The 568,232-nt window shown below is 39.7% G+C and overlaps 6 protein-coding genes, 3 long non-coding RNA genes and 1 pseudogene across 25 annotated transcripts; 5 read left to right on the top strand and 5 right to left on the bottom strand.

The window, feature by feature from the left end:
• Positions 1-30,432: 30,432 nt before the first annotated feature.
• CWH43 (cell wall biogenesis 43 C-terminal homolog) lies at positions 30,433-80,394 on the bottom strand. Its single transcript, XM_055587460.1, has 15 exons — positions 80,210-80,394; positions 76,458-76,578; positions 75,943-76,097; positions 72,865-73,066; positions 71,060-71,148; positions 63,453-63,710; positions 60,392-60,517; positions 58,404-58,483; positions 53,436-53,541; positions 51,981-52,116; positions 50,004-50,153; positions 43,753-43,897; positions 38,457-38,518; positions 34,499-34,654; positions 30,433-30,949 (listed from the first exon to the last, which is right to left on the bottom strand). The coding sequence occupies exons 1-15, from the start codon at positions 80,361-80,363 to the stop codon at positions 30,871-30,873; spliced, it is 2,019 nt and encodes a 672-aa protein (XP_055443435.1). The 5' UTR covers positions 80,364-80,394; the 3' UTR covers positions 30,433-30,870.
• LOC129657235 (uncharacterized) lies at positions 68,373-76,784 on the top strand. Its single transcript, XR_008716629.1, has 3 exons — positions 68,373-68,554; positions 75,557-75,887; positions 76,438-76,784. It is a non-coding gene; the product is annotated as an uncharacterized LOC129657235 (long non-coding RNA).
• Positions 80,395-88,392: 7,998 nt separating the features above from the next.
• On the top strand, positions 88,393-97,328 carry LOC129657233 (uncharacterized). The gene is made up of 3 exons (XR_008716628.1): positions 88,393-88,422; positions 89,443-89,502; positions 97,205-97,328. It is a non-coding gene; the product is annotated as an uncharacterized LOC129657233 (long non-coding RNA).
• A 20,930-nt stretch (positions 97,329-118,258) lies between these two features.
• On the top strand, positions 118,259-118,914 carry LOC129657074 (40S ribosomal protein S23-like; annotated as a pseudogene).
• Positions 118,915-174,769: 55,855 nt separating this feature from the next.
• OCIAD2 (OCIA domain containing 2) lies at positions 174,770-185,570 on the top strand. Of its 3 annotated transcripts, none has more exons than XM_055588529.1 (7): positions 174,770-174,850; positions 177,311-177,438; positions 180,478-180,574; positions 182,156-182,209; positions 182,526-182,573; positions 183,749-183,866; positions 185,235-185,570. In XM_055588529.1, exons 2-7 carry the CDS (start codon positions 177,373-177,375, stop codon positions 185,314-185,316), a joined length of 465 nt encoding a protein of 154 aa, XP_055444504.1. In that variant the 5' UTR covers positions 174,770-174,850; positions 177,311-177,372; the 3' UTR covers positions 185,317-185,570. The 3 variants fall into 3 exon arrangements, with proteins under 3 accessions (XP_055444504.1, XP_055444505.1, XP_055444506.1); XM_055588530.1 differs by having other exon boundaries at positions 174,830-174,850; positions 177,315-177,438; XM_055588531.1 differs by lacking the exon at positions 174,770-174,850 and adding an exon at positions 176,431-176,700 and having other exon boundaries at positions 177,315-177,438.
• Positions 183,808-185,251, bottom strand: LOC129657848 (uncharacterized). Its single transcript, XR_008717130.1, has 4 exons — positions 185,161-185,251; positions 184,531-184,616; positions 184,272-184,374; positions 183,808-183,875 (listed from the first exon to the last, which is right to left on the bottom strand). It is a non-coding gene; the product is annotated as an uncharacterized LOC129657848 (long non-coding RNA).
• Positions 185,571-194,400: 8,830 nt separating the features above from the next.
• OCIAD1 (OCIA domain containing 1) lies at positions 194,401-217,393 on the bottom strand. Of its 7 annotated transcripts, none has more exons than XM_055588524.1 (10): positions 217,256-217,352; positions 215,634-215,695; positions 215,126-215,206; positions 214,692-214,746; positions 210,501-210,554; positions 203,580-203,627; positions 202,649-202,784; positions 201,605-201,780; positions 197,506-197,658; positions 194,401-194,917 (listed from the first exon to the last, which is right to left on the bottom strand). In XM_055588524.1, the coding sequence occupies exons 3-10, from the start codon at positions 215,147-215,149 to the stop codon at positions 194,880-194,882; spliced, it is 684 nt and encodes a 227-aa protein (XP_055444499.1). In that variant the 5' UTR covers positions 215,150-215,206; positions 215,634-215,695; positions 217,256-217,352; the 3' UTR covers positions 194,401-194,879. The 7 variants fall into 7 exon arrangements, with proteins under 7 accessions (XP_055444499.1, XP_055444500.1, XP_055444501.1 ...); XM_055588525.1 differs by lacking the exon at positions 217,256-217,352 and adding an exon at positions 217,039-217,132; XM_055588526.1 differs by lacking the exon at positions 217,256-217,352 and adding an exon at positions 216,875-216,957.
• Positions 217,394-265,252: 47,859 nt separating this feature from the next.
• Positions 265,253-529,731, top strand: FRYL (FRY like transcription coactivator). Of its 9 annotated transcripts, XM_055588517.1 has the most exons (66): positions 265,253-265,481; positions 303,400-303,465; positions 310,722-310,897; positions 339,494-339,624; positions 391,376-391,575; positions 401,518-401,571; positions 404,628-404,767; positions 406,041-406,137; positions 418,235-418,314; positions 418,700-418,780; positions 422,449-422,617; positions 422,912-423,004; positions 426,458-426,556; positions 428,005-428,106; positions 431,376-431,420; positions 433,939-434,042; positions 434,239-434,347; positions 437,351-437,437; positions 439,482-439,653; positions 440,116-440,248; positions 445,585-445,692; positions 448,731-448,968; positions 449,822-450,007; positions 450,276-450,362; positions 452,277-452,545; positions 454,808-455,003; positions 455,778-455,902; positions 457,837-457,894; positions 460,172-460,263; positions 462,356-462,528; positions 463,903-464,063; positions 464,610-464,720; positions 465,809-465,963; positions 466,258-466,357; positions 467,003-467,171; positions 470,853-471,112; positions 471,366-471,506; positions 475,073-475,241; positions 477,180-477,264; positions 477,756-477,868; positions 478,845-478,995; positions 479,663-479,766; positions 481,299-481,484; positions 482,760-482,964; positions 484,460-484,581; positions 485,616-485,806; positions 487,174-487,268; positions 488,399-489,006; positions 489,326-489,423; positions 493,366-493,536; positions 495,932-496,072; positions 497,444-497,641; positions 500,115-500,276; positions 500,390-500,464; positions 500,785-500,961; positions 504,388-504,591; positions 507,206-507,373; positions 513,307-513,557; positions 516,245-516,452; positions 517,964-518,113; positions 518,845-518,943; positions 522,352-522,420; positions 525,093-525,110; positions 525,932-526,042; positions 527,063-527,253; positions 527,570-529,731. In XM_055588517.1, the coding sequence occupies exons 5-66, from the start codon at positions 391,456-391,458 to the stop codon at positions 527,826-527,828; spliced, it is 9,093 nt and encodes a 3,030-aa protein (XP_055444492.1). In that variant the 5' UTR covers positions 265,253-265,481; positions 303,400-303,465; positions 310,722-310,897; positions 339,494-339,624; positions 391,376-391,455; the 3' UTR covers positions 527,829-529,731. The 9 variants fall into 9 exon arrangements, with proteins under 9 accessions (XP_055444492.1, XP_055444486.1, XP_055444487.1 ...); XM_055588511.1 differs by lacking the exon at positions 339,494-339,624; XM_055588512.1 differs by lacking the exons at positions 303,400-303,465; positions 339,494-339,624 and having other exon boundaries at positions 482,763-482,964.
• Positions 529,732-532,945: 3,214 nt separating this feature from the next.
• Positions 532,946-537,006, bottom strand: ZAR1 (zygote arrest 1). Its single transcript, XM_055588520.1, has 4 exons — positions 536,148-537,006; positions 534,534-534,626; positions 534,376-534,450; positions 532,946-533,276 (listed from the first exon to the last, which is right to left on the bottom strand). Exons 1-4 carry the CDS (start codon positions 536,988-536,990, stop codon positions 533,133-533,135), a joined length of 1,155 nt encoding a protein of 384 aa, XP_055444495.1. The 5' UTR covers positions 536,991-537,006; the 3' UTR covers positions 532,946-533,132.
• Positions 537,007-537,369: 363 nt separating this feature from the next.
• SLC10A4 (solute carrier family 10 member 4) lies at positions 537,370-543,808 on the bottom strand. Its single transcript, XM_055587459.1, has 3 exons — positions 543,070-543,808; positions 542,103-542,313; positions 537,370-538,921 (listed from the first exon to the last, which is right to left on the bottom strand). Exons 1-3 carry the CDS (start codon positions 543,696-543,698, stop codon positions 538,409-538,411), a joined length of 1,353 nt encoding a protein of 450 aa, XP_055443434.1. The 5' UTR covers positions 543,699-543,808; the 3' UTR covers positions 537,370-538,408.
• Positions 543,809-568,232: the final 24,424 nt, after the last annotated feature.

Raw genomic sequence — 568,232 nt, 5'->3', positions numbered from 1 at the left:
GGACTCCTCTGTCTGTGGGATTCTCCAGGCAAGAATACTGGAGTAGGTAGCCATTCCCTTCTCCAGGGGATCCTCCCAGCCCAGGGATCGAACCCAGGTCTCGATCGTTGCAAGCGGACTCTTTGCTATCTGAGCCACCAGGGAAGCTCAAGTGACTGCATACTATTCTGTATATATTACCCTGTCATTTTAACAATCCCCAGGATTATAAACCTTTAAGGGTAGAAAGCTTGTGTTTTTTTTGTTTGTTTGTTTGTTTTATTTTTTTTTATTTTATTTTTAAACTTTACATAATTGTATTAGTTTTGCCAAATATCAAAATGAATCCACCACAGGTATACATGTGTTCCCCATCCCGAACCCTCCTCCATCCTCCCTCCCCATTCCATCCCTCTGGGTCATCCCAGTGCACCAGCCCCAAGCATCCAGTATCGTGCATCGAACCTGGACTGGCAACTCGTTTCATACATGATATTTTACATGTTTCAATGCCATTCTCCCAAATCTTCCCACCCTCTCCCTCTTGTTTTTAATCTCTATGTCCCCAGCACCAACTACAGTGCATTCAGAGTAGGCACTAATTAACTCTTCCTCAGAGTGAACTGCATGTTGACGGTAAGGTGTAATTTTAGATGCGGAAGGAACCCTGCAGATGATCAAATCCAACCTCCTCATTTAAGAATATGAGGCTTGAGGTCCAAAAGAATTAAACGTAAAGTCATTCAGCTAGTTAATAGCATTAAACTCAAGTATCCCAACTCCTAAACCAGGTCTTTTACTAAATCACACTGTCTAATATCAAATCTTCAAATTCCAAAGATGGAAAGTTAGGTCTACTTCAAATTCTATACTTCAGAATTAGAATATTGCCTTCTTTTTCATGAAGTTCCGTAAGGAATTTTTTAAATATGTAATACATTTCCACTTTTTCTCATTGGTAGCGTTCCCAAATCACTCAATTCCTGTGGGGATGTTTACCGAGATAATAATATTATTCTGTGCTTTTATATTCATGTCCTTGGAGAACCACAGTCTTGGGACTATGGTGGGTAGAGCTATTTGGGAATGTAGTCTCTGCCATTTTGCTTCACCCAATTACTGCTTTAAGGTAATATTAAAGCAAGTTACTTTTTTTCAAATGATAATTTAATTGGAATTTTTCTATTTGTTGTACAACATTAATTTTAATCAGCTTCTTTACCATCTGAGCCACCAAGGAAGCCTCCTTAATTTAAATCATTTTTTTTAATACCTTAAGCCTAGGTTGAAATTTAGTATGGAAAAGTCGAGTGAGAAAGAACAACAATGCTCTTTAATAAAATTTCAAAACTTCTCCCCAAATTCCACTATAGCATGCTTTTCTTGCATTTAGGGTTGGGGTTACAGAATGAAAAATAGCGTAGTCCTCAAGACTGAAATACAGTTGGGCCTGCTCAGACAAATAAGAGCCATAGTAACTTGCCACTGATAAGTAATGGTGCCCCTGAGAAGTCAAACTCCCTATGTTGTCGTGTTCCTGTGCTGGGGGCAGGTACATGCCCTCCTACTTGAGAGATTTATTTACAAGAATATAATAATATGGATATGAATGTGATTTTCAAAAATAGTATATGAAACCTGGCCTCTTTCTAGAGTATCTAGCCACTCCAGCTGCCTTTGTAGATATATATAATGAAATATTAGTCAGAAAGATTATTTCCAGGTTACTACAGCTTTCTTATCTATTTGATCCTTTTGATCTTATTTCAAAAGCATCTGTCTACTTCATGCTATGTCATTAATGAGGTTATTTATCCAGAGTAGCTAATGAGGTTCTGCTGAATGTAATAAATACTCTGACTGAGCACACATTCACGCTATATCAGTAAGAGAGGAAAGCCTCTTCAGCTTACTGGAATTAACCTTCTAACCACTGAGGCCTGTGTTATTGGGAACCAGTTTCAGCTCTTAATTTAATTACGTATGTCAGAGTAAGATCCATTGCTTTTCACTTATATACATAGAACAGTTTTGCAAATAGCAATTTTCCAGATGCTACTAGGATAATAAAAATGTTGGTTTCATTTTTCAAACCTGCATCATAGTCAGGTCCCAGTGATCAGGTTGTTAAAGAAAAAGCATAGAAGTAGACATTTTCCTCATTGGCACCAAAAAGGACAGCCTCTCCTCAAAACTAGGAGTAATTGACAAGCCAAAAATACAGCATCATTTGCCTTCTGTCTTACTTTACTACACTTTTCCCTTCATCAGCTTCCTTTTCCCCTGCCTCTCTTACACTGGAGGTCAGAACACTGGAGGATATTAAACACAAGCAAGCAACAGTGACTACAGATTACTTCATAAAATTGATATGCTCTGGTCATGTGGGCTTATAGTGTACATTCAAGAGCCTTCCATTTTTTCATCAGCCTCCACTAGGGCTATATCATGTCTCCCAAAAACACTTAGCAGATGGAACTTTCTGGAACCACCTCTCCATTGGACATAATTTAGCCTCCAGAGCACTTATGCCATCTTTTTTTGAAGCAGAATTTAGGCTTTCTGCAGCCAGATTGCCTGGACTAAAATTCTGTTGGTTGCTTACCTGCAAAATAGTGAAAATAGTAGAACCTACCTCATAGCAATGTTGTAAGGATTACATGAATGAGTAAATACAAGTAAGCACTTAAATGTACCTGACATAGAGTAATGTTCAGTAAACATTAGCTGCTGTGATCAGTGTGACACTCTCCAGGACTCAACACATTCTAGAATAAACTTTTCCCCCTTCATGTCCAGCTTTTCATCCCAAGCTTGTTTTTCGTCTAATCTAGTCTCTAACTCCACAGTCACTATTTTCTATTAGCTGGGCTTCCTTCTTCCCTTCTAGAGTTCACGGCGAAACATATAGTTAGTATTCAAGAACATCCTTCGCTAGGACCTAGGACATGCCACCAGCGTGAAATTAGTTTAGTTTGAACTGACATGTGAGACTTCATACAGTAGAGATAAAAAGTGAGTACGCAACATCAATGTCCACTGTTCAAATTTTTTAAAAACTTGTGTAACGAAAATTGATTGATACTGGAAGTTCAAATGGATATAGGAAATTCCTGTGGCTACAGAAAGATGGTATACCCCAAAGGAGTAAACAGATCGTCATCAGTTACAGGGGATTCTGCCTGAATAGAGACACATGTTATGTTCCATAATGAATAATTTCTCTTACTCGTACTTTGATGTACTACTGCCTTTTCCTGAGAGCCACAGGAACTGGTATAAAACAGTTTAAATCTTATGTACTAGAAGGCAGGGCTTCCCTGGTGGCTCAGACGCAAATCTGCCTGCAATGCAGGAGACCCAGGTTCGATCCCTAGGTCAGGAAGATCCCCTGGAGAAGGGAATGGCAACCCACTTCAGTATTCTTGCCTGGAGAATTACATGTGCAGAGGAGCCTGGCGGACTACTGTCCATGGGGTCGCAAAGAGTCAGACACGACTGAGCGGCATGCTAGAGGCAAAGGCAAAATGTCTTTAAGTATTGCCGTTGGGCCAGCCTGAATTAAGACTTAAACCCTACCTACCACTTAAACTCTTGAACAGTTCCTTCAACTATAAAAATGAGACTAATACCTTCAAGGGAGAAGCAAGGACTAATATATAAAAGCATTTTATAAAAGTCAGAGGAAAACACGAATGAATGAGCACCAATTATGTGATGGGATCACATATTTCCGTATGAACCTGATGCAGTCTTATGAGATGCAGTTGGCTAATTGTTATGCTTGGGACTATTTCAAGTAAAAATGAGTCTGTATTTTTGAATTCTAGAAGAGCCTGGCTTCTTTATGAAGCAGCCATCTTAGGCTTCTCTCAGAAAAGCTAAGAATTTTTCAATTACACTGAGATTTGACATCGGTGTTTCAGTTTTTAGTTTCATTTAGCACTAAATTTTTTGCCTGTCCTCAATGTAGAGACAATTTCATTTATTTTTAAAAACTATTTCTAACCTGCAAGATTTCTTGACATGTGACAATTAGGGTAGCATTAATAAGCCTTTTTTTTAAACTAATCTTTTCTCCAGCCCAACTGTAAGATGCTTAAAACTACTCCTTTCTATTTTATCCAGAGCCTTTTATTTTATGGAAATCATACCTGTCTGGGGATTTAACAGAATATTTGAATAAAAATGTATTCATTCATTACCACAAGTTCTTCTCTGAATTGGGTGTTTTCACCTTAATCGCATTGAGCTAATCAAGCCCTAATGAGGTCACATTAAATTCAATCTCAGAAGGTATAATTTTCCAATAGAATCTAAACAATGGATGACCTTTAGAGTGACTTTCAGAAATATACCATTGCTTTAGTTACTCCAGTACGCAGGGGATAAGACAGAAGGAAAAACCATTTTACTTGGACAACGGCTGCTGTGTGTTGTGAAATTAGGCTCTTCATTTCTCCTTGCCTTTTCTAGCCCGCTTCCATGAATACAATGTCTTTTTAACATCCCTCTCAGGGCAGTACAGGAGGCCCCATCCATCTCGAGACGTCGTGGCTGCACAGCAGCCGAGCATCTCATTATGGCAAAGTGAAGCATGCCGGGAGAGTGGATGGAGCTGCAGACAGCAGTAGGAAATGGGGGAGGGAAGAGGAGGAGGGATGCTGTGGAAAAGGCATGCCCACTTCCTTGGTTCCACGTTACAGAAGTATGAACTTGCTGTTTTAGAAAGAAAAGACTATGTAGGATGTCAAAAACCTATGACTAAGCAGATTCCAGCCCCTACAACCTGGGAACACCTGTCTCAAGATACCCCACACCTCCCGACAGTCACACCTGAACCCCAGTCGGAGCTACCACAGGAGCCATGTCGGTAGGAAGAAAGCATGAATCCAAGCATTTAAGAAAAAAAAAAAAACAACTCCTATGGTTCCAAAAAAGAAACAGGAAAGAATTTTGACACACAGACAAACCACTAACGGAATTGAAAACTATGTTCTTCCAACTAATCTGAATGCTTCCATTTTAGTTTGTTCCACTGCCTTAACCAAAATAGGTTAAAGCAAATGCCCTTAACGTTTTGGGAATCACAGACTCCCTTTAAGAATCGCTGAGAATGATGACTCTTTGTCAAAGGCCTGAAACCTACCTACGTCCACCCCATCACCCCCTAAATTAAGGATTCCTAGATGAGAAATTCATTTTAGTTTACAGGTTTTTCCTTTTTAAAATCCAGGCACCTTAGGGACAGTCCGTGGGTAGCAGTAATTTAGTTATTGAGAGAGGAGTTCCTCTCTGTTAGCTTTCCTTCAGGCAGGCTGACTTCTGAGCCTGCATTCAGATAAGGGGAGTGGAGGGTGAGGGGAACAATTTCAGGCGGGGAGGGGCAGCATTTTCAGGGTGCTGTGCATGTAGCAAACACGGAGTAACAGGAGCAGGGCTCTCTGGAGAGGTGCCAAAAATAAATTTCATCTCTACAAATTTTGCTCACCTCCAGTTCCAAACTGGGTTGCAGTCAAAACTGCTCTTTCTGCATCACCCACATTCAGCCTCTGGGCCCTACCCTGCCCAGCGTCGCCTCGTGCCTTCTCTGTCCTTTAAGTTTCTTCCCTGCATCCCCAACCCCAGGTCCTCATCAGCTCCAGCTGGGCTCTAGGCCTCCCAGCAGCCCCGCACCTCCTCCACCCCCCACCCCACGATCTGATGGGTTTATCCTGCAAGTCCTGCCTTGCACCTCTATAACCGCTTCCATTTTATTCTCCATTCTTCCATCCTAACGATCACTTTTTCTGGCTGCCAAGCTCTATCACCACAACTTCAGCCTGTTCTAAGCCTCTATTCAAATCCCATAACTTCAACTTTGGGAAACATTTCAAGTTTCAGGAGGTAGACTGAAAGATATAAATATTGGCAAACACTTAAGTTTTGCAATATCATTCACTTGGCACCAGGTACTATTCCAGTGCTTGTGTGGATTCGTTTAACCTTCCCAACAATCCCACTTGCTCATTCATGTCTGACTCTTTGCGACCCCATGGACTGCAGTTAACCAGGCTCCTCTGTCCATGGGAATTTCCAGGCATGAATACTGGAGTGGGTTGCCATGCCCTTCTCCAGGGGATCTTCCCAACACAGGGATTGAACACATGGTTCCTGCAGCTCTTACGTTGACAGCCAGATTCTTTATCACTAGCACCACCTGGAAAGCCCAACAATCTCACTAGGCAGAAACTTCTGTTCAACTCATTTTACAGGTGAGGAGACTGAGGCATAAGTAGGTAAAGTAACTTGCCCAGAGTAATACAGTTAGTGAGTGACAGAACCAAAAGAATTACACTGACAGACTGGCTTCAGATCTATACTTTTAGTCACTACTCTATATTGCATCTCTGTAAAGCATTTTACAGGGGGTCGGTTACCCACCCAATTCCCCCTCTGCCAACACACACTTCAGGACCTCTAATGTGGAAGCTATAAGCAGTCACACTTTGCATATTTCTAGGGGTCCAGGCAATGTCCTGTGTTCTCACCGTTCATCATTAGGGGTAACATGGGACACTGTTTCCCCAGTTCTAGGGTATGAAATTTTTTTCTCTTGTTAAACAGAGCCCTGAGTGCAGCGATAGGACTGTGTGTTGGGCTGTGTGAGAGGGCCCAGAGTAGCAGTGCTGTTATAGGATCGCCACCAAACCCAGCTCCAGACTGTGCCACTCATTCCCCTCTTGCCACATCCCCTTGGAAGCCTTCTCTCCCTCTTCCAGCCTCCCTCCCAGGTGCCAGGAGCTTGTATCGTGGTGACTGGTAGATGGCCCTCCTGGACAGACTAAATCCACTTTCAGAACAAGACCCATCCTTAGGGAGTGAAGGCATACCTCACTCTTCCCCAACAGGAACAAGATTGACAAAGACTGAGCTCAGCTTAAACAACATCCTTAAGGAGTTGCTTGAAAAATCGGAAGGGAAACAAACAGACACCAACAGGTTATTGTACTTAATGGACGTGGGAAGGGTTTAGGGCCAGTTGTGTATATAAGAGCCTCAAGCATTTTAGCGTCGTGAAAGGGAGACATTTCTTTGCTCCCTGCCTCCCTGAGCCACTCTCTCATCCCTGGAGCAAAGCTATCCCCGACCCCCAACCAGCACACATACAAAGTACAGCTGTCCCTTGAACTATTGCGGGGGGTGGGGGTGGGGGTGAGGTGGGTTGGGAGCCCCAAAAGTTTGCATACAACTTTTGACTCCCCCAAAACTTAATTACTAATAGCCTACTGTTGACCGAAAGCCTTACTGATAAACCGTTGACTAACATATCTGTACATTATATGTAATATATACTGTATTCTTACAATAAAGTAAACTTGAGAAAAGAAATGTTATTAAGGAAATCATAAGGATGAGAAAATATATTTACTATACTGTATCAGTACTGTAACCTTATGCTTTATGAGTCATCTGTTAGTATTGACATCAATATTGTCTAATATGATACAAAGCTCTATAAATGTTATATATTACTAACACTAGACATCAAAAAAGGAAGAGATAATGTGAAAAATAAGTTCATATTATTGGTAATGAAGAAGCAACAGTATGATTGCTTTAATGTAGCTTGTTGCTGTTGTTGTTCAGTCGCTAAGTCGTGTCCGACTTTGCGACCCCATGGACTGCAACACGCTGGGCATCCATGTCGCTCACTGCCTCCTGGAGTTTGCCCAAGTCCATGTCCATGTAGCTTGTGTAATCCATGTGATTGCTTCCCAGTACCTAACATATACACTGTGAATGAATCATTACAAAATTTTGATGGCACATAGTGTCATATTCATAATACAGTGTTGGAAACATTGCAGCGTATTTTTAAAAAACCACTTACCTGTGATGATAGGATGATATTCAGTGTCTCCAATTATGAGAGAGAGAAGCATACTTTACAGTAATGTAATTCTTTGAAAGCAAAGTTATAAAACAGTAAGACAACTATTAATTTTATATTAACTATCACTCACCTTATGCCTAGCTACATAAAGAAAGGCTGTCCACTTCAATCCAAGTCTTGTACATGGTGTTCTACAAGTATATTTTTGTATATTTATTGAAAACCACATAAAAATGGACCTGTGTAGTTCAAACCATGCTGTTCGAGGGTCAGCTGTATACATCGACCCCACGATGATCAGCCTAATTCATACATGCAAGAGATGCTTGTACTCAGGATCTATTTTGATTATCAAAACTTACCTGTCCAGTGTCTCATTCCCTCAGATCCTTGTGGATGAGTGGCTTGCTGTTCTTGGATAAGCTAATTCAGGAGAAAATACAGGTGAGTTAACATGGTATCCCTTACAAAGATATTTACTCTTTAAAAAAAAAGGAAGACTTCTGGCAAACAAATGGCTCAATACCAATCCCTAACATCCTGCCCCAGCCAGCCCCTCGCCTGAGATGCCATCCCTGCTTCCCCTGCCTGTCCCCCTAATGTAAAGCTCACCTCCATTAAGCCTTGCTTGACTGAGGCTGCCCACAGTCATGTCTTTTTCCACTTAACACCTGTAGCACTGGGACAGAATTTGGCAGAAGGAAACAGAACCAGAACAAAAGGGAATAGAACATTGGGCTGGATGATCTCAGAGATGAGCTCAGCTCATTCCCTCATTTCACAGGTGAGGAAACAAAGACACAAGTGACCGGCCCAGGGCAAGTCCACAGCGGTGTGGGGGCCATCAGAGTTATTTCTGTCCAGCCTTCCCCTCTTTCGCTAGCAAGGGCCTCCTGTTCTTTTGGGGAACTGCTCACTCCACCATTCACCAAACAGCTTGGAGAGAAATTGCCTGTCAGGGTGCTCCCATCACATGTCACAGTGGACATGTGATCTCAATTGGGCCAGCTAGCATCCTTCCCTGGAATTCTAAAAATCAGAAGAAGCAGCAGCCTTCTTTGTCTGTGGACTTATAAGCTGCCAGCAGGCATAGCCCCCTACTCATTAAAAAAAAGCCAGTCCCAGAGAAATAAAGAAACACACACTCATTTGTTTGCTCATCCATTTATTCATGAAACAAACATTATTTATTAAGGACTTTCCATGTGCCAGACACTGCTGGGCCCTTGGAATCACATGTTGGGCAAAAGCAGACCCAATTGCTGTCCTTGTTGAGCTTACAAGTTTGCAAGGGAGACATTCCTTAAATAATCATGCAAGCAAAGTAAAACTGTTATTTTGACAAGTAGGTAAGGAGAAAAGGAACAGTCTTCTGAGAACACACAGTAGAATACAGGGTTTTGGTTTGGGTTTTGTATTTTGTGTATGTGAGCACCACATCACTTTACTTCTTTGGTTTTCCAACTCCCTCTCAGACAGTGCCAATTTAGTCTCTCCCTTGACTGGCCAATGGCGTCATCCCTCACTGAGGATGGCCGCGGTCTCTGAGGAGAGGCTCAACAGAAAGACTGGGGTCTCCAGGTGCCAGCCAAACTAGATGAGGACTGCGGGGTCCACAGCAGATGGGCTAGCTTGTACACGGCATGAAGTTGTACTGCCAAGGAGGGAAGGGGGCTGAAACCCCACCTGGAGTCTCCTAACCAAGCCATGGGGCCTGGTGTGAAGCTGTATGTGCCAAGAGGCAGGAGACCCTATTCTTCACACACTGGCATTGTCCCCTCAAAAGGGTCACCTTTTTCCAATTGACCCCCAAAGACTTGAATAAATCCAGCCAGCTTTCTGGGTGTGATTCAGTCAGGCTGCTGAGCAGGGGGAGTGGAGGCTTTCCTGAGGAAGTGACTGGACACATGAATAATGAAGGTGAAGGTGAAAATGCAAAGTCATTCAGTCATGTCAACTCTTTGGAACCCCATGGGCTGTAGCCTGCCAGCCATGTCCGTGGAATTCTCCAGGCAAGAATACTAGAGTGGGTTGCCATTCGCTTCTCTAGTGGATCTTCCTGACCAGGGATAGAACCTGGGTCTCCAGTGAGCAGTAGATAAACTAAGTTGGGGGGAAGAATTTTTTCAGACACAAGCCTGTGCACTGACCTTGTCTTGACGGCTATCTAGTCCCTGACTCCAATTGCTTCTGAAGCCTGAGAGATCCCCTACCCTTCCAAGGGATTGCTGTCCTGACCATACATTCCCTCTTTGCAATTCAAGTTAGGTTTCTGTCACTTGCAATCAGGAGAGTTCTGACTCAGAGCCAAGCTGGACCATCTCTCCTTCCTCCCAAGTCCAGCAGGCCTCCTCACTCTGCCATGCCCCATCCTCCCATCTGGGAAACCTCTACTCTGTGTGGCCGCCTCACCTTCAGAATAGGAGCTCTGTCTTTGATGTTCTAGCGCTGTCTCCAGCACATTATTTAGAAACTCAATAAATATTTCATCCATCAAGGGTTGTTTAATCTGCTGGTGATCTTTGTTTCCACTAGGACTGGAAGATGTGGTAAAGAATTAGAGGACACAGTGGCTTTTCTGTACCTTTGTCATCACCCACCAAGTTCATCCATGGTTTCTACTGCCTCTGAGCATACAGCCTCCAGTTTATACTTATATTGATAGAGAGCTCTGATGTGTCTATTAGAGTTTGGCTGTGGGGAGCCAGTGGGATTCATTTCATAAGGAAGAATCAGCGATTTTTACTCTGTCTCTGCATGCTTCATGTCAGTGGGCCCCCTTTAAGATGAAGCACATTCCAGATATGAGAGTCTATACATGTGTGCATGCTAAGTTGCTTCAGTCATGTCCAAATCTTTGCAGCCCTGTGGACTGAAGCCCACCAGGCTCCTCTGTCCGTGGGATTTCCCAGACAAGAATACTGGAGTGGGTCACCATGCCCTCCTCCAGAGGATCTTCCCAGCCCAGGGATCGAACCCACATGTCTTACATCTCCTGCATTGGCAGGTGGATTCTTTACCACTGAGTCACCAGGGAGGCCCCTGAAAGTCTATAGTTGAATGTTAAAGATAGTTTTTACTCTGTGCTTAATATCTGCTAGCCCTGGAGAAGAAAATGGCAACCCACTCCCGTACTCTTGCCTGGAAAATCCCATGGATGGAGGAGCCTGGGAGGCTGCAGTCCATGGGGTCGCAAAGAGTTGGACATGACTGAGCAACTTCACTTTCCTTTCACTTTCCTTAATATCTGCTAGAGCCCTGTCTGGAAGTGTCAGGAAACTTGAGTTCCTCTGTGGTTTTATGAGCCAGGAACAGTCTGCTTTCCCGTTGGTCTTCGTTTTATTCTCAAATTAAGGGCAGTCATTCTTCCTTCCCTCCCAGCTCCAGGGCCTGAACCATTTCAGCTTCATGGTATAGCTCATGCTACCACTGCTGCTATTAGTTTTGTTGTTTTGGTTTTTTTTTTTTAATCTGGTATTTGAGGCTTTTTGAGATTCATGTCTCCTTTTAATAAGCCAAACTCTAATGCTTGAATGCACTCTGTTCTACGGAGACTGCTGAATGAGCCAACATGGGGAATAGGAATTGGAGAATTAGATTGCTTTTCTTCACTGTCTCAAGACTCAGGGGTTGAGGAACAGCGAGCTTAGCATGGCTGAGGAGACTTCCTACATGTCATGTTAGTTGGTCTCCGTCCCGCTGTTGTTTCATACCTCAGAACCAGTTTTTGGTACACAGGAATCAGTGTACATCATCCTATTCTTGAATCTGGACCTTTGGTCTAGAAAAGCAATTTTCAGTCTTTTTTTTTTTTTTTTTTGCCATGATACACCTGAAAAATATGTTCCCACCAGCGATTTGTTCCCACAAACTTATTAACATCAGGAGTAAGGCAATATTATACCATAGATTTGTATATATGCAGGTGGCCCTGTTTTCCACTCATGAAAGCACATCAGAACACAAGGGAGTGAAATTTATGTTAGTATAAACTTTTAATTAATAAATTTTTAAAAAATATATGGCCTACAGATTGGGGAGATATTTTTGATTCACATATCTAACAAGAATTGGTATACAGAATGTATTTTTTAAAATGCTTAAAATTCAAAAACACAGTCACCCAAATATTAAAATGGGCAAAGAATTTAAATAGACATTTTTCCAAATAAGATACACAAATGACCAAGAAGCAGATGAAAAGATGCTCCACACCATTAGTCATTCAGTTCAGTTCAGTCACTCGGTCGTGTCCAACTCTTTGTGACCCCATGAATCGCAGCACGCCAGGCCTCCCTGTCCATCACCAACTCCCAGAGTTCACTCAAACTCATGTCCATCGAGTCGGTGATGCCATCCAGCCATCTCATCCTCTGTTGTCCCCTTCTCCTCCTGCCCCTAATCCCTCCCAGCATCAGAGTCTTTTCCAATGAGTCAACTCTTCACATGAGGTGGCCAAAGTATTGGAGTTTCAGCTTTAGCATCAGTCCTTCCAATGAACACCCAGGACTGATCTCCTTTAGAAATTAGGGAAATGCAAATCAAAGCCACAATGAGATACCACTTTGTATCCACTAGGATAGCTATAATTAAAAAAAAAAAAAAAAAGTAAAAAGTGTGGAAGAGAATGTGGAGAAACTGGAGCTCTCATCTTTTTCTGGTGGGGATATAAAATGGTTCAGCCATTGCAGGAAATAGTCTGGAAGTTCCTCAAAAATCTAAACAGAATTATCATAAAAAAATAATAAAGTTAGTTGTTCAGTTGTGTCTGACTCCTTGTGACTCCATGGACTGTAGCCCGCCAGGCTCTTCTGTCCATGGGGATTCTCCAGGCAAGAACACTAGAGTAGGTAGGCATTCCCTTCTCCAGGTGATCTTCCCAACCCAGTGATCAAACCCCGGTCTCCTGCATTGCAGGCAGATACTTGACCAGGGAAGCCCCAAGAATTGTCATATGACCCAGCAATTCTACTCCTAGGTATACTGCTTAATGGATACAGGACTTTACTGTTCAGTGATAAAACTGTTTTAGAACTAGATAGAGGTGATAGTTGTACAACATTGTGAATGAACTAAATGCCACTGAATTGTTCACTCTAAAATGTTTAATTTGATCTTATGATAATTTCACCTCAATAGAAAACATAATGAAGCATTCAAATTTAGGCATTTTATTATTACTAATAAGAACCTAGTGACACAGCTAACGCTATGAAGACACTGTAATCTGAAGTGCTCTACCATGACAATATCACTTCTATTTCTCTTTCCTTTAATTCTCAGCTGAGTGCTCATCACTGTGTACATAAAGATACATGGATTTTTTAGCAGGTGTGTTGTATGTGTAGGCATACAAGTCACTGTGCTTCCTTTTCTATCAGCCAGCTTATTTTGAAGGGAACATAACTCTTGATTTCTTTAGTTCAATTGTGTGTGTATATGTGCATGCTCAATCATACTGAATATGACCCAGGGATCGAACCCAGGTATCCTGCTTGGCAGGCAGATTTTTTTTACCACTGAGCCATCTGGGAAGCCCTTAGTTTAATTATCAATCCTGTTTAACCAAGTCTTAAAGATACCTGTAAGGTTGTGTTTCCTTCCCCTTGTTAACATCTTAAGCCCACTTTATCACCAGCCCACCAGTGAAAACTGTGGACCACTAGCATCAGAATCACCTGGCCCCAAATCCAGACCTACTTAATCACAATATCTAGGGGGTGACCTCAGGAATGTGCATTTTTATTTTAAGTACCACTGCCATATGCTTTTGTGTGTAGATACGGGGGCCATTGAGCTTCTCAGGTGGCTCAGTGGGTAAAGAAGTTGGCTGCCAATACAGGAACCACAGGAGATGAGGGTTTGATACCTGGATTGCAAATATCCCCTAGAGGAGGAAATGGCAGCCCACTCCAGTATTCTTGCTGGGATAATCCCCATGGACAGAGGGACCTGGCCAGGGAGGGGGCTACAGTCCACAGAGTCAAAAAGAGCTGAACACAGCTGAGTGACTAAGGATGCGTGTACTTGGACTATTAGTTTAGTCTTGATTTACTTTTAATAATTAATTTACTAATTCATTCAACCGAACATATTGAGTGCCCATTAGGGCACTATGTGTGGAAGGCGATGGCACCCCACTCCAGGACTCTTGCCTGGAAAATCCCATGGATGGAGGAGCCTGGTGGGCTGCAGTCCATGGGGTCGCTAAGAGTCGGACATGACTGAGCGACTTCACTTTCACTTCTCACTTTCATGCATTGGAGAAGGAAATGGCAACCCACTCCAGTGTTCTTGCCTGGAGAATCCCAGGGACTGGGGAGCCTGGTGGGCTGCCGTCTATGGGGTCGCACAGAGTCAGACACGACTGAAGTGACTTAGTAGTAGCAGGGCACTATGTGAGATACTGTAATGAGAAATGGAAACCATAATCTGCAAAAAAAAACAAAACAAAACCCCACAAACAAACAAAAACCCTGTATTGTGATTCACAGAATAGATTAACTGCCAGACTGTAACGTGCAACATAAAGTATCTAAACTCAAATTATTTTAACACCTGCTCATTCAGAACCATGTATCCCAAGATTGACCTATGATGGGATTAGTGTTCTTATAGCCATATGAGGATACAGTGAAAAGTCAGCCGTCTGCAAGCCCAGCAGAGGGCCCTCACCAAGAACCAAATCTACTAGCATCCTGATCTTGGATATCCCAGCCTCCAGAAGGGTGAGAAATAAGTGTCTGCTGCTTAAGCTAGACAGTTTGCTACGGCAGCCTGAACAGACTAAAGACAGGAAGTGGAGACCTCCCTGCATTCCTTCCTGAATCCACCTCAACACTTCATTGCAGCCACAGTCATTTTTACCTACACCTGGACTCTCCCTCATGGTCTAAGGTCACTCTCAAGGCTAGTGCCTGGATTTCTTAGCACTGCAGATCTCCAGCTCCTTCTCCTCACTTTTTTCCTCTGCCACCCTCCACACATACTTTCCCCATTATAGTCCAAAGTGGTCCTTTAGAGCTCACCTCCCATTCCTGGCCACAGAAAGGAGAAGAGGCATGCTCTCCTTTTAAGGACACTGCCTGGAAGTCTCATGCACTCTCTCCTCTTAGATCCTTTTGTCAAGAACTCAGACTCATGGTCGTTCCTCACTGCAAGAGAAGTTGGGAAATACAGCCATTCTTTCCTCACTGTCCATGTGCCCAGCTAAAATCTGGAGGTTTTTACAGAGAATGGAGGAGAAGAACTATCAAAAGACAACTAGCAGGCTCTGCCACGGCGGTGTGTCTCAATTGTGATTTGTATCACTAGGAAATCTGTTACTAATGAAGTACTCAAGATTACGAATGAATTATTAGTATTGCTAAAACAGGAGCAGATGCAGGGTCACCTCTTTGTTAACACTTACTCTCTCTCCCCCTCGTATTTTGATAAGTTTTCTTGAGAGGTAGTGTTAAATTCCACGGTAGGGAACTGAGTAAGACACAATCTTATCGATGCCTCGGTCTGCTGTGAATCACTGCTGCTAATAGTTATGGCATGTTTTAGTTGTTCCAAACCTTTGTGGTTTTGTCAGATGTGAATATATTAATGAGAAAGTGTCATGCATTTATCTTAATGACAATCGTCTTGGCTCTCATGAAGGGGAAAAGGTTAAGAAATCTTACACCAAATGAGCTCTGAAGTGCTAATCAGTTCTAAAACATCTGCGATTCAGGGCATATAAATTCTCTTGTGCATGGACCACTTGAAATAGAATCACGTAGGAAGCTTGTTAACAATACACATTCTTAGGCTCACCACATACTGATAGAATAAAAGTCAAGGGGAGTGAGGCCCAGAAATGTGCCAACTGCACGAGTTCTCCAGGTGATTCATAGGAGCACAAAAGTTTCAGCGCATTTCCTGGGTCTCTCTGAGATAAACTTTGGCTAATACTTTTTATCATCTCTCATGAATTAACTTGGCTGCATCTAGCTGTCAGGCTGAAACACGCACAACTTGAGTCAGAGGCTACTTGCTTCTAGAGCAGGAGTCCCTAACCTCCAGGATCTAATGCTTGATGATCTGAGGTAGAGCTGATGTGACAATAATAAAGGGCACAATAAATGAAATGCACTTAGATCATTCCAAAACCATCCCCAGCATGGTCTGTGGAAAAACTTGTCTTCCACAAAACTGGTCCCTAGTGCCAAAAAGGTTGGGGATATCTGCTCCAGAGGATGATCAGTAATGGATTTTACTAGCTGTTCCTCACAACAGCATGATGTTGAACTGCTACGGTCTACAGCATCACTGACATTGCTGTTCTTTGCAGCTTGGAGTTTCAGGGGAAAATTACATTCACCTCTTGAAATCACTGCAGATGGCGACTGCAGCATGAAATTAAAAGATGCTTACTCCTTGGAAGGAAAGTTATGACCAACCTAGATAGCGTATTCAAAAGCAGAGACATTACTTTGCCAACAAAGGTCCGTCTGGTCAAGGCTATGGTTTTTCCAGTGGTCATGTATGGATGTGAGAGTTGGACGGTGAAGAAGGCTGAGCGCTGAAGAATTGATGCTTTTGAACTGTGGTGTTGGAGAAGACTCTTGAGAGTCCCTCGGACTGCAAGGAGATCCAACCAGTCCATCCTAAAGGAGATCAGTCCTGGGTGTTCATTGGAAGGACTGATGCTAAAGCTGAAACTCCAGGACTTTGGGCACCTCATGTGAAGCGTTGACTCATTGGAAAAAACCCTGATGCTGGGAGGGATTGGGGGCAGGAGGAGAGGGGGATGACAGAGGATGAGATGGCTGGATGGTATCCCTGACTTGATGGACATGAATTTGAGTGAACTCTGGGAGTTGGTGATGGACAGGGAGGCCTGGAATGCTGCAATTCACAGGGTCGCAAAGAGTCAGACATGACTGAGCGATTGAACTGAACTGGACTGAACTTGAAAAGGGTAAACATGTTCAGTACAGTCACTTGCTACCCTCCCCACCTGTCTGTATTGGCATGGGATCACAAAATGTACTATACAAGGTTATAGTCTGTAGACTGTAGGAGATTTTTTTCTTTTTTTAGCTTTTGTACATATACTGATGTATTTGGGGGCTAATAGATCTATCTTAGCAAACAGAAGGCCTTACACTACTGATGCTGTGGCATCCGCAGCTATATAGGAAAAGAGGAACTGAGGGTCTGTTTTGTGCTCAAGGTTCGTTACATGCTTCTGATACACACAAGCTTATTTAACTCTCCTTAACAGTCCTGTGAGATAAAGCATCTCACTTTATTTTCATTTTCCAGAGTGACTAAGTAACTTGTTTAAGTTCATCCAGAAAGTGAAAGAGGCTACATTTTTACTACCTTTCCCAACCCATGTTTAATTAGCAATATAGGGAGAAAAAAGGGTGGGGAGGAGGGTATATGGCTTTTGAGTCAGCAGGTTTCCATCACAGCGTCGCCTTCCAACATTTTTGTTTGAGCATCCCATCAGTAAATATGTCTGAGTGCCTCTCCCATCTCTGTGTATTTTTTAAATAAATATCCACATTAGAAACCAGTTTGCTTTTCGAACTCTCATGGGTATCAGAATCACCTAGAGAACTTGTTCAAGCACAGCTCATGGGATCCCACCTCCAGAGGGGCAGAGATTCAGTAGGTTTGAGATGAGACCCAAGGATCTGAATTTCTAGCAGGTTCCCAGGGGCCTGGAAAACACCCTGATGCTGGGAAAGATTGAGGGCAGGAGGAGAAGCGGGCAACACAGGATGAGATGGTTGGATGGCATCACCAACTCAATGGACATGAGTTTGAGCAAACTCCGGAAGATAGTAAAGGATAGGGAAGCCATGGTGTCCATGGGGTCGCAAAGAGTCAGACACAACTGAGCAACTGAACAGCAACAACCCAGGGGACAGCAATGCTGCTTGTGATGAACCTCATTTTCAATAGCATTGCTATAAACATAACCCCCAAATCGAGATTCTAAAACACTAAAACACAGTGGAATAAAATAGTAATTCTAGGGACTTCCCTGGTGTTCCAGTGATTTAGAATCTGTTGAAATGCAAGGGACTCGGTTTTGATCCCTGGTCAGAGAACTAAGATCCCACATGCAACTAAGAGCAACTAAGGCTGAGCACTGCAAGGACAGCCCGCATGCCACAACTGGAGTCCGTGCACCTCAGCGAGAGATGCTGCATGATGCAAGTAAGATCCTGCATGCTTCAGCTAAGACCCCACACACTCAAACACATAAATTTTTTTTTTAAATAGTAATTCTAATATTTTCCCTGCACCCCAGGAGTGAAAGAACTCATTTTGGAAACCACTACACTAAACTTAGCCACAGTAGCTTTCCCTGGCAGAGAAGGAAGCTTGGTGGCACTTTCATAAATCACAGAAATTTCCCAAGCCTCAGACACTGTGGATAAAGGAGATGATAAAGGGACACATCAGATGGGCACAGCTCAGGGTCTCACTAATACTCCCGGGTAGCACTCAAGCGCTCTGCCTTTCATTTCCAGCTAACTACTCCTATCATCTTTCCTCTGCTTTAATTTGTTTCCCTTTGTGATAACAGCCACCATTGCTTTTAGGTGATGCAATCTAGCACTCCTGTTGTTCCTTTTATGGAAATTCTAGCCACTGCAAGTACATGTGGCACTTGATATCCACAGAGCAAAAATGTTCCAAGTGAAGGATGCTTTGCTTGAACTTTAATTTTGCTGTTACTTTGAAGTCCTGAGCTACTGGTATGCAATATGCTGTTCAGCATGGTTACATTCAGAAGCACTTAGAAGGGAATTTTCCCCTGCTTACATCTGATGTACATTTCCAAAGTGCTTTTGTAGATTTCATTAGTGATGTTGCTGCTTTGTAAAAAATAGGACAGGTTTGTATTCAGTAAAGAAAACAATTTTCAGTACTTTGGAAGAGGAGTGATGAGGTATTTGCAAAGACTTGGTGCATAAATTTAAATCTAAAGGCGACTACAGCAATAAGCTATAGACGTCACAGAAGCCATAGCAATAGGCTATTATAGCAATATAACTATACTATAAATTAGATAATATGTTACATAATTAATAATATAAAGTAATACTGGATAATATAGCAATAGGCTCTGCTGCAGTAAGAAAAAAGAGGGTTGGTATAGCCATTGCTTCACTGGAAAAGGCAAAGAAGCATCTTTTGACATTTTGAAATAAAGAAAAGTGAAAGCATAGCTTATTAGTAAAGACAAAGTGCCTTCGACCAGAGAAAACCCCAGATTTTCCCATGACCAAATCTGAGCAATAGAGCCAATGGCACGTACTGGGCGGTGCTTTTCAAAAACATCATTTGTACTGTACAGGAGAAGTACCGTGACGTGTGCTTGGACTTTTGTTAACTAGTGTCTCAATTTAAAGCCAGGTTCCAAAGGACTGATTTTTATTGGCCAGTGAAATGACTCCTCCTCATTCCCTCACCCAACAACTGTTTATTTCCTGACTAGTTTCTCACCCCCATTCATCTCAACTAAATGGCACTTCTTTCATGGGTGGAGCCCCTTGCTTGCTCAGAACGCAACATAATGGGACTGGCAGCCTAGGCTCATAGCAGCATCTGACACCACAACAATTATCCTGACCCGCAGTTCTTACAGAAAGTACTCCCCCTTTTCCCTCAGCCCTCATCTCATTCCTGCCGTAGGAAGAAAATAGGTCCCATGGGAAAAGAGAGCACATGTACCATCAGAAATGCAGGCACTTAAGGTAACATGCCTGGGTCCTCAAAAGTCCTGAATTCCCCCAATATACTTCAAAGGCTCAGAAGCCAAAAAGAGGAAGAAGAAGGGTTGCATATTATATTCATCAGAAAATATGTATTTGAACCCAGCAAGGTCTCCAGCAGTACAGGTATACTGGCCTTGGAATCAGCAGTTGTGAGCAGTGTTGCACCTTCCCCATCTCCTAGACATGCCCTTCTGGTCAAATCAACTCAATTAGCTTGAGGATTAGTTTCCTCATCTAGAAAATGCAAAGAAAACTCCTGAAATCTAGCTGTGGCAGATTAAAGATGCTCACACAACTTTTCCATACCTTTCCTATTGAAAATGGGGTCCTGGTCCCCTATCCTTGAATTTAGCAACTACTTTGGTGAATAGGATATGGCAGAAGTGACTGTTCTATCCAAGCCTGCATCTTAGTCTTCTGGAAGGTTCCATTTTCTATCCCCTGGAATATTCGCTTAGGAGCTCTGAGCCACCATATATAAAGTCCACCTACTCAACATAGAGAGGACAGCTAAGAGACTCAGATGAGTCCTCCTCTCCAGCCTTCCTCATCAAGATACAGTCACATGGGTAAAGCCGGCCAGGAACCTCTGGTCCAGCCCAGCCACCATCCATATGCCAGCAAGTGACTCAGACGGTGCCACAGGGGACAGAAGGATTGTCCAGCTAAGTTCTGGCTAAGTTTCTAACCCACCATAAAAATGTAATAAACCTCAATTAAAGTGGGGCTGCCCTGCTGGCTCAGATCATAAAGAATCTGCCTGCAATGCAGGAGATGTGAGTTCGATCCCTGGGATGGGAAGATCCCCTAGACAAGGGAATGGCAAGCCACTCCAGTATTCTTGCCTGGGAGATCCCATGGACAGAGAAGCTTTGCAGGCTACAGTCCATGAGTCCATGGGGTGGCAAACAGTCAGACAGAACTGAGCAACTAAGGCACTCACACAATTAAAGTGAGGAGACCAGAAGTGGGTGCTCTCATGCCCTGTGATAATAGCAGAGACCCACAGGAAGAAGAAAGACTCCTCTTCTTTCCCGGCAAGACTCAGCCTTGGAGTGTTTACTATAGCACTCCCAACTTCCTTTCTCCTCTATACAAGTGGTCTCCTTCCCTTGCCATGTGGGGACTTCCATGTGGCTTGTCGTGGTCACAGACCCCAAATTGCAATTGTCTGCTGATCCAGAATAAACCTATCTTTGCCAGAGAAATATCTGGCAGTCTATTTGTCTTAGGTCAATACCACAAAATCATGAGACATAGTTTATTATACAATAATATATTATTAGGACATCAGCTAAAAAAGGTGACTGCTATAACCAAAAAGAAATTGCAGATGCAAAAGGATTTGCAGACTACAAAGCAACATGTTTTGTCAATATTATATAAAAGAACACAGTCTCTGAACACAGGTGTTTACAATAATTAATTTTGTGACATTTGCCATTCCTGTTGAGGGATGCAAAGTCAATTGCCGTCAGGTATCTGTGGTAGAAATGAAGAGAAAGACATTCAGCTTCTAGCTCTTTATTTTGATGGGAGCTAGGGCTTTGTGCGGAGAAGGCAATGGCACCCCATTCCAGTACTCTTGCCTGGAAAATCCTATGGATGGAGGAGCCTGTTGGGCTGCAGTCCATGGGGTCGCTAAGAGTCAGACACGACTGAGCGACTTCACTTTCACTTTTCACTTTCATGCGTTGGAGAAGGAAATGGTAACCCACTCCATTGTTCTTGCCTGGAAAATCCCAGGGACGGGGGAGCTTGGTGGGCTGCCGTCTATGGGGTTGCACAGAGCAACTTAGAAGCAGGAGCAGGGCTTTGTGAGTAAGGGATATTAATGTTATTTCCAGCTGGGAAAAGAATATGCCATCAGGCTTTTATTTATTTCATTAAGGAATTTGGGGGAGTTATTTCTTTTCCAATGACTATATTCACCTTAGAGTATTTTGAAGCAATGATCTCAATTAACCAGAGTATTCAAAGATGGTATTCTAATTATCTGAAAATTTCATCAATGCTTCTCATTGATCTTTCTTAAATGCTATAATAACTTTGTCTTAGTATGTTGTTTGGAAAGTCTAAACTCTTAAAAAAAAATCATGAAAAGTTAATTTATTAAAAAGCTTATAAGTTGAGTGTTTCAATAGAGTACATTTTCCCATTGAAATAAAGCTATAAATGATAAGATTCCAAGACATAGAGGCAACAGAGTTCCAAATGTGCTGTAATACTGCATAATTGTACATCTTAAAGTTTTTTAAAATTTCTACAACCAATTCTATGCTGTGAACTTTTTTTTAAGCCTCATAACATACACTCCGCCTGATCAAACCCTTTTCAGTAAGATCTAGGGAGCCTCCAGGATGTCAGACCCCAAGTAGGATGGCAGTTTCACGAGGGCAGAGGCTGTGTCCTGGCTCCCTGTGCTCAGCACAGAGCAGAGACCTCAAAAGCTTGCTGTCATCCCCGAAGCAGCACAGCTCAGTGCCTAAGGTGTGCCTCAAGTCAGAGAGACCTGGCTTTAATTCTGCCCTGCCTCTTGCTAGTGTCAACGTTGGGCAGAGCTCAGCACCTCTAAGCCTCAGTTCTTCAACATTAACCTGGGAATTGAGTGTGCCTACCACATGGAGCTCCTGCAAAATTTCAGTGGGGGACTTCAATGGCAGTCCAGTGGCTTAGACTCTGCCCTTCCACTGCAGGGGGCTTGGGTTTGATCCCTGGTCAGGGAACTAAAGATCCCACATGCTGAATGGTGTGGAAAAAAAAAAAAAATTCAGTGGGACATTTTATGTAAAGACTTGTCATGTCTGGTACATAGTCAGGGCTCAAAATGTGGCAGTAATCATTATTACTATTACTGAACACAGACTCATCCCAGGTGTGGATCCCAGAGCATCCACTGCCCATTTCAGTAGTTCTGGGGAGTGGTGGGAGGAAGGAGAATCTGCAAAGAGTATTTGTGACAATTTATATTTTTTCCCCCAAATATTGGAGATCAATTAAGTTTTATTTATATTTAACATATGGGTTAATAGTAGTACATGTATGGAAGTTATAAGTAAATATATTGAGAGTGTATGCTCTTTTTTTTTATTTATAGGGCTGCATACATCAAAATATTTGTAAAGTGTTGGCCTAATTCTTCAAAAAAGTCACTGTATCTGAAGCTGGGCAGAGGTGGACACTTGCCTCAAAGAAGGAGCCCAGCTGTGAGCAGAGGGAGCTAAATGTTCTTGGCCACAAGAGAGATCTTGAGTCTCTATCCACCAGCCTCCAACAAAGACAAGGTCCTGCCTTCTTAAGGGAATGACCTTGGAGGAGTAGATTAGTAAAGGATAGTAAGAGAGGAAAGGAAGAATTCTAACAGACAACCAGCCAGCCAGGCAAAGCTGGTGATGAAGTTAGCCAGCAAATGGGTTCGGACTACCTTTGCTCAGAGTGTCTCAACAAGATGGTGGGGTAGGGTGTGTGGGGGGCGGTGTGTCAAGCAGAGTTTCTATGGTGTTGCTGAGAGCAGGATGAATAGAATGAAAGGAAGAAATGAGGTCCAAAAAGTGGTTGGGAAAGGAATCTCCTCCACCAGTGATATAGGCCCTATTCTGGTGCCTGGGGGGAAAGGAAGGAGAAACAGAGATGCAGGTGGAAGGTCAGGAATGTCCCTGTAGGGTGGTGAGTCCAGGATTGTGTCACCATCTGTGATTAGAGATGTGTGGCAGACAGACAGACATAACTCAATTTGGTGCATCAGTTTTTATGGTGTAGAAGCATGGACTGTCCATCAGATACTCATGATATACCCTGGAAATATTTCCCCTCTCAATCCCAAATTTTATAGGAGGCGATATTGTATGGAACACACAGTGCTGAACCAGGGAGTCAAGAAAACTGTGTTCTTGTTTCAGCTTTTCTGTTACTTAGCTATGTCCTTGTGTAGGCACCTAGCTTCTGAATTCATTTTGTCATCTGAAAAGAGAACTAATTTACATGATCTCTAGGTTCCCTTCCAGCCCTGTGATTATCAATTTCAGGATTCTGAAAGGGGCATATGTTCTTAGGAATTGCCTCTTATGCCTACGCATTGAGTGCAGAGAAAAGTTATAGTCTATTAAGGTTGTCTGATTATTTGTGTTATCAGTCAATGTTTGACTAGGTGGTTCCCCTTCTAGAGTCTTCTTTAATGTCTTTACTCTGAAATAACTTGACTGTGTTACTGCTCCTATTAGCTACTCACATAATGAGGTAGCTCAAGGCATTAATTCAGAGTTCCTTGGTACTGATTAAAGTGTTCTAACTAAGACAGCGAGAAAGGGAGAGAGAGACTAAATTATTAGCTCATAAGAAGCTATGGCTAAAATAATCGGATGCTTCCCAAATACACTGAAATTGAAATAACTACTGACCCAGCTGTATAAAATAAATTTTATCTTATTTTATCTTTAATCTTTACCACTCTACAATACAGTGGTATTTATCTTTACCACTCCACAATACAGCAAGTCAGCACTTTTCTTATTTCTATTCTCTTCCATTATCCTCAGAATCCACTTGATCATTTAAAAAGTATAGTAGAATTCAAAAACAAATGAGAAATGAGAAAATCGATTGGAGAGAAAGCAGGGAAAAAAAGGAGAGCCTGGTCTCCAGAGTGGAGGAGACACTGGCTGTTAAGAGTATATGTCCACTGTAAAGTAGGGGGAGAGATTTGGGTGTTTCCGTTCCCCACATGGGACTCTATCCTCTTCAATCTATAGACTGTACAGTCACTGTATTATCAGACCTGTTCTCTTGGTCAGTTAATGATGCTATAACAAATTACAATGGACTGAGTGACTTAAAAAACAAGTGTTTCTCACATAGTGGGAAGTACCAAATCAAGGTGTCAGCAGATCCAGTGTATGGTGACAGCCTCTTCCTGGTTTTGCAGGTGGCTTTCTTCTCCTTGTATCCTCACATGGTGGAGGCAAGAGAGAGAGAACACTCCTTTGGCTCTTAGGAGGGCACTAATTCCTTTCATGCAGGCTCCACCTTCATGACCTTATGACCTCTTAAGACTTCACCTTCTAATACCATGACATTGGAGGTTACGATTTCAACATATGAATTTGGGGAAGACAAAAACACTCAATCCATTGTACCTGTTCCCTTAAGGGCTTATTCAAGAAACAAGTATATTCTCATCTTAAATTTAAAAGGAATCTGGGGTGGGGGGGGGAACGCATTTGTTGTCTTGCTTGCAAGCTCAGTCTTTAAAAGGAAAGAAAAAATGTAGGTGAAAAATTGCCAGAAATGTTAGAAAATGTTTACAGAGTTACCCTTAGAGATTTTCTGTTATTTCAAAAAAACAAATTAGGAAAAAAAAACCCAGAAAACTTTATATTGTGTTTTACTCTGCTAGGAAACAGTGCAAACATAAAGAATCTGTATATCTTCTCTACCCAGTAAGCTGGATGTGAAGAGGAGCCAGGTCTATAGATTTCCCCAGAAACCCTTAAAGTAAGGAGAACTAAAAACATATTATATTTTGCTGGATTGACATATTATACCCATTTACCAATCATTTCAAGTGCATTTACATTATCAAAGTCGCCAAAGCAGTCTCCTGAGTCTCAGGATGGCAACCTTCCCTCTCCATCCCTACCCCAGTTTACAACCAGCATCAGCCTCCTACTCCAAGATGAGTCTTCTCAGAAGGGCTCAGTCATCAGAGAAACTGTGGTTAGCCACATCCTCACCCCACTCAAAACATTGGGGCCTTTACTTTACCCCAGGATTCAGCAACAGCAAGCATCTGTAAGGCTGAGCTAGTTAGAGGTTCTCTGAATTTCTGGACTTGCATTGGAATGATCATTATCAGGTTAAGGGGGATTACATACTATCAGGGTTCCATGAACTTTTTGTTACAACTAGTTAAAGATGTATACTTGCACAAAGCACACTATGGTGTGAAGGTATAAAGAGATTATTAAATATGTGTCTGTTTAAATGGAGAACAAAGATAGTGTCTTTGCAAATGTTAAGCAATTGCGCTGGAATTTTCCCCTTATCCTTATTCCATGGGAGCCTTCCGTTGGTGAACCTGAATGCCTTCAGACCTATCTCCCAGCTCTTCAGATATTTGTATGGTTCTGATGCTAAAGCAGTTCACTGAATTCTTCATTTCAGTGTATTTTTGTAGAGTATTTTTATAGTATTTTTGAGTCCTAGAACTTTTCTTTTTCAAATGGGCTGTGTCACTCTGCATAGTTTTACAAAAGTATAATTTTCCTGCTGGAATGTTCAAGCTTAGCGTTTAAGCCCTTGAACACGGGAAGCATCGTTGCTTTATGGTCTATATCTGATAAATCCCATACCTCAGTTCAGTTCAGTCACTCAGTCATGTCTGACTCTTTGCAACCTCAAGGACTGCAGCATGCCAGGCTTTCCTGTCCATTACCAACTCCTGGAGCTTGCACAAGCTCATTTCCATTGAGTCAGAGATGCCATCTAACCTTCTCATCCTCTGTTGTCCCCTTCTCCTCCTGTCGTCAATCTTTCCCAGCATCAGGGTCTTTTCCAATGTGTCAGCTCTTCACATCAGGTGGCCAAAGTATTCAAGCTTCAGCTTCAGCATCAGTCCTTCCAGTGAATATTCGGGACTGATTTCCTTTAGGATTGACTGTTTGATCTCCTTGCAGTCCAAGGGACTCTCAAGAGTCTTCTCCAACATCACAGTTCAAAAGCATCAGTTCTTCGATGCTCAGCTTTCTTTATGGTACAACTCTCACATCCATACATGACTATTGGAAAAACCATAGCTTTGACTATATGAGCCTTTGTCGGCAAAGTAATATCTCTGCTTTTTAATATGCTGTCTGGGTTGGTCATAGCTTTTCTTCCAAGGAGCAAGTGTCTTTAATTTCATGGCTGCAGTCACCATCTGCAGTGATTTTGGAGCCCAAGAAAATAAAGTTTCTTACTGTTTCCATTGTTTCCCCATCTATTTGCCATGAGGGACCGGATGCCATGATCTTAGTTTTTTGAATGTTGAGCTTTAAGCCAGCTTTTTCACTCTTCTCTTTCACTTTCATCAAGAGGCTCTTTAGTTCCTCTTCGCTTCCCGCCATAAGGGTGTCATGTGCATATCTGAGGTTATTGATATTTCTCCTGGCAATCTTGATTGCAGCTTGTGCTTCATCCACAAGCTGGAATCCACATCAGTAAGTCTGTTTCCTTTCGTCTGTTATTTCTGCCGATCATGGATTATGGTGTCTTATCTTCTATGTGCTCTGTCATCTTTGACTGTGTACTAGACATTGTATATGAAAAAATTATTTATTGAAATCTTTTGAGATCTGTTATCTTCCTCAAAAGAGGATTATTCATCGTATTTTACTTTATTTACTTGTTTTGCCAGGTGTCAAGGGGCATGAGCCATCAAGAATCACCTTCATCTCAGTTCAGAGTTTGAGATTTTGCGGGGCCACCAAAATCAGGGACTTTCGATCTTTAATGTGAACACATATCACCTATGGATCTTGTTAAAGTAAAAAGTCTTACTTAGTAGAATTGGGACAAGCCTCAGGAAGCCACAATTGAAAAAAAAAACAACCCAAGTCATGTCAGTGGGATAGTTAATTTTACATGTCAACTGGCCACAGGGTACCCAAAGTAAATATAATTTCTGGGTATGTCTTTGAGCATTTTCTGAATTAGATTAGCATTTGAATCCATGGGCACACTAAATTGCCCTCTCCAGTGTTAGGTGAGCATCATCCTATCAATTGAGGGCCTAAAATAGAACAAAAGGTGGAGGCAGGAGGAATTCACCCTTTTTTCTTCCTTCCTGATTACTTGAGCTGGAACACTGACCTTTTCAAGCCCTCAGCACTCCTGGTTTTCAGGCATTCAGACTCAGTCTGGAATCTAACCACTGTTAGGTGATTTTGCACAACTCTAGGCTAACTGTAGGCTAAAACTCTGAGTACCTTTAAGATAGACTGAGCTATGATGTTTGGTAGGTTAGATTATTAAATGCAGTTTTGATTTACATGGGTTTTTGGGGGACATAACCCTATCATAAGTTGAAGAAGACCTAAGCACAGATGGCTTTAAAACAACAGTTATTATCTGTCAGAGATTTAGGAGCAGCTAAGCCAGGTGGTTAGACTTGGGTTTCTCGTGAGTTACAGTCAAGATGTGAACAGGGGTTGAAATACAATTTGAAGGTTTAGCTGGTGCTGGAGGTGGAAGGTGACTCATTGCCACGGCTGTTGGCAAACCTTGATTCATCCCCACCTTTCTACAGGGCTGCTCATAACGTGGCACCTGGCTTCACCAGAAGTGAGTCACAGCCTGTTATACAGAGTGAAGTAAGTCAGAGATAAAACAAGTATCGTATATTAACACATATATATGTAATCTAGAAAAATGGTACTGATAAACCTATTTGCAGGGCAGGAATAGAGTCTTAGACATAGAGAATAGACTTATGGACATAGCAGTGGTAGGAGAGGGTGGGATGAATTGAGAGAGCACCCGTGAAATACATTACCATGCGTAAAAAAGATAGCTAATGGAAAGTTGCTGTATAGTCCAGGGAGCTCAGCCTGGTGCTCTGTGACAACCTAGAGGGGTGGGAGTGGGTGGGGGTGGGAGGCAGGTTAAAGAGGGAGTGGACATGTCTGTACCTATGGCTGATTCTGCTGATGTATGGCAGAAACCAATACAACATTGTAAAGTAGTTATCCTCCAATTTAAAAAAAATTTTTTAAAGAAAAGAAGTGAGTCACTAAGTTTACCCCACCCTCAAAAAGAGGCCAATTAGGTCCCACCTTTCGAAGAAAGTACCAAATCACTTGTGGACATATTTTTAAAACCATCATAGCGACATCATGTTTCACATATGGCCATGTGCTCAATACTGTTCAGTTAAATAGATCCAAGGAACCTCCTTAGGTTGTGACATCGAACTTCTGGAAATTCTCTTATAATCTTTATCTCTGCTCCCAAATATCAAACACGCAGGGTCCTCTCCAGTTCTAAGATGTATGTGTACCTTCCTAGGCAACACTCAAATCACTGTACCCTGTGGAGATGATGCTGTTGGGCTGAATTCTCCCCATCACCCACCTGCTTGGCAGTGGAAAGAAAATTCTCTGTGGGACCCCTCTGTATGCAGAGATGTGTTCCCTGACAGCTGGTGGCCTGACTGGAGACATTAATGGAGTGTGCCCTGAGTAGAGACATCAAGGGAGTATGTCCTGTACAGCCAGGAAGGGATGTAAATACAGAGTAGAGACACGATTCTATCATAGCTCAGGGCAGGATGGCGATAGGCATGCTGCAGCTGCTGACTCAGCAGCTGTATGTACACAGTATTCTTCTAACAATTAGACTTAATCTTTAAAGATTTTCCCCCTGCTTTGTCCCAAGAGGGATTTAAGGCTGCTTGATTTTTGTAAGTAATCCTTCCAGCTCATTAAAAAAAAAAAAATCCATTTCCTATTTTTAAGGATTAAAAACTTAAGACATTTTTGTTATTTTCTCTCTCACAGTAAAACTTCCTTAGATTACCCCACATTCTATTTTTTTATTTAAAAAATTAAGAAAAACAATTTGGAAAAATGCTTGTATTTAGCAACATATGTTATATCGATAGGCTTCCAGGTGGTGCTAGTGGTAAAGAACCCGCCTGCCATTGCAGGAGACATAAGAGATTCAGGTTCAATAGGCAGAACACTCTCTGACATACATCACAGCAGGATCCTCTATGACCCACCTCCCAGAATATTGGAAATAAAAGCAAAAATAAACAAATGGGACCTAATTAACCTTAAAAGCTTCTGCACATCAAAGGAAACTATTAGCAAGGTGAAAAGACAGCCTTCAGAATGGGAGAAAATAATAGCAAATGAAGCAACTGACAAACAACTAATCTCAAAAATATACAAGCAACTCCTACAGCTCAACTCCAGAAAAACAAATGACCCAATCAAAAAATGGGCCAAAGAACTAAATAGACATTTCTCCAAAGAAGACATACAGATGGCTAACAAACACATGAAAAGATGCTCAACATCACTCATTATCAGAGAAATGCAAATCAAAACCACTATGAGGTACCATTTCACGCCAGTCAGGATGGCTGCGATCCAAAAGTCTACAAGTAATAAATGCTGGAGAGGGTGTGGAGAAAAGGAAACCCTCTTGCACTGTTGGTGGGAATGCAAACTAGTACAGCCACTATGGAGAACAGTGTGGAGAGTCCTTAAAAAACTGGAAATAGAACTGCCTTATGATCCAGCAATCCCACTGCTGGGCATACACACCGAGGAAACCAGAAGGGAAAGAGACACGTGTACCCCAATGTTCATCGCAGCACTGTTTTTAATAGCCAGGACATGGAAGCAACCTAGATGTCCATCAGCAGATGAATGGATAAGAAAGCTATGGTACATATACACAATGGAGTATTATTCAGCCATTAAAAAGAATACATTTGAATCAGTTCTAATGAGGTGGATGAAACTGGAGCCTATTATACAGAGTGAAGTAAGCCAGAAAGAAAAACACCAATACAGTATACTAATGCATATATATGGAATTTAGAAAGATGGTAACAATAACCCTGTGTACGAGACAGCAAAAGAGACACTGATGTATAGAACAGTCTTATGGACTCTGTGGGAGAGGGAGAGGGAGGGAAGATTGGGGAGAATGGCATTGAAACATGTAAAATATCATGTATGAAATGAGTTGCCAGTCCAGGTTCAATGCACGATACTGGATGCTTGGGGCTGGTGCACTGGGACGACCCAGAGGGATGGTATGGGGAGGGAGGAGGGAGGAGGGTTCAGGGTGGGGAACACATGTATACCTGTGGCGGATTCATTTTGATATTTGGCAAAACTAATACAATTATGTAAAGTTTAAAAAAAAATAAAATAAAAAAAAAAAAAGAGATTCAGGTTCAGTCCCTGGGTTGGGAAGATCCTCTGGAGGAGGGCATGGCAAACCACTCCAGTATTCTTGCCTGGCCAGAGAAGCCTGGCGCGCTATGGTCCATGGGGTTGCAAAGAGTCGGTCACAACTGAAGCGACTTAGCACATACATTATACTGATAGAATTTCCCACTGGGTAGATATTGTATTTTTCCAAAATTGAGGGGGTTTTTTGTGTGTATCTTCCCACTTTAGTTCATCTCTTCTTCTTATAATAGTTTTCTCTTCCTTGGGCTTGTTCAGTCAGTGAATTCTTGTTTTAAATAGTTTATAGAAAGTATTTGGGAGTACTCATATGAAAATGATGGTTGTTCTCAAAGTTGTGCCCCTCTTTGTAGGATCCAAATCTGAAAAAAAAAGTAATTGATAAGTAAACACTATCCAAAAGTTAGGTTCTTATGTAAAATTTCAACCATAATCTATTGTGGCTTACTTATCTATCATAAAACCTGCAGAGATGTGATTAATTTATAAAACAGCAAATGAATAGGGGGAAAAAAGGATTCATGCCTCTGGAAAAGGCATATTAAGTTTAACCTTCAAGGTCCTCATTCCATGATTACAGATCAGTCCACAAACACAACTGTTTAAGAATTATTGGCTGATAATATTTGTGAAAAATAAGTCTGGATATTATCCCAGTTGGAATAATATCCATTTTACAGTTGAAAGGAAGTTATTCATGTTACATGTATGGATCTATAAAATCTATTTTGGTACATTTGCAACTTTGAAGTCTTCTACAGTGCTCAGGTTCTACAAATTAATGATTTACTTTACCAATGAATACTTAGGTAATTATATAGCTCTGGTGGGTATGATGAAATACAAAAGGCACTGGAAAGGAAGCCATGACTCCCTTTTCTTCATCAGTGATTGCAATATCCAAATAACCTCAATAATGTAGGAGATAGGAGATCTGTATACTTTGACATCACAAAACAAAAATAAGAGATATTAAAATTTTGCATAACCTTTTTACTATTCCACAACTGGACCAAGTAGTAAGGAAGTAATCAAGGATGTACCCAAAGATGTAAAGAGTCCCTTGGAGACTTTCTGTAATAATGAAAGACTAAAGGTACAAAAACCCAATTGGTTAACTAAGTTTGGTATAGCCATATAGTGGAATATTATGCAATCATTAAAAATATTTTCAGAAGAGTACTTTTTTATAGAAGGAAGTTCATCATATACTATTTGGATGAAAAAAATTAGATTAACAAATAGAATGAACATATACACATATGTATGCTTCATAAATTTACAAAGTTTGGTGATATATAGATATACAAAAAGTCAAAGTGTTAGTCAGTCATTTCCGACTCTGTGACCCCATGGACTATAGCCCTCCAGGCTCCTCTGTCCATGGAACTCTCCAGGCAAGAATACTGGAGTGGGTAGCCATTCCCTTCTCCAGGGGATCTTCCTTATTCCGGAGATCAAACCCACTTCTCCTTCATTGCAGGCAGATTCTTTACAGTCTGAGCCACCAGGAAGCCCATATAGATACATATACATATATATTTGTGTGTATATATATATAGATACATATGCATATAAAAAAGTGAAGATGTGTCCAAAAATATTACCAGTGATAATCTTTGAATTGCTGATTTCCCCCTAGAACATAAGCTCCACAGGACAAATATGTGGTCTTATTCACCACTCTGTCCCCAGTTTTCAGCACATCTTGATGCTAACATGGTACCGGCATCATGATGCTCAATGACTATTTGCTGAATTAAGGAATGGGATTTTTTTAAACTTGGTATTCTTTGGCTATTTCTATTTTATAAATTTTCATATGTACACATTTTTATAATAAGAAATCTTAAAGCAGGCCTTCTACTTATGCTTCTGTTATTTTCATAATTAAACTGAGTGAGAAAGCAGATCAAACCCTTTCACAGTTGGCTTGGACCAATCTGCAGTTGTGATTAGCCAAAAACACTTTATTTGGACTTCTCAACACTCCTAATATGAGAATAAGGAAACAGGAAAATTTTTTTTTCTTCCCAGATCTTTGAGCTTCCATTTAAGAAGTCATCTCAGTCAACAAAGGGCTTCCCTGATAGCTCAGTTGGTAAAGAATCCGTCTGCAATGCAGTAGACCCACGTTTGATTCCTGGGTCAGGAAGATCTGCTGGAGAAGGGATAGGCTACCCACTCCAGTATTCTTGGACTTCCCTGGTGGCTCAGCTGGTAAAGAATCCACCTGCAATGCAGGAAACCTGGGTTCAATCCCTGGGTTGGGAAGATCCCCTGGAGAAGAGAAAGGCTACCCACTTCAGTATTCTGGCCTGGAGAATTCCATGGACTGTATAGTCCATGGGGTCACAAAGATACGGACAGGACTGAGCAGCTTTCACCTAGTCAACAAAAGGAGGGAAGATTTCTATTTCACTCCTACTGTTACTGCTACAAATATTGTTGCTGCCATTGCAGCTACTGGCTCTGAAGCATTTACCAGGCACTATTTTAGGAACTTTGTGTGTCATTCAAAGCTCAAAAAACCTCAAGAGTCAGGCACTACTGTTTTTCGCATTTTGCAAATGAGATTTGAAGTTCTGAGAAGTTAAGCAACTTGTCCACAGTTGCCCAGCTGTTCACTGAAATGACTGAGGCTCACAACTGGGCAGCTTCACCCCGGGCCCATGCTCTTCACAAGCACATTGCAGTTACAAAGGGCAAGGTCAAATACAGCGACGGAAGCAAATCCAGACTGGGCTAGAGCTCTCCTTAAATTCCCTGCCTACACTATCGTACAGTTGTGTCTTGTAAGGAGAGACCAGGGAAAAAAAGAGAATACCTAAATGTCATTTTTCCCCATACAAAATGAGGTCTGAGATGTTTCTATAGCTATTAACTGGTAAAAGTAGTAGAAATGTCAAGTAATACTAACAATGTATTGAATATATGATTCATTCTGAGCCTGCTTTGAGACAGATATTGCCTCTCATTACCCAGTCATGGGAGAAGCACAAAGTACTTACTCCAAACCACATGTTTTTCTGCAAACAAGTTTCTCAGATAACCTCTATTTAAAACTAAATGGCACCCAATATGTTTCACAGGGTGGAATATCTGTAATGGAAATGAATGATCCATTCTCCATAGTCGCAATCTTAATTGCACATTAGAATAACCTGCAAAGGCTTTTTTTTTTAACCCAAAGCCCAGGTATCATCAAGAAGTTCTAATGAATTGGTCTGGGGTGGGACCAGGCAGAGGGAGTTATTAAAAGCCCTCCAGGTGAATGTTAGTGCAGCCAACACTGAGAATCACAGCACCCAGTGATGCCAACAGGCCTCCTTCCCGTTTGTTGGCTCTGTCACTGACTAGCCACGTAACCCTGCTGCTGCTGCTGCTAAGTTGCTTTAGTTGTGTCCGACTCTGTGCGACCCCATAGACGGCGGCCCACCAGGCTCCCCCGTCCCTGGGATTCTCCAGGCAAGAACACTGGAGTGGGTTGCCATTTCCTTCTCCAAACGTAACCCTGGTGCAGTTCTATTATGTTCCTCAGCTTGAGCTTCCTTACTTCCAAAATGGGCATAACAAGAAGACCGATCCAATGAGGATTATGGAGATAACACACAACACACCTAGAAGAGGGTCTGGGACGCAGCAACACTTTAATATTAGCTGTTACAATGGTGATAGTATGGTACCATGTGGTCATTTGTGCCTGAGGCTGGGACTTCAGCACGTTTCTCTGTCTCAGAGAGCAGGGACCATAACTTCAGCCCAAGTGAGATGTTATAAAGTTTACCAGGAGCTCCTTATGTGAATAAACCTCTAGAATCTAATTGGTAGCTCACTGCGAGGTACTATTTAGGTCCCTAGAGGGGATGCATGAGCTCATAGCTCTAGTTCACATAAAGGAACTCACTCACCTGGGATTGAAGTGAATTTTCTCTGGAACTTCCCTATGGTCTGTGACCACTTTCTGGTTGTCTCTATAATTAATTGGGTCATCAGGAATCCTAAATTTAGCTACCTGAATTTCAGAGTCACTCAGTTCAGCGTGGGAGATTCTTGCGTAACCCAATCTGTGGCAGAAACAGAAATGGTTTGTAAAGATTTTATCATCATACTGAAATCTGATGAGATCTGGCAGATAATACCTTCACTAATAAGTCAGTTTCCCGTTTCTAACTCTGTATATCACTAGAATGAACTTGATTTATTACTCTAAATGTTTACCAAAATATTTCTTTTATGATGTAAATGAATAAAGAACATGCGCATAGATTTAATTAACATAATTGGCAACCTTACTCTACTTTTTTATAGTAACTAACGAATATTCTATATATACAAATTGCCTCTCACATAATTGTTTTGTGTCAGTAGCAGGAATTCTCCAGAATTCCTGGAGAATTTAGGAGCAAAATCCTCCAGAATTTAGGAGCATAGTCCTAAATTCTTTTTTACCTTAAAAAAAAACTACAAAGATCACATGCACATTTTCATTCACAATTAAACATCTAAAGAAAAGATTTTTAATGGCTGAAAGCATCAATTCTTCAGCGCTCAGCCTTCTTTATGGTGGTCCAAAGAACTGGACTGCCAAAGAATTGATGCTTTCGAACTGTGGTGCTGGAGAAGACTCTTTGAGAGTCCCTTAAACAGTAAGGAGATCAAACCAGTCAATCCTAAAGGAAATCAACTCTGAATATTCATCAAAAGGACTGATGCTAAAGCTGAAGCTACAATACTTGGGCCACCTGATGCAAAGAGCCAACTCATTGGAAAAGACCCCAATGCTGGGAAAATTTGAGGGTATGAGTAGAAGGGGGCTACAGAAGATGAGATGGTTGGATGGCATCACTTACTCAGTGCATATGAGTGTGAGCAAGCTCTGGGAGATGGTGAAGGACAGCGAAGCCTGGAGTGCTTGCAGGCCTTGGGGTCACAAACAGTCAGACATGACTTAGCAATTGAACAGCAACGTCTGAAAAACTGCACATTTTTAATGTCTGGGAAAAAAATGTACATCCTGCTTTTGCTTCAAGCTTTCAGTTCTCCAGGAATTTCAAAGCACTTTGTAGATGTTATCCAAAGAGTTATCAGAAGCTCAGATGGAAAAATGGGGGAACCATGAACAGCCAAGAATTAATTTTATTTATAGTTTGCCTCTTTAAAAGTCAGCTTCAGTCTGACTTTTATTCAAAGAACAAATATATTCATTTGTTCATTATTCAAAGAACAAATATATATCAAGCCCCTACTACATGGAGGCATTGTTCTAGGTATTGGAAACAAACAGTGACTAAAACAAATTTCTTGCCCTCATAGAGTTTCCATTCTAATTGAGGAAGACAAATACATGTATATATGTATGGTGATAAGTACCCAAGTACTGTGGGAGAACAAGCAGAGGACAGAGTACAGAAAACGCTAGGTGGCAAATGTTGTTATTCTATAATGAATGGTCAGAGCATACCTCTCTGACAAAGTGACATTTGAGCAAAAAGCTGAATGAAGTGAGGGAGCAAGCCACACAGGTATTGGAGGAAGGGCGTTCTTGGGAATGGGAACAGCAAATGCAAAGGTGCTCAGGTCAAATGTACTTGGCTTTTCTGAGAACCAGCTCCACAGTGACTGGAATGGAGTGCATAAGGGGAACCTGAGTTTGCATGGGGTAGCAGATGATGCAAAGCCTTCCTAACAGACTTCAGAGTTTCTCTGAGAGGGAGATGGGGCATTGTGCAGAGATGCAGTGGCTATGGTGTAGAGAGCAGACATCAGGGTAACAGTCAAAGAAGAGAGACCAGTTAGAAGGGCACAGAGGTAATTTAGATGAAAGACCAGCAGGGGTTTGGGCCACAGTGGCAGAGGGAGGAACACTTAAAACCTGTAGCTCCATCCAGAACAGAGACAGAAACCCAGAGCTGGAACAAGTGGAGAAGCAAGCCTGCCCACCACAGCAGATGAGAGAAGCATAGTCTCGGCATCAGATGTGGCTCTGAGCTGTCTGACAGGTTAATGCATTTGTCTAAAAGCTCAGGTCCCAATTCTGTGTAGTTCCCTGTAATTCAACGTCACTCTCTCTAGTAAATCTAGGTCATTTATTTCCCAAATCTCTAAGATCAAAGTTTAACCCATTTCATAGACTCTGCCTTCAAAAAGCCATTGAAGATAAGGAACCTGACAATCTAAATCTTCTACCAAAGCAGAGAGTCTTTCATTGTTGTCCAGTAAGTATTTATTAAGTGCCTACTGAGAGCAGGGCATTGAATTAGATGATCCAGGTAAAGTTTATAGAATTGGTTTCCTGGACAGAAACTGAATAACAGTAGTCCCTAACTGCATTAATTTTGACATTTTCAAAATTACCTTCCCATCTGTTACAGACTAAATGTTTGTGTCTCCTCCCCCCAAATTCATGTGTTGAAACCCTAAACCCACCCTCTGCCCTGTGCAGCCACATTTGGACCTCTTAGGAAGTAATTAAGTTAAATTAGGTGGGGTAGGTCCCTGATCCAGTAGGATTAGTGTCCTTATTAGGAAGAGTATCAGCTTCCCTGGTAGCTTGGTGGTAAAGAATGCACCTGCCAATGCAAGAGATGTGGGTTCAATCCCTGGGTCAGGAAGCTCCCCTGGAGAAGGAAATGGCAACCCACTCCAGTATTCCTGCCTGGGAAATCTCATGGACAGAGGAGCCCGGCGGGCTACAGTCTATGGGGTCCTAAAGAGTTGGACACAACTTGGTGACGAAACAACAGCAAAAGGAAGAGATATCACAGAACATGCATGCTCTTTCCCTCTGTCCCCAAAACCATACGAAAACTGATTTCTGTTGCTAAAGACACCCAGTCCATTGTATTTTTGTTATGGCAACCTGAGCAGATCAAGATACCGTCTCTCACAGTCATAGTCACTATAAGCATGTGTGTGTGTGCACGCGCATTGCGCTCAGTCGCTTAGTCATGTCCGACTCTTTGCCACCCCACGGACTGTAGTTCACTAGGCTCCTGTTACTTGGCAACTAACAATTTTTACATTTTGAACTTATACCTATTTCAATCTATCTCATAAACTGCTTTCTAGAGACTCTACTGCTGCTGCTGCTAAGTCGCTCAGTCATGTCCGACTCTGTGCGACCCCATAGATGGAAGCCCACCAGGCTCCGCCATCCCTGGGATTCTCCAGGCAAGAATACTGGATTGGGTTGCCATTTCCTTCTATCCCCATTAAAGCAACTACTTTAATATGAATTTAAACAGAAGTAGTATTTTCAATCTGAGATATCAGTCTTTTTCTTTTGGTATTAAACTGCCCTTTGCTTTGTTTAAAGAAACAATGCCTTCAAAACAGATTTACAGTTACATGCTTGAATTTTGAGATTTTTCAGCTGTACTGTTTTGGAATTTTATATATATGGATAATGCTCACTTTTTTATACGGGGTAATCTTTTTTAAAAAATATAATCTACCTAGAGAGCTCACCACAATATAGCAGTGACTCCACCTTACCCAAGATTACATGATTAGAAGTCAGCAAAGCTGGAATCCAAGCCCAGGCTTCATGCTGTTTCTACCATGTCATGCAGTCACAAATGGTGCCATTCCTAACATGTTCTGACAGTTAACAATTATCATGCTTAACAGCTTACACAGTATCCTTTTTGTATAATTGAAGTTGATTTGCTTAGCCATTTACTCTTTCTTAAATCATTAGGCCATGCCCTGAAAAAAATGTTAAATTGGGTAACTAACCAAATCAATGTTTATGAAAAGTAACAAAATTAATTAATTGCTTCCCTAAAGTTTTTCTTTCCAGGATAGACCCAAAAGATCACAGTAATAACAGATGCAGAAAAACAACTCTCAAACACCTATGCTTACCTGATCAGCCCTCGATACATAATGTATTCACACCATCTGTCTTGATCTGTGCTGTCAATATCCTAATGATGGAGAGAGAAGAGAATGTTTAAAGCATTAAAAACAGTGCTCTATTTTGAATTGCCAGGGAAATGTGTGAGATGCAGTAATAAATATGCCTTTCTTTGTATATGCTATTTACTCCACCTGATTCCTACTGATGTTTTAAGGTCCAAATTGTTTATTCATTCTACAGATACTTCCAAAACACCTACCTTTTCCCCTTCTAGCCCCTAGTAAAACAGGAAGGTGGTCTAGAGAGGGAGGTAAGCAAGTAAATCGGGAATTACTGCACAGCACCCGGCTTCCCACAGCTTCCCGAGTCTCGCATCCCAAGCAGAACTGATCACATGCTCCTCCGTCATCCTGTGTAGTCCTGTAGGTCCACCAGCTACACCATTCTGCTCAACTGTTTATAGTCTCCACTCTCCCCTGCCTGAGCTGAGAGCCTCTTAATCACCTTGGGTCCCTGGTGCTTAGCATGAAGCCTGGCATCTGGCAAGAGTTCAGTCTGTATTCGTTAAATGGACTCATTGGAAAAACACACATTTTGGGAGTAATCATGAGTCTCTTTGATGTAGAAAGCTTGAGACCAGCATTATTTTTCAATAGAAAGTCAGAACATAAGCATTTGTTGCTATTATATGTTTGGAAAACTCTAAACATGGAGCTTTTATACTAAAGAAACCTTCATTTTCATCTTTTAAAAAATATACCTGACTTTTTACTATTTTGACAAATTTTACTATTAAAATATAATTAAAATATATTTTTAAATGACTAAAAGAATACACATAATTTATTATGTATTTGTAAATTTTTTTCTTCAGCTTGGTAATGGACACATAAATGCTAGTTTTTTCTTCTTTGGCCCCTCTGTGTGGCTTGTGAGATCTCAGTTCCTGACTAGGGGTTGAATCCCTGGGCCACAGCAGTGAAAGCCTGGAATCCTAACCACTAGACCACCAGGGAACTGTGGGTTCTTGTTAATTAATCTTTACTATTATTCACATATCACACACATACAATATGACTTTTGTATACACAGAAAATTTGTAATATATTTTAAAAATTAAATTTAAATTGGATTTCCCTGGTGGTCCAATGGTTAAGACTCTGCATTTCCACTGCAGGGGGCACAGGTTCAGTCTCTGGTTGGGGAAGTTCCACATGGCATACAGCAGGGCAAAAAAAAAAAATTTTCTTTTAATATTTTAATGATGAAAAAAGCAAATATATTTTAAAAGTACTGCTCTGGCTTGCCTTGGGAAGAGAGAAAAATTTAGCTATTTACCTGTATGTAGTGGGAATAATCAATTAGGAATATGTTTTACTATCTTTTTATTTTACTAGTTTTTTTTAAAAGATGCTCTCAAATTTTAAGACTGCAGAATTTAAATACTCATTTCTTAAAGAGGACTATCTATTCACTCAAGCATTTATGATTAAAATTCCCCTCTGCATTAATAAAGTTCCTAATAGAAAAAGTTATATAAGAATCTGCTGCCAATCTTGACACAGCTTCTGACCATGACAGTGTAATCCAATAGAGTATTAAATTAAAATAAAATAAAACTCCTCTTCCCTGCACACACACACACACATTCCCTCTCTTACTAGGATACAATCAATTTTTCCTTAAACTTGCCAAATATCATCTTCTCTAATATTCTCCTGTACTTTATAGACCATATACTTACACGTTTATCTAATACGATTTTATACATACAGCCAGACGTACATAATACAAATGTATAGCTACCCCTTACTGAGTGCATCCTATATACAAAGCTGAGGGCTTTTAGACATTATCTTATCTTACATCCTCATGACAACCCCATGATAGGTATTATTATCCCTACTTCATAGATGGTTAACCAGAAAGGTTAAGTAACTTGCCCCAAGGTCACAAAGTGACCTTGGTAAATGTGACACCAGGTAGGCTAGTGTATGAAGAGCTTACATGGAGAGAGAGGCCCAGCCAGCAGCCAGCACCCGGAACCAAGGGCCAGACAAGTGAGTGGGGGACATGTCAGAACCCCCAGCCACAGACACCAGCTGACGAGTGAACCCAGGCAAGAACAGAACGCCACCCCTCAGACCCACAGAGTCCCAAGGTTATTAGGCCACTGTTCTTTTTAAGCCACTAAGGCTTGTAGCTTTCACACCGATACACAGTGATAAATAGCTAATGCAGCCCCTGTGACTCCACACTCTTCAGATTTTCCTCTTACTCTTCTGATCTCTACTTAATCTCTTTTCTGAGATAATCTCTCCCTTATCTTCCCTCACCCATTACCCTCATGAGAGCCACACTAAAGGTGACTCTATCAGGGATTTTCTTTGGTCTTCCTTTTGCAAGTCTAGTCAAGGCTATGGTTTTTCCTGTGGTCATGTATGGATGTGAGAGTTGGACTGTGAAGAAGGCTGAGCACCGAAAAATTGATGCTTTTGAACTGTGGTGTTGGAGAAGACTCTTGAGAGTCCCTTGGACTGCAAGGAGATCCAACCAGTCCATTCTGAAGGAGATCAGCCCTGGGATTTCTTTGGAAGGAATGATGCTAAAGCTGAAACTCCAGTACTTTGGCCACCTCATGCGAAGAGTTGACTCGTTGGAAAAGACTCTGATGCTGGGAGGGATTGGGGGCAGGAGGAGAAGGGGACGACAGAGGATGAGATGGCTGGATGGCATCACTGACTCGATGGACGTGAGTCTCAGTGACCTCTGGGAGTTGGTGATGGACAGGGAGGCCTGGCGTGCTGCGATTCATGGGGTCGCAAAGAGTTAGACACGACTGAGCGACTGATCTGATCTGATCTGATCAAACTCTGTAAGCAACAATGTCCCCTCCCACAGTTGGAATAATCGACTAGATAATGACAACTCCTTAATCTACATTTCTGATCCTGACTTCCCTTCTTAGTTCCAGATCCATATATTCAGCTGCCTAGTAGACATCTCCCCTAATATCCCACAGATGGTTCAACTCAGCCCATAGCTGAACTCATCTTCTTTGCAAACCTCTCCTTCCTTATGGGTTCTCTATAATAATGTGTCACCATCATAAACCCTCCCTCTGACCAAAGCCAAAATTAGGAGTCCACCTTGACTCCACTTCTGCCTTATCCACTAGGGCAGAGATTAACTCATCTCCCTAATATCTGCCTTGCCCCGTTTCAAAGTTGTATGATGTTTAGCTAGGTCTACAAGTATCAGGATTCAATATTGCATCACATCTCAGTGCTCTATGATGACCTAGATGGGTGGGATGGGGGTAGGTTAGGAGGGAGGTCCAAGAGAGAGGGGATATATGTATGCAGATGATGGATTCACTTCACTGTACAGCAGAAACCAACACAACATTGTAAAGCAAGTATATTCCAACGAAGAAAATTTAAACAAGAGAAGCAATCTCGCACAACATTGTAAATAAACTATATTTCAATTACAAAAAAAGAAAAACAATTAAATATTGCATCTCTCAGGCTTCCCAGGTGGCACCAGTGTCGAAGAACCCACCTGCCAAGGCAGGAGACATAAGAGACGAGGGTTTGACCTGAGTCAGAAAGATCCCCTGGAGGAGGACATGGAAACCCACTGCAATATTCTTGTCTGGAGAATCCCCATGGACAGAGGAGCCTAGGGGACTACAGTCCATAGGGTCACACAGACTGGGACACAACTGAAGCAACTTAGCACACACGCACGCACACTGCATCTCTCAATTTCCTGAACAGTGAGATATGGCCAATGACTAAATTCTAATCAACAAAATGTAAGTATGAGTGTTGGAGTTTGCCTTAGAGATAACTTGTATATGCTCCTGGCCCCTTCTTATCCCTTCCTCTATCTTGCTAACTAGAACAAGGATATGGCCATCTTGGAACATGAAGCAAACTTGGGAGTGGAGCCCTTGTAATGTGGAGCCACAAAATAGAAGAAGCACATTCTCAATACCCCCCAGTACCATACTTGCAGTAAATCACCTTCCCAGACATTCACATAGAGAAACATACCTCTTATTTAAGCCACTGTCATTCTGTTTTCTCACATACAGAAAACTCTCATCATGCCACACTCTCTCACCTGTCTCTCTACGCACTTGATAAGATGGATAAGCCTTTTTGTTTGCAGATATTCTCTCAAGACAATGAACTAAAAAGAGACATGTAAAGGACCAAGAAATGTACATAGGGCTTAACTAAATATAACAATTACATTTCTCATTATGAATTAATGCACTTGGGACTTTCCTGGTGATCCAGTGGCTAAGACGCCTTGCTCCCAATGCAGGAGGTCCCAGTTCGATTCCTGGTCAGAGAACTAGATTCCACATGTCACAGCAAAGATCAAAGATCCCAAGTGCTACAACTAAGACCCAGTGCAGCCACAAAAATAATTTTTTTTAAAAAAGATCCATTGCTATTTAAAAAAAAATAAAATAAAATAATGCATTTAACATTCTAGTGTATATATATCTCAAGGATTTAACCGTCAGTTTCCCAGAGCATGATTATATCTGGATACACCAACAAATTCAACCATTTGGGACCTGAACAGATAAGGACAAACTCAGTGTCATTTAGTGAGGCCCTGATCAGCCAGCCTCTCTATATGACATATTATCTTCTACCCTCATCATGATTAACTTGCACAATGTGGCAGATTGTATTTTCTAAACATGGCTACAGTAATCCACCTTCCGTGTAATATTCTTATGTGAATTTGACACTCGCCTCACCAAGAGATGGGGTTTATGTTTTGTTCACTTGAATGTGAGCAGGCTTGTGATGATGAGAGATATGATCCTATATGACTTACAAGGTCATACAAGACAATACAGCTTCTTCCTGGGTCTCTTGAGACTCACTTTTAGAACTCAGCAATCATACAAGAAAGAAGCCCAAGAAGCCTATAGAAAAGAACCAGGACTCTGAGCCCAAAGCCCGAGCTGAGCTCCTCGTCAAAAGCCCCACCAACTTGCCCCTTATAAGTCATCTGCAAAGTGGCTCCTCCAGTCCCCAGCTGAGCCATCTCTCTGTGTGCTGCAGACATGAGCTACCCAATGGGTCTTGTCCAATTTGCAGATTCATGAGCAGAGAGATGAATGCTATTTAAAGCCGGTATGTTTTGGTAGTTTTCCATGCAGCAGTTAGATAATCAAGATACATATTAAAATGTTGGGTTGGGTTTTTTTCAACCTGAAGAAACATCACTTTATTTAAGAAATCAGAACACCTAATAAGGTTGTGTTACCTTCACATTGCCGTGCTTAATGAGCTGTAGATAATCTCTGGAACCAGGTGCTGATGTGATATATCCCAGAAATATCACTTGCTCAGAGCTATTTTTCAGTAGTTTTGAAACAGCAATAGCTTGAAGTTTCCTGTCGAGGTCATCTCTGAAAAAATGCCAAAATATACCTCTTTATTGCATGTGAAAAACAATTAAAAAAAATACTAGGTACCTAAGTTCCCAAATAATATCTTCAAACAGTGTGCAAACCCAGAATAATTCGTATTAGGACACATTAACTTCAGTTCAGTTGTCGCCCAGTCATGTCTGACTCTTTGCAACCTCATGGACTGCAGCACACCAGGCTTCCCTGTCCATCACCAACTCCTGGAGCTTGCTCAAACTCATGTTCATTGAGTTGGTGATGCCATCCAACCATGTCATCCTCTGTCATCCCATTATCCTTTTGCCTTCAATCTTTCCCAGCATCAGGGTCTTTTCCAAGGAGTCAGTTCTACGCATCAGGTGGCCAAAGTACTGGAGTTTCAGCTTCAGCATCAGTCCTTCCAATGAATATTCAGGACTGAGTTCCTTTAGAATGGACTGGTTGGATTCCTTGCAGTCCAAGGGACTCTCAAGAGTCTTCTCCAACACCACAGTTCAAAAGCATCAATTCTTCGGTGCTCAGCTTTCTTTACGGTCCAACTCTCACATCCACACATGACTACTGGAAAAACCACAGCTTTGACTGTTAAGCAAATGAACAAGACAGCTATTGTGCTTCAACTGAGCAGCCGGTAAATTTTGACTAAGAATGATATAACCTTTCCCCACAGATCATTTGGAATCGAGTGGATCTAAATAACTAAAAGCAGCATTTGTTCAACTTTTCATCAGAGGAAATTATATTCATAATCTTAAGACTTGGTCATTGGTATTAGAGCTCAAGATTAGTAGTTTAAAAAAATCAAGGAGTAAGAGGGAGAATCCTAATATTCACAGAACACACCAGGTTTGTTAACCTACTCAACTCTTTCAACTGAACACTTTCTAAAAGCCTCCACAGCTCTCCTGGTCAAACACTAGGTAAGTAGCTGCTTTTATTATGTTGAGCACTCTAAGCGTGTAACTGACGATCAGGCAAGTACCTCAAGCCTTTGGGGGGTATCGTCAGTCTGGGGAAAAATAGGGATATCACAGTTGGTATGATCCAGAGAGGAAAAGTGAAACCACTCTAGGCATTTCAAACAAAGTGAATTTAATATAGGGGATTGGCTACTAGGTGACAGGAAGCCAAATAGGACTCAGTGAGGCAACTGGAGTTGAGTGAGAAACGACTACCACCTCGAGGGCCAGAGGGACAACAGGAAGAGGTGATATTCCCAGAATCCACAAGCTGGTTTCTAGCTGATGCGAAATGGTACTATGGAGAAGGCTACTTAGAAGGATCTGCTACCATTGAAGGAGGAGTTGGAGCCACAGTGGAGACTCAGCTGCTGCCAGAGACAACAAAGAAAGCAGAGAGAGGGAATGAGAAGTACTCTATCTCCTCCCTTCCTCCAACCCTCCAGCCTTGCATTAGTGCATTACATTGGCTCAACCTATTCAGAAGCCAGAAGGCAACAGACTATGGGAAATGTGGTTTCCAGCAATCTGTAGCTGGAAGGGAGATGAGCCAGGAATGGATCCAAGTGCAAACAGGCAGCAGACCAACACAGGCATTTAGAGAGTAAGACAGCTAATGTGCGTGCTCAGTTGCTCAGTCATGTCCGACTCTTTGCGACTCCGTGGACTGTACAGCCTGCCAGGCTGCTCTGTCCATGGGATTAGCCCAGCAAGAATCCAGGGGATCTTCCCAACCCAGGGACTGACCCCACGTCTCCTGTGGCTCCTACATTGGCAGGAAGATTCTTTACCACTGAGCCACCTGGAAAGCAGGAGACAGCTAATACATGACTGTTAAGAAACAGCAGTGGGAAAGGAAGATAGAGATCACCAAGGGCTGAGAAGATTGGAGAAAACTCACTGAAGTAGAAGACAGGACTAAACTTATCCATTCTTATGCACAGACAGCTAAGCACTATCAAAAGATGTCTCAAAAAGTAGAAGAGTGAAAAGAATGACCATTTGTTGAACATCTTTGCCCAGATCCATTGCCAGCTCTTCTCTATGCCCTGGAGGCTGATCCCAGCAGATTTCATCTCATGGGCTCCCTTGTCTGCTAATTACCAGTGAGGTCTGGCCAAGTGAAGGCACCAGCAGGAGATGAAAAGGTAGGAAGAGAGAGAAGTTGGGATATTTCTTCTCCAGGAGCTGCATTCTCCATGCCTGGTGGCCCTTTTCTGATTCAAGATCAAAGAGGGCTCTGGGAACACAGTATCTCTCTGTCCCTTCAGCCCTAAGTATCGTAATGATTCTCCACTGTTAACTAGTGTTTGAGTACCTTAGCATCTCTTACCTGTTCCCCTGACCCTTCCAACATCTTTGTAAGTAGTCCCTTCATTAGGTCTGCAGTGAATTCTGTTCCTTTCACACCCACAGCCGGGATTCAAATCAAGTCTAGAGCCTACCAAAGTTACTGCTCCACAGATAGAGTTTTCATTCAAATATGTTTTAGCAATATATACCAGAAAATAATCTATGAATTTGGTTTTACATTTTCTCAGGAGATAAATTTCATCCACTGATAATAATGAAAATGTGTATGTATATATAGGTATAAAGGAAGAAGGAGGAGGGACTAGGAGAGAGGGAGAAACAGAGGGCGACTGAATGCATGTTTTATGTTTCCTTATCTGTTGATGTATAATCAGCCCAATAGCCCTATAATGTGGGCTGAAAAAAACTGATTTTATCTGATTTTCAGAGACAAGGGAACTATAACTCACTGAGTTTACCTTACAACAGAACAAAAACTATAACTACAGACTACAGGTTCTGTATGGGTTTGTACATTTGTTCTTCTTTGTACATTTCTGCCTGTTATAGGGGGAAAAAAACCACAGTAATTAAGTGGTGACTCAGTTAATTACCTAAAATAATACCAATTTTAGTTATGGTGTATACCTAAATAATTAAGGAATGCCACTGTTTTGTGTTAATTGGTTGTAAAGACATTTGTATAGTCGGTAATTTTAGAAATCCCATTGAATCAGCTGATAACATGCATACGTATTTTGTAATTCATTCTTAATATTAATCTGATTTCATGTTTATAAGCCATAATCACTAGAAAGTGAAATCTTTAAATATTTATTCAGAATAAAAAATTTTATGTAGTGTTATAGAAAACAATGGCCAACAGAAATATGTAATGATGGCTTTACAAACTATTTGAAGTGTGAACTTTCTCGTGTCACTTGGGCATGGACAAGAGCCAAGGCTCTAAGGGAAAAGACTGCACCAAGCACTGTGCTTGGGACATGACAGATGCTTGATTTGTGTTTGATAAATAATCTTTTAAGCTGCCCAAGGTACCACACATTTAGAGGTGTCCAATTTAGTTTCATAATAATGGCCAGTATTAACTGAGCAGTGACTCTAGTCATATACTTTTCATGATAAAACTATTCATAAATATATCTTATTTCATTCCCACAAGAATCCTCTGAAATAGGTAGGATTATTGCTCCTAATTTAGAAAGAAAACTGAGACTTACGGTAGTTAACAAATCTGGTGACGGATACACCTTGAATTAGGATTCAGACCAGATTGTCTGTTTCAGGTTCTGGAGTTTCGTGTTCTTTGCCATTTAAGCAGACCACTTCCCCCCCTGAAGCGGCAGCTCCTCAATAGATGTTTGTTCTTATCGTTGCTGCTGCTGTTGTCATTATTAAACCACGAGAGCAAGCTAGCAAGCAAAGGTCTATTGTCAGTTACAGAGATTTAAACAGACGGTTAATAGAGTTAGAAAAGGTAGTTCTTCCCTGCTCTTTTCCAAACAATTTGAGGGCTGTCTTTTCATTTTCTCTTCCGTCTCAAGTCTATTCTTCACATTTCAGAGGAGGTCAGAAGGAGTTAAAGGAGACAGCGGGGGGAAAGCAAAGGGAAAAGGGGAAGGAGTGTGTTCAACTATTTCTTAGGTTGAGACCTTGCCAGCTTTAAACACAAAAATGCCTATTTTTCAAAAGATAAACCCAATTCAACTGCAATTTAAGCTCAGTGGAGTGATTGCTGAAGGCCTATACTCGTGACATGAAAATTGCTAGGAGAAACAGAAGGCATTTCTTTAAACAGTTTTTTACAGAGATATGGACTGTCTATACCATCCGTGCTCCAAACACCTTCTCATTTCTAAGAAGACCAGCAAGAGTCCAATTAGCAAACAGTCCCCATTAATCACATTTGAATGGCTGGCTTATATTATTTATGCTCTGACTTTATTTCAGAAAATAGTCAAGCGCACTTTCACAGATGCACATAACACTGTGAGAAAAAGAGAGGTGATAGGAAGTGAGGATAGCAGACGTGCTCACCTGCTTTAGGTGAAACTTACAATACAACAATATTCGGGTTTTTTGTACTGTTGTTGTTTTAGTCTCTAAGTCGTGTCTGATTCTTTTGGGACCCATGGACTGTAGCCTGCCAGGCTCCTTTGTTCATGCGATTTCCCAGGCAAGAACACTGGAATGATTTGCCATTTCCTTCTCCAGGAGATACTCCTGACCCAGGGACCAAACCCACATCGCCTGCATTGGCACTGAGCCGCCAGGGTAGCCCTCTGCTGTACTGTAAGTTTCATCCAAACCAAACAAATCTGGCTGCTACCTTTGTTTGTTGTTTTTCAATGTTCTCTGTGTCACTGTAAAGCTCTGTGGCCTTTTGTGTCATGCAGACAGACAACGCCCATTTGCCATATTTTATAGCACTAAGCACTTCACACGTATGTTTTCAGTGACTATTAAAGAATGTTCAGTATTGTTGTTAGTCACTCTGTCATGTCTGCCTCTTTGCAACCCCATGGACTGTAGCCTGCTAGGCTCCTCTGTCCATGGGATTCTCCAGGCAATAATACTGGAGTGGGTTGCCATTTCCTTCTCCAGATGTTCAGTATGGTAGAATATAAATTATATACTTTTATCTTGGCTTTAATAACATAATGTTGGCATTATTTGTGATTTATTCAGTGCTAAGCCACTGGTTGTGAATGTTATTCTTTGTAGATAAAACTCATTCCCCATTCCTCATGTCTCCTTGGAGGGGAACCAACCTAGAAAACCATCTTGGCCTCTCTCTCTCTCTCTCTCTCATCCTTTACTTCTTGGGAGGATTTTTCTAATAAATCAAGTTTGGAAGAATGAACTAAGAACGCTTGTCTCAAACCCTTCCTATCTCTTCTCGGAACCTGCCGGTTTGCCAACAGGGAGTTTTCTTGTGTTAGTCTCTTCACTGAGGGAGAGTGTGACAGGGCGGACTCCGTCCCTGCCTCATGGGTCTGCTGCTTTGGGAAAGCTGGCATCATGTATTACTGGAGGGATGGATGTATTAGCAGGTCCATGTGGGCACACTTAAGCCATGTTGTCCAAATAGGTTTATCAGAATCAAAAGAGACGTTGATCTCCCTGCCAAATTCCTCTGCCTACCTCTCATCTGACTGGAGACATGACAGGTAAAGGAATGTCCTTTAGTACCTCAAATCCCTCTGGTACTTCCAACTGGAGTAATCCTTAGAAAAACGGAATTCCATCTTTCTGTAGTCTGGTTTACCGTGGGTTTCAAGCACTTGAAGGCTCTGAGTTAAGTCTACCTGATTCCTGCGTGTGTGACCCTGGTTGGATAAGTCATCTAACCTCTCAGTTTAGTTTCTCTGTTAAATGGGACTATGTACTGTTATACAATACGTAGATTAAATACAACAGTGCGCTTAGCACAGTGCCTGCTCAGTCATTGCTGGCTAACGTGGCCATCACCGCTGTCTTGTACATCATTAAGGACTAAAGGCATCTCAAACGTTTCTGTGCCTGATTTTTTTTTTTTTTTCCTTTTTTTTTGGCCACACCGTGCAAACTTGTGAGATCTCAGCTCCCAGACCACGGACTGAACTCAGGCCCCAGAAGTGAAAGCCCGGAATCCTAACCATTAGGCCATCAGGGAACTTCTTCTATGCCTGATTTTTAAAACCAAAAAAACCCCCAAAAAACAAACCCAGAAAACCACTCTGAGAATAATAATTAAAAAAAAAATAAGAAAGGTCAATGCATGGAAATCAATGTAATGTGTTAATAATATTTTTTGGCATTTGTGCACTACGAGAAAAACCAAAGAAACCCACTCGTAATTGCCAAAATGGGTCACAACAAAATCCACCAGTTTGTTGGAAACGTTGACAGTCAACGTGATGGCTGGTGCAATCTCGCCCTCTGGCGACGGAAGAAGGTGATGCTCCGATTTCACAATTGGGTATCTTGACAAAACCATAATCCTGTATTTGAATGGAAAGAAACATGTGCATCACTATTGGTCCCACCATCTCATGCCAACAGAACTAAGCATATGTGTTCTTAGGGATGCTCACACTTCAAGCATTTCACGAAGGGCATTGAGAACAACAGTATGGCAAAGACGGATGGGACCTTCTGTAGAACAATTTACTGCAAGAGGACTATTCAGCATGTCTCACTGTGTCACCAGGCACAACACTGTCAACTCTGTCTCATAAGTGCCATGGAGACACGAAAAGGCGGGATTAGGGCCACACAAATGGACACACTCCATCTTACTTGCATTATTCCTCTGGCAACTGATCTGCATAAACAATTCTAACGTTAATCAACACATATAGGAATGCACAATCCTGCCAGCCAGGACTCAGAGCAACAATTTACAAAATTAGAAATTACAAATGGTCTGATAAAGATAGGAAAACATGTCCCACCTCACTCTAAGTCAGAGAACTACACATGGAAAGGGCGACCAGAGCTCAGACCTCAGCCGGCTTCTCTTCCCCGCCTTCACATATGGTCTGTGTGGCCCCTCGTGAAGTTTCTCTCACAGAACCATCTCTACAGTGATGATCCTGAATGCACATGCCCAGCCTCTGCTGTCCAACTCGGCCCTCCAAGCTGCCCACAACTGCCTACTGGACATCACTTGACTGTCCCAGGGCATCTCGAACTTAGCACAATCCTGCTGTTCACCTGGTCATTCCTGTCCCACTAAATGGCATCATCTCCTATCAGGGACTCAGGTGAAAAACCCAGGTGCTGCCCTTGTCCCTTCCTGACATCTAAACCACCAGGAAGCCCTGGGAATTCCCTGATGGTCCAGCGTTAGGACATGGTTCTCTCACTGCTATAGGTCTGGGTTTGATCTCTAGTCAGGGAACTAACATCTCACAAGCTTGACCAAAAAAAAAATCAAACACAAAACCCCCCCAAACCCCCCAAATCAGGAATTCCTGTCAGCTCTGCTCCGAAAGAGCTCCTGAGTGTGCCCTCTTCTCCATCTCCACAGCTTCCACCGTCATTTCTCACCTGTGTTAGCACCTCTACTTCATCACCTGTCTCCCTGCTCCCACTCTTGCCCCCAACAATCTGTTCTTCTAGGAACAGCTGGAACGATCTTCCACACACGTATACCAGATCAGACCGCTCCCATGTTTAAAATCCTCCAGTGGTTTTCCATCAAAACTGAGTTAAGTCAGTGCTAAGCATGGCTTATGGACCCTACAAGACCAAGGGCCTACTCCTGACCTCCTTTCTTACTAGTTCCCCCTAACCCCCGTGCTCAGGCACACCACACATGATCTGCCTCGAGTCCACACTGGCTCCTCCCACAGCTGGTGCTAGTCCTCCCCATTGTGGGATGGGCAGAGAGACCCCTCCTGACCACGCTGCCTTCAGCATCATCGCCCACTGCCCTGCCTACCCTGCCACTCTCCTTTTCTACACAGCACTCACCACTATCTCAAATTATCTTATCTATTTCTGTGTGTACATGATTATTTTCTGTCTCGTCACATGGGAATGTAAGCTCCATGAGGACGGCATGTGGGGCAGACACGTTTAGTGCTGTAACCTCAGCTCCTACATGGAATGGTTTATAATAGTGAAGAACTGAAAATATCCAGCAACAGAGAGGCTACTGAAACAATGATGGAATATGCCTATCTTCAGCACCTCCTCATCCCCCAAGAAGCATCACTGGGACATACTCCTAGGGATAAGGCATAACAATATCAACTGCCCACTCCAAGCTTATGCTGCCTAGTCTTTTATACGTGCAGGATTCATTCTCAAGGTACACTCACCCCCAAGTGTGATCCCGTGCACTCGGACCAAAGTCGGTGTAGAAACCCAACTTCTCCCCTAACCACATGGTCAAGTCATTGTTTCCAATATAGGGCTTAGAAGCATCACTCTCCAAAATTGTTATGAAATCTGCACCTGTTCAGTGGGGAAAAAATGGACGTGGTGATTAACCACAGCAATGTAAAAACAGTTATCAAAACTTGATTCTTATAATCCCAAACCTTTAGTCATAGACCAAAAAACCAAGTAATTCCTAATGACTTACTAAAGTGAACTGGCTCAAATCTGAGCTAAAAACATATTTACCATATTTAGAATGTATGGGACACCTTGTGGAAATGGGGGAAAAGATCAAAACATAATTTTGTTAAATTTTCAAATATTCACATCTTTTCCAAAATTTCAAATATGCTTAATGCCTTTCTCAAATATCTAATTTATGTTCGGAAACAATATAGTATACAATAGTGTTTTATTCCTGGGCAAACACTTCCATGGTACTGACACAGAGGTGAATTTATTCAGATACCCTGGTTGGATGTGCTGCAGAAGCCTGTAATCAGTACTAAATGATTAAGGGCCCAATAAATTTCTTAACGGCATTAGAATCATACAAACCCTCAGCTTTTTCTCAGAAGACAAGCTTATCTTTAGGAATAACTCCACACAAGAGACCTCTAGTTGATCTAAGAGCCAAACACCCATATATTTTAAAGGAGGCTTCATCCAAAGATCGGAGAAGGCAATGGCAACCCACTCCAGTACGCTTGCCTGGAAAATTCCATGGGCGGAGGAGCCTGGTAGGCTGCAGCCTATGGGGTCGCCAAGAGTCGGACACGACTGAGCGACTTCACTTTCATTTTTCACTTTCATGCATTGGAGAAGGAAATGACAACCCACTCCAGTGTTCTTGCCTGGAGAATCCCATGGACCATGGAGCCTGGTGGGCTGCCGTCTATGGGGTCGCACAGAGTCTAAAGCGACTAAAGACAGGACTAAAGCGACTTAGCAGCAGCATCCAAAGATGAGCGCCCCAGGGAATGGAAACAAGTAAAACTGGCCCTCAGTCTCTTGAAAGCAATTTGCTTTGCAAATAAGCATCACTGCACCCCATTCTGCCTTTTAATCTGACGGTTTTCTGGTCCTCAACAGCAGGTTCCCAAGTGACAGGAGCCCCCAGCAGGGGCATTTCCAAGAGCAAAGGCATGACAAGACTCTCCTGCAGACACCCGGAATGAGACCTTGTCCTAGAATCACTATTTAATTGCTTTCAAGCAAACACAGATGTGGTTACAGAAGCTTCATCCTCCTGTAGCCACCCACCAAAGTAAAGCCTTTTTAAGAGATTAGTCTAAGACCCAGCAAATCCTCCTCCAATTACTTATGATCTTGCACAAAATGAAAGTAACAATAATAGTTTCTCAAAGCCTGAAATTAATTTCAGTACAACTTACCTGTTTGATTGAGCAGTTGAGCTGATCTTTCTAGACTAGACCATCCATCATTGTCAAAGCCAAACCTGAAAGGCCAGATGGCAGCAGAGACCTCTGTGGCTGGTGCCTGAGGAATTGTTTTAATGATAACTTAGGAAGACTGAACAATGGCAGTTTCAGTGAACTACTTTTCCACCTCTCTCTACCAAAATTCATTTTTCAGCAAAGGAATTTTCCAGCATTTTCCCACAGCTAATGCATAATCAGGGCTTCCCTGGTGGCTCAGATGGTAAAGAATCCACCTGCAATGTAGGAGACCTGTGTTCGATCCCTAAGTTGGGAAGATCCTCTGGAGAAGGGAATGGCTACCCACTCCAGTATTCTTGCCTGGAGAATTCCATGAACAGAGGAGCTGGAGGGCTATAGTCTGTGAGGTTGCAAAGAGTCGGACATGACTGAGCGACTAACACGCAATGCATAATCATAAGGAGATATTTGCTAGTTGGTATTTCAAATCCTGAAAGATGATGCTGCGAAAGTGCTGCACTCAATATGCCAGCAAATTTGGAAAACTCAACAGTGGCCACAGGACTGGAAAAAGTCAGTTTTCATTCCAATCCCAAAGAAAGGCAATGCCAAAGAATGCTCAAACTACTGCACAATTGCACTCATCTCACACGATAGTAAAGTAATGCTCAAAATTCTCCAAACCAGGCTTCAGCAATATGTGAACCATGAACTTCCAGGTATTCAAGCTAGTTTTAGGAAAGGCAGAGGAACCAGAGATCAAATTGCCAGCATCCGCTGGATCATCGAAAAAGCAAGAGAGTTCCAGAAAAACATCTATTTCTGCTTTATTGACTATGCCAAAGCCTTTGATTGTGTGGATCACAATAAACTGTGGAAAATTCTGAAAGAGATGGGAATACCAGACCACCTGACCTGCCTCTTGAGAAACCTATATGCAGGTCAAGAAGCAACAGTTAGAACTGGACATGGAAAAAAAGACTGGTTCCAAATAGGAAAAGGAGTACATCAAGGCTGTATATTGTCACCCTGCTTATTTAACTTCTATGTAGAGTACATCATGAGAAACACTGGGCTGGAAGAAGCATAAGCTGGAATCAAGATTGCCAGGAGAAATATCAATAACCTCAGATATGCAGATGACACCACCCTTATGGGAAAAAGTAAAGAGGAGCTAAAAAGCCTCTTGATGAAAGTGAAAGAGGAGAGTGCAAAAGCTGGCTTAAAGCTCAACATTCAGAAAACTAAGATGGCATCTGGTCCCATCACTTCATGGAAAGTAGATGGGGAAACAGTGGAAACAGTGTCAGACTTTATTTTGGGGGGCTCCAAAATCACTGCAGATGGTGACTGCAGCCATGAAATTTAAAAAACGCTTACTCCTTGGAAGAAAAGTTATGACCAACCTAGATAGCATATTAAAAAGCAGAGACATTCCTTTGCCAACAAAGGTCTGTCTAGTCAAGGCTATGGTTTTTCCAGTGGTCAGGTATGGACATGAGAGTTGGACTGTTGAAGAAAGCTGAGCACCAAAGAATTGATGCTTTTGAACTGTGGTGTTGGAGAAGACTCTTGAGAGTCCCCTGGACTGCAAGGAGATCCAACCAGTCCATCCTAAAGGAGATCAGTCTTGGGTGTTCATTGGAAGGATGGATGTTGAAGCTGAAACTCCAGTACTTTGGCTACCTCATGCAAAGAGTTGACTCATTGGGAAAGACTCTGATGCTGGGAGGGATTGGGGGCAGGAGGAGAAGGGGATGACCGAGGATGAGGTAGCTGGATGGCATCACCGACTTGATGGACATGAGTTTGGATTGACTCCGGGAGTTGGTGATGGACAGGGAGGCATGGCGTGCTGCGATTCATGGGGTCACAAAGAACTGGACACAACTGAGTGACTGAACTGAACTGAACTGATTATCATAATAAATTTATGAGTTTCTAGGTTAGGCTTGGAAGTTAGGAGGAATGTTGGGAAAGAGATATTTATAGCAGCAAAAAATTAGAAACAATCTGGCTGTTGTTTCAGTAGGAAAAATAAGAAAATGAATGAAAAAAAAAAGATCATACATATGCTGTAGTACTATTCAGCCCTAATGAATGATTTAGGGTTGGGGTTACCCTTGCATTAGAGAAGAAAGGGGTCACAGAAGGATATACAGAGTCCTTTACCATTTTTGCAGAGTTGCCTGACAATTCCACACTGGCAAGGCTGAGGTTCAGGAGCACAGCACCCTCTGAAAATTCCTCTTTTGAGTCCATGGGCCCAGTCAGAGCATGCGGTACCCAACCCTAACTATTTCAGACTAACTCCAGCTGACCGACAGCATGGATCCCATGAAAGAGTATGGCCAGATTAGACCAACTATACTACCACAACTGAGAGAACAAAGTGGAACATAAAAACTCAGGTTGAGAGAAGAGTGAATGCTGCCTCTTGGCAGAGGAGGGCTACCACTTCTAAGCAGCTCAGTGTGCCACAGCAGGCCTCTCGTGTCTATACAGGAAAGGTGACTCCATTTAGCCATGTCCTATAAAGAGAATGGAACCATCAGCAGAGACTTCCAGAGGCAGGATTACATTCATAAAAAGTTACACTTTTTCACATGACTACATACCTATGATTTACTCTGGCTTTCATCACTCCAAAACCTGTTATTCCTTCATTATTCCCATGCCAGTAAATGTTGCCACACTCCATCCAGTTGCTCAAGCCAAAAGCATAGAAGTCATCCTCTATTCTTCCCTTCCCTTTATCCATCTACATCGAATCCATCAGCAAACCCTATCAGCTCTACTTTCAAAATATATTCTAAGTCTATCCACTCCTCTCCAATTCCAGTACCATGGCACCCATCCAAAATTCCAGGGCCTTTCTCCTGGACACCAGAAAAAGCCTCATAACCTATCTCCCTGCTTCCACTCTACAATCCGTCAATCCATTCTTTACAAAGCAGCCAAATTGATAAATATAGGCTTCCAAGGTGGTGCCAGTGGTAAAGAAACCTGCCTACCAATGCAGGAGATTTAAGAGATGCTGGGTCAGGAAGATTCCCTGGAGGTGGGCACAGCAATACTCCAGCATTCTTGCCAGGAGAATCCCATGGACACGGGAGCCTGGTGGACTATAGTCTATAGGGTCACAAAGAGTCTGACACAACTGAATTGACTTAGCACACATGCACACACACAACACATATACATATATATCATATCATATCATATCTCTCTGTGCGAATGCTTGAAATATTCAGGTGGCTTCCACTGCAAAAAAACTAACATCAGAATTCCTTCCTGTGCTCCATAGGCCCTATGATGTGATCTCACTTGTGTCCCCATCCTCATCTCCTGCCACGCTTCCCTTTGCTCGCCAAGATTCAGCCACACTGCCCACTCTGATGCCCTTCAAACACTTCAAGTCTGTTTCCTTTCCATTCTTTACTTGTGTTCCTTCTACCTGAATCCATTACTCCTAGCTCTCTTATCTCAACTCAAACATCACGTCCTCAGAGCAGCCTTCTCTAACCACCCAGACCAGTTACTCTCTACTCCATCATCTTACATGCTTCAGAGCCACCTGATCTAAAGTGATAGTCTTTATTTACTCCTTCTTCTGAAGACTGTCTCTCTCCCCAATTAGAATGTAAACTCCATGAGTTTACATTACCATGAGGGCAGGAATCTTGTCCAACTAGTTTACCTCATATCCCCGATAGCAGGCACACAAGAGACATTCAATAAGCATTTATCAAATAACATTCATGTATCACATGAATTAATCAATGAATGAACTAATTTAAAAAAAGGTATTAAATCTAAATGAAATGATTCCTTTTTAAAAGAACCCTTTGCTGACATTGGGGATCTTCTTCTAATTGACGTTTTGTTACAATAATAAAATTAACAATTGAAGGGCAAAAGAAAGAGACCATGTAATGAACTATTTACTTTTTAAGGAATAGTTACTGAGTTCTGAGTATGTACCAAGTACTCTGTGAGGTGCTGGACTTACAAAGCTAAATAAAAGAGCATGTGCTTCATCCTCACTATAGCTTTTTAATTAAGGGGAAAATTTGCCTGATAACTCAGATTGCTAAAATTCAAAGTTAACCCTCAAATGCTGTTTTTGCCAAACTATAATTCTAACTGCATTATGAAACATATCAAACTTTTAATCAGAGCAGATGGAAAGCATCACATTGCAATGACTTACTCTTGCTTCTGCGCATCTGCCTATAAGAGTAAAGGACAATAAAACATCAAACTATAGACAAGAGAGGAAAGGAAGAGATGGAAAACTTTCATGACCCATCAATACCAAGCATAATCCACAAAATCTAGAATTATCTTTAAGATTTTTCTCAAAGAATCATATATGTTGCCTTCAGAAATATGTACCAAACAGTACAAAGAAGCCCACTATAAAATAGTTTTTTATCTCATAGTTTGGATATGTTAAGTCATTGAATGACAACAATAACTTTATATAACAAATCATGATGAGTTTAACTCTAATATATGGGTCTATCCTGTCCCAGGAACCTATCTTCATAAATTAGTTCCACTATGTTATCAGCCTGTGATCTAATGGTTTGCTGTTGCTGTTTTTGTTGTTGATTAGTCGCTCAGTTGTGTCCAACTCTTTGTGACTCCATGGATTATAACCACCAGGCTCCTCTGTCCATGGGATTATCCAGGCAAGAATACTGGAGTGCATTGTCATTTCCTTCTCCAGAGGATCTTCCCAACCCAGGGATCGAATACTTGTCTCCTGCATTGCAGGAGGATTCTTTACCACTGAGCCAATGGAGAAGCCCAACCTAAAGGTTAAGAATGTGGAATCCAGAGTCCTGACGTCCTCAGACCCAGGCCTAGGGTTCAATCATAATAGTGAAGTGTACAAATGCATGCATATACATAGGCATCATTTAAAATCCTGTATCAAAACTTTTAATTACTTACCCCTTTGCCCAATTTCTTCTCATAGGTTTTATGCCGTAGTCCTAATCCCAACAATCCCACACCAACAAGCAGCCACAAAACTGAACAGAAAACAGAAAATAATTGTTTTGAAGAAATTGAGACATTACTTTGCCAACAAAGGTCCATCTAGTCAAGGCTATGGTTTTTCCAGTGGTCACGTATGGATGTGAGAGTTGGACTGTGAAGAAAGCTGAGCACCGAAGAATTGATGCTTTTGAACTGTGGTGTTGGAGAAGACTCTTGAGAGTCCCTTGGACTGCAAGAAGATCCAACCAGTCCATTCTGAAGGAGATCAGCCCTGGGTGTTCTTTGGACGGAATGATGCTGAAGCTGAAACTCCAGTACTTTGGCCACCTCATGCGAAGAGTTGACTCGTTGGAAAAGACTCTGATGCTGGGAGGGATTGGGGGCAGGAGGAGAAGGGGATGACAGAGGATGGGATGGCTGGATGGCATCACCGACTCGATGGACGTGAGTTTGAGTGAACTGCGGGAGTTGGTGATGGACAGGGAGGCCTGGCGTGCTGCAATTCATGGGGTCGCAAAGAGTCGGACATGACTAAGCGACTAACTGAACTGAACTGAAGTGTATTTTTAATAGTTTTAATGAAATTATTGAATTTATTAGCCATGGATTTTATGTAAAGGGGAAATGTCTATTTCTTGGGTTAATTTTCATGTTTGACATGCATATATAACCCATACTTTAACCTCAGACATCAAAGAAGCTTCGCTAAAAACATTCCAAGAACCATGAAAATAAAATAAATAAATAAAATAAAATCATAAATATATACAAGAAAACAATTCTCCATGAGCAGGAACCATTGCAAAAATACCCTGCAGAATCAAGCCCCAGATATTTCTTATATTAAAATTTTTAGAATCCAAGACTGTATGCCAAAGAATTGATGCTTTCAAACTAATGGTGCTAGAGAAGACTTTTAAAAGTCCCTTGGACTGCAAGGAGATCAAACCAGTCAATTCTAAAAGAAATCAACCCTGAATATTCATTGGAAGGACAGATGCTGAAACTGAAGCTCCAATGAAGCTGATACAAAAAGCAGATTCATTGGAAAAAAAAAACCCTGATGCTGGGAAAAGTTGAGAGGAGGAGGAGAAGGGGGTGACACAGATAAGATGGTTGGATAGTATCACCGACTCAATGGACACGCGTTTGAGCCAACTCTGGGAGACAGTGAAGGACAGGGAAGCCTGGAGCACTGCAGTCCATGGGATCACAAAGTCAAACATGACTTAGCGACTAAACGGCAACAACAATGCAGTATATTGGGGCTTCTCTGGTGGCAATAAAGAATCCACCTGCAACGCAGAAGACACAGGAAACGCAGGGGCTCCGGTTCAATCCCTGGGTCGGGAAGATACCTGAAGGAGGGTATGGCCACCCACTCCAGTATTCTTGCCTGGGAAATCCTGTGGACAGAGGAACCTAGCAGGTTACAGTCCATGGGGTCGCAGAGACATGACTGAGTATGGATGGGTGTGTGCTAAGACACTATCTGCAAATGTTATACATTCAATAAACATTTTTATTTAATCTAGTATATTCTGAGATGAGTCAGACTGAATAGTAAACTAATTTGATATTTGTTTCTGCTCATCAGTATTCCAAACACTAGCATATTTAATTTCCATAAAAAAGAGAACAAGAAACAAAATAAATAGTCTCAATGATTTCAACAAATATTCTGGAAATCCTAGTTAAATCTACGTTAGAAGTGAAACAAAACTAACACAGAGTATTTATGGTTGAAATGATTCAATAATCAGAGATCTCTTTTAAAGTATTTCATAAAAAAAAGGTATGAACAACATGGGCAAATGTTAACAATTGTTGGAACTGGGTTAAAGGGTGCCTGCGGGTTCATTATACTTTTTAAGCTCACATGTTTGAAAATTTATATTTATAATAAAATGCTTTTAAAAATAAAACAAAACTATACTCACAAAGTTTCACGTATTTTTCACTCTCTCTGGAAAGCACTTTAGGGCTGTTTTTTGTTTGAAAATGAAAATCCACGCTTTTCTTCGGACCCAATAACATATTCAGCCCAATAATTACCATCACAGTCCCTGTCAAAAAAGAAAGATGAATATATTACATTTTGATCCAAAACTACTTCCAGTAGCAAATTCCAGGAGCCTAAATTCCATTTAAATGGATATATCCTGAAAATTCAGTTACTGAGTTATCTCAGTACCTAAGCAATTACTCCAATATTACTTTTAATTATTAGGATAATCATAAGAAATCAGGAAGGGTGCTAGAAATTAAGCTATACATTAAAAGACCCCAATCTTTCTTGATAAGGGGCTTCTTACAATTTCCTGAGTATTTCCTAGGAAATACCAGGTTGGTATTTCCTGGTTAGGAAATGGTTGGTCGTAGTGTTGGTCACTGACTATTGATTGTCCAGGGAAGGGTGGGACAAAAAGAAAGTCATCTTCTGGACCGCCTTAGGGACTTGGTCTTCTCCACCAAAGGGACCATATGCACCGAGTTGACGAGCACAAGAAGAGGATACTTAATATGAAGAGTATTAGTAACAAGAAGAGGTTCTTAATATGGCAGCATTCATGGCCTGGATTGTGTGTCCAAGCAGAGGATGCACACTGGAGCTCACACTGGGCCAAGAAAGACGAGCTCAACTGGGATGCATTTCTATGTAGCTTACACATGAAGTCTGCATACGTCTAACATTGTATATAATGAGAATTAGAAACAGAGGTGTAATTGAACAATATATAAATTAGGGAATGTCAGGTAAAAGAGGCTTAGGTGGAAGGCTAAAAGAAAAATTATGTGCAATTAGTAGGAAACAGCAGGAGAAACCTAGACAATACATTTATAACTAGTTTCTGATCTAATACAGATTCTTTACAATGGTTATTCAAAGCTACTCTGAACTTTACCCATGTTCCTCAGTTTCTGCAGCCTTATCAACATAATGTCACTATTACTAAAAAGAATTCTTAGTTATTTGAAGCTGTAATAAAGCACGATTTCTGCAATTCCATAAATAGTGAGAAGGAACTCAAAACATCTGTCGCTCATAACATTCTAAAAAAAGAAACGTACGCTTAGAACAGCTCTTACTTTTGTTCCATTGCTCCACATGGCAGACCCCCAAGCAAGATGGAGTAAGAAAAAAAGCAGGGCATTGGACAGGAAGATAGAGCAGGACAGAGTACACACTCCTGAAAGAAATCAGAAGAAACACAAGTTCACAAAGCCAAGACTATCGCGGAGGAAATGCAGCAGTGTATGTCTCTGACTGGGTCGCAGCTTTGATATCTACCAGAAATAGCAAATCCTCAAAAGTTGCTTTAAAATATACCTCTTCTAAACCGGCCTGTCCTGGCAGATGTCTAGCTCACAGAGAAGAAAGTTTATGTGCAAATGCACAAAGTGGTTGGATATATTTCATGGGCACAAGGGGGACTGACAGATGAGCACAAATAGAAGCCCAGACTTCTGTGTAGCATCCGCCCCACCATAACTCCCTAAGTATTTGTCTAATGTGAGGTGTGGTGTTTCCCCCACAACACAGAAGCTCCAAGTGGGCAGGATTCTGTCTCTTAAGTCTCCGGTACCTGGCACTAGGCCTGGACCACAGTAGGTGCGTGATAATTTTTTAATGAATAAATGAACAAGTAGAAAAATGTGTGAACAAAGAACTGAGTGTTGGTTGCTCAGTCATGTCCAACTCTTTGTTGGACAGCCCATGGACTGTAGCCCACCAGGCTCCTCTGTCCATGGAATTCTCCAGGCAAGAATACTGGAGTTGGTTGCCATTTCCTTTTCCAGGGTTTATCTTCCTGACCCAGGGATCGAACCCAGGTCTATGGCATTGAAGGAAGATTCTTTACCATCTAAGCCACCAGTGAATCCCTTATTAAAATATGTTTTATCTCCTCAATTTTTCAAAGATTTTATTTTGGAGGCATTGGACATGTTTTACTTAAAACTAAAATGACAGGCAACATTTGATCTGTGTCTGCTTGGTACATATCAGTAATTTCATTACAGCCAGAAGACAGTTTCTGAAATGTTAAACTGAGCTAAGCCTATGAAATTTTAATTTTGGTATGTAAGGTCATAATCATTGAAATGGAAGATATATACTCTATGATTTTATCATTGACATTTCACTTATCATTTATCATTTACACTAAGATTCACATATGCAAAATCTATTTTATTGGTAAAAAGAGGGTAAATAAAAACCATATAAAATTCAGGAGAACCAAAAAAACATACTTCCTATATACATATCTACAAGCCTACCATCAAAAGAGCAATGTGAGCACCATGCACATATTTTTTCCTTACATATCATATAATACAGTGTTTCATGGACCTCTTTTACACCTTATTATGGTTTAAACTTGGTTTTTTCACAGCTATTTATTTCCAATGGCTTCCCACGTGGCTCAGTGGTAAAGAAGTCATCTGCCAAGCAAGAGACTTGGGCTCAATCGCTGGGCCAGGAAGATCCCCTGGAGAAGGAAATGGCAATTCATGTCAGTATTCTTGCCTAGAGAATACCATGGGCGGAGGACTACAGTCCATGGGGTTGCAAAAGAGTGAGACATGACTCAGCGACCACACAACAACAAATTTACTTCCAGGGCCTTTGCAGTAATAAATATTACTGAAAGTTATCGATGAACTATGAAATTTTTTCTTTTTTTAACTTACATTTTTTAAAAGCCACAGCATGTGGGATCTTAGTTCCCCAACCAGGGATTGAATCTGCACCCCCTGAATTGGAAGTAGGGAGTCTTAACCACTGAACTGCTTGGATGGTCCCAAGAAATTTCTTTTTAAATAGTAATTTAGATATTCCTCTAGTTTTGTTTTTTTTTAACCAAAAGAGTCTGTTTCAATAAGAAAGGCAAAATCATCCTATTTATTCTAATCAGTCATGTAAAGTGCATATCCCAGTCAGTCCTGAAAGGAATGTGTGAGTAGTGACTTGAATCCAGACCTTTCAAATGTACTCACCTAAAAGCACATCAGATCTTTCTCGAGCATATACACCTCCTGGGACAAATTTAAAAGCCGTGCACCAGGCACAGAAAAATACTTCTAGAATATAAAATATCATGGCAGTGGTCATGGCTTTTCCAGGGCTCGAGCCTGAGCTAATAAGGTGTCCAAGCACTTGAGGCCACATGGATGCCGTGAAGAAGGCAAGCACACAGCCAGACACAGCGGCTGCCCACGTGGGCAGGTAAAGGAGTCCTGCTGCCGAGGTCGCTCCTGTTTGTGAGACAAAGAAACCCAATCAGACAGGAAAGCAGTAATAGCCTCTTCCATTTTCTTAAAAAAAAAAAGAAAAGAATAATAAGCTTATAGGATGACCACTTTATAGCTATTTAGAGCCAGAAGGGACCTCAGGGGGCATGCTGGTTCAATTTCTAGACTGATGAGAAACTAAGGTCTTAGCAAGATTAATATGCTTTGCTTAAGGTCACGCAGCTAGTTACTTGCACAGCTGGAGGTGGAATGTAGGTCCAGAAAATCTCAGTCCAGTGCTAGGTCTTTGAGAAGAGCAGTGGAAGAGAAGAAGGCATTTTTAGGTTGTGTTAAGGTTCGTATAGCAAAAACTGAAAAAACATGAAATCATCTGAAATACCAAGAATATGTTAATTTAATTTAACCAGCCAGATCTAGGACATTAGAAAACAGGTAAAGTCAGGGTAGTTTCTGAAACATTTTTGTTAAGAAATTTTCTAAAGCAGGTTCCATCCATTTAAATGCTGCCTGTCAACCCACAATACATAAACTGACCTTCTCGATCTCACAGTCCTAAAAGAAGCTGTGACCGAGACTGCATTCCTGGACTCACTGCTTTATAGTTCTGCAGGCAGTTCATTCATGCATACATCAGCCTCTGAGGTGCCGGGGGGCTGTGGAATCTGCCTGGTCCGTTGGAGGCACTTAGTAAATGTTTGCTAATTCATTGAGCCAGATCTGAAAGAATATGACCTTTCTCCATATTCCTATGAAATGGGCTTTGAGATGGCAGCACAGCACTCCATTTTGGAGCCATCAAAATAACGCCTTTGCACAGAATATGGCATTTTCTAGACACCGGACATTTCTGTCAACATTATATATAATAGAGACCCACCCTTTAAGGACGTCTACAGCAGCCTCTGACTGCTTGGGGCAAAAATTCCAGGAAGAGGATCCAGCCCGCTTCTTAGCACCCCATGGCTCTCGTCCAGCAGTAAGCCCCACCCACACCATCACAGGACGGTGACACGTGATTGTCCTTCCCCACTTCAAAAAGAATAGCACTCAGATGAATGTGAGAACCAGGCTGCAGGGCCCGCTACAACTCACAGGTTTTAATTCCATAGTCAGGCCTTCAAATTTTTAACATGGTCATCTTAATAACAACTTTTTTAATTTGAAATAAACAGATATAAAGCCTATTCACTGCAGAAATTTAAAAATGCAGAACTGTAAAGAAGCAATTAAGGATCACCTAGGACTGACATAAGATGATCCCAGCTAATACGCCTATATATTTCCCCTATGTCATTTTCTGTATATATACAGAAGTATTTTTACATAAAAAAATGAAATCAAGCCACATATTAAGGATTATATTCTGCTTTTTGTGGGACATTATATCAGGAACTTTTTTTCATATCATTAATATTTTTCTTCTAAAACATGTTTATATATATATATATAATCTTCCACTGGATAAATATACAACAAAAAATAAACAATCATTTTCCTACTGATGGCCATTTAGAAAGCTTTCAACACTGTGAAGAACATCTTTCTTTGTCAATTAATCTCTCACTACATCTCTGATTATTTCCTTAAAATAATTCTTAAAAAGATTCTTAGAAGTACAACTACAGCATCAGCAGGCAAAAGGATTTTAAAGAGTCAATACTTGTCGTGCTTTCCTGAGAGGTTATAGCAGTTCCCACTTCCTCCAGAAACGCTGCCAAAAGCATTTCTTTCTAAAAAGTTTTACCAAATTAATGATGAAATTTATAGCATATTTTGATTTTCATTTATTTGATTATTAGTGAAGTGAAGTCACTCAGTCGCGTCCGACTCTTTGCGACCCTGTGGACTGTAGCCCACCAGGCTCCTCCATCCATGGGATTCTCCAGGCAAGAATACTAGAGTGGGTTGCCATTTCCTTCTCCAGGGGTTTTCCAGACCCAGGGATCGAACCCAGGTCTCCCGCATTGCAGGCAGATGCTTTTAACCTCTGAGCCACCAGGGAAGCCCTATTTGATTATTAGGGAGGGGGAGTTTTTCTGTTTAACAATTTAAGTGAAAGTGAAAGTCACTCAGTAGTGTCCAACTCTTTGCAATTCCATGGACCATTTAGTCCATGGAATTCTCCAGGCCAGAATACTGGAATGGGTAGCCTTTCCCTTCTCCAGGGCATCTTCCCAACCCAGGGATCTAACCCAGATCTCCCACATTGCAGGCAGATTCTTTACCAGCTGAGCGACCCAGGAAGCTCCAAGTTTACCAGCTTACAATGACTGTTATTCCAAAAAATGAGTCCTAATTAGATATTTTAATCTATGACATTGTTGCATCTGTCTTACTACAAAGAAGGGAAAGAAAACCTTTCTTCAAATTACCCTTGACAGTGATCACTTTCGTTTTTAATTTCATTTCTATTTTAAAACAGGCTACATATTTTTCAATCCACTAAAATTGCATTTTTAAGGTTATAAATTCCAAACCCAAAAATCTGAAAGGTGAAAAAGAGTCCCTCTGGTCGCCTATGAGTTCCCCTTAGTGAAGGCGACCAATGTTAGCATTTTCTTTGCCATCCTCCTGGAGACAGTCTGTGCACAGGAAGAAAAAGGCATATGTGTGCATTTTCCTCCCTTTTTGTACACCACTGGGAGCATATGATACACTGTCACTTTGCCTGTTTCTCTTAACCATGTAGCTTAACTGTGTTTTGTTTGAGGCTGAGTCCTCCCAAATAAGAAGAAAGTGGAGAAAACCACTAGACCATTCAGGAATGACCTAAATCAAATCCCTTATGACTATACAGTGGAAGTGAGAAATAGATTTAAGGGACTAGATCTGATAGACAGAGTGCCTGATGAACTATAGATAGAGATTCGTGACATTGTACAGGAGACAGGAATCAAGACCATCCCCAAGAAAAAGAAATGCAAAAAAGCAAAATGGCTGTCTGAGGAGGCCTTACAAATAGCTGTGAAAAGACAGGAAGTGAAAAGCAAAGGAGAAAAGGAAAGATATACCCATTTGAATGCAGAGTTTCAAAGAATAGCAAGGAGAGATAAAGAAGCCTTCCTCAGCAATCAATGCAAAGAAATAGAGGAAAACAATAGAATGGGAAAGACTAGAGATCTCTGCAAGAAAATTAGAGATACCAAGGGAACATTTCATGCGAAGATGGGCTCAATAAAGGACAGAAATGGTATGGACCTAACAGAAGCAGAAGATATTAAGAACAGGTGGCAAGAATACACAGAAGAACTGTACAAAAAAGATCTTCATGACCCAGATAATCACGACGGTGTGATCACTCACCTAGAGCCAGACATCCTGGAGTGTGAAGTCAAATGGGCCTTAGGAAGCATCACTACGATCAAAGCTAGTGGAGGTGATGGAATTCCAGTTGAGCTATTTCAAATCCTGAAAGATGACGCTGTGAAAGTGCTGCACTCAATATGCCAGCAAATTTGGAAACCTCGGCAGTGGCCACAGGACTGGAAAAGGTCAGTTTTCATTCCAATCCCAAAGAAAGGCAATGCCAAAGAATGCTCAAACTACCGCACAATTGCACTCATCTCACATGCTAGTAAAGTAATGCTCAAAATTCTCCAAGCCAGGCTTCAGCAATACATGAACCGTGAACTTCCAGATGTTCAAGCTGGTTTTAGAAAAGGCAGAGGAACCAGAGATCAAATTGCCAACATCTGCTGGATTATCGAAAAAGCAAGAGAGTTCCAGAAAAACATTTATTTCTGCTTTATTGACTATGCCAAAGCCTTTGACTGTGTGGATCACAATAAACTGTGGAAAATTCTTCAAGAGATGGGAATACCAGACCACCTGACCTGCCTCTTGAGAAACCTATATGCAGGTCATGAAACAACAGTTAGAACTGGACATGGAACAACAGACTGGTTCCAAATAGGAAAAGAAGTACGTCAAGGCTATATATTGTAACCCTGCTTATTTAACTTATATGCAGAGTACATCATGAGAAACGCTGGGCTGGAAGAAGCACAAGCTGGAATTAAGATTGCTAAGAGAAATATCAATAACCTCAGATATGCAGATGACACAACCCTTATGGCAGAAAGTGAAGAGGAACTAAAGAGCCTCTTGATGAAAGTGAAAGAGGAGAGTGAAAAAGTTGGCTTAAAGCTCAACATTCAGAAAACGAAGATCATGGCATCTGGTCCCATCACTTCATGGCAGATAGATGGGGAAACAGTGGAAACAGTGGCTTACTTTATTTTTTGGGCTCAAAAATCACTGCAGATGGTGATTGCAGCCATGGAATTAAAAGACGCTTACTCCTTGGAAGGAAAGTTATGACCAACCTAGATAGCATATTAAAAAGCAGAGACATTCCTTTGCCAACAAAGGTCCGTCTAGTCAAGACTATGGTTTTTCAGTGGTCATGTATGGATGTGAGAGTTGGACTATAAAGAAAGCTATGTGCCGAAGAATTGATGCTTTTGAACTGTGTGGTATTGGAGAAGACTCTTGAGAGTCCCTTGGACTGCAAGGAGATCCAATCAGTCCATTCTAAAGGAGATCAGTTCTGGGTGTTCATTGGAAGGACTGATGTTGAAGCTGAAACTCCAATACTTTGGCCACCTGATGCAAAGAGCTGACTTATTGGAAAAGACCCTGATGCTGGGAAAGATTGAGGGCAGGAGGAGAAGGGGACGACAGAGGATGAGATGGCTGGATGGCATCATCAACTCGATGGACATGGGTTTGGGTGGACTCCGGGAGTTGGTGATGGACATGGAGGCCTGGCGTTCTGCGGGTCATGGCATTGCAAAGAGTCAGACACGACTGAGTGACTGAACTGAAGACAACAAGCAGAATTCATAGTAATTGAATATTTCAATGATATTTATAATAATCAACATGTTCATTTTCAATTGACCAAGTTCCTCATACAATAAAATTATAAGCATTCTGTATAGTACCCTGGGGTCCTATCAATGCATTTAGGACTTTGATGTCTTTTTAAATAGAACTTTGATTTTACTAATATAATTGGCATCAAGATCTAAAGTTCCTGTCTCTTTGCATTTGGGAAATTCTATTGGTCACTGTCATAATGAATTTCATACTCGGATCCAGTTGGAACTTAAACTGTACAATGAAAATATATGGTTTCTTTTTCTTCACTCTACTTTGAGATGTTTTCCAGAGATGAATCATGGTGAAAAGTGGGCACTATCTCCAGATAATTAAGTGTGAGCTCCAACTTAATTCAGGTGAGCAGGCAGAGGGCGATAGAGTTCATGAATTACAGCCCTGCTTTCCTCTCTACTGCAAATAGCCATTAGAAGCCTTAAATCGTCTTGCCCTTAAGGCCTTTTATTTAACACTTCAGAGAGATAGTCAGACTAGATTAGGTTTAATGCTCCAGGCTATGCTTACTTATCTGGGGAAATAAATATAAGCATAAAACTATAAGTTCAAGGCTTTCTGTTCTTTATGTTTCTGTGGACCTCAGCTTTCCCAGGTTTAAAATGAAGCTGCTACTTACATGCCCAATTAACATTTTGCTCCTATGCCATGAGAAAAGGCATGATAGAAATGCTGAACAACTTTCAGTGCATTTCATGTTCTTTTTCCTAATTGCATACAGATTAAGAAGCTATATATGCTCACTGCACTCAGCACTGACAAGGTTCTCTGGCCATTTTTGTGCACAATCACAGGAGGCATTTCTTTGATGAGAAGAAAGGTTACTCCTAACATTATATTCATACCAAGCGTTTCCTTAAGGAATGTCTACCTGAAAATACACAAACAAGTAAAAACAGCTCAACATGACTGCAACTGTGTGCTCATACAGCTCCAGGAGGATGAGGGCCTGGTTAACCTCAGGAATTGAGCAGCCTACTGGCTGACACACGCCTCCACGCAAGGGTGATGGCACTGAGGGTGTACAGAATCGTATCAGGAGATGGTGAAGGACAGGGAAGCCTGGACTGCTGCAGTCCATGGGGTCGCAAAGAGCTGGACGTGACTTAACAGCTGAACCACCGCCGGCACCACCACCTATGAGGTTATTAAACTGTATCTTCCATTATCGTTACATGTTATCTCACAAACCCATACCCAGCATCTAGTACAAAACTCTGAATCACCTGCTTAATTAAAATGTATAAGGACCTCTCTGTTCACATAAACCAAATAGCATGTGCACTGTCACAGAGTGGGTTTTTTTTTAACTTAACACTAAAATTGACTGTAACCATTCCCGCCTTTTAAGGGGAAGGGGAAAGAGTGACATAATTCAGTCACAGTAACAAAACAGTCACAGTCATTAAAATAAGTAGATCGGGGACTTCCCTAAGACTTCACCTTCCCCTGCACGGGGTGAGGGTTCAATCCCTGGGTGGGGAGCTAAGACCCCACGTGCCTTGGGGCCAAAAAAGCAAAACATAAAACAGAAGCAACATTGTAACAAATTCAATAAAGATTTTAAAAATGGTCCACACCAAAAAACCTTTAAAAAAAAAAATAAGTAGATCATTCCGGAAATATGATAGTCTTCACCAACAGTCTATAATCCTAAAGGATGTAACTGGGCAGAAAGGGTACAGGCTTTTGAATAAACAAACGTGGACCCTCCCAAGGCTGAATAGAGGAGTGAGGGGTGAAACTGGTTACCCGCACAAGAGAAAGGGAAATTGAACTTTCGTGTGAAGTCCCAAAGGGGGGCATTCCTGAAAACCAGAGAAGCAAGACAGGGGAAGTGGTTCGGCCACATGGCATGTCCAACCCTCCATCTCCTCAGACCATCAATAAAACTGCTACAGACATCTGTACCCAGATAAGTTATCTAGGAGACGGGGGAGAGGATGTCAGCATCATCAGGTGGATAAGACAGCTAAGGAGGAGAGGGGAAACGAGGAGAAGGAAGCAAGAACCTGGAGCCAGTAACTCCCAGTAACCGTGGTGACATCTGAGTTCTAGGGGCTGCAGCTGGTGAGACTGTCCCGCCCTCAATGGCACAGGCTTGTATGGTCATCTCCTTCCACCCCAGGGGCACATGCTGCTGCTGCTGCGAAGTCGCTTCAGTCGTGTCCGACTCTGTGTGACCCCATAGACGGCAGCCCACCAGGCTCCTCTGTCCATGGGATTCTCCAGGCAAGAACACTGGAGTAGGTTGCCATTTCCTCCTCCAATGGATGAAAGTGAAAAGTTAAAGTGAAGTCGCTCAGTCGTGTCCAACTCTTAGCGACCCCATAGATGGCAGCCCACCAGGCTCCTCCATCCATGGGATTTTCCAGGCAAGAGCACTGGAGTGGGGTGCCATTGCATACTTGTGAGTAAATTGGATAACCAAGCATTTCTACAGAGAAACCACACACCTGTAATCCACCAGATTAAACTGGAACCCGGAAACCATGAACAAGGTGAGAGCATCAATCCACTCGCCAAGCCCAGCAGAACTACACCTCTGTTAAAAAAAAAAAATGACATGTTATAGGATATCTGACGCTGTTACTATTCCATTGCCCCAGATATAAAATGGAAATGTATCTTCTACCTCTAGGCACATCCAAGAGACAATGTGAGTGTGAAACAACTAATGAGACCACGAAAGTCCACTGGGAAACAATTTCATATACGTTCAGAACACTGACATAAGAGCACCTCTAACTTGTCATAAATGACATCTGCAGTCTTTCATGGTCAATGTAAACAAAGTAACTGAGCTTTCTCAGACTATTATAGTTCATATTGGCTATGGGACATTTTAAATGACTCTGCCAAAGTCAAAAAGAAAAAGTCACTGAGAATTGCTATTTAGTGTACCTCTTTTCATTTTTTTCTCAACCTCAATCCTGCTTTTATCAATAGTCTCTGCCTTCCTAGGATTGAGGTGAGTTTGATAAATAATTATAAATTGTGTATCTTTGAAAATAACCACAAACTATTTCATTCTTTAACTACTTTGGCAAAAACTTGTAGGAGATGGGGAGGAAAAAAAGAACTAAACAGGACTTCCCTGGTGATCCAGTGGCTAAGACTCCACATTCCCAATGTAGGGAGCCCAGTTTCAATCCCTGGTCAGGGAACTAGGTTTCACATGCTGGAACTAAGAGTTTGCATGTCACAACTAAGAGTCTGCATGCTGCAACTAAAGATCCTGGATGCTGCAACAAAGACCCAGTGCAACCAAATAAATTTTAATAATAAATAAATAAAAATAATATTTTTAAAAAAGAATTTAACTAAACTTTAGTGGGAAATTACAACATGGCACTCAATGAAGTAGCTATAATATAAATAAACTAAAAACCACAGAGTGCTTACTAGATAGCAGGAACTGTTTGAAGATTTTTACATATACTAGCTCAGCTAATTTTCACAGGTCTGTAAAGTAAATGCTATGAAAAAGTGAAAGTGTTAGTTTCTCAGTTGTGTCCGACTCTTGCGACCCCATGGACTCTAGAACACCAGGCTCTTCTACCCACGGAATTCTCCAGGCAAGAATACTGGAGTGGGTTGCCATTCCCTTCTCCAGGGGATCATCCTAACCCAGGGATCGAAACCAGGTCTTGCCTCATTGCAGGTAGATTCTTTACTGTCTGAGCCACCAGGGAAGCCCAAAGTAAATGCTATAATTATCCCCATTTCACAGAGGATGACACTGGGGAAAAGAGCATTTGAGTAACCTGCTGGATATTAGAAACAGCCGCCCATGTAGGACAAAGAATCTGAAACAGGCCCTCCGGCTCTGGAGTGAGGCTCTCGGCCGCTCTCCTGCCTGCTCCCACCTCCTAAGGTGAAGGATGGCCCTGGGTGTTCAGAAGACAGCAAAGGCCTGAGAGGACCCGGTTGATCACTGTCTATCTCCAAGTCAATGACAAACGTTGATGAGGACCTACTGTGTGCCAGGCTCTGTCCCAGGGGCTTGGAATGCGTCTGCAAACAAAGAGCCCTTCCCCTCCCGTGCTCACAGTCCAGAGGGGCCACTCACCTGGCCACACACAGTCCTCAATCGTCCCTGTCACCTCCCAGCATCCCTCAGCACGGGGGCAAACAGCCCTCAAGCGCTTTCATCTCCAGAGAACACAGTAATGTCATGCTTGTCTAGCTGCTCACACAGAGGAGCAAGGTCTTCAACCATACCAGTCAATTTCTGGATTGCTTCCAAACTCAAACTCACCCAAATGGGTTCGGATCTGGCCCTGGATGGGGGTGTCCACTCACTGCCCATCTGGAGACAAGAGACACCTCTCCAAAAATCCAGTGGGTGAGGAACATGAGGCTGCCAAAGGCAGCACCTGCCAACAACCAGTTCAGACCAGAAGCCACTGCCTTGGCTGCCTCACCATTCTTCTTCCACTGAGGTTTATAGCAGGCACCGTCTAGAATAAAAAACAGAAAAGGGTCAGTTACACAGAAATTTACCCTCTATATTAGCCGACTTTAAACAAATAGGAAATGGTACCTGGCTTCAGGGAGCTTACTTTAGAGGGGAAGGTGAGACCCCATAACAAGTAGAACATGCCAGGAGGCAGGCAGGGGGAGGCTAAATCAGGATTTCAGGAGAATAAATCATTTTGGAATCTGACAACTGAAAATGCAGAAAGGTATGTACTTCATGTGAAACAAACAGTTATGAGCTAAACTATATGTATGAAAAGTGAAAGGTGAGTTCAGGGAATAAACGCAGTCCCCCTGGAATGGAACATTCCCAGCATACCAGGCTGCTTCTCCCAAGAAAGAACAAGGTCCTCATCTAACCCTCTGAGCCCCCAGAGTGTTAACTGAGTTAACACTCAGTTAACGCGTCAACTGAGCAGTTACTGTGGTCAGGCCCTCACATGAAAGCATTTAATCTTCACAGCAACTTTATGAGGTTACTAACTCTATTACTAACCCCATTTCACGGGTTGAAAAACTGAGAGGCCCAGAGAAAACAGATCCAAGATCACACGGCTGGTAGAGAGAGCCTAGCCAGTACCTGTGTGCTTTACCCTACTATACTTCCTAGGACTGTTTTAACAGTGAGGTCTCAGTTGGTTGCATTAGTGACTTCACATACAGAAATGTACCAACTGCAGAAAATGCTGGCAAGAGAAAGCCTTTATAGGAACAGAGAGCCTGCTGGGCAGATGCTTCGCGACACTGGGAAGCCTGCTTCGGGACAGAAAGAAACCTGAGAGTCTGCCTGTGGGAATGAAAGCATGATTTCATAGGCAGGAAGAAAGCCATTCTGCCCAGAAAGGAGTGAGAGGGAGGACGAGCAGAGCTGAAAGCTATGGGGGTGAGGGAGAGGGTGGTGAAGACAGATGGTGACCAAGGGCCTGAAGGCCAACGAGACAGTCTTTGGAAAAGAGAGCAGCTTAAGCTGAATTTCCCAAGTAACAACACTGCTACACACTATGGTGTGTGACTCTCTCCCCAAGGCGCAGCAAATCTTCAATAAAACTACCCCAAAAAACGTTGCTAGGGATGATGAGATATCCTGGGAAAGCTGGAAAGGAGTTGAACTTTGTAAATGGAGCACAGGGCAAAAACAGGAAGGGACTAACAAATAGGTCACAAAAATTTAAAACAGAAGCGAGAAAGAAGCAAACTCCAGAAATGTAAGTCCAGAAATTACTTATATTTCTGGAGTTACAGAAATGTAAAGTCCAGAAATGTAAGGGATACCCTGAATCCAGATCCTTATCAGGCTGTCCCTGTGAAGTTTGCTGCCTGAGTTTCTACTTCACATGTGAGCGTTTTATAAAATACAAAACATATATTAGGTGCTAGAACCGAGTTCTAAATGTTCTAATCAATATCAATGTCTCTTGATCAATTTACATGCATGATGTTTCCCTGTTCTCATCACCCCCATTTCATACCAAAATTGGAGGAGTTAAACAAACTCTTTGTTCATGGTGAGCCAAACTCTCTAAACTTTCATTAACCTGTGAGATTTCTCCTTGTATTTACAGAAGTATAGTGACTCATTGAGAGTTACACACAAAGCCAGGAGCAAGCTAAGTAGAATCTAGCAACATTTCTTCCTTTTCTTCAGAAGTCTGGAGTTCGCGAGTAATGCAAATGTCCAAGTTCGCTTGTAAGCTCCAGACAGGTGATTTGAAAGGTGGTATGAATATCCATGGAGCTAGTGGTAAAGAACCTGCCTGCCAATGCAGGCAACAGAAGAGACAGGGGTTCGATCCCTGGGTCAGTTAGATCCCCTGGAGGACGGCACAGCAACCCACTCCAGTATTCTGGAGAATCCCACAGACAGAGGAGCCTGGTGGGCTACAGTCCATAAGGTTGCACAGAGTCGGACTTGATTGAAGCAACTTAGCCCACAAGCACATGAAAGTTCAGGATTTCCTTTCTTTTTACATTTCAGATTTGGAGTTTAAATACCTTCAGACTTAAGGGTAGGGTGGGGTGGGTGGGGGGAGGGGAGCAAAAGCAAAACACTAACCAAGAGAAAAAAAAGAACAAATTCATGCAGTTCTCACAGTGTTGGAGGAGACTTGAGTCCCTTGGACTGCAAGGAGATCAAACCAGTCAATCCTAAAGGAAATCAGTCCTGAAAATTCACAGGAAGGGCTGATGCTGAAGCTCCAATACTTTGGCCACCTGATGCGAAAACTCATTGGAAAAGACCCTGATACTGGGAAAGATTAAAGGCAAGAGGAGAAGGGGACAACAGAGGATGAGATGGCTGGATGGCATCACTGATTCATTAGACATGAGTTTGAGCAAGCTCCGGGAGGTTGTAATGGACAGGGAAGCCTGGAGTGCTGCAGTCCATGGGGTTGCAAAGAGTTGGACACAACTGAGTGACTGAACTGAACTGATGCAGTTCTCAAAGCCCTTGCTAACAAATAACTTTTCAGAGTGTTACAGATGGGCTGGGGTCAGTGTGGAGGCAGAGGGCTGACGGATCTCGTCCTGGAAAGCCCTGTTCAGAGGGAAAGAGGAGAAGACAGCTGAAAGCCAGCAGGGAACATGAGGCCTGGGTCTACTATCCCACTCCACAGTGAGACAAGCCAGAGACGAACGGTTACTGTCACCCTCTGTGCTGCCAAGGAAAAGGTGCCTTCTGCTCAGATAATAGTCCACTTTCGAGGCCAGCTACTCTTGCAGAGGGAGAAAAAGCAGACATGGAGACAGAGTGCAGAAAGACTCGTTTATCTTTCCAAGATGTGTGACATTCAGATAAGAAAGGTAAATAAACTGTGCAAGAGAGAAAAATCCCTAAATAAACTGGGCCTATGCTTACCTGTGTAAATGCGATCAAGTGTGGCAATAGTACTTAATGTCAGTATCACTCTGTTGGACATCTGATAAGTCCAGACTGGGTTTAGTGACGTGTACCAAATGCGAAGAACAAGAAGAAGAATCTGTCCTAAAATGAACCCCCAGATTCTGAAGTACCTGTAAGCACAGAAATATTTTTAACAACTTTTTTGTGAGTGGTTTCAATGTACTCCTTCCACTGTGAATTTCACAGTGTCACAGAAGGAGTATATGAGGTGGTCTTGTTGGTAATCTACACAACTTAGCCTTTATATAGCCCATTACCTAGGCAACTCATTATAATTTCTCCATTCTCACAACATTATTGAGAGTAATGGCAAATGCTCACATCCTGGTTTTGTGAAAAGGAAAAAAAAAATGAGACTTCGATAAGGCCTTCCTGAAAGCTAAATACTGTATCTTGGAATGCCCGGTCCCAACTTCCCTTTGGTAACTGACCACACTTGTTTGCCTATAGGCACAAGATGCAAACTATACCTTTGCCAGCCACTTCCTGTCCACCACGTCACAGCATGCACCACCAGTGAGGAAGACAGACCAAGTGCGAGGACCGTGAGCCGAAGTTTGGCATTTGGAGCCTGGAAGGAGGCGATGCTACCTACAAACAAATTTTAAGGAGAGCTAAACATTTCTGGCAAGCATGCCCTACTAGTTAATGATCTGCCTTTGATAACTGTTGTGTCTAATACCATGTTTACCCTCAGGAAGACAGAGTTAATGTATAATTATGTGTATGTATAAATCTTTTTGAACATTTTTATTGCAGTATTATTCATACCATAAAATTCAGTGTGTTAAGACGTATGACTCAGTGGTTCTTAATATGTTTACAAAGTTGCACAACTATACCTGAAACGAACACTGTATTGTAAACCAACTAAACTTTAATAAAAAACTTTTTTAAAAAAAGTTCATCTATGTCATAGCACATGTCAGTGCTTCAATCCTTTTTATGGCTAAATAATATTCTATTGCATGGATATACTGCTTTTTGTTTATTCATTCATCCCATTGATGCGCATTTGGATTGTTTCCACTTTTGGGGTATTATGAATAATATTGCTATGAACATTTATGTACCAGGTCTTATGTGAATGTTTCCATTTTTCTTGGGTCTAACTCCAAGTGGTGGAGTTGTTGGATCATATGACAACTATGTTTAACATCCTGAGGAACTGCCAAACTGTTTTTCAAGCCAACTGCACCATCTTACATTCCCATCAGTAATGTGTAAGGATTTCAGTTTCTTCATATTCTTGTCAACACTTAATATTGTCTATCTTTTTAATCAGGGCTATTTTAGTGAGTCGAAATAATTAAGATCAAAACTAATCTAAATTAATTGTATTGGGCTGGTCAAAAAGTTCATTTGGATTTTTCATTAAAGAAAACCCAAATGAACTTTTTGACCAACCCAATAGTATGAACTAGTTTAATGGTTTAATAGTTAACTAGGTACTGATTAACCTAAAATATCTGAAGGAACAGCAGTGAGACAGCATGTAACACTCAGATCAGCTTTGTAGTTGTGTAAGAATCCCTTCGGACCTCTGTGAAAAACAACGTTGTTTCATCTTAAGAAGTATCTGAAGTCTGAAATAAAAAAAAAGTACCTGAAAAGGGAGTTTTAAGGCAAAGCATGACTTACTTCAGCCTCTCTTTAGCATCATCAAACTCAATGGACATGTGGAAGAGCATCTGACACAAACTGGTTTCTTCATCCTGAAGTCACTTTCCTAACCCACATCTGAGTCACTTTCCTACCCACTCCGCTTTCTCAAATACAATTCTATCCTTTACTCAAGTAATGGGTTTTCAGGGAGAAAGGAGATGAAAAGGGAACAACAAGAAGTATCTCGAACACCATACTCTCCAGTTATTTCCTATTACATTACAGTCTCCAGAAGTTGCTGGGCCAGAACTAGACTAAAAACAAAAAACTGTCCCAGAAACTGTATGCTGAGTGGCTCTGTAGGTAAAGCTGCCACAGGCAGCACTGAGCAAAGGCAACAAAAGAGTGCTCTGACGAGATCCACCCCATAAAGCCAACCAGGGAGTGTAATGAGGCCATAGTCATAAAGAACTCTGTAAGCCAAGGATAGTTGAACTCAGTTATTATATATACTCTGGAAGTAGGAAGTTTCATCTTTATTATTTCTGGAGCTGAAAATTTCATGATCATTTGATATTTCTTTTCATTCCTAAGGACATCATCTTTTAAAAGGATGCATTTTCCAGTGGTCTTTCCCACTGCTGTTTAGGGCTTCAGATCTTTGTGGGTAACCACAGAGCTGGCTACACTCACTAACCATGTTCTGCCTTCTTCAGGGACTGATGCACAGAAAAACGGAAGGTGAATTTCCTAGTGATTTCAGTCACTGTTCCTAGACAGAAGACATACACACAGCGTGGTTGGTTCATGAACAAATGCAAACTCAGAGAAACCAATTGTGCTATAGCAAAAGGGCAAGACAGGCAGTACTTCTCAGCTACAGATTCAACCAGACTGGAGTCTGGTATTTTTGTTTTTTAAACTTTTTCTCCATGACCTCACATTCTTACTTTTTTTTACCACTAGTACTTTTCCAAGGTCTCTCAATATTTATTAATATAATAACCTCAAGTCTTTGTGATAGTAAGTGTATATTTTTTAATTACTGGGTTTTGCCAATGTAACATATTGAAATCCAGAATTCAAACACTATGAAAGGTATACAGTGCAAAGTTTCATCTTCATGTCTGTCTCAATATCAAATTTTTCACCTTAGAAGCAACAAAAATATCAGTGTGTTTTAAAATACTTTTGGACCTATTTAATGAGTGTTCAATTAATTACTAAATATATTTCATCTAGCCTATTTTACACAAATGTTAGCATTCTGAACATACTGTTTACTGCTTCTTTTTTTCTCACTACTGAAGAACATTCCATTTCCTTACATAAATGTTCTCATTCTTTAGTATAGCTGCATAGTATTCTATAGTACTCCCAGTTTCATAACCAAAATTTATTTAACCTAACCTATCCCATATGGATGACATTTAGATTATTTCTGACACTGTTATTATAAATATTGCTACAGTGATTAAATAACCTTTTATTTTTATCATTTGACACATATGTAAGCTTATCTATAGGATATATACCCAGAAGTGGAATTGCTGAGTGAAAAATACAGAGTTGTAATTTTGATAAACGCTGTTAAATTATCCTTTGCAGAAGCTGTTCAAATTTACATTCCCACCAGCAATGCATGAGTGCCTGTTTTCCCATGCTTACAATAGTGTTATCTAAGTTTGTTCTTTATCAATCTGATATTAGAAACTATCTATAAATATATATATATATATATGATTTGTATTCTACACCTTTTAGTATCTTTTAAAGAACGAATTGTATTTCCTTTCCAGTAAACTGATCATATCCTTTGCTTTCTCTTCTATTGAGTTATTGGTTTTTTATTGAAAGTGAAAGTTGCTCAGTCGTGTCCAGCTCTTTGCAACCCCATAGATTATACAGTCCATGGAATTCTCCAGGCCAGAATACTGGAGTGGGTAGCCTTTCCCTTCCCCAGGGGAATCTTCCTAACCCAGGGATCAAACCCAGAGTTCCCCCATTCCAGGTGGATTCTTTACCAGCTGAGCCATAAGGGAAGCCCACGAATACTGGAGTGGGTAGCCTATCCCTTCTCCAGTGGATCTTCCCGAGATCATATCCTTTGCCTTCTCTTCTATTGAGTTATTGGTCCTTTTATTACTGATTTGCAAAAACTCCATATATTAGTGAAATTAGCCCTTTGACTAGAAGAGTTGCAATATTTTTCCTAATTTATTGATTACTTTTGCTTACTACAATGTTCATCATGCATAATTTCCATATTTTTATGCATTATCATTCAAAAACTTTTTAATGACTTCTGAGTTTTGTATCATAGTTAGAAAAAAGAACAAAAACATATTTAATAATTTCACATCTCCAAGGTATCTTTCCCCTCTTCAGTTCAGGGGTCCTTAAAATTTTCCAATGTGACAGAAAAGTTAAAAATGTAAATATGCTGACTCTTGGTCTAGACTTACAATTCTACTATAACTCTTCAAGGCAGTAGTAAGACAAAGAGACATCTTTTATTTTTTACTTAATCATTTAGCATTCAAAGAACAGTCTATATATTTTCCCTGGATTTTTAACTAAAAAAAAAAAAACTTAAGGAATCACTTTTATATCTTACCAACAGTAATTATCCGCAGCAAGGCTAGCATCCATTTCTTATTAACCAGATTCCAGACAGGAGTAATTGTGAGGAATAATGGAGAAAGAAATGCTATGGCAAAACCTTCCAACCCAGTGAGTCCCAGTGTTTGCAGGGGAAAGTAATAGATCATTGGGCTCAGGTCATGGCAGAGAGACCAAGAAACATATCCTAGGAGGGAAAAAGGGAAAAAAACAGTTTTTAAGAGAGAGAGAGTGTAACTTTGTCACTGTTTCAGACGACAGCCCTTCCCTCCGCTACAACTGGACTACTTTCCTGGTGACTCAACCTGCCAATGCAGGGAACACATGCAGGGTTCAGTCCCTGGGTTGGGAAGATCACCTGCAGAACAGAATGGCTACCCACTCCAGTATTCTTACCTGGAGAATCCCATGGAGAGAGGAGCCTGGCGGGTTACAGTCCATGGGGTTGCAAAGAGCCAAACACGACTTAATAGCTAAACAACAACAACTACTACCACAACTGCTCTGGCTGGCTGCCCTCCTTCATGACTCTGGCCTTAACTGGGTTCCATTAAGAGAATTCCATCCCCTTCTCAGGCCCAGGATGAGAATGGCTTCCAGCTGTTTTTAGTCCCTCAATATCCCCTGTTTGTCCCTTTAACCTCATTCATCATTTTAGTTCAGTTCAGTCATTCAGTCGTGTCCAACTCTTTGAGACCCCAAGAACCACAGCACGCCAGGCCTCCCTGTCCATCACCAGCTCCCGGAGTTCACCCAAACTCATGTCCATTGAGTCCGTGATGCCATCCAACCATCTCATCCTCTGTTGTCCCCTTCTCCTCCTGCCCTCAATCTTTCCCAGCATCAGGGTCTTTTCCACTGAGTCAACTCTTTGCATCAGGTGGCCAAAGGGTTGGAGTTTCAGCTTCAACATCAGTCCTTGCAATGAACACCTGGGACTGATCTCCTCTAGGATGGACTGGTTGGATCTCCTTGCAGTCCAAGAGACTCTCAAGAGTCTTCTCTAACACCACAATTCAAAAGCATCAATTCTTCAACACTCAGCTTTCCTTATAGTCCAACTCTCACATCCATACATGACTACTGGAAAAACCATAGCCTTGACTAGATGGACCTTTGTTGACAAAGTAATGTCTCTGCTGTTTAATATGCTGTCTAGGTTCATACAGGTAGGTAAAGTGAAAGTAGCTCAGTGGTGTCTGACTCTTTGCAACTCAGTGGGCTGTAGTCCACCAGGTTCCTCTGTCTGTGGAATTCTCCAGGCAAGAATACTGCAGTGGGTTGCCATTTTCTTCTCCAGGGGATCTTCCCAAATCAGGGATCAAGCCCAGGTCTCCTTCATTGTAGGCAGATTCTCAACCATCTGAGCCACCAGGGAAGCCCTGTAATGTGGCAGTCCCTTTATTAAAGGCTCTTCATCTCAGCCATCTAGGTTCAATCTGGTCTCCTGTCAGGATCCTGAAAAAATTTCCTCAACTAAGTTGACCTTTCTTTAATGAGCAATATGGTGAAAATCAAAAACAGCAAAAAATAATAGAACTCCTTCCTCCCACTGCAGACTACAGCCAAAGGCAGGTTAGTAAGGAAATATTTTAAACCTAAGCCTTAGGAGGCAGTGTGGGGTAGTGGAAAATCCAGATTTGAAGTTACTTTCACATCTGCCGACCTTGTAATCTTCTACAGTGATGATAAATAACCAATGGACATTTAACACATGTGAGGCTCTAAGTATTCACAGGGATCTTCTTTCTGATTCCTCAGACAACCTGTGTCCTATGAAACTAACACTATTTCTACTCCTCCTTTACAAATGCAAAATCAAACAACAAAAACTCCAGAGATCCTGAAAGTTAAGTAACTGCCTAAGGTCACAAAAGTAGCAAATAGCAGTGAACTGAAAACCGAGGAATCCAGTTCCAAACTATTCTTAATCACTGAAAACAGTACTTTTTTTTTTTTTTTTGCATTCTTTTTTTTTTAATTTTATTTTATTTTTAAACTTTACATAACTGTATTAGTTTTGCCAAATATCAAAATGAATCTGCCACAGGTATACATGTGTTCCCCATCCTGAACCCTCCTCCCTCCTCCCTCCCCATTCCACAGTACTTTTAACCACCTCACAGAGTTATGAGGATTAAAAAAGATCGAGTACACAGAGTACCTAGCACCCTAGGTACCTACTGAGTGCATAATTCTTTTTATATCTTGTACTTGTGAGATACAGACTGGGCCAAATAATAAGCCTCCCTGCCACCCCCCACCCCCCAGCATTACCAGCTTCCAGAAAACCCAGTTCTTAGGAAGGCACCCCTTCCTTTCATTGTGAACTACCAATCTCCCAAACGTTTGTCTGGGAGTTCTGATTTCAACCACACAACTCAGACAATATTAACAACAATAGTTGCTCCTGGTACTTTTTGCAAAGCTGCTAAGGGAGCACACGACGGGACTCGTGTCCCATGTCGGATGTTTGTGGCCAAATGCTCACAATGTGCGACCACCACCCAAGCCCACTCGTGCCGGGCCAACCCAAGCAGCAGACACGGCCCTGAGTGTTACAGCCAGGGTGCCGAGGGAGGGGGAACGGCGCCCCTTTCTGAAAGGTGCCATTTCCTCCTCCAAGAGATCTTCCTGACCCAGGAATGGAGTCCCCTGCATTAGCAGGCAGATTCTTTACCATTGAGCCGCTTGGGAAGCCAAAGCTCGGTACTGAAATTTATTCAGTTAAAGGTCATCGGTGATGGGACTCGGGGTTGGTACCAGCCTCGCGGTTCGAGGCCGACAGGTGAAGAAGTCGTGCCCGTTGGGCGCAACACCAGGATGGCGTAGGAGCTCGGGAAGACTCGGGGGAGCGCCGGATCCTCGGAACCTCAATCTAGGGCTTTTCTCTCTTTTTTAAAAGTCCTTCAGCAGCAGAAGGTGACAGGGGACGATAAGCATCTCTATTCCGGGCACCGAGCTTGCTTTCCCTCCTCCCGGGGCTCAGCCAAGCCCGCCGAGCATCGTGGTTCCCGGTAGGGCAAGGGGGACCGACCGGCGAATGCGCGGCGGGCGGCCTTGGCTTACCCAGGAGGCTCTCCAGGAGCACCTCTCTCCATGGCGAGGTCATGGCCGCGGCCCCTACGTCCCGGGCCAGCTGCCGCGTCCTCCCGAGCCTGCGTCCACGCCCCGGCACCAGCCAGCCCGCACGCCCGGCCCTGGCGAGGGTGGGGCCCGCCCCTCCGCCCCGCCACACCCGGCGCCGCCCGCCCGGCCCTGGGGCTTCTTTGAGCGCCAGGTGCCCAGCGCCACCGCCGACGCCAAAGCGAAGGAGCCGGGGACCTCCGACCTGCCACCGGGGAAAAAACCAGGTCTCTCGGCCAGCCAGCGAAACAGCCCCGGGGGTGGCGCGCTGCGAGCGCGCAGGAGGGCGGTATCGTGGCAACTCTGGACCCGCGGTGCTCTTTAAAGGAGGCCCGAGGGCGCGTGGCGAGGGAGGAAAGCTTAGACCGAGAAGGGGAACTGAGCAGCCAGGGGCTCTCGCGCCTTCGGCGAGCAGGTGCCAACAGGAGCTTGGCGTTCCTAAGGCCCGGCGACGCTCTCAGACGAGGGGGCACCTGCGACGGCCACCTGTGTGCGCTTCTCCTTCTTAGCTTTGGTAGTAAAGAAATCACATTTTGGAAAGATGGTTGAAAAATTTTACAGATTACAGAATTTTCTTTGGCTTTCAAAGACATCTCAACGCTTGCTCATGGGAAAGAAAGCAACTGATGGCAGTGGAAACTCTGCCCTCCTCCTCTCTATGGATAATGATCTTTGAGAGTGCCCATCCCTGAGGAGACAGGGAGAGACATTCTAACAAACAATGGAGCCAGTGAACCAGGCCAGTTATTTCTTGCTCAAATACTACCACACCCCAGAATGTTTTGGATTTTTTTTAGAACCTTCTCAAAGCAAATGTATTTTAATTCGTTTTAATTTGGCGGGGCGGAGGTGGGGGCGGGGGACAGTTTGTCATTTAGCACTTCTGGAAGGTTTTGCCATGGAATTAAGCAATGATGGATTGTCTAAAAGCATAAGAATCAGTGAAGAGAAGTTATTGCTGTAAGTCCATAGCAGTTTTAAGCAAAGAGTTCTCATTGTAAGTAGATAAAGATCAACTGAATAGAATTGAGAGTTCTGGAAATAAACCTGCTTGTTTAAGGTCAAATGAATTTCAACAAACTTGCCAAAACAATTACATGAGGGAAAGATTGGTCTTTTCAACAAAGCAGTCTAGGATAATTGAATATCCACATGAAAAAGAGCAAATAGGACGCCCCCCCCCCACATTTTCACACAATAGATAAAAATTAATTCAAAATGGATAATAACTTAAATGTAAGAGATGAAACTGTAAAAATCACAAGACAAAGGAGTAAATTTTCATTATCTTTAGTTAGGCAATGAATTCTTAGATACAACAGCAAAGCACAAAGGAAAAAAGAAATAATAGTTAAAATGGACTTCATGGAAATTAAAAGCGTTTGTGCTTCAAAAGACAGTTGAAAAAAGTGAAAAGACAATGTGCAGAATGGGAGAAAATATTGTAAAATCATACATTTGGCCCATGCTAAGAGTCCCTTGGACTGCAAGGAGATCATATCTGTCAATCCTAAAGGAAATCAGTCCTCAATATTCATTGGAAGGACTGATGCTGAGGCTGAAACTCCAATACTTTGGCCACCTGATATAAGCTGACTCACTAGAAGAGACCCTGACGCTGGGAAAGAGTAGAGGCGGGAGAAGAAGGGAACTACAGAAGATGAGATGGTTGGATGGCATCACCAACTCGATGGACATGAGTTTGAGTAAGCTCTGGGAGTTGGTGATGGACAGGGAATCCTGGCGTGCTGCAGACCATGGGGTCACAGAGTTGGACATGACTGAGTGACTGAACTGAACTGAATCGAAGTCGCTTAAGTCGTCTCCTACCCTGTGGGACCCTATGGACTGCAGCCCACCAGATTACTCTATCCATGGGATTTTTCAGGCAAGAATACTGTAGTGGGTTGCTGTGCCCTCCTCCAGGGGATATTCTGACTCAGGGGTTGAACCCGAGTTTCTTAGATCTCCTGCGTTGGCAGGTGGGTTCTTTACCGCTAGCACCACCTGGTAAGCCCTTGTGCATCTGATAAGGAACTGGTATCTGGAATATATATTTAAAAAAATTAAACTCAGTAATAGCCACTTTAAAGATGAACAAAGGACTTGATAGGCTTTTTTGCAAAGAACATCTACAAGTAGCCAATAATCAAAATATATTCAGGAAAGTATATTCAACATTATTTCATTAGGGAAATACCAATCAAAGCCACAATGAGATACCACTTCACACTCCCTAAAATGACAATAATCCAAAAAGTCAGATAATAACAGATAATAACAAGTATTGAGAACAAGTATTGAGAACCTATGGCTGATTCATGTTGGCATATGGCAGAAACCATCATGATATTTTAATTATCCTCCAATTAAAATAAAATTTAAAAAAATTATCAAGTGTTGATAAGGTTGTGGAAAAAGTGAAAACTCCTACATTGCTTAGAGGAATGTAAAATGGTGCAGCCACTTTGGAAAACAATCTGATAATTCTTCAAATGATTAAACATAGAATTACCTAATGACATATCAATTCTACCTCTAGGTGCTTATGTATGTGTTAGCCACTCAGTTGTGTCTGACTCTTTTTGACCTCATGAACTGTAGCCCACCAGGTTACTCTGTCCATGGAATTCTCCAGGCAAGAATACTGGTCCTAAGTCGCTTCAGTCTTGTCCAACTCTTTGGAACCCCATGGACTGCAGCCTGCCGGGCTCCTCTGTCCATGGGATTCTCCAAGCAAGAATACTAGAGTGGGTTGCCATGCCCTTCTCCAGGGGATTGTCCTGACCCAGGGATTGAACCCAGGTCTCCTGCATTGCAGGCAGATTCTTTTACCACTGAGCCACCAGGGAAGCCCCCTAGGTATTTATACCCAAGAGAAATGAAACATACATAATTTGTGGACAAATAGTAGTATTACTCATAATAGCCAAAAATGGAAACAATCCAAATATTCAGCAACCGATAAATGGATAAATAAAAATGTGGTATAAGCACACAATAGAATGTCATCCAGCAATAAAAAGGAATGGAGTACCAACACATACTATGACATAGATGAACCTCAAAAACAGTGGTAAGCGACTAAACAACAAGGTGAAAGGAGCCAGCCAATAAATAAAGCACATACTATATGATTCCATTTGTATGTTATGAATAGGCAAATTTGTAGTGGTTTAGAGTAGAGGAGCGGAGAAGGCATTGGCGACCCACTGCAGCACTCTTGCCTGGAAAATCCCATGGACGGAGGAGCCTGGTAGGCTGCAGTCCATGGGGTCGCTAAGAGTCGGACACGACTGAGCGACTTCACTTTCACTTTTCACTTTCATGCATTGGAGAAAGAAATGGCAACCCACTCCAGTGTTCTTGCCTGGAGAATCCCAGGGACGGGGGAGCCTGGTGGGCTGCCGTCTATGGGGTCGCACAGAGTTGGACACGACTGACGAGACTTAGCAGCAGCAGCAGCTACTGCCTGGAGGCAGCCAGGCGAACCTCAGGCAGCAGAGTAGAGGAGTGATTTTTTTACGGTTGTGGGAATGGATAGTGAAGGAAAAGGAATTAATTAGTATATAGTTTCTTTCAAGGTGGATGAAAGTCTTCTAAAATTAGATGGGCGACGGTTGTACAACTTTGTGAATATGCTAAAAACATGGCACTGCACATGTTGAATGAGGGAGTGAATTATGTGGAGTGTGAGTTATATCTCAATAAGACGGCTTTTAACATGTAATTCATTCTAGTTACATCACGTAAAAATGTTTTGACTGAATTCCATTTAGTATCAGCCATCTTTAACGTGTCTTTAACGTGTGATAGACTTCAGTGACTGAAAACATCAGACATTGCATTTTCCTTTCTCTTTACCTAAATATGTTTCTTTTCCAGGCACCTATATGAAAAGCATTTAATTCTGTGCTGTGTATACTTAGTGGGTGCTCTTCAAAATTTGTCCCTTTTCAAAGCTAAATGCTAGGAAAAACTTTGCTTCTACTAAGGATGCAAAATATTTTCTCTTCCACTCAAAGCTCAATTTTTGTCTTAGTGTTTTTTGGGTGTTTTTTTTTTTTTTTCAATCTTTAATAATTTTGATCTCAGGTGACCTCAGCCAGCAATGCCCTGAAGCAAGACTTGGGTTCCCAGTCAGGAATTGAGGCTGGGTCATGGTGGAAAGAGCACCAAATTTTAGCCACTAAACCAGTGGTCAGTGACAAGGGCCCTGGCCCTCCAGCTTTGCAGAAATGATTCCCCTAAAGACAGAAAGTAGTGAAACAAGTTTTGTTTATTAGGAGGAAAAAGAGTACAGTATATATGGATAGACACTCAGGCAGACTCAGAGGAAGACTCTGTGAGCTATACTCACGTGGCAGTTTAAATCACTTATATGGGGCGTTTCTTCCAGGTTCCCTTGAGCCAATTATTATTTATCTGGTTCACGGTCCATATTCAGTATATTTCAGGATCCTCCCATGTGTACATGCATCTCTTAGCCAAGATGGATTCTATCTCAAAGGCCTATGGGTGGCCTGGCCTTAGTTAGCATCACACCCATTTGACCTCCAAGCAGCCTTTCTGCACATGTATGGTTGGGGAGGTCTCCTCACTTCAAGAATGAGAAATATATGGTCTGGGCAGGGCCCAGTCTCCTCTCTTATTTGTCCTGCTATTCTTATTTTGGAGTTTTGGTCCTTAGAGAGTGAATCTCCAATCACTTTACCCTGGGGGTACCCATCTACTTCCTGTCTCAAATCCCCGCTGAGAGATGTAAACCAAAAAAAAAACTTTATTGGGAAAATGAAGAGTGAAGGTCTGTCTTCTGTAACTTCTTCAGGCTAGATAGAGGCTTGTAGATCTCACCTGGTTGGGGTCATGGAGCTCTCACTCTGTCTTATTAAATGGGCCCCAGTGTGACTTCTGTTGTGGTTTCAGCAGGATCTGCTGTGGGGAGTCCCTGCATAGCACCATTGTCCAGTGATGCTCTAGAGAAAACAAACTAAATGATTAGATTAGAGAAGCAAGGGCCAAAGATCAGTAAGACTGTTATAATCAGAGGCTCAAGCAAGGGTAGGAATCTGGTTGTACAAGGTCAGCATATCTTTCTCTATTTCCAAAATGGAAGCTCTGAACCTGTTGGTCCCAAGTCTCCTTCTGGGAGGGCTGGGTTAGGCAAGAGACATTAGAATTTTCTTCAGTAGGAAAATGAACAATTCTGACCCTGTACATTACTGTTTTGAGACTTGGGTCTCTAGTAGAAGACCATTTCCATCAGGAATTTGGCTAAAATTCTTTATGAGATGGATAAAGGGATCACCACGGCCCATGATGAACTTTGCTCTGGGTAAACAAATCCAGCATTCTATCAACGCAGTAGAGGAAGCAAGAGTTTGTGCAATGTGAACCAGAGAGTTTTCTGTCCAGCCTATAGATAAAGGAGATACACATAGAAAAGCTAAGGCAATTAGTAGCTTCCTAGTAGCACCAGTTAGGGTCATATTTAAATCACCCAGCATGGGCAGAAAAGTTCAGTGAATTCTGAGAGCAAGAGTGAGAGCAGAGAAAACAATACTTATCTGAATTTACCAGAGCCTATCAGTTACTCTGTATGTGGACTGGAGAGGAAGTGGAAGGTGGATTGGAGTACCAGCAGGCAAAATGAAGATAGTAACTATGGGTACTTAGCCTGTACTTAGCCTAGAGTCTGTTTTAGTTTTTTTAGTACAAAGTGATAGTCACTCAGTCATGTGACCCCATGGACTATACAGTCTATGGAATTCTTCAGGCCAGAATACTGGAGCAGGTAGCCTTTTCCCTCTCCAGGGGATCTTCCCAACCCAAGAATCGAACTCAGGTATCCTGCATTGCAGGCAGATTCTTTACCAGCTGAGCCACAAGAGAAGCCTAGAGTTTAAGAAGCGTTTATTTTCTTTTTGAGTAGTAGCCTCAGGTCTTCTAGTGGCTCAACCATCCACCTAGAATTTTCAGGCTGTTCTGGTCTTCTGGATCCTGGGGAGACTTAGAGGAAGAGGTGGATTCACAGGGGTGGCTGGAATGTGGTTCTTCGGATTCCAGTAACCTATCACTAAGGACAGGTTCAATCCTGGACAGATGAACCCAGCTGATGACCCTCTGGAGTTTGACTGCTGTAGGAGTGCTCAGCAAGACTTGGTAAGGACCCTTCCATTTGGGGAGTAGCTGGTTGCCAGGGTACTCATACGTCCAAGTCTCTGAAAGTACCCAGTCTCCACATTTTACAACAGGGTAGCTGGGACTGTCATCTGGAGCAGGCTGCACTCTGTTGCCAATATTCTTGTATAGTCTTCTGGACCTGGCCCAGATTCATAATGTACTCAAGATGAGCCTGGGTTTCTGGGTCAGTTAGCATGTCCGGAGTAAGGAATGGCCTTCTGTATGTCATTTCAAAAGGGCTTAGCTTAGTAGTTGTTTTAGGAGCTGCCCTGACCCTTAAGATGACTATTGGCAGCAGGCGATACCCTGACTCTGACATTTCCTGACAGAGTTTTTACCCAAATTTTCTTTAGAGTATGATTATCCTGTTCCACTTTTCCTGAGGACTGAGGTCTCCAGAATGGACGGAGGTGGTATTTAATTCCTAAAACCTGCAAAAGCTGTTGCATGACCTTTGCTACCAGCGAAGGTCCATTGGTCACTCTGAAGGTGACGGGGCAATCTGAATCTAGGAATAATTTCCTTTAACGGTGAATTAGTCACTTCAGCTGCCTTCTCTGTTCTAGTGGGTACGGCCTCTATCTATCTAGTAAAGGTATCTATGTTGTGCTTAGTCACTCAGTCGTGTCCGACTCTTGCAACCCCATAGCCTGTAGCCTGCAAGGCTCTTCTGTCCATGGGATTCTCCAGGCAAGAATACCGGAGTGGGTTGCCACTTCCTTCTCCAGGTGATCTTCCCAACCCAGGAATCGAACCCAGGTCTGCTGCATTGCAGGCAGACTTTTTACAGACTGAGCTATGAGGAAGCCCCGCAAGGTATCTATAAAGACTAATAAGTAGTTGAAGCCCTGGAAAGAGAGCATCTGAGTGAAATCTATTTGCCAGTCTTCTCCTGGGTACACCCCATATCACGAGACAAGACTAGCAAGAGGAAGAACCTGATTGCCTCCTGGATTATGGGTGGCTCAAAGGGCACAGGCTTGAGTAACTCTTTTGTCTCCAGGAGCCCTTTCCCTGTAAAAAGTTGGAAAATAATCATAGACATTGTATCTCTCCCCAGATACAGTAATGTGGCTCTTTTATAATTTTCTACTTGTCAAAGAGAGATGAGCAATTTCTGATCTGTGTACCACCCATCTCTTTCCATAGTTTTCCCTCTGTCTTGTGCCCAGTTCTCTTTAGAATCTGAGTCAGTTCAGTTCAGTTCAGTCTCTCAGTCGTGTCCGACTCTTTGCCACTCCATGAATTGCAGCACGCCAGGCCTGTCCATCACCAACTCCCAGAGTTTACCCAAACTCATGTCCATCAAGTCAGTGATGCCATCCAGCCATCTCATCCTCTGTCATCCCCTTCTCCTCCTGCCCCCAATCCCTCCCAGCATCAGAGTCTTTTCCAGTGAGTCAACTCTTTGCATGAGGTGGCCAAAGTACTGGAGTTTCAGCTTTAGCATCATTCCTTCCAAAGAACACCCAGGACTGATCTCCTTTAGAATGGACTGGTTGGATCTCCTTGCAGTCCAAGGGACTCTCAAGAGTCTTCTCCAACACCATAGTTCAAAAGCATCAATTCTTCAGCACTCAGCTTTCTTCACAGTCCAACTCTCACATCCATACATGACCACTGGAAAAACCATAACCTTGACTAGATGGACTTTGTTGGCAAAGTAATGTCTCTGCTTTTGAATATGCTATCTAGGTTGGTCATAACTTTTATTCCAAGGAGTAAGTGTCTTTTAATTTCATGGCTGCAGTCACCATCTGCAGTGATTTTGGAGCCCAGAAAAATAAAGTCTGACACTGTTTCCCCATCTATTTCCCATGAAGTGATGGGACCAGATGCCATGATCTTTGTTTTCTGAATGTTGAGCATTAAGCCAACTTTTTCACTCTCCACTTTCACTTTCATCACGAGGCTTTTCAGTTCCTCTTCACTTTCTGCCATAAAGGTGGTGTCATCTGCATATCTGAGGTTATTGAGATTTCTCCCAGCAATCTTAATTCCAGCTTGTGCTTCTTCCAGCCCAGCGTTTCTCATGATGTACTCTGCATATAAGTTAAATAAGCAGGGTGACAATATACAGCCTTGACGTACTCCTTTTCCTATTTGGAATCCCAGTACCTGGTTATAACTAAGTTAGAAGGCGTAAGGGATGGAATTAGAGCCGTTTTGCTGATGGGCATCAGGGTAATTCTCTTTGCTTCCGAATCTGCCCTGCTGTTTCCTTAGGAAATTTGAGAATTTCTTTTTTTTTTTTTTTAATTTCCTTTTATTTTTTAAACTTTACATAATTGTATTAGTTTTGCCAAATATCAAAATGAATCCGCCACAGGTGGAAGTGAGTGACTGCCACCTATTTTTGTTTTTGAATGCTTAAGATGTCCTTTTAATTATAGGGGACTGGAATGCAAAAGTAGGAAGTCAAGAAACACCGGGAGTAACAGGCAAATTTGGCCTTGGAATATGGAATGAAGCAGGGCAAAGACTAATAGAGTTTTGCCAAGAAAATGCACTGGTCATAGCAAACACCCTCTTCCAACAACACAAGAGAAGACTCTATACATGGACATCACCAGATGGTCAACACCGAAATCAGATTGATTATATTCTTTGCAGCCAAAGATGGAGAAGCTCTATACAGTCAGCAAAAACAAGACCAGGAGCTGACTGTGGCTCAGACCATGAACTCCTTATTGCCCAATTCAGACTTAAATTGAAGAAAGTAGGGAAAACCACTAGACCATTCAGGTATGACCTAAATCAAATCCCTTATGATTATACAGTGGAAGTGAGAAATAGATTTAAGGGCCTAGATCTGATAGATAGAGTGCCTGATGAACTATGGAATGAGGTTCGTGACATTGTACAGGAGACAGGGATCAAGACCATTCCCATGGAAAAGAAATGCAAAAAAGCAAAATAGCTGTCGTGGGAGGCCTTACAAATAGCTGTGAAAAGAAGAGAAGTGAAAAGCAAAGGAGAAAAGGAAAGATATAAGCATCTGAATGCAGAGTTCCAAAGAATAGCAAGAAGAGATAAGAAAGCCTTCTTCAGAGATCAATGCAAAGAAATAGAGGAAAACAACAGAATGGGAAAGACTAGGGATCTCTTCAAGAAAATCAGAGATACCAAAGGAACATTTCATGCAAAGATGAGCTCTATAAAGGACAGAAATGGTATGGACCTAACAGAAGCAGAAGATATTAAGAAGAGATGGCAAGAATACACAGAAGAACTGTACAAAAAAGATCTTCACGACCCAGATAATCACAATGGTGTGATCACTGACCTAGAGCCAGACATCCTGGAATGTGAAGTCAAGTGGGCCTTAGAAAGCATCACTACAAACAAAGCTAGTGGAGGTGATGGAATTCCAGTTGAGCTATTCCAAATCCTGAAAGATGATGCTGTGAAAGTGCTGCACTCAATATGCCAGCAAATTTGGAAAACTCAGCAGTGGCCACAGGACTGGAAAAGGTCAGTTTTCATTCCAATCCAAAAGAAAGGCAATGCCAAAGAATGCTCAAACTACCGCACAATTGCACTCATCTCACACGCTAGTAAAGTAATGCTCAAAATTCTCCAAGCCAGGCTTCAGCAATATGTGAACCATGAACTTCCTGATGTTCAAGCTGGTTTTAGAAAAGGCAGAGGAACCAGAGATCAAACTGCCAACATCTGCTGGATCATGGAAAAAGCAAGAGAGTTCCAGAAAAACATCTATTTCTGCTTTATTGACTATGCCAAAGCCTTTGACTGTGTGGATCACAATAAACTGTGGAAAATTCTTCAAGAGATGGGAATACCAGACCACCTGATCTGCCTCTTGAGAAATTTGTATGCAGGTCAGGAAGCAACAGTTAGAACTGGACATGGAACAACAGACTGGTTCCAAATAGGAAAAGGAGTTCATCAAGGCTGTATATTGTCACCCTGTTTACTTAACTTATATGCAGAGTACATCATGAGAAACGCTGGACTGGAAGAAACACAAACTGGAATCAAGATTGCCGGGAGAAATATCAATAACCTCAGATATGCAGATGACACCACCCTTATGGCAGAAAGTGAAGAGGAACTCAAAAGCCTCGTGATGAAAGTGAAAGTGGAGAGTGAAAAAGGTGGCTTAATGCTCAACATTCAGAAAACGAAGATCATGGCATCTGGTCCCACCACTTCGTGGGAAATAGATAGGGAAACAGTGGAAAGAGTGTCAGACTTTATTTTTCTGGGCTCCAAAATCACTGCAGATGGTAACTGCAGCTATGAAATTAAAAGACGCTTACTCCTTGGAAGGAAAGTTATGACCAACCTAGATAGCATATTCAAAAGCAGAGACATTACTTTGCCAACAAAGGTCCATCTAGTCAAGGCTATGGTTTTTCCTGTGGTCAGGTATGGATGTGAGAGTTGGACTGTGAAGAAGGCTGAGCACCGAAGAATTGATGCTTTTGAACTGTGGTGTTGGAGAAGACTCTTGAGAGTCCCTTGGACTGCAAGGAGATCCAACCAGTCCATTCTGAAGGAGATCAGCCCTGGGATTTCTTTGGAAGGAATGATGCTAAAGCTGAAACTCCAGTACTTTGGCCACCTCATGCAAAGAGTTGACTCACTGGAAAAGACTCTGATGCTGGGAGGGATTGGGGGCAGGAGGAGAAGGGGACGACAGAGGAAGAGATGGCTGGATGGCATCACTGACTCGATGGACGTGAGTCTGAGTGAACTCCGGGAGTTGGTGATGGACAGGGAGGCCTGGCATGCTGCGATTCATGGGGTCGCAAAGAGTCGGACACGACTGAGCGACTGATCTGATCTGATCTGATGAGATGTAAAATCTCAGCCCATATTTTGTAGAGGAGTTTCCTGCATTTAGAAGTCCTCTCTCTTCCCAGATAGCTGCGAGGGCATGTAAAACAAGGAAGGCATATTCTGCGCCTGTGTGTGTATTTACAATCTTTCCTTCCCCTAAGATTCAGGCTCAAGTTAGAGCTCGTTCAGCCTTTGGGCCGAGGTGTGAGGTAGCACAGGTTTTGCTGCTATGACGCTATGAGCACTCACAATAGCAATCCCCTGCCCTCTTGACTCTATCTCTAACAAAACTACTGCCATCCGTAAACCGTTTTTCCTCAGGGTTTTCTATGGCCTGGTCTGTGAGGTCAGAACTACAGGCATAGATCTGGCCAAGGGTTTCAAGGCAAGAATGTGTTAACTCTGGGCTTTCGTCAGGCATTAAGGTAGCAGACTTAAAAGTGTGGCAAGTTTTGAGGATTAACTCTGGGGAGTCAAGGAGCAAAGCCTGGTACTTGATAAGAGTGGCCTCCAGTGACCAGCGGTGGCCTTTTATCTTAGAATTTCTTGTGCTCAATGAGGGGTCTGGACTTCCAGCAGCTGTCCAAAGGTAAGCTTATTAGCTTCTTCTACCAATAAAGCAGTAGTAGCTACTGCCTGGAGGCAGCCAGGCCAACCTCAGGCTGTGGAGTTTGCTTGGAAAAGTATCCTATAGGCTGAGGAACTCCAGACTGAGTCAGACCTAGTCTACTCGAAGGCAAGCATATAGTGTGTTGAGGAATGAACTCAGATGCAAAAGAAGGCAAAAGAGATTTAGTACAATAACCCATTTAGTGTCCTCAGTTCAGTTCAGTCACTCGGTCATGTCTGACTCTGCAGTCCCATGGACTGCTGCACGCCAGGCTTCCCTTGTCCATCACCAACTCCCAGAGCCTGCTCAAATTCACGTCCATCAAGTCAGTGATGCCATCCAAACATCTTATCTTCTGTCATCCCCTTCTCCTCCTGCCTTCAATCTTTCCCAGCATCAGGGTCTTTTCCAATAAGTCAGTTCTTCACATCGGGCAGCCAGAGTTACTGGAGCTTCAGCATCAGTCCTTTCAGTGAATATTCAGGACTGATTTCCTTTAGGGTTGACTGGTTGGATCTCCCTGCAGTCCAAGGGACTCTCATGAGTCTCCTCCAACACCACAATTCAAAAGCATCAATTCTTCAGTGCTCAGCTTTCTTTATGGTCCCACTCTCACATCCATACATGACTAGTGGAAAAACCGTAGCTTTGACTAGATGGACCTTTGTTGGCAAAGTAATGTTTCTACTTTTTAATATGCTGTCTAGGTTGGTCATAGCTTTTCTTCCAAGGAGCAAGCGTCTTTTAATTCCATGGCTGCAATCACCATCTGCAGTGATTTTGGAGCCCAAGAAAATAAAGTGGTCCCTTTACGTCCCCTCCTGGCCAATCATAACGTATTAACCCAAATTCCTGAGGACACTACTAGACTCCTTACGCTTACTCTAGTCGTGTCCTCAGGGATTTGGGTTAGTATGTTGTGATTGGACAGGAGGAGATGTATAGGGACCACTGCTCTCAGGTCTTGGACCACCCTATATTCCCCCTTTGGCTTAACAATTGGAAGAATAGGAGTGTTGCACAGAGACTGGCAGGGCACCAAGAGGCCATGCTTTAGAATTTTATCCACAAGAGGTTGTAAACCCTTCTTCACTTCCAACTTTATAGGATATTGTCCCTTGTTAGTATAGGCAGTTTCTGGCCTAAAGGTTCATCCTTAGAGGTTGGGCATTTATGGCCCTTCCAGGGAGTCCCATACTGAAAAGTCTACTGCCTGTAGGATATAGCTGGGAATAGAATTGCCCTTATGGCTGGTCTGTCTTAGAGTCAAAATAAGGGGCTTCTCAATGGCCTCCTAACAGACCCCAAGGGAGCTCAGAAGGTCCCTCCCAAGGATAGGGGTAGGACACAGGTATAGCTAGAAAGGCGTGTGAAATCAACCATTGCTCCAATTGGCCAATGAGAGGCCCAGTGAAATAATGGGTGCAAAGCTTTCCACTGACAACAGTCACAGTGCAGCTTTTGGCGGAGAGAGGTCCAACATGAGAAATTAAGAAAGTCAGTGGTTCCCACATCAATTAAGAAATCGATTTTCTGTCACGTCAAGGACTACCCAAGGCTCCTTGATGGAGATTGACTTCTCACTGGCGGGTGGGTAGTACCCACCAGAATCCCCAGGCCACCTCAGTCGTCCAGCATGGCCATCTCAGGAGCAGGAGCCCCTTCTCTTACAGGACTGAGGGCAGTCCCTCTTCCAATGAACTCTTTGTTTGCAAGTTGGGCATGGTCTGGGGGCTCTTTCTGGCAATGCAGGCCCAGTGGCCAGTTGACTTGCGTTTGTAATGTTGCTCCTTGTTGGTCTTACCTCCAGATGGATAGTTGGACTTTCTTGGACCCCTTGGGTTGGCCTGAGGACACAGGCATGACTGACAGCAACAGCTGTCAGTTATACATGAGCCCTGGCCTGTCTTTTCCCACAATGGGTCCTCTCTTCTCCTGAGCTTGGTCTTTATTATTAAATACCCAAAGGCCACATCTAGGAGTGGGGCATGGGCGTTTGTGAGCCAAATTGCAACTTCAGGAGTTTCCGTCTAATATCAGGGGCAGACTGGCATTGCTGTCCCAGCGGGGACTGACCTTCAGAGTTGAAGGGATCTTTACTGGTATGTTTCCTAAATGTCTCCATAAGCCGCCCGTGAAGAAGGACTGGATTTCCCTTTTCTTCCTGGGTTACTCCTTAACCTTTTTCCTAATTAACTGACTTTTTGATATACTTTCTCATCCCTTCTAATTGGATCATGTGCTTCTGGGAATTATAATTCCAAGAGGGTTCCTGATTTGAGACTGCATCTCCACTCATAGCATCGTGCTCAGGTTGATTTCCGACAAGCTGGTCAGCACGCCCCTGAGCTACTATCCAGACTTTCTGTTTTCCTCAGGAGTATAGCAGGTAGATAGAACTCTTTGCACATCCTTCCAAGTTAATCATAGACCAGAATGAGGGCATGAAACCCTTCAACAAATTTACTAGGGTCTTCAGAAAATATACCCAGTTCCTGTTTGCACTGGGCTAACTCGGTTAAAGAGAAGGGCACAAGTATTCTGACTGTCCCTTCACCATTTGCCACTTCCCTAAGATAGTACAATTTCTCTGGTCCTGGGTGATAGGAAGCTCCACTGCATGTTACCCCAGAAGGACTAGTCTTTGTTTCTTGAGGTAACAGAGGGTAAGGAAAGACAGGGGAGATGGAGTTTGAGGGACATGGGGAGGTGGAGTTTGGAATTGGTCAGAGGGGCCAGGAGAAGTAGGTGGCTCTGGAGAAGTAGGTGGCTATGGAGAGGTAGGAATACTGTCAGGGGCAGGGAGAGCTCAGTTGCCCTGCTGAGAGACAGGAGAGCTTAGAAGGGGATCATCCAAAATGTCGGGAGAGTCTTCTGGTTGTCCAGGTTTTAAATGGCAAGAGCCGTATAGGGTAGGATTTTGGTAAAGGAGCACGAAGGCCTGAACATAGGGAATCTCACTCCACTTTCCCATCCTGCAGCATTAAAGATCCAGTTGCAGAACGGCATTATACTTTAGAAACTCATATTCAGATCATTTTTCTTTGCTCCCCAAATTATACAAAGGTTAGGCACTGCTGTAGTAGAACTGAAGTTTCTCGCTTCTTAATCCTTTGATTTCAAAGAATTTCCAGTTCTTAAGGATACACTCCAGAGGTGTTTCTTCTGGCTTAGAAGGGGATTTTCCCATGTAGTATTCTGCAACCCATAACAAGAGAGCACTCCTAAAATGGAATCCTAGGAACATTGACCAGGAAACCTGAAGAGTTTAGGGTGTCCCCCAAATTCCCTTCAAACCCGATTGGGTTGCAAGCAAGCATCCTCTATGTGCCAGCTGATTTCTGATCAGACATCTTACACCCTCCTGTGACCTTGCACCGTGCTAGGTGCCTGCCCCAGCACAGCCAGAGAAGTGTTTTTGAACCAGTCCAGATCTGTTTCCAGGACTTTCCTGAAGAGGAATCCCTTGTCTGTAGAGCTTATGCCCTCCAGTTTATGCTGGAGTGTATTTCTTGAGACAGCATCCACAAAGTTTATAATTTGGGCTTCTGCTTAGCTGCCAGCCCCGTAGGCTGTCTATAGCAATGTGGAGGCTGCCAAGGCTTGGAGTGAAGGGGATCCGATAGATGCAAAGAGGAACCCTTGGAAAACTTGGAGCTAGGCATATGAGAAACATGCTTGCTAGCCCAAAACCAAAGGATGGACTTGGACACACAAAACATAGTGAAAGCAAGACTTTTAATGACTGTCTTGTCAGATCGGGTGTCTGGTGAGCAGGCACACCCAGGCCAGTAACAGGAAGCGATTTATTCTCTAGCATGCAAGTCCCGCCCCCTCCCCGCCCCAGTTCTTCATTGGCTGAGTACTAGGGGGTGAACAGTCTTCCCAGAGGTTGCCTAAGCTTATTCCCTTCCTCCTTATGGGCTGGCCCCTCACTGACATCTTGTCTTCCTCTTTCCCATGCAGTTATTCCTGTTCTTATGCTTTGAATTCACCGATCGAATGAGCCTGCCCAAAACCCTAGTTATCCCACCTTCCCTTTGTTTGCCCAGACTTTCCAGTTTTGTAACTCCTATGGTTGCTACAACAGCAATGTCATTATTCAAGCTAGTTATTAATAGTTCCTCATTCTTAGGTTAGCGCTTATTCTTGAAAATGGACCATTAAACATGAATGTTTCTTACGGGCACTAGGGAAGATGACATGGGGTTCAAGGCTTGAGGCCCAGGTCAGGAGGCAGAGAAATTCTCATAGTAGATTTCTGGGCATAGAGTGAGGTGAGAGACTAGACAGCAGAAGAACCCAAAATGCCCCCTACATAGTAAGGTGGATTCTTAACCACTGGATCACCAGGGAAGCCCAAGGCCAATCCTTTTGATTTGCCCAATTCATAGGCCGTAACTGGCATGTCTCAGGATCCTCCCATGTGTGTGCACACATCTCTTAGCAAGATGGATTCTACCACAAAGGTCTATGGGTAGCCTTGTATTAGCATCATTCCCCTTTGACCGCTAAGGAGCCTTCTACACACGTGTGGTCAGGGAGGTCTCCTGACTTCAAGAATGAGAAATACGGTGTCTGGGCAGGGCCCAGCCTCCTCCTTTAACTGTCTTGTTATCCTTATGGCAGAAAGTGAAGAGGAACTCAAAAGCCTCTTGATGAAAGTGAAAGATAAGAGTGAAAAAGTTGGCTTAAAGCTCAATATTCAGAAAACAAAGATCATGGCATCTGGTCCCATTACTTCATGGGAAATAGATGGGGAAACAGTGGAAACAGTGTCAGACTTTGTTTTTGGGGGCTCCAAAATCACTGCAGATGGTGACTGCAGCCATAAAATCAAAAGACACTTACTCCTTGGAAGTAAAGTTATGACCAATCTAGATAACATATTAAAAAAGCAGAGACATTACTTTGCCAACAAAGGTCCATCTAGTCAAGGCTATGGTTTTTCCAGTGGTCACGTATGGATGTGAGAGTTGGACTGTGAAGAAAGCTGAGCGCTGAAGAATTGATGCTTTTGAACTGTGGTGTTGGAGAAGACTCTTGAGAGTCCCTTGGACTGCAAGGAGATCCAACCAGTCCATCCTAAAGGAGATCAGTCCTGGGTGTTCATTGGAAGGAATGATGCTGAAGCTGAAACTCCAATACTTTGGCCACCTCATGTGAAGAGTTGACTCATTGGAAAAGACCCTGATGCTGTTAGGGATTGGGGGCAGGAGGATAAGGGGATGACAGAGGATGAGATGGCTGGATGGCATCACCAACTTGATGGACATGAGTTTGGGTAAACTCTGGGAGTTGGTAATGGACAGGGAGGCCTGGTGTGCTGCGATTCATGGGGTTGCAAAGAGTCAGACACGACTGAGCAACTGAACTGATTCTTGTCTTGGAGTTTTGGGTGAATTTCCAACAGATTTAACCTGCTCCCCACCATGGCGGGGTGGGGGTAGGGTTGATCACTGCTAACTATAAAGGAGTCTGGAAAATGCTGTCTAGCTATGAGCCCAGAAAGGAAAGAAACCAAGTTTTGGTGAGCAGCCATCCATTTCTGCTGTAAAAATCTACCTTATACATCCTGTGGGCCTTGTGCTAAGCTTGTTTGGCAATTATATCAATTACCTCTCCATCCTGAGATCATTGCCTTTGCTAGGTTTTCTCTGGAGGTTCCCTCATATCTCAGTTGGTAAAGAATCTGCCTGCAATGCAGTAGATCCCAGTTCAATCCCTGAGTCAGGAAGATCCCCTGGAGAAGGGAAAGGCTGTCCACTCCAGTATTCTGGCCTGGAGAATTCCATGTACCGTATAGTCCATGGGGTCGCAAAGAGTCAGACACGACTGAGTAACTTTCACTTCACTTATTCAGATTTTCTCTCATTCTGACTTTTTTTCCAACCGCAGAAATAAGAAACGTACTCAGGATGCAAAGGGCAATGTCATCAGAGGTTTTTTCCCCCTCCCTTTTTACAAAGGGGTAATGTTTTAGTTTATAATAATTATTATGATTTATCATTTTGTCCCTTGGTGACGCATGGCAAGAAATTTTATGATTCCAGATCCTTTCCTTTGTATCTTGTAAGTTTGAATTATATTGTCCCTATAGTCAGTTAACTATGAAGTTGCTTTTAATTTATTTCCCAAATATCATAAGTCAAATAGAATGTTCATATGAATTTTTAATTACCTTGTTCTTCATTGAATGTCATTGCTATTTAAATAGTTACTGCATATTTTTTTACTTATCACATATAGGATATGAGTTACTTGTATAACTGATAACAGCATCATCCAGTTTGCCCTGCTCTGTGAATGCATCCATTATATGTACATTGATTGCTGCTACCTCAGTTTTTGTGTTTACAATCTGCTTGGTTTAAATTTCATTTCAAAGGCCACGGCCTTTTCATTTTTGTCGGAGTCTGTTCTAGGACCTCAAATGGCCATTTGCATTCTTACTCTAAATGGAAATGAATGAAGCCCATTATGACACTGCCCACAGCTTCCTTCTGCCTCCCTTATTTCTTGCAGCATGAGCACATCAAGTTCAGTCAGAACATGTTGAGACTATTTTTCTTTTTATCAGAAGACAAGAATTTCTACTAAGAGATAGTACTTTTGTGGTATAATAAAGATGCTCTGATCTAGCAAAAAACAGAAGTGTTTTTCTTTGAAGAGGTGAAATAAAGAGAAACCATCCATGTTACTTCAGGCTCTCAATTATGCTCATTAATTTTTTCAAAAAGAGATTATTCTCTGACTTGAGGATAAGCTCAGTTCCTGTTTTACATTGACAAGTGTTTATTTCTCACTCGGATCATGTGTCCACCGTGGGTTGACTGCACCTATGCTCCATCATCGTGCATCTGGGACTCAAGCTTAGGAGCAGCGCCTACCTGCAGGTCTCCTGGAAGGACCACATGACTTCCACCTACACTGGCCAAGCCAGTCTCAATGGGGCAGAGTCTGCTCGAGGAGGTGGAAAGTGTTTTTGGATAATAATGCAGTCTATTACAATTCTCTTCAAAAAAAAAAAAAAAGATACATATAGTTCAGTTAGTTGTTTAATTTTAGTTAGTCTTTGATTAGGAGTTATTTAATTATCTTTGTTTCCCTGCTTTTTTTAAACCTAATACATGAGGAATATTTTCTCATGTCGATAAAGTGTCTTGTGCACAGTAACTATTAACAGCTGGTTAATACTCCACAGCATGGTTATATCTAATTCACTTAACGTTCCTCTTTTGATATTTAAGTGGCTTTGTTTAGGGTAACATTCAGGTGGACAGACTCAATACCTAGAAATCATGAACAACTTTTTTTTTCATACAGTCTATTCAAAAGAGGGAGAGGTTATTAGGAGGTTGGGATTAATACACACATACTACTATATATAAAATAGATATAAAATTGACCTACCATATAGGTCCTTGTTGGATACTCAGTGTTTTAGAATAACCTATAAGGGAAAAGAATCTGACAAAGAATATATATATATATATTGATAACATGCATGGTGAAAATGAAAAGTTGCTCAGTCATGTCTGACTCTTTGAAATCCCATGGACTGTAGACTGCCAGGCTCCTCTGTCCATGGAATTCTCCAGGCAAGAATACTGGAGTGGCTAGCTGGTCCTTTATCCAGGGGATCTTCCCAACCCAGGGATCCAACCCAGGTCTCCCTCATTGCAGGCAGATTCTTTACTGTCTGAGCTACCAGAGAAGCCCAAGAATACTGGAATGGGTAGCCTATCCCTTTTCCAGGGCATCTTCCCGACTCAGGGATCAAACTGGTGTCCCCTGCATCACAGGCAGATTCTTTATCAGCTGAACTACCAGGGATATATGCATATATATCACTGACTCACTGTGCTGTGTGTGTATATATATATATAAAACTTGTGCAACTTTGTAAATCAACTATACTTAGCAGCAGCAGCGGCAGCATACTTCAATTAAAAAAATAAAATTAGAAAAAATAGTTATCAAAAGAGAGAGAGAGGTTACTTGTCTTTGATAAATGGAAAAAGTAATGAACTTCTCTAAGAAGGTGGTGGGTTTCAGCTGTTTTAGCCAAGTCTCAAGGCACCGGGCTTTGCTTGCGATTATGGACATGAGTTTGGGTGAACTCTGGGAGTCGGTGATGGACAGGGAGGCCTGGCGTGCTATGATTCATGGGGTCGCAAAGAGTCGGACACGACTGAGCGACTGAACTGAACTGAGCTGATCAGACTTTAGACTTTCTATAAGGAAATGGAGGAGTACCCTTTGCCTGCCTTTCTCCACAGATAAGTGTCCTTTGTTGAATGGAAGCTCCCTATGGCAGAGAAGGTTAACTATCTACCAAACGTCCCTGCTGGTCCTCCCTGTCACGCAGTAGAGTTGCTACTGGAAAGGAGCTGCCAGCCAGGGGCTATGTTTCTCAGCTCCCCTGCCATCTTCATGAAATCTTGAGTGACTAGTCGTCACCAGTAGAAGGTGACCACGTGATATGTGTCACTGCCAGACAAGGAGGTTAGAAAGTGTTATTTCTCCTGTCTCTCCCTTTCTGCTTGTGATAAGGAGGCCTGAGGGAAAGGCTGAGCCGCCACAAGAAGGGACCCTACGTCCTTGAATCACTGCAAAGAGGAAAGCCAGCCCTTTGACTGGGACACGGGTCTCAGGCTGCTCTGTGTGACTGACCCACAATTGTGTTGGGGCTTATTCATTACTGAACTAGCACTGCCCTGACCAAGACATCCCATCCAGTGCTTTCCCCAGAGGCTAAGGGGTATACAAATTAAAGGGAATACCTTACAGATGTAAAGAACAGACTTCTGGACTCTGTAGGAGAAGGCGAGGGTGGGATGATTTGAGAGAATAGCACTGAAACATGTATATTATCATACGTGAAATAGATCGCCAGTCCAGGTTCGATGCATGAGACAGGGTGCTCAGGGCTGGTGCACTGGGATGACCCTGAGGGATGGGATGGGAGGGACGTGGGAGGGGGGTTCAGGATGGGGAACACATGTTCACCCATGGCTGATTCATGTGAATGTATGGCAAAAACCACCACGATATTGTAAAGGAATTAGCCTCCAATTAAAATAAATTTTAAAAAATAATAAAGGGAATACCTTTCAGCAGTCATCCTGTTGTAGCCATGCGTTCCGGGAAACAAACTCACTCAGGAGGACAATGCAGATAGTACAGAGCAGTTTATTACACCGGAGGGCCCAAGGCAGAGTCTCCTCTTAGCCAAGGACCCCGACCAGTTTTTGTGAAAACCTTATATACCCTAAGTGTACTTGCTCAAACCCACCTCCCCAAATTCCTTGAAACTAGTCTGGACAAGGTAAAAGAGAGATACGATCAAAGTTAATCCATGATTCATGTGTCACAAGACTAGATAAGCAGTGGATATTTATCAATAGGCCTGTGGTCATATCCCGATAAACATAATGGAATTTACCACTGTGTTCTGTTACAGAGATAATTAGCATATTCTTTTAGGCAACGGAGAGTCCAAGTACAAGTCCTGAGGCTCTTTTATCTGGGGGTCTGGTTTTCCATTGGTATGCCATTTCTATAGACACAAGGCACAAAGTTCAGAGTCCATTGGGAGGGTGACCACGCGTGTAGCCTAATGTTCGCAGCCTGGCCTACGATGGAGTCCAGCTCTGTCTGTTTCCTCCTTCAATCCTATGCCCCTCTGGGCACAGGAAAGAGAGAAAGAGGAATATTCAAGTTACAAAATACGAATGTTGTGCTCAAAATAATTTCTCCTCTAGAAATTGTTATGCTGCCTTGATTGAATATTTGTTTAGTAAACACCACCTAGGGGGGTCAGTACAGGCAAGGAGCCTATCTGCTCAACTCCCAGAGTCCTTTTTCAGATTTTAAACTCAGCTTACAGGTTAAATACCATGTTCTTTTGAACTGGCAAAGTGAGGAGCATAATACAACTATTAGGAGGGGACCTCACACCAGTCAGAATGGTCATCATCGAAAAGTCTACAATAATAGAGGCTGGAGAAGGTGGGGAGAAAGGGAACCTTCCTAAACTATTGGTGGGAATGTAAATTGGTGCAGCCTCTGTGAGAACAGTATGGAAGTTGCTTAAAAAACTGAAAATAGAGTTACGGTATGATAGTGTCAGACTTTATTTTTCTGGGCTCCAAAATCACTACAGATGGTGACTGCAGCCATGAAATTAAAAGACGCTTACTCCTTGGAAGGAAAGTTATGACCAACCTAGATAGCATATTCAAAAGCAGAGACATTACTTTGCCAACAAAGGTTCGTCTAGTCAAGGCTATGGTTTTTCCAGTGGTCATGTATGGTTGTGAGAGTTGGACTGTGAAAAAGGCTGAGCGCCGAAGAATTGATGCTTTTGAACTGTGGTGTTGGAGAAGACTCTTGAGAGTCCTTTGGACTGCAAGGATATCCAACCAGTCCATTCTGAAGGAGATCAGCCCTGGGATTTCTTTGGAAGGAATGATGCTAAAGCTGAAACTCCAGTACTTTGGCCACCTCATGCGAAGAGTTGACTCATTGGAAAAGACTCTGATGCTGGGAGGGATTGGGGGCAGGAGGAGAAGGGGACGACAGAGGATGAGATGGCTGGATGGCATCACTGACTCGATGGACGTGAGTCTGAGTGAACTCCGGGAGTTGGTGATGGACGGGGAGGCCTGGTGTGCTGCGATTCATGGGGTCGCAAAGAGTCGGACACGACTGAGTGACTGATCTGATCTGATGATCCTGCAATGCCACTCTTGGGCATACATCTTGAGAAAACTCTAATTTGAAAAGTTACATGCACCCCAATGTGCAGAGCAGCACCAGTTATAATAGCCAAGACATGTAGCAACCTAAATGTCCACTGACAGATGAATGGATAAAGAAAATGAGGTATGTATTGATATATACAATGGAATACTACTCAGCCATAAAAACAAAAGAAATAATGCCATCTGCAGAAACATGGATGGACTTGGAATATAAGTGAAATAAATCAGATAGATAAAGACAAATATATATATGATATTACTTATGAAATACAACACAAATGAACCTATCTATGAAACAGACTCACAGACATAAAGAACAGACTTGTGTTGCCAAGCAGGGAGGGGAAAGGGGAAGGGATGGATTGGGAGTTTGGGATTAGCAGATATAAACTATTACACACAGAATAAACAACAAGGTCCATCTGTATGGCACAGGGAACTATATTCAACATTTTGTAATAACCCATCATGGAAAAGAATCTATAACTGAGAAGAATCTGCGTGTGCTCTAATCTGAACAGGCTGCTTCCCAGGCTGGCTGCACGCCTGTTGTCCTGGAGCTTCCCTCCAGTCCCACTTGAGAAATACTTTCACCTGTCTCCTGTGTTGGATTCTCCATTGCCAGGACCATGTCTTCCTCTTAACTGGTTTACTCCCGTGACTTCCTAAAAAAGAGTACATTGCTGTTGTTGTTTAGTCTCTAAATCATGTCCGACTCTCTGCAACCCCATGAACTGTAGCCCGCCAGGCTCCTCTGTCCATAGGATTTCCCAGGCAAGAATACTGGAGTGGGTTGCCATTTCCTCTTCCAGGGGATCTTCCCAACTGAGGAATGAACCGGGGTCTCTTGCATGGCAGGCAGATTCTTTATCGCTGAGCCACCAGAAAGTTGGTTATTTTTTCCTTTTTTGAGGATTTACCTGCAAATGTCATTGTCTACCTTGTCAGTACAATCCATTGAGATTGAGAAATTATTAGAATAGGAAACTTTTTTTTCAATCTTTTATCCCAAGCTTTGATCAAGTATGACACAAATTCTAAAATAACAGTGGCTTGAACCAGATTCAGGTTTTGTCTTTCTCTTAATAATGTTGGCATGTGTAACCCTGGGCTGGGTTTCCCTGGTGGCTCAGTGGTAAAGAATCTGCCTGCCAGTGCAGGAGACATGGGTTCGATCCCTGGGCCAGGAAGATCCCACATGCTGCAGAGCAACTAAGCCCAACTGACACAACTATTGTTCCTGTGCTCCAGAGCCTGGGAATCACAACTCCTAGGCCCATGAGCCATAGAGCCTGCACTCCACAAGAGAAGCTGCCGTAATGAGAAGTTCACGCAACACATCTAGACAGTAGCTCAAGCTTCCTGGATCTAGAGAAAAACCTTCGCAGCAACGAAGACTCCGCACAGCCATAAATAAATAACTAAATACATTTTTAATAAAGTAATCCTAGGCTGTTATGATGGCCCCACAGTCTTCGGGAACCCAGGCCATTTCAATCTGGTTGCTCACTACCCTCTACAGACAGATTCCACTTCACCATTCAAGATAACTCCTTCAGTGCCAGGCTTTGCATCCTCATTCAAACCATCAAGAATAAGAAAGGGGAAAGAGGGTGAGGGGATGGAGGCTACAGAGGGAGGGAATATACATCTTATTATGGTTGATTCACATTGTAGTATGACAGAAACCAACACAACATTGCACAGCAATTTTCCTTTAATTACAAAATAAATTAAAAAAAAAAAAAAGAGTAAGAAAGGGGAAGGAAAAAGGTCACCCTTGAAGGACACTTCCTAAAAGTTGCACACACTGCTTCCACTTACATCCCATTGACGAGGACTTTGTCATGTGATTATGTTAACATTCTATCCTTATTTTATGCTTATTTTCATGGTAACTACTACAGATTTTTGTGGTACCCCTATATCTGCATCGTGACTATTATTGGATTTTAAGCACACGGTATGAAGTAAATATGCTTCTTAATTTGTATCACTTTCTATCTTTAATTTATAACCAGATGTCAGCTGTTATCAACCACCTTTTCTGTCATATAGATGAATTGTCATTCTACCCCCAGAAGAAAACTCACCTCACACATCAATAATTTTTGAAGTTTGACCTGGTTTTCTTCCAGGGGAATTTGTCTACGTTGTTGGCTTTAGGCTTCCAGGTTATTTCTAAGTTTCTTGGTGGTAGAGAGCATGTGATGTGAGGAAACAGAGATGCTCCTCTTTCCTGCCATGTGGAGGAAAATGGTTTCACTGAGAAAAAAGATGAAAAGAAGGGCAAAGGAGAAAGAAGAGTATTCAAACCCCTCTTTGGTTTCTAAGACCCAGCTGCCTGTGTGCCCTTCCCACGGTTCCCTTCAAACTTCATGGATCCTACTGGTCAATAAATGCTCCCTTAAAGACTGAGATTAACATATACACACTGCTATATATAAAACAGATGATCAGCAGGGACCTCCTGTATAGCACAGGAAACGCTCCTCAGTACTCTATGATAACCTATATGGGAAAAGAATCTGAAATAGATTAGATATATGTATATTGCAAATTATAAATTGGCACTTGCCATCTACATATCTACCTCAACAAGGATTAAGCCATGTGCTGCTGAAGCTGCTGACCTTCAATACCCGCTGAAAGGAATTCAGGGTGGAGAGCAGAAGTGAGGTACTCTGTGCTCAGGGAAAAACTGGCAGGACAGGTCTTCAGATACTTAAGATCTTTTCAGGAGCTGATTATATGAGCTCAGTTCTTGTATCTTCTCATATCTAGAAAAGCCCTAAAATCCTTCATGGTGATGACTACTCCTCGTGACCAGCAGAACTTCACAAGACCAGCAGAAACCTTAAGGAAATATATGTGCTTGACTGCATGTATTCCTCCTTCACCAAAAATCATATATATTGACCTTTTCCCCTCACCTCTTTGAAGCAGTCTCTCAGAGCTATCTGAGGTGCCATCATCTGGGCTGCAGTCCTCATTTTGCCCCAAACTTGCAACTCTCATAATTGAAGACAACTAGGTCAAACTTCAAAAATTATTGATTTGTGAGGTGAGTTTTCTACATTTAAGTCAAAAATATGTATGACTAAATCGCTTTTCTGTACACTTGAAACTAACACAATATTGTAGATCAACTATAGTCCAATGTAAATTTTTAATTAAAAAAATAAATGCTCCCTTTTGCCCAAGCTAGTTTGATTCATATTTCTGTCACTTGAAAACAATGATCTTGACTGATTCATATTCAAGCAAAATAGATGCTTGTATTGCCACAGAGCTTTCTCATCGTACACATGACTAGTTCCTTACCCCAGCCCTGGGAGAGGCTAGAGAGTGATGGCCAAAGAGTAGAAGTTCTTTATGTGGTGATGGAAGTGTTCCAAAATGGAGGGTGCTGATGGTTACACAGCTCTGAACATACCAAAAGCCATTGACTGGTGTAAATAGGTGAATTTCATAGCATGTGAATTATATCTCAATAAAGCTGCTTTTAAAAACTATCTTAAGTTGTAGAATTACCATCTGTACCTATAACATAGTTAAGAAGGGATTCTCCTTGTATCTACCTGAAGGTGATTTAACTTGGGGTCCTGTGAGAATAGTGACCAAGATGATGTATGTCATAGGGCTTCTCTGGAATCTGTTGGTAAAGAATTCACCGGCAGTGAAAGAGACCCAGGTTCGATTTCTGGGTTGGGAAGATTCCCTGGAGAAGGAAATGACAACCCACTACAATATTCTTGCCTGGAGAATCCCGTGGACAGAGGAGTCTGGTGGGCTACAGTCCATGGGGTTGCAGGAGTAGAACACGACTTAGTGACTAAACCACCACCAGAGAAGACAGGCAAGTTGTGTTCCTGCAGTAGCGGAATAGGAAGTGCCTGTTCTGAGACAGAAACAATCACTGTGTCCTGGGCCACAGGGGGTTCCCGAAGAGGTGAAAGGGAATCAATCCAAAGTAAAGAAGATCCGCTTGAGTGAACATTTTCAATACAGTGAAAACAGTAAGAAAAATCTTGAGAAACACTGAGTTCACGTTCTCATATAAGCATTGAATTCTTTTTCATTTAGATTTATAATCTTGGCACAAGTTAAACACAAAGGGCTTATAGAAGACAGGCCTGGACGTTTGCAGAGACGTGGATAGACCTAGAGACTGTCATACAGAATGAAGTTAGAGAAAAATAAATATCGTATAATATCACTAATATGTGGAATCTAGAAAAATGGTACAGATGAACTTATTTGCAAAGCAGAAATACAGACACGGATGTAGAGAACAAACTTACAGATACTAAAGTGGAAAGGGGAAGGTGGGATGACTTGGGAGATTGGAATTGATGTATATACACTACTATAAAATAGATAAGTAATGAGAACCTACTGTATAGCACAGGGAATTCTACTCAGTGTTCTGTGGTGACCTAAATGGGAAGGAAATCCAAAAAGGAAGGGTTATCTGTGTATGTATAAGTTATTCACTTTGCTATACAGTAGAAAGTAACACATTTGTAAAGCAACTATTAGTAAAAAAAAATTTTTTTTTATGATAGGCTTGTAAAATTGAGAATCATTCATCAGTTTCTTGGATTTATACATTTTTACCTATTCATTTTCACACTTCTTGGGAACCCTCTGTGTGGCAGGCTGAATGCACAGAGAGAGGTGAACAAGACATAGTCCCAGCAAGGAGGAGCTCTTACCCAGGGGTGAAGTCTGAAGTGCTCCAATAATCTCAACCCAGCATGAAAAGTATATGTGAAGTCCTGAATTGGCACTGGAGTCCTACAGGAGGGAGTTGGCCCAGAGGCCTGAGTCTCCTGGGGGCCTGGGGGCCCTGATATTATGGTCTGTTGACTCACAGCTACAGCTACTGTGGGGCTTGTTAACCTGCCTAGTGCGTGCATGCTCCCTTGAATTGGACTCTTTGAGACTCCATAGACTGTAGCCCCCAGGCTCCTCTGTCCATGGAATTTCCCAGGCAAGATTAATGGAGTGGATTGCCATTTCCTCCTCCAGGGGTGTTTCCTACCCAGGGATGGAAATCATGTCTCCTGCATTGGCAGGTGAATTCTTTGCCACTGAGCCACCTAGGAAGCCCATTTACCTGCCTAAGCCTCCACTTTCCCACCTGTAAAATTAAGCTAATTATAGTAAGAAGTGATCACATCTGTGCACTAGCTGGCCAGACTTGAAAGAAATACAGACCAAACTCTTGTTGGTGAGTTCACTCCCTTGGAACACTGTTTATATATTTGCCAATATATAAACTTCTGCAAGAAGTTGCCCAAATGGATTTTAATATCAAATTTTCCATTTTATTCATTCCATAAACATTTAACTTTTATTCACCATGTTTTTTCTTTTTTTAATTATGTATATTTTAATGTTTCTCTTTTATTGTGCTAGTCTACATTGTGTGTGTGTAGGTTTTTTGTTTTTGTTTTTGTTTTTTTTGCCACTCTGTGGGGCACATGGCATCTTAGTTCCCTGACCAGGGATCCAAACCCATGCTCCCTGCATTGGCATAACAGAGTCAACCACTAGACCACCGGGGAAGTCCCTGTCATGCTTTTTTTTTTTTTTAGTTCTGTGCATTGTGATTTCTCATTTTATTATTTTATTTTAATTGGAGGCTAATTACTTTACAATATTGTGGTGGTTTTTGTGATACATTCACATGAATCAGCCATGGGTGTACATGTGTTCCCCATCCTGAACCCCCCTCCCACCTCCATCCCCATACCATCCCTCAGGATCATCCCAGTGCATCAGCCCTGAGCACCCTGTCTCATGCATCGAACCTGGACTAGCGATCTATTTCACATATGATAAAATACATGTTTCAGTGCTATTCTCTCAAATCATCCCACCCTTGCCTTCTCCCACAGAGTCCAAAAGTCTGTTCTATACATCTGTGTCTCTTTTGCTGTCTCACATATAGGGTCATCATTACCATCTTTCTAAATTCCATATATATGCATTAGTATACTGTATTGGTGTTTTTCTTTCTGACTTACTTCACTCTGTATAATAGGCTCCAGTTTCATCCATCTCATTAGAACTGATTCAAATGTGTTCTTTTTAATGGCTGAGTTATACTCCATTGTGTATATGTACCACAGCTTTCTTATCCATTCATCTGCTGATGGGCATCTAGGTTGCTTCCATGTCCTGGCTATTATAAACAGTGCTGCAATGAACATTGGGTTACACGTGTCTCTTTCAATTCTGGTTTCCTCAGTGTGTATGCCCAGCAGTGGGATTGCTGGGTTGTATGGCAGTTCTATTTCCAGGTTTTGAAGGAATCTCCACACTATTCTCTATAGTGGCTGTACTAGTTCACATTCCCACCAACAGTGTAAGAGGGTTCCTTTTTCTCCCCACCCTCTCCAGCATTTATTGTTTGTAGACTTTTTGACAGCAGCCATTCTGATCAGCATGAGATAGTACCTCATTGTGGTTTTGATTTGCATTTTTCTGATAGTGAGTGATGTTGAACATCTTTTAATGTGTTTCTTAGCCATCTATATGTATTTTTTGGAGAAAGTCTGTTTAGTTCTTTGGCCCTTTTTTTATTGGGTTGTATATTTTTCTGTAATTGAGCTGCAGGAGTTGCTTGTATATTTTTGAGATTAATTCTTTGTCACTTGCTTCATTTGCTATTATTTTCTCCCATTCTGAAGGCTGTCTTTTCACCTTGTTTATAGTTTCCTTCATTCCACAAAAGGTTTTAAGTTTAATTAGGTCTCATTGTTTATTTTTGCTTTTATTTCCATTACTCTGGGAGATGGATCATAGACGACCCTGCTATGGTTAATGTCAGAGAGTGTTTTGCTTATGTTTCCTCTAGAAGTTTTATAGTTTCTGGTCTTACATTTAGATCTTTGATCCATTTTGAGTTTATTTTTGTGTGTGGTGTTAGAAAATGTTCTAGTTTCATTCTTTTACAAGTGGTTGACCAGTTTTCCCAGCATCACGTGTTAAAGAGACTGTCTTCTCTCCATTGTATATTCTTGCCTGCTTTATCAAAGATAAGGTGTCCGTAGGTGCGTGGATTTATCTCTGGGCTTTCTATTTTGTTTCATTGATCTATATTTCTGTCTTTGTGCTAATACCATACTGTCTTGATGACTGTAGCTTTGTGGTATAGCCTGAAGTCAGGTAGGTTGATTCCTCCAGTCCCATTTTTCTTTCTCAAGATTGCTTTGGCTATTCGAGGTTTTTTGTATTTCCATACAAATTGTGAAATTATTTGTTCTAGTTCTCTGAAAATTACCGTTGGTAGCTTGATAGGGATTGCATTGGGTAGTACACTCATTTTCACTATATTGATTCTTCCAATCCATGAACATGGTGTATGTCTCCATCCTGCCATGCTTTCTTAACTGGAATATGCAACAAGGGTGAGCAGCAGTTTATCAGAGGATATGTGCCCAGTGCTCAGTCACTCAGTCATGTCTGATTCTTTGCAACCTCATGGACTGTAGCCCACCAGGCTCCTCTGTCCATGGAATTTTCCAGTCAAGAACTCTGGAGTGGGTTGCCATTCACTTCTCCAGGGGATCTTCCTGACCCAGGAATCAAACCCGAGTCTCCTGTGTCCCCTGCATTGACAAGCAGATTCTTTACCACTGAGCCACCTGGGAAGCCCATCAAAGGATATAAAGACTTAGAAATTTAATATTGCACATCTTTTCAAAGCATTAAGTTTACCTCCGTGTGCCCTAAATCTCATCAGTTGTGTCTGACTCTTTGCGACACCATGGACTGTAGCCCACCAGGCTCCTCTGTCCATGGGATTCTACAGCCAAGAATACTGGAGTGGGTTGCTGTTTCCTGCTGCAGGGGATCTTACCAAGCTGGGGATCAAACCCAAGTCTCTAATGTCTCCTGCATTGGCAAGTGAGTTCTTTACCACTAACACCACCTGGGAAGCCCGTAAGTTTACTTAGTGTAACCAACTCATAACATTTTCATGTTAAAAGAAATAGGGGTAAGCTATAGACAGTGCTATAAAATGCATACAAAGTTTTAGGATAAAGCTTTGTGGGCTCATGGTGGACTTCTTTATGTCTTACAGGATCCAGGAGGAATTAGTTCCTTCTCTTCTGCCATTAATTGAACATCAGTTGTTAAATAAATATTGTTGCTGGCCAAACTCTTGGCCTTCTCTGCCCACCAAAACTAAATCAAAAAAATATGAAGACAGAGTTTGGAGAAAATAGAAAGATGGCTTTAATTCTCAGCCGGCAGAGAGGAGAACACAAGGCTGATAGGTCAAGAACTGTGCTCCCTGCTTCATGAAGATTCTAGGGGCTTATATAAGCCAAGGGCTCACAATCAGGAGTCAGTGATGAGGAACAAGGTGATAGGATCTTAATTTCTTCCTCTTGCACTGTTTCAAAGACAGTCATAAACTGGCGTCAGTAAGCCGGTAACTGAGTCTGGCAGTTTGGTGGTGGCTCTTTGGCCTTTTTTTCTGATATGTAGCTACAAGGGAGGGTATTGCAAAGGTAAACACAAGATAGGGGATGTATTTAGCATAGAGTCAAAGGAAAAATTGTCAATTGCAGCACCTGCAGAGTTAGGAGGCAGAAAAGCAAGCCTAGCTACAGACATGCAGAGTTAAGAGCAGTTAAAGTAAAAAAAAAAACCAACAACAACAAAAAAAACAAACTAGGAATGTTCAGACCTGCACTGTTCTCTTTATCTTCTCTTTATCTTTCGTTCTCAGGAAAGGGAAAGAGAAAAACTCAGTCCTCTTTTTTTCTTTTCACTGCAACAGTATCTTAGAAGATACAAAATATATACCCTTCCAAAAGTATATAATCTAAACTGAAACAAGAAACATGAACAAATGAATCAAGTAGATATCTAGAGGTGTGTCTCTTTTGAGAAGTATGAGAGATTGCTTCTATATCTGTGAGGTCACTACACATTAGACTCCTGCCATGACAGAAATGCTGCTGCTAAGTCCCTTCAGTTGTGTCTGACTCTGTGCGACCCCATAGACGGCAGCCCCTCAGGCTCCACCGTCCCTGGGATTCTCCAGGCAAGAACACTGGAGTGGCTTGCCATTTCCTTCTCCAATGCATGAAAGTGAAAAGTGAAAGTGAAGTCGCTCAGTCGTGTCCGACTCCTAGCGACCCCATGGACTGTAGCCTACCAGACTCCTCCGTCCATGGGATTTTCCAGGCAAGAGTACTGGAGTGGGGTGTCATTGCCTTCTCCAGAAGCCAAGGACAAAGAATGTGAAATGTACCTCCCACTTAGGACATGCTCAAGTGAAGCTTTCTGACTTTACACAAACAGGATGAGGCAGGTGTGATGATACATTCCACAGCACCCTGGCAAGTGAAAACGAGTTCAGCTCCAGAGTCAGCTTGCAATGTTTCCAGTTTGGCTCCTCTTCCTCTTCCCTCACCTCCCTGTCCTCTCCCATTCTAACAGGCATTAAAAAAAAACCTTTTGCAACACCACCCACACCATTGTATGCAGTTAAGCCAGGAGTAGTCCTATGAGATGATTCATCCAGAGGTGGAATAACCTATGCTGGTAGATTAAGTGGGAAAGGGTTGGGATCACCCAGTTTGGGGTGTGGGTTGACCCGCAAGTTTCTAATGTGTACATCTTCATAGTTACTAGATCCTCCTGGGAAGGAACTGATTTGTTTCCTCTTGATTAGTCCCCTGTGTAAGATTTGAGGGAGTCAGCCACAGGCAGGCCTAGAAAACCACAGGCCTCACCCCACTGGGCGGAGTTTTTACTGGATAGCTAATGCAGAATAGGACAGGTACTTTCTGCAGCCACCCCAGAAAGAAAAGGAAGAGGATGGTGTGAGGGTTGTATACCAGCAATTCCTTCCCAAAAGACCAGCATCTTATGGCAGCAGATTGGAGCAAGGTGGCAAAAGAGGACAGATGTGTTATCCTAAAACGTGTCCCTAGAGGCCAAGACATATGGCATCACTAACCATGTGTGCGCTGGAGGTTTTCTATACGATGCTGCTGCTGCTAAGTCACTTCAGTCGTGTCCGACTCTGTGCAACCCCACAGACGGCAGCCCACCAGGCTCCCCCATCCCTGGGATTCTCCAGGCAAGAACAATGGAGTGGCTTGCCATTTCCTTCTCCAATGCATGAAAGTGAAAGTGAAAGTGAAGTCGCTCAGTTGTGTCCGACTCTTCGAGACCCCATGGACTGCAGCCTACCAGGCTCCTCTGTCCATGGGATTTTCCAGGCAAGAGTACTGGAGTGGGGTGCCATTGCCTTCTCCTTCTATCTGATGGGGACCTTGCTAAGGCCAAATTGAAACAAGAGGTCTGTTGAGCAAAAGTGCTCAGTTATTCCAGCAGATCTCCTGTCCAGTGATAAAAGCCATAAGTGCACCTTTTTGTCCTGGAAAGAAGCAGTTGATCAGCCCCTTTTATTAGGTTGGTACACAAGTAATCGTGGTTTTACATTGTTGAACTTTGGCATTTGATATTGAAATATATTCTAAATAAATGGGTTATGTTATACATCATTTTAATGCATATTTCTCACTTTATGTTTTTTGCTACTGACATTACTTGTGGTTTATTTTATATTTATTTTAGACTATAGACATGACGTTAGACAAAAAGCAAACTTGAGTGTTTTTTTTTTTAATTCGAGTTCAAAATGGGTCATAAGGAAGTGGAGAGAACTTGCAACATCAACAATACATTTGGCTCAGGAGCTGCTAACAAAGGTACATTGCAGCAGCGGTTCAAGAAGTTTTGTCAAGAAGATGAGAGACTCGAAGATGAAGAGAGTAGTGGCCATCCATCGAAAGTTAACAAAGACCAACTGAGAGCCGCCATCATCAAAGCTGATCATCTTACAACTACACAAGAAGTTGCCAAAAAAAAAAACCCTCAACGTCAACCTTTCTCCAGTCATTCAGCATTTGAAGCAAATTGGAAAGGTGAAAAATCTCAGTAAGTGGGTGCCTCATGAGCTGACCACAAACCAAAAAAATCATCATTTTGAAGTGCCATCTTCTATTCGAGGCAACAACAATGAATCATTTTCGATCAAATTGTGATGTGTGATGAAAAGTGCATTTTATACAACCAGTGATGACCAGCTCAGCTGTTGAACCAAGAAGAAGCTCCAGAGCACTTCCCAAAGCCAAACTTGCACCAAAAAAAAGGTCAGGGTCACTGTTTGGTGGTCTGCTGTGGTCTGATCCACTACAGTTTTCTGAATCCTGGCAAATCCATTACATCTGAAAAGTGTGCTCAGCAAATCGATGCCCCAAAAACTGCACCACCTGTAGCCAGCATTGGTCAACAGAAAGGGCCCAATTCATCTCCACGGCAATACCCAACCACACATCACACAACCAATGCATCAAAAGTTGAACGGATTAGGCTATGAAGGTTTGCCTCACCCGCCATATTCACCTGACTTCTCGCCAACTGACTACCACTTCTTCAAGCATCTCCACAACATTTGCAAGGAAAATCCTTCCATAACCACAGAAGGCAGAATGCTTTCCAAGTGTCCGTCGAATCCTGAAACGTGGATTTTTACACGTTTCCAGGAATAAACAAACACTTCTCATTGGCAAAAATGTGTTGATTATAATGGTTCCTATTTTAATTAATAAAGATGTGTTTGAGCCTAGTCATAATGATTTAAAATTCAAAGTCTGAAACTGCAATTACTTCTGTACCAAATTAATACTTATGAGATAGATGCATTGTCCAGGAGGCATTAAGAGGGGGACAGAGGGTGTATCAGAAGGAATCCTGGCACTGTTCCTCCTAGAAGGTCTCTACTATGCAAAGCTGGTTGCTGGAGAGGAATGGAAGGAATTTGCATAAGGACCCCAGAGCCTTCTGAGAAAGAATGAGTTGGAATCCCAACATTTTGGGCCTCAATACTTGTTTTTAGAAATCTGAAGTCTTGCAAACTGGCTGCCCAGATAAATATACTATCAATGTTTAAAAAAAAAAAAAACAAAAAACCCAAAAGTTGAGAATACAAAGCAGATTATAGCAATAAGACTTTCATTTTCTATTTAAATTATTTTAAAAACAATACTTTTTCCTTAAAGTATTCCTTCATTTAGTATCCACCTTCCTAAAATATCCTTCCTTCCTAGAAGGTGTACATTTTCAACAATAAAAAGGAAGTCTAATGACCCAGTGATGCTCTGCCTAAGAATATATACATACAAAATTAATCTGACAATATTAAATCAGTGGTAATCACCATAGAACTGGGCTAAGTAAATTGTATACTACAACAGAAAAATGTGAGTTCTAAGTCAATTAACACTATATATGATATAATATTTGCAATATAATAATATAGTGAGAGCAAACATTTAGTCCATTTATGAAAAACAGAATTTTCAAGCCTAATAACACACAAGAAATAGTCACACTAATTACAACTAATTATTGCAAGTGTGCAAGTTCTTTTATTTTTTTTAAAGGTCTGGGCTTGCAGTGGCTTGTGGCTCCTTCCTGTGCTTCTTCTCTCTCTTGCTCAAGCCTGTGGATGACGGGCAAATATCCTGGTGTTCATATTGCCAGGAAGCTCAGTAGCCACCGACAAGACTGGAAATGACTTGATAAACAAGACGTGCATGCTAAGTTGCTTCAGTCATGTTCGACTCTTTGTGACCCTATAAATTGTAGCCTGCCAGGCTCGTCCATGGGATTCTCCAGGGATGGGTTGCCATGCCCTCCTCCAGGGAATTTTCCCCACTCAAGAATCCAACCCTGCATTGCTCCTGCATTGACAGGAGAGTTCTTTACCACTAGCACCAGCTGGGAAGCCCCAGTTAACAGTACAAGGACGCCCATTTGTACATAACTCTGACAGCCAACCCCTTTGGAGGTGCTTCTCATGCCAAGGAAATTGTGCTTGAAAAAGTAGAAGTTGAAGCCAAAGAGCCAAATTCTGCCATTAGGAAGTGTGTCAGGGTTCAGTGATCAGAAATGGAAAAAAAAAAAAAAAAAAAATCACAACCTTTGTACCAATGATGGCTATTTGAATTTTATTGAGGAAAATGATGAAGTTCTGGTTGCTGGATTTGGTTGCAAAGGTCATACTGTTGGTGACATTCCTGGAGTCCAGTTTCAGGTTGTCAAAGTGGCCAGTGTCTCTCTTTGGCCTTATACAAAGGCTAGAAGGAAAAGCCAAAAACATAAGTTGATGGTGAGCATGATAGTAATACATTTTCATATGCTTCCCCAAAATTTTAATAGTAAAAATAGTGTGATTTGCTTTCTTCATGCAATCATCCTAGTGTCTAATATGTACATCAAGTTTATGGAGTTTTAGAATTAAAAGGGATCTTAGAAACAATCTAAGTTTCTTAGATTCTCTTATTCTACAAGTAAGTGACATACTCCAACGTCAAGTTATTGAAGGGACAAACTAACCCAGTCTCTTGATTTCTATCTCGTACCTTAAAATATACATTTTCAAGTATGCAGTATTCTACAAATATCAGGACAAGCTTATTCAAAATGTTCACGTTTACTATATCCTTACTGACTGCTTGCTCTATCAATTACTGAGAGAGTGAAATCATCAAATATAATTGTAGATCTGCCTATTTTTTTAAAGATACATTAAAAAATATTTCTTAATTCTGAATTTACTCTCTTTTAGACTGACTTTCCATCCCCGGCCTTCCATGGTGGCTTAGATGGTAAAAATCGGCCTGCAATGCAGAAGACCTGGGTTTGATCCCTGGGTTGGGAAGATCCCCTGGAGAAGGGAACGACCACCCGCTCCAGTATTCTTGTCTGGAGAATCCCTATGGACAGAGGAGCCTGGCAGGCTACAGTCCACAGGATCGCAAGGAGTCAGACACGACTGTGACTTTCACTTTTCATCCACCTGATTTAAATTAAAACAGTTTTCTGCAAGGACAGGCACAGCAGAATGGAATCAATAAGCCATACAGAGTTGTCCCCAAACCCTGGCAGTGCCTAGAAACAGGAGGGATCACAGAGAGACGTGAAAGTTTCCCTGTGGAGTTAATGACCCTGTGAGGGCCTCCAGCTCTGTGCTCACGTGGTCATCCATTTACACAAAATTTTCAAAAGTAAGCTATTTTAAACACAGTTGGTTCAGCCAGCTAGCTGTCCCTTTCCACTTCAACGTCCTGCCTGTCACATTTGCCTCACATCGCAGGCATTAGAGTGGCGGCAGGCAGTTTTGGGTCCTGCTGAGGAGAAATTGAGGGAGTGAAGTGTTAGCTGCAATTTTGAATGTTGTTTTGGAAGTTTTCAGTAAAAACAAGTGAGAAGCAATAGACATTTTACTTATTTTATTAAAGAACTGAAAAAAAAATTTTTCCAACATTGTTGAGACATACTTTACAAAGTTGTGTAAAGTATGTACAAAGTTGTGTACAAAATTTAAGGTGCACAACATGATATATATATATATATATATATTATATATAGAAATGATTAACACAAAAAGTTAGTTAACACACCCACCTCACAGAGTTACCATTTTGAAAGAAAATTCAGGTAGTAAATTTAGTGGAATATGAAAGAAAAGTAGTTACTATGAAGAATGAAATCAGGAGAAATTAGCTTGATATTGAAAAACAAATTGCAACCAAAAAACTCCAGATCATACCCAAAGCAGTAATTCATCAAGAAGAAGAGACAGGGACCTCCTTGGTGGTTCAGTGGCTGGGAGTCTGCACTCCCAACGCAGGAGGCCCAGGTTCAATCCCTGGTCAGGAAACTAGATCCCACATGCTGCACCTTAAACCCAGTACAGCCAAATAAATAAATACAGATAATTTTTAAAAAAGAAGAGACAAATGTCAAACAGAAGTAATCAGTTTTTGGATTGTTTGATGATTTCATTAAGGAAGAGAAGTGAAAATACACTTAATTAGAAAAGTATTTAGTTATCTTGCTAATTTAACATGAAATGCTGCCATCTAAAAAACAGAAATTGTATCCACTGCAAGGGGGACATAGAGATAAACTGGTTAATAAGTGCTACCTATTTCAAGTAGTATTCAAGGTTACATATTGTAGTAGAAAACTAGAAAATGTCCTGAAACTGCATGCATGAATCATAGAAATGATTTTCTATGATTAAGAAACTGACCACCAAATTTGACCATCAACTTGAAATGCACAGAACATTGCAAATGGATTGTGAAGTTGAGGGAAATTCTTCTCAACCATCAACAGTTTAAAAAAAAAAAAATGAACCACGATTGAGGAAAATTTGAATTGTCTTTCTATTCCCACCACAAAAAAACATTGCAAAACCTTTTTTAAAAAAAAGAGGCAAAGAATTTTTTAATGTAAGATAAAAGAGAGTTTGGGGGGTGTGTAAGACAGCTAGTTAATACAGAATATTTTGTTTTCTGGATTGTGCAATGCTTGTGGCAGCTGTCAGCATTTTGACATCTGTAATCTGTTGTCATTTCTTTTCTTATTTTAAAGTAGATATTTTCTTCCACCTTTGACATTGTATTTGTGACTTTGTATTCTTTAATCTTTTAGAGGGTCCCCCGAATAGAATAAACTACAAGTTCCATAAAACCAATACCTGACCAGGATGTAAGTTAAAATGGCAATCTATTTTCCTTTTTTATTTATTTTTTTAAAGATTTTTTGATGTGGACCATTTTTCAAGTCTTTATTGAATGTGTTACAAGGTTGCCTCTGTTTTATGCTTTTTGGTTTTCTGGCCAGCAGGCATGTGGGATCCTAGCTCCTTGACCAGGGATTGTACTCTCACCCCCTGCATTGGAAGGCAAAATCCTAACCACTGGACCACCAGGCAAGTCCCAGCAATTTATTTTCTTAATAGGAAGAAATTGGGCTATCTTTTTGCAGCCTGTGGCGAGCACACTATCTGAAGTTCACCGGAGTGGTCACAGGGCTTTGGTTTGTACTGAGTCTCGACCAGCAGGGGGCAGTGAGGTAGAGCAATTCCAAGCTCGCACTGCCATGAAAAACAGCAAAAGATTATTTTGCATACTGCCTGGTGCCAGATGTTTTACTTTAGTGCTTTGAAATATTTTAGAGGAAGAATGTTTTAAGAAGTGTATGAAGCGTAAATATAGCTTCCTTAATCAGTTAAAATAAGAGTCAGATATTCAAACAGCATGTAGACCCCCTCCTCTCCAGTATTATAATTATTTATTCAGTTATACTGTTATGAGCTCTGTACTTCAGAGTTTTATGACACCAAAATCAGTTTTTCCTAAATAGTGTCCTCTTCCTTATTACCTTGCAGGAGAAGGCTTTATTTTTCCTCTTAAGAACAGCCTCTTGTAATCTTAAAAAGCAAATATTAATTTGCAGGGTGTTTCATGCAAAATTAAAAGAATTTCATGTTGGTAAAGAATAGCTAAAGCAATCCTAGCAGTAATATGGGCCAGTGGCAGGTGGAAAAGTCAGGGTCAGTTAAACCCCTGGGTCATTTCCAACACCGATGCCCAAGATCCTTGGCATAACCATTAAGGATAATAGCCAGTACCTCCATGAGGCTGGTTGTGTGCCAGGCATTGTTCTAAGTTCTTCGTATTGTCTTAGGTAATGCTCACAACAACCCATCACTATTGCAGCACTATTATTACTCTTGTTTTCAGACGAGGAAACTGGGTCTCCGAGAAGTTAAATAATTGATAAGTTCACATAGCAAGTGACAGAGCTGGGCTTTGAGTCTAGGCAACCTGGCTCAAGAATCAGAGCACTTGGCTACCTCCTATAACCTTTTGCTACAAGTCCAGTTCTATCTTTACCCCTCCAAAAGAGAACATCATTATAAAGTGATCAGTAGACTATACCGTGAGAAGAGCAATGTTGCAATACTCTGGTCTTTTAACAGTGGTAGCGATGATGCTGCTACTAAGTCAGATTCTCCCCTTCCCTGTTAAGAAAGCTGCTTTGCACAAGAGTAGATGAGAAAAAACTCTGCTTCACCCACTTTCCTCCTCTGGTGGCCGACCAAGGCAGCTGGCAGCTGGCAGCTCACAAACTTCCCACAGGAGCACGCTAAGGTTTCTCTCCTCAGTACTCCCTTCAAGTTACCCGGTTTCTCCTCTCATTGCTGGGAAACTCTGAAAGAATCCACCTTACTGATTCTCCCTATTCATTCACTCACTCTTCACTCCTCCCCTGGCTTCCGCCCTATCCATTCTTCTGGGAACCTTCAGTCAGCCAACTCCAGCTCCCCTAGACTCTGCCCGTGGCCTCCACAGCCTTCTCCCTCTGGGTGTCCTGTTGCCTCTCTGCCCTTCCTTTGTGACCTCCCCTCCTGTGCCCTGCTCCTCCCCTCTCTTCTCCTTCTAAACCTCTCCCTGGCCCTCCCATCCTTCTGGTCCTGTCTCTTGGAGACTGATGACTTCCAACACTTTCTTGTTCCAGCCACTCTCCTTTGTGCTCATCTTGTATTCCCTGCTGTCCATTATACATCTCTTTTTGGGTGACTGTAGTCAGAAATGTCTAAAATGTTATCTTCTGCCAACCAACTGCATTTCTTTTCTTATTGTCTCTGTTTCAGCTCATAGCATCACCCTTTACTAAAGCTAGACATCCCAGCTCCATCTTGCATCCCTTGCTGCCCCTCTAGTCCATCTGGCCTGTGAGTGGTGGTTACACTCCCTCAGACATGTTTCCAGGCCTCTTTCCCCCTGGGTCTCCATTTCCACAGCCCCTGCTCAGTCTCAAATCTATTCTTCCTCATCAGCTCTGTACAATACCATTTCTTAACTTATCTATTAGTCTACTTTCATAGCCATTGCTCCCATCCCCACCCTCTAACTTCCACCCTATCCCACTTACAGCAGGGAGATCCAACCAGTCCATCCTAAAGGAAATCAGTACTGAATATTCATTGGAAAGACTGATGCTGAAGCTGAAACTCCAATACTTTGGCCAACTGATGCAAAGAACTGACTGATTGGAAAAGACCCTAATGCTGGGAAAGGTTGAAGGTGGGAGGAAAAGGGGCCAACAGAGGATGAAATGGTTGGATGACATCACCAACTCAATGGACATGCATTTGAGTAAACTCCAGGAGTTGGTGATGGACAGGAAGGCCTGGCGTGCTGTGGTTCATGAGGTCGCAAAGAGTTGGACATGACTGAGTGACTGAACTGACTGACTGACCTTGTTTCTAAAATAAAGACTGATGATATTACTCTTCCACTTTAAGATCTTCGGTGGCTTTTCTCTAAGAACAGCGTGTGTTAACTAGAACGTCATTTAGGGACAGCTGCAGCCCAGGCCCAGTCTGTGTGTCTGAGTTCCCCTCTGGCTACAAGGCCCACTCTGCCCCCTCACTGCACACCCTAGACTTGAGCCACCCATCTGGACAGGGCAAAGAACAGAATCTTGTTAGGCAGACTGCCTGGGGGTCAATATCTAACTCTCCCACATTTAGCTAAGTGACTTTAGAACTATGATTTAATCTCTCTCAGCCTCAGTTTCTTTGTCTTCAAAATGGCTCTAATGATCCTTTTTCAACAAGAATACTTATTCACTGAACATTTACAAAGGACCTACTATGTACATAAGGTTGAGTTTGGAACTCAATAAATATGAGTTTCTTTTCTCTACACCTGCTTCTGCCTCATCTTTGTTAATGCAGTCCTTTCTACTATGCAGAACTCTCGCATCCCCATCCCGAATCCTTCAAGGTCAGGTTCTGTGACATTAATGAATGTTCAAGGCAAGGCGGAGCACACCTCACAGGGGATTTGGACCAGTTTTTTACTGTGTATTTTGTTAGCTTTCTAATGGATTCTTTACTCCTCTAGTCTGGGAGCTCTTTGAAAGTAGGAATGGTGTCTTATGTATTTTTGCATCTAACTATGTACATAAATACATTCACAAGGAAAAACTTACAGTGTTATCTATTGTTACCAAGACCTTATGACTCCTAGCACAGTTTTCTGGAAATTAATTACAGATATACTGTGTTAAAATGTCCCAGACATTTTAAAATTGTCTTCCATATTGTGCTGAATAACTTTTTCACTTTGGTACAATAAAACCCTGTGAATTTGGCACACACATTGTTTGAGAAAACATGCGTAAATAAACTATGTTTGGATTTTCCAGTATTTATATTAGCAAATGGTGATTAGTTAGCTAGAAAACAGTCTTTGTTAATGTTTCTGTATTATTTTGAATAAAGTTTTGAAATAATAATGTTTAGCTATGCTTGGTCTCTGCTATACACCTTTCTGTTACTTGTTTTCTTCTTCTCTGTCTCCCCACTCCCCACTAGAATGGAAATGTCCAAAAAGGCAGAAATCTTGTCTATCTTGTTCACTGCTATGTCCCCGGAGTCTAAAACAGTGTTTAATAACATCTGTTGCTAGTTGGTAAGAAAAGAAATGTATGCTATATTTTAATTTTAATAGAACGTGACTTATTAAAAAGTAAAATATGTGTACCAATATATTTAAGATATTGGTTGAATTATAACCTAGATGATTTGGTATTTGTCGATATCTCCATATGTATGACCCACAAACACCTCAAGGTCTCAAGTCTTGTGTCTAGTTGAGTTTCCAGCCCACATACTACAGCCAAACATTTTTCACACTCCTTTGAATCCAAATTCCACTCCCATTCCTTTCCTGTTTTGAAGACACTCTTGCTTCTTTCCTTACTTGGAAGTTTGGGGCATCTGATGTGAAATTCTCAACTTTGTTTTTGTCTGTTTCAAAGTTAACTCATTAACTTGACTCACGCTCCCTTTCCACACCTCACACAGCTTCATCTCTATACATTTCCTCTTTTCCTAGAAGTTTCTTTCCAATGCTCCAGGCCTAAATCCATTCCTCCTTCACTGCTCACCACAGAAACTATTTTCTCCATGAAGCCTTCTTAGGTTTCTCCAGCCAGAATTAACCCCTGCCTCACCTGACCTTTCTCAGCACCTTATGCATATCTCTTTTAAAACATCCTAACAAAAATAAGGCCTGCTTTGTGCCAAGCATTGCAGTTTTGGAGAAGGTTAACAGAACATGATTCTAGCCCTTGAAGGAGTATAATTTCATGATTATAATTATAATTTTGTGATTATCAGGCAGTATTATCAAGAATGTTTCAAATCCTTTCTTAGAATACAAACTACCTAAAGTGGGTCTTTGGTCCTCCCATCTTCATATCCCACAGAGGATCCCCTATGGTGCCATGCACTGAGACAATGTATATTTCTAGGTTGTTTAAGAGAATTCTGTAAAAAAAAGTGCTTGCCTGCCCTTATACAACATTGTCCAGAAAGGAAGCCCTCCCCTCTCATTCCCAGAATAAGGTAAGTTTCCTTATGATCAGTCAGCAGATACAAATGAGAAAGCTGTGGCTAAAAAAAAAAAAAAAGAGATTGTCCCTTCTTATTTTTTAATAATGGGAGAAATGGTGACTGGAGCAAAAAATGGAAAAGAGGTGAAGGACGTCACAGCTAAGATGTGCTAAGATCAGGAAAAGCCAGAGCAGGCAGTTATTTTCTATAAAAAGGAGGAAAGAGGGAGAGAAAAAGAGAGAATATGAATGAGAGAGAGGCGTAAGGAAAGAAAAGGAGAGGAGAAGAGACACCTTTCTGTCAGAAGCTAGCAAGAAGTTTTGTTTTGTTTTAAATAAGGAAGATAAGTGGAATTTTTCAGTTCAGTTCAGTCACTCGGGTGAGTCTGACTCTGCAACCCCATGGACTAGCACTCCAGGCCTCCCTGTCCATCACCAACTCCCAGAGCTTGCTCAAATTTATGTCCATTGAGCCGGTGATATCATCCAACCATCTTATCCTCTGACAGCCCCTTCTCCTCTTGCACTCAATCTTTCCCAGCATCAGGGTCTTTTCAAATGAGTCAGTCCTTTGCATCAGTTGGCCAAAGTATTGGAGTTTCAGCTTCAGCATCAGTCCTTCCAGTGAATATTCAGGACTGATTTCCTTTAGGATTGACTGGTTGGATCTCCTTGCAGTCCAAGGAACTCTCAAGAGCCTTCTCCAAAACCACAATTCAGAAGCATCAATTCTTCAGCACTCAGCTTTGTTTATAGTCCAACTCTCACATCCATACATGAGTACTGGAAAAACCATAGTTTTGACTAGATGGACCTTTGTTGGCAAAGTAGTGTCTCAGCTTTTTAATATGCTGTCTAGGTTGGTCATACCTTTTCTTCCAAGGAGCAAGTATCTTTTATTTTCATGGCTGCAGTCACCATTTGCAGTAATTTTGGAGCCCGCCTAAAATAAAGGCTCTCACTGTTTCCATTGTTTCCCCATCTATTTGCCATGAAGTGATGGGACTGGATGCCATGATCTTAGTTTTCTGAACGTTGAGTTAAGACAACTTTTTCATTCTTCTCTTTCACTTTCATCAAGAGGCTCTTTAGTTCTTTGCTTTCTGCCATAAAGGTGTCATCTGCATATCTGAGATTATTGCTGTTTCTCCCAGCAATCTTGATTCTAGTTTGTGATTCATCCAGCCTGGCATTTCGCGAGATGTACTCTGCATATAAGTTAAATAAGCAGGGTGACAATATACAGCCTTGATGTACTCCTTTCCCGATTTGGAACCAGTCTGTTGTTCCATGTCCAGTTCTAACTGTTGCTTCTTGACCTACATACAGATTTCTCAGGAGGCAGGTCAGGTGGTCTGGTATTCCCATCTCTTGAAGAATTTTCCACAGTTTCTTAGGATCTGCAGTCAAAGGCTTTGGTATAGTCAATAAAGCAGAAGTAGATGTTTTTTTTGGAACTCTTGCTTTTTCAATGATCCAGTGGATGTTGGCAATTTGATCTCTGGTTCCTCTGCTTTTTCTAAATTCTACTTGAACATCTGGAAGTTCATGGTTCACATACTGTTGAAGTCTGGCTTGGAGAATTTTGAGCTTTGCTTTGCTAGTGTGTGAGATGAGTGCAATTGCACAGTACTTTGAACAGTTTCTGGCATTGCCTTTCTTTGGTATTGGAATGAAAGCTGATCTTTTCCAGTCCTGTGGCCACTGCTGAGTTTTCCAAATTTTCTGGCATATTAAGTGCAGCACTTTAACAGCATCATCTTTTAGGATTTGGAATTTGGAATTCCATCACCTCTACTAGCTTTGTTCATTGTGATGCTTCCTGAGACCCACTTGACTTCACATTCCAGGATGTCTGGCTCTAGGTGAGTGATTACACCACATGGTTTTCTGGATCATGAAGATCTTTTTTGTATATTTCTTCTGTGTATTCTTGCCAACTCTTCTTAATGTCTTCTGCTTCTGTTGGGTCCATATGATTTCTGTCCTTTATTGGGCCCATCTTTGCATGAAATGTTCCCTTGGTATCTCCAATTTTCTTGATGAGCTCTCTAGTCCTTCCCATTCTATTGATTTCCACCTGTAAACAATAGACTGTATATTTTATATACAGTGAATTTTTATATACTAAATAAAGTATATATACCGTGGATATTTTATATACAGTGGACTTTTAGTGCTTTCTTAATATATGCTAAGTGTGGGCAAACTTTGAAAACATTATAGTAAGTGAAAGGAGCTGGTCACAAAAGGCCACGTATTATGTGATTCTATTTATATGAAGTGTCCAGAACAGGTAAATCTGTAGAGACAGAAAGTAGATTTGTGATTGCTAGGGGAGGAGGAAATAGAAGTGACTGCAAATGGGTTATGGGGCTTCTTTCTGGGATGATATAAATATTGTGGAATGAATGTTAATGGTTGGACTAGTTTGTGAACATACTAAAAAAAGTATAATTGTACATTTTAAGAAGGAGAGACTCTTTCTTTTTTCATTGAAATATAGTTGATTTTAAATATTGTATTAGTTTAAGGTATACAGAGAATGACTCAGTTATGCATATATATGTATACATCTATATTCTTTTTTGGATTCTTTTCCATTATAGATTATTACAAGATGATGAATATAGGTCCTTGTGCGGTACAGTGAGTCCTTGTCTATTTTATATACAGTAGTGTACATCTGTTAACCCCATACTCTATTTATCCCTCCCCCCTTCTCTTTTGGTAGCCATAAGTTTCTTTTCTATATCTGTCTGTTATATAAATAAGTTCATTTGTATCATTTATTAAGATTCCACATATAGGTTATATCATATAATATTTGTCTTTCTTTATCTGACTTACTACACTTAGTATGATAATCTCTAGGTCCATTCATGTTGCTGCAAATGGCAAGATTTCATTTCTTTTTATAGCTGAGTAAAATTCCATTGTATAAATGAAATATATATACATCTTTATCCATTCATCTGTCCATAGAAATTTAGATTGCTTCCTTGTCTTGGCTATCATAAATATTGCTGCTATGAACATTGGGGTGCATTTATCTTTCCAAATTCAAATTTTTGTCTTTTCCAGATATGTTCCTAGGAGCGGGATTGCTTGATCATATGCTAACTCTATTTTCAGGGAATTTTTTTGGCCATGTCTCGCAGCTTGTGGGATCTTATTTCCCCAATCAGAGATTGAACTCACACCCTAGGCAGTGAAAACCCAGTGTCCTAACACTGAACATCAGGGAATTTCTATTTTCAGTTTTTTTTAAACTTCCATACTGTTCTCGATAGTGGCTGTACCTATTTACATTCCCACCAATAGTGTAGGAGGGCTCCCTTTTCTCCACATCCTCTCCAGTATTTATTATTTGTAAACTTTTTGGTGATGGCCATAAAAAGATTATTTCCAAAGCTTTGTTATCTGTCCAAACAACTGAATACAATCTAAAAGTCAAACATTAAAGGTGATTAAATCATGGTACATCCCTCCAAATGGAAAAAATATTTTTGAGGGAATCTAGAGGAATATGGGAAAACACTCATGAAACTACCATAGATGGCCAAAGAAGATACAAACTGTATACAAAGTATGATCCCAACTTCATTAAATATAAGCATGGATAAGCAGAGAAAAGATTAGAAGGAAATGTTCAAAATATTTACAGAAGTAGAATTATAGGCTTAGCAAACTTTTGGATATACTTTATGGAAAATCCCTTTAACTGGACTGGAACTTTTCATACATAGTGAAGTTAAGTAAAAAGGTAAAAGGCTAAACCTGTAAATGATGGGTGGGCTCAGTACTAGCCACTTTTTATCAGTTCAGTTCAGTTCAGCTCAGTTGCTCTGTCGTGTCCGACTCTTTGTGACCCCATGAATCGCAGCATGCCAGGCCTCCCTGTCCATCACAAACTCCCGGAGTTCACTTAGACTCACATCCATCGAGTCAGTGATGCCATCCAGCCATCTCATCCTCTGTCGTCCCCTTCTCCTCCTGCCCCCAATCCCTCCCAGCATCAGGGTCTTTTCCAATGAGTCAGCTCTTCGCATGAGGTGGCCAAAGTACTGGAGTTTCAGCTTTAGCATCATTCCCTCCAAAGAAATCCTAGGGCTGATCTCCTTCAGAATGGACTGGTTGGATCTCCTTGCAGTCCAAGGGACTCTCAAGAGTCTTCTCCAACACTACAGTTCAAAAGCATCAATTCTTCGGCACTCAGCCTTCTTTACAGTCCAACTCTAACATACGTACATGACCACAGGAAAAACCATAGCCTTGACTAGATGGACCTTTGTTGGCAAAGTAATGTCTCTGCTTTACTGATCATGATCTAGCTGACTGCACAGATAGTCAGTCCAATGGCTCTTGACCAGTCCTCTGCCTTTAATCCCTCATGCCTCTGGTCCAGTGTTTCCCAAACTTCAGTCATTCACATGCCATCTTCAGGACTTGCTTATCCACCTATTATTTCATTTTCTCTTTAAATTAACCTACTTTTTCTTCCTAAATAAATGTATTTTAAAATTTTTGTATCATGCTGCAATTTTGAAATTCATAGTTGAATATAACCATTAACACTTTAAAATGTACCCATGTACCCAGGGGTTATATTTGAAACATTTAACCATCCAGAATAGCAGAGGGGCAATGAATGAGCAGTAATGCTCTGTTGGTTCTTACTACCTGAGTGGCAGTCCTGCACTGCCCACCTAGAATCATCCTGTGTACTGCCAGTGGTACATGTAGCATATTTGGATTTTCAACTGCAATCCATGCTACCTTCTTTTGCTAATTTAATCTTCCTAAAATGAAAACCTGATGTTACTTTTCTGATCAAAATATTTTAATGCCCCCTGCCCCATATTGCTTAGAGCAGAAAACCCAGATTCTTCAATTTGTTCTTCAAAGCCTATGTCATATGATAACAATCTACCACTAATTTATTCATTTAATGGGTATTTATTTATTGAACACCCAACATGTATCTTTCCAGCTTGATCTTTCTCTACTGCCTTTAACGTATTTTAAACTCTAACCACATCTGAACCCCAGAACATGTCTTACTCCTTCCCATGTCCATTCCTTTGCTCATACTATTCCATTCCTCACAGCTCAGGGCCCTTCCACAGCCAGCTACCACCATCTGTCAAAATCCCACAGAGCTCAAATGCTTTCTCCTCCATGAGGCCATCCCTCCTTCTTCTGGACCAGAAAGAGCCTCTCCCTGCTCTTCCCTCCCATAGCCTCTGACCTCTACAAGGAATTAAAGTGTATCATCATTCTATTCATGTCTGGTTTCACTCCCTTACAACCTGAAGATGTTTCCAAAAACAATCTTACCTGACTAACTTGCCCCACTCTATCCCATGTCTAGTCTGACATCCAGCCCAATCTCTTGCATCATTTAATAACATCTCTTGAACTCAATATGCAGACTGTTTAAAAAATGCAAATTGGGACTTCCCTGGTGGTCCAGTGGTTAAGAATCCCCCTGCCAATGCAGGGGACACAGGTTTGATCCCTGCTCCAGGAAGATTCCACATGCCAGGGTGGGGGTGGGGGGTGGGGGGGTGGAGGGGCCAATTAATCCCAAGCCACAACTACCGAGCTTGCTTTCTACAGCCTGTGGGCCACAACTACTGAGCCCATGCGATGCATTTTCTGAAGCCCTCGTGCTCTAGAGCCCATGCTCTGCAACAGGAGAAGCCACTGCAATGAGAAGTCCAGGCATCACAATGAAGATTAGCCCCCACTCACCACAACAAAGGAGAGCCCAGGTACAGCCATGAAGACCCAGTGCAGCCAAAAATAAACTTTAAATAAATAATTAAAATAATAAATGCAAATTGGCCCTAGGACATACGTTTATTGACTTGCCCATTTATCCAGAGATACCTTTATTGCAATGTCTTCCAAAACTTTGCACCTGCTTGGCAGGCCACCCTGTTGTATTGTTCCACTGGAGAGCACTGTGGAGCCTGGATAGAATGTCTCAAGACAAGGAAAAGAAAGTGTGGAGAATTGAAGGATCCACCAATCTTATCTGTGCCAAGAAGTTGCAACTAGCACGCTGTGTGAAAGATGCCAAGAGGGAGAGTCCCTTGTGAGTCAACCATGGTGCCCATGAAAACAAAGGGAAAACACTTCCAGATGCTTGGCCACCAGGAAACATCGCTGTCATTCTCTCTGAATTTCTGATATAGCAGGAAAGGCCATAAAGAGCTTTGCAAATTTATTTCTTGGGATTTCAGCCATGTTAAAATTTTACCATTCCTAGTCAAAAACTATAAAATCCGGCTCTAATTAGGCTTCCATAAGGGGCATGACATGAATTCAGAACTTCTTAAATGTGCACCTGTCTCAGAGTGGAAAAAAATCCAAAAACTCATGGGAAAAACAACTTAAGCAAATCCACCATCCCTTTTAGGGTCTCAAACACTTGGAAAAGAGGCTCCAGGTGGGAGCAGCTGTGTTTCCAGTCCCCCTAGGATTCTTCGGCTTCGATTCCTACTGCCACCATCAACCCCAGTAGCTGTTGAGATCTGCCCGCTCCTCCTTCAAGGACCTGGTTTATTCATACCCCCAAATGTTTCTTTCTCCTAGGCACAGTTAGGATGGAATGTTCAAGAAGACTTCACAGGATGCCAAAGGGCACACAAGGGAAGTAAATACAAAAGCATAAGAGAGAGGCCAGTTCAGTGGTTTGCAAACGAGCTTCCCTAGGAGACATTCAGCAATGTCTGCAAAGATTTGTTATTGTCACAAAGAGCTCCCAGCTACTGTACCTACAGTACCATGCTGCTAGTCATCCTACAGTGCTCAGGACAGCCACTACAGCAAAGAATTATCCGGGCCCAAGTGTCAACAGTGAGGAAATTAAGAATCCCTGGTGACAGGCTAAGAACCAAAAGAAGGAGAGATCCCAGCCTTCGGGAGGCAGAGTGTAGCTACCTTGGAAAGCAATTAGAATAAGATAGGGTTGAGACTCAGAAAGTGACTATCTGTGAAAGGGTGTCATGTAAAGACCTTCTTCTCACAATCTCTCCCCAGTCATCTTGACATCTCTCCTGTCAAGTCCAAGAGAAAGAGTCTCATTCTCTTACCCACCTACACTTCTCACACCCAGTTTTGTAATAGAAGCTCTTATCTAATTGATGACACAATGACTTTTCTCAACCTTCAGGTCTGACCTTCCTCCGTATACAGATGACTATGGCTCTACCCTGAGAGGCAACAGCATAAACACACATTACACAAAACAATCGCCATAGCATTCCTATAACACCAAGGCACCATGCATGACCCAAGCATGTCACTCAGGGACCAGTGGTGTCCAATGCTCAGAGTTCTAGCAGTTGAGGAGAAGTGGTCCAAATATTGTCATGGATAGGAAGTCATCCATCCAGCAAGTCCTGGTGCCAGGCACCTGAGAGAGACAGAACACTGAGCAAGATAGAGATGGACAATAAAAACAAATCAATAAATTGGCAATTATAGTGAGCCATGTTCCAGACACAATGCTGTCTGTTTTATGTACACAATTTCAAACGATTATTAACAATCATCCATAAGTTGGGGACTTCAAAGTTGAGAAAATAGGATCAGAGAAGTCAGGGAACCTTTCAATAGCTGTGCTTTTCTTCAATTGTGGAGGCAAGATTCAAATCTAAACCTGTTTGAAGCCATACCCCGAGTTCCTAATTGCCCCCTGCCTGGTTAGCACACCTTTTATGTCCCTTCAGTGGCAACAGCAGAAAGGAAAGTGGGAGTGGGAGAGGGAGGCTGACTCCTCCTTCTCCTGTCTCCTCCTATGCATGCATTGGTTCATTATCATTGAGTAACTGTTTATTTTTTGCACTTGCGGTTGTATCCAGAGGGAGAGATGGAAGGCCTTCTCCTTCATGGACCCACACCTGCCATCTTGCAGCAGAATAATGCTCTGCTGGGAGAATCAGAAGATAAGCAATGAAAATGTCTTTACATGGTGAACAGACTCAGACAAGACAAGCACTAATATATCAGGCCGGAGGAGAAAATGAAAGAATATATACCTTAACTGTTTCCGCCACAAGAAAGAAATGGTTACTGTGTGCCATGATAGAGATGTTAGCCAATGCTACCAGTGGTAATCACACAGCAACATAGAAATGTATGGATTCAACACTTCAGTGCAGTTCAGTTCAGTCGCTCAGTCGTGTCCAACTCTTTGCGACCCCATGAACTGCAGCACGCCAGGCCTCCCTGTCCATCACCATCTCCCGGAGTTCACTTAAACTCACGTCCATTGAGTCAGTGATGCCCTCCAGCCATCTCATCCTCTGTTGTCCCCTTCTCCTCCTGACCCCAGTCCCTCCCAGCATCAGAGTCTTTTCCAATGAGTCAACTCTTCGCATGAGGTGGCCAAAGTACTGGAGTTTCAGCTTCAGCAGCATCCCTTTCAAAGAACACCCAGGGCTGATCTCCTCTAGAATGGACTGGTTGGATCTCCTTGATTTCTGCTTTATTGACTATGCCAAAGCCTTTGGCTGTGTGGATCACAATCAACCCTTGGTATACCATTAACTTATACAATATTACATGTAAATCATATCTCATTTTTAAAAAGTAATATACATAGAATAGAAATAGCCAGAAAAGGGGCCTTCAAACCTCCATCTTCAAAAATGATCCAACATGATCATTTGTGAGGCATGAAGGCCACAGGTCTGTACCCTGATCAAAATCCCAACCATGACTTAATCAGGAATGGTTAATCTTGTCATATGGACCCACCCAAGGTGGTACAGTTGTTTTCTTGTAGTTGGGAAAATACATTTTTAGCCCTGGAAAAAATAAGAATTGAATACAGATGAAGAAGCAAATCGAACCCATACAACTAATAGCTTTATGTTAATTTTGGAATCAGTTTTGCAATCACCAAGTGTATTTAAAGGGTTAGAGAACATGCCAGAGTAGAAAATCTGGTGGTTTAGCCTGTGACCTCAGTTTTAAAGGTGTAATTAGTTTTTTACTTCTAATTTTAATTTGAAAGCAAAAGAAACCTTGAAGAAATATTTAACCAGTACTGAAATGTTTAAGAGAACAAAAAGGTAACTCTATTTATAAATCTAATTTGTGAGTTATCTAACTACTTAGAAAGGTTTGTTAGGTCATAAATTTGTCTTGTTGGGCATTTGAGGCACTTAAGAAAATTAAATATATTAAATGTACAAATGCAATTTAAAATATTTAAGGGAATTTAATTAAGTTTATAACTGTGACCAATATGTGGGGGATTTAATCTGTTGAAACTGAGTTAATCTACCATTAACCTGAGAACAATTAAAGATGACTGTTCTTGTTTTATTAGGTTTATAAAAAGTCTAACAAGATTTCTAAATTTAACATTAAGGCTTAAGAAAATTGTTTTAATTTTTATAATTTAAACATTTGCAACTTCAAATAGAAAAGAAGTCTTTTCTAGACCAAAAAAAAAAAAAAAACAAAAAAGAATCCTTCCTTGAGTTTTAAAAACTCAAGTGACAAATTGTAAAGACTTGGAGTGTTTTCCAAACTTTTTCAAGGACTCTGGAAGGATAGGTGGCAGTTGATCTTGTCTACTGCAAACATATATTTGCTTTGACATCTTATATATTAGTGCCAAAAGTAAAATTTGCACCATTCTGAAACACAGCAGGATCCCATCTATGGTCCTTGACCCCATGTCCTCCACCTGCCTTTTGTCTGTGGAAAAACTTTAGCCAAAGAATAAGCTTAATCAAAAAGCGAGAAAATGCAAAAACAAAGGAAAACAGTCTAACAAGACTAAATACTGATATATCTGTATTGTCGTGCTTAGTCGTATCTGACTCTCTGCCACCCTATGGGTTGTAGCCCACTGGGTCTTCTGTCCATGGGATTCTCCAGGCAAGAATACTGGAGTGGGTTGCCATTTCCTTCTTCAGGGGATCTTCCTGACCCAGGGATCAAACCCAGGTCTTCTATATTGCAGGCGGATTCTTTACCACTGAGCCACCAGGAAAGCCCTTAAATAATAATAGATCAGTTATTAAGCATAATTAAGGGCCTTTAGCTCCTTCTCAAGGGCTATAGATAATATTTTGAGCCATATCCTGTGAGCTGTCTTACAGATAACTGACAGCCCCACCAGGTGGAAGAAGATAGCCACATGGAGACTGGACTGTAGCCATGACATAAGATGCCACACTTACAAGAATCAGCCTCAAAGAAATTGGAACAAACCGACTCTGGAACTAAAGACTAATTGTACTTAAAACAATCAAGATGACGCTGGTCAGACCATCGATGATCAATTTCAAGCGAACTATCAGAGCTGACTGCTGTTTCTGCAGGCAGCCCCCCTCCTTCAACCTATAAAAGTTATTGCACCCTGATTGTCAGGGTGAGAGGAGGCAGCTTTTGGACAGATGTCTGCCCTCCCCACCTCACTGCCACATCCAAAATAAAGCAAACTTTCCTTTCCACTAACTTTGCCTCTTTATTGGCTTTTGAGCAGTGAGCAGCTTGGTCCCACTTCTGGTTGCAATTCCACAGTACACTTTTTAATGCAAAAATATTTTCCCTGAAAACCTTCCAGAAAAGTTAACATTCCAAGAAGATGCACCATGCTCACCCAACAGTTTCATACACTTCCTGACACTTCCAGGGGACAAGTACCCTGTTGGAGGATCAGGAGATTACTCCACCGGTCCAGCTCTCATGGAGAATATCATTCATACGAACATCCCTGACAGGTACTCTCTAGCTTGCTGCCCCACCCATCTCATCCCTCTCTCCATCCCAGGGTTTCTATTGTGAGAAAGCTGTCCCTTTCAGGCATCATGCATTTGGGATCTTTTATTAGGGCAAAGGAGAAGTTGACAACAAGCCAGCTCTCTCCCACCACTCCCATCCACAATCACTGTCTTGAGTCCTTCAAGTGAGATCAGACTTCCCTGGCCCCATTGGAAACCACCTGTGCTGGTGATTAAGGTATTGTTTCTCAGTTCCATACCCACCGTTTCATAACCTGCTTTGTGATGCTGTGGCTGGACTCTTCACACAAGCTTTTCCTTTTGCCTGCTTGCTCCCCTACTGGGTTCCGTCCACAGAGGGTCCTAGAGAGACTGTGAGCCCAGCAGCGGGCATTTGCCCCAGCAGCAGTAGCTGTCCCAGACTCCAGCTTTTTCAACATGCCCAGAACCAGTCTCACTTTACCCTTTCAGAGGTGCCAGCACCCGCTAGGCTTCTTTCTCAGAGATCTGCCTGCCACTCCAAGAGGCTTCTCCTCTAAATTTCTAGGTTTTGCTAATCCTAACTTCTTCCTTTCCTCCCCACAGTTCCAAGTGGTGGTCAGTACTTCCTGTAGTTATTATCTTTCCTTTTGCCCCATCAGGCCTCCAATACCTATTCTATATATTATACTCCCTCTGTTATAATAGCCAACGTGGCTTCTGTTTTCCTGGCTATATCCTAATTAATGCCACTCTCAGTTGCCCACCCCTGTTCCCCTACGAACAGTCTTGACCCAGCCCTGCAATGTGCGAGGAAGAAGAGTGCACCCCAAATCTCTCCTCACCTGGGTTCCACCATCCGTTAGCACTTGGCAGACAAGCCAGCAGGTAGCTTGGCGCTCTATCATTTGTTTCAAAGTCAGAGGAAGTACCTTCTATATATCTTTAGGGTACACAAGAAAATTTTTATTCAAAAATCTGTATATTTGATTAGGAAGAATCCCTATAAAGAATCTTATAAAAGCCCTAGAGCTCATATTGTAATTATGGTTCAGTTCTTCTCTGTTATGTTTACACTTGATTTGGACTCCCCCACCCCAAGCAATCCCCTGAGGAAGGCAGGTTGGGCATACCATTTCCATTTAACTAGGAAGAATCTAAGGGGGCATTCCCTTTCTTGCCATTCCCTTTCTCTCTTAGACTGACTACTAGCAGATCAAGTCTATTTCTTCTCTGTAATGTCTCCAGGATATGCCTAATAAAATTGTTTGTGAATTCATTTCTGCTACTGCATAACAAATACCACAAATTCAGTGCCGTAAAACAATACCCCTTAGTTATCTCCCCTTAATTATCTCACTGTTCTGTAGGTGAAATGTCTCATGTGACGTGGCTAGACTCCCTGATTTCAAAAAGTTCAAGTAATTAGATCAGGCCCACCTGGATAATCTCCCTCCCTTAAGATACACTGTGCCACATGATACAGTCTAATCACAAGATGGTGTGCGTGCTAAGTGGCTTCAATTGTGTCCAACTCTTTGTGACCCCATAGACTGTAACCTGTCAGCTCCTCTGTCCATGGGATTCTCCAGGCAAGAATACTGGAGTGGGTTGCCATGCCCTCCTCCCAGGGATATGGGAAGCCTAATCATAAGAGCAAAATGCACCAATTCACAATCCTAAAATTATGCAGGGTGTTTATACCAGGGACAGGATATCTTGGCAGCTTCTTAGAATTGTACCTAATGCAAGATATCTTTTCCCCACAGTGTTAAGAGTGAACTCTTACATCAGAATAACTTAAAATACTCATTAAAACTGAAGAATCTCTGGTCACCCCACAAACCTCTGACTGGGGGGATTGGGTCCAGAAATCAGTACTTCTCAGATGATTCTGATGCTCACTTGAATTTGAGAATTCAAAAATTAGATATTAGCATTTCATCATCAGCCTGAGTTAGAACACAGCATCTTACCTATGTCTTACGGAGCCAGAGCCACATATTCTCTAGTGGATGGTGTGATGCGCCACCAGATTCCCCAGTTGGGACCTAGGTGCCTGACTGCCGAAAGCTGGTTCCTGACAACTCCCAGCTGGGTCCCTCTCCAGGAAGTTCAGAAGTGGGCTGCCTGGCCCAGGTGCACTCTTCTTGAGCAGCCCATTTCCAATGACTGGTCCTTGAGAAGAACAAATACCCACCCCGTCCTCACTTCAATTTGGAATGTATCGGAAGGGCCAGCCCAGCTTCAGCCCTCCCTCTGAGATCCGCTGAGCAGGCCTCTGTTGTAGGCACAGTTCAACTTCTCTGACTGGTCCCTCCTGCTTCCCTCACTCCATCACAGGCATTCTGAGAACACTCCTCAAGGTACTCCTGCTCCCAAATCTCCATCTCGGTCTTCTTCCAGGAAGTCAGACCAAGGTCGCCTTCCATACGGTTTGCTGGAGATCTGTAGCTCTATTTCAGATCTTATCCCCAATCTGTCCTTTGTTTCCATCTCCACTGCTACTGCTGTCGACCAAGCCACCACTGCGGTCACTGCCACGCCTCGCCCCCACGCTCCTCTAACACATTCCACTCTACACGGCAACCCCAGAGAATTATAGCCATCTCTGTTACTTTGCTCTCTATTTCTTCCATTAGAATGTAAGTTTGAAGAAGGCAGGGCCTGTTTTTTGTGGTTATAACTGTTGACTGCTACGTGTATCCATGTGAAGTCGCTTCATTCGTGTCTGACTCTTTGCAACCCTACGGACCATAGCCCACCAGGTTCCTCTGTCCATGGGATTCTCCGGACAAGAATACTAGAGTGGGTAGCCATTTTTTTCTCTAGAGGATCTTCCTGACCCAGTGATCAAACTCACGTATCCTGCATTGCAGGCAGATTTTTAACCCTCTGAACCACCAGGGTTCACCACTATATACTTGACATAAAGTAAATGCTTGTAAAATCAATTAATGGACTAAACCACCGAACTCCCACTGATTCCAGAAGTCAGCAAAGATACTCAAGTACAATAAATTAAGATTAGAAAATGGACTTTGTGCTTTTCTTTCCAGGATTAATGATATGAAGTCTACACTGTTGCTTTCATACAGGGATTTTTCTTCTGGAAAAGAATTTTTAAGCCTATGAGATTTTAGGTTACTTTTGGAAAATGCCAGAAAAAAGGAAGAAAATTTGGCCCCTGATTCACTTTGGATCCTAGAATCCAATTGTAATATCTTTTCTTTTTTTTTTTTTTTTGCCCGTTTTTGTTTTTACTGGAGGCTCAGGTGGCACACGACAGTTCATAAAATGGCTTCAGAGGTAGGGGGAGCAGGGAAACAAAAAAATAAACTGGGATGGGAAAGAAAAACAACCAGGAAGAGGGAAGAGCTGGCTGGTTCCTTCTCAGCCTGATTTAGGGGAGGGAGTTGATGCCTCTGAACAATAAGGATGGATCCCTTCCTTCAACCCTTGGTAAGGGAGAAAGGAAAAAAAAAAAAAAGCAAAAGGCTGTTGCTTTGGCCCTCCTGAGTCTCAAGGAATGGGGGGAAAAGCCGGTGTTTTGATTATCTTTTCTTTTATATAATAGTAGTATTCCAGCAAAATAAGTTATAGTAATATCAGAAGAGTAAATCTTATTCTCTCAATGACTGACAAAATTAGTGGTGTATTTCCTGAGTGAGTTGGGGGTCATTTCTTGATAGATCCAAGAGAAAGCTCTTTAGGAAACACATGAGCCTCTTTTGGTATAATTCTATAAATTTTAATGTCAGAAGAGTAGCAGGTTTATTTAAAATGGAGGATATCTGTATAATGTAACTTGCTAAGTGAACTAGAGAAATGAAATACACTCAGATCATTTTTACTGGTAGCTTCCTTTTTTAAAACATACTGATCTGAATGGCAGGAATTAGAGAGAAAGTGGGGAATACACTCACCAAGCCAGTTGTTCCTGAGGATTCAGGATAGGACTGTTTTCTGCTACAAGTGCAATTTTGGAATATCTACTATTAAGGAAAAAAATATTCCCTGGGTAATCAGAATGATTCATATGATTTATAAGTTATCAATTGCCAGCCTTGGCTTTTTCCTCAAGAGGGAAAACCTTACACCAAAAGCTACATGACATCACTGTCAACTTAAATGTAAAACTTTGAGATCATGAAAAAAAAAATACCAATTCCTTGATCAGGGCAGACTTATGTGACATACAGAGAATGAAATCCTGGTTGGCAGTGGGAAGTAAAGGACTGCAAACCCATCAATAGCATTACTGAGAACCCACTGTGCACAAATCAGGTGTTACACCAAGTTACAAAGTCATCAATAACAGAAAAACCCATCGTGGTGTCACATGGACCTAGTTATCCTGCCTAGGTGCCAACAGACTGAGAGCCCTTAAATTTATTAGAACCCATAGCCAAGGAAGAAATTGAAAACATTTTCAGACAATTGACTTTATAAGTGTGCTTTAACATCAAGCAGTCATACTGCCCATGTTTTAACACTGCCAACAAACGATGAATTCCAATGCAATTGCTCCAGAAAATAAGAAAAGAACTACTCAATTTATTTCATGAAGCTAACACAATGGATAATAAACCTTGTCATAACCAGCTCACAAAAAAGGAAAAACATGAAAGCAACATTTCTTCCTGAAAGCCTTTTGGTATAACTGCCAAATTAAGTATGTTTGTGCCCTCTGACTCCGAAAGTAACTGCTCAGCATACTGGGGACATTCCCACCCAGGACCATGAGGGGAATGTACATGGACATGGTGGAGTATGGAGATGGAGCTGGAGTCCTGGGCCTGCCTCACTGGGAGAGTGAACTGGTGAGACATGCAGATGTACTACAGAGTATTACACAGCAGGCAGAAGCAATGATATAGACTTGGACATCCTTAGAGCAGCGTGGGTTGATCATAAAAACGTGCTCAGTGAAAACTGCAGGACACAGAACAATACAATATCATGTAAATGAAAACTACATTCCACAAAGCAACAATACATGTTTTCAAAAACATTCACATAGACAGAAATATGCACATTAAAAGCATTGCTTGCTGGGGACACTAGGATTGGGATATAAGACAAAGAGAAGGCAGAAATGTGGGGCTACATTCTGATTTCTGGAGGCCCTTAGCCCTTTTGCATTCCTGAATCATTTTATCAATCTAAACTGTATTAAAAAATCATATTTCACAACTGTTGGAATAAAGGTGGATGTACTAATATTACTTACGGAAACATCGTCTTTGACCTGAAAGCACATTTTTATATCTGATTTAAAAGAAATTAAAACATTTTCATGGGCCCCTAAAAGTATGGTGAGCCCTAAAGCACCATGCTTACTGATGATAATGAGCTCTGGATAAACGAAGGTGTGAACAAGAGCAGGGTCTGTCATGACCCAGGAGCAATCCTGGGCTTCAGACTGAGGAGCGAGATTCACTTGATCCTCTGCATCTGAGGTCCAAAAATTCTTCCCAAAAAAGCAGCCCCGGGTGTGCTGGAGAACTCTGGGATACAAATAAGGCTTAAGGGTCCCCCAGAAGTGCTCCATTTGGGAATCATTGGGTTAAATGAAATTAAGCAGATTTTCTTCTCACATGATCCTTCCGAATCTTTACTATATACTATAATGTAAAGTGTGAGTCTCCAAGGGGGTGGGCAGGGCAGTTGGTCTGTAGAATTTTCCAAAGCAATTCCACAATAGAATCCTTCTGCTTTGTTGGTAGAGCCACTGAGAACTGAGAACTCCCCCGGCAGCTGGGCCCAGGTCAGTCCCTGTCCCTGGGTCAGGCAGGTGGGTTCACTCACAGGAGTCTGACCCCAGACCCCAATCTGCCCTGGCCCATCTGTGCTGGCCTCCTGGTCAGAGCTGGGCTGCTGCTGGTTGGCAGGGGGAGGGTGTGGCTCCTTCAGCCTCCAGGTTGTAAGGACAGTCCTTGGGGAGTGCTGTGGTCATGTTGGGCACAAGGACCTCAGAAGATCTGGACATATGGGTATGCAGGCTTGTGTTTGCCCTGGGGCCCTCAAATACTAGGGGCAGTCCTGGCCTGATGGCTCTTCTAAGAAGCATGATCCTAGTGTGCCATGTCAAAGCTGGCCTACCATACTCCAAATCACAGTCATTCAGACTCCCAGAACCGGTTTCATTTTTATTTCTAGGCATGGGGGACAAATGACACAAACCCTGAAACATTTAGAACTTTCCAACAGGAACTGAGCTGTCACAGCCTGGTAAAACAAGATCTGGGCTTAGTAGGGGTTTAGTCTTTTTAGAGAACTGGAGTGCTGATCTGGCTTTTCTCTGCAGGTATTGTACCCCCCCCCTTTTTTTAATTTATTTATTTATTTTTGGCTATCCTAGGTCTTTATTGCTGCATGAGGGCTTTCTCTAGTTGCAGCAAGTGGGAGACACTCTCTAGTTGCAGTGCTTGGGCTTCTCTTCATTGCGGTGGCATGAGCTCTACAGTTTGGGCTTCGCAAGTTGTGGTGCCCTGGGCTTAGCTGCCCTGCAGCACGTGGAATCTTCCCTGACCAGAGATTTAATCCATGTACCCTGCATTGGCAGGTGGATCCTCAACCACTTGACCATCAGGGAAGTCCTCTTCTTTTAATAATTATTTTTAAAATTTATCTATTTGGCTGTATGTCTTAGTTGTGACATACAGACTCTTAGTTGAGGCCTGTGGGATCTAGTTCCCCAACCAAGATCTAACCTGGGCCCCCTGCATTGGGAGCATGGAGTCTTAGCCACTGGACCATAGGGGAAGTCCCTGTTACTCCCTTTCATTAGTATCAAATCTTCAGGAAACTATCCATAAAACGGAGGTATAGGGAATGAAGAGACAAAAGTGTAGGCAGTTCCCCTTCACTCATGCACAATGGTGGAAATAGAATCAATTAGCAGTGGAAGATGCCTTGGCCAACAGGGAAGAATCCCATGGAAGTCAGCCACAGACAAGGCCACAGCTGGAAGAACAAATGGGAAAACACGAAATACATCTTGGGAATGGTTCAGAAATCACTAAGGCACAGCCTGAGAAGGACTAATTTCTAGTCATAATAATTTGAGTTACAGGTACATGCGTGTTAAGTCATTTCAGTGGTATCTGACTCATTGCAACCTCACAGACTGTAGCCCACCAGGCTCCTCTGTCCATGGGATTCTCCAGGTAAGAATACTGGAGTGGGTTGCCATTCCCTTCTCCAGGGATCTTCCCAATCCAGGGATCAAACCTGAGTCTCCTGCATTGCAGGTGGCTTCTTTACTGTCTGAGCCACCAGAGAAGCCTTTGAGTTACAGTTGCTGCTAAGTCACTATAGTCGTGTCCGACTCTGTGCGACCCCATAGACGGCAGCCCACCAGGGTCCCCCATCCCTGGGATTCTCCAGGCAAGAACACTGGAGTGGGTTGCCATTTCCTTCTCCAATGCATGAAAGTGAGAAGTGAAAGTGAAGTTGCTCAGTAAGTGTCCGACTCTTCGCGACTCCATGGACTGCAGCCCACCAGGCTTCTCCACCCATGGAATTCTCCAGGCAAGATCACTAGAGTGGGGTACAGTTAGGACAGATCAATTCAGAAAACTGAGAAAGAGAGAGAGATACTAAATATACCTAATCTTGAGTTATTCACTCAATTTTAGGACTAGAACTTGAAAATCATCACCATAAATCACATCTGATGATCTTTCATTCAATGTCATATCATGCAATTCTAAAATAGGTGGGTGGGCACTTAAAAATTCTGCCCTTAAATTTGAAACATGGGACAATGTTATACTCTCCAAAGCCAACTTGACTTGAAGCTATAAAAAAGCAACAATCCTTTCCAAATTTATCTCTAAATCTCTCACTCTCCTGAGACAGTAAAATAATCAAATAGGATTATATGGTATTTGATTGATGATATTTGGTCATAATGTTCCTTTCAAAGTGCATTCAGGCCTGCTGCTAATAACAGTCATGAATCACATCACCACGCAGAAGACTGGGCAAGAGGTAATTATATCAGGTAATAAAAGTGAGAAATAGCCAGCCATTAGAATTGGGAAGCTATTTTTGTACAAAGTACAAAGCTCAGAATCTGTATGACGCATTCAGGATGGAGCTGTCTATGTATTAGCAGCAAAAGTAGGTAAATCTGATCCCAAAGTCAGTGTCTCCACCACATGAAGCCAAAGAGGACTTAATGCTCGAAGTCAGCCCTGGTGTGGGGTGGGGCCCAGGGACAAACACACCACGCCTAGCAATTGACTGGGTGTCCCCATGGGGCAAATCATTTAGCGTCTCTGGGATTCAGTTCCAATTGTAATAGAAGGAGATGGAATAAATACTAAGTTCCTTTCTAGTTCCAAATTTCTGTTTAAAATGAATACGAAATTCATTCACTTCTTGGGAGCCAAAGAAACAAACCCAGAAGTTGTTGTAGGCTCCGACTTAAAGTTTATGGTACTTGGTGTCCATCAGAGCTTGTTAGATATGGGGCTGGAAATTCAGATCCTGTGATTCCAAAGTGGGCACCAGGGGGTGGAATATTTCATGAGTTTCTGGGATGATCCCAATATACTGTGAGATTTGAGAACTACTTGTTCTGCTAAATCATCAGGCTTGATGATTAGTTATTGGAAGGAGCTGAAAAGAGAAGCCACATTTATTGAAAACTTGCTCTATGCCAATACCGAACATATGTCATCTCATTTAATCATTATACGTCCTTGGTTCAGAAGGAAAAAGGGGAATGTGTTCTTAGGAGGAGAAATCAATCCCAGTTGCAAGTAACGCAATGAAGAGTTCTAGATTATTCCTATAAGTGAATATGCCCTCTTGACTCTTTCCCAGTTAATTAAGCTCGTTGTATACATTTCTTTGTATATTTGCTTTCTGCTTTTGAAGGAGAATGATAAAAGGAGAAATAAATTTCATATATTCGACATAATTACACAACTATAGTACGTCAAACTGATTAGGAAGTAAAAACAGTGAAAAAGCAAAAGCCCGAAAGTCAAGATCCTCCTTGGAGAAATAAACTTGTCAAGCCATAATTTAATTGTACATTTCATTTCACGTAAACCAGTCAACACTCCAAAAATTTACTCAGCTGCAAGAGAAAGCTCTTATACCTCACACTTTACATATAAACTCTCTTTTTAATGATGTGTGTGTTTTTCCTCTTTCATGTGCCAACTACAGAGGAAGACTCATAAAACGTTTAAAATTCCAGGTTGCTGGGACACATAATCTTTTTATTCTGAAGTACAAATCTCTGTTCTTGCTCATGCTGGGAGAAATAATCATTACTAAGAAAGCTTTAGTTCTCAAAGTGCTTTTCCCTGACTCTTTACTCAAACAGCACTGCTCTAGAAAAGCTCCATTTTCTTTATTCTTAGTAACTTGGGATGGTGTTCCGACAGACAGTCCTACATGTAAGCATTTGGTAAGACATGGACAGCTCATTGGTAGTTCAACCACCAGAGAAGATAAATTTATAAATATTTTGAAACCTCAGAGTAAAAACAGAGTCTGACCCTTACAGACAGACCCATGTTTGTTAGTGGAGAAGGAAATTCAGGGTCAGGTTCCTGGATCACATGACTATGCTTCCTCTAGTCCTGACCCTTTGTGACTGTATCAGCTGGTACCTGACTGCTGGAAGGAGCTGACTTGTGTGGGTTTTCATCCCTGGCTGTGCAGGTTACCTTGGAGACACTACCCTGGCCCAAACACCTCTACTCCTTGGAAGTGCAACCTCACTCCTGATGACAGGGGTGAACCCATGACACAGACTTGGCCAACCATAGTATTTATTTCCCTGGACACAACGAGTGATCCAGGAGTGGGCAGTGACCCTAGTAGGGCCAATCAGAGACCTTTTCTGAGTCTAACATATAGATATCAGGAACATTGTAATTTAGTTGCTAAGTCATCTGAATCTTTGCCACTCCATGGATTTAGCCTGCCAGGTCTCTGTCCATGGGATTTCCCAGGCAGGAATACTCAAGTGGGTTGCTATTTCCTTCTCCAGGGGAACTTCCCAACCCGGGGATCGAACTTATATCTCCTGTAGTGCAAGCAGATTCTTGACCACTTCCAGAGAAATAACAAGATAGGAAAGAAAAGTTTTTAAGTTGGAAGGATGTAACATTTAGGCTACCAGGACCCTGGGGAGAAAACCTCCCTGCAAAATGTCAGCTATGTCTCCTTGTCCTGGTTTAGTTCGCAACATCTTCCCTTGAACTCCATATACTTGAACCACATTTTCACGCTTATATATCCATCTCCTGTATCATACAGAAATGAATCACCCTGTAGAAACAATGGCCCTGTATTCTGGCTAAAGCATTTAGGGATACTGATTAAATATCCACAGGCTGGCAATGCCATACACATACCACCCACACTGATGATTTATTGTCTCTTTGCAGAAGTGGCTAAATCCCAGCTTTGGGATGACAAATGAGGGGTCTATGTGGTGCCAGCTGCTTCTATTTCAGTTTGGAATCTGTCCTCATGGAATTTCAGCATTATCATCTGGCTTCACTCTTGGCACAGCACACTTTGTATACGCTTTTCTATATGGAATGTGTGCTACTGACTTTCCATATGTATTTACACCAGGTTTCTCCAAGCAGCTCTATTGACTTTTTGGATTGGATGATTCTTAGGGGGGCTGTTGGGAACTGTTTGGGAGTTTAAGAGCTGTCCTATGCACCACAGGGCGGTTAGCTGGCCTCCACCCCACTAGGTGTTAGCAGCACCTACCTCCATTTGTGGCAATCAAAACTGTTCAGGCATTGCCAAGCATTCCTGGGGGACAAAAAAGGACAAAATTGCTTCCAGTTGAGAACCACTGGTTTAGACAGCTCACCAGCTTTGGCCATTTGGTCTTCGCAAGATACTATGGGGGCTTCCCTGGTAGGTCAGTGGTAAAGAATCCACCTGCCAAAGCAGGAGACTCAGGTTTGATCCCTGATCCAGAAAGACCCCACAGGCTGCAAAGCAACTAAGCCTGTGTGCCACAACTACTGAGCCTGTACTCCAGAGCCTGGGAGCCACAGCTACTGAGTCTATGTGCTGCAACCCCTGAAGGCTGCACGTCCTGGAGCCCACGCTCTGTAAGTGAAGCCACCACGATGGGAAGCCTGTGCACCACAGCTGAAGAGTAGCCCCTGCTCACTACAACTAGAGAAAAGCCCATGCAGCAATGAAGACTCAGCACAGTCAGAAATAAATAAGTTAAATTATTTTTGAAAAGATTCTGTTCTCTTCCATCATTGTCCTCAAAAACCACAAGCAAGCTTATCATCTATATATCTTTAGACTCCCAAGTAATTGAGAATATTTGACTAGCAACTGCTGAATTGAAGCCATTATTTCAGGTAAGTTTCTGTAATTCATTTACACACATGCCCACACACATATGCACTGGCATCTTCCTGAGCTTTCACTCTCCTGGGTCCTCTGATTGGACTATCCATATTTCATCATTGCCTCAGTCATAGTAAGGGTTGCCTATAACAAAGACTTCAATTAAGGCCTGACTCCCACGCCCATTTTTTTCCAAAGCTGATCCTGCCTGCCCTCATATTTGTTTCTGCACAACCCAGCATTGAAGCCAGCTCTCCATGTGAGTTCATTCTCTATTAAGATTGCTGAATTGAGCAAATAGAAATACAAGACACCTAGATGAATCCAAATATCAGATAAACAATGAATAATCTTTCAGTATAAATAGGTCCCAAATACTGCTAAACATCCTACAATGCACAATACAGTCCTGACCACAAAGAATTATACAGCCTAAGACATATGCATAGGACATACCTGTATTTTACCTGGCAACCTTATATCTCTACCACTCTGCCTTGAATCCTGTGGACTTGTGTCATTTTCACTAGTTCTTCCTTACCTACTGCTCAGGACCACAAGGACCTTCCCTTAACCAGAGTTGCCTGAGTGGGGAGGTTGTCAGATTCTGGGTTACTCAGTGTTTCAATCAGGGTCCAACCAGGAAACCAGAAATAAAGTGGAATTCTATTGTAGGGAATTGGTTACACAGATGATGTAAGAGGCTAGAAGAAACCAGTCAGGAAACTATGATGAAACTCACAGATCAGGAAATGTATGTTTATTCCCATCCCCAGGCTGTAGGGACAAAAGGAGGAGATAGCTACCAGAATTCATGACTTGGAGTCATTTGGCAGAAGCTGGAACTTGAAAACAAGCTTTACCAGCAGAAGCAGTAGACAAGAAGAGATACAGTCCCTGCATCCACTCAAGGTGAAAGGCAGAGGGAAAAACACCCTGGCTCCTCCCACCAGCCAATTCCCTACCAGTGTTTTCCACTGGCTAAACCCGGTTGAAAACCAGCTACCAAGCGACCTGGAATCTCCAGCTGGTCTAAGGCAGTTTGAGTCTACGGATACTGATGCTCACTCAGGGTCCCGTCTCCTCTCCTCAAGGCAGGGCCATCTCTTCTAGCGACATGGAATCCAGGAGAAGTCGAATCTGCCCATTGCTGGGATTCTGGATGAAGTATTTGTAGCCACTGCCTCACTCACCAGAACAAAAAGCAAAAGTCGCTCAGTCATGTTTGACTCTTTGTGACCCCATGGACTATACAGTCCATGGAATTCTCCAGGCCAGAATACTGGAGTGGATAACCTATCCCTTCTCCAGAGGATCTTCCCAACCCAGGGATCGAACTGGGGTCTCCTGCATTGCAGGTGGATTCTTTACCAACTGAGCCACCAGGGAAGCCCTACTATCACTCACCAGTGTCTACTCCGATTCTATGATGAGAAATTTTGAAAAACTCCTGATTGTGTGCATCAGTTTTCCTGGGATAAGTCATATTTTCACTTTTCTGAGTCCTATTCTCTTTAGTTCTGCTCTTCCTGTTTGTCAGTCCCTAGAGCTGTTCACATGGAGAAGGCAATGGCACCCCACTCCAGTACTCTTGCCTGGAAAATCCCATGGATGGAGGAGCCTGGTAGGCTGCAGTCCGTGGGGTCGCTAACAGTCAAACACAACTGAGCGATTTCACTTCCACTTTTCACTTCCATGCATTGGAGAAGGAAATGGCAACCCACTCCAGTGTTCTTGCCTGGAGAATCCCAGGGACAGGGGAGCCTGGTGGGCTGCCGTCTATGGGGTTGCACAGAGTTGGACACAACTGAAGCAACTTAGCAGCAGCAGCAGCAGAGCTGTTCACAAACCCAGTGGCTCCCACTTGCAGGCAAATGATGGCATTGTTTGCCCCACCTCCTTTGACAGCAAGTGTGACCATGTGACTTGTACTGTCCAATGAAATATAAGTAGAAGCAGTGTGTGCTGCTTCTGGTTGAAGCTTTAGGAATAGGCACATCATTCACCACTTTTCCATTTTCTGCCTTAGGGACCATAAACGCATTAGTCAGAATTGAACATAGGTCCCTGTATTCATTCTTCTTGCTTCTATAACAAATTATCACAAATTAAGTGTCTTAAAACAATACAAACTTATTGTCTTATAATTTTGGAGTTCAGAGTCCAAAATCAATTTCACTGGGCTCATCAGAGGTCATTCCTTCTAGAGGCTTCAGGGGAGAATCCATTTCCTTGCTTTTTTTTTAAAGTGTCTGGAGGCTGCCCGCACTCTGCTTGTGACCCTCCCTCACATCACTCCAACCTCCTCCTTCCACAGTCACATCTCCCACTACTACTGCCTTTGACCTGCTCTCCTCCCTCTTAAAAGGACCATTTTAATAATCATAATCCAAGAACATCTTCCCATCTCAATTCCTTACCTTAAACACATCAGCAAAGCACCCTTTGCTATGTAAGGTATATATTCACAGACTCTAGGTTTTAGGACATTGACATCTTTCAGTTCATTTCAGTTCAGTTCAGTCGCTCAGTCCTGTCTGACTCTTTGCAACCCCATGAATCGCAGCACACCAGGCCTCCCTGTCCATCACCAACTCCCGGAGTTCACCCAAACTCATGTCCATCGAGTCAGTGATGCCATCCAGCCATCTCATCCTCTGTCGTCCCCTTCTCCTCCTGCCCCCAATCCCTCCCAGCATCAGAGTCTTTTCCAATGAGTCAACTCTTCGCATGAGGTGGCCAAAGTACTGGAGTTTCAGCTTCAGCATCATTCCCTCCAAAGAAATCCCAGGGCTGATCTTCTTCAGAATGGACTGGTTGGATCTCCTTAGGAGCCTTTATTCTGACTACTACAGTTCCTGAGAGGTTCCAGTGAGCAGAGCCCCACCTACCAAACGGCATTAGACATGTAATATGAGTGAAAACTAAACTTTCATGGCATTGAGTCACTAAGATTTAGGGGGCTGTTACTGATGCACAATTAAGTCCACATTTATACCCTGTATCTTTTCTGTCTCAGGCTATATTTTGAAAAATAACTTAGAGTTTTTTATTTTATTTTTAATTGGAGGGTAATTGCTTTATGTGGTTTTGGGGGCTTCCTAATGGCTCAGATGGTAAAGAATCTGTCTCCAATGCAGAAGACCCAGGTTCAATTCCTGGGTCAGGAAGATTCCCCTGGAGAAGGAAATGGCAACCCACTCCAGTATTCTTGCCTGGAGAATCCCATGAACAGAGGAGCCTGGCAAGGGGGCTCATGAGACCATGGGGTCAAAAAGAGTCAGACATGACTGAGTGACTAACTTTTACTTCTTTCATCTTGAATTCTGCCATACATCAACATGAAGCAGCCAAAAAATCACCTCCCACACCATCCTACCCCTCTAGGTTGTCACAAAGCACCAGGTTTGAGCTCCCTGTGTCTTACAGCAAATTCCCACTGGCTATCTATTTTACATACGATAAAGTATATGTTTCAATACTACTCCCAATTCATCCCACCCTTTCCTTCCCCAACTGTGTCCACAAATCTGTTCTCTGAATCTCCATTGATGCCCTGCAAATAGGCTGACCAGTAGCATCCTTCTAGATTCCATATATATGAGTTAATATGCAATATTTGTTTTTCTCTTTACGACTTACTTCTCTCTGTATAATAGGCTCTATGTTCACCCACGTTGTTAGAACTGAATGCATTCCTCAAATGCATTCCTTTTTATCAGTGAGTAATATTCCATTATATATATGTACCACAACTTCTTTATCCATTTATCTGTCAATGGACATCTAGGTTGCTTCCATGTTCTAGCTATTGTCAACAGTGCTGCAATGAACATTGGGGTACATGTGACTTTTTCGATTATGGTTTCCTCAGGGTATATGCCCAGTAGAGGGATTGCTGGGTCATGCTGCTGCTGCTCCTAAGTCGCTTCAGTCGTGTCCGACTCTGTGCGACCCCATAGACGGCAGCCCACCAGGCTCCCCCGTCCCTGGGACTCTCCAGGCAAGAACACTGGAGTGGGTTGCCATTTCCTTCTCCAATGCATGAAAGTGAAAAGTGAAAGTGAAGTCGCTCAGTCGTGTCCGACTCCTAGCAACCCCATGGACTGCAGCCCACCAGGCCCCTCCGTCCATGGGATTTTCCAGGCAAGAGTACTAGAGTGGGTTGCCATTGCATAGGATAGTTTTATTCCTGGTTTTTTAAGGAACCTCCATACTGTTCTTCGCAGCGGCTGCGTCAATTTACATTCCCACCAACAGGGCAAAGGATTCCCTTTTCTCCACACCCTCTCTAAGATTTATTGTTTATAGAATTTTTGATGACGGTCATTCTGACCAGTGTGGGATAATACCTCATCATAGTGGTTGGTTTTTTTTTTTTTTTTTTTGGTTGTGCTAGGTCTTCAATGCTGCTTTGGGTTTTTCTCCAGTTGTAGCGAGCAGGGACTGCTCTCTAGCTGCAGTGTGAGGGCTTTCCACTGCTGTGGCTTCTTTTATTGTGGAACACAGATTCTAGGGCACAGGCTCAGTAGTTGTGGCACATGGGTTAGCTTCTCTGCAGCATGTGGGGTCTTTTCTGGATCAGGAATCAAACCTGTGTCTCCTGCATTGGTAGATGGATTCTTTACCACTGAACCACCTCATTGTAGTTTTGATTTGCATTTCTTTAATAATGAGAAATGTTGAGCATCTTTTCATGTGTTTATTAGCCATCTGTATGCCTTCTTTGGAGAAATGTCTGTTTAGATCTGCCTGTTTTATGATTGGGTTGTTTGTTTTTCTGGTATTGAGCTGCATAAGCTGCTTGCATGTTTTGGAGATCAATCCTTTGTCAGTTGTTAAAAATAACTAAAGTATTAAATATTATATTTTCTGCATAAAGTATACTTTAAAATACTGTATCATTTGTTTTTGTTCTTGAACAAAAGTAACTTTAGGTCTGTAAAGTAGACCTAAAAATGTATATTATACACCTTCAACTCCCTAACAAAATTCTTTGCTGAATCTGAAAAGTGTTCAGATTCCCTTTGTTTCCCAAAACTAACAGGGTAACAATGTTGATTTACTTAGATGTTGAACCAGATGAACGTAAAAGAGAAAATAAACAGCTCATTGAAACATTACTAAACATAGTCCTGTTTTTCCTAGAAGTTTGAGGTAGGGAGTAGGGTCCTGACAATTGAAATGAAAACATTTATGTGAATTTCTAAAGTATAATCCTTACCTTAATTCTTCTGACTATGTCAAAAGTCATAAAAAGTAGAGTGGCAAGTGTCTTGCCATCTTAAAGTGCAGAATCCTGGCTGTCTGCCACACACACACACCCCTCTTCTTAGTAAGTCAGATAGACTGATGGGCATGTCAGTTTCAGCCCAAACCAGTCATCTGCAGCTTTTGGGTCATGTCTCTCTAATCAGTAATATGTTTTCATACATGCTTCCAATATGTATGTATACCTACCCAGCTATTACAAGCATTATAACAAGTGCTGCAAAAAAGAAAATGAAAAGATGATATCAAGATAAAATAAATACTATTTTTAAATGCCTTGATAATCACATGGCATTATACTACATTAGTTAATATTTCAAGACACAATATGCCCTTAAGTAGAAGTTCCTCATTCGGAGAAGGCAATGGCACCCCACTCCAGTACTCTTGCCTGGAAAATCCCATGGACGGGGGACCCTGGTAGGCTGCAGTCCATGGGGTCGCTAAGAGTCGGACACGACTGAGCGACTTCACTTTCACTTTTCACTTTCATGCATTGGAGAAGGAAATGGCAACCCACTCCAGTGTTCTTGCCTGAAGAATCCCATGGGCAGCGGAGCCTAGTGGGCTGCCGTCTGTGGGGTCACACAGAGTCAGACATGACTGAAGGGATTTAGCAGTAGCAGCAGAAGTTCCTCATTAATTATAGTAAATATAAATCAATAGATTGTAAATTCAAATTGTAAAGCAGCTTCTTGATAGTTTTGATTATTTTTGTCAGAGTTTTTTTCAGATCTGATTTTTTTTCAATTTTTACTATTTTATTTTTTAATTGGAATATAATTGCTTTACAATGTTGCATTAGTTTCTGCTGTACAATATCATGAATCAGCTATATGTCCATGTATATATAGCCTGCTTCCCACCACCTCCCCCATCCCACCCCTCTGGGTTATCACAGAGCACAAGGCTGAGCTCTCTGGGCTATACAGCAGGTTCCTACTAGCTATCTATTTCACACAAGGTAGTGTATATGAGTCAATCCTACTCTCCCAATTCATCCCACACTCTCCTTTCTCCGCTGTGTCCGAAGTCTGTTCTCTACAACTGCGTCTCTATTCTGCCGTGTAAATCATCAGTACCATGTCTCTAGAATCCTTGTATATGCATTAATATTTGATATTTTTTCTCTTTCTGACTAGTTTCACTCTGTATGACAGACTCCAGGTTCATCCACATCAGATCTGATTTGATCCTCATTATTTTTACCTTTTTATGTGAATAGCAAGGGTTTTGTTCTAGGAGTAAAAGTGCCCACTTTACCATTTATGTTGTTTATTTGCTTGCACTCGTGTTCTTGTTTACACTTCATGATTTCTTTGCAGGAAATCTTTTTAAGTCATGTGTCTATCTTATGAGAGTTAATGTCATTAGAACAGGTAAATATTATCTAAAAACAGTAGTGATCATGCATCTGGGCATACATAAATATGTCATACTGTGCTGAAAGCAAATAAAAGAGTGAGGAAAGCTCCGTCAATCCCTCTGAGTTCTGGAAAGCCCACTCTTTCCTCAGGATGGCTTCCTGTGTGTGATCCCACCGTGACACAACACTGTCCGACCTTGGGATCAGTGAGGGTGCTGTGTCAATCCATGTAGTTATTATTATATCACTTCTGAGAGGCATGCACTGGACTTGGTAGAACTCTAATGTAAAAAGCTAAAAGGCAAGTTTCTAAAAAGACTTTTACAAGAGCAGTGAATTTAGGTATGTAGCAGAAGATCCATAATCCATTCAATTAACTTGTCTATTATAAAACATCTCACAAAAACACTGAACCCCATAGGGTCTGGATGACTTCCCCCAATCCCCAGTTAGAGGGTTCTTGGCAACCAGGACTAGAAACCGGATCCTCTGAGCCTCAGGCCAACACACTTCTCATTACACTAGGAGATTATGAATGAGTAAATTTAGCAATTTCGTGACTGAATTAAGTCCTGCTAGCCTCTCTTCAGCATCATGCTGTGTGATGAGATAGAAAGACTCAAGCCAAGTACAAGGAGAAGAAACTGGGAGGTAACAGCTCTGGAGATGGGAGATTTTCAGTTCTCTGCAAGATATGAGAGTGAAGAATTTATCTTTCTGCTGTTTCTCTGGCCCCCAGTTTCTGTTTGTCTCATTTACAAAGATCTCTATACAGATTAAGGTTCTCCTGAAAAGAGTTCTTCTGTGCCTCCCGTATCAGACATTCAAAGACATTATATTCAATGTCTCATTGATTATACTGATATATATTCATTATATTCAAGGACAGACAGCCAGAAAGTTGTGATAAAATGATAAAATGCCTCTAGAAATGTGATAAGAAAAGGTTAATTATCTTTCCCTCCTATAATAGCAAAGTCCAGTCAGAGAAGCAATACCACTATGAGTATTATGGGAGAGATTGCTTATTATGGAATTAGATGTTGCACAAATCTGGGGGAAGTTGAGGAAGAAGAGGTCCAGAAGTACCAGAGAAAAGTACCTGGTGCAGGTGGACAAGTTGAAATCATGCTAGGTGAAATCAATGGTGGGGAAGGCTAATGGAGAGGTGTCAGGAAGGAGGTCTTTGTTGGCTCTTTTGGCTTCCACCACAGTGAGCTCACAGCAAAACATTTCCTGATGGGTCTGGGGTAACTGCTGGTCAATAGGGCCAGCATTTGGGAAGAAGAGCTGGACTAAAACTCATCAGCACCTTGACAAGTGCCCCTAACTCCTTCCACCAAACTTCAAATGGCTGCTGCTTCATTTCTACCTCTTAAAGATCACATTTGTCTCGTGGGCTGCCTGGTGCTGCCTCTGAGGATGTGGGGCTATCTCCCTGCATAGAGAGGGCTGCTGCTTTATGTGGGGGATACTCTGGTTTGGAGCAGACCTGGATCACTGAGGACGTGGAGGTGAGGCAGCAAGGTGCCCCCTGCAGCTCTTCTTCTCAGCCTTTTCCTGGAGCCTCCAGAAAGGCATGCAGCTCTGCTGCCCCCTTGACTTTAGCTGACTGCTATGATCTGTGTGTTTGTGTCCCCCTAAACTTCCTATGTTGAGGTCTTAACCTGCAATGCAATGGTGGCTCCTTGGAGAGTTGATGAGTTTATCAAAGTGGAGCCCACATGAATGGGATAAGTGCCCTTATAAAAGAAAACCCTGCAGAACTCCCTAGCCCCTTCTACCAGTGACAATACAAGAAGTCTGCAACCCAGAGGAGAGTCCTCACCCCATCATGCTGGTATTCTGATCTCAGACTTCCAGCCTCCACACTGTGACAAATAAATTTCTGTTGTTCATAAGCTACACAGTCTGTGGTTTTTGTAATAGGAGCACAAAGGGACTGAGAAACTCTCCTGGTGGCCCACTGCCAATGACTCGCTGATTTGAGGGTATAAAAGGCCAGCCCGCTGGTCTCAAGGGGGATCACTCTGTACTGCAATCATGCTCCAGAGCTCCCCAAGGGCCAGTCCACACCAGCTGAGGCCTCGTGCTTGCTTAGCTCCTTCATCTGCTCTCTTCTGCTTTTCTCTCTACCTTTTTCCTGAGAGCACAGCCTTAATAAATCATAGGTACCAAGGAGATCCAACCAGTCCATTCTAAAGGAGATCAGTCCTGGGTGTTCTTTGGAATGAATGATGCTAAAGCTGAAACTCCAATACTTTGGCCACCTCATGCGAAGAGTTGACTCATTGGAAAAGACTGATGCTGGGAGGGATTGGGGGCAGGAGGAGAAGGGGATGACAGAGGATTAGATGGCTGGATGGCATCATTGACTCGATGGGCATAAGTTTGGGTGAACTCCGGGAGTTAGTGATAGACAGGGAGGCCTGGCATGCTGTAATTCATGGGGTTGCAAAGAGTCAGACACAACTGAGCAACTGAACTGAATTGAACTGAACCTGAATTTCCATTTTAGGTTCTTCTTTGAAGGAACCCCAAGGGCTTCCCTGGTGGCTCAGCTGGTAAAGAATCCACCTGCAATGTGGGAGACCTGGGTTCAATCCCTGGGTTGGGAAGATCCCCTGGAGAAGGGAACAGTTACTCACTCCAGTATTCTGGCCTGGAGAATTCCATGGACTGTACAGTCCATGGGGTCACAGAGTCAGACACAACTGGGTGAATTACACTTGAAGGAGTCCCAATGCGTCACCCCTCTCTACTGTACTTTGCTCTTCAGTCACATGGCCCACTTGCAGTTCTTGGGAATTGGTTCATGATAAACTTTCCAAAGTTTTATTAAACCCATTTTACAGATGAGGAAACTGAGGCACATGGAGTGAAGGTCATATGGCTTTTAAGTGATGGAGTTCTGACCCCAGGTTGTTTGACCCTAGACACTGTGCCACTGCATTGCATTTATTTACATTATTTAATTATTCCCTTTATTTACTTTGGTTATTGTGTGTCTCCTCTACTAAAATACAAGCTCCTTGAGGATACACATTTGTGTGTATTCAGTCCTGTATCCCTTAGCACCTAAAGAAGTCCAGGCATCATACTAGGCCCTCAAGTATTTATTAAACTACATAGTTTCTGTGACTTCAAGCCCTTCTTTCTGGATTCAAGGGGGAAACAAATTGCAATAAGGGTAGATTGATTATTCAAATTTCAGCCAACATTCATATCATGCAATAAATGCTTCTTCTTTCCCATCTCGATTCAGCTCTGTAATAAATTGAATGCAATATATTTAAGTTATGTGGTGATTGTTTAAGTATTTGGCTTCCATTTGAGAACTGTGAGTGCCATGTAGCTGTGTAATTGTTGGCTAAAATAATGATCTCTGGCATCTCGAATGCCAGAATTTGCAATCATGTCATTAAGACCTTAACAGAGACATCAAGGCTGGGAGAAGACCTGCATCAGTCTAAGTGGAAAGTTCATGGCCAAAGTCATCTGTTATGGCCATCTAGTACTCTCAATGGGACTTAAAGTGAAAGTGTTAGTCTCTCAGTGCTGTCTGACTCATCCAAGTTCTGAACTATTTTAGAAATATAGTTCAATAATAAGACACAAAGAAATCAAAATATCAGGCTTGCTACTATGAAGGCTGATACTGCAGAATGTGGCTTGGACCTAAAGCCAAATGTTTTCATAATGCTAGACCCCTGAACTAGACAAATTTACACATAGTGACTACAGAACCCCCAAAGCAGGGCCTTGGTCCTCGAAACTGATGGCATGAAAGAACAGAGCAGAACACACATTCTCCTCAGGGACACCAGCTCCCAAGAGGAGCCCAGAGGGAATGGCTAGCAACTCTGTCTGCAGTTCAGTTCAGTTCAGTCGCTCAGTCATGTCCAACTCTTTGCGACCCCATAAATTGCAGCACGCCAGGCCTCCCTGTCCATCACCAACTCCCGGAGTTCACCCAAACTCACATCCATAGAGTCGGTGATGTCATCCAGCCATCTCATCCTCTGTCGTCCCCTTCTCCTCCTGCCCCCAATCCCTCCCAGCATCAGAGTCTTTTCCAATGAGTCAACTCTTCGCTTGAGGTGGCCAAAGTACTGGAGTTTCAGCTTTAGCATCATTCATTCCAAAGAACACCCAGGACTGATCTCCTTTAGAATGGATTGGTTGGACCTCCTTGCAGTCCAAGGGACTCTCAAGTCTTCTCCAACACCGCAGTTCAAAAGCATCAATTCTTTGGCACTCAGCTTTCTTCACAGTCCAACCCTCACATCCATACATGACCACTGGAAAAACCATAGCCTTGACTAGACAGACCTTTGTTGGCAAAGTAATGTCTCTGCTTTTGAATATGCTATCTAGGTTGGTCCTCATTCTCCTTCTAAATTCACCTGTTAGACAAACCGCTGTACCTCCCCAAAAGCAGAGCGAGGATAGTGCAGAGAGATGCCAGGAGTGCCTCCTGATGGATTTCCCTTCAATAAAAGGAAACATTGAGTGGGGAATGATATCGACCTTGCCACAGTACCACCCGTGGGCAATTGGACGACTCTTGGAGGAATTTGGATTACGTTTTTGCTTTATGAATTTGGATTACATTTTTGCTTTATGAATTTGGTGAAACAGAGTATGTAACCATTAGCCTCTTACAGTTAACATTTTGCTTCTTAGTTTCCATAGCTGAAACTAGATTAAACCATAGAATTTTGCAGCCAAAAGTGAAACTTCAGAGATCATCTGGTCCGGTGCTCTCCTTTTTACAGCTAATGAAGCTGAGGCCCAGAAGGTGGGATGTTTTGTCCTATAACAAAAATGTATGCAGGTCCCCTAGAGCCAGAGTGGGACTCTCTGTTCTCTTTCTTAGTCCAAAGCCTTTATCCAATGACTTATCATCAAATTGTCCCTAGTGCCAAGGAGAGGAAAGAGAACCTCCCCCCCATAATAAGAAACAAAAACATAATATATAGGTCAATTTCACAGTCAAGATTATGAGATGGCAGTAAGATGAGGTGTTCAAGGTGAAGACAGCAATCATTTACACTAAATGATGTAAAATGATGGCCTCATCCCCTCACTGTCCCTTTCATGACGTGATACCTTGCACTGAAATTTCCCATCTATTCCTGTGCATGGCGCTGTGCTTACCTGAGACTCTCTGTTCAGGAAGATTTTGCTTTTTACCTTCATAAAATTCAGGAGAACTAGGTAGGTGTTTAATATGAATACAAACTCCAGTATCCTAAGGTCGTCTGTTTTAAATTTTCATACACAGCTCAAACCTCCTGGGCATTGTTATTCAAAAATCCGACATTACTATGAATCATATGAGCTTTTTCTCAATAAATGGTAAAAGAAATGAGAGCTATCTTCAGAAACCTGGAGGAGAGGAAAATCTTATTTCAAGATTCTTTCACTTCCTTTAATATAATATGTATGTATTAAGGCTGTAAAATGGGACTCAGATATAAAGATCATAAATCATCATATTTGAAAATAGAAGTAAAAAATGTGTTCATCATTATAACTATATAGTATAAGGATGATGATTTAAATTTTTTATATGCTCATGATTACTGCTGAAGGCATCCCATTATTTGCTTATCCCAGTACTTTTCAATATGAAAAGCTTGTGCTCTATTTTAAATTATATAAAGTTTAGATAGGTGCAGAAGCTGTCTATAGGGAAATGTCACTGTTTTAAAATGTCTTATTGAGACTCCTTGCCCATGTAACATAACAAACAGCAACCTTGAACCATAAATTATAGGTTAGAGGTACATATAGGCCATGGTGTTCGGAGATGCAGGTGCTTTGGTGTGCACTTTGGGCTCCTAAGTAGGTCAGGCGACTTCAGAGGTTGTTATAGTTTGCAGCATGAGGGCAATTTGGTTGCTAAGAGAGTGAAAACCTTACCTGATGAGCTACAGTCTCTCCCAGCAAATTCGGGTCACTGTATTACGGAAATACACTGAGGTTTCCTTTTTTTTTTTTTTTTTTTTTTTTTGTACTACATAAAAATTATTGCAACCAGGTATCTATAACAGAGAAAAATAGTCCACTGGCTAGGCAATCCTAAATTGTATAGGGTATTGCCTTATGTTCAGAAAGTTTGTCTAAAATGGGTGATGATTTGAAAAGATACGGAGAAACGTGTGTGTGTGTGTGTGTGTGTTGGTTTTTTGTTTTTTAAGGAAGCAGCTATGTCAATGGAGAAGGAAATGGCAACCCACTCCAGTGTTCTTGCCTGGAGAATCCCATGGACGGAGAAGCCTGGTAGGCTGTAGTCCATGGGGTCACACAGAGTCGGACACAACTGAAGCGACTTAGCAGCAGCAGCAGCAGCTATGTCAAAGAGTGTTTTTTATTTTTGGTTTTTGTTTATTTGTTTTTCTCGAGGAGTCTAGCTTTAGTCCAGATTTTCACTCTTTGTAGACTTAGGATGTGTTTGGGGACCTTTCTCCATCAGGAAAAAGAAACCATCTTGTAGAGTTAAACTTATAAAAAGTCAGGCTAGAATGCCACCTAACCATTTAAGAAGTAGTTTTCAATTCTAACTGCTAGACTCCAGAGAATTGTGCTCCCAATTCTCAAAGCAGGAATTTTGATGTTTTATTCACCTGTGTATCTCCAGAACCTAGAACTGAGCTTGACACCTAGTAAGCACTCAATAAATATTGGTTGGATGAAGAATAAATCATTGATTCTAAATTTCAATCCAGTTTTTAACCTGTCAGCATATCAGTTATCTCAAGGGAAACAGGCATGAAAGATCCTTGAGTGTTGTGGTAAGTTATGAGACATCTCATGTGAAGTATGTTAGCAAGGTATTTGTCATTCAGTGTCAGGAGATGTTAAATTATTCATGTGTATATTTCAAATAAAGTTTTGCTTTTATGAAATTATGATATAGTAACATCATAACAATGTTCTCATTTCTGAGACTGAAAGTTTGATAATGCAGACCTTATCAAATAAATAATTTTCATAATTTCTCATAATTGTAAACTTTAACCTAGCCCTTTAGGACTTTCTCTGATACACATCCATTTAATCTTGAACTATCAGCTTACTCTGAAACCTAAGATAAATGTGCTGTTGGAACACCTTGCAAAGTCCTCACAGTGCCTAAAGTTCAAAGGCTCTGTTTATATTAGAAGAAAGATACTAAAAAGTTATTCAGTTCAGTTCAGTCGCTCAGTCATGTCCAATTCTTTGTGATCCCATGAATCGCAGCACGCCAGGCCTCCCTGTCCATCACAAACTCCCGGAGTTCACCCAGACTCACGTCCATCAAGTCAGTGATGCTATCCAGCCATCTCATCCTCTGTCGTCCCCTTCTCTGCCCCCAATCCCTCCCAGCATCAGAGTCTTTTCCAATGAGTCAACTCCTCACATAAGGCGGCCAAAGTACTGGAGTTTCAGCTTTAGCATCATTCCCTCCAAAGAAATCCCAGGGCTGATCTCCTTCAGAATGGACTAGTTGGATCTCCTTGCAGTCCAAGGGACTCTCAAGAGTCTTCTCCAATACCACAGTTCAAAAGCATCAATTCTTTGGCTCTCAGCCTTCTTCACAATCCAACTCTCACATCCATACATGACCACTGGAAAAACCATAGCCTTGACTAGATGGACCTTTGTTGGCAAAGTAATGTCTCTGCTTTTGAATATGCTATCTGGGTTGGTCATAACTTTCCTTCCAAGGAGTAAGCGTCTTTTAATTTCATGGCTGCAGTCACCATCTGCAGTGATTTTGGAGCCCCAAAAAATAAAGTCTGGCACTGTTTCCACTGTTTCCCCATCTATTTCTCATGAAGTGATGGGACCGGATGCCATGATCTTCGTTTTCTGAATGTTGAGCTTTAAGCCAACTTTTTCACTCTCCACTTTCACTTTCATCAAGAGGCTTTTTAGTCCCTCTTCACTTTCTGCCATAAGGGTGGTGTCATCTGCATTATTTGAGGTTATTGATATTTCTCCCGGAAATCTTGATTCCAGCTTGTGCTTCTTCCAGTCCAGCGTTTCTCATGATGTACTCTGCATATAAGTTAAATAAGCAGGGTGACAATATACAGCCTTGACGTACTCCTTTTCCTATTTGGAACCAGTCTGTTGTTCCATGTCCAGTTCTAACTGTTGCTTCCTGACCTGCATACAGATTTCTCAAGAGGCAGGTCAGGTGGTCTGGTATTCCCATCTCTTTCAGAATTTTCCACAGTGTATTGTGATCTACACAAAGGCTTTGGCATAGTCAATAAAGCAGAAATAGATGTTTTTCTGGAACTCTCTTGCTTTTTCCATGATCCAGCGGATGTTGGCAATTTGATGTCTGGTTCCTCTGCCTTTTCTAAAACCAGCTTGAACATCGGGAAGTTCACGGTTCATGTATTGTTGAAGCCTGGCTTGGAGAATTTTGAGCACCTCTTTACTAATGTGTGAGATGAGTGCAATTGTGCGGTAGTTTGAGCATTCTTTGGCATTGCCTTTCTTTGGGATCGGAATGAAAAGTGACCTTTTCCAGTCCTGTGGCCACTGCTGAGTTTCAGATCAGATCAGTCGCTCAGTCGTGTCCTACTCTTTGCAACCCCAAAAAGCCAAAATTGACATGAAACACTGAAAACTAAAGCCATTTGAAGTATTAATTGAGGGACAGCATTTATCTAAACTGAAAATCTGAAAATATAGTTACAAAATCATATTTATTGTCTTTCTATTCTGTTAATGACAGAGACCAACTATAGTCCTAAATCATCATGTGTCAGATTTGCTTGAAGAGATGTATTTATAAAGGCATCTTATACTGTGTGTTAGATACCGATATGTATAGATATATATCTCCTGGCTTCCTCGTTGGCTCAGTGGTAAAGAATCTGCCTCCCAATGCAGGAAACATGGGTACAGTCCCTGGGTTGAGAAGATCCCCTAGAGGAGGAAATTGCAACCCACTCCAGTATTCTTGCCTGGGTAATCCCATGGATAGAGGAGCCTGGAAGGCTACAGTCCATGGGGTCGCAAAGAGTCAGATACGACTTAGTGACTAAACAACAAACAAATATATCTCCTACTGCTTAGGAGAAAGAGACAGAGGTTATGAGGAATTGGCCTATATAATTATGGAGGCTGAGAAGACCCATGGTCTGCATCTGCAAGCTGGAGGCACAGGAAAGCTGGGTCAAGAGCTTGAGAATCAGAGGGGCTGATGGTGTAAATTTCAATCCAAGGTTCAAAGAGAATGAGATGAGGAGTCCCAGCTCTATCAGTGAGGCAGCGAAAAACAGAGCAAGTTAGACCTTTCTCCACCTTTTTGTTCTGTTCAGGCGCTCAACAGATTGGATGATGCCCACCCTCATTGTGAAGGACAATTTACTGAGTCTACCAATTCAAATGCTAATCTTATCCACAAACATCCTGGATCAGATAATTGATACAATCAGAATTATTTTTTTCATTTTTATTTATTTATTTTTCGCTGCTCTGGGTCTTCGTCGCTGCTCAGGGCTTTCTCTGGTTGCAGAACACGGGCTCTAGAGTGTGGGCTCCGTAGTTGTGGCACGCAAGCTGAGTTGCCTCATGGCATATGGAATATTCCCAGACGAGGGATTGAACCCGGGTCCCCTGCACTGGCAGACAGATTCTCAACCACTGGACCATCAGAGAAGTCCACTTTTAGTATGGGCATCTACGGGTAGTCAAGTTGACACATAAAGATAGTCATCACATATTATTTTCACTAATTTTTTTAAAGAAAAGATGAATTTGAATTCTAGCATCTCTAATAAAGAAGTATTCCTGTCACAAGATTCTACTTCTAGTAGTATCTTTGCTTATCTATTATTTGATTACACTTAAAACTTAGGATTTTTTAATAGGACACTAACCCCAAAGCCTTATTATAACCAATGAGAAAAAAAAATGTTGTTAGGTCTCACCACTGTTCACCAGTCCCTAAAACAATGGTGGGACATTTCTCAATACACTGTAAGGAAGAACTCAGAGATGGGTCCCTAGAAATATAGGCCTCCCACAGCTACTAAAAACATATCAAAAATTTCAAGAAGCTGTGCTGATTATATCAGTTTTTGCCAACACAGCATCTTCTAGAATCATACTCCTTAATAACAAAAACAATAACAATAATAAGAGCTAACACTTACGTAGCAGTTTACTTTGTGCCAAGAACTGTTTTAATGAGCTTATGTATACTAACACATTTAATCTCATAATTACCTTCTGTAATAGATTCACTAATACTACACCTATATTACAGCTGGGAAGCAGGCATAGAGAGAAACATCCAAATTCACACACTTACTAAATGCAAAACATACCCCAGATTCCATGTACTTTCCCTACCTAGGTATTCGTGTACCATATCTATACTCATGTACAGTAAAGCAGACTTTCAAGTTAACTGGATCATGTAATAAGGAAGATCTAATGTGAGATATAACTCAGTTCTTCCAGATTTTATTCTTTTATATTCTTATTTTTTTATGCTATACATCATGGCATTTCACCCCTAAATACTTCAGTATGCAGCTCACAAATATAAGGACATCCTATGTAACCAAAATGAATTCTTTTTACTCCCAAAAAGCCACAATATTAATCCTAATATTAAAACTTGATGAGCTTTAATATCATTTATGACCCAAGTCTGATTCCAATTTTCACAATTATTCTCCCAATAGATGTTCAAAACTGTTCAAACTAGAATGTAATCTAGGACCACAGGCTGCATTTGTGGTCGGGTCCCCATTTCTTTTCCTCCATAACATCCTTGGTTTCTATGGTGCTGACTTGCTGAGAGTCCAGAGCAGTTGTCCACTGGAATATCTCACCTTTCAAGATTTGCCTGAATGCTTTGTCATACTGTTTAGCCTGTTCTTGCTTTTCCATTTATTTTCTTTCTTGTAAATGCTCTTCTGATACTTAGAAGGGCAAGAAAATAAATCAAGTCTGCAGGTTATTAAAGCAACCTAGAAAGAAGTTTCTGAAGACTGAAGCTGAAGAGGGGAATGAGCAGACACTAAAGAAATATATATGTATATTTTATTATCTTTAGATTTAATTCATTTGAGTAATTCTTGGGTGAATGACTGCAAGTAACTGAGAATAGAACAGCCTAAACAACTTTCATTCTGAACAAAGACCAGGAAATGCAGGTACAAGGCAGCTTTGTGAAATGAAGGGCAGTATACAAAGTAGCAGTTGGGTGTTTTGCCTATTAACAAGCTTTACCATATTAGGTGGGGCTTTGTGATACAAGTTCTGACTGGAGACTCCAATCTTTTCAGGGTCCAAGTGTTAAGCAGCCAGGCTTAGCTGCCTGGGCAACCAACAAATATAAGACTGAGAGTTATAAACTCAACTTGTTGCTTACTTGCAGTCACGAAAGTCTTTTGAATCTTTCTTCCAAGACAACTTATTTGAATGTGCTTTACAAGCTCAGGAAATTGCCCTGGAAAATCTTTATTCAAAGCTGGCAAACAAAAACTACCCTTTCTATAGTATCATTCAAATAGACTGGATCCATTTCAAGATGCTTCCTGTATCATCCACTTACCAAACACACTCAGGCCTGCTTTGGCAAGGACCATGCACACACTGCATGTGTGAATTTTAGCTCATTTCACCAGGGTTCAGAAAGAGCCACGTTCTTATGTCTCTAGATAAAATTACAGTTGTTAGGTGCACCCTGCCACTCAGGAAATTCAAACTTGTGAATTTGATGGGGGCAGAGAGGGGAGGTACCCTTCTCCTAGGGTCAAGAGGAGGGCTCTGGGACTCTGGCACAGCCCAGAGCATTTTAGACGGCCCTCTGATCCCCTATGGTGTCGTGGAGATGGTCAATGTCAAAATCCACACAATCCCTTGAAATCTGTGGCCCCAACCCAGCACCACAACTTATGAAGCTAAATGTTCAATGCACCTCCCTCCTCGGGGCACACTGGAGCTCTTTTGCCATGAGGTCCTTTCACAGACCAGATCTAGAAAGAGGGAGAGAAGTGTTGGCCTCCACTCCTCCAGGTTCCACACATTTCTGTTTCCTCTCCAGTCCCTCCAGAAACTCAAAATCTTCCCTCTAGGATCAGTCCGCTTCTTCCTCTCTCAGCTAGGGCTCTTTTTTCCTACAACGAAATTTTACAAAGGAATGATGTTCTAGATGCCTGCTTCATGTTTTTTTTTAATGAACTCTCCCTTTTTACTTCTGATGCAAAAGACATCAACAAACCTGGAGCTGCCACAGCAACGACAGAAAATGAGTGAACAACCTTTGGCACATCCCAGTCAAACAGGCCTCAAGTTTGGCCTACAAGAATTAAACAATCTTGGTTATTCTTTAGCTGTTACTACTAACAAACACTTGTAGCTGGACTTGTCCTTCTCAAAGCAAATTACTCTCTGACCCATAAACTATACCCAGCACCTGGCTTTCTTTTCCCCCTACACTCTTGTAGCATTCTCCATCTCAAAAAAAAGGTCACAGGCGGATAACTTCAGAACACAAGACCCAGTTACTGAGTTGCCTGATGCCAGCTGGGGCCATTTTGAAACTCTGCAAGAGAAAAAAAAAAAAAGCAAAACTTTCAAGAGGATATTAAACCTCTCCCTATTCTCAAGAAAGGGGGACACAGTTCTTGAGACACTAGCCTACTGTGTTTCTCTTTTGCCTGGCAAAAATAATAAAGCTCCTCTTTTCTATTTCCTCTAAACTCTGTGTCCATATTTCTCTTTGGCATTGGAAGACAGGGAGCCAAAATTTTGGCCACAGAGTTAAGGCCAGCCTTGAGGATTTTCTTGCTATGGGGAGGTTCCACTATTTGCTCAAGCTGCTGAACAAGTATGAAACAAAATTAATGTCTTAAGATGATTTTACTGCCACAGACATGAAGGTGAGAAAGACAGTCCCTGCCTCCAGGGATCTCACATCTTCGAGGCAAATAAAGAGGTCATTCAAGAATAGCACACAGGAAGGATTGCTGCACAAGAGGCTAGGGAGGGTTTTTCTGAAGGAGATGGGCATGAACACAAACTGCTTGCTCTACCTATGTGTCAGATACCATGCCAAGCCATTATTTATATTAATATAACTATAGTCTATAGGCATACAGTGGGGCTATAACAATCCAGGCAATCTAGCTTGAGTCCAAGTACTAAATTCCTAAGCTCTGAACTCTGGGTGATAATAATGTGTCAACACAGGTTCACCCGTTACAACCAACACACCATTCTTTTGGGGGAGGTTGATAAGGGGAAAGATGTAAAGGAGTGGAGGTGGGGGGAGATCTTTGTACCTTCCTCTTCATTTTGCTGTGAATCTAAAACTGCTCTAAAAAAGAAAGTCTAGTTTTTCAAAACACGTCAGCTTTACCCACACTTCTATCAATTAGATTTTGATTAATTAGCCTCTCTTCTAAAGTAGAATTATGCCCTGCAAGGAGCAAAATCCATTCTTGTGTTTATACCCTGTTATATTTTTCACTATAAAATCAAATTGCTTTTCTGAATCTACCTGCAATGTAGGAGACCTGGGTTTGATCTCTGGGTTGGGAAGATCCCCTGGAGAAGGGAATGGCAACCCACTCCAGTATTCTTGCCCAGAGAACTCCGTGGACATAGGAGCCTGGTGGGCCACCGTCCATGGAGTCGCAAAGCATCAGACATGACTGAGTGACTAACACACACACACACACACAAAACACTGCTACCCCTACTCCAGCCACACTGGGGGGCCCTTCTAGAGAGAGGCTCAGATCAGACACCAAGACACAAAGATGACAGCGCCCCCTTGGAGAGAGGTCAAAATATCTGCCACAAGATATGATTGTCCTCTGCCTGACTGCATATTCTCTCTGCTACAGCAGGAGCATTCTGGGTTTTGCATTCAAAGGGCTCTGCACATTGTAGGCTGTGGGAAGCAGCTCTGGAATATTAAAGTACTAAATTAACTTTCAGGATGTCAATCATGGGCATTCATGAGCAAAATAAAGGATAGGCCTGTCTCAGGAAGACTGGAGACATGACCAAATTGATGTACACTCATCTTCATATTTCAGATTTTCCCCATTTGGGTCAAAATTATGATCCTTGGGTCTGACTTTGCTTCTTGCTGAGTCTGGCAGCCTGAGCATCAAGTCTAAACAAAGCTAAAACAGCAGGGCTCTGGGTTGATGGCCCAAAAGCTCACGCTGAGAGCCTGGCAACACGCCTATCCTGACAGCCATGCTGGTTCACAAAGGAGAAGAGAACCCGTGCTCCATCTTTGCATGATGCTTTCTGCCAACTGCTCAGCTTTTGTGAGACTTGACATTATTTTTTCCTCAGAGAGGGAATGAGTGACTCAATGAGATCTTGTGATTCACAGAAGTAGGCAGCTGGCAAGTGGGGAGCTGGCACAAGAAAAAGGAAGGCCGGAAGGTGAGGGTTGCTCTGGCCACTCCAAGGTCATTCAAGATGCCCATCCCACCATCCCCCCCGCCGCCCCCCCCGCCCCCGCCACACACACACACACACACACACACACACACACAAAGAAACTTCCCCACCAGATCCCAGTCAGAGTCCCTTTTAACCAGCAGGGAAGAGGTGGTTGTGAGTGCCTCCTTAAGGCACTTATAGAGATTCCCACCAGGATTTTGTTTTCTATGCATCCCCTACCCTGCCCTCCCAACTAGGGCCTGCTCTTCAGTCAGTCTCATGGCAGGCTGCTCCTTCTCCCTACCTTGCTGCCTAAGTTTCCATACCTGTCTCTAGTTTTGCATCTGTTTTTGTGTCTTTTCTGCTCACTGAGGCTAGTGGAGACATATTTAGTCTAGAGGTTCAGAGCATGAGTCTGGAGCCAAGCCACTAAGGTTTGAATCTTGGCTGTGCCTGTTCCCAGCTATGACCTTGGCTATGTTACTGAACTTCTCTTGGCCTCATTTTTCTTACATGTAAAGCTGGAATAATAATACCAATTTCTCAGATTTTTTAAAAGGCCCTGCAACCATTTGGGGAAGAAAAAAGGAGAAAAAGAGACTGTGAGTCTCTTGAAATAAAGGACCAGGTATTATTCATTTTTTTAATTCCATGCCTCATTAAACTCACTTACTCATTCTTGAGTTCATACTGTGTTCCATTTACTGAGCAAGATCAGTCCCTGCCCTCAAGGAGCTCACAGTCAAGAGGAGTGACCATGAACGACATCAGTGGTTGTAACATAATGTGATGACAGCTGAGAGGCAGTTCTGAAATGTACGGCTCCCAGTCCTGGGTTCAAATGCTGGCCCTGTCACTTCCTGGCTAAGTTACTAGCATCTCTGTCAGGTGACTGCTGTGCAGATGGTTAAAAGGTGAAAAGAGACCAGAAGAACACGTGGCACATAGTGTTTAATACATGTCAGTTATAACTGTTAAACTTGTATACACATACGTGCGTAACAAACACGTATATATGCACACACATATACACAATAGGTATCCACTGCAAAGTACAGTGGGAACCCAGGAGTTGGGAAAGCAAGCTTGAGTCTGGCCAAGCTGTCAAGAAGTGATCCCTAGGCATAGTCTTTAAGAATGAGTGAGACAATCAGCAAAACTAAAAGATAACCTGCTGAATGAGAGAAAATATTTGCTGATAAGGTTTAGTATGCAAAATATATAAACAGCTCACATAACTCAACATCTAACAAGCAAACAACCTGAGTAAAAAATGGGCAGAAGACCCAAATAGAGATTTTTCCAAAGAGGGCATGAAGATGGACAATAGGCACTTGAAAAGGTGCTTTACATTGTCAAGGAAATTCAAGTTAAAAACCACAATGAGGTATCACCTCACACCTGTCAGAATGGCTATCATAAGAACACAAATAATGAATGTTGGCAAGGCTGTAGAGAAAAGGGAGTCCTCATACACAGTTGATGGGAATGTAAATTGGTGCAGCCACTGTGAAAAACAGTATGGAGTTTTCTCAAAAAACTGAAAATACAACTACCATATGACCCAGCAATTCCACTCCTGGGTATATATCCAAAAAAAAAAAAAAAACACTAATTACAAAGGATACATATACCCAATATTCATAGCAGCATTATTTATAATTGCCAAGATATGAAAGCAACTTAAGCATTCATTAGTATGAATGGATAAAGAAGATGTGTATATATACAATGGAATACAACTTGGCCATAAAAAAAAAAAAAACAAATTTTTGCCATTTGCAACATGTGTGGACTTTGAGAACATCATGCTAAGTGAAATAAGTCAGACACAGAAAGACAAATATTGTATAATATCATTTATTTGTGAATCTAAAAAAATACAACAAACTAGTGAATATAACAAAAAAGAAACAGATTCAGTTATAGAGAACAAACTAGTGGTTAACCAGTGGGGAGAGAGAAGGGGAGATGGAATTAAGAGGTACAAACTATTATGCATAAAATAAGCTACAAGGATACATTGTACAACACAGGGAGTAGAGCCAATATTTTGTAATAACCATAAGTGGAGTATAACCTTTAAAAATTCTGACTCACTATTTTGTACACCTGTAACATATAATACTGCACATCAGCTATACTTCAATATTTTTAAAAAATGGGTGAGGGAGGGGTGGAGAATGCAGAAGCTGAAGCCCCAGCATATGCAAAAGCATGAAGCATGAGAAGGGAGAACCTCAGCCTCTCTGTAGGACCCCTGAAGGGCCTAAGATCGCTGTGTTAGAGAGACAGGCAGGGGCTGAATCCTGTCGGGCCCTGCTAATGAACTGGGATTTTTCCTGGGGACAGCACAGAGCTATGGAAATTGTTCAAGCTGCAGCCTGCTATGAATGTTTTTGCACTTTCTAAATCAGCCACAGTTTCCATAGCATTAGCCAGTGATAATCAACTTTACCATCATGATCCTGAGGCTCCGGCAGCTACTGAGGCATGACCTAAGAAAGGCTCTGTTCACAACATTGTAAATCAACTATATATCAATAGAATTTAAAAACAAAAACAAAAAAACCCTGAAACTAACACACTGAAAATCAGCTATATTACAATAAATTTTTTTTTTTAAATAAAATTTTAGTAAAGAAAGGCTCTGTTCAGTGTTATCCACTTCTAGGGCTACGGATATTGTATTTTATCCTAATTCTTTGGGAAGTGATCTATCCTTTGTGGAAGGGACCCATGTCTTTTCTCTTTCATCTCTGAAAGTACCTAGAACAATACAGGGGCACCCCACATTTGCCCAATCAGTACCAAGTAATGAATTTATATAACACATGCCCATGGCATATGGGTGCTGCGCTTAATCTCTCAGTTGTGTCCAACTCTTTGTGACCCCGTGGACTGCAGCCTGCCAGGATGCTCTGTCCATGGGGATTCTCCAGGCAAGAATTCTGGAGTGGGTTGCCATGCCCTCCTCCACGGGATCTTTCCAACCCAGGGATCAAACCCAGGTCTCCTACACTGCACGTGGATTCTTTACTATCTGATTGATAACTTCTAGTTATTTCAGACAATTAAGTAGAACATTCTGGTGGAAAGTAGAAGAGAGGGTAGGGACATAGACTCAATTGTAGCAAGATGTTAAAAGGTCAAACGCCTGTAGCATATTTGTTGGAAGATAAACTTCAGTGTAAAGTAGGGCTATTCAATTTTATCACAAAACCGATTAGAAAGCTCTTCCTTTTAGACCACAAAATAAAGTTATTTCTGACTTCCGGTAACACAGAGCAAAATTAGCAACAGAACTGTATCTCCTTTTATTTAGAGGGGGGAAGTGGGAGTGAAAAGAAAGCAGTGAATCACATGGAGGAACAGTGGTCTGGGGGTGTACTGGGGGGAACACAGATTCTCCCAAACAGTATCCTGACATCCAGCCTTTGGGCTCAGACTCATTGGTTCATTCATTCATTCATTCAGCAGCTCTTCACTGGGCCCTTCCAAATACGAGACGCTAAGTATACAATGGTGGGCAAAATAATACCATCTTGTTCCGTATCTCAGGAAGAGGACACTGAGGAAGGGTAAACAAATTTTAAAGGAGTAAGCACACTAACAGGAGTGTTCATGATAACGCATGATAAGTGCTATGAACAAGGAAAAGGCAGACCCACTTTAGGCTGCTTGGGGTCAAGGCAGGTCCCCATGAGGAAGAGTCAGAGACGAATGAGCAGGAAAAAACCAGCACAAGCCTGATGGGGAGAGGAGTCCAGGCAGGGGGAGGCTCCATGCCAGGCCTCACTCAGGTGGGAAGAACTGGGTGAACACGAAGAACAGAAGGAAGGCCCAGTGGATGGCGGAGGGGCTCGCAAGAGGCCAGAGGTGTAGAGACTAATTAGGACAGGCAGAAAAGCTGTGAAATGATAAGGGCCTTCCACGTGACCCACAGCCTCTCTTCCAACTCAAGACATTCCCTGAGTCCCAGTGGCATGTTCCAGGGAGGAATCGCAGCTGAGGTTGGGGAGAGTGACACAGGTAGTAAAGACGTATCTTTTATTTTGTACTTAAATACTTTACCTACAAAGGTTCGTATGGTCAACGCTATGGTTTTTCCAGTAGTCATGTATGGATGTGAGAGTTGGACCATAAAGAAAGCTCAATGCCAAAGAATTGATGTTTTAAACTGTGGTGTTGGAGAAGACTCTTGAGAATCCCTTGGACTGCTGGGAGATCAAACCAGTCAATCTTCAAAGAAGTCAATTCTGAATATTCATTGGAAAGCCTGATACTGAAGCTGAAGCTCCAGTACTTTGGCCACCTGATACAAAGAGCCAATTCATTGGAAAAGACCCTGATGCTGGGAAAGATTGAAGGCAAGAGGAGAAGGGGACGACAGAGGATAAGATGGTTGGATGGCATCACTGACTCAGTGGACATGAGTTTGAGCAAGCTCTGGGAGATGGTGAAGGACAGGGACACCTGGTGTGCTGCAGTGCATGGGTGGCAAAGAGTCAGATACCACTGAGACTGAACAAACAGTGTGGCCTGGCACAACTCAGTTGCCTGGTCCATAAAATGCAGACAACAGTATTCTCTGTAGAGAGTTGTAGAAAAGATTGCATAGGGATCGGCAAAATGAGTGAAGGGCATCAAAGGTGGAAAATTCCAGTTATAAAATAAGTCATGGGAAAGTAACGCACAGCATGGCAACTATAGTTAATAATACTATATATATTGCATATTTGAAAGTTGCTAAAAGAGGAGATTTTAAAAATCCTGTGTACGAGACAGCAAAAGAGACACTGATGTATAGAACAGTCTTATGGACTCTGTGAGAGAGGGAGAGGGTGGGAAGATTTGGGAGAATGGCATTGAAACATGTAAAATATCATGTATGAAATGAGATGCCAGTCCAGGTTCGATGCACGATACTGGATGCTTGGGGCTGGTGCACTGGGACGACCCAGAGGGATGGAATGGGGAGGGAGGAGGGAGGAGGGTTCAGGATGGGGAACACATGTATACCTGTGGCGGATTCATTTTGATATTTGGCAAATCTAATACAGTTATGTAAGTTTAAAAATAAAATAAAATTAAAAAAAAAAATAAATAAAAATCCTCATCCAAGGGGAGGGCTGGGGTAATTTTTTTTGGTAACTACAAATAGTGAGGGATGTTAACTACATTTACTGAGTGATCATTTTGCAACGTATACAAATATTGAATCATTATGTTGAGCTCCTAAAATTAATATAACGTTATGCCAATTACACTGCAAAAAAAGACAAAACAAGACAAGCCTGCAGAGAAGTGGAAGTAGCCGCCTCGTCCAAGGAGGGTGTTCAATAAATGGTTGTCGCTCTTTTTGTTGGGAGAAAAGGAGTTATTTGAAAGGCAATCGAGGAAGTATTCAGTAGAATCTACCGGGTGTCTGGTCAAGACTTGGGGGTGGAGTCGGAGGTTCCAACAGGAGCCGGGTTTCAGCCGGGGCAGTTGTGTGTGGGCGTGAGGCCACCAACAGAGAAAGGGACTGCGAGGCGGGGGATGGGGTGCACTTGTTGAATGACTCACGCGAGGAAGCGAGGGGCGGGGCGCCACGGGGGCGGAGCGAGAGGAAGAAAGAGGCGGAGGGAAGCTCCAGAACACAGGCGAGGTCCTGGAAGCGAGCGCGGTAAGGGGACCACGATAAGGGCTCCCGGGGGTCGCCAGGGGCGGGCGCGGGCACCCGGGAAGCCGGAGCATCCGAGCTGCAGCCGCGGCCGCACAGGGTGGCGAGCTTGGCTGGGCGCGCGAGGGAGACGCGGCCTGCGAGGCGATCCTCAGCCCCGCGGGTGTGCCCACTTGGGGGGTGGGGGCAGGTAACAGCGGGTGCGATAGCGACAGGGGGCGGCCTTTTTGACTACATGACTTCTGGGATCCTCAGGACGGTGGTACTTAGCCTAGAATCGCCCCTTACACCCCCACCCCTCTGGCCCGGCTCCGGATGCGACCCCGATGGCAGCAATTTCCTGCAAGCTGATCCCGCTCCACCCCCACCCCCACTCCCCGTCCCTGCTCCCCTACCAGAAAGTGCAGGGACCCTCCCTGGCTGTGTCCGATCACACGCCCCCACCCCCTCATCCTGCCGATCGCCTCCCTCCCACTGCCCACCCATCAGGACTTCTGCCACCCCACCGCCAACAACTAAAGAAGCAGAGGGACCCCAAACCAGATCTGGGCATAGGGTGGGGGCTGCACCTTTAGGCAACACCCTGAGAAGCCCAGCTTAGATGTGGACTGAAGGCTAGATGGGTGTGAAGGGACTTCACCACCAAAGCCCAGTTGTAGTGTTTTTGCTTCCGGATTTGAGGCAATGGCCTAACTAGGCAAAGATAATCTAATTTGGCCTTATGTCAGCAAAGACTTCCTGGAAGTCCTCAAGAAATAGGGTGCTCAGGGTTCTGACAGCTGCCCCTTACTGCTCACACACTCACTGTGTGCTGGTTGTGGAGCTGCCGACTTGTGGACCTCACCCCTCATCCTTGTACTAGCCTCTTAAGGTCCATTACCCACACTTGGCAGTTGAGAAGCTTCGGCACAGACACTTCAAGTTACTTACCCCAAAGCCAGGCTACCAAGTAGTCAGGATCTGAACTCAGGTCTTCCTGATTCCAAGACTTTCCACCCTAGGGCATCATACTCCCGATACAATAACATCAAGCACCGAAAGTGAAACTTGGTCAAGTATGGATCCCCTTGGCTGATATTCCTGGCAGCTTAGTAGGAAACTGAATTGTGTATGAAAATATGTTCATTTTGCATGAAAGTCAGTGGTTGTCATGGAGTCTGGACCTGCAAAGGACTGTGGCCCATTGACTGGGCAGGAGGTTGGGTAGGGTTCATGGTCCACCTGGACTATGCCCGTTGTTCTGAGCCACATGATACTGATGATTTATTTCTTCCTCAGACACTCTTTCCACTTTGTATCAGCTCTTCTTTCTCAGTCCTCTCCTTGGCCTGTTGCTGTTCTTCCTCCTGTTGGTATTCCCTTGGCCTCGATGTTCATATTCTCCAGTACTCTTCTTACACAATTTTATTCCTGTTTCCTACTTTGCCTGTCATCTCCTAGATGGCAACTTCCAAACTGATCTTTCCAGCCTGCTCTTAATCTGTAACTCCAGACCCAAATCCTCAAATATTCTAATCCCTAATGGTTAATTCCAATGTATGCCCCCACAGGCACCCAAATCCAACATTTCCAGATGCAAAATTATCATCTCTAGCCTTCCCACAAGTGTCTTGGTTCAGGCCTCTTGACTTCATTCCCTAGACTATGATAGCACTTTCCAATCTGGTCTCCCTGCCCCTGGAGTCCATCCACTCTCCACAGGCCATCTTGAAAGCTCAAGAGTCTTAGTCTTTGGTGTCTTCAGATCTAACCAGAGAGAGCATGCCTTTTTTCCTCTCCTTCCTCAGCACCCTGTGCCTACCTCTAGGGAAGATTTCTACATGTTGTATAACTGCCTGTCTTCCCTGTAGACTGTGAGTTACTTTAGTATTGATGTCGTCTTCTTTTGTAGCCTTTGGTCTGGCACATAATAGACCCTCAGTAAATATTTGTGTAAGTTAATGACCTGGTAATGAATTGAAAATTTTCAGGGTAGTTTATAAGTCTTAAGGGCTTCCCTGGTGGCTCAGATGGTAAGTAATCTGCCTGCAACATGGGAGACCCAGGTTGGATCCCTGGGTTGGGAAGATCCTCTAAAGAAGGGAATGGCTAACCACTCCAGTATTCTTGCTTAGAATTCCATGGACAGAAGGAGCCTGGTAGGCTACACAGTCCATGGGGTCACAAAGAGTCAGACACGGTCGTGACTGACACTGTAGGTTGTAAAACATTTCACTGTGCCTTCTTTGACATCTCACTCCACTCCACCTCTGATCTGTCACCATCAGTCTGTTAGTGTGTGTGTGTGTGTGTGTGTGTGTTGCTGGGGAAGGAGCATTAGAAAGTGAGTTTGCAGGTGGTTGGAAGTTAAGATTAATGACAAAATGAAAGTAAGTTTTCCAAATAGGGGTGTTGATCCTAAGGGTGTTTTATGGTTGACATAAATGTTCAGTCACTGCACGGTGACTCTTCTACTTTCCTTAGATAGTGGGTCAACAAGGAAGCTGAGTCCACTCAACTAGAAAAGAAGCAAAGACAAGGTCATCATGGCTTCAGTGTCCACACATGAAAACCAAGAAAAAGGTCCCCATTTGCCACCACCAAGCAAGCAGGTATGTATTTATAATTCGAAGTCTGCCATCCAAAGAGGAATATCATAGAGGACTTCCCCTTAAACCTCATCCTTGATCAATTGTCTTACTTTCCTCTGCCTGGCACATTGTAGGCAAGGAAAATAGAACGGAGAAGGAAAGTATGTTTCCGGCTGTCTTGAAAAAGGAGACTTTTATTTACAAAATCTTTTCTTTACTCTTCCCTGTTTAGAATTCAACTTAACTAACTCTTCTATAGGTTGTCAGTGACTGAAGAGGTTTCCTTTAGCAGAGCAAAACTCTTTATTGAATCTAACAGAATGCTACATGATGCATGCTTTTTACATTTCTGTTACCAAGGCTAATCATGCTAAGGATATGCTGTTGACTGTAGTTACTGTTCGAGACGGCAGAGCCCTGAACTACTAAATTAGCCATCAGATTGAGAACCCAAGTGTTAACTGGGGCACAGTTTTTCAGCTTGTTGAGAATGAAGATTTGTGTGTCTCGGGGACACATGAATGAAGAAAAGAGAAGGTATTGTGATGGGTAAATAGAGTTCATCTTCTCTGAGGTCAACTTTTCAAGCTAAAAATGGGTTATGGAGATTATATTTAAGAGCAAAGTTTAGGAGAGGCAAATAGACAAATGATATCATGTCACAAGGAAAAGAATTTAGACACCCGAGTTGCCTCTGTGAAATGGAGAGCCATAAAACATTTATGGCTCTACAGAAAAGGCTCACCAGAGCTGCCTGAGGACACTCTCTGCTGGTACTTCAGTCTTGACTGCAGGACTCACAGCAGCTGTGATAGTCGGGTTCCCTGACCCTGCATGTGTGTGTTTAGGGGAGGGGAAGGAGAGAGATGCTTATTTCTGCCACAGGCAGAACCAAGAAGAAATATTTACACTGGGGTAAGGAGGAGTGTTTGCTGAGCTAACATAAGTGGAGCATAAGAGCAGCTCCTTCTCTGGTTGCTGTGGCCCACCCTGACCACTGCTTCCACGCTGCACTGGGGGAGCTGTAGAGGAAGAAGAGAGGACTTGCCTGCTTGGGTGGTAGGTAGAGCTCGGAAGGCACTGGCACCACAGGGTCCTTGTACCTCACCATCATGCACGTAAAGTGCTTGGCACAGTGCCTGGCCCAGGGGCAAGTGTTGGAGAAATGGTAATCTCCGTTCACACTGACATCTACTACAGAAAGTCCAAAAGAACATTTGCAAAATCAACAGGGTGAACTTCAAAAGCCATAGACCTCACCTCAACAAGAAAATCACTAAAATTCCAAGAGATAAAAGGAAAAGGACCTACATAAGTAATGCACAAACAAGGAAATATAAGTGTGATTTAAGGAAAAATTTCAATAAAGTTTGTTTCTAAAAAACAAATGAATCACCCACAGAATGGGAAAAATTATTTATGAATTATATGTCTGATAAGGGTTTAGTATCCATAACATATAAAAAGCTCTTACAACTCAACAACAGAAAGACAACCTAATTTGAAAAAATGAGCAAAGGGCTTGATTAGGTATTTCTCCAAAGAAGATATACACATGGCCAAAATTCTGATGAAAAGATACTTAATGGAAAATGCAAATCACAACCACCATTTCACAACCACTAGCATGGCCACAATCAAAAACAGAAACAATTTAGTTTTTTAGTTTAAACAAATTAAATAATTTATATTAAAAGCATTTAATGTGCTAATTTTAAAAAAGAAATACTGGGGTTCTCCCCCTGATAAGGGAACTAAGATCCCATAAATTGCACAGTGCAACTAACAGAAAAGAAAGAAAACAGAAAATAACAAGTGTTGACAAGGATATAGAAAAATTGAAAACCTCATACATTGTTGGTGGGATTGTAAAATGGTGCAGCTCCTGTGGAAAACAGTTTGGCAGTTCCCCAATAAGTTAAACACAGAGTTACAACATCGCCCAGCAGAGCGGAAGACTAAAACTTGTACAGGAATGTTCACAGCAGCATTATTCACAATAGTCCGACAGTGGAAACAGTCCAGATATCCACCAATGGATGAATGGATAAACAGAATGTGTTATGTGCATGCACTGGAACATTACTGAGCCATAAAAAGAAATGAAATACATATTACATCGTGGATGAACCTTTGAAACATTACACAAAGGAAAAGAAGCTAACCACACAAGGTCACATGCAGTATGATATTGTTTGTACAAAATATCCAGAATAGGCAGATCCAAAAGGCAGATTAATGGTTGCTAGGTGATTAGGGAATGAGGAGAGACTCCTCGATGGGTATGGAATTTCCTTTGAGGGTGATGAAAAAGTTCTGGAACTAGGTAGATATGGCTGTACAATATTATAGATATACTTAATGCCATTTGTTGTCTACTTTTTATTGTATACGATGGTTAAACACATTTTTGTAAACCAACTATACTTCAATATAGAAATTTTTTTTAAATAAAGTATACCAGAGTATGAAAAAAAATTTTAAGTAAAATGGTTAAAATGATAACTATTATGGGTATTTTACCATAATAAAAAATTAATGAGTCACTGAACAACAAAAGATTACAACCCAGGGAGTGAGTAGCATTGCAGGGGAAGCGTGCAGAGGCTAGAAGTAAGAAGAAAATGTGGGGACTTCCCTGGTGGTCCAGTGGCTAAGACTGAGCTTCCAATGCTGGGGGCCAGGGTTCAGTCCCCAGTCAGGGAACTAGAGCCCGCATGCCACAACTAAGAACTGGTGCCGCCTAGTTAAATAAATATTTAAAAAAGAAAATGTGGCCTCAGCAGTAACGCATTCTGACCAGATATCTGCTTCATGCTCGCTAAACCATGAATCGCTGTTTGCTTCTCAAAAAAATTCTTTTCTTGCTCAAGTTCACCCAGCGCTTGCATCTGGAAAGCACTGGCTGAAACCGGCTATTGCTCAGTGGTGGCAGCCGGGATCCAAGGCACACATGCTGTGAGACCAGAGGGAAGAGACCTCCTTGCCCTCCTCGGGGGAAAACAGAACAGATGCTTTTCTGATGATTTCAGTCAACTCATCATGTAACTTCCCTTGCAGAGTCTGTTGTTTTGTCCAAAATCAAAACTGCACATCCACAGATCAGAGATTTCAAAGATTATCCGGGAATGTCAAGAAGAAAGTTTCTGGAAGAGAGGTAATCGCACCCCTCTTAATTGTCGTTAACACTATATATGCTGCCTAATATAAACTGCCTAATATCATATTAGAATTATGGTAATGATTTTTTTTTTTGAGCAGGAACTTTGCATAATTCCGGGAAGAACATTGGTATCTGAGGCTGTTTGGAATTTAAATCCATATTGAGACTTTTTTAAGGGCAGGGACAGTATCTGATGTAGGAGCTGTTTACCTTCCTTAGCAAAAAGTGATTCACCCCTAACACTTTACTTCATGTGACCGAGAAAGTGAACCAGGAGTGTTAACTTAGAATTTCTTGAAAGAGTAGACCTTCCACAATTCCACTGGACTCTAACCTTCATCAAGTTCAGGTTCATTGCGCCCTCCTAGAGCCAAGCACAGTGCTTCACATATAAAAATATGTGAACCAGTTAAATATTTGTGGAATGAATGAAGAGTGGGAGCATTCTGTTAATACTTCCCTTACAGTGTCTTGAAATAACTTTTTCTGTCAAGTCTCTTTCTCTTTCTGGGCCTGCTTTATATAAGACAAGGGTGTGAATTCAGGCAGTGCATTAAAGTCCCATCTAATTTTAAAAATTCATGACTTTTCATTTGAAAATGTCATACCAGAGCCTGTAGATATAGTCCCAATATTGCTGGCATAGAGCTAATTTTACTTTGAAATACTCATTTTGATTTCTTAAATTATTCAAATCCAGTATCAGTTGTTTTGGAAATAACACTGCTTAGAAGTTGATATTTGCTATGCATTACTGATTATTGATTATGCTGCTAGAAATTGTTTTCTGATAACCCATGAGTAAGTAATTGAAGTAAGCCCCTAGTAGTTTAAAATTACAGTATGACTCATTTGCCTACCATCAGGTAGATAGATCTGAGTGGAAAAGCTGGTTGCTATTTGATTTGTCTTGGTTACTAGGAAGAGCTAGCAGCTAAGCCAAATCAAATAGTATATATAATCACTTCTCACTGCTTTGGGAAGAAGTCATTTGACACATTTTGACTAGAAACTGCTTTTGCCAGACCAACGTGTCTGTTTTTAAAAATCATCTCTAAAGATTGCCCATGTTTACTGCGAATATAGTAATTTTCAGAAAATAAATATATCCAAATCGTGCAACAAAATGGCATTAAAAGACAAAAGCAGGGCACTATCCTAAACAGGATGTGCAGTTTATTGTCCTTTTTTTAAAAAAACTTTTCTGCAGAATTGAAATTTTCTAAATATACAGCTCACGGCAACTCCCAATTTCCCCAGCTCAGTGCACACACACACGAATATGCCTGTGTCGTATGTAGTAATGAGAGAGATGATGCATGGTGGGTGTTGGAGATGGAATTGCAGGGAGTCTAGATTTTGTTATGTTAATGCTGTGCATTAGGTTGAGTGCCTGGGGCAGACCCCAAGAAAATTCTCCATGTGGTGCTTAATATTTGTCAAATAAGTAAAATAACAAATGACTAAGATCTCACTGCCAAAGTAAGATGAAAAAAACAGAGTAATTCTCCCTGACCTCTAGGGGAGATGCCAAATTTCAAAATACCAATACTTAACAGCTTTTTTGTTTTACAGCTCTGCCTTTTTCTCTTGTAAGCATGCTTGTCACCCAAGGACTGGTCCATCATGGTAAGTAAGAGTTGGTATTTAGTAAATGTTTTAACTTAAGAAAATCCAGTTTTCTGTGGTCCTCCTGGCAGGTTTTGGTACAATACTTGGCATTTCTGTTTTGGTGAAGGATTTATTTATGCAGGCTTTAGACTGTTTCTAGTCTATGTCCCCATACTTCTTTCCCATAGATGTCCTCTTCCCTGGAATGAGTGACTGTGTTAGGTTACATGGCAAAGGGAAATTAAATTTGAAGATGAAATTAAGATTTCTTTATCCTTTTTGAATTTAAATGTTATAAAATGAAATAATAATGTCTTTATACATTACTTCCTAGGTTATTTAGCAGCGAATCCGAGATTTGGTTCATTGCCTAAAGTTGCACGTAAGTCATAGAAGTTAAAAAACAAAGATTCATTTTTATAAAAAGGTAGTATTTATAGTAACTGGAGATAGGAATGTCCAGGTCAATCTCTCTGAAACACTAGTGTCCATTTTTTGCCACATTGCAGTTTTTTAGTTCATTCGACACTTTCTGACAGAAAGCTGAGCAGTAGGGACTTCACCTTAGTCCTCTCTGAAGCGTGGCCTAGAGAGGCCCTGGCCGGAGACACAAGAGGACATTGCCAGTAGAGCCTCTGAACAACAGCTCCACAAGGGATTTTAATTTTTTATTTTGGCCAATCTTTTCCAAATATTTTCTATAATGGACATGATAAATGAATAGTTTTTTAAAATCAGGGCTTTCTGATAATGTTGTTGTTTAGTTCCTAAGTCATGTCCGACTTTTTTGCGACCCCATGGACTGTAGCCCTCCAGGCTCCTCTGTCCATGGGATTCTCCAGGCAAGAATACTGGAGTGGGTTGCCATTTTCTCCTCCAGAGGCTATTCATAACTCAGGGATTGAACCTGAGTCTCCTACATCGGCAGGCAGATTCTTTACCACTGAACCACCAGAGAAGCCCATTTTCTAATATACATTTACCATAAACTTAGGCTTTCACCTTCTTGCACTGATTATGCAGAGACCTTTTATGTCCACAGAAGATGCATTCTGGTATACCATCCAAAACCTCATTCCCAGCAGGAATAGCAGAAATGTTTTCCATGGTCCTGCCTCATGACCTCCCTCCCCTGCCTCATGACCTCCCTCCCCTGCCTGCAGGATAATGTGGCTCCCCATACTCCATCCATACAGAGAATTAAGGGGTCTCCTACCTAGTGATTTGGAGGCTACCCAGAGCCACAACTCAAGTCCCACCTCTCCCTTCCTGGGTGACTTCACAGACTTGTCTGCCAGTTGGGCCGCCCTCTGGCTGCCTGTGTCAGAGCATCACCTTGGCTTGCTGTAACCTGGCCCTGCTATCTCCAGTTCAAAACTGAGGAGATCAAAAAGTCTCTAGTTCCCAATCCTCTTTAATAGAGAGCTTCATTCCCAGAGTTTTTGTTCATTGAGGTACTTTTGATATAAGAATTATTGCTGTTAATAAAGTTCTAGCAGACAATGGAGGAGGTTCCAAATATTTAAATTGTTTATCTTTCCTAACCTGCTTTTACAGTTGCTGGTATCTTAGGATTTGGCCTTGGAAAAGCATCGTATATAGGAGTGTGCCAAAGTAAATTCCATTCCTTTGAAGGCCAGCTGCGTGGAGCTGGTTTCGGTCCAGGGCATAACAGGTTTGTACTCTGTTTGGTTAAGGGATTATAATAAAGGTAACTATTAAAAAGTAAATGAAAGGTCATTCAATCATTTGTCATATTAAAATAGTTTTTAACATTGATATGTTGAAAAAAATTCAAAGTTTGAGTTGTTGCTATTCAACTTCATTAATAATTATGATTTAACTGAGTTACCTATTTGTTTGCTCATCAAACATTTAGTAAGTACCTACGATGTTCAAGGCATCGTACAAGTGTCTAATGAATGCCTTAATCAGCCAACACAGCTTCTACCGTCACAAGATTACACAAGTTTAACCAGGACTCTCAATTGCAAGACTTCTCAGAGCCTTTACTATTAATATGAGTTGTGATGCTCATGAGGGCATACAAGCAGTAGGCCTCTGGAGTTAGCCACATTACCTCTGCTGTTAGAGTCGCTGGGTTCAAAAGCAGTTCTGTTTACGTACTAAGTTGTGTGACCTTGGACATGTTTCTTAAACTCTCAGATCTTCAGTTTTCTCATCTGTATAAAATGGCCATCAGAATTTTTTTATGGGATGTTATAAGGAATAGGAATGATTGCTTATGACACTCAGTGAGTGCTCAGTGAATAATAACTATTTCTACCATGGTACTATAGGACTGCTGTTGAGGACACCTTACTCTAAACACCCCATACCTGTTTGAAAGGCAGCACAGCATGCTGACAACAGCATTGGACAGGAAGATCACTGTTGGCCTTCTAGTGGATGAAATTCCAGGAGTCTAAAACCAAGAAACAACTCCGATTATTCCTGAGAAAACAAAAGCTTGAAAACTTTAGCTTAGGAAATACTTCTAAATAATCTAAAATACGATGCAAATGAATTTATTTACAAAACAGAAACAGACTCAAAAACATAGAAAATAAACTTATGGTTACCAAAGGGGAAAGGGGGTGAGAATAAATTGGGAGTTTGGGATTAACAGATGCACAACTATTATATATAAAATAGATAAACAACAAGGTCTTACTGTATAACCCAGGGAACTATATTCAATATCCTGTAATAAGCCATTATAGAAAATAATATGTATATAAACATATGTATTAGAGTAGGCAATGGCAACCCACTCCAGTATTCTTGCCTGGAGAATCCCAGGGACAGAGGAGCCTGGTGGGCTACAGTTCATGGGGTTGCAAAGAGTCGGACACGACTGAGCAACTAAGCACAAACATATGTATATGGAGAACTGAATCACTTTGCGTACACTAGAAACTTAACACAACGTTGTTAATTAGCTATATATCAATTATTTTTTTTTTAACCTCTGAATAATATTGTGTTCAGACGAGAGCTTCCAGTGTCAAAGTACAAACCAACGTTTTTGCTTCTGTTTTAGGCACTGCCTGCTTACCTGTGAGGAATGCAAAACAAAGCATGGATTAAGTCAGGAGAGAAGTTCACAGCCTTCAGCTTCCTAAACTCTGTGTGTGGGCACTGAAGCCTCTAAGAGCATCTGAATTTGTGTACCTTTAAAATGTCAAGTGTACTTTAAAATAACTTACTTATTGTGGAACAGCAACATTGTGATTCGCTTGCTCTATTGAAATGCTTTCCTGTTAATTCTCAATTGAATTGAGCATTTCATGTTTTCTGCTGTTTAAGAACATGTTGGGAGCATTCATACACCAAATAACATTGCATTGTACTCTTACTTCCTCACAGCTAAATGAAAGAGTTTGAAGTCTTCTCTGATTCACCCCCATTCACCCCCATTTCACTCTTGCTTTTGTTCAGGGTTTTAAGATCTCTGATAGAGAACAGGAATGAACGCTGAGAAACTTGGGACATCATGCCCAAAGAAAACCAATGTGTATGGAGGTAGAAATACAGAAATACAAGGAAGACTGTGTCTATGGGAAGTGGTTTCTAAAATGTAGGGGCCAAGCTTTTTTAACTTAATGGAAAACATTTCATTTGAGAGCGTCACAATACAAATCAGCTGTCCTTTTAGTGACCTTAGCAATTTCATGTCTGCCCGGTATGGTGAAGTTTTGGAAAAGCTGGTTGTTTTAGGTTACTTGCTTAGCTCATGGTCAGTTCTCGAGAACTGGGGCTCTTTTATATGCTGCTCGTGGCTTAAAAGAATAAACACAACTTCTCCAAATGTCCCTCCGGAGCAGTTTGCATATTTCTGGGAAGAATCACTGGAAGAATTAATTCAGAGACTGATAAACTTCAGGGTTTTAAGGGAGCTCAGAGGGAGCCAATCCAACCCCAAGAGTTGCATTCCTATTCTCATGCCAGGTTTTTTTTGCATGAAGACAAACTCTTCCACTGGGGACCCTTTGTCTTTGTTAGGTTGTCTGAGCCCTACGTGAACATTTCTGCATCTTTGTACTTTCTCAGGAAAATGCTTTATATATGTGTCACCATTCATTTAATGAAGGTGTGTGTATGTACACTTTACATTTTACTTAATTCATCTTGGAAAACTGTATCATGGAGGTAAAAAGGAAAACCTCATTGAAAGTTAATGCTTAAAAATAAAAAAATTCAAACAAAAAAATTAATGCTTGATATATATTTTATTTTCTACATCAAAAATATTTAGAAGTTTTTATTTTTACATGGATATTAAGTGTATGAAATGGAGTAATTTTGACCATGTCTCTTTTTATATTGTGGGCTTCTCTTATGGTTCATATGGTAAAGAATCTGCCTGCAATGCAGGAGACTCCGGTTTGATGCTGGGATAGAGAAGATCCCTGTAGAAGGAGATGACAACCCACTCCAGTTTTCTTGCCTGGAGAATCCCATGGGCAGAGGAGACTGTTGGGCTATAGTCCATGGGGTTGCAAAGAGTCAGACACAACTGAGCAACTAACACTCACACACTTTTATATTACATATCCTGGGTTTTCTTCCTGTCAATAAAATTCTGTTTGTGTAAATCAGGATGCAGAGCCAATATCCTGGGTTCTTGGGTGCAGTTTGACTCCTGGTTCTGACAACTAGCAATTGATGACTCTGTGTTATCTCAGCTATTGGCAGAAATTCAAATTGGGCACGTTTATTTCCTGTGTTCCAGAAAATGAATTCCCAGGGATCAGAGTATTTTCACATTGTTAAGCACAGCAAGTCAATGTGAAAACCCATCTTGGGGTAGTGGGGAAGGATGAATCTATTATTGCTGAAAGGGAACATTATGCTTATTGCTGACATCTTCATAGTCCTTCTCACTCCAATTGGGTTTATGGTTTGGGCTCTCTGATTTTCCTAAGTGGATAAGTTTCTTATTGAAACAGTTTATCACAGTGATCTTAGTGCGAAAGAAAATCAATCAGGGAAAAAACCTCGAAGGTCAACCAATAATTCTTGAATTTTTTGCTGCATTATCTGTTGTGTTTATTAGGAAACAGGTGTCTGAGGGTGGCTCTGTTTTTGCAGGAAAGATGTTAAAGGCGCAGCATTTGTCTGTTAGCATTTAGCAGTTATCAACACTCACTAACAAAGTGATCATAAGTTTTTGAAGCAGTATTTTCGTGATTTACAACAAAAACCTTGGCAAAGAACAAGATAAAATTGTACATAAATTTGCATAAAGGAAAGAACTGAAGAGACTACATGGTAAACATTGGATATCTAACCAGCTTCCTTGGCAAAACTTTCCTTATTCCTTACTGGACTGATGTTCAAGAGTGAAGAAAATGGAAAGTTTTCATATTTGGTTTTTGGAATTTAAAATGTAATGTGTAGATACTGCAGAGAAATAGAGGAAAACAATAGAATGGGAAAGACTAGAGAAAAGTAGAGATGCCAAGGGAACATTTCACGCAAAGATAGGCACAATAAAGGACAGAAATGGTAAAGACCTAACAGAAGCAGAAGATATTAAGAGGTGGCAAGAATACTCAGAAGAACTGTACAAAAAAGATCTTGACCACCCAGATAATCACAATGCGGTGATCACTCACCTAGAGCCAGACATCCTGGAATGCGAAGTCAAGTGGGCCTTAGGAAGCATCACTATGAACAAAGCTAGTGGAGGTGATGGAATTCTAGTTGAGCTATTTCATATCCTAAAAGATGATGCTGTGAAAGTGCTGCACTCCATATGCCAGCAAATTTGGAAAACTCAGCAGTGGCCACAGGACTGGAAAAGGTCAGTTTTCATTCCGATCCCAAAGAAAGGCAATGCCAAAGAATGCTCAAACTACCACACAATTGCACTCATCTCACATGCTAGTAAAGTAATGCTCATAATTCTCCAAGCCAGGCTTCAACAATATGTGAACCGTGAACTTCCAGGTGTTCAAGCTGGTTGTAGAAAAGGCAGAAGAACCAGAGATCAAATTGCCAACATCCGCTGGATCATTGAAAAAGCAAGAGAGCTGCTTTATTGGCTACACCAAAGCCTTTGACTGTATGGATCACAATAAACTGTGGAAAATCTTTAAAGAGATGGGAATACCAGACCACCTGACCTGCCTCCTGAGAAATCTGTATGCAGGTCAGGAAGCAACAATTAGAACTGGACATGGAACAACAGACTGGTTCTAAATCGGGAAAGGAGTACATTAAGGCTGTATATTGTCACCCTGCTTATTTAACTTATATGCAGAGGACATCATGAGAAATGCTGGGCTGGATGAAGCACAAGCTGGAATCAAGATTGCTGGGAGAAATATCAATAACCTCAGATATGCAGATGACACCACCCTTATGGCAGAAAGCGAAGAACTAAAGAGCCTCTTGATGAAAGTGAAAGAGGAGAGTGAAAAAGTTGGCTTAAAACTCAACATTCAGAAAACTAAGATCATAGCATCTGGTCCCATCACTTCATGGCAAATAGATGGGGAAACAGTGGAAACAGTGCCAGACTTTATTTTTTGGGGCTCCAAAATCATTGCAGATGGTGACTGCAGCCATGAAATTAGAAGACGCTTACTCCTTGGAAGGAAAGCTATGATCAACCTAGACAGCATATTCAAAAGCAGAGACATTACTTTGCCAAAAAAGGTCCATCAAGTCAAAGCTATGGTTTTCCCAGTAGTCATGTTTGGATGAGAGAGTTAGACTATAAAGAAAACAGAGTGCTGAAGAACTGATGCTTTTGAACTGTGGTGTTGGAGAAGACTCTTGAGAGTCCCTTGGACTGCAAGGAGATCTAACCAGTCCATCCTAAAGGAAATCAGTTCTGAATATTCATTGGAAGGCCTGATGCTGAAGCTGAAACTCCAATAATTTGGCCACCTGATAGGAAGAACTGACTCACTGGAAAAGGCCCTAATGCTGGCAAAGATTGAGGGCAGGAGGAGAAGGGGATGACAGAGGATGAGATTATTGGATGGCATCACCGACTTGATGGACATGAGTTTGAGCAAGCTCCAGGGGGGTTGGTGATGGACAGGGAAGCCGGGCATGCTATAGTCCATGGGGTTGCAAAGAGTCAGACACGACTGAGTGATGAACTGAACTGACACTCCAGTGATGCCAGAAGTGTGTTTCTGTCTTAGGTAACATATGTATGGATGACTAGAAAGGACTCGATAAAAGATATTTTAAATTCTGAGACATTGCTCAAACGCTCCACCCAGTATTAGCTACGGTGACCATTTGTTTCTAAATTTTGCTTTGGTGTGATCCTGAAGTTCAAAAGTTATTGCTGGAGTTTAACTATATTCTACATGAAATAAACATCTCACAATTTAAAAAATAGTAGCAAAATCCTCTTATGTCTGATTCATTTACCAAAGTAGATCATAATTTCCAGAATTTTCAATATATAGTTTGTTATCTATCTATAACTATATATAATGATATACTGTATACAATGCTTATGTATTTTCTAAATTCTCATTTAAGCAAAGATTTTCTCTTCCTATGCTGTCAGAATGATTTTCCTAGTTTCTGTTAACATTGTGATAGTAATGATACTTATCTTGAATGACTTAAGTAATGAAAATGTCATGTAGGTAATTTTCTTACTATTCAACAATGGAATTTGCTAATCAACAGAAAACATTTTCACTTTGAAACTCTACACCCAAATCTGAACTATAAAATCTGATTTCATAGACATTTATAGAGTTGTAGAGATTTTAGTGATTAACCCAGAGGCTTCCAAGTCTGGGACCAGAACGTGTGGTTGTGTGAAGCTGGACCACTGGCGTATTATACACTAGCATATTCTTCACTTCCACACACATGCAATAATAGTTGTACCATTAAAGTCAAGGACTTTTAGTTCCTCCTCAAGGTCTGTAGCTAATACTCTGAGTCATGTCCTTTGGGATGTTTCAAAGATACTAAAACTCCTAGCAGGTGGGAGAAGTTAACTGTATGCTGCCCACAAAACACACAGACCTCAAACCGTTGGAACCAGAAGGTTGATGATGTCAACTCCCGATTACCTCACCACCAACCAATCAGGCTAAGATCACCCCTTGTCCGCATAATGGTGGTTCGACCTGCTTCTGACCCAGATGCCAGAGGACCACACAGGGGAAAAAGGAGGTGGCCCCAGGAAGAACCCTCCCTCTTTTCAGAAAAGCAATGCATATGCCTCCCCCTCATTAAACTTTCCCTAAAATCTTGCCTCAGTCATCCCCTACGTAAGAAGTTGATTTATGAACTAAGTTCCCATGTCTCCATTCTCTGGCCATTGCATAAGGCTTCAATTTCAGCTTTGAACTCATTTTTGACTGCATGAACCCCAATGGAAAAAGAACCTTCCTCACTGAGGCAGGGGCCTCTGCTGGGCTAGAGCCCAAGCAGGATCCTTATGACCTAATTCGGCAACAAATGGATGTTAGCTATGAGGTTAACAACTACTGCTGTAGTCCAAACCTGTGTGATTGTGTCATGCCTTTGGCCCACGCGAGGCTTTTCCCCATGATCTGCCTTCAAGTCTCATCTGCCTACTTTATGCTTACGCAGCTGGTTATTCTGAACTTCAGTATAACTCGTTATACACTTACCTCTTTTCAATTTCATGGAACTATTTTCAGACTCTACTATCTGTCCTTTTCAGTCCAAAATTTCTGATTCAAGTTTTGTGTCACCTGTACTGAAAACCAGTTTGACCCTTTGCTTTATTAATGTATAATATTCATGTTAATTGTCTAAAAAATCTTTGACTAAAGGACCGTCTTGAAGAATTTATATTATAAAATACTTGATTAGATTCTCTCATCTCCAGAAGTGGCTGGGGAAAGAATAAGTATGGAAATGGGGAAGTGGCAAGAGAAGGAACCTGGGAGGTTGAAATTAATGATGGTGAGGAAAGAAAATATCAAAAAGGAAGCTCCCTGGGGCTTCCCTGGTGGTCCAGCGGTTAAGATGTCATGTTTCCACTGCGGGAGGCACAGGTTCGATCCCTGGTTGGGGAGCTAAGATTCTATGTCTCACACAACACGGCCAAAAAATAGAGGGGGGAAAAAAAGGACGCTTCCTAACAACGTTTTGAAAACCAGAGCTTATGATATGGAAGCCCAGAAATGGCTTCATCCATTAACTCCACAAATATTTTTCAGGACTTTCAATACGCAAGGCAATGTGTTTGAAGAAATAGGGATACATACATATATAAAATAATCCCTGCTTTCAAAGAGATTAGTGCAGGAGGTAAGATATTTAAACACATAGCTTTAATACAATGTGATGTAATGTCTGCGTGAGATAGATACAAGCTAAATGCCTTTAGAATGCCAGCAGCAGAACTGGTCACTTCTGCTCCCCTTGTTATTGTATTACTGGCCCAATGTTTTTAACGACTCATTTATTTGGGTACGCTGGGTCTTACTTGTGGCACACAGGATCTTTTAGTTGAGGCAAGCAAACTCTTAGTTGCAGCATGAGATATGGTTCCCTGACCAGGGATTGAACCTGGGTCCCCTGCATTGGGTGTACAAGGGAAGACCCTTGAGTAGGCCAATTCCTTCTCTCTCTTTACATGCAAGCTTTTTGTCATATAATTTTGCATTTCTCTCCCATTGTTAGTGGGATGCACTTACCTATGTCTTGACCTTGGATTTGTCCATATGACTTGCTTTAGGAAAAATATGAGGCAGAAATGAAGGTATCAAAGTTCCAAATTTAGGCCTAGAGTGACCTGTTTCTACTTAGGTCTCTATTGTGACCGTAAGAACATGCCTAATACTAGTTGCAGATACAATAGACTGATTTATCAGTTTCACAATTTCCTAAGATCTAATTCCTATAATAAATCTCTATCATTCAGAACAATTCTACTTATCAAACTCTTAATACAGAAACTGGGTAGCTGGAAATAAGGAGCTGCCATAAAAACCTAAAACATGTGGCACTGGTTTGGGAAACAAATGGCAGATGGATACTGCAAGACCTTGAGGAGGTTTTCATAAAAACCTAAAGGGCCTGGATGAGGGTGAAAAGGAGGAATTATAGGGAATAAAGGAAAATGTTATTGGAAGCTGGAAGAGACCCTGTGTAGTGCAAGTCGCCCGGTTGTGTCTGACTCTTTGTGACCCCATGGACTATATACAGTCCATGGAATTCTCTAGGCCAGAATACTGGAGTGGGTAGCCTTTCCCTTCTCCAGGGGATCTTCCCAACCCAGGGATCGAACCCAGGTCTCCTGCATTGCAGGCGGATTCTTTACCAGCTGAGCCACAAGGGAATATTGTGTAGCAGAGTTTAGCAAAACTGCTACCTGTGGTAAAATGGAAAATAAAAATATATGTACCTAATAAACTTGATCTCGTGATTTCAGGTCAGTGCTGAGGATGTCACCTGGATTTTTCTAGCTTTGTAAGTAAAATGAGAGGAGAAACCTTACATAAGGAACAAATGTGATTTGGAGAAAACATAAAAGCTCAGAAGAGTCTTTTAAGCCAGCAAAGTGTTCTCATATACAGAAATAGCTTCCAGGCAAAGGTCAAATTCAGAGAAGGGCACTAAGATTTCCTTTCAGATCTGAGAAAGATGACAGTGCCTCAGAACGTTTCAGACACAAATGGCCTTCTACAAGTCTTAAAGGTGTAACTTTGAAGACCCTGCCCAAGGCTTCCAAGAATTTTAGGGAGGTCGTTCATCAGCCTCACAGGGAGGCCAACATAGAAGAGACTATTTTAATAGACTTACAGGGGCTTTTGTGCAATCTAGTGGACCTAAGAGCTCCACAGGTTTAAAAAATTTTATCAGCTTGGATAGGAATATAGAGACCTTGGAATCCCTAATTCCTACGGGAAAGAGGCAGTTTGAGAGCACTATTCAATGGCAATCATGTGCTACCTTTGTGGGAAAGGATGACTCAGAGGGCAGGACCAAGAGCCCCAGGGGTTATGCCTAAATCCTAGTCAAAGCAACACAAGACTGGCTGGGTTTAAGTGCCAAAGATAAGTGACTGCTGTATGCCTCTCATTCTCATTCACCCTTTAAAAAGGAAAGTCTAAAGAAGCAAGAATTTGGGACAAACAGGGAAGATTACTTCTAAGTTCATGGGTATTCAGACTGAGAGGAATGATACTCAAGAACCTTTACCTCATCCACACCTGGACCTGATTAGACGATGAGCTCCTAGACCCTGAGCTGTCACAGTGGAGTTCCAGAAAAAGTGAGTTTATTTTGCGTGTGAGAATGGTGTGAATTATTGCGGTCAAATGGGGGCTAAAGAAAGCTCAGCATCTTCCATCCCATGTTTCTTTTTTTAAAAAACGTGACTAGGTGTGGAGTTTATGCTCCTGCCTTGAGGCAGGTTTACAAAAAATGCTCCGGGACTTCTGAGGCAAGGTCAGAAAAAAAAGGCGTTTCTGAAATGCTTGCTGCACTCACACTAGAGCCCTAATGACCAAGTAAACACCCTAATGGCCTTGAGCACAACATGCAGTGGGGAGCCCACACTCTACTCAGAGAGACACAGCAAGGTCCTGAAGCTGAGAAGCCTGGCCAGGCCCCAGCCCAGCTGCCTGCTGTTTCCATTCCATCCAGCACCGGACTGCAAACCTCAGAGACCCAGAGCCAATTACTCAGCTGAATCCTTCCTTAAATTCTGACACAGAAAAACTGAGACAATGAATTGTTGCTGTTTTAGGCCACAAAGTTTGGGGATGATTTGGAGCAGAACTAACTGAAATACTGTTTCTGGTGGAAATGTAATACAGTTAAGTATAATTTAGATGAGACCACAATTTCACTTTCCATTCACCTGAACCAGAAACAAATTAGGTCAATAATGAAGAAAATACATTATACCAAATTTTTATTCCCCTGGAATTCACAAATTTTTCAAACACCGCTTTTTCAGGGCATTGGGCTATTCATTGTATGTTGCTTTATTTGAGTCACATGCTTTGTATCATAATTATATATTCAGATAGATGACTTTATTTCCTATCCCTACAAAACTCTTTCTTATGATTGTACTTAAGAAGAGGGCAACCCACTCCAGTATTCTTGCCTGGAGAATCCCATGGACAGTAGCCTGGCACGCTACAGTCCATAGGATTGCAGAGTTGGACACGATTGAAGCAGTTTAGCACACAGGCAGACTAGAAACAATAAGACCATAAAATCAATGAAGATACATGTTCCTTTATATTTTATTTACCATAAACACTAAGAGAATACAGCAAACACTGGAGAAAGGTGTTTTAATAATTTTGATGTAAAGTTTAACACTTAAAATTATGCTTGCTCCCCCCCACCCCAATTCAACATGCAGGTATCATTTATTTCCAGATGCAGTGATTGTAGAGCATTACATTCTCTTGAAAGTTTTATAAGAGTATCCTTGGCCTGTAACTTAAAACAATTTCATAAACTATGTATAATCATGGTATAATAACATCATTCAAAGAGTTCCCCAAATGACTACATTCACACAATGTTAAAGTCTTGAGTTTTTAAAACATCATCTCAATAAGCCAAACCACAAAAACCCAGGTTCTAGTTTTAAATGTTTATGAAGACTGCTGCTGAGCTCAAAGCATGCAGATGTTCATGACCACCTAGATGAAGCTGGATACTGAAACTCCTTCAGTAGGTCCAATGATGCAATTTTTCACTCATCCCAAGTATCTCCATATTTGTTTACCTTGACTAGGAAAAAAGCACAAATAATTGATGATTCCAAATAGTAATAAGTGAAAGGAACTGTTTTATGTTTGCTATTATTATGACTTAAATTATGTTTCTCATTTGAATAAATGTACCTGAGAGTCAAATTATAATTATTAAACGGGGCTGGTTAGACTTCTGTGAACTGGAGGTTGGACATAAATATGGCATCAAGACCTTTACATGTGTATTTGATGTCTAAAACAACCTGATAAAGTAAATATAATCCCCATTCTAAGGAAAACAGATTAGTAACTTGCCCAAGGTACAAGCCTAATAAAATAGGTAGAACTGAAACATGAACACAGGTCTATTTAGGTCCAAAGCCTGGGTACCTTTACAGCTTTACCATCTAAAGTAAGCATGGTATACATTACACGATGTACAATAGTTACCAGTAAATGAAAAATAAAACAATACTGAACATTTGAATTTCGTTTTTCACAGAAACCTCAGATTTGATTAATGTAATCTCTCTCAGGAGATTAATACTAGTACGAGGAGGAAATGCTTTCCAATATTTTTGTATTTTATGTGAAATTATATTTTGAAACATGTTCTTCTATCTTCTCTACTCTTACTTTTTAGCCTCTCTTCTACACAGCCATCATCTGTGAATTATAACTTCACAAGACCCAAGTATTCATAACAATGTAAAGAAGCAATTATCAAAGTATAACAGGATTCCCTTCCCCAAGTTTTTCAGTGAAGTCTTTAAAGTCAAAATTATTTCATTATTATACTAAGACATTGTTCTGCTTTTCCCCCTTGCTCTTCTTCCCTTATGTGTAGAAAGCAGTTTCCACAGAGCTACATGATGTGTGGGGACATCACTGCTGACAGCTATCTGAAAATATGCTTAGATGTTTAAAATTTCTGCCATAATTTCTAACTAGCTAAAGTAACAACGAATATAATCCACATAAACAAAAGCTGAGAATTTTTAAATGACACTTTATGACCTTTGTACTGTTAAATTTCTGTCTAGGTTCTAGAACAGAAATCACAAACTGTTTCCTAACTTTTTTCTTTAAATTATATAAAGCGCAAAAAAAAAAAAGCTTTCTTTTTACAAAGAAAAAGTTCACATCACCGTATCACGAAACACAACTTCAAAACTGTTCACAGCCAAAAGCATCGATGTCCAAATCCAGCAAATATCACTCATCTACTGTGTTATCTTACTAGAAGGCCCAACCAAAACACAACATTCCTGACGTTTCAAACGATGGCACTACGCTATGCAGGCACACAGTAGAGCGGATTACAAAAATGAGAAGAATACTACCGCCTGCCCTCATGGAGCTTACAGTCTAAATTCTCTAATTAATTAGAAGATCAGAGTACCAGTGAATCTTCACATATTACAGAGCAATAACTACTAAATACATAAGGCTTATGTTTTACAACAAACATTAACAAGTATTGCTGATTACAGATCTATTTTAAAGCTGTAAAGAACATCAATAATATGACAGAGGTGGATCACTTATAAAATAGAATTAAATGGAACAATTACTATGGATTAGAAATAAAACTAGCTCTAAAGGAATAATCATAATAAAAAATACTAAGGATTTTTTATGTATTTTTGCATTCTCTGTGGCGTACTCTCAAGAAGGTACAAAGGACCTTTTTGTTCCTTCCATTTTTAAAGTTGTAAATAGAAAACCTTGAAACAATGATACATCCTCTAAAATTCCTCAAGAAAGATATTACAAAATTTTATACTGAAACAGCTAAAAGCCCTATTCAAAATGCCCTCTTATTACTGACAAATCTTTGGTGTCAGAAAATTTACTCTCGGTTATGCACAGCTGCTCCAAAAAGTCTTAAATCATGATATTAAAAATCTGTATATAATAATTAATTACAGAGTGAAGTACTGTTAAGGGGCTTCCCTGGCAGCTCAGTGGTTAAGAATTCACCTGCTAATGTAAGAGATATATATGGGTTCAGTCCCCAGGTCAAGAAGATCCACTGGAGGAGGAAATAGCAACCCACACCAGTATTCTTCCTGGGAGCCTGGTGGGCTACAGTACACGGGGTCGCAAAGAGTCGGACACAACTGAGCAATTATGCACAAAGTACTGTTAAAAGTCAAACTCCCTATTTGGAAATGCCCTAAAAGCTAGTTTGTAAGCATGTAACTCTTTCAATTTCATAGACATACAAGACCATCATTTTATTACTCAATCAGGATTCTGTGATTCTGCCAAAAGGGGCATTATCAATCCAATCTGGTTTTATGCAATAGATACATCATTTAAAAAAATGTTATCAATTCCCAAGGCGGCTTCTCATACAATCAAATGTTTGTATAATTTCTACATTAAAAATTTAGTCTTACTGTTGTAAGCTATACTATTTGGACTTCATTATTTTCTAACATAAAATGGCTTTTGGAACATTTTAAAAAAGGAAGAACTGATAACTATTAATAGTTACCATCTTAAAAAATGTTATTTTGGTTAATTGCTTGAGGCATTAAATCACACGTTAGTATAATTAAACTAGTGCTGCAGTTTCCAATCCTAAAAAGTAAAGTGATTCAGACTAGACTATCATACCTTCTTTTTTTGGCATTCTTTCCTGCATAGGCCTGACTGAGGGGTCAGTCTTATGTGTTAAAGTAACTTCATATGACTCTCTGTTCTTATTCCTTAATTCCTCATATGTAATATTTTTTCTTTTAGGACTTTCTTCAGTGTTGGGATCAGGTCCTAAAACAACAAACAGTTAATAAATGGTGATAAAAGGATTTTAATAAATCCAAAGCAACTAAAGTTTACAAACGCTTCTTACCTACCAAAAAATTAAAGTGAAGGATCAGATTATTACCAGTATTCCAAAGGTTCTGTATTTTCCCCAAGGTAACTATAAAACCAAAATCTACTTCCTCTTACACTTTCAAGCTTTTATTTCTAAAGTTAAAAATATATATTTTTAAACTACCCATGGCCAGAAGAATGGATATAATATATACCAGCAAAATTCACTCATTAAAATGCTAGTGTTGCTCTAAACTGGGAGGTTATTCATACAGTTTATATAATTAAAGAGAAATATATTCTACTAGCAACAATTGAACAAAACTAGACATGGTGTAGATTTCGTAATAGTTCCATAGTTAAATGTTGCAGCCTATATATATATACAAACAACTCCAGCAATTAAGAAAACATTTATGTTTTCTTGTATTTCAATAATACTTGAAAATAGCTATTGAAAGGTATAAAACATAGTCTTTAACCACAGGAAGCATCATTTTGATTCAGGTCAAATGGATGCAATACTGAGGCAGAAAAAAGTAGCAACTTTTACCTGGGGAACCAGCATTTATTCTCTCTCCCCCAAAGAAAGTCAAAGTATGAAAACATTTTATCAGAGTCAAATACTGATATAAAAATAAGGAAATGGCTAGGTGACAGGACTAAATATTGAATATTGTTATAAAATATATAGTTAGCAAGCAAAGCCAGATAACATTTTTTAAAAATTAATTAATGCTAACATAACACTCAGTGAACTATTTAACTTACAAAATCTAACAAACCACTCCCAAAATAATATTTTTCAGAGGTTTTTAATGAGACATAGAAATCAGGTATATCATTTTAATAATATAACCATATGAATTAAAATAATTGTTTTAAAACAGTTTTTATAAATGGTACTATTTTGAAAGTCAATAGTAAGGTCCCAGCAAATACTCATATTTTTCAAAGCAACATAACTATTCATTGAATATATTCAACTACAATCTTTTACCATAAAGTATACTTGCACTGATACAAAGCAGAGGATTTAAATTTCTAATTAGTTCTAATATTATATGCCATGGATAAAAAGCAAATTTTTCTTGCTTAAAGAAAAATATTAAAACTGTATACTGCATTTAAAACCACCTTGCATTTCATTAGCAATAAGTTATTCAATTCATTTCCTTTCAGCATGAATGATATTTTTAAAATTCTAAAGGAGACAGCTTATACTAGATGGGTAGTTAGGAACCCTAGATTCTCATTCCCACTCTGACAACATTTAATGAATGTCCTTGGGCAAATCACTAAGCTTCTTTGAATCTTGGTTTTCTCAACTGTGAAATATGGAAGTTTGAACTAGATGATCTTCACTAAAGTTCCTTCCAGGTCTAATACATTTTCATATCAAAAAGAAAAACATTTCATTGTTCTGAAATTCTGCAACAAATAATGAAAACATGAATCAGACAGAAAATTAGGGACAATTTTTTTTCACTTGTAAAAGCCAAATGAAAATATCTTGCATTGTGTAGGGAGCAAGACTTACGGTTAAGAGCTGGAAGGAACAGGAAAATGTAAAAAACCACTGATTTAAATCTAACTGTAATAAACTACGGTTAAGTCTCATGACAACTATGAAAGAATGCTTTCTACTCTGAGAGATTAATAACTTTCAATTCCTGGTAAGAGAAAGCTGAGGACAAATAGGACTTAAACAAAAGGGGAGGATGTTCTGGTAAGGGAGGACTGCAGGAAAGCAGAAGAGGCCACTGTGGGCTCATGCGGGGAACTAAAGCGGCGATCGTGACTTGGGGGCAGGGGGTAAGATAGCACAGCATGGATGGGTGGATGGCTACAGTGGAGGACTTAAAATACATGAAAGTTTGGTCCTTGCTGTATTCTGTGGGCAGATACCAAAAGGCGTTTTGTCTGTTTTTACCGGCAAAGAAGTTATGTAACATGGAATGAAATTTTCTAATGCAAATGCAAGGAAAGATGCAAGACATAGCAAGGGAAGACTTGGTGCATGGCTAGAACAGAAGTAGAATAGATTTGAATTTGGGAGACTGGAAAAATGCGAGACACTGTGAGACAGCTGACTTTGGAGATAAAATAATGACTTTAACCATTTTCTCCTATGCTGCTGACCTCTTTTCCTTTCTCACTAATCAGGTGTCTCATGTCCAGCCACTAAGGGGGAAAAAGGTGAGAATTAAAAGACTTTTGAACTTTCCTGATGATCCAGTACAGCACGTGTTGTACACATATTATACAGTGCAGTCAAAAAATAAGACTTAAGATCTCTTCAGTTATTCACCCCCCACCCCCACCACTGACTCCTGCTCTGAGACAGTGCTGTCCAATGCAATTTTCTATAATGATGCGAATGTTCTCTACACAGTCCAACACAGTAGCCAGTAGCACATACGGCTACTGAGCAACTGAAATGCTACCAAAGCAACTGAGGAACTGAATTTTCAATTTGTCTTAATTTTAATGAATTTAAACAGCCACATATAGCAAATGGCTATTTTATATCCTGACCAACCTAGAACCCTTTCTGCACCATCTGGAACCTTACTTGATCTATAATCAACACCTCTCTTTCCACTCTCTACCTTCCGTCCTTTTAACATATTCATACATAGAGAATAAAATCTGTTCTGTCTGAAAAGAAATGAAGGCCCGAATGTCCCTTTAACCTTGTTTGCTCCCCACAGGTACTGGCTTATTGTATTTATTTCAAAGCATGTGTTTTCAAATACTCTGTGAGGTCCACAATCCCTTCTCCAAACCCTTGGGAGTCAGAAATGCTTCAAAAATAAGAGTTTTAGATTTTAGGAAAAACATTACCGTATATATCCCTTATTACTTAATGTCCATTGAAATAGTGATGAATAAGCAAACACAACATTCCTAAAACAAAATCTAGAAAAAATATTAAGTTAAATAAAGATTATCAATATAGTTCTATCCAGCTGAAATCGGTTTGAGTTCAGGTCAGAATTTTATCACTAATTTATATTTAAAATATGTTCTTTTAAAAAAGTTTTGGATTTTAGGTAAGGAATTACAAACTTACACTCTGTTTCCAATTCATCTTTCATGGCAAATTACACTGAAGAAAGCAAGGAAGCAAGCTAGCTAACATTTGCTGACAGTCTATTATTAATACTTTACAGGCATTACCTCTCATTAGTTCATTTCATTCCCAAAGTTCTTTAAGAGAGGTATTATCATCTCAATTCAAGAGATAAGAGACTGAAGGCACCACAAATTACTTGTCTAAAGACACATAGCTAGCAAATGTCAATCATGATTCATATGCAGGCCTTAATCCAAAGTTGATGTTGTTTCACTCACATCACATGATCTTCAAAGCTAATAGTCACACAAACTTCACAAAGCACTTTCACATGGATTTTCTCACTTGACAACAGTTCTGTAAAGCAGGCAATTTTTCTCACATTACAAAGAAGCCAAGAGAGCCTTTAAGACCACAGTAATAAATGAAATCTTTTAAAGACTCTTTCAAGGACCATTTATCATTTCGTCTTTGCTATTTCACTAAACATGGTTAGCATTTTGAATTAATGGAGCATATTAATAATTTATTCTTATTTTTCTATATCTTCCAGCAGACTGAGAGAGTTTTTCAGGGCAAACAGCCAGCTCTTATTCATCTTTACTTTCATACCTAGTAGAGTACCTGATACCTACTGGACCTCAAAAAGTGTTGAATGAATGAAGAATGAATTCAAATGAACAGATGAGCAAACAAACATGCTGAGTTTAGGCTGATGGTGGAATACAGAAGTGATATCCAGCAAAAAAGGTCATCAAATAAAGTTTATACATACGTTGGACCATAAAAGCTGAAATTCATTTCAAGAAAAGTTTCTACCTTGGGCAATATGATCAGTAATACCAGTTGGAGTAGATTCATTCAAAGAAGCACTGAATGGAATTGGCTCATAATGAGGAAGCATCTCTTTTTCTAAGTTGTCTGCTGCTGGGGATGTTCCAAAAGATGAATGACCACTCATATTTGAGTCATATTTTGACCTCTGAGAATAATGCCTATAAGATAAAATCATATTGTATAAAGAAACAGGGTTACTCTCTACGCCTTATTTAAAGAAGTGTGTTAAGATACAAAAACTTAAGTCATTTTCTAAAGGAATCATATAATGTTAGTATAGTTATTTAAAACACTAAAATAAAGTCTGTTTCTGCCACAAAAACATGTTATGATCCACTTATATAACTAAAAAATTGTCACTCTTAACATAGAGAAGAGAAAATATATACCCAATTTTCTATTATTAGGCTTCAGAGATCCTTTTAATGTGTTTAAAGTTCTTGGAAAGAAAAAGTACCTCAGATCAGAAAATATGTCCATTTCTCACATTAACTGGGAAGTTACTTCCACAGGGAGTAGTCCATATCAACACCATTTTGCTGAAGCAAATATAAATAAGAGTAGTTCTAACGGGGTTTCTGTTGCTTGCCATTTGTGACAGGACAATTTATCTACCAAATCTACTTAATTACCTTATTATTTATCTACCTCTCAAGACAGATTCACTTATCTATACTTATACAATTTTAAACAACAGCAGGATTAAAAAGTTGAAATCTGTCAAGTGATGAGACTGATAATATTTGGCAATTAAAAAAAATAAGAGTACAGTAACCAAACGAGTTTGCCAAATTAAAATCTCTCATTTTCAGACATGAACTCCCACTAGGATGCAACTCTCTATTTTAAACTAAACAAGTCTTGTTTTACTTTTAAAAATAAAATTAGCTTTAGCTTGCCGCAAAATGGCAAGTTTCCAATGGTCCTTCAGTAAGGCAATGTTTCATGCACTCAATTACATCAGTATCTAGTTACAGGGTTTTTTTAGCTAAAATGAAAGCCTTTATAAAGATCTGAACGGCCTACCCAGTTGGTGAAGATCGTCGTGCCTGTCCTGATCGTAAAGCTTCTCCCAGAGGGGAATTCTCAAGATTCTTGAACTTCTCCTGGCAAGTTTTCACATAAGAAAGCTTTCCAGCAAAGTATCCCATGATGCAAGCAACTTATTTGTAAAAATAAACAAAAAGTGTAATTCAATGTGCCTCTTTAGACAAAAATCTTTTCTAAAAGAACACTTCAAAAAAATGTAGTTCTAAATATGTCTCTGGTGTGGAAAAACAGATTTCCTGAAATACTGGTAAAAGTACAACATTGAGTTGCATTCAGAGTTCACAGAAAGATTCAGTGGATATAATTCACTTTCACAAAATCAAGTAAGTTAAAAATTATGTGAAACAAATCCCTTAAAATGATAAATTATGAAGTGTACCTAAGCTTGGCTACTGTTCTATCTTTCCAATACAGAATACCCTGAAAAGATTCATAAAAAGCTTCAGACACTCTCTTTTAGGGCAATTTACTATTTTTTTATTAACCATATCATAAAATGTAAAGAAACTAGACTTATAAATGCTGTTATGTTTATTTACTAATTGCAAATTATGGGTTTTTTAAAAAAAATTACACTTAATTTTAAATATTCTTTGATTAATCAGAATAGCTGAATTTTCTTTCCTCATAGACCAAGATAACTTATTTTCAAATATTATCTTTTTACAAAATAATTTAAAACTAGTGGTTTTAGACATTATAAAAACAGGGGAAAATGCCTCTTTCAACTAACTCATGGTTTTTAATGCTAACAATAAAATGCCCAAGTAGTTCATTTAAAACGTAAACACAATGATTTATCAAAACAAATAACCAAATAACTGTTATTAGTAAGATAGATCATTTGTAAAAGCTTTTTATTTTACCTAGGCAAAAAACTAAGAGAATTAGTATTGTTCATACTTACATATAAGTTTAGGAATGGAACCATATTTGGGATGACTTGAAAGGATTCCTAAAGATAAAACAGTAAATATTTCTGAGCAACACTGTTACATTTACATAATTAAGATGTTTTTTATTTTTTATTGCAAGGAAAGAAGTTTATGCTAAGAGTAGAAGATTGGTACAGAAATTATGGTCAAAAATACAAAGAAAATAATTCTGCTAGTCACATACTTCTGCTGGTCTTTTATAATGTGAGACAAAAATAGCTGTAAGTTTAGCAGCGCAGTATAAAGCAAGATATATCTATTTCTTAGTGGCTTTGAGCAACCCACAAAGACATAAGGAAAAATTAGTACAGACTACCGTTATATATTACCTGACAGCATTAGCTCTTTCCAGAATACCAAAGCAGCCTGAAGCTATTCAAAAGGGAATTCAACATCAAAAGAAATATGAAGAAATCAAAAGATTCTAATCTATTAAAATGGATGAATTCAGCAAGATCACTTGATACAAGGTCAATATACAAAAATACACAAAAACAAAAAACACACATCTCTATGAATCAGGAACAAACAAAAGAACCAATAATTTAAAAAGGATACTACTACAGCACCAAAAACCATCAAAGACCCAAAAACAAATCTAATAAAAAATTAAAAGATTCTGAAAACTACAAAATTCACTGAGGGAAATGAAAGCTAAGTAAATGGAGAAACACACCATGTTCGTGAATTCAAAGATTAAATAACGATGGTAATTCTTCATAACATCTATAAATTCAATGCAATCCCAATTAAAAGCAAATAAAGTTTTTTTCCCAAACTAAAAAGCTTATTCTAATATTCATGTGGGAACACAAAGGGTCAAGAAAAACCAAGGCAATATTGAAGAATACCACAATGGAGAACTAGCTATCACCAGATAGCTATGATAAAGCTATACTAATTAAGATAATGTGTTATAAGAACTAGCTATCACCAGATAGATATGATAAAGCTATACTAATTAAGATAATGTGTTATAAGTACAAGAACACATAAACTGATCAAATTCAGAAAAATCCAGAAACAGACCCACACATACAGTCACTTGATTTGTAACAGAGGCAACAACACTGCATTGCAGTGAACAAAGACTAGTCTTCAAAACATACTGCTGGGCCAACCACGAATCTGTACAGGGGAAACAGGTACCTTGATCCTACCTCATCTAACGTTCAAAAGTAATTCGAGATGACCTGAAAATAAAAGTATGAAAGACAAAACAGGGAATTCCCTAGCATCCCAGTGGTTAAGGCTTTGGGCTTTCACTGGCAAGGGCCTGAGTTCAATCCCTGGTCAGTGAACTAAGAAGTGTGACAAAATAAATACATATACTATAGCTTACAGAAAAAGCACAAGAGATTCTTCATGTCCTTATACCAGATAAATATCCTGAAGAGACTACACAAAGCCCTTCTTATAAGAGACTGATAAACACACACGAGATCAACTTCATTAACCATGCTGCTGCTGCTAAGTCGCTTCAGTCGTGTCCAACTCTGTGCGACCCCAGAGACAGCAGCCCACCAGGCTCTCCCGTCCCTGGGATTCTCCAGGCAAAAACACTGGAGTGGGTTGCCATTTCCTTCTCCAATGCATGAAAGTGAAAAGTGAAAGTGAAGTTGCTCAGTCGTGTCTGACTCTTCGCAACCCCCTGGACTGCAGCCTACCAGGCTCCTCCGTCCATGGGATTTTCCAGGCAAGAGTACTGGAGTGGGGTGCCACTGCCTTCTCCCATTAACCATGAGGGAGATGCAAATTAAAACTACAATGCAATCACTATAGTGTTCACTAACAACGGCTAAAATTCAAAAGACACAAAAGTAGCATGTGTTGGTGATAATGACACAAACAGAAATCAATGAACTGGTAGTAGGAGTGTAAATTGGTCTGAACAGTTTGGAAAGTTTACAAAGTATCTACTAAAATTGTACCTGGACATAATCTATGACCAAGCAAAACGTCTACAAAGAGACATGGAGTTCATGGCAGAACCATCTGTAATGTCAAAACTGGAAACTACACAATCATCAATGTACAAAAGGATGGACAGACTGCTATGATATATTCACATAGCAAAAACTATATGCAATGAGTGTATATAACTTACAACTACATGCAACAATGTGAATGAATCTAGTGACATGCTGGTAAACAAGCTCCCCAAATAAAAGGCTCTGATTTGTAATGTTAGTTGATTTCTGTGGTGTAATACTTGCACTATGACCAATTTCAAGCTACCAATGCTTTAAAAACTGGTTTGCCGAGTTTCTAAAATTTGTAACAATTAGCCCTCTGGAGCTGGTACAAGCCAGTTTGGGCATACTACTGGATGAATCTCACAACGTTGAAAGAAGGTACATAAAAGATTGTATCATGTATATGTAATTTTGCCATTTAATTTTATACAAAATGAACTGAGATGATGAGAAAAGGGAGGACTATATCAATATCTACATTTACACAAAACATTGTTTCTTTATTCTGTCAGCAAATACCTACAGACCACTTATAATATACAGGCACTACATTCTAGGAAATAGGAATATAACAGTAAAGAGACACTCTCTTTAACCTCACAGAGCTTTAGTACAGAGCAAATGAAAACAAACAGAATATAGTGTAATGGTTGCTATTCATCCACTCAAATACGGACACAGATTGGAGATAACTGCAGGCTCAGTTCCAGACCACTGTAATAAAGCAAATCATACAAATTTACTGGTTTCTCTCACTGCATATTAAAATTCATGTTTACACTGTGTTGTAGTCTATTAAATGTGCAATAGTATTATGTCTAAAAAACAATGTACATACCTTAATAAAAAAAAAATACTTTGTGCTTAAAAATGCGAACCATCTGAGCCTTCAGCAAGCTATAATCTTTGTAACAGCAACATCAAAGGGCAATGATTACAGATCACCATGACAATGATCACATGATAATGAAAAAGTTTGAATTACTGGAAGAATTACCAAAATACGACACAGAGACACAGAAGTGAACAGCTACTTTCAGAAAAATGATATTGATAAGACTTGCTCTATGCAGCTTGTCACAAATTTTCAATTTGTAAAAAAACAAAAGTATCTGTAAAGCACAATAAAATGAATTATTCTTGTATTTTAGTGTCTACTGCATGCACTATGTCCCGTCAACTGCCAAAAACAAGTCCATATTTTAACGGGAAGTAGCAAGAATGGAGACAAATACAATTACTGAGACTAATGCAATATTCTTACCAACAAATGGTACATGAATTACAATGGGAGTGCAGATGAAAGTAGACAGCTTACAGAAATACTTAAGAGCTAGACTACAGAATGGACATTTGTTGGACAAAGCAGGTAAGGAAGAGAAGTGAAAAATGTCTGTATCCTGGCTAGAGAGTGATGCCATTCAAACTCGGAGGGAATGGAGGAATTAATTTATGGAGAAGTGAATTCAGTTTGGGACTGAACTTGAGTTCAATGTGAGGAGCCTGTAGAAGGGCCATTCATGTGGAGATGTGCAGAACGTGGTTTTGGAGCCGATTACCTAGGCTCGAGATAATTATGAGGATTTAGAGCAATAAATGGCCACTAAACTTCCCATCATTGCTGGATAGTACATGAACTAAAAATTCAAAGGCAAAGTAAAACTCATAAGAACACAATGAAGGAAAAAACCCACACTAAGAATGTAAGCACTAAGAGGTTGTGGGTTTTTGTCCTCAATGCTACATACCCAGAACAGTATATAGTGCATATCAGACATTCAAAAAACATGAAGAAATAGAGAAGTTGCCTGCAATAGGAGAAAAACCAGAAGAATGTGTTATAATTGAAGCCAAGAGAAGAGAACATTTTAAGAAGGACTGGTTAAAGTTGTGTAATGGTCATGAAGAAAACCTGTCTATCAAATTCAAGCTACAAAAAGGTTGCACTGGTATGTTTTAGTACATATCAGATTATATGTATAATTATGACAATATACTGCAATAGGTCAAAAGAAAAAGTGAAGTGCTCATTCATGAAGTCTGGCTTCAAATTCAAGACAACTAGGAACAGCTGTAAAAGGATAAAAAAGATTTTTTCTTTTTTATGTTCTGAAGTTAGAAATGATCTGAGTATATTTAAATGTTTTGATTAAAAAGAATCACTAGAGCAGGAGCAGCTAAGACTACGTAGAGTATGACAAACTGGATTAAAAATCATACACGTGGATAAAATCATACACAAAATGTTAGGCATTTTGATTAAATGCAAAATGCTTTGCTGGATTCAAATTCCTTTTCTAAAGTCTCTCTTAATATTTTTTTTTTGAGATTGACTTTTTCATTAGAATACCTCACCCTCCAAAAACAAGACCCCAATACAATTTCAACAATAATAAAAGCCCTCAATTCTAGGAGATTAATTATATGGGTGACATATCGCTCAATATTCTTTTCTGTATTTTTTACTCAAAGTATCAAAATCCCAACAACAAAACACTGACAAAGGTATAAAAGTGACGTGACATGCTCAATAGAAAATGTTATTCTACAAATTAGGTAAGTCATTTTCAACAATTCATCCTTTTTAAAAAGTAGATTACTAAATCCCGCTGAAAAGCTCCAAGCCCAATCACTATGAAAAACTATAAAGATGTTGAAGATGGTTGTTGCTCATGGTATGACTTCTGCAAACAAAATCAGAGGTATAAATCACCATTAATTTCAAGTCAAATAATCACCAAACGGTAACCAGAAGTCCAAGATGATTTTGGCTGCAAAATTAATCTGTCATTTCAGTACTAGGTCCTAAGGTTTTCAGTGGTAATTATATTAAGAACCACCCTATGAAGATGTGTGTTCAACTACAAAAAGGGAATTTCTGTCTGTGGTTTGGTTATATGTATGATTAGCTACAAGGCATTCCCAAACAGGCAAAAACCTAGCAATGGTGTCATTTTATTGTTGAAAACGTAAGGTCTAAGTGAGTAGGTGCAATCTGATCCTCCCAACCTTTACCACTTGTGTCTTACCTATAAGCTGTCCAAAGTCTCCTACTCTACATAAGCCCCAAAGTTCCAAAATTTTGCTTTCTTATAATCTTTTCAAATTACCATTTCTCTTGGTTCTACCTTAGCTATACATTTTCATTCTTCCCTGCACGATTTTGCCACTCTAGCCACGTCAGTCTCCTGACTGTCCCCCCAACTGTCATGGTTATCATTCTGATAACCAGGTCCCTCCTTCCTGAGATGCTCTTACATCTCCTTTAATCTAAATCCTACCCATCTTCAAAACCTTCATTACAGTAGCCCTACAAAGATCTTTCTTCTTTGAAAACCTATAGCTCTTGGAGTCTCTACCACAAAACTTAGAAGCTTATTTAATATTTATAGTCTCTATTTGTTTCAACTTTGTATTCACTAAGTTGTATTCACGACTTTGCATTCACTTTGTTTTCCTTACATGAACCACCAGCTGTTTTTAATTTTTCTTTTCTGTAATCCACCCCACCCCATGTCTAGCTCTAATCATTAATGACTGACAGAACTCACATAAATAAAATGGGTAGTATAATAATAGACACTATAATTTCTCCATTGCTCAGTTTTTCCTTAAAATTAATGAGACTAAAATGTCTGTTTCACATTATAGAAACAACCCTAGTCTATAAAACAACTCTGAAAGACAAGTAAGATTATATGTATCTTGATTCATTTGCTTTTTAAAAATTCCTGTCTAGTGAGGTTCTTTGGAAATTCTTGAAATAAAAACAAAATTTTACCTCAAAAACTACTTCCATTTCCCCCCAAAACTACTTTTCTCAACTAGTTATATCAATACTAAGTATTTCATACTGCTAATATGAAAAAGCCATATGTTCCTATCATAGTAACATTTTAGAAGGAGCTTGTTGACTATCATTTTCTGGAACACCTTCTAATTCCAAGAAGACAGTTCACAAAATAAATGTAATGAATATTTCTACTGTTTACACAACTAAATTTAAAGATGTAGAGACTGATAGATTTAATACCTAACCTAAACGCAACTATTCTTTCCAAGTAGCATATTTTACTACGTAATTCAAAATTTTCATTTATTTTGCTAAATGCTGAAGCTGAAACACCAATACTTTGGCCACCTCATGCGAAGAGTTGACTCATTGGAAAAGACTCTGATGCTGGGGTGGATTGGGGGTAGGAGAAGGGGACGACAGAGGATGAGATGGCTGGATGGAATCACTGACTCGATGGACGTGAGTTTGAGTGAACTCCGGGAGTTGGTGATGGACAGGGAGGCCTGGCGTGCTGCGATTCACGGAGTTGCAAAGAGTCAGACACGACTGAGCAACTGAACTGAACTGAACTGAACAGAATATCTATGTATTTTCTTTTTGCTCTGGTTATTAAGAGATTGCCAACTTCACCATTTAAACCAACAGAATTTGGACAAGGAAGAACCTCCACTCCCTCATTATAAAACAAAGCTGGTTTAGGAAGCTAGGTAGAGAATTCAGTCTTTTAACCAATACACAAGATTCAGCTGGAGCCTTAACTCAGACTCTTGATTCAGCAGGCCTGGGATGGGGTCCATGAATATGCATTTCTAACCAGCTACTAGGTTATGAGTTATGTGGATGGTCTACCTAAGCCAGGTTTATTTCTCTACCTTCCTGTAAACCACCACTGGCTTTTAATTACTTTCTTGTTCTTAGAGTGTTAATACACTACAGTGCAGGATGACATCAAATTCTCAAATTTGACATTTGAATCTGGATTCATGGAGATAGATCTCTTCTGATGTAGAAAATTTTAATATGATACATTACCATATGTCCCTTATCTAAAGATGAGAAAAACAGAACATAAAAACATGATATCCAATGTGCTAAACAAATACAAAGTTTAAAATATTTACCTTTACTAATCAATCCTTGAGTAATCAACATACTTGTTGCAGCCAAAGGTACAGCTATAGGGGGAAAAAGAATTTGTCAACATCAATAAAAGGAAAGGATTTTGTCTGAGTTCATTAGGATAAATAGATGTATATCAGTAAAACCAGCTAGAAGTACATTGCAATTAAGATCTTCAAAAGAGATTTCTCCACTTTTAAAAGCTGTGCTATATATACTCAGGGAAACATAAAAAGCATTTTAAATTTAAGAAAATACAACAGATTATTAAACAACATAATTTCAGAACCACCCAGATTTAGGCTCTAAAAAAGCCATTCACTGATATCATCAATTAAAACAACACAGTAATAGTGATCAAAAGTTACCTTTGAAGTTGAACGGGGAAAAAAATTACTGATGAGGTAGGCAAGACATATATTACAAACTGCAAAATTCCACGTACCATATTAAGTGCTTTCAGCACATTATCTCATTTAATTTTTACCACATCTTTATAAGCTAGATATTACTATTACCCTTTTAAAGATAAGGAAACTGAAGCTTAGAGACATTAAGTAATTTGTTCAAGATCATACAGCCATGTCAATGGCAGATTCCAGATTCCAATGAATTCTGATACCAGATATCAAGTTTTTAAGTTCTGTATTACAGAGTGAACCAATACACAAGACACATTATTTGCCCAAAATCATATGGTGATTGGTACAATTAGAAAGCATGTATTTTAAACACCAATGCTTTCTCTTAAACCAGGGAATTCTATAAAACTAAATGAAAATATGACTGACATACATATGCATATTAATGCCGAGTGAAAAATCCAAAACTCTCATAATCTCAAAGAGGCTCATAATTTATGAAGCCAGTCTTCTATACCCAACTGCCCAAAAGAATTTCGATGTTAAGTCTGTATCTCTTCTCCAGTTGGCAGTGTGCAGGAAAGATTTAACACGGCAGCCCGGAAACTGCTTTCCTTACAAAGGCCTGCTTTCAAGATTGGTCCTTCCCTTATATCTAGGAGGTTGACAGGTAAACCGATATAAAACTTTACCTGGATGATAAGTGGCTCACTATGCCCAAACTACTTGCACAAATATTGTTCATACCAAACACCTCCTTTCCTTCGGGGAGTCTGGAATTTTTGTTACCTGCTAGGCTGAGGGAGCCTATGTGACCAGATCCTAATAAAAACTGTGGGTGCTAAGTCTCTGATGTGTTACTACAACATGCAACTGGAGAAATTTAGTACATTCAGTGTGTGACTACTTGGAGAGGACTCTCAGAAGCTTTGTCTCTGAATTTCACCCACTCCTTTTCCTTTGCTGATTTTCCTTTGTATCCCTTCTGCTGTAAACTATTTTACATTGAAATAGCTACATATGGCTGCCGCACTGGAGACTGAAGTTCCTGACTAGGGGCTGGGTAATGGTCTGTAAAGAGTCACGTGGTAAATACTTTAGGTATTGTGCGCCACACAGTCTTTGCCCCAACTATGAATTTTAAAGCAAAAGCACTGAGACAATATATAAACAAATGAACACATCTATGTTCTAATAAAACTTCATGAATGCAAAAATAGGAATTCCAGGTAAATTTCACGTGTAATGAAAAATTCTTTTGCTTTTTTCAACTATTCAAAAATGTGAAAGTCACCCTTAGCTCACAGCCATACAAAAACAGATTTGGCCCTTGGGTTACAGCCTGCTCAACTATGGTCTAGAATATATATGGGCAATTTAAGAACCAGTCATTAAGCATTTGAATTATTAAAATATTCATGATTAAAATCCGTAATGCTGGAATAGGGCATTAGCTATGCCATCAGACACAATCTGCAGAAACTCTTAAGGCTTAAATCCTTGCTCTATTACTTACTAATGGATTTCACCTCTGCTGGAAAAATGATCTAACGTTGGTTGGTTAGAATGCCTTCATATATTATTTAAGGTTTTTCAAAGGATACTCCTTTAAAATTACAGCATCAGTACAATTTGCAATCACTTTTCTTCTTCAGCTTGGTTCAAGAATTGCAACTTGAAGCACTGAAGAATCATTAAGGATAAAAGGCAATGAGTTAGTTGGCCATCTCTGCAAAGGACAATTTCCCCATTTTGCTTTCTTCTTAGGCCAAGATGGCATAATGTAAAGAGCAACAGTCTGGTTAATGAGATTCTAGTACTAGTTCTGCCATTCACCACTGTATCTTTCCATAAATCTCCTAACTTCTTTTCATACTATAAAGGGTAACCGAGTAGAACTAAGGTCTCTTCCCAACTCATGCATTGTTACAGAAAATGCGAATGGAAAATTAAGAGACTTCAGAGATTATTTAGTCTTCATTCTAGTCAGAGTAAAGAAGTCATTTGCTCAAAGCAACCCAGATGGTTTGTGGTAGAATTTAGATCAAATTCAAGTCTTCTAACTCCCAGGTCAATGGTCTTTTCCCACTGCACTACTTGACTCCCACTCCAGAGTCTACTAAATGTTTCTTTAGGCAAATCAGTAAAACTGCTGACCAAATGCTATTTTATATTATGACCATGATCTCAATCATATTCAACACAAGAACCCCTAAAATTCCGTTAACTCTTTTCTTACACTAGCAAAATACTTCTCTAAACTCATAATCATTTTCAATTGAAACTTTTCATTTATCACAACAGCACTGACAGCCATTCAATAAAACAGCTTAACACAAATAAGTTAAACTGAATTAATCTCCTTAACAATCCCATGAGATAGGTTATTATTATCCCCACTTAACAGAGAAGGAAACTGAGGCATATAGAGATCAGGAACTTCTCCAAAATCTCACAGCTGATATATGTTGGAGCTGTAACTTGAATCCAGACAGTCAGGTCTCAGAGTCTACGCTCTCTCTTACATAATCATATACTGTTTTATTCAAAAACCAATTCAGATGTATGAAACATCATTCACAAAACCTATAAAAGATGCATGAAACAAATATGAATTCATACACTATCTCAATTGCAGAGATTGAGAACTGCTGTAACATATAATACACATTAAACTAACCCTAGCATGTAGATTGTTACATTACCTGTATGTTTGTGCAGATGTAACCAATTGTACACCTTCTTATCCTTCTAACCCATTCTGCACACTGCTAACTAATGTTCCTTTAAAAAAATAACGTATCATCCCCTTGGCCCAAGAACTCACAGACATGTGCTAAGTTGCTTCAATCATGTCTGACTCTTTGCAATCCTATGGACTGTAGCCCACCAGGCTCCTCTGTCCATGGGATTCTGCAGGCAAGAATACTGGAGTGGGGTCTCTATGTCCTCCTCCAGGGGATCTTCCCAGATATTGAACCTGCATCTCTTATGTCTTCTGCATTGGCAGGCAGGTTCTTTATCACTAGCACCTCCAAAACATATGATAGGTAATAAATCAAACCTTTAACTTCTTGGTATTATATTTATTTTCCACCCCCAACAAAAGACCTCTGCTCCAATCCCTTCAGACTCAAGGCTCCAGAAGAGATCAAGTGATTAGAGAACCTGCCTTTGTTCATTTAAATGCTCCCCCACCATTCTTCATTTACCTGAACTTCTATTGGTTGTTAAGTCTCATTTGTTTAATAAGGCCTTTTATAGCTAAATCAATTCCAACTAATTTATCTTTCTAATCCTATTGCTGTTAGGCACTTAATCTTTCTCAAGGTGTCTCATGAGTTAGTTTTGTCTCAAGTACATCATAAAACTACTTCAAGACAAAGACTGTCTCATAAAACATATTCCAAGCACAGTACCTTACATACTATATGCACAAATACTAGGCTGACTGATGAAAATGTACATCCTTTTTAATTACTTGTCACCCCCTCCTTTTTCAAAATCCCACCTTGGTTTTTTGTTTTGTTTTTTTTTTTTTGCTAGAATTACCTTATCTGAAAGGACTGCAGTGACCTCTTGAAGAAACAACGTGGCTCTATTGAAAGGAAAATTATGTTCTGTGTTGCTTTCACCATTCTCTGTACTTAAAAAATAAAATCTTCATGTATAAGATCTCTAGTCAGAAATTAAGAGCGGTAGTGTAATTGTACTTCACATCAATAAAACAGAAACTAACCAATTTTTATCCTATAGCGGTTAAAAGTTTAAGGGGTAGAATCAGGAACTATTTTCAGAGACATGGCTTCAAGTCCAAACACCACTGCTTACCAGCTGCAGAACAACAGATAGTATCTTTAACAGCTCTAAACCTCAATTTCTTCATCTGTAAAGTGAGGGTAATAGTTATTAACCTTATTAGGTTATTTTTATATAACCCATGTACACTCAGTAAATGCTATAACTATTGTCAACAAAAATACAATCTTGAAAAAAATTATTACTTTAAAATGCATACAATTCTGATCATTTCATGATATATGCAAAGGCCAAATGACTATGGAGTACACTTGAAACTAACATCATACATCAACTATAATTCAATTTTAAATGCTTAATAAAATGTATACAACTTTATTTCTTTAACCAACCTCTTTTAGCAATAACCATACCAAAGTCAAAAAGCTGCCCATTCTTTCTATGTGAAATCATCATAATTTCAGATATTAAAGATCAAATTTTGTTGATTAGAAAATTTAACTTACATCTGAACCAGAAGCTTTCATCATTGCACTCTGCAAAGACTCTTCTTTCTTCCTCCGTTGGAATGTAATCAGCCCCTATGTCTTTTTACCAAGGAAAATTAGTAAAATGTTAAAACATCCATGAAGAAAAACTAAGTCTGAAAAATTACCTTAGTCTAAACATTAACAAAACATAATTTTTAAAAAAATAAAGTAATGGAATAAGTGGATTGTAAACTTTTAACAAACTTTGACTTCAAATATAAAATTAGTGCCAATATTCTACCAGTTATGCAGTCAAGATTGGCTACAAAATGGGCTGGGGCTAGTGCAAAATTAAAATTTGGGACCCTTTGTTCAAATTACTAAGAATTTAAGGGTGCCAAGAGTAGACCATTAATGGGTCCATGTGCAACCACAAAGGTCACACAGCCATGAAGCCAGCCCAGTGGCTACTGCTATTCAAGGAAATGAAAATTTCTCTACATAAAAAATGCTTTTAATTACAAATAATTTAACTGATAGTTACGGGGAATTGGTCTTGGAACTTCTGCATTCGGCTCTCGAAAATCAGCCCTCCCATTCATCTTCCTGCATCAAAAACATTCATGAAAAGCATTAGAAATGACTGCAACTGGCCAAAATAAATCAAGATATAACGTAGTAAAATTACTAGTCTACATTGCAACCAGTCAACAAATATTTACAGAACACAACTACATCTAGAGTACTTGAAAAGTTGCCTAAAAAAGTCACAAACCTATTACCTATTTTAGAACGATTCATTAGGTCCTGTAATTGAAGAAGAATAGATGCTTTGCAATTATTTATCAGCTGGTTATATGAAGATACAAAAGGTTATCGGTTTTTTAAAAAGACTTATTTTTCCTTCTGAGGCTGCTTTATTTCACATCATCATGTGTTAAGATCCTCTCCGAAACATATGCCGAACGATTAAGATAATTCACCAAAATAGAGAAGGAAATCCCAAGTCATTTCTGGGCTTACATTTTTAAAAAATGAAATAATCACCAGGAAACATACAATCTCTTCTACAAAGCAGTACTTCCAAAAAAAAAAAAAAAACTGAAATAACAAGGACGTCATTTTGTTCTCCCTGTGGTGGGAAGCTAACAGAACATTCGATTGTATCCTCTTTTCTCCCACCCTAAAATGGAGACCTAGAAAAATAAACGAGATACACAAAACGCATAGCATTTCAAGAACATACACTTTATTATTATTTTTAACCTATGTCTCTGGATTTACGAGATCAACAGATTTAGACAGCTACGTATTTTGCACAATGTTCACATATCGTCTTTATTCTCGTCTTAAAGACAATTTAAATGAAAACGGGAAATTTCACACGCGATGAGGATAGCAATTGGGACCCTTGCATAATTCACTTATTCGGTAAGTTGTCACTGAGGGCCTTCTATTAATTCATGCCAACCTCTTGACTAGGGAAAAAGAATAAATAAGAGTAAATCAATGCATGGATGGATAGAGGTTCCTTAATAAACTACGTATATCATCGAACAACAGTAAAAGAAAAAACTGAAATCCTCTTCTCATAACAGCATCCTACCTAGAAAGAGACTGTCAGGCTTGACAAAACCATTTTAATCTCTTGCTCCCAAAGAATAAAACAACCACCGCCGATTCCTGCACCCCATCCCCCACGCACTGCGTCTCCCACCTCCAACACCTACACACATCCGTCACCACCAATTTCTCCCATGCACACCCCCAGACACGCTCCCTCACCAGCCCTGGTCACCGGCACCCTGGAGCCCGAGGCCCAAAGAGCGATCGGCCCACCCTCGCAGGCGGGAAAAATGGCGGCAGGCGCAGGGGAGCAGCCGGCCGCACAGAGATGGTGAGTGGGTAGGTGGGGGGCGGAACGGGGCTTTCTGCGTCATTTCACCCACCTCCCGACGACGGCGGCGGGCGGTGGCGCGGCGAGCCCGGTCGATCAGGGACAGAAGGCCCGGAGGGGAGTCAAGTGTGGTGGAGGGGGGAGGGGAAGGTGGGAGGCGCGCGGGACTGCAGCGGGGTTGGGGGTGGGGAGCGGTCAACGACACGACCGCCAAGAAGTCACCCAGATAGACTCAAAATGACCGCGACCCGGAAGCAGTGGTGACCTACGGAAGGAAATGACGTCAAGTCCTCCCTGCGGAGTCTGAAAGCGAGCAGCCTCAGAATGGACGCGAACTCCTGCGCCTGTCTGCGTTGTCCGCCTTGGCTTGTTCCTGCAGCGTTCCCCTCCACCGCCGGCAGCGGCACTCACGGGCTGCACTGCGGCTGCGCGTTCCACCACTGCAGACCCGGAGCCCCGCCCACCTCCTCCCTGCGCCGCGCGGGAGGAGGCCAAGGTTTAGGCTGCTGTGACGCACCGCTGTAATCCTCCAGTGACTGGCCAGCAGGAACGTTCTGGAAGCCCTTTTTATCCTCTGTTTAGAGTTGGCTATTTAGCTTTCTCTGCTTTTAGGCTTTACATAGCGCACTTCTTCCTTTGGGCCTCCAGGCTTAGCAGTAGCAAATAATTATTAAACGTGCACTTGGTTGATACTTTTGAGCCTTCTGACTAGTTCTAGAAACCTCAGGCAAGGTACATTCCAGCTCTCTCTGAACCTCAGGTTTTTCTCTACTGAAAAATGGAAATACGACCTACCTCATAGGGTTGTTGGGTTTAAAACGACACACTTAAACGAGGCATAAGCCGTCCAAGTTCTCTAGTAATGGAAGTTTGAGGGCGGGACTCATGACTTTTCAACCACCATTCATTTCTTCACTATACAAATATTTGTAGAGAGCCAGCTACTGAACGTTATCGGTGATTAGGTGAGGAAGCAACAGAACTGGACATGGAACAACAGACTGGTTTCAAGTAGGAAAAGGAGGACATCAAGGCTGTATATTGTCACCCTACTTATTTAACTTATATGTAGAGTACATCATGAGAAATGCTGGGCTGGATGATGCACAAGCTGGAATCAAGATTGCCAGGAGAAATATCAATAACCTCAGATATGCAGATGACACCACCCTTATGGCAGAAAATGAAGAGGAACTAAAAAGCCTCTTGATGGAAGTGAAAGAGGAGAGTGAAAAAGTTGGCTTAAAGCTCAACATTCAGAAAATGAAGATCATGGCATCCTGTCCCATCACTTCATGGGAAATAGATAGGGAAACAGTGGAAACAGTGTCAGACTTTATCTTTTTGGGCTCCAAAATCACTGCAGATGGTGACTGCAGCCATGAAATTAAAAGACACTTACTCCTTGGAAGGAAAGTTATGACCAACATAGATAGCATATTCAAAAGCAGAGACATTACTTTGCCAACAAAGGTCCGTCTAGTCAAGGCTATGGTTTTTCCTGTGGTCATGTATGGATGTGAGAGTTGGACCGTGAAGAAAGCTAAGTGCCGAAGAATTGATGCTTTTGAACTGTAGTGTTGGGGAAGACTCTTGAGAGTCCCTTGGACTGCAAGGAGATCCAACCAGTCCATTCTAAAGAGGATCAGTCCTGGGTGTTCATTGGAAGGACTGATGTTGAGGCTGAAACTCCAATACTTTGACCACCTGATGCGAAGAGTTGACTCATTGGAAAAGACTGATGCTGAGAGGAATTGGAGGCAGGAGGAGAAGGGGACGACAGAGGATGAGATGGCTGGATGGCATCACCGACTCGATGGACATGAGTTTGAGTGAACTCTGGGAGTTGGTGATGGAGAAGGAGGCCTGGCATGCTGCGTGCGATTCATGAGGTCGCAAAGAGTTGAACATGACTGAGCGACTGAAGCAGTGAACAGTCAGCCCTCTTTTGTTTAACTCCTAAAAACCTCTCAGATCACTTTTATTTCTTACTGAGCCCAACTGTGGCTATCCTCATTCCATCTTTTTTTCACCACCTTCATTTTGTTCTCCCACAGACATATTTGGGAGACAGTCTGTGGTGATCCTCTAAAATTCAATCCTGTGGTTCATTCCTTAGAGCCTTTGATATCTCCTATCATGCACAGAATATCGAGCCCTTTCATGGCTTGGCCTCTGCCCTCTTGAGCCTCACTTTTTTCTATTTTCGTGCTCATTGTAGGAAACTCCTTTGCACTCACAGTTCCCTGTATGCTTTGCCCCTGACATAGTCATCATTCCTGCCTTGTCAACACTATTGATAGTTCAAAATCCTGCTTTTACATTACCTCCTTTGCAAAGACTTCCCTGAAATACACCCTGAGGATTAATAACTTCTTCCTACCTCTTTGTGCAAAATTCTGTCACTATAATGTTGTTCTGCCACTGTTGTGATCTTTTTGCTCATTTCTGTCTCTATTGCAGAGCTTCTCTCAGACTGACAACTTGGCTTATAAATCATAATACTCCTAAATATATCCTTAAGGTCATCAATATTAATAATTAATATTCATTTTGCTCCTAGAACATGGTAGTCTGGTTCTGGGTTTGGGGCCTTTGCAATCATCATTCCCTCTACAACCACTGTTACTTTTTCAATAACATTGTTCCTCCAGATCACATGACTTCTTGTTTGTGGTTGCACCTGATGTCATATCAAAGAAACCTTCCCTGATCACACAATTAAAATAGCTCCCCAGTTACTCTCCATGTTACTCCATTTAATATTTTCATGCCATTCTTCATGACCTAAACAATTATTTGTCTATTCTCTCCCCCCACCCCCTCTCTCCAGCACCTCACTAAAATGAAAGAGCCATAACAGTAGGAGCCTGTCCGGCATCAAAAATGATTAGCACATAGTGTGAAATCAATAAGTGTTTCTTAAGTGAATTTGAGTACATTTTTATAAAAGAAGAAACAAAAATAGGAAAATTAGAAGACACACTGAGTGAGCTTAACACTAAAAGGTAATCTGCTCTTTGCTTTCTGAATAAATAAGAGTACAGAACATAATTTTACCATATTCTTTATATTACTGAGCCAGGCCTAACACTTGACACATGATACACATTGATGAGTGTATTTTCTGTTGCCCACATATTTCTCAGCAATCAAGTTAACTGAAAACTTGGATTTCTATTGAAGAAACGGTATGGTACTCTTTCTGTGGGAAAAAATAAAATTCTAAACATTCAAGGTAAATTGGCATTTTCTCTTCTGGAATTTAGAGGTTAATGAGTCCATTGGTAATGCAATAATTAAAGAATTTAAACATAGATTGGGTAGGCGCCAAAGGCTTACTGAAAGTTGATTCACCTTTTTATTTCTCTCTCTCTCTTTTTTAAAATTATTGAAATATAGTTGATTTACAATACTATGCCAGTTTCAGTGTACAGCAAAGTAACTAATATAATTATATATATGATTTTTTCAGATTATTTTCCATTGTGGTATCGACTGAAAAAAAAAATGTACACCATAAAAGTTGAGAATTATATTTTAGTAGGTGGACCTGCTGAGGACATCAAGCCCAGGAGATAGCGTCTCAGACAGCTCTGAGGGACTGCTCCAAAAAGTTCAGGGAGGAGCCAGGATATACAATATGGGAGCTTTGCAACAAAAACCAGGTAGTCGGAACATCAAAAGATTACTTTTGGTTAAAGAATACCAGACATCTCAAGTTAATGATTTTAGTATTTTTCTATGTATGGAAAGATGCAAGAGTCATTGAGATCATTTCTTTAACATGAACCTTAGCTACCTAGAGCTAGTGTCCGGTTCTTTCTCATCCTGAGTCCCCTCGTTGTACACCATTGGGGATGGCTGCAGTGGCTGAGGGCTTGGCATTCAGCAGCCCTTTTGTCTCCATCTTCAGTTCCCTCAGCTTACAGCTATGGGCCGTGGTAATAGCTGGTGGCTTGATGGCCACAGCATTCTTGATATGTCAGGCAACATTTTTTAATCCACAATAGATTGTTACAAGATATTGAATATAGTTCTCTGTACTTTACAGAAAATTCTTGTTACCTATTTTATGTATAGTAGTTTTGTCCGCTAATCTCATACTCTAAATTTATCCTTTGTACTTCCATTCCCCTTAGGTAACCATAAGCTAGTTTTCTATATCTGTGAGTTTGTTTTTGTTCTGTATATAGACTTATTTGTAATATTTTTTAGATTCACATGGAAGTGATACCATATACTATTTGGTTTCAGTCAGTTTTTCTCTGACTTACTTCAGTGAATATGATATTCTCTAGGTCCATCCATGCTGCTGCAAATGGAAATATTTTCATTCTTTTTTACAACTGGTTAATATTCCATTGTATATGTATGCCACGTAAACTTAAGTCAATTGTTTGTTGATGGGTACTTGGATTGTTTCCATGTTTTGGTTATTATAATTAGTGCTGCTATGAACATTAGAGTGTATAAATATTTTTGAATTAGAGTTTTTGTCTTTTCTGCATATTTACCCAAAAGTGGGATTGCTGGATCATATGGTAGCTCTATTTTTAATTTTTAAATGAATCTTCATACTGTTTTTTTATGGAGGCTGCACCAATTTCAATTCCCACCAATAGTGTTCAGTTCAGTCAGTCATGTCTGACTCTTTGCAGCCCCATGGACTACAGCATTCCAGGCCTCCCTGTCCATCACCAACTGCTGGAGTTTGCTCAGACTCCTGTCCATTGAGTTGGTGACACCATCCAACCATCTCATCCTCTGTTGTCCCCTTCTCCTCCTGCCCTCAATCTTTCCCAGCATCAGGGTCTTTTCCAATAAGTCAGCTTTTCGCATCAGGTGGCCAAAGTATTGCAGTTTCAGCCTCAACATCAGTCCTTCCAAAGAACACCCAGGACTGATCTCCTTTAGGATGGACTGGATAGCTCTCCTTGCAGTCCAAGGGACTCTCAAGAGTCTTCTCCAACACAACAGTTCATAAGCATCAATTCTTCAATGCTCAGCTTTCTTCACAGTCCAACTCTCACATCCATACGACTACTAGAAAAACCATAGCCTTGACTAGACGGACCTTTGTTGGCAAAGTAATGTCTCTGCTTTTAAATATGCTATGTAGGTTGGTCATAATTTCCTTCCAAGGAGTAAGCGTCTTTTAATTTCATGGCTGCAGTCACCATCTGCAGTGATTTTGGAGCTGCCCAAAATAAAGTCTGACACTGTTTCCACTGTATCTCCATCTATTTGCCATGAAGTGATGGGACAGGATGCCATGATCTTCGTTTTCTGAATGTTGAGCTTTAAGCCAACTTTTTCACTCTCCTCTTTCACTTTCATCAAGAGGCTCTTTAGTTCCTCTTGACTTTCTGCCATAAGGGTGGTGTCACCTGCATATCTGAGGTTATTAATATTTCTCCTGGCAATCTTGATTCCAGCTTGTGCTTCATCCAGCCCAGCGTTTCTCATGATGTACTCTGCATACAAGTTAAATAAGCAGGGTGACAATATACCGCCTTGACATACTCCTTTTCCTATTTGGAACCAGTCTGTTGTTCCATGTCCAGTTCTAACTGTTGCTTTCTGACCTGCATATAGGTTTCTCAAGAGGCAGGTCAGGTGGTCTGGTATTCCCATCTCTTTAAAGATTTTCCACAGTTTATTGTGATCCAGAAAGTCAAAGGCTTTGGCATAGTCAATAAAGCAGAAATAGATGTTTTTTCTGGAACTCTCTTGCTTTTTTGATGATCCAGCGGATGTTGGCAATTTGATCTCTGGTACCTCTGCCTTTTCTAAAACCAGCTTGAACATCTGGAAGTTCATGGTTCACATACTGCTGAAGCCTGGCTTGGAGAATTTTGAACATTACTTTGGTAGCCTGTGAGATGAGTGCAATTGTGCGGTAGTTTGATCATTCTTTGGCATTGCCTTTCTTAGGGATTGGAATGAAAACTGACCTTTTCCAGTGCTGTGGCCACTGCTGAGTTTTCCAAATTTGCTACCATATTGAGTGCAGCACTTTGACAGCATCATCTTTTAGGATTTGAAATAGCTCAACTGGAATTCCATCACCTCCACTAGCTTTGTTCATAGTGATGCTTCCTAAGGTCCACTTGACTTCACATTCCAGGATGTCTGCCTCTAGGTGAGTGATCACACCATCATGATTATCTGGGTGATGAAGATCTTTTTTTGTAAAGTTCTTCTGAGTATTTTTCCCACCTCTTCTTAATATCTTCTGCTTCTGTTAGTTCCATACCATTTCTGTCCTTTATTGAGCCCATCTTTGCATGAAATGTTCCTTTGGTATCTCTAATTTCTTGAGGAGATCTCTAGTCTTTCCCATTCTATTGTTTTCCTCTATTTCTTTGCACTGATCACTGAGGAAGGCTTTCTTGTCTCTCCTTGCTATTTTTTGGAACTCTGCATTCAAATGAGTATATCTTTCCTTTTCTCCTTTGCCTTTGGCTTCTCTTCTTCTCACAGCTATTTGTAAGACCTCCTCAGACTACCATTTTGCTTTTTTGCATTTCTTTTTCTTGGGGATGGTCTTGATTCCTGTCTCCTGTACTATGTCACGAACCTCCGTCCATAGTTCATCAGGCACTCTATCAGATCTAGTCCCTTAAATCTATTTCTCACTTCCACTGTATAATCATTAGGAATTTGATTTAGGTCGTACCTGAATGGTCTAGTGGTTTTCCCTACTTTCTTCAATTTAAGTCTGAATTTGGCAATAAGGAGTTCATAATCTGAGCCACAGTCAGCTCCCAGTCTTGTTTTTGCTGACTGACCAATACACTGACCAGTAGTGTAGGAGGGGTTTTATTTTCTCTACACCCTCTTCAGCATTTGTTATTTGTAGGTTTTTTGATGATGACTATCCTGACTGGTATGAGATGATACCTTAACTGTGGTTTTGATTTGCATTTCTCTGATAGTTAGCAGTGTTGAGCACCTATATTATCCGATAGATCTCATACGTTGCTTTCTTTCTTTCTTTTTCTTTCATTTGTCTTTCTGTATGGTGTTCTGACTGAGTGAGTTCCATTATTCTATCTTTCAGATCACTTATTCATTCTTCTGTGTCACTTAGTTGGCTATTCGTTGCTTCTAGAATTGTTTGAGAATGGGAAGAAGTAGCTGGGAGGTTGCTGTCCATATGGTCAGGACCCAGTTTACTTCATGAGCCTCAGTAGTAAAGTCTAAATGTATCTGTGTATCAGTTCGGTTCAGTTGCTCAGTCGTGTCCGACTCTTTGCGACCCCATGAATTGCAGCACACCAGGCCTCCCTGTCCATCACAAACTCCCGGAGTTCACCCAGACTCACGTCCATCGAATCAGTGATGCCATCCAGCCATCTCATCCTCTGTCGTCCCCTTCTCCTCCTGCCCCCAATCCCTCCCAGCATCAGAGTCTTTTCCAGTGAGTCAACTCTTCACATGAGGTGGCCAAAGTACTAGAGGTTCAGCTTCAGCATCATTCCTTCCAAAGAAATCCCAGGGCTGATCTCCTTCAGAATGGACTGGTTGGATCTCCTTGCAGTCCAAGAGACTCTCAAGAGTCTTCTCCAACACCACAGTTCAAAAGCATCAATTCTTCGGCTCTCAGCCTTCTTCACAGTCCAACTCTCACATCCATACATGACCACAGGAAAAACCATAGCCTTGACTAGATGGATAGGATCCACTATAGTCTTCAGACTTTTATCAATGTGCAGCACTTTTTGAAGACCCTCCAAAATGCAGGCTTCCCAGCAGGATGTGAATTTACTGGTACTTTGGCAGCTTGCTCTAAATAAGCATAATTTTAGACAAAGGAAGTTTCAAGACAATTTATCCCCAGCACTTCCTTACAAACACATCACTGTTCCTGAGTCTCTTGTATGGAGAGGCCTTGCATCTGCCACTGTATAAATGTCTTCAAGAGCTGGGTGGAAGGCAGAAATCTTGGAATCATAGCATGCATCTGAACTTGGGCATGGACATATTCTCCTGGGTGTATTTTGTGTTTGGTTTCCCTCTGACACCCGGGGCTTCCCTGATGGTAAATAATCTGCCTGCAGTGTGGAAGACCCGGGTTCAATCCCTGGGTCTGGAAGATCCCCTGGTGAAGGGAACGGCAACCCACTCCAGTATTCTTGCCTGGAGAATTTCATGGACAGAGGAGCCTAGCAGGCTGCAATCTGTGGGGTTGCAAAGAGTCCGATGCAACTGAGCCACTAACACTACACTTCCCTCTAACAGCAGAAGAGATGAAGAAGAATATCAATAAAACCAGGGGCCCAAGTTTCTGTATTAATGTGAACCTAAGAAGAAAGAGTCAGTTAATATTGCTAAGATCCCAAATCATATTAAATTATAAGAAAGCACCTAGTACAGGGCCCAGCATTTAGTTTACATGCAATGAATATGAGTTTGTTTTTACTTTTTTTAAAGATTTGAAGTACTAGAAAGGAATTTGAAAAAAAAAAGAGAGAGAGAGAGGGATAAGCATACCGGTGATGTAGCCTAGACTATTAATTACTGGTTACCAATCATAAATAGTTAAAATTTAAAATAAGAAGTTTATTTTTAAGGGCAATATGGGACTTCCAATGGTGAAATAGTCTAGTACTAACCAATGCTGTTTGGTAGTACTAAACCAATGCTTATAAATTCCAGTTGTTAGTTCTTTGTTCTTTCATCTCTACCTCCAGTCTCCTGAGTATTGTGTTCCAAACATGAATGTACTTTGTTGTAACTATGCAGAGAGTCAATTCTTTGTCAAAGGTTAAAAAAGAATTCTTTCCATATCTAGGTGATTTTTTCTTTTATAGAAAATCTTTTCACTACAATGAATGTTTTTAAACAAAGACACTCTGAATAGCCATCCCTGCTTTTGTTTCTTGTATGACCCTTCCATTTGCAGGCAGAAGCAGGAATGGGGGCTGGGAGGGGCAAACCTTCACAGGAAGTGACCCTTGCGTAGATCTCCTCATGCTGTCAATCAACCAGAGAACCATCTGTCCTACTTTAGATTTCAGAAGCCATCTTGCACATCTGCTATGCCTTTTCTAATGTCACTTATAGAACCCACTAAAAGCTGTTAGATGGATTAGGGGAGCCAGAGTGCAGCTGCATGTATCTGATTTTGAAGTTTTGAATCTGGGTTCCACTCAGAAATTTCAGCTTTGAAGTTATTTTCTTATAAGATTAGAACCACAAAGGGAATAATTCATTTTATCATAGTAACTCCTAAGAGAGTGGGCCTTAAACTTCTTTTAAAGTTGAAATATATATATATGTATGTTATATTTATTTATAATTAACTCCCACAAAATGTTTAAGATTCAGGCCAACTCTAAATATTTAAATAATTATTCATGAATTCTTTTAAGAAAAATTATTACATGAAAAAAATATTTTTAAAACTTTGATTCAAGAGCCAAGGAGTTTCTGATATGGAAGGAAGTTTGAGGTCTAGAAGTGTAAAGTATTAACAGTGTCAGACGAGTTTCACTGTATCAACCTCAAATTGGCCAAAAAGCAAATACAAGTATTTACTTTTCTATCTATGCAGGAAATGAGAACTTTCACATTCTTATAATGTTAACACACAGAATTTTGCAAGTTTACTGACCCAGAATATTAAGCCTTAGGAAATTAGTCCTGGTTGCATACTTATATATTCTGAAAATTTTGTTCAATGCTTTTCTCAGTCTTAGCTCCTGTAGTATTTTCAAATGCCTTTTTGATAATACTTTCACCACCACATTGTTTGTTTACCTATTTCACCCACAGTACTAATTCTTGCTAGAAAGGATTCTGTGTCCCTCTATATTTCTATCAACAGTATCATGCGTACTAGGCTCTTTTTAAAATAGTTAAATGAAAAGTCATTTATATATATAACAGAGTATGTGTTCTGATATTTCTTTAAAGGACCTTTAAGAGATGCAGTGAGAAATCTCAGGCTCTCATCACATCTGCCAGCCTACCTGCATCTGTGTCCACATAGTCTGTCTTTCCTCCTGTTACTGTGTGTCTTTTTCCTGTACTCCTGTCCAAGACCCACCCTACACTTGTCAGGTGGATCTCATTCTCTCTAATCTACTCCAGGTCATCCTTGCAGCAGCAGTTCTCACTCTCTCCCACATCATTGACTTCCCTTTTCTGTTGGAATATTCCCACCAGCTTATAAATAAGCTATAATTCTCACACCTTTAGCAACAATAACTGCCCCCCCAAACTTCCCTTGAGCCCACATCCTATTTATTTGCTCATTTATGGAAAAACTTGAAAGAATTTCTGTACTTCCTAAATCCAACTCCTCCCAGTTTCTCTTGGACCTACTTCAAGCATGTTTTTCCCTTACTCTTCCACTTACAAATGCCCTTGTAAAAAGTCCCCATGACCCCCATGTTGCTGATTTTTCAATTTTCAATTCTTGTATTACTTGACCTATTCCAGGAAAAGTATTTGACACAATTGATCATTCCTTATTTAAACATTTTCTTCACTTAATTCTAAAATTTCCCACTTTTCCATTCTTCTTAAAATCTTACTGGCCAGTGTTTTTTGCTGATTCCTCTGCATCTCTGTCTTCTAAATTTTGGAGTGCCCTTGGATTCAGAGTTTGGACATCTCTGTGGTTACTTTCTTGTTAATCTCATACAATTTTCAGGTTTAAATAACATTTGTGCCCTGATAACTCCCAAATTTAGTTTTTCAGTACAGACCCTTCTTCTGGAACTCCAGACTCATATATGTGTCTCCCTTTATACTTAATAGGCATCACAAATTTTGCACATCCCAAACCAAATTTCTGATCTCCAATTCCAGAACAGAAAAAAATTAACCTCTTATTTTCAATCTTCCCCATTTCACTTGAAGGCAATTCCTCTTTCTAATTTGGCTAACATCATTGGAGGCATTCCTGTCCTTGACTGCTTTTTTGTCTCACACCCTACATACACTCACATGGTAAATCCTTTTGGCTCTCTCTTCCAGTCATATCACCATAATCTCATTCCTTTTCACTAGACCCACTACAACTACCCTGGTCCATGTCATCATCTCTTGCCTAAATTATTGCTCAAGTCCCCTAACTGCTCTCTCTGCCTTGCCTCAGTTTACTCTTTTTTTTTAATTCTGAAATTTGCTTTATTTCTTCCATATGATTGATGCATGTATGTGTGTATAGATTCATATCCTTCCAGGTCAATACTTTACAACTCTACTCCATTTTTCTCATAGCTGAATAATTTTTCATGTATGGATATACTCTGGTTATCAAAAGTGAAAGTGAAGTTGCTCAGTCGTGTCTGAGTCTTTGTGACCCCATGGACTGGACTGTAGCCTACCAGGCTCCTCAGTCCATGTAATTTTCCAGGCAAGAGTACTGGAGTGGGTTGCCATTTCCTTCTCCCTCAGTTTACTCTTAACATAGCAGCCACACTGATCTTGTTAAAATCCAAGTCAGATACTCACTCCTCTTCTCAGAACCCTCCAGTGGCTTCCCAATGTTCTCCAGTAAATGACAAAGTCCTTATGATGGCTAATAAGACCCTGCAATCTTTCTTTGCCTCCCTTCTGACTTGTGTGTTTTTTATTTTTGAGGGGGGGGCCATACCATGTGGCTTACAGGATCTCAATCCCCCAAATATGGCTTGAATTTGGCAGTAAAAGCCTAGAATCCTAACCACTAGGCCATCAGAGAACTCCTCCTGACCTCATATTCTGCTGCCCTTCCCCTTCTAATGACACTACAGCAACACTGATCTTTCATTTTCTCAAATACGCAAAGCAGATACTCATCTTGGGGACTATGTAATTGTTTCCTCCTCTGAGTGTGATATCTGAGTGCCCTAGGATATCAACCTCTCATCTACTTAAGATCTTTGCTGAGCCTGCATCTTCTCAATGAACCTTTCTTGATCATCCTATTTAATAATTGGAATGCTTCTCTTCCTTCTCTCCCATCAGCAACACTTGTCTGTCACTAGCATTTCCCATTCCCTCTCTGACTCCCTGTCTACTGCCACCTGACATGTTTTACTTATGCCTTTCTGTCTCCAGGTAAGTACTATGTAGGCAGAATTTTAATTTTTTCACTGATGTATCCCTTGTGCTTAGAATAGTGCCTGACATAAGTGCTCAACCAATAGTTGTTAAAAGACAGAATGAATAAAGATGTATAGTCATTAATAAGTATATATGATATGGGAGGGACCAGATAAATAGCACAGAGGTTAAAAAAACAAAACAAGACATAAAAAAAATCAAACATAAACACAGCCTCTGCTGTTAAAAAGCTAAGTTCATCAATAGAGATAATAATAATAACTGATAGCTGCTAAGCACTTACTTTGTGTCAGGCAGTGTTTTAAGAATTTTATGTGTCATATCATTTACTTCTCAAGACAAAATAAGAGATGACTTATTAAAATAATACTTTTACAAACAAGGTGACCAAAGCACAGAGATTAAGTAGGTTAGTGTCATAGAGCTGTAACCAGTGATACCAGGACTCAGATCTATACACTCTGACTCTGGAATCCATATGCTTAACTACTTATGCGTACAGTTCATAATGCAATTACTATTGTAATTAAGGGGATCCTATAGCATCATAGGGAACAAGGTTTTTGCAAGAGGTAACTTTGAGAGACAAATGAGTTAGCTAAAGGAAGAACCAAAGAAAAGGTGCTCAAGGAGAAGAGTGCAGCATATGCACCTACAGGTGAGAGAGCGGGTTGCTTTGAACATCTCCAAAATAATCATATTAGTCATAGCAGAGAAGAAGTAGTAGAGAGAAAGTGATCAGAGTAATAGAGACTGTACCATGAGGGGCCTCATATGTCATAGAAAGGACTTTCTATTTTAAAGGCAATAGGGAAGGCATAGACGGATTTGAAACAAGGGAATGAACACAGGGTCAGATTTGAATTTCAGAAAAATCACTATCAGCTGTGTAGTTAACAGATTAAATTAAAGGCAAGGAGGGGACTTACCTGGTGATCCAGGGGTTAAGATTTTGCCTTCCTTTGCAGGGGGTGCAGGTTCTATCCCTGGGGGGAGTTAAGATCCCACATGCCTCAAGGTGAAAAAACCAAAACATAAAACAGAAGCAATATTGTAACATATTCAATAAAGACTTTAAAAATGGTCCACAGAAAAAAAATAAAAAAGACAAGAAGAACAGCTACATCAATTAAGGCTATTTTACTCCAAAAAAGAAAAGATGAAAGCCTGAACTTACATGGTTGAAGTGCTAACAAAGACAGGAGAACAGATTTCAGGAATAATGAAGATATATAATCAAAAGGATATTGTTACTGAATAGGACAATTAAAAAGAAAGAGGACAAGAGTGACTCCCATGTTCCTGACTTTGGGCACAGTGTTGGGTGCTGGAACCACTGGCTGACAGAGAGTCAGGGGCCTCATGTGTCAAAGGACTTTCTGTTGGAAGGGGGCATTTTGATTGTTGGGATGAATTCTGAATGTGAGGATTTTACAGTGTCTACAGGATACCTAAGTGGAGGGCTGTCACGATCAGTTAGGTATGTCGATCTGGAGCTAAGGAAAAGGCCTAAGCTAGAGTTGTCAGGCCACCAGTGGAGCTGATGTTACAGTAGTGAAAGGGTAGGGTGAATGCTGGGCAATATCAGCATGCCAAGCACTGATTCCCAGTCTAAGGACTTTGAGCATCAGATCACCCAGATCACCCTGGGAGGATTTAAAAACACAGATTCTCTGGAATTAGTTTTCAGTCTGCAAACTGACTGAATCAGAATCTTCAGAGATGAGACTGAGGGATTTCTAGATTTTTGAAAGCACTCAGTTGATTCTGCTCTGGTTAGCCTGCAGCTTCCAAAGAAGCAACCTGGAGCCAGTGGTTTAAATGATGGTTAAGAGTCCAAGATGGAGAAGGCAATGGCAACCCACTCTAGTACTCTTGCCTGGAAAATCCCATGGACGGAGGAGCCTGGAGGGCTGCAGTCCATGGGGTCGCTAGGAGTCAGACATGACTGAGCGACTTCACTTTCACCTTTCACTTTCATGCACTGGAGAAGGAAATGGCAACCCACTCCAGTGTTCTTGCCTGGAGAATCCCAGGGACGGGGGAGCCTAGTGGGCTGCTGTCTATGGGGTCGCATAGAGTTGGACACGACTGAGGCAACTTAGCAGCAGCAGCAGCAAGAGTCCAAGAAGTATTACTTGAAAGAAGAAGCAAAAAGAGGTAACTGCTATAAATAATACCTAACATTTTTTGTGCCCTCACTACTATAAGACAGGCACCATTCTAAAAATTTTAGTGCAATATCGTGTGAAATTCTCAAATCAACCCTATAGGTCGTAGGTACTATTATTATTCTTGCTTCATAAATGAGGGATTTGAGGCACAGAGAAGTTGAGTTAGTCAGTGTCACATAGCTAGTAAGTCGTAGAGGGAGGATTTGAATCTAGCCAGTGCTCTTAATTTTAAAGTCCTTATGAATGACCTGGAGACTTATTAAAAAGCAGATTCTGCTTGAACGAGTGAGTCTGAGATGGAAACTGAAATTCTGTTTGTGCAACAAACCACTCTCAGGTGAAGCCAGTTCTGCTGATCTTAAGATCATCTTTGAATAGCAAGGGTCTACCACACAGGTTCTCAAGTTGGTTACCAATTAGAATCACCTAATCAGATTTGTTTCCAGAAAAACATCTATTTCTGCTTTATTGACTATGCCAAAGCCTTTGACTGTGTGGATCACAATAAACTGTGGGAAATTCTGAAAGAGATGGGAATACCAGACCACCTGACCTGCCTCTTGAGAAATCTGTATGCAGGTCAGGAAGCAACAGTTAGAACTGGACATGGAACAACAGACTGGTTCCAAATAGGAAAAGGAGTACGTCAAGGCGGTATATTGTCGCCCTGCTTATTTAACTTATATGCAGAGTACATCATGAGAAACACTGGGCTGGATGAAGCACAAGCCGGAATCAAGATTGCTGGGAGAAATATCAATAACCTCAGATATGCAGATGACACCACCCTTATGGCAGAAAGTCAAGAGGAACTAAAAAGCCTCTTGATGAAAGTGAAAGAGGAGAGTGAAAAAGTTGGCTTAAAGCTCAACATTCAGAAAACGAAGATCATGGCATTCGGTCCCATCACTTCATGGGAAATAGATGGGGAGACAGTGGAAACAGGGTCAGACTTTATTTTGGACGGCTCCAAAATCACTGCAGATGGTGACTGCAGCCATGAAATTAAAAGACGCTTACTCCTTGGAAGGAAAGTTATGACCAACCTAGATAGCATATTCAAAAGCAGAGACATTACTTTGCCAACAAAGGTCCGTCTAGTCAAGGCTATGGTTTTTCCAGTGGTCATGTATGGATGTGAGAGTTGGACCGTGAAGAAGGCTGAGTGCCGAAGAATTGATGCTTTTGAACTGTGGTGTTGGAGAAAACTCTTGAGAGTCCCTTGGACTGCAAGGAGATCCAACCAGTCCATTCTGAAGGAGATCAGCCCTGGGATTTCTTTGGAAGGAATGATGCTAAAGCTGAAACTCCAGTACTTTGGCCACCTCATGCGAAGAGTTGATTCATTGGAAAAGACTCTGATGCTGGGAGGGATTGGGGGCAGGAGGAGAAGGGGATAACAGAGGATGAGATGGCTGGATGGCATCACTGACTCGATGGACGTGAGTCTGGGTGAACTCCGGGAGTTTGTGATGGACAGGGAGGCCTGGCGTGCTGCGATTCATGGGGTGGCAAAGAGTCGGACACGACTGAGCGACTGAACTAAACTGAACTGAACTGAATCAGATTTGTAAAAGGAATGAGTCCAGGTCCTGCCCCAAACTAATTCAAGTGGAATTTTCAGGTGTGGGATCTGGACATGAAAGACACTGGGGGTCGAGCATTAAAAGTGACTGAAATTAATTTTAAGAATGGGGTTCGGGTGGGGTAAGGTGGAGGGAGTGATGATACTGGGCCATCTACAAAAAAGTGAGATCAGTCAAATCAATCTAATCCTGAGTATCTGTGGTCTAATTTAAAAAAGGGCCACAACTTGAAATGATTTTTTAAAACATATTCTAAATCTAAAGAGTCTGTCTGAGTGAAGATAAAGAAAATTATAAAGGCAATTTAGAGAAAGGTTGAAAGCCAACAAAGTATAAAATCCATTCCCAAAGCTGATAAAGAAAATGTTCTAATGAAAGCAATAAAAATTGATTACTTTTTCCCAAATGTTTTGCCAAGTTTAACTGACAAATGCTAAAGCCAGACATGAAACTGTGAATGAATAAAATGCACATGGTTCTAGTTTTAAAAAACAGGGACATCTTTTCTAGATATCATTAATTTATAAAACCAGTGTAAAATGTAGAAATCCACATACCCATGTAATAAAAAAATTAAACTGCTCACCACTAAAATTTAAATGATGTAATTTCTTCTATGGAGAAGGCAATGGCACCCCACTCCAGTACTCTTGCCTGGAAAATCCCATGGACGGAGGAGCCTGGTGGGCTGCAGTCCATGGGGTCGCTGAGAGTCGGACACGACTGCGCGACTTCACTTTCACTTTTCACTTTCATGCACTGGAGAAGGAAATGGCAACCAACTCCAGTGTTCTTGCCTGGAGAATCCCAGGGACGGGTGGGCTGCCGTCTCTGGCGTCGCACAGAGTTGGACACTACGGAAGCGACTTAGCAGCAGCAGCAGCAGCAATTTCTTCTAAATAACTGTTAACTTAACATACATGGATACATAAACAAACTTGAAAAAGAGAAAGAGAAAGGGAGAGTTCTGATAAATCTTATGTGACGTGTCTTTTTCCAGATCTATCTGAAGTAAGTCAGAGTATTAGCCATGTGTGTGTGTTCAGTCGCTTCAGTTGTGTCCAACTCTGTGATCCCATGGACTATTGCCCTCCAGGTTCCTCTGTCCATGGGATTTTCCAGGCAAGGATACTGGAGTGGGTAGCCATTTCCTTCTCCAGGCAATCTTCCCGACCCAAGGATCAAACCCACATCTCTTACCTCACCTGCATTGGCACGTGGGTTCTTTACCACTAGAGCCACCTGGGAAACCCGTATTAACCATACAAAAATTCAAATCGTCCACCATCTGTATAGTGTATGTATTAGCTATCCATTGTTATGTAACAAATTATTAAGTTGAGCAGCTTAAAACAATAGACATCTATTGTCTCACAATTTTTGTGGTTCAGGAGTTTGGGGGGTGGGTTTGCTGTGTGATTCTGGCTCAGGGTCTTTCATAAGGCTTTGGTCAAGGTGTAGTCTGGTGTTACAGTCATCTGAAGGCTTTGCCTGCAGCTGGAATTCAACCTTTCCAAGGCAGCTTACTCTCCTGGTTACTGGCAAGGGCCTCAGTTTTTCTCCGTAGTGCTGCTTGAGTGTCCTCGTGACCAGGCAGCTATTTCTGCAGAGCGATTATCTAAGAAAGAGGAGGAAGCGGCAATGCCTTTTATGACCTAGTACCTGAAACCATCACCACTACTTCCTCTGTATGTAGTTGTTAGAAGCAAGTAAGTCCAGTAAAGCACTAAATCTAGCCTATACCCAAGAGAAGGGGAAATTGAACTCTAGCTTTTTAAGGGAGAAGTATCGAAAGCTTTGGGCTTTCCTGATAGCTCAGCCGATGAAGAATCCACCTGCAATGCAGAAGACCCCAGTTCAATTCCTGGGTTGGGAAGATCCCCTGAAGAAGGGATAGGCTACCCACTCCAGTATTCTTGGGCTTCCCTGGTGACTCAGATGGTAAAGAATCCATCTGCAATGCGGGAGAATTGGGTTCAATCCCTGGGTTGGGAAGATCCCCTGGAGGAGGGCATGGCAACCCACTCCAGTATTCTTACCTGGAGAATCCTCATGGACAGAGGAGCCTGGTGGGCTATAGTCCATGGTTGCAAAGAGTCGGACACAACTGAGTGGCTAAGCACAGTACATCAAAGGCTTTAAGGACATATCAATGCATTATTTTATTTTTTGGTTGAACCACATGGCTTGCGGAATCTTAGTTCCCCAGCCAGGGGTTGAACCCATGCTGCCTGCAGTGGAAGGCATGGAGTATGGACATGTTTTAAATCCAGCACTGTCCCTATCATGTAAAATTATAGCTTGATGTCAGGGTTGTCTTTCAAGTGGATGATTATGTGTTTTCCAGGAAAAAGCTGTCTACCTTCAACATCTCCAGCATCTTGCTTGCATTTCATTCCTCAAGCTACTACTCTCCTTTACCACCAATTCTCCTCTGAAGCTCTTCCCCAAGGGTCAATAATGGCCTTCTAGTTGCTAAATTATTTGGATTCCTTTCACATCTTAAAATCTCTGCAGCATTTGGTGTATTAAATCATTCTCTACCTGAAGTTATCTTTCTTTTGGCTTCTGATACAGTACCGTTTCCTGGTTTTCTGCTTTGGTGTATTCAAGCAGTGGTGTCTCAACCCTGGGTGCACATATGAGTTTGTATTTTACATTTACATAATTTGTTTTATTGTTATTTTCATATCGAGGACTATGTTTCTAAAATTCATCCATGCTGCTAGGGATTGTATATATGTAACCTGTTATTTCTTATTTTTTTAATTTATTTTTTTATTGAAGGATAATTGCTTTAAAGAATTTTGTTGTTTTCTGTCAAACATGAATCATGAATCTGAAACATGAATCAGCCATAGGTATACATATATCCCCTCCCTTTTGAACCTCCCTCCCATCTCCCTCCCCATCCCACCCCTCTAGGTGATACAGAGCCCCTGTTTGAGTTTCCTGAGCCATACAGCAAATTCCCATTGGCTATCTATTTTACATATGGTAATATCAGTTTCCATGTTACTCTTTCCGTACATCTCACCCTCTCCTCCCCTCTCCCCATATCCATAAGTCTGTTCTCTATGTCTGTTTCTTCAGTGCTGCCCTGTAAATAAGTTCTTCAGTACCATTCTTCTAGTTTCCGTATATATGTGTTAGAATACGATATTTATCTTTCTCTTTCTGACTTTCTTCACTCTGTATAATAGGTTCTAGGTTCATCCACCTCATCAGAACTGACTCAGATGCGTTCCTTATTATGGCAGGTAGCCTGTTATTTCTAATGACTGCATAGTAAGTAGTCCTTGGTGTGTATTTACCACATTTTCCTTTGCACCTACCACCCAGCTATGGCCACACAGTCTGCTTCAAACTTGTGACCACCACAAGTCATAATACACAAACCTCCTTAAACACATACCTTCATGGACCTTTATGAGAATTCTTTAGAACCTAAGTATCTATGAGGAGAATGGCCAGGCATATTCTTTACTGGGCTAAGCACTGTTATCTTGCTCTCCAGACTAGATCCCCCACCTGTGCTTCCCCTAGCAGTGCATGAGACTTCCTATGTACACATCCCGACATCCCAAACAACCTTGGCATTGCCCAGCCTTCTAATTTTTACTATCTTTTAGTCACGGAATAATGATCTCATTGTTGTTTTTATTGCATTTTACTGACACTTTGGGGGCAGGAGGAGAAGGGGACGACAGAGGATGAGATGGCTGGATGGCATCACCGACTAGATGGACATGGGTTTGGGTAGACTCCGGGAGTTGGTGATGGACAGGGAGGCCTGGCATGCTGCAATTCATGGGGTCGTGAAGAGTTGGACACGACTGAGCGACTGAACTGAACTGAACTGAACTTAACTGACACTTTAGAGTCCTCCAGGGAAGGTAAGTACCATATCTTAGTTTCTGAAGGATAGCATATTAAAGAACCAAGAATCAGGTGGTTTAAAATCAGAAATTTACTGTTTCCCTGTTGCAGAGTTGAAAAGTCTGAAATCAGTGTCAGCGGCACTGCATGCTTTCTCTGATGGCTTTAGAGAAGAATTCTCGCTTGCCTCTTGAATCTTCTGGTGCTGCTGGCAATCCCTGGCGTTCCTTGGCTTGTGCATGTGTCACTCCAGTCTCATGGCTCTCCTCCCCCTGGGTCTCCACATGGTCTCTCCCTCTGTGTGTCTGTCTCTGTGCCCAAATTTCTCATTTCTGTAAGGACACCAGTCCTGCTGGGTTAGGCTCATGCTAACTTGATTGCCTCTATGTGCGTTAGTCTTTCAGTCAGGTCCAACTCTTTGCGAGCCCATGGAATGTCACCCTTCAGGCTCCTCTGTCCGTGGAATTCTCCAGGCAAGAATACTAGAGTGGGTAGTTGTTTCCTTCTCCAGGGGATCCTTCTGACCCAGGGATCGAACCCAGGTCTCCCACATTGCAGGCAGATTCTTTACTGTCTGAGCCACCAGGGAAGCCCAATTACCTCTGTAAAGACCCGATGTCCAAATCAGGTCACATTCTGAGGGGGGTCAGGGCTTCCACCACATATTTTGGAGGGTACACAAGTACACAAATCAGTCCATAACATGGGTGTGTTTATTTCCATGTGAAATATTGCAAAATTAATAAGAAGGCTGTGATGTATTATATAACAAATATGAAATCAGTTGAGTGGTAAAGATGCTAAAACTTAAAAATAAATCAGACAATGTAAGTACAAAATATACCCATTTAGACTATTTGGTAAGAATAGCTGAACTGCTCATCAGTAGATTAGTTATGGAACAAATTGTGGTCCAAACACCAAGTTAAAAAATAAGCTATCATCCATCGTAAGACAAATCTATACATACCATGTGTGTGTGTGTGTTCTTGGTCACTCAGCTGTATAACTCTTTGCAACCCCATGGGTTGTAGCCAACCAGGCTTCTCTGTCCATGTAATTCTCCAGGCAAGAATACTGGAGTGGGTAGCCATTTCCTTCTCCAGGGGATCTTCCCTACCCAGGGATCGAACCCACGTCTCTTGCATCTCCTGCATTGGCAGGCAGATTCTTTGTCACAAGCACCGCCTGGGAAGCCACTGAAGTGAAGTTGCTCAGTCATGTCCAACTCTCTGCAACCCCATGGACCGTCTACCAGGCTCCTCCGTCCATGGGATTTTCCAGGCAAGAGTACTGGAGTGGGGTGCCATTTCCTTCTCCAGTGACAAAGTATGAAGTGAGTAAAGTGAAGTCGCTCAGTCGTGTCTGACTCTCTGCGACCCCATGGACTGTCTACCAGGCTCCTCTGTCCTTCTGGGAGTGGGGTGCCATTTCCTTCTCCATGGGAAGCCACTAGCAAGTGTTTATTGTTGTATGTGCCCAGCCTCCTTCCTTCCTTCTTTTGGTAGCAGTGCCCTGATTTTCCTTTGTGAAACCAAGTGTTACCCTTTTTCAGTTAGTCTGTGAGGCTGAGGTTGATTCTGCCTCTCAGTGCTAGCTGTGAACCCAGGACACAAGCTGCGCTGATGACTGTCCATCCTAAGACACACACTCCTTTCATGGGCCTTGATAAGCTACTGGTATCTGCTTGGGAAGGAAGCCATTGTAGTGGAAGGCAGAGACCGGAGTGGGAGAGAAAGAGGGTTTCTTGATGCTGTCTCTAAAGGACTTGGACCCAGCTGCACATGAGATACAGATCTACCTCTGGACTTCCCAATTATGTATGCAAAAAAGCAATCCCTTTTAACCTAGTTTGGTTTGAATTGGTGTGTAATTCTTGCCATAGAAAGAGTCCTGATAAACACATGAACTGACATGGAAAGATTTCCATGAAATTCTGCAAAGCAAAAAAAGCAAAGTGCAAATCATATATAGAATGATTCTATTTCTTTTTTTGGTCAGAAAAATTAAATGAAATTAAAGTAGGAAAAACAGTCATGCAAAAATATATACAAAGCTGTTAGAAGTGATGAACTAAAAAAAAAAAAAAGAGAGAGAAAGAGGTAAGGGTAGAATTCCTTTTTGGAGAAGGGCATACAGAAGATTTTTACTTTCTTTATGATACATTTTCTTATTTTAAAAAGGTTTTAGGGCTTCCCTAGTGGCTCGGTGGTAAAGAATCCACCTACTAATACAGGAGATATGGGTTCGATCCCTGATCTGGGAAGATCCCACATGCCAACAGAATAACTAAGCCCGCGCACCACAACTACTCGATCTGTGCTCTGGAGCCCAGCTACTGAAGCCCATGTGCCCCAGAGCCTGGGCTCTGTAGTAAGAGAAGCCACCACAATGAGAAGCCCGAGCACTGCAACAAAGAGTAGCCCCCACTCACGGCAACTAGAGAAAAGCCCATGCAGCACAGAAAACCCACAAATAAATAAATAGATTTTTTTTTAAGTTTTAGATATTGAGCATATATTTGAATATTATTAAACAAAAGAATGTTTAGTGAAAAATCGGAAATAAATTTAAGTATCCCACAATAGGGGGCTAATTAAATGAATCATGACTCATCCAAACTACAAACATGATTAAAAACCATGCTTCTAATTAATATATAATGACATAGTAAAATGGCCACTATTTCACAAGTGAGGAGAGTGGCAGGCACAGTAGGATTGCAGTGTTGTACATGAAATAATGGAGTGCTCCACGGTAGGGACTTCAGCACCCCTAGGCAGCCCCCTGTATGTAACTTTCAGCAAGTTAATCTCTCTGAACTGATTCTTCCTCTGTGAAAGGTAGCAGAGGCTCATAGTATCTGCCTCACAAGGTGGTTGTGAATAATAAATTAGATAATTCATATAAAGCCTCTTGCATGTACAAAGGGGCTTCCCAGGTGGCCATAGTAGTAATGAATCCATCTGCCAATGCAGGAGACATAAAAGCTGTGGATTCAATCCCTGGGTGGGGAAGATCACCTGGAGATGGAAATGGCAACCCACTCCAGTATTTTTGCCTGGGAAATCCTGTTGACAGAGGAGCCTGGCTGGACTACAGTCCATGGTGTCGCAGAAGAGTCAGAGATGATTGAAGTGACTTAGCATAGCATAGGTATGTACAAACACTCCATAAGGTTATACATATGCATTACGAAAAGATAAGAAAGAAACCCCACAATTTTTAATAGTTGTGTTGTTGGATCGTGAGATTACTGATAAATTTCATTTTCTTTTATATATTTTCTGTATTTAAAAAATTATAGTCATAAAAAATGACATCAGTATCTCTGATTTCCTGTAAAACCCAATAATTATAGAAGATATTATTGACAACAATATTCAATATCTCTGAAAGATTTAATGCAGTTTCCCATTTAGAAGGTAAGTTTATGATTACACTACCAGGTTTGTCTCCAGATTAAAAATGCATGGGAAAGGGGAAATCCTGGGAAAGTTCTATCAAAAGGGAACATTTGAAGGAAGTAATAATAATACCTTGTATTTGTGTAGCACTTTTTACTTCACAAAGAATTTTTACAAATGCTACTGAATCCTCGGAAAAGCTCACATAGATATGGTTATTTCCGCTTTACAAACAAGAGGCTGAAGCTTGAAGAGATTAAATGACAAAAATAACAAAAGTTGCAGATAACCAAGTTAAGACTTGTATTCAGGTCTTTTAGGTTTTTAAAAAAAGAAAAGGATGAAGGAATAAAAAGGACTTAACATTGGTGCTATTTCAGAATCTGGAGAACTTTTTCCTAGAAGTTGCCCGTGATAAAAATATTAGATAATTTTTCCCGTGACTCATTCTGTAAAGTCTTTTTGCCTCTTAGGGAAATTCCACATGATTTTCATCTTTTAAGAGTACTTTGCTTTTGGTGGTGTTTGATTTACATCAGACCAAAATTTTCAGTGTGGCTGATTGCTTGTGTAGTTTTTACAAAAAATGATCAAATTTCAGGAGAAATTTGAATAAGGCAAATAGCTCTAGAGATTTTCAGTGTGTATGTATTGTTGGGGTGGAGTGAATGAGAAGATTGAGGTAAAATGAAGAGCTCTTACTGAGCAAAACTGAGTAAAATGTTTACAATCTAAATACTAATGCACATTAAGTTCAGAAACTGAAAGATAATCAACCTATGTGGAGAGGAAAATGACATGTGGGTTTGTAAAAATAGGTAGGAGCCTTAAATAAATCTGGGCAGAAATAGTGTGTTTGTCATTAGGGCAGGGCCAAAAGCCTGCCACTCACAGGGAGACCAGCAAAGGCCATTAAAGGGAGTTTTAGGATGGGAGTGACATTGTCAAAATGGCAACAGAGGAAGTTGATTTTGGCAGCAGCTTTGGGAAAGGACTTGAGGAAGAAAAAAATTCTGGAGAAGAAGCTTTTTTCAAGGGGAGTGATCGCATAGGTGAAGTTGTAAAAAGGGAAATTCTTGGCTCACATGCAAGAGTTACCTGTTTTAAACTTTTATGGAACCTTTCTAGTTCAAGTCCTTTCAATCAAATCTTGTTTTTCATCTGACTCCCCACTATACTTTTAAATGTAGCTTTCATGAAGACCTATTCTAAATCTTTGTAACAACAGTGTATTTTAAATGTGACTGTCTGCTCTGACCATCTGCACCTTTTGTTGTGTCCCAACAAGATTCAGACATGTTGAATCAGTTGTCAAGCCCAACCATATGGGCATTCCAGACTCCAGTAGTAAGCAGTAACACCTTGGACTTGAAATTTTAAAACAAAACACCCATTGTTTCAAACATCATTCTATGTCATGAATTTATGTTAAGAGGTGTTGGGTAGGGGTGAAAGGTTATTAGTCAGGCTCTTTTAATAGCTTTTAGCTTGTTGAGATGTGTTTCAGTTCTTTGAACTCAAGTCTTCTTACCATTCATCCATAATAGTTCATTGCTGAATAAACACCTGTAGATTTTATCTGTCTTTTTTTTAAGTGTTTCTAATTTATGTAGCACTAAGCTTTTTGTAGTTTTAAACTATATCCAGACAAAAGGTGACTGTTAATATGTGTTTGAAGTATGCTGGGAAGTAAGATCACAACTGTTGAAAAGAATATAATTTAAACAGTTATTATTTTCATGTATGCTAATTTTTTATCATGAAATTTAAGGAGTTTCATAAACATCAGTTATGAGCCTCTTTTTTCCTTCATGACTTGATTTAAGTCTTTTGGGACAGAGTCATTCCATCTTCACATCAATTTTCACTGGTGTAATTTGGGAAAGGCCAATGCCATTCCTAGATGGATACTTTTTCATCTCAGTACTGGAGGATTTGTAGGATAAGCAGGCTGTTGTAGAACTAATTACACCATTGATTAATGTGCCTGGGAGTCAAAGCATATGCCTTTGGACACCGAAAGCAGGAATTTTCTAAGGGAATGTGTTCCTGGCGGCTTAATGGAATACATCTTTGGAAAGGCTCAGAGGATTCAAGCAAGACCATGAGCATTCATTTGACCTTGGTAAAATCAGTTCTCTCCCTGTCACACTACGTTCAGCAGGATGAAAGCAAGGCCACACATCTTGCAAGGCTGCCACTTCACGACGATCATGATACCACCATTCTCTCTCCTACAGAGTGCCAAGAAATCAGGCCCAAAGCACAGGTTACAGTGAAGATGGTACCTTCTCTTAAGTGACCATCAGAATTAATCTCATTATGTCAAATGCCTGCTATATTTCAGCCGCACAAACAGAAGTGTAAGCTCCTGGGTCATTCATTATCATTCATAGAGTTTAGTACATCCACTGATCTGAATCAGTCGCTCACCCTTCCCCAGTTAGCCATACCCTTCCACTGTGTGTCTTGGAACTTATAGTACCTCTTTCCTCAACTGAAGTTTGGCTTTGAAGACATATTTGCTCAGTTGTCTCAAGTGGTAGTCGTGTTTCCTCCTACACCCCACTTGCAGAGGACTCCAAGGTGATGCCCTTGATTCTCGATGCTGCTTTTAGGTATCTTTATTGTTTTTCCTCCCTAAGCAACAATGACAACAACAAACTCAGCTTTCTACTTCTTTGAAGTACATGCTCTCAGACCACCATCTCTCTTTATTGAATTGTCTCCCATCCTCTTGCTAACTTTTCCTTTTTCAGTGAAGAGTTCAGATTCTGGTTTTACTGTCTTCCGCCCCAGCACTACTCTATAATCTTGTGTCGGGTGATGTCAGCATTTATAAAAATTATTCATGTAAACACCCTAGCCTCTGAGTTCCTCAGTCTTCTCACTTCCAATATTATGTTCCTCCACTGCATTTCAGCAAAATGCTATCATGGTCATATGCCTTGAAGAACCTCCTACCATATTACTATATCGCCTCTAGAAATCTTGATTTCCAGTATTCTGTTTACTCTTCTGATCAATCATCTCTCAACTTTCTATCTCTACCATCACTACCATACCCAATCAACCTTTTTGGAGCAGCCAGCTAGTAGCTTACCACTTCTTCACTGGCTATTTTTTCTCCTGTGTTGCTGTCCTTTCTGTTTTTGTGGCTTACTGGAACCAATCACTCCATTGCATATACCACAACTACCACACCCTTCTCATTTTCCATCTTACTCACTAGAAAAACCCAACCCCATATTAAACAGAATTCTTTATCTACTTCACATCATCAATGAGCCATTGAACATGGCTTGAGAAGAGTATACAACCATGTTGACTGCTCTTACATCAAGAAAAATTTTAACCATAAATTTCAAGTCAGCCTTACTCTGTTCAATAGTCTTGCTACATTTTCCTGGTCAATTCACCTCTCCTAGGTAAGTATTTCACAGCTTTCCCTCTACCTTCAAACCTTAAACATCCCTCCAGTTCATTTCTCAGTCTTAAATAATGACCACTCTTCTGATTTGACTGAGAAAATAGAAGAAATTGGAAGAAAACCATCTCATTTTTTTCTTCACTAAATCTATCAGCCTGCCAGAATCTGTACCTAAATATTTCACCTTCCCTTCTGTTATCCTGAATAACAACCAGTGCTCCCATCTGAAGTCAACATTTCCATGTATACACCTTATCCTGTGCTTTTGACCCATCAACAATTTCAATCCAGCATTTCTTCCCTTTCTTGCATCCACAATTTTTCCTTCTACTCTTAATATACAAGCAGGATATAAATTCTCCCTAGTTTCCTTGTTCTTCTAAACTAATATCACCCTTTCCTACTCCTTTTTACTATAACACGTGCATGTGTGCTAAGTTCCTTCAGTCTTGTCTGACTCTTTGCAACCCTATGGACTGTAACCCACCAGACTCCTCTTGTCCATGGAATTTTCCAGGCAAGAATACTGGAATGGGTTGCCATTCCCTTCTCCAGGGCATCTTCCCGACCCAGAGATCAAACCTGTGTCTCTATGTCTCCTGGATTAGCAGGGAGCTTCTTTACCACTGGCACCACTGGGAAGGCCCTTTACTGCAATAGTTTGTTACAAAAAGTCTATTATTAATGTCTCCATTTTGTCACCTCATAGTTTCAACTCAACTCTATTTCCAGAATTTACACTTGTCACGATCAAATAACCACCACTGTCTTGCCAAATCCAGAACTCACGTCTCAGTTCTCACCTGCTTGGCCTCTTACTAGCATTTAAACTGGGGATCATTCCCGACTTAAACATTTCTTCACTTGGCTTCCAGATCCCATCTCTCTCCTGCTTCTCCTGCTTCATTGACTCCTGTTTGCAAGACTATTAAATATTGGAGCACATCAGGGCTGAGTTGTTTGCCTTTGTTTACTTATGCTTATTTATGCTCATTTTCTAGATGCTTTAGTCCCATGGCCTTACATACCATCTATATACTGCAGCCTTCCAATTTATCTCTTTCCATGAGCTCCAGACTCAGAGCCCAACTCCTGCTTGATAACTCCCTTTGCGTGACTTGGATGACTACTTGATAACTCCAACTTCAACTCCTAAGTTCCTTTCCCAAAACTGCTCCTTTGCCCTGTGTTCCCCTTCTGAATGAGTATTTGGCACCACTGATCTGACAGTCACTCTAGACTCCTTTCTAAATTCCCTCATATTTAATCCATCAGCAAGTACTGTCAGCTCTATCTATATCATAATATATTCAGTGAAATTTTACCACCTTCATTGCTACCACTCAAGTCCAGGCTAACAAGACTCTTCTTCTTCCTCTTTCTTCATCTCCCCTGTGGGCCCACACATCTCTTTTCTGCATTCTTCTCTTTTCCCTTCGTTCTTATTCTCCTTTCAGAATCTTAGTTCAGTTCAGTTGCTCAGTCATGTCCAACTCTTTGCGACCCCCATGGACTGAGCCAGTAAGCCAGGCTTCCCTGTCCATCACCAACTCCCAGAGCTTCTCAAACTCATGTCCATCGAGTCGGTGATGCCATCCAACCTTCTCATCCTCTCGTGTCCCCTTCTCCTCCTGCCTTCAGGAGGCATCTTTCCCAGCATCAGGGTCTGTTCCAGTGGGTCAGTTCTTTGCATCAAGTGGCCAAAGTTTTGGAGCTTCAGCTTTAGCATCAGTCTTTCCAATGAATATTCAGGACTGATTTCCTTTAGGATTGACTGGTTTGATCTCTTGCAGTCCAAGGAGTTCTCAAGAGTCTTCTCCAAACACCACAGTTCAAAAGTATCAATTCAAAATCTCTCCTCCAGTCTTTTGCAATATTCTTCTAACAAGTCTCTCTGGTTCAATTCTTGTCCTCACAAAACACATACTTTATATGTAATCCAGAAGTACCTTCTTTAATTGGTAAATCCAATATTGTCATTCATCAGAGTAAAGCCCTACAGTGGTTTCCCATAGCATTTGGAATACAAACCCAGTCTTTACCCAGGTTTACAAGGCCCTCACGACCTGGCTGACCTCTCTTTCCTTCATTCTGATTTAGCAAGTTGGACTCCCTCCTCTTCTTTGAGTGTGCTGAACTTGTTTCTATCATGGGGGAAAATACAGCTATAGAGAATCTTGCTTTTAGGATAGACAACAACTTAACAGAGTTCTGGTTAATTAAACATGTTGGAATTCAGATGGATCTATCAGTTGAATCAAATTGCATCTTGTATATATTTGTGGATTGATTGTTGATGAGTTAGTGAACCCCACAGGCGTGTCAGAAAGCTTATAATCATTCAGTACTTTGGCAATTGCAGATGCTAGTTGCTCTTTAGCCAAGACTGCTTGATTTGGGTTATTTATATCACAATGTACTTCTGTTTTCCACTGGGATGTGAGATGGAAGACATTACTTTCATGATTAATATCATAATAAGCACTAAAGAAATCTGTCTTTGGGTTATATTTGAATCAACTCAGGATTCTTCTTTCCTTCTTTCTCTTTCTTTATCTCTCCTGTGGGAAAAGGCCCACACATCTCTTTTCTGCTTTCTTCTCTTTTTCCTTCATTCTTATTCTCCTTTGAAAATCTGTTTTACTTTTTTCAAATACTAAGCTAGTCTGTACTCCAAGCAACTTAATGGCAAAGTCAGTCCTTATGTTCTTCACTAGCATATTGCTTGGCATATAACTGGCATTAATAATAATTATAGAATGCATGGATGAATGGAAAATAGAAATTACTCAGTTTGCAAACAGGAACCAAGCATTTTGTTGTTGTTAGGGCCTACTAGGGGAAAAGACCTGATCTTTGTAGAATTCAAAATGTTTCATTGTGGTTAGAAAAGGGTTGTCACGACAGAAAGGCCAGCAGTGATCCCTTAAGAATTTTCTTAACAGTAAATGCTGGAGAGGATGTGGAGAAAAGGGAACCATCCTGCGCAATTGGTGGGAATGTAAATTGATACAGCCACTATGGAGATTCCTTAAAAAACTAGGAATAAACAGTCCATGGGGTGACAAAGGGTCAGACATGACTGAGTGACTGAGGATATACACACACACATAAACCCGCACCCCAGTGTTCACTGCAGCACTATTTACAATAGCTGGGACCTGGAAACAACCTAGATGTCCATTGACAGATGAATGGATAAGAAGATGTGGTACATATACACAATGGAATATTACTCAGCCATAAAAAGGAATGCACTTCAGTCAGTTGTAGCAAGGTGGATGAACCTAGAGCCTGTTACAGAGTGAAGTAGGTCAGAAAGAGAAAAACGATTATTGTATATTGTATGTGTGCTTAGTTGCTCAGTCATGTCCAATTCTTTGCAACCCTATGGACTATAGTCTGCCAGGGTCTGCTATCCGTGGGATTTTCCAGGCAAGAATATTGAAGTTGTTTCCTGCTCCGATAGTATAATAACACAGTGGTGGTTTAGTAGCTCAGTTGTGTCTGACTCTTTGCGACCCTATGGACCATAGTCTGCCAGGGTCTGCTATCCGTGGGATTTTCTAGGCAAGAATATTGAAGTTGTTTCCTGCTCCGATAGTATAATAACACACAGTGGTGGTTTAGTAGCTCAGTCGTGTTTGACTCTTTGTGACCCTATGGATGGTAGCCTTCCAGGTTCCTCTGTCCATGGGATTTCCCAGGCAAGAATGCTGGAGTGGGTTGCCATTTCCTTCTCCAGAGGATCTTCCCAACCCTGGGATCAAACCTGCATCTCCTGTTTCACAGGTGAATTCTTTACTGCTGATCCACCAAGGAAGCCTGTAATACATACGTATGGAATCTATAAAAAGGGTACCAATAAACCTATCTGCAGGGCAGCAATGGAGATGCACATGTAGAGAACAGACTGTGGGCACAGCAGGGGAAGGAGAGGGTGAAATGAATTGAGAACGTAGCATTGACGTATATACACAGTGCTCAGTTGCTAAGGCAGGTCTGACTCTTTGCAACCCCATGGACTGCAGCCCTCCAGGGTCCTCTGTGCATGGGATTTCCCAGGCAAGAATACTGGAGTGGATTGCCATTTCCTTCTCCAATATATAAACTACCATGTGTAAAATAAATAACTATTGGGAAGCTGCTTTATAACACAGGGAGCCCAGCCTGGAACTCTGTGACAACTCAGAGGGATGACATGGGGTGGTGTGGGAGGGAGGCTCAAGGAAGGGATATATATATATATATATATATATAGTTATATATGGAAACCCACTCCAGTACTCTTGCCTGGAAAATCCCATGGACGAAGGAGCCTGGTAGGCTACAGTCCGTGGAGTCGCAAAGAGTTGGACACGACTGAGCAACTTCACTTTTTTACTTTCTTTATAGTTACATAGTTATGACTGATTCGTGTTGTTGTATGGTAGAAACCAACCAACACAATTGCTGTAAAGCAATTATCCTCCAATTAGAGCCTGGCGGGCTATAGTCCACGGGTTGGCAAAGAGTCAGACACAACTGAGTGACTAAGCAACAACAACAATAAGAATTTTCCTAGTAACATGAATTACCTGAATGGTGGGATTTACCACCATGACAGCCATCATAGTTGAGGGCTCAGCCTTAGTCTCACAGGCTCTAAAAACCAATATTGTCAACATACAAAGAATCCATTCATTTCTTAGGACTGACCTAACATTACCTAAACTCAAAATAATGACGTAAGAACCAGAAAGTCTGGACATGAATTTGAGCAAACTCCGGGAGAGAGTGAAGGACAGGGAATGCTGTCCTGGCATGCTGTAGTCCATGGGGTTGCAAAGAGTCGGACACAACTTAGCGACTGAACAACAAAAATGAATGTCAATTTATTCGTTTATAATGTGAACCATAATCATCATAAGAATTAGAATATATGAAGTTTGTGTAATCATACATGTCTGCAGGTAGACCCTCATAAGAAGCTATAACCCAAATAAGAAGGTTACTTGGTGAAAAGGGATTGGGGACACATTACAACATAGTGATTAAGACTCAGACTTGACTGCAGATCCTGGGTCTACCATTGACTAGCTCTATGACCTTGGGCAAGTTACTAAAGCTGTGAACACCTTTGTTTCTTCATATGTAAGATGGAAATAATAATGGTTCCTACCTGCAGAAGATGTATTTTGGGATGTTTTCACACTGGTTGACTTCCTCTAAGAATAGCCATCTTCCCTCCCTCCATCCCTTCATATATATGGGCCTCTCATATCCATGTTTTGTGGTATGATCTTGTACCACTGTGCAGAGGGAAATGAATGAGAGGACTCTTTATTGAGATGTGGCTAATCAGATTCTTTCTCTCAGAAACTTGCAATTTAGACCCAGAGATTGTATCCAGTCTGCTCTCTCTCTTTTTTTTTTTTTTAATTTGGCTGCACTGAGTCTTAGTTGGGACATGCAGGAACTTCACTGCAGCATGCTGGATCTTTAGTTGCAGCTCGTGGGATCCTGTTCCCTGACCAGGGATTGAACCTGGCCCCCTGCACTGGGAGTGCAGTCTTAGCCACTGGATCACCAGGGAAGTCCTTGCTCTATTTTCTTGAATGAAATAATGTGACCTTGGGGTCAGAGGCTGCCTATCCGTGTGCTGCCAGAGCTAATTGAGGCTGGCCTGCAGAGAAAGGCAGAAGGGAATGAAGCAGACTTTGCTAAGAAAAGAAGAAACCAGGGGCCATAGGCCCCAGAGAGAGCGCCTGGGGCAGTGCCTGCCAGCTCCCTCTTCCAAGTCCTTCAGAGGCTCAGTGGCTTTACCTTGTCTGGAGACATCCCTATGTTCTCTCATAAAGCTCCTCTTCTTGCTTAAGCTAATTAGGGTTGTTTCTGCCATTTGCAACAAAAGAACCTTGACCAGTACAGCACTACATGGTATTTGTAAGATGTCAGTAAGTTAAGACATGTAGAACACCTGTGATAATAGTGTTCCTACCACTAGGATTGACAGATCAGCTTGTTCAATCATGGTTCAGTTCAGTTCAGTTCAGTTCAGTTGCTCAGTCGTGTCCCCCTCTTTGTGACCCCACGGACTGCAGCATGCCAGGCCTCCCTGTCCATCACCAACTCCTGGAGTTTGCTCAAGCTCATGTCCATAGAGTCGGTGATACCATCTCATCCTATATTGTCCCATTCTCCTCCTGCCTTCAATCCTTCCCAGCATCAGGATCTTTTCCAATGAGTCAGTTCTTGTGTCCTTCCTCTATAGGGGCTTGGATGAAGCCTGCTCTCAGTTTTCTGTGACTCTTCTATTTGTCTGCCTTCGTGGATAACCATCCCCATTATGATGGACTCTTGTCTTTTTTAGATATGATGGCATATTTTATCTTCTTCAGACAAGTCTGATGGGAGCCATTCTCTTCATGGTGACTTTGGATTTCTCCTCTCTGATTTATTATGTGTTGGTTTTCCAGTGAACTCCAGAAGGACTTTTAGAGTCCTCTCATTTCCAAATTCCTTAAGGACATCTCAATGCAGTCTCCAAATACTGACAGTAGTCTGTGGCCCACTTGACTTGTCTGCTCACAGGTATTGAATAGCCTGAGAGGACTTGACCATTCTATTGTCTGTCTCATTTTCACCCTCTTCAGATTCAACTGTAGGTTTCTTAGGGGCATTTACTGGGGCTACAGCCAGGCTTCTCTAGCTCGGCTGCTCTCAATTCCTTCATGGTGGTTTAGTCCCTCAGTCATGTCTGACTCTTGTGATCCTATGGACTGTAGCCTGCCAGCTTCCTCTGTCCATGGGATTTTCCAGGCAAGAATACTAGACTGGGTTGCCACTTTCTTCTCCTGGGGATCCTCCTTACCCAGGGATCGAATCCCAGTCTTCTGCATTGCAGATGGATTCTTTACCTTCTGAGCTACCAGGGAAGCCCCAGTGCCTTCATGATTAAATATTAAATCTCTTGATTTCTTTATTTACCTTCTTGGACCCTGCTCTTCTGAGACCTTTCTCTGTGATGTAGGCAAGGGTAATGAAGGAATCTGGGGAATAGCGTATAGACCAATTTGATCCAAACATTAGAGCAAAGTGGAAGATGGTGCTAGAAAAATAGGATGGGGTCTATAATGGGATTGCTATTAAAAACAATAACCTGGATTCTCTGAGGCTGACAGAATCTCCATGTCAGGAAAGGAATGAAGTTGAAGGTCAGGTGCTTTTTCTCTCGCCATCACTTGACAATCACTGCTGACTCCATTATGCTGGCGAGGAAGAGCTCTCTCCCATTAGCACTGCCAGTTCAAACTTGTTATAGTCACCATTTTTACTGCTTTTGCTGAAGGTTCTTCAGTCACAAGTTCTCCAACGTGAAGGACACTTTTTATGTTGGTACCATTTTGGAGGCCAGAACAAACTGTTTTCTTACTTGCATGAAAATTATCAGGCTGACATCGTACAGACTAAAAATGTTCACATAACAGGACTTCTATAAACAGATCCAAAATACTAAATTTTGTTACGAGATTATCTACAGCCGTCAGATATCTACATATGGTTTGTAAAGCTTGTCTTATGGAAAATGTGACCTGGTATAGTACTGGCACATGGAAAGTTGAGAATTTTCTTGAAGGGTAAAAACCCACACAGGTAAGGTTTACATTGCTTCATTGATTGAGGGAAACATCATAATTTCTTAAAGGTAAGATGTTTCTTTGCAGGACAATTTAGAATATTGTTTGGTTACTATGGACTTTTTTCTTTCTGTGTTAAATGAGTAATTTATTGAAATAAGATTTTATTTTTTTCAGTTGGTTTGTAGAAATATTTACTTATATTGGCACTTTTATTATATGTAGAAAATAAATATTTTCTGGTGTGGTAAACATCCTGAAAAAATGAAAAATCCATCACATTGTTTTGCTGCTTGAATCTGAGCCTCTGTTTCTCTGTTATCATATTATCAGTGTGGCTACTATATTACTAATCTACTCGTCTTCTACTTAATTAATAATTAATATATTCTATTTCAGTTATTAATACACTAGCATTCAGGCTGAATTTACACTTTCAAAATAGTAGTAAAACATTCATGCTTTTATTTGGATACATCAAGCAAACAAAAAAAAGACACTAACCAGTAGATGACAAAATATCAAGATAGTTGTGGCAAAGCTGTTTTTAAATGTATCAATTTGATTGACCCAATTCCCTATTTCACTTTGCTATAGATGACCTCATAGGAATATGTACTTATAAACCATTGTGTTTTTTCATTATTATCTCACTTGGGTAGTAAGATTACTGTTATGTGTATATCTAAAGTGGTTTTTGCAGTATCTCAGAACCACCTGGAAAATAGGCAAGTAAAGCCAAATTTAGAAGATAAACCTTTAAAAAGATACTGGAATAGGGCCTGAGCCAAAGTCTATGGTTCTACAGAACCCACTTTTTTCATATCTTTCTGTCTCCTCTATTCTTCTCACTCTGTCCTGAGAGCTTACCTGATAGTACATTTCATTCTTTTTTTTTTTTAATCAGATGAGGCTTCCAGCTATAGAAAATTGTGGCATGTTTATCAAACCTTCTCTATTTACCTTGGAAAAAGTAATCAGTTTTCATTTGAATCAGATTTAAAGGCAGAACAGAGGGAGGAAAAAAAGGGGTTTTCTGGAATCTATAATAGAATCCAAGATGCTGCCCACTGGGTTTCTCCTGAACTTTTTTTTTAGTAATTTATTTAATAATTTGTATATTTATTTTTGGCTGTGCTGGGTCTTCATCGCTGTGCACAGTCTTTCTCTAGCTGCAGTGAGTGGGGTCGACTCTCTAGTTGCAGGCTTCTCATTATGGTGCCTTCTCATTATAGTGGCTCCTCTTATTGCAGAGCACGGGGTCTAGAGCGTGTGTGCCTCAGTAGGTGTGGTGCATGGGCTTACTTGCCCCGCAGCATGAGGGATCTTCCTGGACCAGGGATCGAACCAGTGTCCCCTGCATTGCAAGGCTGATTCTTAACCGCTGGACCAGGGAAGCCCCTTTCCTGGATTTTTGATGTATGAAGTCACAAGGGTGAAAAGCAGTTGAACTTCCTCAAGAAAATGATGATGTAACTGGTAAAAGTGGGCCAAACTGGATGCAACCAACAGAGGTATCCCTCTTTATCCTGAATGCTGGCAAAAAAACGATATTGAAACAACTTAAGAAAAAGTGATTATTGTCTTGAATGCTGGCATCAGAATTCTTCTTAGGGAGAATGTCAAACTGTCTTTGTTTTGGAGGAATGCCTCAATAAGTGATTGAGATCCTGAAGTCTTGGTCATCTGCTGGTGACAAAGCTTTAGAGAGGAGTCAAAACTGCTTCGTTTGGGAATTTGCTCAATAGGAGGAAAGAAATTCTTGGCTACTAAAAGACTGTTGAGAAGACAGAGGAGGGAAAAAAACATGTTAAGAGAGTGAGCATGACCCAGGGATCCTGGCGGAGGACCATGAAAAACCACTGGTGGTAGTTGGCTGAAATGACTCTCAACAAATGAGTATAATAAAATTCTACTTTGAACTGTTTGCAAGGCTGTGCTTGATGGGACTGCTTCCTGTAACTCCCAGCTCTCCTGTGATATCTACCACTCTAACAATGTTTCCAACTTTGTTGGTCTTCTTGATAGTGAAAGAGCTCAAAAGTGAATTTTCCAAATGAAAGAATGAGTGTGGAGGCAAGGGTAATAATATGGTCCTCCATCCCATATCTCTGCCTTGGTAATTCCCAAAGTCCTTGAGAAGGTTTCTGCTTGAGTAAAAGGTGTGCAGGCTGATTTTTTAAATTTTAAGGAGCTAGGTTTCTCTAGCTGATATCTTGGTTTTATAGGGGGGAATGTATTTGTTTTCTTAATATAGGTTTGGGAGATAAAATACAGTATGCCTAGTTATATTTGAATTTTAGATAAACAAAGAGGATTTTTTAAAATGTAACTACGTACCAAGAATTGCATTGGGTATCAATTCAGTTCAGTCGTTCAGTCGTGTCCGACTTTTTGTGACCTCATGGACTGCAGCACACCAGGCTTCCCTGTCCATCACCAACTCCTGGAGCTTGCTCAACTCATGTCCATTAAGTCGGTGATGTACTGGGTATATTTCTGTACAAATGAGCACTCTCTTAAGGGTTTCCACAGAAACCCAAGGCAGTCACCTCCCTGAATTTGGGGCTCATTACCAGTAAATAGTACAACCTCTTGGGGAAGAGACTAGGGTCTGACCCAAGGCTGTCCCAGGGAACACGTTTCTTCATTTCTTTCTGCTTCTCTCTCCTCCTCACTCTTATCTTTCTCCTACAATTCTTTCCCATGATTCTCTAAACTTCGCTGGGGCTGCACCAAGGGAAGAAATTGATAGGTAGCACATAGTTAAGTCTCCTTCTCCATAAAGGGATGATAATAATGCCTTCTTATGGATTAGTTATGAAATTCAATTTTGTTAATACACTAAGTCTCCTACAAATGAACAAGTTCTGTTCCAAGAGTGCCTTCGTAAGTCCTATTTGTTTGTATAAGTCCAGCGAGGTTAGCCTTGGTACCCAACTAACACAATTGGCTATTCAGCACTGTACTGTTCAGTTCAGTCGCTCAGTCGTGTCCAACTCTTTGCGACCCCATGGACTGCAGCACGCCAGGCCTCCCTGTCCATCACCAACTCCTGGAGTTTACTCAAACTCATGTCATTTGAGTCAGTGATGTCATCCAACCATCTCATCCTCTGTCGTCCCCTTCTCCTCCTGCCCTCAATCTTTCCCAGCATCAGGGTCTTTTCCAATGAGTCAGCTCTTTGTATCAGGTGGCCAAAGTATTGGAGTTTCAGCTTCAACATCAGTCCTTCCAATGAACACCCAGGACTGATCTCCTTTAGAATGGACTGCATTCTCCTTGCAGTCCAAGGGACTCTCAAGATCTTCTCCAACACCACAGTTCAAAAGCATCAATTCTTCAGCGCTCAGCTTTCTTTACAGTCCAACTTTCACATCCATACATGACTACTGGAAAAACCATCACCTTGACTAGACGGACCTTTGTTGGCAAAGTAATGTCTCTGCTTTTTAATATGCTGTCTAGGCTGGTCATAACTTTCCTTCCAAGGAGTAAGTGTCTTTTAATTTCATGGCTGCAATCACCATCTGCAGTGATTTTAGAGCCCCCCAAAATAAAGTCAGCCACTGTTTCCCCATCTATTTGCCCTGAAGTGTTGGGACTGGATGCCATGATCTTAGTTTTTGAATGTTGTGTTTTAAGCCAACTTTTTCATTCTCCTCTTTCACTTTCATCAAGAGGCTCTTTAGTTCTTCTTCACTTTCTGCCATAAGGGTGGTGCCATATGCATATCTGAGGTTATTGACATTTTTCCTGGCAATCTTGATTCCAGCTTGTGCTTCATCCAGCCCAGCATTTCTCATGATGTATTCAGCATATAAGTTAAATAAGCAGGGTGACAATATACAGCCTTGACATACTCTTTTTCCTATTTGGGACCAGTCTGTTGTTCCATGTCCAGTTCTAACTGTTACTTCCTGACTTACATACAGGTTTCTCAAGAGGCAGGTCAGGTGGTCTGGTATTCCCATCTCTTTAAAGATTTTCCACAGTTTATTGTGATCCACACAGTCAAAGGCTTTGGCATAGTCAATAAAGCAGAAATAGATGTTTTTCTGGAACTCTCTTGCTTTTTCAATGATCCAGTGGATGTTGGCAATTTGATCTCTGGTTCCTCTGCCTTTTCTACAACCAGCTTGAACATCAGGAAGTTCACGGTTCACATATTGCTGAAGCTGGCTTGGAGAATTTTGAGCATTACCTTGCTAGCATGTGAGATGAGTGCAATTGTGCGGTAGTTTGAGCATTCTTTGACATTGCCTTTCTTTGGGATTGGAATGAAAACTGACCTTTTCCAGTCCCGTGGCCACTGCTGAGTTTTCCACATTTGCTGGCATATTGAGTGCAGCACTTTCACAGCATCATCTTTTAGGATTTGAAATAGCTCAACTGGAGTTCCATCACCTCCACTAGCTTTGTTCGTAGTGATGCTTCCTAAGGCCCACCTGACTTCACATTCTAGGATGTCTGGCTCTAGGTGAGTGATCACACCATCGTGATTATCTGGGTCGTAAAGATCTTTTTTTTTTAGGTTTATAATACTTTTCACACAAATAATACATAAAACACAAGCACAAAAAATAAAGGAACATTTAAAATCTTACAGTACAGTATCTTGAAAAGTACAGTAGTACAGTACAACAGCTGACACACAGGGGCTGGCACTGAGTGAACAGGCAGGAAGAGTTACTGACTGGAGGAGGGAGCGAGGTGGGCGATGGTAGAGCTGGAGGATTGTCAGCAATAGGAGACAGTGAGCAAGCTGCAATTTCACTCACGCACGACATTGATGGCACAGGCTCTGGTTACTTGCTGGATTCAATTCTATCTACAGTTTTATGAAGATGATCGAGTGATGTCTGGGTAGTAGCTCTTTTTTTCTCATCATAGAAGACATGGTAGCACTGGACTTCATCCTGAACAGCTCCTGCAACCTTGGTGTACTGTTCCACGTTAGGGTCCTCAGATAAAGAAGTTCACCTTGCCATTTTCCACATCATGAATCTCTTCTGTTCTTCAGTTACTTCTTCTTCCTCTTGTCTCTCTTCATCCTTTCTCTGGGTCTCCAATTTCAACATATCTTCATTAATAAGCTCCTTGTGTTCACAGTAAGGAATTCAGTGAAATCGTACTCTTACAGATTTAGCTTGAAATAAAGATACTGTAGTACTGTATTCTTTACAGCACTGTAAAGTACACAAAAGCACCACCACTGGTAGAGGATGCTCACATGTGACAATGTATGCCAGAAATGTGAACCAACTTATGTGACTGGACATGTAAACACATGTTTGCATCTTTGAAAGTTTGCAACTTGAAGGTTTGGATGTAGGGGACCTATGTACATGTAAAATATTAAGAACATACTGGCTATTACTACTTTACTAGGTAAAATACTTATGTCTGACTCTAGGGCATGGAGTCTAGGGTCTAGAAACCTTTGAGTATTGCAGTCATTATGGTTTCCCCTCATAAATTTTGTCCACACTGTAATGAGTGATCTTTGAAAAATGAAAATCTGACCATGTTATGGCTTTGACTTAAAGCTTTGAAGGTTTTCTAAGACTTTGAAGAAAGACTTCAGTTCAGTTCAGTTCAGCCGCTCAGTCGTGTCTGACTCTTTGCGACCCCATGAATCACAGCACGCCAGGCCTCCCTGTCCATCACAAACTCCCGGAGTTCACTCATACTCACGTCCATCGAGTCAGTAACGCCATCCAGCCATCTCATCCTCTGTCATCCCCTGCTCCTCCTGCCCCCAATCACTCCCAGCATCAGAGTCTTTTCCAATGAGTCAACTCTTCGCATGAGGTGGCCAAAGTACTGGAGTTTCAGCTTTAGCATCATTCCTTCCAAAGAACACCCCTGGCAGATCTCCTTTAGAATGGACTGGTTGGATCTCCTTGCAGTCCAAGGGACTCTCAAAAGTCTTTTCCAACACCACAGTTCAAAAGCATCAATTCTTCGGCGCTCAGCTTTCTTCACAGTCCAACTCTCACATCCATACATGACCACTGGAAAAACTATAGCCTTGACTAGACGAACCTTTGTTGGCAAAGTAATGTCTCTGCTTTTGAATATGCTGTCTAGGTTGGTCATAACTTCTCTTCCAAGGAGTAAGTGTCTTTTAATATCATGGCTGCAGTCACCATCTGCAGTGATTTTGGAGCCCAAAAAAATAAAGCCTGACACTGTTTCCACTGTTTCCCCATCTATTTCCCATAAAGTGATGGGACCCGATGCCATGATCTTCGTTTTCTGAATGTTGAGCTTTAAGCCAACTTTTTCACTCTCCTCTTTCACTTTCATCAAGAGGCTCTTTAGTTCCTCCTCACTTTCTACCATTAGGGTGAAAAAAGACTTACTAGGCCCTGAATGCTTTTCCTTTACCTATTTCTCAAATTTAAATCCTTATTAACTCATTGTTTAACTTTTATTTCTCCAACTTAATTTCCTTTCATTTTTTATTTTCCAGGCAGACAAATTTTTCAGTGCCATTAAGGTTCCCTATATGCTGTGCCTTCTGCCTGAAGTATTTTCCTTCTCCCCCGACTCCTACCCCCCTGCACTTCACTATGTCAGTTTGTACTAATTTTCCAGTCCTTGTCGAAAGTGAAGTCTTCTCTGACCTCCTAGTCTAGATTACAAGTCACAGTTTAGAGCACCCTGTACTTTTCTTTCATAACCACTAATTACAGCTTCTAACTATATCTTTGTGCAGTTATTATATCATAAGCCCCATGAGGACAGGGATTGCGCTTATCTTGTTAGCTGTTATAGTTCCCAGGCCTAGCATAGTACCGAACATATACTGGGTTGTTGCTGCTGCTACTGCTGTTTTGTCGCTAAGTCTTGTCCAACTCTTTGTGACCCCATGGACTGTAACCTGCCAGGTTCCTCTGTCCATGGGATTTCCCAGGCAGGAATACTGGAGTGGGTTGCCATTCCTTTCTCCCGGGCATCTTCCCGACCCCGGGATTGAACCTGAGTCACCCAGTAAACTCCTTTGGCCGGCAGACTGTTAACCACTGAGCCACTTGGGAAATCCACATACTAGGTACCCAACCCCCCTCAAAATGTTTTTAAATGAATTAGGGTTATGTTAAACAAGAGGTCAGTACCACTGCCCATAGACAGATCTGGCCCAATACCTCTTTTTGCATGGCCTGCAAGCCAAGAATGGTTTTTATATTTTTAAATGATTGGGACAAAATAAGAATGATACACCTTGATACATGAAAATTAAATTCCATTTCAGTGTCCATACATAAAGTTTTATTGAAACATAGCTCTGCATATTCATTTATGTATTCTCTGTGGCCACTTTTGTGCTACAGGAAGAGTTGTGTAGTTGTGACAGACCCCATATAGGCTACAAAGCCAAAAATGTTTACTGTCTGGCCCTTTACAGAAAAATTTTGCTAACCCTTTTAAACAATAGTAATTCTGGGCTCTGGGGCACTTTGTGTTCATAAGCACCTGCAGGTGGCTTTTCTCAATTGTTAACAGTTTGCTTCTGTTGCTGAAACAAGTGATCTATTTATTTTGCTTAGTGGGAAGGATTATTTAAAGAGACTTTCCTTTGTCCTTTGTTTTTTCTGCTTTTCTGTCAACAGACAGAACCCCCAAGGCAGTTAGTCATATGGTAAACGCCTTTGCCAGTGGTATGATGGCATAACTGTTTCCCTCCAACCCACAAACAATTTCCCAATTTTCTAGATAATTTATTAATTCCTTTCCCAAATGAGAAAATATGTTGATAGGTGGTAGCAATGAATTAAAAGTGCCTACATTTTCCCATCAATTTTCCTGCAACTCATAAACTGGGAATGGATTTCTGTTTTCTCATAAAGTAACTATATTCCCTTCCAGTTACAAATTCATACTTACCGGAGCAACACTTTTAAAATACATGTTAAAATCTATGAGGTTTTAAGATAGTTGCAAAGTGATTTCACCATAGTACTGGATGACCATCCCAACAGGGAGAGGTGAACTATTCATTCCTTTACATAATTGAATATAAAAATCTAATCTGAAAAGTAACCACTGTTTATGCTCTTGGCTACTGAATTTAAAGATATTTTTAGTGATTGAGTAGATAAAGAGGATTGTACAGAATATAGGTGTCTTTTTTTTTTTTTTGGTCTGCATTGCATGGCTTGTGGGACCTTAGTTCTCCTACTAGAAACTGAACATGGATCTTGGTAGTGAAAGTGCGGAGTCCTAACCACTGAACATCCAGGGAATTCCCTTGGCATCTTTTTTATATTATGCATTTTACTTCTGAGAAGTTGTTTCTGAGTAAAAATAGATCTCATTTGAATAATATTCTAAAAATTCTCTGAGTAATTCACTTATAAAGTCTGCTGCTGCTGCTGCTAAGTCGCTTCAGTCGTGTCTGACTCTGTGTGACCCCATAGACGGCAGCCCACCAGGCTCCCCCGTCCCTGGGATTCTCCAGGCAAGAACACAGGAGTGGGTTGCTATTTCCTTCTCCAATGCATGAAAGTGAAAAGTGAAAGGGAAGTCGCTTAGTCGTGTCTGACCCTCAGCTACCCCATGGACTCCAGCCTTCCCAGGCAAGAGTACTGGAGTGGGGTGCCATTGCCTTCTCCAATTTATAAAGTCAGTATTCCTTAATTTATCTCTTCTTTAAATTCACATTTTTACACAAGGAATCTGTTTAGAATGGAAGTCCCCTTGTAGTGATAAAGGGAAAGAAAAATGGTAAAATACTAACATACCAGCAGTAAAATATTTTGGAAAAAATTAAGATGTTACTGATAAAATATCTCAATTATAAAGCTCCTAAGTGATCTAAAATAGGTATAGAATTTGAATGCAAAATGAATATAATGTTTTATTAATGGAAGGTGATAGGTGATACATTAATCACATATTCCATGAAACAAGAAATCAACTATTTGACTTAGTTTAGAAGGTGGTATTTCCAGACCTTTACCATGGCATCAGATTTCTTCTACAAGATGCTTAGCCATTATGAGCTATCCTACCATAAATAATTTATATCCAACTGGGTTGCACAATTTTAAAGAGCACTTTTATATATAAATAAATAAATATATTTAAATAGATATATTTGAATTACTCTAACACAAACATTTCTCCATGTGCTTTAATATGGCTTATAGCATCATTACAATAACTGTGATACAGGATAGATACTATGATATTCATTGACGGTTATTGGACACTTAACCTACATTTTTTGAAACTCAGAAAATGTATGTATTATATGGGTAAAATTTTTTATAAAAGAGCACTTGAATTTTTATTGTTTGACACTTTGACAAAAAGGGGCAGCATTCTAAACAATGGTTTTCAAAGAGTGGTCAGTTTCCAAAAGAAAGGAGGGAAACTCCATAAGATCTGGTAGATGCAAAAAAGAATTCAGGAAGCATTTTGCCAGGGCCTCCCATAAACAATAAGAGTTTCTGTACAAAAGTTCTGACAGGAAGCTAGCAAGTCTATTAGTTATGATGCTCTAATATTTGTTCATGGGTAGAGTGAAAATTAACAAAAAGTCAAATAGTTTTTCCTCTTCCCCATAAACGTTATGGAGGGAAAAGAAAATCTTAGGAATATTTTAATTTCTAAGCCATCTTTTAAAATGGATGAAAAGGAGCATTGGATCAAGTACTGTGAAATGCAATGAGTTTTCTAGACTCAGTTGCAAGTTTGTACAAATTTTTTATAATGTCAAATTTATTCAAAGAACTTTGATTCTGAAGTTATAACTCTCTCCAACCAATTTTTGGTTTTCAGATTTTCCTGTTTTATGAAATAAACTTCCCAATTTAGGTTTTAAAGATATTCTTATTCTATGAAATAATGGGGAGAATAGAAAGATGATTTATTTATATTTATTTTTATACCACTACTTTATGAAATAAAAAAGTTGTTAAACCTATATCAGTTCTCAAAAATTCCTTGTAAATTTTATTGGTCATGAAATAAAAAAGTCTAGGAACCAGTAATTTAGACTAAGCGCAAAAATAAATAAATTATGATAAAATAGATTTACAATAAAATATTAAATAATTAAAATACTCCTAAAATAGTGTTCTGGTTAATTAGATTTTCGCATTGTAGGTTAACCTTTTAGTCTCAGCCTTGTTCATTCAATTTGACATGCATTTATTAAAAGCCTTCAGTTATGTCAGGCATCATTCTAAATGATGCTGATGCAAAGATGTGTATGTATGGCCTTTGCTGTTGGAAACAAACCATATTAGTGCAAGAGGTAGAAATAGAAACATTTTTAATTCTGTCTTTAGTGTGATGTGCTGTGCTGTGCTTAGTCACTCAGCTGCCTTTGACTCTTTGTGACCCCATGGACTGTAACCTGCCAGGCTCCTCTGTCCTTGGAACTCTCCAGGCAAGAATACTGGAGTGGGTAGCCTATCCCTTCTCCAGGGGATCTTCCTGATTCAGGAATTGAACTGGGGTCTTCTGCATTGCAGGTGGATTCTTTACCAGCTGAGCTACTAGGGAAGCCCCTTTAGTGTGATACCTATAATCAAAATTATATATATATATGGTATAAGAATAATTAAATCAGGGAGCGGGTACAATCAGAGAAGGCTTCACAAAACAGGTAAAGCTTCTTTTAGGTTTTGATGGACAGATGGAAGAGTCTGCCAGGTAAGCATGGAAGGGAAGTCTATTCCACACAAAGGAAACCTCATGCCACAAAGCACGGAGGCTTGAAAAATCATGATCATTGATATCTAAAGAGCAGCCATTTCAAGTGTCAAATGAAGGAGTAGCCAGAGAAGAAACCTGAGAGGTATAAGAGACTGGTATGTTTTGTTGAGATGCTTTGACTTTATTCAATATGTGCTTGGAGAATAAAGAGTTTTAAGTAGGGGAGTACTGGAAGTCTTTTAGAAAATATATTAGTATCATTTTTTTTCCTGCCTCAGTACCATACTGAACAGTAAGTACTGAACATAATTGAATCTTTTACTGATAACTGAAGATCTTTCATTGATCTTCTAAATGAATATTAGTTCTCATTTCATAAAAGAAGACATTGAAGTATAGAATGCATAGGACTTCCTCCTCTATAGAGATTCAGGAAATATTTTTTGAAGTTTCTTTATAAAACAAATTACTATGAACAGATTTTGTTTTAATGTGTCTTATTCTTGTTAATACTAATAAAGAACTGGGGAAAGAGATTTTGATAGACAGCTTTTAGTGACTGGGTTCTTAATTTTACTATAGAAAATCACTGATTAATAGATGGTATCCACCTACATGCTGGGTGAGAGATAAAATTGTGCCACTTACGGATAGAATTTGGAAATTCATTATACTCTCTGGAGAATGGAGATACATTCATTAATTCCCCCTATTGTTTACTCAATGCATAATAATTCCTATATGAATGTATGGGGAACTGAAAAGAATTTGCCATATACATGGTAACATAATTTTTCTGAGGAAAACTAAATTACTGGCTTAACTGGTAGTTCTTTGATATGGCTTACTTTTATATACAAACAAAGGGAGAATAAGAGATCATAATGTGTGAAATTTCACCTTTCCGAAATTTCACCATGTCTGACTCTTTGTCACCCCATGGACTGTAGCCCAGCAGGCTCTTTTGTCCATGGTATTCTCCAGGCAAGAATACTGGAATAGGTTGACATTTCCTTCAGGGGATCTTCCCGACCCAGGGACTGAACCCGGGTCTCCCACATTGCGGAAGGTCTCTTTACTGACTGAGTCACCAGGGGATCCCTTTAAAAGTTTTTAACAAAGATCTATATACAAGGATGTTGAAAAACTTTGGTCATACTGGCACAAACTGGGGGAATATTTTTTATGGCTGTGCTGGGTCTTCGTTGCAGCACAGGGGCTTTCTCTAGTTGCTGCCAGTTGTGGTGCGGGGGCTTCTCATTGCGATGGCTTCTTTTGTTGCCGAGCACGGGCTCCAGGTGCGCAGGCTTCAGTAGCTGGAGAACTGTGGGCTCAATAGTTGTGGCAGAAGGACTTTGTTGCTCCTCGGCGGTGGAATTTCCCCAGACCAAAAACAGAATCTGTGTCCCTCGCATTGACAGGTGGAATCTTAACCACTGGACCACCAGGGAAGTCTGGAATATTTCTTTTTGAAGAATGGCTATCTGGCTTAGAGATGGGAAACAAACGTAGGAAATATAAAGTCCCTCTGAAGATAAAAGGGCAAATTATCAGCTTCTCCGGGGTTAGAATTGGAGCTGTGTTCAATAACACAGAACATTCTTAAGAATGACCTGCATATGCAGGTTTGTAGATTTTCTAAATTCTTCCTCAGTGTAAAATACCAATAGCAGTATTATTACCAGGAGTCTGGATGTATAGGCTAAAGTAATAAATAAACCTATTGTGGGCAAGTGTGAAATAGAGAGGAAACAATATAAATTACATTTGTTAGGTGATGATCATGGTTGGTTAGGTGTAAGGAAAAGAATCCAGAGGTTACTGTAGACTGCTTTCTGGAGTTATGAGCCCAATGTGCTAGTGTCACAAAATACTCTTGGCCTCATGAAGCAAGAGATTTACAAAGAACTTGAAAACTTAACCTGGATCTTGATTAAAAACAACAACAACAACCTGTGAAGGCCATATAAATATAATCCAGGTTATTTCCTTGTCTCTTGCCCCTAATAGAAACACCTAAACCACCTACAACCTTTCCCTTTTCTCACTCTTCCATATTTAGGGTATGTCCAGGAGATTTTCCCACTGAACTCTCCGAAAATTCCTATCTACTACTGCTGTTTATCTCCCTCTTTCTGGTCCTGAATCCCTTCTGGGGTACTGCCAAGCGCTGCCACTTTCTTGGCATCGCTTGTTTCCGCTGGGCTCTCACTGCTAATACACTAAACATCCTGAGGTCCAAAGTCTCTCTAAGTTCATTGGCAAAGGGAGGCAGACATTTAACTATTTCTCCCTAACATTCATAGATAGGTACCAAAGCACTTGAGTACCGAATCTTAGTAGGTACAACCCTTCCGGTTCTTACAGTTCCCATGGGAAACTGGGGAGCTCCTAACAACAGACCTTACCAGGCTGCCGAAGAATTCCTGCTTTTTCCATGCGTGAGGTTTTGCTGCAGGGTTACGCTTCCGGTGCCAGACTCCCCCAATTCTCTCAAGGAATAACCTTCTGGTGCCCAATTGGGCTCAACCCAGGCTCCCCTTACGCAGTTCTAGCAAGAGGTAAGGACTTCAACTTTGGAGGATGGTACGCTGGGTGGGCATCTATTCAATCTTTTCAGAAGAGTAACTTAGATCTCGTGACAAACCCGAGATAACAGAGGATATGAATTAAACGGAGCTTTAAATAGCGATTTAAAAGAACGATTGTGGAACAAACAAGGGCACCCCTAGGTTTGCAGGTATCTTTATTAAAGCTCTTTGGGGTAGCAAAATGCCAGTGGGATCGACAGTAGGAGTAGAGTGGATAGTGAGTGAAAACTTGTTGATTACATCTCAAGAGTGAGTACTAGAATTGCAGGTATTCTTGCTCATTCTAACCACTCCATTCAGTAGACCGAAGGATGAGATTCCGCTGGATCCCAGCTCCAGTTCCCCGATATCTTAGTCATCAGGAGATTTTGAAATTTTCTCCTCTCCCTTTCCGTCTTTCCCCAACACAGACTATGAGTTTGTCTACGACCCCTACCAACATTTAAAGGGAAAGGCGCTTCGAACTAGGCAAAGTAGGGAGGAGGACTTAGCGGTCGTGTTTCTCAAACCCGTGTAGAGAGAGCAATAATGGGTAAGGGGCGTGCAGACTAACTCCTTCCTTGTCCAATCAGGTGCACAGGAAGATGTCTTTTTACCAATAAAAATAAAGTTCGCTTTCCGGAGGCGGGAGGGTAAGCCTTGACTGCCAGTTCTCCAAAGCAACGACAGAGTAGAAGACAGAGAATGATTAGAGGTAGGACCAACCCAGGAAAAGGGGCGGGGTGAAGGCGGGGGTAACTCTGAGCGGCGGCTACACTGGCCAGTGGCGTGTGAGAACTACTGTTCCTGTTGTAGTGTTTCTCGCCAATCAGGAAGACCAGGGGGTAGGCGGGGCGGGGAAGAGGTGGGAAGAGCTCGCAGCACCGCCGGGCGCCCGTCGGGCTCTTGGGGAGAGAGAGAGAAATCCGGTTAAAATCTGGAGTCGGAGGGAGGTTTAACCACAGATCGGTTCCGATCGGATTATTCCTTAAAGGGGACGCGCCATTGTCAAGAGAACGAAGTCTGGGGCCCGAGGGCGGGGACCGGCGGCGCCTGAGGAGCGAGGCAGCTGCACTTGGACTGGGGACGGGTAGGTGTTGCCTGGGTAAAGGCGCTTCATTTCACTTTCTCTTCCAGCTCCAGAGGCGGGCGCCGGGATGCCCGCCGGCTGGCGGCCGCAGCCCCGGCGGCAGACGAGATCGCCGGCCCTCGCCCGCTTTCTGATGGGGGCCGAGAGGGGAGGCGGGCCAGGATGGCTGGCAATCTGCGCCGCCCGGGCCAAGACCCGTAACGGACACTAAGCCGCACCGCAGCCCCCGTCTCAACCGAAAACTCGGCGGAGCGGCAGCTGGTCCTCGGGGAGCGCCGAGCGCTTAGCTCCCCCGCGCGCCCGGCTCCCGGTGCGCGCGCTGCTTCCTTGCGCGCCCCCTTCCCCTCGCGCGCCCAATTCTGCTCGCGCGCGCCGCGTCCTCGCGGACTCGCGGGAGCCGCCCCGCGGGGAGGAAGGCGGCGCGGTGGAGGGAGGTCGGAGGCCACCGCTCTGCAGCCCTGGCCCTGAAGGCAGGGCTGGGAAGCAAACTTAGCGCGGCAGCTTGGCGACCCCGGGCGAGAAAGGGCGCTGGGGACCACGGAGAGTGCAGAGTCGCCAGCCGGGCCCAGCATTGTCCTGCTTTTCCTCTGCTCTGGTCTCTCCGCCCACTGCTCGCGGTCGTGGGGAGGGGTGCGGATGCGGGCGCCGTGCCCGCGCTGCTCCGGGCCGGCGGCGCACCCCTAGACTCCGTGCCTGCCTGAGCCGGAGTCTGCCCCCACCGACCCCGCAGCGGCCGCCCGTCGGGGCCAGGGAGCGTCTTTGCAGCTCTCCCGTCTCCGCACCCGCGCAGGCTGCCTGGGTGCTGAGCTCTTCTTTGTAACTTTTCTTTGCCTATTGATGGAAGTTATGGCTTCCGGGCGGCAGGTTCTTTGGGCAAAACATCGTTTCCTGCGTTTTGGAAAGGCTCACTTCTAGTACGAAATGGTTCTTGATCGCTGTTGGACTTTTCCTCCCATCCTAGTTTCATTCCTGGCACCTAAAATCGTTTCTTTTGTGGATTTGCACTGTAAGGGAGCATTAACCTCTCTTCAGTTCAGTTCAGTTCAGTTCAGTCGCTCAGTCGTGTCCGACTCTGCGACCCCATGAACTGCAGCACGCCAGGCCTCCCTGTCCATCACCAACTCCCGGAGTTCACTCAGACTCACGTCCATCGAGTCGGTGATGCCATCCAGCCATCTCATCTTCTGTCGTTCCCTTTTAGGTCAAGATAATTTGGAAAAAAAAAAAAAGGAGGGGTGCTGATGAGGAGCAAGAGCTCTTTGTAGTGAGAATTTGCCTTCACCTTTGAACTGTGGAAAGTGTTGCCTCGACTGACTGGCGGAGATTCTTTTGGAAGGAAAAAGAAACGTTGCAAAACAAAAAACTTCAGATTGCTAGGGTCTATAGGATTAGGCGGAAAAAATAGAATTTCGATAGAAATGAAGTTAGTTTAACTATTCTGTCCAGCAGATACCTTCCGTAAAGTTAGTTTCTGCTACCGAACCCATAGACATTATAGTTAGTAACAGCAGCTTGTACTATTGATAAACAAGAAATTTTTTCCCCTCCATCTTAAGCATTAGTGCTATTCTATACCTGTCAATCCCTGGAGAAAGGAATGGCAACCCACTCCAGTATTCTTGCCTGGAGAATTCCACAGATAGAGGAGCCTGATGGGCTCCAGTCCATGGGGTCGCCAAGAATCGGACATGACTGAGCGACTAATACACATACCTGTCAAAACATGCTAAAGAAGTTACATTTAGAAACAGTACATCCTTGTTAGAAACCTTATTTAGAAAAGGAATATTTTCATGAGCATTCATTTTTGACAGTTTCTTCTTGTGCAATACTTTGTAGAGTACTTGCATGTGCAAGTTACAAGCCTATAAACAAAGTTGCGGTGGGTGTGTTATTATGTAGTCTGTTTTTGGCTGCTGCTGCTGCTAAATCGCTTCAGTTGTGTCCGACTCTGTGCGACCCCATAGACGGCAGCCTACCAGGCTCCCCCGTCCCTGGGATTCTCCAGGCAAGAACACTGGAGTGGGTTGCCATTTCCTTCTCCAATGCAAGAAAGTGAAAAGTGAAAGGGAAGTCGCTCAGTCATGTCCAACTCTAAGCCACCCCATGGACTGCAGCCTACCAGGCTCCTCTGTCCATGGGATTTTCCAGGCAAGAGTACTGGAGTGGGGTGCCATTGCCTTCTCCGTTTCTTCCATTCTGTTATTATGTAAAACTACTTTTTTAGAAAAGTGAATTTATTGGAACTTCTGGCCCAGTGGTTGGTGTGTGTGTGTGTGTGTGTGTGTGTGTGTGTGTGCGCGTGTGCGTGTATTTAAGCAATATAACAACTTTCCAAAGTATTCATTAACTGTTTAGTAACTTTATGAGTGATGTGAAGCATTATAACATAAATTCACAGGCTCAGCAATAACAACAGAGAAACTATACCTGGGAAACTAAAAGTCAATTTCAGAGAATAATGTTTGAGAGATGCTTTACTCTTCCTATAGAATTTTGCAAGTGTAGACATACAAACACGTGATCTTTCCTAATAATCTTGATAGTATCTGGGATTGTACACATAATGGTCCCCTTTTTTCTCCTTTCCTTTGATAAGTATGTCAGGCAAGCTGGCTAGCATAATCTTCCTTTCCATCTCATAATAGTAGAAGATTAAAGCAAGATTCCAAAATTCTGTTTTTGTTCACTTACCAGCTTATTTAAACAATAAAGGAGAGAATTCCGGAACTTCTAAAAGATTACATATAAAGAAAACACTCAGAATTATCTTTGAAATATCTAGGCTGTGTTTCCTGGAGAACATATTTTTCCTGTGTGCTTTTAACATTGTTTTAAACACATTGTCTTAAATATACACATTGCCAAGGCATTTCTTGAATTGTGAAGTGTCCCTTGAGATCCCTGGGAACTAGGACTGTCCTCTATTTCTGTGCAGATACACTCTGTCACCTAATACATTTCTAGTGCCCAGTAAATGGATTTGTTGACTTAGGACTTTGTGAGAGAAAAAGATAATGTTCTCTAAAGGCTGTTTGAGAGGCTTATTTATTTTTTAAAACACCTTTCTGAACAAGTTACACCAAACACCAGCAGTTGGTTTAGTGTCTAGGGGAAGGTATATTAATCTAGTTGCTTTTTGTTCTGTGTACAAAAATATGACTTAATTGTTAATAGTGTTTGATCCACAGACATCTTTCATGATGGTGATTGTTTGTTGTCCCAATTACTAGAACAAGGTTTCATCTGTCAACGTCTGTTGAGTACCCATTTATTTGAGGAGTATTGTGGAAACATAAAGTAGAAATGGATGACAATCATTACTTTGAAAGTTACGGAGATTAATGGGGAAGATGCAAAATTATCATCCGTAGGGAAAAGATAATGTGTATCTCATTGCAGTAACAGGTGCATAGTAACAGTGACACAGGATTCATGCCAAAATGGTAAAGGAATAGTGGAATTGTTAGAAACTTAGGTGATGTGGGAAAGTTTTCATTGTTTTATGTAGCAAATCTTATATTTTTAAAAAATAAAAAATAAAGTATGTTTGGGGTGTATGTTCACTACTTGACTATTTTCCGTATGTAAAATATTGGTTGTGGGGCAGAGCATATACTCTGAATTTCAGTTACTGTTACCTCATCAGTGGGATCATCCCTCTAACCCAGCTCATGTTACCTTATCTGCAAGCTCTCCTGTTCTAATCCCAAGTGATGGCTCTTTTCTCTTGATTCTGTAAAGTCCTTTTCAGCTCAGGCCATGCTTTGACTTATATGTATATTTCTTCATTAGATTTTGAACTTTGGTTAAAAAGTATTAACAGAAGTTGGAACTTGCCCTCTCCACTCCCATCCTAGCCCCTTTTCAGTTCAGTTCAGTCGCTCAGTCGTGTCCGACTCTTTGTGACCCCCATGAATCGCAGCACGCCAGGCCTCCATGTCCATCACCAACTCCAGGAGTTTACTCAAACTCATGTCCATCAAATCCGCGATGCTATCCAGCCATCTCATCCTCTGTCGTCCCCTTCTCCTCCTTCCCCCAATCCCTTCCAGCATCAGGGTCTTTTCCAATGAGTCAACACTTCGCATGAGGTGGCCAAAGTACCAGAGTTTCAGCTTTAGCATCAGTCCTTCCAATGAACACCCAGGACTGATCTCCTTTAGAATGGACTAGTTGGATCTTCTTGCAGTCCAAGGGATTCTCAAGAGTCTTCTCCAACACCATAGTTCAAAAGCATCAATTCTTCGGTGCTCAGCTTTCTTCACAGTCCAACTCTCACATCCATACATGACCCCTGGAAAAACCATAGCCTTGACCAGACAGACCTCTGTTGGCAAAGTAATGTTTCTGCTTTTTAATATGCTGTCTAGGTTGGTCATCGGAGAAGGCAATGGCAACCCACTCCAGTACTCTTGCCTGGAGAATCTCATGGATGGAGGAGCATGGTAGGCTGCAGTCCATGGGGTTGCTAAGAGTCGGACATGACTGAGCGACTTCACTTTCATGCATTGGAGAAGGAAATGGCAACCCACTCTAGTATTCTTGCCTGGAGAATCCCAGGAACAGAGGAGCCTGTTGGGTACCGTCTCTGGGGTCACACAGAGTCGGACATGACTGACGTGACTTAGCAGTAGCAGGGTGGTCATAATTTTCCTTCCAAGGAGTAAGCATCTTTTAATTTCATGGCTGCAGTCACCATCCGCAGTGATTTTGGAGCCCAGAAAAATAGTCTGACACTGTTTCCACTGTTTCCCCATCTATTTCCCATGAAGTGCTGGGACCAGATACCATGATCTTCATTTTCTGAATGTTGAGCTTTAAGCCAACTTTTTCACTCTCCTCTTTCACTTTCATCAAGAGGCTCTTTAGTTCCTCTTCACTTTCTGCCATAAGGGTGATGTCATCTGCATATCTGAGGTTATTGATTTTTCTCCCAGCAGTCTTGATTCCAGCTTGTGCTTCCTCCAGCCCAGCGTTTCTCATGATATACTCTGCATATAAGTTAAATAAGCCCCTTTTACTATTTTCTAAAGTGCTTGAGCAGTTTTTATTAGCCCCAAAGCTTCTGTAAAACCATAAAAAAAAAGTTCATATTGTTTTATTTGGGGAAAGTGTATATGTGTGTTTAAAGGAAAAACCAGGTTTTTCCTTATCACCAGTTTCACATGTTCATTGTAAAATATTGTTATGAAAAAAATGTGTAATTTAGAAACTAAATATCCCCCATAAAATTGCCTTTATCACATTATAGCTACTGATCATGGTTTGACTTTTAATTCCAGTTTTTTCCCTTTCTTTTTTTTATTACTTTCAGATAGGAATGCCTTAAGCTATCTTACTTGAAAGTTTTAATTAGTAAGTTACATTTACTGGAATGGAGAAGGGTAATCAATTTTATACACTTATTTATTTTTTATTTTATATAATGAAATGATTATTATTAATTTCTTCAGGCTCGGTAGTTATGTTTATTTTTACCTGTTCTTAAGAACAGGTTTTCTTTTTTTGTGTTCAAAACAAAGTCTATGATTATAGACTGTAAGAATCACAATCATTTCAAAAATGGTTAAAATCTGTCTCCCTGAACATTTTAAGTGTCTTTACCCTAAATGTTTTTGGAGTACATACCGTAAGCGTAATCTCTTCTCATTTCTTGATTCTTCTCATCTCTAGAGAGCCTTAAAAATTGCTCTGAGGCTGCCAACTGGCACATCTCGTAGTAGCCCCAGGAGGACTGCAGGAAGGTATTTGTTCCTGATCAGTTCACATGCAGAGGTCTTACTCTACCCTTAATGTTGCTCATTGTAAAAAGGGAGCTACATCTTAGGCTGATGAAGAAGGTGGTAAGATTCTGTTGCTCTGGGTGCTTCTTTAAGCCAGCCCAGAAAGGAAAAAGGTTTTCCAAAAGTTCCTAAATAGAAAGCCCAGCTGCAAGCAGCCAGTAGGGCTAATCAGGCAAGAAATCTCTTTTTATTCAGCAAGTTTTTATTGAGAACTGCACCTAATTTGTGCACCACGTAGGCACTGAGGATAGGATGATGAAATTTGTCTTCACCACGAGTTCCTCTGAGTAGGATCCTTAAATAGACAGAGTGGTACATGTGGATGAAAAATAGCGTGCACAAAGTGCACTCTTAGGTGTGTGATTCACCCTTGTTTATTATTTTGTATAGTTTCTTTAAAAGTATCCTAGCAGACAGACCTGGTATTCCGTAGGAGGTGGGTTGGGATTCATGGAGCCTGTTAAAGTAAATATATGAGTTCTAAAATTTTTTTTTTTAATTTCAAACACTGTTATTGCCATGAGGCAGAATATTTGTGAAATTATGCAAATGTTGATGTATCTTTTCTTATACCCTCCAGGGATCATACATTTCATAGACCTCAAAATGACACTACATCTCTATCCTAGTAGGTGATTCCTAGTTTGGTGATAGAGTAGTAACACATCCTTTAAAACTCATCAGTTAGTTCAGTTCAGTCACTCAGTCGTGTCCCACTCTTTGCGACCCCATGGACTGACTGCAGCACGCCAGGCCTCCCTGTCCATCGCCAGCTCCCGGAGTTTACTCAAACTCAGGTCCATTGAGTCCGTTATGCCATCCAGACATCTCATCCTCTCGTCCCCTTCTCCTCCTGCCCTCAATCTTTCACAGCATCAGGATCTTTTCAAATGAGTCAGTTCTTCGCATCAGGTGGCCAAAGCATTGGAGTTTCAGCTTCAGCATTGGTCCTTCCAATGAATATTCAGGACTGATTTCCTTTAGAATGGACTGGTTGGATCTCCTTGAAGTCCAAGAGACTCTCAAGAGTCTTCTCCAGCACCACAATTCAAAAGCATCAATTCTCTGGCGCTCAGCTTTCTCTATAGTCCAATTCTCACATCCATACATGACCACTGGAAAAACTATAGCTTTGACTAGATGGACTTTTGTTGGCAAAATAATGTCTCTGCTTTTTAATGTGCTGTCTAGGTTGGTCATAACTTTCCTTCTAAGGAGTAAGCGTCTTTTAATTTCATGGCTGCAGTCATCATCTGCAGTGATTTTGGAGCCCCCCCAAAATAAAGTCTGACACTGTTTCCACTGTTTTCCCATCTATTTGTCATGAGGTAATGGGACCAGATGTGATGATCTTAGTTAAAACTCATAATGCTACAATAAATAGGTATCTTTATCAGTATTTTTGTTTTGTATGGCATGAAAATGATTGTTTTGAAAAATCACTTGTATTAAAATACAGTGTGAAGTATTTCTTGCTTTTACAAAATGGACTGCCTTCTTCCCTTGTAAACCTGTTCTATTGCTTGATCTTTGTGGAGATTTGTGGAGAAAGAATTGGTTAAGGAAGTGGCCTTGTAGGACTGTCAGTGATTGGAGTCAGCTAGGTAAGAGAGAGGTAGATGGAAGATACATCCCATGGACTTTGTAATGCAGCAAGTATGATTTGTTGAGTTTTGAAAAGAGTTAAAAATTTAAAATAACAGCTTGAGATATAATTTACATACTGTACAATTCACCTATTTAGATTGTACAAGTTAGTGGTTTTAGTGTGTTCTGGAGTTATGCACTTCTATCACAACCAGTTTTAGAACTCTTTCATCACCCCATCACCTTCCTGACCTCCTTCCTCAGCCCTGCTGCTGCTGCTAAGTCGCGTCAGTCGTGTCTGACTCTGTGCGACCCCATAGACGGCAGCCTACCAGGCTCCCCCGTCCCTGGGATTCTCCAGGCAAGAACACTGGAGTGGGTTGCCATTTCCTTCTCCAATGCAAGAAAGAGAAAAGTGAAAGTGAAGTCGCTCAGTCATGTCCGACTCTTCGTGACCCCATGGACTGCAGCCTACCAGGCTCCTCTGTCCATGGGATTTCCCAGGCAAGAGTACTGGAGTGGGGTGCCATTGCCTTCTCCTCCTCATCCCTAGGCAATGGCTAATCTCCATTCCATCTCTATACATTGGCTGTTCTGATATTTAATATAAATGAAAGATAACATTTTAATTGATGTGTATTCTTATATAAATCTTTCCCTGTAGCGTTCATAAATCCTAGGAGTAGAGAGGGTGCTCTCATGATGCTCCAAGTTTAGAAAGATTTTCCTTAAGAGGAAATTTATCTAAATCCTTATTCTACCTAAACCTGGAGAGCATTTGTCTCCCCCTATAAAAATCACAAGATTCATTTTGAAAGGAAAAAAAAAAACACTCATTTTGGTGATGCTTTTTAAAAACATTCATTTAATCATTTGGTGACTCTCGACAAGTGAATAATTCATTTCTTGAGTTCTGCATACTGGACTTAAATAAAGGACAGTGCTTTGAAAGAAGTTGAAAGTACTTGGTTAAGTTCTAGTCATTGCAGAATGTAGTATGATGTTTACCTTACTGGCTTAGAAGGTATTGTGCAACTTGTCATTTATTTGATCAGAGATAAATAAACTTGCTGTGTAAGTTGCTTGTGATGAACTTGTATTGCCCTGCTAGAGATCTTGTAGGCACTTAGTAAGTGTTTATTGGTTGCCTGATCACTATGATCACAGATGTTTTCATCAGCTCCCAGTCCTTGTTTTCCAGCTTGTTAATAATAATAGTAGCCGCATTTATTGAGTACTTAATAAGTAATGTGATAAGTACTTTATATGTACTATCTTTTAAAGTAAAAGGATGTAATTTATTTTTGAAAATTTTCTGTCATTCTCCTTTGATTGTACTTTTACAGACTTCTGGTCATTTTTTTTTTTAAGAGTATTTTGAATGACCATTTTTGATCAAACGTAAGCCTGGTAGGCTGCAGTCCATGGGGTCTCGAAGAGTCAGACACGACTGAGCGACTTCACTTTCACAGATTGGAGGTGGAAATGGCAACCCACTCCAGTGTTCTTGCCTGGAGAATCCCAGGGACGGGGGAGCCTGGTGGGCTGCCGTCTGTGGGGTCGCACAGAGTCGGACACTAATGAAGCGACTTAGCAGCAGCAGCAGCAGCAGCAGCAGCAGCAAGACACTTGGATGCCACTGTGTTCTTGATCTTTCTAGGAAATGTCAACATAAAGTTTTTACTAAGTAAATCTTGCTGTTGGATGACAGCAGTTGTGAGATACGTTGTATTTTAGAACAACCATACTTCAGAGTGGTTGAAGTGGTGGTGGTGGTTTTTTTTTTTAAAGAACATCTGGGAATCGAAGACAGGATACTAGTGTGTTCATTTACTGCAATGCAGCTTTGTTTTTTAGGTGGTAAAACATTCACAGGTATGCCTTGTTGCCTGCATGGATTTCAACATAATGTTTCAACTTCTCAGGATTCCTTGTTGTGTTTTGTCCTTGTTGTTTCAGTGTGTCTCTATTTCATGGTAACATTGCTGCTAAGTCACTTTAGTCGAGTCCGATTCTGTGCGACCCCATAGACGCCAGCCCACCAGGCTCCCCCATCCCTGAGATTCTCCAGGCAAGAACACTGGAGTGGGTTGCCATTTCCTTCTCCAGTGCAGGAAAGTGAAAAGTGAAAGTGAAGTCTCTCAGTCGTGTCCGACTCTTCATGACCCCATGGACTGCAGCCTACCGGGCTCCTCCATCCATGGAATTTTCCAGACAAGAGTACTGGAGTGGGGTGCCATTGCCTTCTCCACATGGTAACATTAGATGTGATGTAATTTAGTTCAGTACTAAAGAATGCTGGAAAGATAATTTAAATGTGATTTTCAATTTTCTTCTCCATTGGAAAAAGTTAAGATGGATAATGCCGTCTATAATACTGCTTAAAAAAAAATACTACTTTGGTGGTTCCATTCATGTGTCTTGGGTGTCATTGAACTCTTAATGATGTATTTGTAGAATCTCCAGTCATTAATCTCCTCAGTCAGCAATATACAGACCACCATATTTTGTTCATTGGTGGAGCCATTCCTTCCTAAATCATGTCTGGTTTGAGGGGTAGATTTGCTTATTATTTTACTGTTAACTGTATCTTTTTGTTTGCTCTCATTACACCCACCTGCAGTAGTTAACTGAAATTTGGTATTTTCCATGCAATAGGAAAATATAAACCATAGCTACTTGTTGAATGGTGGATAAAAATGCTAGAAGGTTCTCGGTGAGAAACCAAAGAACGTCCTGTGCATGGAGCTTTAGTGGTAGGACCTTGTTGTGTTTTTACTGCTTAGAAGACTGTTGGCTTCTTTCCTGGTTTTGGCCTCTGTTTCAGGTAGGTGGTATTTCTGCATAGCAGAAGGTGGTGTAACAGGGTGGTATAATCACCTTGTAGATGTTTAACTTCCCCTGAATGATGAATGTCTTAAAATTCCATCTTATTAAGTCTAATTCAAGTAGACGGAGAATAATTAAGTGGATGGAAAGTAATTCTTTTCTGGATGTCTTGATAGTCTACTTCTTGTGAGACACCAACCTGCAAACTTGTGCACTAGGACACCTGTATGCATTGGTGTATTATTTGCTGCAATTCAGAACCTAATATAATTCCATGGGCAGGAATTAGAGGCTTTAAAGAACTCTGAGATTGCATGTAAAATAGTCACATGTACCTGTTATATATCTATATTTCAACAGGATTTTTTGGTAATCTGCTTTCTTTGAGCTAAAATTATCTTTGTAGATGCACTTTTCTGTGTTTGTGTCCATGATGACTTAGACTATGTATTTATTTAATATTCCTGGCGATATTGAATCCATAGTAATAGTTTCAAGAAATACTGGTTAGAGTTTTAGTCATACATTTCTTTATGGTTGTTTCACTTTTTCCTGTTGTAGAACTCACGGAGTCATAGTGTTTTTAGAGCTGGACTGTCCTTGGGAATGATCTAATACAACTTCTATATTTCACAGAAGAAGATGAGATTGTGACTTGTTTATATGGTTACAAATTGAGTTCTTTTTGATTCTCAAACCCATGTTTTTCCTGTTCTAACATATGCTTGCCCAAGTAAAAAAAAATGTAATAGACAGTCTTAGATTATTATAACTTCTGTAACAGAAGTCTGTGAAACTTTTATGTGTTACTCCAGCAGTGTAAAAATTTGTGTCTGCATTCCCAGTATGTGTATGTCTGTTGTAAACTATATACTGTAATATTATGTACATAGTAAGACATTACCAAAAACAGTGAGATAAAAATGAAAAAATTTTAGAGCAATTTAAAATATATTATTTCCATATTTTTGATTCTATCTAAAATATTAGTAATTTTCAAAATAAGGATGCTTGAATGTCATCACTTAAAAAAATTTATTTTGAAGTAATTATAAATTCACATCAAGTTGCAAAAATAATACAAGGACTCCTGTGTAACCTTCATTCAGTGCCCCTCGGTTGTAATATCTTATATAACACAACATATTTATAACAACATTAAACCAGAAAACTGACAGTAGTACAATACTGTTGAGTAGTCGCATTCAGATTTCATGGTTTTCAGTGCACTCACTCATGAGTATGTGTGTATAGTTCTGTGTACTTTGATAACATTTCATGTCTAGATTTAACCACTACCTCAATCAAGGTACAGTACTGTTCCATCACTGCCCAGAAACTCCATCATGTAACTCAAGGTCTCCTCTTTCCCAACCCTCTGCATCCCTATTTATTGGCAGCGGGTAATTTGTTCTCCATCCCTGTAATTGTGTCATTTTGAGAGTGTTAAAATGGAATTGTACTATATGTAACTTTTTGAGATGAACTTTTTTTTCACCCAGCCCAGTGCCCTAGAGAACCATCCAAGCTGTCCTGTGTATCCGTATTTCATTTCTTTTTAGGACTGAGCAGGGCCAGTGTGTGGGTGTGTCACAATTACACAGTTTAACTCTTCACCTGTTGAAGAGCATGAGTTACTCCTAGCTTCTGGCTGTGACGAATAGAGCTACTGTGCACATTTGTATACAGGTTTTCTGTGTGAACCTAAGTTTTCATTTCTCTGGTGTACGTGCCCAAGAGTATAATTGCTTGGTTGCATTGTAAGTGTGTATTTATTTTTACAAGAAAGAGCCAGACTGTTTTCCAGAGTGGCTGTATACTCCCAATAGCAGTGTACAAAAGATCCAGTTTCTCTATATGTTTGCCAGAATTTGGTTATTTTCACTGTTTTTAAATGTTTGCTCATTCTAATAGTTGTGTAGTGATACCTCGTAGTTTTGGTTTGCCTTTCCCTCGTGGGTAAATTGTTTCCCGAATGAGCAAATTAGGTGGTTTGTTTTTCACTGTTGAGTTTTTAGAGTTCTTTATATATTCAAAATGTAAGTCTTTTGCTAGATATGTGATTGGCACAGATTTTCTTCCCATCCACAGATTGTCTCATCATCCTCTTAACAAGGATTTTTTTTTTAAAGAGGCAAGAAAGTTTTAAATTTTCATGTAGTGCATTTAATCATTGTTTTCTCTTCTATGATTGTACTTTTGGTGTCGTATGTGAACTCTTCACTTAGTCCTAAGTCTCAAAGACTTTTTCCCTCTGTGTTTTCTTCTAAAAGTTTTATAGTCTACATTTTACAAGATAATCACATTTTTACCTTATAGTTTCTTTTTTTTTCATAAAATACTGATATTGGTAACAGACAGTTGTCAGCTCTCCTATTTTCTTATTGCTTATTTGTATTTTGCTATATTAATACTATGTTTAATCTGTCTTTCTTTACAAAAAATTTAAAAATTCATCTGTGAATGATAGCATAATTCTACTGAGATCTGCAGGTATTCTTGCTTGGGCCCATGCACTCTGCAGCTCACTGTGATCTGATGAGAGTAAACAGGTGAGGCCATCCTAGACAACCCCTCCAGGGTGTGAAACTGCTGCCTCTCCCCAGGGGATGTCTGTCTACTGCAGGGATTCTAGAAAAACATCTACTTCTGTTTCATTGACTGTGCTAAAGACTTTGACTGTGTCGATCACAGCAAACTATGGGAAATTCTTAAAGAGATGGGAATACCAGGCCACCTTACCAGTGTCCTGAGAAACCTGTATGCAGGTCAAGAAGCAACAGTTAGAACTGGACATGGAACGATGAACTGGTTCCAGATTGGGAGAGGAGTACTCCAAGGCTGTAATTGTCACCCTGCTTATTTAACTTCTATGCAGAGTACATCATGTGACATGCTGGGCTGGATGAAGCACAAGCTGGAATCAAGATTGCTGGGAGAAATATCAATAACCTCAGATATACAGCTGACACCACTCTTATGGCAGAAAGTGAAGAAGAACTAAAGAGCCTCTTGATGAAGGTGAAAGAGGAGAGTGAAAAAGCTGACTTAAAACTCAGCATTCAAAAAATGAAGATCATGGCATCTGGTCTCATCACTTCATGGCAAATAGATGGGGAAACAACGGAAACAGTGACAGACTATTTTCTTGGGTTCCAAAATTAACTGTGGATGGTGACTGCAGCCATGAAATTAAAAGATGCTTACTTCTTGGAAGAAAAGCTATGATAAATCTGCTGCTGCTAAGTCACTTCAGTCGTGTCTGACTCTGTGTGACCCCACAGACGGCAGCTCACCAGGCTCCTCCATCCCTGGGATTCTCCAGGCAAGAACACTGGAGTGGGTTGCCATTTCCTTCTCCAGTGCAGGAAAGTGAAAAGTAAAAGTGAAGTCGCTTAGTCATGTCCGACTCTTAGCGACCCCATGGACTGCAGCCTACCAGGCTCCTCCGTCCATGGGATTTTCCGGCAAGAATACTGGAGTGGGGTGCCATTGCCTTCTCCCATGATAAATGTAGACAGCATATTAAATAGCAGAGACGTTACTTTGCTGACAAAGGTCCATATAGTCAAAGCTGTGGTTTTACCATTTGTCATATATGGATGTGAGAGTTGGACCATAAAGAAGGCTGAGCACTGAAGAAGTGATGCTTTCCAACTGTAGTGTTGGAGAAGACTCTTGAGAGTCCCTTGGACTGCAAGGAGATCAAACCAGTCAAACTTGAAAGAAATCAACCCTGATTATTCATTGGAAGGACTAATGCTGAAGCTGAAGCTCCAATACTTTGACCACCTGATGCGAAGAACTGACTTAATGGAAAAGACCCTGATGCTAGGAAAGATAGAAGGCTGGAGGAGAAGGGGATGACAGAAGACGAGATGGTTGTATGGTATCACTGACTTGATGGACATGAGTTTGAGCAACCTCTTGGAGATGGTGAAGGACAGGGAAGCCTGGCATGCTGCAGTCCGTGGGGTTGCAAAGAGTCAGACATGACTGAGCAACTGAACAACAAATGTGTGTCTCAACGTCACAAACAGCAGCCTTTCTGGATATTTTAAGCTGAAGAGATTTCATACAATGTATTAGGTGCTTGCAGAATTGTTAAAGTACCTAACAGCAGGTTTTAGGGGATTAGTCCAGAGGTAACTCACCAGGGCGGCTCAGAGGCCATGCCGGGGGCTGTGCTGGAATCCATACCTGGAGCCACCTCTTCCACAGCTGTATTAATATTTGCCTCCGGACACTCTGGAAACTGCTGGACAGACCCCGAGCTGCAACCCAGGGTTAGGAGGTAAGACCCAATACCTCTGCTGGTGGTACTCCTGCTGTCCTGCTTCTCATTACCCAAGAAGCTGGGGGATGGATGCTGGAATGATGCTGTGAAGCAATCTCATATTTCTACAACTGTGCTTGCCTCCCAGACAACTAAGAAACTCCCTTTCTACTTGCCCATAGGCAGGTGGGAGGTCGAGTGAGGCAGATCTGTCATATCCAGCATAGTAAAGGCCCTAAGCAGTGTGACACAGGACCAGGAGAGGGTACTGTTGTCAATCTCACACACTGAATATTATTAAATTTCAAATTTAAGATCACACATGTAATGTATCTTCTGCATGCATGCTAAATCGCTTCAGTCCTGTGTGACTCTTTGTGACCCCATGGACCGTAGCCTGCCAGGCTCCTCTGTCCATGGGATTCTCCAGGAAAGAATATTGGAGTGGGTTGCCATGCCCTTCTCCAGGGGATCTTCCTGACCCAGGAATTGAACCTGTATCTCCTGCACTGCAGGCGGATTCTTTACTCACTGAGCCATCTGGGAAGGTGGCTCATTATATCTTCTAGTATTTTCTTTTTATCTAATTGGCTTGAGAATCTCTCTGAGGGTTGTATTTACTCCACTTTGAACTTAATACATTTTGGATGACTAAGTAGCAGGAAAATAGTAGGTCTGGTGTGATTTTTTTTTTCCCCAAATATTTACATTTATCTTATTTCTCAAGTTTTGAAACCACGCCTTCCGCCTTCTCTTCTTTATAAATATGTACAAGTATAAAGTGTTACTGTTTTGGGAAACATTCATTAAATTCAGTCAGTATTCTCTTTACTATCTGGACCTAAACTTTCTCTCTTACACCCAGCTCTCCCTGGAGAATTCTGCAAAAGAGGTGGGTTTTCTCCTAGAACTGCGCTTTGGTGTCAGAGGCAGTACCTCCAGCAGCCATCACTATTTTGGTATCTGTTTGTTGAAATAATTATGAAGTTTGGTTTGTTTTACTACATACTTTGAATTTTATTTCTGGGTGTAACAAATTTTGGCATAAAACCAAAAATTGAGACCTTCAGATCTCTTTCCAAAGACTGATTTTATATGGTCTGTAATGTCAGTAAGTTTAAAATGCAATAAAGTAAGTTATATGAAATGTTTTGAATATGTGCTCATGTGCATTTTTCTAGTGAGAAATCCATAGGTTCTTCAGATTCTCAAAACAGAGGGCATGACCCAGGAGAGATTAAAAATGGCTGCTGTAGAGGCATAAGTTCAATCAAGATATTTGCCAGTCATTTAACACCAAGGTTTCTGCTGTCAATCACATATCACTTCCCTAATCCCCATCATGTATCTGTAGCCTTTTTTCAGTACATGAAAAGAAAACTATTTTTACCCAGGTGTTCAGGGAAGGCCCAAGGAGCATCCTTAAGAGTTCATTATTAGATGAACAGGGATACCTGGAAGTCAGTTATATCACCCCAGTAACCTTTTTTTTTTTTTTTTTTTTAAATAGGATATGTTCCCATATGGCTGATGGTTTCCTGAAAAATAATGTGTTATATGTGTCAAGACATATTAAACTGTTGATAATATGTAGTTCAATATATTACACTTTGGGGGAATTTATCTGAATGGTTGAAATAGTCATAAAAATAATTTACATGTTCAACCCTAGAGCCTAAAATTGTACTAATTGGGAAAGAATCTATGACCTTAAACTCTGTAATCCATTTAAAATAGGTACGAGATGATTCAGTGACACATAACTTGTTCGATTTTCACATCCAATATGTCACCTTTTTACATAGTTTTAGCCTTGTTTCTTATGACCTATTTTCATATGCTGAAACCTAAATGGAATGTAGCATGGTTTGTAGAGGTTTAAAAACCCTCTTTTTAAACAAAATCATGCACAGAGATCTCTAGTATAGAGTAAGGAATGGAGAGATAATTTTGTAATTTTAGTTGATGTGTTGTTGTTCAGTTGCTCAGTCGTGTCCCACTCTTTGCAACCCCATGGGCCAGGCTCTTCTGCCCTCCTGTGTCTCCCAGAGTTTGCTCAGATTGATATCCATTGAGTCAGTGATGCTATCTGGTTGATGTAGGGGTCAAGAAAAGCCTTACTTTTTGTACATTTCCTTTTATATCCATCTCCGGCATGCATAAATGGAGTTGTGAGGGTTTTAGAAACAGGTGGACCTAATGTAATCACAGGACTTTAAAAGAAGCAGGAGTCAGTGGAGTCAGAACCAGAGAGATGGCATCATGAGAAGGAAGAAACCCAGGCATTGTTGGCTTTGGAGACGGAAGAGGGCTGTGAGCCAAGGGAACTGGGCAGCTTCCATAAACCAGGAAAGGCAAGAAAGTGGACTTTGCTTAGAGCTTCTGGACAGGAACACAGCTCTGTTGACACTTTGGTTTTAGCCCCGTGAGACCTGTTTTGGACTTCTGACTTCTGAAACTGTAGGACATGTATTTGTTACCACTAAATTTTTGGTAATTTGTGACTGCAACAATAGGAAACTGATACAGTGCTTACCTGATACATTTTAGAAGTTAAGTAAACACAACCTGCTGAATTTTATCCTTGTCTACCTCAACATCTCTTTCTCTGTACCTCGTTTGCCCCTTTCAGAAGGGGAAGAACCAAAGGATCCTAAGATGTCTTCAGGTTTATCCAATAATTTTATTTTAATTCTTTATAGGTTTATAATATATGTGATATAAATTAATAAAAGAATCGGAGTGCTTACCTTTTTTATGTTGGTTGTTATGAAGTTAGAAAAGAATGCTGCAGAACCCTATTGTAGATAATAATTATCAAACTGTTAACAGCAATAACTACCAAGCATCAGATGACTGAGTGACAAAGTAAGTGGTGGGAATAGTGGGTATCGTGAAACGGCAAAGTAGCAGCTATTTTAGACTGGAATAATCTCGGAAGGCTTTGTAAAAGAGGTTTTCGAGCTAGGAGTATGCTCTTAAAGGACCTGGGAAAATTGGTTTCAATAAGATAATCTGTTATTAGAAACACAACACTTATAAAATGACCTGTTTAATTATTTTATTAATTTTGTGAACGCATGGGAGAAGTATTTTTTTTCCTATTGAACTTTTTATGGTTGAGAAGAAACTCTTGTAGAATTTAAAAAACTTATAAAGTACAGTAAATTGACAACATATTTGTCTTGATGATGTGGAGTATGACACAAAACATTTTTATTCCCTGTGTTGTTTCGAGTGATCCATACTGCCTTAAGTGATACATACTGCTTTTCCATTGTATTTTATTTTTTAAATTTCAAAATATGATTGGAAACCTAGTATGATCTCATCTGAGTTCATTGTGTTATAAATACTAAAAACACTGACCATGATTACATTTTTGAAGATGGTGTTACATGGGCTCACTAAAGACAGTTATATTAGACTAATCTTACTTTCTAGATAGGCTTATTAGACTGTGGGTCAAGAGACTGAGTCCACTATAACTGGATTTTAGCCAAAGCATTTTATAAGATGTCTCTCTGTTAACAGGCTGTGAGCTGAATGGCCTTACAATTAGGTGGAAGTGTGATTGGTTAAGTAGCAGCTCTAAAAATTAATAATGAATTGATGACAACTGGAGAAAAATTTCTAGTTGACATGCTGAAAGTCACTGTCCATATTTTTGTAATGATGTGAATGAAAATGTTTATACCATGTTTATCAAATTTTTGGATGAAATGAACTTTTTAGGGTGAACTTTTGGGAAAATATTTCTGACTGAAGTGGTAGGTCAAAGTTAAGAAGAAAGCTTAATGGGTGTTGATGTAAAATCCTGTATATGAGTTCAGAAAATAGCTGCATAATTATAGGGGTGAGGGAGATGTGGCTGAGTACAAACAACTTAGGTATTTTAGCTACTGTAATAAACTCAGTGTGGATATAAAATGTAATGTGACTATAAGAGCGACTTCATAGGAGCATCATCTGGACTACTGGGGGAGGTGGTTCAAAAGAGGAAAGGTGTTAGTCTTACTTTATTCTGTACTGTTGAGACTATACCTGGAGTATTGTGTTGAGTTCTGGATGTGACATTTGAAAATGACTCAGAAAACAGAAAATAACAAGTTTTGATGAGGACGTGAAGAAATTGAGACACTTGTACATTGTTGGTATGAGTTTAGGATAGTGGAAAACAGTTTGACCTCAAACAGTTAAACCAAAAATTGTGATATGACCCAGATGTTCCATTTTTGTGTATATACCCAAAAGAATTGATGACATGAATGTTTACAGCAGTACTTACAAAGCAGTTTATCTAAAAGGTGGAAACAACCTAAATCAACCTAAATCAACTGAAGAGCTGATAACCAAAATGTGACATATACATATGTTGGAATATTATTCAGCCATAAAAATGAAGTACTGATAAATGTTTCAAAGTGCAGGAACTCAAACATGATTGGAGAATGAAGCTGGACACAGATGATGACATTGTATAAGTCAGTTAATATCAAATATCTGGGGCAGGTAAATCCTTAGACATAGTGGTTGCCAGGGGCGTGGGGAATGGGGAATGACTGCTTGGAAAATGTTTTGGAACTAGATAAGAGGAGGTGTTGATTGAAAAACACTGTGAATATAGTAAATGCCATTGACTTGTACACTTTAAAGTGATTGTGAAAGTGTCAGTTGCTCAGTTGCGTCTGATTCTTTGCGACCCCATAGACTGAGCTGGCCAGATTCCTCTGTCCATGGGAATTCCCAGGAAAGAATAACGGACTGGGTTGCCACTTCCTTCTCCAGGGGCTCTTCCCAACTCAGGGATTGAACCCAGGTCTCCTGCACTGCAGGCAGATTCTTTACTGTCTGAGCCACAAAGGAAACCGAATAATCAGTACTCTGACTTCCTTTTTTCTTTCTTGGTCATTAATTCCCCACCCAGGGATCAAACCTCATTCTCTATCATGACAACCCAGAGCTATTACCAGTAGAACACCAGGGAATTCTCCAGGGGATCTTCCCAACCCAGGGATCGAACCCAGGTCTCCAGTATTGCAGGCAGATTCTTTACCGTCTGAGGCACCAGGAAGGTCCCTTAAAATGGTTAATTTTATATTATGTGGATTTTAGCTTAATTTTAAAAAGTGTCAGTACATATGGATAGTATTGAGAGTCCAGAAATAAGCCTTATGATCCAAGACAATACAATAGGAAAAGAAGAGCTTATTCAGCTGTATTGAGGCATTGGAGATACCCATGCAAAATGGATTTGAATCCCTTCCTCACACTATAGACAGAAATTAAATAAAAATGGATCATAGATCTAAATTTAACAGCTAAACTTAAAACACTCTTAGAATAAAATAGGGATAAATCGTAGTGACCTTGGGTGAGGCAAAGCCTTCTTAGGTATGACACAACCACACGCAACAAAAGGGAAATTTCACTTCATCAAAATTAAAAACATCTATGGCTCAAAGGATACCATCAAGAAAATTGAAAAGACAGCCCACAAAATGGGAGAAAATATTTGCATCTAGGATATATAAAGAACATTTACAACTTAACAATAAAAAGATAAATGTCCTAATGAAAAATGATGAATACATTAATGAATTTTATAGTATGTGAATTATCTCACTTAAAAACTTTAAAAAATGAGTCAAGTGGAATATGTTTAGCAGTTTCTAGTCTTATGGGAATGGGAATCAAAATTGAAATCCTATGTTTCCACCACTTTTCCTTTTGCCCTTTCCTATTCCATCTCCCAACTTCCTTCAGCTCTGTCTTTTATCCTGAAAGGTTGTAAACATTTTACATTCCATTCTGTAACCATAATTAAATCTTTGGTCCTTTGTGTTTATGTTGGTGATATATCTTTTAATCATTATGCAAATATTAATTGCAGAATGGAGTAGTGAGTTTATGGTTACATTTCTTTCTCTACATGTGTATCATGATCCCATGCCAACTAAAAGATGATATTCCTAGTAAAAAAAAAAAAGACAAATGGAATCTATCAGTAATCTCCTGTAATTTATCAGTTGTTCAAAATCATGTCATATGTGTATGTTTTCACACTTGAACCATTACTTCCTTAAATAGCTTTTTTATTTTTCCTGGTGTGTCATCTTGGTTATTTTTGGCAGCGTTTTACAGAATATCTACCCACAGGTGACATATCTGATGGTTCTGACCTTTCTCTTATTCCCAGTGGCTGTTGTAGCTCCCAGGCCTCTTTTTTTTTCACTTATTAAAAAGCCCAGGAGGAAGGGAATATAGGATGGGTGCTTCTTTTGAATCTTCTCCCCTTTAAAATATATTTTTGAAAATTTTGGAACATCAAATTATGAAAATAGTAATACGAATTGTCTTTCACCTAGGTCTATCAGTTATAAACATTTTGCTATACTTGCTTTTCCCCCACTTTATTTGTCTGTATATATCTAGATCCATCTATTTTGGTGAATCTTTTTGAGAGAAAGTTGCAGAGGTTGTGATTCTGTACTCTTAAATACTTCATCACATATCACCTAAGAAAAGGTGTGATCATGGAACAGTGATTAAGGAAATGTAGTTGTCAGAGGTTGAGATCTCTGGGAAGCAGATGCTGAGCCAGAATTGGGATTGTACCAAAGTAGAAGGAAGCAGGATCGGGCAGGTGGAGGTGCCATCAGATTGTGATGGCACCCTGACTGCCAGTCCAAGAAGCTGATCTGGAGTTAAGACTGTCCATCAGGAGAGTTTTATGCCAGGCAGAAGGTGCTTGGCTTGTACTTAAACTGGTACAAGTATACTTGTACTTGCCTTTCTCACTTATGGGTGGGGAGCCCTCCAGAGAATAGTGAGACCCTCTCTTGAAGGCTGAAGCAAACTGATGAAGCCTACAGCTTAACCACACTCCCCACGCCCGGTAGTGAGTTGTGGATGTGAGTGGTAGATTTCCATATCTACCACAAACCAGTACTATTATCTAATATATGGAACGTGTTCAAATTTACCAGTTGCCCAATAGTGCTTTTTATGGCAAAATCTTCCCTCCCACCCATCAGATCTCTTTTTACCTTGGAGGAAAGTCTTTCAAGGTTTCCTTGAAGGAAGCTCCCCAGATGACTTTCCTGTAAGTCTCATTGCCTTAAACTGAGTTGCTCTTTCACCTCAGTTGCTCAACCCAATTGCTGACAAAGGAGAATGCAATTTCCAGGGCTAGTTGAAACCTGTAGTGATTTATCCCACAGATCTGGGGGAGGGACTGCCTGCTTTCTCTAATTCTCTGTTTTCACCTGAAACCTTAAGGAAGAAAAAAAAAAGAAAAAAGTTAGTTTCCTTTAGCAAGGAGTAAGGGAGGAAAAGCTGTAGATAGACAGCATTCTGTTGGAGTTTTTGGTTGCATATCTTTTTTTTGTTGTTGAGAAAAGAAACACATGCATTCCTGTCATTAAGCCAGCTTTTTAGTTATTCTGTCTTTTGAGCAGAATCCATCCGTTTCTTCCTTTCATGGAGCTCACTAATTTTCTGTTTTAATAGGATGAATTATTGTCTAGTCCTGCTGCATAGCTGCCATTCTGGGATTTCTTTTTCATTTCACTCTTGGATCATTTCCACTGTTTCTTGTGTTCTCACATCCACTTTATTGGTTTTCATTCTTGTTTGCTGAAGAACACCCTCAAGTAATGTTCTTACATGTCTGAAAATGTATTTATTCTGCATTCTTACTTGCCTGATCTTTTGGGTGTAAAAGTCTAGGTCAAAATTACTTACTTCTGGGAGTTTTCAAGACATTGCTCTGTCTTCTACAACTGAGAATTTGATTTTAGGTCAAATTCTTATTTTTGTTTTTTTCCTCAAATCATTTAGAATAATTTTTTTTGGTTATGAAATTTCACAGAATTTGTCTAGATGTCTTTTTCATGAAATTGAGAATAGGTCATTTCTTCTATTCATTCATTTTATACCTATATTTAATTTCTGATCTTCTTTTATTCTGAGTGATGTTAACATCAGTGTGGATGGTCCATTTAAAGCCCTTGACAATAGCTTTGACAAACACTGCACTTACTAGTCGGAGAAGGCAATGGCAACCCACTCCAGTACTCTTGTCTGGAAAATCCCATGGACGGAGGGACCTGGTAGGCTGCCGTCCATGGGGTCGCAAAGATTTGGACATGACTGAGCGACTTCCCTTTCACTTTTCACTTTTCATGCATTGGAGAAGGAAATGACAACCCACTCCACTGTTCTTGCCTGGAAAATCCCAGGGACGGTAGAGCCTGGTGGGCTGCCGTCTATGGGGTCGCACAGAGTCAGACACGACTGACGCGACTTAGCAGCAGCAGCAGCACTTACTAGTTGTTCTCTTTCTTAAGACCAGTTTTGTTCAGGTATTTGTTGTTCACAGGCTTCATGGATTCCTCCCCAACCCAAGGGAGGCAGTTGGTAAATGTTGCTCAGTCAATATTGTTAGTATCATTCTCCTTGCCAGTGATTGGTTTAAGCATGGTGACAAATAAAAGAAGTCCTTCAGGAGTCTGGTTTCCTTCGGTTTATGAAGGCACACCCCTTCTTTTGGATGTGGTCACGTGAGCTCATGATACATGTGGCCATTTTGAGTCATTGAGAAGAAAGCGTGATGATGAATGACCCCAACTCAAAATTAACTTGTCAAAAATTGAACTCCTGATTTCCAGTTCTCTCCCTCAGTTTTTCACTCCATCTTTCTAGTTGCTCAGGCCAAAAAATCTTGCCCTTATCCATAACTTTATTGTACGCACGTAGAATATGCACAGCCTGCATCCTGTTCATTAGTTGATCCTGTAAACTCCCCCTTGAGATTGTATTTGCAGTCTTACTACTTGTTCCTGTTGACACCACTGCCATCCTGGTCCAAGTCACTGTCACTTCTCACCTGGGTTATCACAACAGAGTACTGACATTTTCTTAGGGTTCAGCTAGACAGATGTATGGGTTGCCATAGGCCACATTGGACTTCAGGTTTGCTTAAGAGGATATGGGACAGGAAGCACAGCTTCCCAGCAGAGAAGAATCATGTAGTCCCTGGTAGGAGTCCCTGTTGCAGTCCACAAAGAGAACAGCCAGCTCTGTTCTTTGTGCCTCTCCTCTCTTCCAAGTGAAGCTTAGGTATGAGTAATGAGACTCACATGGTATGTAACTAACTTTACTTAGGAGCCCCGTGTTCCACAAGAGACATTATCTTATATAACAACTCATGAGCATAGCTTCCAGGATCCCTACAAGGTACGTGCCTAATTATAGGAGCCACTGAACTAAGAGAAACCAGCATTACAGCCACTCACCAGGTATTTATTGTTTGTCTCAATCCCAAACAATTTACCGATGGTCATTTTTACCGTAAGTAACGTTGCCTAGTAACACAGCTGGCATTCTGCCTGTATGGTTTCCGGGGGAACAGAGCTAGAATATGAACTGAATTCAAGAGCAATTTCTCATGCTCAAAGACAAGGGTTTTGCTAACACTTCAGTCACAAATAGTCCCATACTGAGAGTTCTCCTGCGTCAGTGCTTCTCCCCTGTCGTCTGTTCTCAGCACAGTAGCCAGAGTGATCGTTTCAAATGTATGACAGTCATGTTCCTCTTCTGCAAGCCCTGCAGTGGCTGCCCAGAGCAAGTTGCCTCCAGGCCCTACCTGAGACGGTCCCCCATTATCTCGGATCTCCTGCCTGAGTTGGTTCCTCATGACCTCTCTGATCCTGTTTTCCTGTGACTCTCTTCCTTAGTCGTCTGCTCTAATCATCCGTGTTCTTGGTCTGATGTACCAGGCATGTTCCCATCTTAGGGCCTTTGTGACCGATCTTCCCATGACTGAACATGCTTACTCCTGATAGCTACCTGGTTGAGTCTTCAGTTTTTTTTTGTGAGATGTATTCTGACTATTTAAAAATTGTAACCCCTGCTACCTCTGGCACTTGTTGTTCTGTGATTCTTTACTTTTCCCCTTTTTTTCCTCTCATAGCTTCTCTCATCATTTTATGCCTCATAATTTGCTTATTTCTATTGTTTATTGTCTCCTCTTTTTAGCATGTAAGCCATAAGAAGGGCAGGATTCTTCTCTTTTGTTCATTGATGTGTCTCAACTGCCTCTGATGGTGCCTGACACATAGTTGATGCTTAGCAGGTTTAAGTAACACATGATCACAGAGGGCTTATTGTACACTGAGCATCTAACATATATTCATTCAATCGTCATGAAACCCTCTTGAAATAGGTAGTTTTATTATCCTTTTAAAAATAAGAGGGGAAACAGAGGTTGAGAGACTTGCTTCATGTTGTATAGCTCATAAGTTAATCCTGGCAAGCTCACTCTGGGGCCTGTGTTCTTAGCTATATGCAGTTAAGCACTTTTCTGCAATTTTTTTTTTACCTGATTTTATATTATTTCTTTTTGGTAAATTCCCCTTTATTGAGCTAGAGGATATGGACATTTTAATATCTTGACACATGTAGCCCAGTTATTTTCCAGGATTCCATCTACCACATGTGAATATATCTTTTTAAAAAATGATGATTATTGGGGTAATTTAACTGACTTCCTTTTGTGCTCTTTCATCTAATAATGAGCTCTTATGGTGTTCCCTAGTGCTTTCCTCAATACTTGGGTGACAAATGATTTTCTTTTTATATCCTTGGAAAGGGGAACTGATACAGGATGGAGGTCAGAGAGGGTTTCACGGTTAACCGTGTAGAAGCCTCAGTTAAATAGTTAAATAGTAGGTGAATGTCTTGATTTAACTGTTACCTAAAAGCTTGCCGTTTTCAATCTTTTTTTTCTTCAGATTTTTATTTATTTTTTAATATAAATTTATTTATTTTAATTGGAGGCTAATTACTTTACAATATTATATTGGTTTTCAGTTCAGTTCAGTTCAGTCGCTCAGTCATGTCCGACTCTTTGCGACCCCATGAATCGCAGCACGCCAGGCCTCCCTGTCCATCACCAACTCCCAGAGTTCACTGAGACTCACATCCATCGAGTCAGTGATGCCATCCAGCCATCTCATCCTCTGTTGTCCCCTTCTCCTCCTGCCCCCAATCCCTCCCAGCATCAGAGTCGTTTCCAATGAGTCAACTCTTCACATGAGGTGGCCAAAGTACTGGAGTTTCAGCTTTAGTATCATTCCTTCCAAAGAAATCCCAGGGCTGATTTCCTTCAGAATGGACTGGTTGGGTCTCCTTGCAGTCCAAGGACTCTCAAGAGTCTTCTCCAACACCACAGTTCAAAAGCATCAATTCTTCGGCGCTCAGCCTTCTTCACAGTCCAACTCTCACATCCATATATGACCACAGGAAAAACCATAGCCTTGACTAGATGGACCTTTGTTGGCAAAGTAATGTCTCTGCTTTTGAATATGCTATCTAGGTTGGTCATAACTTTCCTTCCAAGGAGTAAGCGTCTTTTAATTTCATGGCTGCAGTCACCATCTGCAGTGATTTTGCAATACCCAGATGTGGATGTGACTGGTGATAGAAGCAAGGTCTGATGCTGTAAAGAGCAATATTGCATAGGAACCTGGAATGTCAGGTCCATGAATCAAGGCACATTGGAAGTGGTCAAACAAGAGATGGCAAGAGTGAATGTTGACATTCTAGGAATCAGTGAACTCAAATGGACTGGAATGGATGAATTTAACTCAGATGACCATTATATCTACTACTGCGGACAGGAATCCCTCAGAAGAAATGGAGTAGCCATCATGGTCAACAAAAGAGTCCGTAATGCAGTACCTTGGATGCAATCTCAAAAACGACAGAATGATCTCTGTTTGTTTCCAAGGCAAACCATTCAATATCACAGTAATCCAAGTCTATGCCCCTACCAGTAACGCTGAAGAAGCTGAAGTTGAACAGTTCTATGAAGACCTACAAGACCTTTGAGAACTAACATCCAAAAAAGATGTCCTTTTCATTATAGGGGACTGGAATGCAAAAGTAGGAAGTCAAGAAACACCTGGAGTGACAGGCAAATTTGGCCTTGGAATATGGAATGAAGCAGGGCAAAGACTAATAGAGTTTTGCCAAGAAAATGCACTGGTCATAGCAAACACCCTCTTCCAACAACACAAGAGAAGACTCTACACATGGACATCACCAGATGGTCAACACTGAAATCAGATTGATTATATTCTTTCTAGCCAAAGATGGAGAAGCTCTATACAGTCAGCAAAAACAAGACCAGGAGCTGACTGTGGCTCAGATCATGAACTCCTTATTACCAAATTCAGACTTAAATTGAAGAAAGTAGGGAAAACCACTAGACCATTCAGGTATGACCTAAATCAAATATTGGTTTTGCCGTACATCAACATGCATCTGCCACAGGTGTACACGTGTTCCGCATCCTGAGCCCCCACCCCCCACCTCCTTCCCCATACCATCCCTCTTATCTAAGTGATGGCTCCCTTTGAGAATCTAATGAAAACTATGAACATCTCACTTGAAAAATGCCTATAAGCACATACTTTATAATTTTTATACAACTTATTGCATTGTAAATTGATTTATATCACAGATCATGTAAAACCAGTTTCTGAAAATGTCTCGTTTTTCTTGTTTGTAAAATTATTTTGCAAGATCCAAATATTTGATAAAACATTGAATTTTCTTTTCAAAAGTTAATTTTAATAGGGAGACTGGTTTCTTGTAAGTCAGAATTGTGGGGCATTGCCTTTGATATAGCAATGCATGTGTTATTTAAACATTTCTAAACAAATTTTGTTTTAATGGCAACTAAAGCTGAAAACCTGATTTTTAAGATTTGTAGAAATAATTGAAATCAGAGTCAGATCACAAAAGGCAAGGTTTGTTTTTTAAACTAAAAACCGTTTTAATAGAGTTTATTTTTTGTAAAGACTTTCTTTTCAGAGAGCAGTTTTAGGTTCACAAGCAAATTAAGAGGAAAGCATAGAGATTTCCCATATAATCCTTCTTCCATTCATGCATAGCCTCTGCTGTTAACAACATCCCCCTTCAGGGTGGTGTATTTCTTACATTTGATGAACCTCCATTGAACATCATAATCACCCAGAGTCCATCGTTTACATTATGGCTAACTTCTGGTGTTTATGTATAGACAGGTGTGTACTGATATATATCCACCATTATAGTATCATATAGAATATTTTTCCTGCCCTAAAATCCTCTGTGCTCTGCCTGTCCATCCCCCGACTCCTTCCCAGGCCACCACTGATCTTTTTACTGTCACCATAGTTTTGCCTTTTCCAGAATGTCAGTATGTAGCTTTTGCAGATTGGCTTCCTTTACTTAACATTATGCATTTAAGATTCCTCCAAGTCCTCCTGTGACTCGATAGCTCATTTCTTTTTAGTGCTGAATAATATTCCATTGTTTGGACATAGCAGAGTTTATCCATTCACCTACTGGAGGAAATCTTGATTGGCAATTATGAATAAAGCTGTTGTAAACATCCATATGCAGGTTTTGCATGGACATGGTTTCAACTTGGGTGAATACCAAAGAGCACAGTTGCTGAGTTGTAAGAGTATATTTAGTTTTGTAAGAAACTGTCAAACTTTTCCAAAGTGACTATACTATTTTACGTTTTACCAACAGTATATCAGAATTCCTGTTGTTCCACATTCTCTATAGCATTTGGTATTATCATTATTTTGAAAGTAGCCATTCTAATAGAAAATGCAGTGGTATCTCATTGTTTATATTTTCATTTCCCTGATGAAATATTCTGTGACATATCTCTTTCTATGCTTATTTGCTATCTGAATATCTTTTTTGGCGAGATGTCTGTTAAGGTTCTTGGCCCATTTTTAAATTGTGTCATTTTTGTATTGAATTTTAAGAGCTCTTTGTTTTTGTTTTTTTCCCCAGCAGCCCTTTATTAGGTGTGTATTTGGCAAATATTTTCTCTCAGTCAGTAGTTATTTTCTTATTCTCTTGATAGTGTCTTGCAGAGCAGAAGTTTTTAATGTTAATAATGTCCAGCTTAACAATATCCTTACCATTTCTTTTATTGATTGTGCTTTTGGTGTAATGTCTAAAACGTTATTGCCATACCCAAGGTCATTAAGGTTTTCTACTAATGTTATTTATGAAGAATTTTATAGTTTTGCATTTTACATTTAGGTCTGTGATACATTTTAAGTTAATTTTTGTAAGGGGCCTGGTACTTTCTGTGTTGGAATGTTATTATTGATTCAATTTCTTTAATAAAAACAGGCCTAGTCAAATTGTCTATTTCTTCTTGTGAGAATTTTTGCAGATTGTGTCTTTCAAAGAATTGTTCCATTTCATTTAGGTTATCAGATTTGTGGACATAGAGTTGTTCATAGTATTTATTCATTCTTTCACATATTCATAGGATCTGTAGTGATGTCCATTTTCATTTCTATTATTAGCAATTTGTATCTGTTTTTTTTTTTTTTTCCTTAGTCTGGCTAGAGATTTGTCAATTTTACTAATTTTTTTCCAAAGAATCAGCTTGTGGTTTTATTAATTTTTTTCTGCTAATTTTGTTTTAATTTAATTGATTTCTGCCCTAATTTATTATTATTTTTCTTCTCTTGGCACTTAGTTGCTCTTTCTACTTTTTAGAAATGGAAACTTGGTTTATTGATTTTAAGATTTCTTTTTCTAATATATGCATTCAATGTTATTAGTATAAATTCCCTTCTATGGATTTTTTTTTTTGCAATTTTCCACAAATTTTGGTAATTGTGTTTTCATTTTCATTTAGTCAAAATATTAAAAAAATTTTTTTTGAGATTTCTTCTTTGACTTGCGTTATTTACCTGTGTGTTGTTTTATCTCCATGTGATTTGAGATTTTTCTTATTATCTTTGTCATTGATTTCTAGCTTAATTTCACTGCAGTCTGAGAGTAGATGTTGTGATTTCTTTTAAATTTGTTGGTGAATATTATCTGCAAGCCTGAGAAGAATATGCATCCTGCAGTTGTTGAAGTAGTCTGCAGAGGTCGGTTATAACCAGTTGATTGACAGTGTTGTTGAGTTCTATGTCCTTATTGATTTTCTGACTGCTGTGCCTGTTTATTTCTGACAGAGGGGTATTGAAGTCTCCAGCTATAATAGTGGGTTCATCTATTTCTCAGTTTTTGCTTCAGGTAGATATACATTGAAGATTGTTATGTCTTTGTGGAGAACTGACCCCTTTATCATTCTGTAATCCCATATATGGGCTTCCCAGGTGGCTCAGTGGTAAAGAGTCTGCCTGCCAATGCAGGAGCTGCAGGAGCTGTGGGTTTAATCCCTGGATTGAGACGATCCCCCTGGAAGAGGAAATAGCAATCCACTCCAGTATTCTTGCTGGAATAATCCCATGGACAGAGGAGCCTGGCAGACTACAATCAGAGGGTGGCAAAGAGTCCTGACTGTATGCATGCACGCACAGTCCCGTCTATATCGCTCATAACTTTCTTTGCTTTTAAGTCTGCTCTGTATGAAATTAGAATAGCTAGTCTGTCTTTTATTAGGGCTTCCCTGGTGGCTCAGACAGTAAAGAATCTGTCTCTAGCTTTGATCCATCAGTTGGGAAGATCCCCTGGAGAAGAGAATGGCTACCCACTCCCGTATTCCTGCCTAGAGAATTCCATGGACAGAAGAGCCTGGCGAGCTACAATCCTAAAGAGTTAGGTACAACTGAGTGAAGGTCACAAAGAGTTGGACACAACTGAGCAACTAACACAGACAGTCTGTCTTTTACTAGTTTTAGCATGGTATATCTTTCTCCATCCATTTACTTTTAATCTGTGTTTTTATATTTAAAGTGGGTTTCTGGTAGATAATATAGTTGGGTCTGGGTTTTCAATCCACTTTAATAATCTGTCTTTTAATCAAGTCATTTAGACCATTGATGTTCAAAGTGATTGTTGATACAATTGGATTAATTTCTTCCATATTTGTTTTCTATTTGTTACCCTTGTTCTTTTTTCTTTTCTCTTCCTTTAAGCCTTTTTCTGCCTTTTATGGTTTTGAGTATTTAATCCAATTCTCTTTTCTCACCTTTGTTAGCATATCAATTATACTTCTTTTTAAACTGTTTTTAGTCATTTCTCTATATTTTCCAGTATATATTTACAACTAATCCAAATCTACTTTCAAATAACACTATACTGCTTCATGAGTAGAGAGTAACTTATAGTAAAATAATTCTAATTCTTCCCTTTCTTCCCTATATCAGTGCTGTCCTTCATTTCACTTCTAGACATACATAATTGAATCCATTGTTGCTATTATTATTTTCAGCAAATTGTTGTCTATTAGATGAGTTATGACTAAAAATAGTAAAAGTTGATATTTTACATTCTTATTCTTTCTTTGATATTCTTCCTTTCTTAGTGTAGCTCTGAGTTTATGACCTATATCATTTTCCTTCCCTCTAAGGAACTTCTTTTAATATTTTTTTGGAAGGCAACAAATTTTCTCAACTTTTGTGTGAGAAAGTCTTTATTCTCTTTCTCTTTTGAAGGGTGACTTTGAGGGTACAGAATTCTAGGTCTGTTTGTTTTTCTGTCAACATTTGAAATATATCATTCCACTCTCGTCTTGCTTGCATGGTTTCTCAAAAGAAGGTGATTTTGATTCTTTGTTCCTTTATAGGTAATGTTTACTTTTTCCTCTGGCTTCTTTCAGGATTTCTAAAATTTATCTTTGATTTTGAACATGATACATCCTGGGTGTCGTAGGTTTGGGTTTTTTTTTTTTCCTTTTTGTATTTTCTGCTTGGTGTTTTCTGAGCTTCCTGGACCTGTGGTTTTGGTATCTGATATTAATTTGGGGAAATTCTCAGTCATTATTGTTTCAAATATTTCTTCTGTTTCTTTCTCTCTTTCTTCTCCTGTTCTTATCACATGTATGTTAGATCCTTTGTAGTTGTCACACAGTTCTTGAATATTCTGTTTTATTTTATTCAGTGTTTTTTCTCTTTGCTTTTCAGTATTCTATTTCTTTGCAGGTTTCTGTGATATATCCTCAGTTCAGTTCAGTCGCTCAGTTGTGTCCGACTCTTTGTGACCCCATGAATCGCAGCACACCAGGCCTCCCTGTCCATCCTCAAGCTCACATAAGTTTTTCCTTAATCCATCAGTGCTTCTCTTTATTTCCATTACAATTTCAGTTACAATGTTTTTGATCACTAATGTTTCTTTTTGATTCTTAGAATTTCCATCTCTCTACTTATATTGTGCATCTTTTCTTGCCTGCTTTCTATTCTATCCACTAGAGCTATTAGCATATTAATTAGTTGTTTTGAATTCCCAGTCTGGAAACTCCAACATCCTGCCATATGAATTTGGTTATGATGCTTACTTTGTCTTTTCATTTTCTGCTTTGTTTTCCTTTTAGTATGCCTTGTAATATTTTCTTGGTAGTTGGGCATGGACTTACAGAACTGAGCAGACAAACACACACACAGAATCAGGTGGGGCTCTTGGAGATAAACTCACACAGGTATGGGGATCCCCCCTAGTACTGGTCCCCTTGGAGTTTTTAACGCTTATTGTTGTCCACTCAGAGCCTCTCAATTTGTCAATTACAGTTCAGGTTTTCTTACCCTGGCATTGGCTCCCATGGAAGCGTCTGCTCATGGGTTTTGTTCTCAAAAGTACTTAAGAACTTTTACTTAAAGTAAAAGAGACTGACTTAATAGGCCTTCTTCAGTAATGTGGTATGGAGATGCGGAAGGAGGGGAGGTGTGTTAAGACCCCATGATTAGATTGCAGCCTTTTAGTCAACCTATTCCTCCAGACTGAACTTCACAAGTGCTTCTCAGTCTTTTCTCCCACCTTAGGTGGTGGTGCAGGATGGCCAGAGGGAGCTAGCGTTGGGTATTTCCCTTCTCCTACGTCAGTTAGGTTCTAGGTAATAGTTTCTTAGTTTCTCCTGAGGGCAAACTTTGTCAAGAAGAACAGAATACTTTGGAGTATTTCAAAATATTTACCCCTTCCCCCTGCCAGAAACCTGAGGAGATTTTTCTTTGATATTCACTATTAGAACCAGGGGGCTTTCCAGGTGACTCAGTGGTAAAGAATCCACCTGCCAAGGCAGGAGGCACAAGAGACTCGGGTTTGATCCCTGGGTTGGGAAGATCCCCTGGAGGAGGAAATGGCAACCTATTCAATATTCTTGACTGGGGGAAATCCCATGGACAGAGGAGTCTGGAGGGCTACAGCCCATGGGGTCACAAAGAATCGGACATGACTGAGCACACAAACACATTAGAATCAAGTGGGGCTGTTGGAGATAAACTCACACAAGTATGGGGTTCCCCCTAGTATTGGTCCCCTTGGAGTTTTTAACGCTCATAGTTGTCCACGCTGAGCCTCTCAATTTATCAATTACACTTCAGGTTTTCGTACCCTGCCATTGGCTTCCGTGGAAGCGTCTGCTCATGGGTTTTGTTCTCAAAAGTTGTGAGTCTCTGCATCTGCCTGCATCCAAGTTTGGGACTAGTGGTTATGAATCTAAGAAGAGTTGTTGCTTTTTCAGTTTGTTTATCTTTTTACTTTTTTTTAAAAGATGGAGTGATGTCTTTCATGCCAGAATGAAAACTGGAAGTCTCTCCTTACCTTTTCTATTACTTTAGTTTCCTTTCCTGGATGCAACCAGTATTATCAGTTTCTTGTGCATCCTTTCAGAGATAGCCGACTATTCTTAAAATTTTTTAAATTAAGATGAAATTATTTTGGAGAGAGGTTCTACTAAAATCCTCTATTTCTATGGATGGTTATAAACTGTTTCTCATTATGCTGTCATGTGTGTATGTTTTTTTGTCTCTGAAATATTTTCCCTTGTCTGATTTTCTGGATTTGTGGAATTTTAATTAATTTTATTAGAATTTTAAAATAATCAAGTTAAGTTAGCTTATGCTGCAGTGAAAACAATCCTAAAATTATTCATGCCAAAAATGCAAGAATTTCTCATTCAAGTCCATGCATTTGGGGCAAGTATCTTCTCTCTACAGGTTTGACATTGTACTTTCGTATCAGTAGCTCCCTCTATAATTACAGAGACAATGGGAAAGAGAGGTTTGGAACCTAGTGTCAACAGTTAAATACTTCCATTGGAAGTTTATTTATCAATTCTACTCACATTTCATTGGCCAACATAAATCACATGACCATGCCTGACATCAAGAGGGAGAAGGAGAGCCTAGAAGGAAAGGGAAAGTGGGTATTGTTGATATCCCTTGTGTCTTTGTTATTCTTATGGAATGTTTTGTTGTTTTTTGAGAGGAGTCTCCTCAAGTCCCTATCCCTGATTGTAGGTATACCTTTGTAGAATGTCTGCTTGACTGCCACTCCATGCCCCCCAAACAGTGAATATCTTAGAAAGTCAAATGGCTTCACTTCTTACCTCTTTGTTTAGAATTCTGCCAAGAGAACATTTTGATCAGTTCTGTATCTGCCAATTCTCTTCTTCAGACTGGTGATTGTTCTGTGTACACCCTATTCTGTGTTGATAAATAGTACAGGCTCACAGCCTGGCACGAGATTTTGTTCTGTCTTCTTCTCTTAAAGGATAGTCAGAGTCTGTTGAAGGTTGCAGTTAGTATCTAGCCCCGTGAATTTGATGGTGGGAAGGACTGAGCATCGGCCTTTGGTGTGCACCTCAGTGGAGTAGACTTGTAAGCTAGCTCTGAGGATGCAGCCCATCAATGACACATTGCTTCTCCTTTCCCATTTTTCTTACTTTAAAATATCTTTGTGGAGGCTCAAAATTTCAGGATTGGGGGCAATACCGCTTTTTAATTTCCCGTCTCTTGCTAAAGTTTTCCTTTTTATGTTGACTAAATTATCTTACAGATTAGTGGAACAGAGGTCTGGTCAAATATGTATTCCTAGGTTATCCTCTAAGCATTGTTCCTCCTTTTAAGCTGATTGTTTGGATGCAGCTTGATTCAGGTATTTAACAAGAAGGAAAGAAACAGTTTAAAACTTGCTATTTTCTGGAGACATTAGGTTCCATCTGAAAATGTATATAAGGTAGGGTATGCAAATATATTGGATTTATGTGCTGAAGACAAGAAAGTTCACTTCTTTTCTTCTCTCATTCTCTGCTTCCTTTAGCTCCTCTAAAGGTTGTAAAAGAAAACCTTATAAAGTAGTTAATATTCACTTTGTTCAATAAAATGTTTGAAAGTCTATATATTGGTTCTTGTTTTGTTTTTGTTAGTGCATATCATATATTTGCCATCATTTATTTAATAAATTTTTATTGTATACCTGTGAGCTAGGAGATGATGATACTGGGGATTACAAATGATAGCCTCTGCCCTCCTGAAACTTCCTTTTTAGTCGGGTAGGCAAACATTAAACAGATATTAGATGATAGGCTCTATGATGAGAAATTAAGTCTGTTTAGAGTGTGATGAGTGTTGGTTGGGCTTCCCCAGTGGTTCAGCAGGTAAAGAACCCACCTGCAGTACAGCAGACACAGGAGACTCAGGTTCAGTCCCTGGGTTGGGAAGATCCCCTGGAGGAGGATATGATGACTGCTCCAGTATTCTTACCTGGGAAATCCCATGGACAGAGGAGCCTAGTGGGTTACAGTGCAGAGTCTCAAAGAGTCGGACACAATTGAGCGACTAAGCACACATACACAGATCAGATCAGAGATCAGATCAGTCGCTCAGTCGTGTCCAACTCTTTGCCACCCCATGAATCGCAGCACGCCAGGCCTCCCTGTCCATCACAAACTCCCATAGTTCACCCAGACTCACGTCCATCGAGTCAGTGATGCCATCCAGCCATCTCATCCTCTGTCCTCCCCTTCTCCTCCTGCCCCCAATCCTTCCCAGCATCAGAGTCTTTTCCAATGAGTCAACTCTTCGCATGAGGTGGCCAAAGAACTGGAGTTTCAGCTTTAGCTTCATTCCCTCCAAAGAAATCCCAGGGCTGATCTCCTTCAGAATGGACTGGTTGGATCTCCTTGCAGTCCAAGGGACTCTCAAGAGTCTTCTCTAACACCACAGTTCAAAAGCATCAATTCTTCAGCGCTCAGCCTTCTTCACAGTCCAACTCTCACATCCATACATGACCACAGGAAAAACCATAGCCTTGACTAGACGAACCTTTGTTGGCAAAGTAATGTCTCTGCTTTTGAATATGCTATCTAGGTGGGTCATAACTTTCCTTCCAAGGAGTAAACGTCTTTTAATTTCATGGCTACAGTCACCATCTGCAGCGATTTTGGAGCCCAGAAACATAAAGTCTGACCCTGTTTCCACTGTTTCCCCATCTATTTACCATGAAGCGATGGGACCGGATGCCATGATCTTCGTTTTCTGAATGTTGAGCTTTAAGCCAACTTTTTCACTCTCCACTTTCACTTTCATCAAGAGGCTTTTGAGTTCCTCTTCACTTTCTGCCATAAGGGTGATGTCATCTTCATGTCTGAGGTTAATGATATTTCTCTCGGCAATCTTGATTCCAGCTTGTGTTTCTTCCAGTCCAGCGTTTCTCATGATGTACTCTGCATATAAGTTAAATAAGCAGGGTGACAATATACAGCCTTGACGTACTCCTTTTCCTATTTGGAACCAGTCTGTTGTTCCATGTCCAGTTCTAACTGTTGCTTCCTGACCTGCATACAGGTTTCTCAAGAGGCAGGTCAGGTGGTCTGGTATTCCCATCTCTTTCAGAATTTCCCACAGTTTATTGTGATCCACATAGTCAAAGGCTTTGGCATAGTCAATAAAGCAGAAATAGATGCTTTTCTGAAACTCTCTTGCTTTTTCGATGATCCAGCGGATGTTGGCAATTTGATCTCTGGTTCCTCTGCCTTTTCTAAAACCAGCTTGAACATCACACATGCACAGGTGTGGGTTATTTCTGATAGGGTGATGGGGATGGCCTCTTTGCAGGAGGTGGCATTTGCAGTCTTCTGAAGGGCAAGAACAAGGCATACTCAAAAGAAGGCACTTTCCCAGTGGAGGGATTAGCAAGTACACAGGCTCTGATGTGGGAGTAAGCTTCTTGAATTTGAGGAATAGCAGGAGAGCTGGTGTAGCTAGCATAGAGGAAAGGAAACTTTAGGGAGACCACAGATATTTTTTACATTTGATGGAAAACAAGTGGAGAATTTTTGAGCACAAGTTGAGTGAATAAATTTATAGTCTAAAAAGATCACTTTGGGAGCTGCTTGGTGGTCTAGTGGTTAGGATTCGATGCTTTCACTGCTTGGTCCAGGCTCAATCCCTGGTTGGGGAACAGATCCTGCAAGCTCCATGGTGTGATGTGGCAAAAAAAAAAAAATCTAGTGACTATGTGGAGAATTAAGGGGTAAGCAGATTCATGGGTACCAGTTAAGAGGCTCCTTGAATTGTGTGGGCCAGAAATGATAATGGCTGTGACTAGGAGGTTGCAGTGGGTGGGAAAGAAGTGGTCAGATTTAAAACATCCAGCATTTTGAAAGTAGGGTTGACACAACTTGTTGATGGATTAGATGCGAGGGTGTGAGGTAAAAGAATAAAAGTGACTGCCAGATTTCTGGGCTGAGCAGCTAGAAGAATGGTGGCATTATTTACTGAGGTGCAGTGCAGGGAGTAGGCAAAGATTTAGGATACGGTGTTAAGAGTTGTGTTTGACATCCCATTAGATGAACAGACAGGTCTTTGAATTTGCAAGGTTAGTGCTCAATAGAGAGAGGTCTGGGCCAGAGATACCATCTATATGCTGACAAGTTCCAGGTTTGAATTTAAGGCCTTTAGCCTAGATAAGATCTAGAGGTAAATGTCAGTGGAGAAAAGGGGATAGACTGGCCCTGGGCTCTCTAACATTTTGAGTTAGGAAACAGGCAGAGGAGGAGCAACTCCTGAGGAAAAGGAGAGAACCAGGAAGTGTGGCATCTTGCCATCCAAGTGAAGAAGGTTTTCAACAACGAGGGAGAGAAATGCTGCTGGCGAGTCAGCCATGATGAGTCCTGATTGTTGACCTTTGGATTTCATGAGGGGTAGAGGTCATCCGTTGGAGAAGGCGATGGCACCCCACTCCAGTACTCTTGCCTGGAAAATCCCATGGACGGAGGAGCCTGGTAGACTGCAGTCCATGGGGTCGCTAAGAGTCGGACACAGCTGAGCGACTTCACTTTCACATTTCACTTTCATGCATTGAAGAAGGAAATGGCAACCCACTCCAGTATTCTTGCCTGGAGAATCCCAGGGACGGGGGAGCCTGGTGGGCTGCTGTCTATGGGGTCGCACGGAGTCGGACACGACTGAAGCGACTTAGCAGCAGCAGAGGTCATCAGTGACACTGGCAGCAGTCTTGTGCTTAGAAGAGGGGAGGGAATGGAATTGTGAGGTGCGGAAATGCTGACTAGAGAGAGTTGTCTGGAAGATGTTAATTATAAATGGGAGCAGATTAACAGGGCCATACTGACAGGGAAAGTTTTGTGGTCAAGGAGGGCTTACCCCCTTTTATTCTCTTTAAGGTGAGTGATCCTTATGGTATGTTTGATACTGATGGGCCTGATCCCTAAGGAATGGAGAGAAAAGATGTAAGATTTTTGTCACCTTACGTTGATATTCTCCATTTTAAAAAGCAATCCACAGCTGGTTGGGGTTGGGTTAGAAGTTTTCTCGACCCCACCCTCTTCAGGGAACATTTGTAATTTTCTTTTGCTTTCTTCTTTTTTGGCTTGCTTAGTCTTATTGTGTATCTTGATAGATTTCTATCTTTTGCATTTCTGGTAAATGGTGATTATTAGGAAGTGGAACCAATTGTGTATTTAAAAATATGTGAAAGACATTTACCAGAGAACATGTTTCCCAAGGCCCATTGTTTACCACAAAAAGGAAACCACTGACTTCTTGTTACATCAGTGAAGATAAAATTATTTTGTGAATACAGTACTCCTTTTGTAAGTAACATTTTTCAAACTGTGATGAAAAGAAATTTATTTTTTGAAAACAGTAAACTAATGGGAAATGCAGACTTTTGTCGCAAGTGGGAATTTATTTAGTGGGACCCCTTAACATTTTTTGATTTCTCTAAAGAACATTTAAAATTCTTCTTATTGTGAAGATATTTTCATTTACATTATGAAAAAATACAGTTTATGAAATTTAGAAGTTAGGTGTCTAGTTCTTAATTTCTTGAAATGTGATGAAAAATTTTAACTAATTTTAAGGGAGAAAATGTAGCAGTACAGGGTGGTGGGAATATTTTTCACTCTGAAACAGAAAAAGGAAATCTGTAGTGTAATGTAAATATGGTTAATATTATAGTGACAGTATATTCAAGGATAACTAGACCATCCATCACAGCCTAGTGTCTCTCCTCGTATTGTAAATTCTTGCTTGGTAGAAAAGTCCTCGGGTGAAGTTTGATTTAAAAAAACAAAATTTACAGAAGATGAGGATGTTATAATAGCAGATCTGGGCTTACTGGAGACCAGCCTTCTTGGACCCTTGGATTTTTTACTTGGAATTTTATTCCCTACTTCTGTCCTCCAATACCTCCCCCACCTCCCATACCTATTCAAAAAAAAACAAAACAAAACCAAAAACCCATATCTTTGGCAATAATAAAGTCTCTCAACTTCTGAGTATCTAAGAAATGTACCTATGGACAAGCATCTCAGAAAACCTAGAGATTATAAAATGTTCAGCTTCTAAGCAGCATTGTATTATAGATATAACGTTGTTGAATAAATGTGATTCTCAACTTATTTTTTGCCTACATATAAGTTGCACATAAGGAAATAAAATGTATGTACGTATGTTTATATGTCAGATAGTGATAAATGGAATGATAAAATGGAGATAGGGCAGCGACATGGGAGGTCCTCTGAATGACCTTTTTATCATTTACCAACTGAGAATAATAATAACCTATCTGTTTAGAGTTGCGTGGATTTCATTGTGTGACATGCACCTAGTTTGATACCTGGTATCATACCAGATTGTTGAGTACGTGTTATTCTACTTTCCCTTTCTTTCTGTAATTTGAGTCAGCCAAATCTGCAGTCCAGTGCCATATAATACAGAGTATGCTAAAACTATGAGTTTAAGCTAGAATATGTTTAAACCATGTCCTTTATGTGGTTTTGGAGTTCTTGTTGAAAAAGTAAATGATAACACAAATGAACCTCAAAGAGGCCTCGTGTTTAGTGAAATAAGCCAGTGACAAAAGGACAAATACGGTATGATTCCACTTAAATAAGATATCTAGAATAGTCAAATTCATAGCAACAGAGATAGAATGCTTGTTGCCAGGGCCTGGGAGGGGGGACCGGAAGAGAAGTTATTGTCTAGTGAATACAGAGTTTCAGTTTTGAAAGATAAAAAGATTTCTGGGGATGGATGGTGGTGGTCTTTGTACAACAGTGTGTATGTACTTGGTACCACAGAGGTGTATGCTTAAAATGGTTAAGATGGTAAATTATATGTACCTTACTTTTTAAAAAAGTAAATGATGAAAGTACTTTATGTTGATAAGGCTTGCCCTCACCGCTCATTTTTGGTTAAATGTTAAATTTTATTAGTTAAAATATATTAAAATTTTTTTCTTTCCATTTTATTTAGGTATAATTGACGTGCAACACTGATTAAGGTGTACAGCAACATGACTTATATATATGGTGAAATCATATATATAAGTTATAAATTGAGTTGTTCTTGACTAAATCATGAAATAGTAGGTTGCTGTTCATACATCATAAATCTGTGTGAGATTCCCAGAAACTGAAGTTTTGATTATCAGAAATTTTCATCATCTTAACTTCCAGAGGTATCAGATCTTAAACTGTTGCTTTGAGAGCAAAGTTTATAGTATGATTGGAAAAGACTTCTTTGTTTTGCATGTCAATTAAAAAATGTTTTGAACCCTCATTATGTTGAATGGATAACAGTAACAACATTATGTGCTATATGTTGGCTATTTTTCTAAATTTACACATTGTAACACTTATAATACTTCTAACATTTATAACCCTTATAAAAAGTCCTTGAAGCTCTTATGGTTGAGAAACCCAAGCCTGTGATTTAAAAAGTGATTTTCTACTTTAAAAATGACTTTAGAGGACTTTAATGCATAGAGGCAAAGGGAGGGCATTCCAGATGGAAGGAAGATCTGGGTGTAGGAAGGAATGGCATGTGTTTGCACAGAGCAGAGTTCTAGAGAACATTAGGGAGATGGGCTAGCACTTTGTTTTCTTCCATTAGGACCTCGACTGTGAGGCTAAGGGATTTCTGGACTTTATTCTGTAGGCATTGGGAGTACCACTGAATTACCGAGTCAGGGAGCTTTGTGATCAGAGTCATACAATTTGAAAGATGGACTTGGGAGCAGTATCTGAGGTGCATCAGAATAGTGAGAGAGGGCAGGTGAGAAGCTGTGTGGAGTCCTTTTGACAGAAGGGTATTTTAGTATTGCAGTGGTTGGGGTCAGAGGGTAAATGGCTGAGTTGATGAGTTGAGACTTGAAGAAGTAGAGGCCCAGAGGAAATAAAGAGAAGTCTGTGTTGCATGAATGTAAGATTTTTTTTCCCCTTAATGGTCATCTGAATATACAGGTCAGATATAGGTTTTGCTTTAAAAAGGGAGGGTTCGGAGGGCCCAAGAGCACAGGAAGAGGGACTTTAGCAGCCTTGAACTGAATTTGATAAGTTTACATTGGGCATCTTCTTTCAGTTTGAGAGATGAAGATATCTGTAGAGAGTACAGGACTGTGGTGGTCCTGAGACTTGAAGGATAGAAAAGTTTCAGCCTTTCTAAGAGACAACTCAGAAGGGTCAACCATCAGTCTTTAGAGTGTGAGATAGATTACTAGTAATAATAGTGTACTTCTGTTAGTCTTTTATACAAATAAATTACATGCAATAGAGTCTTTTATACAATATTGATTGTATAATCAACTAGTATTTGGGATCGTGTTATATAGGGATGAAGAATCATAGGGAAGGTATGTGCCTTAAATGTTTTATAGTCAAGTGTATAAATGCTCAGATATCAGTTTTTTGATGTAGAGCTGAGGCCTTCTCTTTAGGATATTTTAAGTGACTTGCATTTTTCAAATTGTTCGGCTTAAGTTTCAGAAACAAAGCATTTTCTTTTTGCACTCATACTTTTGATATAAAATTTAACTAAGATATATTGGCAAGGCGAATTTTGGACAAATACAAGATAACTTACTCTTGGTAGGAATGCACTTCAGTCGTTGGGAGAAAACTGAGGTGCTGTACCAGAGAGGACTCCTCATTCCCCACAAAAGAAAATGGAAACTTGGGAGTTATGGTTTATCAGTGGTTTTAGGACTGATGAGAATCTGGTTTTATCTTGAATCTAATGCTTTTCCTGTTATATAGTGTTGCAAGGTGATAAGGAATAATATGTGAAATATTGTTGAGTGGTGAAGAAGTGATAGACTGTGTATATTTTTTTAATATAATAGCTTTATTGAGATATAATTCACATACCATGCAAGTCACCCGTTTATAGTGTACAATTTGAGGTTTGTGTGTATTGACAGACTTGTGCAGCCACAACCACAATTGATTTTAGAGTATCTTCATCATCCCCTAAAAGAAATCCTGTATCCATTACGTCCCCATCTCCTCCCTGTCCAGAGTCAACCACTAATCTGTCTTTTCTCTATATATTGATAGATTTGTCTGTTCATATAAATGGAATAATGTAATGTGTAACCTTTTGTGACTGGCTTCTTTCACTTAGCCTAATTGTTTCAGATTCATCTATGTTGTAGCATGTACCAGTATTTTTTATAGCACACTCCACTGGATGGATACACCACATTTTATTTATCCATTCATCAGTTGATGACATTTGTATTGTTTCTGCCTTTTGACTGTAATACAAATAATGCTATTATGACAGTTTCTGTAGTATAGGGTTATCACAGATAATGCTATTGTGAACATATTTTTGCATGGATGTATGTTTTAATTTCTCTTGCTGTATACCTGGGAGTGGAATGGTTAGGACATATTTTATTTTTGAGGAACTGCCAGACTGTTTTCCAAAGTGGCTATACTATTTTATCTTCCTACCAGCAGTGTGTGAAGGGGGTTCTAGCCATACACTTGCCAACACTTGTTATCTTTGTTTTGATTATGGCCTTCTTAAGCCATATATATGTTATATATATGTTTTAAAATGATTATATTTTTCTAACTATAACAGTAATAAATGCCCTTTGTAGATATTTTGGAAAATACAGAAAAACATTAAAGATAAAAACATCATTTATTTTAAATCACTATTTAGAAATAATATTAAGTTATTTATCTCTGTTTCAATGTAATTTTTAAAAAATGGATAAAATTATATATAATTTTGAGTCCTGCCCCTTTTTTTAAAATTGTTGTTTAACATCATTCTGCCCCCTTTTTTTTGAAATTTTATTTTAATGTCTATTCTGTTCTCCCTGGCTTTTGTGTTCTTATTTCTTATTACTTTTAAAAATTTTACAATTATTTCAGAGAATCTAGACATGGAGTAGGGATAAATATTTGCGGTTAATCTAACATGTTTAACTAGAAATTACTTCTAGGTTAACTGTAGCATAATGTTCCATCTGCTGAATAAACCATAATTTAGCCAACTATTTTCTCTATTTCAGGCATTTATATTCCTTAGAATTTTTCTTTATAAATAATGTAAAATTTCTTTTAAAATAATGTAAAAAATTTTTCTTTATAAATAGTGTAAGAAATTTGTATATAAAATTCTCTCTGCATTTTGCATTTGTGGGAACGCAGTTACTAGGTCAACAGCTATGAACGTATTAAAGATTCTTGTTACGTATTGACAAATTTACTTTTCAGAATGGTTGTCAAATTTACATTTCCTCTTCTTAGTGTACCTTCACTAGCAATGAGTTAATGGGTGACAGTGAATTTTAAGGTCACTGGAACAGGCATCTTTCGGGTTTGTTCACTGATACATGTATTGCTGGTAGATAGTAGGCACTGAATATATGTGGAATTACTCCCAGTAGGAAAGAGAAGAGTTTCTCTGAAAGACAAGGAAATAATTTGCCATTCACCATTCCAGGGCTTCCCTGGTGGCTCTGTGGTAAAGAAGCTACCTACAATGCACAAGCCACAGGAGACAGATGCAGGTTCAATCCCTGGGTTGGGAAGATTCCCTGGAGAAGGAAATGGCAACCCACTCTAGTATTCTTGCATGGAGAATTCCATGGACAGAGGAGACTGGCAGGCTACAGTCCATGGGGTAGCAAAGAATCAGACACTACTGAAGCGACTTAGCACGCACTTAGCACGCACGCACATTCCAGGAGAGTAGTCTGTTATACTGACCATATAACAGCTTGTGTTTTAATAAAAAAGGGATGAAAGAGTAAAAATTAAGCTTATTTGAGGAACTTGTTTTAAATTTTATTTTGTTTGAACATTTACATATTTTGGAAGTCGGAGTGACACTTTGAAATCTTAGCTTATATCCCTGTTTCCTTACCGTCCTTTATTGGTAACCAATCCCATTGACTCTCCCACCCACTGCCTCTTTTTTTAAGCAATTTCTTATGGTTCTTTACAGTACTTTTTAGTAAAATTTAACCAATAAAAATAGATATTCTTTCTTCCCTTTTTCCCTCCCCTTGTTAAGAACACAGACTATAACAACATATATGTACATTCTCTGATGATGTTTCCATGGAAATACAGAGTGCTTCCTTAATCATTTTAATACTCGCATCGTATTCCTTATAGTGGATGCATCATAGGTGATTTTACCAATCCTCTTAGGTTGTTTTCAGTGTTTCACTTTTATAGATTATCCCAGAATAATCTTGCTGTACACTTTATTTTGTGAGTGTGCAATTGTATCTGTAGGAATGATGCTTTTGAACTGTGGTATTGGAGAAGACTCTTGAGAGTCCCATGGACTGCAGGGAGATCCAACCAGTCCATTCTAAAGGAGATCAGTCCTGGGTGTTCTTTGGAAGGAATGATGCTAAAGCTGAAACTCCAGTACTTTGGCCACCTCATGCAAAGAGTTGACTCATTGGAAAAGACTCTGATGCTGAGAGGGATTGGGAGCAGGAGAAGGGGATGACGGAGGATGAGATGGCTGGATGGCATCACCGACTCGATGGACATGGGTTTGGGTGAACTGCAGGAGTTGGTGATGGACAGGGAGGCCTGGTGTGCTGTGATTCATGGGGTCGCAAAGAGTCGGACACTACTGAGTGACTGAACTGAACTGAACTGAATTGTATCTGTAGGAAAATGTACCAGAAGGAGGGTTGTTGGGTCAAAGAATAAGTACGTTCTTGATACTGTAGATATTGATACTTCCACTAGCAATAGAGACTGCTCATTTCTTGGAGTGCCTTAGGGTACCTTTTGAAAAGGTCTGTAGGGTCATTGCCCCATAATGTATGTATACTCAAGTACTATGGAAGGACTGTTATGATGATGACCCTTGTATCATTAAGAAATAGGTAATTTTGCTTAGACGGTGAGGAGATTCACAATGTACTTGAAAAAAATGTTACCGGTGATGAATGATTTAACTTAGAACCTTTAAATGACAAATACTCCTTTTCTTGTTTTTTCTCTCCAGACAGATTCTTTCCCTATATAGTTGAGATTTTTTAGTAAGTAAGTTCTTCTTGGCTAAATTCTCAAGGTCTAAAAACTAAGTTCAATAATGATATATGTTACATGAAACCTGCCAAGTGTTACAACTGTTGTTTTAAACATGGCTGTTATTAGTAACTAATAACCTACCATGTTTCTTTTCTCTCTTTTTTTTCTTTGTCGTTCAGCCTTTAACATTCCACATTCTGCATTGTACATGGTGAATCACTACTGTTTTGCACCAGTGTGCCCACTTGTGTGCCTATAAAGTACAAGCTCCAGATTGAAAAAGCTTCTAGATGGATCCTTTCCATGTTTGGTGTTTTTTCTACAAACTCTGTGCCTCAGCAACCCTTTCTAAGTGGTAAGTGGTATGTATGTATTGTGCTTTTAAAAAGGAGTAATAGGGATTTGTAAAACAGGTAATTCATTTGAATTACCTTCCCCTTTTTTGTGCCATGTTCTCTTTTCACATATGGGTAAGCACCTATTCTTTTGTGTATGTGTGGTAATTTTCAAAATCATATCTAAGAATAACAATAATATCTAATTTTTGGAGATTTCAGAACATTTTTCCATATTATAATCTGGGTATAGTATAATAGGCAGTATTTATGAAGAATACAAAAATATGTAAATACCTTGTTGTGTGTGCACTTTTATATGCTCTGTATTATCTATTGATATTTTATAATTTCATTTTCATTTTGAATGAGGTACAAGTGGTACTTACTGATGTCACAAGATCATAGTTTATATTTATTTAATAATTAGAGATTTTTACTACAAGTGTTTTTTAAATACTGATCTAAATTTATATTTACTGCTATAGGTGATTACCATTTTTAGTGGTTATTACAATAAGTGAGCTTTCAAAACTGGGTTTACTAAAACTAGTTTTATTTGGGAAGAAAATTGTTTTATGGAATGATAAAAATGTTAGAAGTAGAAAAGCTGTGAAAATAAAAGAGTAATTTCATCTCCAAACTAGAACTTGCATGGTAAGTGAATTGTGTTAGTATTTTATGATTTGTTATTGGTTCTGTTTTCATTTTGCTAGAGCCATGGATTCCAACTTTAGGTCTGTACTCTATATTTTCTTATTATAAGGCTGAGGTAGTTCTTCCTATTGCTATCTTTTCCTACCTACTTAGGTATTTTGAGTCCACTGAGTCAAGAGCATCCTCTTGACATAATTGTAAGCTATGTGCACATTTATGGAATTGATAAGAGAAGTATGTAATGCCACCTCTTCTTTTTACAGCATGGCACTGTGTGTCCCTTTTCTTATTTTTAACCTTTTTTTGGAAGAATAGGTGCTAGTTAGCCAATATGTTTTTTGAATGTCTCTGAGATTTATTCAAAACACATGTTTTGGGGTGGGGTACAGAGGAGTAAAATTGAGCAGAACAAGTTGCTGACATGGGAAACCATTAAAATTATTGATGTAAAATATTGAAGACTCATTTTGAGTGTCAGTCAACAAAGAGTTACCAAATTTTTATTTATAAATAAAATATATATGATGACATTTAGCACTGTAAAGAGGTAAGTCTCCAAACAGAAACCATGTAGTTAGATGAGGAGACTGAGTGAAGAATGAGGTACTCCTTAGCTCTAATTCTAATAATTAATTACATAGTGTTCTTAAGTGCAAGTTAATTAGTCTTCATAGCCCTTGGTTTCCTCATCTATGAAATGAGTGAATTAACTAAATAATTTATAAGGTGTTTTTTTTTTTGATGCTTTCATACACACAACACTTTATGTCTGTAATGAACAAATTGATAGATATTTGTTTTTTTGAGGATACCTTTTCTTTCCCAACCTATCTGATAGAGGTATTTTTAGGCTGCTTTCTTTGAATCGTGGGGTTAGAATAAGGTCCCACTGTCAATTAGTCATTGTCTTTGGATTGTGATATCTTTCTTTTATTCTTTTTCTTCACATTCTTATCCTTCTGTTGTCTTGACTGTTAGAATTCTTCACTTAACTCATTTGTTCCCTTTCTGTCTCTTGTATCTTATTAGTGACTCTCATCATGTTTCCTTGACCTGTTTAGTATCCATTGTTTTCACCTTCATATTTTCCAGGATCACTGCATCTTATACCAGTGATTCTAATCCTGGGACCCTTTTAAAAAATACAGATTCCTTCTAAAATGAGCTTGGGAGAAGGGTGAGCTTGGCAGGTAGCTGAAACCTACTAGAAACCAGCATTACTAGCTCACCAGGACTGGAGTCCCAAGGTCTCATAGATCACATCATCAATTAGTTGCACTTCTGAGGCCTTGGAGTCTCCTATCATGATCATAACACTCGATCTCTGTTCTTTTTCTTTATTATGACTTGTTTCTTGGCATTTTCTTGCTTTTCTAATTAAAACCCAATCCTCGTGATCGTATTCGCAGCAGCATCTTATGTTCTGTTGCCTTTTTAACATTCTGAAGACCCTGTCCAAACCACAAACCTAAGTTAATTTGCCAAATATGTATTTCCTAGTTCTAGCTGCCTGATGCAGTTGGAAAAGGTCACATAACTAAGTTTGGATCTAGTAGGCAGTCATTTACTTTATCTCTAAACCAGTTCTTTCCAAGCTTGGCTTTTTACCCGTCTTTAGAAGACCCCACACCTTGTCACAGTCAAGTTGCCTTTTGGGGGTAACCTAGCATACTTCTTGACCTTTTTTTACTTGTTCTTTTTTACTTCAGAATTTTTCAGTGCCTAAAGAGGAAGTGTTATATCTTATTATAATTTTTATTATAGAAAATTTAAGATATATAAAAGTTAACAGACTAGTGTAATGAATCCCCTTGTATTCATTACTCAGGTTCAGTGATTATCATGTCATGGCCAAATTGTCTTGTCTCTCACCAACTTCCCTCCCATTCCTATACTATTTTAAAGAAAATTCTAGGCATCATAAAATTTATTTGTATTTTTCTGTTGATACCGTTATACCATTATTAACTTTGAAAAAGTAATTCCCATATAGTCAAATATCCAGTTAATGTTAACTGTAATTCTCACACATTTTGGAGAAGGCAATGGCACCCCACTCCAGTACTCTTGCCTGGAAAATCCCATGGATGGAGGAGCCTCGTAGGCTGCAGTCCATGGGGTCGCTAAGAGTCGGACACGACGGAGTGACTTCACTTTCACTTTTCACTTTCATGCATTGGAGAAGGAAATGGCAACCCACTCCAGTATTCTTGCCTGGAGAATCCCAGGGACGGGGGAGCCTGGTGGGCTGCCGTCTATGGGGCTGCACAGAGTTGGACACGACTGAAGCGACTCAGCAGCAGCAGCAGCAGCACATATTTTATTTATTTATTTATTGGCTAGACCTCATGGAATGCAGGATCTTAGTTCCCTGTGCAGGGATGGAATTTGTGCCCCCTGCAGTTGAACTGTGGAGTCCTAGCCCCTGGATTGCCAGGGAAGTCCCCTCACACACTTTAAAAACAGTTGACTGGATAGGCTCAGGGTCTAGATAAGCCCTTTCCCCATTGCAGTTGGTTGATTTTTCTCTTAAGGTTTCATCCTGCCTTCCTATTTGTCTTTAAAATTTATTTGTTGGATAAATTGGTCTTTGTCTCGTAGATGTGGATATTCCTGATTACATTCCTGTGCAGTGATTAAGCATACTCATCTAACCTTTGTATTTCATGTTAATTGGTAGTTGGATCTAGAGACTTGCTTAGACTCCAGTTCAGATTCTTTTAGCAAGTCTTTGTCTTTGGGCAAGTGTCTGTCTTTTTCTGCCGATTAGCTGCCATTTGTGCTCCATGATATAGATCAGATCTTACGTTTTCTGTAAGGAGGCAGATAGTGTATATTTTAGGCCTTATGGCCCATCTGGTCTCCTCTGCTGCTATTAGTAAATTCTTCTGTTGCAATGAGAAAGCTGCAGTTGACAAAATGTAAATGAATGGGCATGACTGTGTTCCAGGAAAACTGTATTTACAAAAATAGGTGATGGGCTTCCTGCTTGAAATCTATTAAATCATTAAGATTTGCAAAATGGTGATATTTTAATATTATAACTTTCAGTTCAGTTCAGTCGCTCAGTCGTGTCCGACTCTTTGCGACCCCATGAATTGCAACACGCCAGGCCTCCCTGTCCATCACCAACTCCCTGAGTTCACTCAGACTCACGTCCATCGAGTCAGTGATGCCATCCAGCCATCTCATCCTCTGTCATCCCCTTCTCCTCCTGCCCCCAATCCCTCCCAGCTTCAGAGTCTTTTCCAATGAGTCAACTCTTCGCATGAGGTAGCCAAAGTACTGGAGTTTCAGCTTTAGCATCATTCCTTCCAAAGAAATCCCAGGGCTGATCTCCTTCAGAATGGACTGGTTGGATCTCCTTGCAGTCCAAGGGACTCTCAAGAGTCTTCTCCAACACCACAGTTCAAAAGCATCAATTATAACTTTACTGTTCATTTATTAGGTGGAATGGTCTGTAAAGAGAAGCTATTCCATGTATACTATTTGTTATGTGGTGGTTATTGTTGTTCAGTTGCTTCGTTGTGTCTGACTCTTTACAACCCCATGGACTGCAGCCGGCCAGGATTCCCTATCCTTCACTGAATCCTGGAGTTTGCTCAAACTCATGTCCATTGACTGATGCCAATGAGTTTATGCCATATAGTAGTACAGTTGGTATGGGAAAGGTTGGACAAAAGCTTGACAGTTTCCCTTAGCTTACCTATTTCAAAATAGTGCCTTGATTATATTTGCTTTTTCCAACAGTGACTGATTAGGGTCTCCCCTTCACCTCTAGATTCTTTATAGACTCTTTAAACATATTGGAGTTTTTAAAAATTCAGTATGTTAATTACCATTGTTAATACTTAAATTACTTAATCTTTGGCCAGTGGGACTCTTAAAGTTGCTTACTGAGTTATTTTGACATGACTAGTAATTTTTGACAGCTTCTTGATTATCTAGTATAACTCATCATGTACATTTCATCCCCACACCTGGTGTCAGCAATGTCTCCAAGGAGTCCTGATTCCTTTATTGGGGAATAGAATTTTAAGACCACAGTTTGGGCTCTAGGGGTTCTCATTGCTAGTGGGTTGACCATTGTTTCTAGGCCTTTTCAATTGTCAGAACTAGGGAATTTTTTTTTTTTTTTTAGGACAGAGTACCTCATGAATTCATACTGACATTTCCAATTCAGTTTCAATACTATCAGATTTTTTGTTAATCTTTTTTATTTTATATCTGTATTTTTCAGCTGAGAATTCTAGTTCTCAGTAACACTAAGAATAATATTTTATTAAAATATTTCATAATTACTCATTTATAGTACCCTCATTATACATGTAACAGTCTCAGAGTAGCAGTACAGGCATTTTGTCTTGTCTGGTTTCTTTTCTCATTTCTGTGAGATTTAGCCATGTTGTTGTATGAAATAGTAGTTTTGTTTTATTTTGTTTTTTTTCCATTTCTATATAGTAAGTATTCTGTTGTGTGAAATGCCATGATTTATTTATGCCTTTTCTAGTTGGTAGATATTTGCATTGCTTCTAGTTAGGGGCTGTTAGGAATCAGGTTGCCATGAGCACTCTTGAATGCAGCTTTTGGTTGGCGTATGTACTTTCTTCTCTTGGCTATAGTCCAGCAATGGAATTTGTAGTTCATTTTTGGACTTAAGGCTCATTTCCCTAGGAATGTTTACTCAATGGCCTGTGTTTGTTAGTTATCTATTCAGTTCAGTTCAGTTCAATCGCTCAGTCATGTCCGACTCTTTGCTACCCCGTGAATTGCAGCACGCCAGGCCTCCCTGTCCATCACTAACTCCCAGAGTTCACTCAAACTCATGTCCATCGAGTCGGTGATGCCATCCAGCCATCTCATCCTCTGTCGTCCCCTTCTCCTCCTGCCCCCAATCCCTCCCAGCATCAGAGTCTTTTCCAATGAGTCAACTCTTCGCATGAAGTGGCCAAAGTACTGGAGTTTCAGCTTTAGCATCATTCCTTCCAAAGAAATCCCAGGGCTGATCTCCTTTAGGATGGACTGGTTGGATCTCCTTGCAGTCCAAGGGACTCTCAAGAGTATTCTCCAACATCACAGTTCAAAAGCGTCAATTCTTCGGCACTCAGCCTTCTTCACAGTCCAACTCTCACATCCATACATGACCACTGGAAAAACCATAACCTTGACTAGACGGACCTTTGTTGGCAAAGTAATGTCTCTGCTTTTGAATATACTGTCTAGGTTGGTCATAACTTTCCTTCCATTGCTGTGTAACAAATCACCTCAAAAGTTAGTGGCATAACGCAGCAAATGTTATTATCTCACAGTTGCTATGAGTCAGTTTTTGTGGGGTGCAGTTTAACTGGGTACCTCTAGCTTACATGACTGTACCTCATGTAGCTACAGTCAGGGTGTTAGCTGGGGTGCATATATCCCTGGGCTCGGTTGGAGGAGCCACAAATTCAGCCTTCTGGAGGTGCTTCAAGCACACTTAGGTCATCATTGGTAGTTCTCAGGTCCTTTCTGGCTGTTGGCTTGAGACCAGTTCCTGTGCCTCTCCAGTGGGCCGCTAACATCATGGCAGTTGGTTGTGAGTTCAGAGCAAGGGAGGGAAGACTATCCTTTATAGTGGCCTTTTTAGTAACCTGTTCTTTGAGTGACAACCCAACATGTATGCTGTGTTCTTTTACTTAATTTTTAAATTGTTGTGGTAAAATAAACATAACATAAAATGTCAATTTTAATCATTTTTAAGTGTATAGTTATGCCACCAACAGAGTATACATCTAAGTTATTTTATTTTAAATATTCTGATATTTAATAACTTCTAAAATGTAGTTTGGTTTTATAATCATATATAATAGTTTCATGCCTCCAAAGTCATCCCCATAAAGCAAGGTTTATTGAAAGGAGTCTGACTTCTATCTCTATTTTCTCTACCCTTTTCTCTTTTTTCTCTTTCTAAGTAGAAAAGAAAACTTGCTAAAAACCTAAGTTTATTCTTCCATTCTGCTTTTTAAAAAATATTCCTCTTTAAACAAATGATAATATATGCTTTGCTTTTTTCACTTAATATACTATGGAGATCACTCATTAGTAATAAATTAGTTCCTTTTTATAGCTACATAATATCTCATTGCATGAATAAAAAAGACATAGCTTAAATAACCAATTTTCAGTTGATGGGCATCTGAGTTGTTTCTAATTTTTTGCAAATAGCACTGCAGTTGGTAACTTTATTATCCATATATAGATCTTTTTATGTTTTTGCCACTGTATATTTGGGACAGATTCCTGGATGTGGTATTGCAGGATCAAAGGGAAAATGAGTACACAGATTTATAGATATTGACAGATTTATCCTCATGAGAATCAAATCTCTTTGTGTACTCATCAGTAAAATATGAGAGTGCCTCTTCGTGTGTGTGTGTATATATATATATATATATATATATCAGATCAGATCAGTCACTCAGTCGTGTCCAACTCTTTGCGACCCCATGAATCGCAGCACGCCAGGCCTCCCTGTCCATCACCAACTCCCAGAGTTCACTCAGACTCATGTCCATCGAGTCAGTGATGCCATCCAGCCATCTCATCCTCTGTCGTCCCCTCCTCCTCTTGCCCCCAATCCCTCCCAGCATCAGAGTCTTTTCCAATGAGTCAACTCTTCGCATGAGGTGGCCAAAGTGCTGGAGTTTCAGCTTTAGCATCATTCCTTTCAAAGAAATCCCAGGACTGATCTCCTTTAGGATGGACTGGTTGGATCTCCTTGCAGTCCAAGGGACTCTCAAGAGTCTTCTCCAACACCACAGTTCAAAAGCATCAATTCTTCGGCGCTCAGCCTTCATATATATATACAGAATACATACATATACACACATTTATATGCATATATATTCATGTATATATATATAAGGTTATATATATATATATGTAACCTTATCAATAGAATATATTGTGAGGATTTTTTTTTCGTCCTAATGGAATCTCATAGTGTTAATTTTCATCTCTCATTATGAGTCAGATTGAATATCTTTTTTATAATTTACAGTTTTATATTTACACATTTCAGAACCATTTCCATCAACTGTGGATTCTTTTAGACATAACATAGCATGTTTATCTTGTACACATTAGGCTGAGTATCTTTTTTATATGGGTGAGAAGCATTTGCATTTCTTTTTTTGTTAACTGCCCATTTCTTTAGCTCTTTTTCTATACGTTTGTTGGTGTTTTCTATTTTACAAGCTTTTTACATCTTTGGAATATCCACATTTTATCCAGTTGTTTCTTCTTCCTACCAGTTAAATAGAGATATTCTCTATTCTGCTTTTCCATATTCTGCCTTTAGCTTGTTTTGTTTTGCTTCTCATCCTTTTCTATTAATGTTACATTTTTTTCTTCTGGCTAAACAATTATTTAGTATTTAATGACTCTACTTCTGCAGCTCAAACCTATTCCATGATTTCTTCAAATTCAGCATACCTCAGATAGAGTTCGATTTTATCCACAAACCTGATGTTCCCTTTGTCAGGTAATGGCATTACTGTTTTCCTCCTTGGGAACTTGAAGCAATCTTCTGTGATTTACTTATTGTTAATTCAGCAAGTATTTGTTGAGTACCCACCAAGTGCCAGGTACTGGACTAGTCATTAAGTAATTACAGTCCTAGCTTTCAGGTAACAGTCTGATGTGGGAATACTAGTAAACACAAACCCATGTCTAAACAGGTAGTATGTATTTCAAGAGAGAAGTTAAGGGTGGGACACATGATTAGATTGGAGAGTTTAGGAATAGTCTTTTGGAGACAATGACTCTTTTTAAAAAAGATTTATTTATTTTATTTTTTGGCTTTGGTGGGTGTTTGTTGCTGTATGCGGGCTTTCTCTAGTTGTGATGAGTAGGGGCTGCTCTCTAGTTTCAGTGTGAGGGCTTCTCATTGCGGTGGCTTCTCTTGTTTTAGACTCTAGGCATACGGGCTTTAGTAGTTGCAGTGTGGCCTCAGTTGTTTTGACTTGCAGGCTTTAGACTCTGACTTCAGTAATTGTGGTACACCAGCTCTGCTGCCACCGCATGTGGGATCTTCCCAGACCAGGGATCGAACCGGTGTCCCCTGCATTGCAAGGCAGATTCTTAACCACTGGGCCACCAGGGAAACCCAAGGAAGTGACTTTTAAACTGGGATTTGAAGGCTTGGCAGGGTTTACCTGGTGAAAAAAATTGGAGTTCCAGGTATAGGAAACAGCATGTGGAATGATCCTGAGGCACAGGAGAAGTTGAACTAAATTTTAGGAAATGAAATGGCCCATTTGGCTGGCATGTAGGCAGAAGAGGTAGAGAGCTATGAGGTGTGATCTGATTTACTTTGTAAAATGAGGTTGAGGGGTGCATGCAGAAGTTGGTTAGGAGCCCAGTTAGGAGGCTCTGGTGGTAGCTGAGAAGTAGTGATATCCTGTTCATTCTTCTGTGAAATTCTTTCAGTTCTATACCTTTAGTGCTTTGTTCATTCTGCCCTAATTCAAAAAGTCATCTCTTGACTGGTCTGATAGGTTTTTATACAAATTGGTCCCACTCTGTTTTAGTTTCTGTTCACCATCCAGTCTGCTTCAAAAGTGAAGACATCACAAGTCTGTTCATATCACTTTCTTTCTTGAAAACTCATGGTGGCTTCCTGGTATTGTTAATTTTATGTGTCTACTTGACAGAGCTGAAGGACGCCCAGAGAGCTGGTTAAACATTATTTCTGGGTGTATCTGTGAGCATGTTTCCAGAGATTAGTGTTTAAATCACCAGTGTGGGTGGCTGTCATCCAATCATTGAGGATCCAAATAGAATCAAAAGGCAGTGGAAGGGTGAACTTGTTCTGTCTCCTTGGGGCTTCCATCTTCTCCTGTCCTCAGACGTTTGAGTTCTTGGGCTTTTGGATTCTGGGACTTATACCAGCAGCACATCATCCTCCTGCTCTCCAGGTGGCTCAATGGTAAAGAATCCACCTGCCAATGCAGGAGACACAGGAAACGTGGGTTCAATCCTGGGTTGGGAAGATCCTCTGAAGGAGGAAGTGGCAACCCACTCCAGTATTCTTGCCTGGAAAATCCTGCGGACAGAGGAGCCCGGCAGGCTACAGTCCATGGAGTATCAAAAAGTCAGGCATGACTGAGCATGCCGCACGCACATCACCTTCACCCCCCAACCCCAAACCCTTCTGGCCTCAGACTGAGAATTTTACCATTAGCTCCTCTGTGTCTCAGGCCTTCAGACTCACAATGAATTTTATCACTGGTTTGCCTGGGTCTCCAGCTTGCAAATGGCAGATCATGGGACTTCTCAGCCACTGTAATTGTGTGTGTATGTTAGTCGCTCAGTTGTGTCCAACCCTTTGCGACCCCATGGACTGTAGCCCACCAGGCTCCTCTGTCCATGGAATTCTCCAGGCAAGAATACTGGAATGGATTGCCATTCCCTTCTCCAGGGGATCTTCCTGATCCAGGGATCAAACCCAGGTCTTTTTGCTTTCTAGGCAGATTCTTTGCCATCTGAGCCACCAGGAAAGCCAGTTATAATAAATATCCTCTTATATATCTATTTTTATCCCATTGGTTTTGTTTCTGTGTAGTCTGTGAAACCTAACACATTCCCTCATTGTAGACAAATGAAAGCCCGCCTGAAATTGAAGCCTTTATCATTTTCTATAAGCTTTAAGTTCTGCTCCTTTGAGACTACTTCTCTTTAGAAGATCAAGACTGGTATTTTTCTACCTCTTTTTTTTTAACTCATCTTCATCCTTGTCATGATATCTCTGCCTCTTGAACCCTTCTTCCCCCACTCTCTTTTTTTTTTTTCCTTTCTCCTATAGTCTCCATTTATATCCCCTAATCCTTCTTAAATCCTCTCAGTCAGGTTGGCTTTTAACTTTTGTTGATATGCTAGTTCTAAGATTCATCATAGCCTGTGTAAATATTAGAATTATTTTTGTATTTATTTGGAGTGCAACAAATTGTGTATATTTCATTTTTGTAACTGATAAGAACTCAATAGATATTTGTTGAACTGTAGGAGATTAGGGAGCTTTCCATGTGCTAGATCCCTAACTGAAATCTCTTATAAAAGAGGTAAGTCTCAAGTACAAGTTTATAAATATCTTGTATTGAACCTTCAGGGAGTGACCTCATTTAGAAATAGTAAGATCTGACTTGCCTTTTGAAACAATCTTTACAATTCAGGAATCTTTCTGACTAATTGTCCATGGGGCCAACTTCTTTTTTCTTTAATTAATTTTTTAATTAAGCTTTTTATTTTGTATTGGAGTATAGCCAATTAACAATGTTGTGATAGTTTCAGGTGGATAGCAGAGGGACTCAGCCATACACCTACATGTATCCAGTCTCCCCCAGACTCCATGTGGCCAACTTCTGACCAGGTGTCTTGCTAGGTTAAATACAGTAGTCTTGCATGTTGACTGGGCTTCCATGGTGGCTCAGCTGGTAAAGAATCAGCCTGCAGTGTGAGAGACCTGGGTTTGATCCCTGGGTTGGTAAGATCCCCTGGAGAAGGAAACAGCTACCCACTCCAGTATTCTGGCCTGAGAATTCCACGGACTGTGTAGTCCATGGGGTCGCAAAGAGTCGGACACCACTGAGTGACTTTCACTTTCACTTTTGTTTGTTGACTGAGTTTAATATACTTGATTCTCATATGTGATTTTGTTTATATTGGGGCCAGCCAGCATGTTTCTTTTTTGAGGAGAAGGATACTATCATTATGTATTCCATCTTTTAAAATTATAACAAGTTTTCTTTTCTTCCTCTCTTATTCTCTCCCTCCTTCCCTCTCTCCCTTTCTTTCTACAAATGAGGCTAAGTTACTTTGTGTGAGTTAATATAGCTTAGTATTGTGTAACTGTGCTACATACATTGTGTTGCCTTCTCATACGAGGTCATTTCTCTGAACTTACAATGGAAATGGGGTTTATACAGATTTGTCTTACATGTGACTTTTTGGATATAAATCTAACTTTTAAGTCTCTTTGGATCACCTCTTGAATTAAATGACTATTTTTGTCTTCTAATATCGATTGGTGCAATGAAAGGGATAGGAGATTATAATTTTGCTTTCATACTAAATGGAATTTAATTTTGCCATTGGGTATGCAGTAGATACTAAACCTTTTAAAGCTATTTTTAAATTAAATTTCCTAAAGTCACATTTCAGATTTTTGTGTTTCAGCAGTGTTAACTAATGGGAAGTATTTTGGTTGTATTATTTTAAGGTAAAAATATCTTAATGGAAGTTTTAAATGAGCTTGCTTAAGATGAAACTAGGACAAGTTTCTGGAATTTGAGTTTTAAAAAATCACCATGAAATATCAACTAGGGTAGGTGATTATAGGTAAGAATCGAATTATCATTTGGTACTGTGATCTTCAAGTTTAGAACGATGAAAGATTTTACTTTTAAAACTAAATACCTATAAAACAAAAAACATTTCATGTAGCTCATGGTTTGACAGGTTTATGAAAGGCTTGAAAGATAAATTTGTCATAGGTAAAATACTGCATTATCCATAGGATTTATGTAACTAAGTAAATGAAAGTGAAAACACCTGGTGAGGTGGGAGACTCAGTTCCTCACTTTGCACTCTCCACATCTTATTTCCTTTCATTTACAATTTTGCATGAATATTACAGCTTCAAATATAATCATAACATTAATTCAGAGGCCTGATATATTAAAGGATAAGCTTTTATTTTATAATACTCCATTTTTACCATATTGGAACTTTCTGGAACACTCTCCTTCTAGGACAGTTTAGGAGTGGTTGTGTTGTTGTTGCTTAGTTGTGGCCGACTCTTTGCAACCCCCTGGACTGCAGCACGCCAGGCTTCCCTGTCCTTCACATCTCCCAGATCTTGCTCAAACTAATGTGAGTTGAGTCAATGACACCATCCAACCATCTCATCCTCTGTCATTCCCTTCTCCTCCTGCCTTCAATCTTTCCCAGCATCAGGGTCTTTTCTAATGAGTCAGGTAAGTCTAATGAGTCTTTTCATCAGGTGGTGAAAGTATTGGAGCTTCAGCTTCAGCATCAGTCCTTCCAATTAATATTTAGGACTGATTTCCTTTAGGATTGACTGGTTTGATCTCCTTGCAGTCCAAGGGACTCTCAAGAGTCTTCTCCAACACCACAGTTCTAAAGCATCAATTCTTCAGCATTAAACTTTCTTTATAGTCCAACTCTCACATCGATACATGACTACTGGAAAAACCAAAGCCTTGACTAGACTGACCTTTGTCGGCAAAGTAATGTCTCTGCTTTTTAAATACGTTGTTAAGGTTTGTCATAGCTTTCCTTCCAAGGAGCAAATGTCTTTTAATTTCATGGCTGCAGTCACAACCTGCAGTAATTTTGAAGCCCAAGAAAATAGTCTGTCGGTGTTTCCATTGTTTCCTCATCTATTTGCCATGAAGTGGTGGGACTGGAGGCCATGATCTTAGTTTTTTGAATGTTGAGTTTTAAGCCAACTTTTTCACTCTCCTCTTTCGCCTTCATCAAGAGGTCTTTAGTTCTTCTTTGCTTTCTGCCATCAGGGTGGTGTTATCTGCATATCTGAGGTTATTGATATTTTTCTCAGCAGTCTTGATTCCAGCTTGTGCTTCATCCAGTCCAGCGTTTCTCATGATGTACTCTGCATATAAGTTAAATGAGCAGGGTGACAATATACAGCCTTGATGTACTCCTTTCCCAATTTGGAACCAGTCTGTTGTTCCATGTCAGGTTTATAGAGCTGGGTAAGTCACACCACACAACTAGTTTCTTAAGGTTTATGTCTTATTCATTGTTTGTGTCCTTCACTGTCTAGCTTGATAATATAGTCAGGCTTAGTGAAGGTCATAGAACTATGTCTGTTTTCATTTATTATACTGTACCTGGTGTTAGGTTTCTAGAAAGGCTAAAGTGTTTTCTTTTTGTCTTTTTACTTTTATTCTGATACATTTTCCAGTTAGCATTTATATCTAGCTTAGTATGATTGGAACATGTATTATTATTCTTAACAATAAGAGCATAACCTGAATTGGGAAGTTGGTCCAGAGTCAACATTCAAAAAGTATAATTCCAGTGACCTCAAATCCACTAAAGTGAGCTAGAAACTAAAAATTCTTGCAAGGTAGAGCAAGAATAAAGGAAAAGAGGCATGCAGGGACTCAGCAGGAAAAGGATGATTTAAGTGGAGTGGAGGGAAGTTAAACCACAGACAGAGCAATTGATACCTGCATGCTTCGTCAGGTTTCCCCTATAATGTAAAAATTGTGCGCAGAGCATTTTGCAGCTGATTGAGTTATCACTGTTTGCTGCTGCTGCTAAGTCACTTCAGTTGTGTCCAACTCTGTGCGATCCCATAGACGGCAGCCCACCAGACTCCTCTGTCCCTGGGATTCTCCAGGCAAAAATACTGGAGTGAGTTGCATTTCCTTCTCCATATCACTGTTTAAACTGTGATAATTAAAATTTATAATTAAAAGTTAACTTTATCAAAGTTAAACATCTTTGGGAAAACATATTTTAGGTTAAAGATTATTTTGAGAATTCTGGTTGAGGCAGAGAAATGTCACTTTCCTTTAGAAAATTGTTCTTGGACCTTTCATTTACTAGGGAGACATTAGCAGAAGAGGATTGAATTTCATCTTAAATGAGCATCCCTATGACTTATTAGCCATGATATGATTTCTTCCTTCCTCCCTATTTTTTACTTCTGATAAGGCAAATTTATTCTTTCTTCATGAAATATTTAAGGTAAATTATGTGTTAATTATGCTTAATTATCCTTTTTTGAGAGACCTCTTGCTTTTGTTCTAATGTTCAGAATCAGTATAAAAACACTGAAATCATAATTGCATTTTAATTTGAGAACTTTATCTTGAATAACTCCATATAAGAACTTATTCTTTTAAAATATAGAAGAATCCAGATGTGCAGTTTTTCTCATTTTATCTGCTAGTTGTCAGTTTCCACAGCTGCATAGTTGAACATTTATTGAAATTATAGGTTTGTTTGGGTTAAAACGAAGTATGTTCAGCACCTAACCCATATTTTTCATACATAGGCAGCTCTTAGTGATTAGTGATAGTTATTGATTTCAATTTCTAGGGCACCATTTCTTAGGGTGCAGTGAATTAATTCTGAATTCTACCATCCCATGTTTGTAATTTGTTTAGACTGACTTAATCATTGTGGAGAATAAAGCATATTGGTGGGGTGGGGGTTTTTTTGTGTGTGTGAGTCCTTTTTAGAGTTACTGGATGTACTGGAATGTGAAGGATTAAGCTCTGTGGCATGTTCTATATGGTCATTCATAGTGACCAAACTGATTTGGAATGTTGTTTTGTTGCTAACTTTGAAATGTGTTATTTTCTGAACAGAGAATGTTGATCTGAACAAATTTCTTATTATCCTTTATAAATATCTAGAATGAGATGAATTGTCAATCAGTGTAAATCTTATCTGACTCAATACTTTCTTTCATAAACACAGGGAGGAGGCAATCCCAGGGTAACCTTTCGGGAATAAAAGACAGGCATTTCAGTTCAGTCACTCAGTCGTGTCCAACTCTTTGCGACCCCATGAATCGCAGCACGCCAGGCCTCCCTGTCCATCACCAACTCTCGGAGTTCACTCAGACTCACATCCATCGAGTCAGTGATGCCATCCAGCCATCTCATCCTCTGTCGTCCCCTTCTCCTCCTGCCCCCAATCCCTCCCACCATCAGAGTCGTTTCCAATGAGTCAACTCTTCGCATGAGGTGGCCAAAGTGCTGGAGTTTCAGCTTTAGCATCATTCCTTCCTAAGAAATCCCAGGGCTGATCTCCTTTAGAATGGACTGGTTGGATCTCCTTGCAGTCCAAGGGACTCTCAAGAATCTTCTCCAACACCACAGTTCAAAAGCATCAATTCTTCGGCGCTCAGCTCTCTTCACCATCCAACTCTCACATCCATACATGACCACTGGAAAAACCATAGCCTTGACTAGATGGACCTTTGTTGGCAAAGTAATGTCTCTGCTTTTGAATATGCTGTCTAGATTGGTCATAACTTTTCTTCCAGGGAGTAAGCATCTTTTAATTTCATGGCTGCAGTCACCATCTGCAGTGATTTTGGAGCCCCAAAAAATAAAGTCTGACACTGTTTCCTCTGTTTGCCCATCTATTTCCCATGAAGTGATGGGACCAGATGCCATGATCTTCATCTTCTGAATGTTGAGCTTTAAGCCAACTTTTTCACTCTCCACTTTCACACACAAAAGACAGGCATTGCTGTGCAATTCAGAGGGTATGTGGTATCGCCCAGCTTTGGAGCCTGTCACAGTAGGAAGTCATATTTCAGAGACCTACAGCAAAAAAATCATATTTATTAATCATGTTTATTAAGCTTTAATATGTCACTTAACTGGCTCTTCTGTCAACAGCTAGCCAGTTCCTCAGAGCGAGGCAAAAAGCCATTCATGTAGTTGTAGATTGTAGCTCCAGTTACTCCCTGGCAGTGGAGGCTGTGAGCACCACTTCCTTGGCAAAGTCTTTCCTGTCCCGTCCTGCATTTAAATTGATGAGTGACTCCCTTGTACCCAATTGTTGCTTGAACATATTTAAGTAACTTCTCTCAAAGCATCTAAAAAGGGTTGTCCCAGTATCTCTCTTGCAACTGGCCTGTAAGCTCCTGGTTGGTTGCAGTTGCATCTGTGTTAGTGTCACTTAGAGCAGATTCTGGAAGCTCAGGGTGGATCCATGGTCTGTGTTAAGTGTCCATCCCACTGTGGCTTGTGGAGACTCCTCAACATTAACTGGTCCAGTTATCTTGTTCCAGGTGCTCTCTAGTTCTTCAGTGAAAAACCTCTACAGAGGCTTATTCTACCCTGAATCCTGTATGCCAATTCTTATTTCTTTCTCTGCTGCCAATGCAAATTCTCGATTTCCTTTATTTCTTTCAAGGAGCAATTCAAGTCTTTTTTTCCATGAAGGTTTTTAAAGGTATGTTTAATTTTAGTAGTAATTAAAATTCAGAAATCCAAGAATAAGTGAGAAGTGTTAACTAGAACTGCAAACTTAGAATTGGCCTGTTAAAATACATTATACTTTTTTTTTTTTTAATATCCCCAAAGCAGCATTTTTATTTACCCACTGAATTCCAAAACATTTAATTTAGAAGTCTGGCATTTTGTAATCACCCATCTTGATTGACATGGGCTGACACACATGGCGGTGTCAGGATACACAAGGACAATAGCCAAAGAGTTAAAAAAATAAACCCATGATTCTTAAACAATTGCAAAAAAAAAATTATACTTTTAAGTAACAAAAACATATTTGTAAATACTTTCCTCTTAAAAACCAGAAGTTATGTTAATTTTGGTAAAATTCTAAATTTTTTTCAAATTTAATTCAGAAGCTTGGAGAAATGGGAATTTGGACTAAAGCTTATGGAAAGAAATCAAGAGGTGTGTTAAATTTTCAGGTTGTCATGAAAAAGGTGTCTTATTGCATCATATGTCATTTTATAACATTTTAAAAGGGATAAAGGTTGATCTTATTGTCCTTATTTGTAAAAGGATTTATTGGGATTTAAAATTGGAAGTCATACATAGACTCCTTTTTCATCTTTCACCCACTTAAAATAAGCCATCATAGTTTATTGAAAGTTAATGTGTATAGGAAAACTCTACAATGTCATTGACTTTTTTTTTTTGAGAAAACTATTCCTTCTTAGACAGAAGCAGAGGAGACTGTTTGAGCCTAGAACTGTTAGACTTTAGAATGCTAAAAATCATGGTTGAGTTATCAAAGTTCTACATTTTCAAGTACTCTGTTGTTATTTTTCTTCTATACTGGGGCCATTGCTTATTTCTTTGTTCATTAATAGTGTCATTAAGGATGCAGGGAAAAAAACGTATTATTGAAACTAAAAGCAATTTGATTTGATTCTGAGTTTTAGAGTAATTTTATTATGAATTGTTTTTAATACCTTTATGAACGAAATAGCATGAATATTAATAGTAGTTTTGTGACATGTATATTATCTATTACACATATACTGCTACATGATATGTATATATATTTTAACAGTTTTATGCTTGTGAGTTTGTAAATAATATACAATAGCATTGATTTTACATTTAATAGAATGTGGAAAACATACATTTAAAGGACAGAAACTTTTACGTTTATGCTTATTTTGCATATTATTAGTTGAACTTCATCTTTATTTAGTACTTTATTGTTTTTAGGAAAGCTGGCTTGCTAGGTGCTGTGGGAGATATAAAGTGAATTTCTTGCTCTTTAGGGATTCGTAATCTCGGTGCTCTCAGAAGCACAGAATTTTAGAACATGATGAGATTTGAGAGATTCTCCTCTCGTGGGTGGCCAGTTGTGTGTGTTTAAGTAGCAATCCTTTGATTCTTGCCCACTTCAGTGTCTCCTGCACCCTGCTCCCCATCCTCCCAGATAAGTACTGATGCTATTTTCTGTACAGGATTGAAAGGAATTCTTCTGCTCTGTTTGGTAAGCAGGAGTAGTTACAGGCCATTTTTTGGTTTGTTTTGTTTGCAGGCCAATTTCTTAGTTCAGTATTTAAAACTATGAAGTCAAGATTATCATTTTAGTGACTAGGTAGGATAGTGACTAGGTAGGAGGCTATTAAAGTGTATTGCAAATGTATCAAATGTATCCTGTGGGTATATTTATATTGGCATGTTATATAAAATGTATTAAAAGTTCATTTATGCAAAATTCTGTTTTTTTTTTCAACTGCAGTGAGAGAGTTTAGAAAACATGTGTCTAGTCTGTCTGTTTCTTCCTTGCTTTAAACTTAGGGAACAGCCATTGATCCTTTTATCACTGCTGCTCCTGCTGCTAAGTCGCTTCAGTCGTGTCCGACTCTGTGCGACCCCATAGACAGCAGCCCACGAGGCTCCTCTGTCCCTGAGATTCTCCAGGCAAGAATGCTGGAGTGGGTTGCCATTTCCTTCTCTTTTTATCGCTATATATATTACTTAATTCTTTTTGCTATGCTCTTTTGTTATCATGACCTGTCTCCAAGATAAAGTGTTTTCTACATAGTTAAAAATATATACATTTTCCCACAGTACTAAAGATGTGCAGTGAGGTAGTATTTTCATTACACTTGCATGCCTCTGGGTAGAAGTAAACACTTTGGTGGATCTAACTGTTAAGCTGCAAGTATTGTTTATGATGTGCCTAGCTTGGTACCAAGATGTGATTTAAGCACCAAGAGAATTTGGATTATTTAATGCTAGTACATAATAAAACTACTTATCAAATATTCATGTGGGCACATACAGAGGCATAGTTGTATTCTTGTAATGCACAATATAAATACTAATATTGTCTTGGAGAATCAGCATGGTATGCTGAAGCCATGGTTTGGAAAAAGGCATTGTAGTATGTTTTTATCTGTGGGAATTACTGGCAAGTGTAATTGAGAGATTCTAAATACTGTAGTTGTTTACTTCACTTTTGAATTTGGCTTAAATATTTTTGGTCTTATATTTTTATAATCATTGAATTATGGTAGAAGTTTATAATTGTTTTGTAGATTTTAATTTATTTCTTAAAGATTTATTTTAAAAACAATTTCCCCTTGAAGATATTTAATATTTAAATATTTATATAAAATAGAAAATCTATATAAACATTTATAGATATTTATATATTTATATAAATATTGTATTTAGTATTTAAATATAATGATAAATTTTTAAACAGAGATTAGTGGAATGAATGTTCATATACCTATTCTTCAGCTTCAACATTGATCAGCTCTTTGTTAATTCTATCCATTCCCTTTCCCCAATTCCCACTTACTTTGATGCAGTTCCTCTGTCATACATATCATCTGTAAATATTTTAGGTTGTGTTTCTGAAAGACAAGGACTTCTTTTTCTAGTCATACAAAGTAGATTCTTAAGAATCTTTTTGAGGAATGTACTGAAGTTATGGACACTCAAATTGTGTTTGGGATGTTAGAGTGATATAAAGGAAAAGTGAACTTCTTTAAATAGAATAAGGAAAAAGAGAAACACTTGACAAGCAATTGTACCAAAACACAGCAGAAAAGTTACAATGAAAAAGCCAGTTAATATCTTTGAAGTACCCATGGAAAAAGGAGAGAAATTGGCAGCTTTGAACACTTAGTATGTGTCTACATTCTATAGAGGTCAGTAGGAAGTAAGGCCAAGTGTATTTCATACCATTTGAGATAGAAATTCTGATTTTAGACTCTTTCTTGAGGGGAAAATCAAAGATGTGTACAGAGACTGCCAATCAGGATATTCATTGCAGTTTTATTTATAGAGTGAAGAACTGAACCTTATGTTCAATACCAGTGGAATGATGAAATGCACATACTATATCTATAAAATTTTACAGTATTTTGTGACCAGTAGAAACAGTAAAACTTAACACCAATTGTATAAAATGTTGAATGCATGTTAAAAGATCTGAAAAAAATTAACCCGGATATTTACATGAATTAATAGTGGTCATCTCTTGGTATTAGAATTATGAGTAACTTAATTTCTTCATTTCTTTTTTTAGAAGTATTACAGATTTTATCTATCAGCATATGGGATATGAGTTAGTAAATAATAATAACTTTTGAGTACTTATGTCAAGCACCATTTAAGCACTTTTCATCCAAAAGTGAATTCTCATGATAGCCCTGAGAAGTTTTTATTGTCTTTATTTTATAAATAAGGATGTGGGCATAGAGACATTGACTGCCTTGATAATTTGAGTCTATCATTCTAAGTTTATTCTTTATTTATAAATGTAGTTTTATCTCCAGTAATTGCAAAGGTACTATAAAGACTTTTGTTTTTCTACTTATTACTTAAAAATATATAGTGAATATTATGGCATATTAGTAAATGATTTTTAATTGATGGCTAACATTTCATCTAGTGACTATACCATGATTTTTTTTTTTCATTGTCTCTTTTTGTCCTGCCCCTCCCCTGCAGTATTATGCTCATAGGAATAATAGTACAATGATACCTTTGTGAATAAATCTGTCTGCATTTCTGATCATCTTCCTAGAAAAAGCTTTAGAAGTAGAATTATTGGGTCAAAGAGCATAGACATTTTAAAGGCTTTTGATCCAGTTTATGAGGCTGCAGGTAACAGATGATCATTCTTTCTTAAATTTAGAGAAATTATTTTGGTGCTATAAATTTCGCAGAAATAGGTCAGCTAAACATCAGTGGGAGTTTGTGCTTTCATAGTTGCTCTTATAAAAGCAAGACCTCTCTTAAGTTTACAGACTATAAACAGAGAAAAAGAGAAAAGACACACTTTGGAGATGAAATTGTGGCCATTTACTTGCTCTGTGATCTTGCCTAGCTACTTCTTCATTTTTCTGAATAACTTAAAATTTGGATTAGCCTTGAGACCTCTTTACTATCAGTTGTTTCATATAACATATAAAATATATACATCATATTTTCATAATTTTCTTTAATGTTTGGTATTTTAGGACCTTAGGATCATAATTAGGTAGAGTAATTTCCAGTGTATAATTTAAAAAAATTATAGGTATAAAATGGTCTTCCCTGGTGGCTCAGAGGTTAAAGAATCTGCCTGCAATGTGGGAGACCTGGGTTCAATCCCTGGGTTGGGAAGATCCCCTGGAGAAGGAAATGGCAACCCACTCCAGTATTCTTGCCTGGAGAATCCCATGGACGGAGGAGCCTGATGGGCTACAGTCCATGGGGTCGCAAATAGTCAGACACGACTGAGAGACTTCACTCACTCACTCATAGGTATAAAAAGCATAAGACATTGCTTAGAGACGGTAATAACCTTAGTTTTAGATGTTGTATTTTTAAATAAAAAGCTTTTTACTAGTGGATCACTCTCTTTTTGTGAAAAGCAAGAATAAAAATTTGGGGGTCATTGATGATTTCTGTTAAGGTTAAAGCTTTATTGTGGTTTCTCTTGAGCATAAATATCTTCATGCAAGGACTGTGGGTGACTTCTGTGGAGACTTCAGCTGAAGAGTTGAGCAGGGGGAGTGGGAATTTTAACTCAAGAAGGTCCAGAGAATAAATAATGAAATCAGAAAGCTTATTTATGAAGTTACTGAAGAGGTTAGGATCAGTTTTCTCCTGGAAAAACTAAGATCGATAAAGGATACTCTGTGTCAGTAGTCTAGAAATTTGTTTGAGGTACAAATAGAATAAATAGAACACATTCTATTGAAATTTGAAGGCTTTAAGCATTTTAATGGGTAAGAAAAAGCACAGTCAGTTCTCTATCTCTGTATCTTCCACATCTACAGATTCAACCAACCTTGGATTAAAATTATTCAGAAAAAAATTCCAGAAAGTTCCAAAAGGTAAAACTTGAGTTTACTGCTCACCAAAAAATTAGCATTTTATTTATAATTATTTACATAGCATTTACCTTGTATTAGGTATTGTATAATCTAGAGAGGGTTTAAAGCATAAAGGAGGATTTGCATGGGTTATTTATACATACTGTAAACTTCTATATAAAGGACTTGAGCATCTGATTCTTTTGGTTTCCACAAGGAGTCCTGGAACCATTACCTCCTGGATATAGAAGGATGACTGTATTACTTCTTAATACTATGAATAGTAAAATTATGACACTATCAACTATAAACGGCAGACAGAAAGTAAGCATAAGGAGGGTTTTTATCAGGAATTCTTAATCCATAATTAGTAATTGGATTATAGAGGTTCATAACCCTGCAAGATTAGCTGTGTTTACATTTTGGAAGGAGAGGCCTCCAACACTTTTTTCAGATTCTCAAAGGAAGGATTACAAAAATTTCAAGCTCCTACTGGAAGGTAAGCCCTTTGAGCCTAGGGATTTTTGTCTGTTCTGTTCACTCCTCTGTCCCTTATTCTTAGCACATAGTTCTGCTCAATATTTGTTAAAGGTATGATTTTTATAAATTCATATGTGGCATACATAGTTACAGCAATGGATTTTTAGAAATTAGGGATGGGAGAAAATTCCAGATTTAGTGAGGTGATGTCTTACTGGGCTGTTTCTACATTTGTCCAAAAATTTTCTTCTTATTTAAGTCTAGATAAGTAGGTAGGGCACTTATATGATAGTTTTGTGATCTAGTTCTTTGTTTTTTTCCTGTGCCAACAGATATGCTGTTGAATGGGTTAGAAATACTATAGAAATGTAATGCTGTAGAAATGTAAAAGGAAGATTATTCTAAACAATACATGTTCATTCACCAGTTTACTAGAAAATGTACTTTGGGGCTGTGTCTGTATGATTCAGTGAATGAAACTGTTACAGAAAGCTTCCCTTTGAATTTGTGAATGGAAAAATTTCCTAATTGTTTTCATTAAGACAAGTAGTATGATTATAACTGCTATTTTTTCTAAAAATGTAAAATCAACAAAATATAGAAAAATTTACCTGCAGAGAACATTGCTTTATCAGCAAGAGATTTAGATTTTTGCAGTGAGCCCAATTATTCTAGCTCAGTGCCATTATACAGCACTTTTAGCAGGTGATATTGTGTGATCCATGATTGCATTAGTCAGCATCGTAAGTTTCCATACTTCTTGAAAGTTGAAATTTGGTAGAAGGTTAAAAAGAATGGCAGAAGATTAAAATGCAGGTTTGTTTTAGATATTGTAAAAATTAAAACATTTATAAAGTAAGAGAAAAAATGAATTTCTAAAAATTAGTGCAGTGGAGTCAGTGTTGATTTATGAATCATTAATTTTATTTCTTAGTTAAAGGGATGATTATAAATTCTTTATTTTAATAAATTTTGCCAGTCAGACAAAGAGGATAATTTGAATAATTATTTGCTGCCTACACTTGAGTATTTGTGCATAGATTTTTCACATCTTCCATAATCTTTGGCAGATTAAAAAAAGTATTTCATTTTCCATTTTCCATACTTATTTTGCCATTATAGATAGGAGCTATGATTATTCTAATTTATTTGAAAATTATTGCATCATTTTGGTCTTTTGCATCATTTAAAGAGGTCTTCCAATATTCACAATAATTTTAATAGAAAGAGAAGTTTTCTGTTATAGATTTCATATCTTACATTGTGGTTTCTTTCTTTAGTTGAAATATTTAATCTTTAGGTCATCACACTTTCCAGTATTCAAGTGTAAGTACAAAATATATATTAAAGTGAAATTTAGGATTTCAAGTTGGAATCTATGAAATAATTTAGCTTAGTCTTTTGACTCAGTGGTATAACCCTTTCGGAGAAGGCAATGGCACCCCACTCCAGTACTCTTGCCTGGAAAATCCCATGGATGGAGGAGCCTCGTAGGCTGCAGTCCATGGGGTCACTAAGGGTCGGACACGACTGAGTGACTTCCCTTTCACTTTTCACTTTCATGCATTGGAGAAGGAAATGGCAACCCACTCCAGTGTTCTTGCCTGGAGAATCCCAGGGACGGGGGAGCCTGGTGGGCTGCCGTCTATGGGGTCGCACAGAGTCGGACATGACTGAAGTGACTCAGCAGCAGCAGCAGCATAGCATTGTGAACTGTGGTGTTGGAGAAGACTCTTGAGAGTCCCTTGGACTGCAAGGAGATCCAACCAGTCCATTCTGAAGGAGATCAGCCCTGGGATTTCTTTGGAAGGAATGATGCTAAAGCTGAAACTCCAGTACTTTGGCCACCTCATGCGAAGAGTTGACTCATTGGAAAAGACTCTGATGCTTGGGAGGGATTGGGGGCAGGAGGAGAAGGGGATGACAGAGGATGAGATGGCTGGATGGCATCACTGACTCGATGGATGTTGAGTCTGAGTGAACTCAGGGAGTTGGTGATGGACAGGGAGGCCTGGAGTGCTGTGATTCATGGGGTCACAAAGAGTCAGACACGACTGAGCGACTGAACTGAACTGAACAATCTTTACCTAAAAACTCAGCAGGAACTCCATTTCTTCATGAAGAAGCTTTTAAATGAATTATATAATAATTAAGTTATTCTTTTTATTATATTGAGCTCAAATCTACCTTGTGCTTAGAACCATAGCTTCTTGTTCTCCTTTTCAGATTATGAAGTATTCCAAGCCTGTAAATATTGAGAGTACTTACATTGAACATCACTGAAACTCATTTTTTCTTAATTTCTGCTCTATTTGTTCAAGATTATAATTTTCTGTATCAATGTATATCAGAGATTTTTATGTCAGGTGTTTTACGGCAGTTAGGGTACTTTAGATTTGTGGCCTTTCTTTTCTTCATTATTCTTGTAATCCTTTTCAGAAAGGAAATGAGGTTAATATGTTACCTGAGCACCTATTCAACTTTCTCTTTTACTTTCTAGACTAAAGTGAAGCAGAGTTGTCCCTGAAGGACCTCATTTGCTCTGAGAATCCTTCCAAGCGCCAGAGCTGGGCCACTGTTCTCTTTATTACACATGGAAGGTCCTAGGTCATTAGTCTTATTGCTGATTTAAAGCCTTGAATCTTTAAAGCTTGTGCTATTTGACTAATTTACAGTCTTCTTTTCAGTGTTGTCAAATGCCATCTGACCTCCTAAGTCACTCTTGTTAAATACAAGCTTATTCTTTTAAAATAAGAAACAACAGGATCGGTCATGTGCCTACCACGACCGCAGTTACCTGACCTCTCTGACCTTGACCATCTCAAAAGTAGTAGTATAGAAGTAGTACAATTTATTCTTTTCAGGACTTCCCCAGTGGTTAAGTCTCTGCCTTCCAGTGCAGGGGGTGTGGTTTAAATCCCTGGTCAGGAAACTAAGGACACACGTGCTGTGGAATGTGAACGCCCCCCAAAAAACTACTCTTCTTATAGATAAACTATTCTCCAAATTAATCAAGTGAAATGAAAATAAAAGTTCCATTTTAGGTAGTCTATATGGAGAGAAGGTAAAAGTACAATTGATCTGCCCCCACCCCCTTGCCGCTGCAAAAAAACCCCATTACCACCAACAAAAAAACTCCAAACTGCCCCTGAACAAAACAAAAATAGCATAAATTTCATTAAATACAGACCAGTGCATGACTGCTCTGCTCACTCTAGGCAAGAAATGATATGCTGTTTGTCACATAAGCTTTATTTGCTTTGAGGGAGAAATGATTACATGAACCTAAGATAACGTATCAAAAGTTATGGTGGGATTGTAGATACCATGTTGTTAGTTCAGTTCAGTTCAGTCGCTCAGTTGTGTCCGACTCTTTGCGACCCCATGAATCGCAGCACGCCAGGCCTCCCTGTCCATCACCAACTCCCAGAGTTCACTCAGACTCAACATCCATCGAGTCAGTGTTGTTAGTAGATGAAGAAATATTTGGTAAAATTTGGTAAAAATTCCATAAGTCTGAATGATAATTGATTATGAATGAGTACATCTATATTAAAGTAATATTTTCATATTTACCAGTTTTGGGGCTTCAGAGATTTGGTTTTAGTCATAATTTATTTGATTATGTGTTGTGAATAAATGAAATATTTTTATATTTTTCTAACTTGGCTAAAGGAATTTCAGATTAAGAAGTTTTAAGTACACAATTAATATTTTAGGAAGTAGTTCTTTCTTTTGGGCTGGGAATTAAATTCATTAAACAGGAAAATAGTAAGAAACAGGATGTGATTTAAAATGAGGTTGATTTGTGGTTCAATGACAAATTAAAAATGTGGCCTATTTAACTTGAAAAATGCACAACCTTTCATGGTAGTAAAAACATGAAACGTATATGATTGCATGTGAGGCCTTATATGTAGGATAACTCCTTCTGGTCATTGGTTTCATTCTTAGTAGTCATCAAATTATTACATATAAGGTATAGTAGTTCATAATCCAGGACCTGCTCAGAGTTATTATAGTTGGACTTTGAAAAATGTGTACCGTAAACAGTGTCTGCAGATGGGATAATATTAGGCCTAGTGGATATATGAACTATTTTGCAAATCTGATTATTTTGGTGAATAAAATGAAAATGGATTTAATTTATTATTGAACAGTTAGGGTATTGATGTATTTGCTCAATTTTTGGCTAGTAAAAGCTTTGTTTGTCGCTGCAAAGAGAAGAAGGGAAGGGGAAAAAAAAACCAACTGTAGATTAAAAGGGATTTAGGAGAAATGGTAACAGTTGCCCGTATGGATTTTGTTTAGCTTTGAATTAGACACTTATGAGACAGTTGGAGAAATATGAGCACTGATTGGTAGTTGATGTAATAAATAAATTATTGTGAGCTAATGGTAGATATTACAATTATATTGCCTTATGTTTATAAAGCAAATCTTTGTCTTAGAAAGAGACATACAGAATGGTCTACAGATAAAGTGGTATAATGCCTGGAATTTGCTTCAGAATGACTCAGAGTGGTGGGATAGAGGTTAAGGGGTAGGTGAAGATGTAAATGCAATAGAATTTGCCATGAGTTGATAAGGGTGGGTTCATCATAATAGTCTCAATAATTTTGTATTAGTTTGAAAATTGTCATAATAAAAACTTAGAAAAAACATAACACTAATTGAAAGAGGATAACTGTAGCACCTGGTTGCTGAGGTCCAGCCCCGGCTGATCCAGGGTATTCGAAGGGGAGACGGTGTCGGCGACTATTTATTTATTTATTCATCAAAGATATAAAGAATGATAGAATGAGGATAGCTCAGTAGGAAAATTCAGTGGAGAAAAGAAGCTGAGTAGCTTGGTTTATGCGGAAAATCAATATAACCTGTGACACCAGGTTAGCTCTGACCACGGAGGCCGCAGGCACCCTCTAGAATAGCAGAAGGTGCCCCACCTTAAGACACCTTCTCAAGTGGGTCTTAGAAGCCCAGGCAAATAAATGGTCACAGAGGATATTCACGCTCCAGATGGAGACTCAGCTGGAAATTGAGGGGAAGAATGACATGGGGAGACCAAGCTTTGGTGAGCAAGGCCCGTAGCTTTATTTTCAACAGGGGCTTTTATACCCTAAGTTACACATAGAGGATAATAGGGGATGCAAAGTCAGCAGTCTTTGATCCTTATCAAAAACTAGGGTTTCTTTCCTGCAAATTTATCATATACAAATGGTTTAGGTGATTTACATCATCTTCTGGCCAGAAGGCCTATTAACATTTTATGACTCTTGACAAAGACTTATCAACAAAGACTTATTTTCTCTAAGAGTAATTATTTTAAGGTTTGGTGCCATCTTCCAAAGATAAAATTGCATTCCTATAGGGCGGATGTGTAATGGGTTTACAACAAAGGAAAGAATTTATTACCTTAAGGGTCTAAAGTTGCTAGCACCAAGGCCACTACTTATTTTTTCTACATACCAACTATATTAATTAATACACATTCAAGGATACAATTCAGGGGATGTGGAAACTTGGCAGCAAGCATTGGCTCATCAATGAAATCTTTTACTAGCTTTATTCTGACAGTTTCTAACTCTCTGAGAGGCTCTAAGCTATTTGAATATCTTAAGCTTCCCGTGCCTCTCGAGGCTGGGAGACTGTAAACAATCGTATGCATAGCTGTAGGAGTCCGGGTAAACTTGTCAGGCGAGTTAGAGAGCCATCTGAGGGGTTTGGATTTAAACACTCCTAATTGCCCAGGAACTTTATTAATTGGAGCTGTAAGTTAACTCTTCGACAGAGAGAGCGAGATGGTGGTGGGGGACAGCCCCCAGTAAAGTCAGAGGTGAGAGCACAAAGCAATAAAGTAGGCAGACTCTGGTTTTTTGGGGGTAGATGCTCGAGAATATCCAGGGGGACTCCCGAGGCTCGATCCCGCCTTTGCGTATGCCGAGCCTCCTTCCTCATGACCTTTGTCACGAGTGGAATGCCTCTCGCCGGCTCCCAGCACGTAGTGACCCTGCAATATAATATATTCATAAGTAAGGGTGGATGTGGGTCACACACAGATGTACTTATTATAAACATGTCTAATGTATCAATCTCATATTTTGTTTTTCTTCAGAGCTGAAGCCATTTATTTAATCTTGGATGATTAACACCTAAATGCTTAATTCTCAAAACTGCTCAAGAGTCCCACAGCCAGGATTAGATGATCCAGCTTACCACCAAGAAATTATTGTCTTGAATTCCACGGTAAGATTATAATAAATATTCTAAAGGTGAAATAGTGACTTACAGGTCTCAAAAGATTTTTAAATGCTGTCTTTGAGTGACTAGCCCTGTTAGTTATAATTTATAACTGTTACAATTTCTTAATTCTTTAACCGTTATAGCAAGAGTTCAAAGTTTTGATAATCAACCAAAGATCTTAGAAATAAATAGCTTTATGGCATTTCGCTGTCATAGATTCAGCTAGTAATGGATATTGCAGGCCCATGCTTTATCCCTCGCTGTTATGTCTCAGGGACGGTCCTCCAAAAGCTGACACTGAAAAGGAGTTTGGCTCCTAGATGTTTATTAGGAATCCACACCTGCAAAGAAAGGACGTTATTGGACAGAAGAAATTGAAGCATATTGCAGGCTCAACAAAACCTTGGCCAAGCCAAACAGGGAGTCTTGTAGTTGTGAGAGTTAAGCTTCCTGGGGATGAAGATAAATCCTTAGTGCGTTCGCATCATGCACAGGCTATTAAAGAAGCTACTCAGCAAACATTTGTTGAAAGAAGGAAGTCTGAAAAAAATCTTGTGGTCTCTCCTATATCACCTAATCCTTGCCCTTTCTTTTTCCAACTGAAAGTGTAGTTTAGAACAGTGAGGTTAACAGTGACATGCGTGGTTGTCTTGTGTATCGTGAACAAACATGAAGGTAACTTGCCCTCATAATCAGCGTGTGTTTGTTGCACACTACTGTATTCCTGGGCTCCACAGATAAGGAAGACCTACAAAGGGACCTGAGAAAAACAACGCACATAAGTTTCAATGTGCTGGCTTCTCTCGTAGCTCAGTTGGTAAAGAATCAGCCTGCAGTGTAGGAGATCCTGGTTCGATTCCTGGGTTGGAAAGATCCCCTGGAGAAGGGATAGACTCCCACTCCACTATTCTTGGGCTTCCCTTGTGGCTCAGCTGGTACAGAATCTCCCTGCAATGTGGGAGACCTGGGTTCAATCCCTGGGTTGGGAAGATCCCCTGGAGAAGGGAAAGGGCTACCCACTTCAGTATTCTGGCCTGGAGAATTCCATGGACTATGTATAGTCCATGGGGTTGCAAAGAGCTGGACATGAGGGACTTGAACTAAGTTTTAAAGAACAAGAGACCATATCAGTAGAGAGGAAATAAACAAAAGGACAGCATGAATCTAGAGGGTATATATTAAGTGAAGTAAGTCGGGCAGAGGAATACAAATACCATGTGATTTCACTTATATGTGGAATCTCAAAAAAAGTAACACACATAAATCCGAAATAGCTCATAGACACAGAGAACAAACAGGGGCTTGCCAAAGGGGAGGGCATGGGGATATAGGTGAGATAGGTGAGGGAGATCAAGAGGTACAAATTTCTAGTTATAAAATAAGTCATGGAGATGTAATGTATAGCATAGGAATATAGTCAGTAATATTGTAGTAATGCTGTGTGTGTGACAGGTGGTAACTAGACTTACCATGGTGATCATTTCATAATTATCCATATAAAAATGTTGAATCACTATCTTGTACACCTGAAACTAATATAATATTATAAGCCAGTTGTCCTTCAGTTTAAAAAATATGAATGAGGTGGGATGGAAGAAACAAAAATAAAAACCTGGGAAGATACAGGGATAACTTCTAGGTTATTAAAGGACATGGATTATGGTTCTGACCAGTTTGTTTTTGCAGTGTGTTGGCAATAGGATGATCACATATGAATTTTTATCCTTCTGTGCTCCAGGGTTAAGAGAGAATCTACTTCTGGGAAGGATTTTTTTTAAGTCAGTGTTTCTTTCTAGTTGGTATAGTCTTGCTTTAGGGCAAGAAACTTTAGTCCTTTATTTGACTTCCTTGTTTTTTTTCCCCTTCTTTTTACTGTAGAATTCCATGAGAGAGGATTTGTGTGAATAAATCCTCTAAATTTCCTCTGAACCTTTATAATATGTTAATGCTTTATGTATAGAGGATTTTTACTTAATATCTTTTAAGTGAATGAAATAGAGAATAATTGACTTCCTTATTAATGTTAAGGATTAAAAACTCATCTATTCAGACCCTGGTGGCTCAGATAGTAAAGAATCTGCCTGCAATGCTGGAGACTTGGGTTCGATCCCTGGGTTGGGTAGATCCCCTGGAGGAGGGCATGGCAACACACTCCAGTATTCTTGCCTGGAGAATCCCCCTGGACAGAGGAGCCTGGTGGGTTATACTCCATGGGGTTGCAAAGAGTCAGACATAACTGAGTGACTAAGCACATCACAATTCAGACCAGAAATTTACTTGTTTTTATATTACAGCAATTTCCTTGATATCTATGTAGACAACTTTATGCTTCATCTTTTAATATATGTAGATCATTTCTCTTCCTACTGAGTGCTGGAAGAAAAAGATTGTGTTTCACTAAATGAATCAGATTTTTTTTTCCTCTTAAGTGTGTATCCTTCGAAGTTATCAATTTGACTACTTAGGGAAGTTTATCTTATCTGTTCCTTTTTGTTTGTTTTTGTTTCTTTCTTGGTCACTTAGTAACCCCACCAGAGGGCAGGCAAAGAAAGGGAGAAAAGAAGATATTAAAGTGCACAAAGTCTTATTTAGTACCTTTCACTGGCACATTTTATCATGCTTCTGGATTACAATAAGGCAGTAGGATCAGTTACTTTTGCTATTTTAAAATATTTAATAGGATGCTTAGTAATTTGGAAATAAATTATGTAAGGTTGATTACTGGGTTTATTGAATTAAATATTTATACTTTAAACTCTTCAATTTTATTTTCTTAGATTCATATATTTTAAATTATCAATTTTTTTTTTAGTAATTCATCCCAAGATTTCCTTTGCTACTGTAGATAACTTATGATTTTAAGATTATAACTTATGATTGATTATAATGAAGTTTTTTTGGTGTGTGTTTAAAAGTACATTGGTACAAATTGGTAAAGAATCTATCTGCAATGCAGGAGACCTGGGTTTGATTACTGGGTCAGGAAGATTCCCTGGAGAAGGAAATGGCAACCCACTTCAGTATTCTTGCCTGGAGAATTCCCATGGACAGAGGAGCCTGGCAGGCTACAGTCCATGGGGTTGCAAGAGTCGGACATGACTTAGTGACTAAACCACCACCACCACAGATGTATTAGAAAAGATAAACTTTTAAATGAAACAACCACCAGAAGGTAAAGCAGAACCACAGCAGCAGAAAATAAAATAAAAGTACATTGGGATGTTCATAATACAGTATAGTTTTAAATTACTCTTTTTCACCTTCTATAAAACTTGATCTTCCTGCAGTCTGCTAGTGAATTTCCAGAATGATCAGAATTATCTTTTGAATTCAAGTTACTGTTTCACATTTCAGCTGTTTAAGTGTGTTTAAAATAAGACACACCTCAGACCAAAGTAAATTTGTCCTAACATTATCACAGTGTAGGTTTTCAAAGTCTAAACGTTAAACTAGATGGATGCTAAGCATTTTATAGTCTCAGTATTGCTGTTACCACCCATTGTACGTGTACTTGTATATGTGTATATGTACATATTAAGTGCAGTTTCACAGTTGGTAGCTGTTTGACTTCTTATCAGTATGAACAGCAAATGTCCTAAAAATCAGCTTCAAAACAGCTGGTAGTTGACCCACCTAAGTTCACATGACGTTTCTTTGCTCTTTGACACAAAGAGTGAACCTTACCTTCTCATCAAGGAAGTTGGTACAAATACCTTTCTGCGTACTTGTGGGTCCAGTAATGTAGAAGAACCTTAATATGGAATTTTTGAAAAGACTTGCTCCTCCTGTTGTTTCGGGAGATATGGTTTTGGGCCCTGGAGAGAGTTTTCAGGAAAGTTCTCCAAGGTTACTGAAATTGAAACGTCTCGGTTTGCTTTCATCAGAGAAGACAATAGGTCAGGAAGGTGGAATCCATGTCTGTCACAGTCATTATGACAAACACCAACATCAACAAGGAGGTAAAGTAAAGATGTGTTTTCAACCCTTTAATAAAAAGTATTTTAGAAAAGTAAAATTATTTTTACAAGTATGCATTCTAGTGAGCATAAATCTTTATTTGAAAATTAAGTTTAAATATTAAAAAAATTTTTAAATAGAGTAAATATATAGTTGGCATAAATGTTTTTAGCATCAGAAATTTTGCTTAGGATTTAGATGGAGAAATATTGATTGCTTCGAGTTGAGATGGAGAAATATTGATTGCTTCGAGTTGAGATGGAGAAATATTGATTGCTGTAGATCAAGATAAAGCCATTAATGAAGTTAACAGTTTAGTGATTGTGGAAAATATTTTGATTATGCTTATTGACAAAAATGTTATTGTTGCAACTTATACGATATATAAGTGAAAAAGAAGATACTGAGTTTTATCTATCGTTACAGAAATCACTTTTTTAGAAGTCCCATTCTTTTGTTCTAAAAGATAAGGAGTATTTAAGGTGAACTATAAAAAAAAAAATCCCGCAACTTTGAATATAATTGTGATTATTTTGTGTCACAGTACCTTTGTTTCATATAGTTCTGCAAAGTTGAATATAATGCATTTTAAAGTTTGAGAGCATGGTACTCATGCGTTAGGAGAAAAATCAGATTTGCATATAGTAGCTAGAAAATATTTTTTAAAAAAGAAAATCTTTAGGAAGATGATGAAAAATGCCTGCTTTAATATTTTGATTAAAACACTTTAAGATATTAAAATGTTCTTTATGATTATTGATTTTTATTATAGGGAATACTTAACTGCTTGTATAAATTAACATAATATTTAGTAGAAAGAAAAGATTTTCTCTAAATCCTTTGGAAATTTGATTTATAGCTGTTTTACATGTGTATTTAATATGCACTTATGCATTTTATTTATAGAATTTAAAAATGATATTTACTATCTAAACTGTTTCAATACTTGCTTTTTCATTTAATGCATCATAAACATTTTTCTGTCTCATTTAAACTATGCACTCCATTGTGTGATACAATAGTTTATTCTTATTGATGAACACTTAGAGTGACTTTAGTTGTAAAATATTAGAAGTAATTATTTAATAAATATCCATTTATTTTTTATTACTTTATTATCCATTTATTGTATTACTTTAGGCCTTTGTATGATTGCTTCTTAGTATAAATCTCTGTGTGCACTGAAAATTTTGGTAAGGCCAAGTTACCTTTCAAAGGTATTTCAGTTTAAGCTCCCCAGGGCAGTATCCCTATTTCTTTGTATTCTCCTTAACACTATTTCTTGTCAGTTTGAAAAATAGAGTCATATTTAGAAGAAGCCATACTTTCTGTTAAAATATTATGTAGAAGAAAAGAGAAGGAACTTTTAAGAAGAAATAAATATTGAATGTACTGGTAGTAGAAGTTATTTTTTTTATACTCTTCACTTTTGAGTCTATAAAATGGAGGTGAGACCACTGATGGTTAGTGACTCTTTAGTTCAGTTCAGTTCAGTCTCTCAGTTGTGTCTGACTCTTTGCGACCCCATGGACTGCAGCACACCAGTCTTCCCTGTTCATTACCAACTCCTGGAGCTTATTCAAACTCATGTCCATTGAGTCAGTGATGCCATCCAACCATCTCATCCTCTGTCGTCCCCTTCTCCTCCCGCCTTCAATCTTTCTCAGCATTGGGGTCTTTTCAAATGAGTCAGTTCTTCGCATCAGGTGGCTAAAGTATTGGAGTTTCAGCTTTAGCATCAGTTCTTCCAATGAATATTCAGGACTGATTTCCTTTAGGATTGACTGGTTGAATCTCCGTGCAGTCCAAGAGACTCTCAAGAGTCTTCTCCAACACCACAAATCAAAAGCATCAATTCTTTGGTGCTCAGTTTTCTTTATAGTCCATCTCTCACATCCATCCATACATGACTACTGGAAAAACCATAGCTTTGACTAGATGGAACTTTGTTGGCAAAGTAATGTTTCTGCTTTTTAATATGCTGTCTAGGTTGGTCATAGCTTTTCTTCCAAGAAACAACTGTCTTTTAGTTTCATGGCTGCAGTCACCATCTGCAGTGATTTTGGAGCCCCCAAAATAAAGTGACTCTTAATTTCAATTAAAATCTGTGAATCATTCAGCAGTTAGTTTTGTGTTCAATAATGTAGATATGCATAAATAAGCAATATGAATATATTAGTATATGCAGTTATTTATGGTATTAGAAATTTAGTCTTTAGCTTTCAATCTTGAATCATTTAATTGCTTTCTTCACTGTCAGTTCAGTTTAGTTGCTCAGTCGTGTCTGACTCTTTGCAGCCCCACGGACTGCAGCACTCCAGGCTTCCCTGTCCATCACCAGCTCTCAGAGCTTGCTCAAACTCATATATAAGGGACCTGTGTTTAAATGTAATATCCTATGCCCATTAGTTTAATATGGCTCCTTTTTTATTTTAAAAGACTACTTTACATATTTTTGGACATAGTATATATGTTATAAATTATAATAATGAGATTTTATAATTTATATTAATTTGCAAAAAAGCATTCGATTTGACAGTTAAAAGACTTTCTTTACTGTATATCATGTTTACCAATCAGTCAAAATAAAGCAAAATTATGGAACTGAAACAACTGAAGAATCTGTTGTTTGACGTTTCAGAGGCTACAGGTCCTTTGTGGAATTGCTCTTACCTCGTTTTTCTCTTCAAAAATAAATCTCAACTTTAGGAAATGACTATTAAAATTAATTTAATGGACTTCTTTGGCAATATCTGTACAAAGATTTGGTTTCTTAAATTTCACTTTACCAATAAAGTCCTTTTCTTAATCTCAAAAGTTGATACTGTGTTTTACACTAGTCTATGCACATGATTAACACCAGTCTACACATAGATTCCTTACAACTCAGCGTGAATAAATTTTACCTCCTGTTTGCTGGTGGTTCTGGGATAGAGATAATGCAATAGTTTATTCAGAAGTGATGCAAAGAACTGGGTACAGTTCTTCTAAAGGGTGTTACAGTTTTGCTTATTTAATGAAAGGAGAAGCCAAGAGTATGAAGAGATTTCATATCAGTAGTGCAAAGAAGGAAGTACTCTTTTAGAGAAAAACTGGTATGTAATCTCATAGCTTTGTACTTGGGTCAGTTGTTTCCAACTTCTTTCATTGTTCATCCAAAATAAAAGTTATTTCTAAGGAATTTAGATTGGATTGGATCAATCATATGGATTGGTAATTGTACTTTTGTGAGAGGACAAATTGAGAGTAAGTTTGCAGTATATAGAAATTGACCTTGTGTCTTTTAACTCCAGAAGTATTTATAGATGTTTACGGTTTCTTTAAAAAACATATGCATATTTGCAGGGGTTGATATTTGGAAGAACATTTTTCTTTGCTTTTGATAAATTTTTTCATTTTTTAAACTTTCTCTAAACATTAGCTAACCTGATGTTTTAAAAGTTGATAGAAATTCTCAAACAACCCACTGAATTTACCTAAAATCTTCTATTTCTCTGTAGAATATATTAACAATTGCTTGTAGTACACTGCACACCGTTTAAATCCCCTGCCACCACTTCTGCTCCTAACAAGTTTAGTTGTGGGCTTACCAAGACTTGTGTTTTCAACCAAACTTGTTTATGCCAATTATACTTGTAATTGTGATCATGTATTTTAATTAGGTATCACATAACTCAGGAAAATCTGAGGCTGAAAAGAAAGTTATTTTGGTATAAACAAAGTTGAATACTTTGGTTATACTCCACAGAAGTGAATTCCTCAAGAAAATTTGTTTTAAATTACACATAGGTCAGAGAAGTGTTCAAGAAGGATTTTGCCCTTAGAGCCCTTTAACTTCCCACTCCACTTTGAAGAAATTGAGACTGGGTTATCATAGGTGATGTACATGGACTGGAATCTAGACGAGAAAGACAATAGTTGAGTAATCAGCAAATTCACCTTAAGAGACAAGGACTTGGCACTACATCAGAAAGCTAGGGAATAAACATGGATTTTATGTTTAGGTTAAAACTTTTAACTTAAAAGTTAACTTGATTTTCCCCTCCTGATTCCTGCTGTAATAGAGCTTTTTGATTAAATGATTAGCTAACAGTTAGAATTTACAGTAAAGAGACTCTACTTTATATGGCTATATAATGTTGTAAATTTTTTGTAAAGAAGTAAATCATTTATTTACTAACCTATTTCCTTAATAGGAAAAGGAATTACAATTTTCCTGTGTTCATGTTATGTAATCTTATTCATAAATCCTCAAATATCTGTATACTTTTTATGTAGAGTCCTAATTATGTAATCAAAGGCTGATTTTCTGATAGATATTATTCATGCCAATTCTACTAATATTAATATTTATCATCAGGCATAAGAGTTGGTGGGGAAAAAATGCCCTTCACTGTCAGAATATACTAGTGTTGACTGACCATTGAAGGAGAATGAATGTTAGGCATAGTTATGAGTCAGATCCTAAGAATCAGGCGGTGTGTTTTCACAGGCTTCTGTTGTAACAGCTGCAAAATCCTTGTATCTCCAGGGTTGGGTTATTTTTATTCAGATGGAATCAACCTTAATTTTGTTGTTCATTCTGTTTATAGTCAAGAATAAGTGAGTGTAAATATATTATGGCTGACTTTTATAATTCACCAAGAACAGAGATAAGGAGACATTGAGCAGAACTGAGTATGTATCAACATTATTTGAACGCCTTATTATTCTGGGTCTTGTTTTCTTGCTTTAATTTACCAGTTACTTAAATGGTCTCATTTGTCTACCCATTTAGTGCATACCTCTCTCTTTTTCCCCTCAAATAAAATATAAGTTGAGCATAGACTTTGCTCTGTCTACTGATGTGTTTCAGGGTTTGGAATATAATAGTTGCTCAATAAATATTGGTTAAATAAGCAGATGTTGGAGAAGGCAATGGCAACCCACTCCAGTACTCTTGCCTGAAAAATCCCATGGACAGAGGAGCCTGGTAGGCTGCAGTCCATGGGGTCACGAAGAGTTGGATACGACTGAGCGACTTCACTTTCACTTTTCACTTTTATGCATTGGAGAAGAAATGGCAACCCACTCCAGTGTTCTTGCCTGGAGAATCCCAGGGACGGGGGAGCCTGGTGGGCTTCTGTCTATGGGGTCGCACAGAGTCGGACACGACTGAAGCGACTTAGCAGCAGCAAGCAGATGTTATCTAAGTCCTCATGAAAACCCTTTAAGATATGTTGTCACACAAAATTTTAGTTCAGGGAGGCTTAACCAAATTATTTGAGGTTTCTTGGCTACCAAGTGATACAGTAATGCCACTGTCCTTTTATTCTATATCATGGCAGTGTTTGATGTTTTTGAATTTTTATGTATGAAATGTTTTTTAAAACACTAGTATGTCTATCAAGATTGATTGTTCCACTAAGGAACACGTACTTTTTTCTTTTGCTGCTTTCATTTTAGTTAAGAGTGATATTTCAATAGGAAAATACTGTAATTTCGATGTGTCTGCATCTTTTTCAGATCCTTTGTTGCACTTTAATGAACAGTTGATAATTATTTTTATAACACTCTGGTTAGGTAAGCTGATTAAGTATATAGCTGTTTCACATGACTTTAACAAAAACAATTGAGACTCACATTAAGATACCATTTTCATTTCATTACAAAGTGTTAATGACTTCATGGAATATAAACATTTAAATAGAATGCTGGTATATCTCTCTTGAGGTGTTCACCATAGTTCCCTAGGAGGAAGAAATCAAAATGTAGCACTTGTTATAAAATTCCAAATGCTTTTTGGTTGAGTTTTTAGAAGTTGAACAGTTCTATGAAGACCTACAAGACCTTCTAGAACCAACACCCAAAAAAGATGTCCTTTTCATTATAGGGGACTGGAATGCAAAAGTAGAATGTCAAGAAATACCTGGAGTAATGGGCAAATTGACCTTGAAGTACAGAATGAAGCAGGTCAAAGGCTAACAGAGTTTTGCTAAGAGAATGCACTGGTCGTTGCGAACACCCTCTTCCAACAACACAAGAGAAGACTCTACTCGTGGGCATAACCAGATGGTCAACACCAAAATCAAATTGATTATATTCTTTTCAACTAAAGATGGAGAAGCCCTATACAGTCAACAAAAACAAGACTGGAAGCTGACTGTGGCTCATATCATGAACTCCTTATTGCCAAATTCAGACTTAAATTGAAGAAAGTAGGGAAAACCACTAGACCGTTCAGGTATGACCTAAATCAAATCCCTAATGATTATACAGTGGAAGTGACAAATAGATTCAAGGGATTAGATCTGATAGACAGAATGCCTGAAGAACTATGGACGGAGGTTTGTGACATTGTACAAGAGACAGTGATCAAGACCATCCCCAAGAAAAAGGAATGCAAAAAGGCAAAATGGTTGCCTGAGGAGGCCTTACAAATAGCTGTGAAAAGAAGAGAAGTGAAAGGCAAAGGAGAAAAGGAACGATATACCCATTTGAATGCAGAGTTCCAAAGAATAGCAAGGAGAGATAAGAAAGCCTTCCTCAGTGATCAATGCAAAGAAACAGAGGAAAACAATAGAATGGGAAAGACTAGAGATCTCTTCAAGAAAATTAGAGATACCAAGGAAATTTCATGCAAAGATAGGCTTGATAAAGGACAGAAATGGTATGGACCTAACAGAAGCAGAAGATATTAAGAAGAGGTGGCAAGAATACACAGAAGAACTGTACATAAAAGATCTTCATGACCCAGATAATTATGATGGTATGATCACTCACCTAGAGCCAGACATCCTGGAATATGAAGTCAAGTGGGCCTTAGGAAGCATCACTATGAACAAAGATAGTGGAGGTGATGGAATTCCAGTTGAGCTATTTCAAATCCTGAAAGATGATGCTGTGAAAGTGCTGCACTCACTATGCCAGCAAATTTGGAAAACTCAGCAGTGGCCACAGGAGTGGAAAAGGTCAGTTTTCATTTCAATCCCATAGAAAGGCAGTGCTAAAAATGCTCAAACTACCACACAATTGCACTCATCTCACACACTAAGAAAGTAAAGATCAAAATTTTCCAAGCCAGGCTTCAACAGTACATGACTTGTGAACTTCCAGATGTTCAAGCTGGATTTAGAAACGGCAGAGGAACCAGAGATCAAATTGCCATTCCATTGAATCATCAAAAAGCAAGAGAGTTCCAGGAAAACATCTACTTCTGCTTTATTGACTATGTCAAAGTCTTTGACTGTGTGGATTATAACAAACTCTGGAAAATTCTTAAAGCGTTGTGGATTCCAGACCACCTGACCTTCCTCCTGAGAAATCTGTATGCAGGTAAAGAAGCAACAGTTAGAACCAGGCATGGAACAACCCGGTTGTTCCAAATCAGGAATGGAGTATGTCAAAGCTGTATATTTTCACCCTGCTTATTTAACTTATATGCAGAGTACATCATGAGAAACGCTGGACTGGATAAAGCACAAGCTGGAATCAAGATTGCTGGGAGAAATATCAATAACCTCAGATATGCAGATGACAACACCTTTATGGCAGAAAGTGAAGAACTAAAGAGCCTCTTGATGAAAGTGAAAGAGGAGAGTTGGAAAAAGTTGGCTTAAAACTCAACATTCAGAAAACTTTAAGATAATAGCATCTGGTCCCATCACTTCATGGCAAATAAATGGGGAAACAATGCAAACAGTGAGAGACTTTATTTTGGGGGGCTCCAAAAGTTATGACCAACCTAGACAGCTTATTAAAGAGCAGAGACATTACTTTGCCAGCAAAGGTCCGTCTAGTCAAGGCTATGGTTTTTCCAGTGGTCATGTATGGATGTGAGAGTTGGACTATAAAGAAAGCTGAGCGCCAAAGAATTGATGCTTTTGAACTGTGGTATTGGAGAAGACTCTTGAGAGTCCCTGGGACTGCAAGGAGATCCAACTAGTCCATCCTAAAGGAAATCAGTCCTGAGTATTCATTGGAAGGACTGTTGCTAAAGGTGAAACTCCAGTACCACCTGATATGAAGAACTGACTCATTTGAAAAGACCCTTATGCTGGGAGGGATTGGGGGCAGGAGGAGAAGGGGATGACAGAGGATGAGATGGTTGGATGGCATCACCGACTCAATGGACATGAGTTTGAATGAACTCTGGGAGTTGGTGATGGACAGGGATGGATAACCTGGCATGCTGCAGTCCATGGGTTTGCAAAGAGTCAGACATGACTGAGCAACTGAACTGACTAGTGAAGAAGTGACTAGTGAAGAATGGGGGATGCTAACTATTACCAACTGGATTTTCTTAATAAGTTATCTTCTTAGTTTTGTTTTTGTCAAACCGTTGCTCTCAGTGGTTAGATTTTATGTCACTCGAATAACTTGCTTTTGTTTGATACACCCTGTATTGGGTAGAGGAATACCATGGCAGACCAGTTTCTTTTAAGATGGGAATGAAATAAGTAAAGAGTGTTCTAAGTGTTCATCAAAGACTAGACTATTAATAGGGAATTTAGAGAAAGTCTTGTTAAAAAGTCGAGATGAAGTTTTTCTTTTGCCATTTCAAATGCTAACAGACCAAAAGAGATGGAGAATCCTTTGAAATTCAGATGTCATTAAAAGATTGGTGGGCACAGTAGTATCATGGAAGAACTTGAGCTCCAGGTCATTTTCAGTCTGCTTTAGAATTTCTGATTTGACCCAAGTGATAGCTTGTTTTCATGTGTAAATGTATGAAGGAGTTCAATAATTCTTTTTTATGCAAATGGGATTTGGAAGTGCTGAGCTTTTCATTGTTGTTATTTTTCAGTAACTAAGCCATGTACAACTCTTTGTGACCCCGTGGACTGCAGCACACCAGGGTTCCCTGTCCACCATTTCCCTAAGCTTGCTCAAACTCATGTCCATTGAATCAATGATTCCTTCCAAACAATTCATCTTCTGTCCCCCTCTTCTCCTCCTGCCCTCAGCCTTCCCCAGTGTCAGGGTCTTGTGCTGAAATCAAGTAGGACTGCTTCCTTAAGTGGGCCTTTGGTTACTTTTCAGGCAGTACTTACTGAAGGTTGTAGGAGAAGCCTTGTGGGTGGTTACTTTCACGCCTTCTCTGAGTCTATGAGAATTCTCATGATAGAGAAGTGATATTGGAAAGACCTCCAAGTGTGAGAGGAGAGAGGCAGTGAAGTATTGAGAACAGAGTCGAGTTGGGGCTTTGATCCAACCTGAGCTGAGCTCTACTGTGACTGGCTATGTGTCCTTTAACAGGCTACTTAATCTCTCTAGGCCAGTTGACCTCACCTGTCAATTTGAATGATATTTTCTATGTAGCATTGTTTTTAAGATTACCAAAAATGGCAATGAAATTGATACACAGTTCCATACACAGTGGCTATTATTGTTTACAGAGAATTTTGAATTTTTGACTTGGAGGTAGATGAATCAGTTTAGCTAGAATTTATCTTTGGAGCATTCCATCATAGAAAACATTCTAGGAATTTGGATCTAGGTCTTTCATTGTGCATAATTCTGAACCATTTTAGCATGTGATTTATAGCTTCCTGACAGATCATGGGAGCTTGGGTTGCAACACCTTCTCCTGTGCTTTCCTTCTTTGTCTATAATGTGCGCTCTTCCAAATAGCTACGGCCAAATGGTCTTGTGATTCAGATATGAAGGTTTTTAGAAGTTGGTGTAACAGTATTACTTCAGTAGTTTCTCTTGGCTGGTTTTAAAGTTCACCTAAGACTTTTTAAGAAGGGTCATTTTGAACTGTCTCCTCAAATTACATGGATGTATATTTTTGAAAATTGGGGCAGTTAAATGTGGCTAGAATTAGGGGCAGGGTCTTTACTTCTTTGGCTTTTAGAAAGACTTTTAGAAGTCTGCCTGTAATGTCCTTTTAGAAAGGACTTGCAAGAAACTTAACTGAAATAGAGATGTACCTGTCTCCATTTTTTTTTTTTTTTCTGTCTCCATTTTTAAGAGGCCTGGAATGATTTCTTCTCTATCCCACTTACTCTGCTGTTTTCCTAATCACAGAACTGATGTTGATCTAGTATCAACCCTGGTATGGTGATACCGGTTGTTAAAATACTACAATTTCTACTATCATTTGATATTCAGCTATAGCCACATCCCTTCCCCAAGTGTTCCTGCAGTTTCAGCCCTCCTGCCCTACCCCAGGACCCTCTTAGCCTTTCCCTTCTCCAGGGGATCTTCCCAACCCAGGGACTGAATTCAGGTCTCCCGCATTGCAGACAGATTCTTTACCAGCTGAGCCACAAGGGAAGCCCAAGAATACTGGAGTGGGTAGCCTATCCCTTCTCCCATGGATCTTCCCGACCTAGGAATCGAACTGGGATCTCCTGCATTGCAGGTGGATTCTTTACCAACTGAGCTGTAAGGGAAGACCTTGACCACCTCAGGTTTCGTCAACTAATTGGTGAGTCCTCGCCACACCAGGGTTCCCTGGACCTGCCTCCACTCTGAGGCTGGGTTGGTTACATTGTTCAGTTACCATACTTTCCTGGTGGCTATTTTGATCATCACTCCTGCTTATTCTCAGTTAGAGAAACAAAAGGCAGGAGATAGCATGTCTAAGATAAAATAGTTGAAACAAAAGGGGATAAGAAAAATATAAACAGGAGAAGGAAATGGCAACCCACTCCAGTGTTCTTACCTGGAGAATCCCAGGGTTGGGGGAGCCTGGTGGGCTGCCGTCTATGGGGTCGCACAGAGTTGGACACGACTGAAGCGACTGAGCAGCAGCAGCAGCATTACATAGTCCAGAAAGGACAGATTTAGTCTCCAAGGAAACATGGTTTCTTGGATTCTTTCTCATTACTGAATGATTTTACAGAAGGCAAGGAGCTTGTTTGCTTGAACTTGATACAAGCCCTCTAAAATATATATTGTTCTTAGTGACATTCTTCTATCTTGTTGCCATTGTAGCCTAGTATAACAAATTTAGGCCAAAAAATGAGGAAATTGAACTAATGTAGTTTGTTAATAAATTTCCCCTCCAGAAAATTACACTTAACCCTTGAATTTACTGAATAGATGACCAGCATATAATTAATTTCAGAAGCATATTTTATAACAGGATTATAGTGAGCTATGATCATTTCCCAAGGAAATCTCAAGACTGAGCCTCCTATAAAACAGGAGCCTAATATTCTTGATGGTGCCTTCCTTATTTGCTCTTCAATATCCTTAAAAGCCTGTGTTTATTCCAACAAGGACCTACTATAAAACACATAGAACTTTACTCAGTATTCCATAATAGCATAAATGGGAAAAGAGTTTGAAAAAGAATTGTTATTGTTCTTTTTTAGTCACTGAGTCATGTCCGATTCTTTATATCCTTGTGGACTGAAGCACACCAGACTTCCCTGTCCACTGTCTCCCAGAGTTTGCTCAGATTCATGTTTATTAAATAAATATATATATATGTACAGCTGAATCACTTTGCTCTACACCTGAAGCTAATTCAAAACTAATTAACTATGCTCCAATACAAAATTTTAAAAAATATTTTAAAGGCCTGTGTTTTTTGAGTGCCTAATTATACATACTATGCAACAACAGCTGACCATATAAAACATTTCTTTGGAAAAAAAATATATAAACAAATATTAGAAATAATGCATAAAAAGGTGAAAACCTGATAAAAAATAATATCCATATTGGAAGATTCTCAAAAAAGAATATAGAGGTTAAAACATGCACAGCAGAGTAGGTTAAGATGACTAATGCTGAATGTAAATTTAAAATGTAACTAAAAGAATTATACTAGAAAGGTTAAACAAAAATAAAGTGTGCTATAAAGGGAATTCAGGAAGCAACATCCAGTCCAAGGGTTAACTCCACCCACCTATAAGTTGTGGCCTTTGGGTTGAGGCAACAATCCATAGATATAAGCTTCTAATCATGCTTACTTCCTGCAGCTGGAACTCGGTAGGGGGAATAGAAGTCTCTGTGTGATTGTCCTTGGGGTTAACTAGTTTCTGTCACCCCTAACTTCAGTTAACTATTCTCTGTCTTTGTCCACTAGCTTCTGTTATTCCATTTCATATAAAAGTGTTGCTTATTTTTCTAGGTAGTGAATTCTTTGAGAACTAAGTTGGTCTTATCTATGTGGGTAGCCCCAGAGCTTAGCCCCATGGAAGGCACTTAGTAAGCACTTATTAAATGTTTGTTGAAAGTGAAGAGTCTTCTGTCCTTTGATTCTTCTCCTTTATGTGCCAGAGCAAGTTTTCACTTGTTATGGAGAGCTGCTGTCAGTTGCCATATTTAGCTCACTGACTTTTTCCTTCAAAACCATGTAGCACATTGCTCAGTGGGCAGTGGTTCCTGAGGCAAAACCAGCCTTCCATTAGTTTGAAAAGGAAAAAAGGTGGGGAAAAAAACACCCTTCAAATCAAAGCAAAAAGTGATCTAGAATAGAGATTGGCAAGCTTTTTCTGGGAGGGGCCAGGTAGTAAATATTTTAGGATCTGGGGGCCATAAGTCTCTGTCATAACTGTTTAGCTTTGACTCTGTAGAGCAAAAGAAGCCTGGATGAAATGTGAAAGAATGTGTGTGGCTGTGTTTCAGTACAGCTTTCTTTACAAATCAAGCGATGAACCAGATTTGGTCTAGGGACCTAAGTGTTCCGGCTCTAAGCTAGAATATGGAAAAGGATATTGCTAACATCAGAGAGCTACATACAGGTGATTTACCTGGGAAGTAGAGAATGGACCGCTTGAAGAAGGGCTCCACTGTTAAACTTACTTTCTGTAACTCTTGGAATAGCGTGTTATCCACAGTAGGCATTCATTAAATATTCATTAATTTGATTTGGATCCAATTATATCATTTATCCTCCCTGGGCTTCAGTTGTCTCATCTAAGATTTGAGGGACTATGTTTCATGATCTCTAAAGATTCTTCAGTTAAAAAAAAAATACGTGATTTTCTATTTGTGGAAGGCCATATGGTTCATTCTTTAAAGATAACAATTGTTGGCTTAATAGATTTCCTGTATGCCCTTAATACCCTGATGTGGAGTTCTAAAATAGTTGCTTTTTATCAATCATCTTGTTTTATGGACCTTTCCATAATGGAACTCATTGTCTACTAGGCTATCCCTGTACTTTCCAGCCACCTTTAGCACCCCATCCTGCTACATATGTAGATAGAATATGCACCTTGCCTTACTTTAGCCATAAAGTTTTTTAAACCTAGTCATTTTTAAAATAGAATAAATTAACTCTAAAGGTAATTCATTGCATATTTCTTTTTTTAGAAACACAAGGATTCTTTATAGACAGATGGTGATCAAGATGGGGATCAGTCCGCCTTTGAGAATTGTTTTTCCAAACGCTGTATCAGCAAAGTGAACATTCTATCATTGATTTATTCAAACTGTTAAGTAATAATATAAAATAATTTTAGATATTATAGATGTAAATTATTGGCACATGAACTGAATTTTAAAGTCTACTTTTATTTAAACTTTTGATGCTTCCCACATGGTGCTAGTGGTGAAGAATCTGCCTGCCAGTGCAGGAGATGCAAGAAACATGGGTTCAGTCCCTAAGTCAGGAACATCCCTGGGGTAGGAAATGGCAACTCACTCCCGTATTTGTGCCTGGAAAATTCCATGAGCAGAGCAGCCTGGCAGGCTACAGTCCATGGGGCTGCAAAGGGCTGGACATGACTGAGCACGCACACATGCATTTTTGGCAGAATTTTCTGTTTCTAAAGAGTGATTATTTAAGGTTAGGTAAGCCATCCGATGATCTCTTATGCTGTTCTCAAGAAGTATAAACTGGCATATATTTCTAGAAACTTTAAAAAAAAACTCTAAAAAGTTCTTTATAAGGAATGCAGAAAATTTATTATATCTTAGGGCTCTGAATTTTGTTAATCTCTATTTCTAAATAAATATTTGTTATTATTTTTCAATAAGAGATGTGCTAAAAATGACACAAGCAAGATAATTTTATATCAGTATATCTTATATTTTATATAAATATATCTTAAAATTAGCTCTTCTTAAGCTTTACTGTGCTTAAGAATGACCTGCTACTGCTGCTGCTAAGTCGCTTCAGTCTTGTCTGACTCTGTGCGACCCCATGGACTGCAGAGCACCAAGCTCCCCCGTCCCTTGGATTCTCCAGGCAAGAACACTGGAGTGGGTTGCTATTTCCTTCTCCAATGCATGAAAGTGAAAAGTGAAAGTGAAGTCACTCAGTCACGTCTGACTCTTAGTGACCCCATGGACTGCAGCCTACCAGGCTCCTCCATCCATGGGATTTTCCAGGCAAAAGTACTGGAGTGGGGTGCCATTGCCTTCTCCATAAGAATGACCTAGGGAATCTTATAAAGAAGTGGGTTCTGATTTACAAGGTTTAGAATGAGGTTTTAAAGAATATTGATGTTAGGAAGGTAGGTTCTTCCAAATTAGTTTTTAATATAATATAATACATTGTGATTAAGATTGATCATTCATAAACATTTCCTGGGTTTTAGGCTTTCCCATTTAATTACAATGAACAATCTCTTCATCTTCCTAAAACTGCTGGTACTCTACTTCCTAAGTGTAATTTTTGTCTTTACATTTGGTTGCTTCTGCAGTTTGGTACTTCCTTTCCTTTCATATTCTTTATTACAGCCTTGCCGACTCACCCTTTTGTTTTAAAAGTAAGAATGGTATTAAAAAGTGGCTCTAACAATAAAAACTTCTAGTTCATTGAAAACTTATTGTGCTACTGACAATGTGAGAAAAATTCAGAAAGACAAGTGTGGCAGGAAGTCATGAGCCTTTGCTTTGTGATGGTGCTTCATGGAGAAAGTGACCATTGGTCTCCATTGACCTTGGCCAGTTAATGGTTTATATCTCTGTTCTGACATGTTGTTACTAGCTAGTGCCCATTTCACATTCAAAAAAGTTCTTCTTTGGGCAATACATTTTAAGTTCACCTTCAATTATGGTCCATAGAATTTTACTTATTTTTCCCAGTCAGTTCAGTTCAGTTCAATTGCTCAGTTGTGCCCAACTCTTTGCGACCCCATGAATCGAAGCACGCCAGGCCTCCCTGTCTATCACCAATTCCCGGACTTCACTCAAACTCATGTCCCTCGAGTCGGTGATGCCATCCAGCCATCTCATCCTCTGTTGTCCCATTCTCCTTCTGCCCCAAATCCCTCCCAGCATCTGAGTCTTTTCCAATGAGTCAACTCTTCTCATGAGGTGGCCAAAGTACTGGCGTTTCAGCTTCAGCATCAGTCCTTCCAATGAACACCCAGGACTGATCTCCTTTAGGATGGACTGGTTGGATCTCCTTGCAGTCCAAGGGAAACTCAGGAGTCTTCTCCAACACCACAGTTCAAAAGCATCAATTCTTCGGCACTCAGCTTTCTTCACAGTCCAACTCTCACATCTATACATGACCACTGGAAAAACCATAACCTTAACTAGATGGACCTTTTTTGGCAGAGTAATGTCTCTGCTCTTTAATAAGCTGTCTAGGTTGGTCATAACTTTCCTTCCAAGGAGTAAGTGTCTTTTAATTTCATGGCTGCAATCACCATCTGCAGTGATTTTCCCAGTAGGATTGACCAATTGTAATGTATATACTCTTTTTTCTTCTTAGTACATCTGTATATCCTGTACTGACAATGAAAGTATCTTAATATTAAGAATTCTAGTTTCTTTGGGGGCGATGAATATACATTGTGCATGTTGTAAAAAATATAAATCCAATAACCTTTTGACTAGAAAACTTGTATCTAGATTTTTTTCACCTGTATTTTCCAAAAACAATTTCAGGCAATTACATTTAATTTCTAGTGTCTAGAGTTCTTAAGGAACTCAGGAATCAGTTTTAAATATATTCAGAAATAGATTTTTGTTTTAATTCAAGTAATAATAATGTCTTAGCACTGGGCCAAATGATAGCAAATTGGTATGGTTTTTGAGGGCAGAGAAGAAAGTATGATTACAGGGTCTGGACTACTTCATTTTAAGCAAAGGAAGCAATTTTTTTTGTTTTAACATGTGAAATATATAAAAAGAACTTCAAGGCTAGGAATAAATTGGGCTATTAATCAATACCCTGTGTCAGGAAGGTAACAGTAATTATACCTTATGGCATTCTTGAATAATATATTGATGTATAGGTAACCACTCTCCAAGTTATTGAGCTTAGTTAAAAGTCTTCTTTATTGCTTTTATGCTGCTAACTTGTGGATACACTAATGCATTGATCTAATCTGTGACATTGTCTGAAGCTTATTTTTGTTAGAGACTCCGTTATTTGACCATTAATTCAGAAACTTGATTTATACTTCTAAAATAAGTAGTTTATTTGGTCACGACCTGAATCCTTTCTCTCCAGAAATCTAGATGGAATTCTGGTCCTTGTATTTCAGGGGAAGAGTCATCAATACTCTTTTGTTTATTTCATTTTTAAATTATTGTCTCCTGCTTGTTTTTATTTTTCTTGGTTTCAGCTGAATTTGTTAATTTGTGGTTAGTATTGGCTAGCATGTACTTGGAGATAGTGAACTCTGTTTACGCCCTTCACAAATGGAGAAGCTGGAGAACTTGTGAGAGTGGCTGTCTGTGTACTTCTGTCTTTGTTCTTCTCTTGCTTCTAGCCCTGATGCCTATTTTAGACTTGAGATTTATGTTGCCCAAACTCTCTTTGCTACCCCTTGAAAACCACCCCTTGCCAGTCCATGTTTACTACCGCTGTCCACCTAGTCACCTAAGTGTAGGGGTCACTTTTTTTTTTTTTTTTACTATTTAGGTTTGCCTCTTTTTTTCCCTATGCTAACAGTCACCAGGTCCATCAAGAAGTACCTATTCAGAAAAAAATGGAATCTGTCTTCCTAGTCCCATTTTTATTGCCCTTTTCTGAGTTATTCTAAGTATATATGTGCTCATTTGGGTCTAATTCTTTGCGGCCCCATGGACTAGCCTGCCAGGCTCCTGTGTCCATGGAATTTTCCAGGCAAGAATACTAGAGTGAGTTGCCATTTCCTTCTCCAGGGGATCTTTCCCACCCAGGGATCGAACTTGCATCTCTTGTGTCTCCTGCTTTGGCAGGCAGATTCTTCACCACTAGCACCACTTGGGAAGCCACTAAATATATATACTAGTTATTTTTTTAGTCCTTACCCCTTACCTAAGCAATTTAGATAGCACATCAGCTTTCACTGTGTTCTCCTCAAGTCCATTTTCCCCTTCACTAATCAGGTTGGTCTGTCTGACCTTGTTCCTGATCAGAGCTCTTCTATGGCATCCAGTTATAGACCTCAGTATTTTGTGGGGGCCTATTTGTCATTCAGGGATTCTTTGAGAATCTCCTCAGGCAAGTGGCGAGGGCTCTGATACTCTAACCCTGGTCAGCCAGAGTTACTTTGATTTCGGTCTGATTTCCTTTTGGGAATTAACCATAAAATTCATTCTTCAGAAGAAGGTCCACTGCTGAACAGATTTCATATTTGATATTGTTCCCTGTTAGTGGCCATCCCTGATCACTCTATCTTATCTAGGCCTTCTCTGATTTTCTCTGTCCCTATACCTCCTTTATTACCATCACAGTACTTAATCACAGCTGGTTATTTTATATCTGGATGTATGTATGTAGGGACATGGACTTCCCTGGTGCCCCAGATGGTAAAGAATCCAGTCCTGCAATGTGGGAGACCTGGGTTTGATCCCTGGGTTGGGAAGATCTGCTGGAGGAGGGCATGGCAACCCACTCCCATATTCTTGCCTGGAGAATCCCATGGATAGAGGAGACTGGCCGGCTACAGTCCATTGAGTCACAGAGTCGGAGACAACTGAGCGACTAAGCCCACAGCATGTAGGGACGGACACCCACATACCACATGCTCTTTATCACCACCATTGGATCCCAACCTTCCCAAGGGCTCAAGCTTTGTTTTATTCACTAAATTACCCTTTTTGTACCTGGCATGATGCTTTCACACAGTGGTTAGACCGTTTATATTTAATTAGGGACATGGTTGGGTTTAAATCTATCTTGTGGTTGTTTCCTGTTTGTCCCATCTGTTTTCTCCTCCTCCTTTGCTTTTTAGTATTCTAATTTATTCTACTATTGGCTTATTATTTAAAATTTTTAAAATAAAATTAGGGGTTTTAAATCTAGGGTTTAAAAAATGAATTTTACCTTATTGTAGTCTACTTTCAAATGATAGCACATTTATGTAGAATGTAGCATCTTAAAACTTTATACTTGTTTCTCCTCTTCATCCTTTGTACTATTGTAGTCAAATGTTTTATTTTTACACACAGTATAAACCTGATTTTGTTGTAGATTGTTAACCACTTTTGCTTTAAGCAGTCAATTAACATAAAGAAAATTTAAAACAAGAAGCAAAAGTTCTTATTCTTCCTGCCAGTGTACCATTTCTGACACTTTCCATCACTTGTTTTCAATGGTATTATTTAGGTTATACAGGTTTTCATCCAGTATAATTTTTTCTTCTGCCTAAAGAACTTTCTTTAACATTTTTTTTGTATGTAGATCTACTGGTGACAAATTCTTTCAGTTTTTGTCTGTCTCAGAAAAGTTTTTGCTTGATCTTTGCAAGATATTTTCACCAGATAACAGAATTATAGGTCATCAGTTTTAAGCTTTTCAGTGATAGCATGCATTCCAACTTCTGCTTTGTATAGTTTCAGATGAAACGTGTTCATTTTTATCTTTGTTCCACTGTATGTAATTTATCATTTTCTTCAACTGCTCTTGAGATTTTTCTCTTTTGTTGTTGGTTTCCAGCAGTTGGCTTATGATGTGGTTGGCATATTCCAACATGTATTAGACTACCTGATATTGCTCCAAAGGTCACTGAGGCTTTGTGCATTTCCTCCCTTTGTTTTATCATTTAGACTTCACTTTGTAGAGTTAATATTTCCATTTCTCCATACTTACTGATCTTTTCTTCCACAGACTCTAATCTTCTCCTGGTGCCAGCCATTAAATGTATTTTTTAGATATTGTTTGTTTTATCTGTGTTCTGTTTGAGTCTTTTTTTTTTTTCTTTATCTTTCTTTTTCTCCTCATAGAAAAGAAGCTCATTATAGACTCAGATTACAGGATTTTTACTAGGGCTGCTGACATGGCACATACCCCGTTTTGGACTTGCTGAAGGAAAGCAGTTGTTCAGCATAAACTATATTGTTTGTACCAAAAATTTAGGCATAATTGAGCAGCTCTTTTCAGTTCTGGGAATGGTGGGCCCCTCTTAAAATTTAAGTTCCTTGATGCTAGCCAGGGGCAAATCAAAGCAGACCTTTCAAAGAATATCAGTCAAGCCTAGTAAGTTAACACTTCTGTATGTACAATATGAGATTTGTCTCTTCTCCTTTATTTACCTAATCATTTATTTATATAAGTACAGCCTCAATGCGTATTTATTTTGTACTTTGGGTTTTGTAGTATTCCATTACTACATTGTTTATTTTGTTGCTCCAGGTGTTAGCTTTGACTGTTGGCAGCTCTATCACTTGGCTCCCATTTCTCTTTGACATACCCACATTATTTTGTCTTTTGAGCCCTTTCCCACTTCCTGCCCTTACAAGATGTTCCAGGCTTATCTTGTGTATTCTATGCTCTAGCCCTCGAATCAGTCATTTCTCCAAGGAAATGAATTTTTAAAATGTTAAATCCAATTCATGGTAGACAATTTGGGAAATAGAGAAAGTAGAATTAAGTGTACTAAAAAGTAAATGTTAACTACTGTTATAGATAATTATTGTTAATTTTTTGTTGTATTATAAAGCAAAATAGGAAGTGATTTCCTATTTGGTTTTTCTTTTTTATATTTCATGTGTGATGTTAATTAATTACCTGATAGACCCAAGAGCATCTTTCCTTCCATACCAAAAACTTTTCAATCTCTTTTCTAAACTCCAGAAATGATGAGGACTTTCCAAAGAGGCTAAAATCTGTAGGGACTGTGAAAGGCTCTGGGAGTGATAGGATATTTAACGTTTTTTGTAGAAAAACTTGTCAAGTTTCTGTTTTTTCCATACTATGATTATTTGGATACCGGTTTAATAATTTCTGAGATATTTTAAAAGGTGTTAATATAAGGCATAATCCATTATATTTGTACTGTTCCTAAGAATTGTTAATAATTGAAGACTTTTATTTCCTCTTGGGTTGGTAGAACATTAAATTTTCTTGGATTGTATTGTATGATATAGTCAGTTAAGTCCAAACGTCATTGTTTATTAAAGAACATTTTGTTTGGATACTATATCTAAATGGGAATATTTTTGTAGGATTTACTGAGAATTTTTCCTGGTATACACACTCGGTTTATTAGGATATACTGTTATCTGCCTTCTACTTAGAAATGGAAAGCAAGTAACCAATTCCATGAATCCTTAAAATGTCAGTGAAAATCAATTTGATAGAATCAAATGGAAATTTATTAAAAGAAAGAACCTCTACTTTCTAATTCCTTGGGGGCAAGAAGACTGGCATAGCCTTTTTCTGTTCCCTGTGCTTTACAGTATCTGGCCCATGCCAAGAGGACCTCAGCAAAGGCTGATAATATTGAAATTGTGAATTTTTAAAAAATGTTATAAATTTTAAAAACATTCTTTAATATTACAGTCTAAAGGGTGGAGAGGTTTGTTGAAGGAAATGATCCAAAATAAATTTTTCTGCTTTGCCAAGAATATGCCATCAATAAATGATTTGTGCAGCTATCTTTTTATGGTGATTAGACTAGAAAATATGTATGAATGATACAACTTGGAGAATTCTGAATTTATGGAATGAATAAAATGGAAAACTGACTGACATTTTGACTAGTCTTTTGTCAAGCTTGCAATAAACTCTAGGCTATGTGATTAATTGATAGGTTAAGCTCAGCTGGTAAGGAATCCACCTGCAATGCAGGCGACCCCAGTTTGATTCCTGGTTGGAAGATCCGCTGGAGAAAGGGATAGGCTACCCACTGCAGTATTCTTAGGCTTCCCTTGTGGCTCAGCTGGTAAAGAATCTGCCTGCAATGCAGGAGACCTGGCTTCGAACCCTGGGTTGGAAAGATCCCCTGGAGAAGGGAAGGGCTACCCACTCCAGTATTCTGGCCTGGAGAATTCCATGGACAGTACAGTCCATGGGGTCGCAGAGAGTCAACACGACTGAGCAATTTTTACTTCACTTTGTTGAGCTTGCAATAAGCTCTAAGCTATGTGATTGATTGATAGGTTGAAGATAGAGAAATTACTTGAAGATGATAGGACTGTTATTATTTGTGTAATATAAAAGTTTGGTTAGTAATTGAGAGATTGAGAAGCATTTGGAATGTAGTACTACTCTGGCCTGGTCTTCTGGAAGAATTGTGGAGTGCATATGTAGTTCTCAGTGGTATGGGTGATGAACATTTGGCAAGGGTTGGAAAGGAAATACTTTGTCCATTAATATTTGTTAAAGTTGTGAATAATAGTTTGAATAATAATGCTACTTATTTTGTTCTTTGCATTTCAGTATAATGCTAAGAACCCAGGCTCTGCTCACATGGGTTTGTTGAATTACTCTCCATATAAATGGAAAGTGTCATTTTCATTCACCTTCTGTTACAAGGAAGACCTGGTGTAAATGGAACTTCTAAAATAAGCCCTAAAATTAATTTTTATGTAGCTCTGTCTCAAAGAAGCTGTTGATTTCCTTTGGCTGTATGCACATAGTAATTGATTAGATATAAGAGACACTTTAGGTTCTGATTTATTCTTTTAGATCCATGTATGTGAAACTTAAGCAGAAGAAAATCCTCTTTTTTTAAGATTGTGAAAAAAATCACCTATTATTTAACCCCTCAGTTCAGTTCAGTTGCTCAGTCGTGTCCAACTCTTTGTGACCCCACGAACTGCAGCACGCCAGGCCTCCCTGTCCATCTCCAACTCCCGGAGTTCACTCAAACTCAGGTCCATCGAGTCAGTGATGCCATCCAGCCATCTCATCCTCTGTCGTCCCCTTCTCCTCCTGCCCTCAATCCCTCCCAGCATCAGAGTCTTTTCCAATGAGTCAACTCTTTGCATGAGGTGGCCAAAGTACTGGAGTTTCAGCTTTAGCATCATTCCTTCCAAAGAACACCCAGAACTGATCTCCTTCGGAATGGCGTGGTTGGATCTCCTTGCAGTCCAGGGGACTCTCAAGAGTCTTCTCCAACACCACAGTTCAAAAGCATCAATTCTTCGGCGCTCTAGCCCCTAAAAAAATTATCTTATTCAGACATTCTATGTGACAGTTATAGTTTATAAAAGTTTATAGTTTACAAAGGTTTACTAAGAATAAGCTCTGATTACTTTGGTGGAACAAATAATATTAAGTAGCTTTTAAGTTTTGTGCAAGACTAACAGGCTTAGCTCAGTAGTGGTAGAAAAACTATGATAAAATATCTGTGTGTACGCCTTCTGACTTATCTGCTTTCTGACATACCTCAGTTCTGTGTCTTGACATTGGCTGGTGTAGTTTGTTTGGGTCTGCTGCTGCTGCTGCTGAGTCACTTCAGTCGTGTCCGACTCTGTGCGACCCCATAGATGGCAGCTCACCAGGCTCCCCCGTCCCTGGGATTCTCCAGGCAAGAACACTGGCGTGGGTTGCCATTTCCTTCTCCAATGGACGAAAGTGAAAAGTGAAAGCGAAGTTGCTCAGTCGTGTCAGACTCTTCGTGACCCCATGGACTGCAGCCCATCAGGCTCCTCCGTCCATGGGATTTTCCAGGCAAGAGTACTGGAGTAGGGTGCCATCACCTTCTCCGTTGTTTGGGTCTAGATCAGCTTATTCCCTGACTCGATTAACAGCCATTTGATGAAAAAAGGATTGTATTGTCAAATCACTTTGGGGAATATTTAATTAAAGGGAAAAATTAAACCAGTTTGTGTACAACCGAGAGCCTTTTGTTGGTTGACATACATTGTTAATGTTCAAGAATGGATGTTGTAGGCAGTGTTTTTGGACTATGGAGTACCCTTTGTTCATGCAACTCCTTGAGGCACTTGTGTTCCATTAGGCCAGGAGAAACCTTGTTCTTCCCTGATCCTGAGATGTGTCTGATCAAGAAGATGTGCTGAAACAACAGTATTGTGGTATTGGAGTTCTGTGTGGTTATCCTTTGTAGCCTTGGTTTGGATTTCAATTTTAGATCTGTTCAGGGGTAGGAATGGCTGCAGACTTATTCCAGAGTTCCTGGACTACTCTGAAGGAATAAGCTTTAAATGGTGCTCTCAGTAATACTGTTACCACTGAATGTGTCTTAATGACTATGACTATCTTTTCCCCTTAATGTATTATGCATAGAAGAATATTCTTTTAGCTTTTAATATAGTGCCTAGCCTTTTGGCTTTGAATTAATCCATTCAGTTATGACTTTGATCATGAAATTTACTTATTCCTTGTGGTATTTAAAGGATACAGAAGTATATAGATGGATGAGTACAAATGTATTGCCACAGATGGAAAAATACCACCTTCCCCGCTTCCCCCCAATACTGATCTTCAGAGTAATGGTAAATTGTGAGGTCAAGACATTTTTCTTGATATTAACATCAAATATTATTTGTCAGGTTTGCTTTTAGAATATTTCTACTATTTTGAAGAGCAGTCAGACTTTCAGTAGTGTCAGCTTTCCATTTAAAAATAGCTTCTATAGAATAAAGTTTTTAAAACATGCGTTTTGTTTGGCCAGAGGATTTCTCACTATTTACTGGTATTCTGACTATAAGAGTTTGAGGGGAATTATGTCCTGTTTTAAGAATAGAAGACCGTATGTTTTAAAATAATCCCATTATTCTAATAGAGTTCTCTCTTTTGAATAAGTTGCTTGTAGCAGAGGAAACTTTGTCCTGAGCTGAGCAGTTTTAGAGGCTGATGGAAGCTCAGCCACGGTGTTCATTACATCATCCTTTGATTCCATTAGCCAGCGTTCTCTCTGGTGGGTTAAGTGAGGCAGTAGACTCTGCATCATCATAAGCCCGCTGAGAAAGTCACTGCTTACTGCCTGGGTGTGTAGAGGGGTGGAGAGAACTGACTATGAAAATCACCTAGAGAAACTGACTGAAGTGGAATAAACACCTCCGATGCTTTTTTGGCAGCAGAGAGGGTCAGCTGTTATAGGAAGAGACTTAAAGATCTTAATGTTGGATCCAAATTCGTTTCTGACTTCTGAGGCTCTGAGCTAGAAAAGTTGGCACCCAAGGGCAGAGCGCTACCCTTGTCTGTTTACTAGCAGTAGTGACTACACTGAAAGCAGCCAGAGACACAGCTCATCAAAACTGATAACGGGGACAAGAAACAGAGCTGGTGATTTTGGCCACGTGTGTATCTCCAGCAGGAAAGGTGAGGGTGTCCTTCAGGGCTCTTGCGATAAACTTGTAAGGCTTTATTCAGCTGAACAGTTCATCTGCATTCAGCAGCATTTCCACTATAGTTGTGCGTCACTGCGAGACTGCATGGTAATGAAGCTGAGGCTCTGTGGGCCAAAACTCTGCTGCCTGTGAAAGCAGAAGGGACAGCGGCTCAGAGAGAGATCAACAAATCCATTGCTGCTGCTACCGCTGCTGCTGCAGCCAGTTGGGACACAATGTTGAGTCTACAGGATTCTGTGTTTTTTGAAATTAGCATAAAGTCCTTGTTAAAGTCCTGGAGCAGCAGCTGTAAGTATATTTGCCTAAACAGGAGAAATGCTTGAGGTATGATCATTGCCATTTCTTGCATGCTAATTCTTTAGCCCCATCCAAATTGAATGAAAGCTGTTGAAAATAACATGAAGAATCAGTAAAACAGCTAGAGCAACCTGGGTGCGCACATGCTGGCAGCTGTAAAATGAGTAAATATTCTCTGACCAGTCTGGGCTTTTCTTATTAATTTGTGTCCTTCTGGCAAAGTTTCTCTCTATTGGTCAAAAATGGGGAATAAAGATAACAAATAGGCTCTAATCTCTGTCTGCAACGTTATCGGATACCAGTACTATTCCACAGCTATGTTTGCACGAAGTGTTGATTGGAAGCAGCATCAGCTATCTTAAAGCATCAGACAGTGTAATGTAATGACTGCAACTTTCTCATAGTCCTGAAGTTACATTGAGTAATTTTCACATGTAGTCAATTTTAGGATAAAGAACATTCAGGATGATATACTTTTGTATTTCAAAGTTCAGATAAGTCATTAAAACCAATATCACTGAGCTCTTATTTTATTAATTCCTTCCTAATATATGGACTTGGCAAATACTGATTTTGTTTAGTCTTTCCAGTAAATTCCAGTGGCACTTTTCTCTGAAGATCTCAAAGCACTTATGAAAATTATTTATTATCATAGTCTGTTTTTCTTTTCTTTCTTTTTTCTGTGAAAAGTATCTTAATAAAATGATACCAGACTAATGAAGTAATAAGCAAGCAGAAATTCTGCTGTAATATCTGTTTTGCCCAAAGGAAACTGAAAGATAGAAAAACTGTGACTTTTCCAAGGTCATATGGTGGCAAAGAACTGGAATTAGAACCCAGTTGTTCTTACTCCCAACTGTGCTGTCCATGTCTAAGCAAACTAATGAATAAAATATGAGAGACTAAATTTAATTTTTTCTGGCTAACTCTCTAACCAAAATATTTGATATAGTTTTGTTTTATAATCAAATAATATAAAAGAGCAAATGTTGATATGGAGGACCTCTTAAAATAGAACTTTATAGACTATAATTTGAGATTTGTATTATGTCAAATATACTACATTTACAATCTCTTATTTCTTTTTTATTTTTGATATGTAAGTAATGCTTCCATATGGAGATATTATTGTGGCAGATGGCAGAAAATTATCTTTGTATGAGGAAAGCTTCTAAGTGAATATACATAGTTAAAATATTGGAGAATTATAATTACTGACTAATTTAAATTAAATAATTTACTACTTAAAAGGATACTATGGAATACGTATTTACTAAAATAAACTAGACTCTGGTTGTTAATTTTTTTTTCTTTTCCCTCTCCTTCTCCCTTCTGCCCCCGTCCCTACCATGTACTTTTTTAAAAATAGTAAGACAGTTTTGTAGTGAGAATGAAGCTATAAATGGGTTCTTATAGAGAAACAGTGTATATTAGATTATACACAGCAGCTTGTCCTGTAAAAACTTAGTTTGTTTAGATGCCTGTGAACTATGTGGTTATTTTGTTTTGTGACCATTTAAACATTTCTACATGTCATTACATGAACCATATAACCATCCACAGCCAAATCTCATGCAGTCATATTCCTTGAATCCAAGAGTGAACCCAAAACAGATGTTTGTAAAACCTTTGCTGTTCACTGTTAGTAAAAAAATGATTTGGTTTGTGGGCATCCCATTGCCCTTGGGCATTCATGGTACAAATCTCTTAAAGATATTTTTTAATAGTTTTAAAGCAGTGGATAACTACTGAAAAGAAGTGACAACTCTCACTGTTCAATAAGGCCCTAACCATGTCTGCCCTAGTCCTGGAAAGTGGGAGAATATTTTTATTTCACCAGCATCTGTGGATATCTTTTTTTAAAAAATTTTAATCCTCATTTAGCCCTACTGTATTTAAAGAGAGAGAGAGAGAGAGGATAGTCTTAAGACCCTAGAAAAGGACAGTGGTTATCTATCTCTTCCTAGTATCTATTCATAATATGACTTCCCTGGTGGCTCAGATGGTAAAGAATCCACCTGCAGTGTGGGAGACCCAGGTTCGATCCCTGGGTTGGGAAGATCTCCTGGAGAAGGGAACGGCTACCCATTCCAGTATTCTTACCTGTAGAATCCCTTGGACAGAGGAGCCTGGCGGGCTACAGTCCATGAAGTCTCAAAGAGTCTGACACGACTGAGCGACGAAGCACAAGCACACACAAGCACAACACTTGAATCAGCCAGTGTTTATTGAGTATATACTGCTCTGTAACCTTGTGATATTTGATTTTAAGGAACTTCTATTGATAGTTTACTCAGAGACAGAAAATATACATGAAAAGTTCACAGTAAGGAAGTCAAATTAAAAATGTTACATATGCATTATGACTTAACCAAATATCTGGTACACACTATAGACACAGGGAATCCTAGGGTAGAAGGAATCATATTGAACCACAGAAGGCAGAGAAAACTTAGCAGAAAAGGCATTTATTGGAATTCAGTTTGGAATAATAAGATGCTACCCATGGTGGTAGGCAGTACAGCCACCCACAGTCTCCCCAAACCAGAAACCAGGTTTCTGACTCAGCCCTTTGAGTCACTCACCAAGACTTGCCTTCTGAATTCTACCTTCTGAAGTGTCCTTAGTCTCTCCTGCCTTCTGTTGCCACCACCACTTAACTTGCCTTAGTTCAGGCCTCTGCCTTATCACCTGGAGTATGGCCATAGCTTCTTTTTCATCCTTTCTGCATCTTCCCCATTGCTGCCCGGGGCCCCTTCTAAATGTCTGCATCTAGAGCCTCTCCCCTCCTTAACTGCGTAGTCTTCCTGTCCCCTGTGTGGTGGAGCCTGTCGTCATCTAGCCCCGCTCATCTTGCTGGTCTCCTCTCTTGCCACACTCACCCGGTTCCTGGAGCATGCCGTGCCTTACTGTTTGAGGCTGCGTTTGCCTCGAATGCACCTCCTACCCCCTCACCTCTTTGTCTGCTTCACAGTGAATTCTTACTCGTGTTTGAAGACCTACCCTTTCTTGAGTCAGCCAGATACTAAGTGCTTCGTCTGTTCTGTTCTTCACTTTAATATCACTGTTATCACTACACTAACTGCACCGTTCATGTCTTCCTCTGCTACTTGAGGATAAGCTCCCGAAGGGCATAGTTTGGTTGTAGTTTTGTTTTTCTTTGTAGACTTAATGCTTACTTAACTTCTGATAAATGTGTAGGCAATTAAGATAAAGCTTAGAGCTGCGCACATTTTTGTTGGAATGGATTAATAATAGGAAAAAAGGTAGGAGGACAAATATACGAGCCCTCTTAGACTATGTGATTATTATTATACTAGTGATGTCTCTCAGGGGAACAGTTTCTGAAGTAGGAATGCATAGAAGGATCCCTCAGTGATTAAAAAAGATAATAATGTTTGACTAAATTCTGTTCAGTAAATTCCTTGGGAAGAGCTGAGAAAAACTAGCTTTATTAATAGCTTTTAGGGAGAAGAAAGAGATGGAAAGTAATTTTTCCATTAAATAAGTTATATATATTTCAAATATTGCCCCTGTCCTCCAAAGAAAAAAGGAAAGAGAAAGATCTGATTTTTGTTATTGAAAATAACTTATTAGCAATATAATAATTCTTTATCATTAAATATAATAATGTTTCATGTAGGTGCATTTGCCATGATTTGTATTAATGATCAATGCCACATTTTATATAATTTGCTAGAGGCCCTCTGGTTTCAAGGCCTGCTTAGCTGGCAGAATGTTGATGCGGTGCTGCTGAAGTTTGATTATAGTTGAGCTTATTTCTTTCAGTAACAACAATGAAGTGACATTCATATGGCCTAAATTCAGGATTTTGTCTTTGTGCCAACAGTTTTAGGCATTACTTCTTTTAAAAACTGAATCAGGAACATTCTGTTAAACCAGCAGTGTAGTGAGGATGTTATCATTTTAAAGATTAGCTTAGCTCTCTAAAATTGATAAGACAAGGCAAGAATTAGTACTAAGATCTATTTAGTTATATATCTGTAGTGTAAGGTAACAGATACAGTTATTATCAATATACTGCCTCTTGTAAATATATTAATTTATAGAATTTACTTTACATTCATAATTTTGTGACAGTGTTTCAAAGAATTCAGTTTTTATCACAGACATAGAAGAAATAAATGGACTTATTTAACCACAGTTTTATAAATTAAAATGTGAGTAAGATAAAGTATGTTAAAAAATTAGATTTGCATAATTTACTTGGATTTTTACACAATGTAAAAATTCATAAGCAGTGTTTTTAATGTCCAGGTGTTTTTCTTGGATTGCAAAAATAGTAAAAATCAAATCCTAAAAGCACAGTTATGCATTCATCTAATTTCAGTTAAAACCTGTGTTATTTTCTCAAAATAATATGTACCATTTATTGAAGTACTTACGGGTCTGGTATGTGTTAAGTGCATAGTATAATTGTGTAAATGCGTGTGTGTGTTCAATAACATACACATACTTTAAGTCTCTTATAATCCTTAAAATCTGAGAAAAGCTGTTATTGCTTTTTTAAAAAAAGCAGCTTTATTGTGATATAATTCACATACCATAAAATTCATCCTTTTAAAGTATATAATTCCATAGTATTTAGTGTATTCACAGAATTGTATTTATAACAATCATTACTTTCTAATTGTTGAATATTTTTATCACCTCAAAAGGAAAGCACATATTCATAACTTCTTGTAAAGTCTTCTGACTTCTGTTTGTACAGATTTGCCTCTTCTGGACCTTTCACATACATGGAATCATACTACAGATGTTCTTTTGTGACTTCTTTCACTTACCATATTTCCAAGGTTCATCCTTGGAAATATTATGACCATCCAAGGAAAGTTATGACCAACCTAGATAGCATATTAAAAATCAGAGACATTACTTTGCCAACAAAAGTCCGTCCAGTCAAGGCTATGGTTTTTCCAGGGGTCATGTATGGATGTGAGGGTTGGACTGTGAAGAAAGCTGAGCGCCGAAGAATTGATGCTTTTGAACTGTGGTGTTGGAGAAGACTCTTGAGAGTCCCCTGGACTGCAAGGAGATCCAGTCAGTCCGTTCTAAAGGAGATCAGTCCTGGGTGTTCTTTGGAAGGACTGATGCTGAAGCTGAAACTCCAATACTTTGGCCACCTCATGCAAAGAGTTGACTCATTGGAAAAGACTCTGATGCTGGGAGGGATTGAGGGCAGGAGGAGAAGGGGACGACAGAGGATGAGATGGTCGGATGGCATCACCAACTCGACGGACATGAGTTTGGGTGAACTCCGGGAGTTGGTGATGGACAGAGAGGCCTGGCGTGCTGTGATTCATGGGGTCACAAAGAGTCGGACACAACTGAGCGACTGAACTGAACTGAAGGTTCATCCATTTGTAAGATACATTGGTACTTGATTATTTTCATGGCTCATTAATATCCCATTGTATGAATAGACCATATTTTATTTGTCCATTCATCTGTTAAAAACTGATGCTTTTACAAAAGAGTAGATAGGGGCACAGACAAGTTAAGGTGCACTAAGAACACTCCCCCTACAAAAAAACAAACACACATACATACACACCCAGATGTTTTAATCCAACTAACTTCTTCTAATCCTTCATATTTCAATATAAAACTTTCCCTGATCTAGTGAGACTTTTTCCAGATGGCACTAGTGGTAAAGAATCTGCTTGCCAATACCAGAGACGCAAGAGATGCAGGCTTAACGCCTGGGTCAAAAAGATCTTCTGGAGGAGGACGTGGCAACCGACTCCAGTGTTTTTGCCTGGGAAATCCCATGGACAGAGGAGCCTGGTGGGCTACAATCCATGGGGTTGCAAAGATTTGGACCCGACTGAGCAACTCAGCACGCACACACAGTGAGACTTGAGTGAAATGTGAAGGAAGAAATAGTTGACAGTTTTGGTGGGCAGTAGCTGGGTAGAAGGAATATGATGTGCTGGGAGAAGGAGGAAATACACTAGTTTGACTGGAGCTGAGGGATGGGGGAGAGTGATGGGAATGATCTAGAAAGGTTGTCAGAAGCCAGACCACATATCCTAAAGACCTTCTCATATATTTTGATCTTAAACCTAAAACGCAGGGGGAGCCATTGGTGGACTTTGTGACAGTGGTTCAGGTGATTTCATCAGAGTTCCATTGTTCATGGGTTGGGGACAAAAAAGGGGATGAGAGAGGGATGCAGCATGTATAGGAAGCTGCATTAGGTTACTACTGCAGTAGATCAGACATGAGAGGAAGGTGGAATAAATAAATGTTATTTCCTTAGCAAGCATGTATGTAATGCCTCCCACGTGGGTGGGTCGGTGGGTACTCTTCTAAATGCTTTACAAAATATTAGCTCACTTAATCATGGATATGGGAACCATTTAAGACTAAAAACGATAGGTCTTGGGTTAAATATGTAAGGTCAAGGAATTTTTTAGGGTTTTATAAAATGAATTTGGTAGCATAATTTATGTTCTCATTGACATTAATTTCAGAGATATATTCATTGGTCAAAGAGAACATAAATCACCTAGTTAGCAAAGGCGTTCAAAAATTGAAGAATCTATTAATATCCATTAACATGCAATATAGTAACAGTATAACGTGAGTTTGAGTGAACTCCGGGAGTTGGTGATGGACAGGGAGGCCTGGCGTGCTGCGATTCTTGGGGTCGCAAAGAGTCGGACACGACTGAGCGACTGAACTGAACTGAACTGATAACATAATAACAAATAAGAGATTTACATTAGATGTATTCAGTGGATCTTTGTTATTTAAAATAAGCTTCACTGATGTTTATAGCAGCTTTAGTCATAATGGCTGAAAATTAGAAGCAACCAAGATGTCCTTGAGTAGATAAATGCATAAATAAACTGTGGTACATCCAGACTATGAAACATTATCCAGTGCTAAAATGAAATGAGCTATCAAACCATGAAAAGACATGGAGGAAACATAATTGCATATTACTAAGTGAAAGAAGCCAGTCTGAAAAGGCTACATACTGTATGACATTCCAGAAGAGGCCAAAATTATGGGAGCGGTAAGAAGATGAGTGATTGCTGGGGATTGGGGAGAGGGAGGGATGAGTAGGTGGTGCACAGAGGATTTTTAGGGAAAATAAACTACTCTGTATGATACTGTAATGATGGATGTTGTTGTTATTCAGTGGCCTAGTCTTGTCCGACTTTTTGCAACCATATATACTACAGCATGCCAGGCTTCCCTGTCCTTCACCATCTCCTGAAGTTTGCCCAAGTTCATGTCCATTGCATCAGTGATGCCATCCAACCATCTCATCCTCTGACACCCTCTTCTTCTGCCCTCAATCTTTCCCAGCATCAGGGGCATTTCTAGTAAGTTGGCTGTTCGCATCATATGACCGAAATACTGGAGCTTCAGCATCAGTCCTTTCAGCTAGTATTCAGGGTTGCTCTTCCTTAAGATTGACTGTTTTCATCTCCTTGCTGTCCAAGGGACTCTTTGGAGTCTTCTCCAGCACCACAGCTCAAAGGCATTAGTTCTTTGTCGCTCTGCCTTCTTTACGGTCCAACTCTCACAACCGTATGTGACCACTGGGAAGACCATAGCTTTGACTATACAGACCTTTGTCCGGAGAGTAATGTCTCTGCTTTTCAACACACTGGCTAGGTTTGTCATCACTTTTCTGCCAAGAAGCAATCATCTTCTGATTTCATGGCTGGAGTCACCATCCGCAGTGATTTCAGAGCCCAAGAAGAGGAAATCTGTTACCACTTGCACCGTTTCCTGTTCTATTTGCCAGGAAGTAATGGGGTCAGATGCCATGATCTTGGTTTTTTTAATATTTAGTTTTAAGCCAGCTCTTTCACTCTCCTCCTAAAGAAGCTTTTAAGTTTCTCTTTGCTTTCTGCCATTAGGGTGGTATCATCCACATCTCTGAGGTTGTTGATGTTTCTCCTGCTTATCTTGATTCCAACTTGTAACTCATCCAGCCCAGCATTTCTCGTGATGTGCTTAGCATTTGCAAAACAGGATGACAGCAGACAGCCCTGTTGTACTCCTTTCTCAATCTTGAACCAGTCAGTTGTTCCATACGGGGTATGTTTGTTCAAACCTATGGAGTGTACAACACAAAGAGTGAACCCTAATGTAGACTCTGGGTGATAACGATGTAGTCTCATGAATTGCAGCAAGTGTACTAAAGGATGTAGATTATGGGGGAAGGATGCATGTGTGGGAGCAGGAAGTATATGGGTTGTCTCTGTACCTTCCTCTCAATTTAGCTGTGAGCCTAAAAACTGCTCTTTAAAAAATTGTTCTAAAAAAAAAAAGATGAAGAAAATTCACATAAAGTTTTGAACCATTCTTACTGTAGGGAGACTGTGGAAGAAAAGAAAATGATGATTCCAGTAAAATGGCTTTAGTAATATTCTTGAAAGTAAGGTTAGTGGTGCATTTTTTTGCAGAGTACAGAAGCCCTGCATTGCGATGTTTGGTATATAAGGACCTGTGTGCGTGTGTTCTCAGTCGCTTCAGTTGTGTCCAATTCTTTGTGACCCCATGGACTGAAGCCTGCCAGACTCCTATGTCCATGGGATTTTCCCGGCAAGAATACTGAATGCCAACCCAGGGATCGAACCCACGTCTCTTGCAGTCTCCTGCATTGTAGGCGAATTCTTTACCTCTGAGTTACCAGCGAAGCTCATATAAGGGCCCTTGTGTTGTTTAAAGTGTTAATTGCTCAGTTGTGTCCGACTCTTTGCCACCCTATGGACTGTAGCCCACCAGACTCCTCTGTCCTGGGGTTTTCCAGGCAAGAGTACTAGAGTGGGTTGCCATTCCTTTCTCCAGGGGATCTTTCCAACCCAGGGATTGAACTCAGGTCTCCTGCATTACAGGCAGATTCTTTACTGTCTGAGCTACCAGGGTCTCCATATATAAAGGCCTCTGCTCAGTCGCTCAGTCATGTCTGACTGTTATCCCATGGACTGCAGCCTGCCAGGCTCCTCCATCCATGGTATTTTCCAGCAAAGAATAGTGGAGTGGATTGCCATTTCCTTCTCCAATATAAAGGCCTCAGTTCAGTTCAGTTCAGTCGCTCAGTCGTGTCCAACTCTTTGCGACCCCATGAATCGCAGCACACCAGGCCTCCCTGTCCATCACCAACTCCCGGAGTTCACTCAGACTCACGTCCTAGTGTGGTTCAAATATGGGGTTCCTAGGAGGTGCTGGTGTTAAAGAACCTACCTCCCAGTGCAAGAGACATAACAGATGTGGGTTCAATACCTGGATGGGGAGGTTCCCCTGGAGGAGGGCATGGCAACCCACTCTAGTATTGTTGCCTGCAGAATCCCATGGACAGAGGAGCCTGGTGGGCTACAGTCCATAGGATCTTAAAGAGTCGGACACGACTGAAGCGACTTAGAAGGCAGGCACACACACATGGTTCAAATATAAAGTAGTCCCTTTGGCTGCTATGTGAAGTTGATATTTCATCAGCTAAGAGGCAGGGGATGACTGTGAAGGAAGACTTTTAACAAGTTTACGTAGACTGTTATTAGGACCTGAACTTAAAAATTCAGTTATGCAGAAAGTTCAGCTATGCAGAAAAAGGAAGTGGGGATTACTTTTAGTAGTCATGGTATTTGATGGCTAGACTAGATATGAAATATAGGGCACAGGGAGAAATCAGTGATAACTCTTTAAGTTTATATCACTGAAACTTTATTCTTTGAAATCACAGATAATGAAAGGCAAAGATTGATTGGCGACCGAGATATGTGGTTTAGGTCATCGATAGTGAGTAAAGTGAAGAGACTGAAAGCCTGAGAGAAAAATCAGTTTAAGATTTCTAGTATGAATTGAGAGAACTATATATAACTTTTTAAAATTAGATTTTTTATTTATCCTATAAATGATCCTTTACTCTGCTCCCTAGAACTCTGTCCCTGACATGCATTCATCTAACTCTGACGGATGTTGTTTGTGATATTATATAAGTAGGTTTCCTTGTTTATGGTGTTTTTGAAACTTTTTATTTTAGTTTTAAATAAACTTTAAATAAAATTAGTTTTAAATAAAATCATTGTGTGGAACCAATGTTCGGCTTTGGAAGAATAGTGAAAGGCAGTGGTTTTCACCCTGGCTACTTCCTCGATGGTTCAGCTGGTAAAGAATCTGCCTGCAATGTAGGAGACGCAGGTTTGATCCCTGGGTCAGGAAGATTCCCTGGAGGAGCGCATGGCAACCCACTTCAGTATTCTCGCCTGGAGAATCCCCATGGACAGAAGAACCTCGTGGGTTACAGTCCATGGAGTCGCAAAGAGTTGGACACGACTGAGCAACTAAGCACAGCAAAATAAAGTCATGCTGGGGAGTTTTCAGAAACATACAGATGCCTGGGGTCTCCCTCCAGAGAGTTTGATTCTGATTTAAGGAATTGCCAGAGAAGGCCAGCAAAGACCACCATCAGGTCAGGAAATCCTGACTTTGCCAGAATGCTGAGAGTGGATGTGAAATCTTTCTCAAGGGGCAGAATTGTTATAAACAGTCTTCTGACAGAGACAAGCTTTTACGTGTGCCAATTTACTAATTCACAATGAGAAATATGCCAAGTGAAAGAACATTAATGCTGGAGCTGGCAGACCGACCGTTCTTTGCTCTGCTTGTGGGTTAGGTCATACAAAGTTAAACTGTAATCAGGAAGTTGGATGGAGAGCCTAAAGATCAAAGAAATTTATTATCTGCCCAGGCTCTGCTATAGGGGCCAGAACACTCATCCTTTGTCCACTCTACTTGACTGTTGAACAGGACTTTTCCATCAGCAATGTGTTGTGTTAATTTCCTTGTACCTTTTCAGCTATACATCCAATTATTCTTTTGCATATTTGCCACAAATTTAATGTTTGTGTATAAAGTGAAAGCTCACTGCAAGTTTAATTTTCATTTTCTGGCCAGTACAAAGTCTGACTATTTTTTTCATATGTTTGTTGTCTTTTTAGATTGGTTCTTATGAGAATTGTCTGATTATATCTTTTGCCATTTTTTCTCCATTGTGTTGTCTTTCTCTTGTAAATTTGAATATTTTATATTTATATTTTATATTTTCTGTCATCTATATTCTACTTTCTGTCATCTACATTCTACTTTCCCCCCAACTTTTGTCCTTTCTTGTTTACAGTATCATTTCCTTATAAATATTTAAAAATTTTCTTTGGTCAAAGGCATTCTTTTTAAATAATTTTGGGCCTTCTATCTTCACTAAAGGTCTCCTCTTTCCTGGATTATGCATGTTGACTTTGAATTCTTTTCTAAGACTTTAAAACATTTTTACTTCATATCCATCTGGAATTTGGTCTTTGAATATATTATATTTATTTTTCTGCAAATGAGTAGCAAGATATTCCAAAATTATTACTAAATAAATCACCCCTTTTCTTCTACTTTTGCTATGTTGAATTTTTTTTCTGAAATTTTGGTGAGGTTCTCCAATCTTTTAAATTAATCTGGTTTATGTGCATTTAATATTCACTGAGTTGATTACTTTTGCATAACATTCTGATATAATTATTTATATGTAGACAGATAGATATATTTTACCTATTTTACTAAGTTTTTTTTAAATTTAAGTATATTTGATGTACAATATTACATAAGTTACAGGTGTACAATATAGTGATTCACAATTTTTAAAGGTTGACTGTATTTATAGTTATACTATATTGGGTATATTCCCTGTGTTGTACAGTGTATCCTTGTAATTTATTTATACATAGTAGTTTTTACTTCTTAACCCCTGCCACTGTATTACTCCTCTCCTCTTCCCTGCCCCATTGAAAATCACTAGTTCTCTATATCTATGAGTCTGCTTCTTTTTCATTAGTTAGTTAGTTGTATTTTAGATACCACATATAACTTATATTATTCAGTATTTGTCTTCCTCTGTCTGGCTTGCTTCACTTAGCATTATGTCCTCCAGGTCCATCCATGTTGTTACAAATGCAAAGTTTCATTCTTTTTTAAGGTTAAATAGTATTCCACATACACATACATACATATATGCCACATCTTCTTTATTCATGCATCTGTTGATGGACACTTAGGTTGCTTCCACATCTTGGCAATTGTTATTAATGCTGCTGAGAACACTGGGGTGCATGTATCTTTTTGAATTTGTATTTTTGCTTTATTTTGAATATATACCCAGTTGGTATATATGGTAGTTCTGTTTTTAGTTTTTTGAGAAACCTCCGTGTTGTTTTCCACAGTGGCAGCACCAATTTACATTCCCATCAATAGTATACAAGGGGTTTCCTTTTTTCCACAATCCTTGGCAACATTTGTTACTTGTGGTCTTTTTGATGATAGCCATTTTAACAGGTGTGAGATGATAATCTCACTGTGATTTTAATTTGCATTTCTCTGGTGATTAGTGATGTTGAACATTTTATACTATATTTTGATAATAGTTATATTCTGATTATAGTTATAGTCTGTTCTGATTATAGTTATCTTTTGGTTTAGACAATAGTGTTTGTATTATTTTTAAATGAATTTGTTTTTTTTTAGTATCTGCATGCATGCTAAGTCATTTCAGTCGTGTCCAACTCTTTGTGACCCTGTGGACTGTAGCCCACCAGGCTCCTCTGTCCATGAGATTCTCCAGGCATGAATACTGGAGTGGGTTGCCACGCCCTCTTCCAGGCCATCTTCCCAACTCAGGGATTGAAACTGCATTGCATCTCATTATGGAGAAGGAAATGGCAACCCACTCCAGTATTGCCTGGAGAATCCTGTGGACGGAGGAGCCTGGTGGGCTGCAGTCCATAGGGTTGCACAGAGCTGGACACGACTGAAGCGACTTAGCATGCATGGATGTATTGGAGAAGGAAATGGCAGCCCACTCCAGTACTCTTGCCTGGAGAATCCCAGGGACAGAGGAGTCTGGTGGGCTGCGGTCTGTGGGGTTGCACAGAGTCGGACATGACTGAAGCGACTTAGCAGCAGCAGCAGCAGCATGTCTCCTGCATTAGCAGTCGGGTTCTTTACCGCTAGCGCCACCTAGGGAGCCCTCCTCCTAGGACTGTTCACTTGCTCAGTTGTGTCTCTTTGTGACCCCATGGAATGCAGCATGCCAGGCTTCCCTGTCCTTCACCATCTAGTATACTCTAAGATAATTTTCTCTAATGCAACCTAAATAAAATTGTACTGAAATCTTAATTGGAATTGTACTAATTAACATATTTTCTGGGAATTGACACTTAAAAGAACAAATGCTTTTATCTGTAAGTTTGTCCTTACCTTTGTTCAGGTCTTCTTTTTATGTTCTTTAAGAAGTTCTTGTCGTTTCCTCTATGTAAGTTCTATGCTTCTTTATTAAATTTATACCTATGTATTTTATATTTGTAAGTTTTTATCCATTTTCATTTCTACGTGATAATTGCTAGTTAATAAATTTCATATCTTCTTTCTCAATATTTATAATAGTGATTTCATTTTATTATGTTATTGCATTTACTTATTATCCTGTAAACTTTAGAACAGTAGTGAATGTAAGGCAAGAATCAGCATCTTTGTTTAGTTTCTGTTTTAGTTGAAATAGATTTGGTGTTTTGAAATCTACAATGATATTTGCTGCTGGTGTATGGTAAATATTTTGTTCCTTTTGTCTCTGCTGGATACCAGTAAATTTCTTTGTCAGCTAATTTAAGTGTGTGGGCCATACAGCTGTATGACTCTTTTAAAGTGTAATCCCAAGAGTGATGGAAGGAAATGCAGGCTCTGAGAGCCTTTCTTAGTTAGCAATCAGTTAAAATATTAGGAGAAAGTCTGTTTTTTCTTGGTCTCTTTACATCTTATCAGCCTCAAGGGTATAGAGAACTCTGCCCAACTGTTTAGATTCTGCTCGCTTTCTTGTAAGTTGAAGAAAAACGGGTACACAACCATATGTAGTTATTTACCTCTCCCAGGCCCTGGATCTGGGTATGTTTACTGGATGAAACACCTGGGTATGTTTACTGTAGGATTCTGGTATTCATATACATTAGGTTAGCAGAAAGTTTGCTTGGGTTTTTCCATGAGCTGAATGAACTTTTTGGCCAACCCAATTTTTTACTTAAGGCTGTGCTATGGTGGTGCCCAAGCTTATGTCTGGCCAGAGGAGGGTTTGCCACAGTGGGTTTTTCATTGGCAGTGAAAATTTTTATGGGCAGAAGAATGGAGAACAAAAATGAAAACAACTTTTTTTGTTGCTTCTGATACCATACCCACAGTTGAGCTAAAACGCATTCATTCATTTTTGGAGGGGGAACAAAGCTTAGAGAGCTTCAATATTTTGACCAAGGTTATAATGACACTCAGTAGCCAAATCAAGTCTAGGGCTCTCATCTTCTGACTCTTAGACCCATACATATTTTTAAAATACCACGGTATTACTAAATTTATAGAATAGTTTCCTAGCCAAGATTCTGAAGGTTCAAAAATAATAACCACAGGGAGACTCTGGGTGAGTGAGTAATGGATTATTTAGATGATTGGTTGTTTTTTCTTCATCTTTATAGTAAACAATATTTCTGTGGTAGATTTAAAGTAAAAAAAAAAATAAAAGTTGGAAATGTGCCAAAGATGTCATAGGAACTTCTATGTTTAGAAATTGTTTTCGATGGGAATAGTTTAGCCAAGGATAAATAAACATTTTATGAACAGCTGTCCAAAGAACAAGCAAAAGTTTTATTTCTTCTATCCATTGAAATTCATCCAGAAGCAAAATCTTTGGATTGAGTGGTGAGGAAAAATAATTTCATTTACACAGAATAGACAAAGTATTTAGAAACAGAAGAATTGGAGAGTTTCTCCTATTAAGGAAAATAGACATTTTTCTTTGGGTTCATAAAAGAAGACAAATTAGTAAGGGTATGCCAGGTTCTAGATAAGAAGTTAATTAAGGTGTCAGTTTTCTTCTAATTATTTTGTAAAGGTTTGTATAAACTTGGAAGTATAAGTAAATGACAATATATGAGAAATTCCTGAAGATAATGTGTAAACCAGGAGTATTTGTTTCCAACAGATAATAAAACCTATTATAAAGCTACAGTAATGAAAAGAATGGTACTGATATAAAACTGATTGTTGATGAGCAAAATAGAAAGCATATTTGAGTATGAATTTAGTTTATGATAGTGAAAATCAGGGACAAAATTTTAGTAAACATACTGAGAAGAACCAATTAAATGTTAATGAAAAACTTTAAAATCTTTATTGTGTAACACCGCAAATAAATTCCAGTTGGACAGGTTTAAATGGAGTAAATGAGACTAAAAGAGAGTTGAAAGAAAATAGTGGTAAATACATGTCTGATCAAAATGGGAATACTTTTTCTTTTTTAGCCTGTTTTATGTAAATGAATTTGAAGATGCAACAATATTTGACTTGGGATAGTTATTCTAAGCAAACAGTACGTTAATAATACAGACTTTTAAGGAGGAAAAATGGATATATCAAAATCTGGCAGTTTTGGATGACATAAAGCCACTGATCTGAAAGTTCTTAAACTGAGGACTGAAGTTCACATTCCATTCAAATGGGACAATCAACTTTAATTAGAAGGCAGTTTCCTTGTTGTACGTGAACAATAACTTGATGTGATGTTTTGGATCTAGTTCCTTCCAGGAATTTTACCAGCTGGTTGTTAAATTATTGATGGCTTGAAATCATCCATAATGGGAGTGATTGAACAATGGAAATTAGCAAATGCTACAAATCAGGATTTTTTTTTTTTTTAAAGAGGGCCATTTACCAGCTTATCACTTGAAATAAGATTTGGTTTGTTAGCATAAAATAAGATACTATGCAAAATGTCTTAATAAATATTAAATAATGTATCCAAAATCATCAGCGAATAGTGTCTGGTAGGAGGTTCTTAAATTTATGAAAGAATTTTGAGGTATACGTTCCTTTCCTTTGGCTAAGTTGATTTCCCTTGGGGCTCAGATGGTAAAGAATCTGCCTGCAATGTAGGAGACTGAGGTTCGATCCCTGGGTTAGGAAGATCCCCTGGAGAAGGAAATGGCAACCCACTCCAGTATTCTTGCCTGGAGAATTCCATGAGCAGAGGAGCCTGACGGCTTACAGTTCATGGGGTCACAAAGAGTTGGACACGACTGAGTGACTAACACGTTCCCTTTCCTTGCCTTATGTAGCAAATTGTGTTTGTGCACTGAAGCCATCACATGATATTTTCATAATTTATCTCTTAACACGTTCAACATGCACATTATTTATATTTTCTTTTTTCCTCTTCAGAAATAATTGCTTTCAAATGTACAGTTTTGCTTTGGATAGTTGGTAGAAAGATACACGAATCCAACCGGTCTCCCCAAAAGTTGAAATTGTCATTTATTCCCTAATACTGATTCTACTACCCTTGTCTCTATGTTCAATTTGTCTACCATGTAACCTGATTTGTGTTTTTGATGTTTTATTTTAATTGACTTAAAACTGTTTTGTTTCTTTTTTCCTCTTAGCTTAATCCAAATACATTATTGTTTTAAGCTTTGGCTTGGGCTGTTGTTTATTGTGGCTCTTCCCAGGCACCTTTGGTTCTAGCTGACAGGAATAGAATAGGCCTTTCTTTATTTTCTGAAAAATTAATAGACTTTTTTATAAAGAGCAGTTTCAAGTTTATAGAAATTTGAGCAGAAAGTACAGAGAGTTCCCACATACCTCTTTCTCCTGCCCTCCCTGCTCTGCCCATTTTCCCTCCTGTTGACGCTTTACATTAATGTGATACATTTGTTAAAATTGATGGACCTACAGGACTCATCATAATCACCCAAAGCCCATAGTTTACAACTTCAGTCTTGGTGTTGTGCTTTATATGGGCTTTGACAATTTATAATGACATGTGTCCAGCATTGCAGTATCGTATAGAATAGTACCATGCCCCTAAAAATCCTCTGTGTTCCACCGATTTATCCTGCCCTCCCTCCAACCCCTGGCAGTCACTCATCTAAGTTGTCTCCATAGTCTTGCCTTTTCTAGAATGTCAAATAGTTGGAATCATACAGTTGGAATATAGCCTTTTCAGATTGGCCTCTTTCACTTAGTGACATGCATTTAAGTTTCCTCCACATCTTTTCATGGCTTTGCAATTCATTTCATTTTAGCACTAAACAATATTCCATTGTCTGGATGTACCACAGTTTGGTTATCCATTCACCTACTGAAGGACATCTTGGTTGCTTCCAAGTTTTGACAGTTACAAATAAAGCAACTGCAACCATTTGCATGCAGGTTTTTGTGTATATATATTTTCAACTCCTTTGGGTAAATACAAAAGAACACAGTTGCTGTGTTCTCCGATAAGAATATAATTTTGTGAGGATCCTTCAAACTGTCTTCCCTTTTCCATTCTCACCAGTGATGACAGAGAGTGATGACAGAGAGTTCCTGTTGTCCCACAGGCTCACCACCATTTGTTGTTGTCACTGTTGTGGATTTTGATCACTATGATAGGTGTGTAGTACTGTTGACTGAAAAAAGAAAAAAAAGTGCAATCTAAAAACTGGGAATTGTGTTTTATTTGGCAGACTTGCTGAGGACTTAGGCCTGGGAGGCAGATTCTCAGATAGCTTTGAAGAACTGCTTCTAAGAGGTAAAGGAGGAATCAGGATATATATTAGAGTTTTTACAACAAAAAGCCAGGTAATCAGAACATCAAAAGTTTACTGTTAATTAAAGAAAAGCAGACATCTGAAGTTAATGAACTTAGCACTTTTCTATGTATGGGAAGATGGAAGCATCTGGGCTTATTGAAATCATTCCTTTGTTATGTACCTTAATTATCTAGGGCCAGTATCCTGTTTTTCTCCATCCTAAATCTCCTCAGAGTGTACACTTGAGGGGTCTACAGTGGCTGATGGCTTCATAACTACAACTTCCTTTGTTTACTGATAGAGCAGGTGACATTTTTCAACCAGAGTGGTATCTCATCGTTGTCTTAATTTGCATTAGCGTCTTTTCATATGCTTACTTGTCATCTGTATGTCTTCTTTGGTGAGCAGTCTGTTCAGATGTTTTGTCTGTTTTAAAACTGGATAGTTTATCTTCTTATTGCATTTTAAGAATTGTTATATATTTTGGATGCCAGATACGTGTTTTGCAAAGGTTTTCTCCCAGTCTGTGTATTTTCATTCTCTTAACAATATCTTTTGCAGAGCTGAAGTTATTTTAATAAAGCTTCAGTTTATCAATTTTTCTTTCATGGGTCTTGCTTTTAGTGTTGTATCTGTAAAATCATCACCAAACCCAAGAACTGTTAGATTTTCTCCTTATAGTCTGGGAATTTTATTGTTTTGCATTTCACATTTAGATCTGTGATCCATTTTGAGTTAGTTTTTGTAAAAGATGTAGGTTCTGTGTCTAGATCTATTTATTTTTGTAGTATGCAAATGTCTAGTTATTCCAATACCATTTGTTGAAAATTCTCCGTTTTCCACTGATTGCGTTTGCTCCTTTCTCAGAGATTAGTTTCAGTTGACTCTGTTTGTGTGAGTCTGTTCTCGGCTCTCTATTCTGTCCCACTGATGTCGTCATGTATTCTTCATTAGTAGCACACTGTCTTGTTCACTGTAGCGTTAAAATAAGTCTTGAAGTTGAGTGCTGTCAGTCCTCCAACTTTGTTCTTCTTCAGTATTGTGTTGGCTATTCTGAGTTATTTGCCTCTGCGTGTAAATTTCAGTCAGTTTGTTGATAGCCACAAAATATCTTGCTGGGAGAGGATTGCTTTTTAAACTAAGAGTTTTGCTTTTGTCTTTTAAAATAGGTATGTTTGACTTTTGGTCTTGTTCAAAAGGCCATTTACCTTATACCTTTTCTTTCTTAGGTCATCATCAACATGTTTATTATTAACCAATATAAGTGAATAATCATTATTATAATAAATTGTGTGGTATTTTGTTACTTTTCTGTATTATATAAATCTCTACATAAATATGTATGTATAAGCTTATGACCAAAGAGTAGTAATTTTTATGTCTAAAGACCTGGCCTTGGGGGTGAGGGTGCTGCGCTCAGTTTTCGTGGACTCCACTGGGGTCTTTTAAAACTACATCTACTCACCCCTACTCATCTTTTTTAGGGCAGCTCAATCACTGAGAGTCACTGAATTTAGACAGAGTTATTGTATAGAGTGTTGCACGTAAGAATATAATGGAGGCAGAAAACAACAAGAACCACTGCTATAAAGTAATGAAACCAAACATGATTCAACTTAGGGTTTTCGTGTCTCTTCTCACATATCTGTTCTCCTTCAATGAATTTAAATTAATCCTATAAGGGAAGAGGAGACTTATGAGCATGAAGAAGGTAATTTTTTTTTTTTTTTTTTATGAAACATGCAAAGTACAATGTTATACAGAGCTCGCTATCTAAAAATACCAAACTTCCCTGGTGGTCCAGTAGGTTGAAAATCTTCAATTCAGGGGACATGGGTTCAATCCTTGTCCCACGGAAGATTCCACATTCCTTGGAGCAACTAAGCACATATACCACAGCTACTGAAGCCTGAGCTCCTAGGGCCCCTGCTCTGCAATGAAAAGCCACTGCAATTAGAAGCCCTTGCATTGCAACTAGAGAAAGCCTGCACACAGCAACAAAGGCCCAGCACAATCATAAAAATAATAAATAAATAAATAATTTTCGAAGTGCCATATTTACTTTTTATTTGCACCTTATCTATGAGAATGGAGAAGGAAAATGCTACCCTCTCCACTATTCTGGCCTGGAGAATTCCATGGACTGTATATCCATGGAGTTGCAAAGAGTCAGACACAACTGAGCGACTTTCACACATATCTATGAGAAAGAGTACACAGGCTAGCTTTTAATTTTTATATCTTAATTTTATATATTCATCACTCAGGTCTTGCTTTATTCTTTTTATTGTCAGAGTTTAATAGATTTATATTCCAAGGATGTTTAATATGACATTGGGTTTTTACAACTTGTAATTCAATGCCTAAATTGTGTTAAGAATTACACTCTTAACAGTTATGTCATTATTCTCTAGTAGACATATGTAAAATTTTCAAAAGACTTTAATAGCATGTAGAGAAATAGTACTATTTAGCTTCATAAAATATTTGACTCAAGCAATCTGGTGACATCAGGTTAATCCAGTTATGTAGAAACTAACCTTCTTAACCCTGCTTAGAGTGACTATCCCTTTTTCTTAACTATTAGCAGAATATGAGAAAAATTCACATATCTTAACCAAGCTGAACATTATAGTGAAATACACAATCGGGGGAAACCATTTTGGTACATAAAAAAAGTTATCTAATTTTTATTTATTTTTAAAATATCAGTGAAGTTAAATATTGTTTTTGTGGTTATTGGCTTGTTTTATCTTTTGTAGCTTGTTTCTTCATCGTTTTTGTCCAGTTTTCAGTTCAGGTGTGGGTCTTTTTCTAACTGATTTCATTTTGAGGTAAAACTGATTAACTCTTAAACACTAAAAATTTGATTTTTCTTTCAAGTTGAAGTATTTTGATGTTAGAATGTAATGTGGATATTTAGAAGATAGACCTTTATTTGGAAGATAAATACAAGTTTCCCTAAAACTTCTGGCTAATATTGGCAAATGTCTTGAAAATTCAATTATGATACTTAGGGATATTTATTTATGCTTAACTTATGTTTATGCTTTTTAGGAAGTAGAAGACAGTAATGGTGAGTTATTTGAGAGATCATTTTAACTAAAATTTTTCTTTTTGAGAAGACTTTAAAAGTTAAAATGCATTAAGGTTATACCTCATCAAAGTCTACAGTTCAAGTGCCAAGATCTATTATAGGCTTCTTGTTTAAAACATTTATTATAAAGTTAAAGCCAAAGAAACTTTGTAACTCTCATATGACCTTATGAATCTTAATTACAGGAAGAGATATATTTTGCATCTACTACCATAAGTCAAAAATTTAAAAATGTTTTATCCTCATTTTTAGTCCTAAAATGTAAATTAAAATTCTAGAAACTGAGTAGCCTTTTTGACTATTTTATGATTCTCTACAGCTATCCAACATAATGTGGATATAAAATATAAAGTATTCTTAATAATCCAAAATAAATTTTTTAAATTTAAGATCTTCTTTCCCACAGTGACATTTGTTAATACATCCTCTCCTTTATAATATACAATGTTGGATCATGAAACAGAGTAAACAAACACGTCATTGTTTAAAATAAATGGCATGCACTGTGTTCAAAGGACTGTGAATTTTTATTTTGAACTCTTTTATATGATTTTAGTTCTAGAATACAATATATATTTTAATTTTATGTGATACAAGGATATTTATCTTTTATGCAATATTAACTGTTTATAATAGTCTTTTGATTATTATTATTTTGAAAATATAAGCATCATGCATGACTAATTTGTAATCTTACCATTGGAGGAAAATATTTTGTACTATGCAAAAATGAGTAAACATAGATAATGGATAGGACATGAAAGTAAGCCATTCTTTGGCATTTAGAAGTTCAGTTTTCCAAAAATATTTATTTTTTAAATTTGCAAACGATTTTTTTCTGAAGTGACTGCCCTCACCTGATTTTATATTACTTTCTAGTATTTTCTTTTGGAGTTACCACGGTCACTTTAGATATCTTGACATATCTTATATTTGGTAGAGTAGGTTTTTTTGTTTTTTTAGTTGACAGAACAATTCCTTAGGAGTTGGGAATGTATTTCTTTAGATTAAATGTACTGTCCTATGGTTATGTAACACACACATGAACAGAAAGTGTTTGAAAAATTGTGTTCTGCTTCCTATTTCAAGGAGGGCGTAATTTCTAGGACAGCATATTGAACGCACAGTCTCTGGAGATCAGGTCAAGGTAGAGAAGTACATTTCTTACAGGTTTCTCCATGGATATTCTAGGCCAAAGGGGATGTCATAAGCTGAAGTTGGAGAATGGGAAGGTCTGTTTGATGCAGCAGGTAGGAAGATCAAGGCAACTGGAGAAGCTGTAGATAAAAGCCAGGTAGGCTGCCCAGGCGTCAAGAAAACAGAACAGGTGCTCTTTTTATGTCACACTTGGTTCAATGTACTGTTTGCCAGGCACAATGTCATCTTGATCTCTCTTTTGAATGATTCAAAGGAAAGTCCTATGAGTCATCGTTAATTGCTTGCTCTCCTGTGAGTAGCCAAGTCCACTAACATCTGACAGACCTTTCTCTCCTGTGCCATCACCATCCTCTTAGCCCAAACTGTGATCATCTCACCTGGATTTTCTGTAGTGGCTCCCCCGATTCTACGTTTGCCCTCATCTAATTCATTCTCCAGAGGAGCCAGGGATCTTTTAAAGAGAAGCCAGATCCTCTTCCTCTCCAAGTCATCACTTTGCACTGAATTTTAATTGCATTGAGAGTAATATCCATTCTCCTTATACAGCTCTAAAACTTTGGTCTCTGACTAATGCTTCTAACTTCATCTCACATCCACCCCTGTTCCATCCCTTGAGCTTCAGCCACACTGGTCCTTTTTTTGTTTTTCAAGCATTCAACTCAACTTTGTACTTTCTGTTCCTGGTGCTTTGCCTTGCTTCCTCTTTTTCATCATTTAGATGTGAGTTCAAATGTAGTTCGCTTTTTCAAATGTGTTTCCAGAGCATTCTCTCCAAAATAGTGTATTTTAACTTCTTAACCTAATTTGCATTTTATTTATTCACACATATTTCCTTCATTGCATACAACTTTGTTTAGAATTCATTCATTCATCCCTGACATATTTATTGTATCCCCAGTATATACCAGGCATTGTTCTAAGCACTTGGGATTCATCAGTGAACAAAAAAGACAAAAGAGAGTCTCTGAGCATATAGAATTCACAACAGCAGGGTGAGGAGAAAAATACCACATAATAAATAAATAGTACATAGTAAACATGATATATAATGAAGTTACAGTTATATTGGGCAGTATGTTAGAAGGCAACAAGTGCAATAGAAAAAATAGAGTCTGGTAATACAGATTGGGAGATCTGGTTGGAGTTTAGGGGCAGGATGCATATTAAACCAGGTGGTTATGGTTGGCCTAATTGAGTTGATTATTAAAGTAGAGTTCTTTTGTTTCTTTTATTTTAGCTTCAGCACCAGTCAGCAAAGTGAATAAGTATTGCACTTCTTCCAACTCTCATTCTACTTTGGGGAAAAAGAATATCATCATGTCAAGCATTACAATTGACCCAGATGTCAAGCCTGGTGAATATGTCATCAAGAGCCTCTTTGCAGAATTTGCTGTTCAAGCTGAAAAGAAAATTGAGGTTGTAATGGCTGAACCCTTGGTGAGTAGAGCTGACCTATAAACCTGAAATCTTTTCTTGCCTTAACCATTATATTATAGATTTTCCAAAGAAAATGACATAGTTGAAAAATATTAAAGGAAGCCAATCTGAAAGGGTGTATACTATATAATTCCAGCTATATGACATTCTGGAAAAGACAAAGCTATGGAGACAGTAAAAGATCAGTGGTTGCCAGAGGTTGGGCAGGGGTAGAGGTGGGATGAATAGGCAGACACAGGATTTTTAGGGCAGTGAATATGTCCTGTATGATACTGTAATGGTGATATTCATCATCATAGGGATATCCAAACCCATAGAATTTACAACACCTGTTGTGAACCATAGTGCAGTCTATAGAGTTTACATCATTAGGATGTGTCAGTTTTGAATACGCCCCTCTAGTGCACATGTTGATAATGGTAGGGGCTATGCATGTGTGGGCACAGGGGAAAACAGTAAATCTGTTCTTCTGCTCAGTTACGCTATGAACCTAAAACTACTCTAAAAAATAATGTCTTAAAAAAAAATAAAGGGATAGGTGATAAAAAGTGGTCATCTAAAAAGCTGTAATGACTCTAGAATACACTTAGATGAGTTACTGCAGGTAACAAAAGGACAAAAATGATTTCACCAAGGGGAGTTATTGAGACAGATAAAACATATGAGAAAATGAAAGGAAATCTAGAATATTCTGTGAGTTGGTGATATGACAATAGCCAAACTTAAAACAAGTAAACAGCTTTGAATTTACAGTACATGAGGATACTTAAAAGCATGAGGAGCTCTACTTATGAGGAAGAAGGAAGGAAAAAGAACAAGAACAAAGGTTTGGGTTGGATTCTAAAGAATTGTGATGACTGTTTTATGATAGATAAACAGTGGTGGGACAACAAGGAGAACAGACGAAAGGTGGAGACTATTTAGCTGTTGTATAAGTCCACACTGAAATGAAAAGAGTCTTGAACTAGGGCATTAGCAGTGGAAAAAAGTGAGATAAATAACAAAAGCAGAATCAGTAGAACTTGATGCACAATTAAAATGGAATAGGTGTTTTGAGTGAACATGAAGGGTTAAAGATTTTTTGAAGTGTTCGAAAAGATGGTAGTGTGTTTACCTCGGTAAAGAAAACAAGACTTTTATTGGGATAGTAAGGATGATTAAGATGTTTGTGTATGTTAAGCTTGAGCTACTAGCAATCTAGACCATGTGGAATTATTTGGTAGCTGGAAATTCTTTTGGGGAATTTGCAGGAAACATAGATTTTGGCATCATCCACATGAGGGTGATGATTGAAGCCAAAACAGCAGATGATGGCATCATGGGAAAGAAACTATAGAATGGCATTATTATTGTCAAATAATAGACACAGAGTACAGTGAACACTGGGGAACAGGTTATGGACCTGGAAGTTAAATAGCCTGAGAACCGTTTCTGCAGGGTGAAGTAACTTTAGAAAGTAACTCTTGGGGTTTGAAGGGAACAGATATGTGATGAATCAAGAGCATGTTGGTAGATTACAAGTTGGGTGGTGATAATGAAGATGGAGGTAGAGGATGTAACAGCTGAAATGTATTTATTCCTTACATAACTGAATTAGAGATAGATGTGCACCACTATTTTGAGACCCAAAGGGTCTGTTACTTGTCTGAGGCCCAAAGCCAATAAGCAGCAGAGCACAGAGTTAGGCTTAACTCAACCTGCTGTCCTTTCTCAGAAGGAAGGAAGAAAGGAAGGGGAGAGAATAAAGATGACCTAAGAAAGGAGGGAAGAAGAAGGAAATATATGTTCTTAATTTTCTTAGTTAAGTAGGACTTACTGCTCATACTGTGAAGGTCTGTGGGTGGGGTGCCTGCAAGCATCGAGTTTCTTTCTGATCTTTAAATAGAGGACACTACTCTGAGGAAAGGATCTATGAAATCATGTATTTGAGGTTTAAGAAATAATAGTACATAAAAGATCATTAACTAAAATGTATATTTCAGAACTGTACATCTCATTATTAATATATTTAGTTTAGTCATTTCATGATTGCTTTCTGCATTCAGTTCAGTTCAGTTCAGTCACTCAGTCGTGTCCGACTCTTTGCGACCCCATGAATCGCAGCACGCCAGGCCTCCCTGTCCATCAATATTTATGTCAATGTGTATATATATATATATATATATATATTTATATTTATACAAATGTATGTATAACATGTATATAATATAAAATTCTGTTTTAAAAATTAGGATTATGAGAGTTTATAGATATGAAATAGTGCTTATAAGGTTTAATTAGAAAGGTACTTACTCTATAAAATGTTATTTTCTTCATCCATGGTCTGTGAATTACATGTTAGATTGCTTTACTGGCTTACTTAAATAGCATACAGTCAGAAAGGAAACCACTTTTAAAAGATAGATTAAAAAAAGGCTTATGGAGCATGGTGATTATAGTTGATAATACTATATTGTTTAACTGAAAGTTGCTAAGAAAGTCGAATTTGTGTTCTCACTAAAAACAAAAAAGAAAGAAAGAAAAAGTGAATATGTGAGGTGATGGATGTTTTAATTAACTTGATAGTGGGAATCCTTTCAGAGTATATATGTATTTATCACCTTGTATACTTGAAATATATACACCTTTATTTACTCATATATCTCAATACAAACTTATAGAAAAGTAGAAATTATAGTATAATGACCCCTCTAGACCCATCACTTGGCTTCGACAGTTTGCAACATATACAGCACATTTTAAAAGCCCTTTTCCTATTTTATAAAATGTTTTATAAACAGCATGATGTAGTATGGTCCTAACAGCTCTAAAATGTCTTGTTGTCTTAAAGGAATTTCAATTTTGAAATATAAAAGTCTTGAGAGTAACATAATTAAAAGAATGTGAGTGAAATTACCTACTTTGAACGAGTCTATAATATAGCAATTTTATAACTTGTTCTTTCCTTTTCCTACCAATGCTAGTATTACTGACCTAACTCAGGGTCAGATTCTGTCATATTAGACCATTGCATTAGCCTTCTAACCAATCAAGTAGTAGTCCATCACCTTTCCATTTTCCTTGTTCTCACCAAACTGTTCCTCATCTACAACACAAATATCAGTATCATCACCTTCTTGCTCTAGAATTCTTGCTTCCTTTTCATTCCTATGTATTAAATTCAAGTTCTTGGGGGGGTCATTTCAGCCTCTTCAAAGCCTTGTTATAGTTTGTATAATGTTTCTTGATTCTCCTATCCTGATGTATGCTGTGACAAAAGTATTGGCTTAAAAGCATCCTCTATATATTCTGTTGTTCTGATGTATTTGTTTTTATTTTTCTCTTGATCTAAAATGCTTTGAACTCCTCTGTTTTTAAACCTCTACTCATCCTTCCAGCTTCCCAGGTGTCCCTTCTAACATAGTGATCCTTCCTTAAGCTAAATGAGTCTATGTTTTACCATAGTTATTTTGTTCACACTCCTAGATTCTGATGTGGTCATATTATGGTTTATGGTTTACATTAAAAGATCTTTTATTAAAGAACTGTTTATCTTTACTGATGTGAGCTACTTGATACCAGGAACCAGGTCTCTCTTCTTGTACCTGCAGCACTAACCTTGGTGGTAGGCTCTTAGTAAAAGCTTGTCATATAAATTGAACTTATTCTTGAGAACACTGCTGTGGCCTGCACCCTTATTTTCCTTCTGACAAAGCACAGTATCATTGTGTTAGCCAGAGTTTCTAATATTTCTTTCAGAATAGACTGATGCTGACTGTATTTTATTCATTCATTTAACAGTTCATTTCAGAAACCCCCACTATGTAATTTAAAGTGAGATTATTGAGTTATAGTGGGTAGTGCTCAGGATTCCATTGAAAAATAGGTGTTTCTACCCCATCATCACATTTAAGAGAGAAGAGACATTCCTTCCTTCTCCTTCTGACACCCCAGGAAAATACACAAATGTTGTAGACTCTGGCGGCTCAGGACAAACACTGGCTGAGAAAATCCCCATCATATTTTATAGATTTTACCACCGACACTCCTATGTGTGCGTGCTAAGTTGCTTCAGTTATGTCCGACTCTGTGCGACCCCATGGACTGTAGCCCGCCAGGCTCCTCTGTACATGGAATTTTCTAGGCAAGAATACTGGAGTGGGTTGCCATTTCCTCCTCCAGGGGATCTTCCCAACCCAGGGACTGAACCTGCGTCTCTTCTATCTCCTGCATTGGCCATTTACCATTCGTACCACCACATCCTATGTACCAGCATAATTTCTTCCTGTCTAAATCAGATCTCTGCCAGCTTTGCTTCATTTATGTCCAAATCTGAGTAGATGGTGTATCATCTACCCAGCATTATGATTAGATAATGAAAATACATTATAGCCTCAGATGCGTTTATTGTGATCTCATTTGTTTTGAAATGTATTTTGTACCCTTTCCAGTAATAAACTGCTGTTCAAGATGACTCTCTCGAGTTCTTGAATGAAATTCTCATTCTGTTTTAAAGACAATAGCATCCGCAAATTGTTACATACAAGGAGCCTAACGTGTCTCATGGTCAGATGGACAGTAGGTTACACGGAAACTTAGAAGCACCCATGTGAAAGACTTCTGTTAAAAGAATTTAATCAACCACTAAAATGAGAGAACTGGCCTTTTCATTTTCATATTAGAACTCATAATAAAAGGAAATTAAGGAAGCTGAAAGATTCAAAGGTTAGCTGAGCTTGACTTCAGCCATGATTTCATTTTCATCTTGGAAGATTCAAAAAGGAAGGGCAACCATTGATTAAAATTTCAGCTTGCAAGCAATGTGATCCAATACCTTAGGTTTCTTTATTCCTAAAAAGAGGTAGATCAATCCTGGATAATTGATCCAGGCACATTTGTGCTTATTTGTTACTGTTATTAGATTGCCAGTGACCTATAAAGAAGATGGGGAAAAGGGCTTTAACCAATCACCTGCTACTATAGACTGTATGTATTTAGTTTAGGACCAGCATTTTTACAACTGCACTATCCACTGTTTTTTTGATGGTATTAAATATCTTTGTATTTTAAAGAGTTTCTGGTCTTGCATTTTTCTGTTAGTTTCCCCCCTTCTCCTCACATGTTTATTGTTACATGGTATATATTATTTACTCTGATTGAGGCATTGAACAGCTGATTGGAAGCCCCACCTTCATGGAGGGGCCTTTTTGACTGTGGTCTTTAGCATGTAGTCATCTGAACCATCAATGTCAGCTCTTTAGCTGGGAACTAGTCAGAATCTCCTGAGAGGGGTGCTTCAGTAGCCCAAATGAGAAGGTTTAGGCTTGGCTACTAACATTCAGGGGATATAGAGGCAGAAGATAACTAGTTGTTTTTTTTTTTTTTAATATTAGCATGTACTTTTTCACTTAAAGTCCCTGTCTTCAGGATGATACCATGTCTTCAAGTGTAGAATCTCCCAGGTGACATCTCTATTTTGTTCTTTGCTAAGAAGGGCAATTCCTCTATGTGCAGGATGGAGAGACGGCCAACTTGCTAAGTAAGAGTAGGTGAAGGGAGTGAGAGGTAGGGTTTAAACTTTTCCTAAACATTCAACCAACCTCTTTTTGGTTTTTGTTTTCTCTTTTTAATAAAAAGCCTATAAAAGAGGTCAATACAGTACCAGCCCTCTTATTTTTTTAATTTTTTGGATGCTCTGAGTCTCCATTGTGGCACGCAGGCTTTTTCTCTAGTTGTGGCACATGGGTTTAGCTGCCCCGCGGCATGTGGGGTCTCAGATCCCCTACTAGGGATTGAACCTGTGTCCCTGTGTTGCCAGATGGATTCTTAACCACTGGACCACCAGGGAAATCCCTCAACATTCTTATTTTAACTTCACCTTCATCCACACTTTCATAGTACTGAAGTCCTCCAATTCCTGAGCCTTTGGGGAATTCCAAGGTACAGACTGGATTATCTTTTCCCCACTTTGCATGGCAAGCTCAGTCCCTCCCCTCTGATTGTGACTCAGATGTCATCTTCTCAGTGGTCATTAGGAAGTCCCCACCTCCACTGCAGCTTCCTATCCTAAACTCAAAGATAATATATATATTTTTTGCTCTGTCATTGGACTTTTAAATCTACAATGATAAGGATTGTTTAGTAGGAGAGAAGGCCATGTTTAGTTGCAGATTATTGAAATATTTCAGTATCATTGTTACACTGTCAAAATTTTTTCAGTAAGCCCTCTTGCTTTCCCTGGAAGCTACATGTTGCTGCTGGTACTCTGCACACAGATACTAGTTAAAGGGTCAAATTAGAGTATAAGGGATTGTGAACTTTAGATTCATTATTAGTATATTCTATTATTTTGAAATAATGACATTATAAAAAGTGGAAATAGTTTTAAAGGTTATGTAATAAAAATAGTGATCCTTTCATTTTTTTATCAATGTAATCACTGTCCATAGTTTTAGTTTACTATTTTTCATGTCTGTTATTTATCAATCTCTGTAGCACTTTCCACCTTTAAAAAAGAAAAAACACAGCCATGAGATTTTATATACATATATTTTTTCTGTACCTATTTTTATTTAAAAAATCAGAGATTGTTCTATTGTCAGCCCATATGTATTTGTCTCATTCTTTCTAACAGTTGAATATTACTTCACTTAGAGAAAGTACTATAAATGTTTGTATACCACTCTCTATGGATAAGCTGTTTGGGACTTACCCCAATTTGAGGCCATTGCAAAAAAGATAGTGTACTGTTAGTTGCTCAGTCCTGTCCCAGTCTTTTTGATCTCATGGACTGTAGCTCACCAGGCTCCTCTGTCCATGGAATTCTCCAGGCAAGAATACTGGAGTGGATTGCCATTCCCTTCTCCAGAGGATCTTCCTGACCCAGGGATTGAACCCAGGTCTCCTGTGTTGCAGGCAGCCTCTTTACTGTTTGAGCTACCAGGAAGACAACAGCAGAAAAAGATAGTACAATAAATATTCTTATACGTTAAGTCTTTGCATTCATCTATATGTAAATATAGAGAATAATTTGGTCTATGGCCATAGCACTCTGAATGCACCCAGATCTCATCTGATCTCAGAAGCTAAGCAGGATCGGGCCCAGTTAGTACTTGGATGGGAGAATAACTTGTATTCTTTTTAGTTGTCATGTTAATTGGTTGCAGATACTATAAGCATGTTTTTAAATTGTTTATCTTTTCAAAGTCTCATATTGAAAGTACATCTGCTTGAGCAATGATTAGGCTGTCCTCAACCATATTATAATCAAACTGAGAGGTTAATACAAATTCCTTGATTAGTAATCTGTATTTAGTGCAGTACACTTCAGTTTAGTTCAGTCACTCAGTCGTATCCGACTCTTTGAGACCCCATGGACTGCAGCATGCCAGGCCTCCCTGTGCATCACCAACTCCTGGAGTTTACTCAAACTCATGTCCATTGAGTCTGTGGTACCATCCAGCCATCTCATCCTCTGTCGTCCCCTTCTCCTCCTGCCTTCAATCTTTCCCAGCATCAGGGTCTTTTCCAATGAGTCAATTCTTCACATCAGGTGGCCAAAGTATTGGAGTTTCAGCTTTAGCATCAGTCCTTCCAGTGAATATTCAGGACTGATTTCCTTTAGGATGGACTGGTTGGCTCTTCTTGGAGTCCAAGGGACTCTGAAGAGTCTTCTCCAACACCACAGTTCAAAAGCATCAGTTCTTTGGTGCTCACCTTTCGTTATAGTCCAGCTCTCACATCCACACATGACTACTAGAAAAACCATAGCTTTGACTAGACGGACCTTTGGCAAAGTAGTGTCTCTGCTTTTTAATATGCTGTCTAGGTTGGTCATAACTTTTCTTCCAAGGAGCAAGCATCTTTTAATTTCATGGCTGCAGTCACCATCTGCAGTGATTTTGGAGTCCAAGAAATTAATGTTTTTAACTGATAGTGACGTGAGTATTTCACATTCAAACATCATTTCTGAGTTCTTATTATGTAAAAAACAGCTAACTCTCACTTTTTGGTTTAGGGAAAACTCTGTGAGGGTATCAAATGTTCAGAAATCTTTGAGAAAGTGTGAGTTTATTGAAAAATGAAAAATGTTGAGTATAAGAAAACAGTGTGAGTGTTTCTGGAAAAGTTAATTGCTCTCTTGGAGTCTTCTTAGTCATTACTTTATAGTATAAATGCCTTATGGGGTAATGAACTATGTAGATCAGCATTCCTCAAAATATTACTGAAAACCTTTCAATTTAGTATTACAGTGAAAGAGGGATCAGGTGAGGGGGATCAAGTAAGTCAAGTAAGTTGGGAAGAAACAGCTTATTCTCTCTTCTACACCACCCCTAGCCCAGGTTTTAAATACACAATTCACATTAGGATAGCTCAGTAATTTTCAAACTTTTAGATACTTACAGAAGCAGTGTTCTCTTGAACTTGCTGTGAGACTTACAACTAGTTAATTGGGCATATATATATTATTGGACAGTATCATTATCATGTTGCATGTTTATTGTGCATAGTAGTTGGGTTTAGAGATAGAAGACTTGTCTGCAAGATAATTACCAAAGTGTGCTTAGCATTTAAGGACTCAAGTGCCAAGGACATACCAAAAATCTTTTGCCTATTAAGAAAGTCAAGCACCATAAAACCAAAATTGAAAGAGACACATGTATACCATTGTTCACTGCAGCACTATTTACAATAGCTAGAACACAGAAGCAACCTAGATGTCCATCGATGTATGAATGGATAAATAAGTTGTGATATATATACACAATGGACTATTACTCAGCCACAAAAGGAACACATTTGAGTCAGTTCTAATGAGGTGGATGAACCTAGAACCTATTATACAGAGTGAAGTGAGGTCAGAAAGAAAAAGATAAATACTGTATTCTAACAAATATATATGGAATCTAGAAAAATGGTACTGAAGAATTTATTTACAGGGCAACAGTGGAGAAACAGACATAGAGAACAGACTTATGGACATGGGGAGAGGGGAGGAGGGGGTGAGATGTATGGAAAGAGTAACATGGAAACTTACATTACCATATGTAAAATAGATAGCCAACGGGAATTTGCTGTATGGCTCAGGAAACTCAAACAGGGGCTCTGTATCAACCTAGAGGGGTGGGATGGGGAGGAAGTTTCAAAAGGGCGGGGATATATGTATACCTATGGCTGATTCATGTTGAGGTTTGACAGAAAACAGCAAAATTGTATAAAGCAATTATCCTTCAATAAAAATAAATTAATAAAAAAAAAAGAAAGTCAAGCAACATAAAATTCAAGTATTTTACCGACTCCAATTAAATTAGTTAGAAACATGATTCTCTGGTAGTTAGATTAGGAATTTTTACATTTCAGTGACAAATATGTTTGTGAGTTTATTTTCATGAAGGTGAGTCATAAATGAGAGAAGGAAATTGGGACTCTTGGATAGATAGGCTTCAGAATATACATACTTCTAAATTCCAGTTTTTCTCTAAATTCTAAAATTCTAAATTTAAAATTCTAAAAATTCTAAATTCTCTCTAAATTTCTAAATTCCAGTTGAAGAATGGCACTGGTTTTTTTATGATACATATTTCAGGTAAAAATTCAATAAGAAAGCCTAATGTAGAAAGTTTAGAAAATTATCATAAAGAATCTCAATAAAAGAATCAGTTGTAATAGATTTGAACATAATCTGAGACACCTCTCACATTCAGTAAGTTAAATAATTCTATGTGGAATAGGAAGCAAGAAAAGTAGATAGTAAGGCTGACAGAAAGGGTCACGCTGTGTATACTCTTCTAAATTAAATTAATTAAATTTTGTTTGTATTAGCACATCAGCACCTTTCCTTAAAACTAATTAATTACAAAAGAAAATCTAATTACAAAGAAAGCAAAACCAACTTACAAATCTCAACTGTTTAATATATGTAAAATTTCTAATATTTTGCATATACTTTTTTTTCAATTGTAGGAGAAGCCATTATCTAGATCTCTTCAGAGGGGTGAAGATCTTCAGTTTGACCAGGTATGCCAGTGTGTTTTTGGTTTTTTTTTTTCCTTTTTTTTCCTGAAAAGAAAATATTTATCCTAACAGTCTGATCCAAATACATATACACCCAGTATTAAGAAATTTCTATATTTTGTTTAGTGGCCCTATATATTGTTATACACTAGATTCTGTCTGGAGCTGATAGTCTGTTTTTTATAAATATATACATATATTTTATACACACACACAAAGATACCTGACTAAGGACCAAACCCAGGCTACCAGCGTGGAAGCATGGCATGCTAACCACTGGACTGCCATGGAATTCCTTGGTAGTTTGTTTTTTAACAAAACAAATAGAATGAGTTATGAGCTGTGAACTTTATTGAATTCTGTTTATTAAATATTTTAAAACTTTGCTTTTCATTGGTACTCTCTTTACTATGCCCTTTGAAGATTTTCAGAAGGTTTCCAATTATATCCCTCAATCTTTCCTTGTATACAATTTTATATATTTGACTTCTTAACATTTACTGTTTTTCCTGTTGGGGCTTCAGAACCTTTATATTGAAGCATCTAGCCTGGTTTTCTCTCTTTCCACTCTCTTCTAAAGGCAGAGCCAGAGACAAGGACTTGGTTCTAGAAAGAGATTCTAGGGAGGAGACTTGAGAGAGTGATGCAGGGAAAAGGAAGAACTGATAGAGATCACAGCTTTGGGCACTGGGGGTTCATTGCGTTCTGAGAGCTATCGAGAATGTTGCCCATACTCATCTGTCTGAAGAATGGAGGGCTGCAGCATTTATCTGCAGTTCCCTCTGCAGTAGTTGTGGGTTGTCCTAGGAGGCATTAACTACACCCCATACTCAAACTTGTAGCTGTGCTTGTGCAAAGATCAAGGTGAGTGCCTGTGTTAGAAAGCCAAAGAAGCTTAAAAAGAAAATATACAATGGCCAACCCCCCGACCCTAAAATAATCCCCAAACCAGAAATCTTTATAAAGAATACTAATATCTAAAATTTAGTGGTATTTTTCTAATGTCAGTTCTTTCCTCTTGCTAATATTGAATATTTGATCAAGTGTTATTTTTATCATAATTATATTTGCTCAATAATTATTTCATTATATACTGATTGTCTGCAAAGCTCAATAACCGAGATCAGCTTTCTGTTGCCACCTAATATTCCTGAGCTACTTTTCTCATAATAAGGTATCTAGGAAATAGAAGTTAATGCTCATGTTAGTCTGCTTGATTAGATAGAGATGACTGGTTAGAATTACTTGGTGGAGGCTTACCAAAATACTGTGTTTCTGGATCCTGCTGCAGTTCTGCTGACCAAGACTGGTGCTCTGGCACCTGTATTTTACAATAGCTCCCTAGGTGATTCTGATGCATACACTTAGTAAATAGCTGCTGGTCTAAGAAGAAGCTATAAATAAGAAGGCTTTTGTTATGGTAATAATAAGATCACTTCATACAGCCCTTTTCAAATCTTAATGCCATTACAGAAGATACTTAATACTAGTTATTATTAATGTATTACTAATATTTTAATAACTAAAGTTATTATTAATGTACTACTACTATATTTAAATAATCTTGAATCTATTTAACTAATGATGAATGAATGATCAGAATTTGAAACTTATTAAGCCATATTTTAAGGAAATTTCCATTTCTTTTCTTATGTAAATGATTAATAAAACTAAATTATCATGCCCAGTAGCTTGATTCTTTTTTACAATAAAAGTTATGTGTGAAATAAACTGCTTTTATATATTTACAGTAGCAGATGATGTTAGTTCCTTCTTTAAATATTAAGAGATTTCCTTTGATAGTATTCATTGTTAATGAAATATAAAATTTCAAAATGCTTAAATAAAATTAGAATCTTGTTTTTATTTTAATTTTCTAGATTAGAAACTATTGACCTGTCAAGTTATGATAATTTATAAATCATAAATGCATGATTAAAGGAAGACAGATTATAAAAAAAGAGAAGAATGTACAATCAACCTGTTTCATTCTTTGTTACATGAAAAATATAAAATATTAGGAAAAATAAATGTTTAATTCCTAGAAGTAGCCATTTATCTTCATTAACTGACACTTCCTACAGTTGTAGAACTGAGTGAGATGTTGAATATCCCCGCAGCCTGTAGTTTTTTTAGTTAAGTCAAACAAAGTAAAGCATGTTTCACTGTACGCTAATTTTAAAATAATAATTTTATGAACAATGGATTGAATCAGATACAAAGTTTCTTATGAAGAGAGTATGTTTTTTCTCTGGATCCTCAAGGTGACCTTAGGGATGACTAGTGGTAGCTGGTGTACCTCTTACCACCACTACAGGCAAGCTGGGTTCATTCATGAAATGAATCTGATAAAGCTAACCTACAGTTCAGATAGTTTAAGGGATGCCTCAAATTGAGTGGCAGGCATCCGTCCCACTCCATTTATTTTTATGCTGTCCATTTATACATTTTAAGCTTTAAAAGCATGTGTATAACACATTTCTAATATGTTCATTTGTGAGTATCACAAATTGTGTAATTATAATTCTCTGTTCCATGTCATAGCAGCACAGAGGCAAGTGGAGCTCTTCCCGTAGTTCTAACTGGTGCGGTCTTCTCTGTTTCTGCATCTCTTTATCCCTTCTAGTAGTAACATTTTAGAACATTTCATTCACATGTGTAGAGAGGAACTGGCCAGGAAAAGGAAGGAGGTGTGATTGTTTGATGTTGTGTGTAACGGTTCACCCAGAGGCGTCATGAATATAATCAGGGATGTTACTGACAGTCATGTTTTTACACGAGCAGCATATGGAGGCAGGTAAAGGGTGGAAAGCCACTGAACTAAACTGCAAGGATTTGGGTAAATTTTAATAGTCAGTGAAATGTAACTCACTATACTTTATTACTTGGCTAGACTCCCAGCCCTTATTTTTATTTTGAAACACATTTATTGCTCTTGAATTACTATGTTTTGTGTTAATTTATTCCAGAAATATTGCTCATTTCTAAGTGATTGTGAGTAGAGTTAGAAGCGTGGCACTTTGATGTATTTTATCTTTGGCAACATCTTGTGTTTCCAGTTGATAAGCTCTATGAGCTCAGTAGCAGAGCACTGTCTCCCTTCCTTACTCCGCACCTTGTTTGACTGGTACAAGCGCCAGAACGGAACTGAAGATGAATCATATGAATATAGGCCTCGGTCTAGCACAAAATCTAAGGGGTAAGAGGCGCATTTTTTTACTTTTCTGTCTGGGCTTGAAGTACTTCCAATGAAGAGGCTATAGTGTTATCAGCTGACAATTGTTATTGTTTGGTTACTTTTGTTGAACAGGTAACAGAGGGAAAAGGTGGTTCACACTTAAATTGTGAATCAAGTGAGGGTATCAGTTAAAGGAGGTGCTGCCCCACAGGAGTCACCCCTGGAGCTAGTCTTGCCAAAATGCATTTCAAGAAAGCTATCTCAGTGGTGCACTGAGGAGCTTAACAGTCATCGACAAAGTTAAAAATATTCAAAGAAAGTCCTGTTCATATGGTTTGTGAAGGGAAACAATTGTGATATTGGAAGACTGCTCAAACCTTATATTCTTACACTTAAGACTCTTCTTGGAGTTAAATCCTTGAACTTGTCTTTTCTTTCTTCACATTTTCCAGGGAGATCATGGATTTAAGTAAAACATGTTTGTTTTCAGATGATGGCCTATGGTTTAGAACTGGATTTCAGCAGATGCCACTTGTGATTTTCCAACTTAGATTTGTGAAAAAATGACCTGGCACTGTATTTTCATATTTTTCTTCCTCTTATTCTTTTATTTTTTATTTCTTTTAAAATATGGTTTTATTTATTAAAAAATTTCCATTTGTATGTTTAATTTTTATTTTTTGTAAATTATGAACATATGATAACACACAGGCGACTTGGAAAATACAGAACAAGGTTACATATCGTTCCATTATATATTATAATAATTTTTTGAAGTAGATAAGATTTTTAGTTGGAGTTTCAATATCAAACTCGAAAAATTAATAGAATGAATATACAGAGAAGTAGAAGGATATTGTAGGTCTGAAAAGCTCTGTGAACCTATTCAACATAATTAAGATTTATACAATTTTCACACAACAGTAGGGTATAAATTCTATTCATTTTTTTGGCCGTGCCACTTGGCATGTGGGATCCCAGTGCCCTGACCAGGAATTGAACCCATACCCCCTGCACTGGAAGCACGGAGTCCTAACCACTGAACCACCAGAAACTCCCTCTAATTGTTTTAGATTAGGTTTTATTTCTGACAGATGTAGTAGTGAGAGTTGCATGTAAGTTCCTAACGTACAAAATGAGAACACAAGAAATGCAATATATATGTTGGGTGATTACAAAAACTTTTAACAGTTGCCATGAAACACCATACATACTAGGAACTCAGTAAATAACACGAAACACTAACCAAGAGCTCTTTTCATAATACAATCCTAATTTGAGATTCTTGTTTCAGGGATGAACAGCAACGTGAAAGAGACTATCTTCTTGAAAGGAGAGACTTAGCAGTAGATTTCATTTTTTGTCTAGTTTTAGTTGAAGTTCTAAAGCAGGTAAGCTCTTTCGTTTCTGCAAAGTCTGTATTTCTTTTTTTCTCTGATTTGCTTTCATGTTTCAGTTACCTAGTTTAGGATGTTATATCTAAAATTCTGGCTCACAGAAACACGATTCCTGTAATTTAATTGTATGCCTTTCTGTTGCCTGAGGATTGCATGTCCTGTACCTGTCTCTCCCCATTCTTTCTACCTTCGTTTGCCATCTAAGACATGAAATCGTGTTAGTAAAATGGAGCTGAATAGAAACTGTTAAATACGGGCTTTTAGCTGTCACTATAGTCTGCCTGTCATTTACCTACTTCAATTCCTTTTTATCTCCACTTTTAAAGAAATTCTCTTCCTAGCTCTCAAGCCTGCGTTTCAATGTGTAATAATTGTGCAGTGATTGTTGAGCAATGGGGGTGATCTGAACTGTCAAATGCAAATGATTTTCAGGATAATGAATTATTTATGTTTGTTCATTCAACGGGCTTCCCTGATAGTTCAGTTGGTAAAGAATGTGCCTGCAAAGCAGGAGACCCCGGTTCAATTCCTGGGTCGAGAAGATCTGCTGGAGAAGGGATAGGCTACCCACTCCAGTATTCTTGGGCTTCCCTGGTGGCTCAGCTGGTAAAGAGTCCGCCTGCAATGCGAGAGACCTAGATTTGATCCCTGGGTTGGGAAGATCCCCTGGAGAAGGGAAAGGCTACCCACTCCAGTACTCCAGCCTGGAGAATTCCATGGACTACAGTCCATGGGGTTGCAAAGAGTTGGACATGACTTTCTCTTTCACTTTCATTCATTCAATAAATGTTAGAATGTCTGCTGTTGGGTGGCATTGTTCTAGGTGCTGCACTCCTGAGCTCACCATCTCAGTGACATAGTGAAGATATAAATATGTAATTTAGTGTCAGCTATCATCTTGTACATATTTTTACTATTCACGATCAGTACAAGTATATGTATAAGTGCCTGTACTGATGTGAAAGTATGTTTTCCATAGTTTGTAGTCTTTAAAAACTTATACAGCATTCAAAGATGATCCATGTATTTCCAGCCACGTATGCTGTAATGTTTGGGGAAAAGAAAAGATCAGGTCACCTAAAAGAAAAAAAAAATCATATTTTGCATATGACATGTTTGGACAGGGAGTTTTGTTTTTGTTGTATAAAATGTAAAAGAATACCTAATATGACATGAAAAAGCAAGTGTAAGATATAAAAAGTTAATTGATTTGATAGTCTTTTTTTGATATAACCACTATAAAAATATTTGAATTGTATAATCATGTGTACTTTGCCTTTGTTTTTACAATGTATGTGAAAAAATACTGAAATCGGAATATCTGAAACCCACAGATAAAAATATATTTTTCTTATTTTTTATTTTGTTTAAAATAAAAGTTTAATAACTTTGAATATGTGAAATAGATAAATGCATTAATCAAAGGTAAAATCACTTTAATTTGTACCTTTCATGAAGATTTATTTAGTCAATGTGGGAAAAAAGTTTCCTCTGCAAGTTGTGCTTTTGAAAGCCAGATTTGCTTTCTGTGATCTCTCAGTTTAGCTGGATCCTAGATCCTAGGGCGGAAGTCAGTAGAGATATAGAAGGACCTGAGGACCAAAAGCACGATACCATGAACAGACTTGGGCTTTGCGTTCATCAAGGTTACATGCATGCTAAGTCACTTGAGTTGTGTCCGACTCTTTGTAACGCCATGGACCATAGCCCGCCAGACTCTTCTGTGCATGGGATTCTCCAGGCAAGAATACTAGAGTGGGTTGTCATGCACTCCTCCAGGGAATCTTCCTGAGCCAGGGATCGAACCCAAGTCTCTCATGTCTCCTGCACTGGGAGGCATATTCTTTACCACTAGCTCCACCTGGGAAGCCCCATCAAGGTTGATCTCATGCTAAATGTAGATCTTGTGACGAGTTTAGTCATCAGTATTTGCATTTCTTAGTTAAATGATAGGGGAATTTCTTCTCCCAGCCAAAGAAATTGCAAACTCCGTGCACTGACTTTCAGGCCCCTCCGTGATCTGACTCTTTTATGCCTTTTCTCCTTTGTTTGCCATGATGGTCTTCCACTTAGCAACTGGTCTCTCTTCTCATCTAAAAGTTACCTATGATTGCACTGGCTTCAGAACTTCGGTGCACAGACAAACCCTTGGAGGGTTTTCCTTCTCCCCTTACCTTTCCTTCTCAACTGTCCTTTTACCCTTCCCCATTGTCTTTGTCTTGATCTTCCTTTTCTTCTTGTTCCTTTAAAAAATTTAATAGTCCAGATAACTCTTCTAGTAGGGAAAAAAAAAATCGAGGTCTGTAAACCTAAGAAAATCCTTTCAGGCCCATTTTTTGAGTCCTCTGCACAAAATCCTTTCATATCCATGGTTCACATGGACTCAAGTATAAAAAGGGGAAATACAGTGGCTCTCATAGCTCATCCTTGTTTTCGGTTCTTTTATCATACTCTTCTAACCTACAGTTCCCTTTCTACTTAACATTCTTTTTTAAAAAATTTATTTTTTAATTGGAGTATAATTTCTTTACAGTGTTATATTCTTTTGTACAACAACATTTATACCCCTTTTCTCTTTTACCATTATCCTGATATTTTCATTCAAATGCACTCATCAAAGAAATATATATCAAAAGCATCAGTTCAGTTCAGTCACTCAGTCATGTCCGACTCTGCGACCCCATGGACTGCAGCACACCAGGCTTCCCTGTCATCACCACCAACTCTCGGAGCTTGTTCAAACTCATGGCCATTGTGTCAGTGATGCCATCCAACCATCTTGTCCTCTGTGGACCCCATCTTTTGCCTTCAATCTTTCCCAGCATCAGGGTCTTTTCAAATGAGTCAACCCTTCCAGGTGGCCAAAGTATTGAAGTTTCAGCTTCAACATCAGTCCTTCCAATGAACACCCAGGACTGATCTCCTTTAGGATGGACTGGTTGGATCTCCTTGCAGTCCAAGGGACTCTCAAGAGTCTTCTCCAGCACCACAGTTCAAAAGCATCAACTCTTTGGCGCTCAGCTTTCTTTATGGTCCAACTCTCACATCCATACATGACTACTAGAAAAGCCATAGCTTTGACTAGATGGAACTTTGTTGGCAAAGTAATGTCTCTGCTTTTTAATATGCCTTCTAGGTTTGTCATAGCTTTTCTCCCAAGGAGCAAGCATCTTTTTGATGTTCATTATTGAAAATCCTATATAGGTTTTCTCTTTCCCAGTAAAATGCAAGTCTTTTTAGCTTCTTCAAAATTACTGCAACTACAGAATATGAAATAAAAATCAATAGAACTTTCTGAACTATCATGACAAACGAACCCAATTTTTTTCTGTGTCAAAATGATGTAGGGTTTAATAGATTCAGAGAGTAATCAATGGTAGTATATTTTGAATTTAATATGACTATTACTTTTGTCCCACATACATGTATTAAAATGTGATTCAGTTTTATTTTGATGAGATGGATGGCTCCAGGAGTAACCTGGAGTGTAATGAAATATCGATACATGGTTGGGTCAGTCTTGAAAGGGGAGTACATATTGTTTAGTGGGTTAGTGCTTGATCTCATATATTACAAATTATTTGTTTCTTTATTAATTTGTCATGTCCTTATCACACGTTATTATGTGTCATAATCACATATTTAGAACTCTTCACAATACACAAAGAGCTCTGTATCCCTTATACCACCTGATCATTCTGATAAACTTTGGGAATGCTTTTTAATCCCAGCTGTGTCATTTAGTTGCTTTGTAACTTGGACAAGTTATTACTCACTGATTTCTTTCCTCCTCTATAAAAGAATCATGAGAATTAAATACAATAATTAGATACAATAATATGAACATGCTACTGCTAAGTCACTTCAGTTGTGTCCAACTCTGTGTGACCCCATAGACGGCAGCCCACCAGGCTCCCCCATCCCTGGGATTCTCCAGGCAAGAACACCGGAGTGGGTTGCCATTTCCTTCTCCAATATGAACATGGGACGTGTCCAATAAATGCTATCTGTTGTTTTTATCTTATAGATAAATGTTCTTAGTTACAATGATTTGCTGAAGATTATGAAGCTAGTTCTCTTTTTAAATAAAACTATTCTTATTAGTAAAATCAGTGATATAAAATTAGGTGAAATGACCAGCATCTTATAAAATTAAAGTTTAAATCATAAGTTAGACAAAGGATTGAAATTATATAAATGTGATGGGAAAAAATCTGGTTAAATCAGTGTGATATATCATGGGAACAAAGTTAAATCAAGATGGTAAAGGACTAATTTTATTTTTTCAAGAAAGTCAGAAGAATAATTTTGGGATCATGGCCAACTACAAATGTTAGAATGTTAGTACCAGAGGCTTTAGAATCCTTGATAAAAAGCATATTTAAACAGCACCATAGCATTTAGACGGAGAAGGCAATGGCATCGCACTCCAGTACTCTTGCCTGGAAAATCCCATGGACGGAGGAGCCTGGTAGGCTGCAGTCCATGGGGTCACGAAGAGTCAGACATGACTGAGCGACTTCACTTTCACTTTTCACTTTCATGCATTGGAGAAGGGAATGGCATCCCACTCCAGTATTCTTGCCTGGAGAATCCCAGGGACACGGGAGCCTGGTGGGCTGCTGTCTATGGGATCGCACAGAGTCGGACACGACTGAAGCGACTTAGCAGCAGCAGCATAGCATTTAGAATGTTTGAGGAAATTTTTTTTTTCATATTGAATTTTAGCCATACATTTGTTCATTGAAATAGACAAGATGAGGAAACCAGGCCTATGAGCCACTTCAAGTTTTTTGGCTTAGTCTTATCAATCCTTATTGTGAAATATCAGAAGGTAGAGTAGTAGATCCTTAGGATTTTCAGATTTGACATTGACATTTTAGATGTTAGTGAGCAGTCCTGAACATTATGATGTTATTTGTGATTTTGCTGAGTCATGAGTTTATTCACTCTTTTTCATTGAGGACTGGTCATTTACATAATGAATAAACCTTGCTGACTCTCAGGTATACATATCTTATCTGGTTTTGTGGTTTTCCACTTTCATGATGTGCTAAAAGCATTAGATTTAGGGAATAGCTTTGGAATAAAACTTGAGTATTCTTTAGAGTCTACTTGATATATCTTTCTTGAATGTTAAAGTAGAATTTGAGCTGCTTCTAGTCATGCAAATGACAAGATTTGAAGAATTCTTGATACTATAGATGAGGCTATTAATTACTCCATGAAGTAGAACTTTTTTCTATAAACTAAAATAGGATTCTGCCCCACCCCCCTTTTTGGAGATTCAGTTTGGCAATTTTTGTTGTTGTTGTTATTGTAAGTAAGCGGGAGAAGTAGAAGTTTCAAGAATATCTGAGCATTCTAATAGTGTCCATTCTTAAAATTTTTAGAGATTGTGCTTTTTTTCTTCTAAAAATTAAAACTGAGATAATGTTTCTTCTCTCACTTCTGTTTCTCTGTCTCTTTTCTAGCTACACTATGATAAAACTGTAAACATTTTTCCTCATTTGTTCCATTTATTAAATGTATTTTCATATATCAGAAGCTGGGCACACAGTATATTTTAGAGAAATATGCTCTGACTTCTAAATTTCAGTCCTCTCATCTGCAAAACAGGGAACAAATACTACCATGTAAGATTACTGTAAGTGTCGGAAGTAATGTATATAAAATGCCTGGAAAATACCCAGCACACAGACACTTGGAAAGTGTTGGTAGTTCAGTATTAAGGTAGTAATAGAGAGCACACAGCATGGCTGAGTAGTGTCCCTAGCTGTCACTGTTAGACTTCTGGCATCATTGGAGCCATAGACTATGTAGGAGAAAGTATGGGTGTAAGTTAGCTTGTGTTTCATACCTGTGGCCTAAAGCACACCAGACATCCCTGTGAGGACGTCATTATGGTAAAAGCACAGCACAGCACAGTGAGTGGGGCACAGGGAATTTTATTCCTGTCACATGTAGCGTCGCATTATTGCAAGGTCACTGATGTGTCTGGCGCCAGCCTGTATGATTAGTGCTGTGAGCTCTACAGGAAGTTCTGGGAGTCAGGCTGCTTGACCCATATACAGCCTATTCCCGAATAAAGGTTGGCATCACCTAGTGGTAGATATCTACTTTGTTTTAACCATCGATGGGTTAATCAGAGGGCTTACTGGGACTTAATGACAGAAAATGAAGAAGAACTAAAGAACCTCTTGAGGGTGAAAGTAGATAGTGAAAACACTGGTTTAAAACTCACCATTCAAAAAACCTAAGATCATGGCATCCAGTCCCATCACTTCATGGCAAATAGAAAGGGAAAAGTGGAAACAGTGACAAATTTTTTTTTCTTGGACCCCAGAATCGCTGCAGACAGTGACTGCAGCCATGAAATTAAAAGACACTTGCTCCTTGGAAGGAAAGCTGTGACCAACCTAGACAGCATATTCAAAAGCAGGGCCATCACTTTGTTGACAAAGGTCCATATAGTCAAAGCTGTGGTTTTTCCAGTAATCATACACAAATGTGAGAGCTGGACCATAAAGAAGGCTGACTGAGGAAGAATTGACGCTTTTGAACTGTGGTGTTGGAGGAGACTCTTGAGAATCCCAAGGAGATCAAACCAATCAAAAAGAAATCAACCCTGAATACTCACTGGAAAGACCAAAGCTGAAGCCAGAGCTCCAAAACTTCGGCTACCTGATGTGAAGAGCTGACTCATTAGAAAAGACCCGGATGCTGGGAAAGACTGACGGCAAAAGGAGAAGAGGGCAGCAGAGGATAAGATGGTTAGATAGCATCAACAACTTAATGGCCATGAATCTGAGCAAACTCCAGAAGATAGTGCAGGACAGGGCAGCCTAGCATGCTGCAGTCCATGGGGTCGCAATGAGTTGGAGATGACTTAGTAACTATACAAGAACAACTGGGATATAGGGGACGATAGCAGTGACTTCAGTAACCTTTTAGTTACCTTTAGGCATATTTTGTTTGGCCCAGTCTGGGGAAGATCAGGCTAGGAGAATACATCTGCCTCCCTGCTTCCTAATGAACTCTGGAGTACTGCCATTTTCCCCTGTGACGCCTTGTCCTCGGTGTCTCCGTTCTATGTTCTAGTTCCCTCATCTGCCCTACCTTCCTAAGAGGTAAGAATTTTGTCCTAGTCCCTTTTAGAGAATGGTAGAAAAAGTGCAGGGACAAGAATCAATCTCCTATTGTAATGCATTCTCTCAGTTTTTTTTCTCTCTGGTCTGGTAATTACGGGCTCTAATCTATTATCTGCGATTTTCACAGGTAAAAAAGTGGAAACTTCCTCCAGGTTATATAACTAGTGAATAGAATAGCTCAGCTTTTCTTCATTAGAGTGATAAAAAGGGTAGAAAGACATCTTTTATCACTCTAATGAAGAAAATATTTTACAATATTATATAATAATTTGATTATAATTTACTTATAATAAGTTGGGCAACTTGGTATAAATTTAAGGGAGCATTTTGCAGTTACTGGTTTTAGTTTCTCCTTTTGTTATTGACTGGGGGATTTTTGTAGAAGCAAACTCTTGTGGTCTGCAATTTGATTATAGTAGTGAGTATTAATATGTCTCTGGTCAGTAAGTTGTTAATATGAGATGAATCGTGTAGCCCTAAGAAAAGGTACTCAAGGTACCACGTAAAAGATTGCCATGCCAAGATCATACTTAATGGCCCAGCCAATATTCCAAAATTCCTATATCAGTGAGATGTGATTATTAACCTTATGCATCTATAATGGTGGGATGTGTCTGCCTATAAAAGGTTGGAAAGCTTCTTATAATTATGCAGTCAGTCATAAAATTCCTACTTAAAGTATCCCTAATTGCAAGAGGAATTTCGGGTTTATAATTTCAGTTTACCAATGGGAGAGAAAGGTTAACACTTCTGGAGGCTGAGCTCTCTGACTTTACTATGTAGAATAAATTTAGGTCCTAGTCTGTTATTATCATGGGCTAGTGGCACCCCACTGCAGTACTCTTGCCTGGAAAATCCCATGGACGGAGGAGCCTGGTAGACTTCAGTCCATGGGGTTGCGAAGAGTCTATAACTATATTATTAACAATTTTAGGGCTTCCCTGGTGGCTCAGCTGGTAAAATTTTAAGCAAATGTAAAGAATTCCTATGTGTTTGGCTCTAATTGGACCCTGAGATGCACAGATTGGATAAATTATAATCCTGGTTCAAGACACACTTTTGTGGTTGATCTCTGCATGACTATCTATGTATTTATTTACAGTGTAACGTTAGCTTATGAGCCTACCACCTAAGACTGAGAACTCAACTATTACCTAAAATTTTAATCCTAATTATGTAAAGCTCCCATTTCACTCCCTGGCTACTTCCTTACTATCATACTGATTTTTATGTTAATTGTTCCCTTAACTCTTAAAAAATGTTTTCATGTATGTCTGAATAATATATTAAATATTTCTTGTTTTTGAACTTTCTAAAAAGTTGTATTATACTGTTTCTTTCCTCTGGGACTTACTTTTTTCATTCAATATTATGTTACTAAGATTAATCTATGAAGTATGCAGCTAAACATCCTTATTTTCTTATAATGTGTGTAACTGCTAGTGTAGTGGAGCTCCTCCCTCTTAGGTTTAGTAGCTGGGGCCTAAAATTAGACTGACAGAAGTAAACTTAGTAGAAGAAAAGGTTTACTGCATATACATCTCGAGGCCTTCACAGAAAACAGGTGAAGACTCAAAGAATGGTTCAACCCGAGAACCTGTTTTAACAAAGAACAGTACGTTGTGGAGAAGTGACAAGACAAGGAAAAGTTTGGGCTCCTAGAGATGGTAAATCATGGGAAGGTAAATACATGGGGGAAGCCAGTGGAAAATAAGGACTATTTAGTAAGGCTTCTTTGTGCAGCTCCTTCTCTTGCCTACTTTGTGTTTCTAGTGACAGTGGTTTGTCCTCTTCTTGGTTAGGGAAAAGAAAGAGAGGAGGCTGCTTTTAGGGAGAAAGGAGGAGCAGAGTGCTTTTCCCTCGTCTGTTCTTTCTCTCTTGCCTTCAGCGTAGAACAATCCTTATGCCCAAGGGCCATGATTTGTGGTGACGCGCTGTGGTCTTCACTAGATGGCAGGCTGTGTGAGAAATTGATCTGAAGTTTGACCAGCAGTACTTATGAGCCCGGGAGCAGGCAATGGCACCCCACTCCAGTACTGTTGCCCGGAAAATCCCATGGATAGAGGAGCCTAGTGGGCTGCAGTCCATGGGATCGCTAAGAGTCAGACACGACTGAGTGACTTCACTTTCACTTTCCACTTTCATGCATTGGAGAAGGAAATGGCAACCCACTCCAGTGTTCTTGCCTGGAGAATCCCATGGATGGAGAAGCCTGGTAGGCTGCAGTCCATGGGGTCGCACAGAGTCGGACACGACTGAAGCAACTTGGCGACAGCAGCAGCTTGTGAGCCCACATTCATTTACGTTATTTCTACAATTTGGTATTGTCAGACTTAGTTTTTTTCCCATCAAGTAAGGGTAAAATGATACCTTGTGTATTTTCTTTCTTCACAGTCCAACTCTCACATCCATACACGACCACCGGAAAAACCATAGCCTTGACAAGACGGACCTTTATTGGCAAAGTAATGTCCCTGCTTTTTAATATGCTGCCTAGGTTGGTCATAACTTTTCTTCCAAGGAGCAAGGGTCTTTTAATTCATGGCTGCAGTCACCATCTGCAGTGATTTTGGAGCCCCCAAAAGTAAAATCTTTCACTGTTTTCATTGTTTCCCCATCTATTTGCCATGAAGTGGTGGAACCAAATGCCATGATCTTAGTTTTCTGAATGTTGAGTTTTAAGCCAACTTTTTCACTCTCCTCTTTCACTTTCATCAAGAGGCTCTTTAGTTCTTCGCTTTCTGCTGTAAGGGTGGTGTTATCTGCATATCTGAGGTTATTGATATTTCTCCCAGCAATCTTGATTCCAGTTTGTGCTTCATCCAGCTCTGATTTTGAATGATGTACTCTGCATATAAGTTAAATAACCGAGGTGACAATATACAGCCTTGACATACTCCTTTCCCGATTTGGAACCAGTCTGTTGTTCCATGTCCAGTTCTAACTGTTGCTTCTTGACCTGCATACAGATTTCTCAGGAGGCAGGTCAGGTGGTCTGGTATTCCCATCTCTTTAAGAATTTTCCACAGTTTGTTGTGAAGAATTGATGCTTTTGAACTGTGGTATTGGAGAAGACTCTTTGCGAGTCCCTTAGACTACAGGGAGATCCAACCATCCATCCGAAAGGAAATCAGTCCTGAATATTCATTGGAAAGACTGACGCTGAAGCTAAAACTCCAATACTTTGGCCACATGATGTGAAGAACTAACTCATTTGAAAAGACCCTGATGCTGGGAAAGATTGAAGGCCGGAGGAGACGGGGACGATGGAAGATGAGATGGTTGGATGGCATCACTGACTCAATGGACATGAGTTTGAGTAAACTCTGGGAGTTGGTGATGGACAGGGGAGCCTGGCGTGCTGCAGTCCATGGGGTCACAAAGAGTTGGACATGACTGAGCGACTGAACTGAATTGTGTATTTTCATTCTTATTACCGATGAAAGCAAGCATCTCTTCATATGTTTATTGTCTTAAGAATAACAAAAGGCAAAATCAGAAAATGGTAAAACTTTCCTGAAAGCCTTTAAAGAAGTAGGAAGATATTTCATGCAAATGTATAAGAATATAGTTATCCCCAAATTGATCTGTAACAGACAGTTTTTGTGGAACTAGAAAAGATGGCTCTAAATTGAATAGGAAAGAACAATAGCCAAGCTGTCGTGGAAGAAAAATAGGGAGGCCTTGCAGTGCCAGACATCAGAACCTGGTAGTAAGCTCTTGTAATTAAGACAGAATGATTTTAGTATAGATGTGAATTAGTGGATGGAATAGAGAGGTCAAAAACAGACCCCCACATATAAAGAACAAGAGTCTCTGTAAATGATGACTTGGATAATCTTTAACTCATCAGTTCCTCCTTTTGAACTCTTTCCCATGGAACTATAAAAGTAAATAATGCTAAATACATAAGATGTTTTTTGTATAACATCATATATATTGAAAATCTGGAATGAAATGTTCATTAATAGGGAGCTCATTAAACAAATTATAATATACACAGAGTTTTATATGGCTGCTCTATAGTGTAAGGAGTGCTCAGTACTGACAGGGAAAGATCCATCATTCTATTAAGTAAAAATAAGATGTGTGGGTGGGTGAGTGTAGGAAAAAACCTGCAAATAGATATATACCAGTAGTGATTATATATGGGGGAAAGGGCAGGGATTTTATTTTCTGGTTTTAATGTTTTGATGTGTTTCCCATATTAGGAACTAACATGTAATTTTTAAAGAACTAAATAAAACAAACATTTAAATGAAAAATTTCTAATACTAGTAAAACCATAACTAATTTTAAATTGTTTGAAGTTGGAGTTCCTTTTGGATACTATTATGGTAGAATATCAGACTATATGGAATATGGACCTGGCTCAATCAAAGCTCCCTTTCTTATAGGTGTCACAGAGGGTTACCCAGGAGTGCATTTTTAAGTTTCTGATAGAGAGAATAGTACAACAATGGCTGTTTTTTCATCTGCATAGTCTGTAGCGTAAGGGTTTGTGGTTATGAAGCTAATATTCTTGAATTTAGAACTTGATGAAGTAGATGTTGAGGGCTTCCCTAGTGGCTCAGTTGTGAAGAATCCACCTGCCAATGCAGGAGACGTGGGTTCAATCCCTGAGTCAGGAGGACCCCTGGAGGAGGGCGTGGCAACCCACTCGTATTCTTGCCTAGAAAGTCCTATAGACAAAGGAGCCTGGTGGGCTACAGTCAACCAGGTCACACAGAGCCGGGCATGACTTAGCGACCAAACAACAACGAAGTAGGTGTTCAACTAAATTCTTAGAGAAAAATAATAATCTTAGAGAAGGGGAAGATTGACAGATTAGTAGTAGATTATATCATAAAAGTTAAAATTGGTTATTAATTTGGTTAGTTGATGAGAATACTCATAAAAGGCTTATAACCTATTTGGCACACAATTTTTTTTTCCCCTAGATTCCTGTTCATCCTGTGCCTGATCCCTTAGTTCATGAAGTTCTAAACTTAGCTTTTAAGCACTTTAAACATAAGGAAGGGTAAGTAAAATACTTAAGGCATTGTTACTTTTATCTGCAGTCTAGACTTGGACTGTTAATTTGAATTTTCCTCAATTATTTGTTACTGAAGTTCAAAGTAGTTATGCCTTTATGTGTTTTAATCCACACAAGATGCTTATGGAAAGGATTTTGTAAAAATAATTCTTAAAACCATTGATTGGATTTTTAAGAATCAGGTTAAATTTCCTGGCAAATTAAAATGTAGAGATAGGAGAAAATTCTTGTGGTTTTTTTATCATCCTGCACGTGAATCTTCAGAAAAAAATTATATAACACCCTGATAAGGAATTTTCAGATTTATTAAGAAAGAGAGTTTGTAGAAAAATTTAATGAAATAATGTGTTTGTTCTTTTTGTTGCTTTAGATATTCAGGAACCAACACTGGGAATGTGCATATCATTGCAGATTTATATGCAGAAGTGATAGGCGTTCTTGCCCAATCAAAGTAAGTTTCATAAATCACTGATCTTGATATGTTTTAGAATGACTCGTTACTGACCGACAGAATAGACACTAACTACTTTAGGTCTATTATTTCTGTTTTCCATAGAATTTTGTGAAGTTGGCTTCACTTTTTTATTATTTTGCTACTGTGGTTTTTAGAGGATTTTTAAGTGACACCCATACTTCAGTTCTACAAATTGTTTTCATTTATTTGGTATTTTCCATAAAACCTGAATTAAGGAAGTCAGAAATTGCCCAAAATTGTCAGGTCATTACCTTATTCCCTATGTTTCACAGTTCTATGAGAAGTGTTTTTCAAACTCTTGTCAAAACTAATAATTACTTTTAGTGGTTTCTAGTTGAGTGGCTTTTATCTCTGAGATAGCACTGCAGTGTCTTCCTTCTAACCATCTTAATTTGTTTTAATACTGAACAGAGTTTTGAATAGATAGAAGATATACCAAAAAGGGATAAGATATACTATAGTACTCCATAAAAAGGGTTATTCATTAGGAGTTACATGCATTGATTATATTGAACCATAATTATCATAAACACTAAAAAAGATGCTTGTCTTTCGTGTCTTGTGCTTACTCTAAAGACTGTGGAAGATTTTGAATTGCCTTTGTTCCTATTGGGAAATCTATAAGGCAGAAAGGATCAGTTTAGATTTTTTTGGGTGCTATTTAAAGAGTCAGTCTTTGGCCCTGAAATCATCATATAACAACCTTTTAAATTCTAAAGGAGCAAACGCAATTATTGTTAGCATTTAGTAGTTTAGATTTTAATACTAAGTAATGTATTTTATTTAGTATTTACTATCTTTTAATTTGGGCTTCCTAGGTAGCACTAGTGGTAAAGAACCTGCCTGCCAATGCAGGAGACTCAAGAGATGTAGATTCGATCCCTGAGTCAGGAGTATCCCCTGGAGGAGGATATGGCCACCCACTCCAGTATTCTTGCCTGGAGAATCCCATAAACAGAGGAGCCTGGAGGGCTGCAGTCCTTAAGATCACATAGAATTGGACACAACTGAAGTGACTTAGTATGCACGCATCTTTTAATTTAGTATTTTTTTTTATCCTTTGTAATTTACCAGAGACCCTTGTATTCCCAATGCTAGAGAACTTGGAATATAGTTGGAGTATTTGAAATGACTTAGACAATAATATTTTAATATTGCATTTATATTTAATCAGCAATGGATCCCTGTCTCAGGAATATAGCTACTAAAACATGAGCAATGATATATTTCTTTTTATGGCCCTGTAGTTCACGATAGTTTGATTTTTATTGAAAATGATTTTCTATCGGGAATATAGGTTAGAAATGCTAAATAATACATGAGCAAGTTGGATCCAGAAGAACCTTACATCATAGCTAAGTTAAATCTAAGATGGTAAGGATAGTAAATAAAAATATTTACAGTAAAGGATAGTAAATATAAGGTAAATATATGAAATGTAGCTCAGTCTCATTGGTCTTGGCATAGGAAATGGCAATCCACTCCAGTATTCTTGCCTGGAAAATTCCATGGACAGAGGAGCCTGGCAGCTACAGTCTATTGGGTCACAAACAGTCGGACATGACTGAGCGATTGAGCACACTCACTGGTCTAGTTGTTAGAGAAATGCCTCTTGGAGCAGTAATGAGATGTTTTCCACCCTCACATACAGTGAGCATGAGAAAAAACGTGGACACATCCGCATTTGGTTGGGCTGACTGCACCACCATTTGAAAGGAAAGGTGGTGAGGTGGGAAAGGGGTGAGGAGAAAGAGAGAGGCTGGGGGTGTTTTAGTATCTTGTCTACACATTTCCTTTGATTATGCTGCTGCTACTGCTAAGTCGCTTCAGTCGTGTCCGACTCTGTGCCAACCCCAGAGGCGGCAGCCCACCAGGCTCCCCCATCCCTGGGATTCTCCAGGCAAGAACACTGGAGTGGGTTGCCATTTCCTCCTCCAATGCATGAAAGTGAAAAGTGAAAGTGAAGTCACTCAGTCGTGTCCGACTTTGCGACCCCGTGGACTGCAGCCTACCAGGCTCCTCCATCCATGGGATTTTCCAGGCAAGAGTACTGGAGTGGGGTGCCATTGCCTTCTCTGACAAGAATGCATAGGTAGGTTTAAACATCCCTCAGTCATGTCTGGCTCTTTGCAACCCCATAGACTGTAGCACGCTAGGCTCCTCTGTCCATGGAATTCTCCAGGCAAGAATACTGGAGTGGGTTGCCATTTCCTTCTCCACCTTTGATTATAGTGACTAGTAATTATTATGAGAAATTTAATAACAACAACAAAAAAATCTTTAGATTCTAATGTTATTGCAATGGAAGGAATTTTATTCACTTTATATTTTCTTTATAAAATGCAAAAGAATACTTTCATGGAAAATGGTGTTGTATTCTCCAAGACTGAAACGGAAATAGATAAGTTATACTTCCTGTCATGTGTCCATATTTCATTAAACAGTAATTAATATCTATATTTATTAATATTAATATGTAATCAGTGACCACTGGGTAGTATGCTTTGTCATTTTAACTTTCAAGAACTAGATTCCCCAAGTAACATTAACAGTAAACTCTTCACTTAATATAAGCTATCTGTTTATTGTATTTTTCATAGTATATATGTTTCATAATATATAGAGGTTAAATGAAGTATTATTGATGAACAAAGTATCAGATATCTTTTTGCAATGTAAACAAAGAAAAACTTAGTAGCCTTAACAACTGGGGTCATTTGAATCCAAGATGGTGCTCAGTGTTTTGAAAGCATTGTGATTCTCTAGCTTATTCACATTGTGAGACCAGTGTCCCCCCATTCTTCTTCTTCAGTTTTTCTACAGTGTAAGAAGACAATAATTTTTAGTGATAATTAGTAGTCTACAGTTGATTGGTTTATCTCATTAAACAAATGTGTAGCTTCAGTCTGCCCTCCTTATCACTCACATTGCAATCTTCATTAAAAAGGAACCTTAAAAATTTAGAGACACATTCTGATTTACACTTGGATGTTTTATGGGTGGGTTATTAGGTCTTGGAGAAGGCAATAGCACCCCACTCCAGTACTCTTGCCTGGAAAATCCCATGGACAGGGGAGCCTGGTGGGCTGCAGTCCATGGGGTCGCGAAGAGTCAGACACGACTGAGCAACTTCCCTTTCACTTTTCACTTTCATGCATTGGAGAAGGAATTGGCAACCCACTCCAGTGTTCTTGCCTGGAGAATCCCAGGGACGGGGGAGCCTGGTGGGCTGCCGTTTATGGCGTTGCACAGAGTCGGACACGACTGAAGTGACTTAGCAGTATTTGATCTTATTTTTATGATGATTATTAATAAGTGGTAGTAATGTTATATAGATGGTATTATAGCAATAAGATGTTATAATTCTAATAAGAAAAATTTCTAATTCTAATATGAAATTTTTAATTCTTATTACAAATTAGAATTTCTCCCTAAGGCATTTTTGATTTAAAAAACTAAATGAATAGCAAATTTAGAACAACAAATAATTTTGTTTTCATCTATATGTTTTTCTGGTAGTTTTGATGAGGGCAGAGAAAGGAGATGGTGTTTAGGTAAAACACATTTTGAGTTCAACCTTTAATATCATGTGAGACACGAGTATTTTTAATTCATATCAAATTATGTATCCATGTATTTTAAAGGTTTCAGGCTGTGAGGAAGAAGTTTGTGACAGAATTAAAAGAACTGCGGCAAAAGGAACAAAGTCCACACGTGGTACAAAGTGTCATCAGCTTAATAATGGGAATGAAATTTTTCCGAGTGAAAATGTATCCTGTAGAAGATTTTGAAGCATCATTTCAGTTCATGCAGGTGACCTTACCCTTTTCAACTGCAGTGATTGGAATTAGCCTAACAGTAGTTGTTTTTGCTTTTAATGACTATTTTTAAAAGAAACAAAATAAATATGAATTAACGATAATTATTAACTCCTTATTCCAAGTGTTAAATTGCCACAAGTGTGAATTAACTTTCTTTTTAAATTTGAGCATGATTTCGAACTTAGTTTTCTGGTAAAATTGCAGAATGTTTAAGAAATTATTGTGATATTAACATTTCTTAATTTTCTTCCTTTGTTAATCTAATATATCTTTTTCCCCTCTCAAGGAATGTGCTCAGTATTTCTTAGAAGTAAAAGATAAAGATATAAAACATGCACTTGCTGGTTTATTTGTGGAGATTCTTATCCCTGTAGCTGCTGTAAGTCCATTTTTATTTTTACGTTGTATTTGAAAGTCTCTGTTCACTGAAGAGTTACGAGATGATACATTCTTACTTTCTATAATCTCGTAGACAATAAAGTAGAAACTTTGAATGTTATGTGGATGTAGGGAAATCTTTATTAGACAAATAGCAGAAGAACACTAATCAGTCTTTTAATTAAAAGAACAAGCCCAGGCCCTTAAGATTTAGAGACCATTAACAGGCAGTGTTTTTGCAACCTTGGAGTAATGCTTATCTCAAGTAGCTCAGCATACACACTGCATTTAATGGCATTTGCTCCTTACAGGGTGGCTGCCATTTTAAATGCTTCTGAAGAATTTAAAAGCACTGTGACATATATCCTAGATTTTACAGGACTGTCTCACTTTTCAATGTTCATTTCTGTAGTTGCCATCACATTCATCATACCTGTCAAAATATGTATCCTAAGTTATTTGGAAAATATGATTATTATAAATATGATCATGGTAACTTCTAGGGAAACAGATTTATGAAAGCTTTTCTTGGTCTAAATTCATTGTATTTCTCAAAATTAATTTGTAGTTACTACTAACAAGTGTGTGTGTATTAGTCCCTCAGTCTTTGTGACCCCATGGATTATATAGTCCATGGAATTCTCCAGGCCAGAATACTGGAGTGGGTAGCCTTTCCCTTCTCCAGGCAATCTTCCCGACTCAGGGATTGAACCCAGGTCTCCCGCATTGCAGGCGGATTTATCATCTGAGCCACCAAGGAAGCCCATACACTAGTAACATAATGTGATATAAATAGGATTTGGGGATTTTAGAATGCTTAGACATGCTAGAAATTTTTTGCTTCCTGTGTGGTTTTTTTGTGTGTGTGTGGTATGTGATAATGCTGTTTACTTTCAGTTTACTATGTACTGCTGTATGAATGATATTTTTTATATTTATACACACACACATATTTCATTTTAAAAAACTTAATGGAGGTAAAATTGACTTAAACTACACATATTTAAATTGTACAACTGGACCTATTTACGTCTGTAAAACCTTCACCACGATGAAGATAGTGTTCATTTCTACCATACTCCAAAAGTGTCTTCATGCTCCTTTTTAATCTCCACTACCACTCACCTCACATTTTTTCTCCGATCTAACCACTGATCTTTCTATTCCTCTACCTAGTTTTGGGTTTCCTAGAACTTTATACTAATGGAATCTTACCCTACAGACTCTTTTCTGGTTTCTTTTGCTCTGCATAATTATTTTGAGATCCAGCTATGTTACAGAATGTATCAGCAGTTTATTCATTGTTGACTAGTATTCTATTGTATGGATATACAATTCGGTTATGTATTTACCTGTTTGAAGATATTTGTTCCCTAGAAGTGATTTGAGTTACTGCTTATCCATCCTGAATTGTCCTGTGTGCTTCCCCTTTGTCTGAAAATCTGTTTTTACCAGGTATCTGACAGTATGCTGTAGTTTTTAAGGCAGTTCATCAAGAGGAGCAGATTGTAGGAAGAAAGACTTTTGACTGTGGTCCATTATTACTGTTGCCTAGTTCTTCTTTTATGCCAGGTTTACTTTTTTAGTTTATTTACTAGGATTGCCCTAACAAAGTACCACAAACTTGGTGGCTTAAACAGCAAAAATTTATTGTCTCACAGTTATGGAGGCTAGATGTCTGAGACCAAGGTGTTGGCAAGTTTTTTTGAGTGCTGTGAGGAAGATCTGTTCCATGCCTCTTACCTAGCTTCTGGTAGTTTGCTGAAAACCTCTGACCTTCCTTGTCTTATAGAAGTTTCACCCTGATCTATCCTTCATCTTTACATGGTGTTCTCCTTGTGTGCATAGCTATATCTGCATTTCCCCCGCTTTTTGAGGACACTAGTCATGTTGGAGTAGCACCCCCTTCCCCCGCCAATACACACATACTCCGGTAGGACCTTATCTTGCAAATATAACTAACTATATCTGAAATGATTTTCTTATAAGGTCACATTATGAGGTATGTGGGGTTGGGACTTCAGTGTTTGAATTTTGGGACAATTCAGCCCATAATACCTGCCTCTGTACATGGAGCTTCTTCTGTCTGGAACATTCTTACCACTTTAATAACCCCCAGCCTCCTTTCTTAGAGAAGGCAATGGCACCCCACTCCAGTACTCTTGCCTGGAAAACCCCACTGATGGAGGAGCCTGGTAGGCTCCAGTCCATGGGGTCTCTAAGAGCTGGGCACGACTGAGCGACTTCACTTTTACTTTCATGCATTGGAGAAGGAAATGGCAACCCACTCCAGTATTCTTGCCTGGAGAATCCCAGGGACAGAGGAGCCTAATGGGCTGCCGTCTATGGGGTCGCAGAGTCAGACACGACTAAAGCGACTTAGCAGCAGCAGCAGCAGCCTCCTTTCTTAGTTGACATCTGCTTATTTATTATCTGTATTGAGTGCTTTCTGTGTGTCAGGGCCTCTCCTATACACAGAGTAGAACAATGATCAGGGTAGGTAAGATTTTTTTACTCTTACATCCAGAGCAGCTAACTCACAATAAATGAATATGTACAATATGCAGTATGCCAGATGTGTTGGTGAGTACTATGGAAAAATATAAAGCAGGGTAGGGACCTAAAAATGCTGCAGTGGGTAGGGGAGTTGAAATTTTAAATAGAGTGATTAGGAAAGACCAGGCTTCCCTGGTGGCTCAGCTGATAAATAATCCACCAGCAATGTGGGAGACCTGGGTTCAATCCCTGGTTTGAGAAGATCCCCTGGAGAAGGGAATGGCTACCCACTCCAGTATTCTGGCCTGGAGAATTCCATGGACTGTATAGTCCATGGGATCATAAAAGTTGGACACAGCTGAGCGACTTGCACTTTGAGCGAAGACCACCACCTTGAAAGGGATGATAACAGTTGACCAAAAACTAAAGGAATGCAGGAGCAAGGCATACCAGATTTGGGGGAAGACTTTCTTAGGCAGAAGGAGCCCCCACAGTCATCCTGAAGCAAGAGCATGCTTGATGTGTTCTAGGAATAACAGAGATGCTAGTGTGGCTGGATCCCAGTGCAGGGGCCAGAGCAGTGGGAGATAAGATCAGAGAGGTTACATGGGATGCTACTGTATTATTTTAGGCAAGGAAATGCTGGTTTCAGTGTATATATTATTTCCTATGGAGTTTTTCATTGGGGTTCATTCTGAGTGCCGTAAGAGCACACAGAATTTTCTCTTAGAGCTTTCTTTGTACCACATATTCATTGCCTGTTCACTTGTCTCTAGTCTCTGCTTGTTCACCCAGGGCAAGGACCTGGTTTATCTTATTTACTTTACGGAACTTCCATTAGATACTCAGGGAATTATTAACTAATTTCAAACCTTACAAAACCTTTTTGTAATCCTTGTATAGTTTGATCTAACGTTTTTAACCATTTTCTTTGTTTTTGTATTATCTTTTTACCTAGGCTGTGAAAAACGAAGTGAATGTTCCCTGCTTGAAAAATTTTGTGGAGATGCTTTATCAGACTACTTTTGAACTGAGTTCCAGAAAGAAACATTCATTGGTATGAGACACATTTCAAACCTTCACATATTTATTTGGAATTTTAATAATTGATTTATGAATTTAGTAGATTTTTTTAGTAGAATTTAAAGAGAATTATAAAAATTCAAATTGTAAAATAACCAAAGTGTAAACACAAGGGGAAATTTTACCTATTTTTTCCTGCTCTTTTAAAAACTGTATATTCTTAATTTTATTAGCTCTGTATTTGGTAGGTTATTCAGACTTTATTCTAGGTTTTGACAGATGTTTAAATTTTGTATTAGAATATATAAAGTGAAAGTGTTAGTCACTCAGTTGTGTCTGACTCTTTGAGACCCCATGGACTGTAGCCCGCCAGGTTCCTCTATCCGTGGGATATTCCAGGCAGGAATACTGGAGTGGGTTGCCATTTCCTTCTCCAGGGGATCTTCCCAACCCAGGGATTGAACCCGGGTCTCCTGCATTGCAGGCAGATTCTTTACCATCTGAACCACAAGCGAAACCCGTATTAGAATATAGGAAAATTTAAAGGTAGTGAGAAGTGAAAGTGTTAGTCTCTCCGTTGTGTTTGGCTCTTTGCGATCCCATGGACTGTAGCCTGCTAGGCTCCTCTGTCCATGGGATTCTCGAGGCAAGAATACTGAAGTGGGTTGCCATTCCCTTTTCCAGAGGATTTTCCCAATCTAGGGACCTAACCCAAGCCTCCCGCATTACAGGCAGATTCTTTACCGTCTGAGCTACCAGGGAAGTCCAATTTTACATTATAATAAGTTGTATTCTGAAGCATGTGATTGTCTATATAATTACATCTTCTCTTTTCAAAAATTTAAGATGATTTTTTTTTCCCATTTAACCATACACTTCAATATCTTTGAGGGATTTTTCTGTAAATTTGTATGCAGCTTGGAGAAAATGTGAAATATTGGATGAATACTTGACCACTTAAGATAGAGGTATAATAATAATCCACAGTGATTGTGCCAGGCACTAAGCCAAGTGCTTTCCATTCTTTATCTTACTTTAAGCCTCAGAACCCTATAGGATATGTGTGATGATCATCCTCACTGTTCGTGTTAGGAAAGTGAGACCTCCAGCACTTTAACGTATCCTCTGAGCGACTGGAGCACACACACTCCCTAAAGTCACCTGATGAATTGAAAGCTGAAATGTTAACGTTGGTCTATGCTCTGACCCCAGGGCTGCTGTTCTAGTTAGAGGAGTAATGGGTCTAGGGAGAAATAACAGCATATTTCTAACTTGGGGAGAGGTGATAGGTCAGGAAATTGTTCTTACAGAAAAATTGCCCTTTGTCATTTGTTTGATTATTCCCTGATTGTATTTTTTATTACAAACAGAAAAATGCTAATAGAATTTTTTTTGTTTATGAGAATGAATGAAATATAATTTACAAGTCCAGTGCTGCCTTTTTTATGAAAAACCTTAATTCTCTTTCTTCCTCTCCTTTAGGCTCTATATCCATTAATTACCTGCCTTTTATGTGTCAGTCAGAAACAGTTTTTTTTAAATAACTGGCATATTTTCCTACAGAACTGTTTGTCACATTTAAAGGTAAGACTTAATCTCATGTCTGACCTGTAAATACCGACTGTGGTACATTCACTCATGCATGTATATTAAACAGTACATAATAAAACTTGTAGTACATAGTTCATTTGAATAGAGATATTTCACCATATTTCTTTTCTTATACATACTTCATTTCTTCTATAGGGAATCATGTTACAGACATGAATAAACTTGATTAAATTTAGTTGGTCTTAATGAATGCAAAATTATATATTTTTAATGATTATTTATAATAGCTTTAGCAATATCTATTAATTCCTTTAGAATTTCAGAGTATTAGTTAATCTTATAAAATTCTTCAAATAGTTATTTTGTGTTTTCTTTTGAGAAAATTCAGTAATGTTGGCTCAAGTCTGAATAATATGAAAAAAGCCTTGATGATAAAATATCACTAAAAGCACATTTAGTGTAATTATGCCTGGCCAAATCTGGAAGTATGGTTCTGGATCCATATGGATGTGACAGCTCCTGAAATGTTCTGGCCTGAATCAAGGGATAATTAATTGTTATTAACAGTATTTGGCACATCTGTGTTCAGTCTGAAAACTGTGAGGTAGAAGGATCTTCCCAGGACACTCTGCTGAAGGATCTCACAGGATCTTCTTTTCTTCTGTGGACAGGAGCACAGTTAATATCTGACACAAGAATGGGAATGTTCCACCTCTGAATGTCATGTGAACACTTTCCCATTTGAATACTGTTTTGTGCGTAAATACTGTTTTGATGCGTAAATGAATATATTTGAATATCTGCTTACATATTATAGAAATATCGCAGACATGGCTTTTTATTTTCTGTTATTCCTCTAAGTTAGGGTTAAAACTGAAAATCTTAAGCCTTGAAGATGATGAAACCAAGGCGCAGAGAGATTAAATGACTTCTCTCTGATCCAACAGCTAACCATGATGTGAGAAATAGGACTGGCTCTTTTTTTCTCATTTAAGGATTGATTTACTGGGCAACATTATTATATATACTTTTTTTTAATGATTTTACATATCATTTTGAAAAATACTTTGATTTCTTAGTAAGGTATACTAAAAATAGGTCTTCCCAGAAGTATTTTTGGCTGTTTCCCTCCATAATATACATACATTGATGTTATTCATATTTGGATGAAAATTGATATATTCTCTTTGCTTTATTTATGAAAATTCCCAGGATTAGTCAAACTGGTTAAATTCTTTATGCCATGCAACCAGAAAATAAGCTTTGTTTAATTAAGTACATTATGTTGTTTTCTTTCCTTATTTTGGTAATTCATACAGATTTAGGTGCTGAAAGGGAGGTGATAATTTTCTAGGTAGTATGATTCTTCAAACTTATAACATATTTTAAGGCACACAGTTTAAGTGTTACTGGAAGATTGCTTTGTTTCATGACAATTCATACTTTTCTGTTGCTTGTTGGAATGTTTTATATATATACGTTTCCACCTAACATATTTGCAGTTCTTTCGCAGTACCTTAACTTTTTTTTTTTTTTTTTTTGTCTTAAGGCTTTCATTTAAAATGCTGTTTTCTTTGAACCCTTACCTCCTATTAAACATTTCTGGCATATTGTCCATTTTCACTAATGGCTGTGTCAATCTGCCAGACTAAAGGAGATAAGAGCCACTTAGCATGAATATTTGGAATATAGTTGTCTTGACCATTAACCCTTAACTTACATTAAGGCTCTATTCAGCAGAAATTTTATGACTTGGTTCCTGCTTGTTAAGTTTTATATACTGTGGCTACGCTGCATAGTTGAGGTAAGGAGTTGAGTATTCAGGGAAAAACTATGCTGGTTATCTGTTGTGACAGGTACAACTTATTTGATTTGTATATAGGGAAAATTGGTCCAAGATGAAGGTCTTACCTAAATTGATTTTGCTTTGAGATTCAAGTAATCTCTTGATCTCAAAGTAATCTTTAACACTTTTTTTAGACCTACTACTTCTTAAAATAAATTTTTATTGATATTTATTATAGGCTAGATTCTCTAAGTACAGTATCTCATTTAATTTTTACTGTAACTGAGGCTGATAGAGATAAGATTTGCATCTAAATCCATCTAGTTCCATAGTTTTTGTTCTTTCTGGTCTACCATGTTACCTTATAATGTACTATAAAGAATATTGCTGCTGCTGCTAAGTCGCTTCAGTCGTGTCCGACTCTGTGCGACCCCATAGACGGCAGCCCATCAGGCTCCCCTGTCCCTGGGATTCTCCAGGCAAGAACACTGGAGTGGGTTGCCATCTCCTTCTCCAATGCATGAAAGTGAAAAGTCAAAGTGAAGCCGCTCAGTCATGTCTGACTCTTAGCGACCCCGTGGTCTGCAGCCTACCAGGCTCCTCCGTCCGTGGGATTTTCCAGGCAAGAGTACTGGAGTGGGGTACCATTGCCTTCTCCGAGAATATTGCTATACTTAAATATTTTAAAATGTACTTTTGGCTATAATTCTGGGGTATTAAAAAGGCATTGGAGAAGGCAATGGCACCCCACTCCAGTACTTTTGCCTGGAGAATCCCAGGGACGGGGGAGCCTGGTGGGCTGCCGTCTATGGGGTCGCACAGAGTCAGACACGACTGAAGTGACTTAGCAAAAAGGCATTATTCTATAGATTTATAAGAATAAATATGGTACATTTTCAAGGTACTTTAAAATAGTGCACAGTTTTAAAAAAATTATCATACTAGTTTTTTGAATTGGTGACCAGAAAAATGGCCATTAATCTGTAGGTCCATAAATAGCATGAGAGAACAACTGTTTATTTTCACTGAAAATGTTAAATCTGCTATTTTTCTCCCAAATGTGATTTGGTAGTTTCCCATCCCCCTATGTTTATGTCAGTTGAGGTCATTATGTGAAAAATGATTTTAAAGTTTCTGAGGAATAAGAAAGAGAGGAATAAGAGCAGGTGCCATATAAAAATAATTGAAATATTTTTTTCTACAGTGTATGCTTCTTTTCTTTTAAAAATGGAAACTTGCCTAAAATTAAATGCTGTACTTTTGGAGGAAAAATTAGATAGTTGAAACTTTAACTATTTTCTCTCAGTTTTAATGTTGTAGGTGTATCCCATGATCCATGATGTCCAAATTATAGAATTTTTTTCCCTCAGTGTTTCTAGCCACTGTCTTGGAAATTTCAAATTTCTTCTAAATAGAGACCTTGGTGAAGAGCTGTCTTGTTTTGTGCTTATTTTCATCTAACATGCATGTGCTGCATCTCATGTTTATGGTTGCTGTCTCACATTGCTTTATTTAGATGCCATCTAACAACAGTATCAGAAAACAAATAGAAACTCTCCAGGTGAGTCGTGTTGATGTTACAAAGTAAAATATTGCTTTATCTCCTTAAGTGTGGCTTTTTTCCCCCCTTTACCCGTTGCTGCCTTGCATGTCCAATGTATTTATTCAAACCTGCTTCTTGTTTTATAAAAGAAGAGGCACACACAGCAGGAACTTTCTACCAAAGGTTTAATATTAATGTGGCCCCAAGAAGGTCAATTTAATAGAGAGATGATACCAAATACTGATCTTTAGCCATCATCTTCAGTTTTAATATATTCTATTTAATTTATGTTAGCTGTTATGATACCTTTTTATGTAGTTTTTTTTTTTAATAAATGATACTTTTAAAATATTTTCCAATGAAATTAAGGGGACAGTAACTCAGACTGAATATGATTTTGATGCAACACTTTAAAATTTCAATCCTACTGGTTTGAGTTTAAATAAATCTTTTTGTTTTTGTTCATAGTAGGAAAAGGTGAAGAAACACTAAAATGCTGCCAAGAGCATATTGACTGACATCAAAACTTTATTATATGTTAATAAAACTGGACTTTACTAATGTAATCTGATTATTCAAATTAGACCAAAACTGTAGCTAGGGAATTGTGTATCTTTGTTTAAGGATTAGATTAACTGAGGATGTTTTCATTATTCAGACATGTATAGCAGCATTTCAGTGACCAGATAAACAATTATATGATTTTTAATCACTTTTTATCTTGTTTGGCATTGTTCTTTATAAAATAAATCTGCTTTATAAAACGTAGTAGTCTATCTTGGAAAGTTTGAAAATCAAACTTTATTTCATGTCAGATGCCTCAGGATATAAGATAATCTAAGTTATATGAGAAGAATTTTTATGTTAATTAGACTTAGATTTTTAATATATAATTTATTATATGTTGATTTATAGTATTCATATTTTGGAAATATAATTAACAAAGTGAAAGTATTATTTGTAGTGTACATAAAACTAACTGAACTCTTATTTTGATATCTGAGACCTTGTATTTGAGTGCTAGAAAAGAAAGTATTTCAGAAAGCTTGGTTGTTACATTAGAAACATACATTGTATTAACTATATATGTTACTTTATTTACATTAGTAACAAATTAATTTAAAAAACTACTTGGGGAGTATATTTAAAATTTGGAATCATGGATTTGACAGTAGAGGAAGAGGCTGACTTTTAGACTCTGACCAACTGAATAGTTGATATTCCATTCTGAATTATATCAAATCTTCATATATAAAGATGTGCAAAATTATAGCCATTACCTTCTGTAGGGGATCTTTCTGACCCAAAGATTGAACCCAGGTCTCCTGCATTGCAGGGAGATTTTATCGTCTGAGCCACCAGGGAAGCCCTATTTTTTTTCCCCCTAGTGTTTGTCTTTTTAAAAAACAACTCCAGTAGTAACCTTTTTGCATTGCTTCTAATCATAGGGAGCAGATGTATATTATTCTGTAGTCTGAGAAAATATAAGATAGAATGGCTCAGCTACTTCATATTTAAAAAGTCCCTTTTGTCCATTGTTACATATAAAATAATTGTTTAACAATAGCAAATCCCTCAAGCCAAATTAAATAAATGTTAATGTATAGGACTAAATGCATTGTAATTAACAGATGCATAAAGAGTTTCTCCTAATAAAGATGATTATTAGCTAATTTTCAAATTTTACAACTAAATCTCACTACATGACTTGTCATTTGAGAACTTCACTTTTTATAATAGCTCATATGAGGAAAAGGTTTGTTGATCAAATTGTGATTGAAATGGATGCTTTTCTCATTTTAAATAATAATGTTCTTGTTCTAAACTAAAAATTAAGGGTAAACACTTGACATGTACTGAGCATTTAAGAGGTGCTAGGCAGTGTTCCAAGTGCTTTCCATATAATATAATAACTTCCTTAATCTGTGAGGTAGGTACGGGGTACTTTATACCCTAATCTCCATTTTAGAGATGAGGAAACTGTTTGACCAAACAAACATGTAACAGTCTCCAAGGATGAGGTTTGGCTAGTTATTCGTAATTTCAGAGTCTATGCTTTTAACCCACCATTCCATATTTCTTTTTTTAAGTATAATCACTCAATAATATTTTGCATTGTTTCATAAGTGCAAATATCTATAACAACATTTGGTGTTCTAAATTTTAACTGTTTATGAGCTGCAATGAATTATGGCAAAGATGAATAATCCTTTCATCATTATGTCAGTATTGTTGTGGGACCCATTTACCATCAGGTAAGTTGAATTATATATACAGAAAATACATAATTCTAGTATTTTACTCTTTTGTTTTGAGAATACAAGGAAGGACTCAATTTCCTTATTTATGGTTGCTTTTGAGCTCTCTCTGCTTACTATATACTAAACATATACTTACATATTGAAACCTGTTATGTATTAAATAAAAAAGGGAATGGAAAGGGCTTTTAATTGTTGATAGAATATAATTGATCTTAAATTTATTGCAAGTACTTTAATAAATAAGCTTATTTTTATTCTCTTTTGTTTCTAAACAGAATAAAGATCCTAAAATGTCTCGAGTTGCACTGGAATCTTTGTATAGATTGTTATGGGTCTATGTAATTAGAATAAAATGTGAAAGCAACACTGTAACTCAAAGGTGAGTGCCTTTGTTTTAAAGTATATTTCAAATAACATCTTGGTTAAAAAAAAATAAATAACCACACTAATGAATTTTAGTTAACATAAATACCTTGAGGAAGAATATGAATTACCTTGACAGGATGGGAAGGATATTTTGCTAATGTTTTGTTACTTTCATTCTCTCATCATGACTAAATCTTTTTTCCTTCTAGTCGTCTTATGAGCATAGTGTCAGCACTTTTCCCGAAAGGTTCACGAAGTGTGGTTCCTCGTGACACACCTCTCAATATATTTGTGAAGATTATTCAGTTCATTGCTCAGGTGAGTGACTGACTCATAATACGGATATACGTGGAAGTTGTAAGAGTGACTCAGACTCCTAGAATTTGTTACACATCTAAAAGCATGGTAGTAAAACATTTATTAATACTGAATAGTGAAAAAAGTATGCTTTAAAAAGTAAAAAATAAATGAGGCTAATGATTGATTTTTGTGTGTGTGCAAAATATGTTTAAATCATTGATCTACACACTTGGAGAAGGAAAGGAAATTCCCGCAAGTGGAAGGCACTCAATTTAGGAAGAGTCGAGAAAATCTCATAATCCTACTTTTAGTCTATAAACGAATTAATGCCCGAGTATCTTGAAAGATAGTGAAACACTGTTTTCATAATTACATTAATCTAGGTTCTCAGGTACAGACACTAGAATCCACTGTAGATAATTGAACCCAGTGGGGTCTTTTAATTTTTATTTTTTGACCACCATGTGACATGTGGGTTCCTAGTTTCCTGACCAGGGATTGAGCCTGTGCCTTGTGTAATGGAAGGGCAGAGTTTTAACCACTGGACCACCAGGGAAGTCCCCAAAGGGGTCTTTTAAGGAATATAGATTGTTCACAGAATCGCTAATGGGACAGAAGAAACCATAACACTGGACTCCCAAGGAAGCTGCCGCCTCTGCAACAGTCAAAAAAGCTGCCAAATTAGGAAGTATGCCCCCAGGTGCTTCAGAATCATGCTGCTACCATGATCCCACCTGTAAAATAGACTCCTTTCTCCCTGTCCTCCTCCTCTTCTGCCCCAGTTCCCTGGGTTTCAATCACATTCTGAAGCCTGTTGTTCAAAGGCATCCTGGGAAATGTCATGTTAGCTTTGGAGCCCCTGCAGTAAGGCAGGTTTATTTGAAGAGGAGTAAATGGAGACTGAGTAAGCACATCTACATTGTCTTTTGGGACATCAGCCCTGGAGAAGCATAGGTAGGGTTACCCTCTCAATTTAGGAAAAACACTGGGATTCCGGGATATTCATTGAGTTCTCTTTGAACTAAAACTGTTGACAGTGAAGATGACCCATAATGTAATTATTCTTGACAGTGAAGAAGTAAAGAATATTTTTAAAAATAATACATTTCTATTTACAGAAGCACTGAATTAATGATAATTAGATACGTGTAAATATGTCAGCAATATGAATGAAAGCAGATTGTGTTTTAGATTTGTGGTTCAGAGAACTTTTGCCATTTCATCACATCTCTTCTAGGGTTGTACCCACTCCCTTGGATTAATCACCTCACACCAGCATTCCCCCAGAACTATAGAGCTCCTCTCAAACATCAGTTACTCTTAGTTGACTTTTTCTTTTTCCTTGGAGATTACCTTCCTGGAGCCCAGTTTTTTCTGTCCCAGTTTGAATTTCTTGCTCTCCAGGCCTGCTGCATAGCTATTATCATGAGGCTTCCTTTCATTTTATTTTGGAAATTCCTTCACTTAGATCTTCAGTATGATTTTGGTAAATGAGTGTTTAAAACTTCTATCCTACTGGTTTGGGTATTAAACTAATCATTTGATAATTAAATCACATATATATAAAATCATATAACATTCAGTTCAGTTCAGTTGCTGAGTCATGTCCCACTCTTTGCAACCCCATGAACCGCAGCACGCCAGGCCTCCCTGTCCATCACCAACTGCTGGAGTCTACCCAAATCCATGTCCATTGAGTCACTGATACCATCCAACCATCTCATCCTCTGTCGTCCCCTTCTCCTCCTGCCCTCAATCTTTCCCAGCATCAGAGTCTGCTCAAATGAGTTAGCTCTTCACATCAGGTGGCCAAAGTATTGGAGTTTCAGCTTCAGCATCAGTCCTTCCAATGAACACCTAAAGGACTGATCTCCTTTAGGATGGACAGGTTGATTTCCTTGCAGTCCAAGGGACTCTCAAGAGTCTTCTCCAACACCACAGTTCAAAAGCATCAATTCTTCGACGATCAGCTTTCTTCACAGTCCAACTCTCACATCCATACATGACCACTGGAAAAACCATAGCCTTGACTAGACGGACCTTTGTTGACAAAGTAATGTCTGTGCTTTTTAATATGCTGTCAAGATTGGTCATAACTTTCCTTCCAAGGAGTAAGTGTCTTTTAATTTCATGGCTTCAATCACCATCTGCAGTGATTTTGGAGCCCCAAAAAATAAAGTCTGCCACTGTTTCCACTGTTTCCCCATCTATTTGCCATGAAGTGATGGGACCGGGTGCAATGATCTTCGTTTTCTGAATGTTGAGCTTTAAGCCAACTTTCTCACTCTCCTCTTTCACTTTCATCAAGAGGCTCTTTAGTTCTTCTTTACTTTCTGCCATAAGGGTGGTGTCATCTGCATATCTGAGGTTATTGATATTTCTCCCATTAACATTAATTCATATATATTCTCCTTTTGTCCAACTAGATTCAGGAACTTCTTCTGGTCACAGACAAGTATTCTTGACATTGTTGGTGGAATTCTTAACATGATCCGTGGTTTGGGAAGATTCCCTAGAGAAGGGAACTGCTACCCACTCCAGTATTCTGACCAGGAGAATTCCATGGACAGAGGAGCCCAGCAGGCTACAGTCCATGGGGTCGCAAAGAGTCGGACATGACTGAGCGACTTTCACTTACTAGCATGATAACCTAACATATACAGACAGAGCCCTGTTTTATTGTAGTTTCCTTTATTTTTCCTTGTAGATATTGCACTTTTTTTTTTTTTTTTAATCAAATTGAAGGTTTGTGGCAACCCTGGGTTGTCAGATGATGATTAGCAATTTTTGAGCAATCACCTATTTTTTTAGTTAAGGTTGTGCATTGTTTTCTTAGGTATAATGCTATAGTACAGTTAATAGACTACAGTATAGTATAAACATAATTTCTTTATGCACTGCTGAGCCAGAAAATTTATGTGACTTGCTAAATGCAGTCTAGACCAAACCCACAATATCTCCAAAGCATCCCTATAGCAAAGAAACTTCTAAGATTTTATTGATTGTTTTTCTTTTTTCTAGGAACGTTTGGATTTTGCAATGAAAGAAATAATATTTGATCTTCTCAGTGTTGGAAAATCTACTAAAACTTTCACCATTAATCCAGAGGTAAAAAAATTATAGTAATTTACTATCCTATATAATTAAAAAAATTTTTTTTAGAGCACAGTTTCTGGAATCAGAACTCTTAGGCTTAAATTCCTAGTTAAAGACAAATTAAAATAAATGTTATTTCCTACTTCTTTGGTCCTGTTATTCCCTAGTAAACTCCTGTTTATACTTTAGATATTAAATTTTCAGATTGTTTAAAGATATTTTGTGAACTAATTGCTTATTGGACTCTAATGACACTGGAGAATGTATAAAATTACTGTGCTGGTTCTTCTCATAATCAAATCTTAAGGTATATATTTAGTAGTTTAACAAGTGAGCTAGAAAGTTATTGAAGCTTTTTATTTGTAGGATTTTTAAGATAGGTTAATAATTATTTCCAGATTTTTAAAGTGAGCAGAAATGACTGTTTTTTATAGATGACATGCTTAACAAAATGTCTTCTATGACTATGTGAAATGACCTTTTGATATTTAGATTAATGTTACCATCATTATGTTATATATAAAGATAGGAGTAAAGCTGAAAATCTTGATCTTGGACAAAAGTATATATATAAAGGAAAGTTTTATTTTCTTGCTGTATTCCAGTGAACTGTCTTACACACCCACTGGGATGCATATGCCCATTTAGAGACCACTGGTGTAGGTCGTGAATAGTGACAGCTTGGGCTGAGATGGTATGGTGGATAGAGAGATAATTTACTGAGAAAAGAAACACTGAGAAGATACTGAGTTTGTGGGGAAAGTGCTTTTGGTTTGAACATGGTGAATCTGAGGCATCTTTTTGACATCCAAGTAGAAGTATCAGATTGGTCTAAGGGTTCAAGTTCAGAGAAATGAGGCTTAAAATTAGGGGTGCTCTGGTACGAGTGGTAGTTGAAGACATGTAAATACATGAAACTACTTTGGGAGAGAACACATAATGGTAAGAAAAGGCAACCGGGGAACTTGCCTTGAAGTAGCGTAACTTTTAATACCCGGGTAAAGGAGGGTAAATCTGAAATGCGGGTAGATGAGACACAGCCCACAGTGCTACAGATGTAGTTAAGGAAGGGAGTATTTAGGGAAGAAGAACTCTTTGACAGTGTTCCATGCCGCTGACAAGTCGGATAGAATGAAGGAAAAATGCCCACTGTTTTGAGCAGTATGCTCACTGATGAGTGAGAGGGAAGTATTAACAGGGAGGGATCGTTCCTATGCTAGTTGAGTATAGTGAACAGGAATCGGATGTGTTCAGTTAAAAGGGAAATGGGAGGTGCAAGAGAGAGAAGGAATGATTTGATAGTGTAATTTCCCGGTAATGCAAGAGCAGGTAGGATTCTGTATAATAACTAGGAATATCAGCACCCCTTGATTGCAACAACAGCAAAGGACATTAAGAAAAGGTGCAGATATAAATAGATCGGTGTACTTTGTGGTCAGAAATTGAGGAAGATTGGTGGTCTTTTTTGGGAGACAAATCATCTACTCAGAGAAGGTAAGGTAGAGTATCAGGGTAGTAGACTTGAGGAAGGAATGGGAGAGTTTTGAAGTAAGCTAGAAAACAGGATGGAGAAGGCAATGGCATCCCACTCCAGTACTCTTGCCTGGAAAATCCCATGGATGGAGGAGCCTGGTGGGCTGCAGTCCATGGGGTCGCTGAGGGTCGGACACGACTGAGCGACTTCACTTTCACTTTTCACTTTCATGCATTGGAGAAGAAAATGGCAACCCACTCCAGTGTTCTTGCCTGGAGAATCCCAGGGACGGGGGAGCCTGGTGGGCTTCTGTCTATGGGGTCACACAGAGTCGGACACGACTGAAGTGACTTAGCAGCAGAAAACAGGAGAGCCAGTTGACCTCAGAAGTGAAAGAGTGGCACTTAGGAATTTGATGTTAAATTCCAGTGCCTGGGCTGGTTTAAAAAATGTTGAACAGAGAGGTTCATTTTTCTTCTATCCTTCTTCCTCCCACCCCTCACTGTTATTTGATGAGATGTTTTTAGCGTGAAAAAAGAGGAAATTTCTGACGTTTTTATTTTGAAACTTTTTTCTCTGAAGAGAATGAATATAGGCCTCAGAGTCTTCCTTGTCATAGCGGACAGTTTGCAGCAAAAAGATGGTGAACCGCCAATGCCAACGACAGGAGTTATCCTTCCCTCAGGAAACACCTTGCGTGTAAAGAAAATTTTTCTCAATAAAACCTTGACAGATGAAGAAGCAAAAGTCATAGGTTAGTGTTAACTGGAATAAATAAATAATATAGTTTAATGTTCTTTTGTGAAAGTTTATGATCAAATCTAAAATGAATATATTTGCCTACATACATTTATTTGCCTATGAATGTATGTGCCAGGTTATTCCAGGCTACAGAGTGATACAAAATGAATACATTTTCTATAATATCTGTAAGTTTTCATGTTAGAAGACTTTGGATTAAATATCTTCTTATATGATACTATTCATTGCATCTTGTCCTTCTTCAAATTCAGTTGTGTACAAATTTTTATATATTTCCTCCAATATACTGAAGCTGATCATCAGGGAGAAGAGTATGTCAAAGTCAGAATTTCTTTTGTAACATCAATAAGCTAATGCCAATTAAAAGTCAATAACCTTTTATATTTTACAGAGAATAACATTATTCTATGTCTAATGTTTGACATTTTATAACTGAGTTTTTTTTCTCCTCCAGGAATGTCAGTTTATTATCCTCAAGTGAGAAAAGCATTAGATAGCATTCTAAGACATTTGGACAAAGAAGTTGGGAGGCCCATGTGTATGACTAGTGTGCAGATGTCCAATAAGGAGCCTGAAGATATGATTACGTGCGTAGTCAGTAATTTCTCTTCATTGCCATTTCAGTTTTCACAAGTATAGAGGGTTGATTCTGCTTGTTCCCTTACTTTTTCTTCTGGAGTTCGCCCCTGTTGCCATCTGCTGCAGTTTTTGATACAGCAATTCTTTCCACAGGCTCAGTTTTACTCTTTTATGTGCTGTCAAACCAATAGAGACAGCAAAAGTCACCCTTGATCCATACAGTTTGTTGTCAATGACGAGGCCTTATGGATAAATCCTGGTTGCCCCAGATGTGTGTGGACATGGCTGGTTTCAGTCAGTTCAGTTCAGTTGCTCAGTCGTGTCTGACTCTTTGTGACCCCATGAATCGCAGCATGCCAGGCCTCTCTGGCCATCACTAACTCCCAGAGTCCACCCAAACCTGTGTCCATCGAGTCGATGATGCCATCCACCATCTCATCCTCTGTCATCCCCTTCCCCTCCTGCCCTCAATCTTTCCCAGCATCAGGGTCTTTTTCAATGAGTTAGCTCTTCGCCTCGGTGGCCAAAGTATTGGAGTTTCAGCTTCAACATCAGTCCTTCCAATGAACACCCAGGACTGATCTCCTTTAGGATGGATGGGTTGGATCTCCTTGCAGTCCGAGGGACTCTCAAGAGTCTTCTCCAACACCACAGTTCAAAAGCATCAATTCTTCAGCCCTCAGCTTTCTTTATAGTCCAACTCTCACATTCATACATGACCACTGGAAAAACCATAGCCTTGACTAGACGGACCTTTGTTGGCAAAGTAATGTCTCTGCTTTTTAATATGCTGTCTAGGTTGGTCATAACTTTCCTTCCAAAGAGTAAGCGTCTTCTAATTTCATGGTTGCAGTCACCATCTGCAGTGATTTTGGAGCCCAGAAAAATAAAGTCTGCCACTGTTTCCCCATCTATTTGCCATTAAGTGTTGGGACTGGGTGCCATGATCTTAGTTTTCTGAATGTTGAGCTTTAAGCCAGCTTTTTCACTCTCCTCTTTCACTTTCATCAAGAGGCTCTTTAGTTTTTCACTTTTTGCCATAAGGGTGGTGTCATCTGCATATCTGAGGTTATTGATATTTCTCCTGGCAATCTTGATTCCAGCTTGTGCTTCCTCCAGCCCAGCGATTCTTATGATGTACTCTGCATATAAGTTAAAGAAGCACGGTGACAATATACAGCCTTGACATACTTCTTTTCCTATTTGGAACCAGTCTGTTGTTCTATGTCCAGTTCTAACTGTTGCTTCCTGACCTGCATATAGGTTTCTCAAGAGGCAGGTCAGGTGGTCTGGTATGCCCATCTCTTTCAGAATTTTCCACAGTTTATTGTGATCCACTCAAAGGCTTTGCATAGTTGATAAAGCAGAAATAGGTGTTTTTCTGGGACGCTTGTGCTTTTTCGATCCATCGGATGTTGGCAATTTGATCTCTGGTTCCTCTGCCTTTTCTAAAACCAGCTTGAACATCTGGAAGTTCACCCTTCACGTATTGCTGAAGCCTGGCTTGGAGAATTTTAAGCAGTACTTTACTAGCGTGTGAGATGAGTGCATTTGTGTGGTAATTTGAGCATTCTTTGGCATTGCCTTTCTTTGGGACTGGAATGAAAACTGACCTTTTCCAGTCCTGCGGCCACTGCTGAGTTTTCCATATTTGCTGGCATATTGAGTGTAGCACTTTCACAGCATCATCTTTCAGGATTAGGAATAGCTCAACTGCAATTCCATCACCTCCACTAGTTTGTTCATAGTGATGCTTTCTAAGGCACACTTGACTTCACATTCCAGGATGTCTCTAGGCTCTAGGTGATGGCTCTAGGTGAGTGATCACACCATCATGATTATCTTGGATGTGAAGATCTTTTTTGTACAGTTCTTCTGTGTATTCTTGCCACCTCTTCTGCTTCTGTTAGGTCCATACCATTTCTGTCCTTTATTAAGCCCATCTTTGCATGAAATGTTCCCTTGGTATCTCTAATTCTCTTGAAGAGATCTCTAGTCTTTCCCATTCTGTTGTTTTCCTTTATTTCTTTGCATTGATCGCTGAGGAAGGCTTTCTTATCACTCCTTGCTATTCTTTGGAACTTTGCATTCAAATGGGTATATCTTTCTTTTCTCCTTTGCTTTTCCTTTCCCATCTTTTCACAGCTATTTTAAGGCCTCCTCAGACAGCCATTTTGCTTTTTTGCATTTCTTTTTCTTGGGGATGGTCTTGATTCTTATCTCCTGTACAATGTCACAAACCTCCATCCATAGTTCATCAGGCACTCTATCAGATCTAGTCCCTTAAATCTATTTCTCACTTCCGCTGTATAATCATAAGGGATTTCATTTAGGTCATACCTGAATGGTCTAGTGGTTTTCTCCACTTTCTTCCATTTCAGTCTAAATTTGGTTCATGATCTGAGCCACAGTCAACTCCCAGTCTTGTTTTGTTGACTGTATAGAGCTTCTCTATCTTTGGCTGCAAAGAATATAATCAGTCTGATTTCAGTGTCGACCGTCTGGTGATGTCCATGTGTAAAGTCTCCTCTTGTGTTGTTGGAAGAGGGTGTTTGCTGTGACCAGTGCATTCTCATGGCAGAACTCTATTAGCCTTTGCCCTGCTTCATGCTGTACTCCAAGGCCAAATTTGCCTGTTACTCCAGGTGTTTCATGACTTCCTGCTTTTGCATTCCAGTCCCCTATAATGAAAAGGACATCTTTTTTGGGTGTTAGTTCTAAAAGGTCTTGTAGGTCTTCATAGAACTGTTCAACTTCAGCTTCTTTGGCGTTTCTGGTCGAGGCATAGTCAAATAAATGCTCTTATTTCCAGAGCTTTGTTCAACAAAAAGGAAAACCTGAAAAGCTCCTGGGAACTGAGGGTACAGAGGGAAATAATGTATGAGTAGTTTTTTGTGTGAAAAACTGTACCTCACCTCACCCTCCACGCCACTCCCAGGACTGCTTGTCAACACAGAGTTTCCCTTTATTGTTAGGGACTTCCTTCTCAGAAAGATATATTTTATGGCAACAACTTCTTTTACTTGCTAGAAAGTATCCATGTATTTTTTACAAGAGGACTTTTTTATGGTGTTAATATCTGCTTTGTAGGTCTTAGACCACCAAATTGGATACTGGATCTCTCAATGAATGCATGGTTACTATATACTAGTGTATGCTAACATCTCTGTGCGTGCTAAGTCACTTCAGTTGTGTCTGACTCGTTGGGACCCCATAGACTGTAGCCCACCAGGCTCCTCTGTCCATGGGATTTTCCAAGTAAGAATACTGGCGTGGGTTGCCATTTCCTTCTCCAGGGGATCTTTCTGACTGAGGCATTGGACCCTCATCTCTTTTGTCTCCTGCATTAGCCCTGGCAGGCAGGATCTTTCCCACTAGCACCACCTGGCAAGCCCCAGGAGAGTTTCTCTAATGTGAAGGGGTTTTTTTCCCCTTGCATTACTTCCTCTGGAAAATCGTCATCCTTTCGGTCACGCTCGCCTCATTTATGCCCATGAACATGCCCTCACTGAGCTCCTCTGACTGCATATGTTGGGTCTTCAGGGACAGCAGTGTCAGCTTGCCCTCGTCAGCTGTTTCTTCTGTAACTCCATTAATGTTTGATTTGAATTTCACTTCCAGTGTTCACTTCCTTTCTCCTTTGCTGTACTTTAATTTTTGTTGGCCAACTTACTCTTTTGATTATCCATTTTTGTCCAGTATCACCTGAGTTTACCACTGGAGACAGGGAATCAACACAGCTACACACTTTTGCCATGTGAACCGAATAAGAGGTGTATAGTGACCAATCATGACAGACTTAGAAAAAATTGATGTGGTGAAATCATTGGTTATGATACACATCTGTTATTTACATCCTGATTTGTAGGCTGAAGAGCTAATAGGGAAGCTTGGGTATACAATTACTTTCAGTTAATATCAGGTAACAGAAATTGAATCCCACTGTTGGGGACTGGTATTATTTGACTAAATTATCGTAACTAAAATCATGCATATTGGGACAAAGCTAAGAGAAGACTGACTATATATAAAATCACTAAAAATAAGTAGTAGATTCATTGCCACTATAATGAATACTGACCCCAAAACTCTTAAAACATCCCAAGTCTTTTCCATATAAGAATGTTTTATTGGGCCAGCTGAAGGACAATTTGTGTCAAATAAATTAACAGCTTTCCTTTGAAATATAGACCACAATAAAAGCCAGTATATAAAAGGGTAGATATTTAAAATAAATAAATAAAATCATTGAATAACTAGGGAAAATACAGGTGAATTAAATTGCATCAAGCATCTGGAAGAACCAGGATTTCCAAATTTCACATATTTTATTACATAAACAATATGCTTATTTTTGTGTGTGTTTGTATATTCTGAAGTAAAATAAAAAGACAAGAACAAACAATACCACCAGTGGTATATGAGAATGTCTGTTTTCTAAAACTCCTGTTAGTATATGATGTTGAAAATAAAGAAATTTTTTTGTTAATTTTATAGGCCCCCCCCCAAATAACTAATATTAGGTTATTTAATGGCAATATTATTTATTTTAATAATTAAATATAGAGATTTAAATCAGAGATTTAACTTATTTGAAACAATTAATAATATAAATGTGTGTGTGTGTGCTCAGCCATATCTGACTCTTTTGAAACTCCATGGACTATATAGCCTACCAAGCTCCTCTGTCCATGGAATTTTCCAGGCAAGAATACTGGAATGGGTTGCCATTTCCTACTACAGGGTGTCATCCTGACCTAGGGATCAAATCCATGTCTGTTGCGTTTCCTGCATTGGCAGGCAGATTCTTTACCACTGCGCCACCAATAAATAATTTGCTTAATATTTACTATTTGAATATTTGTTATGCTTGTTTTCTTTTTAAAAAAGTTTTTTATTGAAGTTTAGTTGATTTATTACAGTGTTGTGTTAGTTTCAGAGTATAGAAGGGGTGAATCAATTATACATATACATATATCCACTCTTTTTTAGATTCTTTTCATATGTAGGCCATTACAGAGTATTGGGTAGAGTTCCCTGTGCCCTACAGTAGGTTCTTATTAGTTATCTATTACTAGTTATCTATTATTAGTTATTAATTACCAGTTACTGAAAACCTTTTTTTCTTGCTAGCTGTGTTTTTTTCCTTAATTATATATTATTTTTTTGCATTTATAAACTGATAATTATTTACCGGAAATGTATATACTCTTTTTATTATGTTAAATACATTAAACTTTTGGAGGTGGGCTCATATTTTCTGTAATAATTTTTCTAATTTGCTTTCATTGTTTGATGTATGTAAGATTCATTTTATTAAGTCCTCTTGTAATCTGTTTTTTAGCGGGGAAAGAAAACCCAAAATTGATTTGTTTAGAACTTGCATTGCTGCTATTCCAAGGCTGATTCCTGATGGTATGAGCAGAACTGACCTTATTGAACTGTTAGCAAGGTAAATGAGAATTCCTGTTTGTGAGTTTAACTTTTATGTCATTCAGTCTTTTTAAATTTCTAAAGCATCCCCTTACTATTATCACTAAAAAAAAGTAGTGATAAAGACATTTTTAATCTGTGGATAACTCTCTAAACTCCCATTTTGTCTTTTGTTTTGTTAACACATTCTCCTTACTCATCTTTCAACTTTTAAAATTCTTCTGGGTTCCCCTATAAATCCTATTTTTAAATTCCTTGCCTTTCCATCTAGTATTTATTATTTCTTGGGATTTATAGAACATGTTCTGTTAATATATGAACATTATCAGTGTGTGATGACACTCACTAGGCAATTAATTATTGTGTTAACTCCTATAGTCCTTTCTTTAGCACCTAAGGTGGTGACCAGGTCTCATTTTCACTTTTTGTCTCTTATTGCAGAGCCCATAGAGTTCAAGTTTTTATCTCTTTCCTCACTAGGCTCTATAAAAAGAGTAATTAATATGACATCCAAACTTAAATACCAGTTCCTGGAAGTAATTCTAAGTTGAGGTGATGGCCTTTTGAAAAACTGCTTTGCTGATACAGTTGGGGATTCTCTTTAAATAAGGGGTCAGCAGACTTTTTTCTTAAAAGACAAGATAGTGACTGTTTTAAGTGTGTGAGTCACGTGGTCTCTGTCACAGCTGTTCATCTCTGCCATTGTAGTGAAGAAGCAGCCACCTGTTAAGGAGCCTGGCTGGATTTGGCCCTTGAGCCATATTTGCTGGCCCTACCCTAATGGAAAACCAAGCACAAAGACTATTAATGGAGCAGTGATATCTTACCATATTCAAAGATGGTTACTGCTTGCTGAACTCTTATTACTAAGCCTTAAGTTAAATTCACAATGAATAAACAGTTAATAGACTGCTCTAGCAGCCTTTCCCACCTCCTTGGTCACGGAGCATTTCAAACACCCATATACTACCCAACCTCAGCTCTTAAGGGTTGCAGTAGGAGACTGAATGGTATTGGATGAGGAGGAGAAGAAAGAGGTGACTTTGAAACTTGGCACCATGAGATAAAGTCATCCCTTCCCACTGTGTCTCTTAACTCGTGCTATAAATTAGATTATTTATAATATTTATAATATTTTATAATTTATAATATTTATAAAATTTATAATATTAAATATTTATAAAATTTATAATATTATTCCTTGAGAACACAGTAAACAACTGTCATTCACTTCTGCTCTTACTCCTCCCACCTCAATTTAGTTCACCATTTTGTGGATGGTAGTCCATATTCCCCACCAAAGTGAAGTTGCATCCGCAAGGGGCAGGGGTGGAGGAGCCGAGTAAAGAAGCAAACATCTAGCCAGTGGTTGATAGGTTGCTTTGCTATTGACTTTGCTTCCTTCCCCTGTGATACTTAATTTATTTTGGCAGAAAGAAAGATCCCAGTGTCTGCTTCTTTTGTCCCTAGCTCCTATCATTTGGAATTGTGATGGCTAAATCTTATTTACTTAGAATAAAGCAAGCAAACAAACAAAGCAAAAATACACTGTAAGTTTGCAGACCTATCTGCTGTCTCCAGGGAAGGGTCAATAGTTCTTCTGCCATAAATGAGTCAGGCCCCTTTCTCTGCATGGATATATCCCGAGTCACACAGAGAGGTGTACATTCATGGATTTAAGGAATGTTGAACAACCTTTATAGCCAGCAGCATGGAGTTGGTCACTCTCCCTTCCCACAGTCTCTCCTTTGGCGCCACTATCAGAGACACAACACTGGGTTGGGACCCTTGATCTGACCCTGTGTGGTATTTCCAATGTGCTCCTGTAACTGCTGCTGCTTCATGGCTCACTTCCGGGTCTTTGTATTAAACAACCGTAATACATTTTCTCCACAGTCTCATTGTCAGTTGAAGGTTAGCTTAGTGAAGACCAGAACTGAGTTCAGCAGGGTGAAGACTGATATCACACAGCGTCCTTCCTCTGTCATTGAGAATAACTCCATCTTTTCAGCTGCCCAAGCATGTAACTGTGGCATATTTTTAAATATCACCTACTTATATTTATTCATTCAGGCTGTTTCTAACTCTGATACATGTGTCTTGATGGTCAATCATGTAAATAATTCTCTGTAGCCCCAAACAGAAACTCTTACTCATATAGCATTAAATATTAGTAGTTTCATTGCTGCAGCTATCTTTTATGATTTTCTTGTTTATCATTCTCTTTTTTAAGTCCTATCAAAATCCTTTAACTAATATTACATTCCTGTCCTCATATCTTATTGATGTCTTTAAAAGGTAACTATATACAGCCTCTCCTATAATTTACTTAACATAAATTCTTTTGAAGACTTCATGTGTTACTCTTTTTTTTTTCATCTTCTTTCTAGGTATACCCCATTTATGAAGTTACAGCTTAATTCTCATTTTCATTTTCAAGAATTATTTCTGTTAAATTCATTCCGTCCTGACTTGTATTTTTTCCTTCACAATCAGCCGTCTTATGTTTAACTGTAAGCTCAGCAGCATGAAAGGAGCAACAGAGATAAACTGTGTCCTTTCCAGTGGTAGTATAAGACTGAATCAGTGTGAGCTAGTACTAAGGTATTATATAATTCAGCATAAATTTGATTGATTATAGAATAATATATGGCATTTTAAGGATTAAAGAATTTTTTAAATGTAATTCTGGTTCTGTGTTTTCTTTTTTTTTTTTTTTTTTTTTTTTTTTTATTAAATCTAAACAAACTTTAATGGAATTATATATGATCATTCTAAAGGACATTTGTGTTATGATCAAACGTACTATTCTGAATCATCAAACTTACTATTCTGATGCCAACTGATATTAATAGATTGACATGTGAATTTAAATAAATGAATACAGATTAGCATAAGGACAAATACAGCACAAAAAGTGAACATTGGTTCCTATTTTCTTACTTCTTAAGAACCAATTGAGAGGATGTATTTTTTAAATTCTTAGTTTTAAGTTCTAGATGGTAAAGCTCTTTGGAAGGTTTTTGAGGTTTGCTAATGGAATTTTGTTCTTGGTAGGCTCACAATTCATATGGATGAAGAACTTCGTGCTCTGGCTTTCAATACTCTGCAGGCACTAATGCTTGATTTTCCAGATTGGCGTGAGGATGTCCTTTCAGGATTTGTTTATTTTATTGTTCGTGAAGTGACTGATGTCCATCCCACACTTCTTGATAATGCTGTAAAGATGTTGGTACAATTAATAAATCAGTGGAAACAAGCAACCCAAATGCATAACAAAAACCAGGACTCACAGGTACCAGACTCTTTCAGAGTGTTCCTCTGTGCATGATCAGTGGCAAATGACTGGTTATGATGTTAAAACATATTGACTTCCTCAAAAATTAGAAGCTTCACTAGTTTACTTTCTTTCAAAATGTTTGTAACCCCTTAAACAGAACTTTGTTATAGTTTATATATTAAATATAGAAATTAAATTCTTCCTTTGGTAATAATTAGTTTTCAGTGAACATACAAAGTGAAGGCAATTCTAACTCACATAATAGGCTGTTTCCAATATGTTGAATGCTGGTATAATAAAAAATGTTGATAGCCTTTCAGTTATTTGGTTGTTTATCAAAGGCACCAGTGGTCCCCATTTCACATATACAGTATGTGTGCTTCTTAACTGAAAAAGGTGCTCAAATTATTGGTTTGTGAAAATGTAGAAGCCATAGAACCTTGGATATTACAGCTGGATCATCTAAGCCAACCCAGCTTCTCAATGTTTAGTGAGCCTGCACATCACCATCTCCTAGGTGATGCCACGCTGCTGGTCCAAACTTTGAGTACAAAGGATGCCATTCAATCCTTCATTTTCCATATAGAAATGTTGGACCAATAGTGATTAAGTGTCAACTCTAAAGCTGTTTATAAAGTAGCCAGAGAATGATAGAACTTAGGTACATTGTATATTCATGTGTTTTAGACTGCCAATTAAATGCTTTTTTCACTATGTGATGTGACATTTTTATAAATTAAATGTTATTTAAATTTCTTGAGCTGAGGCAGACCTGTAGCAGTCATTTTTATGATTTGCCTTTACTCTTTACTAATTGTTTTACTGGAATACATACTTTTTTTTTTTAACTTGCATTTTATTTTTCAAGCATGGTGTGGTTAATGGAGCCTCTCATCCCCCTCCTCTGGAAAGGAGCCCATATTCCAGTGTATTCCATGTGGTCGAAGGGTTTGCACTCGTCACTCTCTGTAGCAGTCGACCTGCCACCAGGAGATTAGCTGTTAGCGTCCTTAGAGAAATACGGGCTTTATTTGCACTTTTGGAAATACCTAAGGTAAATTTTAGATATTTCATTCAGCTATCTAATGAAAGTACTTAAAAAACTATCCTTTTTGTCCATCTTTGTTCCATTTCTGTTTTTACGATGCAGGTATAATTTACTTTTTAACAAGATCTTTTTGAGAGGGTCTAAGCTCACCAACCTGCCTTCTATTCCATTTGTAACAGATAGGGCTAAAGTAAATTTGTAATGTTTATCTAGGTTTGGCTGCTGTTCTTAAACATTCCTAAACTTTAATAGACACGTGATGTCTTTTTTATAGGGTGATGATGAATTAGCCATAGATGTGATGGACAGGCTGAGCCCATCCATTCTTGAGAGCTTCATTCATCTCACTGGGGCCGATCAGGTAACTGTAATGATTTCATGCTATTCAGCAATGTTTTGAAACTTAAGATGTACATACATACACACCTGAGTTTCTTTTACAAATATCATGCATTAGAAAGTATTTGTGAAAATGGTAAAGTGCTTTGAAAATAAAAAATAATTTTTAAAAAGTGGCACTACTTTATGCTATGGTTAGTATTCTTGCCCACAAAAATATAAATATTTTATCTTTGTAAAATTCCAATCTTTCCAATCTAAGAAGTTTCTATTAAATCTGAAGTTGCAATCAACTACTATTTGCTATTGATTATGGCATATAGTATTCTTGACCTGTATAATGCTGGTTAAAGGGCTATCGAAATTTTTTCTGTTGAAATTCAAAGCAAAAAAATTGCATTCTGCATCTTGCAGTAAGTGTATTTGTTTGCTTTGCCATATAAATTCAAGTGCATGGAGTAAAGATGTAATATCTTATGCCCGAGTCATATGTAATTTGGGGCTTCCCTGGTGGCTCAGTGGTAAAGAATCTGCCTGTCAATGCAGGAGATGTGGGTTTGATCCCTGGGTTTGGAAGTTCCCCTAGAGAAGGAAATAGCAACCCACTCCCATGTTCTTGCCTGGAAAATTCCATGGAAAGAGAAGCCTGGTGGGCTGCAGTCCGTGGGGTTGCAAGAGAGTCATACACAACTTAGCAGCTAAACAACAGCAATATATGTAATTTCACTCATTAAAATGAAGAAAAACACTTCGTCAACACATACATTACTAAGAAAGCTTATGCTATCTTTCTTAGTTTGATTTGGGGGAGAAAGGTCATATACCAAGTTTTCAAAACTGATATAAGAATAACTATCAAACTTTACTAATTGAAATTATTTTCTTCCTGTTTTGCAATACCTGCACAAGAGGTTTCTGTACTTTCTACATAACTCTTGACTCTTACAACTCAAAGTTACATGTAACCAAGAGAGATAATAAAATTTTAGAAGCCTAAGGTATGGTTATGAATCTGTTCAATTTAAAGAATTCTGTTTTAGATTATTAACCATGAATTGGCCAACACGAAGAGAAGTGAGTGACTCTCTTCTAGTGCCTAAAGCAGTGCCTGACTGAGAGCAGGTCCTTTGTAAATATCTGTTGAATGATCAAGTGAATCAAGCCTCTGTTCAGTTTTTAAGGCTCCATTTTTTGTTGTCTATTGAATCATAAATAATTTGCTCTGAAGTCTTTATCTCTTCAGTATAAGAGCTCTGACTATTATTGAGCAAATATTTGAGAATGTGTAGCTCTGGAGAGGAGCCCATTTTCCAGTCTGTTCCACTTATGCATACATAGTACACAATGGCTTCCCTGATGGCTCAGATGGTAAAGAATCTGCCTGCAGTGTGGAAGACCCAGGTTCGATCCCTGGGTCAGGAAGATGCCCTGGAGAAGGAAATGGCAACCCACTCCAATATTCTTGCCTGGAAAACTCCAGGGACAAAGTAGCCTGGCAGGCTACAGTCTGTGGAGTCGCACAAAGTTGGACATGACTGTGCAACTGACATTTTCACTTGTCTTGCAGTGCACATCAGCATGAAAGTTAATGGTTCATTTTTGAGTTCTCTAGCATCTTGAGTATCCTGTGAATTGCATATTCATTTAAGAATTACATACGTGGTGATTCTTAACCTTTTTGGTTTATAGATCTTTTTGAGACTAATAAAAATTACAGAAATCTATTCTAGAAAACTGCATGTGCACAAAAACCTTATATGCAATTTCAGGAATTCTCTACCTCCTTAAAGGTATCTCGGACTTCATATTATCCCTGTTTAAGAATCTCTGTTCTAGAAACTACCAGTAGACCACTTTCATAATTTAAAGCAATATATATGGTAAAACTTACAAAAGTTGTTGAAATGTGCAATAATGAATTTTTTTCTCTGCTTAGACTACTTTGCTGTACTGCCCAAGCTCAATAGATTTACAGACATTAGCAGAGTGGAACTCCTCTCCCATTAGCCACCAGTTTGATGTGATCAGTCCATCACACATATGGATATTTGCACATGTGACCCAAGGCCAAGACCCATGGATTATAAGTCTCTCCAGTTTTTTAAAGCAAGAAAACCTTCCAAAACACTGCCCTACAGCTGTGAGCTATGCTTGGATGTTTGCCTACACAAGGCTTCAGTTGTTATCCCCACAAGTTGATATAAAGTAAGTGATTTTCCTAGTGTAAATTTTACAGTATATAGGCTGTCAGCCTTCACAACACATGCACTTGAAAAATTCTATAAATTGGAAATCCCATAAACGACATTTCATAATGTACTGGTGTGTTAAGGAGGACAATGAAAGTTAAAAAGGATATAGTCATATAATCCTTTCATTCTTTTTGTATAATTTGGTCTTACAAATTATAATTGTTCATTTACTTATCACACTGATGGGTACATACTTTGTGTTCAATGAATGAATGAATGAGGAGAGAGTCTGAAGATGAATATGGATGTGGGTATAGATAAGTTTGTAGATACAGGGTGGGAAGTGAAGGGAAACAAGTTCAGTGAGTTTCTGAGCATAATAGTAAAGAGTTAAGGGTAACTGACAATGTGACAGAGAGTTGACCATTGCTTTATAAACTGCAGATTATAAAGCCTTAAATTGCAAAGAAAATTTGTTTGAAAAAGCATATATACATTTTTTGGTTTTGTTTTTACTGTTTATATATATGTATACATATATGTTAATTATATATTGATACAGATTCTCAGGTATTGTTTATTGGATGCCATTTTTTTTTAATGAAGATTGACACTTGCCACCTTGTATAACATTTATGAATGTATTTAGTCTCCTTTATTTTACCATATTTTAAATGGTAAAATACCTCTCCTACCACCTAAAATACGCTCTTCTACCACCATTCCCTGTATCCACTTTCTGCTCTATTTTTCTTCATCAGACTTAGCACCATTCGACACTTTTATTTCTGTGTTGTATATCTCCCCTAGCACGTATGATGGTGGTGATTTTTTTAAGCAGGTTTTTGTTTTTGTTATTTTACTGCCATCACAGTGCTCTGAAACTTTTATAAGATACTGAGAAACTATCAATGAATCAATGGCATGGTATGTATTGTTTATCTTAATAGATTATAAGCCTACTGAAGGTGAGGACTAAAACTTAGTATTTTTCCTGTTTTGTTTTGCTCTCAGTCATTAATCCCAACAGAATTTTCCATTTTGGGGAAGATTTATGGAATTGTTCCAAAATATTTTAGTGGTCTAATCTCTCAAGACAGAAATTTGATAGAAGCTTTAAAAATGTAGATATTCTTTGACTCTGCAATTCCAGTTTCAGGAATTTACCCGAGAAAATAATTAAACATGTATTATAATGAAGCATATATTCAAATGTTTAATATTGTGTATAATAGGGAACAATTACTGTTAGCTTAAATATCCAACAGTGAAAGTGTGGCTCTATAAATCATAATAATCTCTATGATATAACATGGTCATCAAAAATGAGGTCATGGAAGTATATTTATTTACATGAAGGATGTTTCAACATATATGTTAAGTATAAAGAGCAAGTACAAAACAAATGAAATAATATTATTCACTTTTTATAAGCTAAAAGAGATATATTATACCTTTATACATGTGTCTGAATTGAAGATGTGTAGAAGAATATATGGAGACGGCAATGGCACCCCACTCCAGTACTCTTGCCTGGAAAATCCCATGGTCGGAGAAGCCTGGTAGGCTGCAGTCCATGGGGTCGCTAAGAGTCAGACATGACCAAGCGACTTCACTTTCACTTTTCACTTTCATGCACTGGAGAAGGAAATGGCAACCCACTCCAATGTTCTTGCCTGGAGAATCCCAGGGACGGGGGAGCCTGGTGGGCTTCTGTCTATGGGGTCGCACAGAGTCAGACACGACTGAAGCGACTTAGCAGCAGCAGCAGCAGCAGAAGAATATATAGAGCTTGTTTTGGTGTGGGATTAATGGTGATTTTCATTTTGTTTTCACTTTTTTTCCTCTGCATTGAGTATACATAATGTTATAAAATGTGACCTAATAAAATATTAACTGTACCCACAGAAATAATAGATTATGTTAAAATGATCCTATAATGTTTTAACTTTCAATCTTGTATTTTACTCATTATATCTTATTCTACAGAGATTCAGTAGTAGTAATAAATACTTTATGCTAACCATCTCCCCTAAATTGGTAGAAATTTAGCTTTAGTTGGACTTCCCTGGTAACTTAGATGGTAAAGAATCTGCCTGCAATGCAGGAGACCCGAGTTCGATCCCTGGGCCGGGAAGATCCCCTAGAGAAGGGAATGGCCACCCACTCCAGGATTCTTGCCCGGAGAACTCCATGGACAGAGGAGCTTTTGTTTAAAAGAAACTTTTAAAAACACATGTTATTTACATCTACCTGTTTTTCTTCTTTTTCTCAGTAGCCCCATCAATGCTAAGAAAGTAAATACTACCACAAGCAGTGACTCATACATTGGCCTGTGGAGAAACTACCTGCTTCTTTGCTGCAGTGCAGCGGCCTCCACAGCATCCTCAACATCTGCGGGTTCTGTGAGGTGTTCTCCGCCTGAGACGCTGGCGTCCACCCCTGATAGTGGCTACGGCATTGACTCTAAAGTAAGTTGTTTAGTTCTGTCATTGAATCCAAATGACAGCATAAAAGGAATGTTTTAAAATTTCTTTTTCAGGACAATAAAGTAACTTGATTGAAAAATGTATAAGTTACATGGACTAATACTGAAAATGGTTCAAGAAATCCCCGTTACTATTGGGTTGGCCCAAAAGTTCCTTCAGGTTGTCCATAGCAGCGTATGAAACCCAAACGACCTTTTTGGCCAACCCAATATTTTAATGGATGCTTAGTTGGAACCAATAATATATAAACTTTTTCTTTTAGAATTTCCCTAAATTATGTAGTGGGACAAATAACTTGATAAGAACAGTGATATAAAAAAAAAAAAAGAACAGTGATATGGTCTCCATGATATGAAATAAAATATTATCAAATGGTTGAAGGAAATTGATAAAACTTAATACTGGGTATTTAACTTTAACACTGATGATTCTTTTAGAAGTAGTTTTTTGTTTTTACTTATTTTTACAGGTCAAAAGAAATAGGCTAAGGGAGGGAGTCAGCCTGTATTACATGATAGTGAGTGTCTCTAAGAAATTAAGAGGCCTGCAAATCCCACTTCTGTTAACCAATTTGTAGTGAGCAAATTCACAGTGACCCTTTTAAGATTATGTACGTTAGAGGTGAATTCTGAAGCGCTGTTTATTCTGAAATGTTGTTATTCCCTTGTCTGTGACCAAATATTGTTGAAATGTCATATTACTTATTTGAATGTACTATCATTAGTGGCTACTATAAATATAATATCTTTTTTTCAGATTATTGGCATCCCATCCCCTTCATCCTTGTTTAAGCACATAGTTCCAATGATGCGCTCTGAGAGCATGGAAATCACTGAATCCCTTGTTCTAGGTCTTGGCAGGACCAACCCAGGAGCATTTAGGTAATTATCTTTATATGTTTCTTTTTTTTTTTTTTTTTTTTAGATGCTACAAAATCTTTATATGTTTCTATATGTAGTAGAATAGTAAATGTGGCTACTTTTTGAGAAGGCAAGGTAGCATACTTATCCAGATAGTTTCATATCAATCCTGACTTTTACCAGCTAGCTAGCCATTTAACATTTAGCAGGTCCTTTAATTTATCTGCACCTTTATTTTCTATTTTCTTCAAAGAATGATTATGAAAATCATATATTATACATAAACATGTTCTAGAGATTATAAAATGCCATGTAAAGGTATAATATTTACCTTCCTGTCTTACATAGTGATTCTGATGCTTAAAAATAGTTTTTCTCCTTCTTGTTCAAGAGAGTGACTATTTTTAAAAGAATTATTTATGTACATATTTTATATCATTCTTGATGTTTTTCACAATCATAAAGCAAATTCTTCGTTTTGCCTGAGTTTCTTCTTTGTTATTGCTGACTAGATCCTGAATTTTAAAAAAATATTTATTTATTTATGGCTGTGCTGGGTCTTCCTTGCTTTGTGCAAGTTTTCTTTAGTTGCGGCGAGCGTGGGCTGCTCTTTGCCTAGTGTCAGCTTCTAATTGCCATGGCTTCTCTCGTTGAGGAGCACAGGCTCTAGCATGTGCAGGCTTCATTGTTGCAGAACGTGGGCTCAGCAGTTGCAGCATGCAGGTTCTAGAGTGCTCACGGTTCAGTAGTTTTGGAGCATGGGCTTAGTTGCTCCATGGCATGTGGAATCTTCCTCGACCAGGGATCGAACCTGTGTCTTTTGCATTGGCAGGCAGATTCTTATCCACCGTGCCACCAGGGAAGTTCTGGATCCTGAATTTTTTCTTTTGAGGTTGTCCTCTATTGATATGGTGTAATGGTTGATGTTTTGTCTCCAAGGTAACATATACAACAGAGAATAGGTTAATAAATCATATCTGTAGGTCTGGATAGCATTCATTATAAATGAAGTGTTAGAAGATTATTTTATGACAAGTAAATATACTGTTGTGCTAATAGAAAACAATGAGGTACAAAAATTATCTCAGTTTCACAAATCCGCATAAATAGAAACAATTCTGAAGCAGATACTTTGAATGTCTGCAGTAGTTTCTATAGACAATGAAATTGCGGATGGATTTTATTTTCTTCTTTTTTTTTGTATTTTCCCAATTTTCTACAGTGAGTACATTTATAATTTAAAATCAGAATATAAGCAAAAAAAGATTATTTTCATGAAGTTCATACCTTTTGATTGATAATTTCATTTGTAAGGACTAATCCTATTGAGATAATCAGAATTGAAGTCAAAGATTAATATATAAAGGTATTCACTGGACATTATTTGTTTTAATAGATAAAATTTAATGAGTCAGTAATAAATGAAAATGGTTAGGAAATTTTTCATATTTAACCCAATACTAGAGTATTATAATTAATGGCATGTGAAAGTGCTTATACTAGTGTTAATTAAAGATAAAAGGATACTATTTTATGTATGTTAGAGTTTCAACTATGTAAACTATATATGGGTTGTAAATGATTGAACAGGTATTTATCTCTACAAATTAGAATAAGTGGCCTATGCCATTTTTTTTCTGTTTTTCAAATATTCTACAGAGTGTGTGTGTTATTTCACAATCAAAACAAAACAGAGACTTCCTGGCGGTCCAGTGGTTAGGACTGCATGCTTTCACTGCCAAGGACCCAGGTTTGATCCCTGGTCGGGGAACTATGATTCCATTAAGCCATGTAGTATGACCAAAAAAAACACACAATAAAAATTGTGTTTAAAACAGTAAGATTAGGGTTAACATTTGTCAGGTTATATCATTATATTAATATTTACATATTTCTTCAGGTCGGATTATATGTTTGGCTATTAATTGAAAGAATGTATATTATTTTTCTTCTAGGGAACTAATAGAGGAATTACATCCCATAATTAAAGAAGCACTTGAACGAAGGCCAGAGGTAAACTGTATTTTTATTTCATTAAATATTTATTTGGCAAACACTGAAAATTGGCTTCTATATTCTATATAGTATAACAAAATTTAGAAATTCAGAAGTAAATAAGTCTAGTGCCATTTTCAACATTTTTAAAACATGTGGAAACCACTACCATCCCCAGTCCCCAGGAGGTCTTACTCAGAAACCCATTCTGTAATACAGATGTTAAATTTTCTCTGCCTGAAGTTAGGGTGGGTAGAGTCTGGATGAGAGTCCACTGATCTCTGTAAACGACCAGATAGTTATCTTCATCTTTGTAGGTCATCCTGTCTCTGTTGCAGCAGCTCAGGTTTGCTGCCTAGACGGCTAAATAGGTGGGCGTGGCTGTATTACAGTTACAGGCAGCAATGAGCTGGACCTGGTCTGAGGGCTGTATTCTGCCAACCCCAGGTCTAGAACCCCACATCTACACGTCAGGTTCTGAGCTACGTTTAGAAATCACAGTCCTTGTGGAACAGATGATGTATAATCTATAATTACAACAATGTATTATGCACACAAATCAAGTAACAGGTAAAGGGTTATATGAGCTACAGAGAAGAAAGCCTTTGGTTCTGCCTGTGGAGTAAGAGAAAGCTTTTTAGTTGAGGTAGTGACATTTGAGCTGAATTTCTGAAGCATATTTCCCCAGTAGACAAGCAAGGGAAAGACATTCTAGGTAGAGGGAACAGCGTTTGCAAACTTTACTTTCAAAAAATGTGGACATTGCACGTTTTTCTTTGTAATTATGGGGAAAGTGATGGAATGTGAGGCTGGAAAGCAAGAAAGGAACTATGACGTGAAAGGATAAAGCCCCTGGTTTCAGCTTTATCCAATAGACCAGTGGTCCCCAAATGGCAGTAGAATCTGAGCATTAGCCAGAGAGCTTGCAAAAAATTATAGATTCCCGGGCCTAGCCTATTCAATGAGAATCCCTGGAGTAGAGCCCAGAAATCTATTTTCTTAAGCACCTTAGATGAGTCTGATGTAGAACACTGAATTAGAATCACTGCTATTAACGATGGCAATCCTCTGAGGAATTTTAACAAGAGGGGAAGATGATAGTAGCTACTTTGTATGGGGACCTTATGACAGCATCTGTAATTCTTCACTTCCTTTTTTTCTAATTCAGCCCTGTGGAGTAGTGATAATTCTCCATTTTGTAATTGATTAGATTTTTGCTTCAAAATAATATGTTGGTTACAGTGCAAGTGGAATTGGAAATAAAATTAAGTGGCAGTATGTATACTAATCAATTTCAGGACAAAAAGTCATCATAGCAAGGAAATAGATATGCACAGTGATGTGTCTGAATGTGCACTATATTTTGAGAGCATTAAACTCACAGTCTTTCTATGAACACAGAATGAAAGCAAATCAACTAAAACTGCAGAAATCCTCAAGCATTGTTAAGAAACCATTTCATTCAGTATGAATTGCAGCAAACTTGATAAGAGCTCAGAGAAGCAGTAAATTTAATGATCTGGTTATCCACAGCTGACCTGTTTTGGAAGGCAGAAAACTGGGTTGTAGACAAGAAAGTGAAAGACTAATTCTTAATAGTCTGTATTACATCATGAATGAAATGATGAGCTCAAGAAGAAAGTGATACAGGAGATTAATTATAGCTTACCATTACATTGGTTCCTGTTAGAAGCAGAATCAAGTTGAGATGTTACGACTATTATTCTAGGCATTAATGCTTTGGTCTTAGTAGGACAGACATATTTATTCACACCATAATGATCAAAGGAATTTCTTTTTGTTTGTATTTTTGTGTGTCAGAATTAACTGATAAGTGAAAAATCATGGTATGAGTGAAATCTGTGGGGTTTCTTTAGTCCCCTTTGTGATGTTTTCCCTCCCCTTCTGTCATATTATTGGGAGCATCTTAGGGATTCTTTATCATCCAAAGGGAATAGTTTACTGTTTCAGTTCCTCTAAAGTTGTCAGATTAGCAAATCTGACCTAAAAGTAACCAAAAGTAACTGTGGACTTAATTCTATTTCTCCCTTCATAAGTTTATTACTATATAAAATGTCATTTGATTTTATTTGTCTTGTTAATTTCAAATTAATCCACACATACCTTTTTGAGGTAGTAGCCCCTAGACTGTCTGACATCTACCTTGCAGAAGCAAACTAACAAGCCTCCAAATTCGTAAGGCATTCCCAGTATTCCTTCTAAGTTACACCAGCAAATTTTCTGTCAACTTACTTAAAGGACTTTTAATTAGTATCTTTGTTATCTTTGGAATAGAATATGAAGCGGCGCAGGCGTCGAGATATTTTACGAGTACAACTGGTACGAATATTTGAACTGCTGGCAGATGCTGGTGTCATTAGTCACAGGTAGGTATTGGATTTTGATTTTTAAAGCCTGTAATTTATTAGGGAACATAATTTTTTTTTCTCTTAGGAAATATATAAAAACCGAAAAGTACCTTTGTAACAACAAAAAATCTGTACCACTATAAATATTATTTACTAAAGATGTATCTAATACATTAGCCCATGGCTAAAAAATATATTGAATCACTACCACTCGTACAGATTGCTTCAGATAAAGGTTGAGTGGAATGTCCTTATGATTTTAATATTTCTTGAGGTCTAGTAATCTAGGCAGTAGACAGCAACCTTTTTTTTTTTTCCAGGGATGGGTGTCTGTTTTAACTATGTCTTACCTTATTCAAGATCTATTTTTTCTAGAGTTGTAAAAATCATGTTATTTAAAGGCTACATGAAAGTTTAGCCTTTCATGTAGGCTAAACAAACTTGGCAAATTTACTTCAATCAACTTAATCTATTGTGCTTAGAGCAATTATGAAATCCAAAAACATAATTTCTATTTCCATCCTTTACAAATAAAAAACATAAAACCTAAAATTATTGTTGACCCTAAGGCCAGCGCCTTGAGGAAAATTCCATCAGCTTTATGTAGGGAAATAACTGTTTCCCTAGAAACATAATGGTGTTGCCTGACCATTGAAGGAGGGAAAAAAATGAATCTGACCATTTCCAGAAAAGATCCTGAGGAAAAAAATATTAATAAGCAAGTATAGTGTTTATTGTTACTTTACCATTTATCCTGATCATTTATTTCTGAGTGCACCTAACACCTTTCATATCGAATGTTTTTCACAAGTGCTTTCAAAATATAGCTTTAATCAAAGAGAATCTAAACCACTGATTTACTATTATAGTAAATGAAAAGCAAATGAAAGAAAAAAGAAGCGTCATTCTTTTTTTTTTTCCTTTGTTGCTTCACAAAAATAAAACAATGGAAGTCAGCCAAAATGAATTTGACACTTGCTGAACCTGATGCAAAAAATTAACCTAAAATACATCTAAATCTTTTTTCTTTTTTTATTGCTTTTATTGTAATGTTAATAACGCAGTTGCATGTTTTATTTTTGGATTTGTCTTTTTTTTTTTTTTTTTTTTTTTTTTGCCCCAAGAGAAATCAAAATAAAGTGAACACTATTATGGACATTTTTTTTTTTCCTCGCTTAAGGAAAAAAAGATGAATTCTGGAATGGCCAGGAGGCAGGGCTCTTCGGTTTGTTCAATCAGTTGATCCTCTGTGCCTGGTGCATAGTAGGTACTCAGTTATTCTGAGTCAGCTTACAATCTACCATGTTGGTTTCCAGGCACTGTGAAGTGTTGACCCAGAGTTTAAAAACACTCACTTAAGGAATAAAGGAGAGTTTCATCATGAATACCTTCAACATATTTTTATAGTCGTAGACTGATATTTTTAATATGCTGTACAATCACTGTGGTTCCTTACTCTTATTTTCATGGCTTTAGGATGTTTATAAAAAAACTATTTGCAGCTATTGAAAGAGCAGTTTTACTTTTGGAATCATAAACTTTAGAGGTATTTTCAAATAAATATAACAAGGAAAAGTTAACTAAATTACTATCGGTAAAACACTCTCAAGTACCACCTACTGGTCACATACTTACTAACTGATGGAATAAGACTGGAATCCAGGATGTGGGACTCTTTCACCAGTGACCTCCTTGCAGTCAGTGGACTCTAGGCTCAGAACCCTGGCCTCAAAGAGAATCTTCCTGTAGAGATTCCTGAAGAAACTTCCAAGGTCTAAAATAGAAGATTAAAAAACCAACAGTCTTACTTGAATTCTCTTAAATGTTTGTATCCCCAGTAATAGCAGTAATTTTTGCTGAGAATAGGTACCTGATGGGTATTTGATTGATTATGCTAAAGGCATAATATGTCTATGTAGGACAACTGTGTAAGTGTACACAATTAGTCTTTCTTCTTTCTACCTTCTAAACTGATCCTTCCTGTTCCTGTTGTGTCTCCTTATAATTTTATTTTGAAAAGCCATATATTTTGATGGAGAGAATAATGTTGACTTAAATTATAGTTTAAAATCATGTTTTCCTTAACATGAATTTTCTTCCATATTTTCAGTGCAAGTGGTGGCCTTGATACGGAAACACATTTCCTCAACAACACTCTATTGGAATATGTAGATTTAACTAGACAACTCCTGGAAGCAGAAAATGAAAAAGATTCTGACACACTGAAGGATATACGATGCCATTTTAGTGCCTTAGTGGCGAATATCATTCAGAACGTTCCAGGTATGATTTTTAGTTCCTCAAACCCATAAATGAATATTAAGAGACTATCATAATTTTTCTCTCCCTGAGGAATGGTGATCTAAGTTGATAAGCAACTTGTAAACATTTGAAAAATATGTCGGGGTAACTTTTGGAACTTGAGAGGTAAATGATGCTCTATAGAGGAAAAGAGCATGGTTTCCTCTACATTGTCTGATCTGAAGCTCACTAATGTAAAGATATGATTTAATCCATTACTCAGCACTTGTCTACAACTTCTACTTTGGTTCATTATGATACTGTTGAGTTTCTTCAACAAGGATTGCTGCAGAGAGCTTGTTTATTTTAAGTGGAAAGATTCCTTGGAGATCACCTAAGAAAGAAAGAAAGTGAAAGTGAAGTTGCTCAGTCGTGTCCAACTCTTTGCTTCCCCGTGGACTGTAGCCCACCAGGCTCCTCTGTCCATGGGATTCTCCAGGCAAAGAATACTGGAGTGGGTTGCCACTTCCTTCTCCAGGGGATCTTCCCAACCCGGGGATCAAACCCAGGTCTCCCGCATTGCAGGCAGATGCTTTATCCTCTGAGCCACCAGGGAAGGGTTATCACCTAACGGGAGATCACCTAAACCAGCAGCAAAAGGCAGCAGAGTGGGTTTTGACTCCAGACCTCACACTTTACTGCAAGTAGATCAGCTCCCTTGTTGTGTGTTATGTATCAATATATCAAGATTCCATGTAATGATTGTTGTATAGCTGAAAACGGTATATATAGTCCAAAGCCCTTTCTTTCTGGTTAATCATGATCCAGAAGTATGTTGTGTTAATGTTTTGGCCAAGGTTAACACATAGCCAGCAACAACCCAGGGAGAGGCAGGGTCCTGATGCTCAGCTCTGTCAGCCTTCAGTAGCATTGTGACTGCCATGCACTTCTACTTGGCAAGATGCTATATTTCACACAACACTGCATCTCACTTAACATGATAATGTACACTCCAGCTCTGTTCCTGTGATATGCATATATGTAAATAATTTCTGTTACTATGGAGGTTGGGAGTAGGTTAAAATGAAAATTTTTGCTTTCTTTTTATATAATATTATGTATCCAGTAACAATCCTGGGGGCTCAGACGGTAAAGGATTTGCCTGCAATGCGGGAGACCTGGGTTCAATCCCTGGATCAGGAAGATCCCCTGAAGGGCATGGCACCCCACTCCAGTATTCTTGCCTGGAGAATCCCATGGACAGAGGAGCCTGGTGGGCTACAGTCCATGGGGTTGCAAAGAGTCAGACACGACTGAGCGACTAACATCACCACCATCCAATAACAAATAAATTGACGTGCATATTAAGGGAAGAAGAAATGGAAATAATTTTTTCCGCCTATTTTTCATTTACAGTGCACCAGAGAAGAAGTATTTTTCCTCAACAGAGCCTCCGTCACAGTCTGTTTATGCTGTTCAGTCACTGGGCAGGTCCTTTTAGCATCATGTTTACACCCTTGGACAGATACAGTGACAGAAATATGCAAATTAACAGACATCAGTACTGTGCACTGAAGGTATTTACCTAAAAGTCTGACTTCTTTTTTCTTAGGTTAAGAGTGGAGTTACATTTTTTTCTCTCTCAGTGCCTGGTGTTATAAAAAGGATCAGGATTTCTTCAGAGTACCTAAGAGTACTAGAATATATATTTGCCTGCTGTATTCAAACACTTATACAGGAAGTTTATTTAAATGCATAAAATGTAATGTAGAAATATTCCAGAATCTATGAAAACTGGAAGCCATATTCTTAAAGAATTGAGGATTGCCTCAAAAAAATACTTAGTTTTTTTCTTACTTAAGTACTTTCTCTCGATCTTTTTTTCCCTTCACCTCCAGTACTGTTCAGACTGCATGTCTAATGTAGTATCATGATATTTATGTACTGCTCATAGTAAATTTCTTCATTTCAAAAGTTACTATTATGCTTTTCTTTGTAAACAAAAAAATCAAAGATATTGTGGCTACATAAGCATGAGTAAAATATCCTGCCTCTTCTCATTAAGCAACCAACATGTAACCTCTGAAATGTTTTAAATGTAATTCTAATATTATTGTTTGAAGGCTATGTCTGCTGTACTCTGTTGTGGCCCTGTTGCAGATAATGTAGGACTTTCATCAGATGGCTATTTGTACAAATGGTTGGATAACATTTTGGACTCTCTGGACAAAAAGGTAATTATGACAGTTCCCTTAAAATTCTGTAGTAAATTACCACTGTGTTGCATTATTTGGGGGGCTTCCCAGGTGGCACTAGGGGTAAATTATCTGCCTGTCAGTGCAGAAGACATAAGAGATGCAGGTTCCATCTCTGGGTTGGGAAGACCCCTTGGAGTAGGAGATGGCAACCCACTCCAGTATTCTTGCCTATGAAATTTCATAAACAGAGGAGCCTGGGCGGCTACCATTCATGTGGTCTTAGAGAGCTGGATATGACTGAGCGCGCACGCGCGCGCGCATACACACACACACACACACACACACACACACACACACACTGCATTATTTAGAGTTATTGTATGGCTCACTGAATATGTCTTTTTGAAATAAGATAGGTTAGAATTATGGGCCCAAAACATATTAGGTAAAACTAAATAGCATACCATAAACTAAGAGATTTCTAATTCTTATTTAGTTCTCATTTAAATAATTTTAATTTCCCTCTTAGAGGATTAATATAGTAGTGTGTATTTATCTCACAAACGGTTTTAAATCATTAAAAGAATATAATTGTGGAATACTTTAAGCTCCATGTAAAAAATATGCTATTTGCTCTATTTAACTTTTTTGATGACTCTCCAATTAATCACTTTTCCCTCCTTATTACTTATACCATACAAACACAGACTTCACAGTTTAAAATAAGACTTACATTTCTTCCCCCTGGAAGAAATGTATTTTGTATTGGGCTATCAAAAATAACAATAAATTTCGACAAAAATAGCTGGGGAGGTTAATCACTCATTTTCCTGAAAGCACTTAATCACTGTTCCTATTCATCAGCCACCTCCGTGGCTCTGCTGGAAAATTGAATTGTACGACTAAGAGTCTTATATAAAAAGCAGGAGCCCACGTTTAATTTCTCTGTGTTGGTTTTTCTGCTGGTTGAATAAAATCAGAAAGAGTTGAACTAAAGGAGACTTGAGTTTTGTGATGAAATACAATAAATATATGCACTGTATTATTTTAATTGAAATGTAAGAGGAGTAGATAAATAATATATCCCTTTCTTTGTCCTGGGCAATTTTGTGACCTTTACTTAGGTTCATCAGTTGGGCTGTGAGGCAGTTACATTACTGCTGGAGCTGAACCCGGATCAGAGCAACCTGATGTATTGGGCGGTGGATCGCTGTTACACGGGTTCCAAGAGAGTGGCAGCTGGCTGTTTCAAAGCCATAGCTAATGTTTTCCAGAACAGGTACTCTAGATTTTGCTATCCTTCATTATTTACCATCTCTTAAAAAACAGAATGTGTCTTTTTGTACTCAGCAATATTAATAAACCAATATTTTCTTACCTTAAACTCGAACAAAATCTAACCAAATAATGATAATGATTACCATGCATCTGTTGTACCTATTGCCTTTAAAAAAAAAAATAGTCACCTCATAGGCTTAGCCCCTGCATCCTTCCCTTTATATCATATCATGTTTATTAACTGGTGTGAAAGCCTCTAAACATTGTTTATCTAACATGTGAAATTTGTCCCTAGGGATTATCAGTGTGACACAGTGATGCTCCTCAATCTGATACTGTTTAAAGCCGCTGATTCTTCTCGAAGTATCTATGAAGTTGCTATGCAACTTTTACAGGTTTGTAAACAAATGTTAATTAAAATATATTTTTACTCGGGACTTAACGAAGCATAGCAATCTGTTCTTGCCTTGAAAGTATGCTAATGTTCATCTTTATTTTTAATAGTGATGTATGGTATGATTCCTAATTATCATTAGAAACAGAAGACTAAGATAATATGGGTCATTTAAGTCTACAAATAATGCAAAGTTTTGAGTGTATTGTAGAGGATTGTATGTGATAACCCCCCCACTCACCTGTGTGTGTGCCTCTGTGTGTCTGTGTGAGCACTTGGAAAAGTTGAGTGGTTAGAGCCTCTGTGTGCCTTCACCTGTTTCTGTTGAGCAAATGAGAATAATATGAGTCAGTTTGTTTTGGAGAATCAAGTGAAAAGTAATTAGCTCTTTTATGATAACCTTTTGTGAGTTTTCTTTATTAGACTGAGATGAATAACTTAGAAATTTCACTTGGATATATGGTTATATCCATTGATGGTAGGATGTGGTTCTTCATTCTTAACCAAGGGTTGTATACTTTACAACGTATACAACTTTATAGCTTTTAAACTATAATGTTTCTTGGGAGAACATTTTATGTTTTTAATTATAGCTGAAATTTAGAGGACCCACAAAAGCTTACATGGATGGGTTACATTCCTGTAGATCCTGGAACCGAAGATGTTTCGCTATGCTCACAAGCTGGAGGTCCAGAGAACGGACGGCGTCCTCAGCCAGCTGGCCCCTCTGCCGCATCTGTATTCCGTGTCTTACTATCAGCTGTCCGAAGAGTTAGCAAGGGCGTATCCCGAGCTAACTCTCGCCATATTCTCAGGTATGATTGTTCAACTGGTTAGTAGTTTTTTTTTTTCAGCAACCATTTTGAAAAAAACTACTTTTAGGAAATGTAAGTCTATGAAATTTGAGGTTGAATTAAAACAAAACCTGTCTTTATATAAGAGAGGTTTTTTCCTTTAATATGAACTCTTTAATACTAATCTACCATGATACTGAGATTGCTTATTAAAGATCTCTAAAGGGATTCTATCCTTGACCTCTCTTTTCCACCTCACACTAGCCAAAATAAAGTAGGAGGGGGCTTCACAGGCAATTTGAAAATATTCCTTTAGTAGACATAAAACTTCCTGAATCTTCTAGTGTGTGGTTTATCTTGTATATTGGTCTGTTTTTATTAATATAAATGGGCAGGGATACGGGTACAGGTTTCTTTCTGTAAGTAAGACCTCTAATCATAGGGGAACATACTGCACTGCCTTAAGCAGAACTACAGCTAGGAACCCACCTTGCTTCGTAGTCCAGTTTCCTTTCCTTGGGTCCAACAAACATTTCCTGCCTTGAGTTTCTAAAGCATGGGCTATGTGTCAAGCAAGATGTCCTATATGTATATATATGGGTTTCCCAGGACTCAGATTTAAGATAATTAGGGAGTTCATTCGGAGAAGGCAATGGCACCCCACTCCAGTACTCTTGCCTGGAAAATCCCACAGACGGAGGAGCCTGGTAGGTTGCAGTCCATGGGGTCGTGAAGAGTCAGACACGACTGAGCGACTTCACTTTCACTTTTCACTTTCATGCATTGGAGAGGGAAATGGCAACCCACTCCAGTGTTCTTGCCTGGAGAATCCCAGGGACGGGGGAGCCTGGTGGGCTGCAGTCGATGGGGTCGCACAGAGTCGGACGCAACTGAAGCGACGCAGCAGCAGCAGGGAGTTCATCCAGCTTGAGCCTTCTGGTCGATGAACACACTATTGCAGATGCCTCCATAGTGCTTATAAATCCTTTAACTGAAAAGTTTTATTAGTTATAATACAAAAAACTCTTAGCTAGTTTTTCTGTTCTTCATCTTCAGTAAGTTCTTGTTCTAATCTTAGTGCTGCAAATGCACCAGAATTGGTATGCAGGAGATACCAGTGCTCTGAACCTTTCATTCAGGTTCAAGGCACAGAGGCCTCCTCCTTCTTGGCCCATCTTTCCACAGTGCCTATTTTAGCAGTGGAGATAGTTTGAGTCCCACCCCTAATTGATCTGCTTGGGGGAAAAAACAACTTAAATTCTCCTAACATTCGGTGTTTAAAGCAGCACACGTGTTAGGTTTGCACTGGTAAATAGCAGCAATCATACCTCTTCTTCCCAACTTCTGCAGTCCCGACATCGCTTTCAGGATGGACGTGGATGGTTATCAGTGCAAAGTAGTAACCACATGCGTGCTAAGTCACTTCAGTTGTGTCTGACTCTTTGCAGCCCTACAGACTGTAGCCCGCCAGGCTTCTCTGTCCATGAAATTTTCTAGGCAAGAATACTGGAGTGGGTTGCCATGTCCTTCTCCAGGGGATCTTCCCTGACTCAGGGATCGAAACTGAGTCTCTTAAGTCTCCTGCCTTGGCAGGTGGGTTCTTTGCCACTAGCGTCACCTGGGAAGCAGATAAGTAACAGCTGTCTCCACTAATTCTCCTACTGCTAGCCTTTTCTCGGAGGCTCCTGGGCTTTTCCTGGAGGCTTTAGCACAGAAGAGAGGGGTCCCTGGTATCTCAGAGGTCATGGAATTGGTCAGGATGGCAGTGGGTGCTGGCATGGCCTTGGCTCCCATACACACTTAAAATCCCTCAGCCAGGATCTCTTCATTCAGAGCTCCAGGTCTCATATTTCATACTTGCGGTAATAATATTGACCTGTTAACAGAAGGGGTTCTTTTAGACGGTAACGATGATCCTATATGCAAGGCAGCAAAAGAGACACAGATGTAAAGGACAGACTTTGGGACTCTGTGGGAGAAGGCGAGGGTGGGATGATTTGAGAGAATAGCATTGAAACATGTATATTACTGTATGTAAAATAGATGACCAGTGCAAGTCCAATGCTTGAAGCAGGGCACTCAAAGCCGGTGCTCTGGGACAACCCAGAGGGATGGGGTGGGGAGGGAGGTGGGAGGGGGGTTCAGGATGGGGGGACACGTGTACACCCGTGGCTGATTCATGTCAATATATGGCAAAAACCACCACAATATTGTAATTATTCTCCAATTAAAATAAATTAATTACTTTAAAAAAAGAAGGGGTTCTTCTAAAAAGTTGGAATTGAGCATAAATGTGTGCAAGGCACTGGACTGAACAGATTATTGGCACTGTGTTGAGTTTGCACAGTAACTCCGTGACACAACTACTTTTGTTACCTTCTTAGAGAATAATAAGGTGAGGATCAAAGGTTGATAGTTGGTCTGAGGTCAATCTGTGTATATGTGGTGGAACTGGAATTCAGACCCAGTTCTGAAGTTGTAAGTGAAAGATGTAGTGGGTAAAAGGGGACTTGAGGAAAGAGAAGGTTTTTACTTAAAGTGATTTATGGAGAGTAAACAGTATATAAAAACTCATGGGCTTTGGAATCAACCTTGTATTTGAATCCTCTGCCACTTGATCATTTTCTGACCTTGCACACGTTACTCGAACTGTCCACCTCACAAAGTTTATCATGAGCACTATATGAGATGAATGTAAAAGTAATAAGCACTTCATAGGAGTTCTCCCCTAGATAGAACCTAAATATGTGAGGTTTTTCATGGGTCACTTTAAATTAATCCGTGAATAAAGATTGTCTTTATCTTACATTTTTTTTATTTGTTAAGAAGCACATACAGTAAAATTTCCCACATTAATCATTTTAACTGTATAGTTCAGTAGTGTTAAGTGTATTTATATTGTGAAACAGATCTCCGCAATTTTTCATCCTAGAGAAGTGAAACTTTATACCTACTAAACAGTAAACCCCCCTTTTCCTGAACTTCCCCCAGGCCCTGTTAACTACCATTGTGATTTCTATTTCTCTGAACTTGATCATACTGGATACCTTATAAAAGTGGAAGCTTATAGTATTTGTGGTTTTATGATTAGCTATTTTCACTTAGCATAATGTCCTCAAAGGTGATCCTTTGATGTTGTAGCAAGTAACAGGATTTCCATTCTTTGTAAAGGTTGCAGAGTATTCTATTATGTGTATGTGTGTGTCAAAACACACATTTTGTTTGTCCATTTGTCTAGCAATGGACATTTGGATTGGCTCCACTTCTTGGCCAGTCTAAATAGTGCTGCTGTGAACTAGGCCTTCAGGACCCTGCTTTCAGTTCAGTTTGGATATATAGTCAGCAGTGGGATTTCTAACTCATATGGTAGTTCTATTTTTAATTTTTTTGAGGAGCATTACGCTATTTTCATAGCAGTTACACCAGACTCACCAATAGTGTGCATTTATTTTTCTTAACTACCAGAGATATTTTATATAAAAGTTAAGTATGTGGTGTATGTTAGCTGTTTCCTTTTCTTTATGATGTCATCAAGGTCAGGTTTATTAAAAGGAGAAACAATGCTCATAATTCTTAAACGTAGTGAATAAAATCTGGCTTGTTATTTTTTCAGAATTAAAAAGTTACATTTAAATTCATTACAAATCAAAGGAAAGCCCAGTTACATCAGTTGTTCCCTCTTTGACTTGTCCTTAACTACAGAGATAAGCCAGAGAATTCAGACAGCTCACCCTGCTGGGAGACAGGTCATGCTGCACTACCTGTTACCCTGGATGAACAACATCGAGCTGGTGGATTTGAAACCCTTGCCCACAGCAAGGCGACACGATGAAGATGAAGATGATTCCTTAAAAGACCGAGAACTGATGGTGACTAGCAGGCGCTGGTTACGAGGAGAAGGCTGGGGATCCCCGCAAGCTACTGCCATGGTTTTGAATAATCTGATGTACATGACAGCAAAGGTAACAGGTTTTGTATTTGTGGTTCCTGCACCATTTATCAGATATAAAATATCTTTTGGGGAGTGGATCTAAAGTCATATATGTGATGATATTTGTATTTAGATTTGTTGAAAGAAATGATTATTTCTCTACAATGTGGAGAAGATTAAAGCTGTCTGTCAACGCATTATTTTCTAATATTTCACGATGTTATGAGTTTGGTATTGAATGGATGGTTGTTACTGAAGTGTGTGCTGTTATTTCCTGTATCTAGTATGGTGATGAGCTGGCCTGGTCGGAGGTGGAGAACGTGTGGACCACACTCGCAGATGGCTGGCCGAAAAACCTGAAAATAATATTGCACTTTTTGATCAGCATTTGTGGAGTAAATAGTGAACCAAGCCTCTTGCCTTACGTATGTGTTCAAGTTCATTCGCTTTCATGTATATATATGTATATGTATACTTAGCCAGTGTCTTGTGATGTCAGAGTCTGGGCAGCAGTAGAACAGCAGAGGCAAAGCAGGGGCCAGGAGGAGGACAATCAGGAAATAGCACATGGATTCATTCATTGATTCATTTAATAAATATTACCTGGCTTTACTACAGGCCAAGTGCTCTTCTATGTTCTGGGCATTATAATCTGATGGATGCTACAGATTTTATTCTTTGAACGTACACCTCATTTATTTAATGAATAAATCACTAGGTTAGTGATGTACAGTCATGGTGAGGGCTACGGAGGAAAACTGCAGAGCCCTGAGGGTGGGTAACTTTGGAGCCAGCACTGTCTGAGAGGATTCGAGATGATATTGGACAGAAAGTAATATGAAGAGAGATGGAGAGATGTTAGCAGTTTTTCCTGTCAGCAGCTGACACTGGGATATTAGAGCATGATGAGAAGTGAGAGCCCAGTACCTATAGAATCATGCCCTAAAGGCTTCTGGAAGCAGGAAAAATCATGATAAGAGATAAACAGTGAATAATGCACAGTCTTTATCTTCTGAAGAAAGAACAGTACTTAAATCTGCTCAAGAGAATACTATGGAACTATCAAACACAAAGGTTAAACTGAATATACACACATGCACACAGACATGTGTGTATATGTAGATATAACTGTTAGACATAGGGTAGCATCTCCTTAAAGTATGTTCCACAGAAAACTAGCTCTGCAGAGTGTTGCTCTAAAGGTTCTTCTGGATCCTCCTTGAAATGAATCATTGAGTAGCCTTGCTTTACCCAGCATCTCCTGGGTTAACCTGATTACTGAAAGCTTTGTTCTGAAGGCATGTCACAATAATCTGCATTGAGAAGCACTTGGAGAAAGGTGGGTGTGTAGTACAAAACATGATCCCACATTAGCTGTCTGACCACACATCCTAACAGTCGCCTTCAAGCCCGCTGCCGTTGAGCCATGCTGAACCCTCTGCTGCCCGGCTCTCACTCAGGCATCCCACCCAGGGACCTTGCCATTTGCTTTCTTTTCTCCCCAAACAGTCAGTTGCTCATTTCTGCACATTCTTAAGATGTTTCCTCAAATGGTTGTTCTCACTGATACCTTTGCTGGTCATCTAGTTCAAATCTGCCAATGCCCTGCCCCCACATATACACTCTTCTTTTTCTTGCCCTGTTTCATTGGTTTTCCTAACACTTATCATTGAACTCACTGTATATTTTGTTTCTTTGCCTCATTACTTTTGCCTCAGTTAGTCCAGTAGATTCTGAGCTCTTAAGAGCAGGAATCTGAGAATTCCCTGGCAATCCAGTGGTTCGAACTTGGTGGTTTCACTGCCATGGCCTGGGTTCAATCCCTGGTCAGGGAACTAAGATCCTGTAAGACATGCACTGCAGCAAAAAGAAAAAAAAAAAAAGAGCAGGAATCTTTGTTTATTTAGTTCATTGCCGCCTTGTCAGAGCCTAGACTAGTGCCTGACACACAGGAAGTTCCCCTTAGTTGGATGAATGAATGACTGAGTTGGGGCTGGCACTAGAAACAGGGATGAAGTTGTAATTCCAAGAAGCCGAGATGAAATTCCTGGGCTTCCCTGGTAGCTCAGATGGTAAAGAATCTGCCTGCAGTGTGGGAGACTCAGGTTCAAGCCTGGGTCAGGAAAATCCCCTGGAGAAGGGCATGGCAATCCACTCCAGTATTCCTGCCTGGAGAATTCCATGGACAGAGGAGCCTGGTGGGCTACAGTCCATGGGGTCACAAAGAGTCGGACACAACTGAGTGACTAACACTTTCACTTTTCAAGATGAAATTCAGAGAATTGCCATTTGCCAGAAATTTTAAAAGAGCTATTTTTCATGATGATAATAATAATTTCTTAATTATCACTTCTTAAGCACTACTTATTTGGAGGAGGAAATGGCAACCCACTCCATTGTTCTTGCCTGGAGAATCCCATGGACAGAGGAGCCTGGTGGGCTGCTATCCATGGGGTCGCACAGAGTCAGTCGGACACGACTGAAGCGACTTAGCAGCAGCAGCAGCAAGCACTACTTATAGGCCAGGCATAGTACAAGCACTTCATTTATATTACTTAATTTCTGGAAGAAATCTGTGAGTTTGGTAAGATGACTGCAGTTTTACAATGAATAAAGTAAGGTAGCGAGAAGAGTGACATAGCTCAAAGTCACATAGCTATTTAGGTCTATCTCTGTAGAGCTGGAATTCCAACCCAGAGCTGTTGATGAAAAGTCCAGGAAAGCTTCTTGACAGGCCCTGCAGCTGGAGTGAGAGGTGGGGCTTGAAGACTTGACAGGATTAGAGTCATGAGTATCATCTCAGAGGTCCTGAGTCAGAGCAAAGACACAGAGGCAAAAATGTACCTGAAGTGATCAGAGAAGACTGAACTTGAGAACAAAGAATTAGCAAGTAGAGCAGATTGGATAGATCTAGAGCTGTGTGGGAGGTCAACTGTCAGAGAACCATTATCAGATTTCTGGTGTGATGTGATAAAGCATGTTTTAAAATTTGTCCAGGGGTGATGTATAAAACAGAGCTTCTCACACATCTGAATGCAGCGTGAATCAGCTGGGGGGGATCTTGTTCTCATTCTCATTCTGGAGTTGGGGGTGAGGCCAAAGATTCTGTATTTCCCGAAAGCTCCAGATAATAATGCGTGTTCTACGAGGATCACATTTTAAGTACTAAGGTTTAAATAGGGAGAAAAAAGAAAGACCGCTTACTAATTGATCAGCCTATTTCAATAATACATACTACTAAAACATACTTTTTGAGCAAGTATGATTGATCAAGTAAGATGGATCAAACCAGTCAATCTTAAGGGAGATCAACCCTGATAACATGGACTGTATAGTCCATGGGGGTCACAAAGAGGTGGGCATGACTGAGTGACTTTCACTTCATTTTCCATTGAAAAAGAAACTGATTTATAAAAAGTCAATTATCTTTTGCTTTTCTAAAAATAAGTAAAGGGAGTGATGACTTTATGGACACCATTAAGCAATATAGCTGCTGCTGCTGCTGCTGCATCGCTTCAGTCGTGTCCGACTCTGTGTGACCCCATAGACGGGCAGCCCACCAGGCTCCGCCATCCCTGGGATTCTCCAGGCAAGAACAGTGGGGTGGGTTGCCATTTCCGTCTCCAATGCATGAAAGTGAAAAGTCAAAGTGAAGTCGCTCAGTTGTGTCTGACTCTTCGCAACCCCATGGACTGTAGCCTACCAGGCTCCTCCGTCCATGGGATTTTCCAGGCAAGAGTACTGGAGTGGGGTGCCATTGCCTAAGCAGTATATCTAGGTCATCCTAATGATACAATATTGAGGGCTGAAGGGAAGAGTACTTATAAAGCTGATTAATGTCTAATTGCTGATCAGTGTCTATTCAAATTTAGATTGTGCTTATTCATCTACTACTTAAAGTTGAACTTTACTCTGATAAAATTTGTCTCAAGACAAGTTTGTGTGATAAAAATTGTGCTTTTTCTTTTCCAAACGATTTTTTCTGTGACAGGTGAAGAAAGTTATTGTATATTTAGGTAGAGACAAAACAATGCAGTTGCTTGAAGAACTGGTGAGTGAACTACAGCTGACCGACCCTGTCAGTTCAGGAGTCACTCACATGGATAACCCCCCTTATTACCGCATCACTTCCAGCTATAAAATCCCTTCTGTCACCTCAGGTGAGAAGTCATTTAAAACTGATTACTTTGTATGCAAAAAGAAGCTTTCCACAACTGTTCATTTTAGCAAGCGTTTGCTTTAAACTTCCTAGAGAAAACACGCAAACGTTAAGTCATAGATGTAATTAACTTGACAGAACTTTGTAAACCCTCATATGAGTAGAAAGGTTTGACAATGTAAGGATTTGTAATGTGATAAAGGGAATATTTATATACCTATTCAGAACTGGAATATATCCATTTTGTCCATTTACAACAGATGCTCTTATAAGTGGATATAATTAATATGTAAATATTGGAATTGCTCACTTATTGAAATTACTGTAATTTCATATTATAATTATTTGAGCATATATTATACATAGTATTCAATCATGTGAGTGTATTTACTTTTATGTATATCTATATTATCATAATATTTTGAGTTGAAACTATATCCATTGAAAATTGATAAAATATCTGGACTGTTGTAGATTAAATTTATATGAAATTCTTTGTCACTCAGTTTATATTAAATGCTTTTGTGATGTTAATAACATTGTATAATTAGAGATCTTTCATGCTGTGTTTTATAATTTACTTTTGTCATCTGGTTTCATCTTTTTGTTATACTTTCTAGGAGATTTCTAATAATGCTTCTATTGAACTTTTTATATCTGCTAAAATATTTTTAATTCCAAAGAGAGTTTTTTAATTAAAAAATTTTTAGGAGCATCCTATTCATGTTTCACAGTTGGACTATCTTCTTCTATATTTGATAAAGCTTTCTACCTGGGAAAGTTCCTATTTTCTTTATATTGCTGTTTCTTTGTTTTGATTCATCTTAGTAAAAGCTTTCTTCAAAAGCCTACCAGTTCTAGATCTGTCTTTTCATAAACAGTGGCATATTAAAGTGTTGATTGGATGGTCTGTGGGTATATATGGAACTTGTTGATGTCCTTTTTTATACAATGATTTCATCGATGTAAGTGTCCATTGGTCTTTTCTCTTGTACTAATCAGATTCCCCAGAGAAAATTCTTCCAATCCTCTGCCTAGAGTAGAAGATGTAGGGGCGTGTGTATGTGTGTGTACTGATATGTATAATCCATAGATACACATTTGCAGTCTTCCAGCCTTCTGATAGCCCAGTGGTATAAGAAGGTTGCAGGGAGATATGTCTTCTCAAGTTAGGTATATGTGTATATTTCCACTTAGTTCCCTTATCCTCAGTAAAGTACTTCCTCCTTCACCTCTGTATGGTGTGCCCTAGTCTAGAAATCCTCTAATTTATTGTCATCAGAGAAGACTTCAAGTGAGCAGAGACAGTTACCCAGTTACAAGAGGTAGAGGGGTAGCTCTTGGGGCCCAGCTACTTCTGAAACAGATTTTCAACCATTCTTGCCATTTTTAGCATCTGCTTCAACCCCTGCTTCCAGAGGTACTCTGTTGCCACTAATTCCTAAGTCATTTGGAGGTTTAACAATACAGATAGAGAAGTTTCTTGTTTCCTCCACTAACAGCTCTGGATTCAGCTTTTTTAACCTTAATTACTTCTTGTCCATTTGTTTTCCAGCATCCCTAACTTTGTTGCGGACTCCTTACTCTGTTGGTCATTAAGAGTACATTTCCTTTTTAAAAATCACCTTCATCTCATTTGGGCTTCCCTTGTGGCTCAGCTGGTAAAGAATCTGCCTGCAATGCTGGAGACCTGGGTTCGATCCCTGGGTTGGGAAGATCCCCTGGAGAAGGGAAAGGCTACCCACTCCAGTATTCTGGCCTGGAGAATTCCATGGACTTGTATAGTTCATGGGGTTGCAAAGAGTCAGACACAACTGAGCAACTTTCACTTTTCCTCTTATTTTAGTGGAGTTTTGACATCTATAGTATGAAATCTTTTGTTCTTATTGAGCTGTCCTAAGCTTTACATTCATTGATACTGTTTTATTTCTGATGACAGGAACTACTTCTAGTAGCAATACAATGGTTGCTCCCACGGATGGCAATCCTGATAATAAGCCCATAAAAGAGTGTATTGAAGAGAGGTAAGTACGTCTCTGTTCTTCATTAATCTTTCAGTTTGACGTATACTGATTATCATCAGAATAAACAATAATTTCTGCATTGGAATGGTGTTAATATTCTAGTGAAGAAATATATTTCCATGCTGGAAATTTTTCACATTAAAGACACTTGCATGCTAGATTTTTAAATATGCACCAATGGATGAATAGGTGGAGTATGGTGAGTCACTTTTTGTGTTGCTACATTTTTTTAAACTTTTCTAAATGGAAATTTTACTCTTGCCTGTCTTACATGGAATAGGTTTCACCAGAATGTTATTATCACAACAGTTTAAGAAAAACTTCAGGCAGAAATAACTGACTTCAAAGCTTAAGCTTTTGAATTATGTGGAAATTAAAATATATCACAGTAAACTTTAGTAATTTGTGTACTGTGTTCTTTTTTTAAACATAGAAAGTACAAATACCATTTTACCATGAACTGTGACTAACTTCAGTGGTCATTCCCACAGCTATGTGCACCTAGACATCTACAGCGGACTAAACAGTCATTTAAATCGTCAACATCACAGACTAGAATCTCGATACAGTAGCAGCTCTGGAGGATCTTATGAAGAAGAAAAAAGTAATACATTCCAAATGTGTTGTTTTTTTTTTTAATAACAACGATGGTCAGGTGTACTATCATTATAGTAATGTTAGTAATTGTATTCTTCCAGTAAATTGTTTTTAAGAAGAGTATTTAACTGCCACGGGTGGTGTTCTAATATAATCTGAAATGTCTTGACTTTAAGAAGCAACATCAAGTGGGGGAAATACATTTTAAAAGCACAGGTTCCCTGTAGGTTGATCAAAAGGAACATAAGAATTGGTTCTCAAGAAGCATCATAGAAAGAATCACAGAACAGACACACAGGCAACAGGCTGCTTTTTTGAACAGGTTTGATCTTTGGTGGGACTCGGGTTTTCTTGAACATTCTCCCTTGCAGTTGCAAAATGAGCACTCTGTCCGAGTCTCATTTTAACACTAAGGTAGGGTGAGATGGAGGCACAAGCCTTCAGACTGCAAGGGACCCTGAAGATGATCTGGTCCAATCTCCTCATTTTGCACATGATGGAACTGAGGTCCAGAGAGGTTAAGTGACTTACCCACGTCACACAGAACTCACATGTCCTGATGGCCTTTTTTACTGCACCCCACTGCAGTAGAGCAGATTTCCTTTGAAGATGGGTTTCTATCGGCCCTATCTCCAGAAATTTGAACTGAGTAACTTACCAGAAGGCCCTTGATACAAGGCAGCTTTACCTATAATGTGGTCTCATAGCTTGGACATCAGTTGTGAAATCATGATGAGGTGCTCCTGTAGTTTTGCTTTGATTTAAAATAAAGGAATTTGAATTGATATATCTTTTTCTCTCTCTGATTTGCTTAATCTGATAATATTGGTACCCAGGTCTACCTAGCAAACATTTGTCAAAATAGTGGGAAACTTTCTTTTTTATCACTTTCCAGTGGTATAAATAGTTGGTGTCTTACTAGAGTTTGCTTATATTGGCAGAAAGTAGATGGTGTAGACAATGAGATCATTTTATTTTGATAGGTGACTCAATGCCACTTTATTCTAATTGGCGGCTGAAAGTGATGGAGCATAATCAAGGAGAGCCACTACCCTTCCCACCAGCTGGAGGCTGCTGGTCACCACTGGTGGATTACTTGCCTGAAACGTCATCACCTGGATTACCTCTTCACAGGTGGACCACAGCGTCATTCCTCTTTCATACGAGCCAAACCGCTGCTTAATACTTCAGCTGTCTCTATGCTATCTGACAACACGGAACACAAGCAACCTTCTTTCCTTTGATACTGCCACAAATTCTATCCGTGTATTTAGATTTTAAGCGATCTAAAAACTCAGACTTCTCACTGTTTACAGTGAATAGTATTAAATCTAATTCTGCTGCTGCTGCTTTTCTGGGTGTCTGGCATAGTTACTTGACCTTTCTGGGACCCAGTTATTACATCTGAAAAATACTATTTTACAGTAGTAGGCACTCTTATTTTGAGTTAAGCTGATTTCCTGCTTAGCAAAAATCACAGTAGAACAGTGACTGCATTCTTTCAAAATGTATTAATGTACCAAACGTGTACCGAACACCGACTATGTGGCAAGCAGTGCACCAGGTCTTGGGGTTGAAGATGAAGAAAACGTGGCCCTTGACTGGGAGGAGCCCTTAGCAGATAGGCTGTAAAACTATCATTGAACGGTTTCCTCCGCTGTATTTCTTTTCTTCTTTTTTTTTTTTCTTGAGAAATTGTATTTTTCCATAAAATACAATATGAAAATCTTAGAGAAATTTGCTTAAGATGTTCTCTAGGTTTGCTCTAGTGGAACATTAATGATGCTCTTGTTTGTCATAGGTGTAACATAGCCGTGATCCTTTTGACGGATCTCATCATTGATCACAGTGTGAAGGTGGAATGGGGAAGCTACCTCCATCTTCTTCTTCATGCAGTTTTTATAGGTAATAAATATTTGGTGCTATTTCTTTCATTGTGTATTTCTGTGATTGCTGAAAGGCAGTATATGGTATGTTTGTTTTTTATAGGTTGCATTTTATTCATTTATCTTTATTGAGGTGTAGTTGATTTAAAATATGAGTTTGAAATAATGTACAAATAATGACTCAAAACTTTTATAGATTCTACACCATTTATAGTTATTATAAAATATCAGCTAGAGTCCCTGTGCTGTATAATATATCCATGTAACTTACTTATTTTATACACAGTCGTTTATCTCTTAATTCCCCACCTCTATCTTGCCACTCCTCCCCACCATCCCTCTTCCCACTACTAACTACTAGTATGTTCTTTGTATCGGTTAGTCAGCTTCTGTTTTGCTATATTCAGTTTGTTTTGTTTTTTAGATTTCACATATAGGTGATAACACACAGTACTTGTGTTTTTCTGTCTGGCTTATTTCACTAAGCATAATACCCTCCAGGTTCGTCCATGATGCTTCAAATGGCATTATTTCATTCTTTTTTAATGGCTGCTGTAAATAATGCTGCTGTGAACACTGGGGTGCATATATCGTTCCTAGCGTTTTTGTTTTCTTTGGATGTATACCCCCCAGTAGTGGAATTGCTGGATCATATAGTAGATCTATTTTTAGTTTTTTGAGGAACCTTCATAGTTTTCCTCAGTGGGAAAAATGGTATGGTTTTAAGAAAGTTTCTACATATTTCTGTTCTTATTTTTGTATGTTGTTTCCCATGACACTTTTTACTGGGATTCTCATGGTCTAGAGGAGTGTTATTCCTAGCCTCTCTTTTAACCACAGATAAGTCTGTTATACCCATACAGTCTCTCCCACTGCACACAAAAATACACATACCTTCCAGCAGGAAAGATTCTGTAACAGTAGCAAGAGTAAAATTAATTTACCTTTAGGACTGGGAACTTTCAGAGTAAATGGAAAATTGAAATGGGTACTAACTGTTTCCCAAAATAATTAGATTGTAGACAGTCTAATTATTACAGTTAAAGCTCCACTGTGCCCTCTATGACAAATATGTGGGATCCATCACATCTCAAATACTTTTCATGTTTGTAAGATTGTTTGCCTGAAGCAAATCAAGATAGCCATCTTTTCCTAAATTTTCCTGATATGTACACATATTATATATTACTTCCTTCCTTCAGTAAGCAAATGTCTACTGACTTTCTGTTGTGTTCCAGACACAAAAAATGCTTGCCTTTAGAAGTTCGTGTCCATCTAGTGTTAAGTAACAGAGTAATGGTTTCTAAGAGATTACTAAATTTTAGACACAAAACACATTGGAAACTTGTCTTGACTTGCCCTAGTCCAGTACGACCATAGGATATTGTAAAAGTGTGAATGAACTCTAGGCCAATATAAAGACTTGATGTAGTATGTCGTCTTTCACAAAATATTTAATTTGTGCTTTTCTTTTTAAAATACACATTTGGTAGCAAGAATGCTACTCATCATTTCCCTTTCCTGATGATAACTGTCTACTACTCTTTTTAGGGTTTGACCACTGCCACCCTGAGGTGTATGAACATTGCAAACGCCTGCTTCTGCACTTGTTAATAGTAATGGGATCCAACAGTAACATCCGAACTGTTGCTTCTGTCCTTCTCAGGAACAAGGAGTTCAATGAGCCCAGGGTGCTTACCGTCAAACAAACTGCACACTTAGATTATACTTTCACAGGTATTTGCTTTAAAAGTGGTTTGAAAATAGAACCGTACTTTGTTAATCTTGCATTAGAGAAAGTCAACTGAAGTTGAGATACTAGAGAGTACTTTTTAATATAGTTTTATTATTTTAGGTACCAGTGACATTATTACTTCATAAAAGAAGGAATTAAACTTGGAGTATTTGAATCTCTATTACCTTTAAGGATCTTTGTCATAAAAATGTTGAGTGGCTTAATTTGAGCACTGGTTATGAAAAAAAAAATGGTGAACTTGTATTAGATTCCTCCTACTTTCAAGAGCTGAAAAACTGACGAAGGAAGACATTTAAAATTTTTTATTCATTCAGTTATATTAATTGCATTTACAATGTTATACATCTCGAAGTCTAGTATGTTCCAAATTATATATTTTTAAGTAGTGAGGTCCAAATTAATGAGACTTTAATGTAGAATTTATTTCACTGTTGATGTGAATTTGTTTTACTTTTCAAATTGTATTTTCTTTTTCCCTAATAGCCCTAACTCATTTATTTCATTCATCAGTATCATCAGGTTTATAATAAATGACCCAGAAAATAATTGGGTTTAAAAATTGAAATAAGACTACTTTTTTTCCTAATCATATAACGTCAGATACAGGGTTAATCCATTTTAAAGTTACTTACTGCAAGCCCTGTAGCTTACTCCAAGCCCTGTAGTTAGTGAGAAAACATTCGTTAGTAAACTTAGTTGCCTTTTAAAACTATGATTAAAAGATGAATGGAATAAAGTTTACTGCCTTTTTTAAGTTAAGCATTTCTATTCAGAATTCCATAGTTTGTTGTTTGTTTTTAAGGCTCCTTTTGCCATTTTATAAATATAGGCATTAATGATAACCTGTAGGATTATTTAATAATTGGCATAATATAAATATGACACACAGACTTTAAAATTGTCTTGATTTAAGTAAAGTGAAGCGGAAAGTATGGACCCCTTAACGTAAGAAATTAAAAATCAGCCAACACTGTAGAAATTATTTCCTTAACTCATGTTGAGGAAATATGCCAAAGTATCAGGAAACTGCCAGTTCCAACTTTGTTCAGCAGATGGCAGCATAGGCTAGCATAGTAAATGCGAACCATTAAGTTTTAATAAGAGGCTCTGAAAACAAGTGTTTGCTCAAAAACTCAGTTGATGTACTCTGGTGCTTATGAGGCTCCAGTATGATCTGTAAGGGCCCATAGCTTAATCTTTAAATATTGTGGGAGATGGTTTCACATCTGGGTATTCACACCCATGGTCTCTTTCAGCAGGTGTTAGTGATTTTATACCTGATTACCAGCCCTCCCCCATGACCGACTCAGGGCTCAGCTCAAGTTCTACCTCCTCTAGTATCAGCTTAGGAAATAACAGCGCTGCCATTTCCCATCTGCACACCACTATCCTCAACGAGGTTGACATCTCAGTAGAGCAGGATGGAAAAGTCAAAACCCTCATGGAATTCATTACCTCAAGGTAACATTCGCGGCTCTTCCCATCCCAGCCATAAACCTCTGTTAAGTCGTCGTTTCATTTGTCAGCTTCAGCGAACCCTATTTTTGTTTTCCAAAGTGTCATTGATTTGGAAAAGACAGGTTTGTCTTGTGCAATTTTTAGAAAATTTGATGCAGCCAGGCCTTCTTCTTTTGCTCTCACAAGATTACATGTGAGGAAGGCCTTAATCATGTCTGAATGATTAAGTGCCCAAAGAGAGTGTAGTATTAGCTGAATGTATATTTCTGCCTTCATTAGCTGCATTACCAGTCTTTCATCAAATATTTACTTAGGGTCCACTCTTGGCAAAACACTCTAAGTAAAGAAGACACATAGTTGGGGAGGGAGGGGCTGGCATACCACAGCAAGAGCAAAATCACAGATGCGGGAAAACAAGGTATAATTGTTACTCAGGCTGCTGAGTAATCCAGCTTGAACGTAATGTCGAGGGGCTCCTAGACAAGAAAGCTTGGGAGAATTCAAACTGGAGAACCAGAACCATGAAGCCCAGGCCAGAGGTTATATATGTTTCAAGAAAGGAGACATTATTGAAAATCTTTGAGCTAGAATGAGGAGTGTGGAGGAGGGCCCAATTAAATAAATATGTTGAGAAAATCAGTCTCGTAGCAAAGTATTTGATGAATTAGAGGCGTCAGGAACTAGAGGTGGTGTGACCACATTTTTTTTCAGGGCACCTTGGCCTGTGCTAATAGGGGGCTGAAACCTGAATAACCAAGCTGGTAAATGCACAGATATTTTTAAAGAAAGAACCGAAGGACATTATTCTGTCCTAAACTTGCTGTAGTTTTCGCTTATAAATTATTTTCTTGGCCTTACAATCTAAATAAGGTATCACCTCTATAAATTTTGACCTTTAATATCTAAGCAGTAACCAGTACTCTTCTCACTTGGCAAAATTTGCCAAATTTTCCTACTACCTCTGAGAGCCTTTGACTGTAACGATGGAACATTTTGAAATTATATGTAACTTGGATCTTCCGCTACTTGCTCTACTGCTGCTGCTGCTGCCAAGTCGCTTCAGTCGTGTCCGACTCTGTGCGACCCCATAGACGACAGCCCAGCAGGCTCCCCCGTCCCTGAGATTCTCCAGGCAAGAACACTGGAGTGGGTTGCCATTTCCTTCTCCAATGCATGAAAGTGAAAAGTGAAAATGAAGTCGCTCAGTTGTGTCCGACTCTTAGCGACCCCATGGACTTCAGCCTACCAGGCTCCTCCGTCCATGAGATTTTCCAGGCAAGAGTACTGGAGTGGGGTGCCATTGCCTTCTCTGGCTACTTGCTCTAGATCATTGCAAATCCAGGTAGTATATAAACAGTAGCAGTAGACTGTATGACATGCTGTTTGATTTACTCAAATACTATCCTTTCTAACTGCAAAAGCACGTTTTAAGTGAGTGTGAGTAAAACTTAATATCAAATTAAAAACCAAGGGAATCACATCTGTTCTCTGTTTTCAGAAAAAGAGGGCCCCTTTGGAACCATGAGGATGTTTCTGCCAAGAATCCTAGCATAAAGAGTGCTGAGCAGTTGACTACATTTTTGAAACATGTGGTTTCTGTTTTTAAGCAGTCAAGCTCAGGTATCTTTTAATAAATGTTTCAGATAATATTTACTTTCAAGTAGATCTTTTACTGTGATGTCAAAACTTATGATATTCAGCAAAAAAAAATTGACAGTTGACATGTCTAAATTCAAAAGTCATAGACAGGTTTTCTTTTTTAACTTATTAGTGGTAACAGATTTGTTTTGGTTGAAGAATTACTACTTGAAAATAAGACTGCTACTTTTGGGACTTCCCAGGCGGTCCAGTGATTAAGACTTTGCCTTCCAATGCTGGAGATGTGGGTTTGATCCCTGGTCAGGGAGCTAAGATTCCACATGCCTAGTGGCCAAAAAACCAAAGCATAAAAACAGAAGCAATACTGTAACAAATTCAATACAGACTTTAAAAGTGGTATATACCAAATAGATCTTTGAAAAAAAAGAATGCCACTTTGACGTTCTTTGTTTGACATATGATAGTATAATGAAATTATAACACGATTGTTCGTCATGAAACAATTATTTTGAAGGAACGTATATAGAGATGACAAACTGTACTGGTTTGGGTTTCTGTGATCGAAAATTGAACACATCCTGAAAACCAGAGTAAAACGTGTCTAAAATGGTGGTTCTTAGCTAGGCGGTGATTCTTGTTGGGACATTTTGCAGTGTCTGGAGACATTTTTCTTGCAATTAGGGGGCGGGAAGTCAGTGATTAGTTGCTACTGGTGTCAAGTTATTAAGAGGCTGGAGATGCCATCACACAACTACACCACACAGGACAGCCCTCACAACAGAGTTATCTTGCCACAGTGACATAGTGGTGACGTTGAGAGACCTTGTTCTCAAGGATTACTTCCCTGGAGACTATGATGAAGAGTCGTCTAAAGTGTAAATAGAATTGTATGAAAAGGAAAAGCATTGACTTGGAAAATGTTAGAAAATGTTAATGCCCCCTTTGCCAGGTACTACGCTGGCACTGAATTTAATACGGTTCCTAGCTTCTGATCATCATCCCTATATATATCCTGAAAAACAAGAAGCACTTACTCGTTTCCTTTGTTTTCACAGAAGGAATTCACTTGGAACATCATCTTAGCGAGGTCGCGCTGCAGACAGCACTTTCTTGTTCCTCTCGACACTATGCTGGGAGATCCTTTCAGATTTTCAGGGCCCTAAAGCAGCCTCTCTCTGCAACTACACTTTCTGATGTTCTCTCCAGACTTGTAGAAACTGTAGGGGATCCAGGAGAAGATGCACAGGTAGTTCGTTCACGTCTTTCAGCAGGTGTTGAGCAGTTCCTCATTGTCAAGGACCTGCTTCCAAATGTAGATCACGGCAGGTAGACCAAGTTAATGTCATAGAGAATTATTGATGTCAGATGCTAAGAAGCAGAAAATTAAAAACAAAGTTAGATGATTCATGTTTAATAACATACAAATTGAATTAGGTGGTGCCTATAAAAACAGCTTTATGCACACTAACCTGGATATTCTGTGATGACTACAAGGTAAAAGAGGAATTTAAAGTTAGATGTAAAGTAAAACACTGAATTTCATTTTTTAAGATAAATTACATGAAATACTGCAGTAGGGAACTTAACATAGGTCTGTGACCCATGATGTTATTTAACGCTGTTTTAGATACTGAGGCTATAGTAGTGGACACCACAGAGTTCTTAGCATGGAGCTCACATTTCACTGGGGAAACAGACCTTTTAATCCATCAATAATGTATAGTACAATTTTCCTTAATGATGAATGCTATGAAAATAATAAGGTAGGGTGACAGTTTAAACAGTGATAGAGGAGAAGGGTATTTTTTTGTTTTTTTTTTTTTAATATAATCATCTAGAAGATGAGTTCTGAACACATGTGTAGATGAATAAGTGAGCCCTGTGATCATCTGGGACAGAGAGCACAGGGAAATAGGACTAACAAGGGCAAAGGCCCTGAGGCAGAAGCAGTGGGCTCTTCAGAGGAAAAGCAAAGAGTCCAGAGTGGCGACCGTGTATGGGATGGGGACTCCAGAGGCAGGCAGGCAGCAGGCCCAGATCACACGAGGCCTGGGGAGGTTCTGGCGAGAGGTGGGATTTTACTCTGAATTGATGGGAAACTACACATAGCTTTAAAAGGAGGAGGATGGGTATGATTTGCTTTTTTAAAAATTCACACTGTGGGTGGCTTTGTGGCATCCTTAGGAAGGCAAAAGAGGTCAGTTAAGAGGCTATTTGTAAGACCCCAGGCCAAAACGGTGATAGTTGGATTAAAGGAAGCTATGGAAGTAGAGAAGTCAGATATAGGATGTATTTTTAAAGTAGTATTTTCAAGACTAGCTGATGGATTCAGTTTAGATGTAAGAGAAAGAAATAAGGATGTCTCCTAGATTTCTGGCCCCAGCAGTTTTGGGCGGGTTGTGTTGCCATTATAATCAATTTTTTTTTTCATTATAATCAGTTTATACCATTAGTTTGCTACATTTTCATCCATCCACAGATCATGTTGCTCAAGAGTTTAATTATTTTGTAATATTAATGTGGAACTTGTTCTATTTTAAAATCTCATCAGGATGTGCATTACAGTTTCTTCTTTCAGAGCATAATTAATTAAAATCTGCCCCTTTTTTCTAGGGATTTGTGATTGAGCTGCTTCTCACGCTGGAATCTGCAATTGATACTTTAGCTGAAACCATGAAGCATTATGATCTTCTGTCTGCCCTTTCTCAGTAAGAATTGATAAGCCAGGCAATCAGTGGATTTGTATACAAAACTTCAGTAGCTAAATAGGCACAATATTATATTGTTCTAATATTGGTAGTGAGAGGAGAACCCCCAAATTCAGATGAATTGCCAGTGGGAAAATGAGCCTTAGACAGTGAGGATGGGTGAAGGGTCTCAGGGCTAGTAAGTGGCAATACTGTTCCTCTTTCATCTGGCCAGAGACCTTCATGATGTGCTTCTAGGCTTCAGCCCCAGTAATAGGCTCTGTTCCCAGCACACTCAACAACCCATTGTCCCCCCCAGCAGGTCAGGCTCCTCAGGACTCACACTTTCCACCTATTGGTCCTTCTGCCTGGACCAGCCTCTCTTCAAACTTTCTCCTGTTTGTAAATCCCACATTGATTTATCTTTCAAGTCCCTCTCCTAGTTAAGCATTTCTAACTGCAACCAGGGGAGTGCTAAGCATTCTATCCTTTGGATTCTCACAGTATTCTCTTAATATTTTAATAACAGCAACTAGCAGGCTATAATTTTCATGGACTTCAATATTCCTAGCATTTTGCATACCACTGGCACATGTAGAAAATATTCTGTTATTATTTTTTAATCAATGATAACTAGATATGAGGGAGAAGGAGAAATCAAAATTAAATTTTTGAGCTTGGTTCTTTTGGAAAGAGTGTGAATTGACAGAAATAGGGACATCAGGACTGTTGAGTCTGCAGATGAGACAAACGAGGCCTGGGCTTTGGATGTAATGTTCACCAAATCCCAGACCTGAAAATTATCAGCAGTAACTATAGCAGCATTTTCACTTCAAATCAAACCTTATCCAACTCAGGGGAAATAATCGGTCACAGTAGAAAAGATACTGTTTTTTTATTAATAGAGAGGAAAGAACTGAAATTGGTTTCAGCAAAGTCAGATATGCTTTTTTTTTAATATTTTAATTTTATTGGAGTAGAGTTGATTTACAGTGTTGGGTTAGTTTCAGGTATTAAGTCAGATGCACTTTAAAAAGGACTTTTCCTGGTAACAGTTACTGTTTTTCAGCTGTTTTAAGAGTACAGTTAAGGTAGCAAAAGAAGCAATTGTGCCTGGATTCATCTCTTTTTCTTTTTTTTTTTCTTTCAAGAACCTCATACCATGATCCTATAATGGGAAACAAGTACGCAGCTAACAGGAAAAGCACTGGACAACTCAATCTAAGCACAAGTCCCATTAATAGTAGCAGTTATCTGGGATACAACAGTAATACAAGAAGTAACTCTTTGAGGTTAAGTTTAATTGGTGACCGAAGAGGGGACCGGCGGCGGAGTAACACACTGGATATAATGGACGGACGGATCAACCACAGCAGTAGCTTAGCGAGGACTCGAAGCCTTTCCTCCCTGCGAGAGAAAGCGGTGTACGATGTGCAGCCCACTACTGAGCCCGCCAACTTGATGGCCACCATTTTTTGGATAGCAGCCTCTTTGTTAGAATCAGATTATGAATATGAATACCTCCTGGCTCTCAGGCTTCTCAACAAACTGCTGATCCACCTGCCTTTGGATAAATCAGAGAGTCGAGAGAAGATTGAAAACGTGCAAAGCAAACTGAAGTGGAATAACTTCCCAGGCCTTCAGCAGCTCTTCCTTAAGGGTTTTACCTCCGTGTCCACACAGGAAATGACGGTGCACCTCCTGAGTAAACTGATTTCTGTCTCCAAGCACACGTTGGTGGACCCTTCCCAGCTGTCAGGTGATGTGACTAGAATTGCACCAACTTTCTTTCTTTTTTTTTTTTTTTGCTTTTTTAATGTAGTGAAATGTAAACTAATCATTTGTTTTGAAATCTACTAATTTCTGCTTTTCCACAGAGTTTTCTTAATATGTGAGGTAGCATAAATTTTTTGGTAAAAGCAAAAAAAATACACACTTTTTTAGAAGATCAAGTACCCCAGGAAATAAAAAGAAAATGGTTTCTGTAAACCAGTTAAAAACAAACAAAATAAAAACCTTTAATTTTTAAAATAATGTGCAATAAAATTGGTTATTGTTTGCTTTTTTTTTTTTGATAGGCTTTCCTCTTAACATCCTTTGCTTATTGCCTCACTTAATCCAGCATTTTGACAGCCCAACTCAGTTTTGCAAAGAAACAGCTAGTCGAATAGCAAAGGTAAGCAAATGTTACGCTGAATGATAACACTGGAGGGAAATTTCTCTAGAGTCTGTCTTAAGGGGGGAATCTCTTCAGAATCCTTTTACTGTCACTTCCTATGTGAATTTTGCATCTAAATTTTTATTTTTATGCATATATGAAAGAGTACTATAGTAGTGATATAAGTTACAATTGCCCAAATGACAGTGAATAAAATTACTTGTTTAGAGTAACTGTCCTCTGAGTCTTAAGTCCTTTTCTGCTCCGTTTCCCTACTTATCCTCTACCTGTCAGTTTCCAGGTCATTCATTTATTCACTACCAGATATGTACTGAGCACTGGATCAGGTGCTGAAATACAGTGATTATCAAAGTAGATAGAACCTTTAGCCCCCTGGGGCCTAGAGTTCGGGGTGTGACCACCTAGAATCTGGTGACTTTGCAATGAAAGTGAAACTGTTGGCCTCTCAGTGGTGTCCAACTCATTGTGAACCTGTGGACTGTAGCCCGCCAGGCTCCTCTGTCCATGGGATTCTCCATGCAAATATTCTAGGGACACATAAACCAAAATCTGCCTCGAGGAATTCATATCTAAGCTGACTTGGAAAGTTGAATAGGAATGACCAAAATAGATCCCTGGATGAGAAACAGAAGCAGGGCAGAGGGTAGAAATTTTCCAAGCAGGAAAAATCACATGTGCAGAGTCCCTGAGGAAGAAGAGGGCATAATATATTTTTTGATTCTGAAAGTTCTTTTTGTTTGCCTTTTAACATTCTCTTCATCTTCTCTCTGCTCCCTTCATTCTTTTTTCTTTCCTTTTTTGACTCTTTCCCTCCCATCATACATTTCTTAAACAAGTATGTAGCTATTTTTAAATTGCCTCTGGACAAACTTTGTATAAAAAGTTTTATAGCTCAATCAAATTGTAAAAGGAAATTATTTTGAATTTTACATACTTAGTAATTTCCTCTTAAGAACAAGAAAGAAATCGTAACTACTTTGCCTTCTGTTTAAACTTAATTCTGAACTAATTTTATGTATTTATTTATTTTGTCACATTGAGTCTTGGAAAAAAGACTTTTCAAGCTGAAAATACAAGCAGTTACAAGAAGGAGTTATGTGAATTTACCAGTAATATATATACAACAGGAAATTAGGTGAACTGAGGAAGTGACTCAATAGTAATATAAGTAAAATAACCTGGTTAAATCACTGGGGAAAAATCAGAGAAGTCTGCAACATAAGGGAACAAGCACGTAAAATTCTCTGGAAGAGCTTTTTATATAAGCAGCTTTTTTCAAAGCTGAGATTCAGGTAGCAGATAGCACATCAATAAATGGAAAGAGCAAGCTTCTAGAAAGCTAAACAAACACCCACCTCTCCCTGGCCTACATTTCAATGTTGGTAAGTGCAGATTTATCTCTGGGTACCAATGGAGTCAAAAAATACTACCAACCCAATTATCACATACACAGCTACAAGAGTAAGAACACTTTCATTATCTTGATGGATAATATTTAATGAATGACAAAAATATATTTAATAAAATATGCTGTTGAGTCTATCCCTATTTAAATTTCTAAATAGATGTGCAGAAATTCTTAACCATTTGAAAAGCATGTGTTTAAAAAGAAGAGCCATCATTATAGTTAATGGAAATACATCTTAGTTGTGAAAATGATGGTTTGCACTAAAAACCCAACGTGTATTTACATTAATGAGGTCTAAAAGTGATTTTAAAATTTTATTAAAATGACTTTCAATTTAATATTCTGATAACATACCATTAGGAAAATGTAAACAAAGGGTTGTTTTGTTTTGTTTTGTTCCTACATAAGGGTTAAGAAAGAAAATATAAGGAAAAAAATATCGGCTTATTTGGGGATTTTAAGAAAATAAAAAGCATAAATTCCCTGATAAGGGAAGTAGAAACATTTGAGATTGGCAGCTGAAATGTGACGAGTATTTGCTTAGTGCTGGGGCAGGTGAGAAGCACAGTGTGGCCAGAAGACCATGGAGGCCCCTTGAGCTCCAAGCCTGTGCTGTCATGACCGAGGCAAAGCACAGCAATGTCCCAAATATCTTTTGTTTTTAAGAAATCAAATACATGGCTTTCTGTGAGTCATAAACTGCTGTGAAGCCTGTTTTCTTCCTGTTCAGTGCCACACAAAGGTTCCCTCTGTGGGCTTTCAGCAACCTGCAGGATGTGGACTAAATTGACTCCTTAATTATTCTCTCACTTCAACTGTTGAGAGTGATTTTCTGCCATTATGTGCTTCCTCATTATGCAAATATCACTGCTGCTGCTGTTTGTGCCCCTGGAGAGCACAGCATTTCAAAATGAGGCAATACTTGGAACAAATATTGTCCTTTTAGCTATTCATTATGGCAAAAATAGCATGCTAAAAAAGTTTTGTTATAAAACATAACTCTTTGTGGCTCATAATTTAACCTGATAATTCCAAAATTCCAAAATTAAGCTGGTCTTGCTTTACTATAAAATTGCACAGCCTATATTCCAAAGAATGTCTTCCTTTTCAAAAACTAGGTTTTAAAAAATCATTCTTTCAAAAAAATATCCGTTAAGATAAGAATTCTATCAGAATGTCATTCTTCAAGCTAAGATTAAAGAATTCACCTCAAACTATAAAAATTTTTGCTGAAGAGTAACAGATTATGAAATTGTAAAGTTATATGGTTTTGTAAAATAGTGTGGAAAATTACTATATTTTGAAATACAAGTAATTATATCTTGAAATATAAGTGAAATACAAATCATTTTGAAATATCAATCAACTTTTTCTTTTTTCTTCCTGGTGTCTCTTTTATGAGTAAAAGGCTAATGCATGAAAACAACTGCTTTGAATGATTTTATAAAATAACTTCCAAGGTACTATGTTAAGTTTCTGCAGAGTCTTGCACGCCTTCATATCTTGGGCTTATCCAGTGATATTGTCTGCATGATGAATAAGTGTAAAAGTCAGTTACAGTCATCTGAAAGTTGAAAATTTATATATATTTTAAAAGGTAATACTCTTGTTTTATCAAATGCTCTAGGCAGTTTGTGAAAATAAGATGGAAGAATAAGGGAGGAAAATGAAAAAAAGGGGAACTAAAAGAACTTTCGTCATGGCTATCCTTTCACGATAGCTGAGACTAACATGGCCCTTTTCCAGTTCTTCACTGTTCAGTTATCCTTGGAGGAGGTTAAGGAACATCCCCACCAGTGACTTAGGGAACAGACAAGGTGCATTTGGCCCATTAGATTCTCCCAAACATTTGTTGATTCAGATACTGTAATACCATATCAAGCAAACTCTAAGAAAGTCAGCATACTTTGTACCAGCCTGTAAATGACTGGCTAAGGACCTTGAGAGCTTTAGCTGATTCCATGAACATTGGAGACACAGGGCTCAAGCGTTTCATCAGCCCTCCAGTGAAGTCCTTTTACCGTATCACACGTGTTGAGGCTTCTGCAGCTGACTGCTTTGGTGAGATACCCTAACACCTTGAGACTAAAGCATTTCCTCTTTGGCACAGCAACTCTGAACCTCCCTGAGGATTTCCTGGTTGAGTCTGCCTATTTAGTTTCTTGTACTTTGAACCTTATATGGATTTTATAAGACAAAGCTCTTTTTACAAGATGATATGTAGGATTTACAAAAACATTTAGGTTTTGACCAAAGACATTTTTCTAGAATATTGGACTGAAAAGAAAGCTGTGTTCTTAACACCCATGGAAGTGCTTGACATATTAACCATCTTTCCGTATTATCTAAATCATTCCCTCAAGGATGCCTTGTGCTTTCTCCTTTTCTGTTTAACTTCTCTACTGTATTGAGATAAAATGCATTAATGCTTCAACATATATATCTAAATTATTTCATTAAATGAATACATTGAATATAAAATTATGTTTAATGTCGTTAAGTAAATGAAATTTTTTTTGTTGTTTTTTTAGGTTTGTGCAGAAGAAAAATGCCCAACACTTGTCAACCTGGCTCACATGATGAGCCTGTACAGTACACACACGTACTCCAGAGACTGTTCTAACTGGATCAACGTAGTGTGCAGATACCTGCATGACTCCTTCTCAGATACTACGTTTAGTCTTGTGACTTATCTTGCAGAGGTAAATTTACCCCCATAAAAGGATCTTGCAACTGTTCTGTGACAGGATTTTTCAAGAGTATTTATTTCTAGAGCAGCACTAATACTAATTTTCAAATTTTATTGAAGAATGAATAGAGGTAACATCTTTTTTAAGAGGAAAAAATATATAGGTAATATCGTTCAAGTACAAATGAGTTTTTTTTTTTCATTTTCAATGTTTACTTCTTCATTCACTCTCTTTAAGTGGTATAAACTCAAAATAATGTAAACTTCAACTTACCGGTTTTTGAATGTATTTCTGCATTCACTGTCTTTAAATAACACAAAACTCAATATAAACCTCACCTTTATTTAAAGTGGAAAATGGGTTTTTTTTCCCATGGTCTTGATCCTAGGAAATGGTTATCGTTTTTTGTTTCTATAAATTAGCTTGGCTTTGAAATTCGTTCTAGAATAATAGTATAGCATGTAAAGTCATTTCTGCTGGGCAAGTACTTATTCTGGTGATATGTTTACCTCCTAATCTAAAATATGATGGGCGGGGCAGTAAATAGAATTTAAAACTAGTCCTGCTGCTGCTGCTGCTGCTAAGTTGCTTCAGTCGTGTCCGACCCTGTGCGACCCCATAGACGGCAGCCCACCAGGCTCCCCCGTCCCTGGGATTCTCCAGGCAAGAACACTGGAGTGGGTTGCCATTTTCTTCTCCAATGCATGAAAGTGAAAAGTGAAAGTGAAGTCGCTCAGTCGTGTCCGACTCTTAGCGACCCCATGGACTGCAGTCTACCAGGCTCCTCCGTCCATGGGATTCTCCAGGCAAGAGTACTGGAGTGGGGTGCCATTGCCTTCTCCAAAACTAGTCCTAGAACAGCATAAAAAGTTAACACAGTTGACATTGCACAACGCTGGAATTAAGGGTGCTAACTCTCCATGCAGTCCGTTTCGAGTATATCTTACAGTCAGCCCTCTACATCCGTGATTCAGCCAACTGTGAATCACGTACCGCTGTGGCACTGAAAAAAATGTGCATATAAACAGACCGACACAGTTCAAACTCGTATTACTCAAGGGTCGACTGTATTAATTTGTTGAAGAAGTAACTCCATGCCTAGGAAAGTAAGTTACTGGGTAGAGAATACTGGAGACCTTCAAAAGGAAGAAATTCCTAGTCACTAAAAATGTTTATCAGCTTGCAATAAAGTGATATCTTCCTTTTTAGAAAGTTGACCTCTAGAGATTAAACCTAACACACAGACTTAAATTATTTGTAACTCAATAAGCGTTTAAGTATTGCTTACAGCACTGTTTAACTTATCCAAGTCACTGATGGTGCCCATCATAAAGTGCTCAAGATGGTGTGAATTTTTAAGGTATTGGTTTTGATAGATTTACTCCCATCACCTTTATATTTGAGAGTGAGCTGACAGAGTGAGCTCTCTGCCTGAGAGCTTCCTGACATGCATGAATGTGCATCACTAGGTTTATCTTATACCTGTACCTTTAGGACAAGAGCCAACATAAAGCCAGACCTAAGGCCTAAGCTCCTTTGAACTTAAGTGTCTTAATCCAGCTTTCACTTTCGTGCCACCATAAAGCCCAACACTAAGGTAACACTTGGAGAGGAAATGGCAACCCACTCCGATATTCTTGCCTGGAGAATTCCATGGACAGAGGAACCTGGTGGGCTACAGTCCATGGGGTTGCAAAGAGTCGGCCACCACGGAGCACATCATCACAAAGTAACACTCGCTCTCCCTGAAGACTGACCTGTGGGGCTCTAAGGTCTGACACTGGCACAGTGTAGCCTGTTGGGTACCACATATGGGCAATATATTTCCAGTCTATAAAGAGAATGCTTTGCCCCAAATGTTACTGTTATTAGTATAAGTTATCCTTGTTCTATGATTATTAATGAATCTCAGATTATCACTAACAACAGTACTAAAATTATTTACATGTATTTAAAATTACACAGATATAATTTTAATTGTCCCACAAACCCTATAGGAAAGTGGTATCACTTTTTATTTTAAAAATCAGGGCTCAGAGAGGTTAAGAAACTTGTCCAAGATTACATGGGTAGTCATCGGCTGGTGGGAATGGCTCGGGAGTAGTTAGTTATTCTTTGGTAATGGTGGTAGAGGAGTTTTAAAATAAATGGTGTTTAATTAAATTAGTTAAGGGTATGAAAGTAAACACTAAGGTTAAGAAAAAACAATGTACCTAATTCTCCTTTCTGAAGCAAGGACAAGTAACAATAACAGACATTACCTTTTACCTTCATTATTCTCTGAATTTCTGATAATCTGACCATAAACTCTTTAGGTTAACTGTATTGTGGTTTTCAACATCAGTAATGTAAATACAATGGAATTTTCTTGAACCTGATTAAAATATATTTTTAATATTACTTTTAGCTGCTAGAAAAAGGACTGTCTAGTATGCAGCAGTCATTACTACAGATCATCTACAGTCTTTTGAGTCATATTGACCTCTCCGCTGCCCCAGTAAAGCAGTTTAATCTGGAGATTATAAAGATCATTGGCAAATATGTACAGGTAAGTAGCTGCAGATCTTATGTATAGAAAGTGATCATCTCAAAAACAATATATAATCATAAAAAATTGGAAACACCTTAAATGTCTTAAGAACAGGGGAAGTGGTTAGTTTATAAATCATGTTTTCAGGAATATTTATGAGATGGGAAAATGTTCCCAATGTGAATGACATAAAGCAGAATCTGAATGGTAGGATTCAGCAAGCAAGTACATGTAGGCATTCTTTTACATTTAGAACGCAACTACCAGTATAATTTACAGGAACATCCCTGAAGAGGCTTACACATTTTACAGTGCCCAGAGCTCCTAATTTTTTACATAAGGGAAAAAAATGATGATTTCTATTTAATTTTGTTAAAGATAAACTGTTTCTACAGTGATGTGCTTAAATTGTCACAATATCATTTGGACATTTCTATTATCACTAATATTTTGTGCTTTAGATGGCTTCATATCGAGATGTTATTAACTAAATTGGAAAACTCAGTTCTGCTAAGGATTTTTTCACTTCCTTTTTTTAGTAATATTTTACCTGGTTCAGAACTGTTAACTAGGAAACAATATGTATAATAAAAGGTTGAGGTGTGATTTTAGTACCACAAGTAAGAAAAAAAGTCATTTTTTTACATGATTCTTTTCAGTAGATGGTAAAAGAGAAATGTTCTAAATTCTTAATTAGACATTGATTTCTCTCCACCTATACATCTGTCATGTAAATCATTCCTAAATTATACTGGTAGAAATATACAAAATGAAAAGCAGAAAAATAACTCAAAACATTGCCACCATATATGAGGGGAAAAGCTAACCCTATACAGGTCAGGAATCACTGAGAGGATTGTTTTAGCACAGCACTTATGCTTATTATTTGGGGCTTGAGCCATTAAAAAATATCTAAATTTTAAAAATATTGTAATATTTTTATGTCTAAGAAATCTGATGCATTAAAAATGGTTTATCACCAAAGCTTAAAACATTTTAAGTTTAGAGTCTTAGGGCCATGTACTTCATTCATCTAGAAAGTTCACATACATACGACCCTTTGGCTTACCCCTAACTGCCAGATTACTGTATTAGACTTTCTTAATGAATAGTATTTATAAAGCACTTATTGAGAACAGTGCAAAATATCCTGAGTTGTTAGTATTATTATGCATATAATATCTTGTAAATCTAACAGTAGAAATAATAACTTATTTTCTATCCTTGTGTAACTCAGACCCTCAGTTAAGGACCTCAGAGTAAAAATGAATAATTGACAAGGAATTTTTATAGAAATAATATTTTCACTGTCTACAATGTAACTAAGTTTTTGTTCTTAGTTACATATGTATTTGTAACTTTTATATGTCTATTAATTTTTGAAACCAGAGTCCTTATTGGAAGGAAGCCCTTAATATCTTAAAACTGGTGGTATCCCGCTCGGCAAGCCTTGTCGTGCCCAACGATATCCCCAAGACCTACGGAGGAGATATGGGCTCTCCTGAGATATCCTTCACTAAAATTTTTAATAATGTCTCTAAGGAGTTGCCTGGGAAGACCTTGGATTTTCATTTTGATATATCTGAGGTAAGATGTTCAGGTATTGGTGAAGGCTCTGTATTAGAAATGTTCATTTGTTCATTCTGTCATTAATCAAGCACTGATTGAGCCCATACTCAGCAGGAGATGCTGTGACAGGTGCCCTGAAAACGAGGTGGGCATGGGGAAAAGGCCTACTCTCAGCACGCCTGTAGCCTCTTGAGGAGATAGGCAAATAAACACAGTGCTTTGGTTGCCAACTAAGTTCGAAGTTTTATAGGACTATATAGCATGTACATCTAACTTAATCTGACTAAATGGGACTGTACATGGAAGTGTGGGCAGGGGAGATTAATCCTAGAAAAAGCAGCACGTGTGAATGAAGGCTTGTAAGTGTGAGGAAGCATGGCGCTCTGGAAAATTCTAATTAGCATGGCCTACCGTGAACATGTAGCACAGAGGATAGAGTAGTGTGATGAGAGAGAAAGCTGAAGCCATAGGGAGCAGTACAATCATGAGGATATTGTCGGACGAGATGGTTATATCTTGAAGTAGTAGTAGCTCTTCAAGGATTTTTAGCTGGAGTAGAAAATATTAGGATTTGCATTTTAGGGAGATCAGTCTGGGAACAGGATAGAAAACAGACCAGCAGGAATTTTTTAAGAGGGAAGTTATCAATCAAGTATTTTGTAGGGTAGGGGGAGTTAAGAAAGATAGCAATTGAAAATCTACTCACATTTTAATTGAAAAGGATAATACAGATTTTTTAAAAATTTGCAGTTTAGTCTTGGTATTTGAGGGCTTCCTTGGTGGCTCAAGATGGTAAAGAATCCGCCTGCAGTGCTGGAGACCTGGGTTCGATCCCTGGGTCAGAAGTTCCCCTGGAGAAGGGAACGGCGGCTACCCAGTCCGGTATTCTTGCCTGGAGAATCCCCACGGACAGAGGAGCCTGGAGGGCTACAGTCTATGGGCAAAGAATCAGACATGACTGAGCGACTAAGCACAGCACAGCACTTGGTGTTGAATTTATCTGAAGCTTATTGATTTGTTTTTTTAAGATACAAAGTATGTTTGTTGCTAGTGTTTTAGTTAATATCACCTGAGAATTTCAAACATGGAGTACACAGCGTGAGAATATTATAGAGAAACTAGCTATGCTATTCTTCTGAGTCAGAAATTGATAATGTAACAATTATTTTGTTTGAAGAGTAATATGAATCCTCAGAACATTTGATATATATCAGATACTTAATTTCAATTTATTTCATCAAAAATTCCTAAAGTACCTGCTATGTGTAGGCACTGAAGATATACTAGAGGAATAGCAATGAGTCTCGCTCAGTCTAGGGACTCCCATAGAGCAATTGGAGACAGGCAAAGAAACAAATCAACATCACTGAGTAAATGTCCAAGAGTAATTACCCAGACGTGGTGGTGGCATCAGCATGGGCCTCCTTGAAAGTGTGGTGGCAGCGTTCAAAGTGCCCCAGGGTTTGCTTGGTGCATGTTACATGCAGAGCAGGGGATATGTGTCAACACAAAGGTCCATAAAGGCGCCATATCTTGGGAAACAAACTCAGCTTTGATGGAGTGCAAAGTTCAGGAGCGAGTGGTAGAAGTTGAAGTTGGGAACATAAGCAGGAACTAGATCATAAAGGGACTTGTATGACATGCAGACGAGCTTAAAACTATATTCAAATGCAAATTTGAGACACTTCACAAAGCCAGGTAAGCACCATTTTGGATTCATCATGGAATTTTACTGAAATAAATTTTGGAAATGTCATATATTAGATTTGCAATAAGACATTATATGATAGCTTTCACTTTGAAGTTGTTACTTATCTTGAATACTTGCAAAAGCACTTTTAGACACATACTTAACAATTACATTAAAAAAAACCCACAAAATATTGTGTGTGTTAGTTGCTCAGTCATATCTAACTCTGTGCCCCCATGGATTGTAGCCTGCAAGGTTCCTCTGTCCATGGGATTTCCCAGGCAAGAATACTGGAGTGGGTGGCCATTTCCTTCTCCAGGGGATCTTCCCAACCCAGGGATCAAACCCAGGTCTCCTGCACTGCAAGCAGATTCTGTACCGTCTGAGCTACTAGGGAAGTCTGACCAAACTGTTAACCAACATTAAATCTGAGTGGTGAGATGACAGGTGATTTTGTAAAATCATTTTTGTATTTCTGAGCTTTCAAAGAGGACATATTTTATAATCATGGGGGGAAAGATGTAGACAGTGGCTTTTAAAGACAACAGATCTATTTTTAAAGTAGGAATAAGTTCTCCAACAGTCTCCTCAGAGTCTTGTTTCCAATAAAGTGAAATCTTACTATTGAAGAAAAAAAGTATCATCGTTAATTTTGATTTTTGTAGTATCTGCCTTTGCTAAGTAATCTTTCTCCTTATGCTGTTTTTCTGATTGTTTGTAAAAAATGTCATCACAGATACACTATTAACCCACTTATGTTGAACTGTGTGAGTCAAACACTGGCAATTTATTTCTTTGTAGACACCAATTATTGGAAATAAATATGGTGATCAGCACAGCGCAGCTGGTAGGAATGGGAAACCCAAAGTGATCGCGGTAACCAGAAGCACTTCCTCCACTTCTTCCGGTTCTAACTCTAATGCCTTGGTGCCTGTTAGTTGGAAGAGGCCACAGTTATCACAGGTACATAAAAGTCCATAGAACAGAAGAATCAATTTTATGCATGTGTGAGTACTGGAGAATTTGCCTTATTTTCATCAGTAATCTTAACGTTTGCATTTTTTCTTTCTCTTTAGCGAAGAACAAGAGAAAAGCTAATGAATGTGCTTTCTCTCTGTGGTCCAGAGTCTGGCCTTCCAAAGAATCCATCGGTGAGTAATCATGAAAACCTGCGTAAGGGTTTTTAAAAATCTTAGAAGTGTTAGTCCATGAAGAAACAGAAATGATTTTGTCTCCTTGTTTGCCTTTTCTTAACGGTGTTGACTAAGAATGAAAAAATTGTCACCTGCCTTTGTGACACTTGGCCACTGTGCTAATTCAGTATTCACACAGTTAGACGTTTGCCCAAATTAGAGCTCTGAGCTCACTGACAGAAGAGGCCTGCGGTGGCTCGTAGGGCACTGATGCCCCATATTCAGACTGACCGAGCTAACGGATGGCCTGTTTTGTTTTGTTTTTGGCTGGGCGTCAGGTTGTATTTTCTTCTAACGAGGATTTGGAAGTTGGTGACCAACAAACTAGCCTCATTTCTGCAACAGACGACATAATTCAAGAGGAAGAAGTAGCTGTGGAAGATAATAGCAGCGAACAACAGTTTGGCGTATTTAAGGATTTTGACTTTTTAGATGTTGAGTTGGAAGATGCAGAGGTAAGGATGTGGGCTTTCATAATATTTATAGAATAGCTATAAATAGCTATAAATCCTCACGAGAATGAAGGATTTAACCACAGGATTAAATAAGGATTTAATCTTTCCTTGTTCGGGGCAGTGTAACGTCGAAAGGTACAAATCTAAGTTGGGAATTAAAGATGATTAGTACAGTTAGTCAATAGCAGAATAAGTCTGAAATAAAAGGAACATCTAATTTTTTCCATCTTTATCTTTCAAAATACAGAGTAAAAATGGATTTTTTTCAAAAGTATTTAATTGAGGGTGTGCTTAGACTTAAGTGTTTGCATAAGCCACACAAATTAATGTGCAACAGAAGAGTAAAAGTTTCATTTAAATCTATCAGACAGCTTTGAAGAGGGTGGCCCTGAAACCAGATTGATGATTAAGGTGCCTCTGGCGCTCTCGAACACTTTCCCGTGACTGAGCTTCTACCCAGGACATTACCCACCACTTTCTTCTTCAGGGTGGAGCCAGCTCTCTCAAATGCCTCGTTTCATTCAATACCAAGGACTTGCTCCTTAAAACTGATTCAGTTTAGAGAAAATTGATAGTTGGGTCAGCTTAGATGCTTCCTAAGTGGAAAGTCCAACTCAAAAGGTAGATTTACTTGCTCACAGAACTGGGCTAGCCCAGAGTCAGAGCTTATTTAGGCAAAGCTCAGTGGAGTTTCTGGCTGTTTCTTTGCATTCTCTAAGCTCTGCCTTTCTCTGCAAGTCGGCTTTACCTCAAATGTCCATACGTGGCAGCGTTCAGAGAAAGTGAGGGTCACTTCCATAAAGGCTCTCAGGAAAGCGAAGAAGTTAAGGTTTTCAGCACACTTCTTGTCACACCTCATTTGGCCCAAATTGGGACATTTGCCAATTTCTAAAAAAAAATCAATGAGCAATAGGATTGCCCGTCGCCCTGGTTGTGTCAGGCTGTTTGGGACCTATTCCCATAGCTGACATTAGTCCCCTAAGCCACGAACTCCTAAATCTGAAAAGTTTACATCAAACAGATCACAGAAATGTTCCTCCTAAAATTGTTATAAATGTCTGTCTTCAAGAGCTCCAAATGCCTTACTGTCAAGTATCCACACCATGTCATGCTGCACCTCTGTCCAAGGATGTTCAAGTTACTCGTATAACCCATGCGCATTCATCAGTCCTCTTTGAAGGGATGTGTCCTTTGACTCAAATAGGTGAGGTGGAGGAGTGAACTGTAACGGCTTCCACCACGTCACACCATTACTTGTTGATAGGAAACCATTGTATGGAGGTCTTCCTGTGTGCTTCAGCTACTACCACTCCCCTCCTCTCCCCCGCCACCCCGAGGATGTGAGGATATGACCATGGTACCTCAGGGTCCAGCAGATGCCCTCACACTGGCTCAGGGGTGGCCACTGTTCACCATGTACGTACTCCCAGACACAGCTGGACAGGTTCTCAGAGCCCACGAACACATATTATTCAGTGTCATAGGGCAGTGGCTTTTAGCCTTTTTTAAAAAACTATAGCCATTGCTAATACATCACATATCACATCTAAGTATATACATATATATAGACACACCTTTAAAAGTTTAAAGAATATGCACCCTTACTCTATGTGCACTGCTATTTTCTATTCGATTTTTTTTTTTTTTTTTTTTTCCCAAAAAGAGCAGGTCATCACCCTCCAAAACTGCTGTCACTCCCACAATTTAAAAAACATAGAAAGTTGTAGGAAATAGGAAAAACCTACACAGTTAGGCAAGGAAGTGTGATTGGTTCAAGAGACCTGCTGCCCTACCTCACAGGCATAAGCCAGTTCTAAAGTCTTTTGCAGTTATTTGCTTTTTTCAGTTCAGAATTTAGAAGCTCTGAAGGTAGGCTCTTGACATTTTTGTAATGGTCAGGTTCTTTCTTTTTGTTTGCCTTTTTTTTTTTTAAAGATCATTATAATTGCTTTCAAGTTTGTCTAGTACTCTGAAATGTTCCTAGTAATAAATATGGCTTTTGAGTAGAACCCTAGAATGAATTAAAGATGCTTTTGTCTTTTATTCAAGTCACAGTAATTTGAGGTGGTATTAACTTAGGTCTCATAATTAGGCCAAATCAAATGATAAGAGATTTTCTAAAAACCTAGTCTTGCTTTGAACATGGTAATAGTAAATACTTTGCTACAAAATAAACTTAACTGCTAATGAAACTTCTAAAATATTCCCCAGCCTTGAAAGCCCACAGCGTGTATTCATTCATTCCCTAAATGCATATTGAGGGCTGTTGCCACAACCCTGGTTTTGTTATCACTTTTGCACAGTTGATTTCCATTGTGTGTTTCATTTGAAATGAGTATTCCTCTGATTTAAGAAAAAAAAGATATGAAAACCTCTATCCTGGACAATCCTTCTTGATAAAGGAATACACATAAGTCAGATTTTGTTAGCCAACTCACTGTAATTTGTCATTAGAGCTTAAGAAAGAGTATAAGAATTATATCCTTATCAAAGGAGGATCAGCTTGGAATAACAGAAACGTAACTTAGATAAATCCGTAAGTGGGGCAAAGCAGAAACTTGCTTATTTCCTATTGACCTTTTGAAGTTGACCTAGGTTATGTTTTGATAACTGTGATCTTGATTTTAAACTCCTCTTTAGCCAAAAATTACCACTGGATTTAGCTAGAACCATGCTACAGTCTAAAATAATTGTTGAACCTGTATGTTGTCAACTGAATGTGGGTATTTTAAGTCGGTTTTGCATTGTACCCAGTATTAAATCTATGTAAATTTTAAAGATTTCCTGAAGTTTGTGTTGCCAGAGTGTATCATAGAAATGTTGTTTTAAGTGTCTGTCTTTTTTTCCACGATATATTCTACATAAAAAAATAATGTGAATCACGTGTTGACTTCCTGCACAAAGCTTCATCCAGAGCTTGAATCAGTCTTTGGTTTGAGAAATCACCGAGCATTTTTTCCCCACAAGTGTAGTGTATATTTACACGTGTGTCTTCGTTCTTTCTAATTCTGTGTGTTTTCCTTTTTGCTATCCAGGAGCTGCAGGTAAGTTGCAGCCTGGCGTTCTGGATTATTTATTTGTTGTCATCTGTGAATGTATTTGTCTTCTTTGTGGTCTCATTTGTGTTTGTGTATTAGAGTAGAAATGGCCTAGGTAGTCGATTTAGTTGGTCCCCACTAGACAGAAAGTCAAGAGAATCCTATTCAGTTAAAACAGGTCATCGACCACATACTTTGATCTCTTTAAATATTATAAATATTGAATGATGTTTTAAAAGTTTCAAAAAATTGAAGGGCTGATTGAATCTCTGCTTATGACGATACGCTGAGTATTTTTCATCTGGGTATATGTTCTCCTAGTGTATTACCTTCCCTATATTTATAAGCTTATGTTCGAGGTCTTAGAAATGACGCCTTGCTTTTCCAGGGTGAAAGTATGGACAACTTCAACTGGGGAGTCCGCAGGCGCTCACTGGACAGCATCGACAAAGGGGACACGCCGTCGCTCCAGGAGTACCAGTGCTCCAGCAGCACGCCCAGCCTGAACCTGACAAACCAGGAGGACACAGACGAGTCCTCGGAAGAGGAGGCGGCACTCACAGCAAGCCAGATACTCTCACGCACACAGATGGTACACTTAGCTTTCTGTACAGTGACAGCTGGTCTCCTCTTTGTCTTCACTTCCAACTTAGTAATTACCATTGCTCGATATTCTGATTTTCATTTCCCTGTGGGTAAAATGCACGTGCTGAAATGAAAACACAACGCTGTAGCAGCAATGGAGTGTTCCATTATTCATGGTGGCACTAAACATTTGCTCTGTGCACCCCTTGGGCTTTCCAGGTGGCACAGTGGTAAAAGAATCTACCTGCCAATGCAGGAGATGCAAGAGACTCGGGTTTGACCCCTAGGTCGGGAAGATCTCCTGGAGGGGGCAGTGGCAACCCACTCCAGTATTCTGGCCTGGAACATTCCATGGACAGAGGAGCCTGGTGGGCTATAGACTATGGGGTCACAGAGTCAGACACGATTGAGCACAGACAGCACCTCTGAGCTGATGAGACGTATTTTCTGTTGCTTCTCTCCTCGTCACAGTGAGCTATGCTGGGCACTTTGAGAGGCCTTCGCCCTGAATGATACGTTTTGGTATCAGTGCAAACACCAGCACTGCTTAATTCTCCACCTGCTTTTCTTTCCTTGTCAGTGTGGAAAGAGAGAGCACAACTTTGCTCCCTTTGCAAGATCAAGTCAGTTATATGGAGGTTCTGACTTATATTCCAAGGGTGAGTGGCAGAGATTCACACAGAAAGAGAGAGAGACGAGAAAATGAAGGCTATAAGCATGGTCTGTCTGTTCCGAATACTGAGTGAGGGGAATGCTGAACTTGCAGTGGCAGTAGGTTGGAACTTGAAGATGGCAGAACAAGGAGAGAGCAGGGGTGTGGATTAGCCACCAAGGCCCATGCGATGAGGAATCAGCTGGTGAAGACCAGGTGGCAGCCACATTACAGCGCTCTTACCTGAGGGCCTTTTCTCGCACCTCTGTTTAATTTGGCCCATTTGCATCACACACAGTCTGCTGGTAAAGTGCTGGTAGTGCTGTTGAATGGCCAGGCTGAGCTGGGCTTTACACAACGTGCACAGCTGTCGGTTTGTGGCAGGCTTCTTGTCACCTGTCCTGTTTTGGCATCTCACCATTATGCCAATATGTCTTTCCCTAACTCCCTGTCACGTATTAAGTGATAAGCTGTTGCTGACACAGTAGCAGCAGTTACCACTTGCTGAGTGTCTGAGACACACCAGGCCCTGGTCACAGTGTTTTACGTGGATTAGTCACTGCACCTCTCCCCTCAACTACACGAGGTAAGCACAGTGATTGCAGCTCTGTAGACCAAGTGACTTGTCCCAGGACACACAGCCTGTAAGTGCATTTGAGCAGGGCAGTCTGGATGCCACCTAAGGCTTGCTCCTCCCCAGGACTGTGTGCATTGAAAGGAACGGTGAGCTGCTGGCAGCAGTGACTCACTGAATGAGGCCCAGACCCTCCCGGGGCCAGACCGGAGGCTCAGAGACGAGCATCGTGCCACCAAACCACTGTGGAACTGTGGTCCTTACCTATCTACCCTCTCCTTTAAAACAGGACTCCTGGCAGCACCTGCCTCGGGGGAATTTCATGGGGAAGTCAGTATAGTAAGTGCTAAACAAAGGTTAGCTTCCGTGAGAGCCTTGGAGCAGAACAGTCTCTTCATAAGGCCGACCCTAGTCATAGCGGTATGCGTGCACGCTGAGTCACTTCAGTCATGTCCGGCTCTTTGTGATCACATGGACTGTCGCCCGCCTGGCTCCTCTGTCCATGGGATTCTCCAGGCAAGAATAGTGGACTGAGTTGCCATGCCCTTCTCCAGGGGATCTTTCTGACCCAGGGATAGAACCTGCATCTCTTATGTCTCCTGCACTGGCAGGCGTGTTCCTTACTAGCAGCACCTGGGAAGCCCAGTTATAGTGGTAGTGAGATTGAAAAAGAATTTGATGCTGCTTCCTCCTCATAGGGGGAAAAAATTAGCTTCTGCTTTTATCTACTCAAAATCATGAGCTTGATTTTTCTTATGTTAAATATTGACCCATGAAAAATGTATAGCCCTGCTTAAAAGAAGAAAAATTGTAGTGTTTTCTTTGTTCTAATTGATTACTGCTAGTTTTCAAAGAGCATAAACCCACTAATGCTGGCCTGCCATTTCAGCTTTATTGTCCTAACTCTTTTTGTCTTATTGAAGTTCTATGGTATTGATTTGTGGTTCAGTAAGTTAATGGCCAGTTTAGACTTAAGCACCTGCCTCCAGTTAACACTGCTTCTTGAGAATCCACTGAGTGCTTGCGCCAAAGCCACAGGGAGGCAAAAAAGGCCCCTGCATTCGCGAATCCTTAGGCCAACTGAAAACATAAGACATTACCGTAAAAATAAGAATTTTAGATGAAGATTAACATAGTCACATAGAGCGCTTCCATTTTGGTGGTTTCTATTCAGCAAAATTTAATCCGTGTTAATGGAGACTTCATTTCTACTGATGAACTAGCTGCTTGCATTAATCGCACCAATTCTGATACAGACTGAAATGAGGGGGAAAGGAAGTCAAAGAAGCTCTTTATAACTATGGCTTCAGAATATCTTATGACACAGTTTTCTTTGTTTAGTGGCCATCGCCAACTCCTAAATAAATTTCCTTATTTTACTGTCTCTCCTTTCAGTTAAATAACGATTCTGCTGCAGACGAAACCCTGCCGGACCATTCTGATTTACTTCTTCAGTCTCAAGATTCCACTGGCAGCCTCTCTACAGAAGAAGTGCTGCAAATCAGAGATGAGACCCCCAGTTTGGAAGCTTCTCTAGATAAGGCTAACAGCCAGCTGCCTGAGGTGGGGAGTCATGGGGGCTGGTGCATGGCCAATCTGGGCTCTTTTTAGCAATCTGTGATACCCCTTGCTTTTCTTTCAAAGGAGTTTTCATCTGATATGCTAATTATTTGATTTGTTTGCAGTATTTCTAACCTGTTGGTTAAGTGATTTAGTCCAACTGAAATAGTCAAATCTGATCACTGAAGGAAAAAAAAAAAGTGATGGATTAAGGAAATGACCTACAGGTTAAAAATAACCCTAAGTGTTTTTAATGAGCATCTCCTGCTGCAGAACGTGATTAGGTTAATGTACCGGCGCTTCTCCGGGGATGGGAGCATCTTCTCGGGTGCTGAAGGACCGCTTTTGTTTTTTTCTTTTCTTTTTGCTTTGTATTTGGTGGTGTTGTTTTTTTTGTTTTTTGTGTTTTTTTTGTGATTGGTGCTGTAATTGGGATGAAAACCTCAGGCCAGCTGTGTTAGCGATTGGTTAAATGAAACCTTTTAGAAAGACTGTGGAACTACCAGTGTTATGTTTTTTGGAAAGGCCTGTGAGAAGTAAGCCAGATTCCAAGCTAATGACCAAAAATAAGTGAGTATTCGTTTTCTTAGTTGCTTTTTTAAGACTACTGTAGATATCTCTTTTTAAAAAACTGTAATTGCTATAGCTCTTTCATATGTGCTGTTATGCCCTGGTATCAGGAAAATACTACACTTTTTTCAGTGTTAACCAAATTAATATAGTTATCAGAGCAAGACCAGTCTAATTATTAGATCTTACTGTCTGAGTAAGGAGAAATCTCATGTTCTTGTGATTACGCCAACAGTGTATCATACGTCTTCACAGTAAGCAGATGTATTTTGAAATGAAGGCTTTTGGGGGGTAGCTTTTTTAAATGTTCATATTAGTATGGCTCAAGCTGAGATAACTCAACAAATATTCATTGAGATTTACTAGATGCTGGGCATTCCATTAAGTGCTGAAAAGATGCGTAAAGCATGACCTTGTCCTCAGAGTGTCCACTGGCTATTAAGGGAGACAGAAGGTTTTTAAAAAAAAAAAGCACTGCAGGTCAGTATGAGAAACTCAGAACCAGACATGCTCAAGGCTTTGTGAAAACTCAGAGTGAGAACCAATCAGCTGTGCATTAGGAGTTATGTGGCATTTGAGACATTGCAGGCAGAGGGACATGGCATAGAAAGTCACGGCCATGTGAAATAACATGGAATGTGCAGGCAGCAGCAGGAATCACTCTTCGTAGAGAAGAGGAGGAGCAGCTGCGGCAGGAGGAAAGATGGATAGACCTAAGACACGCTGGGTTCCACTAAAGGCAGGCTTTATTTGAAACGATAGGAAGTCATGAATTTTCATTCTTTCCAAAGATGCCAATTATGTGCCAAGCCCTGTCCCAGATACCTGGGTGGGAATACCCAGGGCACCCAAGCACTCCGTCATTTAAGCATATTTGTTTACTGAGCCCTGCCACGTGCTAGGCTCTGTCCTAGCCCTAGGCACACAGTGCCGTGTGGAACAGACAAAGGCTTCTGGTTTATGGAGCTTCATTTGAGCAGGAGAGACACAGTAAACAGGTAAAAACATAAAATATCAATGATATATCAGAAAGTGATCCCTTTTCTACCCATATTAAGAAAATCTAACGAGAATATGGACTTGGTGAGGGAGACACTTAGGTAGGGTAGCATCTGGTGGAAACAAGTGATGAGAAGGATCCAGTCATTGTAAGTGCACAGGAAGGGAGTTCGGGGCCCAGGAAACAGGAGTGGAAAAGACACCCATGTATCTGAAGAGCTAAAATGTCAGCCTGTGGGGCTGGAGTGCAGGGAACCTGAGAGCATGGCATTGGGAGAGAAGGAGCTGGAGGGGGCCAGGTGCTCACAAGGGTGATCTTAGAAGCCACACAGCGGGCAACAACTAGAGGATTTTAAGCCCGAAGGACACAATCTGATCGTGTTTATTTTTTTCAATCTTGGCTTTTTTGTGGAAAAGTGAGTGTGTTCTCATACCTGTACCTCCTCCGTGGAGCTTGCAGTCTGTCATCAGGCAAGGTTACAGTTTGACCGGTGTTTTAGTGGAGGGAGGGCTGGAGAAGGCTGAGATGAAGAGACAAACCAGAGGCATATTAGCAGGAGATAAGGGGCCGTAAGTGACAGAGTGCGTGGACAGGAAGGTGTTTATGAAGGGAGCAGACAGTGTTCAGAGCTGCACCTGAAGTAGACCATATTCCTTTCAGTATGGGAAGGCTGTGACGTGAGCATTAGCTACTCATTGATCATCTGATCTGTTGTGTCCAGGATAGCTCATAGCATGTTATAAGTCAGCAGACATTCTCATTAGAAACAATGGAAAATAGCTTTTTAACAAAAGCGATATGGTTAATGGTCCTGTGTTTTAACTACAAAAATAGTTAACAAACAGGAAAGTCTTTTAGTTTTGGTTATTAAAACAGCTGTATTCATAGTAAGTGAGTAAGCTACCTCCTGGAAGTCATTCATATTGATTGGAAATGAATTGGAAATTCATATGTATTCCCATACATACTGGAAATTGTGTTATTTCAGATGAGTCATTCATTTATCCAACAGTATCTAATGGGCCTACTTCCGACGCATTATCAAGTTCCCAAGGACGCTTTTTTTTAAATGAAGGAAAAACACTTTAATTTACTATGTTTTTTCCTTTTACAATAGTGTGTTTCCTTATCACTATAAACTTTGTAACACTGACAGAGGAGAATGGGGATATTTTTTGACACATACTATTTCATTTAAAAATAATTCTGTTGACATAAAAATTCACCAGAAGAACAGTTGTCCACAAGAGCATGATTCAGGTTTGTGTCTGTTGGATATGTTGGCCTAGTTTGTTTTTCCTGGTGTGACAAATAGTGTCACGTAACCCGAAACTGCCCCTTTAAAGAAAATATAAAAGCACTAAAAAATAAAACCATAACCCTCCTATATAAAGTTATATATGAGTTACAGATACTATACATATCGCTATAAAGCAATTTCTTAAGATGAGGAAAGCAGTTAATTTCACTGGATGAAATATTTTATGAACTAAAGAAAAAAATTCCTAGAAATGTTTATTTGAATTTCTGCCCTTGAATTTTGTTAATATTAGGAAGCCATAATAGGCTAAAGCATTCTACCTCAAGAAAGAAAACTTAAGAGCTCAGGTTGCCTGCCTGCAATGCAGGAGACCCACATTCAATCCCCAGTTTGGGAGGATCCCCTGGAGAAGGGAATGGCAACCCACTCCAGTATTCTTGCTTGGCAAATTCCTTCTAGGAGGGATTATATCCTTGTGTTTATCAGAAGAACCTCCACAGAGGGATTTCTTCTAGTATTTATAATAGTTTAGATACCAATTCATGCATGCCAGAAATTATATTGCTTATACAAAATCACTTTGAAAGTGTGTGTGTGTGTGTGTGAGGCAGAGAGACAGAGAAGGAGTCATTGTGCAATAAGGTAATGTTCAAGAAAATTTGATTCTCACCATTTACATATAATAGTGGAATTCATTCCATTAGCCAAAAAGTTCTCTCTTCATGAAATCTAGGAGTTACTAGAAAATTTCAGCCTACATTATAATCTTAGATGAAACATGTATTTTCAAATTATTATTCAAGAACAAATAACAATAAAACACAGGTATACAGTAATGAAAAGTAATGGCATTAAACCAAGAAATTTGGTGGTGCATCATTTCAGTACGATACGTTCAAACTGATGCCCAAGGAAAAATTAATACCAATAAAAATTCTAGGTGTAGCAGTGTCTTTGGCACTATTACTCACAGTATCTTTCCAAGTAACTAATTCTTAGTCATTTAATGGCCAAATCTTTAAGAAAATTCAGATGGAAACCTTAGAGTGTATTGAATATAAATTATTGCACCAAATAAGGAATGATTATACTATATTATTTATAAAGTACCATCCTGTGAAGACTCAGAGTTTGTACTTTCTCTGCGTAACTATCCCTTAGTACACTTCGTGTTTTCCTGCCGCGTTTCTGTGCCTTTAGTATCTTCTAGGTCCTTTTCCCGTCTGTCTTAGCTTTGGCTGCTGTAACAAAAATTCCATCACCTGGGGTGGGAGGGGCTTATCAACAACAGAAACGCATTTCCCACAGTTCTGGAGGCCAGAAACTCCAAGATCAAGGTGCCAGCCAACTGCTGTCTAGTGCGGACTCTCCTCCTGGGAGCTCTTCTGCTGCGTTCTGACATTGTGGGAAAGAACAGAATAGCTCTTTATCCTCTTCTTTTAAGGGCCTGATCTCATTCATGAGAGTTCTCATGACCTAATCACCTCCCAGGGTCCCCACTTCTGATACCACCCCACTGGGGCTTCTGCATATGAATTTCGAGGGGACAGAAACATTCATTGCACTATTGCTACCCCATCTTTGTCATACCTTACACTTACCATACTCTACTGTATATTATTGTGGTTTGCATAACTAGCCCCATATTAGTTTGCACACTAATTGTAGTTAGTTATTAATTTATCCCAGAGCACTCAGCCCAGAATCCTTCATTTTATACATGAATTTACAGGTGTGTAAATTAAGACCTGGCCTTCCCCAGAGGCTCAGTGGTAAAGAATCCACCTGTAATACAGGAGATGCGAAGAGATGGGTTCAATCCCTGGGTCGGGAAGATCCCCTGGAGGAGGAAATGGCAACCCACTCCAGTAGCCTGAAGAATCCCATGGACAGAGGGGCCTAGAGGGCTACAGTCTATGGGGTCGAAAAAGAGTCGGACACGACTGGGCGACTAAATAACAAAGGCCCAGACTGGTCTAAGGTCAGGGGCGCTGGATTTCACTTACTTTTCATAATTTGGAAGGGAAAATTCTATTTTCATCTGTGACAAAGAGGTGAGAAACTGCAGTTTGACTCAGTAGTAATCTTAGGTCTAAGTCCTGAAAGAAACTGAGAGACCGTTAAGTGCTTATTTTCAAACTGATTGAACTAATGTCCATGCGAATTAAAACTGGTGCTGATATGTCATGATCTACACCCTGGAAGGATTTTTCTTTTTCAGTAGTGGTAGCTCATTTACTCAGCCAACACCTGTTGAACTTTTACTCTAAGCCAGGCACATGTATCAACGTTATTTCAGTAACGTTACAATGGATAGAGGAAAAAAATGCCACAACACGCTTTCCGTTATCATTTCCCTCATTGATAAGTGAGTTTATAGTTCATTTAATTCTCAAGAGTACAACAGTCTAAAATTTTCCAGCATTTTCTGAACTCTTAACTCAGTGGTGAAGATGTCTGAGTACTCAAATCTAAATAAATTATTATAATCTTATTACCTGAAAGCAAATCATACATCCCAGGTATTCAGCTCAGTTATACCAGTCAGGCTGCTCTTGTCGTTTCTGTTCAACAGCATCCTGACTGGTCAAGACCTGTTCGTGACTCACAGGTAGCCCCACAGAACCAACGGGTTAAGCATTTTGAATTACCTCCCCTTCTTATATCTAGAATTCACTGGAGAATAAGTTCTAGCATAATGAAAGAAATGACATTTCCATAAGAGAGAATTTATAGTTGTAATATAAAGCTCTACCTATAGAGAATTAGACTATGCTGGAGAGAAGATATTTCCCCAAAGGATATGTTTCTAGGTAAACAGCTGAGTCCTATTGAAAAAAGATCTCCTTGATGTTTCTGTGTGGCAGTCGGTGATACACTTTAATTTCAAAGGGTTTTAAACTGGAAACTATTAAAAAAAAAAAAAAAAAAAAGAACAATTTTATGTGATCAGAGTCCAAAACTCCAAAAATCAAACTGTGTAAATGAAGACTGCCTAATAAAATAAATGTAGATTGGTGGCAACAGTCATTTATTCTGTGTTGGTAAAATTTGCTTTTTAATGTTTTAAAAGTCTGTAAAAAAAAAAATACGATTGTTTTTCAGGATGCAAGTTCAGTATTAAAGGAGGAACAGGTTCTTACCGCCTTTGAAGATGATGGGTCGTATATTATTCAAGAACAGCAGGACTCTCTCGTGTGTCAAGGGATTCTGGATCTAGAGGAGACAGACCTGCCGGAGCCTCCAGGTCCTGAGAGCTACCCCGGGTCAGTCTGTGAAGAAGACGTCACCTTAGCTCTGAAGGAACTAGACGAGCGGTGCGAGGAGGAGGAAGCAGACTTCTCGGGGCTGTCTAGGTGAGAATACAGTGTCGCAGACACGGTGATGAGGTGATGCTTCTACGATGTCCCCTCCCGAACATGACCCTCTGTTCCAGTAAACTGACTTTCATTTCTGTGTACACTTTAAAGGTAAAATGAGCTCCTGCCATGGTTTTACTCTCTGTTACTGCCGTTCACTTAAAGAAAAACAAGTAGGCCATTCTCAGAGCACAGTGAGGGGCAGTCTACATTTAGAAGTACACCAAATACCTATTTGGGCAGAATGCCAAGTGGCCAAGTGCTGAAATCCATATTGGGCCGTGGGTGGAGCCAAGTATCAAAATTATGGAAGGAACTTCTGTGATACCACAACAAATCTGAAATATATTCCAAAAATTATAGTCTTATTACCAATAGTTATAATGTTTGACTTATATAACGGGCAGAAGTATCATTTCTTAGTACTGTCAAATGTTAGAGTGCTCTTTCTAAATGTTTATGCATCATACATTCAAAATTACCACGAAGTATGAAGAAGTCTCACACAGGACTTTTTTCTACTCACGGGCTGACGGAATTGTGAAAGTTGCTCGGTCATGTCCGACTCTTTGTGACCATATGGATTATAAAGTCCATGGAATTCTCCAGGCCAGAATACTGAAGTGGGTAGCCTTTCCCTTTTCCAGGGAATCTTCCCAACCCAGGGATCAAACCCAGGTCTCTCACATTACAGGCGGATTCTTTACCAGACAGAATTGAATGATCAATAATTACATAAAGTTCTTAAAGGAAATTTTGGTGCCTTATGTTACTTAAACACAAAATAGTCCTTCAGTGATGAGAATTATGATGTAATCTATATCTACTGTTTTGTTTTTATATTTTTAATTTTATAAATATTTGTAGCTCAAAATAATGTTCTTTATAAGGGCATCTAATTTAATGCATTATCTATCAGTGTATCTTTTCCCTATTCAACAGTTTGAAGCTCACATAAAATTTAATATTTAATGATCAAGTATATCAGAGTTTTACTCCTACAATAAAAGCTTTTTATTTATACTTCAAGTGATAACAGTGTTTTAACATATACAGCACATAAGGAGGTGTTTCATTCTCAGTGTATCTAGAGTGTTCACCTGTATTTGAAAGTGTACACTCAGATATTAACAAAGGATCCTGGTGACACATGTTGTTCATGTCACTGACTTGGCTGTGACAGTAGCCTACGTCCTCACTCACTCACTGATCATACACGAATTCAGAGAAGTCAGGAATGATGCAGGGATAGATGCTCAGATACCTGGCTTTCTAAAAGGCTGCAGACAAGAGACTTGACTTTGGCCAAGTACTAAAGATGAAACAATAAGTAGAACATCCTTAGTAAATACAGAGGTGTATCTACTCAAGGTTACAGGATACATTTTTTTAAAATCAATCACCATAGTGACATCTTAAAAATTAAATTTTTTGAGGTAGAATTTAAGTTTTCACTTCACATGTCTGCTTCCTTTTGACCTTTTCTACCCAGTCTTTTCAGATCCCTCTCTTCTATATGAGTTGCTCTGTAATTTCTGAATGGCCTTGTGGAGGCCTGTAATGTGAAATATACAATTTTAAGACCTTGAGTAACACATTTCTGTATGGAGTCTGGCTCCAAACACTTCTTCAAGACCCAGGGTCACACGTTTCTTTATGGGATGCTCAACCCAAATACCATATATACCTTTTTTTTCATTGTCTTATATTTGTGTGTATATATTATCTGCCTGTGGGGATTATAGATTCCTCAAAAAAAAAATGGCCAGATCTTCTATTTCTTTGAGTCAGATCTGTTACTGCCACACTGCTGGGCACACAGCATGCGTCATGGCTTTATAATACTGGGTTTGGTCCCATAGAACTGGCCTCAAATTCTGGCTCTCTCATTTCCTACCCAGCAGCCTAGGCACATCATTTAACCTCACTGAACTTTCTGTCCTTCACTGGTAAAAATCAGAATAATAGTACTTAACTGTCATAGAGTTTCTGTGAAGATTAAATGAAAACAGCCCATGTAAGGCACCTAATATATAGCCCTTGACCCAAAAGTACATGACAAAAACTTAAAAAATATCATGATTGCCAATTTGGGCCTGTTCAAATAAAAAGCCTCTGAAACTGACCATTTAAAATGAAGTCATTCTAGGCTGTATTAGTCATAGAAGTTACTGAAATTATTCCATAGCCCTGGCATATTGTAGGATTGCTCAGTCACTTCAGGCATGTCTGCCTCTTTGCAACCCCATGGAATGTAGCCCTCCAGGCTCCTCTGTCCATGGGATTCTTCAAGCAAGAATATTGGACTGGGTTGCCATGCCCTCCCCCAGCGGATCTTCCTGACCCAGAGACTGAACCCATGTTTTCTGTGTCTCCTGCATTTCAGGTGTATTCTTTACCCATTGAGCCACCTGGGAAGCCCCATTGTAGGATTAAGTTGTCTTAAGGTGGTTGTGTGAAATCAGATTTCTAAATCCAAAGATGCTAAGAAAGAACAAGATGCCAGAAAGAACAGGCTGAGAATCTGCTTATTCATGCTTTCTCACAAAATTTAGGTGGTCGCCTGTTTTCTGAATCAATATGTGCACATATGTAAAAAATAATGTTAGGTGATTTAAAGTATTTTAAATAATTGAGTGTATTCTTTTAAGATAATATTATGATGACTGTGTATGTGTTAACAGTCAAGATGAAGAAGAACAAGATGGTTTTCCAGAAGTACAGACATCACCTCTGCCATCACCATTTCTTTCTGCCATCATAGCCGCTTTTCAGCCAGTAGCATATGACGACGAGGAAGAAGCCTGGCGCTGCCACGTCAACCAGATGCTGTCTGACACCGATGGGTCCTGTGCAGTCTTTACTTTTCACGTGTTTTCTAGGCTGTTTCAGGTCAGTACGGTTGAAGACTTCTGAATTCGTACTACAGTTATCGGATAAAGTTACAGGGTTTTATCTAAAATCAGTATCTCAAATTTTAATATTCTCACTAGTTTCCCTTAAAGGTTTTTTATTTTCCTAAGATAGTGATAATTTAAATGTACACTTGGACACTGTAGCACTGCTACGACATTATACAGTGACTAGTACAGGTACTTCCCCTAAGGTAATTAGAGTAAAACTTCAAAATAACATTTGCTCAAATTCTGGAATATGCTAGACACCTCCAGGGACACCAAAGAAATATAAAGGCGGGTTCCTGCCTTTAAGGAGCTTTCCGTCAGTATCATAAGACAATGTACCATAAAGTGTTCACTCCATTGGCACTTTCATTACTGTGTGGGGACCTTAAAATTTTTAACCAAGGCTGCTTCCATCCCTGAAAGTAATATGAGCTAACATTTATTCAGTACTCACTACATGTAAGGCACTAAGCTAAATGTTTTACAGTAAGTAATTCTTACAACAGACCTACGTAATGTATTTTTAGCACTCTGTAGCTAGGGAAACCGAGGCTGACATTTAAGTCTTTATTTTCCCAACTGCTTGCCACCTTTCCACCCTACCTAAGGAAATTTTGCCCATCTTAGAAGACCCAGCTCGGTACATAATCTCACTGAAGTTTTCCCAGCCTTCAGTCTTTCCCTCCTGAAAGTTCTTCAGTGCTAATTAACTGGAGCATTTATTTACTTAACTTTGTAGTTTTGCATTGCTACTTGGTTTTCTATTTATATTCTTTTCTTTCCAGAGATACAGATTTCTCCATGAGTGAGACTGTGGCTTAATACTTTGTTTTAAATTAATCATAATGCCACCTAATGGTGCTATGCATATACATGTAGGTACACATCCAAGTATTTGTATAGTAATTACATTGCTGATATAGCATCTGATTCATTCAGTGTTCACTATGGTTTAGGCCCTGATGGTTTTATGTGAATGAATATTCTTGAGTTTTGAGAAGATACTGCCCTTGGTGCCTTTTGATGACTTCAGTTCAAGTCAGCAGGAGAGTAAACTATCCAAGGAGAGTAAATTACTTTTACTGAAAGTTTCACTTGGTAGAATTTAACTTCGGAAGATCTAATTCCTCATGCATGTGAGGGCTTTATTTCCAGCAATATCTAGCATGTACTCCTTCTCTCTTTCCTAATGAAAAAAATCTTAGGAATGGGGAGACGAGTAGCATGTATCATTAGTTTCTCTTTTCAGGAATACTATACAATAAATCTTTGATCATTTTTAGAAATTATCATGTTTCCTAAAGAAGTGCCTAAAAATAAGGATTTACAAATTGATTTTTAGGGTTCTATATATATCACTACAATCATAGTTTTAAAATAGAAGGTTGCATAAAATTAAAAATAAAATAGAAGGTTGCTCTAATTATAAATTATGCTTTTTTACTTAAAGATTAAAAAAGGCTTTCATATGAAATACATTTTCTTATATTTTCTCCACAGTCAATTCAAAGAAAGTTTGGGGACATAACTAATGAGGCAGTCAACTTTCTTGGTGAGAGTCTGCAACGCATTGGTGCCAAATTTAAAAGCTCATTAGAAGTGATGATGATGTGTTCAGAATGCCCAACAGTCTTTGTGGATGCTGAAACAGTAAGTTTTTACATAAGGCTTACTTTATCATAAAAAGTAAACTGGAATGGCGTCACTCAGTAAATGGTCTTTTTTAAAGGTAATTCAGAATTTTAAAGCCTAAAGGTTCATATTTTCAACTTGATTATAAATATCTAGCAAAATATAGTTCCCATGTATTGTATGCAGTGACTTGTGACTGTTTCTGATTCTGACCTCTTCCTGCCCTCACCTTTCAGAGAGTTCTGGATGGGAGAGCCAAAGAATCATGCTTAGAGATGCATACTTTTCCCTGGTTCCTGAATCAAAGCTCACAGGAGAGGGCTAGACACATTTCCACCACCCTTACCCCCCGCCGCCCCACCACCACCATGAAGAACCCAGAACTCCCTGGTCTTCTCCACTTGTCTCCAAGCACATTTGTAGATTATGTATTAAGACAGTTAAAGAATTACGGTTTAAAAAGCTTCAAGTGTATTACTGTGAAGGTATGCACTGGTGGGACATGCCACTTTTGCCTGAGCCAGGTTTTGAAAGCATTAGAAGGCACGCTTACCCTTTCTGACATTCCTGAAGCCACACCGCACTCCTCTGCTTCAGTAAAAGGTCAGTCCTTAGTACAGGACAGTGGACAGGCGGGGACGCTGGCTTAAGTTGGCTTGAAAATTCACTAACCCATAACCCCAAAGGTTTTGGTCTCAGGATTGTGATCAGAAATGGTGACCTGGATCAATGTGTTTCTGATTTGACAGCTGATGTCCTGTGATTTGCTAGAAACACTAAAGTTCAGTGTTTTGGAGCTGCAAGAACACCTGGATACTTATAATGCCAAAAAAGAAGCAGCTGAGCAGGTCAGTCCCTTTTTACACTGTAAAAAAAAAAAAAAGGAGTTACTTATGACACTAGACATGCTAACCTGGCAGAATAGCCGAGAGGGAAACAGGACCTCTTGCCACTTGCCTCAGGTTGTGCTGAGAATGGTGGGGAACTTGGAGCTGCCTGTCCAGGAAATCCCTATCTTCAGCTTTTAGAAACTGGCCTTCTAAGAGTCTTAGAACACAGTGGAAAACTCGCTTTATAAAAAGCTTCTGTGTGGAGACTGTATAGCCGCTGTCAACATTGCAAGTAGGAATATAAAAGCAGTATTTCCCTGAGCAATGCATATGATGTTGTGGTCCAGAAAACCCGCCACTTGTGACGAACTGGTGATCTTTTTCCCGTGATGTGTATGCGTACGTGGGCAAGCAAAGGCAGAAAGGAGCAGGTAGTAGACTATAGGTACTGCCTGCACACAAATGTTTCTCTACCTCCAGCCTGGCACTGCAAAACACAGCCCGCAGTTCTGATCCCTGAGGGCAAATCCAGCATGCTGTTTTCAATGGCAGGGGCAGAAAAACTTAAAGGAAAAAATGGTTCTCGTTTACACACAAACTGCAGACAGGTATTTTTTCCCTAGGAGGCCGATCTTTCTTTAGTAAGTACTACATATCTACTGCATGTAAAGGCCTATGAAGAATGAAATGTAAAACCTGGTTCTTATTCCCTAAATATTCTAGATAGGAATATTTAGGAATAGAAGTCTTTGTGCTTTATGTAAATAATTAGTAACAAATAATTAGTAACCAAAGTAGGGATTATAGTATAAATAAAAGTACTGGCAATTAAAGAGACTTCCCAAAGTCGTGTAGGTCTAACAGAGAATGGATGCAAACCAAATCTATGATTTCCAAGAAGAGGTCACTTCCGACCTATAGCCAGTAAGACCAAATCATGTAATATACAGCAGAGGTACTTTTGTAATATAGTGGGACAAGAATGTTCTTTTCAGAAAATTGTGCTGAATCAATTAAAATACTTGTATGGAAGAGAAAAATGAATTTGATTCCTTCATAAGCAATCATGTCACTATTTTTTTTCCTATCCCTTTGCTTCCTTTCTTCTTTTCTATCAAACAACTATTTTTCATTATTCAGTTTTTGCCCCTCTAATAGTTTTTTAGTTGTATCCATACATTCTTGTATAGTCCTTGAGGCTTCTCAGAATCACAAGTGAAAGCCTGGGGTATTCATCAGGACCCGCTGTCTTGGCTGGAAGTGAACAGTTTTTGTCTCCCCAGCACCATAAGACCAAAAAGCCTCTGTTGACCTTTTCAGCCTCCCAGATGCCACTGCTGGCTTTCTTAGCCTCTCCTCCTGCGCACGATAAACACAGGAACGAGTGCCCCAAGGGGAAAGTGCACACGGACTGCTGGGCTGCCTCCTCTGCAGCTCCCTCTTCTCCAGGATCTTGACCCTTAGGGCTCAGTACCTGTGACAGCCCTGCTTTCCCAGCCCAGTGAAACTACAGGCCACTACTTTTTGTTCAGCTTCTGAGCCCATGGACAGGAATGAGCAAATCCCCTAGAGTAACGCTGGAATCAAAGTAGGGCTCTCTTGATACTTTTCTCTAACTTCCTAAATATGGCAGTTTGATATTTACTAATAGTATCAGTTCTTTTGACTTCCTAGTTCAACTAGTTCTTACTCAACTTCCATAGTTGTCCTTCGAGGACAGGCCTTACATAAGCTACTCCATCACACCCAGACGCCAAACCTCTCCAGTTAATTTTTAACCTTTATTTGAGCCCTGAATTAAAAAAAAAAAAAATCCATCATGATAGGAAGACCGATTAACCTGTGAACTGGAGGTTATTCTGTACACAGACTGTCTGCTGTGTTTTGCACACAGTGACCGGGAAGCTGTGGACCTGTACTTTTCAGGCCAGTGTGCAGCCACAGCACAATAGGGTTGGGGCTTGTCTTAGAATACAAATCAGAATTATGTTGAATAGTGCCCCCCATGCCATATCATAGGCATACAATATAAAAAAATATATTTAGTAAGAATAAGCAATTAACAATTTTTTTCATCAGCATACTGGACACATTGGGCTAGACTTGTGATGATGATGATGAACCATATAGGCATTCTAACATTTTGTGTGAGCAGACATTCATGTACAGATTCCATGATAGATGTCAGCTGAATTTTGCTGATAGAAATCTGCTGACTAGCTTTTGACAATGGCTACCAGCAGCTGTATCTCGCTACGAAAGCTTAACATGTTTTTCTTCTGACATGCTGTCAAGTACAGAGCCTAAGGGCCCAGGCAGACTGAGGGGCCGGGATAAAAGGGACAGAAGGTCAAAGAGACTGTTTTGAAACAACCGAGACACCTAATTTTCATTCTTTGCGTGTAGACCGTTAGGCTACAACTGAGAATTTCAAATGTCTAATAATGAAATATTTTCAAAGAATAAACAATGTAGCTCATGGTTTTTCTCAAAGTCCTAATGAAAAATGTCCTAGTTTCATATATATAATTTCAAATATAATTCATATTATATATTTGATATTATATATATTGTAATTTTATTATGTTTAATCTGTCACATAGAAAGAGCCAGGAAGTCAAAAGAACTGATTATTAATATCAAACTGTCAAAACCTAAGTGCTTAGCTTGAAGGCTCTTAGCTTGCTCTTCAGCTTGGAAATTCTATGAGCCAGTGTTTTTCCCCACTAAAAACACAGTACTGTTATTTTCTTTTTATCTGGCCAAGGAAAAGTTACCCGAAATAAATATCCATCTTTAGGACTAGCCCCTGGATAAGGAAAATCACATTTGGCTTCTGCAACCAGTATCTCTTTGGAGATAACACATTTGCCATACATTGCTGTCCAAAAAGGAAGAAAAAAAAAACAAGATTTTAAATGGAATTTAGTTTCTGTTTCACTAATTAAAAGTGACACACGTCTTCTGAGAATTACACTTGTGATAAATGAACAGACCTGGTTAATTCTAAGTTGCCTTTATTAAACTGACAAGAGGGGAAGCCCACTTTTCATTTCTCCATCTTACATTAGACACAGGTCAAGTATAGATTGTGAAGATTGCCAGTAAAATCTACAAAAATGAATATTCTTGACTAAAATGGAGCACCACAAGTCCCTGGAATAGAAGACAGCTGATTGCGTTTCCATTAATAAACTCTCCCCAGTGTGTACATGTTGCCACGTAGACAGCCTCCTCTGCTTGGGTTTGTTGCATACAAATGATTCTGCTCGAGTGGAGATCAAAGTCTGTGTCTACAACCAATCCTAGAAATTCAAGCTCACTTTTTAGGATTTTTGTTCTGTATGTGCAGGCTGTTACAGTACCAGTTTCATTGTGTACTATGCAATTACTGTATTAAAATTTTACTGTTACTTATTTCTTCAGTGGTTAGACAATTGTAAGAGGACATTTGGTGCCAAAGAAGACATGTATAGGATAAACACAGATGCACAAGTAAGTTTCTTATTCTTAGTTTTGCTATATTTCTGTATCAGGTAAAATAATGTATATGCTCAAATGTCCTTATTTGCTATTCCTAAAAATAAAGAATACTTATAACATTTTTCATTTTTGTTATCAGAACAGTCTTTGTAAATGTTAGGTTCAGTGGAATGTTGGCTTAGTAATGAAAAACTCACTTTAATAAAAATGAACGACCAGCTTGTGACTGAAACGTAATAACATTCAATAGATAAGCTCGATGAATATCTGGATAGTCCAGGTTGACTTTTAGTTGCGTCTGCCTCTTTAAAAATTTTTTCATTCTGCATTAGATTTCTATAGATAAATTGGTCAAGAAAGCAAACTGGAGTAATACATTCATATTAGTCCTTCCAAAGATGAAATTCTGGTTGGATAAGTTATGGTTTTTGCTAGTAAAATTCAGTGAAAAAAATAGTAATATAGAGAAGAGTGTACATATATAACACATATATTAAATGAGGATAAAATTAAGACCTACAAATTATTTTAATAGAAGTGTAACTTTATAGGGGGAACATGCATTAATCAATTAATAGCCTCTGCATTTGACATCAGAATTCTAATCTTTTACAATGTCAGACTCGCATAAAAGTTACTGTAGTACTGTAATAAAAATTTGAAGTTTTACAAAACTGAAATGTTGAGAAAATAGCAGTATATGCTCAATAAATGTTAACTGTTTGCCAGGCATTGTGCTGAGCATTTCATATTCATTATCTATACCCATACAATTTCATCTAGTAGATGCTATAATTATCCCCATTATGAGATAAGGATAAATAATAAGCAATTAATAAATATTTTTAAATAAGGAGAAAATATATATGCAAATTAAAATCGAGGCTCAAAGAAGCTAATTTATCTAAAATCAGTAAGTAAATAGGATTAAGATTCAAACCTAGAAAGGCTGACTCCGAATCCTGCTCTGTCATAAAGAAATTGTCATGTCATCCGTGTAAAGAAAGAAACAAGGCAAGATAAGGGATTAATCCCAGACTAGAATTAGATCCTTTGGTTCTAATTCTGTCTTTGCCACTATGGCTTAAACAAGGAACAGACTGCTTTTCTCATATATAAATTAGATGATTAGACTAAGTATTTCTTGTATCCCTTTTACCTGATGACAAGGAGTTCATCTCAGAAGTCTATGTCAATTAAAATAGCTTGAGGTTTTCTACTGAGTAAAAAGTGAAAACTCTTTACATTTAAGCATTCCATTTATATCTTAGCTTTCCTTTTCCATTCAGCTCCTTGAGAGGAGAGGTCTCTTTTTATGCAACATTATGTACTGTCTGTTCCTATATACCAGTATAGCCATTTGCCTAATAAGCACTCAATAAATATTAAAGATAAATGAAAGGATTGTATATATGCAAATTTCATCGTACTAAAAAGCAATATTTTTAAAGGTACAGTGTTAACATTTTGTGTGATCTAGTAATTCAAAACTAAGAAATTAATTATGTTTGTTATTTCTTATAATTGTGATCATTATAAACTTTATCAGTGATATCTTTTCCATTACATCCTAAAGTGGATGCTATGGATATATGTGTATGGAGTCAGTTTTTATTTATGTTAATAGAAATGAAAATATATTTAAAATTCATAGTTTCTATACAAAACTATATGAAGTAAAACCTCAGAAATTTAGATATGCTAATGTTTGACATTGAATTGTGCTCAACATTCACAGAATGACCATCCACGTAATTTATGATAAGTAGTTCAGAGCTAAAGTTCACCTATGCTTAGCAAATCCCTTCTAAATTGATAGCAATAAATGTTATATAAACAGTGCTTCAGAGGAAACTATTTAGAAAAGCAGATTTCAAAAGGGACTTCCGAATATTTCAAAAGCAGTATTTACATATGATGATTGCTGTTTTAATTAGAATTCTTGTCCTTTAATGAGACTAGGTCTAAGTTGCTGTAGATATTTTCATGTAATAATTTTTAAATATTCCATAAGCTGGTTGTTTGATTCAAACCTACTTGGGTTAAATTTCTGAGGTTTAGTAAACTTCATTTGAAATGCAATTTAAAACACACAACTGCTCTCAATATTTTACCTTCTGATTCAGCGCTAATTATGGTAACTTGTGATTTAAGTAGACAGCAAAGGGTAAGAAAGCCAGAACTAGCCATGTCAGAGATAATATTCTCATGGGCAGATATTTATTGTATAAAATTATATCCCAGTTCTCTTCTGAGAAGTAGGAGTAACTCATTTCTTATTGTAATTGGAAGTTTTCCGCTTTCCTAACAGAAATTTGTTACATTTAGCTTTTTTTAAGGCTATAAAAACCCAGATAGATGACCACTTTCAGTAGCCAACTTCCCAACATCCCACTAGTTTGATTTTATTCTTTGTAGCTTTGGCACAAGAAATAAACTATAGCCTAAATGTAATTTAGCTGTTATTTGGCAGAGTGAAAAAAAAAAAACACCCTGGATTGTTATAAAAATGTCTAAAAAACTTTATTCTGGAAATGGCATCATAAATTTTTCTTTGGGGTGTAATTAAATGTTCTTCAGTTTGCCTGGGACATCTGTGACCCTAGTTAAAATGATTTCTTACACTAATTCTTGGTCTTTTTCTTCCTTTGTATTTTTTGTGACCCGATCACCTTCTTGCTTAGCAAATGGAAATTCTAGCAGTAAGTGACCTGTCTTAATTTATAGACTACTTATCCATGTCAGACAAACTGGTTTCATTTGCCATTTGTGACCTCGCAATGATTTATCATGGACTGCTTTAAGAGTAGTGTGTGCTTTAGTTCCGCATAGCCCTAATCCATGAAATGTTTTAGTCCTACAAAGATAATGAGGTTTTATAATTAATATGTACAACTAGCAGTTGCCTTTTTACACATCTCTAATGAATCTCCTTTTAAATTTCTTAATTTTAATAAGCCAAGTGCATTTTTTAATTTGTCTTGTTTCAGTGAGATTATAAAATTGGTTGTTTTTTTTTGTTTGTTTGTTTTAGAAAAAGGAATTAATTTAAAAAACAAACTATTCTTACGTTTTAGATGTGAGGTTATCCAGTTTTACTTTTTGCTTTATCAAGCACTTGTTGATAAATGCAATGACATGTATATCTCAGTGTAGCAAGAATATATGAATTTGTAAATTATTTTCATTATGAAGTTAAAGTTTTAAGTTCTAGTGAATCCTTTTTAAAGCAATCTATTTATTGCCTGCTAAAAAATTCTATTTGTCTAATGTGAAAACGTATCACACTAAAAATGAACTATGTAACCAATAATCTTTAAATTTTTATTTTAATCCCAGTCTTCAGAGCATCTTTCATCTGTGTTTCGTCAACTTCATTTCATATTAACTTGCTTACTGCAGAAAGATAAATCTCAGAACAATTTAAAATAATTATTTACTTATAAATTTTTATTGGAACTTTGTTGTCTCGTGAAATATGGAAAATAACACCTAAATTTAACATGGTGTTATTTATTTCTAGGAACTGGAGCTCTGTCGAAGGTTATACAAATTGCATTTTCAACTGCTGCTTCTGTTCCAAGCCTACTGTAAACTTATCAACCAAGTCAACACAATAAAAAATGAAGCAGAGGTAAATATTCAGTTGTACTAGGTATTAGTAACTGATCGTACAAAATTAAAATACATTCATACTTATTCCTTGTGGGAGTGCTCAAGTCGAAAGTCACTTATGGAGAGTGGCTAGTGGGTCTTTCCCCCCACCCCCCCAGTAAAGTATTATTAGTTTTTGAAATGATGTGCTGTTTTAGGACCAGTTAGGAAATCTCAAAGCAGATATCCAGCGATCTTAAAAGATTTGAGACCTTAAAGTTCCCAGTAGCAGCAATAGATCATCTGTAATCAAAACAAAAATCAAGTGAAGCACGTCAATTCAGTAAAGACAAAATTGTATTATGAAACCCCCTAACATCTTGTCCATGTAGTATTTCTATAGTTCTAGTAACTCACACAAGAATAAACACGTCAAGAACACTGCAAGTATTAGAAATCATAGCATGAATAGATTCAAAGGTAGGGGTTTTAGAATCTTTCCCTCTAGCAAACCACTGGTACCAGAACTATCACCAAGGAAATCACTGCATTTTCTAAATTTACTTAAAAAAAAATACATACATACCGGTTTATATAAAATACCCTGGAGAAATAACCCTTTAAAATATAAAGACATCTCATTACTGTCAATTATTTTTTTTCATGATCCTCCCAGAATTCCAGGCCTTATGTTACAAAACAATAATATAAATGTATTTTTACTAAGATGAAGTATGTATAACATGTTATCACATGTTAAAATACAGACCAATATAAACAACCTATTGTTTTACTTACTACAGTGTATTGATAACATTTATTACATTTAAGATAACCTGTTGTTTTATCAAGAGTATCTAAAGACTACTGTTTGGTAGCTGAAATTATTCCAGCTGAATAGAGAACTTGAAATATTAACTGTCCTAAGTTTAACAACTGAAAATAATCTTGAAGGGAAAATATTACCGTCATCAGATGTAATTTCACAGCTAAGTAAGTACTCAGTATTGTTACTGAATATACAAATTTGATCCTTTTAAAGTATATTTATTTCTTTTAGGTCTTCAACATGTCAGAGGAACTTGCCCAATTGGAAAGTATCCTCAAAGAAGCCGAGTCTGCCTCAGAAAACGAAGAAATTGACATTTCCAAAGCTGCACAAACTACTATAGAAACTGCCATTCATTCTTTAATTGAAACTTTGAAAAATAAGGAATTTATATCAGCTGTAGCACAAGTCAAAGCTTTCAGGTAAAATGTGAAGGGATTTATAGGAGATGCCTTTATACCTAACTGGAAATTTATGATGGAGTTTGGGTTTTCAACTTGATGTCTCAATCTTTGTGAAAGGAAAACATGACCTTATTTTGTACACTTATCAATGCAATGACACCAATTTTAGACTTTGTTCATTATCTGTGCTACTTTCAGTAATATTTGTTAAAATGTTAAAACAGATCCTCAGTGATTCCTAAGGAAATTACTTTTTGTGAGTATTAACCTAAAAGTACTTAATCTGGAATGATTGCTGTGAATCTCAGGACTTACAAATACTGTCTGCTTTCAGATCTCTCTGGCCCAATGACATCTTTGGCAGCTGTGAAGACGCCCCTGTCCAGACGCTGTTACACATCTATTTCCACCACCAGACACTGGGCCAGACGGGAAGCTTTGCAGTCATAGGCTCTGACCTGGATATGTCAGAAGCCAACTACAAACTGATGGAACTTAACCTAGAAATAAGAGAGTCTCTACGCACGGTGCAATCATACCAACTCCTCACACAGGCCAAACCAATTGGAAATTTGGTGAGCACTGGATTTTGAGAAACTTCAGGCATTCAGGAAAAGACTGAACTGAAGATGATTAAGAATATTAACAAGCACCTTTTATGGACCCTTGCAGTTCACTGACAACTTTTTCTGGCAGCATCCACAACCCCAGTGTAACTAATGTCAAACTTTCTCAAGGTAAAAAAGAATGTCAGAACCACATCTGAAGGGGAAAAAACTAATCATCTTAACAGCTGCCAATACCTCCCACAATAAACGTATAAAGAAAGAATTTTTTTAATGACTTTACCTTCGTGAAAAGAAAAGGGCTAAAAGTGATGCATACAAATACAATACTTTCTGGAGAAAGAAAAGAATTCTAAGAATGTTTGCAATAATGGCCTCTAATACTGAGACATTGGAAAGCAGGTAAAATGAGGCTGAAATCGAGGCTGGTTCATTTTAGCTGAAGACCTGCAGAGCTGCTTGGGTTTCTAGCAGTCACAAGCATAATCGACAACTGATGCTTAATCATCTACATGAAGAACATCCATTCGGATAGATAGACACAGAAAGACTTATTTGCAAAAACCATTGATTTTTTTTTTTTTTTCCAATATGTGGGATAAGGGCGTGGGTGTTTTGTTTTTTGCTCTGTATAAGGAATTGTGTGTGTGTGTGTGTGTGTGTGTGTGTGTGTGTGTGTGTGTGAGCTGAGATGTGTGCATATGTGATAGTCATATTTTCAAGGTATGGGTGTTTGGTGATAACGTCTCAGAGCATGCCTAAAAGAGCACTGCAAGATTATTTTTGAAAAAATTTATTTTATTAGATCTAACTCTTCATAGTGTGTAAATGTTAGGACATTTTAATAATATTTTAAAACTGGGCTTTCCCAGTATTTCAAAAAGAAATAATATATCTGTTAACGTTATTGGAATGCTGCTCAGTTCTCTGATCAGTGCTTATGTTACAATTGTTGATAACTAACCAAAGTAGATGCCTGCGGAGACTTTAAAATGTACAATAAAGATGTATGCTGCCCGTCAGCGCTTCTCATTAGAAAAGTTAACTTATTTTACTCCATAATTATTATAGAAACTGTATAGATTAAAACTGGTATTTTCTTGTACATTTGTGCAATGCACTGTTATACAAGAAGAGGTGTACAAAGCTAAAGAAAAAAACTGTGGTCATTGATGGTAGAATATGTGACTTGCAGGCCCTGAAAGTCTGCAGAATTCAAGGAGAGAGATGCAGATGCATTTGTATATGTTTATGCAGGACTCACATGTTTCACTCTTAAGGAACCTGGGGCTACAGGGGAAGATGAAAGGAAGCCTGAAGACTGACTTAACCAAAACATGCAATACACTTATTCACTGTCCAAGTTTGCAGCATAACATGGACTGGATTTCTCTGTCCTTTTTTTAAAATAGCATTTTGTAAAAGAAATGAATGTAGTCCCACAAATTCCTCTGATTTGAAAGGAACACCTTGTATTTTTTATATGCATCTCTTATCCACTGTGACTTTTCTTTTAAACTGGGCTCTGGGATTCCAGAGTTTAGAATGTAGAAATGAAATGCTTAGCTTTGCCTTTTCTCGGCGGTGCGGACCCTGCCAGAAATGTAATTATGCTCAAGTGCATTAACTGAGGGCACCGCGCACGCCATTGGACTGCTGACTAGAGTTATGTTACCTATAAAATTCTGTAACTGGTCACAGCACATTCATAATCACTGTATTTTTTGACCCTGATAAAAACAATTATTTTGATGGTGTTCTGGTACTGTAAATGGTGTCCTTTAAATTATTTAATGACTTCTGGGTGTGGGGCAGGAAGAGAGCAGTGGTGTCTGGAGACACACCACACTTTACATCCTATCTCACCATCCCCTATTTTTCTCACCCTCCTTATATCCTTTTTGTTAAAATAAAAAGCATTGTAGCTGTTGGTCTGCGTTGTATTTTAAGAAAGGATGAATGATTATAGTGTGCCTCATTACGGAACTTTTCAAATGTTGCCTTGACTATGTCTAAAAAAAAAAAAAAACTTGTCCTTCAAAAGGGGAGAACACATTTAGTTCAACTGACTAATTACTCAAATCTTCCAAACATTTGAAATTTCCTTTTCCTATTCATATGTGCTGCTACTGCTGCTGCTGCTAAGTCACTTCAGTCGTGTCCGACTCTGTGCGACCCCATAGATGGCAGCCCACCAGGCTCCCCCGTCCCTGGGATTCTCCAGGCAAGAACACTGGAGTGGGTTGCCATTTCCTTCTCCAATGCGTGAAAGTGAAGTCACTCAGTCGTGTCCGACTCCTAGCGACCCCATGGACTGCAGCCTACCAGGCCCCTCCGTCCATGGGATTTTCCAGGCAAGAGTACTGGAGTGGGTTGCCATTGCCTTCTAGGATTCATATGTAACTAAGTCTATTAATAATGTAATAAAGATGAATACACCTGCAGAAAGCAAGATGCAGATATAAAATCATTAGGATTTCCCTCTACAAATCAGATTTTCTTAAAACCTATACTTTGATGCTCCTTGTCCTCTGGATCCAAAGCGTGCATTCATTAACAAAATATATCAAATGCTTAATTTATTAAACACCTTATTTAGTTTCAATGAGAAACCAATTTTTGTTCATTTACAACCTTTTTCTTTTGCCCGCTAAATTTATCATTTTTAAATAGTAAGTCTGTACAATAACATGAGATACTGTGGTTTCTCCAAAGGTTTACATGATTTAGAACATATTTTTACTTTTAGTAGTGTAAGATGGGGAGGGTGTGGTGTCCCCCACCCCCACAACTGTCCATCATAAATTCAGAAAACAGTTATACAGTCTCAGGACACTCACCAGAGCCAGAGTGAGCATCCATCCCTCCTTTTGGTCTCTGAGAACTGCTTATCCACCAGCATAATCTATACAAGAGGAGATAATAATCGATGTCAATATAGTTGTACTTTATGGCATTTTTATTTTTAAATTTTCAAAATTTCAAAACTGTCACTTTAGCAAATGTAAGAAATATGAACAAAACTAGAATCACTTCCCCTGATACCAAGAGAGAACAGCATTCTGGGGTATTTCCTTCTAGCCTCTCAGACTCTCACTCAGAAAAATCACGTAAATCTCTAATTATACATACAGTTTGACAGTGCTTCCTTGCCAGAATGTTCTGACCATAACTCATCACGAGTTCTTGTACCACTTTGTTCAGTTTCTGAACGGCCACTAACTCTAAGTAAAACATGCTCTGATCCTGGCTTTGCTCAACTGTAAAACAGGGTTAACTGTGCTATGGGGAAAAGAATGGCCATGTTAAGCCTAAAGAATAGTTAATAGCCATATTAATAACCATTGAATTTGTCCTAGGGCTCATTGTAGGGCTCATTTCTGTTGTTCCTCGTTTGTTCATCAGATGCTTAGAGTAAATATGTACCTCTTGCATGCCATGTAAGTCAGATTGGTTTCCTATCCGTGTACCTAGCAGCGACCTCATGATGAGTTAACAGCATTAACACAAAACTCATCACCTTCACCCACACCTTATGGTCCTCGTCCTGCATTTCTCTTTGGCCCCACTGCCATTTGATCTTTGCACGACTCCTTATGGGTTTACGAGCATACATGGTATTGCCAGAGTGATTATTTTTTTCAAAGGTGAATCCGTCACTAAGCCCCCACCACAGCTTTAAAGCCTTTCAGTGGATCCTGATGACATGTGAGGACCAGTTGCCCCAGCCTGGGCCTACCAGTGATGCCAGCCATCACACCCACCCCTGTCCTCCAGTGTATTCTGCCACTGGGGCCTCCTGGCTTTCTCTACCACTGGGCCTTTGCACATGTTAGCCTAGTCTGGAAAAGTTCTTTCTTTCCCTCTTCGCCTAATTCAGCTCATCCAAACTTTAGCTCAGCTGTAGTGTCATTTTTTCAGGCAAGCCTTCTCTTCCCTCCCCAAGTCAGATCCCTTTTGTTTTCTACCAGGTGCTAAGTAGCTGTTACATAGTGCATAGAAGTTTTGTGCAGAAATTAATGGGCATACACCCACTACACAGGGCAGAGGCCACAGCCATGTTTCTCCATGGGAACTGCAGGGCTGACTCAATTGTTTTCACACTTCAATTACATAAGCAACATCCGGGGTGCTTATTAAACACTTCACCTCCAGGTAGTGATTCAGTAGGAACAGAGGCCTAAGAACCTGCATTTTTAAATACCAGGCCATGGGGTTAGAGGCCTTCCCCCCACTATAAAAGGTTCTAGAGACTTCAATTTTATTTTACTCCCCATATTTGTCTACGTACAAGCATCCAAGATGTTTAACAGACTTACTATATACATGGTTGCTCTAAGGTAGTAAGGGTTAACTAAAGTAGGATGGTTAGAAATTTGGAAGGCATAATTAGCACCTGGTTCCAATTATGTTGTTTCTGTAACCAGGAAACTAATAGCTCTCAACTCTGATTTCATTAGAATCCCTCCTGTCATACCCCACCCCCACCAATGCTCCAGGGTCTCAGTGTTTTCTTGGTAATCTGGCAGAAAGCTATTAGGCACAGTTAGCATAGTGTTAAATGGTGCCAAACACTTTCCACCTACAGAACTGCAAGTCCACAATGACAAAGGCTAAAGCTGCCTCCAACTTCATCTTTAAATACATTTAGGAGACTTTTTTTTTTTAATGTTCCATTACCAGCTGAAGTTCATTTGAAGTTATTTAACATCTAAAAACTGCCCTCAGCACCCCCAACCCATTCCAGTCCACATCTGTTCCGTATCTGTGACGCTGTCAGCAAGTCAGGTTCTCAGAGCCTTTGTCCCTCAGCACCTACTACACTGCGGTAATCTGGAGGCCGTCCACTCCTGGTTCCGACTGGGTTACCCATCGCCCATGTCCCCTCAAACATCAAGGCCTAGCTCTGCCTTCACCTCCTGCAGAAGAACGCTCATTTTAATAGATGGCTTTTTTGTTCAATTAATTTCTTATAGGCATCAGACCTACAAGCAGTAAACATCCCATCAGTGAGCCCCTTCATACTGTCAAGTAATGACTAGCCTAACTCGGAGCCTGGCTGCTCCGTAAGCAATGGACAAATACTAAAGTAACAAGCACAGACTGTTAAGACAGGCTCTCCTATGGATTTTATGCAGTGTATCAACTGTTTTGCAATGCTTTTATTTTACAGTTTTGCCAAACAACAGCCTTTCACGAAGTATTTCGAGGGAGCGGCAGAAGAGGAGGAGGGACATGGCGGGGGGAAAAGCTCAGCTCGCTTGTCTGCTCCAGCAGCACACATTCACAGTGGGACCTCAGTTTTCTTGGGGTTTTTCCCCCTACATTCACTTAAATGATATATTTGAAACTGAAAGTGCTGTCGCAAGATAGGCGTTTGCCTTTGCATCTCCCACACAAATCTTGACGGTGGGGCCTTTTGGGGTCCACGTGGCGAAGTTTCACTGGGCAGGAGCATCTAGTCTGTTTACAATTCTGAAAAAGATCAAAGTGAGACATGCATACAGAAGATAAACCCTTGGTGATGTCCTAGAACTTCAAAGTTGTTTTTCTAGTCCATTCAAATACTAACTGAATGCACACTAGGCAAGGTTCTGTCTGCAAGGACAGGAATGGGAGAACAGAAGCACTTCCTTCATGCGCTCCTGCTTCCATTTTGCATAGGATTCAATTCTGAATTGTGAAGCTTCTTTTGAAGAAGTTTTAAGAGGAAATCTTTTCCTACCCTTGAAGCCAGGGTGGAGAGCCACCAGGTAGGAGAGAGGAGTCTGACAACAAAAGTGAAGGTGTGAGGCCAGGAGCTAGTAGCAGGCCCGGCACCAGTGGCCGACCCTGGCCCTCTCCCTGCTGCAAAGGACCTCAAGCTGAGGCAGAAGGCAGAACAACAGCTGCTGGGCCAAGAGCAGAGCTGTTAGTGAGTTCAATTTCCTTGTCCGATTCCTCTCTACTTTAGAACTTGCTCTACTCTCAGAGTCAAGGGCATTGATTAGGCTGTCTCAACTGGCAAGCCAAGGTCCATTAGCGGTGTGGTAACAGCCTAGTTTGTTCTTCCCTCTTTGATCATCACAGCCCATTATCACAAGGCAGTGCTCAGTTAACAAGCAACCTGTTACCACTCAACCTGACATTCCTTTCTGAACTAAGGCAAAACAGAAAACTTTGAAAAACTCGCATTTTTACTAAATACTTTTAACTTGGGTACATGCTGCATGAAATGTATTTGCATAAAATCGTCAGCCTCTACTACCTCATGTTAAAAGTTATTCTGTTCTTTAAGTTTACTCTCTCCTGAACTGGACTGAGTGTCAGGTAAAGCAAACATTCTTCCACGTTGCAAATGAGACGACAGTCTCCAGAGATGTTCACACGACCAAAGTTTACAAGAGCAGGAGGAAACGATCACGGAGGCCTGGCTTCCCAGTTGAGTATTATTTCTACAACTCATTGCAGAAAGGAATCAAAACCTCAGGTCACTGGGAATCTAGGCTCTCTTAGGAAAAAATTTTCAAGAAACGACTCCTAAACCTTCTCATCACTATCTAGTTCACACATAAAATGCAAACGTTCAATTTACTTGGCAGGTGATATCCTCCACTCGGTAAGGGTTATAAGACTTCTGGCATGTTCGGCAAAACTGCTTGTAGTAAACCTGATGGGACAAAGGAAAAACTTAAAGTCCAAACCCTCCTGAACCTTCTGTCAGGATGACGCTGGTGACAGGGCATTGCTTACCTTGTTAGTGCCTTGTACACACCACACATAGGCACTTTCCCAGCGGATATTGCAGTCCTTGCAGTGATAGTAGCCGTACTTCTGCTCTAAGAACTGAGCGAAAGAACAGCAGAGTGTAACCAACTTGCCATCTGAATCAGCCTTCATCTCAAGCAGCCTGGCAAGGATCTGATACTTAAAACTGGCACTCTGCTTCAGATCATGGAGGAAAGTAGAATCAGGTTCAAGGTGGTCTCCAGAAGGTAACAGTTAGGAAAGCTAATAGCTTAATCAAGTATTGAATAGAAAAGCATGGGCCCACAAAAGTTTGTGTTCCACATTCACTTGGTTCAAGGAGCAGTTTACTAAGCGGGTGTTTTCCTGCAGACAGGCAAGGGGAAAGCCAAAAATACAGGGTTCCTGAATCTTGGGATTCTGGAGGGAGGGTTTTTCTTTCTGTAAAATAGGTCTGATCTTAGCACACACACAAATGAGGTAGTCAAACAGAAGAAATAAGACTGCACCCTAAAATAATCTTGGGTGAACACCTTGAAAAAAAAAGCTATTTATGTTGCTAATTAAGTTTCTATCAAATGGTGCTGAGTTGAAAATATGGATAAGCCATTAATTCATACACAATATGAACAAAAGTAGTATTACCTTATTCTTTTTTTTTTTAATTTTATTTTATTTTTAAACTTTACATAACTGTATTAGATTTGCCAAATATCTATTCTCAGAAACAAGTTACAGACAAGTTTTTCAAGTTAGGTCTTTAGGATTGGAAGGAACTTTGGAAGACTCAGCATTTTCACAGGTGAGCAAGCTCAAGTCCAGGAAGGTTAAACGTTGAGTATCAACACAGTTTGGAGCGGTCATAGCTTGTGTACAAATCTGTTTCACTCTCTTTGCTTCACGGACCCCCACTAAACAGCCCTGAGGACTTGGAGGAGATATCAGAAGGACTCCTCCAGGCCTCTTACTATTTCTCACGTCTTTCTCCTCCGCTGGGTTACAACCCCTCAGTGCGCTCCAGCTCTTTCGTGTTCAGGCAACTACCACACGGCCCTCCATGCCTGCTGCTCCTGGGTAGCAAAGCACGGCAGTGCGCACGCTCCAGCAGTACCATCAGATTTCTGAATAGGGGTGCGTCTTAAATGCAAGGTAAAATCCTGACCAGGACCCCAGTAGTCAATGGTTACAGTCTCTAACACACTGAATTCAAAACTGAGAGTGGGATCCACGGGAATCGACTCTCCTGGACAATAAGTTCACTTTCTCATGTTCTGAGACCCATCCTGGATCATCCAGCGTACAATGTATTTGCTGTATACAGCTGACTACACTCTGGCGGTCAGCAAATACTCTCGGAATAAGAATGTTAAGAGCTTTTCTACAGTCACCCCTGTGCAGCTGCAGTTCTACGATAATACCAACAAGCACACTACACTCGATTTAATGCTGACGGAGAAAGACTTCAGCAGCCACCGAAAGGCACCGAAGCGTGCCGGCGCGTAAAGGGAGCGCGCGCTTCCACGTGTCGAGAGCAGCCGAGGGCGGGCACCCGGACGCGGATGGGAGCCAACACAACTCCGGGGGATCCCCTGCCAGTTCCCGGGCTGACTCGGGTCTCACCTGGAAGCGCAGGCGCTCCTTGCTCGGCTGGGGGCTCCGGGGCGACGATCTCTCGCCAGCGGCGTCCGGGACCCTGGCAACGGGCAAGGGCTGCTCGCGGCTTCCCGGTACTGCGGCCTGGGCCTCGTCCTCCTCAGGCTGCAGCCGCAGGGACACCTTCCTCGCCGACCCGTCTCCCTCCTCGGGGCCTCGGGGCCTCGCAGTTGGCGGCCCTCGCTCAGACTCCGGCTCCCCGGGCCTCTGCTGGCCCGCCGCGGCCTCGGCCCCCTCCAGGAGGGTGGCTAGGCAGCGGGAGGTCACGGGCGAGTACACAGCCAGGGTGCGCAGGAAACGCACGCGCCGCGGGGCGCGGCTCGGCGGGCTGTCCTGCTCCGGGCCCCGGCGGGCGCGCTGCGGGGAGGCCGGGCAGCTGCCGCCCGCGTCCGCCGCACCCTCGGGATCTGGACTCGGGCCGGACTCGCGGGCCCTGTGCCCCAGCGTCCGCCGCCCCAGCGAGCACTGCACCGATACGTCGCGGAACGGGTTCACCTGCACCGCCGCGTCCCGAGTGCTGGCCGGGCGGGGGCCCACCTGCGACAGCAGGGCCATGAGCTGCGCGCGCTGGTAGCTGTGGACGTACTCGGCGGCCGCCAGCTGCCCGTGGCCCGGGAACGACGACGAGGCCGCGCCGTCAGAGGAGGAGGAAACTGGAGGGTAGCCCCCGCCCCGGGGTCGCCAGCCACCCTCGTCCGCCCCGCTTTTTCCCTTGGTGGCGGCGGCGGCCGGGTAGAGGCACCGGTACGAATAGAGGGCGCACGCCGGGTACAGGTAACCATCCAGGACGACGTCCCCCAGGGCAGCCATCAGTGTACCCCTGCCGCCTGCCCGCCGGCCCCGGCGCCCTAAATAGACGACCTCTCAGGGGCAGTCGGACGCGGGCCCCACCCCCGCGGCCAGCGCTGCGCTGGGGCAGCGCCCCACCCCCACCCTTCCCGCCACCCACTGGTGTCCTAGCTTCCTCGCCGAAGAATTCCCTCCCCGACCTTGGTGTGGGAATATTCCACACCCGGAGGTCGGCACGAATATCCTTAAGATGATCTGCAAAGAAAGCTTTCTTTGCGATGCAAAACTGATCTGGAAGTGAACTTGCCCCAGGTGAAGAAGATACCCGCAGAACCATCCCCCGGATTAACCGAGCCAGGTGGTAGCCATTCCTCGGTTATTGTCTGCGCCGCCTTCGAAGCTGAGGCTAGGCTGGGTGCCTCTGGCTAGTGAGCAAAAATGCGAAGGTTTGGGGAGACTACTTGGGGTCTCATAACCTACGATCTCAGATTATATGTTATTTAATCATCTCAGAGTCGCTCTGAGAAATCTACGCATTGAACCCTTTCAGTAAGTGCATAGGGAAAGCACTCTAGGGCATCGTATCTAGGCTAATTGTTTTCTCCCTTGGAGAACTTACTCCCTCCCCGCCTCCCCGCCTCCTCCGTCCCCCGCCCATCTCGAATGGTGAGCAGGAGGTGCTGTTAAGTACCACCAGGGATTGCTCTTCTCTGGGGAGGATAGTCGTTCCACAGATTTCTTTGACTAAATAAACTTTGCAAAGGAAAACTGATTTAGACTGTGTTTACATAAACGCTGAAGATGGAACCAGTCCCCAGTTGAAAAGCAAGTGCCTTGTTCACTAGAAACATGTCGGCTGTTCATTACAAATAGATATCAGATCAAGTAATCAAATATATTAATGTAATTTTTCCCTGATTTGAAACAGGTTGGACAATGAGATATTATATTTCATTGTTTAATTGACCTGTTTGGGGATTTGTCTGAATACAGGTCAAATTTTAACAGTGTCAAGTATTTATAAACTGAGCAAGCACACTTTGTTTTAACAACAATTACATTCAACTCAATTATGCTTTACAAATATAGCATGTTTTTACTCATATAAGATAGTGCATCAAAATTCTACATTTCCAAGACCCTGTTTAACATATTTGAAACAGTCATAGATATTGGTCATGGTGAAAACCAAAAACCACACTTGTTCAGGCCAGCAACCTAGCAGTCCCAGGTGCAAGTTACTTTACAACACTGATTTGTAGTTTATGTAAATGCTTGGTTAATATACCAATGCAATCTTATGGTGGGTAGATCAAAATCGTTACATGTATAATGATGTGAACCAGCTGTTGTTCTTTATGTAAACCATAGACACTACCACAGACCATAAATATGAAGTAGTATTTCAGCAAGATAAACTCTCCTGTGTATCTTCATATTTAGAGTGAAGTCTGAGTGGTTTCCATCATAATTAAATTATCTGCTTTCACTGTGCCATAGGACGTGTCTGCCATTTCCTCTTCTTTCAGTTTCTTATAAGAAATATCTGTATCTTCATCTTCATCTAGAGGATCTTGCTTGTGCAGTACTCCACTTCCATACATTTTATATATTAAAACAAAAATCCCTGCTTCTGCAGACTGGAAAAGGGCATAAAGCAAGGGAAACATGTACATACTTCCTATGTTTTGTGGTGGAAATGCCAGTTTCAGGATGGCGGTACAGAGCTGCACATTTTGGCTCCCTGTTTCCAGGCTCACCGTCCTCTTGCAGTTGGGCGGAAGATGGAAGAGAGTAGCTAAGCCGTAGCCTGAGGCATAGCCTGCCAAAGGCATAAAAATCGCTACCACGTAAACAGCTGCTGGAATACTGGCCAACAGTTCGGGTCCTAACATAGTGCCGGTCAATATGAAAAGGACCACCAGCGTCATTAGCAGAGACCACAGGGAAATCTAGTAAAAGAAAATAGAGAAGCCATCAAAAATAATTTGTGGAACTTCCCTGGCGGTCCAGTGGTTAAGACTCAGCTCTCCCAAAGCAGGGGGCATGGGTTCAGTCCCAGGTGGGGGAACTAAGATTGTGCAATGCCAGCATGGTATGCCCTAAAGACAACAATAATAAGAGTTGCAGAGGAATTCAAACAAGGGGACCCTGGACTCTTGGAAGAGGAGAGTCATCTAGTCTGATCTCCTACATATAATGAATAGTTTTTGACATTAGAGGCATCCAGGCCATGTCAGATAGCTCTGTTTGGCGACCTGTCCTTATGTCTAGTGACAATGTGCCTTCTATAACTGCTAGCCACTGTCTTGGATAGGCACTCAGGAGCAACACAGACCAGACAGACTACTCATCCTAAAAACAGCCTACAAATGTTTAAAAATCAGTTATGAGGGGAAGGTTATTACTCTTCTCTGGGGGCAGATTGTCCCAAGTTTTCAGCCTCCATCCCGTAACTCTGTTTTGGAGTCCAGATTTGTTCTGAGTGCTCAGTCCTGTCTGACTCTTTGCAGCCCCATGGATTGTAGCTCACCAGGCTCCTCTATCCGTGGGATTTTCCCAACAGGAATACTGTGTGTAGGTTGCCATTTCCTCCTCCCAGGGATCCTCTGGACCCAGGGATCGAACCCGCATCTCTTGCATCTCCTGCATTGGCAGGCAGATTCTTTACCACTAGCACTACCTAGGAAGCCCGACTGTTCTGAACATTTCTTTAATTTGTAAATATGCCTCTTAAAAACAGGGTGGTTAGAACTGAGCCCAATATAACAGGTATAGTCTGATGAATGGAGTAGACAGATGGATATTACTTCCCCTGAACAGGACTCCATGTTTTCCATAAGAAATTAGTTCTGGTTTTACACAGAAGATAAAAGACTATTAATTTACGCAACTGAGTGTCCAATATTTTTAACTTTCAAAATACTTTATATCTCAGAGAACTGTTAGTAATACCCAACAATTACCAACTCAGATTAGGTTAGAGAAAAGAAAAAACGTAAACATAAGATGTGAGGAATTCTTTGTAGTTCTGCAACTCCCTCCTTTTTATCTATTGATGAGAAACCTCCCACCTGTCTCTAGTGTTGCTTAGGAATTATTATATATAATAGAAAGATTTTAGATACAAAACAATTTATAAAACAGTGTGTCTCTTGATGTCTGACTGATACATTTCACTCATACAAGTAAGACAGGCTGGTAAATAGTAAGATGGAAACCTAGAAATTCTTCTTCTTCTTCAGATTGGCAGTTTGTTTTTTTTCAGTGGGGCAGAGGGTTGGGTGGGTGTTTGTGAGGAAGACAACAGGTCCAGAGACATTTAAGTGTTGCTTCTGGCTTCATAGATATATGTGGGATGATAATCCTTTGGAGTCTGTGGGATTGGCATATACTCTTTTAAAAATCATTCAAAATTTATCTGGGCTGGTCAAAAATCTATCCTAAAGGGTACAGAAATAAAATTATAAGATACTCATGCTACAAATGTGCCAATCAAAACTTTTCTTATATTAAGTTTCAAGGTGTGTCTACATCAAAAGCTTTGACAAAAATCTGATTCTTCATTGTGAACATAGTGGCTCTGAATCACTTCCTTTGAACCATTTTAGATCATTTGACATTTAATACTCACTTTAAAGTGTTTGCAAAAGTATAAAAATATTATGAAGCTGATCTTATGAGTGTGCTCGTTAAGAAATGAGTCCAGCTTTAACTTTAAGTTACACAGTCTTATTGGAGTGTCTGTTATTTAAATATATTTATCTATTTTTAGCATGGGAATAGGGTTTTGATTGACTTTCTCTTAGAATTCCTAAGGTTTTATAGTAAATGCATCACATTAATACTCTTAGCTTAATGATCAAACTTAATAAGTTCTTAATGCTCTCAAAAATAATCTATAGTATATTATGTTTAACATTAAAATATTTATGTTTTCATGTACATATATATTTATTGGGCTTCCCTGGTGATTCAGACAGTAAAGAATCCACCTGCAATTATTACATTCAAAGAATAGATGTTTATTACAGAGCATATTTTTTTTACTCAAGGTTGAATATATGTATTAGAGAAAAGAGCCCTCTATTTTTCATATTAAAGTTAGCCCCTCTGTATAATCAGATTATTTTAATAAATAAAATAAGTAAAACACAAAAGATTATGTCATCTTAAATCTACATAATTTAAACATTAGGGTGAGCCTTTTTCTCTTTGTTTTCTAAAGGAATTTGCATATACACTTTATAGTAATTAGTTATATACTTTATTTAACTTCCTAAAATGAGAATCCTGTTCATGGTTTACTCTTATTTACTACTATTTTTGAGTTTTCAAAGAAAGTTTAATTTACAAATATTTAAATCTTTCTCCTCCAATCAATTATTACAAAATCTCTACTGCTACAAAAAGCATCACTTTTTTAAAATAAAGCAATATTAGAAATATTGCACAAAATAATAGAAATCTCATCCTTTCACTAGCTTTAGAAATAATATGATATATTGCAATGGGGAAGGAAAAAAGAAACACAAATTTAGTAATGGTAATATATTCTGCATTATTTACCCAGGACCTAATTTTATTTTGTGTATTCTATTATATTCCACAATGTAATTTCTGAATTACCTTTGGTCTTATTAATGTAAAGTTACTTTTAGAAAACTAATAAAACATTTTAAAGGAATCTGCTACAGAGTTTCTCAGAATTAGAGTTCCACTTTTAAAGAACAGAGTAATGCATTTCTAAAATACTGCACAAATCCAATTAAAATAATTTTACTTCACCTGCTTTGATTTTTAGTAATACATGGCTTCTTAGTGAAAAACATGTTGCCATTGAATTGCACTGTCATCTTTTTTCTTCATGATCTGTTTCCACCTATGAGTACTGATAGTTATGCTGTTTTTAATAAACCTTGGTATATTAATTAAAGCTGTTATTTTTAAAGTTCCAAAAGATGGGATGGAAGTTATCTTCCTGGCATAATTTTTTAAGTTTATCCATGCAAGGGCTGCCCAGTCCTTTTCTTCCTTATCCTTCTTTTCCAAACTTCGCACCATTTCAGCCATGGGTCAGAGACCAAGGACCCTCTACGAATGTAAAGAAGGCAAAGGGAAGAGTGACCTTACCTTCACAATGTAGTCAGCCACCCGGCTGTATCTATAGCGAATGAAGACGCCCAGACCGATGGGGATGAGAGTGCTGCAGAGGGTCAGGATCACTGTCCCTATGGGTAGTAACTGCACCAGGGGAGTGTCGATCCAAGGCCGGCTGTAGATCCACAGGCACAGGGGCATCAAGACCAGGGCCAGGAGAGTGGAGGAGATGGTCATGATGATACTGCAGGAAAGGGAATGGACAGAAGTTGGAACAGCTTTGAGCCAAAGAGCCTTGCTTGCACACTGGATAAAGGAGAAAGAGAGAGCCTGCAAGCCCCCCAATTTGAAGTCAGGGGTGAACCTGCTTCATCTCAGGAGAGCACCAAGAGAGCAGCATGTCTAAGCCCAATTGAAATAGGAACTCCAGGTAAGAGATAAAAAGAATCTCAGGACTGTGGCTCTCTGCTTTCTGCAGCCTACTGCACTGGTTACCCTCTGGATGATTGTGAGGGCAAGGAATATTTTTGTTATCTTTTCTAATCCTCCAAAGCACCCTGAAGGACATGGTAAAGCTGCCGGATACTACTTGTTGGACTGACCCCAATCACAACCTTATATATGAGATTACTTTCTTTATTGGAGCCAACAGTCCTATTTTGCTTTTACATTTCCCGCGAGTCCTGGCTTCAGACTTCCCAGTTGCCTTTGTCTTCTGGGGCCCAGACCTGCACTGACAGAGCAACAGTCAGGGGGGTGGGGAGAGAGCTGTGGGGGAGACCCCCAGACCTCAGAGCACCTCTCTTCCCGTCTAGATCTTCTCCCCTCCAACCCTATCTCTTCTGCCCGGACATCACCCTCATCTCCAGTTTCTTTGCAGCTCTTCCGCACCTCATGCTAACCGCCTCTCCTTCCCCCCTCCTTGGTCTTGAACCCGTGGCTGTAAACGCGGTTGACGGCGATTAGATAGACGGCTATGGGACCGTAAGCAGCTCCGTACCTGAGGTTCATGTCGCCGTCCACGAGCAGGGACATGAGGTTGGAGAGATTCCCGCCGGGACAGCAGCCACACAGGAGCACCGCCACGGCGGCCGAGCCGTCCAGGGAGAAGGCGAGCGCCAGCAAGAAGGCCAGCAGCGGCAGGAAGCCGAACTGGCAGAGTGCGGCCAGCAGCGCGCCCACCGGCCGGCGGACGTGCGCCCCGAAGTGGTTCCCGTCCACCGTGCAGCCCAGGCCCAGCATAGTGATGCACAGGGCGGCGCCCACCAACACGTTCAGCCCATGGTTCAGCGGCGTGTCCCAGAACGGGGGCTCGTGGGCCGCCTCGGGCCGAGCGAACAGGGTCGGGCTTGGGCCACCCGCGCCGCCCGCGAAGCTGCCGGCCGTCGGCGCCGGGGTCGGTGTGGGGCCGGGGCTGAAACTGACTCCGGGCCCGGGTGTCACACTGAGCACGGGGCCGGGGCCGGGGCCGGCGCTGGAGGCCGGCGCGAGGGGTGCGTCCGGGCCGGGACTCAGGCTGCTGGCGGTGGGCGACAAGGTGTAATTGTCCGGGGGCAGCGTGGACTGGCCGAAGAGCAGGGTGCCATTGTCGGTGCCGAAAAGCAGGGTGGCGTTGTCGGTGCTGTCCATGGCTCTGTCGGGGGAGGCAGCGGGTCTGGCTCTTGCCTGCCCTGCGGACGTCTCTTCCCTCCCGCCGCGCGGGCCTCCCTGCGCCTTCGATCGCCACCGCCGTCCGTCTGTCTGTCCGGCAGTCCGCAGCTGCCAAACGGGACTCAATTGCAAGGCTCTGCTGCGCGCGGCTGACGTCTGGGGCGGCCGGTTGGTCCTCGGCTGTGGTGGGGCGGAGTGGGCGGCGGGGGCCGGAGAGGGGCGGTGGAGGTTGGCCGGCGCCCGCTGGCTGGCACTTAAGAAAGCGCAGCCCCCGAGGGTGAACCCAATCGCTGGGCCCCCCGCGCCCGCAGGCCCCGCCTTCGCCGGTCGAGTCCCTCCTTTTAATCACCAGTAAGTGGTTCTGTAAGAGTGTAGCCAGGGGCGGAACAAAGACCTGACAAAGGACAACAAGAAGAAAAAAACAAAAAAACCGTGCCTGGCTGCTGATCAAGTTCTCTGATGGTCTCTCACTCTTTGATAATGAAATCTGGACATCCAGACACATAAGAGAGAGAGAAAGCTGGTCTATGCACGCACATACATCATATAGACTGTTCAAAGAGCCTGCAACCCCGAGTGTTGCGAGGGATGCTTGACTTCATAGGAATGGCTCTCTGGTAGCAAGACACAATACTTGTGTTCTGACAACGTAGAAAGTAATAAAATATATTGGTGGGGTTTGAGCCAGGTCTTGTGCAAGTGCGTATGCATTATTTTATTTGATTATCTCTCAGCAGAGCCTTGGGAGAGATCCTGTTAGCTCGATTTTTCCACACCAGGAAGCTGAGGCACAGGGAAATCTCAGCCTCATCAGCCAAATCCACAAGCACCTGACTCAGTGTTCATCGGGATATGGTGTTAAAGCACTGCAGGGGAAGAGCTCTGCTAAGAAAAGTCTCCGTGAAAAATGTGTGTTTGGGAATTTTTGGCAGATGGGGAAAGGCTACTTCAGTGGTCATAGATTTATGAAGTGATTTGAGTATAGCCTAGGCTTTAGGATTAAAGAACTGAAAAGAATTAAAGTGGTGAGGTTCCCCACTTCAGACAGGTTTATCCAGAAAACAAATCAAATGCAGAGTTCTTGGGAGTGTTGACTTAACAACTTTATGTGAGTCCCTGGGTGCATCTGCAAAGGAAAGGGACCTCCCTGCATATCAAGAAGCCATGGAGAAGGCATCTGGCTGACTGAAGTGACTATAACCTGATAGCCAGTTGAGCTGTGAAAGCCAACAGCAGGGATTTCTAGGCTGAAGTCTTAGTTCAGGTTTAGTCTGTATGGAGCCAAGATCCTAGAGTGAATTCTTCCTCCTGGAAACTTGTCCCTACCCCATTTTCTACATCAGAGGAGACTGGGTGACTTCCATTTCCCAATGGTGCACTGAGTTCATATGTTTATATTTCAGTTCAGTTCAGTTCAATCGATCAGTTGTGTCCAATCTTTGCGACCCCATGGACTGCAGCACACCAGGCTTCCCTGTCCTTCACCATCTCCAGGGGCTTGCTCAAACTCATGTCCATCCAGTCGGTGATGCCATCCAACCATCTCATCCTCTGTCATCCCCTTCTCCACCTGCCTTCAATCTTACCCAACGTTAAGGTCTTTTTCAGTGAGTCAGCTCTTTGCATCAGGTGGCCAAAGTATTGGAGCTTCAGCATCAGTCCTTCCAATGAACATTCAGCACTGATTTCCTTTAGAATTGACTGTTTCGATCTCCTTGCATCAATTCTTTGGCACTCAGCTTTCTTTGGGTCCAACTCTCACATCCATTAATGACTGCTGGAAAAACCATAGTGTTAACTAGAGGGACCTTTGTTGGCGAAGTAATGTCTCTTCTTTTTCATATGCTGTCTAGGTTGGTCATAGCTTTTCTTCCGAGGAGCAAGCATCTTTTAATTTTATGGCTGCACTCACCATCTGCAGTGACTTTGGAGGCCAAGAAAATAAAGCTTGTCACTGTTTGCATTGTTTCCTCATCTATTTGCCATGAAGTAATGGGACCAGATGCCATGATCTTAGTATTTTTTGAATGTTGAGTTTTAAATCAGCTTTTTCATTCTCCTCTTTCACTTTCATCAAGAGACTCTTTAGTTTCTTTTTGCTTTCTGTCAAAGCAAAGTTTCTCTTTGCTTTGTGGTGTCATCTGCATATCTGCTGCTGCTGCTAAGCCGCTTCAGTCATGTCCAACTCTGTGCGACCCCATAGACAGAAACCCGCCAGGCTCCTCCATCCATGGGATTTTCCAGGCAAGAGTACTGGAGTGGGTTGCCATTGCCTTCTCCGTCTGCATATCTGAGGTTATTGCTATTTCTCCTGGCAATCCTAATTCCAGTTTGTGCTTCATCCAGCCTGGCATTTCCCATGATGTACTCTGCATAGAAGTTAAATAAACAGGGTGACAATATACAGCCTTGATGTACTCATTTCCGAATTTGGAACCAGTCCGTTGTTCCATGTATGGTTCTAACTATTGCTTCTTGACCTGCGTACAGATTTCTCAGGAGGAAGGTAAGGTGGGCTGGCATTCCCATCTCTTTTAGAATTTTCCACAGTTTGTTGTGATCCACACAATCAAAGGCTTTGGCATAGTCAATAAAGCAGAAATAGATTTTTTTTTGGAACTCTCTTGCTTTTTCAATGATCCAATTGATGTTGGCAATTTGATCTCTGGTTCCTCTGCCTTTTCTAAATCCAGCTTGAACATCTGGAAGTTCTCTGTTCATGTACTGTTGAAGCCTGGCTTGGAGAATTTGGGGGCATTACTTTGCTAGCGTGTGAGATGAGTGCAATTGTGCGGTAGTTTGAGCATTCTTTGGCATTGCCTTTCTTTGGGATTGGAATGAAAACTGACCTTTTCCAGTCCTGTGGCCACTGCTGAGTTTTCCAAATTTGCTGGTATTGAATACAGCAAAGGTCCATCTAGTCAAGGCTATGGTTTTTCCAGTGGTTATGTATGGATGTGAGAGTTGGACTATAAAGAAAGCTGAGTGCCAAAGAATTGATGCTTTTGAACTGTGGTGTTGGAGAAGACTCTTGAGAGTCCCTTGGACTGCAAGGAGATCCAACCAGTCCATCCTAAAGGAGATCAGTCCTGGGTGTTCATTGGAAGGACTGATGTTGAAGCTGAAACTCCAATACTTTGGCCTCCTGATGCGAAAGAGCTGACTCATTGGAAAAGACCCTGATGCTGGGAAAGATTGAGGGCAGGAGGAGAAGGGGACGACAGAGGATGAGATGGTTGGATGGCATCACCGACTCAATGGATATGGGTTTGGAACTCCAGGAGTTGGTGATGGACAGGGAGCCTGGCATGCTGAGGTTCATGGGGTTGCAAAGATTCGGACACGACTGAGTAACTGAACTGAACTGAGTGCACCACTTTCACAGCATCATCTTTTAGGATTTGAAATAGCTCAGCTGGAATTCCATCACCTCCACTACCTTTGTTCATAGTGATGCTTCCTAAAGCCTATTTGACCTTGCACTCCAGGATGTCTGGCTCTAGGTGAGTGACCACACCATCGTGGTTGTCTGGGTCATTAAGATCTTTTTTGTATAATTCTTCTGAGTGTTCTTCCCACCTCTTAATATTTTCTGTTGTTAGATCCCTACTCTTTCTGTCCTTAATTGTGCCCATCTTTGCATGAAATATTCCCTTGGTGTCTCTAATTTTCTTGAAGCGGTCTCTAGCCTTTCCCATTCTATTGTTTTCCTCTATTTCTTTGCATTGATCACTTAGGAAGGTTTTCTTATCTCTCTTTGTATTCTTTGGAACTCTGCATCCAGATGGATTTATCTTTCCTTTTCTCCTTTGCCTTTTGAAAATATAAATATGTTTATATTTTCTCTTCCCCAAATCTTGTGAAAATGGAAGAGATTATGACAAATATGGGGCTTTCCAGGTGGCGCTAGTGGTAAAAATCCTGCCTGCCAATGCCAGAGACATAAAAGAGGCAGGTTTGATCTCTGGGTGGGGAAGATCCCCTGGAAGAGGCAACCCACTCCTCCACTCCAGTAATCTTGCCTGGAGAGTCCCATGGACAGAGGAGCTGGGCAGGCTGCAGTCCATAGTGTCACAAAGAGCCAGACACAACTGAAGCGACTTAGCATGCACACACATATATAACAAATATGATTAAGTTCATGGCATATTACACTCTTTATCACAAATAATTTATTTCCTCTCCATTAGACCATAAATCCACAAGAGCAGTGCTTCTGCAAGCATTTAGGAAAATAATATACCCTCAAACTGTCCCCAGACAGTAAACCTAAAAAAACAATGTCATAACATCTGTAGAGCTTTGAAGAAAGTAGAATGTGACCAAAAAGATTCCAAGTTTTCATTTTGGCTTATGTGCAGATAAACAAAAAAAGATGCCACCTAAATACTTTGGTTAAGTGAGTAGGAGACATGTGAACAAACAGACAAGATAAGGAGGAGGCACTGTGGAACCTTTACATTCTTGAAACCACAGGAGAAGATAAGCCAAGAACACAAATGGCAGAGGGTGAGCTGAAGCCCGACTCTGCAGACACCACTCCAATTTGTGCTAATGGTATTAAAATCCACAATCAAATTAAATAAGCAGTAACTAGAGGCAGGCCAACCCATCCAACTGCCTCCTCTTGGGGACTGGGGAGGGATATGGGAGAGAATTTTTGCCATGGGTGAAGAGTGAAAAGCAGAAGAGATGGGCTTGGGTTGTAAATCAGCAGGAGGATCACGCTCAACCTGCAGCCTCAAGGATTTCTTGGGGCCTGCACACCTGCCGTCTCTCCTGCTCATGTGGTTGTTGTAAAGAAAGCATATGCTCTTGCCTCCCTTCTTCCTTCTGATCTTTTTCACTATTTAGGAAAAACCCTAGGATTAGGAAAAGAGAGCTCGCTCTCCAGGTGTGGTGATAATGGCAGGCTGCTGCGGGTCACTGAACTTCCTCTATTGCCCTACATTTTACTCTTACTGCTGCCAAAGAGAGTCTGGCCCATCCAAAAGGGGGAAAATACATAGATGGGAAAGATGACACCATAGGTGGAAAATGCCAGCTGGAGGAAAATACATTTAGAGGCTTCTTGCACACCATACACCAAAATTAATTCCACATGGATTAAAGAGTTAATATTAATAACAATAATGGAACAAAATTTCTGGAGAAAAATATTAGCTAATATTTATCTCATCTTTGGATAGGGAAAATGTTCCTAAGCAAAAAAGTAACAGAAGAAATCGTAACAGGAAACTCAATAGCTAGGATGCCATAAAAATTTTAAACTTTGTTATAGTCAAAAAAGCATTGAAAAATTAAAAGCAAATTACAAAATAAGAAAAAATATTTGCAACTTTTATAAAACCAAGAGCTAGTATTAATTTTATAAAACAGTTTTATAAATTAACAAGAACAAACAATACAACAGGAAAAAAAAAAAAAGCAAATGCTATGAGTAGATACACAAGATCATACAAAGAAAAGACCAAAGAAATTAAACTGAAGCAATTAGATGCTATTCTTTCACTGTTAGAAAAGAGTGACATAAATGATATTATATTATGGTGCCAAGGATTCTCTCAACTGCAGACCCTCTCATCCTGCTGGTGGTGTATCCTTTCTAGAAGAAAACTCGGTGTAGATGACAGTGGTCCTAGAAATGTGCATCTACTTTGATCTAGCAATTCTATTTGTGGGTGTTTATCCTAAGGAAACACTCAGGGAATTTTTTTTAAAAATGAGAGCCACATTGAGTGCTTACATACAGGACAATCTGCTGAGCTTTTAATCATGGATCATCTCATTCAATTTTTATATCAGGCTTACTGAGGTCAGAAATTTGCCAGGTCAAAAGAAAGAATTTGCCAAGTTACCTCCTAGTAGGGATAGAGTCAGGCTTTTTGAACCCAAGCTTGTGGATCCCAAAGTCAGTCCTAAACCGGATATGACATAGTTAAACAGGAAAGCTAACGTGTTATTTGCTCAGTCGTTTCTGACTTTTTGCAACCCCATGGACTGTAGCCCGCGAGGCTCCTCTGTCCACGGGGTTTTCCAGGCAAGAATACTGCAGTGGGTTGCCATTTCCTTCTCCAGAGGATTTTCCCAACCCAGGGATCAAACCCAGGTCTCCTGCATTGCAGGAGGATTCTTTACCGCCTGAGCCAATAGGAATTGCCTTTAAAAACTAAAATAGAGTTACCATATGATCCAGCAATCCCACTCCTGGGCATATATCTGGGAAGAGTAAAGTTCTAATTTGAAAATATACATGTACCTCAGTGTTCACTGCAGCACTATTTTCAATAGCCAAGACATAGAAGCAACCTAAATGTCCACTGAAAAATGAATGGGTAAAGAAGATGTGATACATATAGCATATATATAATGGAATATCACTCAGCCATTAAAAAGGAATGAAATAAGGCTATTTGCAGCAACATGGATGGATCTAGAGACGATCACACTAAGTGAAGTAAGTCAGATAGAGAAAATAAATATTTTATATCACTTCTATGTGAAATATTACAAAATGATACAAATGAATTTATTTACAAAACAGAAATACAGTCACAGACATAGAAAACAAACCCATGGTTACCAAAAGGGAAAGGGGCAGAGGAGGGATAAATTAAGAATTTGAGATTAACAGGCAGGGCTTCCCTGGTGGCTCAGCAATAAAAAAAATCCACTTGGAATTCAGGAGACATGGGTTCTATCTCTAGTTTGGGAAGATGCCCTGAAAAAGGAAATGACAACCCACTCCAGTATTCATGCCTGGAAAATCCCATGGACAGGGGAGCCTGGAGGAGTTACAGTCCATGGGGTCGCAAAATAGTCACGACTGAGTGGCTAAACAACAATAACAACAACAAACTACTATATATAAAATAGATAAACAACAAGGACCTACTGTATAGCATGGGGAACTGTATTCAATATCTTGAAGTAACCTATAATGGAACAGAATCCAAGAAAGAAGATATATAGATATATATAACTGACTTTGTTGCATAACTGAAACATTGTAAATCAGCTATGCCTCAATTAAAGAAATTTTTAAAAATAAATAAATATAAATGTACTAAGACAAGACACTACTATGCAGATGCCAAGAATAGTGTTTACAACCAGAGTTCCTAATCTGGAGTCCACAGATGAGTCTGAGACTCTCCTGAAATAAAGTTAGTTTTTCTACATATGTACATTTTTTTCCTGAAATGTGAGTTCATGACTTTTCTCAGTAAGTCCAAGACCTATTTTGAGGACTATTTAAAGATAAAAGAGAAATTATGTGTTGACATAATCTTAAGTGATAAAGCTATAAATACATATTAACATACACTTATATTCTAGTAAATATATGTAAACTTAGAGGGGATTTCTCCAATGTATATCTGAGAGGTAGTATTAAAAGGGATTTTTATTTTCTTCTTTGTGTTTTACTGTGTTTTTCAAAATTATACATATATTTTATAATCAGAAAAATAAAAAAATTTTTATAGTTTAAAATCCAGAGGAAAAATACATTCTACAAGTATCAAAGTGAAAATCATGTAATCGATTTATAGGCCATAGGCTGATACAGAAAAATAGGCCAAAGATACAATTTATAATAGACAAATTATATTCTATTAAATAGGAAAACTTTTAAATAGGGAAAGTTTTACCCCACTAATATTTAAATAAACACATAATATGAAACTTCAAAAAAAAAAAAGTCAAATAGAGTATCAAAGTAACATTTAATTGTGGTAATGCCATAGAAGCACACCTTTGATGGTGAGTGGGTATATGATACAACTTCTGGGGAAAGCACTTTGATAATACAGTCCTGCTTGACATTTTTTTAAAAATTTGAATTATTCCAAGTGAGGTGCCAGAAACCCTGACTCAAATTGCTTTGAGCCAAAAAGGTAGTTTAGTGACTCATAAGAATGAAAAATCCCCTGGGGTGGCTGGCTCCCAGGTTACAGTGAGGACTCGGTCTCTGTCCATTTCTCAGCTCCACTTTCCTCTATTTCATCTTCATTTTAACGTTCACTTTCTCTGTAGGGCGCTTTTTTCCCAGAAATATCCACCAGCTCAGAAATACCCATGGAAAGAGAAAGCTTACTTCCCAGTGATTTTCATAAAAGTCTTGGGGTAAATTGACCCAGGAACTGTGCCCATCCTCAAAAAAGACATTGTAGCCACAAAGAGGAATGCTCTCCCTTGAACTTGGGGTAGTCTCATCCCCACATGAGACACATGAACCCACATCTGGGTCAGGGATTCCCCAGAGGAATACTGGGTGCTCTTAACAGATGGAGGAAATATGGATATTGGGCAGGCAGAAACTAGAGGGCCTTACCCTGCCGACTTAGAGAAATCATCTGAATTGCAGACAGTTTATTCAGGAAGCTAAAATAAGACTGTGATAAGAGAAAAGAATTTTAGCAATAACCTGAATATTCAGCAATATGCAATTGATTGAGCATATTACGCTTTATTCATATAATAGAACAGTTCAGTTCAGTTCAGTCACTCAGTCGTGTCCGACTCTTTGCGGCCCCATGAATCGTAGCACGCCAGGACTCCCTGTCCATCACCAACTCCTGAGTCTTCACGCCCATCGAGTCAGTGATGCCATCCAGCCATCTCATCCTTTGTCGTCCCCTTCTCCTCCTGCCCCCAATCCCTCCCAGCATCAGAGTCTTTTCCAATGAGTCAACTCTTCGAATGAGGTGGTCAAAGTACTGGAGTTTCAGCTTTAGCATCATTCCTTCCAAAGAAATCCCAGGGCTGATCTCCTTCAGAATGGACTGGTTGGATCTCCTTGCAGTCCAAGGGACTCTCAAGAGTCTTCTCCAACCCACAGTTCAAAAGCATCAATTCTTCGGCGCTCAGCCTTCTTCACAGTCCAACTCTCACATCCATACATGACCACTGGAAAAACCATAGCCTTGACTAGACAGACCTTTGTTGGCAAAGGAATGTCTCTGCTTTTGAATATGCTATCTAGGTTGGTCATAACTTTCCTTCCAAGGAGCAAGCGTCTTTTAATTTCATGGCTGCAATCACCATCTGCAGTGATTTTGAAGCCCCCCAAAATAAAGTCTGACACTGTTTCCACTGTTTCCCCATCTATTTCCCATGAAGTGATGGGACCAGATGCCATGATCTTCGTTTTCTGAATGTTGAGCTTTAAGCCAACTTTTTCACTCTCCACTTTCACTTTCATCAAGAGGCTTTTTAGTTCCTCTTCACTTTCTGCCATAAGGGTGGTGTCATCTGCATATCTGAGGTTATTGATATTTCTCCCGGCAATCTTGATTCCAGCTTGTGTTTCTTCCAGTCCAGCATTTCTCATGATGTACTCTGCATATAAGTTAAATAAGCAGGGTGACAATATACAGCCTTGACATACTCCTTTTCCTATTTGGAACCAGTCTGTTGTTCCATGTCCAGTTCTAACTGTTGCTTCCTGACCTGCATACAAATTTCTCAAGAGGCAGGTCAGGTGGTCTGGTATTCCCATCTCTATTAAAAAGCTTAATAATGTGAAATGAAGAAAATTAATTATACAACAGAATGTAGATACAATTTGGACCCAATTTCTTTAAAAATATTTATATCAGATCAGATCAGTCAGTCAGTCGTGTCCAACTCTTTGTGACCCCATGAATCACAGCACGCCAGGCCTCCCTGTCCATCACCAACTCCCAGAGTTCACTCAGTCTCATGTCCATCGAGTCAGTGATGCCATCCAGCCATCTCATCCTCTATCGTCCCCTTCTCCTCCTGCCCTCAATCCCTCCCAGCATCAGAGTCTTTTCCAATGAGTCAACTCTTCCCATGAGGTGGCCAAAGTACCGAAGTTTCCACTTTAGCATCATTCCTTCCAAAGAAATCCCAGGGCTGATCTCCTTCAGAATGGACTGTTTGGATCTCCTTGCAGTCCAAGGGACTCTCAAGAGTCTTCTCCAACACCATAGTTCAAAAGCATCAATTCTTCGGCACTCAGCCTTCTTCACAGTCCAACTCTCACATCCATACATGACCACAGGAAAAACCATAGCCTTGACTAGACAAACCTTTGTTGGCAAAGGGATGTCTCTGCTTTTGAATATGCTATCTAGGTTGGTCATAACTTTCCTTCCAAGGAGCAAGCGTCTTTTAATTTCATGGCTGCAGTCACCATCTGCAGTGATTTTGAAGCCCCCCAAAATAAAGTCTGACACTATTTCCACTCTTTCCCCATCTATTTCCCATGAAATGATGGGACCGGATGCCATGATCTTTGTTTTCTGAATGTTGAGCTTTAAGCCAACTTTTTCACTCTCCACTTTCACCTTCATCAAGAGGCTTTTTAGTTCCTCTTCACTTTCTGCCATAAGGGTGGTGTCATCTGCATATTTGAGGTTATTGATATTTCTCCCGGCAATCTTGATTCCAGTTTGTGTTTCTTCCAGTCCAGCGTTTCTCATGATGTACTCTGCATAGAAGTTAAATAAACAGGGTGACAATATACAGCCTTGACGAACTCCTTTTCCTATTTGGAACCAGTTTGTTTGTTCCATGTCCAGTTCTAACTGTTGCTTCCTGACCTGCATACAAATTTCTCAAGAGGCAGATCAGGTGGTCTGGTATTCCCATCTCTTTCAGAATTTTCCACAGTTGATTGTGATCCACACAGTGAAAGGCTTTGGCATAGTCAAGAAAGCAGAAATAGATGTTTTTCTGGAACTCTCTTGCTTTTTCCATGATCCAGCAGATGTTGGCAATTTGATCTCTGGTTCCTCTGTCTTTTCTAAAACCAGCTTGAACATCAGGAAGTTCATGGTTCACATATTGCTGAAGCCTGGCTTGGAGAATTTTGAGCATTACTTTACTAGCGTGTGAGATGAGTGCAATTGTGCGGTAGTTTGAGCATTCTTTGGCATTGCCTTTCTTTGGGATTGGAATGAAAACTGACCTTTTCCAGTCTGTGGCCACTAAGCAGTGTGCTTAGTGGCCACAGGACTGAGTTAAAAGTATTTATATATTTGCATTCAAAAGGACTGGACCAATGTATACAAAATATAGTGGATGATGGATGATTTTTGTATTCTTATATTTGCTTTATCTCTACTCTCAACCACCACCCCCTCATAGAAACTGAAACTGTCAAACAAGTAGATTGAGTATATAGCTATATTGCATTTTAATCAATAAAACAGGGAAGTTTTCTAAATTCCTTGAAGCAACTTGAATTACAATAACGTTTGACCACTTTTGTTGAAAGGAAGCAGGAAAATTTTCTTCTCATAGAATCCATCAAACAGGAGAGTTGGTTGGAATATTCCTCTCAGCTGGTTTGTATCTAAGAACAACATGGCCTGGTGATTATGCCTGATTTGTATAATCAAGCCTATTTTCCAGGATAAATGTCAATTTCTAACAGTGTTAATTATACTTCAATAGCTAGCTAATGACAGATATAACCAGGGACTATCTTCTGTGCCCAAAAAGCATTCCACGCTTAACATGCTGGTCTGCATAAAGGTTTCACCACTCTCCCAAAGCAGAGGTTCCGATAAACCAAAATGGCATAAAGCAAAGAAGCAATTACCGTAGGACACATCTTGCAACAGACGTACAGAATCAATCAAGATGAAGCACAGATGCTCAGACAGAGTTCACAGCTCTGGCCGCCTGGTGCTGAGACAAGGAGTGTCATTCCCAGGAAGGGGTTTGTTGGGTCCACTCTTACTGCTTGGAGCACTTGATACTTCTGTAATGGTTATTGCAAAACCAACACAATTTTCACTTTTTTTGTGAAAGTGAAAATCCTCTTTGGATTGCTTTTGGTTAGTGAAAACAAGGACTAATATGTAGGTCTTTTGTAAAAGTAAAGTGGTGTGAAGTGAACTTTGGAAAAGGGGAGGATACCCATGTTACATTTATATAACTGGCATGAAAGCCTGAATATTTTGAGTTGGTGGGGGCTTGGATTGTCACTCCTGGTGCATGCTGCTGCTGCTGCTGCTAAGTCGCTTCAGTCGTGTCCAACTCTGTGCGACCCCAGAGATGGCAGCCCACCAGGCTCCCCCATCCCTGGGATTCTCCAGGCAAGAACACTGGAGTAGGTTGCCATTTCCTTCTCCAATGCATGAAAGTGAAAAAATAAAGTGAAGTCACTCAGTCGTGTCCGACTCTTAGCGACCCCATGGACTGCAGCCCACCAGGCTCCTCCATCCATGGGATTTTCCAGGCAAGAGTACTGGAGTGGGTTGCCATTGCCTTCTCCACCTGCTGCATGCAGACATGTTAAAACCTGCTCAGGAATGTATGGGTGACCTGTTGTACTCTGCAGGCGGAGGTCCTATTTATGGAAGCCTTACTATAGAGTGGCCAGATGTAGCAAATAAAAGTATAGGATGACCAGTAAAATTTGAACATCGGGTAAACAATAAAGTTTTTAATATAGATGTCCAAACATTTTATCAGGCATCATTACCTGGAGAAAGAGGATGATTGAAAACTGAACTGAACTGAACTGAGAAAACTGAAATGAAGTGGTGGCTTCTGAGGGCCAGGAGCACCATGTGGCTAGGAAGCAACCCCCAAATCACAGGAAATACACTAGATGGGAAAAGGGGAGGTAGTAGGCGTGGGCCAGGGGTGGTGCCTGGGGAGTGATGAAGAGGAGATAGCGAGGCCCCTCCTTGTCTCCTGAGGAACATGGCCTGGTTCCAGGTGGAGAGAAGCACTGTTATTGCTGTTTCTGATTAAACATGTTCTGTAGATGAAGTCCAGTCTCATAGAGTGAAAGGAAGACATTGATGTACACAAACACTATAGCAGGAAGTAATCTGGGAATGAAGGATGTGTTCATTGGACACAGAGTGGCTCTCAAGGGGGACAGAAAGCCAAGAAGGAAGCTCTAGGGAGGACCAGTGGAGAGAGGTGGAGTCCAAGATGTCCATGGAGGAAGGTATTTATGTTCACCCAACTCATATGGCCAAACAGTCACTCCACTGAGCAAAACTAGTTGTTTTGCTCCCCAGAGTTCCTCCCCTTTGCTTCTGGGAGATAGACCCTCCTTTGGGGTGGGAGGATTGGGGCAGGGGCAGGGGTGTGGAAGTGGGGAGGGGGAGGGTTTTGCATGTCTAACAGCTGTTGTCATCAAGTCCGGGATGGACCTCCAGACCCTTCTTAATAGCTTGGAGAAATCCTAGGCAGGGGGTAGGTTTTACTGTCAGCTTGTAAGGAGAAATTCACTGCAGGCAGAATTGTCCTTGAAAATCCTTTAGATATCAATAACCTCAGATATGCAGATGACACCACCCTTACGGCAGAAAGTGAAGAGGAACTAAAAAGCCTCTTGATGAAAGTGGAGGAGAGTGAAAGAGGAGAGTGAAAAGTTGGCTTAAATCTCAACATTCAGAAAACTAAGATCATGGCATCTGGTCCCATCACTTCATGGCAAATAGATGGGGAAACAGTGGAAACAGTGTCAGACTTTATTTTGGGGGGCTCCAAAATCACTGCAGATGGTGATTGCAGCCATGAAATTAAAAGATGCTTACTTCTTGGAAGGAAAGTTATGACCAACCTAGATAGCATATTCAAAAGCAGAGACATTCTTTTGCCAATAAAGGTCCATCTAGTCAAGGCTGTGGTTTTTCCAGCGGTCATGTGTGGATGTGAGAGTTGGACTGTGAAGAAGGCTGAGCGCCGAAGAATTGATGCTTTTGAACTGTGGTGCTGGAGAAGACTCTTGAGAGTCCCTTGGACTGCAAGGAGATCCAACCAGTCCATCCTAAAGGAGATGAATCCTGGGTGTTCTTTGGAAGGACTGATGCTAAAGCTGAAACTCCAGTACTTTGGCCACCTCATGGGAAGAGTTGACTCATTGGAAAAGACTCTGATGCTGGGAGGGATTGGGGGCAGGAGGAGAAGGGGACGACAGAGGATGAGATGGCTGGATGGCATCACCAACTCGAGGGACATGAGTTTGGGTGAACTCCAGGAGTTGGTGATGGACAGGGAGGCCTGGCGTGCTGTGATTCATGGGGTCGCAAAGAGTCAGACGCGACTGAGCGACTGAACTGAACTGAACAGTATAATAATTTTTTTTCATGAAGGTCACAGTGACACATCAGCCCAGTATTGGAACAGAGGGCTATTTCTTCCTCTGAGCACCAGAGGAAGTGACCAGCTTGCATTTCAGGGTCAGGTTATATGAAATGACTCCCTGGACCTTTGCTCCAGGTTACCAGGCCATGACAAGCGCTGGGACCCAGGTACAGCAGATTGTCTTCTCCGGGCTTGGACCCACTGTACTTAGTGGCCAGCAGTGTCACCCACACACAACCATCATCTCTCTGTTATTTCCCCCTCATCCAACTCAAAGAGTTGATTTTGTAAACAGTAAAGTGTGCATATGATGTGACCCCAGGAACCAACCTCTTACCCTCGGTGACTGGTTCAGTAAGTAGAAATTGATCCACCATTAGAAAAGACCCTGATGCTGGGAAAGATTGAAGGCAGGAGGAGAAGGGGATGACAGAGGGTGAGATGGTTGGATGGCATCACTACTCAATGGACATGAGTCCAGGAGACAGTCAAGGACAGGGAAGCCTGGTGTGCTGCAGTCCATGGGGTTGCAAAGAGTCAGACACGACTGATTGACCAAACAACAAGGTCAATTAAGGCCTTTTCCTGTGATGTTTTTTAAAATGAGAATCACAAGGAAAACCCCTCTTGTTAAGAAGTTGGCAAGTTGTGAACCCAGAAACTGATACTAACCATAGCTCCATTTTGTAAAACCACCCAGCTTGGGAGAATAAAGCCAAAAATAAAAACCTAAATAAAGCTGATGAGAGATGAAGAGAGAAAATGCAGGCAGGTTCCTGTTTGGGTTCTTCCCAACAACACTCCTCACCTTGCTGGTTATGCGAGCTGATCCATCTTCCCTTTCAGCCAAGCTAGTTCAAGTTGCAAGTGAAGGATTCCTTGAATAATAAAACCATTTTCATCTAGTGTGAAAATGTGAAAAAATTGGGAATTAGTTGTTTAGTAATTTTACAGGTGGCATTTGGCTATTATTTGGTTAGTTTTGGTGTAACTCACATTCCTGATTGCAGCCCAATCTCATGCAGCCAGGGGAAGAATGGGCTCCATTAAATTGTTGCACAAAATAAGCAGTTGTTAATATAGCATAATCTGTCATCAAGGTATTACCAGCTTCCCATACTGGGAGGTGATCCTAACTGTTACTGAATACATTAGAGTGGCATAACTCACCTAGTTTCTGTATGGGAAGGATCTTGGTATCTCAGCGTTGGTTTGTGCAGCTTTTGCTTCCAAACCTTCTGCTACTTTGTCTGAGGCTTTGATTCCTTGTGTCCTCGCATGACTTTTCCCAGCCTATCTTGCTTGCTCTGATAACACGTCAGATCTCATCCAGCAATCATCTTTGTAAAAATACCATCTCATCTGCTCCTGGATCACGTGATCCAGTGTGCACTTCCTAGTCCCTACAGGAGGCATCAGTTGAGAGCTGATTTAATCCAGGTCCTCCTTTGTGTGTTATCTCAAAGTCTGTATCAGAAGGGCCATCAGTGTTCCACTCACGTCCTCAGAGATTTAACAATAGGGGTTTGCTTTACATGAGAAAATTGTTTTTTCTTTGCTTTGCTAAACTTCCATTCTTTAATCAGTCCCATCCTTGTTCACCTATTCTCACCTATTCTTTAACTTTCTTACCGCTATCAACTAAACAGAAAGGTGAGAAGTCTTGCTTTCCTAGAGTCCTAATATTTCAATGCGCCTCTGATACATAGATGATTTTCCTAGGGACTTCACACAGCGGTCTTTGTATGGCATAAAGGCTTGTATCAGGAGACATTTGTCATCTGATAAACTGAAAAGAAATAAACAGTATCTACAAAGCTCTAGCAGGATATTAAACTGATTATTTGATCTAAACATGAAAAGCTCCAGTGATATTTTTAAAGGCCTCCAACTGAAAGATTACCTCTTGTTAAACAGAAAACACAATAAATAGCAAAAATGAGATTAAAAAAATGTTTTATTAAAATTAGACACCACTAATTAGTTTGAATTTCAGTTAAAAATACTTTTTTTTTCCCCCATCACTCCATACAAAGTAGAAAAACATTAACATTTTTGAATTTGGGAAGTATTATTTTGAAACTTTCTTCAAAGCTGGCTCTCTTGGAATAATTTGAAGCATCCTGCCCATCACACAAGAAGCAAATCATAAAAACAATGTCTTACTAATTTAACCTTGGTGAGTAATGATATGTGTTCACGGAATAACAATGAATACTGGTTTCATATGATCCTAAGACAAAACTGTGGTCTGTTAACAATTTTATATTTCATGTATTCTTTTCTCACTCTCAACATTGAATTAGTCTTGCCATCCAATAGATCTGAGAATTATTACCAATAGATGCTGCTTTCCAGTATCTGTCATTGCGATCCGTTGCCCTACTTTGTGTAGAGTATTGGTTGGGTGAGAGTAGATAAGGTCCCTGCATCCCCCTTACCACTTCTCGAAATCATGCTGCAAGGACTTACAGGGGCTGGAGATGGGGGGATTGTGAACTGGTGCTAGTATTTTTATCCTACTTGTTTTGACTCTCTCCGAACTGGTCAAATACAAATGACTTTTCAGAAAATCTGATATTTTGTTATATATATGACACATGTAAGTATATATGTGTGTATGACATATATTTTAATAGTATGTATGTGTGTGTGTGAGAATTTTCAAGACAGTAGAGGGCTTCCCTGGTAGCTCAGATGGTAGAGAATCTGCCTGTAATGCTGGACACCTGGGTTTGACCCCCAGGTCAAGAAGGTCTCCTGGAGAAGGAAATGGAACCCACTCCAGTATTCTTGCCTGGAGAATTATATATATTTATATATATATTTTATATATATTTATATATTTTTTATATATTTATATATATATTTCTCCTATTACTCTAGATTTAGAATTGTCTATAATTAGTAGTGTGAGAGTTGGACTGTGAAGAAAGCTGAGCGCCGAAGAATTGATGCTTTTGAACTGTGGTGTTGGAGAAGACTCTTGAGAGTCCCTTGGACTGCAAGGAGATCCAACCAGTCCATCCTAAAGGAGATCAGTCCTGGGTGTTCATTGGAAGGAATGATGCTAAAGCTGAAACTCCAGTACCTTGGCCACCTCATGCAAAGAGTTGACTCATTGGAAAAGACTCTGATGCTGGGAGGGATTGGGGGCAGGAGGAGAAGGGGACGACAGAGGATGAGATGGCTGGATGGCATCATCAACTCGATGGACATGAGTTTGGGTAAAATCTGGGAGTTGGTGATGGACAGGGAGGCCTGGCATGCTGCGATTCATGGGGTCCCAAAGAGTCAGACATGACTGAGCAACTGAACTGAACTGATAATTAGCAGACATGGATTCTGAAAATTTCAGAGTTCTTTCTGTAATATTGTATTTTTAAAAATATTTTTTTATTTATTTTGGTTGCACCAGGTCTTAGTTGCTTCATGCAGGATCTAGTTCCCTGACCAGGGAGTCTGAGCCACTGGACCACCAGGGAAGTCCTGTAATATTGTATTATAAAGGCTCTAATTCAAAACTGTGTATTAATCTCCCAACAATTTTCAAGACAGTAGAGGGCTTCCCTGGTAGCTCAGATGGTAGAGAATCTGCCTGTAATGCTGGATACCTGGGTTTGATCCCTAGGTCAAGAAGGTCTCCTGGAGAAGGAAATGGAACCCACTCCAGTATTCTTGCCTGGCGAATTCCATGGATAGAGGAGTCTAGTGGGCTACAGTCCATGGGGTCGCAAACAGTCGGACACAACTAAGTGACTAACACACACACAACACAGGATGATAAAGGTAGGTAGATATGAGATCTGTTTCATATTCTCCAGGACTTTGCTGCTCCAAGTAAACAGTCAATTACAATACACGGCATATCGTAATGAATTGTATATATTCAAGTTCAAATAGAGATAGATGGTGGTGATGAATTCTGGCTGTGGAGTCTAAGCCTGGTTAACCAACAAGTGTCTAGACTTTGATTGTGTGAAGGAAGGCAAGGACATTCCAAAGAAGAGCTTGAACAAAGTCATGGGTACATAACTTCCACAGAAGCACAGGGAGTGTACACAAGTGGCCAGGATAAGAAAAAATATACAGAAAGATGGGTGGGAGAGGTAAATTATGTAGGGGCTATGTGAAGTGAAAGTCGGAAAGTCGTGTCCAACTCTTTGTGACCCCATGGACTATAGCCTGTCAGGCCCCTCTGTCCATGGAATTCTCCAGGCCAGAATACTGGAGTGGGTAGCTGTTCCCTTCGCCAGGGTATCTTCCCAACCCAGGGATCGAACCCAGGTCTCCCGTGTTGCAGGCAGATTCTTTACCATCTGAGCCACCAGGGAAGCCGATGAACACTGGAGTGGGTAGCCTATCCCTTCTCCAGGGTATCTTGCCGAGCCAGGAATCAAACCGGAGCGGAGACGGCTATGAAGGGCTGTTTTTTTCTGTTTGTTTTGTTTTTAATTTTTTATTGTCATGTAAAGATCTTGAACTTTATTCTGTGGACAGCAGAAAGTCAGCTAAGTTTTCTATGCAGGGAAATGACACATCCAGATTCAAGACTCAGAAAGACAATTCCAGAAACTTAGGGTAAATGGACAGAAACAGGCGTAAGAACAGCGAGTCAAGCTAGGAGGCTATTATGGTAATGCCAATGGAAATTAATGGCAACTTATCTGGAGAATAAGCATGGAAATTGAGAAAAGATACAATTGTGGTGCCAGAGAGAGATGACTCAAAAGCAAAATTAGGTTCTAATTTGGAAGACTGGGTGGATGGTAATAACATTAACTGAGCTACATATCATAGGCAAAGTAGCAAGTATGAGACTAGGTTTTAAATACGTTGGGTAGGAACTTCCCTGGAGGTCTGGTGGTTAAGATTCCGTGCTTCCACTGCAGGGGACACAGGTTTGATCCTTTGTTGGGGAACTAAGATTCTGCCCCAAAATAAAATAAATAAATAAATACATCGGATGCCGGATGTTTGGATATTAGACCAGTTGGAGTCCAATATGCAAATGAACTTTGGTTCTGAAGCCTAAGACAGAGAACTGGGAATAGATGTAAACTAGCAGTCAGATGTATAGCAATTGTCACGCCTGCCTCTGCTTTCTGATAATATGATTCATTCTGCAAGCTGAAAATCTTTCTTTTATGAAAAAACGCCCAGCTATGCTACATAAAAGATAACATCATCCTTTTAAAGACACAGACAAGCCCATAACAGAATCCTGGAAAACCTCCATTACATCTAATGGGCATTCCAGAAGGACTTATGGAAGCTGGAGATGAGGGCAAAAGAAGTAATATTTCAAAATGTAATAGTTAAAGATTTTCCAGACTTGGAAAAAAATGATTCCAGATTCAGGAAGCATAGTGAGTCCTGAGAATGGTAAACAGAAATAATTTCATACCTAGATATATCGTAGTAAAAATGAAAAAAGACAGGATATCTTAATTATATAACTTTTGGCTTTACCATCCTCATTTTTGGATAAGATTGAATTGGATAATGTCTAAAATCATTCATTTATCAGATATCTGGGTGAATGTCAGGTATTAGGGATGTAAAAATGAGGAAGACAGCTTCTATAAAAACAGTGCCTTCTCTCCACCACACATTTCTATTTTCCATTTATACTCTTCTTCAGACTCTCTTGTGTGTTACTTGTCACATCCTTGCTGTTCCTAGGATTTAGTCAGGGGCTCTTTTTCCCCCTACACATTCTTAGATGACTTAATTCATTCACTTGCCTTTAGCCCTGAACTGCAGAGAATGACTCTCCAATCTCTACTTCTAGTCCCAGATCCACTACAGATACTGCAAACATGGCATGAACTATAATTCATTCTCTCCACCCCAGACCCTATTCTTGACCTCAATTAATGGCACTGCCATCATCAGTTTCTTGCTCTTATGTATGTGCTTCTGTAGCCAGAAATACACTTCTTTTCTTCATCTGGTAATAGCCAGTTCATCCTTCAAAATTCACTTCAAATCTCACTTCCTCTGTGAGGCCCTGGAACTCGCCTTTGGGTTCCCTGTGAGTCGAGTGTCATCTTCTCTGGTTCCCCAAGTTACCGTTATGGCCTCCCCAGCCTGTGATATTTTTTTGACATCTACCTGCTCCAGTAGACACAGGTCTGTAGCCGTGGGAGCTGAGCTAGTGCAGTTTTATGTCCTGAGCACTGCTTTGTTGTGGTTCCTGTCTTGAGAGAGACCCACTCTGAATATAGCTGAATGAATGGGCGATGGCTTAATGAATGGATGTGTCTTATCCATCCAACACAGGGCGAGTCAAGAGAGTGGCATTTGTATAATATCGTCATCTGGTGACCACACTCACTTCGGTTAAATTGGCTGTGATTTGTAGTCTGGTGTGAAAGCAGAAATGTGTGCAGAGCACACTGGTGGGTTTCCAGGCTGCCTGATTTCCGCAGCAGGGTGTTGCCAATCATTGTCATAAAGCCGTCGCCACAGCTCTGTTCCAAATGACCTGAAGTGAAACTGTCTGGGCTGTGGACTGGAATATTAAATGACATTGTGTTTCTTCGGCTAGCTGAGCTGCTTGAGTCACAGCTGCAGTAAAAGCGTTTTAACAAAATTAAAATCTCTGTGGGGGAGGGGAAGCAGAGCATAAAGAAGGTTGGGCAGAATGCAGAGATGAAGCCAGGCAGGGGAGGGAGACCATGGTATTGCCTAATTTCTATATTTAGTTATAATAGGAAAGAAGAGGTTGAGACTGAGAGGTCTGCATTTGTGATTTAAAATAATCTAAAATTTGCTCCCCAATGAATTGAAAAAAAAAAAAAAAGGTAAGAAATTGTGGAAAATACACACACAAATCAAAAGGGGCCATGGGGCAAAGGAATAAAAGCTGTCCCCTGCCAGAGCAAATTGAAACAGATCAATTACCTCTTGTCACTTCCTATTTCCAAACTAATGAATTACCGTTTAAAAAGCTTGGCTCTGTGCACTGCTGGGTTTAATACAAAGGAGGAAATTTCTGATGTGTATCTCACGCAAATGGAAAATGATTGGGGTGATAAAGTACTGCTGCTTCTTTAGGGAATCAACATAAATAATTCTTGTTCATATGGAAAAACTAGAACTTGAAAAATCTTTATGGTAAGTTAGAGCCCTGAGGATCATGTTCTAGTTTATTTTTACTCAAATGAATATGTCTAGGTGTTACCTTGAACAAAGGAAAGAAAATATAAGGTAGCTTTCTTTGGTAGCTTTGCTCCATTTAAAAAGGAAGAAATACTCCAATGTTCATAGCGACACTATTTACAATAGCCAAGACATAGAACGAATCTAAGTTTCCGTCAACAGTTGAATGGATAAAGAAGATGTGATATATATACAATGGAATATTATTCAGTGATAAAAAGAATGAAAAAATGACATTTGCAGCAACATGGATGGATCTAGAGATCATACTAAATGAAGTAAGTAGACAAAGACAAATATCATATGATCGCTTATATGAGGAATATATATATTCCAATATCACTTACATGTGGAATCTAGAAAAATGATACAAATGAACTTATTTACAAATCAGAAATAGACTCATAGACATAGAAAACAAACTTATGGCTACCAAAGGGGAAAAGAGGGGAGGGAGGGAAAAATTAGGAGCTTGGGATTAATAGAAACACACTGCTGCTTCTAAGTCGCTTCAGTCGTGTCCGACTCTGTGCGACCCCACAGACGGCAGCCCACCAGGCTCCCCCGTCCCTGGGATTCTCCAGGCAAGAACACTGGAGTGGGTTGCCATTTCCTTCTCCAATGCATGAAAGTGAAAAGTGAAAGTGAAGTCGCTCAGAAACACACTAGTATGTATAAAATACATAAACGACAAGGACCTACCATATAGCACAGAGAGCTACACTCAGGTATCTTGTAATAAGCTATAATGGAAAAGAATGAGAAAAGAATATATATATATATTTGAATCCCTTTTGCTGTACACCTGAAATTTAATGCACCTGTTTTAAAATGCATCAGTTAAAAAAAAAAAAAGCAAAAATAACTTGTCATCCCATTGTTTTCCAGGGCCTGAGAGTACAAAGGTGAGTTAGATGAGATTTCTGCAACTTACAGACCAAAGTAAAAAGATGAGACAGGGCCCAACTGAGAGTACCAAAGACCAGCAAAAAGTACAAAGGCAGGAAGAACTACTGGACCCAGGAGGGACCTGAAGTGGGCACTGAAGGTCAGGAATCCACTTTCCCCAAAGTCTTAAATCTATAGGCTGTGGGGAACTGAGCTTCTAAGCAAAGAGAGTAATATTTTTAAATAAAACTCTGGTAGTAATGTGAAGGCCAGCCTGAATCCATGACACCCTTAATGATATCATTCCACTTTCCTGCATGTAACTGATATGGGGGTTTTCATCTTCAGGAAAGCATACTGAAATGCTTTCAGGTGATTTCAAACTAAATTTATCAGAAACTTTGGTACTTTATTACTAAATTATTGACCACATGCTTCGTAATTGATGATGGCTGGGAAATGCTAGAGCAAGGATGGTCATGTGTGTTCTGTGGACACTTGGGGGTTCAGGGAAGGCATCTTGGAAAGGGGGGTAGGTAAGAAGACAGAGCCTGGGCCATCCCCATCACACACACATGTACAAAACACACTTCAACCAAAGTAGCTGCACTTTAATTATGGTAGATCTATCACCAAAATTTTGTTTTTATAAGATGTTCCACTGCTTTTTTAAAAAAGTTGTTTGCAAAATGGATAGAAGATGGGAGAGACTGGAGGCAGAGAAAACAAATAGGACACAGTTGTAACAGTTTGGGTGAGAATAATAAAATTGGTTCAGGGAACTCCCTGGTGGCTCAGGTGTTTGGATACGGCACTTTAAGCCGAACCTTGGTTTAATCTCTGGTCGGGGGACTAAGATCCACAAGCCACATGGTGCAACCAGGGGAGAAAAATGAACAAAATTTAACCAGTCTGCCAAAAAAAGAAAAAAAGTTTCAGTTAAATCTAGTTGAATGGATGAATTAAACCAATATGACTCAATAAACCAATATGAATCACATTCCCTAGATATAAGATATCTCCATGATATATAACAGGAGACTATGCCTCTAATTTATATTGGCATGAGACTGGGGGCATGTGTGCATGCTAAGTTGCTTCAGTCATCTGCTACTCTGTGCAACCTATGAACCATACATAGCATGCCAGGCTCTTCTGTCCATGGGATTCTCCAGGCAAGAGTACTGGAGTGGGTAGCCTTTTCCTTCTCCAGAGGATCTTCCCAACCTAGGGATTGAACCCAGGTCTCATGCATTGTGAGCGAATTCTTTACCAGCTGAGCCACAGGGGAAGTCCATGAGATGGGGTAAAAATGAATAAATAAAATAGATGAGAATCGTGCTTCTCACATTTTTAATGTTTATAGACATCACCTGGAGATCTTGTTAAAAGAGATTTTAATCCCCAGGGTCTGGGACATAAGCTCCTTCATTGCCAATAAACTCCCAGGCTCCTCCAAGGACCACACTTTGAGTAGCAAGGTATTAGGGAATCAACAGAGGATTCACAGTTTGATGAAGGAGCACAGGCTTTGAAATCAGAGTCCATTGAGTTTACAGTCCAGGGCTCACCAGTTACAAATTTCAGCTGCCCTCTGAATCTATGTCCTCCTCTAATAACTGTACCGGACTAGCTGCTGCACTGTTGTGAGGACTAAGAAAAATATACACATGGGGATTAGCACAATACCTAGCTCACAGTGGACATTTAGTAACTGGTAATTATTATCATATATTCTAAAAGCCAATTGTATAAAAGAATGATCCACAAATCTCCTTTATTAGGTCACCGGAGATGCTAGATGAGGAAGTAGATACACGGACCCTGCATCAAATCTGATGAATCTGAACCTCTGAGGGAGGGCTGGCCAGCATTTTTAACAAACCCCTTTGCACACGAGAGCTGAAGGCTCACTCCTGGAAGCTGTGCACATGTGTGGCTAGACTAGGTCACACCACTTCCAAAGAAGTTTATTTAGCATCTAGAGCTTGTACCATGACCTGGCTTCCCTGACCAGGTGGGCAAAAGGCAGCGTGGTCCCTGGGCCACAGAGATTATAACATTCCTAGAGCTGAAGGAGAAATCTATGCTCTGCTTTCCTGTGCTCCTTCTCTAGTAAGAAGCTCTTGCTCCAGGAAAAAAAAAAAAAAAAGCCACCTCCAGCCTCCTTCCTTCCCCCATTTTCACCAAGATTTCTCACCAAGATAAGGGAGGAACTGCATCTTTTCAGACCAATTCTTGGCAAAGCAGACGCTGGATGGAATATCAAAGCTGGTCCAAGCTATTTCTGAGGCTTTCCACTTTGCCTTTTTTCACCTTTATCCCACCACTCAAGCACCCGTTTGCGCGTGTGTGAGCCAAGTGCGTGCGAAG

The sequence above is a fragment of the Bubalus kerabau genome, chromosome 7 (genome assembly GCF_029407905.1).
Source record: "Bubalus kerabau isolate K-KA32 ecotype Philippines breed swamp buffalo chromosome 7, PCC_UOA_SB_1v2, whole genome shotgun sequence".
Lineage (NCBI taxonomy): Eukaryota > Metazoa > Chordata > Mammalia > Artiodactyla > Bovidae > Bubalus > Bubalus kerabau.
Note: the sequence above shows the minus strand (reverse complement) of the source record. Positions and strands in the feature narration are given on the sequence as shown.

Coding starts and splice junctions, on each gene's coding strand:
- OCIAD1 (XM_055588521.1), bottom strand. CDS start 215,691: ATGAATGGGAGGGCTGATTTTCGAGAGCCGAATGCAGAAGTTCCAAGA. Junction 201,781..202,648: donor CGACGATCTTCACCAACTGG/GTAGGCCGTTCA, acceptor TTTATCTTATAG/GCATTATTCTCAGAGGTCAA. Junction 197,659..201,604: donor TACTGATCATATTGCCCAAG/GTAGAAACTTTT, acceptor TTGTTGTTTTAG/GACCTGATCCCAACACTGAA.
- FRYL (XM_055588510.1), top strand. CDS start 310,846: ATGTTTGGTGTTTTTTCTACAAACTCTGTGCCTCAGCAACCCTTTCTA. Junction 310,898..391,375: donor TCAGCAACCCTTTCTAAGTG/GTAAGTGGTATG, acceptor CTTTTATTTTAG/CTTCAGCACCAGTCAGCAAA. Junction 450,363..452,276: donor ATCTCACTGGGGCCGATCAG/GTAACTGTAATG, acceptor TTCTCTGCTTAG/ACTACTTTGCTGTACTGCCC.
- CWH43 (XM_055587460.1), bottom strand. CDS start 80,363: ATGATCTATTACTTTCCCCTGCAAACACTGGGACTCACTGGGTTGGAA. Junction 76,579..80,209: donor GCTGCGGATAATTACTGTTG/GTAAGATATAAA, acceptor ATTTGTTTGTAG/GTAGCATCGCCTCCTTCCAG. Junction 50,154..51,980: donor GCACGGGATCACACTTGGGG/GTGAGTGTACCT, acceptor ATTCAAATACAG/GATTATGGTTTTGTCAAGAT.
- OCIAD2 (XM_055588529.1), top strand. CDS start 177,373: ATGGCTTCAGTGTCCACACATGAAAACCAAGAAAAAGGTCCCCATTTG. Junction 177,439..180,477: donor TGCCACCACCAAGCAAGCAG/GTATGTATTTAT, acceptor CTTCCCTTGCAG/AGTCTGTTGTTTTGTCCAAA. Junction 180,575..182,155: donor AGAAAGTTTCTGGAAGAGAG/GTAATCGCACCC, acceptor TTTGTTTTACAG/CTCTGCCTTTTTCTCTTGTA.
- ZAR1 (XM_055588520.1), bottom strand. CDS start 536,990: ATGGCTGCCCTGGGGGACGTCGTCCTGGATGGTTACCTGTACCCGGCG. Junction 534,451..534,533: donor GTGTACAAGGCACTAACAAG/GTAAGCAATGCC, acceptor TTGTCCCATCAG/GTTTACTACAAGCAGTTTTG. Junction 533,277..534,375: donor TGGAGGATATCACCTGCCAA/GTAAATTGAACG, acceptor GATCTTTTTCAG/AATTGTAAACAGACTAGATG.
- SLC10A4 (XM_055587459.1), bottom strand. CDS start 543,698: ATGGACAGCACCGACAACGCCACCCTGCTTTTCGGCACCGACAATGGC. Junction 542,314..543,069: donor GACGGCGACATGAACCTCAG/GTACGGAGCTGC, acceptor CCTTTCCTGCAG/TATCATCATGACCATCTCCT. Junction 538,922..542,102: donor TGGCTGACTACATTGTGAAG/GTAAGGTCACTC, acceptor TTCTTTTACTAG/ATTTCCCTGTGGTCTCTGCT.